Here is a 576,716-nt window from a genome sequence, read left to right as displayed (position 1 = left end):
TCCTTAATTGTTAAGACTGCAATAGCAGTTGCAATAAATGAAAAAAAAAAAAAATGTAAGGGCCAAGCTGGCTTGGAAATGTGGCCAATTTGATCCAACTTAACCCTTATTTGCCTCCACGTAACCTTAAAATTTCTCACTCCTGCACATTTCACTTATCTTCTTTCCCTATTTCCTAATAAATGGATAGGTAAATCAAAATTAAGGTAAGCTTATCTTTATGTTAGAAGGTTTTCCTTTTTTTTTTTTTTTCTTTTTAAAAAAGGTTACTACAATGCTCTCTGATACTCACTTAGTCAGTTTAATACTTACCCTTTCTCCCCATACTCAGTTTCACTCCAAAGCCTCAATCTAAAACTGTCCTGGATTTCTATTAGAAAATAACAAGATTCTTAGTATTGTCATCCCCAAGGAGGCCATTCCCACATACTTCCCCCACGACTACCACTTTGCATTGTCTTTAAAATTACATATGCATCATATGTAATTCGGTCTCTAAGTTATAAGCAGGAATAGCCACGTACTGCCTTCAGGTGGCTTTCTCCTTACTTTTTTAAGAATAGAGGTGGTGAAATCTGCCAACCTTTAGTTTAACTTGATGCTCTCCATATTCATTTCTATAAAGCAGAAGCTACCAGGATATGATGAATTTCTGTCTAGAGTATCTTTTTTTCTCAACAGAGCTAAAATAATTTGTCAGTATGCCGTCTTCATTAACACTGCCAAGACATTTGAAACCAATCTCAAATCTTTCTTGAAACAACACTAGATATAAATGAAATAAGAAAGATGTTGAATAAGTAAATGACCGAACTGGCATTCCAGAAGCAAACTTTCTCTTTTCATCAGCATTTCTTGACCTTAAAATCCAGTAAAGTCTGGAATTTTTTTTGCCCTTTATTAATAATATCATTTTCCTTTTTAGAGGACCAAAAAGTATATAAACATTTAATCCTAGAGTGTAAGTATGTATTTAAAGAAGTTATGTTTATCTCCCTCCAGCGTTGCAGAGTATTTCACAACCTTAAAAGCAGACTATTGCCAACTGAAACTCATAATCATACTGTTCTTTCATGCATCAAGGTCCACCCAAGTGTAATATGGAAAGGCGTAATGCTAATGGGCAAAATCATATATTTGCTTTCCCTCAGTGGAACTCACACTATTTAGATTTTCATGAGCTGATACAGATGTGGAGAGGCTGTCAAAATGGAACTCCTCCTTCCTTTTGGCTGAGCCCTTGAAGCCAAGAACACCATAAGAAGTGCCAAGCCACCATAGCAGGTCGTGATAAAAAAGTTTGTGAAACTAGTTTTGTGAAATCTTAGCTTATCATCCACTATGAAGATATCACAAAAAAGGTGCTTGCAGACACAAAAAGGACAAATATTGTATGATTCCACTTATATGCGGTACTTAGAATAGGCAAATGTATAGAGACAGAAAGTAGAATAGAAATTACCAGGGGCTGCAGAGGGGTGGGCAGAAGGGGAGGAGACATAGGGAGCTGTTGTTTAACAGGCATAGAATTCTGTTTGGGACAATGAAAAAGTTCTGGAAATGGATAGGGTGATGGTTGTACCACAGCAGGAATGTACTCAATGCCCCTAAATTGTATACCTAAAAATGATTAGAATGGTAAATTTCATGTTATGTGTATTTTTTCACAATGTGACTGCATACATACATATGTACATACATACATGCATATGAACATACGAGATTTTAAAATACAAAATGCTGGTAATAAAAGAAACAGGCGGCTCCCTCCTCCCCACAACGTGAGCTGACCCAACAAATTCCAAAGGCCAGCATTCAGAACTCTTTGCCTGAGGCTTTCTCAAGTCCCCTGAACTCACTTGGTCTGTATACAGGTCAGGCAGAAGTTCAGGGAATAGAATATCCCCTGGAAGCAAAGCTCAGAGAAAGGCCAAAAGGAATTGGTATTTTAATGCCCCAGATCATCTTTCCACAAAGGGGTGACTCTCAGGCACGTTCAACACTGTCTCCCAGGGCTCCCAGTGGGAATGAGGCCCAGTTGCCTGCAGTGTCCTAAATTGCCTGAAAATATCCCCATTACTGGCTTCCTCTGCCTCCCTGTCTCACTTCCCTAGTGATGCTTCCTGGAACCGCTTCTCTTATAAATTACTTATACTGAAAACTTTGTCTCAGAGTCTGCTTCTGAGAAAACTATTCTGAGAGCTTGCAGTGTGCAACTGGGATTTGAGAATGCAGGAATGGTTCCTCACACATGCCAGGGAGGTCTGCCTGCAAGGACAGCAGACTCTGGGTTGCCTGGAGAACAGCTTGCCCTACTGAAGTTTGGAGGGCGCAAAGCACTCACAGATGTAGACCAGAGAAATGGGGTTGTTTTAAGAGCCATCCTTCCAATAAAACTTCCTGGAGGGGAGAGGTGAACCCCAAGGAACGGTAGTCTTCCAGACACTAGGTGCTAAGGTGGTGGTCATAGCTACAGTTGATGATGCTTTCATCAGGGGAATTTGCAACGTCTCTGAAGAATTCACAAAATTACCCAGGAAATACAAAATCCATTTTGGACATTGGATATACCAAATGGACCCCAAAGCCAGATGGTAACTAACCAGCCTGGTGAGACATTTACTGACCCTTCCTTCTCTCTTTCTTTCTGCTCCTGTCCTGGAGAAACTAGAAAAAAACATAGGAAATTAGGAGTTGGAAATAAAACATAAGGTGTACAAATTATGAAGGAGCGGGTTGGGACTTGCCCCACATCCCCGTTCCATCCCTATGTCAGGCTTGTAAGCCCAGACTGGTCTGAGCCAGAGGAGGAAACAAGGTTTAAGCTGTTGAGAATCTGGGCTATTTACATGAGGTCATAAAATCTGTGAGACTAGCCTGAGATTTTATCCAAGAGGCAAAGAGGCACGAGTCAGTGAGAATGGGTTAGCAGAGGCACTACTTTCTGCTCACATTCTACAGATCGTGGCTTGTTCAACAAACTGGTCACACAAATATTTTCTCCATCTAATTTTTTTAAAGTAATAGCAAAATAATATCTGTTAAGGGTAATATTTAACAGAAACGAGAAAAAGTAATGTCGAAGTTGATTACCACAATCCCATCGGGCACAGGAAACCACTGTGGTACTCTCAAATCTCATGGTACCAACACTAGGCTTTTTGCCATAGTTGTACTGAAATAAAATAACCTAGTTTTCCTTTGTGTGTTTTGAGCACTTATTTTTCTACAACATCTTCGATGAGCATGTGTTATTTGTATAATTAGAAAATAAAATCAGTGTCCTAAGAAGAAAGATATCATCCTAAAACAAAGAATAGGAGATTGAGAAATTTGAATTAATAGAGGCAAAGCTGATATCCATCATGTTATTAACCAGAAAAATAATGACCAACAGATTGGAGTCCATCATTGGAGGAAATAATTCATGTTTATAATGAAAACCCTGAGGCCACTGGAAGGTGTGGAAGCACCTTCGAATTGTTGAATGTAGATTGATTCATGAAGCTAATTCTTTGAAAACTAGTTCACTTCTCATACCCCAGGTAGAAACAAGGCTGGCTGATTTACTAGAGGTCCCCATAGCCTGTTCCAGCAAGTTTATAGTGTATCTTCTTCTGGGGTCCTCGTATATATAGGGAGCATGCTACCGATTAGCAAACAAGCTTTTATTATTCAGAGTTCTCAACAGCTTCTTTTCTCAGAAATTCCATTGATCTTTTTGGCCTGCCACGTCTCCTTAGTCGGATATTCCTTTTGTCCAAAAACATCCCTGAATGTCCAGCTGAGAATTTCTGCTAATTAATTTTCTTCTTCTGTAATAATTAAGGTCCTTTAAAAGTCATGATTTTTTCTTCCTTTTAATTAGATGCAATGATTAGAAAGTACTTTATATTACACAGCACTTTGCCTCTAATTGATTCCATTCTTCACTTGCTTTAATTTTTGTGAAATGATAAAGCATTTTTGCCTTTGGGCCTTTGTCAAAGTTTGTGAGTTTGTGTTGTATGTATTCACAGCTGGGTGTGCATCTGTAAGTGCTACTATTCCATTGACTTTGCCCACTAAATCTTGGAAAAAGAAGTGAAGAAAATATATGTTGTACATGATATAAATATTTTCACCATACGGTTTTCATCTTCTGATTTGAGGTGTGTCTTTAGCCATGTTTTCAATGTTACTTTTCTTGAAACCCTAAGCATTTGAGGGCTAAGAATTTCTAAGACACTTTGTAACCTCTCTCACCATCAGACCATCCCCAAACTATTAAGAATAGCTTAGTATTTGGGGCTTGGATAGAGCTACAATTTTGAGCTTTGAAATACCCTAGAACCCAATTCATATTCTGATGACCAGTGATATTAGCTTTCCCACCCTACTGAGAGATGCTGAGTGTGGGGTGCCTAGACTACCACCAAGGGCAGTGTTTCCCTTTATCCTCAACTTTGTTTTCATCTTCACCGGGGATCTTTTGTGATTCTTCCTATAAAATTTCAAGTTTCCATATCTTGCGGGGGGGTCTCCTAATTCCCACCATTGTTAGGAAGAGTTGCTCATGGTGGCTCTTGAGATGGGCCATTATCTGTATAGTGGCCTTTCTGTGAGAAGCTTTTTTAAAAAGCCTCTGAAATAATCACCACGGGCAACTGAAAGCAACTTCTCCCCCCCTTTCCTTCCTGTAGAAGCATCGATTTCTCATTCTGTACATTTTTGCACTTTATTTTATTCATCCTTGTATTACCGTCTAAATGTATTATTCATGTGAGTCTTGTCACTGTAGGTAAATTGTAAATTCCCCACAAGAAGGACCCACATCTGCATACCTGTCTGCTTCTGTGGAGGTCAGCAACTGCTTAAAAGACCTTACTGAGCTAAATTTAGTAGTCCAACGGTCAAAGCACAAGATTGGAAAGCAAAAATCATTGTCAAAGAATATGATTACTACAAAACTCCCTATACTCTCTTTACTTCATTGGAGGAATGATCTTAATGGTATTTTCTATTATTTTTTACATGTATGATCTACATACAGCGTCCCTAATCTAGACCTTTACTTCAGGTATGATCCTCAGACCAACAGTATCAGCATCACCTCAGAATATGAGATGAACAATCTTGGGCCCCACCCCAGATGCATTGAATTCGAATCTGTATTTTAACAAGATCTCCAGGTGATTTGTAAACACATTAAAGTTTGTGAAGGTCTACTCTAAAAGGTAACGTCCATTGTTTTCCCCCAATACCACCACTACCACCAACTCTTACTATTTATTGAGTTAAGCAGATGCCAGAAACTGTGCTAAGTACTTCACATGCATTATCCTGTTAAATACTCACGATTACCCTATTTGGTAGCTACTACTTTATTTCAATTTTAAGTAACAAAACCCAATAGCTGATAAGTGGTAGATCTGAGTCTCAAATACAGTTTTGTTTGGTCCTCAAATATTGACTTTTCACCTATGTATTCTACTGTCTTTCATTCTGAGTGAGACTTTATGCAGACATGGATCTTTTAAGCAGAAATATCATCGTATTGACAAAAGTTGCACCTGAAAATAAAGTTCTTCCTGCTGTATGGGAGTCTGACTCACTTCCATTAAAGCATAAGTTGTTTTTTTTTTGATTACTTTTTTTTTTAAGTTTTTCCCCCCAAGAAGCCTTTCATAATTAGCCTCCTTAACCACCCATCATGTGTTATTTTCCCCCCAGAGAGAAAAGGAAATACTAAAGAGTTTAGAAATGATCATGGTTTAATCTTGTTGAACTCAGCTTTCAGTTTCTCCTTTTACTTATGAAATTTATGCACAAAAAAAGTATAGTTTAAAGAAAATCCAAGGTGGCAACCAGCACCACTTTCTGTAATAGAATATAAAGTAGTATTAATGAATTTAAAGCCCTATGCAGAAAATTCTTCAAAGTCAAAATACATGTTTTTATTAGATTGCTTTGTTTCTGAATGTTAAGTAAATGCTGTGGAGATACTTGAGGGAGAAGGCAGTATAGAGTAGTGATGAAGAGCATTGGTCTTGGAGCCCAGCTGACAGGGTTTGCAGTCTCTGTGCCACCACGTACTGGTTTTGTGGTCTTGGCCAACTTGCTTCCCCTGTCTTATCACTAGTTCCTTCTCTATAGCATGCAGATAATAATCCTCACTTCTTACGGGCACGCTGAAGATTTAATAAGATGGTATATATGAGAAATATAGCTCTCAGAAAAAAGCAGACCTAGCATTCAATAAATAGTAACAGCCAGTAAAGTTGTTTACTTGTAAGAGTATACATTCTTCCCTAAGAAATATTGTGTGTCTCTTCCCCTTTCCTTCCTTCTGCGCTAGAAGAACTTTCCTTTTTCCTTTAATCACCTCAATAGGAAAAGGTTTTCAGGGAAGCAAGATGTTCTTGAGGGAGTGATTGATTTCAGGCCTTGCTTTTGAAGTCTCTCTCTTCTCTCTCTTCCAATTAGCAAAGTCAGCTCTCTTTGAGCCAAGAGTAGCCAGTTCTCATAAATCCTGGATACCAGTCCAAGCTTTATTGGATCTCAGACTGATTATTGCAATGCTAGCTTAGTTGTATTGTATCCTACTATGATCAAAGGTACAACCAAAGCAGGGTTGCTTCACACTAACATGTGAAACTCAGTCCTGGCCCATGTGCTCTCATAACCCACTGGTCTCATTTTTATTTATTTATTTATTTTTATGTTCCATCACGTCTAAGTTATTTATTATTTAAATCTATGACTTTTTTCAGGACACTAAACTATGTATGTTGATGACCTCAAGTGCATAAAGCAATATTCTTAAATACAGAAACTAACATGAAAACTGTTATTACAGTAGTTGGAATTTTTCATTTAAAGAAACCCTGGGGACTTACCTGGTGGCGCAGTGGTTAAGACTCTGCACTCCCAATGCTGGGGGCCCGGGTCAGGGAACTAGATCCCACATGCATGCTGCAGCTAAGAGTTCACATGCCACAACTAAGACCTGGTACAACCAAATAAATAAGTAAATATTAAAAAAAAAAAAAACCTGAATTTTATAAAATATTTTAATTGGCAAATTTAAAATGTTAATATATACTTAAATTTAAACTAGTTTCAACAGGTAAACATTTTCAACTGATGGTCTCATGCAAGGTCTCATGATTCTGTTCCGGTTCACACCAACCTTGATGTCGGAGGTCACTCAGTATCTACCTAGAAATCCCAGTTGCCTGAAATATACTATAAATTTTGTGTTTTTTTCTGAATATTTGCGGTATAACCCACTGACTTTAAAAGTACAATACTTTAGGTAAGCAGGTTGATGAGAAGTGAGGTTATCTCAAAGTATTGCTTTAACATGCTTGCTAGATGAAGACTCACTTGAATTAATGGGCCCTCAGAGTGGTCGACTTTTATTCATTTTACTGTGAATATGTATATGGTTTGTTATCTCTTCGTTATTGAAAAAAAACTTAGAAGGTTAAGAAGTTTTGTCATCTTCACTGAGACATAATTGGCATATTCTGGGGTACGTACCAAATCAGTCTAATGTAACTAAATGCCACTTCAATTGCAACATTCTAGAAGATGGTCATTAATTCCATCTCTAGAATAGTTGCACTCTCAATCTGCTATGTTGGTTTTTAAAAGGGTGAATATTGTTTGGGTCATCAGCATATAATTTTGTGTATTCTTGGTTGATGTCCTTTTGCACATCCTAACTGTGAAGAACTGAAAACTTTCCAGGTTGTCTCAAGCCTAGTCAAATTCATAATCCTCTTCCACACATTGTCTCCAACAACTGACCTTGCTCCCTATTGCTCTAGATTTTCATAGTCTCTTGCAATCATCTCTCACATGAGCTTCCTGTCCTTAATGCTAACATACACCAAACCCACACTTCACACTTCCTTCACCTCTCTTCTTGTGTTATACATGTGACGGTATCCCCCAATTCAAAAACTTTCGATCCCGTTGCCCTTAATAGTAATAGCTAACACTTTTCCCACACTGATTTAGTCCTGGAACAGTGCTAAATGTTTACATGCATTAGATCATTTGCCCCTGTCAGCATTCAAATGAGGTAGGAACTACTATTATACCCGCATTGCTAATCACTCTCAGAGAGAGACCTAGTAAACTACATAAGGCCACACAGCTAGTAAATGTTGGCACCAGGTCTTGAACTCAATTTTTCCAGATTTCAGACTCCCACACGTATAGCCCCTATGCTTTATTGCCTGCAGAGTTGATATCAAGCCTCTTAATCTGTCACCCAATATTGTCCACGCTAGGATGCTTTGCTATCTTCCCAGCTGTGTCTCCTACAGTCCTCCTGCAATATAGAGCTGTACATCTCATGGTCTGTGAACACGCCCTGGATTTTATTACTTTAGCGTTTCACTTATGCCATTCCCTCACTTCTAACGTCATTTCCCCTTTTTATGCATGTTCAAGTACCCTTATCTTTTGGATGCTGTCATCTGTATTAGGTTGTCTGTGATTGTTTAATTAAAATTAAGTTCCCCCTCTTCCACATTCTAATAGCACTGTTTTTTGCTTGCCACATTCAGAGTTTGATTTACTGGTGGATTTGTCCTGTAAGCTTCTTGAGGCACACTGCCCAATAAATACCTCTTGAGTAGAATTGAACGCATACCTACAATTGACCCTTGAACAATGCAGGATTTAGGGGCGTTGACCCTCCGTGCAGTCACAAATCTGAGTATAACTTTACAGTGTGCACTCAGTATCTGCAGGTCTGCCTCTGCAAATTCAATCAACCACAGATCATGTAGTACTGTAGTATGTATTTATCGAAAAAATTCCAAATGTAAGTGGACCCATGCAGTTCAAACCCATGTTGTTCAAGGGTCAACTGTATTCTCTTCCACCTTTAATTTCTACCCTTAAAACGGAAAAATATACTTAAAAGTCAGAAAGTAAAATGTTAGTATGTTGTTCACCTTGCTTGTTTAAAGCAAATGGAAATTAAATCTGGTACTTTTTTCCCTTGTCTTTTGAGATCCTTGTTACATTAAAAGAAAAATTGACATTTGATTGAGCTATTACTACTGCTTTTTGTTTCTGTCTTTTACAGCCATGAAATTTTCCTGAAAGAATTGTTCCCTCACAATGGAGACAATTAGTTTATGTGTCCCCTCTCTTTAACCAGGAGGCTGAAGAGCAAATTTCAACACGTAGAAACTAAAGGATGTACCTATGAAGTCTCCCAGATGAGGCGCATAGTAACAGACCAGTGTCATGGACCATTTTTGTCCCTTGTAACTTTATAGAAACCACAAAACCCTAGTTACTTTTGATTTACAATAGAGGCAAGGTCATCCTTATAATGAAAAAATAAAATAAAAGAAGGAAAACAAGGTCTATATTTTCAGACCCTGAGATTCAATTTGTCATAAAGCTCTATGACAGTTTTATCCTCTAGAGAGATGAACTATCCTTTTGCTGAAAAATCATCACCTTTTTTCAGACCTTATGTTATTGCTAAAGAGTTGTGAGCTGGAGATGTAATAGGATGCTTTAACAATAGGAAAGTATTACATTTGAACATTATTTTCTGTAAGTTGCTTCTCTTTCCAAACAAAAGATATATGAATCTACTACTTGAATTGTGGGGACTGAGTGAGATGTGGCCTCATTAAGTTGTTAATGGAACTAGAGATTGGGAGTTTTCTGAGAGCCACTAGGCAATGATAAGGCAAGAGATAAAGTCAAAAATATTTGGAGGTCAGCTCAAGAAAAAAAAAGTAGGTGAAAAATAGAAGAGAAATTCTTATTGACCTAAAGATATTGTAGAACAAAAAGGAGAAAGAGAAAAACAGTTGAATTTTCAAAGGGGAGGTGTGTTAACCTCCACTAACCTATCTAAGGTGCCTTTACTGGGGGTCTACCATGTGCTCAACTTTGCGCCAAGGGAGATAATACATCACAGAAAAGAAGCATCAGCCATTGTTTCTGAATTTAAGACTTCAAAGTCTAGTTGTGGAATCAAGGATACAGTCATTCTGTCATTTACACATTTCTCAAAAGGTTATCCAATGCCTATGTACTGCCTACCCAGAACCAGAATGAATGCTGGGGAATTAAGACAGACACAACCCCTGCCCTCACACAGCTTTCAGTCTAAAGAGCTGGACAAGCACCATAAATATCTTCTCAATAAAAAACATAACCAAGGTATCCCTTTTCTTTTTTATTTTGTTTTTAAGTAAAAATGAACTATCCCCTCAAACTAGAAAGGGAAGACTAGCATAGCTTTTTTTAAAAACATCTTTATTGGAGTATAATTGCTTTACAATGTTGTGTTAGTTTCTGCTGTATAACAAAGAGAATCAGCTATACGTATACATATATCCCCACATCCCCTCCCTCTTGCGTCTCCCTTCCACCGTCCATATCCCACCCCTCTAGGTGGTCACAGAGCACTGAGCTGATCTCCCTGTGCTATGCGGCTGCTTCCCACTAGCTATCTGTTTTACATTTGGTAGTGTATATATGTCAATGCTACTCTCTCACTTCGTGCCAGCTTACCCTTCCCCCTCCCCGTGTCCTCAAGTCCATTCTCTAGTAGGTCTGCGTCTTTATTCCTATCTTGCCCCTAGGTTCTTCATGACCATTTTTTTTTTTTTTAGACTCCCTATATATGTGTTAGCCTACGGTATTTGTTTTTCTCTTTCTGATTTACTTCACTCTGTAGGACAGACTCTAGGTCCATCCACCTCACTACAAATAACTCAATTTCGTTTCTTTTTATGGCTGAGTAATATTCCATTGTATATATGTGCCACATCTTCTTTATCCATTCATCTGTCGGTGAACACTTAGGTTGCTTCCATGTCCTGGCTGTTGTAAGGTAACCCTTTTCAATAGCTTGAGATGGCTCACATTGACATCCCTCACATGATCAGATGAGCAAGAATCCATTCTTTTCCTTTTTTCCCCAGGGGTCATGTCAAAAAATATAAATGTGACAGTCTTGTTCAAAAATCAGTTCTAGCTGCTCTGTGCTGAAACTTCGTACTCTTTGATCAATATCTCCCCTACCTCCTGGCGACCACCGTTCTACTCTCTGCTTCTATGAGTTTGAGTTCGACCTTTTCAGATTCCATATATGAGTGAGATAATGCAGCACTTATCTTTCTTGCCTTGCTTATTTCACGTAGCATAAAGTCTTCCAAGTTCATCCATGTTGTCACAAATGGCAGGATTTCCTTATTTTTTAAGGCTGAATAATATTCCATTATGTATATATCACATTTTCTTTATACATTCATCTACGGACAGACACTTGAGTTGTTTCCACATCTTGACTATTGTGAATAACACTGCAGTGAACATGGGAGTGAAGATGTCTCTTTGAGATACCATTTCATTTTCTTTGGATATATACCCAGAAGTGAGATTGCTGGATCACACAATAGTTCTATTTTTAATTTTTGAAGAATCTCCATATCAATGTTTATAATACTTATACCAATTAACATTCCCACCCACAGTGTACAAGGGTCATCTTTTCACTGTGTCCTCATCAACACTTGTTATCTTTTATCTTTTTGATAATAGTCATTCTAACAGGTGTCAGGTGATAGCTCATTGTGGCTTTGACTCAGATTTCCCTGATGATTGGTGATATTGAGCATATTTTCATATACTTGTTGGCCACCTGTATGTCTTCTTTTGAGAAATGTCTATTCAATTCACTTGACCATTTTCAAATCAGGTTATTTGTTTTCTTGCTATTGAGTTATTTAAGCTTATTAAGTTGTTTAAGATTATATATTTTAGATATTAACCCCTTATCAGATTATGGTTTGCAATTACTTTCTTTCATTCCATAGGTTGTCTCTTCACTCTTTTGACAGCTTCATTTGCTATACATAAGCTTTGTGGTTTGATGCAAATTCCATTTGTCTATTTTTTCTTTTGTTGCCTGTGCTTTTGGGGTCATATGCAAAAAAATCATTGCCCAGACCAATATCAGAAAGTTTTCCTCTATGTTTCCTTCTAGTAGTTTCACAGTTTTAGGTATTATGTTTAAGTCCTTAATATATTTTGAATAGATTTTTGTATATGGTATGAGATAAGGGTTCAATATCATTCTCCAGCTTGTGCATATCTAGTTTTCCTAACACCCTTTAATGAAGAGTCTGGCCTTTCCCCATTGTGTGTCCTTGGCACCTTTGTAGGTGATCAGTTGACTATAAATGCACAGATTTATTTTTGGGGCCTCTATCCTGTTGCATTATCTATATGTTTGTTTTTATGCCAGTACCGTACTGTCTTAACTACTGGAGCTCTGTAGTGTATTTTGAAATCAGATAGTATGATGCCTCCAACTTTCTTCTTCTTTTTTTTTAAATTAATTTTTGTTGGAGTATAGTTGCTTTACAGTGTTGTGTTAGTTTCTCCTGTACAACAAAGTGAATCAGTTGTACATGTACATAATCCCCTCTTTTTTAGATTTCTTTCCCATTTAGGTCACCAAAGAGCACTGAGTAGAGTTCCCTGTGCTATACAGTAGGTTCTTATTAGTAACTTTATTCTTCTTAAGATTGCTTTAGATATTTAGAGTCTTTTGTGATTCTGTATGAATTATAGAATTGGTTTTTTCTATTTATGTGAAAAATGCCATTGGAATTTTGATAGGGATTGCACTGAATCTTTAGGTCACTTTGGGTAGTATGGCCATATTCATAGTATTATTACAGTTCATGAACACAGGATTTGCTTCCTGATCTTAGAGGAAAAGCTTTTCGTTTTTCACCATTGGACATGATTCTCAATGTGAGCTTGACATAAATGGTCTTCATTCTGTTGAGGTATGTTCCTTCTATATCTAATCCGTTGGTTTTTGTTTTTTTTTTTTTTTATCGTGAAATATGTTGAATTTTGTCGAGTGCCTTTTCTGCATCTGTTGAGATGATCATATGATTTTTATTCTCCATTCTGTTAATGTGGTTTATTACATTTATTGATTTGTGTTTGTTGAAATATCTTTGCATCTCAGGGATAAATCCCAGTTGATGATGGTGTATGATCCTTTTAATGGGATGTTGAGTCTCATCTGCTAGTATGTTGCTGAGGATTTTGCATCTATATTCATCAGAGATATTAGCCTGAATTTTTTTTTTTTTTTTGTAATGCCCTTGTCTGACTTTGGTAAAATGAGTTTGGAAATGTTCCCTCCTCTTCAATTTTTTGGAAGAACTTGAAATGGATTGGTATTAATTTTTTAAATGTTTGGTAGTATCCATTGGTCCTTGACTGAAGAAATCAAGGTCTTTTTTAGTGTTGGAGGAAAACTCTATGTTGAACTTGTTGAGAAATTCCTATCAGTTTCCATTGTGATGCATAAATGCGGCCACAGCAAATCTCTTGCATCTATGCTACCAAGAATATATAGAACAGAAACAAGCCATAGTATGAAGCACTCCACTGAGTACAATGTTGAAAACTCAAGCCCAAGATAATGGTAATTTGACCATTACATGGTAATTTCATCTTTCCTAGTGTCTTTATGTTATAACACCCAAGCGAGATGCAACTCTATCATATTTGAGATTTTTCTACATCTAAGCTTTGAACATTTGTACTTATTGACACATACCTTCTTATTCTCATTTTAATTGAATTTGAAGCACACATAGCATAGCTGTATAACCTTGAACTAGTCACATAGATTCTGTTTCATCATCTGTAAAACCAGTCGGTGCACCTTCCAGTAGTATCATTCTCGTTCTAAATACATTAAATCCCATTCTGTATGCAGAATAATCTAACTGGGAGATGATTTGGTTAAAACTTTATTATGAAAATCAGAGCTAGGAAGCCATTTTTGTGACATGGAGAATAGTCAGACAGAATTGGAGATATGAGCTTGCTGAGTGAATTATTAAGATTAATACTAATGAGATTCTATTTTTATGAGTTGTCCCTTGACAGCAATTCTTAAATAAAAAGATAAGACTAACGTCTCAGGCACAATTCACTGCACAGTCGGCAAATAGAGAAATACCTTTATTAAATTACCCTTGAGTCAAAAGCCTGTTCTCTGTGAGATTAGCCCTTATAATCATTTTCAATTAAAAAACCAGCTACCGTTCATGGCCAAGGGTTTAATTTGAGGACATGTTAGAAAAATAACTATTTACAACATTTTTATACATTTGAAGAACTTATTGGGCATATTTGAAATTCCATTCACAATAAATACAGAAGGAATAGAAAGAAGTATGATTTCTGATTATTTTCTACAAGCACTGAAAACTTAACCCTACCAGGCCCATAGTGTAGTGATAAAGCCATACTTTAGTTACACATAAAATGCTATATATATTCTACCTACTCTAGGATAATTGCTAAAATATGTGTAAGACAAATTTTTCTGGGACATCTTAATATGTAAACTAATAGAGGTATTTCAAATTATATACCTATTATGAAAGTTTAAATTTTAATCCGGAGGTCAGCATTGTCTATATTCTGAAGAAAAGACTGTCAGTCCACAGGGGAAAAATGTCTCTCCCAGTTAACTCTTTGCAAGAAATTTCTTTTCTATAGTTTGTTCTGCCCTCATAAAGCACGCTTAGCCATTTTAAAAAAAATAGTCCTCGTGTCCTTTGTTTATACAACTATCTAAGAAAGTAGCGAAACTCAGAATTTTGTCAAAGTTAATTGAGAGCAACAGGACCAAAAATTAAATTCAGATTATTTTAAATGAGAGTCCAGTTTATTCATATTTAATCAGATAATGTTTTGATATCTTAACCAATATGTTTTTAGTTCAAAGCATTTATCATTACTTCATGGCCCTCCCCCATTAAGGCACCCACTTAAATATTTTATGCTCAAAACCTCAGAAAAATGATGACTGAGAAGAACACAAAACAATCTATTTTTGGCTTCTGATTTTTAAGAAGCATAATTGTTGTTATGGCAAATGGTGATTGCTTCATGAGAGAAGCCTTCCTGATCCCGTCTGTCCCTCTCCCTAACTCCCATCACAATAATAATAATACCATGGGTTGCTGAAAAGGAAGGAGGACTGGGGGGAAGAAAAGAACTTGGATGTGAGTGGGCAGAAAGAGCCCTGAACCCTTAGATTTAGTCTCAAGGTGGAAACAATGGAAAACCTAGAACAGGATGAGGGAGACATGTCCCCAGAATAGCAGATTTTTCTGGTTACCCCACACATATACCATATCTATTTCCTCTTTTCTTTAGTGATAGAACTTGCAAGATTTAATTGCCACCTGTCCTCCCAGGCAAAAGGCTGTTTTTCTTGGCCTTCTGTGCAGCTAGGTTTGATCATGTGACTAAGTATGCTCTTTTTTCCTTGACTATAATGAAAAAGAGTGGTGAACACTGGACCACAGGTTGAGATAGAGCAATGAAGTGAAAGAAGCCTGGATAATGACACACTTAAAGCCTTGTAGCAGCATAGAACCACCTTCCCATATTTTTCCATAAGGAAGAAATAATCTTCTATCTTATTTGAGTGACATTATTTTGATGTCTGATAAAATAGCTCAATTACTATCCTAATATACTAGATAAATCCCAACATATGGCTAGTTATTGGTTTCCCCACGCAGCATGGTGGGGACTATAGAATACATTTCTGCAAGATATGTGTAGGCAGATGAGACCGAGACTTCCTCAGGGAGTTTCCCTGGCTACAGCAGAGCTTGGGAGGCACGGGAAGCATGGCAGTAGATGCCTACCATTCAGCCTAGTGCAGGAATGGGAGATGATTTCCCATGTTCCCCCACATGACAGAGAGCAGATGCATCTGAAAACGTCTGGCAGTTGGGAAGAAGGGTGAATTGCAGTAGCCAGATGGACTGATGTCCAGGTCCAGGTAGGAATGACAACTTATCAGCAAATGCCCATGTCGATAGGCAGTGTTGACCCAAAGAAGCTTGCGTTCACCCCCACTCTAAGCTAATCTGCCCTGACATCACATAAACCTACTAGAATTTAGACACAAATGTAGAGAGAAAGGGGGGGGAAGAGCAGATCCCTGAGCTCATTGAAATTAATATTTTACCTCTTAGAAAAACAAAATCTTATAACAGACATTAAGTTCTAGAAACTAAAAATATTCCCAATTCTTACATTTCTTGGTTCGTGGGCTATGACTTATACTTGGTGCCCAAAACTATGAGTAGATGTTGGAGGGTGGTAGAGTTTAAAATGTTTAAATCAAAACTAGCTGCTGAATTATTCATTGCAGTCAACTATCCACCATTCTGTCTCCAGTCTTTACATAATGTCTGGTACGTAGTGAACACACAAATATGTGTAAATATTATTGACTTGTGGTATTATATAGATAAATTATGCTCCATAAGTAATTATAGGTTAATTTAAAAAATATCCCCTCCTGTTTTAAGAAAACACTTAAAGTAGTTGGAGAAACTACTTAAAGTTCCTACACACATCCCCTAACCTGTATACTAATTCAGTCCCTTGAGTATACACATTCCATTGTAATATGCTATTAAATTTGGTGACAGTATTGGGTGACACTCTTCCTTTCAAAGCTATTTGAGTGGTATTTTGCAGCTGAAAAATTATTATATAAGTTTTAGGTGTACAGCATTATAATTTGACATCTGTATACACTGCTAAGTAATCACCACCCACGAGTCCTATTTGCCATCCATCGTCATACATTGGACACCCTTCATGCATTTCCCTCACCCACAAACACCTTTGCCCTCTGGTAACCACTAATCTGTTCTCTGTATCTATGAGGGTATTTTATTTAATTTTGATCATTTGTTGTTTTTTTTAGATTCCACATGTGAGTGAAATCATACAGTATTTGTCTTTTTCCATATGACTTATTTCACTTAGCATAATACCTTCAAGTTTCACTCATATTGTTGCAAATAACAGGATTTATTTCTTTTCTATGGCTGAGTAGTATTCCATTGTGTGTATATGTGTAGATGTGAATGTGTGTGTGTGTGTGAGTGTGTGTGTATATGTCTTTATCCATTTATTCATCAATGGACAGGTTAGGTTGTTTCCATATCTTGGCCATTGTAAGTAATGTTGCAGTGAACATAGGGGTACATATATCTTTTCAAACTAGTGTTTTTCTGTTCTTTGGATAAATACCCAGAAGTAGAATAGCTGGGTTATATGGTAGTCTTATTTTTGTAAGGAACCTTTACACTGTTCTCCACAGTGACTGCACCAATTTACAGTCCCACCAACAGTGTAAGAGTGTTCTCTTTTTCCACAACATTTTCAACATTTGTTATTTCTTGTCTTTTTGATAATAGCCATGCTAACAGATGCAAGGTGATATCTCACTGTGGTTTTGATTTGCATATCTCTAATGATTAACAATGTTAAACATCTTTTCCTCTGCCTGTTGGCCATCTGTATGTCTTCTTTGAAAAAAATGTCTATTTAAATCCTCTGCCCATTTTTAATTGGATTGTTGTTTTTTGTTGTTGTTTTGAGTTGTATGAGTGCCTTATATATTTTGGATATTAACCCTTATCAAATATATGATTTACAAATATCTTTCCCATTTAATAAGTTATCTTTTCATTTAGATGACGGTTTCCTTCAGAGTGCAGAACCTTTTTAGTTTGGTGTAGTCCTATTTGTTTATTTTTCCTTCTGTTTCCTTGCCTTTGGAGTCAGATACAGAAAAACATTGTTAAGATCAATGTCAATGAAGTTACTACCTATGTTTTCTTCTAGGAATTTTATGGTTTCAGGTCTTACATTCAAGTCATTGATACATTTTGAGTTAATTTTTGTGTGTAGTGTAAAATAGTGGTAGAGATTCATTCTTTTGCATGTGGCTGTCCAGTTTTCCCAACACCACTTATTGAAGGGACTATCCTTTATCCGTTGTATATTCTTTGCTTCTTTGTTGTAAATTAATTATCCATATTTGTGTGAGTTGATTTCTGTGCTCTTGATTCTGTTCCGTTGATCTCTGTGTCTGTTTTGTAAGTATCATACTGTTTTGATTACTATAGCTTTGTAGTATAATTTAAAATGAGGGAGTGTACTTCTAGCTTTCTTCTTCTTTCTAAAGATTTTTTTTGGCTGTTCACAATCTTTTGTGGTTCCATTCAAACTTAGAATTATTTCTTCTAGTTCTGTGAAATATGGAATTCTAATAGGGATTGCATTGAATCTGTTGATTGCTTTGGGTAGTATGGACATTTTAACAGCATTAAGTCTTCCAATTCATGAACACAGATGATCTTTCCATTTATTTGTATCTTCTTCAGTTTCTTTCATCAGTGCCTTACCATTTTCAGTGTGCAGGTCTTTCACCTCCTTGGTTAAAATTGTTCCTAGTTATGTTATTATTTTTGATGCAATTCTAGATGGAATTGTTTTCTTAATTTCTGTGCCTGATAGTTCATTAATACTTTATAGAGATACCTTTGATGTCTTTACATTGATTTTATATCCTGTGACTTTATTTGTTCTCACAGTATTTTGGTGGAGTTTTAGGGTTTTCTATAAATAGTATCATGTCATCTGAAAATAGTGACAGTTTTACTTTCTCCTTTCCAATTTTGATGCATTCTATTTCCTTTTTTTTTTTGTGCCTAATTGCTGTGGCTAATACTTCCAATATTATGTTGAATAAAAGTAGTGATAGTGGGCATCCTTATCTTGTTCTTGATCTTAGAGGAAAAGCTTTCACCTTTTGATTATTGAATATGATGTTTGCTCTGGGTTTGTCATATATAGCTTTTATTGTGTTGAGGTAAATTCCCTCCATACTCAATTTATTGAGAGTTCTTCCCTTGAAAGTATGTTGAATTTTGTCAAATGCCTTTTCTCCATCTTTTGAGATGATCATAAGATTTTTATTCTTCATTTTGTTACTATGATGTTTCATATTGATTGATTTGTGACTGTTGAACCATCCTTGCAGCCCTGGAATAAATCCCACTTGATTGCAATGTCTGAGTTTTTAAAAGTATTGTTGTATTTGGTTTGTTAATGTTTTGCTGAGGATTTTTACATCTATGTTCATCAAGATACATTTACCTGTAGTTTTGTTTTTTGGGGTGTCCTTGTCTGATTTGAGTATCAGGGTAATGCTGGCTTTGTAAATGTGTGTGAAAGTTTCCATCCTCTTCGATATTTTGGAAGAGTTTGAGAAGGAGAGATATTAAATCTTTGAATATTTTGTAGAATTCACAAGTAAAGCTTTCTGGTCCTTGCCTTTTATTTGTTGGGAAATTTTTTATTGCTGTTTCAATCTCCTTATGAATAATTGGTGTATTCAGATTTTCTATTTCTTCATGATTCAGTCTTGGAAGATTGTATGTTTCTAGGAATTTATCCATTTCTTCTAGGAAGAAACTTTTGGCATATAATTATTCATAGTAATCTCTTATGATCCTTCGTATTTCTGTGGTATAAGTTGTAATGTCTCTTTCATTTCTGATTTTGTTTATTTGAGCTCTCTCTTTTTTTCTTTGTTAGTCTACCTAAAGGTTTGTCAATTTAGTTTATGTTTTCAAAGAACCAGCTCTTAGTATTACTGATGTTTTTCTAATTATTTATAATCTCTATTTCATTTATTTCCACTCTTATCTTTATCATTTCCTTCATTCTACTAATTTTGTGCTTGTTTGTTCTTCTTCTAGTTCCTTTATATATGGAATTAGATTGTTTACTTGGAAATACTTTTTTGTTTCTTGAGGTAGGCTGGTATTACTGTGAACTTCCATCTTAGAACCACTTTTACTGCAGCCCATAAATTTTAGTGTGTAGTATTTCTGTTTTCATTTGTCTCTAGGTATTTTTTAATTTCTCATTTGATTTCTTTGGTGACTCATTTGTTGTTCAGTGGCATTTGTTTAATCTCAATGCTTTTGTGGTTTTCCCCATTTTTTTCTTCTGGTTCATTTCTAGTTTTATCCCATTGTGGTCATGGAAGGTGCTTAATATGATTTCAGTCTTCTTGAATTTGTTGAGACTTGTTTTGTGACTAACACTGATTTATCCTGGATAATATTCCATGTGCATTTGAGAACACTGTATTCTGCTGCTATTGGATGGAGTGTTCTGTATCTATCTATTAAATCAATTGATCTAATGTATTATTTGAGGCTGATGTTTCCTTATTGATTTTTTTTTTTGGTCTGGATGATCTATCCTTTGATGTAGTGGGGTGTTAAATTCTTCTACTATTATTGTTATTACTTTCAATTTCTCCCTTTAAGCCCATTAATATTTTCTTTATACATCATGATGCTCCTCTGTTGGGTACATATACATTTATAAATGTTATATTTATTCTTGCTGGATTGACTTATCATTATGTAACACCCTTCTTTGTCTTTTGTTATAGTTTTTGTTTTAAAGTGTATTTTGTCCACTGTGAGTACAACTACAGCAGCCTTCTTTTCATTTCAGTTTGTATGGAATATCTTTTGTCATCCCTTCTATTTCATGCTGTGTGTCTTTTCTTCTGAAGTGAGTCTCTTGTAGGAGAGATCATAATATAAATGGCTCTTGGTTCATCCATTTAGCCACTCTATATCTTTTGATTGGCAAATTTACTTCCTTTACATTTAAAGTAGTTATTGATAGGTCTGTACTTATTACCATTTTGTTCATTGTTTTCTGGCTGTTCTGTAAATTCCTTTCTGTTCCTTTCTTCTTCTCTTTCCCTCTTCCCTTGTGTTTTGGTGGTTTTCTTTAGTGTTATATTTAGATTCCTTTCTCATTTTATTTGTTTATTTACTACATGTTTATTTATTTACTACATGTTTATATGTTATGTGAGGTTCATACATGACATCCCTTGTAAGTTTTAAGGATGTTTTAAGTTGACACCAACTTAAATTTGAACACACTCCAAAGATTTATCTTTTTACCCCTCTCCATGTTTCATGCTTTTGATGATACATTTTACATATTATAATTTTATACATCCTTAACTAATTTTGGTAATTTTAGTCATTTTCACTACTTTTGTCTTTTAACTAATTCCATGCTTGCTTTACAAGTGATTGATCCACTGCCTTTTCTATGTATTTACATTTTCCATTGAGATTTTTATTTTTATGTTTTCTTATTATTAATTAGTATCATTACTTTTCAGCTTCTAGAAGTCCTTTAACATGTCTTGCAGGGCCAGGTTAATGACGACAAACTTTTTTAGCTTTCATTTATCTGGGAAACTTGATCTCTTCTTCCGTTATGAATGATAACCTTGCTGGGTGGGGAATTCTTGGTTGGAAGTTTTTCCTTTCAGCACTTTGTATGTATCATGCCACTCCCCTCTTGCCTATAAAATTTCTCTTAGAAAATCTGTTAATAGCCTTATGGGGTTTCCCTTGTACATAACAAGTTTGTCTCTTGATGCTTTTAGGATTATCTCTTTATCCTTTACTTTTACCATTTTAATTATGATGTGTCCTGGTATGTGTCTCTTTGGGTTCATCTTATTTGGAACTCTCTTGGCTTCTTGGGCCTAGATGTCTTTTTCCTTCCTCAGATTAAGGATGTTTTCAGCCACTATTTCTTCAAGTAATTTTTCTGGCTCTTTTTCTCTCTCATCTCCTTCTGGGACCCCTATAATGTAAATGTTATTCCACTTGATGTTGTCCCAAATGTCCCTTAAGGTATCTTCGCTATTTAAAATTATTTTTTCATTCTTCTGCTCTGGATAAGTTCCGTTATTTTGTCTTCTAGCTCACTGATTCATTCTTCTACCTCGTCCAGTCTGATGTGGAAACCCTCTAGTATATTTTTCGGTTGTTACATCTCTGTTTGATAATTTCTTATATTTTCTATCTTTTTGTTGAAGTTCTCACTGTGTTTATCCATTTTTCACCCAAGTTTGGTGAGCATCTTTACGACCATTCCTTTAACTCTTTATCAGGTACATTGCTTATCTCCTTTTTGTTTTCTGAGGTTTTAGCTTGTTCTTTCTGTTGGAACATATTCCTCTCTTTTCACATCTTGCCCAATTTTCCTTTTTTTTTTTCTTAATGTATTAGGTATACCAGCTGTCTCTCCCAGTCTTGAAGGAGTGGTCTTATTTAGGAAGTGTCCTGTGGGGCTCAGAAGCATAATCCCACCTGCCACCAGAGCCAGGCACTCAAGGGGTATCCCCTCTGTGGGCTGCATGTGCCCTTGTGTTGTGTCAGGGCTGTGGCTGCCATAATGTTCTGGTGGGTGGGAATGGCCTCTGGACAGGCTGCAGGGCTTGGTGGCAGCCACCACAAGGTGCTAGTGAGTGGGGCTATTGCTTGGCTGGCTGTGAGGCCTGGTTGAGGTGCAAGGGGAGATGGGGCTCTCAGTGGGGAGTGCACGTTAGTGCTAAGATGGAGAATTCCAAAATGGCTCCCACCAGCACCAGTAGCCTGAGATCACATAAATGTCTCCTTCCATAGGACACTTGGTCACTGGAGAGTGTCCCAACTGGTTCCTGCCTCTCTGGCAGATGCTTCAAGATTAGTAAGTGGGTCCTCTTTCACCTGTGGTCCATGTGCTTTTTAATCTGGTATTTTTGTGCTGCTTTTCAGGCTGAGTGAATTTACATGTGAGTCATTTAAGAGTGACTTTTCCTTTTCCTGCACTTAAATAGTTTTTCTGGGCATATTTCCTCTCGATTTTCAAAGCCAGGTGTTTTGGAGGCTGGTCTCTCCAGTGCAGGATCTAGGGGTTTGGGTGCCCAATGTGGAGGTTGGATCCCTTGCTTCTCAGGGAAAAGATTCATACCTTGCACTTCTTCCCCGTTGCGGATCTCAGCAGCTAGGGTATGGGTTTTTCCTTGGCAAACCCATCTCTCTGCCGTGCCTACCCATCTTGATGCTGTCCTTTTACTCTTTGTTGTGGAGGCTCTGTCCATCCAGTTTTCAGTGCCCTTTCCAAGGGAATTATTTCATATATAGCTTCAGACATGTTATGTCATGGGAGGAAGTGAATTTAGTATCTTCATATGCTGCCATCTTGAACCCTCTCTGACAAAAATTTTAATATTTCAATATCCATAGCTAATCTTCCAATTTCCCTTTACTGCCTTAGAACCCATTGCCTAGAGTATTAGCTATTTATTCAGCACAAATTTTTTAAGTGTTCTTTATGTACAATGTGCTGGTTTATCACTGCAAAGATAGCAGAGAACAAGCCCAGTGAGCTCCCTACAGTTTTAGTAGAGAAGAATGTATTAAATGGGGGAAGTAACTGTTTAAGATGAGACCTGACCATTTAATTACATCAGTCAGGCCAATGGGGTAAAAGATAGGGGGAGAGGAAGGGAATATATTCAAAAAAGGGGAACAATACATTTGAAATCTTAGATGGAGGAAGTTGTATCTGAGGAATTCCAAATTCTGAATGGCTGTATCATTGAAGGAGAAAGGGGAAGTGGAGAAGAAATGAAGACGAAAAGTTATGTACACACTAATGCTGATTTCAGGAGTCATAAATCCCTAGAAGGCATCTATGAGTAAAACCCATTTTCCTAAAAACTATTATTAAACATTAGAACCCTAATATCATAAGTCAAATGCTTTCAAACTTGAAGCCCCCTTGAGGTGATTTAGCTCAAGTCAACAGTTTTTCTTTCCACTTCTCTGGAAGGTATCAAGAGGTCTGGAGGGGAGAGTGGCCAGCAGATTTAACCACTTTTATGATTGTATATTTTAACAATTATTTAGAACCTTGACATATACTTTAGATTAATTTTATTGATTTTTCACAAAGATTTACAGTGTACAGTTTTTTTAAAGAAAATTTTTTTTCACTCCCATTGCCCATCCTCAATATTAGCCTGGAAATCTTTTCAGAAAAGAGATCATCAGTTGAGATAAGCAGGGAAGAAAATTGATTTGCCTTCAACCCCTTACACTCTTGTACTCCAGGAAGAGAAACAGATAATGCCTCTTGAATAAGGGCTGATGGTTGGGTGTAAAATTCTGAAATTAGAGAAGCTAACTCAGTTCATTAACAGATCATTTTAATCTTTTTAAACTGACAGAATTTGAGGTAATTCAAGTTTGCAAAGAGATAGAGAATTAATGAATGTTCAAGGAAATAAGAATATACTTTAGGGAAAAGGTCACTAATCCTCACATCCTAGACACTAACTCACCATGGAAGGATTGTGACTAAATTCTACTGGGGACTCTAGAAGGAATACCAACTAAACAGCCCATGAAAGAAGAAGGAATATGGACTTCAAAAAAGCAACCACATTGTACAATATTTCTTTAAACTTGCTAAACCAGAATGCAGATCTATATAAGTAGAATTTAAACCCCAGTTCAGAGCTGAGTTAAGAGTCATAATTTCTATACCTCAGGAAGACAGAAGTAAAAATTATCATGGAATTCAAGATATTTACTATCCTGAACTACTGTATCTGAACAAACCCATTCACTAAATTGTAAGCTCCCAAGTCAGGGAAAAGGGTTGAAAACAGCAGGAGGAGGAAAGACCAGGAGAATATTTAAATACTCCAAATGTACACAAGTTGAAAATTGGCCTTAAAATGGCAAGAAAAATAGAAAATGCCCTATGTAAGCCCCCAAAGCCTTTCCCTTAAGAGTAGATTGGTCAAAGATTCCAAATTGTAAACAAATATAAAGATGAGCAAATAGGAGACTTTAAAAATAGACTTTAGGTAACAGTATTCTGGGGTAGATTCAATAGTAGAAGTCAAAGAACTTTTGTTCTCTCTTTTGTAGTGGACTGAAAATAGGGGCTTGAAATGGGGACATAGTACAAAAGAAATAATTGGAGTGGAAACTACTGATTTAGAAGATCTCCAAGATGTGACTAAATATATTCAAAATATTCTAGAAATTAAACAAGCTAGAAATGAAAACAAACATCTGACTCTACAGATAAAATAACTGCCCCCCCAAATAAAAACATGAACAGAGAGTTCTATGTTTTTTAAGAATCAAAAATCTATAAATAAGGATACTTGTAGATATTACAAACAGAAGTCATTGGAAGAGCCAACATCACTTATTGGTTGAAAAACAAAAGGACAGCTGTCCAAAATCTGTTCAATGATGCTGCCCCAAGAGAAATATTAGAACCCAGTAGCTCTGGTCCTTTCTTTAAACTCTTGAAGTGAATTATTTACAAATAAAAATGAACAGCAGTACACTTTACTTGTTAATACAGTGCCACTCTACACACTTTCAGTTCCATTGCCACAGCAGATTAGGTCACTCAGAGCACTAAAACCACTCAAACAGTGGTAAACAATCCTAAATCCCTTCCAAGGTCCCAACTTCAGATTGTTACTTTGGGACTATTATTAGAACTATACTCCTTTCTCTTCTGTGACACAGCTTCCTCAAATTTTATAGGTAAGAATCTACTTAGCAAATGTAACTGCCAGATAAAACATACTGCAGAAAGATTATCGTTAGAAGTTGCCAAAAATTCTTTTTTTTTTTTTTAAATAGATCTTTATTGGAGTATAAATGCTTCACAATACTGTGTTAATTTCTGTTGTAAAACAAAGTGAATCAGCCATATGCATACACATGTCCCCATATCCCCTCCCTCTTGAGCCTACCTCCCATCCTCCCTATCCCACCCATCTAGGTCATCGCAAAACATCGAGCTGATCTCTCTGTGCTATGCTGCTGCTTCCCACTAGCTAATATTTTACATTCGGTAGTGTATATATGTCGATGCTACTCTCACTTCGCCCCAGCTTCCCCCTCCCACCCCGTGTCCTCAAGTCCATTGAAATCATATCTGATATGGATATTAATAGACCTACATTGTGTACAATTCCAAAAACACCTATGGGGTTAGCGATGGTTCCAGAAACTCTATGGACAAAAGACTCTTCACACTTTTGCAAAAATAAGTAGAGCAGAACCTATCAGATTCCAGACTGATTTTTCTAAACCTTGCCTAAATTTCCTCAATACCCTTTTAGCTGAAGCCGTTAAAGGTCTTAAGCCAATTTTGTATCTGGGACATTCCAAGTGACCTATCAAGTGATAGAAAAACACATTTTACAGGGACAGTTATTTGGGAATTAAGCAATGCTTTGTCCTGAACCACAAAACTTCACTGTCTTTATCACGTTCAGTATGCTGGAAAAGTAGCAAAAACAAGTGAAACATGAAAACTGACATTACCTAAATAATCAAATATCCTTGAGGGCCCATAGTCTTAGATTCTCCCTAAATTCTTACGGTCCTGTGCCCTTCCCCCTTCAGGATCTCATGGATTCTCTTCTCATGAACTAGTCACTACTGGACATCTGTTTTAAGGCATAACTTCACCTGTACCTGATTCCAACATTATACGAGTCAATGAGGCTAAATATAATAGAGAAGAAATCTAATATATTCTGTCCTATCGTTAACGGGTACAGGCTATCTTTTCTTACCAATCACCTAATCTGTATTTTATGACCTAAAAGTAAGTGATCTGGTGTACTGGAAAACATCAGAGTACAAGAGGTGTACGTTCATTAACTCATTCAAATAGTACAACAATGCTTTGAACTAGGTGCTACCGTTACCTCCATTTCACAAAAAGAGAAAACTGTTGGTTAATTCATTTGCCCAAGGTCCAGTTGTCTAGTACATGGTAGATCTAAGATTTGGACCCAGGTTGTCCAAGGAATTTAACCACTTGCAAAAATAATGCATGCAAAGAATTTTTAAAATTAATTAATATCAAATTTTATGAATACTGGGTAACTCTTCAAAAATGAAATAACATTTGGTGTTTTATTCCATAGAATTTTGGCCAAACTTATTTACCAAAACTGTTTATCCAGTGATGTCTCAGGTACTTCTTTCTTCTCTCCTTCATGGATTTTATCCCATTGATTCATTGGAAATTGTTACTCAGGGTGTTCGTTTTTTATGTGTGGAATGAACAGACGTTAAGTCTTGGAGATAATGATAGAACATGCAATCCAGCTGTCATACAAAGACCTGACCAAAACAATGTTGGTTTTTGAGAGTGGAAGGATTAGTAAGAGAAGAATGAACAGGTTTTCAGAGTCCCAGTCAGTTCCATCATTTTGTGGTAGTAATTATCTTGAAAAATGACCTGACTTCTTGAGTATTCATAGTGATTGGGTAAAATCTCCTCCTCCAGAACTTTCTTCCAGCTCTTCAAATATGTAAGGCTGACAGAAATGAAGCTGGCAAATTAATGCACAGAACATCATCTCACATATGTAGCTGTGCCCAGATTATGCATATGCATATCATTTTCCCATTAGCATTTACTGAAAGGAAAAGAGCATAAAATAATAGAGGCACACTGGCAATCTGTAGAGAAATGGAAATAATGAGGACCTCCTCGCTTTTAAATTCCTCTAAAAATATTTTTAGAAGGCAATTTCTGTTGATCTTTATTTTCAGTGGTGTATGTTAAATAGCTCTCCTGGATTTGTTTTTGTTTGGCAATAGACATGACATGCGTTTTCCTGAAGCCTGGGAGATTAGGTGCAGGCCCCACGTGCTTTTCTCATCCTGAAAGTTTCATTACAAACCCTTGATTTATTCATCTTTTAAAAGTTCAGAACACCCACAGATCAGCCAACTGACTTTTATTTATTATCAATTTTCTCTAGTGTAGACTGAAGTAACTCCATCCGTTATTCCTCACCATTACCATATACACTATCATCTACCTATATTCTTTTTCATTATACGCAGTATTAATGTTCCTTTCAAATCCCCTTCTGCCACTGCTTCTCTTCATTTTATTTCCCCATCTTTGCCTTTCATTTCCTGTGCTAAATTTCTACTTACCTGGTGACTGCTTTCAAACTCTTTTGTATTAACCTTAGATTTTGAACTTTGTCATAAATGCTTTATAGACCATTTTCATTACCCCAAAAAGAGCATACTTGGGCTCCAAAATCCATTTGATAATAGAATCCAGCCATTTGATTTTAAAGTGGATATGCATAATAAAGGATACATTTTAAATATACAGTATTCCACACCAAATATCTAAATTTTCTGGGATCAATTTTTTTCATTATTCAGTAGGCCCTGACAGCTGAGTAAATTTTAACTGAATTCATCAAAGGAATATTCTTGAATGACAAATGCAGTGTGCATCCTTTGCAAGAAAGACCTTGTACTCCATTATGAATTTATGCAATCCATGAATAACCAAAATCATGTTCATTCAAAAGGCTTATTAATCCAGAATGAATTATTTAGATACAACCACCATCCATTTTGTAGATCTGATGTGCCATATTGATTTCATAAATGAATGAATAAAGGGATTGATAGAGCTGAGGCAAAAATTTTAAAAATACAGAAACCTAAGAAAAAACACATTTCAAAACCATTTAAAAAACACACAAGCAAACAACATTTTTCTGGACATCCCCAAATTATGGTCCCAATATTTCTCCTACCCAGTTAAGTATAACTTTTGCTCGTTATGAAGTTAATCGGTATGTTGTAGTATATTGTTTTTCTTCAATTCTGACACTAAAATTGCCTTGAAAAGTCCCTATGTTTTAAAGTGATTGGATTTATTTTTCAGTAATCTTATGAATCAAATAATTCAAAATATAATCATAGTAATTTTATTTAGGAGCACATTTTGCTGCACATCACAGAAAAACCTACTTTAGAGGCTTAAAAAACATGCTTTGGTAAAGTGGTTAGTTGGTGGTTCAGGAGTGACATAGCAGTTCATTGATATCAACAGGGATATAGGCTCTTCTGTTTTTCCAACTTTAATCTGTAGGCCTTCATCTTCATGTTGTTTACCTCATGGTCACAAGATGGCTACAGTACTACTAGGCTTCACATCTTTGTTCAGGCAGGAAGGAACAGTGCAAAGAGACATAGGTTATTTTTTTTTCCCCCTCAGTCCGCATTTTGCCTTTATTTCAAGAAAGAAAATCCTCCCTGGAATTTTTACCTCATTAGCAAAAATTATATAACCTGGCCATTTCAAAACTCCATCAGAGTCATGAAATAGAATATTTTGGCTTGCTTTTCTGTATATTACCAGCAAACACAGATGAATAGGAGTGTGAAAGACTTTGGAGCAAACTGCTATACTTTTAGTTTGTTACTATTTCAGAATGTAAAAGGATACCATGAGAATTACTCAAGATGTCATCAGGAAAAACAAAAGGATTTTTAAAAATAACAACTGAGCATAAGATAAATAGGATAAGATTGGTGGAATGTGGTGAGTTCTGAAACTAAATTGAGTTGACCCTGTTTGGAAAAGCAGTGAATGCCATGCTAAGGAGATTAAGCTTGATACTATGGACCACTGTTCTCTGCTGGGCTACACATGAGAATCATTTGGGGGACTTTTCAAAAATATTAATGGCCAGATTAATTAGAATTTCTAGGGGTAGGATTAAATATCTGTTTTTAAATTTTTCTTCAAGTGATTCTAAAGCGCAGTCAGGGCTCAGAGAAGTGTATCTGAACTTTATTGGAGAGAACTGGAGATGTTAGAGCAAACCATTAATACAGCATACCATTCATAGATTTACTCGCAACATAAATAGGGAGGCAAATTGCCTTGTCAAAGAAATGACTTTTACGGAAGACTCGTGTAAATATGTCCTTAATGTATGGAACTTGAACCCATGAAAATTTGAAACTTGAACATCTCTTTAGAAATTATTTGCAAAAGTGTAATAGTATATTGTTATTTGTAGTCTTAATGTCATAAATCTTGAAGACCTTAAAAGCCCAAAATATGTGCATGCCAATTTTGAAATACATATGTTAAAGAATTTCTATTTAAAACCTGATTTGTTTCAAAATACTTTACGTGTTTTGATGTGCGCAGTAAAATTGCAAACTTGATGAATTACCTACTTAAACTTGCTGTCCAAATAGAACTTCTGAGTTGGTCAGGAGAGGCTAACTTCTGTAACAAACAAGCCCTAATCTCAGGGGCTCAGGAAACGATTTATTATATTTCTCCAAAACAAGGGAAAAGAGGGAGCACGGTGAAAAGAGTGGGAAGTTTTAGGGAATAGGTCTTGACTTGACCCACTATCTAGAACTCAGTCACATGACCCCGCTTAACTGCAAAGGAGAGGAAGAAATTCAGTCATCTTCTGTGTCCAGCAGGAAATGGAAGCAGATTTTGGTAAACGCATGCCATTGTTTCTACCACAACTATCAATACTTACACAATTGGAACTGAACTTTTAAATAACCTAGAAAAAGCCATATAACTTTTCCCAGGAAGAAATGTACGTGATCACATCTTTCGTATATAATTTCAAAGATTTTGTGCATCTAGCTTTAAAAATTCCAGTCTACAACAACTCTGAGAGTTGACTATCTGGATTTGTCACTGGCAGCTTTCATAAGAGAAAATAAATTATTATTTGACAGTTTCAATCATTATAAAATTATTTATACTCTAGTCTACCCATAACTTCAACCATTGGTCCTTTCTCTTCTTGAAAGAGACACATAATACTCTTTCATTATGTCCATACTTCAAATATTTGAAGAATGCTTTTACGGTTCCTTAATTCAGAGGGAACACAACTACTTAAAGACTAGATTAGGTCTGCAGACAGGTGTTATTTAGGCTGAACTGTTTAGTTGTTGGTGGTGTTTTTTAATTTTGAGCTTCCATGCTTCCGAGCATTCTCTGTCCCAGTTTCTACCACACTGTAGCTTTTTGCAACGACTTCCTTCATTTGGGTCCCTGCCTGGCTTCCAAAGGCATTTTAGTTTGCAACCCTCTGTTCAAGTCATGTCTTTTCTAGGAAAATTAGGGATTGTAAATAAGTTTATCTTGTATGCCAGCTTGGGTTCTATCTGAGACTTTGTGCCTGGGGAGCTGCCTTATGAAAAATGTCAAAGAGATAAACAGGTTCAGCAGGAAAGAGCCCTGTGATTGAAGACTCATGTCTGCCATGAAGGCAAAGGAGGGGAAGGGTTGCATATATACCATCATTTGTAATTCCTGTGCTCCTCATTTCCAATCCCTTCAACAACTTCATTTCTAGACCTGCCTTTTCTCTACTTCCCCACGGTATCACTGAACCTTTTGAAATATGGTTCCAAGAACATGGAGTCTATATGAAGTAGAAACATCTCATGGAAAAAAAAATGGGACTGTGACTTCTGGAAATTATTATGCTAATTCAACCTCAGTTGCATATATTGGCATCCATGTCATACACTTAATCTGTCCAACTTGTAGTACCACAACATCCCTGGAGATTCTTCACACAAATCACAGATAGCATCTGTATTTCCTCCATGCCATTGTTTTCTATGATTAAAATATACATTATATATTTCTTATTATTGTATATTTTATATTACTTATATATTATTTATATATATTATATATAATCACCAAGTTTTATACTTATCCATGTTGTCTCCTCTTGTTTACCCAAGCTCATCACCTACCCCATTAATAACTCTTTAATTCTTTTATTTTCATCTAAGTTATTTGCTTTCTTTCCTAATCTTGCATCATCTGTCAATATGATTATCAGTCATTATTATTTAAAATCCTTCAGCTGCAAACAGAAGTCTATAATCCATTTTGAGTTTATTTTTGTATATGGTGTGAGGAAATATTCTAATCTCATTCTTTTACATGTAGCTGTCCAGTTTTCCCATCACCACTTGTTGAAGAGACTGTCTTTTCTCCATTGTATATTCTTGCCTCCTTTGTCATAGATTAATTGACCATAAGTGCATGGGCTTATTTCTGGCCTTTCTATTATCTTCTGTTGATCTGTGTGTCTCTTTTGGTGCCAGTACCACACTGTTTTGATTACTATAGCTTTGTAGTATAGTCTGCAGACAGGGAGGGTGATACCTCTAGCTTATTTCTTTTTTCTCAAGATTGCTTTGGCAATTCAGGGTCGTTTGTGGTTCCATATAAATTTTGGGATTATTTTTTGTAGTTCTGTGAAAAATGTCAAGGGTATTTTGATAGGGATTGCATTAAATCTATAGATTGTTTTGGGTAGTGTGGCCATTTTAACAACATTAATTATTACAAACCAAGAGCACAGGATATGTTTGATTTTTTTGTATCATCTTTAATTTCCTTCATCAATGTTTATAGTTTTCAGAATATAGGTCTTTCACCTCCTTGGTTAAGTTTATTCCTAGGTATTTTATTCTTTTTGATGGGATTTTAAATGGGATTTTTTTTTTTTACTTTATCTTTCTGATAGTGCATTTTTAGTGTGTAGAAAAGCCACAAATTAAAGATCTAAATGTAAGACCTGAAACCATGAAACTCCTAGAAGAGAGCATAGGCAGAACACTCTTTGACATAAATCAAGCATTATTTTTTTGGATCTGTTTAGACAATGGAATATTACTCAGCCTTTAAAAAAGAATGAAATTCTGCCATTTGCAGCAATGTGGATGGACCTGGAGAATATTATGCTTAGTGAAGTAAGTCGGACAGAGAAATACAAATACTGGGGATATCACTTATATGTGGAAACTAAAAAATAAAACAAATGAATGTATATAGCAAAACAGAAACAGACTTACAGATATAGAAAGCAAACTAGTGTTTACCAGTGGGGAAAGTAAAGGGGGGAGGGACAAGACAGAGGTATGGGATTAAGAGATACAAACTACTAGGTATGAAACAGATAGGCAACAAGGATGTATTATACAGCATAGGGAATTATAGCCAATATTTTGTAATTAGTTTCAATGGAGTATATAAAAATACTGAATTGCTATGCTATACACCTGAGACTAATATAATATTATAAATCAACTATACTCCAATAAAAAAGAGAAACAGAAGTCTAAGTCAAACTTGTTTAAACAACACAGGAGACTATTGCCTCATGTAACAGAAGTGCAGAGGTAAACCATGCTTTGGAGTTGGAAGTTTCAGCCATTTTACGTTATCAAGGACTCAGGGGCTTTCCACTCTTCACTCAGCAATAGTCAGCTTCATCCTACGGCTTAACGTTCCTCCTTGTAATCATAAGATGCCTGCCAGAGCGTTCTGGGCTTCGTGCTACCACCGTCACATACACAACAGGATACTCCTTCTGTTCCACAGACGATCTCCTGGAAATCCCCCAGAAAATGTCTCATTGTACCACACTGGCTCCCCTTTTCCCAACCCCTCGTGTCAGAAAGCACCATGGCTGTCTTAAGCCGGGACTCCAAACCAATCATTGGCAAAGAATATGGGCGGGCAAGGATTGATTTAATTAATCAAGTCCAGCTCCGCAAAATGTGGTCAGAGTATAAACCCCTTAGCCTTTCACGGTGGAATTGGTATACGATGAACATCAGGGAGACAACACCAGCAACCACTATACTGACCTCTTCAATCCTTACGCAAGTCATTGATGAGACTCAAGACATTTGTATACGCTTTTCCTTCTTCCTGGAACATGTTTTCCTGAAGATGTTCTTCCACACTCACCCTTGCATTTTACTTGGTTCAGTTTTAGTTATCTTTCAGGTGTCATTCAAGATGGCATTTTCCCCATAATGCTTTCCCTAAGATGCTATTATACTCTCTCTCTCTCTGGCACCCCTCCAGCACCATATAGAACCCTAATCCTATCACAGTATTTATAGTATGTGCAAGAGTATCACTCCCTACTGTTAGTGTTCTCTTCTTCCTTGGGTTTCCCCCAAAAACTGCAAGTACCTTGAATACCAGACCATGTCTTGATACCTGTGACATCTGTGTAGCCCAAGCACCAAGCACATAGAAGGCAATCAGTAAATATTATTGAATGAAAAAATGTTGAATAAGAAAAAAAAAAAACCATCTTCAGATTCTGTGATCTCACCAGTAGAATTCTTCTAAATTGACATTAATTCATCAATCAAGTTTAAATACAATCATCCAGGGACTTCCCTGGTGGAGCAGTGGTTAAGAATCTGCCTGCCATTGCAGGGGACACGGGTTCAAGCCCTAGTCTGGGAAGATCCTACATGCCGTGGAGCAACTAAGCCCGCATGCCACAACTACTGAGCCCACGTGCCACAACTACTGAAGCCCATGCACCTAGAGCCCATGCTCCGCAACAAAGAGAAGCCACCGCGACGAGAAGCCCGTGCACCCCGCATCAAAGAGTAGCCCCCGCTCGCCGCAACTAGAGAAAGCCTGCGCGCAGCAACAAGGACCCAATGCAGCCAAAAATAAATAAATAAATAACTTTATAAATACAATCGTCCACATAGATGTCAGTCTCCCTAACTGTCCTGTCACCCAATCCAAATTTCTGCAAAAGGGTATCCTAGAAGCCTAAGGCTGAACTTTCACTGAAATACGCTCTCATTTGCCCACATCTCTACCTTAGCAAATATCAGAAAATGAGATTCATTTCTGGGACTGGTTCTCAGTAAATCGATATTGGTTTTCTAAGATTACTGATGTGCCTCTTTTCTTCTAGTCCTAAATGTCTGCAACTTATCTGTTCATTAATAAAATAAAAAGGGGGATTGAATGTGGTATCATGAATCTAAGTCAAATATTCTTAGCCTTTGGTGGAATGGAAGATCAGACTTTAGCTCGGATAAATAGTAGAAGCAACAGTTTGTCATGTTGCTAACTGTGTCTGGATCATGGTTTGTCCTTTTCATTAGTGTTACTTTCCAGGTATTGATTATCACCCGTCGCTCCCCTCAGGTTGTTGACCTTCCAGCCTTTGGTTACATGGGGTTGGGGGTGGGATCCAAAAGCGTATGAGTAATGTATGTTTTTCTTTTGTTATAAAAGTCTTCCTGGATTTTTCTCAGAGAGACTAATTTCTTATGGTATAAATTGAAATTACATATTTCTACAAGACAATGCAGAGTAAAAGAAAAGAAACCAGGAAAAGCAATGTTTTACGCAAAGCCAATAAAAAGCAGACAGATTAGCCCTAAATCAACTTGCAGTGTGTCAGAGAAGTAAATTTAACTGCTCAGACTCACAGAGGGAGAATTCATCTTTGTCTCTGTGGTTTAAGGAAGATTTTGACAAGAAATTTAATAACATGAAACAATAAGGGTGATACTATACACAGTGGTTTATTTCATGAAAGAAAAGAATGAAAAAGTCACTAGATGTAAGTCACTGTTCTCAATTCATTGTTTCTAATTCACTGCATCTATTCATAAAAACAATCCTCACTGAGCCTCCACAACTGGGACATTTGGAAATAGAAATGGAAGGAGAGAAGGAGTTCCCCAGAGCTTTTGACTGAGCATTTGAGGCCATAAACACAAAACCAATACATTAAAAAATACTACACCATAAACACAAAGCATTCCTATATGTTGAAATTTAAAATAAATTAATTCCAGATTTTCTTATTGTAACATTGTAAAATTTTTGATAGATTTGTCAAAACTAAACGTTTACCTTTGCTCAGGTACTCGTTTTGTAAGGGTCTTACAACAAAGGCCTGCCATTTTTGCCAGTCCTGCAATCTGCACTGGAAGGTCTACTTGTTCCAGTGGGTTTCTCCTCTTTTTAAACACTTCTTAGCAATGAGGGTGACGTTAAAAATATCAGACATCTTGGCCCACCAAAAATATCCTGTGTTTTTTGCATGCATGCTTTATGATTACATCCTTGATGGAGGAATTACATTACTCCTTGAGCTTTTATGTGGTCCTCACAGGTAAGAAGGATTTTCATGATCTCTGAATTCTTTTGTGCTTATTGTGGTGCCTGACACTCACCGGTGCTCAATGAACGTTGCTTGAACAATATCAAAGGGTGGAAAGACTGTGGTCTTAGAATCACTGAGACCTGGCTTCTAATTCTTACTCTTCCACTTATTAGCTCAGTAACCTGGAGGAATTTTCTTTTGCTTTCTGAGCCTTAAACAAAGACGAAAAAGAAGGCAATGGTACCAGCTTTGCAGAATTGTTCTGAGGACTTGAGATCGTGTGAGAGGAAAAAAAAACTACAGAAACTAGACACGTATATAATAGGCTTATGGGTTGAATTGTGTCACCTCAAAATTCCTATGTGGAAGTCCTAACCCCAGTTCCTTAGAAGGTGACCTTATTTGGAAAGAGAATTTTTACAGAAGTAATCAAGTTAACGTGCAGTCGTTGGGGGTCGGGGGGTGCTAATCCAACATGACTGGAGTCCTCATAAAGATGGAAAATTTGGACTCAGAGATTCGCATAGAGGGAAAACAACGTGAAGAGTCACAGGGAGAAGGTGGCCACCGACAAGCCAAGAGAGAGGAGTGCAACAGATCCTTCTCTCACAGCCCTCAGGAGGGACAAACTCCGTCAACACCTTTATCTTGGACTTCTAGACTCCAGAACTGTGAGGCGATAAATTTCTGTTGTTTAAGCCACTTACTTTATGGTATACTGTTACAGAAGCCCTAGGAGACTAATCCCATAGGTCAGTAAACCTGGTTTATTTCCCACATGTTCACCTTTGGTCTCATACTTTTATCACGTCACTCCCCTTCCTCCCAGCACTTTCTCTTTGCCATGTCTGTGGGCATCCTTTAGGAAATGGGCCAGAGTCACCCAAAACCTTGCTCTAGCCCAACCTGAACTGTGGCCAATAGAGTTCACTATAGTCATCACTTTTTGTGGCCAGGCCATCCCTATCTCTACCCAATGAAGTGGCTTCAATTCAGGCAAGAAGGACAATAAAGTAAGTGAAATTCATTGGTTTTTGTGGCAAGAAATAAGCAAAAGGTTTGACATCATCATCATGATAATAATTAACACTTTACAGTGGTACAATGTCTCAATCTTTTAAAATTAGCTTCATGGATAAGAATTAAAATTAAGAGTTGAAGAATAGTTTGTATTCTCCTGGATTTGGCTGGCTTGACTTAGGTAGAAACCAGGTGGTAAACCGTTCATCTATTTTCTTGAGCTCTAAATGCCTTTCCTGTTTTCTTCTTAGTATAGGATAAAAACTGTAACTATCTCCAGGGCCTTCCACTTGAGTGGAAGTAACTGATGAACCACCACTTACGGATTCTGACCCTGCATTAAAAGTCCATTCTGTCCACACCACGTGGACTAAGGATTCAGCAGCCCTGATTTCAAAATCTTTAAGCTGTTCAGACTTGACACAACTATGGAAGTACCTAGCACCCCAGCAAAGAAGCAATTTCCTACTAGGAAATCACTAAAAGATGTCTGTTTCCATTATTATTTGTATTCGCTTCTTTGCCTGAATGCATGTTCATTTCCCCTCAGGTTTTACTTCTTTCAATATTTCTTGACTGTGATCAGTTTGATTTCTGACACTTTGGCAGCCTCAGTTCAAGAGATGAATGCAACTAATTTGGGAGATAAAATTCTAATCTTTCCTGTCTTGATTGTCAATTTTTGAAAGGTAATCTAAGATGATGTCTTTATCCCCTAATTTATTTTGTCTAGATTTGACTAAAGCCAGGTTTGAGCCATTGATTACATTCTCCCATCTGATCCTCTGAAAGCTAAGACCAATGACACAGGCTCTAATTGTTGGAAAAGTACACACTTCTAAAATGTTTGTGATACAACATCAGCTATTAATTTGCCAGTTAAACAAACTGTTTATGAAGTTGCTAATGAGTGAACTTGACTTTCTTCTTTGATGTCTGCCTTACTCTGTTCTCCTTGGTCCAACAGAAAACTCTGTTGCCATGTTTTTGAAGAACTGGGAAAGATAGCCTTTCAGAGAGAATTCTTTTGACGCCAAAGAAAATTCCATTCTCCAACGTAAACTTGATTTCAGCCTAAGCAGATGCTAGCCACTGGTATCTGGCACTAAGAAATATATTTATTGAATTATAGGTTTGGTTGAGAAGCCATTGAAAAATGTTTCTACAATTTTGGATTATCTAAATCACTTGCCTATCTCTCATTTAAAAAAAAATTATATAAATATATAAATAAATACACACACACACACACACACACACACACACACACACACACACACATTCCACTCCTTTGGCGCTCACTAGTGCTGAAATCGTTTAATTTCTTTATCTTGAAAGATTCTGTTTACCCAAATGAGTTTAAGTGTTTTCATTTGAATCCTGGGCTTTTTCTTATTTAAGCCAATAATGAGCTTACTCATCCTTGTGTGCTGCCGGAAGGAAAAGTCCCCCAGTATCTATGGACACGGCCTCTCCACCCCAGTCTAGGGCAGAACCTCCTTGACTTTCCCAGCTTTAACCTTTAATGTGGCGCAAGCGCCCTGAGCCCTGCATGCATGATGAATGGGATCTCTGGCTCATCTGAAAATAAGTTTGCATCAGCAGGAAGATTTAGTATCCCCTGTACACCCTCAAGATAAAAAATCATCTGGGCTTGTGGGAGCAATTTGTCTAAGAAGAGTAATTTTAGAAATGCTTGCAATGACTTTGGAGGGGCTGAACTCATAGTGGTTTCGCCTTGATTTTATTTCAAACACCTGTTCTTCATGAACAAGCATAATTCGAAGCCGAGGTAATGGGGGCCCACGATGCACACAACACACAGAGCTGACTTTTGTCCTTTGTATAGCTTCTCTCCACAGATTGCGTGTGAGCCCGTGTGTGTATTAGGAACAGTTGCTAACTCTGGTTCTTGCATTTTCAAAACTGCAGTCCCTTATTATGAGGCTCTCTCAGTGTGATAAGTCTAACTGATAAATTACTAAAACAAAAATAGAAAATTGATAGTCGCGATAACTTTCTTTAGTGCACAGCTGGTGCAAGCATCTTGTTCTCACATCTGTGTGTCAGCAGTCTTCCCCACACCCCACCACTGCAGGCACTTCTTTTCTTCTTGGAAGTAAATCTCTTTGCCAAACATCTGTTTGTTTGTTCTGCTCAATAAATGGCACATGTTCTTATTAATGAGCCCTCTTCCAGTTTTCATAGGAAGGTTTTCAGACATCTTTTCATTTTACTTAGCCTCTTGACCAGAGCCTAGCTGCGTGACTATAGGTTTTCTCCAGGTGAGCAATATTGTGGGGAAAGTTTGTCTCTGGCCTCCTTGGCATTTTTCTCAATAGCAAACACTGTGACATTTAGTCTCTCCAGTTTGTCCCAGCCAGTCCTAGGGCAAGGGGAAGAGTGTTTGAGAGTGCACAGTCTGCAGTCACGCAGATCTGACTCTTATGTCTGTTCCATGTGTGGTCACACAAGACGGTTCCTCGATCTCTCTTGGGGCTCAGGGTCCTCATCTCCAACAGAGCAATGGAGACACCTGGCAAATACAGAATGCAGGAGGATATTCATTTAGCCTGAGTCTAGGCTACTGTAACAAAGAGGCCTGACATTAGTCCGTGGCTTAACTATTATAGAAGTTTCTGTCTTCCACACATCACAGTCTGAAGGGAACATTCTAGATTGGTGGATGACCCTATTCAACACAATCACTCAGAGGTCTTTCTTTAAAAAATTTTTATTGGAGTATAGTTCATTTACAATGTTAGTTTCAGGTGTACAGCAAAGTGAATCTGTTATACATATATCCACTCTTTTTCAGATTCTTTTCCTATATAGGCCATTACAGAGTACTGAGTAGAGTTCCCTGTCTATATAGTAGGTCCTTATTAGTTAGCTATCTTATATATAGTAGTGTGTATATGTCAATCCTAATCTTCCAATTTATCCCTCCCCCACCTTACCCCCTGGTAACCATAAGTTTATTTTCTACATCTGTAACTCTATTTCTGTTTTGTAGATAAGTTCATTTCTAAACTTTTTTTTAGATTCCACATATAAGTGATATCATATATTTGCCTTTCTCTGTCTGACTTACTTCACTCAGTATGACAATCTCTAGGTCCATCCATGTTGCTGCAAATGCCATTTTTCGTTCTTTTTTATGGCTTAGTAATATTCCATTGTATATATGCTCTACATCTCCTTTATCCACTCCTCTGTTGATGGACATTTAAGTTGCTTCCACATCCTGGCTATTGTAAACAGTACTGCAGTGAACATCGGGGTGCATGTATCTTTTCGAATTTTGGATTTCTCCAGATATATGCCCAGGAGTGGGATTGCTAGATCATATGGTAGCTCTATTTTTGGTTTTTTAAGGAACCTCCATACTGTTCTCCATAGTGGCTGTACCGGTTTACATTCCCACCAACAGTGTAGGGAGGGTTCCCTTTTCTCCACACCCTCTCCAGCATTTATTGTTTGTAGATTCTTTTGATGATGGCCATTCTGACCAGTGTGAGGTGATACCTCATTTTAGTTTTGATTTGCATTTCTCTGATAATTTGTGATGTTGAGCATCTTTTCATGTGCTTTTTAACTACCTGTATGTCTTCTTTGGAGAAATGTCTGTTTAGATCTTCTGCCCATTTTTTGATTGGGTTGTTTTTTTTTGATAGTGAACTGCATGAGCTGTTTATATATTTTGGAGATTAATCCCTTGTCGGTTGCTTCGTTTGCAAATATTTTCTCCCATTCTGAGGGTTGTCCTTTCGTTTTGTATATGGTTTCCTTGGTCTTCATTCATGTTGCTCTACTCTTCCCTAGAACTTTGTTTTTATCACTAGAATTCCAGGCTGGGTTTCCACAGGTCTGGCTTACTGAAAGGAATACACAACATCAAGGAAACTTGCCTGTGGTCTTACAGCCCTAGGCTTGACCTAGCACATACTAACTTCTACTCATGTTCCATTATAGTAGTCACAGTCACATGACCACAGGTAACTGCAAGGAAGGTTGGGAAATGTAGTCTTGCATGGGCCCAGGAATATGGAAGAGAGATTAAGATGGAAGATTAGAAATCTCAACCACAATTGTAATAGTACCTATCTCAAAAATCCTCAGATGGTTAAATTAAATCCCACATATTTGTGCCTGGCACGTGGTTAGTGTTCAATACATATAAGCCCACATTATTCATAAGAGTAGTAACTGATAAACTCAAAAGTCAGGATGAAAACAGACTACCAGTTTTGCTTAAACTGACTCAGTTTCACTTAATCCCAGCACTAATAAGACCCACCTCTGATGGGAAATTAGGAGTTTCTGTCCCACCAGAAAAAGGATCTGGAATTTGTCTATGTCCCGACATCCACTGGTCTGGATCCCTGTGAGGTACCTATCTTCTTGGGTTCCAATGTGGTTTGGAATCCTACTTCAATTCTTTGCTAGGTTAAGACACTTCCCCTTCTATGTAGTTCTTGACAGTTCTCTTTTCTTCAGGGTATGGACCCTGATTTCTCTAACCCTAAGCATCTAATTGGGCTCCCCTCCCTCTTAACCACCAAGTATGGATTAGGATGAAAACAAGCAGAGTACCTTCTGTGCTCTCTTGTCCTATCATTTCATGTAGTTCATCTTATTGCAATTGTTTGCTTACCTGTCTGCCTTCTGCCCCAAACAGAAGGTGGAGACTAGGTATGGCTTATTTACCATTATATCCTCAATTTTCACCAAAGTACCTAGTATATAGTAAGTACTCAATAAGTAGCTGAATGAATAAAAAACTAAAAAACAAAATAACTGAAAAATGTCTGCAGAAACTCAATATATCAGTTAGTTTTCTTAGATATAAGTAACTGCAACTGACAGTGGACAGATTGAAATAGAAAAAGAATTTGCTTTAAAAGGTTAATATATGGGAAGTCCTAGAACTGTTGAGTGCATGAAGGAACTAGGCCTCAGGCCAAGTAATCTGGGGGGTACCCAATCCACACTGGAAATAGGTCAGAGGCGAGAACTGGTGCCACCACTGACTATGACACTACATTTGTATTGCTGCCACTTCTGCTCTCAGAATTTGATGTTGAAATGACCATCAAATCATGCATGTTGCATCTGGTTGAGGCTATGTCACATGCCAGTGCCCTAGCTGCAAGGGAGTTTGCAGGATCTTGATGTGATTCAGTATCTGCTGCCCCCCAGGATTCACAGTAGGGAAGTCCCCCCCAAAACACAGGAAGTGTCATTTGGCAGGTGTCAATTGGCCAAAAAGAAAGACAATTATTTATTATGCTCAAATACATCTGTTGCTGTTTTAATGCCCTGATTCCATCCAAAGAAATTTGACCTAAGATGCAAAGGATTAAAGTACACCATACCATACCATGCCATGCCATGCCATACCTTACCATATCATACAAAAAATATTTCCAAGATCCTGTCTTTGCTTTCTCTTAATCTCTCACCTCTATGTACAGGCATATTTCCGAATGATTTCTTGATCAATTTATTCATTGTTGTGTCAGCTATATTTTAACTCTCTCTGGACACAGAGAAGAATTGCACAAAAATTTCTCAAAATCTATGGCTTTACTAAGACAAGAGCTTATTCGTATATACAAGATTAAGGAGGATGCTAAGTCTTAGGGCTGTGGTGTGTGTCCTCTATGGGAGGATATGAGCCATAGTCTGTATTTGTATATTTATACCTTTTTATTGTCTTTTATTATCTTTTTCTCCCCACAGAATGCAATCTTTATAAGGGCAGGGACAAAGGTGTTTGGTTTTTGTTTGTTTGTGTGTGTGTGTTTCTTACTGCTGTATCCCTAGAACCTAGAACAGTTTATGATGAATGGTAAGTATTTAATAAATATTTGTTGAATGAATGAATGAATATATGAGTAGAGGGTTAGCCTGTAAGTAAACATTCTGACCTGTTTTCTTTCTTCTTCATGCATTTTTGGTCTTTATGTGTTATTGTTCTATAGAGTAGGATAAGGAGACTATAGGAATCCATGGAGAACCTTGTACTCTCTACGTTTGACTAAGTGCCTAACTCCCAAAGTCTCCAATTATGAAATTTTCTTCAGTGAATAAAACCCTCATCCTCTTAACTTCTCTTAATCTTAAGCTCAGACTCCTCTTAGGCCCCTTAACCACACTGCATTGTTATTATTCATCATCACCTTTGTCAGTTCTTGACTGTTCAGTCTATTCTACAGCCATCATTTCAAAGATGCTCTTATGAGCTGTACTGTGTTGAATAATCTCCCCCTAAAATTTATGTCCACTTGGAATCTCAGAATGTGACCTTATTTGGAAATAAGGTTTTTACAGATGTTATCAAGTTAAGATGGGGCCATACTGGGTGAGGCTGGACCATAAATCCAATGACTGATGTCCTTGTAAGAAGAGAGGAATCTAAAGACACAAACAGGCATACAGGAAAGGAGGGCATGTGAACAGAGATTGGAGTTATGCTGCCACAAACCAAGGGATGCTAAGGATTACTGGCAACCACCAGAAGCTAGGAAGAGGCAAGGAAGCATCCTCCCCTAGAGTCTTTGGAGGTAGCCCTGCCAACACCTTGATTTCAGACTTTAGCCTCCAGCACTGTAAGAATATAAATTTCTATTGTTTTATAGCACCTGTTAGTGGAACTTTGTTAAGACAGCCCTAAGAAATAAATACCCTAGCCCTGGAGTCCCTCACCACCTTCTCAGTCATGATACCCAACCCCAGTCCTGAGTCCTTTCCAATTTTTGCTGTTGGTTCTTGTTAGCTAAGAAGCTTGCTGGAAAGTCACAAAGAAGCACCATCCTTGGCTTTCACCCCATTTTTTAACACATAACACACCATCTTACTCCAGTAAAATACCTGCTTCCCCCAGTCCCACTTCATACATCTAGAACCACTCCCTACATCTAGAACCACTCCCTTTTCACTAACTCCTTTTGTAAACTTACCCTTAAAAAACCTCCAGATGGCCCTATTACCTCTTAGGGAACACCTTTCTTGCTCTCTCCCTCCTGCCAGATTTCTTAAAAGAATAAACATATATGCTTTTTCTACATTCTCCCATCTTTCATCTCTCCAAAACAGGTCTATAAATACTTCTTACCATTATGGACATCTCTGTGGTATTTGGTCATATTGAGCCCTCGTGAATTTCTTCCTAAGATCTTTCTCATACGTCGTATCCTGGGACTTTATGTTGTTCTAGTCTCATCCCTCCTTGACTACCACTCCTTTTCAAATTTCTCTTCCTCCCTCCCATATCCCTTAAAATAGACACCCTCTCAAGTCTGGGACCTCACCTTCTCTTTTACTGTTTCCCTTGATCACATTTATTTTTCTGAATTCCTCTATCCCTTCTGCTTTATCTGTCAACGTGCTTTGGAACATCCTAAATACATGTTTTAAGGAATAAGTGAATGAAGCCCAAATCTGTATCTTTCAGAGCCATGCATTTCTAAACACACATCGAACTAGGTTTTATTTATTATGTATCTCTAATGCCTAGCATAGACCTGTGTTCTTTACATGCTGAATTAATGAATAAATGAATGAGTGAATCACTATTTTTATACAAATATCCAGTTCGTACAGAAAAATTCAATAAATCCAACAATGAATTTACTTCCTCATCTGTACCCACAGCCGGTTCTTCCTTTCAATATTTCCCCAGCCATAAGAGTCACACCAATATTTGGGATCATTTTCATTTCCTCTCTTTGTCTTTCACTCTATCAGTTTCCATAGTCTTTTGAGTTCCACATCTGTAAAACATTCCAAATCTCTCTTTTTATCCCCCAATCCCAAATCTCATACTCTAGATTGGCATCATTTCTCTAGTGTTTTCCACGTTGATTTCTATCCATTCTAAACCTCATAATTATAACACAAATTTTCGACTCTTCTCCCTTCCTATCCAGCCCCTCTAATAGAACAGCATTGTTGTTAAGAATATCAGTTCTGGTGTAAACTGGCCTCACGTTGAACCCCTTGTCTTCCACTTACTAGCTGTGTAATCTTGGGCTGCAATGTTATCCCCCTGAACCTCAGTTTCTCGTTTGTAAAATAGGGAAAATAATATTACTTATCTCAGAGGTGCAGAGTACAGCGTCTGGCGTATAAAGAGTGTTCAGTACATATGAGGAGTCATGAGTGTGCAGATGGTGACCATGGTGGTAGCAGCAACAGCAGCTGGGGGGCCAGCTTCCATCCTCTCTTGCTCATCCAGTAATCTTTCAGAAGCTCCTGAAAGCCTGCATCTAATGACAGAATATTTACAGTCAGCCTTATGTATCCTATGAGGAAGAGCACAAATGCCAGGAAGCGACCAGCCAGAAAGATGCTAAAACCAACATCAGAGAATTTTTTGTAGGAATTCAAAGAGAAAGTTCATATAAAAAGGTCGCCCAGTACCTGGCATAGATTAAAAATTCAATGAATGAAATAATCTTCAGGAATATTTTAGAGGGGTGTGAGTTACAGTACTAAAATGAGGATGTATTCTTGTGGTAACCCCCCAAGGAGATTATAGCAGACATTAAAACCATTCTCTATTGTTTAAGCCCACAAAAGGATTATATTTTCCTGCCCTCTTAAAGTGAGGCGGGTCTAAGAAGTTTGCTCTGGCCAGTGAAGTATGAGCCAAAATGACCTCTTCTACATGGAAACATTTCATTGTCAATGCTCAGTTCTCTGAAATTCCCCTTCCAAGCAGAATATCTCTCTTCACTTTCAGTAGACATCTAGTGAGATTAAGAAGTAAATCTTTGTTTTCTTAAGCCACTGGGATTTGGGAGTTGCTATTATCACAGCATAACCCAGCCTATTCTGACTGTTAGGGCTCAATAACCAGCGTCAGGGAGGAATGTACCCAGAGAACTATCTAAACTTCCTTCCCACCCTTGAATTAATTTTTTAGTAAAATGGACTGCAAGTTTTTTAAATGAATTATTTAATAAAATCCTCAGGGCTTTCTCTTTAATGTCTTCCTTCACATACACATGCTCACTGTTCCCTCTACCTTGAAAGCCATTTAAAAAAAAATTATCATTCCTTTATCTGCATATCTATATTGTACCCATCATTCGGTGGCCAACATAAATCCCATCTCTAAAAGGCTTCTAGCCCTGCCTACCTGGAAGTTATGGCCCCCTTTCTGATGTCCCCATGGCATCTTATATATATACCTTTCTGAATTTACTTTTTATTTTTTATTTCACACTTTTTATCAACATATATATTTTAACTCCCTTAGTAGATTGAAGCTTTTTGACTGTTTGATCCATGACTTAGATGTCTTATCCTGGGTGATTTAACAGATTGTCTTGGTCTTAGTAAGTCCTTGTAGATAATTGTAATGCATGATGATGAATGAAAAGTATTGATTTTTAACTGTATAATAAGACTTAGCAATCTATGGCACAAGAAACAAACTCTACGAAGATTTTTTGAGAGGTGTTCTGATTTGTCGGAAACCTAACCACTCATCATTATTCCCTTCCAAATTTTGAGTCAATTAAGAAACTGACCCAGGGTCAAGATGGCAGTGTGAGAAGATGCCGAGTTAGCATCTCCCCATGACTAGGGCACCTGCTGGCCGCTGGTGGGGAACCCTGACGCCCAAGGTGACAGGAGGAACCCCCAAGTGAACTGCCACCCCACACAGCTTGCGCAATCTTGATTCACAAGCCTGGAGTTGGGCTGAAGCTCCTGTGGTGGGAGCTCTGAGTCCAAACCACTGGACTAACAGAGAACCTCAGACCCCAGGGAATATTCATCAGAGTGAGGTCTCATGGAATTCCTCATCTCAGCACCAAGACCCAGCTCTACCCAACAGCCTATGAACTCCAGTGTTGGAAGCCTCAGGCCAAACAAACAATAAGACAGGAACACAATCCCATTCATAAAAGAAAAAAAAATGAGATGGCAAAAAATATGTCACATATGAAGGAGCAAGGTAAAAACCTACAAGACCAAAAAAAGAAGAAGAAATAGGCAAAGTACCTGAAAAAGAATTCAGAGTAATGATAGTAAAGATGATGCAGAATCTCAGAAATAGAATAGAGGCACAGACTGAGAAAACACAAGAAATGTTTAACAAAGATCTAGAAGAACTAAAGAACAAACAAACAGAGATGAACAACACAATAACTGAAATTAAAAATACACTAGAAGGAATCAATAACAGAATAACTGAGGCAGAAGAATGAATAAGTGAGCTGGAAAACAAAATGGTGGAAATAACTGCCAAGGAGCAGAATAAAGAAAAAAGAATTAAAAGAAATGAAGACAATCTCAGAGACCTCTGGGACAACACTAAACACACGAGCATTCAAATTATAGGGGTCCCAGAAGCAGAAGAGGAAAAGAAAGGGTCTGAGAAAATATTTGAAGAGATTATAGTTGAAAACTTCCCTAACATGGGAAAGGAAATAGCCACCCAAGTCCAGGAAGCACAGAGAGTCCCATACAGGATAAACCCTAGGAAAAACACACCAAGACACATATTAATCAACCTAACAAAAATTAAATTCAAAGGAAAAATATTAAAAGCAGCAAAGGAAAAACAAAACATAACATACAAAGGAATCCCCATAAGGTTATCAGCTGATTTGTCAGCAGAAACTCTGCAGGGCAGAAGAGAGTGGCAGGATATACTTAAAGTGATGAGAGAGAAAAACCTACAACCAAGATTACTCTACCCAACAAGGATCTCATTCAGATTCGACAGAGAAATCAAAAGCTTTTCAGACAAGCAAAGGCTAAGAGAATTCAGCACCAGCAAACAAGCTCTACAACAAATGCTAAAGAAACTTCTCTAGGCAGGAAACACAGAGAAGAAAAAGACCCACAAAAACAAACCCAAAACAATTAAGAAAATGGTCATAGGAACTTACATATCGATAATAACATTGAATGTAAATGGATTAAATGCCCAACCAAAACACACAGACTGGCTGAATGGATACAAAAACAAGACCCATACATATGATATCTACAAGAGACCCACTTCAGACCTAGGGACACATACAGACTGAAAATGAAGGGATGGAAAAAGATATTCCATGCAAATGGAAATCAAAAGAAAGCTGGAGTAGCAATACTCATATCAGATAAAATAGACTTTAAAATAAAGACTGTTACAAGAGATAAGGAGGGATGCCAAATAATGATCAAAGGATCGATACAGGAAGAAAATATAACAATTATAAATGTTTATGCACCCAAAATAGGAGGACCTCAATACATAAGGTGAATGCTAACAACCATGAAAGGAGACATCAACAGTAACACAATAATAGTAGGGGACTTTAACACACCACTTACACCAATGGACAGATCATCGAAACAGAAAATAAATAAGGAAAAACAAGCATTAAATGACACAATAGACCAGATAGATTTAATTGATATTTATAGAACATTCCACCCAAAAGTGGCAGAATACACTTTGTTCTCAAGCGCACATGGAACTTTCTCCAGGATAGATCACATCTTGGGTCACAAATCAAGCCTCAGAAAATTTAAGAAAACTGAAATCATGTCAAGCATCTTTTCTGACCACAACGCTATGAGATTGGAAATCAATTACAGGAAAAAAACTGTAAAAAACACAAATACATGGAGGCTAAACAGTGTGCTACTAAATAACCAAGAGATCACTGAAAAAATCAAAGAAGAACTTTAAAAATTCATAGAAACAAATGACAACGAAAACACGATGACCCAAAACCTATGGGATGCAGTAAAAGCAGTTCTAAGAGGGAAATTTATAGCAATTCAATCTCACCTCAAGAAACAAGAAAAATCTCAAATAAACAGTCTAACCCTACACTGAAAACAACTAGAGAAAGAAGAACAAAGAAAACCCAAAATCAGTAGAGGGAAAGAAATCATAAAGATCAGAGCAGAAATAAATGAAATAGAAATGAGGAAAACAATAGCAAAGATGAATAAAACTAAAAGCTGGTTCTTTGAGAAGATAAACAAAATTGATAAACCCTTAGCCAGACTCACCAAGAAAACAAGGGAGAGGATGCAAATCAATAAAATTAGAAATGAAAAAGTAGAAATCACAACTGACACCACAGAAATACAAAGGATTATAAGAGACTACTATAAACAAGTATATGCCAATAAAATGGACAACCGCGAAGAAATGGACAAGTTCTTGGAAAGGTACAATTTTCCAAGACTGAACCAGGAAGAATTAGAAAATATAAACAGGCCTATCACAAGTAATGAAATTGAAACTGTAACTGAAAATCTTCCAACAAACAAAAGTCCAGGACCAGACGGCTTTACAGGTGAATTCGATCAAACATTTAGAGAAGAGCTAACACCCAACATTCTCAAACTCTTCCAAAAAATTGCAGAGGGAGAAACACTCCCAGACTCATTCCAAGAAACCACCATCACCCTGGTACCAAAACCAGAAAAAGATATCACAAAAAAAGAAAATTATAGACCAATATCACTGATGAACATAGATGCAAAAATCCTGAATAAAATACTAGCAAACGGAATCCAACAACACATTAAAAAGATCATACACCATGATCAAGTGAGATTTATCCCAGGGATGGAAGGATTCTTCAATATATGCAAATCAGTCAATGTGATGCACCACATTAACAAATTAAGGAATAAAAACCATATGATCATCTCAGTAGATGCAGAAAAAGCTTTTGAAAAAAATTCAACACCCATTTATGATAAAATCTCTCCAGATAATAGACATAGAGGGGAGTACCTCAACATAAATAAAAGCCATAGATGACAAACCCACAGCAAGCATCATACTTAGTGGTGAAAAACTGAAAGCATTTCCACTAAGATCAGGAACAAGATAAGGATGTCCACTTTCACCACTCTTACTCAACATAGTTTTGGAAGTGCTAGCCCCAGCAATCAGAGAAGAAAAAGAAATAAAGGGAATACAACTTGGAAAAGAAGAAGTAAAACTGTCACCATTTGCAGATGACATGATACTATACATAGAAAATCCTCAAGATGCCACCAGAAAACTACTAGAACTAATCAATGAATTTCGTAAGGTTGCAGGATACAAAATTAATGCACAGGAATCTCTGGCATTCCTATACACCAACAACGAAAAATCAGAAAGAGAAATTAAGGAAACACTCCCATTTACCACTGCAACAAAAATAATAAAATACCTAGGAATAAACCTGCCTAAGGAAGCAAAAGACTTGTACTCAGAAAACTATAAAACATGCAAAAAATCAGTGATGACATAAACAGATGCAGAAATATACCATGTTCTTGGATGAGAAGAATCAATATTGTGAAAATAACTATACTACCCAAAGCAATCTACAGATTCAGTGCAATCCCTATCAAACTACCAACGGCATTCTTCACAGAATTAGAACAAAAAGTTTTACAATTCGTATGGAAACACAATAGACCCCAAAGAGCCAAAGCAATCTTGAGACAGAACAACGGAGCTGGAGGAATCAGGCTCCCCAACTTCAAACTATACCACAAAGCTACAGTAATCAAAACAGTATGGCACTGGCACAAAAACAGAAATATAGATCAATGGTACAGGATAGAATGCCCAGAGATAAACCCATGCACATATGGACACCTAATATACGACAAAGGAGGCAAGAACATACAATGGAGAAAAGACAGCCTCTTCAATAAGTGGTGCTGTGAAAACTGGACAGCTACATGTAAAAGAAAGAAATAAGAACACTCCCTAACACCATACACAGAAATAAACTCCAAAAGGATTAAAGAGTTACATGTAAGGTCGGACACTATAAAACTTGCAGAGGAAAACATAGGAAAAGGACTCTTTGACATAAACCACAGCAAGATCTTTTTTGACCCACCTCCTAGAGTAATGGAGATAAAAGCAAAAATAAACAAATGGGACTTAATTAAACTTAAAAGCTTTTGCATAGCAATGGGAACCATAAACAAGATAAAAAGACAACCCTCAGAATGGGAGAAAATATTTACAAATGAAACAACAGACAAAGGATTAATCTCTAAAATATACAAATAGCTCCATGGAGCTCAATATCAAAAAAAACCCCCAAACAATCCAGTTAAAAAATGGGCAGAAGATCTAAATAGGCATTTCACCAAGGAAGACATACAGATGGCCAAGAGGTACATGAAAAGATGCTCAACATCACTAATTATTAGAGAAAAGCAAATCAAAACTACAATGAGGTATCACCTCACGCCAGTCAGAATGGCCATTATCAAAAAATCTAGAAACAATAAATGCTGAAAAGGGTGTGGCGAAAAGGCAGCCCTCCTGCAGTGTTGGTGGGAATGTAAATTTATACAACCACTATGGAAAACAGTATGGAGGTTCCTTAAAAAACTAAAAATAGAACTACCATATGACCCAGCAATCCCTCTACTGGGCATATACCCTGAAAAAACCATAATTCAAAAAGAGACATGTACCACAATGTTTATCGCAGCACTATTTACAATAGCCAGGACATGGAAGCAACCTAAATGTCCATCAACAGATGAATGGATAAAGAAGATGTGGCACATATATAAATGGAATATTACTCAACCATAAAAAGAAATGAAATTGAGTTATTTGTAGTGATGTGGATGGACCTAGAGTCTGTCATACAGAGTGAAGTAAGTCAGAAAGAGAAAAACAAATACCGTATGCTAACACACATATATGGAATTAAAAAAATATGGTACTGATGAACCTAGTTGCAGGGCAGGAATAAAGATGTAGAGACATAGAGAATGGACTTGAGGACACGGGCTGGGAGGGGGAAGCTGGGGCAAAGTGAGAGTAGCATCGACATAAATACACTACTGAGTGTAAAATAGATAGTTAGTGGGAAGCAGCAACATAGTACAGGGAGATCAGCTCGGTGCTTTACGATGACCTAGAGGGATGGGATAGGGAGGATGGGAGGGAGCCTCAAGAGGGAGGGGATATGGGGACATATGTATGCATACGGCTGATTCACTTTGGTGTACAACAGAAACTAACACAGTAATGTGAAGCAATTATACTCCGATAAAGATCTATTAAAAAAAAAAAAGAAAGAAAGAAAGAAACTGGCCCAGAAATGAAATTTGAGTGATTACCTTTATTAGCGGTAAAACTGGATTGGAAAATGTCATTTGGATCCAAGGCCAAAATGAGTCTTCCTACAACAACATGTTTGAAATTGACTGTACCCAGCTAGTCACAGATGTGGCAGCTGGAGGAGCCGGGGCCTCCCTGGTAGGGTGGAGAGTCTGGCCCTGGTGAGGTTCCAACACAGTGGGCAGAAACACAGGAAGACAAGAAGGGTCTTCCCTCCCAAAAGACACTCAGAAACCTGGACTGTAAGAGCTGAACTAAATTACTCACCACAGTAGATGAGCATACAGAAGGAAGAACACAGAATTCTTCCAACTTCCTATGGCTTTAAGGTCAGATTTTTAAGAAACAACACAGATGCCGAGGAAAATAGGCTTTAGATCATGTTTAAAGATCTTGCATGCCTGAAATCTCTAAAGTAACTTTCTTTAAATATGCCAATTTTGTACTGTTTAGTTACTCATTTACTCAAATGCAATTTTTGTATTTTGATTAAAAAATAATATTAGGTGGGCAACATCGTATTGTCCAAAGGTCTTAGGGAAAGCAGGAGCCTTAAGTAGGCGTAACTGTTTACTGACTGCCCATCCTGTCTCAGTAGCCATGGTGACATATGTACATAAGTGAGGTCATATGCTCACACTTGAAATTTGTGACATTTTCCACTTCTAACACTGCAATCTTTCCATCTGACCCAGAAATCTAAACATCCAGCTTTTCAAAGGAAGAATGTCAACTCTATAGAGATTTAGCAATCCAGCAAGTAAATGGCTTCTCAGATGGGGAAAAAAGTATGCTGGCTCTCAATAAAATACACTCCATTAAAACTTAGCAGCAGGATGAAATTGTCTTATCGCTTTAGTGTTTGAATTGTGTCTCCTATGTGGGTTTGTAATGTGATATTTCACATTAGGTCACTTACAAAGAGTTTTCAAATTATTAAAAGTTCATTGTTAATAGAGTGATGGGAAAAGAAGAACAAAGTGTCCCCGCCCCCTCCAGAATCCGCCACCCTCCCCAAATACCAACACCTGGAATAAGCCATGCTGTGCTTTCATAAAAAGCTGTTGGAAGCCAGAGAAAAACAGGCCAGATAGAATTAAGAAAAATGGATGTATCCCACTGACCCTGAGTATAGAAGAGAGATGTGGAGAATGTGTGAATTATCAGCACAGTAGAAAAATATTTTATTTAAGAACCACATCTTCACAGCGCTGCCTGAAGGGTTTCACTCAAGCTGCAAAAAAAGAACAGATTAAAAGCTCAGGATGCTCAAGAATCCATCATGTTGTGTGTAGGAGAATCATAAAATCACCAGCAAAAAACAACACAGTGGGAGTCCCAACTTGTAAACCATTAAGCTCCCAGGCATGCATCATACTTCATCCTAAGGGGCAAAAGAGGAATTAAAAAAGGAATTTCCCAGTTCTGCCCATGGAGTGGCTCTTTCTGACAATAGAGTTTATCTCTTAAGGAATCAAGGGTTTCGTTTTATTTTGTTTTGCATTCCTCTTCAATGAGACATGAAATGAATTTACATTTTAGGTCTTCAGAGTAAAAGACTACAAATAAGTCGTTGCAATTTGTTATCTACGAAAGGAAGAAAGGCAGGGAGGAAGGAAAGAAGGGAAGGAAAGAAAGAAGGAAGGGAGGGAGGGAGGGAAATAACTGTCTTTGCCCTTAATTTAGTGAGTCCTTGGACAATTCATGGGGCACCAGAATAAGAGCCATATCTAAAAATATAATAATAATATCTGCTCTACGTTGCGCACTTTCTTTCTTTTATGGTAGAGTCAACCTAACGAACACTGCTGTATGTTATATGGGAAAGTTGTTGAGAGTAAAGCCTAAGAGTTCTCATCAAGGAAAAAAAATATTTCTTTTTCTTTTATTTTGAATCTATAGGAGATGATGGATATTCACTAAACTTACTGTGATAATCATATCATGATGTGTGTAAGTCACGTCATTATGCCTTACACCTTAAACTTACACAGTGCCGTATGGCAATTATATCTCAATAAAACGGAAGAAAAAAAGAGTCAGTCTGCATCTGCCCACCTCATTTGCAAACAACCCTGCCAGTTCAACACTTGGCAGTAGAGGAAACTGGTGCTTACAGAGACAAAACATTTTGCTCCCAGTCACCCTTTTATTAAGTGGCAGAGCAGGGCTTTGATTCCCAGCTCTGACTGATTCTAAAGCCGTGTTCTAAAAAAGTTTCTCAGTCTTGACACTACTGTCATTTGGATCTGGATAACGTCTTTGTTGCAGGGACTGTGTTGTACACTGTGGGATATTTAACAGCATCCCTGGTTTCTACCCACAAGATGCCAGTAGCACCCCCCATCTCAGGTGTGACCACCAAAACTGTCTCCAGACATAAGCAAATGCCCCTGGGAGGCAAAAGTGCCCCCAATTAAGATCCAGTAAACTTGTCTTACTCAAAAATGTGAACTTTGCACAAGTTACCAGACAGCCAACATAATTGGGCCAGAATGTGAATTAACTATGTCACTAAGCATACTGTTTATATCCAATGACTTTTTTTTTTCCATAGCAAGACTTTTTCAATGAAAAAAGCAAGTGTGTGGCTTTTCATTGTGGGGTAAGCTCTTTATCTCTTCAAAGACCGCCCTGTGTGACAGGCATGCTCTAGATCAAGGTGCCCTATGGCCTCCATGCAATGGTGACGTTCAGTGAGGATTTGGCAAATCAATAGTTTGAGAGTTGTTTTTCCTCTTAAGTCTGTGTTAAGCAGTGTTTATTCTGGCAAAACAGAGCCCATCAGTGACAAGATGATGGTAAAGTAGGGCTTCAGAAATGGCTTTCAGATTTAGTTTGCGGGTGGATTGTATTGCTTGCTCACTGACCTTCAAGTTCCAAGATAATATTCCCAAGTGGAAAATCGCAGTGCCCAGCTGGACAGCCTGTCCTTCGCCACATTATTGCAAGGTCTAACATAACTCAGCCCAGACTCGCCATTTCTACCTACAGGTTACTGGGGACTCTGTGGTCCCCACCGTCCTCCACGGCTGCTGCTCTCCTCCAGGCCCACCTGGTTCCTGTACCAACTCAGTAGTCTATCTTCCATCTCATCAACCAATGCCCACCAATATTAATGATAATGGGGGTAAAATAACAACAGCAGCAGCAATACTGTCCGGCAATAATTGAATGCTTCATTATGTGCAAGGCATTCATTAAGCTCTGGATATGCATTAGGTCACATAATTCTCACCATAACCCCATGAAGTAGGCATTACTTTAATCTCCATTTTACAGATAAGAAAACTGAAATCTGACTTGGTCTAAGTACTTTGAGAGAGGTCATTAGACAAATCAGTCCCTGATAGAACACCAAAATCTCTTTACTTTTTTCTCTAACTTTTTTTTCATATTCTTTTCAATTATGGTTTATGACAGGATATTGAATATAGTTCCCTGTGCTCTACAGTAGGACCTTGTTGTTCTTTAACGTTTTATTACACAAAATTTCAATCATATTTAAAAATAGAAGAGTATAATAATTCTCATGAATCAGTTGCCCAGTTACACCAATTACAAACCATGGACAATCTTGTTTTATCCATAACTCAGTCCTCTTCTTCCTACACTTATTACTGTGCAGCAAATCCCACACAACATCATCCAGCAATGTTTCAGGGTGTATATGCAAAAGATAAGGATTGTTTTAAAAAAAACGTAGCCGTTATCACAACTTAAAAATATTGTCAGTAATATCTAAAAATATTAAATACCAGTTGTATCATAATTGTTAATAATGTTTCTTTTGCTGTTTTATAGCTTGTTTAAATCAGAATCAAAATCAATTCATGAAAAAAAAAATCAATTCATGGCAAACAGTTCATTTATGACTTCAGTCTCTTTTAATTTCTCTTTTTACTTGCAATTTATTTTTGGGGAAGAAAACTGGGTCATTAGTCCTCTAGAGCAGGCATCTATGTCACATTTTACTCTTTGTTTATTTTTTTTCAGCCCTTTTAAAATGTAAAACCATTCTTACATTGAGGGTGTACCCACCCAGGCAAAGAACAAGCTGTGGTTTGCTGATTACTATGATAGACCATCTCACTGTCTGGATTTTGCTCATTGCAAGCTCATGGTGTCATCAACATGTTCATCTACTCTTTGTATTTCCTATAAATAGTGGTTGGATCTAAGGGCTTTATCAGATTCAGGTTCAGTTCTTTAGACAAGAATCCTTCAGAGGTGGTGGTGTGTTCTTCCATCTCGAGATACATAATGTCTGGGTTTTTTTTTTTTTTCTCACCCCCAGGTTTGTTTTTCAACATCAGTGTCCTGTGTAGGTCCTTGACCTCAAAGAATTTTAAGTCTCTTATGAGAGCATAAAATAAATATATACAAAAATATAACAACAATTCCAAATTAGTGGTTCCTTTAACTCATTCCTGCAGTGTTTGTTGAGGGACTACTCTGTACTAGGCATCAAGTTAGGTGTTTGGGATACAGAGACTCTACCCTCAAGGAGTTCAGTCTTGTGACAAGTGCTTCACTGGAGTCAAGTACAACAACCAGTAAAATAAGCAACCTGGCATTTAGAATACCAGGGAAGCTGCACCCAGCAAGAAGGAAATAATAAGAATGAGAAGTATTTGGAGGAGGGAGAAATCAGGTCCTCTTGGTCTGGACCAAGGATGCTTCATTGACATGTGATGTGAGCTGGACCTTGAAGGATAAGTAAATGGCGGGGGGGGGGGTGGGTGATGGTGGGGCAGGTTTTGATGAAAAGGACAGGTGTGAACTGAAGTGCAGTGTCAGAGAGGGTGGAGTGTGTGGATGGCCAGGGAGATGAGCCGCTGGGTGAAGCAGAGGGACTGTGTAAAGCATCACAGGCAGAAACCTATCATTTTATGCAACCTAATTTCTAAAATCTCCGGAATCAGAGGATCTTTTAGGAACCATCTAGTGGAGTAACAACAGCAAAAAATTTTGAAAAAGTGATCTCAACTACTAAAATGTGACACAGAGACAAGAAGAGAGCAAATGCTGTTGGGAAAATGACGCTTGATAGACTTGCTCAATGCGGGGTTGCCACCAACCTTCAATTTGTAAAAACTGCAGATGTAGTATCTTCAAAGTGCAATAAAACAAAGTATGTCTCTATAGCAAAAGAGCAAGCTTGAGAAAAGAGGAGGAAAGCAAATCAGTTACCAAATTGGTCAATCCAGTTGCTCTGACTGATACAAAATCTGGCTTGAGGCTCTAAGAGGAAAAGGGGGTGGTGGTGTGATGAATTGGGCAATTGGGATTGACGTGTATACACTGATGTGTGTAAAATGGATGACTAATAAGAACCTGCTGTATAAAAAAATAAATAAAATTAAATTTAAAAATTAAAAAAAAAAAGAAACCAAAGGGGGGGAGAAAAAAAAAGGAAATGGAAGTAGGAAAGCAGAGTTGAAACTCATTTATTAAGCCTCTCTGTGTGTGGCACTGTGCTGGCACTGATTATTTAACATAATTCATTTAATGTCAAACATCCCTACGAGGTGTTTGAGACATGTTAATATTTTTTTCTTTGAAGACAAAATTCTTGAGTGTTGATCCGAAGAAGTATTTCACATAGGAGGATATTGAGTTATATCAGAGCTACAGTTTTCGGAAAAGCTTCACAAACAGCACACACGAAGACAGCTCTGCCAGTGATACCCAAATCTCTGTCTTCGGCCACCTTTGCCAGTTAATACCCAAATATTGGCAAACTCATGAGAATGAAATGATCTCAGTGCGCAGTTTCACTGTGTTCAAGTTTTATATGAGTTCAGACTGGGGTGAGTAGTGAAATCTAGCATTATCCAAGAAGACTAGTAAACAGAAATAATAAGCAGAACAAATGATGCTTATGATTAAAGCAGACAAGCAGATAAGTATCTGACAAATGGGGTGGGGTGCAAAATAAGATAAGGATAAAGTCAAATCTATATAATTTGAACTTCAAAAGGGGGCTGGTAAGACCACCTTCTCTACAGCAGATGGTCTCAAGAGAATAGATTCTTCTGGTTCAAAGTAGGATTCCTAAAGACAGCTTTCCCCACGGAAGTTATTTTTCCTTGGTTCACACACATTAGCCTTGGTAGTGTAAGAGAGAACCATGGTATGTGCTGTAGAGACAGATTATTCATTGATGATTATTCCTATAAGAACATTAGTGCACATGAATGACGCAATAGGATGGTAAGATTGAGGGGGAAACGTCTATTCAAATATCTGGTTCAAGGTCTCTCAAAGTATTTCTGAAACAAGCTGAAAATAATATTTTTTAAATGAACTTTATTTATACTGGATGTGGTCATTCTTTAAATGTTACTAAGCTGGACATTTTCAGTGCTTAGATCATGCAAATCTACTCCTATGAGAAACAATAATTACTGAATGATTATGAGTAAACATTTCCCTGTCATTTCTTTAGAGAGTGACCCTCCTAGGTTAATGCGAACTGCGCTAAAAATACTGATTCCAGAAATGAGTATGAAATGTTGTAATTTACAATTATTCTAAGAAATCGGTCTTGGAAATCCTGAATTATGAAGGATAAAGCGGCTCCAATTTAATCTGTGAAACAGGACTTTAATTTAGAGCCTTTGCTCAAGTTAGCAAAGCAAATAAGACAGAATAATGGTGGGAGAGTAATATTGTCAACAGGTGCCCTCCAGTGGCGGAATTTGAAGCACTTTTTAGTCAAGTAAAATTCAAAGTGTCTTCTATTTCAAGTCGCAGGTTTTTTGAACAGATGGACCCAAATCTTTTGAGACTCCGATAGTTAAGAATAAATCCACAAAGTCTTTAGATGGAGCTTTGTTTTTCCTTGTACAGTCGTTGTAAGATGCCGGTGAAGGAGGCTGTTTGCCTTTAAAGTCATCTCCGGAGGGCAAAAGGCTGAGAGCCACAGGTGCTCAGTGTCAATTTCAATTTCAATCAACTTAGCAGGAAGAGGTGGGGAAGGTATTTTTGAGTCCTCAGGCTCATTGATCTCACTTTTATCACATTCCTTTGTGACACCCCTTTTTGCTTGAAGGAATCCCCCTCTGGAATGAGCAGGTCCTCACATGGAGGTGCAAGGCTTTTGCTTCTTGTGGAAGCACAGCCATCCTGCCCGCTGATGTGGGTATTTGGTGAAGAAGCTGATGGCCGTGCATTCACGTGACAAATCTCTAGCTTTGGGTGTCCTAGTCATACTCTGGGTCATTTAGTTCCCTTCTTTTTTTTTTCTTTTTTAACATCTTTATTGGAGTATAATTGCTTTACAATGCTGTGTTAGTTTTTGCTGTATAACAAAGTGAATCAGCTATACGTATACATATATCCCCGTATCCCCTCCCTCTTGGGTCTCTCTTCCACCCTCCCTATCCCACCCCTCTAGGTGGTCACAAAGCACCAAGCTGATCTCCCTGTGCTATGCGGCTGCTTCCCACTAGCTATCGGTTTTACATTTGGTAGTGTATATATGTCCATGCCACTCTCTCACTTCGTCCCAGCTTACCCTTCCCCCTCCCCGTATCCTCAAGTCCATTCTCTATGTCTGTGTCTTTATTCCTCTCTGGCCCCTAGGTTCTTCAGAACTTTTTTTTTTTTTCTTTTTAGATTCCATATATATGTGTTAGCATATGGTATTTGTTTTTCTCTTTCTGACTTACTTCACTCTGTATGACAGTCTCTAGGTCCATCCACCTCACTACAAATAACTCAATTTCGTTTCTTTTTATGGCTGAGTAATATTCCATTGTATATATGTGCCACATCTTCTTTATACATTCATCTGTCAGACACTTAGGTTGCTTCCATGTCCTGGCTATTGTAAATAGAGCTGCAATGAACATTGTGGTACATGACTCTTTTTGAATTATGGTTTTCTCCGGGTATTTATTTCCCTTCTTATTTTAAAGTCTGCCTTGACCACCTCACGATGTCTCTGGGTTCTGTCTGTTCCCATCTGATCTCCCACAGTCTCCCCTCACCTTCCTCCAGGGTCTTCCTTTTAGCAAGTGTCCTTGTCTTCACTTTCCTTTGGAGCTGAGGGACTGGATAAGGCTGTCAGACATCAGGGGAGGCCTGAGGCACCTATATTCTTGAGCATCTTGGTATATTAAAACATAAAGAAATGCCAAGATAGATTTAGCAGAGTTGTAATATATTTTGTGGTTCCAAAACTGGAATACCTTTTTCCGTTAATAATTTTAACACCAATGCAATATTGTCACCAAACCCAGGTTTGGCTGCTCGCAACTCAGTAGCCAATAAGTGGAGAGGCAACTGTCAGTAGAAAGGAAAGGTGCTTTAATCCGAAAGCCAGCGATCTGGGGGGATGATGGACTCTGAAGAGTCTGCTCAGCCATGACAGTTTTGAAGGGAAAAATCGGGGGTGGGTGGGAAGAATCTCAGTGAATCATCATCAAGGCAGGAGGTTGGGTCCGGCATCATCCTCTGTTGCCTGCAGACTGGCTGACTCTTTCTTCAGATGGTGTCTTGCCCAAGTGATCTGCCTGCAGGATTGCTTAGGGGGCTGTTGAGGGCAGAGAGCTAGTCATTTTTTTAACTGCTTAAATCTTTATTCTTACTTCTTTTTATCTAGGGAAAGAATCAACAGGTTAGACAAGGCACGGTGTGCATTCAGGAGAGCATAAGTCAGGAAGTAGGTTAAATTACCTAGTGATCTCATTCCTATAATTAGGTTCTTTTAAGGTTAGAGGGTAACAGAAATGGGCAAACAGGAAAGGCACAAACGAGCTGTTTTCAGTATAATTGTATTACCTGTAAGATGATTACAGGTAATACTTTTAAAAATTTGGCTCCAAGTAAACTATGAAAAGGGTGATCTAGTACAAGCTCATAAATTTAAAGGTGTATAAAGAATACCATCCTCCTTCAGCCCTGTCAGTACATCTCTCTAACAATAAGTATTAATTCATTGAGAGAAAATATGGTAGCATCAAAAGTCTAAAATGATGCAACATCAAAAATGTAAGCCCTTCCTAAATGGGAAATGTGGACCAAGTAAATGGCTCAGCCTTTTTTCCAAGACAGTGCATGAAAAGTAGAGTGTTTCTATGCAACTAAACATGGAAGTGAGTTTAGGCACAAAAACAAGTAGGAATTGAGGAAAGTATTTCAATTAGAGAAAAGAATTAGAAAATCTTAGTAACAGCCACCCACGCAAACCTCAGTCAATTCATATTCAAGACACAAATTTTAACTGCACAAGAAGCACTTGGGTCCACCTCCCCCTGCACCACAGATTTAGGGAGGGAGGGTAAATTTATAGGGACAATAATCAACTCAGAATGGAAGCTGATGGTTGAGGAGCTCTCTTTTTGGATACCCATCTCCAGTAGGGATTGTTCATATTCTAATGATGTTATCAACTCGTCCTAATATTTTATAGCATCTGGAAGAAATGGGAAAAGCTCATTATAGTTTACCTTCGTTAGCCTTGTCATCGTAGGCAAACTTCACTCCAAGTTTGCAGGTAGATGTAAGCAGTCAAGCAGAGTTTGGAGTGTAAATCAGAACTGCTGTTTAAGGAGACAATAACGTTAATAACCTCCGCATCAATTATGTCATTTTCTTCTCATACAATCTAAGAAAGCATGTGGCCCAGTCCCACTCAGCCTCAACAGGTCACATAGATGTTTAGAGCATATAAATTTAACTTCTAATCTCTCCACCTTTCCATTTTGCTATTTGAAGTTTCCTTAACAATGATTCCCTGGTTGCTAAAATGTTGCATTATAATCCCGTTCCATAGTTGTAGTATTTTGACCAACATCTACTTCTTCATGGATTTCCTTGCTGTTTAATGCTAGAAATGAAATGTTCAAAATCAGTATTGCAACAGTAAAGGATCAAGAGGGCAAAGCAATGGAACAGCTTAAGGAGAGTGAAATATTTAGGTTCATCATGGGAATTGATTTCATTTTGAAAGCAAATGTTCGGATTTGTAGTATGAATTTATTGGTGATATGCACCTAATTGTATAATTTAACATCTCTTTCCACTAAATCAGTGATTTAAAATCTCTTTTGGATCACAGACACCTTTGGGAAACTATAGAAAGCTATAAACTCTCTCCTTCCCCCTTTATGACTTGCACCCGAAAATGTACCTAAGCACATAGGCACTAAATGTCACGTGCAGGTCCAGGGGATTCATTGACTTCATTTTAGAATGTTTACTCCAGAACAGTGATTTTCAACTGGAGTGATTTCGCCCTTCCAGGAACATTGAGTGATATCTGGAGACATTTTTGATTGTCACAACTGAAAAGGCACTACTGGAATCTAGTGGGTAGAGAAGAAAGGGATGATATCCTACCATGTATTGTTACAGGCCCCCCAGAACCAAGTTGAATGTTTCTGTTCAAAATGTCAACAGTGCCAAGGTTAAGAGATCCAGATCTGCACTGTCCAGCACAGTGGTCACGAGCCAGTATGGCTGTTGAGCTCTTGCAATGTGGCTACACTGACCTGAGATGTGCTGTCAGTGTCAAATACACACCAGATCCGCAAAACTTCGTATAAAAATGTAAACTATCGCATCAATATATCTACATGGTGAAACAATATTTTGAATATACTTCGCTAAACAAAATGTATTATTAAAATTAATTTCACCTCTTTGTTTTTACTTTTGGTCATGTGGCTGCTAGGGAATTTAAAATTCCATATTTGGCTCACATTACATTTTTATTGGATAGAGCTAGACTCTGTATAACATGGACTCAATGAAAACTAATTAAGAGTTTGATTCTAAAGTAGGGGACAACAAACTGTAGCCTGGAAGCCAAACCCAGCTGCCACCTGTTTTTGTAAATCAAGTGTTACTGGAACACAGTCACACTCATTTGTTCACCTATTGTCTATGGCTGTTTTCACGCTCCAACCAGAGTTGAGTGCTGTGACATAGATCAGATGACCCCAAGAAAGCCTCAAATATTTATTATCTGCCTCTTCATAAAAAAGTTTGCCAACCGCAGATCTAAGGGTATATCCACTACATGGGTGAGATAAAAATGTTGTCATCCTGACAGTAACAATGTTTTCATCGTTGAAGTAAGCAAATCTGGGACTTTTGAAGAAGAGCTGGCTGAACAGATGAGAGCAGGTATAGCAGAACACACTAATTGGCTAAGCTACCCTCATATGACTGTACTTTACATTCCTATTCAACTGGAAGATGGCTCTTTACAAAGGAGACTAAAAAAGATAATATCTCACGTTAGAAACAGATCATTAGTTTAGTAGACAAAAATTTATTGAGCACCTACTCTCTGCCAGGCACTCTTCTAAGAGGTGGAGATACAACAGTGAACAAAAGAAACAAAGTCCGTCATGAAGAACCTAGTGGCAAGATGGGAATAAAGACACAGACCTACTAGAGAATGGACTTGAGGATATGGGGAGGGGGAGGGGTGAGATGTGACAGGGTGAGAGAGTGTCATGGACATATATACACTACCAAATGTAAAATAGATAGCTAGTGGGAAGCAGCCGCATAGCACAGGGAGATCAGCTCGGTGCTTTGTGACCACCTAGAGGGGTGGGATAGGGAGGGTGGGAGGGAGGGAGATGCAAGAGGGAAGAGATATGGGAACATATGTATATGTATAACTGATTCACTTTGTTGTAAAGCAGAAGCTAACACACCATTGTAAAGCAATTATACTTCAATAAAGATGTTTAAAAAAAAAAAAAAAGAAACAAAGTCCCTCCACTCACGGGGCATATAGTTCACTAGGAGAGCGAGAATATAAACAAACAAAGAAATATATGTCAAGTGGTGATAAGTGCAATGAACAACGTAATAGGATGAAGAGCATTGGGGTGGAGGTGATGCAATTTTATTTAGAATGAGACCACCATGGGATTCTTCTCTGAGTGGTCAACATTTGAGAGTGTGGAAGACACACAACTGTAAGCTTTCCCAGAGGACAGTTGGATATTATGTGTTTAAATCTTAAGCGTGATCCAGCAATTGTACTTGTAGTAATTTAACTAAGCAATTATTAGAACAATTGTGCCAAAATATGTGCACAAGAATATTCCCTGGAGCAGATTCCTCATAACAAAAACATGACAACTATGTAAGTATTCAACTAAATTTATTAAGTTAAACAATTTTCATGACATAGTTTCTTCAAAGAAGCATAAAAAGGTATTATAGCATAATCCAAGTATTATAGAACTTTTGTGTTTGCAGAGAAAAAAGTCTCAAAGACTTAGCACAAATGTTAAGACAACTAAATGGTAGAATTTTAGGTGTTTTTTATGTGCTTCTGTTTACTTCTCTGTAAAAAAAAAAAAATCAATAAACAAATTTATTTAAAAACAAAAGGGAGATTGTATTCCTCCAAATGAGCAAATGAAAAAGATTCCCATTAAACATCACCCACAGTGTGATCATCTTTCACGGAAGCATCAGAAGTGAGTTGACGAGGTATAAGATAATTAATAGAATGAACAAAGTGAATTACCCTTCGAAACAAATCCTGTAGATTCTGGGACACCAATCTCTTACATAATCTACTGGAGATTTAAGGTAAACCCAATAAATTCCTTAACCCATGGCCATGTTGAAATGCTTAGAGATGTCAAATGGACCAACAGGAAACTCCAGAGAGAACAGAGATTACCTACCAATCGCAGGTGACAATTCCAGACCCTACGCTACCCAGGAAAACTCAAAGTTCTCAATGTTTCTCAAAGCATGGTCCTGGGACCCCAACACAAGCATCATTTGATAATGGTAGTAGTAGTTGGGGATGGGAGGGGAGATGCTCATTTAGAATTTGGTGTCTTGGGTCCTATTCACAACCATACCTGGGTGGCATCCAGGATTTTCATGTATAAGAGATCCCCTGATGGATTCTTGTGCAAACCAAAGTTTGAGAGTAAGTGCTTGTAGGAGAGGATGAGGATCACTTTCAGTTTTGTTCTCTCTTTCGCTTAAAAGTTCTAACACTATAAGAGAAGCCCCTGGGAAAAGTAAAGCCCATGGGGACTTACCTAATCATCAGGTAATTATTGAAAGAGGGACTCTTGCTTATGTTGGCCCTGTAAAGAGGACTGTGGCTGATACAGGCCAATGTAGCCTTGGCCTCCTTCAGAACAGTCCTGGTACCTTTTGTCTAAGAACTGAAACCAAGCTAATTTCCTGTCCCTGGTTAAAAAATTCTGGGACTGGGCATATTTTCCCATGCATATATTAATACTCTGAACAGGTAAGGAATTTCCTGGAAGGAAATACTTCCTCATGGAAGAGAGGAATGCCTACCATTTAAAATAGCTTATTTATCAAGACTTAAAGCTTGTTCACTAAGACTAAATTTAAGACCTATCCTCTCTGTGTCTACCAATGACAGCTAATATGTCATAAAATATGCCCAATTCCAACGATGCCCCATCTTGCAAGACACGCATCAAAACCATCCATACTGGGCCCTAAAACCTTATAAATACCCTTCCCTAACTTCCCCTTTCTGAAACACTACTCGGCTCTGCCATGGTGGTGTCTCCCTCACGGCAATAGGACTAATACACATAGCTTTGCTTAATCAACAGTCTATTCTGAAAGTTTGTGAGATGTTGACATTCAAGATGCCATTATTTCAGTCGATGTGGGTTGGCATAGGCCAGCTTCCCTGGGGTATCTGTGGTATGTGACTCATACAAATTCTGTTTCTAGGTTTCGCTCTTCCCCTTTCAAGAACGTTAACGGTTCTTATTCCCAACTAAGGCTCTTGGCAAACAGCCCCACCCAAAGTTGCATTTATCAAAGAAATACCCAGATGAAAAGCATAAAAGAAAAAAAATAATCTGTAAAAGTTTTTGTAAGATTCTCTCCTAATTTAAATTCTAGAAATGCTTGTAAGCAGTGGCGGCTGAGTTTCACCTTTTATTAACTTCCTTGGTGCAACAGCTGTCTCACTGATACTTAGGATTTAGAGTATAAGCTCCAAGCTCAAAAGAGAACCAGGGAGAACACACAGGAAAAAATCTGCAGCAAAAACGAACAGATTAAGGGCTTGAGCATACCTGGAAAACAAGGTCAGACATATCTGGATGGGTACTCGGCTGTCCTCTTTGAGGCTTGTGAGACCTTTGGCATCTCAACGTTCCCAACCATCAGTTTCCCTAACTTTAAAATGGAAATTAAAATTGTGCAGTGGTTAGGATTAAATGCTAGAGCTAAAACACAAGCTCTCTAAATGGTAAACTAATTTTTTTATTTTTGCAAACTGTATCTGAAAGCCCTCAGATGAAAGTTGAAATAAGATTTAAATGTGGATTTACATTTGAATCTTGGTTCTTTCTCTTACTAACCTTGTGTCCTTGGGTAATTAATCCTTTTAAGTCTTAGTTTTCTTATGTACAAATCTTAAAATATTATTGCCCCATGGATAAGAAATAAAATAATGTATTTAAAATACTTAGCATATCATTCCATTCAATCAACTCATACTTCGTCAAGGTATGTAATCTTCTGTGACTAATTTAGAGTATTACATATGCTAGATATCCTTCGGAAGCAGAGAACTTAGAGACCATTCCAGTAGGACCCACATTGTAGTAAGCCAAGATTTCTCTCCCTTTTGCTTTCAAAAGTCTCTGCTACACATCAGTTTGAACTCTAACCTGCCTTAAAAAACAAAGAAACTCCTATAGTTCTGAATCTTTAGCTTTTCTCCACAAGTCCCAGCTACCTGAATAGGTTTCTCTTCCTTTGTCCTCCCTCTATGTCCTTTTTGTTCTGTGCTTCTGCACTCATGTTTTAACTAGAGATGATTTCTTCAGGGACATACCCACGAAATAATCAAGAAGAGAATTTTAGGACGAGTGAACTGATGCCTTGAATGCGAACCTCTTCTAGCGCTAAAAATTATAAAATTGGAGGTATGTTAAGAAGCAAATATTTCCACAGTCTGTTAAGATATTCAGAGGCTTTCATCAGTACAAGTTTGCATTATTTAATTTCTCTAGGGGCAGGCAAGAAAAATACCAAGAGTCTGCCTTTGGGGAGATGCCATTTCATGAGCAATCTAGCAGTAATAAATGGTAATGCTGGAATTTCAAGGAATCTTTTTTGAGGAAAAAATGAAACTCAAAAGCCTTTCAGTTCAAGAGACTGGCAAAGGATGTTCTTCCTTTTCAGTGATCTGCCTGTGCAATCAATAAATGTTTATTTAGTGGCTGCAGCATCTCAGGCACTATGGCACTGGAAAGGAATTCCTGCAAGTTCACTGAGGCCTGTGGGGATGACCTGCATAATGGGAATGATTTTATGCAAGAGAAAGAAAGCAGGAAGTAGGTGTCAGAAGTGCAGTAGGCAGCCCGGGAATCTGAGGGTGGAAATAATATTGAGTGTGTTGGGAAAATGGTGGGAGGAGGAGGCGAAGGGAAACTGTACTCAAAATATACTGTACTCAGGCAGATACAGCACAAGGATAAGGTGGTCCTATTGCAAATTGCAAAATGGACTTAGAGGCATGATCCAGTAGCAACATGAGGTTTCAACTCTTTAGCAGTGTGACCTGAATTCATGTCTGACTCCAAGGCCTTGCTTTTAACCACTCTGTTAGGGTCTCTTTCAAAGTATCTTATACATGGCTGAACGCAAATGAGGTTCCTCCTAATCACAGCTAGGCATCGTTCCTCCCCAAAGTCTTCCCTGAGTGCCTAACGGTGTCTTAGCTCCCCTCCTTCCTTCTCCCATCGCATCCACTTCCTTCTCTTAATGATAATTCCAATCCCTCTGTACAACAGTTGCTGCCTTGTCTTTCTCCCAACCTTGGATTAAGCTTTCTTGAAGCCAAAGATAGTCTCCTGTTTTCTGTAATCTCACCAGCGCCTAGTGTACTGTTGATACTCTATAAGGTCTGTTGAATGTGGAGGTAAATGGATGAATGGATGTGGCTGGACCCGTGGGTGGATGGGTCTGTAAGTGACGAAAGCTAGGCATGAAGGCACTGCAGACTTGTTTACCTGAGAGGGGTCTAGGATAATCAGAGTAAAAGTAAATAACAAGAGCCAAGTTGGCAGCTGTTTGTCAGGTTAGATATCGGTCAGTTATTGATCTAACTGGAATTCGGAATCTAAAATACAATGGTGAGTTTAGTCTAAACTTCCTACATCTCCACTAAAGTGAGAAGCGACGGGGTGGGAGGGAGGTGGCAGGGGGACGACACATGTTAGTTACTGCTCCATTCTGTGTTGTGTCCAGAACCCAGGGTCCCTGTTCCGCCATCACTCCAGCTCTACTACGGTCTGCACGCGTGGCGCTGTGGGTACTTATAGCTCCAACCCGAAAAAATGGCTGTTAATGCAACCTCTTCCTTATGAATTAGTCACAGGCAAGGGAGCATCTTGTGTTCCTCTGCACCTCCTTTCTTTACACTGTGCTGATGGCGAATAAGGCAAATTCTGAAGTCCTGTTCACTGTATGACCCTACTTGCATTAAAAAAAAAGAAGGCCATTTATATGTGTATGAAAAAAATACAGAAGAGACACACCAGTGGATAATGGTGGGTATTTCTGGAGTGGAGGGATGCTGGAGAATTGTTGAGCTTTTCATTTCTATTGTTTATGTTTGTTTCCTATAACTAAACTGTGTACCTGGTAAAGTGAAAACAATGTAAAAGAGAGCAATTCTGAACTCACAGCAATAATTGTGACCACTCTTGCTTTACCACTCGATATCTACCTCTGATTCACCCCAGGTTCCTTGGGGGTCAAGTCACGCCCTTAGGAGTCAGCTCCTCACGCTTGAGCGCAGGGCTCTGAAGAGTAAGAACCAGACACCAAATGAATGAAGTCTCAGCTTCTGTTTTTAATTCGAACACTTGTGCTTTGAAGTGAACATGATGAATTTTTTAGTCCTCATCTAAAATTTGGAGAAAAGTCTGAAGGATATTTGTACACTTTGGGATCGCCAGTTGTTGAAATAATGTTAGCTTGAGGTCAAAAAGAAGAGGGAGCAGCAAATGCTGAGTCAGTTAGGCAAACATGCTCATCGATTCTGACTACCATCGAATGGTAAACGGTCTTCATCTACTTTCCACATTCTTCTTAAGCACATTTTTTTCCTTTTGCAAAGCAAGCTTGTCCTTAGGATGGCCTTTCAGGGGAAGCCTTTGTCTTTGTACGCAATCTGACTGAGAGTCCTGGGAGGGACACAGAGGCCCACGTTCAATTTATTCCATCTCTTCTGAAACAGGCAAATCGTGCGTAACCGCTGCCAGCCTTGACAGGGCCTCACTGAGAGTGCATTTCATTAGGGCTGTCATTTTTCATGGGCTTCCAGCAGACCTGGTGAAAAGTTGACCTCATACCTCAAGCAGGGTCAGCTTTAATAATAAACACCAAAGATGGACAAAGGAAGAGCGTCGCTGGGCTGGACCTGGATTTATGCACCAAGGACTAGAGCTATATGCATTTCTTCCAAATGGAATCAAGAGAGACTCCTTACACAACATGGAAAGAAACATCCAGGAAAGCAGGGTAACCAAGAGTTAACAGAACAAGATTTGCAATTAAGTAAGTTGAATTTAATGCCAGGCTCTACTGGACCTCTGTGGGTCAACGACTCTCAGCCTCACTTTCCTCATCTGTAAAATGGGGAAAATATTCATCTCTATTCCATGGATTCCCTAAGAGGTTTAAAAAAGACAGTATGTATGTTTCACTTAGTACAGTGCCTGCCATCCTGTTGGTACTTAATAAATGTTCTCATTATCATGAACAGTTGTAACATAGCAATGTGGGATAATTGGAAAAATCAAATAAATACTGCAATAGGAGCCAGGCTCTGAATCCAATCTCCATTCTGCCACTAATTATGTCATTGTGGGCAGCTGTATAATTTCTTGTTCTCCATTTCCTCATTGGTGAAATAAACAATTGGACTGGATTTAGGGTTGCAAGCTGGCAGCCTACAGATGTGCTTCATTTGGCCCCTTAACAATGTTCCAAAAAATTAGAGAAATTTCTCTAAACTATCTAGATGTCTGGTTTCTAATAAAATCAGGGCAGCATTTCCAGATGGCCATAACTGAGCAGCGGAAGGTTTTTAGTCAGGGCGTCCACTGTCCAATTCACCACAGTCCCCAGCATGCCCTATTGTCTTACACTGAGACCACCTAATTAATGTGCATTAATTTCCTGGTCCCTGTAACCATTTAGGTTTACAACCCATGGATTAGACCAGTGGTTCTTAACATAAGCACCACCTAGGGAGTGTTTAAAAATAATAGTGACGCCTCCTCCCATACCAATTTAGTCAGTGTATCTGTCCATGGAGCCTGGACAACTATATATATTTTTAAAACTCTTCAGGTATTTGAAATCCACAACCAGAGTTAAGACCTGTTGGACAAACTATTCCCTAAGGTTCTGTCAGTGTGACAGTCTCCTGCTTCTGAAATCCTGAACTTTTACATTGCTCTAGCCTGAATGGGTAGACAGCTACTATATGAAAATTATGTGTTCAAAGTACAACTACTACACATTAAACCATGATGAGATACAGCAAATGAGAACCTAAGCTATTCCTTTCTGTGCCTTCTCTATAACAGCCTTGGAGAACTTGGAGATGAATTTCATTTTGCTTATTCCAAAAAGAATCATTTTAAAAGAAAAAGTATACATAGGCTTTGTCACTTTTATATTTCCTTTTTGCATCTTATTAGTTACTAGTTCCTACATCAGGCTTCAAAACCTCTTCTCGATTTATGTTTAGATGTCCCACTGTAATTACGCTAGGCAAGGAAGAAAAAATGTGCTATTACTCACACACCCCATATTGTATTGATATCAAAGTAACATTAAAAATAACCTTTAGAGAGGGACATAGTTTCCAAGTTTTAAAATATTTTCTTTAGCCTTCCTTTTTCCTTTCAGCTCCTCTGATTTTGTAGGGCTCCTTTTAATAAACTTCTTCATCTATTTACAACTTTTGGACAGTTTATCTTAATGCTCTTAAATTTTTAATTTTAAAAGATTAAAATGTGTTTGATTTTATCATTTTAATTCGCCTATTGCTGAATTTAATGTTTCTATTAACTGTGCTATCTAGAGAGTTTGGGGCAAAAAACAGGAAAGCAAAATTAAGGTTGCTATAAACCAGTGTTTTTCAATTGAGGGAGATTTGCCCACCCAAGGCGACATTTGGCAATGACTGGAGACATTTCTGGGTGTCAAGAGTGGGAGTGTTGGTGCTACTGGCACCCAGTACGTAGAGAGCATTATGCTCCTAAACATCCTACAATGCACAGGACAGTCTCCGCAACTGAGTCATCTGCTGGCCAACAATGATAATAGTGCTGAGGCTGAGAAACCTTATATAAAGCTTTAAAAAAAAAAAAAAAAAAAAAATTGCTCCACACGTGTAATTGTGGGTTTTCAATTCCTGACCATGGAAAAATCATTAAGATGGTGCTTTCAATTTAAAAACGTGGATGATTATTTTTCCCCCTTCAAAGTACTTTGTGCTCTGAAGTGAAGGGTTATATGCAAATACTGGCCAATTAGTCTGTGGCTCAGTTAAGAACAGGAAGAGGACAGGGTGTGACAAGGACTCAGGAAAGGAGACGAGCAAAAAAAAAAGTGTATTTCATTATATTTATGCCAATTCTTCTATGCTTTACATCTTTATAAACAGAGGAAATTCTCCTGGGAAAGTCAGCCCCTTCTTGGGGAATGAGAACTTGCCAATATTAATCAATCACCCTCTTTACCAAGTGGCCTCAGAATCTATGCATCTCCTGTTGAAAGTGCATCATCGGCAAAGGATGGTCAGTTATAAATGGCCAAAGTCTGGCTCAAAGACACACTGTCAATTTCCAAGACTCAAACCATCTGATTTTGAAGATGGTTCTGAGTTGGTATGCATGTTCTCAGAGTGGGAGTTCTCACTGACCATAGTTATGCAAGATTCATGGCAGTTAAAAAAGAAAAAAAAAAAGCTACCTTTGAAATAAGACTTGGAATGGGATGAAACACACCCAATAACACTTTTCTTTTGGTCAGAACTTGTTTATTTCGCAAAGGATTCTTTTCTCCTAGCTCTGCCCGGCCCTTCCACAAAGTTCAACTGACCCACTGTGAGAAGAAACTATGAATCTGAGGGTACATGTTCTGGCTAAAAAGTAAAAGAAAAAAAAAAAAAAAAAAAAGTAAGACACACTATGGAGACCAAACCAAACAAAATATACGTTTGGGCTGTGGGACTGTGTCTGGTCCACAGGTCAGCAGCTTGAAACTGATGGACAAAAACTTTAGAGTCTCTTTAAGTTCAAAAATTCTAAGTTTGGATTTTTAGTAAGAAAACTCACCACTGCTAAGACATCTTTTTAAAATGCAGTCCTTTCCCTCATTGTGTTGTTTCCCTGCTCAAAAATCCATCACGGCTCCCCCACTGTTCTGCAAATTAAGTCCAAGCTTCAAAAAATGCTGAACTCTGAAATTTGACTCAAGCATCTGTTTTGCCCCTGATTTCCCAGCATCCTCTGACATTAGTTCTAGCTTTCAGCCCCGTAAGATTGCTTCTTGTTGCCTACACGTGCTCGGTGCTTCCCAGCGCTGCATCTTTGCCCCTCGCCACCTCCAAGCAGGCTGCTCTCTCCTACCCCTTCTTGTCTAAAGCCGGTCATCCTTCGCTCTCAAATGTCTTCTTTTTCAGCCCTTCCCGGTTCCCCTGGGAGAAGATATACATCCATAACGTTTTAAAACAGGCCCTGCCACAATCTACCTGATAGGGTGCAATGGGTAAGAATTCAGGCCTGGGCGTCAGTTCATATATATGTACACCTGTTTCAAAGTTCTCCCCCTTGCTGAAGCCGTCTTCCCCTCCCCCCAATTCCTCTCCCCTCCCCCACTCAGCACCTTAGCCCCTCTGTTTCTGATTTCTTCTCTCTCAGTCTCTTCAGGCATTTTAAATGCCCCAGGCTCCATTATGCAGAGACACTTACTCTCTGATTCCTGCGTCCTTCCACAAAATTCTGAACTTACCTCCCATTTCTGTGAAACAAGGGACTCCTCCGCTTCTTAGGAAGTAATGGAGAAATTAACATTTTTGTACCAGTGATGATAATAGTCCCCACCTCATGGTGTTACCATAAAGAGACGTGACATCTAGCCCCTAACTAAGCGCTCAAGTCTTAGATGATTGTCATAACAATCCATTGTGGTTTGTCTGTCTCCCTTATGAGATTGTGGAAACGTTAAGAAGAGTCCTCATTTATCCATCTTTCAATAAATAGTGAGACAATTCTGTTCTGCACCTGGGTTCCACACTGCAGTCACTGAGGGAGTTGGAAAAAAATGCTCAGGTGCCCAAGCCAGATCAAGTAGATCAGAAGGCTTCCAGCGGGGCCTGGGGCGGGGGATGGGTGGTCAGGGTTTTCCAGGTGATTTTAATGTTCGCCCAAGCTTGCAGCCCCAAGGAGAGTAATGTCTCACAGGCAGCAGCAATCATTGCTAATGGGGATCCCGCTCTTCTCACAGAGCAGGCATTGCGCTAAGCGCTTTCCTCGTAACATCTTCTTGTAGTCGTTTTTAGAGATCCCCAGGCGACGCCGTTGCACCGCCCAGGTTGAAAAGCAGTGCCAGCTGCAGCATTAGTTTGAGAAGCTTCACTACCTCCTCGTGAGGTAGGTTTGCTGTTGCCGCATTTTCTTCAGATGAGGAAACTGAGGTTAGGGGAGGCTGAGCATGTGCTCCAGTCCCGCAGTGAGCAAAGGTCAGTGGTGAGGATGCACGTCCAGCCTGAGCAGCTGACCCCGGAGGCCCGCTGTCCTCACCTGCCTTCTTTAGGAGGAAGCAAGTCGCCGGCACTAAACTGCGTGCCGGCGCTCTTCACCCCGCACGACATGGTGCCAGGTAAGAGAATGTCCTTTGGATGCTCCATTTTCTTTTCTTATCACGACCACTTCATGTTTCTTTGGGTAGCTCTTTGTGTGTGCTTGCGGCATCTTACCCTCTCTCTGAATGCTTTTTAGCTCAAGAGACTTAAAAACCCAAATATATTATTGTGTATTACGAAACAGTCCGGAGATCCTGACGTAATTAAAAGAGGACATGACTTGATTTCAAATGCATGTTTGCAAATAACAGTATTCTCCCATCCTAAGGTATTTGATAATAATAGCCTACTTTTATGATTATTTTTCGCTGATTTTAAATGAAGCAAGGTGGAATAGTATGTGTTTTTACTCTAAAGAGTTTGCAGTCTGGGTTTTAGCTATGGGGGTGAATAAAATTTTACTTAAGGGATTTAGTTTAATCTCAAATGATTTTAAAGTATGAGAAAACAGAAAATCTAAGCCAACATTTCCTTTATTTTCAAGTCTTGATAGAAAAAAAAAATCTAACTCTCTAGCTAGAAAAAAAAGAAGTACTCAAGTTACAATATTGGCAATACATGAGATGTATTTTTATCAAAAAGAAATATTTTTTGTTGGCTCATTTATGATGCCATGCAGGTGGGCCGGGCTGTTCTCATTGCCTTCCCCTCCTCCCTTCCCTTCTATAAGCACCGGCGTCAATCTATTCCCCATTTTCCCCCACTCGATAGAAATCCCCCACTTCCAAGAGTCCAGATCCCTGGTTCTCAAACTTGAGCATGCAACAGAACCACCTAGTAATCCTGGGAGAACACAGATTTCTGAACCCGTCCTGTAGAGTTTCTGATGATAGTTCTGGGGTGGAGCCCCAAGTATCTGCATTTCTAACAAGATGCCGGGTAGCGTTGCTGATCCAGGAATAATCCATTGGAAACCACTGATTTGCAATGATCAAACGTACTATTAACAGCTGAGGCTGTGTATCTTTTCTGAAGTTCAAAATTCAGGACCATGGTCGTAAAGCACAAATATCTTTTACTGTCTTATCTAAAGGAGTGTTTTTGACTAACATCTGCTGACAATAATATATTAACAAAAAAGCAACAAGTGTTTATTGAGCCCTCCCAGATTCTGCACAAGGGCCCCCGTCTCAAAAGCCATTTAATCAGTACTAACAGATGCAGCTATTTTTGTGAGAATTGTAGCAGCCCTTGGTTACCTGCAGGTGGCAGAATATTCTAGGATAAATGTCATTTTCTGTTTATCTTGTGAAATGATTGACAACTTTCAGGAGGCTATATGAAAATCACTTTGTGTGTTAAAGGAAAATAAAGGAAAATATTTTAAAGTATAGCAGGTACAATATTTTGCACAGGAAAACGAATGTTATTAGCAATTTGGGTAATTCATTTGGCAGGTCTTGAAAAAGCAAGCTTTAATAATAATTACTATAAATATGTTTTAAACACCATATAACAGGCTGTATATTAATTGCTTTATATGAAATCTGTTTCTTTCTGCTCAGAGCAAGCCTGTAATGTTAATTATTTTCACTGTTAAATACAAAACAAATCTGAGGTTCCAAATTCTACTCATCCTTCAAGTTTGATTCAGGCTTGTTCCGTGAAGCATTTCTCAGTACTCCCATATATGAAGCAATCTCTCCCATATCTTTCTCCTCCTCTCCACTTCTCTCATAGTAGTTTCATAGTCTTGGATTGCTGGCGTTTGTGTACTCATGTTCCTCATTTACAGAGATGTTGTGATAATTACAGTTTTAAACAAGACAGTATGTTACTGAAAGCGGGGTCTGGCTGCTCACTACTGTAAAGCCAATAAAGAGACAAGGTTGGTGGAAAGAAAAGTTTGCTTTATTTCAGAGGCTGGCAACGTGACGGGGGAGTGGGGCTCTGTCCAAACGCCGACTCCCTCCCCAACCACTGACAGTCAGGGCGCAAGAGCTTTTATAGGAGGATGGAGGGGGCTACATGTAGAAACAACACAGTCAGCTCTGACAGTTGTCTTGTAATTGGTCATGCAGTTGTCTGATCAGCGTCATTTTGATGAAGTACAGTTAGTCTTCAGTTCCAGGGTCGTTGTTTTCCCCATTTCTTTGAGGCCACTTCTTGGAATTGTGGCAGCTTATGTATGGCTACAGTCTGTTCATCATGTAGTTAACTTCTTCCACCTGGTGGGGCTTTCAGTATCTATCAGACAGCTCAGAGGAGATGGCTCAGAACATTATCTATAGCCCTTGAGGAGGAACTAAAGGTCCTTGACTTTGTTTAATGACTAAACTATTATCGTTCGGTCTTGTTTGACTGTTTTCCTTTGCTTCTGCATTTTCCCGCTTCTCTGATTAAACTTACTGTTTTTTTTCGTTTCAAAGTTTGGCCTTTCAGTTTCTGTGCTTTTTTAAAAAATTTATTTGTTTATTTGGCTGCACCAGGTCTTAGTTGAGGCATGCAGGATCTTTAGTTGCAGCATGCGGGATCTTTAGTTGCAGCATGTGGGATCTAGTTCCCTGACCAGGGATCGAACCTGGGCCCCCTGCATTGGGAGCACGGAGTCTTAACCACTGGACTGCCAGGGAAGTCCCATGATTAAACTTATTCTTTGACTAAAGTTTTTCTACAGACAAAAGGCAGGCAGAGGACATGGAGGGGAAGATCCATAGGGTCCCCCTCCATTTCAAATATGCATGAAAGTTATTTATTTTTTAAAAGAGCAAGGCCATACAAAAATATACTGTGTAGTGAGTTGAAATGTGGTCCCCCAAAATATGTTCACATCCCAATATTCAGAACCCATGAATGTGACTTTATTTGGGAAAAAAAAAAAAAAGATTTTTGCAGCTGTAATTACATTAAGGATCTCAAAATGAGCTCATTTGGGATTACCCCAGCAGGCCCTAAATCCAATGGCAAGTGTCCTTACTAGACATACCCACAGAGAAGAGGGGAGACCATTTAAGACAGAGGCAGAGATTGGAGTGATGCAGCCAAAAATGCAGAGAGAGGTTGAGTAAGTTCTCCAGGTCACACAGCAAGTAGAGGGCAGTTCAGAGGCACCACATCACATTGCCTGACTCCAAACTTCAATCTATCCACCACCTTTAAGTACCTCTCAATGTATCACGGTAAATAAAAGGTAAAAAAACAGGGACACGTTTAATGGCTTTATTTAATGGCTCACATCCTTTTAATGAAGGAGAACTTAATAAATGAGAAGGAATTTTTCCTTAGCTCCGTTGCCTTAGTGACAGTGTCACAAAATTACGGTTTCACTAGATTAATAGGAAGATGTTTTGTTATAGGTCTACCAGGAAAAACAGACTGTAGAACACAGATTCTGATCAGACATTGCCCCTAGGAGGTGAAGAGAAAAAATCAGACTCTTCCTGGAGTGTGGTGCAAATCCAGTTTGAAAGAATATACTCAAAATTATAATTTCGTATTTCTTAGGTAATGAGGTACTTTGTTTTTGTTTAAGAAACTTTCTTTTGGAGTCTTCCTTTAATTCCGTGTTCTTCAAAGTACAGCCGTTTAATCCCATGCACCAGCTTCACCTGAGTGCTTATTAAGACGCCCTTCCGCCCGCCACCTCCCAGAACTGAATCAGGTATATGTCTCTTTAATAAGCGTCCAGGCCGTGTACAAATCTGGAGAATCACTGCCTTCCTGTTGCCCTTGGCTATGTCACTGCCAAAGTAGGACTTCATATTAAAGATGTAGTGTGTGGTACATTCAGGGTTTGAAGTCAACGGATTTTGTTTAGAATCTCAATGCCGCCATTTAGCAACTTTCTACACTTGGACATCTAAACTCAGTCCAGTGAATGGAGTAGAGTCTTCGTGCTAAGAGAGTAGGGGCAGGTTTGGCGGGTGGCGTGATGGTGAAGGGGAAGTTTTAAAGTAAGAACATAAAACAGAAATCAGTGGTATTTAAAATTATTCTTGAAAAGGAACATCATTTCAATTGCCTAGCATTGAAAGATTTCTGCTTTTTTTAGTTGGAAGTTAAGACTTTTTGTTTTCAGTGATCATGTGTGTGGAAAAAAAGTGCTTCTTTAAACACCTGATTTATCCTCACCCCAGTGTGATTCCCACCCATTGAGAAGAACGAGAAGACAGTCTGCGTCTCCCTCTTCACACCAACTCCTGGAATCAGAACAAACCCACCCACAGCGTGAGAATCATCCCCGCCTCCTTCTCTCAGCTTCTCTTTCTTCCTCTCAGTTTGCCAAGGGCCTGTGGTTTAATTTGTGGCAGTTAGATACATTCATGATGAAATTCCAATATATTTTCCTCTGAAAAACAGATATCACACCTTGAGAGCATATTAAATTGTAACCTCAGTGCAGTGCCTGGCAAACCATAAGCACTTAGGAATGGAGAACTCATTTTAAAGCTGCTCCTGGTCCTGTTGTTAGTTTCAGGGTTGTTTGAGAATTAAATGACATCTATATATAAAGAAACTGGACCATAGTAGATGCTTTTAAAAATAGCGATTGTAAGTACCCTCGTGGCATAGCCATCTATCTGGACCTTGAAAACTCTGAATACATTCCTGAATATGTTACAGGCCTTTGTATCAGAGGCACATGAGATACTGGCTACATGAAGGACTTAGTTGCTGACTGTTAATAAAAAAAAAATAACAACTTTAGCACGAGTCTGGGTTTACTTGAAGTTTTATCTTTTTTTTTCCTCTCTTATGATAATTCCTGTCAAAAAGGAAGTCATTGCTTTAAAATGTTGGCCAGACCAGCAGACTCCTGAAATACCACTTTGCTTCTTATGAACCATTTACCCAGCTAGATGTTTCTAATTGGCTACTCCAAAACGTATTAGTTTGAATGACCAGCCTATTGGCTGATTGCTCACAGCCAAAGACGTTGCGTAAGGAAGAAGAGATGATTTGAAATGTCTGTGATCAGCATCATCACTTTCTCCACATGGCTAAATTCGGTCATTTTGGGAAATATAATATTATTTATTCATTTTGGCAAACCGCAGATCCCTGTCTGCAGTTTATTATATGTGGAATTAGAGGTCATTGGCCATCTCCACTGGATGGAATTATACTGCATAATTGCATTCTCAGACACCTCAGCACTTAGACCCTTCATGTGATGGACCATAATGGCTCCTCTGGTGCCCATTGGTATATTGACACACGCCAATAATTAATTCAGCTAATCATTGAGTAGAGCATCTGGTTTCAGGCACTGCCTCTGGGATACGGGACATCACCCTTAAAAACTGCAAAGAAATACAGGATGTGGTGAGATCCATTCATCTCTTTCTACTTTTTTGGTAATTCTTTGTTCTCCAATATTCCCCAACTTATGAAGTCATCTTAAATGTAGTCACATATTTCCTTGAACAGAGAAAGATCTATTGGGGGAAAATAAATAAGGTGGAAAGCTGAAAAACATTCACATGAGCTCCCAACTGACAAAAGGCAAGGATGAGAACATCTATTAGATCCCGTTGTAGACAAACTCAATAGGAAGAATTTAGAGTAGAAACATTTCTCTGCTTTTATTAGGAGGTGCATTTACTTTCTTTGAATTAATTTGTCTTCACATGGAAGCTATCTCATCTACTATTTAAAGACTAGCAATACTTTAGTTTGTAGAAGCAATATTTCAGTGCAGTATTTCAATGTCTTACACCCAATTATTAAAATAAACATTTTGTAGGGGTATAGCATACACAACAGAAAAGTGTACACAACTTAAGTATAGGTATCAATTTTTTTTTTTAATAAATTTATTTATTTATTTATTTATGGCTACATTGGGTTTTTGTTGCTCCGCGCGGGCTTTCTCTAGTTGCAGAGAGCGGGGGCTACTCTTCGTTGTGGTGTGTGGGCTTCTCGTTGCGGTGGCTTCTCGTGGAGCACGGGCTCTAGGCGCATGGGCTTCAGTAGTTGTGGTGTACGGGCTCAGTAGTTGTGGCTCATGGGCTCTAGAGCACAGGCTCAGTAGTTGTGGCGCACGGGCTTAGTTGCTCCACGGCACGTGGGGTCTTCCTGGACCAGAGCTCAAACCCATGTCCCCTGCATTGGCAGGCGGATTCTTAACCACTGCACCACCAGGGAAGTCCGATTTTTTTTTTTTTTTTAACACAGTATATATAGCCATGTAACCAGCTCACAGATCCAAAAATAAGACATTACCAGCAGCAGAATAAGCCTGATGAAGCTTATTCAAGGTGGCTGTCCTCCAACCGGTAAGCAGTGACTTGTAACACCAGAGATCTGTTTGACCTGTTTCTGAACTCCTCATAAACAGACGCCTACGATTTGTGTTCTTTTGGGTCTGGCTTCTCTTGCGCAACATTAAGTTGAGATTTTTCCCGTGGCGTTACATTGATTTCAACTCATTGCTTTCTAGGGTGCCATTGTACAGCTATGGCGCTATGTGTCCATTCTATTAATGGACATTTGGATAGCTTCCAGTTTAGAGCTATTATGAATAGTGCTGCTAGGAACAGTTAGCACAAGTCTTTTCATGCACAAGTTTACACATTTCTTTTGGTTGCATGGCTAGAAGTGGATCACTAGGTCATAGGATGGGCTTGTGTTGACCTTTAGTAAATAATGACAAAGAGTTTTCAAAGTGATTGTACTTATTTGCACTCCTCCCCACAGTACATGAAAGTTCCAGTTATTATGTATCCTTATCAATTTGTAGTATTATCTCTCTTTTTAATTTAGCCATTCTGGTGGTGGAAAATAATCTCAGTAGGATTTAACTGCATTTCCTTGATGACTGATGAAGCTGAGCAACTTTTCTTACGTTTGGATATCTTTGTTTTTTTCTTTTTTGTCCAAGTTTTTGCCCAATTTTCTCTTAGGTTGTTGCTTTTTCCCTTCTTGATTTGTTGAATGCCTTTGTTTGTTCTGGTTCCTAGTCCTTTCTCTTAATTATCTTCTGTAAATATCTTCCTCCACTTTTTGAGTTGCACTTTCACCCTCTAAATGGTATTTTTTGATAAATAGAAGTTCTTTAAATGTAATGCACATTACCTTTTCTGAGAGCATTTTTTGTGTTCTGCTTAAAAGTCTTTACCCCAGGTCAAGAAGATATTCTCCTACTTTATTTTTCTAAAAGCTTAATTGTTTTCTCTTTAACATTTAGATCCACAATCAATCTAGAGTTGATTTTTTGTTTTGTAGCTACTTAGACTCTTTCTCCCCTGAACTATTTAAGTCAAGTCATTCTTCCCATCAGAGGATAAATATTTTTAAAACAGGAATTATATTTTACTTGTTTTCATACATTATATTTGGTGACCTAGTTTTTATGCACTTAGCAGTTAATCATGGACCTTATTAAAATGCAGATCTACATGATTATCTTTATAACTCTGATATTCTATTGGATGGCTGTGCAATCATTTAACTCATTTCCTGTTGGTAGATATTAAGGTTGGTCCAAATCTTTCAGTATCATAATCAATGCTGTGAAAGTGATCTTTGAATGTATAGCTTTGCACATTTATTAAAACAGTTATTTTTAATATAATCAGGAATTAGGTTGCTTAGTCAAAGGGTATCCACATTTTAAGGTTTTGAGCAGAAGTGGATGTTATCATGGAGCTTACATTTCAGAGCCATTTACTTACATAGGCATCTTTCAAGTCCCTATAGCAAATCTTTTATTTGTAATTTTGTATCTTTTAGCAGTGATTGCTAAAAGATTTTTCCTTCGTCTTTGCCCCATATGGTATCATCAATTGAAGGTATCATTTAAGGGGCCCATTCTTGCTTTGATATACTCTACCTTTTGGTTTGATAAAGTCCACTTGTTCTTTTCCCTGTGCTTATTGCGCAACTATTATTTGTTAATGGGAAGAAGTGTTTGGCTGGCCTAGTGGGGTAAAGAGTGACTCTGTAATGGATTTCTGGTGACATTTTGTGTGGATCTTTCCATAATAACAAAGAATGCAATCCATATGGATCCCAAATCAAGAAGGAAACAGTACATACTTGTACTTGTGTCCCAAGGAAATGATAGTATTCCAAGATGTATGTGTGACTTGGTGTGAAGAGCAGAAAAAAATGCAGTTTACTATTTTTTGGAATTCAAGTGGTTTGAACCTGATTTAAAATGAAAGTTAAGGTCAGACTACCACACCATCTGCTTAGGTTGCAGCTTTATGTCTTTACCCATAAATTTTCACTATAAAATTTTCTTCCCAGGCAGAGAAAAAGATGAGGAAAGGAAAGTTAGTGCCTCCCGTCTGTTTTTGCTGTGAGGTGTGATAAATGCAGCATCATCTAATCTGATTCCGCTGTTTAAATCATTAAAATCTTTATCTAATCTCAGTCACTGTAAAATCACAAATGAGTGCTCAAACTTCTCTGTGTCCATTTAAAACAGGGGATCTAGCTACCCCCATACTTAAAACTTTGATAAGTAATCATTTAAACTTTGGAAACCCTCTTAATAAAAGGAGCGTGTAGAAGTCATTAGCATGGAATGTAAATTCGCAAGCTGCTTGATTTAGAATGTATTTCAATTCTTGCTCCTCCCTTATATTTATATTTTTTAGTTAGTGGCTTTTTTTTTCAAGTGACCTTTTCCCCTTGATGAGTTGATACACAAACCCTTTAACAGCTTGTTGGCCATTTGTGCAAGAAGTAAAACCACTTTCATGAATACAAGTTACTCATTTTTTTGGCACGGGGTTTGGTTTTGACCGTAACTGTCGGTGATCATTGCCGCCTGCAGATGTTAGACGGTGCTGTCCATCATGCTGAGCATTCCCAGGCAGTCAGATTAAGCTAAGGCATCTGGAAACAGCACATCTGAAAATAGGTTTTATGACACCCAGCAAGCAGCCTTCTTTTCTCGTAATACCTAAAAGTTTCTGAGCAAAAGTGGCATCGGCGGCTGATAAGCTTTGCAGAAATGTCACCCGGTACTAAGAGAAGCAATTTCCTTCCAGAACAAAGACCCCAAAGGAAAAAGCAATCTCGATTCAGGAAGGAAGTAAATGAATAAATAAATAAACCATAAGTTTTCAAGGGGCATCTTTGGGTAGATTTTTTTTCTTGTCAGCTAGGCATTTCACAAGTTCTGCTGACTCTCTAGATCAAGTGGAAACAGAAATACTGTTTTCCATTTTTGCAGTCAAATCCACTTGTATGGATAGCGCCACAGAACAGACAGGACTCTGAGCTTAGGATGCCATTGAGGATAACTAGAAATGCCCTAAATCGCACCATTCCCTTCCACCACCAGAAATTAAAAAAAAAAAAAAAAAATCCCTGGAAACCCTGCATATTTAATTGCCTCCAAGTCTTAAGGACTTTTGGTTATTTTTTTTGATTATTTTTTATTTTTTTTCTTCCAGTTTTGTTAATATATAATTGACATACAGCACTGTATAAGTTTAAGGTGGATGAAATAATGATTTGACTTACGTCGTGAAACAAGCATTTTCAAGTTACTTCATTTCTTCATTATTTTAAAGAATTAAACAAGATATAATTGAGTCCTCACTGTGAAATCCTGTCTGATCCATGTATGTTTTTACAATTGTACTAAATATTTTTATTGATAAATATTATAAACTATTCTGATATGTTAAAACATATACCTATTCATCTCATATACATATATGAGATTAGACTGGTCAGTGAAAAAGTATGAACATCTTTTAACTTGAGAAATGTTGCCAAATTGGAAATATTGCAGATCAGTGGGGTTCTACCATTTTCTCCCCCTTATTTCTTAAAGATTCCATAGTTTCTATTGAAAAGTTAGTTCTTAGTTTTATTGCTTGCCTTTTGAAAATACTGTTGTGGGGTTTTTTTCTGGATGCTTTGAAGTTTTCTCTTTTCCTTTGGTTTTCAGTAACTTGATGATAATAGGTCCCAATGTAATCTTTGTTGTTTATCCTTTATGGAAATCACTGAGCTCATAGAATCTGTGACATGAGGGGTTTTTTTTTTACCAGTTTTGAAAATTCTTGGTCATTATCTCTTCAGCTGTTGTTTGTGACCCATTCTTGTCTCTCCCCCTAATACTCCAAATAAATGTATGTTTAGACTTTTGGCTGTGTCCCCCATGTCTCTTACATTTTTTAAATTCTCTTTTCTGTCTGTTTCAGTTTGGCTAGTTTATTGAGTCATCTTCAAGTTCACTCTTCCTATTGTTTACTATCTCCAGTATGCTGTTAAACCTATTGAATTTATAAGTAATTTCAAATGTTTTAATTTCTAGGATATTTGCTGATTTTTGTAGATTCAAATTTTCTATTGAAATTCTTAATCTTTTTCTCTCTATTCATCATGGCTATTTTAAAATCATTGTTTTGTAACTCCCATATCTGGACCATCTGTGGGTCTGTTTCTACTGGGTGTTTCTTTTTTGATGACCAGTCACAATTTTATTCCACATTGTATGTCTCGTACTTCTTGAATGTGTATCAGACATTGTATTTAGAGAACCCTAGACGTCACAAGTGATTTTCTTTTCCCCAGAGAGAGTTCCCCTTTCTTCTGTTTGGAAATAAGGGGAGAAGTCTATTTTCTCAATCCAAGTAGAGACTGATCTAGCCCAGGGCTAAATTGTACTCTCAGTAAGCTCTGATCCTTCTCTGCTTCATGCTTGTTGCTTAGGCACGGCCCTTCTGATGTTTGTTTGCAAGCCTGACTTTTTAGGCCTAAAAAGTGACAGATTCGTTGCTGCTTTTGGGAGGTTTTGAGCTTAGCTCTTTAACATTCCGTTTCCAAAGATTCAAAGTTTAGCAAATGTTTTAAAAGAGAAAGCAGGTATGTGTTTCAAGAAAGCCCCATTTCTCCAGTTTGTCTTGTGAGCATGTCAGGATTACTGGAAATTTCACTCTGGCTTTAAGATTCTTTTGTCTAGGCTCCCAGCTTCCCACATACACCCCAGAACTTACGAAATGTCTTGTGGAGAAAACCAGTTGCATTTGGGCCTCCTCAAATTCCCAGTCCATCAGCCAGGATCAAGTCCCCACAAAAAAATTTTCAAGTTTTCTCTTTCCTTGAGTAGAGGTTCTCTGTTTGGATCAAGCCTTAGCCTGTCTGCAGCCCAAATCAGTAAATAGCCCAGGAGAAAAAAAAAAACCCAACTGGTTATTCTCAGCTCACATTTGAAGTCCCCTCATTTCTGCTCTGAGTTCCAGCTTACCTAGTCCTCATAATTTCTGTTGCTTGCCAGTATCTTCAAACATGTCTTTGGTAACTTGCCTGGCTTTTCTAGTTCTTGGAGTGAAAGTGTTGGCCTGCTTTGTGTTTCTACAGCCAGGCTGGAAGTAAAAAGCATTCACTTCGTTGCCTAAAACTTGAGGGGCCAGAAATTTAGGGTAAATACTTTGCAAGTGTCTCTGAGACTACCCCCACCTTCAACGCTGTAAGTCAATCTCAAAAATTGGGAATTATAAAAGAAAAACATTGAGAAATTGGTCTATAATCAAAACTTTAAAACGTCTGCTCTTCAAAAGACTCTGAAAAAAATGAAAAGAAACCAGACTGGGAAAAATATTCCCACTAAATATACCTGACAAAAAATTCATATCCAGAATTTATATTAAATATATGAAGACGAACAACCACACTATTTTTTAAATGGCGAAAGTTTTTGGACAGATATTTGAATGACCAGTAAGCACGTGAAAAAGTGTTCAATGTCATTATTCATCATGGAAATCCAAGTAAAAACTACAATGTGTTACCGTTACATGCCCACCAGAATGACTAAATTATAAGACTAACACCACAGATTGATGATAATATGGAGTCACTTGAACTCATATATAATTGGTAGGAGTGTAAAATAGTACAGCTACTTTGGGAAAAGGTTTGGAAATTTCTTTTAAAAGTAAACATAAGACTGCCCTAGGACTGAGTAATTTTACTGCTAGGAATTTACCCAAGAGAAATGAAAACATGTTCACGCAAAACTTATGCATGAATGTTCATAGAAGCTTTATTCCTAATGGCCTCAAACTGGAAACAACACAAGTGCCATAACAGGTTGAATAAATAAATGATTATACCCTTTTAAAAAGAGCTACATGTTAGATTTTTTAAAATAATTTTATTATTAATCAAATGACATCAACAAAAATTTTTCCTTTGGAGAAGCAGAGTCTTTACTCACTCATTCAACATTTTCCCGTAAATGTCCAATATTCCAGGCATTATTCTTGGCAATGGTTGGAAATACAATGATGAACAAGTTGGACATGGTTACTGTCTTCACTTTTAATCAAATGACAAAAAAAAGAAGAATCTGAGTTTACAAAGACAAAAAAAAAGTATCTTAGCAAGGAAGATAGTGATCATTGATCTTGATGAAGCATCTGGAAATAAGTTTGATTTAAGAATTTGCCTAGGAGGAGACCTTGAAGATGGCAGAGGAGTAAGACGTGGAGATAACCTTCCTCCCCACAAATACATCAAAAATACATCTACACGTGGAACAACTCCTATAGAACACCTACTGAATGCTAGCAGAAGACCTCAGACTTCCCAAAAGGCAAGAAACTCCCCACGTACCTTGGTAGGGCAAAAGAAAAAAGAAAAAACAGAGACAAAAGAATAGGGACAGGACCTGCACCTCTGGGAGGGAGCTGTGAAGGAGGAAAGGTTTCCACACACTAGGAAGCCCCTTCACTGGTGGAGACGGGGGGTGGGCTGGGGAGGGGAAGCTTCGGAGCCATGGAGGAGAGCACAGCAACAGGGGTGCAGAGGGCAAAGCGGAGAGATACCCTAACAGAGGATCAGTGCCGACCAGCACTCACCAGCCTGAGAGGCTTGTCTGCTTACCTGCCAGGGCAGGTAGGGGCTGGGAGCTGAGGCTCAGGCTTCGGAGGGCAGATCCCATGGAGGAGACTGGGGTTGGCTGCATGAAAACAGCCTGAAGGGGGCTAGTGCACCACAGCTAGCTGGGAGGGAGTCCAGGAAAAAATCTGGACCTGCCTAAGAGGCAAGAGACAATTGTTTTAGGGTGCGTGAGGAGAGGGGATTCAGAGCACTGCCTAAACAAGCTGCAGAGATTAGCACGAGCTGTGGCTATCAGCGCAGACCTCAGAGACAGGCATGAGATGCTAAAGCAGCTGCTACAGCCACCAAGAATCCTGTGTGCAAGCACAAGTCACTATCCACACCTCCCCTCCCGGGAGCCTGTGCAGCCCGCCACTGTCAGGGTCCCATGATCCAGGGACAACTTCCCCAGGAGAACACACGGCGCACCTCAGGCTGTTGCAATGTAACTTGGGCCTCTGCCACCACAGGCTCGCCCCACATTCCATACCCCTTCCTCCCCCCGACCTGAGTGAGCTAGAGCCCCCAGATCAACTGCTGCTTTAACCCCCTTCTGTCTGGGAAAAGAACAGATACCAGAGGGCGACCTACATGCAGAGGCGGGGCCAAATCCAAAGCTGAACCCCAGGAGCTGTGTGAACAAAGAAGAGAAAGGGAAATCTCTCCCAGCAGCCTCAGGAGCAGCGGATTAAATCTCCACAATCAACTTGATGTACCCTGCATCTGTGGAATACCTGAATAGACAACGAATCATCCCAGAATTGAGGCAGTGGACTTTGGGAGCAACTGTACACTTGGGGTTTGCTGTATGCGACTGACTAGTTTCTAATTTATGTAGTTATCTTAGTTTAGTTTTTAGCACGTGTTATCATTGGAGGCTTTGTTTATTGGTTTGGTTGGTCTCTTCTTTTTTTTTAAATTTTTTATTTTAATAACGTTATTTTATTTTATTTTGCTTTTCTTTCTTTCTTTCTTTCTTTTTTCCCCCTTTTCTCTTGAGGCATGTGGCTGACAGGGCCTTGGTGATCCGGCTGGGTGTCAGGCCTGAGCCTCTGAAATGGGAGAGCTGACTTCAGGACATTGGTCCACCAAAGACCTGCTGGCCCCACATAATATCAATCAGCGAGAGATCTCCCAGAGATCTCCGTCTCAATGCGAAGACCCGGCTCCACTCAATGACCAGCAAGCTCCAGTGCTGAACACCCGATGCCAAACAACTAGCAAGACAGGAAGACGACCCCACGCATTAGCAGAGAGGTGACCTAAAATCATACTAAGTTCACAGACACCCCAAAACACACCACCAGATGCAGTCCTGCCCACCAGAAAGACAAGATTCAGCCTCAACCACCAGAACACAGGCACCAGTCCCCTCCACCAGGAAGCTTACACAATCCACTAAACCAACCTTACCCACTGGGGGCAGACACCAAAAACAACGGGAACTATGAACCTGCAGCCTGCGAAAAGGAGACCCCAAACACAGTAAGTTAAGCAAAATGAGAAGACAGAGAAATACGCAGCAGATGAAGGAGCAAGGTAAAAACCCACCAGACCAAACAAATGAAGAGGAAATAGGCAGACCACCTGAAAAAGAATTCAGAGTAATGATAGTAAAGATGATCCAAAATCTTGGAAACAGAATGGAGAAAATACAAGAAACGTTTAACAAGGACCTAGAAGAACTAAAGAGCAAACAAACAATGATGAACAACACTATAAATGAAATTAAAGCTTCTCTAGAAGGAATCAATAGCAGAATAACTGAGGTAAAAGAATGGATAAGTGACCTGGAAGATAAAATAGTGGAAGTAACTACCACAGAGCAGAATAAAGAAAAAAGAATGAAAAGAATTGAGGACAGTTTCAGAGACCACTGGGACAACATTAAACACACTAACATTCTAATTATGCGGGTCCCAGAAGAAGAAGAGAAAAAGAAAGGGACTGAGAAAATATTTGAAGAGATTATACTTGAAAACTTCCCTAATATGGGAAGGTAAATAGTCAATCAAGTCCAGGAAGTTCAGAGAGTCCCATACAGGATAAATCCAAGGAGAAACATGCCAAGACACATATTAATCAAACTATCAAAAATTAAATACAAAGAAAATATATTAAAAGCAGCAAGGGAAAAGCAACAAATAACATACAAGGGAATCCCCATAAGTTTAACAGCTGATCTTTCAGCAGAAACTCTGCAAGCCAGAAGGGAGTGGCAGGACATATTTAAAGTGATGAAAGGGAAAAACCTACAACCAAGATTACTCTACCCAGCAAGGATCTCATTCAGATTCGATGGAGAAATTAAAACCTTTACAGACAAGCAAAAGCTAAGAGAATTCAGTACTACCAAACCAGCTTTACAACAAATGCTAAAAGAACTTCTCTAGGCAGGAAACACAAGAGAAGGAAAACACCTACAATAACAAACCCAAAACATTTAAGAAAATGGTAATAGGAACATACATATCGATAATTACCTTAAATGTAAATGGATTAACTACTCCAACCAAAAGACATAGACTTGCTGAATGGATACAAAAACAAAACCCATATATATGCTGTCTACAAGAGACTGACTTCAGACCTAGGGACACATACAGACTGAAAGTGAGGGGATAGAAAAAGATATTCCATGCAAATGGAAATCAAAAGAAAGCTGGAGTAGCAATTCTCATATCAGACAAAAGAGACTTTAAAATAAAGACTATTACAAGAGACAAAGAAGGACACTACTTAATGATCAAGAGATCAGTGCAAGAAGAAGATAAAACAGTTGTAAATATTTATGCACCCAACATAGGAGCACCTCAATACGTAAGGCAAATGCTAACAGCCATAAAAGAGGAAATCGACAGTGACACAATAATAGTAGGGGACTTTAACACCCCACTACCACCAATGAACAGATCAACCAAAATGAAAATAATAAGGAAACACAAGCTTTAAATGATATATTAAACAAGATGGACTTAATTGATATTTATAGGACATTCCATCTAAAAACAACAGAATACACTTTCTTCTCAAGTACTCATGGAACATTCTCTAGGATAGATCATATCTTGGGTCACAAATCAAGCCTTGGTAAATTTAAGAAAATTGAAATTGTATCAAGTGTCTTTTCTGACCACAATGCTATAAGACTAGATATCAATTACAGGAAAAAAACTGTAAAAAATACAAACACATGGAGGCTAAACAATATGCTACTAAATAACCAAGAGATCACTGACGAAATCACAGAGGAAATCAGAAAATACCTAGAGGCAAATGACAATGAAAACACAATGACCCAAAACCTATGGGATGCAGCAAAAGCAGTTCTAAGAGGGCACTTTATAGCAAAGCAATCCTACCTCAAGAACCAAGAAACATCTCAAATAAACAACCTAACCTTACACCAAAAGCAATTAGAGAAAGAAGAACAAAAAAACCCCAAAGTTAGCAGAAGGAAAGAAATCAAAAACATCAGATCAGAAATAAATGAAAAAGAAATGAAGGAAATGATAGCAAAGATCAATAAAACTAAAAGCTGGTTCTTTGAGAAGATAAACAAAATTGAGAAACCATTAGCCAGACTCATCAAGAAAAAAAGGGAGAAGACTCAAATCAACAGAATTAGAAATGAAAAAAGAGAAGTAACCACTGACACTGCAGAAATACAAAGGATCATGAGAGAGTACTACAAGGAACTATATGCCAATAAAATGGACAACCTGGAAGAAATGGACAAATTCTTAGCAAAGCACAACCTTCCGAGATTGAACCAGGAAGAAATAGAAAATATGAACAGACCAATCACAAGCCCTGAAATTGAAACTGTGATTAAAAATCTTTCAACAAACAAAAGCCCAGGACCAGATGGCTTCACAGGCGAGTTCAATCAAACATTTAGAGAAGAGCTAACACCTATCATCCTTCTCAAACTCTTCCAAAATATAGCAGAGGGAGGAACACTCCCAAACCCATTCTATGAGGCCACCATCACCCTGATAGCATAACCAGACAAAGATGTTACAAAATAAGAAAACTACAGGCCAGTATCACTGATGGACATAGATGCAAAAATCCTCAGCAAAATGCTAGCAACCAGAATCCAGCAGCACATTAAAAGGATCATACACCATAATCAAGTGGGGATTATCCCAGGAATGCAAGGATTCTTCAATATGCAAATCAATCAACGTGATACACCATATTAACAAATTGAAGGAGAAAAACCATATGATCATCTCAGTAGATGCAGAAAAAGCTTTCGACAAAATTCAACACCCATTTATGATAAAAACCATCCAGAAAGTAGGCAGAGAGGGAACTTACCTCAACATAATAAAAGCCATATATGACAAACCCACAGCCAACATCGTTCTCAATGGTGAAAAACTGAAACCATTTCCACTAAGATCAGGAACAAGACAAGGTTGCCCACTCTCACCACTATTATTCAACATAGTTTTGGAAGTTTTAGCCACAGCAATCAGAGAAGAAAAAGAAATAGAAGGAATCCACATTGGAAAAGAAGAAGTAAAACTGTCACTGTTTGAAGATGACATGATACTATACATAGAGAATCCTAAAGATGCTACCAGAAAACTACTAGAGCTAATCAATGAATTTGGTAATGTAGCAGGATACAAAATTAATGCACAGAAATCTCTTGCATTCTTATACACTAATGAAAAATCTGAAAGCGAAATTAAGGAGACACTCCCATTTACCATTGCAAAAAAAGAGTAAAATACCTACGAATAAACCTACCTAAGGAGACAAAAGACCTGTATGCAGAAAACTATAAGACACTGAGAAAGAAATTAAAGACAGTACAAAGAGATGGAGAGATATACCATGTTCTTGGATTGGAAGAATCAACATTGAGAAAATGACTATACTACCCAAAGCAATCTACAGATTAAATGCAATCCCTATCAAACTACCAGTGGCATTTTTCACAGAAGTAGAACAAAAAATTTCACAATTTGTATGGAAACACAAAAGACCCCAAATAGCCAAAGCAACCTTGAGGAAGAAAAACAGAGCTGGAGGAATCAGGCTCCCTGACTTCAGACTATACTACAAAGCTACAGTAATCAAGACAGTATGGTACTGGCACAAATACAGAAGTATAGATCAATGGAACAGGATAGAAAGTCTAGAGGTAAACTCACGCATGTATGGTCACCTTATCTTTGATAAAGGAGGCAAGAATATACAGTGGAGAAAAGACAGCCTCTTCAATGAGTGGTACTGGGAAAACTGGATAGCTACATGTAAAAGAATGAAATTACAACACTTCCGAACACCATGCACAAAAATAAACTCAAAATGGAGTAAAGAGCTAAATTTAAGGCCTGACACTATAAAACTCTTAGAGGAAAACATAGGCAGGACACTCTATGACATAAATCACAGCAAGATCCTTTTTGACCCACCTCCTAGAGAAATGGAAATAAAAACAGAAATAAACAAATGGGACATAAGGAAACTTAAAATCTTTTGCACAGCAAAGGGAACCATGAACAAGACCAAAAGACAACCCTCAGAATGGGAGAAAATATTTGCATACGAAGCAACTGACAAAGGATTAATCTCCAAAATTTACAAGCAGCTCATGCAGCTCAATATCAAAAAAACAAACAACCCAATCCAAAAATGGGCAGAAGACCTAAATAGACATTTCTCCAAAGAAGATATACAGATTGCCAACAAACACATGAAAGGATGGTTAACATCACTAATCATTAGAGAAATGCAAATCAAAACTACAATGAGGTGTCACCTCACACTGGTCAGAATGGCCATCATCAAAAAATCTACAAACAATAAATGCTGGAATGGGTGTGGAGAAAAGGGAACCCTCTTGCACTGTTGGTGAGAATGTAAATTGATACAGCCACTATGGAGAACAGTATAGAGGTTCCTTAAAAACTAAAAATAGAACTATCATACAACCCAGCAATCCCACTACTGGCCATATACCCTGAGAAAACCATAATTCAAAAAGAGTCATGTACCACAGTGTTCATTGCAGCACTATTTACAATAGCCAGGACATGGAAGCAACCTAAGTGTCCATCGACAGATGAATGGATAAAGAAGATGTGGCACATATATACAATGGAATATTACTCAGCCATAAAAAGAAACGAAATTGAGTTATTTGTAGTGAGGTGGATGGACCTAGAGACTGTCATACAGAGTGAAGTAAGTCAGAAAGAGAAAAACAAATACCATATGCTAACACATATATATGGAATCTAAAAAGAAAAAAAAAAAAGTTCTGAAGAACCTAGGGGCCAGACAGGAATAAAGACACAGACGTAGAGAATGGACTTGAGGATACGGGGAGGGGGAAGGGTAAGCTGGGACGAAGTGAGAGAGTAGCATGGACATATATACACTACCAAATGTAAAACCGATAGCTGGTGAGAAGCAGCCTCATAGCACAGGGAGATCAGCTCGGTGCTTTGTGACCACCTAGAGGGGTGGGATAGTGAGGGTGGAAGGGAGATGCAAGAGGGAGGGGATATGGGGATATATCTATATGTATAGCTGATTCACTTTGTTATAAAGCAGAAACTAACACATCATTTTAAAGCAATTATACTCCAATAAAGATGTTAAAAAAAAAAAATGTTTGCCTAGACGAGTGTTTGCTGCTTTAGGGAGAAACCTGATGCCACTGAGAAGCTTGGAGTTTTGATACTAATCTCTGCTTCTTCCTTGGGACCATTTGACTTTCTCTGCATTCTGAACATCCCTTTTTCCTTACATAATTCTGAACTAAGTATGGGGTGTTTAAGGACCTCTAGTCTGATATACCATCCAGCTCATGTTTTTGACTCCAGTAATATCAGATGGCTTATAATCCTCTCTCCTGGGCAATCCTTGTGCTTATTCAGTCCTCCATGCTTTTGCTTATTGCCTTGTTTGCACTGCACATGCTTTTCTGCAGCCTTCTTTTTCTGCTGAAATATACTTCATAAGACTTGGTGCAGGTATCATCTCATTACTAAGGCTTCCAAGTTAAAGAGGCTACCATTTCTCTCTGCCCGCCTTTGTGTACCTCTATGTGCTCAACTGCATTCTATCATTCTATTAAAAGAGTTGAAAACAGACACAAAGTACTCCACAATGTAAAGAAAGCTTCCAACAGTTGGGGCCAACACCTTACACTGCATGCTTCCCAATAGTTGGCTGAAAAGTCCCTACCACCATCAGTCAACTCCACCTGCTGTTCCCCACTCACAGAAACCGATTACTAAAGCGGGGAAATGTTGAGTTGAGCTAAGCTACTCCGTGGTATTGCTGCCTCGGCATCCACTTTGTTTGGCAAAATGACCTGCAGAGACCTTAAACTAACACTAGTCCCCTCATGCAAGCACATGTCCTAGATGTCAGCCTGCAGAATAACAAGTAAACGTAAGTTTCTGATGTGACCTCACCAACAGCCCTTATGGTCAGCAGTCTCCCCTGGCTCCCTGCATCTGTCGGCCTCATTCACCCCTTAGGTAAGACCCCTGTGGGCTCACCAAGATTTTCTGTTCTTTTGGTTTGAGGGGACAAATCTGGCCCTAGCCTGGGAACCCCAAAGCACTCCACCCATGGATCCTGATAAGGGAATGTGCCCCAGGTCCTGCCTGTCCTCTGACTCTCTCTACATTCTGCCTTGATCTCCCTGTATAGCCCCTGGAGGCATGCTGTGTACTTCCTCCAGGACCTGTGAGTGATAAACTTCTCTATTTCACTTTCTCTTGTGACCTGTTGTTGAACCACAACTCACCATCCGGCGCCCTGTGCTCCACTTAACAAGTGTTCATTTAACTAAGTCCTACCAGGAGGGAGGTAGAAAAGAAAGTCGAACTCAGATGCCATAGACTTTCTCCAACAGTCCAGTCCTTTCCCGTGTTCTTCTCCCCAGGAACTTCTTCACACCCCATTTCCATGCAAGCGAGAAAGAAGATTTTGAGACATCTGCTCATAAAGAGGAGGAATGTATGAAATGAGGGGCAGATCAGAATTTCTTATTCTGGTTGGATATTTGCTTAGACAATGGACTTGAAATTTATTTCTGTTCATTCTGCTCAAGAGAGAAATTTGGGGGGAAAGATGGCATATCATTTAATCTTCACAATTTGAGCCACGTAGCTATTGTCACAGAAAAGGGCTGCCGGTCAGCCAAGAGACTTATGCAGCTCAAGGATATGGGGTGGGCCCCTGGGAGTCAGAGTGAAGGGGGCAGTGGAAAGGAGTTGAACTTGAATCGGACTCTGGAGTCAGCCTGCTGGTCCCCAGTACCAGCTCTACTCCTCACTGGCTGCAGGGACTTGGGCAAAGCACTTCCTTTTCCTGAGCCTTAATTTTCCCATCTGTAGAAAGGGATAGTCTAACAACTGACTTTATAGAATTTTAATAACGAATAAACTGAACAGCGAAAGAAAGATGCTTTACATAGCACTTAGCATGAAGTAAAAGCATATTTAATGTTAGCAAATAAACGTAACCATTGATCTTTTTGTCTTTGCTTTAAGACTAGACTTTATCTCAGATCTTGATCAGAGTTGGATTCCTGAATTTTCTTTCTATTCCTTCTTACCCCTGGCATGGCCTGGGCCACCTGTGCCCAGTTAAGTTTCAGGGTTTCTGTCTTTCCCATCCTAGTATATACTCTGCTGTAGTTTAATTAGCTATGCCTGCCTGTGCCCAAATATGAGTACATAATTGAGTTTCATAGTGCAAACATTCTTTTTTTTTTTTTTTTTTTTTTTTTAAAACATCTTTATTGAAGTATAATTGCTTTACAGTGGTGTGCTAGCTTCTGCTTTACAACAAAGTGAATCAGTTACACATATACATATGTTGCCATATCTCTTCCCTCTTGCATTTCCCTCCCTCCCACCCTCCCTATCCCACCCCTCTAGGTGGTCACAAAGCACCGAGCTGATCTCCCTGTGCTATGCGGCTGCTTCCCACTAGTTATCTATTTTACATTTGGTAGTGTATATATGTCCATGACACTCTCTCACCCTGTCACATCTCACCCCTCCCCCTCCCCATATCCTCAAGTCCATTCTCTAGTAGGTCTGTGTCTTTATTCCCATCTTGCCACTAGGTTCTTCATGACCTCTTTTTTTTTTTTTTTTTTTTTTCCCTTAGATTCCATATATATGTGTTAGCATACTGTATTTGTTTTTCTCTTTCTGACTTACTTCACTCTGTATGACAGACTCTAACTCCATCCACCTCATTACAAACACCTCCATTTCATTTCTTTTTATGGCTGAGTAATATTCCATTGTATATATGTGCCACATCTTCTTTATCCATTCATCCGATGATGGACACCTAGGTTGCTTCCATGTCCTGGCTATTGTAAACAGAGCTGCAATGAATATTTTGGTACATGACTCTTTCTGAATTATGGTTTTCTCAGGGTATATGCCCAGTAGTGGGATTGCTGGGTCATATGGTAGTTCTATTTTTAGTTTTTTAAGGAACCTCCATACTGTTCTCCATAGTGGCTGTATCAATTTACATTCCCACCAACAGTGCAAGAGTGTTCCCTTTTCTCCACACCCTCTCCAGCATTTATTGTTTCTAGATTTTTTGATGATGGCCATTCTGACCGGTGTGAGATGATACCTCATTGTAGTTTTGATTTGCATTTCTCTAATGATTAATGATGTTGAGCATTCTTTCATGTGTCTGTTGGCAATCTGTATCTCTTCTTTGGAGAAATGTCTATTTAGGTCTTCTGCCCATTTTTGGATTGGGTTGTTTGTTTTTTTGTTATTGAGCTGCATGAGCTGCTTGTAAATCTTGGAGATTAATCCTTTGTCCGTTGCTTCATTTGCAACTATTTTCTCCCATTCTGAGGGTTGTCTTTTGGTCTTGTTTATGGTTTCCTTTGCTGTGCAAAAGCTTTGAAGTTTCATTAGGTCCCATTTGTTTATTTGTGTTTTTATTTCCATTTCTCTAGGACCTGGGTCAAAAAGGATCTTGCTGTGACTTATGTCATACAGTGTTCTGCCTATGTTTTCCTCTAAGAGTTTGATAGTGTCTGGCCTTACACTTAGGTCTTTAATCCATTTTGAGTTTATTTTTGTGTATGGTGTTAGGGAGTGTTCTAATTTCATACTTTTACATGTACCTGTCCAATTTTCCCAGCACCACTTATTGAAGAGGCTGTCTTTTCTCCACTGTATATGCTTGCCTCCTTTATCAAAGATAAGGTGACCATATGTGCGTGGGCTTATCTCTGGGCTTTCTATCCTGTTCCATTGATCTATATTTCTGTTTTTGTGCCAGTACCAAACTGTCTTGATTACTGTAGCTTTGTAATATAGTCTGAAGTCAGGGAGCCTGATTCCTCCAGCTCCATTTTTCGTTCTCAAGATTGCTTTGGCTATTCGGGGTCTTTTGTGTTTCCATACAAATTGTGAAATTTTTTGTTCTAGTTCTGTGAAAAATGCCAGTGGTAGTTTGATAGGGATTGCATTGAATCTGTAGATTGCTTTGGGTAGCAGAGTCATTTTCACAATGTTTATTCTTCCAATCCAAGAACATGGTATATCTCTCCATCTATTTGTATCATCTTTAATTTCTTTCATCAGTGTCCTATAATTTTCTGCATACAGGTCTTTTGTCTCCTTAGGTAGGTTTATTCCTAGGTCTTTTATTCTTTTTGTTGCAATGGTAAACGGGAGTGTTTTCTTAATTTCACTTTCAGATTTTTCATCATTAGTATACAGGAATGCAAGAGATTTCTGTGCATTAATTTTGTATCCTGCTACTTTACCAAATTCATTGATTAGCTCTAGTAGTTTTCTGGTAGCATCTTTTGGATTCTCTATGTATAGTATCATGTCATCTGCAAACAGTGACAGCTTTACTTCTTCTTTTCCGATTTGGATTCCTTTTATTTCTTTTTCGTCTCTGATTGCTGGGGCTAACACTTCCAAAACTATGTTGAATAATAGTGGTGAGAGTGGGCAACCTTGTCTTGTTCCTGATCTTAGTGGAAATGGTTTCAGTTTTTCACCATTGAGGACAATGTTGGCTGTGGGTTTGTCATATACGGCCTTTATTATGTTGAGGAAAGTTCCCTCTATGCCTACTTTCTGCAGGACTTTTATCATAAATGGGTGTTGAATTTTGTCGAAAGCTTTCTCTGCATCTATTGAGATGATCATATGGTTTTTCTCCTTCAATTTGTTAATATGATGTATCACGTTGATTGATTTGCGTATATTGAAGAATCCTTGCATTCCTGGAATAAACCCCACTTGATCATGGTGTATGATCCTTTTAATGTGCTGTTGGATTCTGTTTGCTAGTATTTTGTTGAGGATTTTTGCATCTATGTTCATCAGTGATATTGGCCTGTAGTTTTCTTTCTTTGTGACATCTTTGCCTGGTTTTGGTATCAGGGTGATGGTGGCCTCGTAGAATGAGTTGGGGAGTGTTCCTCCCTCTGCAATATTTTGGAAGAGTTTGAGAAGGATAGGTGTTAGCTCTTCTCTAAATGTTTGATAGAATTCGCCTGTGAAGCCATCTGGTCCTGGGCTTTTGTGTGTTGGAAGATTTTTAATCACAGTTTCAATTTCAGTGCTTGTGATTGGTCTGTTCATATTTTCTATTTCTTCCTGGTTCAGTCTCGGCAGGTTGTGCATTTCTAAGAATCTGTCCATTTCTTCCAGGTTGTCCATTTTATTAGCATAGAGTTGCTTGTAGTAATCTCTTATGATCGTTTGTATTTCTGCAGTGTCAGTGGTTACTTCTCCTTTTTCATTTCTAATTCTATTAATTTGAGTCTTCTCCTTTTTTCTCTTGATGAGTCTGGCTAATGGTTTCTCAATTTTGTTTATCTTCTCAAAGAACCAGCTTTTAGTTTCATTGATTTTTGCTATTGTTTCCTTCATTTCTTTTTCATTTATTTCTGCTCTGATCTTTATGATTTCTTTCCTTCTGCTAGCTTTGGGGTTTTTTTGTTCTTCTTTCTCTAATTGCTTTAGGTGCAAGGTTAGGTTGTTTATTCGAGATGTTTCCTGTTTCTTGATGTAGGCTTGTATTGCTATAAACTTCCCTCTTAGAACTGCTTTTGCTGCATCCCATAGGTTTTGGGTCGTCGTGTCTCCATTGTCATTTGTTTCTAGGTAATTTTTGATTTCCCCTTTGATTTCTTCAGTGATCACTTCGTTATTAAGTAGTGTATTGTGTAGCCTCCATGTGTTTGTATTTTTTACAGATCTTTTCCTGTAATTGATATCTAGTCTCATAGCGTTGTGGTCGGAAAAGATACTTGATACGATTTCAATTTTTTTAAATTTACCAAGGCTTGATTTGTGACCCAAGATATGATCTATCCTGGAGAATGTTCCATGAGCACTTGAGAAAAATGTGTATTCTGTTGTTTTTGGGTGGAATGTCCTATAAATATCAATTAAGTCCATCTTGTTTAATGTATCATTTAAAGCTTGTGTTTCCTTATTTATTTTCATTTTGGATGATCTGTCCATTGGTGAAAGTGGGGTGTTAAAGTCCCCTACTATGATTGTGTTACTGTCGATTTCCCCTTTTATGGCTGTTAGTATTTGCCTTATGTATTGAGGTGCTCCTATGTTGGGTGCATAAATATTTACAATTGTTATACCTTCCTCTTGGATCGATCCCTTGATCATTATATAGTGTCCGTCTTTGTCTCTTGTAATTGTCTTTATTTTAAAGTCTATTTTGTCTGATATGAGAATTGCTACTCCAGCTTTCTTTTGATTTCCATTTGCATGGAATATCTTTTTCCATCCCCTCACTTTCAGTCTGTATGTGTCTCTAGGTCTGAAGTGGGTCTCTTGTAGACAGCATATATATGGGTCTTGTTTTTGTATCCATTCAGCCAGTCTGTGTCTTTTGGTGGGAGCATTTAATCCATTTACATTTAAGGTAACTATCGATATGTATGTTCCTATTCCCATTTTCTTAAATGTTTTGGGTTTGTTATTGTAGGTGTTTTCCTTCTCTTGTGTTTCTTGCCTAGAGAAGTTCCTTTAGCATTTGTTGTAAAGCTGGTTTGGTGGTGCTGAACTCTCTCAGCTTTTGCTTGTCTGTAAAGGTTTTAATTTCTCCATCAAATCTGAATGAGATCCTTGCTGGGTAGAGTAATCTTGGTTGTAGGTTTTTCTCCTTCATCACTTTAAGTATATCCTGCCACTCCCTTCTGGCTTGCAGCGTTTCTGCTGAAAGATCAGCTGTTAACCTTATGGGGATGCCCTTGTGTGTTATCTGTTGTTTTTCCCTTGCTGCTTTTAATATGTTTTCTTTATATTTAATTTTTGATAGTTTGATTAATATGTGTCTTGGTGTGTTTCTCCTTGGATTTATCCTGTATGGGACTCTCTGTGCTTCCAGGACTTGATTAACTATTTCCTTTCCCATATTAGGGAAGTTTTCAACTATAATCTCTTCCAATATTTTCTCAGTCCCTTTCTTTTTCTCTTCTTCTTCTGGGACCCCTATAATTCGAATGTTGGTGCGTTTAATGTTGTCCCAGAGGTCTCTGAGACTGTCCTCAGTTCTTTTCATTCTTTTTTCTTTATTCTGGTCTGCAGTAGTTATTTCCACCATTTTATCTTCCAGGTCACTTATCCGTTCTTCTGCCTCAGTTATTCTGCTATTGATCCCATCTAGAGTATTTTTAATTTCATTTATTGTGCTTGTCATCGTTTCTTGGTTCCTCTTTAGTTCTTCTACGTCCTTGTTAAATGTTTCTTGCATTTTGTCTATTCTATTTCCAAGACTTTGGATCATCCTTACTATCATTATTCTGAATTCTTTTTCAGGTAGACTACCTATTTCCTCTTCATTTGTTAGGTCTGGTGTGTTTTGACCCTGCTCCTTCATCTGCTGTGTGTTTCTCTGTCTTCTCATTTTGCTTATCTTACTGTGTTTGGGGTCTCCTTTTCACAGGCTGCAGGTTCGTAGTTCCCGTTGTTTTTGGTATCTGTCCCCAGTGGCTAAGGTTGGTTCAGTGGGTTGTGTAGGTTTCCTGGTGGAGGGAACTCGTGCCTGTGTTCTGGTGGATGAGGCTGGATGTTGTCTTTCTGGTGGGTTCGTCCACGTCTGGTGGTGTGTTTTGGGGTGTCTGTGGCCTTATTATGATTTTAGGCAGCCTCTCTGTTAATGGATGGGGCTGTGTTCCTCTCTTGCTAGTTGTTTGGCATAGGGTGTCCAGCACTGTAGCTTGCTGGTCGTTGAGTGAAGCTGGGTCTTGATGTTGAGATGGAGATCTGTGAGAGATTTTCGCCGTTTGGTATTATGTGGAGCTGGGAGGTCTCTTGTGGACCAGTGTCCTGAAGTTGGCTCTCCCACCTCAGAGGCACAGCCCTGATGCCTGGCTGGAGCACCAAGAGCCTTTCATCCACACGGCTCAGAATAAAAGGGAGAAAAAATGGAAAGAAAGAAAAAAAGAGGATAAAATAAAATAAAATAAAGCAATTATAATAAAAAATAAGAAAAAAAATTATTAAGAGTAAATTTATTAAGAAAAAAATTTTTTTTTAATTTTTAAAAATAGATTTATTAATTTTTTATACTAAAAATAAGAAAAAAATTATTTAGAAAAAATTTATTAAGAAAAAAAATTTTTTAATTTTTTAAAATAAAAAACATGAAAAAACTTATTAAAATTTTTTTTAAAAATAGAAAATAAGGAAAAAATTATTAAGAAAACATTTATTAGGGAAAAAAAAATTTTTAAGCCAAAAAAAAAAAAAACAAAACAAAAAAAAACGGACGGACCTAACCCTAGGACTAACGGTGAGAGCAAAGCTATACAGACAAAATCTCACCCAGAAGCATACACATCTACACTCACAAAAAAAAGGAAAAGGGGAAAAGTTAATATATCCTGCTCCCAAAGTCCATCTCCTAAATTTGGGATGATTCGTTGTCTATTCAGGTATTCAACAGATGCAGGCACATCAAGTTGTTTGTGGAGCTTTAATCCGCTGCTTCTGAGGCTGCTGGGAGAGATTTCCCTTTCTCTTCTTTGTTCGTACAGCTCCCGGGGTTCAGCTTTGGATTTGGACCCGCCTCTGCATGTAGGTCCCCTGAGGGCGTCTGTTCCCCGCCCAGACAGAACGGGGTTAAAGGAGCAGCTGATTCGGGGGCTCTGGCTCAGTCAGGCCGGGGGGAGGGAGCGGTACGGAGGAGGCGGGGCGAGCCTGCGGCGGCAGAAGCCGGCGTGACGTTGCAGCAGCCCGAGGCGCGCCGTGCGCTCTCCCGGGGAAGTTGTCCCCGGATTACGGGAGCCTGGCCATGGCGGGCTGCACAGGCTCCCGGGAGGGGCGGTGTGGAGAATGACCTGTGCTCGCCCACAGGCTGTTTGGTGGCGGCAGCAGCAGCCTTAGCGTCTCATGCCCGTCTCTGGGGTCCGCGCTGATAGCCGCGGCTCGCGCCCGTCTCTGGAGTTCGTTTAAGTGGCGCTCTGAATCCCCTCTCCTTGCACGCCGCGAAACAAAGAGGCAAGAAAAAGTCTCCTGCCTCTTCGGCAGCTGCAGACTTTTTCTCGTGCACCCTCCCGGCTAGTTGTGGTGCGCTAGACCCTTCAGGCTGTGTTCACGCAGCCAACCCCAGTCCTCTCCCTGGGATCCGACCGAAGCCCGCGCCTCAGCTCCCAGCCCCCGCCCGCCCCGGCGGGTGAGCAGGCAAGCCTCTCGGGCTGGTGAGTGCTGCTCGGCGCCGAGCCTCTGTGCGGGAATCTCTCCGTTTTTCCCTCTGCGTCCCTGTTGCTGTGGGATCCGCGCTGATAGCCGCGGCTCGCGCCCGTCTCTGGAGCTCGTTTAGGCGGCGCTCTGAATCCCCTCTCCTTGCGCGCCGCGAAACAAAGAGGCAAGAAAAATTCTCTTGCCTCTTTGGCAGCTGCAGTCTTTTTCCCGGACTCCCTCCCGGCTAGCACCAAAGCCCGAGCCCCAGCTCCCAGGCCCCGCCCGCCCCGGCGGCTGAGCAGACAAGCCTCTCGGGCTGGTGAGTGCTGGTCAGCACCGCTCCTCTGTGCGGGAATCTCCGCTTTGCCCTCCGCACCACTGTGGCTGCGCTCTCCTCCGTGGCTCCGAAGCTTCCCCCCTCTGCTACCCGCAGTCTCTGCCCACGAAGGGGCTTCCTAGTGTGTGGAAACCTTTCCTCCTTCACAGCTCCCTCCCACTGGTGCAGGTCCCGTCCCTATTCTTTTGTCTCTGTTATTTCTTTTTTCTTTTGCCCTACCCAAGTACGTGGGGATTTTCTTGCCTTTTGGGAGGTCTGACGTCTTCTGCCAGCGTTCAGTGGGTGTTCTGTAGGAGCAGTTCCACGTGTAGATGTATTTCTCATGTATCTGTGGGGAGGAAGGTGATCTCCGCGTCTTACTCTTCCGCCATCTTGCCCCTCCTCCGAATATTTTTTATTTTTGATGAGGCTGCTGAAAGACTCAGAAGCTGGCAGTGCTTTCAAAAATCATATGGAGCTCAACCCGGAGGATCTCGCCGTTCCACGCGCCAGCGGGCAAGGCCGCGAGTTGGAACCGGACCAAACATTCTTATAGCACCTCTTAAAATACCCTAAATCATATGATAAGAAGGTATAGAGGAAATTTGGAAAAGCCAGAGGTATAATAAATCCTAGCATTTAGATTGTGTACAGAAAACACTCACACACACACACACACACAGAGAATCTGAGATGCAAAACTCACAAAACAAACAGACCACAGTAAATATATTGAAAGATTGAATATACAAACTTAAAGTGGCTATGCCATATATAATAATAAGATTCTCAACCCCACAATCTGCAGCCACCAGCCCAGGAAGTCAGCTGGCTATTTATAAGTTAGACTTGTAGTGATCAGTCTGCTATCACCAGTAACAATCCAGAAAGCCAAACAATCACTGCTGTAACAGTGATCTCCAAACGGTCAAGACTTGATGACAGCAATTATTATTGACAGTTTCCCTAGCGTTTATTCCTTCTTCCAAGTTAGGACCAACCAGAGAAAGTCAAATATTCACCCCTAGCCAATCACACAGGATGCCCTGCTTCTCATTTTCCTGGCTACTGCTTCCCATGCCACCAGCCTACAATCCAGGCAAACCTGAAGCCTTCCCTCCGTCCACTATAAAGCTTCCCCACTCCTCTGCCTGCCTTTGAATCTCTGCCTAAACACAAGTGATGGTGGCCAACTCCTTTGCTATAGCAAGCTCTGAATAACTAGCCTTTGCTTGTTCTCATTTCAGTGGTCTTTGTTTATTTCCACAGTAGTTATAAAATATTGTTTGAATTTTATCTTAATGAAATCTGATCACATATTAAGCTATGACTGTATAATCATATACAGTCATATACATAGACACTGTATAGTGTCATGCAGAATGGCTGGTCCTACTGCGGGGGATCACAGAGGCTTAACCTCGGCATCTCAAAAGCACCCAAACTAAAACAGAGCACAGTGTGAAATAAGTCAAGGTCCAGAGTACCTGACAGGAAGTAATTAAAGATTTAAGAACCACTAAAACTGAATGAGGGCTCACTCTGCCCTATCAAAGTAGGTCAGTTCTGAGAGGATGACCTGGCTGATCCGTAAGGTAATTAGAAGTGTCACCTTAAAATTAATTACAGGGTCAGATGAACCATTCACCCACTGACATCATCACAAATGGTCAACTCATTTCCTCTGTTCTCATATTACCCAGAAACACCAAATGTGTTAGGAATTCCCAAACTTTCAGCAACGAGTTTTGTTGGCTCTTTTTCATTAACCTATACATACGTTACCTTTAAAACAATAATGTAAAGATACACTGATATATTCTTTAATAAATACATTATTTTAGCCTACTAAGGAATTTTCAACTCCTCCTGTTTCAAAATTAATGATTGCTTCCATTTCTTTTAAGCCCAAAGGAACTACGTTGTTTGAGAGGATTGAGTGGTGGAGGGTGAGGGCAGGTAGCCAAATAGGGAGAAGAGAGCACCAGTCATATAATAGACGTGGCAGAGGATTGCTCTTAAACTTTTTTAAAGTATATTTTGACAATAACATCCCCAGGCTATAGAGCTAAATTGCTTTGATCATTTATGAGCATCTGTGTCTCTTCAATAAGCCTTAAACTCCCACAGGGGAGCAATGAAGCCAGAAATAGTGGTCATCATTAATCTAGGAGAACCCCTCTATAGTATGGGGTCCAAAATAAGACCAACTTGTCTTGGACCCTGGTTTTCTATATTAAGGTATTTTATCTATGGATATAAAGATATATATCAATGTGCTCCATCTGTAGGCTCTTGTGGCTACTAAGGGAGTGTCAATAAGCTTAGATTCCAGCTAAGACCACCTCTCACTCATTCTTCAGGTGTCAGCCTGATCATCACTTCCTCTGGGAAAGCATTCTGCTCTTCCGCATCCCCAGCAATTCCCATCTCCCTGTTATCTCCCTTCCCATCTTTTCTCCATATTTCATGCAGTTTTCATTTCTCAATATCCTGATCATATGTTGACACATGACTTGTACACAGATGTTCATAGCAGTTTTATACATAATGGCCCCAAGCTGGAAGCAACACAAACAACCATGTACAGGTGAATGAATAAATGAGATACACCATTTTAAAAACAATTATGTTAGTTGTTTGATATGCCTTTATCACTAATCATATAGCATCCTCGAGTACTTAGTTTACATCTATAAGAAACCACCAAACTTTTTTCCAAAGTGGGGTACTACTTTACACTCCCACCAACTGTGTATGAGACTTCAAGTGGCTCTATACCATGGCCAACATTGGGTGGTGTTAGACTTTTAGATTTTAACCATTCTGGTGAACGTGTCGTAGTATCTCACTGTGGTTTTAAGTTTCATTTCCAATGATAAATAATGACATAGAGCACTTGTTCATGTGCTTACTGGTCATTTATATATCCATCTAAAATGTCTCCTCATTTTTTTAAGTTGGGTTTTTCTCTTCTTACTCTTGAGTTGTGTGAGTTCTTTATACATCTCAGATATGAATCCTTTGTCAGGTATATGTATTGGGAATATTTTATCCCAGTCTGTGGTTTCCCTTTTCATGTTTTCAAGGTGTCCTTTGAAGAGTAGAAATGTTCAACTCTTGATTAACTCTGTTGATCATTTTTTAAAATAATTGTCAATTTCTGAGATTGGCTTATGGTTTTCATGGGAACATTAGTCTCAGAGACAGTTACGAAGTGTTTATACTGACCTTATACTAAAGACACTAATTCAAGGATTCCACAGGCTCAGTGATTCCCATGCAAGTTAAATAAAGAAAATCACATCAGGACACATAATGGTCAAACTTTTGAGAACTAAAGGGAAAGAGAAAATCTTAAACACATCCAGAGGAAAAAAGTCACTATTTTCAAAAGAAAAGCAGTAAGTCCAAAAGCTGAATTGTCAAGAGAAACCATGGAATCTAGAAGAAAATGGAATAGCATCTTTAAAGTGCTGAAAGAGAGAAAAATCAGCCTAGACTTCCAGTTCCAAGAAGAATATCCTTCAGATACTAATATTAGGATACTTTTAGACACACAAAAGATCTAGAATTTGTCACCAGAAGAATTCCACTGCAAGAAATTATAAAGGAAGTTCTTTGGCTGAAGAGAATAGTTCCAGATGAAAGCACAGAACTGCAAGGGGAAGGAAGCACACCACGTAGGGAAAATAGGGATAAAAGTCAAATAATATTGACTGTTGTAATGTTAATACTAATAGTATCTTGTGTAGTTATAGGGAGTGAGGATGTAAAACACATGGCATCCATAGCACACAGGGCAGGAGGAGGATAAAAGGAATTAAACTTTTACATTTCTGACATCATTTGGGACGTGATAAGAGTACTAATTTGAAGTAAAATGTCATAAATCAAAGATGCATATTGAAATCTAACCACTGAAAGAATTATATAAGAATGTATAATTAAAGGAGAATGTCATAAATCAAGGATGCATATTGAAATCTAACCACTGAAAGAATTATATAAGAATGTATAATCTTATATAAGAATGTGTAAAGAATGTGTAAGAATTATATAAGAGAAAAATTATTTCCGTATACCTAAAAACAAAGCCAACAGAAAATAGCAGGATCAACTATAAATACACCACAAAGGAATGTAAAATTTTATTCCTTTTTGCCAAAGTATGAATTCACAATCCCTAATCCACCGTCCACCTGATGGGCTCCATTTATTTCAGCCTCGTAAAGAAATGTTTTTATGCTAAACATGTGAAAGAGGGTTCCTCTTTCCCAGCCACTCAGCTATAAATTTCATGGTCAGATGCATCAAGACTAGCATGATCTTTTGGCCAAACTGTCCTGTCAGTATTTATTTATAAGTGTTGATTTTAGATAAAACAGGGGAGAGGGGAATAGAATAAACAAGTTTTGTGATTTAGGTCTCACTAGGTTATGCTACAATAACAAATAACCCCCAAATCTTAATGGTTCAGAAAAATAAAGGCTTATATCTCACACATGTGACATGGCAATGGCAGTCAACATCAGCTCTCCTCCACGCTGTCTTCCTTTGTGATCCCAGCTGAAAGAGTATCCCTTATCTAAGGCAGGACCCCTCTTTTAGCAGTAGAGTAAAAGTGATTGCAGAATAAGGTAATAACTCTTAAAGCTTCTGCTCCAAAATAGTGGAGGTCACTTCTTCTATTCCTTTGGCCAAAGCAAGTCTGACGGCCAAGGCTGATATCAACAGGGTCATAAGTATCCTCTAGCAGGAGAAGGCCATGGGGGGTGGCCAATGAGAAATGGGTCAAAAGGAGAAACAGTGAATATTTTAAACAAATACTACAATCTACCACACACATGGTATTTCCTAACCATTACATTTTTCTTATATCATCTTCTTCCAACCATTATTTAGAAATTATCTTATCTCTGTTCACGAGATTACCTGATTAAATTGCTTCTTCTCTAAGAATAACTTGGCACTGTTTCCTATTCCCTTTCTTCTTTTTCAGTTACACCGTGGTTATATCTACTATATCACATTTTCTCCTCGTTTCCTTTTTTTAGTTAAATCATTTTGTAATTCTTTATTCCTTTTAATTGAGATAAAATAGACATATAACATTGAATGAGTTTTAGATGTACAACGTAATGATTTGAGATATGTACATACTGCAAAATGATCACCACAATAAGTTTAGTTACCATCCATCACCACACATACAGTTTTTTTTCTTGTGATGAGAACTTTTAAGATTTACTCTTTTAGGGACTTTCAAATATACAATAGAGGTAACTACGTTGTTGACTATATTCACCATGGCATACGTTACATGCCAGAACTTATAACTGGAAGTTTATATCTTTTGTCCACCTTCATGTAATTTGCTGACTCCCAACCCCCATCTCTAGAAACCATCAGTTTGTTTTTTCTCTTTCAGATCCCACCTATAAGTGATATCACGTGGTAATTGCCTTTTTCTGTCTGACTTATTTCACTTAGCATAACGTCTTCATGGTCCATGCATGTTGTTCCAAATGGCAGGATTTCCTTTTTTTATGGCAGGAAGTCAGGAAGGCAGGAAGGCAGGAAGGCAGGAAAGCAGGAAGGCAGGCAGGAAGGAAGGAAGGAAGGAAGAAGGAAGGAAGGTGAATATATGTATATACACATTTCATTCATCCGCTGATGGACACTTAGGTTGTTTCCATGTCTTGGCTATTGTAAATAATGCTGCAGAAAACACAGGGGTGCAAATATCTTTTCAAGACAGTGATTTCATTTCCTTTGTATAAATACCCAGAATTGAATTGCTGGATCATAGGCTAGTTCTATCTTTAATTTCTTGAGGAGCTTCCATGCTATTTTCCTTAGTGGCTACATCAATTTACATTCCCACCAACAGTGCACAAGGTTTCCCTTTTCTCCACATCCTTGCCAACACTTGTTATTTCTCCCCTTTTTGATAATAGCCATCCTAACAGGTGTGAAGTGATATCTCCTTGTGGTTTTGATTTGTGTTTCCCTGATGATTAGTGTGTTGAGTTCCTTTTCCCATCTGTTGGCCATCTGTATGTTGGCCATCTGTATGTCCTCTTTGGAAAATTGTCCATTCAGATACTCTGCCCATATTCTGATTAGATTGTTGGGTTTCTTTCTACTGAGTTGTATGAGTTTTTTTTTAATATATTTTAGATATTAACTTCTTATCAGATATATGATTTGCAGATATTTTCTCCCATTCCATAGGGTGCCTTTTCATTTTGTTGATAGTTTCCTTTGCTGTATAGAAGCTTTTTAGTTTGATATAGTCCCACATGTTTATTTTTGCTTTTGGTGTCAAATCCAAAAAAACCATTGCTAAGACCAAAGTCAAGGAGATTACCACCTATGTTTTCTTCTAAGAGTTTTATGGTTTCAGGTTTTATATTTAAGTATTTAGTGCATTTTGAGTTAATTTTTCTGTATGGTGTAAGATAAATGTCCAGTTTCATTCTTTCACATGGATATCCAGTTTTCCCAACAACACTTATTGAAGAGACTATCCATCCCCATTGTATACTCTTGGCTCCTTTGTTATAAATTAATTGACCATATATGTATAGGTTTATTTCTGGGTTCTCCATTGTCTGTTTTATTGATCCATATGTCTATTTTTATGCCACCACCATACTGATTTGGTTGCTATAGCTTTGTAACAGTTTGAAATCAGGAAGCAGGATGCCTCCAACTTTGTTCTTCTTTCTCAAGATTGCTTTGGTTATTTGGGGTCTTTCGTGGTTCCACACAAATTTGAATATTGTTTTTTTTCTGTGAAAAATGCCTTTGGAATTTCGATAGGGATTGCATTGAGTCTGCAGATTGCTTTGGGTAGTATGGACATTTTAACAGTATTAATTCTTCCAAACCATGAGCATGGAATATCTTTCCATTTATTTGTGTCTTCTTCAATTTCTTTTATTACTATTTTATAGTTTACAGTGTTCAGGTCTTTCATCTCCTTAGTTAAATGTATTCCTAAGCATTTTATCATTTTGATGTAACTGTAAATGGGAATGTTTTCTTAATTTCTTTTTGATAGTTTATTATATTATAATATGCAACTGATTTTTATATATTGATTTTGTATCCTGCAACTATACTAAATTTGTTTATTAGTTCTAACAGCTTTTTGTTTAAGTCTTTAAGGTTTTCTCTATGTAATATCATGCCATCTGCAAATAGAGATAGTTTTCATTCTTCTGTTCTGATTTGGATGACTTTTCTTTTTTTTGCCTAATTGCTCTTTCTAGGCATCCAGTATTATGTTGAATAAATGTAGTGAGAGTGGGTATCCTTGTCTTATTCCTGATCTTAGAGGAAAAGCTTTCAGTTTTTCACCGTTGAGTGTGATGTAAGCTGTGGGATTGTCATATATGGCCTTCATTATGTTGAGGTACTTTCCCTCTATACCCACTTTGTTGAGAGTTTTAAAATCAAGATACATCTATATGAAATATATATAATTTCCCCTAAGATATGTTATTGAACCAAATGTGTTTATCAATCAATATTATTTTAAAATCAAGAAATGCCCATTTTATTTATCAGTTCTAAGTCATGTATACATGAAGCAGATATATTTTCCTGTTTTTAAAAGAGCTATTGCTACTGACTGTAATTCATCCTGGCTGGATGAGACCAGATGAATTTTCATCTAAAGTCTTATGTCTCATTTTCCACACAGTAGATAAATCAATAGAGCAGATTCAAAACATGGACTACATCATAAAGAAAAATTTTATAAGCCAACACACATAGAGAGGGTTGAAGACAGTTGCATCCCTTTTAGTAATCTACAATTATGAGCTTAAAACAGACTTCTAGAGTCAAGACATCAAGAACCTCTGTAATTCTCTGCCCCATGTTTCATACATAATTGCTACCCATGGCATCATAAGCCAAATGAATGGATGAGGGGGAGGGGAATGGCTATATAACAACCACAACAGTAATATATTACCCATGCACCATACTTTGTAGTTTAAAAAGCAGTTTCACATCTGTAACCTCATTTCAACTTGTACACAACTTTGCTGTAAGCAGGACTGGTGTTAATATCCTCATTTTATACAAGAGTGAAATGAGACTTTGAAACTTTAAGTGACTTATCCAGGGTTACAGAGCTATGTAGAGGCACAGTCCGAACTTGAACACACGTCTCTGCACACTGCCTTTCAAACTTTGTATGCCTGAGAATCAACAGAAGATTTTGTTAAAAATGAGATTCTTATCCCTACCTTCCAGAGATTCTAACTCAATTTTTCTGGTGTGAGGTCCAGAAATTTACATTTTCGTTAGATTCCCAGGTGATTCTGGTGCAGTATGAACCCAATTTTACCTAACATTGTGGAGGGCAAAGAGGAGCTGGAAGAATCTGTGGGAAGCATTTAAAATTGAATATCTATCACTAGCCCTATGAGAAAAACTTAATCTACTCCCTGCACTGCTATCACTGGTAACTGGTGACGTAGTAGTAGGTCAGGATGAAAAAAAGCTAATGGTGTTGGTAGATGTTTTTTTAAAGTAACATGCTCATAACACCATTCAGTGTAATCCCAATGAAGCTTTAGGAACAACTGATGTGCTTTAGTTTTGCCTGATTATGATATTACCATCTGATAATACTCATGTAGAGGTATCCGGGATTGGGACCCCCGTGTTCCTTTGGGACAACTTTAATAAAATTGAACTCTCAGCCTTAATAGGATGACAGCTTGCCAGGAGATGTTACCAGACATTACTTTCCTTAATTGTCTACATTACGTACAATTAAATGCTCCTATTTTCTTGACTGCATTTTCTTTTATTTTGTTCTTTTAATATGACTTGGAACATCAAGACTTGCAAACCAGAAGTTTTGGAGGACAGATAGATGTTTTACAAGTGAAGTCAAGAGCTGTGTTTTAGAAACACTTTTTTTTTTTTTTTTTTTTAACATTTTAGGCAGGTCAATATCAAAGGAGAGTCTCTTAAAGAATGATGACCTGGTGTGTCTTTTTTTTTTTTTTTTTTCCCCACAAATGGAACAAGGATCTTTCATGTCATCACAAATTTAATACTGTCTCTTGTGTTTTCCTTTGCAATCTCTTTGATTGGATTATGTTCAAGGACACAGGGGCCTCTTGTCTTTTGAGTCCATTTAAAAGTTCATTTTCCAGCTTTGACATTCAGCTCAAGAGTTTCAACAGCAGTTAATCAAAAATATCCGTATCAGAAACATCATTAATCTTTACCAGACAGGAGCAGTTATGTTTGTGACTAAACTTTGATGGACTCTTTGGAGGTGAGATTTACCATTCTGCAAATGTTTTGAAAAGGAAGACAAGGCTTTGAACAAAGTGAGAGAAACAATTTTAAAGAGTTAGAACCAAAATCCCAGAGTCACTCAATCAGTCCTGGAGGAAACATTCATTTCTGCTGTAGGTCATGAGAATGGTCACTTCTGGGTTCAACACCATCCAAGTGGGCATTAAGGCATTTGGTTATCCATCCTCCTCATTTCAGTTCTCAGCCCTTCTCTGCTCTCTCCCCTTGGATGAGCTCGTTTCTTCCTGATTTCAATTATCACCTCAGTGCCTCAGTGTAGATGACTCATGGATTCATTCAGTTACCTAGCAGGTATTGAATTCCCACTGCTATAATAACCATCATCATCATAGCTTCCATTTATTGAGTTCTCATTATTGCCAGAAACTGCTGACCTTCTCTGTATATTGTGGAGAGACTTGGGTATTGTGGTTAAGATGGTGCAAGATCTGGAGGCCAACTGCCTGGGTTTGAATAACTTTGCAGAAATTATTCAGGTTTCTGTGGCTTTGCTTCTCTCTCTCTCTAAAATGGGTATGAAAAGAGTACCTACCCACAGAATCTTGGGTTTTCGTTTAGAATTAAATAAAAGAGTTCATAAAGTATTTAATATACTGCCTTACTCATAGTAAAGTTTCAATTAACATTGGTTTTAATAGTGGATGGTTATTTTCACACTAATTTTTGTATAATACCCCAGTGCTCCTAAGATGTAATTACTATTTTTTCCAATTTATAAACACACCTGTGTTCTTCATCATCATGCTATGCGCCTCTCTAAATTATGGCCCATGAGCATAATACATTGTTAGAAAAGATATCAGCCCTTGACCTCAAGTTGCACACATACACAAATAAGAGGCCTGAGATAACCATAAAATATTAAAAACTGATGAGAGCTCAGGATCCTAATTGTCTATTTATAGCCTTATTCCTATTATCTGATTTCTAAGTATTTACAGAGTTACATTCAGAGATGAAAACACAGTGACTACCAAAATACAGAGCTGTAATCACAGCAAGGTGTTCCATTTACAACCAAGGGCATTCGTCTCAGCGAGGTTTAGGGATGTGGTGACAGTCATAGCTGGTGTCACAGGCAGAGCTCCTGACTCTCTCTGCTCCACCACTCACAATAATCCATCACCACTTGGTGTCCTACCATCAACACTATTCATCATTTCAAAATGTAAACTTAACACTCAACATATTGATTACCTATTTGCTACAGTTTGGAAGGCCCCATGTTTGACAAAATACTCTCTTTCAACATGGTGCATACACCACATTGCAATTAATCACAACCAGCCATATTGGAACCATCTTTAATAGTTACCAGACAGAAGCTTTTACTTGTACAACTAAACTTTGATGGGATTTACCATTTTGAAAATGCTTTGAAAGGGAAGGCAAAGCTTTGAAGCAAAGTGGGAGAAGTAATTTGTTTTTTAAGAGCTCAGTGAAGACTAAAACCCACGAGTTGTTAAACTAGTTCTTTAAGGAATCCTTTGTTACTACTGCAAGATATGAGAAACTCATCCCCTCATCTCTTGTCTGCAGGAAATCTGGTTGGTTCATAACACATTCAGTATCTGAGCACTTGTCGCCATATCCACTGCCACCATCCTGTTCCAAGCCATGACCATCTCTCACTGCGTTCACTGTAGGAGCCTCCTATCTAGACAGCTTGCCTTTACTTTTACCCCCTAGAGTATAGTCTTTTCAAGGAATCGACTCCACAAAGAATTGCCAGAGTAATGATCTTCAAATATGAGTCAGATTATGTCCTTCCTATACAGGATCCCCCAGTGGCGTTCCACTGGACTCAGAGGAGAGCTCAACTCCCTTTCAGTGGCCTAGGGCCCCACCCTCTCCAGCTCCCTTCTCGTTTCCTGCCTGCTGGCATCTGCAATTGCTCTCCCCTCCATTCATTCCCCTTCTGGGCCCTGGCCTCCTCGCATTCCTTGGAAATCTTAGGGCCTTTGCCCTGGAATATTCTTCACAAAGTTATCTGGGAGGCTCACTCTCTCACTTCTTTAGTTCTTTGCTCAGAAGCCCCCTTCTCAGTGAGGCTTACCTGGATTACCACTTTAAATATAGTAATGTGGCCCTGCATGTGTGCACACGTGCACACGCAGATGCACACACATTCCTGATTCCCTTTAACTGTGCTTAGAAGTTTATATAGTGTCTGACCCAAACTAGGACATCTTTTAGAGGTAAGGAGTTGCTGTGAATAATTATCTTGGGACAAGAGGAATAAACTGAGGCTGCCTTGGGGAAACAGAGACATTCACCCAACCTGCTCTGATTTTCCCCTGTAGCATTTACTGCCTTTTGGCAGACTATAATATTTACATATTTATTACGTGTATTAGTTATGGTCTGCCTCTCCCTCTTAGAACATAAGCTCCACGAGGCCAAGGGTATCCGTCCCTTTTATTTATTGATGTATTCTAAGTGTTGAGAATAGTGCTTGACAGTCTGGCACATAGTAGATTCTCAATGAATATTTGTTGAATTGATTGAATAAGTGATATGGGGAAACCAAAGATGATCTCAAAGTTCCTTCAAACTTTGAGCATGAGGTGAATTTTTCAGTTCAGTTCTATCAAAAATCTTTATAAAAATTAATGAGATGAATATGCAAATGTAAAATCTGAATCATAGTCATGAAATTCTAGATTTTGGACACTGGGTCTGGAGGCGATACTAATGGATGATCTGGGTCTATCTCCCTTCTTTCAAAAAAACAAATGTTCACATCATTGCTCCCAAATTATCTCCTGTCCTCCATCCTTGAATGTCTCTGACTTGCTCCTTCTCATCTTTAAAAGCTCAGGTAGAAATTTCTCCCTAAAACTTTGCATTTTCCCCACCTCCCGTCACACCAAGAAAAAGTCTTGCCCACAAAACATTGCTATCTGTTCCCTTATATTATTATTTCTGTTCCTTGTACATGTCCTGGAATTGTGTATATCTCATTACATACATTCCATCACACCACCTTCCAGCCTATTGCTATGTCTTCTTTGTATCTTTCAGTGAACTGTAAGATTTTTTTAGGGCCAAGTGCTCTAATTTATTCATTTTTGGATTCACAGCAACTGGCACAGTACCTGGCATACTGTGGGCACTGTATAGGTTTTTACTGATGTGAATTAAACTGCATTGGATTTATTGACAACTATATCTTCAATCTCATTGACCACTCCTCCTACCCAAAATGTGCTGTATAACTGCAACATTCCAGCTTAACCATAGCATTTTATATCATTGACGTATACACTTAGTAGTGGTTCTGTAGCCTCCAAATGACCCCACTCCCAGCTATAAATGATCTTCGAACCCTAGTTGCCGTGTTAGAGAAGGCTACCATTTTCACGACCGCAGATCAGCAGTCTAAACTGGGTTCTTTTATTTACTAGTGAATACAAGAATTTTAAAAATGAATTTGAAGCTATCAAATCTAATCTGTGTCAGCCTGAAATCTTCTGCAGTTATATTCCCAAACATAAGTTGCCATGTATATAGAATACACATGCACACACACACGTGTATCTATGATCCCCACAATGTATGAGGATAGATATTATTGAAACACATCGCCTAATTCCTGTGAATTATTTTTCAAGCCTCTAATATTTTGATGACTGTTGGCCACGTCCTCTTTGACTCTGTTACTGAACAACTTGTCCATTACTACTTATATTTTCTTCCTCTGCGCTATCCACCATATTTCGTCCTGCGCTGCTTTACCATATGAGAGTGCTAATCATCTGTGTTTAACTTTGATTATATTCAATTTCTGCTGTGTTCTTTAGCCAGAAACCAGTTCTGTTTCATACGTCCAAACCTGCTTTGTATCTGAATCTTTCAACAGTGAAATGCCCAGAAATAAAGGAAATACTTGAATACCTTAAATATAAATAGTTTAAATATCATTTAATCAAGACTCTCCAGAAAAGCCACTAGCTGTCGAATTTCTTTTATTTTGCCCTCCACAAATCTGTCCCCAGAGCCTTCCACCGTGAAAGCCATCCAATAGGAATTGTTGATAATCTCCATCATTTAAAATCTTCCCCCATTTTCTCCATCAGAGTATACAATATATGGCATCTTTTTCCCCATCTTTTCCCAGCATACTTCTTTTGTTCAGTCTAGAATCAGGGAATTCATATGACAGATACAATTGATTTAAACTGTGCTGACTCTCCTCCCGACCAGCAAGGCCAGATTCTATCCCCTTAAATCACCATTCCAAGAAGGGAAGAAATAGACAAACATTACTGAACATCACAAAGAACAGTTTCTCACCAGGTTGAGATATCATGGGATGATCTTCCCAAAGCCCCAAAGCCACCAGGGGTCTGTTGGAAATAGTTGCAAGAATCAAGCCCTCACAGTTACCAGAAATTCAAGCTGCCTTATGTATGTGTGGAAAAGATGTGTCACATACTTGCTCTCTAAAGTACCTTAAGGATAACATCTTGTTCACTTTTCACTCGGATGATATCTGTATTTCAGCAAATGTCAGCAAGTCCACACGCTTTGGCAGAACAAATGTTATTTTTCCTTTCATAACTGTCCTAAGAGGAATTGTGCAATCCTACAGATAATCGCAGGGAGCTCTTGTTGGCATGCGACCAAGGCAGGATACTCTTCTCCGGAGGAGGCCAATTGTGAATTGGGTTCACTGCTGGCAAACTGCTTTTTTCTGTTCGGTTCAATTTAGTTTTCATGATTTTTCCTGAGGGCTCATCCGGCCTTGCTCAACTAACTGGTTTAACAGATCAGCTCAAGTTCAGAAGCCCTCAATCTTCCCAAGATTTCGAAATGTCTTTTTATTCAATCTCTGATTAGGACAAGTGAGAGTTACCAACATTTTACAGGTCTTAAAATCGCCAAGACAGATACTTAGGAAAAAAAAAAGGCAGGGGAGGAACTACAGTAAATTACACCAGGCATAATTTTACCCAAACTCAGAGGGAAAAAGAAGAGTGGAAGCAGCTTTTAACTTTAAGTGAAAGTTACATTCTCTGAACAATGATTTCTTTAAAAATATGCTGGACAATCCATGAATAGCAATAGTAATGGACCAAAGAAAATCGAGGCTCTGTGTTCAAGACAAGAGACCAGGAACCAGGACCCGAATGTTTGGGAACTTGGTTTCTACTTATACAAACTGGCTGGAACATTCAGCCGTGAATAAACTCAAGATTCTAGATTGTCTCCATGAGTGAAACATTATTGGAATAATAATGTTTATAGGTTTTATTAATAAACCTATATTTTAATTAGGTTTAATTAAAGGATGTTTTAATTACAGTTAGGTTTAGTTACATAAAACATACACACACACACACACACACACACACACACACCAAATTTGAGTCATTCAGATGAGGTAGAAATTTTATCTTCCTTACATAATGGAATATGGAGGGAAGTAGTCCAATACTGAGAGGAGAATTCCCTGCTCACCCAAGTGCTCTTATCTTTATGTTCCACAATGTTATCACATGGCTTCAGTTCACAATGTTGCCTCATGTTCCAAAATGGTTGCTAGAGCTACAGCCTTTATGTCTGCCTTCCAGGCAGGAGAAAGCGGGGAAAGCAAAAGGCAAACACCTCCTACTTGAGTCAGCTTTACTTGATGAACATTCCTAGGAGAAATACACTACTGGTTACAGTAACCAGTAAACACACTACCAGCTAGATGCATGGAGGCTGGCAAATGCAGTCTTTTAGCTAGACATCTTTTTGCCATCCTAACCAAAATACTGGCTCAGTTACCAAAAATACAAGGAGAGTGGATATTGATTAAGCAGCTTCAGTCTGTCTTGGGGGTGAAGTAATATTTTCATGAAACTGGAGGGGAGACACTTTGAAGACTATTGGCTTCTTTTAACCATTACCTTATATAAATATATCACGAATGATTTTTCATAATGCAAATAATTATTTGGTTCTTTTTATTTTATCATAAAATCATCCCCTTAATGAGTAAAATGATATCATACAAGATGACGTATGGCTGATTTCTCATAAAATGGCAGTGTTACCCTCAACACGGATAGTGAGATTTGAGAGAACACTGAGAAGACTCATGGAACCAAAACACCCATAATATATTGCCTGAAACATCTATCATGAAAGCCATTCCTTCAGCATCAAGATGATGTGCTTCTAAAAGATCTTTCTAACAATGACTATACCTTACCCGGAAGTAGTAACCATCACGCCAGTCAATACTCATGAATCCATTTCTCTGTATTAGTTTATCAAATTAAGTATCACTGGACATGAGTTCATGTGAAAAAGAGGGAGAAATTTGAGAGAATCCACCTAGGAAGACAGAGCGAGTAGTCAGAGTTCCACAATCATTTTTGAGTGAATGAAGTAAAATACAAGCACAGCATAATTCTCAGTAAATCTTTCTGGCTGACCATTGGATAAATGGATGAGTAAGTGAACATATGAATAAATCCTCAGGTGAGTTTTATCAGTAAAGATTCCATTATTTCTTGATGTTGTTCTTGCTAGTACTGAAAAGCTTTGTAATAGCAAATTGCAGACATAACTGAAAAAGGAGAAGGTGTGCTCTATTATAGCCAGTCTGGGGAGTTACTGATTATGGTGAATGTTAGGGTAACAAATATAAAAGGGACCCTCAGAACCACAGGTTACATGACAAAGTAGGCCTTGAAAGCACCAGGATGGCTGACCAGGGACACAGCCCCTGGGCTATTAGCATCAGCTTGAACTTATAATTATTTCATCCAGCAATACAGCAGAGAGAGCGTCAAAATATAACCACTCAGCACGAGGCAAGAGATAAAGATTTTCCTCAATTGACTATGATCAAACGGGTATATCCAACTTACCCTTAGTTCTGTACCTTATCATAACTTTGAGTATGCCTTTCTTTCCTGGTCTGGAGCCAGTGTGGTACAATGATTACAAACATCATCTATTGTTTCAGAAATGTTTGAATTCCAGTACTGCCTTTCCACTGGCTAGCTGCATAGCCTTGAGCAAGTTACTTAACTGCCCTAAACCTCAGTTTTCCCATCTTTAAAATGGGAAGAATGCAGTTGCCTACCTTGTAAGTAATCGTGAGGATTGAGTGAGGACTCACTGTTATAATTTGTTGGAATTTAAGGGGACTGTATTAGTTAAAGTTCACTAGAAAAACACAACTGATAGGATATGTAGCGAGGCAGAGAGGGAAAGGCAGTAAGATAGAGACAATGAGAGAGAGAAGGATAATTATTTTAAGAAATTAGCTCATGCAGTTGTGGTGGCTAGCAAATACGAAATCTGTAGGGCAAACTGGCAGACTGGAAATTCAGATAAGATTTGGTGTTGCAGCCTGGAGTCTGAAGACTGAAAATTCAAAGAGGGTTTCTGTGTTGCAGTCTTGAGGTAGAATTGCTTCTTCTGGAAAACTCAGTCTTTGCTTCTAAGGCCATCAACTGATTAGATGAGGCCCACCTACACTATGAAGGCAAATCTGCTTTACTTAAAGTCACTAATCAAAATATTAATCTCATCTAAAAAAAATACCTTCACAGCAACATCTAGACTGATGTTTGACTAATCACCAGGGCACCATTGCCTAGCCAACTTGACAGATAAAATTAACCAACCCAGGGACCCAATAAATATGACTGCCTTCTCCACCTGGATTCTGAACAAATAGAGAAATAAGACAAAAGAGTTGTAGGTTGGAAAATCTAACCATAACTCCTATGACAGGCAAAGGCTAGGATGGAAGCTGTGGTTTATATTTGCAAGTAAGTGGGTGCAATGGAATTAGGAACACTCACCCCACCTGCCTCTGACAGGTAGATGAATACAACCAGCCCGGGCAGTGATGTCGGGCAAGATTTACAGCACGGAGCAGCTGGGAGGAACTCACAGTGCTGCTGACAGGTTCACACTTGGAAAGACAAAAAGGAAGAGGAATTTTGTCTTCCCCAATTTTCCAATCAGATGAGTTTCTCCATGTCGCTGGAGGAAAGGCCGTCGAGGGGCAGAGCGCAGAACGAGTGCTGCCTGTCAGTTACACGTCCCGCACCAGAAGGGGCTGTCAAGAGTCAGGAAGGATCATTTCACCTCCCAACATCCTCCTCTCCTCAGCATCACCATCATTTTTCTTACTGATGAAACAGCGCTGTTTATACTTGTTATCTGGGCCCTTAAAAATGTAGTCTGTGAAATGGATGCCCAGGAGACTTCAATCTGGAGGCTCTGCCCAAGACTTAGCCAGGACCCTGTATAATCCTCTCTTCTACCAACTGCATGCTTCCTCTACCCTGGGAACCACCAATTCGTGTCTCCGCCCCTGGCCCCCACTCCCACTCCCACTCACACTATCTCCAGTTGAGAAGCAGCTGGGGTTTAAAGTGTCAGGCCTGGTTTGGATCTCTTCATACCTCCGAAACAAATTCCCCATCATGTGGGAAATCTGCTCAGTCCGTCCACAGAAGCTCTCAGAGCCTCAGCCAGCTTGATGCTGAAGGACTCGGACACGCCCAGGGTAGGGGGAGAGACGGGATCTTTGGGGGCACCCTTGATAGTGTCCTCTTAAAGAGCTCATCCTTCCCTCCTCTGTAAAGAAATCTAGGGGTTGAAACCTGATCTGCCGACCTCATCTCCCTCCCCTTGGCCCAGAATCCAGGGCTGCTCCCCTCCAGTTCTCTTGAAGCAGCTTGCCTGGGCAGGGCTGGTGTCCTATCTTGTGTCAATCAGAGCTGGGAAGTGGAAGTTGCCTGTAAAAGGCAGATGAAAAATTAAAGTGATCTTTAGCTGACAGATCGGTTCAAAATGCTTGGCATCTTAGATCAGTTTTACATGGTCCCCACGTGAGAGATGGTCACGCGGGTCTCCACCGCAGCCCTTTATTCCAAAGCCAGCAGAAACTGGCCAGGCTTCACGTTTATCTGAAGAACGTCTTTTATTCTAAATCCAGTTGGGGAGATTCCTGAGTGATCTTTAAGATTCTTGGTGACTGGGGAAACCTGAGGGAACCCGGAGAATCAGCGTTTGGACCGAGCATCTGCCTGGTTTGGGAGGCTGTGTGGAATCAGGGAGAGAACACAGGCTTTGGAGCCAACTCTGCCCATTAACCAGCTGTGAGACCTTCAGCAGATTATTTGATCTCTCTGGGAAACTCATTAACCTCTTCAGGCCACATTTTGAAGGAACTCTAAAGCTGACATTTTGGAGCTAACTTTTCCCTGGCAGGAGAAATTGCCTGCTAAGGTAGAAAGAGCTAGTCAGGTGTGTGGTTCAGATTTGAAATCTACCATGTGTCCTGTGTGACCTTGAACAGTTGCTTAACCTCTCTGGGCCTCAGTTTCCCCATCTATAAAATGGGAACAAGTAGAACCACCTTGCAAGTCATTGTCTTGAGAATTAAATAAAATAATAAAGCACTTGGGAGTCCCCCACAAGATGTGCTTTCTCATCCTTCTGTGTCTGTTCCCCTGACATTTGGGGAACCAGGGTTCAAGTCTGGGGTACAGACAACCCTCTCTGGATTTCTTGATTTTTTTGTTTGTTTGTGTCAAATATCTTATATTTTCCCTATACTTGTCTGGGATACTCGCAAGATCTGTAGCAAAAGCAATCTGCTTGATTTCCTGACATCAATTTGTTCATTGGGTTCTTAGGGGAGGATTTAAGTAGATAAGACTAAAAGTTCCCCATAATTTTGTCTAAGCAATTCAACACTGATCAGTACTGGCGGCAGCTCTCTGGACCACATTGTAATTTTTTGATTGCTACACAAATGTACCACACGGATCAAAGATCAGCAGAGCTGCCAGATACTTGGAATGGAGTTCATCTTCATCAGGAAACACCAAGGAGGCCTGGAGCCCCAACTAGAGAGTATTTTATATCCAAGAAGGTCATAAAGTAGGAATATTTATGCCGAAAACAGGCTCAAATCAAGTGACAGTGATATTGATCAGCAGGGCAAGAGTTAGTGTTGTTTTTTCATTTTTTAAAAAAGAAATGAAAGACTTTGGGCATACACATGGTAATCCATTTTAAAAATACTAAGCTACCATATTTTATTAATTAATTAATCATTTTGAAGTATAGTTGATTTACAATGTTGTGTTAATTTCTGCTGTACAGCAAAAGTGACTCGGTTATACACATATACACATTCTTTTTTATACTCTTTTCCATTATGGTTTATCCCAGGACATTGAATATAGTTCCCTGTGCTCTACAGTTACACTAGCATATTTCTTGAGTGCTTAATTTGTATGAGGTGCTTTTCATACATAAGCTTATTGAGTCATCCCAGGAGCAGGCACAGTGAGTTCCTGTTTTTAAGACAAGGACATTGAGGCTCGGGAAGGGTTGGTGACTTTGCCAAAGTCACACAGCTACTTGCAAGCCCATTCTTAGAAGCACTAAGATGTACCACCTCCAAAAGTAGGAGCTACCATTGACGGAGACGTTGGACTTTACACATACTGTCTGAGTTCACTTAATGTAATTATCTCCACAAACCTGTAGGATGGTGTTCTTACTCCAGTTACGGATAAGGAAACTGAGGCTCAGATAAATAGCAGATGTAACCAATAACATAGAGTAAAAAAAAAAAAATCTGGGAACTGAATCGAGGGCAAAAGTGACAACTCTCTCCATACAACCTCCTAAACCTCGAATAGATTTTGCTGCCTGCCTGTTTCTCACAAGACAGAGTGCTTTGTCACTGTGGAAAAGGTATCCACGGGAAACCCAAAGCCATCTAGCACTTCTCGGAATTACACACGCAGTTCACGACCCAGGGCAGGTTGCCACAACTAGACTGATGGGAGGGACCAGTAGCGTTTACTCAACTTTCTTCAGCCTCTGTGATCTGTGCACATTATAGGATTACATCTCCAAGCTCCTTGAGGTAGGATGAGGCCGTGTGACTAGTGCTGACCCATGAATTTATGCCGATGGCACCTGTGTCAGTTTCAGGCCGAAGCACTTCATTGTCATTGTGAGAACATCCCGAACTCTTGCTGGCGATGTTTGAGGCAGTAGCTGCTCAGTTTGTGTCCCTGGATGACCTCTTGTCCCAACCCTGATGGACATGTAGCCTGAGCAAGAAGGAAATATTTGTGATTCTCAGCCATTGTAATTTGAGTTTTTGTTTGTTTTAATAAACCACAACCGCCATGACTGATACAGAACCAGCCCCAAAGGAGCTTTATAGACCTCCCAAGGGACCCAGCAGGTGTTAGGAAGCTCTACACCCAGAATCACGAACTCAAGTGTTACAGGACCAGGCAGGGCAGGGTGAATAAGCGAAGCAGAAGTGAGCCTACAGTAGCAGAGAGTGGACGGGACGGGGCAAACTGCTGGGCGCCTGCCAAAGAAATGTGGGCTCCATCTTGCCAAATCTGGCAACTTTTCCGAAGCAGCTGGGTATCTGGGACTTTTCCTAATGGATTAAAACACTGTGCAGGTGAAAGAAAGCTGGACTCTGGGTTAAGTTCACTCCAGGGTTTTCGCTTTGCAACTCCTCCCTCAAGTTCACGATCAGGTTCCCATCTGTCTGCTGTTAACCCAAAGATTTAGAGCTAGTTCTTTGAGTCTTGTTGTGTGACAATTGGGCATGTCAGCAATGTCCTTAGTACTCCCATCTGTAAAATGGGTTAAGTGGGAGAAAATTGGTGATTCTTAATCTTTCTCAGGTACTTCTGCTCCCAAAAATCTCATATACACATAGACCCCAAATCTTATGGGTTTCACAGTTTCCAGTGATGCTGTAGACCTCAACCACGGACCCTCTCTCCCTGTAATATCAATGGATTCTTGAAATCAAAGCTAAGGATATCAGGCTACATGATGTCAAGGCTTTCTTCCATCCAAAAACATGTCTCATTTCAGCAGGAGGAATGGGGTATTTTTCTCCCTGTTGAAGACCTCAGTGTTTCTTCTTCCTCTTAGAGAGCCCACAGCTCTGACGTAGTAATTGAGGGTGATCACTTAGAATGATATCTCTTGGGTATTGATTTTGTCATAATGTTTAAAGTGGGGCGAGGCCTCTCACCCTGACACTTTATAGTGTATCTAATCAGAGGGAGACCTGATATGTTAGTGCACGCATTGTTTTTCTGGCTTATGAATTTCTAGGTTATAATGTAATTCCAATGGTTTGAATTTGGTTATCTTTGGCCTCCTTCAGCTTTATAATCCAAACCATCAATGCAATGCTGCTTTGAAAAATAATCTTTCAGACCTCGCATCCCAACTGACTCCCTCTCAGGGCAGATGATGGGTGGTTTCCTTTGGAAGTCTTTGGAGTAAGTCTTTTTCTGTGGTCACGTTGTCAGCTCTAGTCTTTAACTCTTAAAAATCCATCCAGACAGGCCTTGGGATGCATTTTTCCAAAGGAGCCATTGTAATATTTGTGGGGTGAAGAGCGTGAAATCACTGAAGTGTGCATCACAGGAAGGAAGCAGACTTCTCCTCCAGGTGGGCTCTGATTTCTTCCCCACTTTGACAGCGTGTGCTCTTAATGCTTTCGTCAGTAGCACCTTTTACTGCCTGTCTTGCATAAAGGAGGATTCCCACCCCATTTGTCAGGATCCTAAATATACGAAACCGTTTTCTCTGGGAACCCCTTGATGTGGTTGGAGTGAGACTGAAACTTCTATTAGACAACCATTCAGCTGAAATAAAATTTATCATAAAGGGCAACTCTAACATGAAATCTTTATATGCAGCAAAGAGATCTTAATTTGAAATTTTAAAAAAACCCCAAGATGCAGTATTAAATTATGTCAGGAAACAGGTCCAAGGTCACATGATGAATTGGTCACAAAATGAAAACATTAAAGCTAGAAAGAGAAAACCAAATAGCATTTAAAATTGGTATTAAATTAATTCAAGCAAGGTAGCTACCCCAAGATGCTAGAAATTTCTGGAAGTAATCTGATTCTTTTTAACTATCCCGCCAACTTCATATAATCGGCCTATCAAGACAATCTGTCCTGCCTAATTACTCATGTTCTCAGAATGTGTGTTCAATTCAACAAATATTAGTGGGGCTTCTATGCGTAAGGCAACTTACAAGGTCCTGTAGGGACTGCCAAATAAGGAACTCACAATTTAAGGAAGTAGTTCCCTAAAGCTGATGTGTAGTCTGGTGATGTCTGAGTCATTTAAAGTGCTCTAAAATTACAGACTGCCAGGACCTACTCCAGGCAGACAAATGTAGAATCTCCAGGCGTAGGGACAAGAGTCTGTATTTGAACCACATTCATTAGATGAAACTGATACAGAGTAGGTTTGGGTCCTATATCAGTCAGGACCTCACCATTGCAAGTGACAGACATCTAATTCCATCTGGCTTAAAGCAAAAAGGGAACCAGTTGACTCTAGGAACTGAAAAGTCCAACAAGGTGATGGCTTCAGGCACAGCTGGATCCAGGTGCTCAAGCAATGTCATTAGAGATTGAGTAGTTCCCTCATCTGTCAACTCTGTTTTCCTCTGCATTGATTTTACTCTTAAGCACAATCTAAAGCACTACAGGAAGTAGTAGTAGTGGTAATAATAATAATAGTAATCGTAGTGGTAATAATAATAATAGCAACAACAACAATGAAAATGGAATTCTTACTTTGCTTCAGGCACTGCACTTTACCTATATTGTCTCATTTAGTCTTTACAATGATAATATAAGGTAGGAAATATTATCTCCATTTAACCCATGAAGAAAAAGAGGTTCAGAGAAGTAAAGTGATTTATCCAAAGTCACACAGTTATCAAAAGAGATGGAAAGGAGAATTAAACCCAAGGCTGCCCGTTTGTAGCTCTCAGTCTCTTACCCCTTCTCCTATACACAGAAGTAAAAAAATGCCTAGGATAAGTCATTAAATTACTGAAAGAAAAATGATTTTCAGAGGTAGAAGAAGGGCAGGAGAGTATAGTTCAGAAGGCAGATTTTATGTGTGCCCATATGCTCTCAGCTCTCTGTAGATTAAGTTTGGGTAGCCCCAGAAGTCTGCATTTTGGATGTTCCCCTAGTTGATCTAATTCACACCTCCTACAACAATAACACTTCTTCCAGTGATTCATCACAGCTCACAGGAGATCTGCTGAAGCATTTGAATCCATGGACAACATGTGCAGGACTATTGCTGAATTTGTTTTAGCAAAGAAAGGCAGGGGTGTCATCAACAAAATGGCACAGAAAATGATTCCAGGGTTTCCAGAGGCAGAAGGCTAATAAAGTCTTTGTAGTTCAACTGATAGGAGCTGATAAGTCCTAGACTGGTGGTCTCACTGTAGGGACAAAATGAAAAAAGAATGTAACACATGGAAGCAAGATTTAATAGTCAAAAGACTATGAACCATGAAGATAGCTTCTTTTTAAGTTATGGGTGACAGTGATTCCCAGATTTCTAACTTGGACTGTCCTAAGAAACTCTGGTAGACTGTGGACCCCATGATCATGCCTCCTGGCATTCCAACCTTATGTTACTCTGGGTTTGGGCATATGACTTGATTGCATCAATGGGACATTAGCAAACATGACACAGGTGGAGACTTGATATGCACTTGCATACTAGGGCTTATCCTATTGGAACTATTTTTTGATCTGCTACCTTGAGACTGCCATGCTGGGAGGAAGCTCAAGGTGACCACGTGGAGGTAAACCAAGATACTCTAAAGAACAGCCCCAAGCAATCCCAGTTTCTAGTCATCTTCCAGCTACATGTAGGTTCATGTGTGACCCCAAGCAAGATCAGCAGAAGAATCACTGAGCCAGCCCACAGAATCCTGAAAAATTATAAATCCCCATGGTTTAAGCCACAAGTTTTAGGGTGGTTGGTTATGCAGCTGTGGGTAACTGAAGCAAATCAGAATGCTTTCTTCTAGTTGGCGATGTAATCCAATGTTCAATCCATTGTGTTTCCCTCCCTTCTCTGGCTGCTAGGAATCTCAAAGCTCAGTTTTGTGTTCATTGCTGTGTCACTCTTCAACCAGGAATTCTGATTAGAATTTATGCATTTCTCTTTCAGATTTTTGTCTTTTACGATGTATTAATTGATTTTTCTTATCATATCTATTATTTTGTTTTGAACTGACTGCAGTTATTCTTGCTATGTACATCCATTTGTTTTATTTTTTAGATTGTGCATATAAGTGATATCATACAATATTTTGTCTTTCTCCGTCTGACTTATCTCACTAAGCATAATATTCTCTAGGTCCATCCACATTGTTGCAAATGGCAGAATTTCACTCTTTTTTATGGCTGAGTAATATGCCATTGTGTATATACCAAATCTTCTTTATCCATTCGTCTGCTGATGGATACTTGGGTTGCTTCCATATCTTGGCTCTTGTAAATAGTGCTGCATGAACAATGGGGTACATGTATCTTTTTGAATTAGTGTTTTAATTTTTTCCAGTTAAATACCCAGAAGTGGAATTGCTGCATCATACGGTACTTCTATTTTGGTTTTTTGAGGAACCTCCATACTGTTTTCCATAGGGGCTGCACCAATTTACATTCCCGACAACAGTGCAAGAGGGTTCCCTTTGCTCCACATCCTTGCCAACATTTGTTATTTGTAGACACTTTGATCATAGCCATGCTGACAAGTATGAGGTGGTATTTCATTGCTGTTTTGATTTGCATTTCTCTAACATAGAGATGTTGAACATCTTTTCATGTGTCTGTTAGCCATCTGTATGTCTTCTTTGGAAAACTCTTCAGGTACTTCTGCCCATTTTTTTGATTGGGTTGTTTTTTGGATATTCAATTGTGTGAGCTGTTTCCATATTTGGGATATTAACCCCTGGTCGGTCATATCATTTGCAAATGTTTTCTCCCAGTACATAGGTTGTCTTTCCATTTTGTTGATGGTTCCCTTTGCTGTGCAAAAGCTTTTAAGTTTAATTAGGTTGCATATGCTTATTTTTGTTTTTATTTCTCTTGCCTTAGGAGACAGATCCAAAAAGATATTGCTACAATTTATGTCAAAAAGTATTCTGCCCATGTTTTCTTCTAGGAGTTTTATGGTTTCCGGCCTTACATTTAGGTCTTTCATCCATTTTGAGTTTATTTTTGTACATGGTGTGAGGAAGTACTCTAATCTCATTCTTTTCCAAGCTGTCTAGCTTTCCCAGCACCACTTCTTGAAGACTCTGTTCTCCATGTTGTATTCTTGCCTCCTTTGTCATAGATTAATTGCCCATAGGTGCGTGGGTTTATGACTGAAGTTATCCGTAAAGTAGTCAGAGTATATATAAGATAAATAAAATCCAGTGATAGATAAGTAAAATAATGACTGATAAGGAAAAAATAATAGTAACTAACTGCTAATATGTATGAATTCAATAAAATATTAACGTATTTTCTGAGCCAGGCCCTGCTCCAAAATATTTACATGTATCCAGTTATTTAACTCCCAGTAACTGTGTAGGAGTACTGCTACCTCCCATTTTACAGATGAATAGACTGAGGCACAGAATTTTTGTGGCTTGCCCATGGTCACACAGCTAGTAAGTGATAGAGGTGGGGTACCAGCTCAGGCCTGCCCAAATCAGAGTTCCCATTCATAGCCATTACAGAGCAAGAGCACTTCTTCAAACGCTGTTTAAATTGTGTTTAGCCTATTTTGTTATATGTGAAATTTAAAAGAGAAAAAGTTATCTTCCAAGTGCTTTTAAGTCAAGAGTTGTCACCAAGTTGTTAAGTAGTTTTATAAATATATATATATATATATAGAAATTTGAAAATGAAGCTGCTGTCGCCTGAAATGTGTAAACACAGCATTTCAAAGAAAATTAATTTTCTCCAATTCAAAGCAGAAATTCAGACCCCAGCTTCTGATGCCACAGTTATTGCAGTTATCAAAGGTATTTCATTAACCTCATTTTGTCCTTTGATAGATGCATGTTCTTTCAAATATATCTTCTCACAGAGATATAGTACTTTTGTAAAAGTCTATCACCGTATCCAAAAAGTGCAACTATTGTATAAATGTAGGGTCTTATTGCATGCAGCTGGTCCCCACACATACAATCAGTACATTCACACATTGATTACCTTAGAGCACCCAAGAGCCAAATATATACTTTGATGTGTTTACTGAACAAATGTTTCACGTATTCTGTTTGCCCTACTTTTTGGTTCATAGAACCATAGCATCACCAACTTTGCCTATAAAGTAGAGCTTATTAAATACTTTAAATGCTTTAATGAATTTAGATATTAAACTTTTATTTTCAAATGAGTACAAAACGCATAGCAAGAGTATTGATTCTAGTGATCAAGTAGGGACTTCCCTGGCGGTCCAGTGGTTAAGACTCCGCCCTTTCACTGCAGAGGGCCTGGGTTTGATCCCTGGTCCGGGAACTAAGATCCCACATGCTGCACGGTGTGGGCAAAAAAAAAAAAAAAAAAAAAAATCTAATAATCACGTATTTTGGAAAATTAATTAAAACCACAAGGTTGAAAGAGTTATATGGAGTGCCAAATGTGGAACTCTTTTGGCCTCAGAAGGATGCTTTTACTCTTAGCTGGTCAACTGAGAAGGAAAACAACAAAATTTTAAAATATGTATTTTGGAACTATGTCATTGAATTTTATATCTAAAAGGTGAAGTATACCTCAGAATTTCATAATTTTTGGTTTTTATAAGCTGAAAGTGGATTCACAGAATTATTTTGTTTAATTCTAACACAAAAATTAGACAACATTAATGAGAGATTCAAAGTTACATTTGTCAATGTAAATATAGGTTCAGCCCTGGACTGTTATTTCATTAAAGTTAAGTATTGCCTTTTCAAGGGAGATGTGTCTGCCGTAAGACATTAGCTTTCCTGTGTCCTTTGTGTACATCCTGCCCAAAGGCAGCTAGCTGGCCAGGTTGACCTTGTGAGATGCTTTCTGTCTAAATTCCAGTCTCTTGTCCATGAGACTGGTTTTCAGTTCCCTCAAGGCAATTTGAAATTAAACAGCCCAGAAAGGTGCAAAGCTGCTCTGTTCCGATTTGTTCCTAGCTATGAGGTTCTCACAGGGCTGCTGGTCCTACAAAGCAGACACCCACCCATTCTGCCCCTGCCCACCCGCATGCCCCCCAACCCGAGTGCTGCTATGGACCCTGCCGTACCTCTTGGCTTCCTCCAGGCTGCAAGTGAGAGTTTTCATTGCATGAGGACAACACTCTCTTTTTCTTCTCAAATTCTAAATGACAAACACACTGACAAAAATACTTTGGTAGAGTTCTGGTAAATGTTCACTCAATATAGTCTGAGAAGCAAGTCTTTGCTAACATAAACATAGCACTGATAAAATACTACCACTAGAAGAGTCATAGCCCTATAGTTAATAATTCACAACTTGGTCACCTCATAAATAATTGTTAGTCTTCTGATGTGAATGTGCTGATGGTGAGAAGCAGACTTTTTCCGATTTCCCTTTCCGCTGTTCATCATCCCTTCTCGCCTGTTTTCTCCCCGGCATCAATACTTTTCAGTCTCCAAGGATACAGAGATGAAGTTTTGTTTAGAAGCTGGTTCCTTCTTCCCAAGGATAAGAGAATTCAGAAGGAGAGAAAAACTATCCAGGCTTTATTTTTCAAGTGTGCTTTACTATGCTTTATACTGAGGAGAGCAGTTTTTCCTCAGTTGGTGAGGAGCAAATGCAGGAAAAGTTAAGTAATTCCCCAGGGTTGCTGACAGCTTTTGCTCCCATCCTAGAATTCAAACCACAACAAAGAGCCACTTCAAAGTTACCACACTACAGAGTTCTCAAATTTTAGTTAATAATAAGGTTTCTGCCTACCCCAAGTCCAGTGGGTACCAGAAAATTTTTCTGTACTTGGAAAAAAGAAATCACATTTAAAATATATGTTCTTCCCCATGCCCCAGAAATATAATTTATGATAAAATATAATATTTGAAGAGAAAACAAAGATAGCACTCCAGACTTGATTGTTTCTCCACATGGTCTTGGGAACTGGTAGCTTCATTCAGACTCAGAGAATTTGTTGAAATTGTGTGATGTAAGTGAAGTCATTGACTATTTGGGAACTTTTTCTTCTAAAATTATACCTATCGTTTTCAGGGTAAAGGGTTGAGAAGAGGTCTGGAGAGCTCCTAAAATTACTATTCAGTGTAACTTGGGAAAGCCTCACAGCTGAGCCAAATAATCCATTTATGCAGATGCTCCTGAAGTAATGGATGCTAAAATCATGAGAGTTTTAAATCATAATGGCAAAAGTAATTAAACAGAAAGGTGACCGGCAAACTTTGAAAAGGGTCAGAGAGAAGCTATAAATAATTTCCTCCAGCTGCTGACTCGCTCTCAGAAGAAGCAGATGCTATTTTTATCTCCAAAGGCAAAGTTTTTCTTCCTATAAACTCCTTTTTTAATCCTAAATTGAGTATGAGAGCTTTGCCTGGGTTGAGTGGAAAGGAAAATAAGAACCTACGAACTCAATTTTCCTTGTAAGGTCACTCCAAATTGGAAGGATTTCATCTGACCCATCAGAGGCTGTGGGAAGATTAGAAATACAAACGCCAGCCACTTTTTTGGAATTAAAGGCAAAGATACTTTTGTTGAGCCACCCCGAGGGAAACAGACATTTTGAATAGTTTGAAAATGTGATGTAGACATATTCATGGCTTATTTAATCCCCTTCCTTTCCTTTCCTCTTCCCACCCGGAAACCCCCAGAACCCTTCCATGACCACCATTTCCACCCCCAACTTCCCACCATCCCTGCTGCAGACCCAGAAAACTGTAGCTGCTACGAGTGAGGCCTAGAGTCACCAAACACAGAGCTCAGACTTCCCTGAGGGCTTGCTTTTCTTCAGCTTTTACTTAAAGGTAGATGTAGGATGGACTCCCAGATGGAGAACTCTTGGCTGTCCTACCATCAGCTCTGCCTTGCTCTGCAGTTATCTTCTTTCCCCAGATCAAGAGTAGGCAGGTACAACATTTGACCTCGACTGGTTTTTCTAAGTTATTTAGGACATTTGCAGTGAAACCAAACTGAGTCTTCAGCTTTATTCCCGTCTCTTGCATGGTAAGAGCCCTTATACAATTGGACACGTTTTGGTTTTTCCTCAATGAGAATTTTAACCCTCTTTTGCATTATTTCTACAGTAATTTGTAAACATACTTATTTTTACCTGTTTTTTTTTTAACTTTTCAGGTCAACTTTTTTATACTGTACTTATTTGTCAAAATAAAGATTCTCATATAACGCTGGTTAAAAAAAAAAAGCCATCTAGAAAAGTGTAAAGATACAAGTTTAAATCTCAGTTCTGCCTACTATTTGCTCTATAACATGGCTGAAGTCACTTTCTGAGCCTCGGTTTGTTATCTGGGACATGGGGAAACTATCATTTCTAACTTTGGGGGGGTGTTGGTATGATTCAAGCACATAATTCATATAAAGCTTTTGACATGGGCCTGAAACGTAGGAATGGTTTAAAGTTGGTTCCCGATCCAAGTCAAAGAGTAGCCATAGCAATAACAGTAACTAACATTTATTAAGCACGTAGTATATTCCTGGCACTGCATGCAGTATCTTATTTACTGTTCACAGCAGATACTATATTCCTTCACCACATATAATATTTGATTTTTGACAGGCCTGTCCACTCGTCATTCACCCTGAGTTACCTGTCTGTTTAAATTTTGAAGCCTTTTTGCTTCTTGCACTTGCACAGCTCGTGTTTCGCCCCAAGGCCAGGACTTGACACTTGTATTTAAGAGGTTCGACATCACGAGATTTGGTTCATTGTTTCAGCCCATCGAATTCCATCTGCATTCTAGCTATGGGGCCGCGTGCTCTCTCTCCCTGCCAGCCTCGTGCCCCTCATAGGTTAAGCATAGCTTGTAAGTCACTGAGAGAGCAGACCTCTTTCTAAGCCCTCATTCAGCTGCTCCTTTCCTTCTGGGTGGGTCCTTTGGGGTCTCCACTGGAGTTGGGGGGTAGATTTTACAGCATATTCCCCTTGTCTGCAGTAGTTGTCGGGGGACACCAGCTGTGTAGCTCCCGGAGACCTTGGGGCCAGTGGAACCTACAGCCTCTCCTGACGGAAGGGATCCCCTGGCCCCGTGAGAAACCATGTACAGATGTACCCCGTCCCCGCGGGGGAAAGGGGGGCCCTTGCATCCAGCTGGTTCTTGTCCGATCAGCCAAGATGGGGCTCCCAGAGCCCCATCTGCACAGTCCTCCAATCTTAAACACTCAAAAAATGTTCAAATTCTAATGGATTGTCTTGACCCCTAGGAAGAGCTCATTTCTGCTTTCTTCCTTCCCTCCTATTCTCTCCGATCTCTCTGTCTCTCTGTCTCTGACTCTCTCTCTCTCTCTCTCTCTGAGCCTGTCCCTCCCTCAGGCCCCCGTAGAGGAGGAGCTTGATCTGCTCCCCTTTGGTTTTTCCTCCCCAAAATCTCTCTGCTTCTTGGGGCTGTGACAGCATAAGACCCGCCTCAGCTCTGCCCCTCAGGAAGCCTCAGCACCTCTCCTTCTCTCTGCTTCCCTCCTTCACTCTGTGTTTGGACAACCCCTCTTCCCAGTGGCAGGTATAATTAGTTTCCAAACTCCAGACAGATATTAATGTTAGGGAATAGTAAAAAGAAGATCAGAATTCTCTGAAATACCCCAAATCATAAATTGTTATTAAAATACCCCCAATATACCCACAATGTTCTTCCTACAGTTAACTCATTCTTAGGATTTTCCAAAACAAATATTTAATAAGAAACATACATGAGTTTAGAAATAGTCACAAAGAACTGTAGTCTAGATCAAATACATAAATACTGGAAAACATCTGGGGACATAATTGGGTGGGTTTTAAATAATGTAACGTCCTAGTAAGACTAACTGCTCTAAACAGAAGTATGTGTAGAAATTGCCAATTTGAGAACTTATTTTTCTTTCAAAACTTGTTATTTTTTGGAATATCACTCATTGATTTAGTAGAGAGCATACCATGTGAATGTTAATAACCTTAACATTCACTTTATTTGTAAGACGAACTCATCATTAGCAGCTGACAGGGTCATGAACAAGTATTTATAACGTGGCCACAGCTACAAGCAAAAATGGTTAGACGGTGACTGCTTCTCTTCTCTTTGCCCCATCCCAGTTATCAGAAATCTTGACTTTGACCTTCAGCTCTGCATGTCTGCTTTTCCTGCTCTTGCTTTGTTCTTGACATCACTGGATTCCTTTGAAGAGTAATGTTTCTATGTTGAAAGTTAATCTTTTGTTCTTACTGGAGAATTATAATACTTTTTCCCATTTTCCTGATTTCTAAAATTCATCTTTCTCAGGATGTGAGATTCAGAAATATATAACTTTCCCAAGAAATGCCAGGAAGGAATCTCCACATGGAAGCAGTTATTCTAATAGCTATTTATTGTTTTGGCCTAACCAGCAATATTTTCCCCTCCTTTTTGAAGCAGCACCCTGATTTTCGGTCGTGGAACTTCCCTGGCCCACTCTCTCGCTATCAAGCATGGCACCTCATTTCCCCTTGTAGCAAACAGATCTACCACATTCTTTCTAATGTCTGCAGTTTCATCACTGACTATGGGTACCATGATGTGGGTAACTGGTCCCTTATTCAGAGCCACTTAGTGGTTGTTAGTTGTGGGTATGGAGCTTCAGTGAAGATGTCAGAGGGAGTTAAAATACTTGATGTTGTGTCTACACTTTGACAAAACCAAGATTCTAGGAGTTTCATTGGTTCCTGCTCTTCCCAAACTCCCATTTGTTTAATTATGACACTCTAATACATTACTAATTTTGTTTGTTAGCAATAATTATTTTTCTTGGAACTGAGGAAACTTAACTGATTCACTGGCAAAAGAAAACAGGCTCCAGACCTGCTAGCTTAACCCCAAAATGTTTGATCCAACGGCCCACAAAATACCCACTCAAGATTTTAGGCTCCGTCTCTTGCTTTTGGGCTCCCATCTTTTTGCTGCCTAAATATGTTACAATGAGTTTGCCAATAGTTATCTGGTTAGATTTCCAGGGGGTTTTGGTGTGAGACTTCAGAGAATGACTCCAAGAAGTCCACCAAATCACAAAGATTTCGTTCTAGACCCCAGACTAACTTTTAGCCCAGGCAACTGGGAATTTCTCTTAGGCCTTAGGACCCTGTCCTACAGAAATATTTTTCTTGGTGCACACAGTATTTTTTTCTCTTTAAATTTTTTTTAAATGAGCCTATTAATTAAAATCCATAGATTTCACCTTTTAAAAATCCATATTCTTTTTTTTTTTTTTTTTTTTTTTAAGTATTTGTTTATTTATTTATTTATGGCTGTGTTGGGTCTTCATCTCTGTGCGAGGGCTTTCTCTAGTTGTGGCAAGCGGGGGCCACTCTTCATCGCGGTGCGTGGGCCTCTCACTATCGCGGCCTCTCTTGTTGCGGAGCACAGGCTCCAGATGCGCAGGCTCAGTAATTGTGGCTCACGGGCCCAGTTGCCCCGCGGCATGTGGGATCTTCCCAGACCAGGGCTCGAACCTGTGTCCCCTGCATTGGCAGGCAGATTCTCAACCACTGCGCCACCAGGGAAGCCCCATATTCTTTTAAACAGATAAAAATATCAAGAAATACTAAGCCCATGTTTCTGAATGACAGTCCTTTCCACGGATCACACATTGCCCACCGTGCCTATGTTTACGCAGTGTTTTGCTTCTTTGCATTTACCTGCCTGACCCCTATTGGCGACTGAGTTTGTAACGTCTGTTCTGCATGATCCAGCCAAGCTCAGTAGAGGACTAAGGTTTGAGGCCAAACCCTCATTCACAGTGTAATTCCCTGTGGATCTAAAAGGATAGAGGTGGCCAGTTGAGGGTAGGATTCAAAAATTCAGTAATCTAAATCCAAGTCAACTTGTAGTCTTAGAGCCAATAGGTTTTTGGTTGGGGTACACGATAAACAGCTGAAACAAAGAAACAAAGCAGTAACAGCAACAAAAATACAGTAGCTCAAACAAAACAGAGGTTTATTTATCTTTCCTGAAATATTCCAGAGGCAGGCACATGGTCCAGGTTGCAGGGAGCTCCTTTCTGAGAAACCATCCAAGCATCCAGCCTTCGTCTTCCTTCTGCATATGGCCTACCATCCTCTAGTGTGATTTCTCATCCACCTGGATGAAGGTGGCTCGCCATACACATCCCAGGTCCAGTCCATAGGAGGGGGAAAAGAGGGAAAGTGTGGAGGAAACCAGTTGCGTTGAATCAGGTGTCTCGAAGGTACACCCACTACTTCTGCTCTAACTCCGCTGGTGCTAACTTAGTCACAGGGCCTCACCCAGCTGCTAGTAGCTTTGCTAACATTTCTGATTGGCAGCCATGTGAGCTGCTAAGAATCAGTGAGATGCCATTACGAAAAGGAGGCAAGAGTGCATGCACACTGGAGAACAGTCACTGTTCCCTGCCCCAGCCAGTCTTTCGCAAGATACCAGGAGACAGAAAGGTCTCTATTCTCAGAGACTGCACGTGCGCGCGCACACACACACACACACACACACACATATACATACATACACACACATACACACACACATACACACACACACACACACAAGCAAACACTCACAAACACACCACCACAACCACCCCAGCCAGAGGCACCTATTTATAAGCCCTGGATGTTTCTTATATTTTGAACCCAATAGCTACACACAGTGAAATCATGAGGAAATGATCTTCCCATCAGATGTAGATTAGAAACCAAACTCTGACTTTCACAATCTCTTTCCAGTTCTTCCTTCACCAGATAGGTGGGACTTCTCACTTTATCAGCATGGAAATTATACATTTTCTGAAATGTTTGGAGTGGAAGTCCCTCCTCATGGGATTTTTATCTTAAAAAAAGAAAACTGTCATAAAAGGAAACTAAACCTCATGCCATACCTGTGTGGGTGTGCACGTGTGTATATAGAGTATGTGCCATAGGAAAGAGAGAAAAAAGTATAGTTACACCGTGATCTCCCCCACCATGGATTCTCAAATCTTTGATCAGAGTTGCGTAACAGTTCGCTGGGTCTGCGGGCGTCCTACTCCAATGGAATACTTGCCCACACCATTTAGTTCTCAAAACTTTAAAGCTACCCCCTAGGGCTTTAATTCCACTGAGAACTTCTTAAGAAACTTTGCATTTAATGCCAAATTTTAAGATGGCTCAAAGAACATCTTTATTTTCTATTTGCCAGTAGTCACCCATTTCCTTTTTTTTTTTTCCCAACCTTTGTGCTAGTTCCAGAAACCTCATTTTCAGCGCCCCAATACATGAGACAGATGAAATCACTGCTGCTCTGGTTAAAGCGGGGCTTGACCGCCTGGAGCTCTAACTACTGACCCTTCCCGTCATCTTGCCCCGAAGTCCCTGAGGCCTCTTTGAGGAGCTCCCTGTCACTCTGTGGACACTGTCTGAAAACCATGCTTCACCGACTCTTTGTTCATGGCCTGAGGTTTGAGAGTAGGAAAGAGAAGGGGAAAAAACATCCAGGAGAACATATGCCTTTTGTATGTAATACCAGTGCAGTTTGCCAATTCTGTTAACTCAGTAATGTAGGAAGAAAGCAGCCAGATTACCCATTACAGGGACAAAGCAGTGGTGTGTTGTTAAGAGCCTCGTGCAGTTTTTAGTGCCAGACTTGCTGGCCTTGTATAGTCACAGCCCTCTTCTAACTTGCATCCTTTTATAATGGGAAGCAGATGCTGTGTTGGGATCAAGTGGGATCATCACAGCTTATTGAATACGAGAGTGTGGGAAGCTCAGTTTCCCCATCTGTAGAAGGGGCGGAAGGACTGCTTCCTCTGCTCCAGCACTAGCTTCTCCCCCTGGCTTCTCTGACATCACCAGAGAGGCCTCTCTGACCATCCTGTTTAATAGCATCCCCCTGGCCTGGCACCCCGTATCCCTTTACTCTGCCTTATTTTTCACCATTGTTCTTATCACCACCTGACAGCATATGTATTTATTTGTTTATAGTCTCTCTCCCCAACCAGAATTCAACCTCATGAGAGTAGAATCTTTCTTTGGTTCTGTTTGCTGCTGTCCCCTGGAGTCCAGGAGAGTTTTTGGCATTCATCTGGTGGGCAATAAAATGAGTCAGCGGATGAGTGAATCGTGAAATTCTTGTGAAAAAGAAAAGAATATGGGTAAAATGTTCCACAGGACACCTGGCACTTGGAAGGGCCTCAGGACAAACTAGTTATTTGTACCATTGTCAGAGTACCTTCCACCCAAAGATGCTAAGATGATGGTTGACTTAATGACCTCACCCATTTCTTTGCCTCTCGGTGGATCTCCTTGATATGCTTCCCCAGTTACAGTAGACATTCCCACAACACGGAGAGGCGTATGCAGGTGGTATAGCATTTCAACTGTTCTAAACTCAGCACATAAGGTGAAAAATCGCGTATAGTTTGAAATTCCCTTGAAGATTCCTTAGGAGGACTGCAAAGCCATCCCAGCCCGGTTTTCCTCCAGCATCACAACAGATCAACAATTCTTTGGTTGAACATCAGATGGGGTATTAGGCTTGTGTTAGAGCCTATACTGTACCAAAAACAATAATAAAAAGTTAAGTCATTATGTTTAACACTAGTCTGTCTAAACATCAGGATACTTCTCAGCAGAGTGAGATTTTCACGGGATGGGAGGCTCCTGGGGTCTGAGACCAAATGTAGATGAAGATCCACGTCTCTTGTAAGTCACTCTAGACGTGCCCTTCTAGACTGGAAGGCTGGCCAGATGGACTGTCACTGTTTCATTTCTGTGTTTCTTCTGTCTTGATCTTTGTCTCTCTCTCCCTTGCCGTTCCCTCCACCCCTTTTCTTTTTGCCGCGTATAGAGTTAGATGTGTGCGTTTATAGAATCATGAGCAGTGACAAAAATTGTCGTGCTCAGAACATTTTCTAGTTGGAAGGATCTTTTGAAGACGTCTTATCCAAACTTTGTCATTTTACACAAGGTATGTAAGAAGTTGTGTCTTGTCTAAAAGCACACAGTCAAGTTCTAGCAACAGAACCCACTTGTGAGGATTTCTAATCCATTGACTTTTCCATCTTGTTCATCTGCCTTCTATTGTGTCACCTGTGACACTTTCACTCACCTTTCTCCATCTTCCACTCCTAAAACCATTCTCCCCAGAGCAGTGCAGCTGCCTTGAGCTCCTCTCCCTCTTGGCTCGGGGTCTCAGCATCCTTTGAAGAAGGTGGCATGCTTCTTTCTCTGTTCCCTCTCCAGTCTCTTGCCTCACCGCCCCGCCCAAACCACCCCCCCACCAGGAGTCAGATGGATTTCCAAGAAGCCTCTGGAACACTGACTCACTGCTCTGTAGTCAGGCCAGTGCCCACCTCCTCCATCCCTTGGCAGCTACTGTAATTCCTGGTGGGAAACATCATTCATGAAGCCCCTATGGCAAACATGACAGCACAGGGCATCAGAGTCTGATGTTTTCTTGAAGTCATGTTGAGCCGGGGCAACTTTCTCACACACAGATCAGGAAACACATCCAGGCAGACAGCACGAATGGCTAATGAGGGGGACTCAGAGACTCCAACAGGATAAACAGAGCTACATTTTTAAAATAATAAGCGTTCACATGTAAATGCAAGATTACTGGTGTAGATTAGATCGTGGCTCTCACAGTGACCTCACATTGCACTTATGCCCCGAGAAGGGTTTTGATGATGTGAGACATTACCCAGAACAACAGTTTGTGGCCAGAAAGCCACCAGGGTTCTAGAAAATATTGGACCACTTAGAAATCAGACCCCTTCTTGTATGATATGCTTAGAGCCATTGGGCTAGTTTCCCAGCCATCAAGCTCACATCCTCCACCACCATCAGGCCACCTCACCCCCATCTCTCCCGCTGTTCACTCTCCCCACAGGTATCTCTCCCACAGACACACACTCAATGGGCTTTTCAAAATTTTGCCAACAAATGTATGCATCTCATTTCCTCTTTCTCCCGTTATGGTCTTTTCAATACTCTCAAGGGCTATGCCTGTGGCGAAAACCGTAAAAACCAAGGAGGAGGCACCTTGAAGGAAAGGCTGAATTGGAGCAGAGCTGTCACAGTACTTCCCCAAGGTCACTGGATGGTGCTGCGTGTTAATTACTGGGTGCCCTCTGCGCCCAGAGTTCTCTTTCCTTTTGATTCCTACTAGGAATTTTAAGTCTCTCCATGTGCTTCACAGACCACGCCCCCTCAACCCCTGCACCACTACATATATTCATTCAAGTCGGGGCAGGAAGCGCGAAGAGAAAGAGAAAACTATAAAATGTCTGTCTGTACAGCCCTTCCTTCAATCTTTTGGCTAATGCCTAAGGTGACAACTCTAATGGCCTTTGAAGTTAAAAGTGGAGTTGAGTATATTTCAGTTGGTGCCTTTACAGTCTGACTGATGACATTTCATGTTGTAAAATAGTTTTGCTCCTGTGGTTTCTTCTCCTAGCAATGGATGAGAAAACCTTAATACATGAGGATATCGTATGATAAGTGGATAATAATCAGCGGGGACACGGGTGGTGCACAAATCAACTGTGTGTGTTATTTTTAGAGTGTTCACGTGATATGATTCATCTTAAAAGCATTTCTAAGTGTTAGGATCTGAAACCATCGCCATGATTTACTGAAGTCATGGAAAACACATGTGACTCTTGTTTTGAAAATGACAGCATACGGATCCCATGGCTTTTTTCCTCCCCTTTCGGTTTCTTACAGAATTGGTGGGCAAAACCAAAAGACCAATATAAATTTTCCTTGGTACCCTGCTGTCCGTGTTCAAAGACTGGGAGTATTTGGTGTACATGATCTATGTACCAAGGTGATATTCTAACAGAGACAAATTATGTTCAAACATCTGAAAGTCATCATTTCTATGCATATGCAGGCAGTTTGAGAAAAATCTACAAGAGGATCAAAAACAAGATTAAACCACATCTGTTTGGGTTTAAACGACACTGTCTATGTAGTTCAAAGTTGTTTCCTTTTGTGTATAAAAAAAAAAAAAACCCTGCCCAGCTGTTTTTTATCTTAAATTCTTAGCCTTTATCAAAGAAGTGTTTTCATTGGCTAGCCAGTGTTATTTCTAAAAGTTGAACTAGTTAGGAAAGGGGGCTAAGGAAAAGAAAATAAGCTTTATTCATCTTGGTTCTATCCCCAGAGCCTTTCCTTGGCACTCAGAGAAAACTAATACAAGAGTTTTGTTCAATTCTAAATAGAAATGCTGTATCTACTATGTGTCATCATGTCATAAATTAGGTCTTCCTTCATTTTATACCAGTAATTGATTACAACCAATAGTGATAAGAAACATGAAACAAAAAATGAATCCTCAAAGGCATGAATTATATAAAAAATAAGCATTTGACTGCATGAATGTTATGCACTGTTGGATGGGAAAGGGGATGCTTTTGAAAGCTGCCATCTCTCTCAGAGATGTGGGTGTAGAGTGATATTGCCCTAGCAGTGTGTTTCTTTTAGACATCTGATACATTCATACATTACAAAATCACATCTGGTTACAAAGTCCTCCTATTTTATGAGAAATAAATAAGCTCCACTATGAAGCACCACTAAATGGGTCATTAGAATGAAACGTGAAAGCAAAAAATAAGAATGAATCAAAGGAATATGATATGACAAAGCAATTGCTTAGCTGCTTTCTGGTGAGATGATTCTCCTGCAATTTCCAGCTGTTTTTAGCAGAATGACTAAACCACATAATACAGACAGGTTTCCATATACATAAACACAAATGGACTCTATTGGTCTTACCCCATGTCAACAATCAGCAAGTAACTTTAAGGAGGTTATTGTCATTGCAAAAACCTTTTCGTCGTAGCCTTTACAATCAGTACTCCCTTAAACACACCCAGAAGTATTCTTTTTCCTTACCAGACAAGGAGAGCTTTAAAGCCTTTGTCCCTAGTTTGTGTCAAAGAAGCCAATTCAGTTTTCCTCAGTTTTGATTGCCATAAAAACCTATTTCTGCTACGAAATAAGTAAATACTAAGTCCTAGGTATGAATGCAAAATCCACTGCACCTTCTCGCTCATGGGGTTCTAGCAATGTCTTCTTGTTTCCTTAATACGTTGAAAATACTCAGTTTAACATAGTGCTTGGGCTTCGGAGTCATTCTGCCTGACTTCCAATCTTAGTTTTGCCCCTTACCAGCTAATTAATTTTGGCTACTTCACCTCAGTTTCCTCATCTATAGCATGGAGAACATCATATGACTAACTTCACTGAGACATTGGAAGGAATAAATGAGAAAAGACATGCGAAGCACTTAACAGAATGCCTAACTCATAATGTTTGCTCAAAAAAAAAAAAAAAAAAAAAACAGAAACAACTATTTATCATCATTATTCTGCAGGCTGGTCTAAATCTTTTCTCTGCTCCTTATCTCCCACGGTCCTCACCCCATCGCTCTCCGGTGAGCTCAGATCATGAGCCAGGTTCCGCCATGGAACAGGCAGTTGAGGTTATCCGGCCATTTCCATCATGAGATTGCTGGCTGTATTCACCCTTTCTCCTTTCCTTAGCTCCTCCTCCTGGAAAAGTCACACTCTTCCCTTCGGAAACTAACGCCTACCTCTCAGAGCACGTGGGTTTGTCAAGTGTGAGCCAATGGGGTGGCTCGTCCTGCGCTTGCTCCGTGGGAAAGACTGCCCATGACCAAATGCCAGTGTCTGCCCTGATCCACAGAAAGGAGCCGGACAGAAAGGGTGGTCCATGGATACCACCAAGTCCAAGTTCTTGGACCTGGCTCTTCCTGCCTCCTCTGAGCCCTGACTCCACCATTTATCCTCCTTCTCTGTCACATTTTGCCATGCCTCTCTCTCGGAAATCATGAAAATAACATCTTAATAGCCTCCTAACTGTTGCCTTACCTCATCCCATTTCCTCATACACCTGTTGCCAGGTTCATCTTGCAAAGCTACTCCTGTTCAGAAACCTTCATGGCTCCTATTACAAACAGAAAAAAGAAAAAGAAAAAAGAAAAACATCCACCCTTCTTAAAGCTGATAGAGAGGGGAGAATATCAAGATTTTACTGCCTTTATTGAGGAAGAGAAATTTAGTCTTGAAAAGAAGATAAAAATTGTGGAGCTTTCTGTGTGCCAGACACTGTGCTAAATGCCTTGCTCGTTTTCTCCTTTTTAAACGTCACGAGAATTGAATGAGGTGGGTCTTCTTGTTGTCGCCATTTAATTATTAAGGAAACTCGGACTTAGGTTAACCTTGCTTGAGGATGTGTGGTGTGATGTGTTGCTATTTAATCATTGTGTGTGTGTGTGTTTCTTATCTCCACCCCCAGCGCCACCCTCACAAGTTCTTTGGCAACATGGAAAGCATCCTAAATGCACAGTAGGTACCTGATAAATCCCTTTTAAATCAAATTGGTCCCCAGGCTTCAAACAAATCCTCATCAGTCACAAAGGATAGCTGCATCACTCCTCAGAGTATTTCTGTTTTTCAAAGCTTACATTGCATTGGACCTTTTCATTCTCAAAGCACACTCCCGTGCCTCTTTTGATCTTCAAAGCAACCATATAATCCAAATCTTAATATTCCCATTTTGTGGATATGGAGAATAAAGTTCCAGATAGTTCCGTGATTTCCCAGGGTCGTACAGCAATAAAATCACTGAACTAGGAAACAAACCCAAGTTTCTCCCATCTTAAGTAAAATTTTCTTAAGCTAAAGCTTGAAGTACACCTCTTTAGATGCCTGAAACAGTAGCTCAGAGAGTACTAGACGTTGGTAAGCTACGTTATTTTTAAGTGAAAGAGCCGCTGAAGACCTTAAAATCTGTCTGTAGTTCAAGAACGTCAGCCCCCAGCATGTGGTTTCTCTGCCTACTTGCCTTCGAGGTGAGTTGAGGACAGAGTTTCGACTTAACAGTGAATGTCTTGGTTTTCCTGAATTTATTTAACAACCACTCTGGATGTTATTTCAACACAGTTTATCTTCCTCCACAGTAATATGCCCCTTTATAATTTCAAGGCAGATCACCATGGACTGGGGCTCTTGAGGTTTTTGGACAAAGGTGACCCTGAGGCTTATTCAAGGGATTTGAATTTCAAATCAGCAGAGGAGGGCTTGGCGAAACGCCTGCCCAGAGATGTTGGGTGGAACTGCCAACAAGGGAACGTTAGTGCTGCTTCTGTATTGGGCTGATATTCACCCAGGGAAAGAACGTAAGCACAGAGATGCTTCTGAAAGTGGTAGGAGGAAATCCGATTTTTTAAAAAGAGTATTTTGGTGTCTTGGTTCCAGAAAGGTTCAGTTAAGTGGGTGTTCAAAGGAGAAATAATGAAAAAGTGAGGCGGCAGCATCTACAGTCTGGCCAGCTAATGGATCAAGAAGGTGGCAGAAAGACCTTGTTACTATTTCAGACATAGGATTCTACACCAAAGATGCATCAGGGCTCACAGCTGGCCTTGATTCAGTATTGGTTATGTGTCTTCTGTGTTGATGTCGCACACCTTCATTAATTCAGCTACACCTATCTGTCATGTAAAGAAGGAAACAAGCCCAACATACCTTATACCAAAAGCATAGATTTTCTGTTTTTGAGTAGGAAATTTTCTGTACACTTCATGTTTGACCAGGAACAACAAAAATTGATTTTGAGGAATCCTTTTTCCCTAGCTAACTTTAAATCTGTTTAAAAAACAACAATAAAAATAAATAAAAGCTTGGTGCTATCCCCATATCTTCTTAGCGCTGGCTCCTATTCACGCTTGGATCTCATCAAAATGCGCCTCCCCCAGTGGGCCTCCCCTCAAACCTAACATCTAAACTCATATCACAAATTGTTAACGTCTCCTCAGGTGTAATAATGGTGGTCTGCTATTGCATACAAAGAAAAAAAATGGGTAGTTATCTTTTGGAAATACATCATGAAATATTTATAAATGAAGTAATCAGGCAGAGTTGGTGGAGATAGAGAGGAGATAAGATTGCTCATTGTTGAAGGGGGCTAGGGTTACATGGGGGTTCATTTTACTCTTCTTCCTACTTTGTGTATTTGAACATTTTCCTGACAAAGAAATTTTAAAGTAATTTTTTAAAGTGAATATAAAATAGTGCCCCCCCCCCCGCCAGCCTCACAACCTACACTAGGTCACTCTACTTTGCTTGGTCCCATTTGATGTTTTTCCCAGCACCTTAGATCTCTCAAATCATCTTGTCAGTGAATTGGTTTACCTTTCAGACCCCCCAGAATGTAAGCTCCATGAGGGCAGACACCTGGTCTGAATTACTCATGTCTTATTAAGAACACAAATGATGAAACATTCAGATCTAGGTTTATATCTCAGCCTCACTGTTTTCTAACTGGAAGACCTGGAGCAAGTTACCTAATTCCGGAACCTGTTTTCTTACCTTCTACACAGAGCTTCTCTCTCTTCTTCACAAATGTTGTGAGCATTAATTAAAAACACGTATTAAGAGCCCATCAGAGGACTTGTCACTTGCTAGCCTTTTAACAGATTAATGTCTTTTAGGTCTTTCTTTGTCTTGTGTTTGGGATATTAATTGATATTTACATTTTAATCTAGTCCAGCATTTGGGAAGATTGGGTAACTAAAGGTATTTCTCTTCACTGTAAAAATAGACTCAGAAATTGAAAAGTCTACTTTTGCCTTTACCAGTTCTGACTTGATCTATAAATCCCTTTTGCTGATTTCTTCTGCAAAATGGAAAAACCGCAATATATGAGTTGGGGTGATCATGAAGATGAGAGAGATAAAAAGTGCTTGGAACCCCATATAAATGCCAAGCCAAATTTTATAGGAATCCAAAACGCATTTGAGATATTCAGCAGTTCTCCTAAGGCCTGATTACAGGCTTGATGGCCTTAATTTTTCTCTAATATGTAATTCTCTGTTATAGTACTCTACAAAAATGCTGTAGCATATCATTAATGCTTACAAAATGTCATAAAAGTGCACAGAGCAGAAAACCTCCCAGCTAGAGAAATTTTACCATCTGAAGATAGAGGCAGTTAACTTTAATCTAGGAAACTGAAAAACAACCACAGATTGGGTGGGTATCTTGGAGAGAACGTTCCTTCTTGTTCCTTTGAAGTAGGGGACGCTATTTGAGAACTGATCATGTTTGACTATAGAGGAAAATCCAAATTAAGTTCCCAAAAGTACTCATAGTAAAGGGAAGGAGAAATAGCAATCAGGGGAAGAAATTTTTAACAGAAAAGAACCCTCTATTGAAATTGATTAATAATCAGAACAGAGAATTAATTTGTCTACAGACAGATTTTTTTAAGGGAAACCTAAGTTTGAAGTTGTTGGAAGCAAAAGACAAAAGCAGCATTATGGACATTTGGGAAGCTGTATTGCATTGCCCATCAAATGCACTGGACTGCAAATAAGGTCAGTGCATGATTTTGGAGTTGAAAACTATCTGAGCTGTTAAAAGCCTATGATGGTTATTCCTAGAGGTAAAGAATAAGTAAAATCAGTCAATGAATTAATAAATACTTAGTGAGAACCTACTGTATGTCCGGTTCTGAGGACGTACCAAGGGAAGCCAGGCAGGTGTATTCCCTGTCTTCACAGCATTTATAGTCCGCTTGAGAAAACAAGTACTGAGTAATAATAAGACAAGTACCTATAGATAACTGGCTAAACTACGGTACACTTGCAAAATACTGTTAAGGAAGCCTCAGGAGAATTTAATAAGGAAGTCTGTCCAATCTAGGGGGATGAGAAAGGGGATGGGGAAGACACAGAAAGTAACCCTGAGGAAGTGTCATTTATTCAAGCTTGATCATGCATAGTTGGGAGTTGGCTGGGTTACCAGTGGGGAAAGACTTTCTACAAATAGCGAATAGCTTGTACAAAGGCCCCAAGGCAGGAGAAAGCAGATTGAGTGTATAAACAGAGAAGCTAAAGTGGAAAGAAATTGGGGAAAGGGGTAGCCAAGATGAACCTCGAGGAGTAGCTAGGAGTCAGATGATACAGGGTCTTGGTAAGGACTTAGGACATTATCCTATGTGCAACAGGAAGTTACAGGAGGTAAGATCAAAGAAAGTTTAACAACTCTTCTTGTAATATTCATTCCATAATGAGGTCAATTATAATTGGAATGATCTGGAAGACAGACCATTTGTACACATTGGCCAAGATACCCAGACATCTCCAGAATTGTAGAATTCTGAGAACTCACTGTGCCCTGAGACTGAAGAATCACAGTGTATCCTGCCAAATGGAAGACAAACATACACAAACACACAAAAACAAAACCTTGGAGATCATCTCTGGAAAATAGGCAAAATAATTCTAAACCACATCTAAGGCACAAGTGCTTAGAAGAGATGTCAAGTGGGTGGGGTTGACCGACCCAGAGGGTTATTGGGCACTTGCAGTGCATAGGCTGGGGCGGAGGGGTAATCCAAAAGGTGGACTACAAATGGGAGTGGTGGGCTACCATCCCTGAAAATGAGAGTGGTGAACTACCATCCTTGAAAAAAAATTCTGCCTTGTGGTTGGTCACATAGGAATCTGCTTACTGTATCTTGCGAAGGTTCCACCCATTTGCTCAAGACAAGAACCTGGGAATCATCCTTGATTCCTCCTCCTTTATTCCAGGCATTGAATCTGTCAGCAAAGTACTTGTTATTCTTACTTCCAAAATATATCTTGACTCGATCTCCACTGTTACCACTCTGGACCAAACCACCGGCCTCTCTGGCCTTGCCAACTGATGTGGCATCCTAGTCCTTTGCCATCCATTCTCCTGTAGTAGAGAATGAAATATTCTTCAATATTCTTCAATGGTTTCCCACTGCACTTAGAAGACTGTCATTCCTTTTCCTGGCTTACAGAGCCCTGCATGATCTGTCCCTCTGCCTACCTCTCCATCCTTATTCCATGCCTCCCAGTATCCTCTCAAACTAAGCTTGATTCAGTTCCTTGAATGTGCCATACTTTCTTCTGCCTCAAAACCCTAGAACAGTGTTTCTCCAAGTGTGGTCCACGGGTCTTCTGTATCATCTGGGAGGTGGTAAGAAATGCATATTCTCAGGTTCTACCCCTGAGGGTGGGATCCAGAGGTTTATGTTTTAACAAGCTCTCTGGGTGATTTTTTTTGAGTGCTAAAGTCTGAAAGTCATAACTCTAAAGAATTCTCTTTTCTGGGTCTGAAATGCTCTGTGCTTTTAGCTGCAAGTTTACCAAAAAACAGAATAACAGTTGTTCAAAATGTAGAAATCTATTTCTTTTTTATGAGAAATTCTGTGTAGGTAATTCAGAGCTGGAATGGGATTCTACTTTTCCAGCAACTTAGACTCCTACTATCTTGCTCTCTACCATTGTTGCCTTCTGTTCTCAAGCTCACATCATGATTCAGGATATCTGCTTCAGTTCTTGCTGTCATGGCTTCATTCTAGGCCACTGGAAGAGATAAAGGAAAAGGTCATGACACTTCCTTAAAGGTACTTCCCAGAAGTTGCACACACCACTTCCATTCACATTCCTTTGACCAGAATCCAGGGTCTTCATATGTGAAATCAAGGAATGATTCGTGTGATGGATACAGAAGTAGGCCAATTGCAGAACCTCTCCTTGGAGAGGCATGAGCCTTCTGGCTTTACTGAAAGGTTAAAGATATTTTCTCCCTCGTCCTTCTTATAGCAGAACACAAGCCTGGGCCACGTCTACCATCTTTAACATCTCTGTTAGATTTCTTGGGTTGCAAGTAAGAGAATACTCTGGGCAACAGCCATAGAAATCATTTATTGGAAGAGTACCGGGTAATCCACTGAATCCATGGAAGAGATGAGCAACTATGCACAGGGAAAGATGGGAATCAGAAAAGCTCCAGCCTTTACTTTGTAGAAGTCAAGGAGAGTTTATTCACATAGGTGCTGCCATGAGATGAATCAACTCCAAGACCCATTTTCATGTGTCTACTTGAGATGCGTTTTCCCGGAAGAGAGATTTCAATGTGTCTAGCTCGTGACGGGCTGTACCTCCTGCCACATGACCACTGCTGTGGTCTTTGATGCCAGCCCTCTGCAGCCCTCTGGATTCTGGTCTGTTTTTCAAGTCTAGTCCCCAGCTTCCCGCTGAGTCTGTAAGTTTCTGATATTCTTTAGATAAATTCCCCCTTCCTTAGGATAACTGTAGTCAGAGCCTGTTGCTTACCACCAAAATCCTGGCTAAAACAAAGGGGCTTTGTTCAAAGGGTTGTTGGTAGTTGATATCCATATATTTGGGAGACTGGGGACATAATGACATTGGTACAATAGGCTAGAATCTTATTTATGTATCATGGGATAAAGCTAAAGATAGTAGGGGTTATGGACTTAACCTGATTGAAAACCTCTAAGTGTAATGAACCTTTGGCAAAACCCCAAAGTAAGGCTGCAATTTCTGTTACTGTATATTTGTACACTATTCTGTATTCTGAGTGAATGGTTTTCATGATTACAATTGTCTTCTTGCCTCTGATTATAAAAATCTTGAAATCAAAGCAGAAAGGCCTGCAATAAACCCTTTCCCCTGCCAAAGTGTGTTTGTCAAAACAACAGACAAAACAGAACTCAATTTGATCATCCCAGGAGAATGGAACTTGGAAATCCTTTGCCAGAAATATTTTCAGAGCAAGCCTTGAATCAGGAGGTGCCTTTTATCTCTGGAGACATCAGTAAGCTGACCTAGGAAAATGTAGCTCTGCTCTCTCTAGCCTTAAATGTGTGGGAACCAGACGTATGTCTCCATATGCCAGAATTTTTATTACAGAACTAACCCAAACCCCTCAAAGAGCATCGTAAATTCACAGTAACATGTCCATCGTGACTTTTACCAGTGGATGTGGGGGAAAATACAAATATTGTCAAGGTCAGTGTTCACCAAACAACATCCAAGAAACCATTAGTGACCCAGCCAAGGGCCTCAGCCACTTTAGCCTCACTCTGTCCTTGATTTTTCTACATTTATTGAGCCAACTCTACATACAGAAAGTTTGCCCCCAAGAGAGCCACTTCCTGAGAAAGAACAGAACCTCACAAATCTAGAGGGTATCTATCTTAAGAGACATGATGAAAACCATGAACTTGGAGAATCAAAAAAAAAAAAGACTTCACTCTCTTTGGAAATCCTATGCATTCATCCTTAAGGCACTTAACCCTAAAATACGTGCCAAGAAGTGGCCATCTGATAAATAGTACTTGGGCTACAGCCAATAAGCATATGAAAAGTTGCTCAACATCATTAGTCATCAGGGAAATGCAAATTAAAATCACCATGGAATAGCATTACACTTACCAGAATGGCTCAAGTTAAAAAGATTAACCATACCACATATTTCAGAGGATGGAGAAATTGGAATTTTCATAAACTGCAGGTGGGAACTTAAACTGCTTTAGCAATTTTGGAAAACTATTTGATATTATCCACTAAAGTATATATATATGTGTGTGTATATATATATATACACACACACACATATATATACATATATATATATATACACACACACACACTCCGTGACCTCCAATTCCACCCTTATGTATATGTCCAACAAATTTATTCACACGTACTAGAAACATGTACGAGAATGTCTTTAGCAACATGATTTATACTTTCTATAAACTGAAAATAATCAAATGCCCATCACCTATAAAATATAAGTAAATCTATGCAATTAATACTGTACAGCAATGCAAATGAACAAGCTACAAATGACATACATGAATCTTAGGAAATTAATGTTCAGTGAGGGAGGCCAGAAACCAAAGAATACGTTATGTATTATTCTATGTATACAAAGTGGAAAAACACGCATAAGCCCTATGGTGTTAGAAGCCAGGATGGTGGTGACCTCTGGGGAGGAAGGAAGGGTATTGATTGGAAGGGGCTAGAGGGGAGTCTTCTGGGGGATCTGGTGTTCTAAGTCCTTGATCTCAGTGGTAGTTAAATGAGGGCTCTGTAATTTAAGCTGTACATTTATAGGTTGGACATTTTTCTGTATATGGACACTTCAAAATAAAAATTTAAGGAAAAATACCACCGGAGACCACTGGAATAAATATATTTCCAGTCCTGAATTGTCAAAGAGCCACGGTGAATTGGAAATCTACAATCAGACCTGGATTTGTTGTTCATCCGTCTCAGTGTCCTCATATGTAAAGACCTAAGAATTTGTACCTAAAAGGATTACCTTGGGCTTGCAATTGTGCTACTCCTCTGCCTGTTATCCTTTTTCTGGCCCCTTCTTCCAACTCGTTTAAGCGGGATAATTTTTACTAGTCTTTAAGATACAAGTGGGTTTTTTAAAATTTATTTTATTGAAGTATAGTTGATGTACAATGCTGTGATAATTTCTGCTGTACAGCAAGGTGATTCAGGTATACATATATATACATTCTTTTTTAAAATATTCTTTTCCATTTTGGTCTATCACAGGATATTGAATATAGTTCCCTGTGCTATACAGTAAGACCTTGTTGTTTATCCATGCTATATATAATAGTTTGCATTTGCTAATCCCAAACTCCCACTCCATCCCTCCCCCCACACCCCCTCCCCCTTGGCAAACACAAGTCTCTTCTCTATGTCTGTGCGTCTGTTTCTTTTCATAGATGGGTTCATTTGTGTCATATTTTAGATTTCACATATAAGTGATATCACATGATATTTGTCCTTCTGACTTACTTCACTTAGTATGATAATCTCTAGGTCCATCCATGTTGCTGCAAATGGCATTATTTCATTCTTTTTTATGGCTGAGTAGTATTTCATCATATATATGTACCGCATCTTCTTTATCCATTTGTCTGTTGATGGACATTTAGGTGGCTTCCATGTCTTGGCTATTGTAAATAGTGCTGCAATGTACATTGGGATGCATGTGTCTTTTCAAATTAGAGTTTTCTCCGGATATATGCTCAGGAGTAGGATTGCAGGATCATAAGGCAACTCTATTTTCAGTTTTTTGAGGAACCCTCCATACTGTTTTCCATAGTGGCTGCACCAATTTGTATTCCCACCAACAGTGTAGGAGGGTTCCCTTTTCTCCACACCCTCTCCAGCATTTGTTATTTGTAGACTTTTTAACGATGGCCAATCTGACCGGTGTGAGGTGGCAACTCACTGCAGTTTTGATTTGCATTTCTCTAATAATTAGCAATGTTGAGCATCTTTTCATGTGCCTGTTGACCATCTGTGTACATTAAGATGCAAGTGTTGATGTCACTTGCTCTAGGAGGGTAGTGATTGCTATGCATTGATGATACCACATCCCTGTCCTTTCCATGTTACAGTGGGTCTCATCAGGGTACCTCATTTCAGCAAAAAGTGACTCAGGCTGATCAAAAAGAAAAGGAACTTTCAAAAGAGTAATAAGGGGCCCCCAGCATCACTGGGAAGGCTGGAGAATTCAGCTTAAAGTCAGCAGCAGGAAAAAATAGCTAAAATCATGCTTTGGAGAGATTTTGGTGAAGAAAATGCTATCCCCATCACAGCCACCATCAGAGAAATAAAGGGCCTTGTCCCTTCCTTGAGACAGTAGAACCTATTCAGAGTCTAGCAAGGTGTTATCTGATTGGCACAAACTATTTCACATGCCTATGACATAGCTGCAAGGGATGCTAGGAAAACGTACCCAGTATCTTCAGCCTTTATAGCTGGAAGAGGTCTCTGCTCCATCTCAATAAGAAATTTCTCAGTATAGAAAGCAAATCAAACGCTGTGTCTAAAATAAATTGCAGAAGTTAAACACGCCGTGTTTCTTTGTTTACTTGTCTGCCTTTCCCAAATGGCAGCAATATCTGTGAGGCCAGGAACCATATCCAGCTTGTGTACCAGTTCATCTTTACACTCAGCACAGGGCCTAACACAGAGTAGGCCCTGAGTTGAACACTGTTGAACAAATGAATAACAGATATAATAGTTATAAAATTGTTTAACATTGCATCTGGCACACAGTAAGAGTTCTTCAAAAATAGAGCAATGGATCCTTTGAAGATTGGTGTCATTTCTCATTCTGTTTTGTGTCCCTAGCAATATATCAGATAGTTAGTATGTATTCAGTTATGTTCGTTGAGTGAATAATTAAATCAATGAGTTAATGGATATGTGTTAATGTAATTCATTTCGAGTAAGCTATATCCAAGGAGCTGTTTCGAGCACAGATGCTTGAAGGTTGAACAGTGACCCGGCTAGGCAGCGAGATCCTGGAGGGGGGAGGTCGCATAATGGGCTTTCTACCATCAGTCAGTAAAAGTCCACTGAACCTCATATCTGTATAAACAATCTCTCTATGAACCAAAGTAGAAATGCTTCTTTTTGCTTCTTCATCTACTTCGCAAGGCTCACATTGCTTGCCTTACTCCCAACTGCCTGAACATGTAGGGGCAGAGGGGTATGCAGTGTAATTCATACCCCTGTAAAACCACCAGCTATTGTTTGGATCCCTTTGCAGAGAGCCCAAGTCATAGAATATCAAATCTCATGTCCCGTATTGTCTTTGGAGCATTTATGGCTGATCCAGATGGCAGCATAAGTTCTGATTTCTGGCAGATTGTATTGATTAATGTACCCCCAATGGTTATGACTGGAACTTTCTTTAAGATTTCTTAAGGCTAGGAGTATCTGACTCAGCACTATCACCAAATCCCAAAGTTTGGCCTAACTGTGTATCTTCAGCTGCAGCCCTCAACACTGATCTAGAAACAGATGTGATGTAGGGAGGAAGAAACTCGGGACCTGAATGGGGTCCAGGATTATGTTTAGTCCCATCATAATACAGCCTGATGCAATCATTTGACAGGAGATAGAATGTGAATCAAAGAAAAGCCAACTAAAACTATTGTCAGATTTCAGTAAGCAATTCAGCTACATGAGGAGGAAGTGGGGAGGAGGGGGGAGGCGGGGAAGGGAGAGGAGGAGTTAAAAACTCCAGATGGTTATATTTATTTGCAAAAAAAAAAGGAAATTTTGAAGCATGGTAATAGTTTTCTTCAAATTTGGAATAACTTCAAAACTGTTTTTCATGTGTAAGGCTAGGTAATAGCAAATTAAAAGAATAGGTAACTGTGATTACCCAAGCATCCGGAATTTTTTTTTTTTTTTTTTTTTTTTCTTTTTAAGATCTTGAAGCACGAGTTCACTGTGAATGATGACCAGTAGGTGGCAGCATAGCCTCCACCATTTTGATCTTTATCTGCCAAACTCTGAGGCTATCATCTTTTGAAAGTTAACAGTCACAAATTGCATACCAGCTGCCCAATTTGTTGGCTGTTGTAACTTTTCTTTTGTGATACACTCCTCTTTTCAAAGAGATCCATTTAACCAATATATCCTTCAAATTTGTGCACAGTACTGAAGATGCATAAGCAGTGTGCCAACCTGCCTTTTTTCTTTTTTCGTTCTTTCTCTTGGCTTTTATACAAGCCAGTCTTTGCATGTCTAACTGTGTAAAGACAACTAACTGTTCTGTAAAATGTTGCTTCTACCTATCTCGTATGTGTAACCACTTACCTACACATTTACTCACCAAGTACCAAAGCACTGCCAGTGGACACAGAAAGGATGGGGGATTGATTTTAAACAGATTACGGTTCAGATCCTGGCTTCCTCACTTGACTCCCCTGAATCACATTTTGTTTTTGTTTGTTTATGTATATAAAGATGAAATGAAAGATATTTAGTAATATGAAATGCAATGAAAGATATTTGGTAATATCTGCCTGATAGGATTATTGTCATAAGTATATACAATAGTTGAATTCACTAAATGTAGATTGAGCTCTGACTATGCACCAGGCATTGTGTCAAGCCCGGGGAATTAAGCACTACATTGACTTTATCCTAAGGAAGGTCACAGTTTACAGCTGAGCTGTCCAATACGGCATCCTCTTGCCATGTGCAGCTATTTAAATTTAAATTAAGCAAAATTAAGTCCGATTAAAAATCCAGTTCCTGGAGTGCACTGGCTACATTTCAAGTGCTTGATAGCCTTATGTGACTCGTAGGTACCATATCACGTAATGCAGATAGGGCACATTGCCATCATTGCAGACAATTCTATTGGACAGCACTGGTCTGGATGGCTAAAACAGACTCATAGAAGTTGATAATCAGTTTCAAAAGTGCTTTCGAAGACCAATACACAGAACAGGGAGGTGAGACAAACAAACAGCAGGGAGTGATGAACTCTTCCCTGCGGTGTCCCAGAAAATTTAGAGACAGAGGTCGTTTTAATGGAAGCCTTGACACAAAAGATGGTACTCAAGAAGTAGTCTGGGGAGTATCAGGGTGCTTTCAGGGAGACCTGAGGGAAGGAGAAATGTCTCTGAAGAGGCACATCTGTGCAAAGGCTTTAAGGAAGACAGAAAACCGCACAAGTTCTGCTCAGGGAACCCGAGCTGTTCTATATTGTGGAAGGAGAGAGACTGAGAGGCATGGAAGGTTAGACGGAAGGAGATGCAACTAAGGAGAGAAAATCGCCCACTAGATTTTGAGTGTTAGAGTGAACCCTCACGACGGCTTAGCTTTTCTTTCCCCCGTGTAAGAGAACCAATGGTCACCCTTTTTACAGCTGTGCTCAGAGAGAGGGAGCCCAGAAAGAGGGAGAGGTTCCTGACGGATTCTTTCCACAACTGCGTCCAAGTGGAAAATGAAACTAACCCCTTCAGCCTGTACAGCACCTCCCAGAACAAGGCTGTTTTGCTCACACATTCCTCAGACTGTGAGAACAACCCACCAACCATGTCACCAATAACACAGCTGCCCCATCAGCCCCCGTGGATGTGCATTCCCCCACAAATGAGTGAGGAATGCCTTCTGCCAACATTAAAACGGAGTCAAGCCTCGTGAGTCCTAAGCTTTGAACCCATCTCCAACTTTCTGTGGTTAAGTTCATAGTTGGCTGGCAAAATATGACTTCCTGGTTCTAAGATAAAAGACTTGGGGGGTGGGAGCGGGGAGAAGCCTTAAAAAAAACTAGCTTGACATCACATGGCTCTTGCAAAATGCAACTTTAATGAACAAAGCGCCAATGAATCCTACTCATCCCGATTACATTTCTGAAAACGTAATCTTTTAAAATTTCAGGAGAAGGAGGTTTGGCAGATAGCTTTGGGGTTTCTTTAGCCTCTAGATATTTGGGAAAGAGTGGAGGTATTGCTGATTCCCGGGGCACAGCGACCAAGAGGAAAGGGCCCCGTTTCGGGGGAGGGGAGAAAGAAAAAGCTCTGTTGTAATAGATGTTCCAAAAATCATCCGTCTTTCCTAAGAGATGAGGTGGGGATGGTGGAGGAGGGATCGGCTGAGCTCTTCATACGGTTTCATTTAAGCTTGAATAGAGATAATCAGCTCTGCTGTTTATTTCCATACCAAATGCTCGGGGGGCCAGAGCTCTGTCACATTCCTAACCCAGATCATTTGAGCGGCAATCTTTCTGGAACAGAAAATGTACTCAAGACACTTCCTCGTAAAGAGTTACCAGGAGAATCTAGAAGAGCCCTCCTGGATTTTCACAAGCAAATGGCTCTCCTCCTCCCTCCCCGGTGGCCAATTATTCCCGTGACAACACCTCATACTTTCCATGTGATGCCATTTGACAAAGGAGAAGCTGAGCCCACTAAATGCTCATCCACTTGACCCTTTAGCTCTTTATCATCCCAATTAGAAAGTTGGGGGAGGAGTGATGGCACCAGGGGTCAACTGTAAACCCTTGCTTTAGTGGTGATGAGACAATAGGTGAGATTTTTAAAAGCATAAGGTTTTGGCATGCTTTAGACATGCTTTAGACATGCTTTAGACATGTCTAAAGACATGTCTAAAGACAACATGCTTTAGAGCCCGAGCTTGGCAGCTCGGACATAGGACTTGACTCCTCTTCGCCTCACCTTTCTCAGCTGTAAAATGTGAAATTACATCACGTTTACCTCATAGGGTCAGTTTTGAAATTATATGAGCTATGTCAGCTGGGTGCCTAATAAAGAGCTTGACACATACAAGAAGCATTTGATTAAGGTTGGTTATGGCCTTTGCTGTTATGAGGTCACACAAACTGATTAACATATTGCAGAACCTGAGGGATGGTCAGGCTCCTCTCACCAAGGGGTTTAATTTCAATTTTCTTAAGAACGAATGGTGTATCCAGGTCTCCCAATTGTTTTTCTTGTAGAAAGAACACATACCTATGAGCTTTTCCTTCTTAAGAAATTTTAAAGTATACAGTGTAGTATTGTCAACTGTAGGCACAATGCAGACCTCTAGAACTTAATCATCTTGCATAACTGAAACTTTATACCAGTTGAGTTGCAACTCCCCGTTTCTCCTCCCTCTGGCCTCTGGAAACCACCATTCTACTCTCTGCATTTGATTATTTTATATTCCTCACACAAGTGGTATCAGGCAGGATTTGTCCTTCTGTGATTGGCTTATTTCACTTAGCATCATGTCCTCAAGATTCAGCCATGCTGTTGCACATGGAACGACAGCCTTTCTTTTTTAAGGCTGGATAATATTCCACTGTATATACACATGACAAATTCTTTATCCATTCATCCACCAGTGGGCACTTAGGTTGTTTCTGTATCTTGTGAATAATGCTACAGCGAGCACAAGTATGCAAATATCTCTTCAAGATCCTGATTTCTATTCTTGTGGATAAATACCCAGTAGTGGGATTACTGGATCATATGGTAATTCTATTTTTAACTTTTTGAGGCATCTGCATACTGTTTTCCACACTGGCTACACCATTTGACATTCCCATTAACAGCGTACAGGAGTTTCAGTTTCTCCATATCCTTGCCAACACTTGTTATCTTTGGGTTTTGTTTTGTTTTATAATAACCATCCTAACAGGTGTGAGGTGATATCTCATTGTGCCTTGGATTTGCATTTCCCTGATGATTAGTGATGTTGAGCACCTTATCATATATATGTTGGCCATCTGTACGTCTTCTTTGGAGAAATGTCGATTCAAGTCTTTGCCCAGTTTTTAATCAGGCTATTTGGTTTTTTGCTAATGAGTTGTTTGAGTTCCTTATATGTTTGGTATATTAACTCATAAGGGATGAGGTTTGCAGATGTTTTCTCCTCTCCTTTAGGTTGCCTTTACACTGTTAATTGTTTCCTTTGCCTTTTCACTTTATTGTTTCCATCAAGCTTTTTAGTTTGATGTAGTCCCACTTGTCTGTTTTTGCTTTTGTTGCCTGTACTTTTGGTGTCATATCTAAGAAATTATTGCCAAGATTGATATCATGAAGCTTATCCCCTATGTTTTCTTCTAGTAGTTTTACAGTTCCAAGTCTTATCTTTAAATCTTTTATCCATTTTTAGTTGATTTTTGCACGTAGTGTAAGTTAAGGGTCCAATTTCATTCTTTCGCATGTGGATATCCAGTTTTCCCAACACTATTTGTTAAAGATGATCCAGCCCCAAATTTAATCTCTCAATACCTGGGACTTTAAGGGAGGGAAAGCCTGTCCTCTTTGACATCAACCTCAAGGCTGAAAACTTTGGCTCGTAACTTCCCTTTATTAGCCTAGAATTGTTCATCAAAACCTTTCTTAAACTTATTTTCAACCAATATTAACTCAGGGAGCCTTTTCATACCTGTGTTACCCGACAGGGAATGTGCACTTCTTTTCACCGGATTCATTGAATCAAAGTGGTTTTCTTAAGGTGTGATAGAGCTTCTCTCCACAGAGGATGTAGGCCTTGAGAAAGGGGCTGTACGTTCATCCTGGCTTGGCTTTGCCCTCCTTAGACCCCACCCTTCCAACTTGGAAATGATATAGCTGCAGTTGTTGTTTTTATTCCTTCCTCATTTGGAAAGCTTCTGCCCAGTTCCTGGTTTACTTTCCTTTCTCCTGAAATTTTGTGGAGCAACACCTATCCCATGAGAACAATTTTTTCACCAGTTTACAACTTGGGGCAAATTAAGCGAGAGTGGATGACCATTTCAGCACAGCAAAAGAACAGCCTCAGAACTCAGGTCTGGATGTGGTCATTCCTGAGTACCTGCCCGGGCTATAGGCTCAGCTTCCTTCCTGGGTTTGGTGGTTTACATTCCAACCCTCTACAAAAACACCTAGCAATTCCAGACAGAGGAAAAGGAAAATAATCTGTGAAGAAGTTGAATCTTCTTTCCTTTGCATGAACTTTGAGAAGTATAATTAACTACTTAACTTAGCACCCCCAAAACCAAACTGTGAGGATAAGAAAGGATTGTTGTAACATCTGTTCTTAAGAAATATTTGAACATCATTAATCATTAGAGAAATGCAAATCAAAACTACAATGCAATATCATCTCACACCGGTCAGAATGGCCATCATCAAAAAATCTGCAAACGATAAATGCTGGAGAGGGTGTGGAGAAAAGGGAACCCTCCTACACTGTTGGTGGGAATGTAAATTGATACAGCCACTATGGAGAACAGTATGGAGGTTCCTTAAAAAACTAAAAATAGATCTACCATATGACCCAGCAGTCCCACTACTGGGCATATACCCTGAGAAAACCATAATGCAAAAAGACTCATGTACCACAATGTTCATTGCAGCTCTGTTTACAATAGCCAGAACACGGAAGCAACCTGAGTGTCCATCAACAGATGAATGGATAAAGAAGATGTGGCACATATATACAATGGAATTTTACTCAGCCATAAAAAGAAACGAAATTGAATTATTTTTAGTGAGGTGGATGGACCTAGAGTCTGTCATACAGAGTGAAGTAAGTCAGAAAGAGAAAAACAAATACCGTATGCTAACACATATATATGGAATCTTAAAAAAAAAAAAAAATGGTCATGAAGAACCTAGGGGCAAGACGGGAATAAAGATGCAGACCTACTAGAGAATGGACTTGAGGACATGGGGAGGGGGAAGGGTAAGCTGGACGAAAATGAGAGAGTGGTAGTATATATATGGACATATATACACTACCAAATGTAAAATAGATAGCTAGTGGGAAGCAGCCGCATAGCACAGGGAGATCAGCTCGGTGCTTTGTGACCACCTAGAGGGGTGGGATAGGGAGGGTGGGAGGGAGGGAGATGCGAGAGGGAAGAGATATGGGGATATATGTATATGTATAACTGATTCACTTTGTTATAAAGCAGAAACTAACACACCATTGTAAAGCAATTATACTCCAATAAAAACATTAAAAAAAAAAAGAAATTTTTGAGACACTCTGTGAGGTTCACAATTATATAAAGATTCCTCAAGTTTGGAGCAGGGATTTCAAACTCAAATGCCTATAGGGGCCAGGCATATAATGTAAATATAATGTAAATTAGGGAAGCAAGAGAATATAAGAAAAGTTTTTACTTAATTCTATTTTAAGTGCAAGTGCACTGATTAAAGACCATTGCCACTAGCTCTAAGTATTGGGTAGTAGGGAGTGCTGGGGACTGTGGCAGACTGGAGAGGGCATGCCTTATTAAAGAGAGTAGTCCTTTCTCAAGTCCAGCTGATAGTTGCTCTGTGAGAACATGAGCCCAGTGTTGCTAGATGCTTCATGTTTTCAGAAGAAGCCAGAAGTCTCAGATTTTTCTGTTAAATCTTCTAATGTTTTAATGTTGGCAAGTAAAGTAATCGATAAAATTAGAAGTCAGGATATTGACAACCCTTATGTAGAAAGTACAAGTAGAATTTTGGGGTGCTGGTTCTGTTTCTTGATCTTGGTGCTAATTACGCAGTCGTGTTTTTTTGTGAAAATTTATGGAGCTGGATGCTTATATATGCACTTTTTTGTATGTATGTTATACTTTCATGAAAAAGTTTGTAAATGTATTGGCATTTTAGGAGAATTTTACCACATTATCTGGGCCAACATCATGTAGGCCAAATAATGCCCATCTGTGGGATGAATTAAGCCCTCAAGGTCATTCTTTATCAAATTTAATTTAGAGAACTTACAGGGGGGAAAAATTGCTGATTTGTCTACCACTCATTCAAAGGCAGGGGAGGAAGGAAAGGGCCAGACATGGTTGCAAGGTTCCGGCACACACAGATGTATTTCTAGGCCACACTACTCTGGCCTGAGTACATACAGAGAGCAGCCCAGATCCCCAGGCTGTGCCCTTCTCACCACTACCTATGAGAGTCTGTCTTCATTTGACTTGCCCAGTGCTTCCCTTGGTCCACCATCACTGGGGCCTCTAATTCTTGCTTCACTATGTCTCTCCTTGTGGAAATTCAGGTCTCATGTTTCCTCTCATTGAAATGAAAGCAGCTCACTGCAACCTAACCTTTAGGGAAAAAAATGAAAGTAATGCGAAACAGTAGAAAATAGACAAGCTTTGAGGTCAGACACAACAGGGTTCAAACACTGGCCCTACCACAGACTAGGCAGGAATTGGGCCAAGCTCCTTAACCATTCTGATCTGTTGTTTTCTCATTTAAGTAACATAGACATAAATACCTGTTCTCTAAAAGTATGAAATGCCTAAATAAAATGCCTAGCAGAGCAGTGCTTCTCAAACTTTAATACCTAGGAAAATTTTCCCAAGAATCTTGTGAAAATGTACATTCTGATTGAGTAGTGTTGGGATGGGGTCTGAGATTGTGCATTTCTAACACATCCCCACGTATGCCAATGCTACTGGTCCCCAGACCACACTTGGAGTAGCAAGGCTGCAGAATGCTTACTCACAGTGCTTAATAGACATTAATTCCCCCCCGCCCTCCATAAAAGCATATAACCCCGCCATAGAGTTTGACATGGAAAGTTGGAGGCAGGTAAGCTGCAGGCACTGACTGTTTACTTTGCATGGGATTCCAGTAAGCTCTGGACAACTTGTTTCCTTTGTACTGATAACAACAAGTGCCGAGTCTCTGTCATGATGACTTTCACGTGGAGAAGCTGGGATTGCTGTCAAGCATGGTGGTGGTCAACGGGGTTCCCGCATTAGGAAATGAGACAGGAAGAGTTAAACATGTTTCTCTATAGGAGGCTTCTCTTTGTTTCCTCAAGATGACTACCAAACTCGCTGGTTTGTTTTTTTTTTTTCATCTGAATGTTTTATTCCATGAATAGCCTACCAATATAAATGTGTTTCAAGTACACGAATAAACAACATAATAATAAAAAGCACATGATTCTCCCAAGAATTTATCCCTGCAGTTCTGAGTTAACCAAAAGACAGCAACTTTCACTTTGGGGGAAGGGAATGAAGACAAAGTTTCAAACGTGCTGAAGAGACTTTAAGAGGAGAGGAAACAGGAGGGAAAGAAAAGACTATTGGTCTACGCTACTCATAGTTCCCCAGAACTGTTTGTGGGATTGGGGCAAAACTGTTACAAAAAGAGATTGAAGTGGCAATAAAAGACACATCTGGTTTTGTACTTGTTTTGGAGACAGGAAAGAATACCTTTTCCCCAGGAATATAAGAAAGAGCAACCAGCCTCCTCCCTTTCCCTACTGGATAAGCCTATGTAGGTCACTCACCTGAGTCTTAGTTTCTTCATCTATAACATAGGGGAAGTTATACCTCCCTATTGAAATGTTCTAAGAAGGTACTAAAATCATACATGGGGAAGTGCCTAGCTCCTTGGCCACTTAGCTGAACAGATTCTCCGTAAATGTGTGTTCCCCACCTTCCTTCTCTAGGGGGATAAGGCTCTTGATCACAGACCCTGGGCCTGGAAGGAGCACAATATCCTAGTTCCCTGTACTCATCTAAATCATCAGGACACTTTTTTTGCTTGGTAGATATTCTGATCCAAGATGGCAGACCTTGGTACACATTCCTGGGGTGTGTTCCAAATGATCCCTGCCATCACTTTTGCTCAACACCTACTTTGGTCCCCATGGCCAAACAGCCCCTCATTCAAACCCATGTTCATCTAGCTCCACTTCACCTAGCACTTACTTACCCCAAACCCACATGCCTCTGACACTGCCAGGATTGTGTTGCAAAGCTCTAAGTTTGAATTGTATCTTTCTTACTCACTAGCTGTGGGAACTTCGGCACATCACTTAACTGCTAAGTCTCAATTTCTTCATCTGCAAAATGGGAAGATATAAAATGGGAATGGGAAGTATGAAAGGTCTGAGGCTTCAGACCAGTGCCTGATACACAGAAGGCACTTTGATGTGCTAGTTGTTATTGTTATTATTATTATTCACAGTGGGCTTTGTCCTTGTTTATGGGTGAGGAAATTGGCATTCTAGGTGAGTGAGTGATACAGCCAAGCTTTAAAATTTGGCAGTTCCATGGGGGCAAGGAGGCCCCAAAATGCAGGATAAAAGGTGTTCAAGCCATTTTTTAAAAGTTTAAAAATCAGCTGGCTCTGAAGCCCATGGTCTGGGTATTGGACCTGGATTTGAACCTCCCACTTTCTTTTTCAAGGTCTCAACCCTGCTGGACCCTTATCTAATATAGTTCTTGCCCATTGTTTCCTCTGACCCCTCACTGGGTAGCTGCTTATTTCAGCTTTGTCAGCCTTCATGGTTTTGACTTCTCATGTGACTCCAATACCCACCATATTCCTTGAAATTTGCCTCATTTCCCTAGCACCTGCCCTTCATCCTGCATTCACCATTCACTGCAGCAGAGACTCTGTATCTTCTTTAAGGCCAGTGCCCTATGTCTTGATTTAAATTTATCTCTGAGCAAGAAAACTCTGCTATAGTGATTCTGTATACTTAGAAACCAGCTTTCCTACTATTTAATGAGAATGTACTGTACTAAGTGAAAGGGAAATGATATTAGGTAAAAGAGAAAAATGAAGCAGAAAGATTATTGCTTTTGTTTTATACCTGCTTATAAAGCACTGTGGCTCAAACTTTTCACCTCAGTTTCTTTTCCAGCAACTTCCTCCTCTTCTTCCAACAACCTCTAAATGATGGAGTGTCTTAGGATTCTACTGAACTTCTTCTGTGCCCTGTCTTTACTCACTTCTTAAGTGATCTCACCATCTCAGCTTTAAATAGCTTTATCCACTGTCTCCCAAATGTGTATCTCTAACCCAGACCTCTCCCTTGTACTCAGGATTCACATCAAGCCATCCAACTGATCCATCACTCAAGTGTCTGATAGTCGTCATACATCAAGCAGTCCAAGCCAAATTCTCCTCCCTAGTCTTCCTCATTTGGTTAAAGGCAGACCTAGCCTTCCATCTACTCCTCCAAGACAACCATACTTTCTCTCATGCACTGTAGGCAATGAGTCAGCAAATCTTAGAGGTTTTACATTCAAATTATATCCAGAATCCAACCCCAGCTGTTAACCATCAGTTCTTGCCAGGACTGCTACAACTGCCTCTCAGGTGGTCTTCTGTTCCACCACTGTCCCCTGAAAGTTATTTTCAATAGAGCAGCCAGAGAGAGCCTAACAAGTCAGATCATGGCACTCCTCTGGATGCCCATTGCTCTCAGTGTAAAAGCTCACATCCTGATCCACCAATCCCACTCCTGGGCATATATCCAGGGAAAACTCTAATTCGCAAAGACACCTGGGCTAAAGGAGGGGTGCGCCTTCAAGATGGCGGAGGAGTAAGACATGGAGATCACCTTCCTCCCCACAAATACATCAGAACTACATCTACATGTGGAACAATTCCTACAGAACACCTACTGAATGCTGGCAGAAGACCTCACACTTCCCAAAAGACACCCTCAGGGGACCTACATGTAGAGGGGTGCCAAATCCAGAGCTGAACCCCAGGAGCTGTGCAAACAAAGAAGAGAAGGGAAATCTCTCCCAGCAGCCTCAGGAGCAGTGGATTAAACCTCCACAATCAACTTGATGTACCCTGCATCTGTGGAATACCTGAATAGACAACAAATCATCCCAAATTGAGGAGGTGGACTTTGGGAGCAACTGTAGACGTGGGGTTTGCTTTCTGCATCTAATTTGTTTCTGGTTTTATGTTTATCTTAGTTTAGTATTTAGAGCTTATTATCATTGGTAGATTTGGTTGCTCTCTTCTTTTTTTTATTTTATGTATATATTATTTTCCTTTTTCTCTTTTTGTGAGTGTGTATGTGTGTGCTTCTTTGTGTGATTTTGTCTGTATAGCTTAGCTTTTGCCATTTGTCCAAGGGTTCTGACTGTCCGTTTTTTGTTTTTTTGTTGTTTTTGTTTGCGTGTTTGTTTTTAGTATAGTTTTTAGAGCTTGTTATCATTGGTGGATTTCTTTTTTGGTTTGGTTGCTCTCTTCTTTCTTTCTCTCTTTCTTTTTTTTTATTACTTTATTATTTTTAATGAATTTTTTCTATTTTACTAACTTTATTTTACTTATTTATTTATTTTTCTTTCTTTCTTTCTTTTTCTCCCTTTTCTTCTGAGCCGTGTGGCTGACAGGGTCTTGGTGGTCTGGCCGAGTGTCAGGCCTGAGCCTCTGAGGTGGGAGAGCCGAGTTCAGGACATTGTTCCACCAGAGACCTCCCAGCCCCACATAATATCGAATGGCGAAAGCCTTCCCAGAGATCTCTATCTCAACGCCAAGACCCAGCTTCACTCAACGACCAGCAAGCTACAGTGCTGGACACCCTTGGCCAAACAACTAGCAAGACAGGAACACAAACCCACCCATTAGCAGAGGGGCTGCCTAAAATCTTAATAAGTTCACAGACACCCCAAAACACACCACCGGACATGGTCCTGCCCATCAGGAAGTCAAGATCCAGAATCATCCACCAGAACACAGACACCAGTCCCCTCTACCAGGAAGCCTACACAACCCACTGAACCAACCTTACCCACAGGGAGCAGACACCAAAAACAATGGGACTACAAACCTGCCACCCGCGAAACAGAGACCCCAAACACAGTAAGTTAAGCAAAATGAGAAGACAGAGAAACACACAGCAGATGAAAGAGCAAGGTAAAAACCCACCAAACCAAACAAATGAAGAAGAAATAGGCAGTCTACCTGAAAAAGAATTGAGAGTAATAATAGTAAAGATGACCCAAAATCTTGGAAATAGAATGGAGAAAATACAAGCAATGTTTAACAAGGACCTAGAAGAACTAAAGAGCAAACATACAATGCTGAACAGCACAATAAATGAAATTAAAAATTCTCTAGAAGGAATCAATAGCAGAGTAACTGAGGCAGAAAAACAGATAAGTGACCTGGAAGATAAAACAGTGGAAATAACTACCACAGAGCAAAATAAAGAAAAAAGAGTGAAAAGAATTGAGGACAATATTAGAGACTTCTGGGACAACATTAAATGCATGAACATTCGAATTATAGGGGTCCCAGAAGAAGAAGAGGAAAACAAAGGTACTGAGAAAATATTTGAAGAGATTATAGTTGAAAACTTCCCTAATATGGGGAAGGAAATAGTCAATCAAGTCCGGGAAGCACAGAGAGTCCCATACAGGATAAATCCAAGGAGAAACACGCCAAAACACATATTAATGAAACTTTCAAAAATTAAATACAAAGAAAAAATATTAAAAACAGCAAGGGAAAAGGAACAATTAACATACGACAGAATCCCCATAAGGTTAACAGCTGATCTTTCAGCAGAAATGCTGCAAGCCAGAAGGGAGTGGCAGGACATATTTAAAGTGATGAAAGGGAAAAACCTACAACTAAGATTACTCTACCCAGCAAGGATCTCATTCAAATTCGATGGAGAAATTAAAACCTTTACAGACAAGCAAAAGCTAATAGAATTCAGCCCCACAAACCAGTGCTACAACAAATCCTAAAGGAACTTCTCTAGGCAGGAAACACAAGAGAAGGAGAAGACTTACAATAACAAACCCAAAACAATTAAGAAAATGGTAATAGGAGCATACATATCGACAACTACATTAAATGTAAATGGATTAAATGTTCCAACCAAAAAACTGAATGGCTGAATGGATACAAAAATAAGACCCAGGCATATGCTGTCTACAAGAGACCCACATCAGACCTAGGGACACATACAGACCAAAAGTGAGGGGATGGAAAAAAATGTTCCATGCAAATGGAAATCAGAAGAAAGCTGGCGTAGCAATTCTCATATCAGACAAACTAGACTTTAAAACAAAGACTATTACAAGAGACAAAGAAGGACACTACTTAATGATCAAAGGATCAATCCAAGAAGAAGATATAACAATTGTAAATATTTCTGCACCCAACATAGGAGCACCTCAATACATAAGGCAAATGCTAACAGCCATAAAAGTGGAAATCGACAGTAACACAGTACTAGTAAGGGAGTTTAACACCCCACTTTCACCAATGGACAGATCATCCAAAATGAAGATAAATAAGGAAACACAAGCTTTAAATGATACATTAAACAAGATGGACTTAATTGATAATTATAGGACATTCCATCCAAAAACAGCAGATTACACTTTCTTCTCAAGTGCTCATGGAACATTCTCCAGGATAGATCATATCTTGGTTCACAAATCAAGCCTTGGTAAATTTAAGAAAATTGAAATCATATCAAGTATCTTTTGTGACCACAATGCTGTGAGACTAGACATCAATTACAGGAAAAAATCTGTAAAAAAATACAAACACATAGAGACTAAACAATACACTACTAAGTAACCAAGAGATCACTGAAGAAATCAAAGAGGAAATCATAATATACATAGATACAAATGACAATGAAAACACGACGACCCAAAACCCATGGGATGCAGCAAAAGCAGTTCTAAGAGGGCACTTTATAGCAATACAGTCCTACCTCAAGAACCAAGAAACATCTCAAATAAACAACCTAACCTTACACCAAAAGCAATTAGAGAAAGAAGAACAAAAAAACCCCAAAGTTAGCAGAAGGAAAGAAATCAAAAACATCAGATCAGAAATAAATGAAAAAGAAATGAAGGAAACGATAGCAAACATCAATAAAACTAAAAGCTGGTTCTTTGAGAAGATAAACAAAATTGAGAAACCATTAGCCAGACTCATCAAGAAAAAAAGGGAGAAGACTCAAATCAATAGAGTTAGAAATGAAAAAGGAGAAGTAACAACTGACACTGCAGAAATACACAGGATCATGAGAGATTACTACAAGTAGCTATATGCCAATAAAATGGACAACCAGGAAGAAATGGACAAATTCTTAGAAAAGCAAAGCCTTCCGAGACTGAACCAGGAAGAAATAGAAAATATGAACAGACCAATCACAAGCCCTGAAGTTGAAATTGTGATTAAAAGTCTTCCAACAAACAAAAGCCCAGGACCAAATGGCTTCACAGGCGAATTCTATCAAACATTTAGAGAAGAGCTAACACCTATCCTTCTCAAACTCTTCCAAAATATAGCAGAGAGAGGAACACTCCCAAACCCATTCTATGAGGCCACCATCACCCTGATACCAAAACCAGACAAAGATGTCACAAAAAAAGAAAACTACAGGCCAATATTACTGATGAACATAGATGCAAAAATCCTCAACAAAATGCTAGCAGCCAGAATCCAGCAACACATTGAAAGGATCATACACTATGATCAAGTGGGGATTATCCCAGGAAAGCAAGGATTCTTCAATATATGCAAATCAATCAATGTGATAAACCGTATTAACAAACTGAAGGAGAAAAACCATATGGTCATCTCAATAGATGCAGAAAAAGCTTTTGACAAAATTCAACACCCATTTATGATAAAAACCCTCCAGAAAGTAGGCATAGAGGAAACTTACCTCAACATAATAAAGACCATATATGACAAACCCACAGCCAACATCGTTCTCAATGGTGAAAAACTGAAACCATTTCCACTAAGATCAGGAACAAGACAAGGTTGCCCACTCTCACCACTATTGTTCAGCATAGTTTTGGAAGTTTTAGCCCCAGCAATCAGAGAAGAAAAAGAAATAAGAAGAATCCAAATCAGAAAAGAAGAAGTAAAACTGTCACTATTTGCAGATGACATGATACTATGCATAGAGAATCCTAAAGTGAATATTCCATTCCAACTGAAGGCCTTTGTACTCACCCTTGCCTCTACCTAGAAGACTTTCTCCAGGTATCTGCACGAATCATCCCATGTTTCAGTCATATCTCTGCTCACATTTTCACTCTACCACAAGCCTTTCCTGGCCACCATATCTAAATGGCACCCATCCTCTTTAGCCCCCAGCATCACTATCCAGCCCTTACTTGCTTTGTCTCTCCTGGCGTTTATCACCACCAGCCTTATCATACACTGATAGATATACTGATAGACTTTTTTATCATCTACCTTCCTAAACAGACTAGACTCTTCTGTACCCCCTGAGCACAGGAGCATAGACATTTTGTTTTGTTCTTGTGTTCTCAGCATCCCCCCGCCAAACAGTTCCTAACACATAGCTGGTACATAATAAATATTTGCTGAATGAATGAACATTATTGATATCCCAGCTCATTTTCTCACATGAGTCCAGGCAGACTGAGAGTCACCCACAGAATTCACATCAGAAGTGATGCCCCTGTTTCTATCTGAGTTGTCTCCAGAGAACTTTAACAGCCTAGAAACCTGTTTGTGACCCTCTCCTCCTATTGATCCAGGCCCATCTCAAGACCAACTTGATGAGGTGCTAGCTTTTTAAAATTCCTATATTTTCACATCTTTCCTGTTGCATTATTCTGGTTTATTTCAGTTGCAAGTTACAGAAACCCAATTCAAACAGGTGTAGGGTTAACAAGGGGAAAGGAAAAAAAAGGGGGGGGGGATTTCTTGGCTAATAGAACTGAAAATCCCAGTACAAGAGCACTTGGAGAAAGGTGCTGGAAAGAGTTTGTCAGGAATGTGCTTCTTTCCTTCTCTTGGCTTTTCTTTCCTCTCTTTGGTAGAATTCAAATCAGTTCACTCCAGGTAGAGGTAACGATGGTCACCCACATCCCCAAGCTTATATTCTGCCAAGTTAGCAAGCTCAGTATCAGACCTGACCTAAGATGGGGTTAGTTCCACTTAGACCAAATGGGCCTAGGAGACATCCAGGTGTTTTCCTCAAGGAAAGTCAGCCTGGTGAAAGTGGAAAAGAATGCAGATGGTTGCTGTGCAAATGAAAACAATGTCCACTACATTTATTTTACCTCATGTCCTTAGCTTATAGCATCTATTTCCTAACCCTGTGATACCTAAGGATAGAGACCAGGTCTTGCCTCTTTGTATCTCCAAGATCTCACAGGGGGCCATACTTAGGTTAAATATGTAATAAATGTTTGCTAAGAATGATAAAATCCCCAAACCAAGTAGCCCAGCCCAGAACTGTGACTTTATTTAAAGTTTTTTTTCATCCCAGAGGAAATTTGAATTCCCTTTCAGATACTGTCTCCTTATTCTAACATGTCTCCTCTCTCCCTGCCTCTTTCCTTTCATGAAGTCTGCTAAAATCTTGCTATGTTATCTCTCACTGCGTAACAAATTATCCCAATGCTTAGTGGCCTTAAAGCAATGGTATTTATTATCTCATAGTTACTGTGAGTTGGAAGTCTTCTGGCTCGAGGTGTCTTCTCTCCCAAGGCTGCAATGAAGATATTGGCCAGGGCTGCAGTTATCTCAAGGCTTGGCGGGGGAATGATCCCCTTCCAAGGTCACTCACCTGGTTGTTGGCAGAGTTCGGTCACTGGCTTTCTCTTGGATTGAGGGCCTTAGTTCCTCACAAGCTATTGACCAGAGGCCACCCCTCAGATCCTTGCCAGGTGGTTTCTCCATGGAGCAGCTCACAGCATGGCAGCGGGTTTTTTCAGAGTGAGAGGGCAAGAGCAAGTACCAATGAGATAAAAGTCACAGTGTTTTGTAACGTAGTCTCAGGAGTGACAGCCCATCATCACTTTTGCATATTTTATTCACCAGAAGTGAATGGCTAGGTCCAGCCCACACTCACAGAGAGGGAATTACATGAGGGTACAAATACCAGGAGGGGGCTTGCAATGGTAGGAATACTTTTGTGTCACGTGGAGACAGCCCCAATAAGTTTTCACAGTGATGACAATGCCAACACTGAAGGACTGACTACCTGGCGCCTCTTTTGGACGAGATTCTGAGGCCTCATGGACTCAGTGGGAAAGAGTGCTGTAATCGATTAGTGATGTCTGCCCTGGGTGAGATATGGAAGAAGGGGAGCTTAAGTCCGCATATTGGCTGGCCCCATTCCAACAACATCAAAGCCAGTTTGCCCAGGCCTAATGTACATAACAATTTCTCTATGGCACTAATCAGAGGAAGTGAGATGCAGCTAAAACTCACACATCTGATAACTGAGTCTGAAGGTAGCTTTGGTCCAACGGCATGCCTTGAGTTACTGTTACCAGTTACAACTGGTGCCTTGTCTTACTGTATTTTTTGTTTGTTTTTTTAGCATATGCCCAAATCAATATTGAACCATTTTGTGCATTTGCATCCAGTTTCCCACTGCAAACATACTTAAGAAACGGAGCGGGGCGTATTTGTTCTGATTTTTGGTTTGGTTTCTGAGGTTGTGTGAGGAGGTTGGCCCAGATGCTGTAATCTGTCCCTAAGTTACACAGTGAACTCATGACTCTCCCGCCATCAGGAACAGTAATTGCAAAGGCTGGGCCTGTGGGTAGAGCCGCAGAGAGAACTGAGTCATGTTTCACAAGGTACTTTCTCTTCCTTGAAAGAACTAGCAACATGTTTGCTAAATGGCAAAATAAATAAAAATTTGAAAGTCTGATTAAAAACATGTTTGTAAACACTCCCTTCTTTTTCACTTAAGCAAGAGAACAGAGCTGGCTTATTTTGACTTTACCCCAAAATAAGTTTGTTTGGAATAATGGAATAAATGGAAAAGGAAAGCAAGTATCTCTTGCTTTAAAATATTAAGGGATGTTCTAGAAATGAAAATATTGCTTTACTTACTGAATGTTGGAGCAACAGGGTTGTGTTTATAAACTTCTATAGAAGGTCAGTTATTTACCGTTAGTATTGTAGTTTCCTTCCTCCCTCCCTCCCTTCTTTCCTTTCTTCCTTGCTTTTTTTCTTTCTTATTTTTCTGTTACCCAATTGTACTGAAAGCTTGGGAGTTAACAGAGGAGTTTACAAAATACAAAACAAAAAACAAAACCAAAATAAGTTTTAAACAAGCTTAATTTTGAGTTTATTTTTGTCCCCTCTGTTTGGATTGGTTTCTTGCCATGCAGTGACGAGGGCCATCCTGAGACAAAAATTTGCTCAGAGAATGAAATCTCCACTTGCAAACTCCTTAGAGGCACTCGTGACACTCAGTCTTCCCAGGGTTCACATGTTAGTATGGCCACATGTCAAACTCAGTCCCTTCCAGGGTATTAGAACCCCTGAAATCAGCATCTCAGGACGTGTGACCTGCATCCCATGGCCATCTGGAGCCTGCTTGGCGGAGCAGTCTCTTTTTCACCAGATAAGTTACAGAAAGGGTTAATCAATCATTGTGCCAGTTCAAGCGCGAAGCCTTCCTCCTGCTTGCTGGAGCTCCCCGCCCCCCCCCCCCCCCCCCCGCCACTGCCCCCAAGGCCCAGAGCAGCTGAATAAGGGCCAACATCAAAGCGGAAACTCAAAGCAAATGTGCCAAAAGCGCAAATGGAAAAGGGGCTGAATTGGAGAAGGCTTTATGAAGTGTCACTTCTTAATCCAGCCCACGAAATGAGCAGAGGTGACGACTATCACACCCAGAGCAGAAGTCAGGCACGCCAGCCTGGGCAGAGACGAGGGTTCCCCACTGAGATCACCAATGTCCCCTAAGGTGGTTTCTTTAATAACACACCTTGAAACTGTAGCAAAGACACGTGACAAAAGAGCTGCTTTCGCGGGGATGCCAGCGCAAGGCGTGGCCTCATGCTCTTGCTGGATGTCCATGAACACGTGCGGATGGCCTGCCCGCTGCCCCTTCTTCAATACTGCCTTGAGTTGGACGCAGATGACAATTCCTTCACCACTGTGTGAGCGTTCTGAGAAAGGGAGGCTGGAATACTTCTGTTTCCTTTCTTGACCTGGCTCTTGGCCCCTTGGTTAGAACATTTTCTTTATCCTTCGGGGTGATAAATGTGCAGTTCAATCTTCCACTTCCCCCATATCTTGCAAACAGCAGCTTTAAGTCAGATGGATTGGGGTGGGAATAGCATATCACTTGTGCAGCAGTGCCCTTGTGGGGCTGACCATTCCAAGCCTCCATTGTATTGTATCGTCTGTAAAGAGGGGATAATCAGCGTTCCTTGAAGAAGTCGAGCTGTTCAACTGGTGAGTGAGGGAGTGTATATAAAGGCTCAGCCCAGTGCCTGGCAGATAATAAGCACTCAGTATAGGTGTTTTTCTGCTGCTGTTGATCATGCATTCATTCAACAAACATTCTCTGAATGCCTTTTCTGTGCTAGGCACTCTCCGGAGCACCATGGGCAGTGATGAACAAAATAGACAAGTTCTTTGCTTCCATGGAGCGCATGAGCTAATCAGAGGAAACAAAAGATAAAAAGTAAATGAATAAATGAACAAGATAGGAAGTGTTTGATGCCAAACATGAGCAGAGCTTAATGTGATAGAGAAAGACCTGCACTTGGAAAATTTAGACTAGGAATTCCTAGGAGAAGTTCCTGTAAAAAAGAGGAGGACTGAGTTCAGACCTGAATAACAAGAGGCACCAGGCCTGTGAGAATCCAGGGGCAGAGCATTCCAGGCAAAGGGGGCAGGTACAAGGCCCGTGAGTCAGGACTGAGGTTGGCATTTCTCCTTGAGGAGAGAAGGCTGAGCTGGTCGGAGCCCCCATGGGAAGAGGGCACGGAGGAACGGAGGAGCACGGGGTGGTGGGGCCTTATTTCCGTACATCTTCTAAGTTTGCACGTGACTCAAAAAGTATTTTTGCATTTCACTCTGCTCACTTCATCCTTGAGTTTGCCAACCCACCGCACAGAACCAGAGGGGGGCATTAATTTATTCCCCACAGCCTAAAAGCCCCACCATCATTCATAAAGCACAGATTGTTTCCAAGAGAAATGCAGAACCCGAGGGTCTGGCAGCTTTGAAATCTCTGGAGAGAAATCTACATACCTGCCAAAGAAGGCAAAGTGGAAATGTGTCTTTTTTTTTTTTTTTTTCTTTCCCCAAAGCTGAAATGGACATTGTAAATATAAGAATATATGGTGACTAAAATCTCAGTTTAATTCCATTTGGTTTTTCATACTTTGGGCAAAGGGATAAATATCTGCTTATTTTCTGCATTTCTGTTCTGTGAGCTTCAGCGTGCTGTGATAGAAAGAACATGCCATGTGGAATTGTGTTCCACAATTTGCTGCTCAGTTTTGCAACTTAATCACTGTGTGACCCTAAGCAATTTACTTACCCTCTCTGAGCAGAGCCTCTATTCCTTCATCTGCAAAATAGGGATAATAGTACATATGCTATAATAGTTATGTTAGGATTAGTAGGAGAAGCGCCTAGCATGGTCCTGGCGGTGAGTAGGGACACTCAGTAGATAGCTACTTCTGCAGATCTAATAGAAATACAACTCTGTAGCTGAGGAGATGGCAAATTACTGCCCATGAGCCAAATCCCTGTGTGTGTAAATAAAGTTTAATTGGAACATAGCCACGCCCATTTGTTTACATGATGTCTCCAAGGGTTTCAGTAGCAGAGTTGAGTAGTTACAGCACAGATTCTGTGACCCACAAAGCCTAAAATATTTACTCTCTGGCCCTTCACAGAAAATGTCTGCCAGCCCCTGCTCTTGACTTCTAAATATCGGTGCTCTTTCCAGTATTTCAAGGTGCCTGAAAATTCACTCCATGTCATAAGAATCTCGTGACTTCTTCGCTGTGACTTGAACATGGTAGGCAGTTATTACATAGTGATTTAATTGAATTAAATACATATATACACACATATATAAATATATGTACATAGATTCATACACAGATGCATGTACGCACATGCATGTACACACATATGCGTATATACGTACAAACACCTTTAGATTTCTTGTGGTTGCTCAGTCCTTTATTCTCCCCAGAGTGCCCATCCCTCAGTTGCATACTCATTTTTTTTTTAATCTATTTATTATTTATTTATTTATTTTTGGCTGCGTTGGGTCTTCGTTGCTGCGCGCGGGCTTTCTCTACTTGCGGCGAGCGGGGGCTACTCTTGGTTGCGGTGCGAGGGCTTCTCATTGCGGTGGCTTCTCTTGTTGCGGAGCATGGGCTCTAGGCTCGCGGGCTCAGTAGTTGTGGCGCACAGGCTTAGTTGCTCCGCGGCATGTGGGATCTTCCCGAACCAGGGCTCGAACCCATGTCCCCTGCATTGGCAGGCAGATTCTTAACCACTGCGCCACCAGGGAAGCCCGCATACTCATTTTTTTCCAAATTATTCATGGCCCCTTTATCTGTGCATGGCTGACAGATGTTGTAGGTTTGCAGTCACTCAAATAACCCTTGCCCTTTGCATGATCTAATGTTCATGGAATGACCAGACCCTGCTGACCAGCTGGCGCCTGAATATTCTATCTTAACTCTCGCGACCCCAAAATGTCAGCATTGGAAGGGGTTGCTCAGACCTTCTACATGTCCGCAAGCAGGAATTCCAAATAATGGACCAGCCTCTAGGAGTCAGGGTGTGGGGTCCTACTCCAGCAGCTTGAGAGGGTACCCTGCACAGCATCCACCACCACCCCTCACCCCATTACCTCTCCGACATCCCTTCCTGCCTCTCTGGCCCTTGGTCACTGCAGTCCCGACATGTGGCCTGCGTGCTGTGCTGTACCTCAGTCACCCTCGGCCCCTTGCTCTGGCTGTCCCCTGTCAGGAGTCCCCTTCCCTGAGACAGCCACCACTTTTTACTCAGAGTTTATCTTCTCTGTAAGTCCTGCCCTGACCACCATGTTGCAGTGCAACCTACCACCCCTATGAATATTCCTGCCCCATCTTTGTTGCCCTGATCTATTTTTCCATGCATTTATGACCTTCTGCCAGACTCTACTACTTGTTAACTATACACATTGTTTATCATGTGTCCCCTCTGTTATATGTCCCCTCTTGTAAGCTTCACAAGAGCAGGGATTGTAGTGTGCTTTGTTCACTGATCGATTCCATTCAAGCCAAGAATTTATTTATTTTTGTCAAACACACACAGCACTTATTTTGTATCTGACACTGTTCTAAACTCTTTAAAAATATTTACTTACTTAATGGTAGATACTTGATGAATATTGACAGGCTAGGTGAATAAAGGGAGACAGCAAGGGTGTGACTCTGGGGTCAGATTGAGCCATGTTTCAGCCCTGGCTCTGACACATGTCCACTGTGTGACCTTGGGCAAGTCACTTAACTTCTCTGGACATCTACTTTTTTTCACTGAGAAAATAGGACTGAAAACTTGCATTCATTGATTTGATGGGAAGGCTGAATAAGATATCATTTAAAAGGTCTTGGTACAGTTTGCTGCACAGAGAAAGAGCTAAAGTTGGTAGCAGTTTGATGGTGATGGTGCCATATCACTAAGCAGAGTCTTTCAAGTCCCAGGTGGCCATGATCACTTCTTGTTTCCATTGCTATTTCTCTTTCTTTAAAGAACAAAAGGGCCCATTAGGGTCATTCATAAGATATCAGTTTCTTCAAGCCAAATTAAAAGAAAAATCAGAACAGGTTTCTTGGGCAAAGTTCTCTTGAAATTAAGATGGGAACTATTTGAAGAATTTCAGTTCTAATGTTCTCTCTCTCAATATTGTGTTAAGAATACATGAGCTCCACCCTGCTAACAAACGTTTTTAAGTGTGCACTATAATTATTAACTATAGGCAAAGTGTTGTACAGTGGATCTCCAGAACTTGACCATCTTGCATAACTAAAACTTTATACCCCTTGAACAGCCACTCCCACTTCCCACTGAAAACCACCATTCTACCCTCTGCTCCTGTGCTTGACTATGTTAGTTACCTCATATAAGTGGTATCATGCAGTACTTGTCCTTCTGTGACTGGCTTAGCATTATGTCCCCCAGGTCATCCCTGTTGTCTCATGTGGCAGGATTTCCTTCTTTTTTAAGGATGAATAATATTCCACTGTACGTGTAGTATCTTCTTTTTATACTTGCAGTGAAAACGCAAGAATGGATGACTTAAGCATAAAAATGGATTTATTTAGCCATTCAACAACTATTTATTGTATTTACTGATGACCAGAGGTGTGCCAAAATCTTTGTCCCAGAAGCAAAAGACACACAGTGATCCACAGAGGCGGGGAGAAACCACTATCACACAGCTCACTCTTTGACAGTGGTGATGGGTGGGTTAACAACACAATAAATGTTGTGAAGGCGTCAACAAAGAGCCATGGGTACACACAGATCTTATGTTATAATGACTTATGGTTACTGATCACTATCTTTCAACTGTTGAGTACTGTGCTAAACATTCATAGGTATTAATATATCATTTAAAGTTTCTGCTGCACCCATGAAGTAGTTTCTATTATTGGGTACTGTTTGCAGGGAGAAAAATGAGATTGAAAGAGGTTAAACTGGGGGCTTCCCTGGTGGCGCAGTGGTTGAGAATCTGCCTGCCAATGCAAGGGACACAGGTTCGAGCCCTGGTCTGGGAAGATCCCACATGCCGCGGAGCAACTAGGCCCGTGAGCCACAACCACTGAGCGTGCGCGTCTGGAGCCTGCGCTCCGCAACAAGAGAAGCCGCAATAGTGAGAGGCCCGCGCACCGCGATGAAGAGTGGCCCCCGCTTGCCGCAACTAGAGAAAGCCCTTGCACAGAAACGAAGACCCAACACAGCCAAAAAATAAAATAAATTAATTAATTAAAATACTTATTAAAAAAAAGAAAAAAAAGAGGTTAAACTGCCCAAGATCACAGTTAGTAAGAGACAGAGGCAGCAATTAAATTCAAAGTCCCAGCTCTTTAACCAGGTGTAGATTTATAAGTAACTTGCTGACACTAGCTCTACCATAGCTGATGGGCACTTTCTGATTTGTTTGCCTTTTGGGAATTTTTTTTCTCGTTCGTGAAGGTAGTGTCTTCCACTATAAGATTATTAGAAGAATTAAATAAGATAATAAATAGAGTGTAGTCAGCTAAGACATAGCCCATGGTATGCAATAAGTGTTAGTTCTCCTGCATCTTTCTTTGTAAATAACTGTGATTGTAGTGTCCTGCGTGGCTGTATGAACATATATACCAAATAATTACATTAATAATAACTGATATCAATGAAGCACTGACTATGTGCCAGACGCTGTGCTCTTTTCATGGATTAACTCATAGCATCAACACAATCACCCTGTGAGTAGCTACTATTATTATCCTGCTCTTTCTGGAAGGGAGACAGAGGCACAGAGATACTGACTAAGTTGCTGAAAGTCACAGAGCTTGTACATGGCAGACCAGGACTCAGTCCCTGGTGGTCTGGTTTCAGAGTCTGCCCTTGACCAGTCTGCTACCTAAATGCCATCAAAAAAGGACTGCAGGTACCCTTGGAAGTGGTCACTGGTAGTGATGGTGCCAAGGCTAGTGTGATTCCCAGAATGGAGGTATTTGCTTTGTTCTCAAAATAATGAAATATTGTTTACTCATTTATTTTCAAATTGGATAGATATTTTCCGAAGTCACCAGTAGCCTCATGTAGTTAGATGATCCCATACATTTTCCCTTGTTAGCATCAGTCAATGCCATGACAAGGCTAGCATTATCTTTCTTAAAATGTACTCGTGCTACCCACCTGCCTTGCTCGGCACCAGCAGACAACCAAGTGTAGCAAATGGCTCCCTGAGTAATTTCAGTGACCTCCCAGAACCTACCAATTTCGTGATAAAGCTCACAGTTTAATTTTGGAGTGAAAGTTTGGAAAGCTGTCTTCATACTGCTACTCCTCCAAGATGCTCAGATATTTATGTTGCATTAACTAAAAGTCATGTCAACATTCCCAATGATTCTGTTCAGCTCCGTAAAGCATGTAGTACAAGTTGTAAGAACATATTTTCTATTCCCCCACAGAATTATCAAAAGAAGACTTCAAAACAAATAGGGAGGAGGGGGAAGTTATCCCTTTGTGCTCCTTTTCAAAGCTGCAGACCTCAGCCAGGGCCCCCAAAGCTTGAGTTTCGTCTGGACGCTGCTCCGAAAGGAACTGGTCCTTTCTCAGGAGGTGAAATATTTGTTAACTTCTCCTAATGAGGGTGGTTTGCAGACTATAATTTCTGTGCAGCTACATTGCCAGGACAGGTATGGACAGAAATATGCAAACAATAAAGCGCGACAGGGCACGCAGAGTTGGGTCATAAAATGTACGTCCCCTCATCCCCTGTGTGTTGTGACGCAACTCAGCCACCTGTGTATGATTCCAGCCAATCATCTGTGACTCACTGGAGGCTGATTAGATAGTTTCTGTCCTGAGGCCATTTTATTATAACGTTTGGTTGTGAATTTCATTAAGTTTTACAGTCTTACACGCTTGTGTTTATAACAAGAGCCATCTCCCCTTGTGAGATGACATTTGTTTTTATAAAACAAAAATTAAATCAATATCTAAGCTTACGAAGGTTTAAAAAACAAATGTGTGTGGAAAGCAATGGGCAGAAAACAAATTGTTGTGTAAGCCACCATGAAATGTAAATCATTGTTAACGGAGGGGCTGTGTTTGGCATTACTCAAAATGCAATATGAAACATAAATCGAGATGACGAGGACGCATGTGCAATCAGCCCTTGAGTAGCTGAATATTTACCTCTGGCCAGTGCTAAGACACACCTAGGGGGAGGAATATGGAATTTTACCTAAGCAACAGAGGGGTGGTACTGCTTCCTTCTTTACAGAAAATGGTGACTCTAAGTTACAGTCTGTGGAGCATATTAGGGGAGAGCCAGGGGCCACTACATCTGGGTTTCCTGCTTTCTCAAAGTGATGTACACTCAAGGGTACAAATGGACTCATCAGATCTTGGGCTCACCTCTCTGCTTCATGGTAAACTGTCAGGCTTCAAACCTATGTAAGACTAGGCTTCAAACTGTTTGAGAACCATATAGAATTATGGTATTTTGTATTTGAGTAAATCACTTAGTCCAGAGGTTGGCAAATGTTTCTTGCAGTAGGCCAGTAAAGATATAGCAAATATTTCCAGCTTTTCAGGCCATGTGTCTCCATGGCAACTACTTGACTCTGCTGCTATAGCACCAAAAGCCGTCAGATATAATACGTAAACGGATGGGCGTGGCTATGTTCCAATAAAGCTTTCTCGTGGCCACTGAAATTTGAATTTCGTGTATTTTCGCAGTTATAAAATATTATTTTCTTTTGTTTTTTTACAACCATTTATAAATATAAAAATGACCATCCTTAAGTCACAGGCTATACAGAAACAGGCAGTGGGCCAGATTTGGCCTATAGGCCATGGTTTTTAACCCCTGATTTAACCCAGTAACAAAACTCCTGGGGTGGAGGTGGCAGATTGCCATATGCAACCTGGCTAGCTTTGTTTACTTGTCTGAGTGTGCCTTCTCCAAGAGGCTGGAACAGAAAAATTTCAAGAGGCTAAAAAGCAGCAGCAACTTTCTCATGGACCTTCAGACGCTTAAATATACTCAACCTAAATAATCATTTTTATGGAAATCATTAAGTTTATTTAATTTTGACTTTCAAAAAGGGTAGTTAATAACCCTTGTCACCTGACTTGATCTTCGGCAGGATAGATTTCTCTCTGCCTATGTGATCCAAAGCCTTATTTTACAAATTTGAAAAACAGAAATACAGTTGTTACTTGAAATTCGGTTATGGCAAATTCTATTACTGTGCAGCCAATATCCACTCCTCACCCCCCTCCAAGGGAGGAGGATTCTTCCCTCATCCCTGCCCCCCTTCTTTGACCTTAGGTTTGGTCAGCTGACTTCATTTGGCCAGATAAGAAAGGAAGGTCACTGAGGGTGGATGTGATAGTGTACCAGTTGCACTCATAGGTGTTCAGAGGAATTACATGTTTCCATTTGCCCTCTGACTTCCTCCTTGAGAAGAATATGCCCCAGGTAGCCACTGCCCCTTCAGTCTGACCCAGGCATGAGAGACCCTTGAAGTAGGCCTGACCTTGATTGGCAGCCTGGAGTAGATTGGTAATGACCCATAGACTTACAGCCAGAAACAGAGCAGTACATGCCAACTGACAGTCCAGCGAGCAAGCGATAAATATTTATTGTTGTGCGCCACTGAGATTTGGGGCGTTTTGTTTTGCAGCATAATTAAGACAGTAGCTGACTAAAATACAAGTTAATGGCAGAGCTGGGACGAAAACCCAAATTTCCTTATCCTACCTGCTTTACTTGCCACTAAACTAGAAAAAGAAAAAGAAATTTACATAAAGCAGCTCTTAGTGGTAGAATATCCTCTCGGTGTGGCCTCGTAATCACAATTTCCAGAACAAGATAGGAGATCATGTATTTGGGGGGTGAAATTATTGATGAACCCCAATTCTCTGTGACACTTCGGAGCTACCCTGGTGGTGTGCCAGTCTCAACGCCTCTGACACACTTACAGTTTGCTTCTTATATCATCGTTTATTGTGCTTTGAATAATTGTTGCTGTATTTATTTTTCTTTCTTTCTCCCTTTGTTTTTATTCCCAACAAAGCTTGGCACATTGTGAGAGAGAAATCTCATTTTGCTCATCTTGAAAACGGATTTGAGAGGAAAAGATCAGGTTTCCTCTAAGTGGAAAAGACAGTGTTATACAGAGAGGATGAATAGAAACTTCAGTTGCTAAAAAATGATTCAAGTAACATTTAAGAGCTCAAAAGAAACCCTTGGGTGGATCGCGCTTCCATGGAACTGTATTTGTAGGAGATTTTTCGAAATCATATCCACATATTCCAATTACACAGAACCAGTTAGTTGTGTTGTATTAAACAACGGTTAAAAATTTGGTGCCAGGCTGTATGTAATGGTTGGCCTAAATAGAGCCAATATTTGGCACACTGACTATATACTTGCAAAGGACAATTCAGGAACACAAGATGAGAGATTCAATGGAGCACACGGTTTTCCTCTATTGCCCTTACTGGAGTCCCCCCTCATCCGAAGTTTCACTTCCCACAGTTTCATTTACCCGCAGGCAACTGTGGTCTGAAAATATTAAATGGAAAATTCCAGAAATAAACAGTTGATACGTTTTAAATTGTGCGCCTTTCTGAGTAGCGTGATGAAATCTCCTGCCATCCCACTTGGTTCCACCCAGAACGGGAATCCTCCCTTTGTCCAGCATATCCGGCATATTAGCCACTTTGTAGCCATCTGGGTGATCAGATCCACTGTCAGGGTATCACAGCGCTTGTGTTCAAGTGACCCTTAGTTTACTTAATAATGACCCCCAAAGCATAAGAGTTGTGACGCTGACCAGTCGGGTGTGCCAAAGAGAAGCTTTAAAGTGCTTCCTTGAAGTGAAAAGGTGAGAGTTCTCGACTTAATAAGGAAAGAAAAAAATCGTCTGCTGAGGTTGTTTAGATCTAGGGTAAGGTGCATCTTCTCTCCATGAAATTGTTAAGGAGGCAAAATAAACTCATGCTAGCTTTGCTGTTGCATCTCAAACTGCAAAAGTTACGGCCACAGTGCATCACAAGTGCTTAGTTAAGGTGGAAAAGACATTAATTTTGTACAATAAGATATTTTGAGAGAAAGAGATTGTGTTCACATAACTTTTCTTACAGTATACTGTTATAATTGTTCTATTTTTATTATTAGTTATCGTTGTTAATCTCTTACTGTGCCTAATTTATAATTAAACTTGATCATAGGTATGTATGTATAGGAGAAAAAGGTGGTATATGTAGAATTTGGTACTACTCACGGTTTCAGGCATCCACTGCCGGCGGGGAGGGGTCTTGGAAAATATCTCCAGTGAATAAGGGGGGAGCGCTGTGATAATTTTCACGGAGTGCACTGGTTTGACTGGAGAGTTTTCCCAGCAATCCATTTTCTTTGTTTTCCCCTCAGTTCTTTGGCAATTAAATCAGTTGTTTCTTAAACGAAGAAACTTGCTTTAAAACTAAGCCTGTTTACTTTTGACTGCTGCCAGCTTGGTCCTTCTGAAAGCATAGATAAAGAGCTTTAAACTGGGGTCCTTCTAGACCACCAACAAAGAGAAAGAAAAAGCCCGAAAAGCTTCTGCAAAGAAAAGTTATACTTCTAGCATAGAGTAAGGGAACATTTTAAGAAAAGAACAGACTTTAAAATGAACTTAATCACTTGTAACTTTAAAATGAACTTAATCATTTATAACTAAAATGGATCAAATTTTCTGAGTTTCCCTGTGAAACTAAGACATTAGTTGTGCAATATGATCTTAATTTTCATCAATATGAAAATAAGACCAGGTTACATATTGGATAAAAGATTGGGAAAGTGAATAAAAGAAGAGGTGGCTTTCAAACCTTGCTTTTCTTCTTTTTTTTTTTTTTTTTCTTCATTTTTCACTGTTCCTGTGAAAAATCACCGAACTAAAAGTGAGGCAAGCAACCTGATAGCCTTGTCTTACGTCAAAATGAGCGTAAGACAAAGCGGGCCACTGGCATGGTCTTGTTGATTGCACCTGACACATAGGTACCCAGATGAGGGAGCAAGTAAATCTGAAGTGATTGCCAAATTTTACATTTGAGTAATAAACAATGTTTTCCTTACAGGCCTCACCAGTGTTGTCAGCAAATAGACATATCAAAAAACATGGACATTTTCATGAAATTACGTTCTAATTCTGTACCTTGTCCAAGAATATCATGGAGTTCTATCAGCTGAATGATAGCCTTCTTGCCTTGGGTCCACATTGTTTTGCTGTGTAGATAGCATATTTTTCTAGCTGAGAAAAGACAGGGCCCAGGATTAGTGACTGGGGAAATTGTCCTTTGACGGAGCCTACCAAGTGTGACTGAGGCCATCTAGGTATTCTGCTGATTTGTGCACTGGTGATATATGTGTCTTCTCTAAGCCCATCTCAGATGAGCTTTTAAGTGTGGGCTTTTAAGTGTGAGCTTTTAAGTGTGGGCTGTTAAAAGGAGTCACAAACACAATGAAGGTGGTATTTCTTAAATGATTTTTTTCAGGTTCGCTGAGGTTTACTCAGCCTTCTCAACACCATATCCATCATCCAATAGATTCTTATTTAAATTTTCTCATTGGGGTAGTTTGACACTCAGTGGAGTATTTAAAACAATACAATGAAATGTGATACAACATATCTTAAGGGTAATTTTACTTAAAATAAGGCTTGGACATACTATATTCTTTGCAAGTAGCAGTTCCTTGCTACTTCCTGGGTAAGTCTACTTTCATAATACTGATCTTCATTTAGTCCTTTGTTCTAGCATATTCCTTCCTTCCCTCAAGTCTCTGCATCTGCTCTTCCTTCCCCCTGTGATCCTCTTTCCTCCTCTCTTGCCCTAATTAATTCCCATTCATCCTTCACATCCCAGCTCAAGTGTTACCTCTTCAAAGAAGTCTTCCATGACTTCCCTAAATTAGTCAAATCCTCACTCTAGGTCCCCATGGGACCATAAATCTCCTTGGTATAGCACTTCTTTCAGTAGCTATTTAGTATTTTTTCTTCAGGGCTGTTTGATTAATGCCTGTGTCTTTCAAGTGAAGGTTAACAGATCTGTATCTCCAGAACTTCACCCAGGGCCCCCAACACTGAGGAAGCATTCAGCAACTGCTGTGGACTAAATGTTTCGTGTGCCTCCCAAAATTCATACGTTAAAACTCTACCCCTCCCCCCAATGTGATGGTATTTGGAGGTGAGTCCTCTGGGAGTTGATTAAGTTTGAGGAGGTCATGAAAGTGGGACCCCCATGATGGGATTAGTGTCCTGATAAGGGGAGGAAAGACAGCTTTCTCTCTCTCTCTCTCTCTCTCTCTCCCTCCCTCCTTCCCTCTCTCTTTCTCTCTCTCTCTCTCTGCCATGTAAGGACATAGAGAGAAGGTGGTTATCTGCAAATCTGGAAGAGAGCTCTCCCCCAAAAGTGAATATGCCATCATCTTGATTTTGGACTTCCCAGTCTCCAGAACTTTGGAATAAATGTTTGTTGTTTAAGCCACTCAGTCCGTACTATATTTTGTTATAGCAGCCCAAGCTAACTAAGACAGCAGCTGTTTGTTGACAAAGGGTAACAGGGAGGAAAAAAGGGAGGAGGGAAAATGTATCTGAAGGAAATAACCAGGTAAGTCTGCAAGATTGAGCTGTCAGGATATTTATCAGACCAGTAATTATGATAGCAAAATCCAGGGAATCAGTACTTTTAGTATCAATATTCTATATAGCCTCTACCTATGACAACTTAAACATAGAGAGATGGCCCCAGCGTGTGATTAAACCAATGAAAAAAGTTATAAAGCAGTGTGTACTACATGGATCCTACTTTCTTTTTAAAGAAAAGTATAATGGACCAACACAAATGTGCACAATAATCTGGAAGAAGGACCAGAAGGCATCAGCACATTAACAATAGCTATCTTGGGGTGGTGTAAGTCTGGATGGCTTCTTTCCTTCCTTGTGCCCACCCAGATTTTCTCACTTTTCCAAAATTAGCATGTGCCACTTGTGTGTACCATATGTTGGTTTCCTCCCATGCAGGCGCTGCTTTTTCCTCACGCCTAGTTTGAGGCAGCCTCAGCTCCTTTCTTCCTTTTCCAAAAAGAATCTGAAACTATGAGCTCTGATGAGTCATGTAAATTCTATGGAAGTTTTAAGTGAGAGAGAGAATGCTTTTTTCTCAGAGCCCATGGTGTTTATCTCAAAAAGGTCCCCACTAGACCTTCTCTTGGATCAGGGCTCTTTTCCAAGTAACCAGTGGGTTTTCCTTTCTCTCATCTGTTACCCTTTGCCCTCTCAGTCTCCCTTGGCTCCTTGTCTCCACTCCAGCTTCTGACGCTTATAAATGTAAAGTCCCTTCCTTCCCTCGCTCCCTCCTTCCCTTCCTCCTTCCCTCCTTCCCTCCTTCCCTCCTTCCCTCCTTCCCTCCTTCCCATTCTTCCTTCCTTCCCTCCCTCCCTCCTTCCCTTCCTTCCTCCCTCCCTCCCTGCCATCCTCCCTCCCACCCTCCCATCCTTCCTTCCTTCCTTCCTCGCTCCCTCCCTCCCATCCTTCCTTCCTTCCTTCCCTCCCTCCCTCCTTCCCTTCCTTCCTTCCTTCCCTCCCTCCCTCCTTCCCTTCCTTCCTTCCTTCCTCCCTCCCTCCCTGCCATCCTCCCTCCCACCCTCCCATCCTTCCTTTCTTCCTTCCTCGCTCCCTCCCTCCCATCCTCCCTCCCTCCCTTCCTTCCTTCTTTCCTTCCTTCCTTCCTTCCTCCCTCCCTCCCTCCCTTCCTCCCTTCCTCCCTCCCATCCATCCTTCCTCCCTCCCTCCCATCCTTCCTTCCTTCCTCCCTCCCTCCCTTCCTCCCTTCCTCCCTCCCATCCATCCTTCCTCCCTCCCTCCCATCCTTCCTTCCTCCCTCCCTCCCTCCCTCCCATCCTTCCTTCCTTCCTTCCTTCCTCCCTCCCTCCCTCCTTCCCATCCTTCCCATCCTTCCCATCCTTCCCATCCTTCCTTCCTTCCTCCCTCCCTCCCATCCTTCCTTCCTTCCTTCCTCCCTCTCTCCCTCCCTCCCTTCCTTCCTCCATCCCTCCCTCTCTCCCTCCCTCCCTTCCTCCCTCCCTTCCTTCCTTCCTTTCTCCCTCCCTCCCTCCCTCCCTTCCTCCCTCCCATCCTTCCTTCCTTCCTCCCTCTCTCCCTCCCTCCCCCCCTCCCTCCCTTCCTTCCTCCCTCCATCCCTCCCTCCCTCCCTCCCTCCCATCCTTCCTTCCTGTACATAAAAACTTGTCCCAGCCCCACACTTTCTCCTTCCCCACAGCTGGTGGAATATAACTCCTCAGCAAAGGCCACATTTCCTCAGTTAAAAATAATCCTCAAACCAGCTGCTGAGAAGACATAATTTCATCCATATTGTTACACATAAACAATAAAATTGAAACCATAATTATCAAAAGATGAAAAAGTTCATGTGCAATTTATCGTTTTCCCACATAATACTCTATCATTCCCTAGCATAGACCATCGCTAGCTTTTAAGGCAGAAACATTTCAATTAAGAACAGAAGTATCAGCCACAGCCTGAGTTAAGATGTTTTGCTGCTCTTTGGGGAATATTATCCACTGCATATTGGTCTAGTTATCAAATTTCCCAGCATGCTCTAGACATTGGTTTTCAAATTCTCAGATTTGGTAGGACACTGAAAATCCAATTCTTGGCACACTTTTAGGGCATCTTAAAGGTCCTGGCACAAACACAAATAAATATATCCAGCAGGACTCCATTTTCTTAAGGAGCCCCAATTGTTATCTTCTGATACTTCAGGACTCACAGGACCCAGTGCGAAACCACAGTTCTTGCCAATTGGGCAGAAGCCAGGAAGGGGTCGGGATGGCCAAGTTATACAGCAAATTCCAACAATTCCAATTCTTATTCACCCCAGTTTCATCCAGAGCTCCCATGTATAACTGAAGTCAGAATTTCTTTTCTTTTTTGGAAATAATCAGAGGTAACATTTGTGACTTTCAATAACAATAGCTTTCTCTTAACTGCAGTAGGCCAGGTCCAATGCTAAAGTTTAACATGGATTATCTCATCCAATTCTCCCAAGAATCCTGTCTACATCATACACATACTGCTTGTGTCATCATTTTATTAGCAAAATGTGAACTAGGGGTTAAATAACCTGTTGAAATCCCCACAGGAAGTGGTAGAGGCTGCACTTGAAGCCATGGCTGACATCAAATCCATACTCCTAACCCTTTGACACATTCCTGCTTCCCCTATAAATTTAAATCTTCTTTGCTTCCCTTTTAGCATAGAGCTAGAGAGAATTATGTGACATTCTTAGAACAGATGCACTAATGTTACATATTTGCAAAAAGATTTTTTGTTGTTGTGGCCTGGCTATTTTTTTTGATGACTCCTATTAGTAAGCAGTTAAACATCTGTGTTCCCAAATGGTTGGGAAGAACATCGTCAAACATGTTTCAGCCCCTAACACTGTAGCTAATAGAAAAGAAGTAGGATAATTTCAAGGACTGTTATTATGAAATATATTAATATTATATCATTCCAAAGTCCCAGTTTTCTGAAATTAAAATTGTGGTATTACACATCTGGTAGAACATGTACACAGCCCTCTGTATTTACTTGTTCCGCACCTGCGGATTCAACCAAATGTGGATCAAAAATATTATTCTATCTGTAAGGGACTTGAGCATCTGCAGATTTTGGTATGGGGGGTAAAGGGGGGCCCTAATCGCAGGTGACTATTTCCCTAGACAAGAGCACAAAATTATAATTTTCTTAAAAAATTAATAGAAAGAGTATACTAATACTCTATCCTTTCTTAACCATGTAAGCTCAAAAGTATCTTCGAAATTATTTGTTCTTTAGAATCTATGGTTAAAAAAATATAAAGGAAGAATATATAGTTTGTTCTTGAAGATAGACTTTATGGGCACAAGTAAACATGCGGAGATTTCCTTCCAGGTCAAATTCAATTAACCCTCATCATGTCTTCATATTTAGAACTGTTTGCAATTCAGCAAAAAAACAAAATGAAGGTATAATTAAAGTGGGGAGTATTTTTGGTTTTATTTTCCAAGTACAAAATCGACGACAAAGTTTAAAGACTGTTCTAGTTACTATCCAAAGTCTTGACTTCCAGTATAACATATTATGTCATGCAGAAATAAATAAAAAAAGAATTTTCCTCTTCCGCATATTATCTCATGTGGAAGAGGAAAAAGTTTTTTGTGTGTCCTAATAAGTTCCCCTAAATTTTATTACATCTGTTTTTATGGCATTAAGTTTAAGATATCCACAGGTACTTCTTTTGAGAGCCCTGTTTCTTGCATTCTTTTTTTTTTTTTAATTTTTATTTATTTATTTAATTAATTAATTTTTTTATTTTACCTTTGGCGGTGCTGGGTCTTCGTTTCTGTGCCAGGGCTTTCTCCAGTTGCGGCAAGCAGGGGCCACTCTTCATCACGGTGCGTGGGCCTCTCACTATCGCGGCCTCTCTTGTTGCGGAGCACAGGCTCCAGATGCGCAGGCTCAGTAGCTGTGGCTCACGGGCCCAGCTGCTCCGCGGCATGTGGGATCTTCCCAGACCAGGGCTCGAACCCGTGTCCCCTGCATTGGCAGGCAGATTCTCAACCACTGCGCCACCAGGGAAGCCCTTGCATTCTTCTCAGCTGTGTGACCTTGGGCAAGTTTCATAACCTCAGCTGCTGTGCTAATAAAATAGGCATAATTATCAAGTGTGGAATGAATGGAATGATATCTGCAAAGGTAAAATGCCAGCGTGATGTCCAGCACACAGTAGGTGCTTAACATAGCTCTCATTACTATTTCCACCCTCCTTCGAGACTCTTCTCAAGTTTCTTACTGTGCATAGATGAATGCAACCCCTACAGTCCCGCAATAGCCCTGCCACTCTGAGATATGCAAAGTTATTGTAATTAATAGCCATGATTATCTACATGGTGCTGTTTAATGAGCCCCTTGGGTCCTGCTTGACACTCCAGATTTTTCACCATCTTCTTAACTCTTTGGGATGAAGGTGCTGTGTTGGGAAGATCTCTAACATGATATAAATGTCTGAGATACCAACTTAGCACCCATTAACACTGAGTCAGTACTTTATTCCCGGTGTTTATGTGGCAAAGATTCTTACAAGGAACACAGGACAGATGAGTTTTGATGAGGGAAAAGGACAGGGAAAAGTTCTAAGCAAAGGTGGCATCAAAGACATTCCTGCCCTCAAAGACATTTCGCAACACATATCTGAAGGACTGGCACGTCCACCACTTTAAATGCAACAGAATAGGACCTTTGTTTCCTACCTTACTGGCAGGACACATGGGTTTCAGCATCCTTTCACTCTCCAGTCTGATTCCCCTTCCAATGCTGAGTCCTCAGCACTGAGCCCATGTTTATTTTCCCCAACACACATGAACCTTGTAAACAACAATTGCACCTTATGTTTGATAGCCCTTTAGAGGTGTACTTCTGAAACTGTTTACATGCATGCAGATTGCCTGAAGACCTTATGAAACTGTAAATTCTGGTTCAGGAGTTCTCGGGTGGGGCCTGAGATTCTGCATTTCCAACCAGCTCCCAGGGGATGCCAATGATACTGGTCCAACGATCATAAGGAGTCCTTAGAGCTTATAGTCATTTTCACAGTGACCTCATGGATCTTGACAACAGACCAGTGGAAAGGGCGGCAAGTGCTTTGTCTCTATTTTGAAGGGGTGGAGACTATGTTGCATGGAAGTTAAATGGCCTCTTAAAGTCAGATGGGAAGACATTCAGAGTTTTAATCCAATGTTCTTCCAGCAGTATCATGCTGCCCTCACTTTAATTTTCAGTGACTTAAGTATCATTACCAACTTAAGATCAATTCACAGATTCATTTGAGAGGAAAGAGGAAAGGATATAGCTGACTTTTCTTTTTGACTACTCTAGATCTACTCTCTACAGCATCATATCCACCTACACCCTCCCACCTGCTTATACCTCTTAGCTGCTTCTCACCGTCTTCACTATATACATGTATATCACACAGATGGACCTCTTCCATTTAACTCCAAAATTAAATACTCATTGATCTTTTATCTGGGCAAGGCATTGAATGATAGTCTAGGGGCAACAAGATAAGACTTGGGTTCCTGCCCTCAAAGACATTTCGCAATAGCAGAGAAGACCTACATCTGTACCAGTTGTTTCAGTAGAAGACATGCTATACCAACGTAAGATGTGATTTGACAAAGAGAAGAATAAGCAAAGTTCTATGAAAGCAACAAGAAGGGAGCAACTAGTTCCTACTGAAAAGGGTCAGGGAAGATTCCTCAGTGGAGACTGCATTTGTGGCTTAACCTTTAAAGTAAAGCAGGATTTCGACATGTGGGAGAAAATGTGGAGGAGGAAGAGAAGGAAGAAAAGACAGATTGCAGGAGTGAGTAAGGGCTCAGTGCAAGAGATTTGCTAGTTTGAGTTGGTCGGGCTTCTGTGCTCCAATTGCCCATCAGGCTTGTACATCTGTAATACAGTCCGGGGGAAACTCAATACCTTGCTTCTAAGGTACTGGCGGCAGAGTGCAGTCTCCTGTCACTCCCCCTCAGAATGGAACCCATCCAGGTTCCCACATCTCATTCTTCCTGAGTCCAATCCACCTCAGGAAAAGTATCACTTTTCAAGAAGGGACTTAGAGGCTCAGATAACAAATCTCTCATTGGTGAGTCATGTTCTTCTTGGCAATGCAAGAGCCCATGGGTATTTCCTTTCCAGCCTCTTTTTTTTCCCCCCAATCATCCCTAATGGAAACATTGCCTCATGCCTTCCTTTGCCAAGCCCTCCAGTTTACCTGAAGCCCAGCTTCTGGGATTTCTTCCTCAAACTCAATTCCTGTCTCTCGTAAACAATCAGCCAGGCTGTCTTCCTTGAGCCATTTGGGCGCTAAGCATAGAAGACGATGCTAAGTCATTGCAAGACAATTTTTATTTTTATCTTTTCCAGGCTTCCCAGTTTAGAAACTAGCAATAAGGGGATGAGGTGGGCAAAACAAGGAGCAAACAGAAGATGCTCAATAAATGTTCATTTTGTTGTTATTATTGGCTTTCATTTACCAAGTTGGTTTTGGTAAACCCCAACTTCAAGACATTTTTTATTTTGCTTGACAAATGTTCCCCTTGTGAATTCTTCTCCAGATCCCTTCTTTCAGTAAGATGGGACATTCTGCATAATCTTTTTTTTTTTTTTCCAAAAATGTCAAGGTCCCTAAACCAACCACCTCCAAAGAAGAAATCCTCAATGAACACCATGTGTGTCTGATTCCAGAGAAGACTCTCAGCCATGGAAACATTGGCATGACATCCTTCACCACTATCATTGTTAAAGTTGCAAATTACAAATGGATCTTCTCTAGTCACTTATATAACTCTGGAGATTTTTATATTAAGAAATATATATACATCTAGTCATGACTAGCAACTGTTTAAAATATTCTTATGTCATCTTCAGTCAAGTTCTCTCTTTGCCAACATTTTATAAACTCTTTAAATGAGAGAGGAATCATTGCTCCAACCCCTATGGTGATGTCTTCCATTCTCTATAGAAAGTATCTGCCACTTTACCAGAAGCCACCTCCCATCTTTGGAACTCACATTTCAGAAAGATATATAATGTATAGAATTTGCATTTATTAGAGGGAAGGCAAATCTGAAATAGAAGAAACACGTATTCCAGGACATTAAGTGTAATCATATTACTATGAAATACATGCAGTAAAAAAATAACTAAGCCACCAAAGTGTTAACAAGTTGCAATTCATAATTAGCATACTTAGTATTTATAAACTGAGATCTCTGAAGTGCCCAACATTTGAAGTAATTTTGTGGTTAAAATGATTTCTCTACTTTTTGACTAAGAAATCCTCTTATTGAAAACCTAGCCCTTGCACAAATTAAGGAGAATCTCAAATTAGAAGGTATAAAAATAACAAAAAGTCTTTTTTTCTCATTAGAAATACATTAATTGTGAACAAACTGTGAAAGTCAACACAAACTTAAGAAGTGTAATCTTTAGTTCTTTGCTTCTCTTTAAAGAAATAATCCATCAACATATTAATGTACTTCTTCTTTATATATAATTTGCATAATTGAGTTCATATTTATAATTACTATTACAGCATTTCCCATTTAATTATATCTATTTGAAAATTTTCATTTTACTGGCTACATTTTTTAACTGCTATGTATAATCAGTTAACCATTCTCTTATTATTCAACAGGTACATTGTTTCTAGTTTTTCATTATTGTAAATAATGGTTTGATAAACATATTTGTATATAAATAGTTATCTGTCCTCTTATATCCCTAAGGGAGACTTTTCGAAGTGAAATTATCCAGCCTTGGTACATTTTTTTTTAACTTTTTATTTCGACCTAGTTTTAAACATACAGACAAGTTGGAAGGATAGTATAAAAAATTATCATATACGCCTTCACTCAGATTTCCCAAATTGTAACATTTTAACACATTTGCTTTATGAAACTCTCTTCTTCCCTCCTTCCCTCCCTCTCCCTCTCCCTCTCCCATTTTAGAGTTCCTTGCAGACATGATACATCTTTACCCCTAAATACTTCGGTGTATATTTCATACAATTAAGGGTATTCTCCTACGCAACTATGTATAAGAATTAAGATAGAAAATTAACATTGACAGTATCTATTATCTAATCTACAGAATTTATGCAGGTTCCTCCAATTGTCCAAATAATAATATTTATATCAAAAGAAAATTCTGGATCATGTGTTGTTTTCAGTTGTCATATGTCTCTGGTTTTCTGTAAATTAGGACAATCCTCATCTGTTCTTTGTCTTTCATGATATCAACATCTTTGGCCAGTTATGGTGTAAAATGTCGTTCACTTAGGGTTTCTTGGATATTTTCTCATGAGTAGTTTCAGGTTATTCATTTGGGGCAGGAATAATCTAGAGGTGATATTGTTTTCTTCATAAGATCCATGATGTTGATTTGTCCCATTACTTTGATCACTCGGTTAAGGTGGTGTCTACCAGGATTCTCCACTCTAAAGATACCTTTTTCCCCTTTATAATTGATATGCATTTTGTGAAGCTATGTAAATATCCTTTGACCCACTGGTGTTAGTATCTTCAAACTTTGACCCACTGGTGTTAGTATCTCTTCACTATTTATTTTAGTTTGAATGAATTGTTATTGTGATGTTTGCCAAATGGTGATTTTCTGATTCCATCATTCATTTTTCATTTATTAGGTGCATTCTCCTGTAAGGAGAAACTTTCCTTTTCTTTGACTCCTTAATTTACTTATATCAATATGGACTTATGGTTTCCTATTTTACTCAGTAGGTCTTAATCTGTTATTTTCACTATTCTGATGCTCAAATATAGCCAGGGGGGGCTCCTTCGAGTTGGCTCCTGTGTCCTCTTGGCATGACCCCTAATTCTTTGACAACTTCATACTTTCCTGAATAATGTGAAGTTTCAGGTCCATCTTGGTTTTGTTTTTGTTTTTGTTTTTGTTTGTTTGTTTATTTTTTTGCTTCTCCCCTGGAGTCAGCTATTTCTCCAAAGAGCCATCCTTGCTTTTAGCGGGAAATGGTATTTTCAAACTGAGATGTGGCTACCAAGGTGTTACTGCTTCTAGATCTTTTCAACCGACAGAGCTAGAAAATACAAATATGTATATACATACTCTCATATGTACGTGTGTGTACACACCCACACCCATCTCTATCTGTATCCATATCTATAACTGTATCCATGGCTATATATATTAAAAATAATGGGGCTTCCGTGGTGGCGCAGTGGTTGAGAATCTGCCTGCCAATGCAGGGGATGCGGGTTCGAGCCCTGGTCTGGGAAGATCCCACATGCCGTGGAGCAACTGGGCCCGTGAGCCACAACTACTGAGCCTGCGCGTCTGGAGCCTGTGCTCCGCAACAAGAGAGGCCGCGACAGTGAGAGGCCTGCGCACCGCGATGAAGAGTGGCCCCCCACTTGCCACAACTAGAGAAAGCCCTCCCACAGAAACGAAGACCCAATACAGCCAAAAAAAAAAATAATTAATTAGTTAATTAATAAAAAATAATAATAATAATGCATGTTTTATGACATCCAATTGGAATGACTTCCAAATCTAATTCAACAGAATAAGATTTCTTCTAACTTCAAACCTTTTCATATATGTAACCCCATTCTCAAATAATCCAAAACATGGCTACTACTATCCACAATCTATTTACTGATTTGCTCAATCCTAGTTTACACTGAAAGTAAGTTTCATAATTGCTAACCCATAACTCTGTGGGAAAAAGAAAACCTGTTAAGGTAGAGGTGAATATTTCTTAATAATTTCTTTGTATTCATCCTAAGGGTTGATAGTCCAAATACAATGTTCCAAAAAATAAAACTTTTGAAGATTCTCACTATATATTGTCATATTTACTTCAAGTCTCATCACCAATGATTAAGAACAAGTGATTGATAGTAACTTACCCAAGATTGAATATAGTCATTCCAAAAAAAAATGTTTACTCATTGGGTAAGTGAATAAAATGTTACTGTTATCAGTTGTATTTCTTTTATTGCTAAGGCAAATTATTACTGGAGGAAAAATAATTTTGAAACCCCAAGTATTTTCTGTGAATTGGCTTGTATATAATTAGCAGATCAGTGCTTGAGCAGATACCAATGGGAATCTGTCCAATATTGAGGAGACCCTGCAGTGGGCAGAGCCTCTGGGAGCAATAGGTGAAGAAGTAAGATGGGTGATACTGAACAGGATATAAGACTCATGTGCATAGATAAGCAGTCACCAAAAGAACCATCCTTGTTCCTTCACCCCACTGCCAAACTCCAGGCCGTGTGTTTTGCTTTTGGTGACTTTTATATCCCTTGCCCTGAAATTTTGTTTTAACTTGAAATCACTGAATTCATATGTTGGGCTGGAAGCAAGGCCACCTACACTATGATCTACCACCTACTCCAATCCCCCTTGGACTGGCCTTGTTCAACAAATGGTTCTCAAAGAAAGCCAGTGTCACTCAAAAGTCCTATGGATCTGACAAGCTCAATAATAAATATTAAATGAAGTCACAGATACCTGTGACAAGAACTAGCTTCAGAGTTCAAGCAAAGAGGATTCATTCTAAACAAAACACATACATGTGGGTAATGTCCTGGGTCTCTCTAACAGGACCACCAAGATCTGGAAATTAAATGAGATCCACTCAAATCTCCTTAATTGGCTTATATGTACATAGACTACCCATTGGTAAAACTTCCTGGCCTTTAAAACACCAACACAATCCCCCAAATCCAACAAAATCAGCCCCAAAGCTATTCCCTACACACTTTAAAAAAGTGAATTCTATAGTAGATGAGTTATACCTCAGTTATAAACAAAACAACTACTGTACTCCTTAAAGCCATTTCAGTGATGGGCTTCACAATGTGGGGATGAGATGCACAATAAACAGGGACTCTTAATATTTTCATTTAACACATGACGAAACTGAGGTTCAAAGAGTAAAGAAAAAATGCGCAAGAACACGCTGGTTATAAGTGGAAGAACCAGGCCTCAAAAAACCCAGTTCTTTTCCTTTCCAAAACTCAGGCTTTTACCCAACACACCATGGCTTCAGTGAAGACATACAAGGTTCATCCTGCTGTTAAGTCACCTCAAGTCAACCCAGCTTCCCATCAGAACGAGGCTTTGCAACAGGAGTAATTCCATCACACAAGTAGGTATTTTGGTTGACACTATATTGGATAATTGTCTTGGGTGATGGTTTGGGGCTTTTGTGAGAGCGTGTTTCTTCCCCCGCAGGAGTAACCACACATTTGACCAGACTAATTACTTCAACCAGTAAGTTCAGCCTCATGAAATCTCAGTCCCTTGAACTGAGATTCAGAACACAAAGTTGTAGAATATATTTAGCTGCCCAAAAGTAGGATAAAATAAAACGGAGTTTGGGGCTGCAGATATGTAACAAAGACAGTGGCAGTCATTACACCATGCTTTTGAAACGTTACTGTGTGTGTGAATCATCTAGAGATGTTGCTCAAGTTCAGATTCTCACTTGGTGAGCCTGGGGTGGGGCCTGAAATTCTGTGCTTCTCACCAGCTTCCAGGTGATGCTGATGCTGACATCCCATGGACCATACTCTGAGCAGCAGGGGGTCTAGAGTGTCGTTGTCCATATTGTCCCATCACAAGGATTATCTGAAGCACCTGTGAAAAATGCCCCTGCAGGAACCACCCCACCCTGCAGAGTCAAAATCTCTAGAAGAGAGGTCAGGAGAATTAAATGACTGTCAGGCATATGAAGTGACAGATCACCAGCCAGGTGGGAATCCCTAGTCTAGATGACCCTAAAAATTCAACCCTGGGACTCTCTAATACTATGAATATACGGGAATTACTACCAATTTTTAAGATCGAAGTCTTGGCCTATTTCAGTATGTTGTTTCAACTGATCTATGCCATTTATGCTTAGTGATTCGTGGGACCTCATTATATAACGAAGTATGTGTATATTAGACAGTCCTTGTTACATAGGCCCTGTTTGTCTCAAAGACCCAGCTCTGAAACTTCACTAAAAAACGGATTAAGCCTGACACATACTGTACATATGCATGCTTGGTGTTGGTGTGTATTGATATGTATGGCTAGGGTTTTATTTGCACAAGAATATTAGTTTGTCAGTGGTTAAAACTGGAGGGGAAGATGAAAAAGAACAGGAAGAAACATAAGACTTGAGAACCGGCAAAAGTTGGTAATATTTGACTCTGAAGCAAAATAGTTTTAATAACAGGTTGTCAGTCTTGTTTGAGATGTGCTAGGTTCCTGGTGTTTATTTAATATATTTAAGTGTCCATCTTATAATTAGCAAACTGATACATAAACACACACACATATTATGGTTGCAAATAATGTTTTCTAGAAAACCAGAAAGCATATTTGCATAAGTTCTTTTTATTACCTTCCCTATTTGACTGTGAACCACTTTCCCACCCCCAGGACTCCCATCTTTATAAAATAGAATTGTTGAAATTAACAAAATTATCTGTGTTATATTACTTAAGTTTTACTGTTATTAACTATTCTTCAGTTTCTAAGACAAGGGAAAAAATACTTTCTGGTATGTAAGTTCAAAGAAATAGACCCCTTACCAGATGAGAGCAGTTGTCTTGGGAATGCAGATTTATGAAAATTGATAGCCTGTCTTTGTCTGGCAAAACAAAGTGCCTTTCTTTCCCATTTTGTTCTCTGCCTGTGTAACAGAGACCAATTTTTTTTTCCTTCTTTTTTCGGGGGGTGGGTTGTGAATTTTTAAATTAGACATACCTCTCAAGCCCATTGCAAGGAAACATCTCTGGGGTCTCTGCCACTCCTTTGAGCCCCAGAGAAAAAGACATTGACTTCAAGTTCAAGCTAAAATGAAGACTTAAAGCAAATAAGCTGGGGTTGAAGGAGACAGATGTTCAGATTGTATGTTTAAATTGATGAGGAGTAAACAGTTTATTATAAACAAAGCCAGACAGCTGGATATGGTTAGAGAATGTTTTTTAAAAAATAAGTAAAATAAATAAAATTTAAATTCTCTTTTTAAAAATGAGAACATAGGAAAATGTTGAAAGAAAATAATTTTGTTCTATTTTGGTATCAAGGAGACAGTATCCAGGATTTTACATTTTTTTCATTCCCATAATTTATGTTTATATGTGTGTTGCACTTACCTAGGCTTACTTAGCATATGCTAAAAATAATAAGGACTTTTCATCTCTTGGGACATGTCACATCTTCCTCCAATTACCCTGCTTTCGGTTTCAGGGCAGTGAGAAGGGGCGCTAAACAAGCAGCTGAGATAACACTACAAATTTAAAACGTCACTTGAACATACCCATTCAATAAAGAGACAAAGGGGCCATGGTGGCCTTTTTTTCTGCCCTAAAAATCTGGAAAGCAACTGGGTTTTCTATCACACTTTTGGGGATTTGAACAGCATCCAGACATCTGTAAGACGTGTATTTTTAATCACATCTGACTTTCACTCCCAAGCCTTGTGTACCAAAACTTGAAACTGCCCTGTAACCTACAAGCCTGCAAAGCATCCCCCACCCCCAAACATGAGGTTTCCAAAAGCATTTGTTCCCAATTTCCACAGTTTGGGTTAGAGTACATCCAAAGTGCCCCCTGACTCTTGGAAAACTGGAAACCTGGCTTGATTTGGCAGATTTTCTGCTAGCTGCACCTTCCCAGGAGGCTTGCCTTAACTCTCTTTCTGACCTGTGTAAATTTTTTTTTCGTTTGCCTGGACTGATGTAATAATTTTACTACTAAATAAAGAAAATATTTATTGAGCATTTGTTAGGTAAGCGACATGTAGCATTGAAGTGAAGGAGGGTGGGTGGACAATATAGTGCCTGCCATCACTGAGCTTGGTGTCCAGTCGACAAAGAAGACACAAGCAGAAGAAATGGTCAATAACAGTCAAAGATGTAAAGAACTATATGGAAAAGAACATAAAACAAATGGTGTGTTTACACCTCTTGCCAGAGGATGGAGTAAATGATTAGAGTTCAAAATGGCAAAGAGTATTACAGTGGAGATGCAAAATGAACAAGAGATTGTAAGAGGTTGACCAGATGTACTGATTTGGCTGAGCCAACACTAGTTCATACTTAATGGTGTAATATTGGCTCTTTTCATTCTCAAAAGAGTCATAGTTTGCATGAGAAATTATGTGGTCAACCTACTATGGAAGAGTGAATTTAGATAGGAGGAAGGGAGAGTAGGAAGGATATTGCAGAAGGCAGTAAACAAAGATGATAAGCAAGATCAAAGAGAAAAGATATAAGGCACATGCCAAGGCTCAGTGAGTAAAGCTATGTGTTTAACAATAACACAGAAAAGTATATATGCAGCTTGTTTATGAAGTTTATTATTACCAGTCCTCTACATACATATAGGAAATTGTTTAACTTCTTAAAATTATATAAAATGATACTCTAGTATATAGTAAAATAAACAGAAAATAGACGTGAGAATTAAAAGGATTTATAATGACCCCTAACGTCTAGCACCTAGTGTTCACAATTGTTAATATTTGCTTGGATGTCATTTGAGGGATTTTTATTTTTCTTTGCAAATGTAACCCCCAAAGCGTATTGTATTGTCCGTATTGATCTTAAATATGCCTTGTTCACTCCATTTTTTCATTATGGATAACTGTCCATATCATCAAATAGATTTATATATGCGATAATTGTTTCATGAAAATTGTTTCATAAATTATATAGATGAATTGTGATATGTTAAACAAGTTCCTAGGTTGAATATTTGGGACATTCAGACTAATTTTTTGCTACTATAAACATTGTGGTAGTGAACATTCTTGTAGTAAACCTGTGTTCACTTGTTTTCTTCCACATACGACATTACTAGAAGTGTAATTTTTAATTAGATGTTATCTTAGAATTTTTTAACTCACAGTGGAGAAGTTAAATCACCCAGGTCATCCACCTGTTGTCATTTTGTTCCCACATTATCAGAAAGAAGAATTATGAGAGATCTCTGACTTTTCTCTGTTCCCATTATAGCCATTTTAGTTTCTTTTTTTTTTTTTTTTTTAGTATTGTGATAGTCTCTTAACTTGTGTTACTTTTTCCACTCTAGCTTTGTCCAAAATATTCTCCACATTACAAAAAAACATTATATTTTAAAACATTGCGTACCTTATGCCATTTTCCTGCTTAAAACCCTTCAACGAGTTCCAGTGAACCTCACATAAAATCTAAGCTCTCTAGCCTGACCCTGCACCATCTAACCTGTGCTTGCCTCTTCCTCCCAATCTCCTGCCCCATCCCCACGGCCCGCTACACTCCAGCCCCCGTGGCCACCTTTCAGTTTCTGGAACAAGCCGAACTTTTTTCTGCTTCTGGCTCTTCACACATCAGTCCTGGAAAGGCTCTTTTCCTTTATAGCTTTGCTCAAATTATAATTATACTGATCTGTTTCTAACCAGCTTATTTTGCAACCTCTTCCAGTAGACTGGGAGCTCCAAGTGGCAGTAATGAAGTTGAATTTTTCTTCGTTGGTTTGACGGTGCCCCATTAAGGTTGACTGACACATAATAGGTGCTCAGTAACTATCAGAGAGGTAGATGATAAATGAGATCTGTGGCTGTGCACCCAACTAAGCCTGTTTCCTTATTCTTTTAGCATGATATTCGAGAAAATCTAGCTAACCATAGCCAAGTATATGAGTATTGTTGGTGTCAGATGACAAATGTCAAGAAAGGAAGTACCTGGAGATAGACCAGTGTTTTCAGTAAACTCCCTAGAATCAGGCGTCTTAGATCCTCCTTTACCCCATGTATAGGGTTTGTTTGCTGAAGGCCAACCCAAGGTCAAAATTAGAGCAACCAGTCACAGCACTATCATCCTGACTTTCTGAAGGAAACCCTCTGGAATTAGGAGTCACCCCAGGGGCTGGGATGAGTGACACAACACAGCCGGCGTCAGGATGACCAACAAGATTAGCCAGGTCAAGGCATCGGCCAGCCGAAGCAGCCGCGACGGGCCCAGCAGATGCCGAGGAGTGATCGGGTGTCACTTCTGCTCATCCCCATCTGTTCACTGAGCTGACCCTGGAGCTGGCCTCAGCTTTCTTTCTGGACTCACAGGCAGCTGGGACCCGAGGAAAATGAGTATCATGCAAGGGTGTTTGGCAACTGTATGTCTGATATGTGCTCATAAGTCATGAAAATGACCAGGGCAAGGCGTCAGCTTACAATCTTTGCATGCTTCTCCTTCCGACAGAGCCCACCCTCTGCAAACAGAGAAGGGAGATGGTGGATGGCAGAAAGCTCTACAGAGGCAATTTAGGGGATAAACGCATCTCAGAGAGCTGGCCAAAATCTGTCTTGGGCTGTGCCTTTATAACGTCCTGTGTTCACCCAGACTGAGGGAGATCATCTTGCGCCCAAGGCCTCTTAGCTGAAAGTTGATACTCTGCACTCAAACTTCTTGGGTCTGAATATCAGCTCAGCCATTCCCTAGCTGTGTGACCTCACCCAAGTTTCTTAACTTCTCTGAGCCTCAGTTCCCTCATCTACAAAATGAGAATGCCAGCCCCTCGCTGCACTGATGTGAGGATGAAACGACACAAACATAGTTCAGTGTACGTTGAAAAGGTTTAATAAATAATAGTTGCTTTTATTATCACTGATATAAACTATCCCAGGTTCCCCACAGTCCTTAGAAAGGAATCAGAGGTTCCCCCCAAGATTCATGAGGCTTTGGAACCTTGATATTAGTCTTGTTCCTACATCTTATCTAGTCCGAGATATTCTCTCAGATCTTCCCTGGGGAATATTTAATTATCCTCTATCTCATCTTGAGTGCTAACTCTGATCAACTGCTAATGGCTGCCTAGAGTGAGAAAGTGTGCAGTGATCCATTAGCAGTGTGACATGAGTGCCTGGTATTTTCTATCCTTGAAGAGCTGGAACCATTTCTGTCAGCAAAATGGTCTGTAATTCTTTTTGAGGACACACCTGGCCTTGGCAGGAAGCATTTACCTCTCTGGTTTTCCTAAACACTACTGTTTGTCCTATGTTCCCTGTTCTTGAAACTCCTGCACCCATTCCCAGAAAGAAAAAGGCATGACAACCATATGCGATACATTTCTCCTTTCCAGCTTCTCTGATTCTTTTTCATGAATCCAAGTCATCTCTCCACACCCACCAGCAATCCTGGCTGAAATTACTGTTTTCCACAGCACTTCAACTTTTCATCTCCCCGGGACCTGCTTTCTATCTGGTTCAGAAGCCTTTGGAGGGTGGGGGAGGGCACCCAAGCCTTCTCTCCAACAGGGATTTCTTGTTAAAATGTATTTTCTTCTCCACATCAAAGTCCCTTGGAAACACACAAACCTCAACCCATCAGGGGTTATATATATACATAAATACATCTATCAATTCCTTAACCCTGGTCTTTATCAAGAGTAACTCGTTTACAAGGGCATGAGAAGCATATCCTATAAGGCAGCTGACATAATCAGTGGCCCAACCCTTTGAGGGGTGAAAATAGGGATTGTCCCCTCAGTGGCCAAATTGTGTGTGATGGCCATACTGCAAATCATGTGATCCCAGGGCCCACACGCCCCATTCCTAACCATTGGTCGACTGAGGCCACTTCAAGGAAATCTTCCTGAGTAGCAACAAAATCTGTGCACAGCATGAGGCAAGCCACAGGTTCTGCAGCAAAGGAAATTCCATTGCAGAGGGAATGTCAGCCAGCTCTGGAAGAGCCAACTTCTGTAGCCCTCTGTAAGCAGCCAGAAAGCCAAGCTGACACACGGATATGAGTAAGCTTTCTACAGCAGGAAAAACTCTGGCAGTGTTTTCTTTCTCAACTCTTGCCTCAGTCAGGAACAAAGACCAGAATCATTATGTCTAAAGCAGGATTCTCAGAGCTGGAATCAAAGGGAGTCAAGGGAGGAGCAGACGGGGTGGAGAAGCATCTTGTTTGCTTGAAGATACAGGTTCCCAAGGACCCACCAGACCTACTGAGATAGTCATCCTTCAGGGCAGAATCTAGGAATCTGAATTTTAACCAAAACAAGCACATGTGGGCATGCACACCCACGCTGAGAATCTCATGCACACTCAATTTTTTAACTGCAAGGAAAAGGTTGAGTAAACTATAGAGCTACCTCTTTCCTTACAGACCAGCCAAGACATGCATTGCTTGATTGCTGAGTAGAAGAAAGTTTCATAGCAGCCACTTCCCAGGGGGAGGAAATATTTTCAGCTCTTATTCGTCCCATGACAGATCTTTTGTTGTGGGGTCTCTGCGGTCCACACGCCACCTTTGCACCCTTCTCAACAGGAAAGTTCCATTTCTCCATCTGTTGTCATCTTCTTAGATGGAGACATTCCACAACAACATCCACTGCTGATAAGAACCACTGGGAAAACCAGGTTCAAGTCATATCAAGGGCAGTCCCTCTTTAAGCTTCTGAGAATGCCATACTGTGTTTTCCCACTTCTGTTTTCCCACCTGCCTTTGTTTTACTTCCAGCCTTTTTTTAGGGTGCAAATAATGGAATCTACTGAAATCAATTTAAACAAGAAAAGAAAGGGGGGTATAAGGTGATCAGGGTATAAGGTGGTCATTCAAGGTAGGAAATACATTCAGTCTTCCCAGGGATCAAAAACCAGGGTCTTGGCAAACACTGGAAATTGTAGTGCCCACGGCTGACTGTCTTCCTAGAACTTCCTTTCTTCTTCCTCATAGAGTCCCAGTTCCCCTTGGTGTTCAGCTCTCCCCTCCAGGGCCCAGTGGTTACAGAGGAAGCCCAGCCCAGCTCCCAGTGAGGCCCAAACCACTGTCTTCCATTCTAGCAGATTTATGTAATTTGTAGCATCCCTATATTATCGTGAAATGAAATTCAGAGATACATATTTTGTGAAATCAATATAATTCCGTAACTGCCATACAAAGAATAAATAAAAGTTTCATATAATAAAATTATATGCATTTCAATCAGAAAATGCCCCAGCATGGCTCCACTAAGGCACATAATAAATAGTGGGATGATAGTGCTTGAGGGAAGGTGCCCTGTGAATTTGAGAACTATGTGTATACACCAGGGTTTCTCAACCTCAGCACTATTGACATTTGAGTCTGGATAATTCGTTGCTGTAGGGGCCACCTTATTAAGCACTGAAGGATGTTTAGCACCATCCCTGGGCTCTGCCTCCTAGATGCCAGTAGCATCTCTTACCCACCTCCCAGACAACCAAAAACGTCTCCAGTCATTGCCAGCGAGCCCTGGGGCAGTGGGCAAGATCACCTCTGGTTAAGAACCACTGGTGTAGACTGACAAAAGGTGTGTTTTGTTGGCAACTCAAATATAACAGTGTGATTGTCAGTGAAGTGATTTTTCTGAAACGATGACCAACTGGTAGTCAAGTTCCCAACAAACATACTGAAGTCTTCCCTCTCTTGAACACAATGGCTGCATTCTTAGAAAATTCAATGTGCAGAAGTAACTTGCAAAACAATGCTTCATGTTTATGTGTAAATGAGAGTCATATAATGCACTCCAGTGATTAGAAACAGGGGTTATTTCCATCTGCAGATCAAGTAAGAATAGAAAATGTTTTTGATGATCTGGCAGTCTTTCAAAAGTTTAAACATAGAGTTAGCATATGACCCAGCAATTCCATTCCTAGGTAAATACCCAAGAGAAATGTAAACATGTATCCTCACAAAAACTTGTACATGAATGCCCAAAGCAGCATTATTGATGACAGCTCAAATGTGGAAACAACCCAAATGTCCATCAACTGACAAATAGATAAATAAAATGTGGTAGATCCATACAATGGAGTATTTTTTGCACTTGAAAAAATGAAGTGTTAACGTATGCTATGGCATGGATGAATTTTGAAAACAATATACTAAGTGAAAGAAGCCAGTCACCAAAGGCCGCATATTGTTTTATTCCATTTATATGAAATATCCTGAACAGGCAAATCTTTTGAGACAGAAGATAGATTAGGTTTCTAGGATGTGTGTGTTGGGGAGCTGCAGGTCAGGCTGAGTAATTGCTTTGGGGGCTTATTTGCCATGGAGAGGAATGATGAAAATGTTCTAAAATTGGTTGTGATCATAGTTGCACAACTTTGAATAATCTTAAAAAAAAAAAAAAGGATCCTATACATTAAATAGGTGAATTCTGTGGTGTACGAATTATATCTCAATAAAGCTATTATTTTTTTAATGTCCTGCCGGTCAGAGGACAATTCACTATTGTATGAAACTATATTGCAGACCTGTTTTTTTTTTTTAACATCTTTATTGGAGTATAATTGCTTTATGATGCTGTGTTAGTTTCTGATGTATAACAAAGTGAATCAGCTATACATATACATATATCCCCATATCCCCTCCCTCTTTCATCTCCCTCCCACTCTCCCTATCCCACCCCTCTAGGTGGTCACAAAGCAGTGAGCGGATCTCCCTGTGCAACGTAGCTGTTTCCCACTAGCTATCTATTTTACATCTGGTAGTGTATATATGTCCATGCCACTCTCTCACTTCGTCCCAGCTTACCCTTCCCCCTCCCCGTGTCCTCAAGTCCATTCTCTAAGTCTGCGTGTTTATTCCTGTCCTGCTCCTAGGTTCTTCAGAACTGTTTTTTTCTTTTTTTTTAGATTCCATATATATGTGTTAACATACGGTATTTTTCTCTTTCTAACTTACTTCACTCTGTATGACAGTCTCTAGGTCCATCCACCCCACTACCAATAACTCAATTTCATTTCTTATTATGGTTGAGTAATATTCCATTGTATATATGTGCCACATCTTCTTTATCCATTCATCTGTCGATGGACACTTAGGTTGCTTCCATGTCCTGGCTATTGTAAATAGTGCTGCAATGAACATTGTCATACATGACTATTTTTGAATTATGGTTTTCTCAGGGTATATGCCCAGTAGTGGGACTGCTGGGTCATATGGTAGTTCTATTTTTAGTTTTTTAAGGAACCTCCATACTGTTCTCCATAGTGACTGTATCAACTTACTTTCCCACAAACGGTGCAAGAGGGTTCCCTTTTCTCTACACCCTCTCCAGCATTTATTGTTTGTAGATTATTTGATGATTGTCATTCTGACTGGTGTGAGGTGATACCTCATTGTAGTTTCAATTTGCATTTCTCTAATGATTAGTGATGTTGAGCATCCTTTCATGTGTTTGTTGGCAATTGGTATATCTTCTTTGGAGAAATGTCTATTTAGGTCTTCTGCCCATTTTTGGATTGGGTTGTTTGTTTTTTTGATATTGAGCTGCATGAGCTGCTTGTAAATTTTGGAGTTTAATCCTTTGTCAGCTGCTTCATTTGCAACTATTTTCTCCCATTCTGAGGGTTGTCTTTTCGTCTTGTTTATGGTTTCCTTTGCTGGGCAAAAGCTTTTAAGTTTCATTAGGTCCCCTTTGTTTATTTTTGTTTTTATTTCCATTTCTCTAGGAGGTGGGTCAAAAAAGATCTTGCTGTGATTTATGTCAAAGAGTGTTCTGCCTATGTTTTCCTCTAAGAGTTTTATACTGTCTGGCCTTACATCTAGGTCTTTAGTCCATTTTGAGTTTATTTTTGTGTATGGTGTTACAGAGTGTTCTAATTTCATTCTTTTCCATGTAGCTATCCAGTTCTCCCAGCACCACTTATTGAAGAGGCTGTCTTTTCTCCAGTATATATTCTTGCCTCCTTTGTCAAAGATAAGGTGACCATATATGCGTGGGATTTTCTCTGGGATTTCTATCCTGTTCCATTGATCTATACTTCTGTTTTTGTGCCAGTACCATACTGTCTTGATTACTGTAGCTTTGTAGTATAATCTGAAGTCAGGGAGCCTGATTCCTCCAGCTCCATTTTACTTTCTCAAGATTGCTTTGGTTATTCGAGGTCTTTTGTGTTTCCATACAAATTGTGAAATTTTTTGTTCTAGTTCTGTGAAAACTGCCATTGGTAGTTTGATAAGGACTGCACTGAATCTGTAGATTGCTTTGGGTAGTATAGTCATTTTCACAATGTTGCTCTTCCCGTCCAAGATCATGGTATATCTCTCCATCTATTTGTATCATCTTTAATTTCTTTCATCAGTGTCTTATAGTTTTCTGCATACAGGTCTCTTGTCTCCTTAGGTAGGTTTATTTTACTCTTTTTGTTGCAATGGTAAATGGGAGTGTTTCCTTAATCTCTCTTTCAGATTCTTCATCATTAGTGTATAGGAATGCAAGAGATTTCTGTGCATTAATTTTGTATCCTGCTACTTTACCAAATTCATTGAATAGCTCTAGTAGTTTTCTGGCAGCATCTTTAGGATTCTCTGTATAGTATCATGTCATTTGCAAACCGTGACAGTTTTACTTCTTCTTTTCCGATTTGTATTTCTTTTTCTTCTCTGATTGCTGTGGCTAAAACTTCCAAAACTAGGTTGAATAATAGCAGTGAGAGTGGGCAACCTTGTCTTACTTCTGATCTTAAAGGAAATGGTTTCAGTTTTTCACCATTGAGAACAATGTTGGCTGTGGGTTTGTCATATATGGCCTTTATTATGTTGAGGTAGGTTCCCTCTCTGCCGACTTTCTGGAGTGTTTTTATCATAAATGGGTGTTGAATTTTGTCTAAAGCTTTTTCTGCATCTATTGAGATGATCATATGGTTTTTATCCTTCAATTTGTTAATGTGGTGTATCACTTTGATTGATTTGCATATATTGAAGAATCCTTGCATTCCTGGGATAAACCCCACTTGATCAAGGTGCATGACCCCTTTAATGTGCTGTTAGATTCTGTTTGCTTGTATTTTGTTGAGGATTTTTGCATCTATGTTCATCAGTGATATTGGCCTGTAGTTTTCTTTCTTTGTGACATCTTTGTCTGGTTTTGGTATCAGGGTGATGGTGGCCTCGTAGAAGGAGTTTGGGAGTGTTCCTCTCTCTGCTATATTTTGGAAGAGTTTGAGAAGGATAGGTGTTAGCTCTTCTCTAAATGTTTGATAGAATTCGCCTGTGAAGCCATCTTGTCCTGGGCTTTTGTTTGTTGGAAGATTTTTAATCACAGTTTCAATTTCAGGGCTTGTGATTGGTCTGTTTATATTTTCTATTTCTTCCTGGTTCAGTCTTGGAAGGTTGTTCTTCTCTAAGAAGTTGTCCATTTCTTCCAGGTTGTCCATTTTATTGGCAAATAGTTGCTCATAGTAATCTCTCATGATCCTTTGTATTTCTGCAGTGTCAGTTTTTACTTCTCCTTTTTCGTTTCTAATTCTATTGATTTAAGTCTTCTCACTTTTTTCTTGATAAATCTGGCTAATGGTTTATCAATTTTGTTGATCTTCTCAAAGAACAAGCCTTTAGTTTTATTGATCTTTGCTATCATTTCCTTCATTTCTTTTTCATTTATTCTGATCTGATATTTATGATTTCTTTCCTTTTGCTAACTTTGTGGGCTTTTTTATTCTTCTTTCTCTAATTTCTTTAGGTGTAAGGTTAGGTTGTTTATTTGAGATTTTTCTTGTTTCTTGAGGTAAGATTGTATTGCTATAAACTTCCCTCTTAGAACTGCTTTTGCTGCATCCCATAGGTTTTGGGCCGTCGTGTTTTAATTGTCATTTATTTCAAGGTATTTTTTGATTTCCTCTTTGATTTCTTCAGTGATCTCTTGGTTATTTAGTAGTGTATTGTTTAACCTCCATGTGTTTGTATTTATTTATTTATTTATTTATTTTTGGCTGTGTTGGGTCTCCGTTTCTGTGCGAGGGCTTTCTTTAGTTGAGGCAAGCGGGGGCCACTCTTCATCACGGTGCACGGGCCTCTCACTATCGTGGCCTCTCTTGTTGCGGAGCACAGGCTCCAGACGCGCAGGCTCAGTAGTTGTAGCGCACAAGCTTAGTTGCTCCACGGCATGTGGGATCTTCCAGGACCACGGCTTGAACCCGTGTCCCCTGCATTGGCAGGCAGATTCTCAACCACTGTGCCACCAGGGAAGCCCCTGTTTGTATTTTTCAAAGTTTTTTTCCTGTAATTGATATCTAGTCTTATAGTGTTGTGGTCAGAAAAGATACTTGATACGATTTCAATTTTCTTAAATTTACCAAGGCTTGATTTGTGACCCAAAATATGATCTATCCTGGAGAATGTTTCATGAGCACTTGAGAAGAAAGTGTATTCTGTTGTTTTTGGTTGGAAGTTCTTATCAATATCAATTAAGTCCATCTGGTCTAATGTGTCATTTAAAGCTTGTGTTCCCTTTTTTATTTTCATTTTGAATGATCTGTCCATTGGTGAAAGTGGGGTGTTAAACTCCCTTACTAGTACTGTGTTACTGTCAATTTCCACTTTTATGGCTGTTAGCATTTGCCTTATGTATTGAGGTGCTCCTATGTTGGGTGCATAAATATTTACAATTGTCATATGTTCTTCTTGGATTGATCCTTTGATCATTATGTAGTGTCCTTCTTTGTCTCTTGTAATAGTCTTTGTTTTAAAGTCTAGTTTGTCTGATATGAGAATTGCTACTCCAGCTTTCTTCTGATTTCCATTTGCATGGAATATTTTTTTCCGTCCCCTCACTTTCAGTCTGTATGTGTCCCTAGGTCTGAAGTGGGTCTCATGTAGACAGCATATATACGGTTCTTGTTTTTGTATCCATTCAGCCAATCTATGTCATTTGCTTGGAGCATTTAATCCACTTACTTTTAAGGTAATTATCAATATATATGTTCCTATTACCATTTTCTTAATTGTTTTGGTTTTGTTTTTGTAGGTCTTTTCCTTCTCTTGTGTTTCCTGCCTAGACAAGTTCCTTTAGCATTTGTTGTAAAGCTGGTTTGGTGGTGCTGAATTCTCTTAGCTTTTGCTTGTCTGTAAAGCTTTTAATTTCTCCATATAATCTGAATGAGATCCTTGCTGGGTAGAGTAATCTTGGTTGTAGGTTTTTCCCTTTCATCACTTTAAATACGTCCTGCCACTGCCTTCTGGCTTGCAGAGTTTCTGCTGAAAGATCAGCTGTTAACCTTATGGGGATTCCCTTGTGTGTTATTTGTTGTTTTTCCCTTGCTGCTTTTAATATTTTTTCTTTGTATTTATTTTTTGATAGTTTGATTAATATGTGTCTTGGTGTGTTTCTCCTTGGATTTATCCTGTATTGGACTCTCTGCGCTTCCTGGACTTGATTGAATATTTCCTTTCCCATGTTAGGGAAGTTTTCAACTATAATCTCTTCAAATATTTTCTCAGTCCCTTTCTTTTTCTCTTCTTCTTCTGGGACCCCGATAATTCGAATGTTGGTGCGTTTAATGTTGTCCCAGAGGTCTTTGAGATTGTCCTCGATTCTTTTTATTCTTTTTTTCTTTATTCTGCTCTGTTGTAGTTATTTCCCCTATTTTATCTTCCAGGTCACTTATCCATTCTTCTGCCTCAGTAATTCTGCTATTGATTCCTTCTAGAGAATTTTAAATTTCATTTATTGTGTTGTTCATCATTGTCTGTTTGCGCTTTAGTTCTTCTAGGTCCTTGTTAAACTTTTCTTTTCTCCATTCTATTTCCAAGATTTTGGATCATCTTTACTATCATTACTCTGATTCTTTTTCAGGTAGACTGCCTTTTTCCTCCTCATTTGTTTGGTCTGGTGGGTTTTTACCTTGCTCCTTCATCTGCTGCATATTTCTCTATCTTCTCATTTTGTTTAACTTTCTGTGTTTGGGGTCTCCTTTTCACAGGCTGCAGGCTTGTAGTTCCCATTGTTTTTAGTGTCTGCCCTCAGTGGGTGAGGTTGGTTCATTGTTTTTGGTGTCTGCCCTCAGTGGGTGAGGTTGGTTCAGTGGCTTGTGTAGGCTTCCTGGTGGAGGGGACTGGTTCCTGTGTTCTGGTAGGTGGGACTGGATCTAGTCTTTTTGGTGGGCAGAACCACGTCCAGTGGTGTGTTTTCGGGTGTCTGTGAACTTAGTATGATATTAGGCAGCCTCTGCTAATGGGTGCCGTTGTGTTCCTGCCTTGCTGGTTGTTTGGCATGGGTCATGCAGCGCTGGAGTGCTGGCCGTTGGGTGGAGCTGGATCTTAGTGTTGAGATGGAGATCTCTGGGGGAGCTTTCACCGATTGATATTACATGGGGCTGGGAGGTCTCTGGTGGTCCAGTGTCATGAACTCACCTCTCCCACCTCAGAGGCTCAGGCCTGACACCAGGCCGGAGCACCAAGACCCTGCCAGCCACACGGGTGGAAATACATTTGCTCTTAATTGTTGCATGTTCCTGGCCTGTGAACGTAAGAGTCTTGTCTCCTGCAGCTGTTAAAATGAGTAGTTCTCTGCACCTGTCCGCCAGAATCTTAAAAGTTTATATAGAGGCTTTAACATGGTTTCAGTCACATATTCAGTGCCAATGGTCTCAACACTGCCTTACTCTCTCCTGCAGTCCTCTGTGTGCTTTGTAAGACCTTTAGCTTCTCGTCTACTTGTTACCCCCAAATCATTGTGAGGACAATAACAGCCCCTTAAATTTCCTCACAAGGCTAGTTTCAGCCGCTTGGAGAACGATGAGCCACTTGTTTAACAAGTTACATAAATGAACTCTTCCTTGCTAGTGATTGGTTCAGGAATTCAGGCTTAAGCTAATCAGTAAATCTTTTAGACCATAGTGTTCACATGACCTGTGTTGGCCCAAGCAGATTGTATGAAAGACTTTTATCCACTGGCTTAGGAAAGAGCATCTTTCACTGTCTCTGACTGGGCTTGAGTAAAGACACACATATGTCTAATTGCCCCTGACAGCCACCTTGAGAGGATGAGTAGAACTAGCTGTAGATTGAAGCCAGTGGTGTGGATAGAAAGGCAGAAAGAAAGAATCTGGGTCTGTTGCTGAACTGCTAATTAACCCACCCTAAATCCCAGCCTAACTTTTAATACATTTCCTTATTTTTTAACCTGCTGGAGGCTTGTTTTCTGTGAAATAGGAACCAACGTGGACTGAAGTCAGGGAATGAGATTTGTTACTACCCTATGACAAGCTGAGATCCCAGAACATCTGTCCCTTCATGGGAAGATTTCCAACTCTGCCCAGGAAGAGTAGGACGTAGAATCAACCCTTCTTCTCAAGGGAAGAGAAATACCAAAGAGCATGTTTTCAGACCCCAATCCATAAGGATTAGCTTTCAAGGCCAGGCCTAGACCTAATAGTAGACCTTGGGAGAACAGGCCAATTAGAGGGCCAAGGTGAATAGAGAAGAGAAAGAAAAGATTTTCAGCTACAAGGATGACTCACCGTTCATCTCTGCCATTTCTGGAGTTGGGTAATAACTTGTAGGTATTCCGGAGCTTGCCTTTTATTTATTTAAACATTCTAAAATTGTCATTTTATACTATTTTATTCATGAGTCCAATATCTGAAGTCTTTATAATTTTGCTTTTGCTCTTTATTGTTTCTGCTGGTTCTCACTCTTGGTGCCTTGTTTCCTTATGTGCTTGATCATTTTTAATGGTATGTTGGTCATCGTCCTTAAAAAGTGTTCATAGGGATTGTATTTGTTTTAAGTTGAAGTTCCTTTCTCCAGAGATAATTTGAGTTGCTTCTACCACATAACTAGATACACTGTCAGTCCAGGGCAACTTTAAATTCCTGGACTGAGAAAATAATGGACTTCACAATTTGGGAGCATATTGTCAACATCAGCATCTTTATTCCTACCATTATTGTGCACTTATTCTACACATCCATGATTCTAAGTGTGCCATATGAATTATCACACTTAAACTTCAGAGAAGCCTGAGGGTGCAGTTATTACAATTATCCCCATAATTCAGAGAAAAGGCTAGGGTACAATACATTAAGAAGTTAATTAACCCTAGGTCATATAGTCAGCTGGTGGCAGAGATCTTAAAGTTCTATAACCTAAAGACCTAAATTTCAGAACCCACTAAGATAGTAAGTAGTTAATAAATACATGTTGATAATGTTCATCACTGTAATGCTTTTGTTCTTACAAGCTAAAAAAAAGTAGAAATAAAGACACAGGCTCCGTTGATTTAAGTTTTGAGATGAAATCCTCCAACCTCCACTTTCCTGTATACTACATAAGTGGATTGAGTGTGCCCGGAAGTGAAACAACAAGAAAGATTTGACGATGCAGTCAAATGTTATGCACAGAACAGTAGATTTAGGCCAAATTCCAGAGAGAGTAGACCTCAGAGAATCACAAATAGCACTGAACTCACAACTAAAATGTAAAATTATTTTGCAAGAGGAAAGTTTTGCAGAAGTATGGCTAGGAACAGCCTGAATAAGTTATCTGACACAAAAACAAAGAGAAACTTCCTGGAGTTTCCAGCTAACAATTGACCAGAGAGTAAATATGAATTGAGGATTCCCAAATGCAACTTTGTGAGGGGGCCTATTATCCTGCTTAACTACAGAGATTCTCATTGGTCCTGGGACCGTGCCATCAGCTGCTCTGGAGCTGCCACAGCAGGTGACTAGGCCAGTGAGCTGAGTGAGCAAGTACATTCTTGCTGCCTTCAGTCGGGCCTCTCATTATTCACTTGGACAGTTGAGATTGATTCCAGACTGACCGCCAACCTCTAGTTGACTATGAGCTCCTTGAGGGCAGGGACTGATGATCTTTTCATCATTAATGCTCAGCACAGTGACGGCACCCTTACCCACTGGTTCATGCCACCATTTTTTAGTGACCATCTACCCTCTGCTAGTCATGAGAACATAATGGTGAACAAAAACCTGCATGGTCCATGCTCTTATGGAGTACATGGTGAAGGTCTAGTGAGGGCCATACAGGAATCAAATAATAAAAGCCAAATGCATATTACAAACTCCGATCAATGCTATGAAGGAAAGGAACTCAGGACATTAAGAATCTGATCTCTTCTGGAGGTTCAGGGAAAGTTTTCAATAGAAATTGACATTTGAGCTAAGATCTGAAAAAGAGATATAGTTTAATCAAATATAAAGGAGAAAAACATTCCAGGCTATTGGAACTATAGTGGCAAAGACCCTGTGGGTCAGAGGAAATGTGGCACAGAGTAGTTGATCAGTAAAAATTGGATGTAGGAATGAATGATTGACTCAGAATAACAGCTAATGTGTCTATGGCATTTACCATATTCTGGGTATTATTCGAAGTGCTTAATTTATATCACTTCATTTAACCTCCACAAGAACCCTATGAGCTAAGTATTATTATTATCTCCAATTTACAGATGAGGACACTGAATTACAGAGAAAATATTTAACTCTTCCAAAGTTACACAGTTAACAAACTGTGAACCTGGGATTTGAACCCAAGTACCTGGCTGAAGCAAAAACCCAGAGCTTTCTTGGCAATCTGCAAAGGCCTTGGAATCACATATATCATTCAATCGAGCAAATATGGTAGGCTGAAACAGTGAGCATCAGTTCTAAAATTGAGTCTGTGAGATCCAGGAGCCAACTCCTTTGAATGACGTGAAAGTGAGATGGCTTTAAACAAGTATTAAGGTTTTTAAAACTCAGTTAAAAACGCCCCTATAAAAAAACATGACTGTTAAACTTGGTAAATTGGCAATGAAAACTACAGAGAACAATAAAACAAAAATACCATTAACTAAATTTTTTAAATAAAAACCTTTAAAATTAAAATGTTAACATAATCAGCATTATTTCCTTTGAATATCTTTTTCTCTTATATGTACACGCTCTGAGTATCATGAACACCATTTGTCCTTGCATTTTCCCCGTCTCTCTGCAATCTGTGAATGGACTTCAGTTATTATTTTGTCTCTAAGTGCAGAATTAGAGAATTGGGAAACCCCAGAAAACCCCTCCTTGCTTCACAGTAATGATGTACTGATGAACCCTGCTGAGAAATTCATTCTGGAGGTCAGCGGGGACTGTTTCCTCCCTGATGCTCATATTTGCGTGAATCCAAATCCAAGTGAAGTTCTAAAGTCATGGAACGAGGCAGGCAGCCAGCCAGCAGCTCTGCCAATGCCCGTCACCCTCACACAACCACGGTGTCTTATTATTACCCAAGGAGCCTCCAAGTAACCCTTGCCCTTGAATCGTCCCACTGAATTTTTTAGGAAGTTGAAAATTCCAGGTTACTTAGGGATGCTGGTTTACTTTGAAATCTCTTTTTTTTCTCTCTCTCTTTGTATCTCTCTCTCTCTGTCTTTTACTCTCTCTCAATCCTGTGCTTCCTCTGTTCTCTCTCTTGTCTCTCTCTCTCTCTGTGTCTCTTTCTCTTTTTACTTTTTTCTTTCCCAGCTTCTCTCCTCCTCTCGGCCGCTCTTAGGAGCAAGCGCTGGCAGGCCATGCATCAAAGTGGGCTATTTTTGCTCTCGCTATGAGAATGTTTACAACATATTGAAAACTCAGCCTGTGGTTTAACGTTGTGTATATTTTCAGAGAAACTGACTGGTTTCCAAAGTCAGTGGATGCCTGTGAAACCCACACAGGGCTTTATGTATACGAGCAATACGTTGAACGTCTGTCCTGACCCTCACTGCTCCCACTGGGTCAAATACAGCCCCACGTGGGTAGCACAGAAAAGATCAGGCTGCGCCCCAGCTTTGTTTCCTAATGATGCTGATCTCATGACCAGTGGCTCAAAGTTGTGACAGAGGAAATTCAAACCTAGTGCTGTACGACCAAGAATTCTATGAAAACTCTATCTGTGGCCTAATTAAATTATTCCTCCTTCCCACCCAACAAGGCTGCTCCCAGATGTTTTGGATACATGTACCATTCCATTAGAATACAGTTAATCTTGAATATATTTTACCATGAAACATGAACATAGTAATTACAGAATTTTCCATTCAACGTCCCCTATCATGTTCCTAGCATTTTGGAATCTCTTAGAATAACATTTAACTGTTTTCATATGGGCTTCAGCTGACATCTTAGAAAATTTGAAATGGCCAATCACTTCACTGCTTCAAAACCCAGTCAAAACTCTTTTTCTTTTTTCCTTCTTCTTTTCTTTTTTTTTTTTTTTTTTTTGGCTACAACTCCAAGTTTTAAAATAAGATTAAGGCCAACCTAATTTTCTAAGTGCCTCCTGCTGATTTATCAGCTGATAGCAAGTCTGAGGTATTCAGGCCAATGAAACTGGCTCACCAAGTTTTGCTCAGTAGGTAGATATGACGTGCAAAGGTCCAGGGGGTCTTCTTTTATCTGGAGCTGAAATCAGATGGAGCTGCAAAGGCTGATTGGTGTTTGTCATCAGGGTGGTAGGGAAACAGCCCACTGGCGTTCACTAAAAACTATGCTGACAACAGCTCGTGAACAGACAGAAACCTTGAGCAGAGACGCTCCCGGTGGGCAGTACAGACAGAGGGGGTCCGAAATCAGGCTGGCCTGCTTTCTTGGACAGAGGTTAACTTTCCGCTGAGGTTTGGATTCCTCAATCTGTATTCGGTCCTCGTTTTGAGAGTGACTCCTATTGTCTAGGTGTGCTGCCAGCTCACACCAGACAACACTGGGCCTCTTGTTCCCGTTCGTGTGGAGATTCTGTAGTTTAAACAACGCAGAGCGTGGGCCAGCCTCAAGAGTGATAGCCTAGTTTAACTGGATTTAGAAAACTGGTTAAACAAGGCTACAGCTCCCTGGTCTTGGACCTGCTGTTTGTGTTCTGTTTTTGTTTTTGTTTTTGTTTCCTCTCTGTTTGAAATATAAGTTCACTCCCTTTAGAAAAGTGAAAAGGATAAGAAAATGGAAAATGACAAGTAGATTGGAGGGATTTATTTGTACTGGCACAGCCGTCTGACTTTTAACAAAGAATTTCTTTAAAATGTCAAGCGTTTGCCAATGGCACTGGCCTCCCCTAAACTCTAATTGCTTGTTTAGGTCTGAGTTCCCCACTAGAACCGTGGTTCTCAAAGTCCACAGAGCATAAGAATTGCCAGGAGGGCTTGTTAAAGCACAGACGGCTGTCCCACCCCCAGCGCTACTAATTCAGTGGCTCCAGGTGGGGCCTGAGAATTTGCCTTTCTCGTAAGTTCCCAGGTGGTGTGGATGCTGCCGGTCTAAGGAAGACACATCAAGAAGTACTCACTGTGCAAGACTGGGAGCTTCTTGAGGGCAGGGACTGGCTTACTCATCCCTTTAGAACACCTTGTCCTGTGTCTGGTAAAAAGACATCTTCCAATAAATGATAAACTCTCTCCATTCATTCAACTACTATTTATTCAGTACCTACTGCATTCAAAACTGTTGTAGACACTAGGGATTCGCAGTGAATAAGACGGGGAACTTTCATGTGCTCGGAGAGTTTCCATTCTAGTAGGGCAGTCATGGAAGAAGCACATTTGTAAAATGATGGACAGAAGGATGGAGAGTGATGGGGGTAGGAGGTAACTGTAGGTAGAGTGTCAGGGGAGGTGTCTCTGAGGAAGAGTGAATGAAATAAGTGAGCAAGTCATGTGAAGATTTTGAGAAGGAAGATTTCACGTAGAGAGAACAGTAAGTACAAAGTCCTGAGGCAGGAATAGGCTTGGCATTTTCAAGATAGAGCAAGAACTCCTGGGTGGCTAGAAGGAAGTGATTTAAAGGGAGAATGGTAGATGGTAAGAACAGAGAGCTAACTGGAAAGCTCCTGCAGAGCCTTCAGAGGGTGGTAGGAAGTTTGGATTTTATCCCGAGTGTGATGGGAGGACCATGAAAGGTTTCGATTGGGGAAGCGTTATTGTGTGGTTTTGTTTTAAAGATCGTATTGGAGGAAGTAATGGAATGAGGAGAGCAGGTAGAGGCTACTATTGATACAATAATCCAGACACATAGTGATGATAATTTGGACTAAGATGTTGATGGTAAGTGAGATAAGAAGTGGTGAGACTTGGGATATATTTTGAAAGTAGATCCAACTGCAATTGCTGTTAAATTGGATATAAGGTGTGAACCAAGCATGATGGAGGGAGAGGGTCAGGCTTGGGATATAACCAGGAATGAGATGTGCCTGGAGAGGGACGAGGAGTTTGAGGATATATGCAAGGGAGTACTGACAGTGACAGACCATGGACGTTCACCAGGGTGAGAAGGAAAGGAGGGCATGAGAGGTTTCTCAGTGGGAGATAGAGTGGCAGGATCAGTGCTTGGAAGTCTGGAAGGGATGGGTGGGTTGTTGCCCTGGGGAAGTGGCCTGGAAGAAGTGGAGGAAGTACAGTTCTTGGTGATGATGAGAAAAGTCTAGCGTTGGACTCGGAGTGGGTTGACTGAGGTAAGACAGCAGGAAAGATTTGAGGGAGTGATGAGGTCAGTGAACAGAGAGGCCCGTGTGTTGGCTGCATCGTGGAGCTGACGGATGCAAGCTGAAGAGGACAACATACTCAGAGTAATGAGAGGTTATCAGTCAGTGTATAACTAGTAATCACCTACAGTTTCAAAGCTGTGTGCAAAACAAGTAAACAAATAAGGTTAATCTCCTTGCCTCAAGGAGCATATAAATGTCAGGGCATAAAAAATAGTTTGTGAGGGTAAACAGAATCTGCTTTGTAAACAGCACACTTTTTGAACAAAACAAAACATACCCATAAAATGAATGAAAATTGGAGGGTTCTTTTCACTTTGGGTCAAAAAATATCCATAAACATTTGTATATGTATAATGTTGACAACCCTAGAAGGGGCCTTGATGACTGATTTGTGTGATTCTGAATAATTATATAGAACCAAGTATTAGATACACCATTACAGATAATTCCCTGTAGCCTCAACAGCAGGAATAGTTGGGCACCTCTGTACAACTTGTTCACATTCATTTGTTCAATCCTTTTAATAAACTTACAGAATTTCAGAAACAGCTGATAAGTAAGACCACCCCTCCACTCTGAAATCTCACAATCTCATGTCTTTTAACTTATGTCCCCTGTGACTCTTATAATCAACTGTATTTTCCTTTATACCTTGGCTCTACAAAGATCAGAGCTAAACGTGTGAGCAACTACTAAAAATGTACAGGACTTCCTGGTAGACATTTGTGGACTAAGCTCTTCCATGTTTCCCTTTTGTTCCCTCTTTTATGGGTTTGTTTGCTTTTTTGTCTTATTTCCTTGAAATATTTTTAATTGTACAATTGTTTGTACCTTTGTAAACCTCTTTAAATCCTCTGTGAAGCAAGGTTGAGAATAAGTAAATAGTATAGGGCACTGTACTATTGACTTAAGTAAAGTTGGTTTTAGTAAAAAAAAAAAAAAAAAGGATATTTTGGCCCTTGTAACTGGGAATCTCTAGTGATGGACTTCAGGGACCACTGGATCTAGATGCTTAGGGAATGATGGCACAAATCTACCACTCTCCATCTCTGGGCTCTGCTTTCCTCTGTATAGGCTTTATTTCTAGTCAGGAGCTCAAAAAACAGCGGCAAAGAGAAATACCAGTAGCTTCTGGCCATCTCAACAGAAATAGTACCTGAAATGTTTCCCCAGCAGTACCTGGCTTGACTCAATAGCCATCCTCAAACCAATCTTTGTTACTGGGCAATGCCATGTTTTCTTTAGATGGGTATGGGTCACACATCCATCCCTGGGGTGTGGAGTAATATTAGCCCAACCAGAACCACATAGATTGAGAGTTGGGGAAAGATAGCTTTCACAAAGCAATATACAGTGCTGAGCCAAAGATGTTGGACTGGATCCTCAGCGGGACAAAACCACAGATGTCACATCTCCAGACTTAGAATCTAAGTTCTTAGAGTCTAATCGTGTCTGAGGAGACAGGACTTAGGTACAGAAATGAAGTGAGGCAGTGCCTACCTGATATGAGCCAAAAGAATGGTTTGGACATCGTACATGTCATAGGATGACATAGGAGTGGGAGTTCATTGTGAATGAGACACTGCAGTCATTCAAGAAAAATTTCCTGAAGCCCTTCTGTCTACAAAGTTCTGTGCTTAGTGCTTAGAATATGTCAGTGAGCAGAACAGACAAAGATACCCGTCTCCCTGGCGCTCCCACTCCAGACAGACAATATACCATAGACATAAACACAAGTAAAGCCTAGAGTTTATTAGAGGGTGATGGGTACTGTGGAAATAGGGAAAACAGAGTAAGATAAGGGAGGTTGGAAATTTTCAAGGTTAGATTGGGCTTCATTGAGAAGGTAACATTTGAGTAAACACGTGAAGGGGCTGAACAAATTAACCGTGTGAATATCTGGGGAAGAGCATTCCTGGCAAAGGATCCAGCCAAGGCTAAGGCCCTGCAGCCTCACTGTACCTGGAATATTCTAGCAACAGCACAGAGGTCAGTGTGACTGGAATGGAGTGAGCAAAGGTGAGAGTAGAAAGAGGTCAGGCTGGAGAGGGGAAGGTGGGGAAGTGGGGAAGGGGGGCAGATCCGGTTGGGTGCTTCCCAAGCGCTTGGATTTATAACCTTCGTGAAACAGAGTCATTGCAGGGTCTGGGAGAGGAGTGACCTTCTTCTAATGTACATTTTAAAAGATCATTCTGGCTGCTGTGTGGAGGATAGGCTGTAGCCGGGAGAAGGGTAGAGGGTGACACAGATAGGAGATTCCTGCAGAACTCCAGCAGTGAGAGGATGGAGGCTTGGAACTGGGGATTAGCAGTGGGAGGGGCATTGAGCCAGATTCTGAATAGCTTTGGAAGACGGAGCCAATGGCATTTCCTCTTCCCCTGCGCATGAGCTTTAAGAAATGGGCAGGGTCAGCAGGCAGAGAAAGGCGAAGATCATTCATTGCAAACTAAATGAAATATACAGCAGAGCAGAGAGAGAGAGAAAGCACGATGAGTGGGCAGGCCACTGTAAGGAGGAAATTTGATTGGAGTGGAGAACAGATATAGGGAGGGAATAGAGGGTGGGTTTGGGGTCAGATGTTAGAGCTCGCCCATGTGGGTTAGGAATTTCAGGTCTCATCTTATCTTGAATGAGAGACATTGAAATATATTGAGGAGAGGAATGCCATGATAGAATTACGGTTTAGGGAAGTGAATGGGACCTGTTGGCGGGTAAGATTCTTGCTTCAGGGAGTTCTCTTACAGAAGTTCTAATGAAATGAGTGTGTGAACCGAAGTAGTAGCAGCATTATGTAGGGACTCGAATAGATTTTAGCATTACATCAACATAGGTGGATCCTGGTCCCGTCCTGTTTGCCACGGTCAAGTTAAAACGTAAAATGGGGATAACTATACCTAATTCAAGGGGTTGCTGTGGCCTTAAACGACACAGTGAATATTAAACACTTAGACCAATACCTGGCACAAAGTAAATACCCAAAACACTATTAGTGACTGTTGTTAATATTTTTAATTTCAAGTGGAATGGAAGGAAGGAATAAAGGTCAAAAGAATGAAGAAAGTAGAAAATCATCATTAGAACACTACAGCAATAATTATTGCAGGCAAGACCCAACAATGAATGCTGAAATTACTGGGGAGAAATTGTGTATCTGTATAGTCTCGAAGTATCTCCTCCAAGACATTTATTAATTATAAAGGGTAGTAAGTTTACAGTAGAGAAACCCGGAAGACATCATATTATCCAAGTGATTAAAGATGAACATTGCCCTTGTCACAGATTGGAGGCAACTAATAAAATAGGACAACAAAGTGCAATATGGGGTCCTGAAAGTTGAATAAAGCCTGTAGTTGAGTGAATGGTATTGTACTAATGTTAATTGCCTAGCTTTGATAATTGCACAGTGGTTGCGTAAGGTGTTAATATTAAGGGAAGATGGCTGATGGGTGTATGGGGATGTTGTGTATTATTTTGCAGCTTTTCTATACGACTAAAAGTATTTTTTTAAATAATTTTTTAAATTGTCTTTGAAAGGCATCACAAAAAAGAGGCACCAACAGGACTTCATGACTGGCTGGCTGGCTTTAAAGAATGAAGGAATAGGGGGAATCAAAGCTACCTTGAAGCTTGTTCCTTGTCATTGTGATGCAGGATCCAGAATTGGGAAGTCCATTAGTGAGGAGCTATTTATGTGAGTGTGAGTGTGGGGTGTGATTAGGGGTGGCTGTGTGAGTGTGTTAGTCATGGTTCCCCAGAGAAACAAAACAAATAGGATACAATAGGATATTTAAATCCTATTGATACATTTTGGGATACCTTTATCTATATATCTTTATCTATACACACAGAGAGAGAGGGAGGTTATAAAGAGTTGGTTCAGTTGATTAGGATGCTGAGGAACCCAAACCCAGGAGATCCAGTGATACAGTTTCCAGTCCAGCAAAAGCCTGAGAGCCAGCAAAGCTGATGGTGTACATCTCTGTCTGAGTTCAAGTCCAAAGGCAGGAGATGACTTATGTCCCAGCTCAAAGACCATCAGGTAGAGAGAAAGAATTCTTTCTAACTCAACCTTTTATTCTATTTAGGCCTTCAGGGGATTGAATTATACCCAGCCAGACTGCGGAGGGCACTTTGCTTTATACCATCTACCGAGTCATGTTAATCCCAACCAGAAACACCCTCACAAACAACCCCAGAATAATGTTTAACCAGATAACTGGGGACCTCATGCCTCCGTCAAGTTGTCACACAAAATTAACCATCGCAGTGAGTGTATATTTGTGAGTGTGTGTGACAGTGCAGATGTGTGACTGTGTGTGTGTGTGTGTGTGTAGGAGATGAGGTAATCACTTCCCCTCTAGACGTGTGCCAAAGCCCTCCAGCAGCTGGATAACGAACGTGTGAGGTGAGAATACAGAAAAAGCAGGCAGAGAAGTGAGGTTAGGAGTAAACCACAGAGGATATTTGAGGACATATGTAGAGACAAGATCCCCAAGGAGATTTATTTATCTATTTATCTATTTACTTATTTATTTACGTATGTATGTATGTATTTCTATTTTTAGCCTGTAGACTTTTTGTTTACTGACAAGCTAAAGTGACAGGGAAAAAATGTGTCCAAAATAAGCATCTGGGCCACATTCACATCTCTTGTTACTTCCCACAGAAGTTAGTTCCTTAATGTCTATTAACATTTGTCCTTCAGTATTGGGAGCTGGGGTCTTGTATCTTTTTTTTTTTTTTAATTGATCTTTATTGGAGTATAGTTGCTTTACAGTGTTGTGTTAGTTCTGCTTTACAGCAAAGTGAATCAGCATATATATCCCCTCTTTTTTGGATTTCCTTCCCATTTAGGTCACCACAGAGCATTGAGTAGAGTTCCCTGTGCTATACAGCAGGTTCTCATTAGTTATCTCGTTTATACATAATAGTGTATATATGTCAATCCCAATCTCCCAATTCATCCCACCCCCCCCTTCCTGCCCCCAAGGAGTGGATTTAGAAAGGTGGTAGGAGACCTCAGTGGACGATTGAATAGCAGTGACTTTCCATATAACAAGGGAAGAAAATTCAGAGAATGACAGAGATAAGGTCACAGAGAGAGAAGGAGAGTCAAGATCATGTAGCATCACAGAAACTAAGAGAGGAGACTGCTACGAGGTCAAGCCAACCTTGACCAATGCTGCTGTCAGACCAGGTAGAAAAAGGACTGAGAGAAGGTCAGAGGAGTTGGTGAGCAACACAAGGCTGATTTTCAGGACCATTTCATTAGACCAAAGTAGGTGGAGTTCAGATAACAAAGGGGTACGGAGAAGTGGTGAGGTGGCAGTGGAAGTAGCTTCTAGGTATGGAAGCTGCAGGCATGATCCTAATAAGATCCCCAAACTATAAAAGGAACTAAGAAATCTTACTTTCTTTCACCCACTCATTGAGTAAATTTGTGAGTGCCTACTGTGTGCTTGGTGCGGCAGATACACAGCGAACAAGGAAAACATGATCGCTTTCCTTGGAAAGCTTCAGTCCTAGTATTTTCTGCACACCAGCATTCAGGATCCTCAAAAGATATGCTAACACAGCATGCTTTGAATTTTCTTTCTGGAAGAGCCTATGAAAGACATTGCAGGGATTAGCAATACATCTTTTTTAACTCAGCACGGGGAGTGGGGTGGAGAGGACAATGACTTATGTGATCCAAGCTTTCAACATCTGATTCACAGCTCAGCCTCCTAGGTGTGACTTGTTTCCTTCCTGGGTTTGAGAAAATCTCCTCTTTTGTTCTCTATAGAGAACAAAGCCCATGACACCATGCTTAGTCTAGCTAGCCTTCCAAATTTCCCATCATGTATTTTATGAGTTAATAAGCTTCCTTTGAAAAACTCACTCCTAAATCCCTGAGCTTAACTTCATGAATAACAATGAACTGCCGTATTAGCGTAACAGAACTATGCTCTGATTTTGACAGTAGGCAATTCACAATTTTGTCCTAGTTTGTAGGACAAAACTCATACCTGGTTTGAGTAGAATAAGTACAACTTACTTCTCATCCTGAGATGACAAAATGCATAAACAAGAGCAAGGAATATTCACCTGGGAGGCAAGTCTTGATGTTTATGAGCCAAGTACACATAGAGGAACACAGCTTCAAGGAAAACACCTTGTCCATTGTAGGGCCTCAATGACTGCTAAGTTAAACCTCTAGCAAAGGAGAAAATCTAATGATCATTTATCATTTTCCTGAAGTTCTCAAAGGCTTTTAACTGCTGTTTTATCATGGCCTTAAACCTCAATAATAAAGATCAGGAGAATTCATGGTAGAAGTTCTTATTGGTCTGCAGGATTTTACCACACTAAGAAAAATGAGAAAGCCTAAGAGTTTACCAAGAAAGGATATCTCATCTCTTATAAATTTCCAAGGTCAAATCAACAGCTTTTGGAAATGCTGACCTACTTACTACGTGACCTTAGGCAAGTTACTTAACCTCTCTGAGCCTCAGTTTCCTTATCTATAATACAAAATGACATACTACTTCTTATTCAATATGGTTGTTTGACTATCTAATAAGATTAGTTATGGCATGGTGTCAGCACATATTAAATAATCAGTAAATGATAATTACTTTTCTTAATAGATTTGGCATAGTTCGTTAAATGTATTCATCCTTTGGTCCCTATTACCAGAATCCTAAGCAATGTGTCCAGCTGAACAACTACATTTCCTCCCTCCCTTACACATAGGGATGGCCAGTGTGATATAGACACAAATATTGGGCTTGGGATTTATGGGAGAGCCCTTGTTCTTCTCCTTCCTCCCACTCAGCAAGCTGACATTATGCCTGGAACTCCAGCAGCCATCTTGTGACCTAAGGATGGAAGCCATGCATTGAGGCTGGCAGAGCAAAAAGACAGTGGAAAGCTGGACCTACAAGGATTCTAGGGAGACTCCATAGCAATCTTGGATAACTACCATCAATGTTCTTTTAAATGAGAGAAAATTATTTCCCAATTGATTTAGCCATTTTGTTGGGTGTCTGTTATTAAGAGCAAAAAAACAACCTAACTAATATCTCGAATAAGTAAACTTGAAGATCTTCTGAATTTTCTCTCACTTTCGTGTTGACCTGCCAACAGACACTAGTACAACTGTAACTAGTTTGTCTCCTTTTTCCTCACATACCTCTGTGATGACAAATGGTTTCTTCTCCTCAGCCTAGACTTCACTTTGCCTTTGGGGAGATGAGCATCCTTCAATTACCTACAGCTCTGCCCATTGAATAAGGCACCCATTCTTCCATTGCTCCACACATACACACTTAGAAACGGGCTCTGATCTAGACATGCTTGGATGTGTTAAGTAGGGAGATGAGTAGAAATTGGAGAACAGTTTCCAACAGTAGAACTGAAGCCTTGGCCACATGCATTTCTAGAACAAAACACAATGATTTGTCCACGTGCAGATGTGTTTTTACTGGAAGATGAGGCAGTAGTTTCTTTCTGGGGAGGTTTCTATCCACCACATAGTAATAGAAAATTTAGTCTCTCTTGCAGTTGAGCGTGGACTTCACTCTCCATTTCAAATCTGGACTGATAAGAAAGAAAAGATATCAAAGATAAGGATACCAAAGTCCCGCTGAAAAACTACAGGATGAGATCACTTTCCTGACCTAGGGAGCAGAGAATACAGGTCATAAACGCTATTCCCTACTTCAGCCAGGCAGGTATAAGAAAAATCACACGACACCTGGGTTATCTTTTGTTTTCCCACTTTGATAGAGACATAAGTTTTAGGGACCTTCCTGTACTCTAAGAAAATAACATTGTAAGCACAGTAATAAATGGCAGGCTGCCAGAGCCTTGGTGTCAGGGAGAGAGAAGAAGGAATGCTGGGGACCATGGTGAATGGAAGGGCACCTGCCATCTCTAAGGGGAGCTCATTTCTTAGCTCCAGTAACCATTTCCACGCCAGAGCTTCTTATTTTTCAAGAAAAGCAGGAACTCATATTTTGGTGTGAAACCTCCTAACTTTCAAATGTTGGCTCAATTTTTTAAATTGTGTGTGGACCAAATAAAACACATCAGTTGGTCCAAATATGCCCAGATGACAACTGAGCCCTAAGTGAAGAGTAAGCCCTACAGAAGAGCAGCAGGGGAGGGAAATCAAAAGTTCATTCAGTGAGTGTTGTTCATTCATGTAACAAGTGTATGTTAAGTGGCCACCGTATGTGCTCTGGATTGTGCTAAACACTAGATCTTATCTGAATGAAAACCAAGAAAAGAAGTAGGGGATGATAAGGGCTTGTTAAATCCAGCCCGCAAATTTTAAAATATCATAATTAATAATAAAATTCTCCATAAAATCTGTTGGGAAGAAGTCTTCTAAAATCCCAGGCAAGAAGAAGAAAAATTAAAGTACTGAGAGTTAAGAAAGAAGTGAGTAGTAGGTGTGGTAGCCAGCTTCCCCAGTGGTAAGTGGGGTAGCCAGGCTCCAAGTATTCTCATCTTCTGGTATGCACACCCTCATGTGGCTCCCTCCCAGGCTGTATAGTGCTGGCCTGTGTAACCAACAGGATATTGCTGAAATAATGAGTGTAACTTCGAAGGCTAGGTCATAAGGGCACTCTGGCTTCTGTCTTGCTCTCTGTTAGATCACTCACTCTGGGCAAAACTAGCTGCCCTGACGTGAGGCCACTCAGGAAGCGCTATGAGAGGTCCAAGTAGCAAGGGAACCAAGTCCTCCTGGCAAAGTCAAACGAGTGAGCCAACTCGAGTGTGGATCCTGCAGCCCCAGGCAAGTCTTTAGACGACTGTAGCCCCAGCTGACACAAGAGACCCTGGAGCAGAATCACCCAGCTAAGCCACTCCTGAATTCCTGACCCAGAGAAGCTGAGAGATAATAAATGTTTGTTGTTTTAACCCAGTAAGCTTTAGGGTAATTTGTTATGCAGCATTCAATAACTTAAACAGTAGGAAAGATAGAGGCATTGAGTATAAACCACCAGTACAAAAAACAGGGGAGAGAGAGAGAGAGAGAGAGAGAACAGTATATGCGTGGGTGTTGGAAGAGAATAGCATAATGGTAAAGAGCTTGGACTTTTAAAATAAATCAGACATGGGGCTTCCCTGGTGGCGCAGTGGTTGAGAATCTGCCTGCCAATGCAGGGGACATGGGTTCGAGCCCTGGTCTGGGAAGATCCCACATGCCGCGGAGCAACTAGGCCCGTGAGCCACAACTACTGAGCCTGCGCGTCTGGAGCCTGTGTTCCGCAACAAGAGAGGCCGTGACAGTGAGAGGCCCGTGCACCGCGATGAAGAGTGGCCCCCGCTCGCCGCAACTAGAGAAAGCCCTCGCACAGAAATGAAGACGCAACACAGACAAAAATAAATAAATAAATAAATAAATAAATAAATAAATTTAAGGGAGCTGGACAGTTCTTTGTCCGGGTCCCAGAACAAATGTAAACTTATATTTAAAATAAATAAATAAATAAATAAAACAAAATAAATCAGACATGAATTTGAAACCCATAACACACACACACACACACACACACACATCAGTGCTATGTGACCTCGGGTAAACACTTAACATCTCTAAGCTTCTGTTCCTTCTTTTTTTTTTTCTGTGTTCTCAAAATAATAGTAACTACTTCTTACAGTTGTTGTGTAGATGAAAAGACAGACTTTTCATGAAATATCTTACTTGGTACATAGTAAACACTCTATGGGTTTAAGTTATTAGAGATCATATCACTGAGGGCAAACCTCATATACTTTTTGGACCCGGCATTGGCAATCTTTTCAGGGGAAAAAATTCCATTTTGATGCTTTCGTGTGTGTGTGTGATTCTGAAATATATCAGAATCTTAATTAACTTTTTAAACCTGGATTATCTTAAACAACTCTGTGTTTCCCAAACATTCCAAGGAAGAAAAGCATAAAATATAAAGCAGAAACAAATAAATCTGGGGGAAAAAATGTATTTGAACAGAAATAAAAACTCTGTCAAGAAAACAATACTCGGGCTTCCCTGGTGGCGCAGTGGTTGAGAATCTGCCTGCCAATGCAGGGGACACGGGTTCGAACCCTGGTCTGGGAGGATCCCACATGCCGCGGAGCGACTGGTCCCGTGAGCCACAATTACTGAGCCTGCGTGTCTGGAGCCTGTGCTCCACGAGAGAAGCCGCGATAGTGAGAGGCCCGCGCACCGCGATGAAGAGTGGCCCCCGCTTGCCACAACTAGAGAAAGCCCTCGCACAGAAACGAAGACCCAACACAGCCATAAAATAAAATAAAGAAAGAAAGAAAGAAAGAAAGAAAACAATACTCCTTTTTTTTTTTTTCTTTCCTTTTGAACAGTGTAGACACCGTGTTTGGTGCATATACAAAACCTCCAACAACACAGGAGGGCAGATGCCTAATGTGGGTTCCATGTTTATTACTTTGAAGAGAGTAAATTTCTTCAGCAAGAGCTATTATACACTAAGGCACAATCTCAAAGTCTTCAAGTTTTGCTGTTCTCATGTATGGCAGCAATTCAGTTATCAGTTGTATTAATGAAATTAGTCAATCAATTAATTAAAGTAAATTAACTTCAGTGGTGTAAATGTTTTCTTTTTCTTTTTCAAATTACCGATATATTTTGTCTCCTTGAAGTATAAACCATCATCCTTTCACGGTCAGCAACAAGTCACCACCAGCAAGGATTAATTTGTTGTTACCAGAGACTGACAAAGTTTATGCCCTGGTTGTCAGAGGTTGCTGTTTTCTTGGTGTGGATGTGGGTAGCATTTGAAATGTCTCTCCTATGTACTCGCTTCTCTTCGAGCAACCAACTCACTCTTGTAATAAAATAAAACCACTCCTTTCAGAGTGGTTCAGTGTTGGACCAAACTTACCCAGCTAGTTAATAACAGAGCCTGAACTAGAAATAGTCTATCGTTCCCAAACCTAGTGAAGATTGTTTGTTTTTACTACAGTGCAAGTATTTTAACAGCTTTCTTAAGTGGTGTCACCAAGTCAGTCCCCTTTTCCCTTCCAATCATCCTGGTCATTCATAATATTACTCCCTCACTCAGAAACCTGTGCTGGGAGGGAGGGGCAAGATGGCGGAAGAGTAAGACGCGGAGATCACCTTCCTCCCCACAGATGCATGAGAAATACATCTACACGTGGAACTGCTCCTACAGAACACCCACTGAACGCTGGCAGAAGACGTCAGACCTCCCAAAAGGCAAGAAAATCCCCACGTACTTGGGTAGGGCAAAAGAAAAAAGAAATAACAGAGACAAAAGAATAGGGACGGGACCTGCACCAGTGGGAGGGAGCTGTGAAGGAGGAAAGGTTTCCACACACTAGGAAGCCCCTTCGTGGGCAGAGACTGCGGGTAGCAGAGGGGGGAAGCTTCGGAGCCACGGAGGAGAGCGCAGCCACAGTGGTGCGGAGGGCAAAGCGGAGATTCCCGCACAGAGGAGCGGTGCCGACCAGCACTCACCAGCCCGAGAGGCTTGTCTGCTCAGCCGCCGGGGCGGGCGGGGCCTGGGAGCTGGGGCTCGGGCTTCGGTGCTAGCCGGGAGGGAGTCCGGGAAAAAGACTGCAGCTGCCAAAGAGGCAAGAGAATTTTTCTTGCCTCTTTGTTTCGCGGCGCGCAAGGAGAGGGGATTCAGAGCGCCGCCTAAACGAGCTCCAGAGACGGGCGCGAGCCGCGGCTATCAGCGCGGATCCCACAGCAACAGGGACGCAGAGGGAAAAACGGAGAGATTCCCGCACAGAGGCTCGGCGCCGAGCAGCACTCACCAGCCCGAGAGGCTTGTCTGCTCACCCGCCGGGGCGGGCGGGGGCTGGGAGCTGAGGCGCGGGCTTCGGTCGGATCCCAGGGAGAGGACTGGGGTTGGCTGCGTGAACACAGCCTGAAGGGTCTAGCGCACCACAACTAGCCGGGAGGGTGCACGAGAAAAAGTCTGCAGCTGCCGAAGAGGCGGGAGACTTTTTCTTGCCTCTTTGTTTCGCGGCGTGCAAGGAGAGGGGATTCAGAGCGCCACTTAAACGAACTCCAGAGACGGGCGCGAGCCGCGGCTATCAGCGCGGACCCCAGAGACGGGCATGAGACGCTAAGGCTGCTGCTGCCGCCACCAAACAGCCTGTGGGCGAGCACAGGTCATTCTCCACACCGCCCCTCCCGGGAGCCTGTGCAGCCCGCCACGGCCAGGCTCCCGTGATCAGGGGACAACTTCCCCGGGAGAACGCACGGCGCGCCTCAGGCTGCTGCAACGTCACGCCGGCTTCTGCCGCCGCAGGCTCGCCCCGCCTCCTCCGTACCGCTCCCTCCCCCCGGCCTGACTGAGCCAGAGCCCCCGAATCAGCTGCTCCTTTAACCCCGTTCTGTCTGGGCGGGGAACAGACGCCCTCAGGGGACCTACATGCAGAGGCGGGTCCAAATCCAAAGCTGAACCCCGGGAGCTGTACGAACAAAGAAGAGAAAGGGAAATCTCTCCCAGCAGCCTCAGAAGCAGCGGATTAAAGCTCCACAAACAACTTGATGTGCCTGCATCTGTTGAATACCTGAATAGACAACGAATCATCCCAAATTTAGGAGATGGACTTTGGGAGCAGGATATATTAACTTTTCCCCTTTTCCTTTTTTTTTGTGAGTGTATATGTGTATGCTTCTGGGTGAGATTTTGTCTGTATAGCTTTGCTCTCACCCTTAGTCCTAGGGTTAGGTCCGTCCGTTTTTTTTTTTTTTTTTTTTTTTTTTTTGGCTTAAAAAAATTTTTTTTTCCCTAATAAATGTTTTCTTAATAATTTTTTCCTTATTTTCTATTTTTAAAAAAATCTTTAATAAGTTTTTTCATATTTTTTATTTTAAAAAATTAAAAAATTTTTTTTCTTAATAAATTTTTTCTAAATAATTTTGTTCTTATTTTTAGTATAAAAAATTAATAAATCTATTTTTAAAAATTAAAAAAAATTTTTTTTTCTTAATAAATTTACTCTTAATTTTTTTTTCTTATTTTTTATTATAATTGCTTTATTTTATTTTATTTTATCCTCTTTTTTTCTTTCTTTCCATTTTTTCTCCCTTTTATTCTGAGCCGTGTGGATGAAAGGCTCTTGGTGCTCCAGCCAGGCATCAGGACTGTGCCTCTGAGGTGGGAGAGCCAACTTCAGGACACTGGTCCACAAGAGACCTCCCAGCTCCACGTAATACCAAACGGCGAAAATCTCTCACAGATCTCCATCTCAACATCAAGACCCAGCTTCACTCAACGACCAGCAAGCTACAGTGCTGGACACCCTATGCCAAACAACTAGCAAGAGAGGAACACAGCCCCATCCATTAACAGAGAGGCTGCCTAAAATCATAATAAGGCCACAGACACCCCAAAACACACCACCAGACGTGGACGAACCCACCAGAAAGACAACATCCAGCCTCATCCACCAGAACACAGGCACGAGTTCCCTCCACCAGGAAACCTACACAACCCACTGAACCAACCTTAGCCACTGGGGACAGATACCAAAAACAACGGGAACTACAAACCTGCAGCCTGTGAAAAGGAGACCCCAAACACAGTAAGATAAGCAAAATGAGAAGACAGAAAAACACACAGCAGATGAAGGAGCAGGGTCAAAACACACCAGACCTAACAAATGAAGAGGAAATAGGTAGTCTACCTGAAAAAGAATTCAGAATAATGATAGTAAGGATGATCCAAAGTCTTGGAAATAGAATAGACAAAATGCAAGAAACATTTAACAAGGACGTAGAAGAACTAAAGAGGAACCAAGAAACAATGACAAGCACAATAAATGAAATTAAAAATACTCTAGATGGGATCAATAGCAGAATAACTGAGGCAGAAGAACGGATAAGTGATCTGGAAGATAAAATGGTGGAAATAACTACTGCAGAGCAGAATAAAGAAAAAAGAATGAAAAGAACTGATGACAGTCTCAGAGACCTCTGGGACAACATTAAACGCACCAACATTCGAATTATAGGGGTCCCAGAAGAAGAAGAGAAAAAGAAAGGGACTGAGAAAATATTGGAAGAGATTATAGTTGAAAACTTCCCTAATATGGGAAAGGAAATAGTTAATCAAGTCCTGGAAGCACAGAGAGTCCCATACAGGATAAATCCAAGGAGAAACACACCAAGACACATATTAATCAAACTATCAAAAATTAAATATAAAGAAAACATATTAAAAGCAGCAAGGGAAAAACAACAGATAACACACAAGGGCATCCCCATAAGGTTAACAGCTGATCTTTCAGCAGAAACGCTGCAAGCCAGAAGGGAGTGGCAGGATATACTTAAAGTGATGAAGGAGAAAAACCTACAACCAAGATTACTCTACCCAGCAAGGATCTCATTCAGATTTGATGGAGAAATTAAAACCTTTACAGACAAGCAAAAGCTGAGAGAGTTCATCACCACCAAACCAGCTTTACAACAAATGCTAAAGGAACTTCTCTAGGCAAGAAACACAAGAGAAGGAAAACACCTACAATAACAAACCCAAAACATTTAAGAAAATGGGAATAGGAACATACATATCGATAATTACCTTAAATGTAAATGGATTAAATGCTCCCACCAAAAGACACAGACTGGCTGAATGGATACAAAAACAAGACCCATATATATGCTGTCTACAAGAGACCCACTTCAGACCTAGAGACACATACAGACTGAAAGTGAGGGGATGGAAAAAGATATTCCATGCAAATGGAAATCAAAAGAAAGCTGGAGTAGCAATTCTCATATCAGACAAAATAGACTTTAAAATAAAGACAATTACAAGAGACAAAGACGGACACTATATAATGATCAAGGGATCGATCCAAGAGGAAGGTATAACAATTGTAAATATTTATGCACCCAACATAGGAGCACCTCAATACATAAGGCAAATACTAACAGCCATAAAAGGGGAAATCGACAGTAACACAATCATAGTAGGGGACTTTAACACCCCACTTTCACCAATGGACAGATCATCCAAAATGAAAATAAATAAGGAAACACAAGCTTTAAATGATACATTAAACAAGATGGACTTAATTGATATTTATAGGACATTCCACCCAAAAACAACAGAATACACATTTTTCTCAAGTGCTCATGGAACATTCTCCAGGATAGATCATATCTTGGGTCACAAATCAAGCCTTGGTAAATTTAAAAAAATTGAAATCGTATCAAGTATCTTTTCCGACCACAACGCTATGAGACTAGATATCAATTACAGGAAAAGATCTGTAAAAAATACAAACACATGGAGGCTACACAATACACTACTTAATAACGAAGTGATCACTGAAGAAATCAAAGGGGAAATCAAAAAATACCTAGAAACAAATGACAATGGAGACACGACGATCCAAAACCTATGGGATGCAGCAAAAGCAGTTCTAAGAGGGAAGTTTATAGCAATACAAGCCTACATCAAGAAACAGGAAACATCTCGAATAAACAACCTAACCTTGCACCTAAAGCAATTAGAGAAAGAAGAACAAAAAAACCCCAAAGCTAGCAGAAGGAAAGAAATCATAAAGATCAGATCAGAAATAAATGAAAAAGAAATGAAGGAAACAATAGCAAAAATCAATGAAACTAAAAGCTGGTTCTTTGAGAAGATAAACAAAATTGATAAACCATTAGCCAGACTCATCAAGAGAAAAAAGGAGAAGACTCAAATTAATAGAATTAGAAATGAAAAAGGAGAAGTAACCACTGACACTGCAGAAATACAAACGATCATAAGAGATTACTACAAGCAACTCTATGCTAATAAAATGGACAACCTGGAAGAAATGGACAGATTCTTAGAAATGCACAACCTGCCGAGACTGAACCAGGAAGACATAGAAAATATGAACAGACCAATCACAAGCACTGAAATTGAAACTGTGATTAAAAATCTTCCAACACACAAAAGCCCAGGACCAGATGGCTTCACAGGCGAATTCTATCAAACATTTAGAGAAGAGCTAACACCTATCCTTCTCAAACTCTTCCAAAATATTGCAGAGGGAGGAACACTCCCCAACTCATTCTACGAGGCCACCATCACCCTGATACCAAAACCAGGCAAAGATGTCACAAAGAAAGAAAACTACAGGCCAATATCACTGATGAACATAGATGCAAAAATCCTCAACAAAATACTAGCAAACAGAATCCAACAGCACATTAAAAGGATTATACACCATGATCAAGTGGGGTTTATTCCAGGAATGCAAGGATTCTTCAATATACGCAAATCAATCAACGTGATACATCATATTAACAAATTGAAGGAGAAAAACCATATGATCATCTCAATAGATGCAGAGAAAGCTTTCGACAAAATTCAACACCCATTTATGATAAAAGTCCTGCAGAAAGTAGGCATAGAGGGAACTTTCCTCAACATAATAAAGGCCATATATGACAAACCCACAGCCAACATTGTCCTCAGTGGTGAAAAACTGAAACCATTTCCACTAAGATCAGGAACAAGACAAGGTTGCCCACTCTCACCACTATTATTCAACATAGTTTTGGAAGTGTTAGCCACAGCAATCAGAGACGAAAAAGAAATAAAAGGAATCCAAATCGGAAAAGAAGAAGTAAAGCTGTCACTGTTTGCAGATGACATGATACTATACATAGAGAATCCAAAAGATGCTACCAGAAAACTACTAGAGCTAATCAATGAATTTGGTAAAGTAGCAGGATACAAAATTAATGCACAGAAATCTCTTGCATTCCTGTATACTAATGATGAAAAATCTGAAAGTGAAATTAAGAAAACACTCCCGTTTACCATTGCAACAAAAAGAATAAAATACCTAGGAATAAACCTACCTAAGGAGACAAAAGACCTGTATGCAGAAAATTATAGGACACTGATGAAAGAAATTAAAGATGATACAAATAGATGGAGAGATATACCATGTTCTTGGATTGGAAGAATAAACATCGTGAAAATGACTCTGCTACCCAAAGCAATCTACAGATTCAATGCAATCCCTATCAAACTACCACTGGCATTTTTCACAGAACTAGAACAAAAAATTTCACAATTTGTATGGAAACACAAAAGACCCCAAATAGCCAAAGCAATCTTGAGAACGAAAAATGGAGCTGGAGGAATCAGGCTCCCTGACTTCAGACTATATTACAAAGCTACAGTAATCAAGACAGTTTGGTACTGGCACAAAAACAGAAATATAGATCAATGGAACAGGATAGAAAGCCCAGAGATAAGCCCACGCACATATGGTCACCTTATCTTTGATAAAGGAGGCAAGCATATACAGTGGAGAAAAGACAGCCTCTTCAATAAGTGGTGCTGGGAAAATTGGACAGGTACATGTAAAAGTATGAAATTAGAACACTCCCTAACACCATACACAAAAATAAACTCAAAATGGATTAAAGACCTAAGTGTAAGGCCAGACACTATCAAACTCTTAGAGGAAAACATAGGCAGAACACTGTATGACATAAGTCACAGCAAGATCCTTTTTGACCCAGGTCCTAGAGAAATGGAAATAAAAACACAAATAAACAAATGGGACCTAATGAAACTTCAAAGCTTTTGCACAGCAAAGGAAACCATAAACAAGACCAAAAGACAACCCTCAGAATGGGAGAAAATAGTTGCAAATGAAGCAACGGACAAAGGATTAATCTCCAAGATTTACAAGCAGCTCATGCAGCTCAATAACAAAAAAACAAACAACCCAATCCAAAAATGGGCAGAAGACCTAAATAGACATTTCTCCAAAGAAGAGATACAGATTGCCAACAGACACATGAAAGAATGCTCAACATCATTAATCATTAGAGAAATGCAAATCAAAACTACAATGAGGTATCATCTCACACCGGTCAGAATGGCCATCATCAAAAAATCTAGAAACAATAAATGCTGGAGAGGGTGTGGAGAAAAGGGAACACTCTTGCACTGTTGGTGGGAATGTAAATTGATACAGCCACTATGGAGAACAGTATGGAGGTTCCTTAAAAAACTAAAAATAGAACTACCATATGACCCAGCAATCCCACTACTGGGCATATACCCTGAGAAAACCATAATTCAGAAAGAGTCATGTACCAAAATATTCATTGCAGCTCTGTTTACAATAGCCAGGACATGGAAGCAACCTAGGTGTCCATCATCGGATGAATGGATAAAGAAGATGTGGCACATATATACAATGGAATATTACTCAGCCATAAAAAGAAATGAAATGGAGGTGTTTGTAATGAGGTGGATGGAGTTAGAGTCTGTCATACAGAGTGAAGTAAGTCAGAAAGAGAAAAACAAATACAGTATGCTAACACATATATATGGAATCTAAGGGAAAAAAAAAAAAAAAAAGAGGTCATGAAGAACCTAGTGGCAAGATGGGAATAAAGACACAGACCTACTAGAGAATGGACTTGAGGATATGGGGAGGGGGAGGGGTGAGATGTGACAGGGTGAGAGAGTGTCATGGACATATATACACTACCAAATGTAAAATAGATAACTAGTGGGAAGCAGCCGCATAGCACAGGGAGATCAGCTCGGTGCTTTGTGACCACCTAGAGGGGTGGGATAGGGAGGGTGGGAGGGAGGGAGATGCAAGAGGGAAGAGATATGGCAACATATGTATATGTGTAACTGATTCACTTTGTTGTAAAGCAGAAGCTAGCACACCATTGTAAAGCAATTATACTTCAATAAAGATGTTTAAAAAAAAAAAAAAAAAAAAAGAAACCTGTGCTGGCTCCCTATTGCCACCCCTACTAATCCCAGATGCCATTATCCATCTTTGTGCCCTGTCTTACATAAATATTTTCCAAATGCTCCTAAATATTGCCTTTCTCACTGAGCAAGACTGCTTTCTTTTTTTTTTTTTTTTTTTTAAGACTGCTTTCTTTAGGCAGTTACATCTCCTGAAAGGGACCATGCTAATGTACTCTAGGCCATGTACTTCTTACCACCTGAGTGCTCTCTCTGTCCCTCCTTTTGAAATCTTTATAATCTCTTCAATAAAATTCCACCTCCTCCATGAAACCTTCCTCAATTCCTCCAGCCCTTTTGGACTTCAGCTGTGCTAGGACCCCCATCGTACTTGCAGTCAACACTCTTGAGTTCAGAACTTGTCCCTTTGCCTACCGTGCCAGATATCTTCAGTTTATCCCTCCAAATCCATTCTTCACCCTTCTCCACCATGCTCTGTGCCCCTGCAGGCTGACCTGTTCGGTCTCCCCAGAGGTTCTCAAAGTGTAACCCAGGACCACAGCATCAGACTCACCTGGGAGCCTGCGGCATCAGAGACACTGGGGAGAGGCCTCAGCAGTCTGTGTTTTAGGAAGCCTTCCAGGTGTTTCTGACGATGCTCAAGTGTGAAAACCGCTAGTCTACATCGAAGGCCCTCCTGTTCTTTTGCTTTGTGGTTGGGTTCAGTCAACAGGTAGCGCTAGCAGGAGATCAAATGGAGGGGAGATTGAAAGATTGGGACTCTTCTGGTGGTTCCCCTGTCCCTGGCACACACCTTTAAGTCCCTTTATTTTTACTTCCTTGACTCATTATAACCCCCTGTTGTGTTATCCATTGTCTTTTGGGACCCTGATGAGAATCCCATCCATATTAGTTTAAAGTTAAGTGTAAATGAAATGTCTCAGTTACATTCTTTTCTTACCCTTCCTGGCCTGCTTCCCATCCCCTAAATTGTTGAACAATGCAGTCCCCTGTTTTTCATAATTATTTCCTCAGGACCCCTAGACCTCTTAGTTCAGGTATGGTAGACAGAATAATGGTCTCACAAAGATGTCCACATCCTAATCCCCAGCACTTGGAAATATGTTACTTTTCATGGCAAACGAGACTTTTTTGACCTCAAAGATCTTGCCGTGGAGAGATCTGGACTCTCCCCCATGGGCTTAATCTAATCACAAGGGTCCTTATTAAAGGAGGGCCAGGGGGTCAAACTCTGAGAAGGAAATATGACAAGGAAAGCAGAGGTGGGAGAGAAGGAGAGAGAGATTTGAAGACGTTATGCTGCTGGCACTGTAGATGGAGAAAGGGACCAGGAGCTGAGGAATGCAGCAGCATGTAGAAGTTGGAAAGGGAAGATGTTCCCCCAGGGCTGCCAGAAGGAATGAAACATCACAAACACCTTGATAATGTGACTAGTAAGACTCATTACAGACTCTGACTTCCAGAACTGTAGGAGAAAAAATTTGTGTTGTTTTGAGACACTAAGTTTGTGATAACTTATTACAGCAGCAACAGAAAACGAATACAACTAGCTTATAGAAAACAGATGTCTTGATTAAATGTTTGGGAAATCCCCCATACTATACGGTGAGACATATTGCACTAAAGAACCATTTCTAACTCTTTGAAACCCACTGCTTCCCAAACTTTTCTCTAGGAAGACCTATTAACATACTACAGGCTAATAATGATAATAGCAGTTAACATTTGCGGAATGCTAAGTACATTCCAGGCACTGTGCTACAGGCTTTAAACATCAACTAATTCCCCCAGTAGTCATAGGAGGTCGTTATTACTATCCTCATTTCACAGAGTGGTAAACTGAGGTTCAGAAACGTTAAGTAATTTGGTTCATGGCCACACAGCTAGTGGCCAAGCTCGGACTTAAAACATTGCCTGATTCCAACACCCATATTCTCAGCCCTCCACTCTACTCACTATTCGTGAGAAACAGACTTTGATAAACACTGAATAGACTCAGGCTACTTTATGGCTAAAGTCAAAGCACAAATACATGATGTCTAACATCTTTACAGATACCAAATGCATCTCTTCTCATAGTTTCAAATATTCCATGTTAATCCCATGCAAATCTTAGGGCCAAGTACAGGATGGAAACCTGTTTCAGCTTGTTTGAAAGTAATTAAACTTCTGGAATGTGTGCAAGGTAAGGGGAACTTCCTTTCCATGAAGGAGCAGCTTTCAGATGTAAAGTAGCTGAAGCGTAGGGAGGTGACGTGACCACATAGGTTTAGTACACTTAAATATAATTCAGTAGAGAGACACCATTCAGACATCACAAATCTGTCAGTATCTCTCTGGTGTGCCCATAAAAATTATTTATTGGCTAAAACTAGCAGAGAAAAATCTCAGACTGTTAGGTGGGAGATGTTTTTACAGGCAATCCTAATTATATATAATGTTGGGGAATTTACAGAACAGAGAGTTTCATGCATCAGAGTTAGAAGAGTTTTTTTCTGAATAAATGTTTATCACTTAACAGTAGTCTCCATAGGGCACTTGTCATATTTTAGACGCATATTTTAGGAGGCAAACACTACCCTTTGCTGGAATATTTTATTGGCATATGATTCAACTTCTTTACTGATTATTACCAGAGAAGTTTGTGCTTTTAATTCTTCTAAATAATATGTCTGTCTTTGTCAGTCTCTATGTTAAATATGGTGAATTATTTTGACAAGCATGCGTTCAAATTAAGCAAATTTTAAATTAGTGGCTATATCTTACTACTTTTTTATACGAGTTTATATAGCAACAAAGCAGTTTCAAAAGGTAACCTCATGTACTTATAGACTTTAAAAGAAAAAAGCACTTCTATCTACAGTTCTTTATCCCCAAAATGAATGACACTAAGTACAATATTTAGTTCTGGAATGGAAAAAAAAGACATTAGTAGGAAAACTGGTGAAATCTGAACACAATCTGAAGTTTAGTTAATAGTAGTGCACTAATGTTAATTTCCTAGTTTTGACAAATGTGTCACATGATAACATTAGAAGAAATTGGGTAAAGGATTACAGAATTATCTTTACTGTCTTTGCAGCTTTTCTGTAAATCTAACATTATCTCAAGAAGTTGATTTTAAAAATTGAAGAACATCACCCACGTTAAACCACATGAGTTTAATGATGCTGTTACTTGTGTGTACAGACTAGGGCTCAGATAACTCTGAGAGCGAATACTGCGCTCTTCCCATCTCCATTGCCTATGCTTAGATCAAGACCTAGCAGGTGTCTAACCAGGAAAACAAAGCCAATTAGCAAAGCATATACAGTGGAGAAAAGACAGCCTCTTCAATAAGTGGTGCTGGGAAGACTGGACAGGTACATGTAAAAGTATGAAATTAGAACACTCCCTAACACCATACAGAAAAATAAACCCAAAATGGATTAAAGACCTAAATGTAAGGCCAGACACTATCAAACTCTTAGAGGAAAACATAGGCAGAACACTCTATGATATAAATCACAGCAAGATCCTTTTTGACCCAGCTCCTAGAGAAATGGAAATAAAAACAAAAATAAACAAATGGGACCTAGTGAAACTTAAAAGCTTTTGCACAGCAAAGGAAACCATAAACAAGACCAATAGCAAAGCAATAAATTGCCCTGTGGTTGACACTCCTAAGAGGTGATGGTTGGTTTGTTAACCAATTCTTTTATCATAATCAGCTTCTTCAGTAAAGAACTGGCTCCCTGTGGATACCACATCCTTACACACGGTACCATTCAAAAGAAACACGCAAACAAAACTCAACCTCAAAATGTCACCTCATAGTCTGTATATGTAGAACCACTTGGTACTTAGTTGCCTGTCACCTGTCCCCCATCTAGGTTGTGCATCTTTCTAGAGCAGGGACCAATGAAACCCAGCACCTTGCCAGATGCAGAGGAGGCTCAAACGTTGCTTGATGATGGGTGAGTTCGTGAATTAACTAGCTGGCATTTATATGAGAGGAGTCTTGGAGGATGTAAAGAAAAAATTGGATACCGCTGTATATGCAGTGAGAACAGAGCTCTTATGCACACATGTATATTTCCCATAAGAATATGGGAAAGTTCCCAGTGACCTGAGTCATGAATGTGAATTCAGAGCTGAATGAGCCCACGAAGTACAATGAATATGAGCAATAATTCTTTCCTTAGGAAAACAAACCAGGTAAACAGAGTTCACACCAGTCCCCGACACAATGAGGACAAAGAGCATGACCTGCATGTTAAAACACTACCCCACATTTCCTTTTTTTTTTTAACATCTTTATTGGAGTAAAAGTGCTTTACAATAGTGTGTTAGTTTCTGCTGTAATAACAAAGATAATCAGCTATACATATACATATTTCCCCATATCTCCTCCCTCTTGCGTCTCCCTCCCACCCTCCCTACTCCACCCCTTTAGGTGGTCACAAAGCACCCAGCTGATCTCCCTGTGCTATGCGGCTGCTTCCCACTAGCTACCTATTTTACATTAGGTAGTGTATATATGTCCATGCCACTCTCTCACTTTGTCCCAACTTACCCTTCCCCCTCCCCATGTCCTCAAGTCCATTCTCTACATCTGTGTCTTTATTCCTGTCCTGTCCCAGGTTCTTCAGAACTTTTTTTTTTTTTTGATTCCATATATATGTGTTAGCATACGGTATTTGTTTTTCTCTTTCTGATTTACTTCACTCTGTATGACAGTCTCTAGGTCCATCCACCTCACTACAAATAATTTCATTTCTTTTTATAGTTGAGTAGTATTCCATTGTATATATGTGCCACATCTTCTTTATCCATTCATCTGTCGATGGACACTTCCACGTCCTGGCTGCTTCCACGTCCTGGCTATTGTAACTAGAACTGCAATGAACATTGTGGTACATGACTCTTTTTTTTTTTTTTTATGGATATAATTTTATTTTGTTTATTTATTTTATACAGCAGGTTCTTATTAGTTATCCATTTTATGCATACTACTGTGTATATGTCAATCATGACTCTTTTTGAATAATGATTTTCTCAGGGTATATGTCCAGTAGTGGGATTGCTGGGTTGTATGGTAGTTCTATTTTTAGATTTTTAAGGAACCTCCATACTGTTCTCCATAGTGACTGGATCAATTTACATTCCCACCAACAGTGCAAGAGGGTTCCCTTTCTCCACACCCTCTCCAGCATTTATTGTTTGTAGATTTTTTGATGATGGCCATTCTGAATACTGTGAGGTGATACCTCATTGTAGTTTCGATTTGCATTTCTCTAATGATTAGTGATGTTGACCATCCTTTCATGTGTTTGATGGCAATCTGTATATCTTCTTTGAAGAAATGTCTATTTAGGTCTTCTGCCCAATTTTGGATTAGGTTATTTGTTTTATTGATACTGAGCTGCATGAGCTGCTTATATATTTTGGAGATTAATCCTTTCTCAGTTGTTTCATTTGCAAATATTTTCTCCCATTCTGAGGGTTGTCTTTTCATCTTGTTTATGGTTTCCTTTGCTGTGCAAAGGCTTTTATGTTTCATTAGGTCCCCTTTGTTTATTTTTGTTTTTATTTCCATTTCTCTAGCAGGTGGGTCAAAGAGGATCTTGCTGTGATTTATGTCATAGAGTGTTCTGCCTATGTTTTCCTCTAAGAGTTTTATACTGTCTGGCCTTATATTTAGGTCTTTATTCCATTTTGAGGTTACTTTTGTGTATGGTGTTAGGGAGTGTTCTAATTTCATTCTTTTACATGTAGCTGTCCAGTTTTCCTAGCACCACTTACTGAAGACGCAGTCTTTTCTCCATTGTATATTCTTGCCTCCTTTATCAAAGATAAGGTGACAATATGTGCATCATTTTATCTCTGGGCTTTCAATCCTGTTCCATTGATCTATACTTCTGTTTTTGTGCAGTACCATACTGTCTTGATTACTGTAGCTTTGTAATATAGTCTGAAGTCAGGGAGCCTGATTCCCCCAGCTCCATTTTTCTTCCTCAAGGTTGCTTTGGCTATTTGGGGTCTTTTGTGTTTCCATACAAATTGTGAAATTTTTTGTGCTAGTTCTGTGAAAAATGCCATTGGTAGTTTGATAGGGATTGCAATGAATCTGTAGATTGCTTTGAGTAGTATAGTCATTTTCAACAGTGTTGATTCTTCCCATCCAAGATCATGGTATATTCTCCATTTGTTTGTATCATCTTTAATTTCTTTCATCAGTGTCTTATAGTTTTCTGCATACAGGTCTTTTTTTCTCCGTAGGTAGGTTTATTCCTAGGTATTTTACTCTTTTTTTTGCAATGGTAAATGGGAGTGTTTCCTTAATTTCTCTTTCAGATTTTTCATCATTAGTGTATAAGAATATGAGAGATTTCTGTGTGTTAATTTTGTATCCTGCTACTTTACCAAATTCATTGATTAGCTCTAGTAGTTTTCTGGTAGCATCCTTAGGATGCTCTATGTATAATATCACGTCATCTGCAAACAGTGACAGTTTTACTTCTTCTTTTCCAATATGAATTCCTTTTATTTCTTTTTCTTCTCTGGTTGCTGTGGCTAAAACTTCCAAAAATATGTTGAATAATAGTGGTGAGAGTGGACAACCCTGTCTTGTTCCTGATCTTAGTGGAAATGGTTTCAGTTTTTCACCATTGAGAACAATGTTGGCTGTGGGTTTGTCATATATGGCCTTTATTATGTTGAGGTAGGTTCCCTCTATGCCTACCTTCTGGAGGGTTTTTATCATAAATGGGTGTTGAATTTTGTTGAAAGCTTTTTCTGCATCTACTGAGATGATCATATAGTTTTAATCATTCAGTTTGTTAATATGGTGTATCACATTGATTGATTTCCATATATTGAAGAATACTTGCATTCCTGGGATAAACCCCGCTTGATCATGGTGTATGATCCTTTTAATGTGCTGCTGAATTCTGTTTGCTAGTATTTTGTTGAGGATTTTTGCATCTATGTTCATCAGTGATATTGGCCTGTAGTTTTCTTATTTTGTAACATCTTCGTCTGGTTCTGGTGTCAGGGTGATGGTGGCCTCGTAGAATGAGTTTGGGAGTGTTTCTCCCTCTGCTATATTTTGGAAGAGTTTGAGAAGGATAGGTGTTAGCTCCTCTGTAAATGTTTGATCGAATTTGCCTGTGAAGCCTTCTGGTCCTGGACTGTTGTTTGTTGGAAGATTTTTAATCACAGTTTCAATTTCAGTGATTGTGATTGGTCTGTTCATATTTTCTATTTCTTCCTGGTTCAGTCTCGGAGGGTTGTGCTTTTCTAAGAACTTGTCCATTTCTTCCAGGTTGTCCATTTTATTGGCATAGAGTTGCTTGTAGTAATCTCTCATGATCCTTTGTATTTCTGCAGTGTCAGTTGTTACTTCTTTTTCATTTCTAATTCTGTTGATTTGAGTCTTCTCCTATATTTTCTTGATGAGTCTGGCTAATGGTTTCTCAATTTTGTTTATCTTCCCAAAGAACCAGCTTTTAGTTTTATTGATCTTTGCTATTGTTTCCTTCATTTCTTTTTCATTTATTTCTGATCTGATCTTTATGATTTCTTTCCTTCTGCTAACTTTGGTGTTTTGTTGTTCTTCTTTCTCTAATTGCTTTAGGTGTAATCTTAGGTTGTTTATTTGAGATGTTTCTTGTTTCTTGAGGTAGGATTGCTTTGCTATAAAGTGCCCTCTTAGAACTGCTTTTGCTGCATCCCATAGGTTTTGGGTCATCGTGTTTTCATTGTCATTTGTTTTTAGGTATTTTTTAATTTCCTCTTTGATTTCTTCAGTGACCTCTTGGTTATTTACTAGTGTATTGTTTAGCCTTCATGTGTTTGTATTTTTAGAGTTTTTTTCCTGTAATTGATATCTAGTCTCATAGCATTGTCTTCGGAAAAGATACTTGACGCGATTTCAGTTTTCTTAAATTTACCAAGGCTTGATTTGTGACCCAAAATATGATCTATCCTGGAGAATGTTCCATGAGCACTTTAGAAGAAAGTGTACTCCGTTGTTTTTGGATGGACTGTCGTATCAACATCAATTAAGTCCATGTTGTTTAATGTATCGTTTAAAGCTTGTGTTTCCTTATTTATTTTCATTTTGGTTGATCTGTTCATTGGTGATAGTGGGGTGTTAAACTCCTCCTACCATGATTGTGTTACTGTCGATTTCCCCTTTTATGGCTGTTAGCATTTGCCTTATGTATTGAGGTGCTCCTATGTTGGGTGCATAAATATTTACAATTGTTATATCTTCTTCTTGGATTCATCCCTTGATCATTATGTAGTGTCCTTCTTTTCTCTTGTAATAGTCTTTATTTTAAAGTCTATTTTGTCTGATATGAGAGTTGCTACTCCAGCTTTCTTTTGATTTCTATTTGCATGGAATATCTTTTTCCATCCCCTCACTTTCAGTCTGCATGTGTCCCTCGGTCTGAAGTGGGTCTCTTGTAGACAGCATATATATAGGTTTTGTTTTTGTATCCATTCAGCCAGTCTGTGTCTTTTCATTGGAGCATTTAATCCATTTACATTTAAGGTAATTATCGATATGTATGTTCCTATTACCATTTTCCTAATTGTGTTGGGTTTGTTATTGTAGGTCTTTTCCTTCTCTTGTGTTTCCTGCCTAGAGAAATTCCTTTAGCATTTGTTGTAAAACTAGTTCGGTGGTGCTGAATTCTCTTAGCTTTTGCTTGTCTGTAAAGCTTTTAATTTCTCCATATAATCTGAATGAGATCCTTGCTGGGTAGAGTAATCTTGGTTGTAGGTTTTTCCCTTTCATCACTTTAAATATGTCCTGCCACTCTTTTCTGGCTTGCAGAGTTTCTGCTGAAAGATCAGCTGTTAACCTTATGGGGATTCCCTTGTATGTTATTTGTTGCTTTTCCCTTGCTTGCTTTTAATATTTTTTCCTTGTAGTTAATTTTTGATAGTTTGATTAATATGTGTCTTGGCGTGTTTCTCCTTGGATTTATCCTGTATGGGACTCTCTGTGCTTCCTGGACTTGATTGACTATTTTGTTTCCCATATTAGGGAACTTTTCAACTATAATCTCTTCAAATATTTTCTCAGTCCCTTTCTTTTTCTCTTCTTCTTCTGGTACCCCTACGATTCAAATGTTAGTGCGTTTAATGTTGTCCCAGAGGTCTCTGAGACTGTCCTCAATTCTTTTCATTCTTTTTTCTTTATTCTGCTCTGCAGTAGTTATTTCCCCTATTTTATCTTCCAGGTCACTTATCCATTCTTCTGCCTCAGTTATTCTGCTCTTGATTTCTTCTAGAGAAATGTTAATTTCATTTATTGTGTTGTTCATCATTGTCTGTTTGCTCTTTAGTTCTTCTAGGTCCTTGTTGAACGTTTCTTGTATTTTCTCCATTCTACTTCCAAGATTTTGGATCATCTTTACTATCATTACTCTGAATTCTTTTTCAGGTAGACGCCCTTTTTCCACTCCATTTGTTTGGTCTGGTGGGTTTTTACCTTGCTCCTTCATCTGCTGTGTATTTCTCTGTCTTCTCATTTTCTTTAACTTACTGTGTTTGGGGTCTCCTTTTTGCAGGCTGCAGGTTTGTAGTTCCCATTGTTTTTGGTGTCTGAGCCCAGTGGGTAAGGTTTGTTCCGTGGGTTGTGTAGGCTTCCTGGTGGAGGGGACTGGTGCCTGTGTTCTGGTGGATGAAGCTTGATCTTGTCTTTCTGGTGGGCAGTACCGCGTCTGGTGGTGTGTTTTGGGGCTCTGTGAACTTAGTATGATTTTAGGGTACCTCTCTGCTAATGGGTGGGGTTGTGTTCCTGTCTTGCTAGTTGTTTGGCATTGGGTGTCCAGCACTGGAATTGCTGGTCATTGAGTGGAGCTGGGTCTCAGCATTGAGACAGAGATCTCTGGGAGAGCTCTCCCTGCTTGATATTACATGGGGCCAGGAGGTCTCTGGTGGTCCAATGTCCTGAACTCAGCTCTCCCATCTCAGAGGTTCAGGCCTGACACCTGGCTGGATCATCAAGACCCTGTCAGCCACATGGCTCAGAAGAAAAGGGAGAAAAAAAAGAAAGAAATAAAAATAAAATAAAATAAAGTTATTAACATAAAAAATTAAAAATATATATATTTTTTAAAAATAAATCTGTTTTTTTTTTAAAGTTATACAATTTTTATTTATTTATTTATGGCTGCGTTGGGTCTTCATTTCTGTGCGAGGGCTTTCTCTAGTTGCGGCAAGTGGGGGCCACTCTTCATCGCGGTGCGCGGGCCTCTCATTATCGCAGCCTCTCTTGTTGCGGAGCGCAGGCTCCAGACGCGCAGGCTCAGCAATTGTGGCTCACGGGCCTAGTTGCTCCACGGCATGTGGGATCTTCCCAGACCAGGGCTCAAACCTGTGTCCCCTGCATTGGCAGGCAGATTCTCAACCACTGCGCCACCAGGGAAGCCCCAAAAATATATTATTAAACTTAAAAAAATTTTTTTAAAAAGGAGAGCAACCAAACCAATAAACAAATCCACCAATGATAACATGCACTAAGAACTAAACTAAGATAACCATATAAATCAGAAACTAGTCAGTTGCATACAGCAATCCCCAAGTGTACAGTTGCTCCCACAGTCTACCGCCTCAATTTTGGGATGATTCGTTGTCTTTTCAGGTATTGCACAGATGCAGAGTACGTCACACTGATTGTGGAGATTTAATCTGCTGCTCCTGAGGCTGCTGGGAGAAATTCCCCTTTCTCTTCTTTGTTTGCACAGCTCCTGGGGTTCAGCTTTGGATTTGGCCCCGCCTCTGCATGTAGGTCACCCTCTGGCATCTGTTCTTTGCCCAGACAGAAGGGGGTTAAAGCAGCGGCTGTTTCGGGGGCTCTGGCTCACTCAGGCCGGTGGGAGGGAAGGATATGGGTGCGGGGCGAGCCTGCGGCGGCAGACCCGGCATGACGTTTCAACAGCCTGAGGCGCGCCGTGCGTTCTCCCGGGGAAGTTGTCCCTGGATCCCGGGACCCTGGCAGTGGCGGGCTGCACAGGCTCCCGGGGGGGGGGGGCGGTGTGGATAGTGACCTGTGCTTGCACACAGGCTTCTTGGTGGCGGCAACAGCAGCCTTAGCCTTTCATGCCCGTCTTTGGTGTCCACGCTGATAGCCGTAGCTCATACCCGTCTCTGGAGCTTGTTTAGCCGGTGCTCTGAATCCCCTCTGCTCGCGCACCCCGAAACAATGGTCTCTTGCCTCTTAGGCAGGTCCTGGCTTTTTCCCGGACTCCCTGCCAGCTAGCTGTGGTGCACTAGCCCCCTTCCAGCTGTGTTCACGCAGCCAACCCCAGTCCTGTCCCTGGGATCCGACCTCCGAAGCCCGAGCCTCAGCTCCCAGCCCCCGCCCGCCCCGGCGGGTGAGCAGACGAGCCTCTCGGGCTGGTGAGTGCTGGTCGGCACCGCTCCTCTGTGCGGGAATCTCTCCGCTTTGCCCTCCGCACCCCTGTGGCTGCGCTCTCCTCCGTGGCTCCGAAGCTTCCCCCCTCCGCCACCCGCAGTCTCCGCCCGCAAAGGGGCTTCTAGTGTGTGGAAACCTTTCCTCCTTCACAGCTCCCTCCCACTGGTGCAGGTCCCGTCCCTATTCTTTGGTCTCTGTTTTTTCTTTTTCGTTTTGCCCTACCCAGGTACGTGGGGAGTTTCTTGCCTTTTGGGAGGTCTGAGGTCTTCTGCCAGCGTTCAGTAGGTGTTCTGTAGGATCTCTTCCACATGTAGATGTATTTTTGATATATTTGTGGGAGGAAGGTGATCTCCACGTCTTACTTCTCTGCCATCTTGAAGGTCCCCTGACCCCACATTTTCTAATGTGGGAAGGCTCAAATTCATTCTCTCATTTATTGGGCAATTATTTTTTGAGACCTGGGGATTCAGTAGTCAGTGAACAAGACAGACAGGAGCCCTGCGCTCATAGAGAGTAAACAAGGGAAATAAGTAAGCAAGATATTTCCAGGTTGGATGCCTCCAGGATGCTTGAAGCTACAAGTCCTGGGCAGGCTTCATTAGCTGAAGAAACGTGGGCGTCAATAGGCAGCGTTATTCTGAAGATTAAGGGAGATTAACTGGAAACTCTTTATTAATCTAAAACACTTTATAGTGTATGGGTGCACAATTTATTCAGTCATTCGTGACACGCTTTCTACATTCATGGATCACACTTTCACTGAGCACGTAGGATGTGCCAGACCCTGTCAGAGAGACCCTAAGATAAAGAGAATGACAGCAGTGCTCTCAGGCTGTCCACAGACCAGAAAGGGTCAATAGAGGTTTTCCATAAAGGGCCAGAAAGTAAATAGTTTTAAGCTTCATGGGTAATTTAGTGTCTTTGTTGCATACGTGTCTTGTCATTTGGTTGCTTGCTTGCTTGTTTTTACAACCCTTTAGAGATGTGAAATTTACCATTCTTAACTCAGTGGCCTTACAAAAACAGCCCAAGGGTCAGATTTGGCCCATGTGACATAAGTTACCAGCCCTGATCCAGAAGACTGACAAAATAACAACTTCAGCATCATGCATGCTGAATTTGAGGGCTGTGGTGTCGTTATTGTCTGCTTTCTGACATAATTCTCACAGAAAAAGCCTGTAAATTGAGATGATCATGTGGTTTTTATTCTTCAGTTTGTTGATATGGTGTATCACATTGATTGATTTGCGTATGTTGAAGAATCCTTGCACCCCTGGGATAAGTCCCACTTGATCGTGGTGTATGATGCTTTTAATGTATTGTTGGATTTGGTTTACTAGTATTTTGTTGAGGATTTTTATGTCTATGTTCATCAGTGTTATTGGTCTGTAATTTTCTCTTTTTTGTAGTGTCTTTGTCTGGTTTTGGTATCAGAGTGATGGTGGCCTCATAGAATGAATTTGGGATGTTCCTCCCTCTGCAGTTTTTTGGAAGAGTTTGAGAAGGATGGGTGTTAGCTCTTCTCTAAATGTTTGATAGAATTCACTTGTGAAGCCATCTGGTCCTGGACTTTTGTTTTATGGAAGATGTTTAATCACAGTTTCAATTTCATCACTTGTGATTGGTCTGTTCATATTTTCTATTCCTTCCTGGTTCAGTCGTGGAAGGTTGTACTTTTCTAAGAATTTGTCCATTTCTTCCAGGTTGTCCATTTTATGGGCATAGAGTTGCTTGTAGCAGGCTATTATGATCTTCTGTTTTTCTGCAATGTCAGTTGTAACTTCTCCTTTTTCATTTCTAATTTTATTGATTTGAGTCTTCTCCCTTTTTTTCTTGGTGAGTCTGGCTAAAGGTTTAATTTTAAAAGATAAAATAAAATTAAAAAATGAATGAAATTTTTTTAAAAAGCCTGTAAATTAGCATCCAGCATCTCACACCATTTTTAAAGGGAAAACATGAGGGCAAGTGTAAGTGCGGTAGTTAAGGCTGCTTCCTCCTTCTTCCTTGCTGTCATCACCCCAGTTTGTTCACAGCAGCAGTGTGCCCAGGTAAATAGTTGTTTCCTAAGTTTACTTGTTGCAAGAAGTCGCCTTTGGCACAGTTCTGCCCAATAGGCTGTAAGCACAATTCTGCTAGGGTTTCTGGGTAAATGTTGCTTTCCTGATGAGAGAGGACAAACATATCTGGTGCCATCCATCGCCCGTTGTTCTCACTTGCATTCAGACATGGTGTGTGGGGCTACAGCAACCCTCTTTTGACCATGAGGCAACCAGAATGAAAAAGGGCCAAGGAACTCACAGGTAGGTTAACCCTTAGATCATTGAGGCTCTGAGCCGCTGTGAGCAGTACTCTTCCTTCATAAACCTTTACTTATTTTGTAGGGCACTTTAAGTTTCTCTTACTAGTTGCTAATAGCATTTCTAGTACAGTAAGGTTTAGTGATCTACCCAGCATACCCCAGAGAGTTTGTGACAGAACTGGAGTGAGGTGAGAGATGCCAGGCTCCTTTGGCATCATCACCATCAGCATCATTATCACCACCACTGCCACTAATGTTTATTGAACATTTACATGTATTATCTTATTTCCTTATTATCTAATTTTGTATTAATCAAGCCTTATATAATTTATTGTCTAATAATTTTTTAATAGTCAAAATTATTGTCAAATTATCTAATTATCAATTATCTACTATTATCTAATATCACAGTAATTCTGGGGAAAGAGCTGTTAGTCACTTTTGGGTGAGGAAACTGAGTCTCGGCGACTAATTTGTCCAAGATCTCATGGCTAATCAGTGGCCAAGCCACGATTTGGACCAGACAGTCTCATGCCTCAGGCCTTGCACTTTATCCTTGCCCTCCACTTCCTCACCTCCATCACAGGGCCGTCAATACACATAACCCATATTCAGGTCCAGTGCCAGAGCCTGCTGTCTCAATCTGTAGCTTTGGTCTCAGGGCCCCGGGTTCTCAGATACAACGTAGAAACAAGCCTCAGCCTTGGCAATTAGCAAAGTTGGACAAGCCTGTTACTTAATTTCCTTTCTCTCCTCAGCATTAGGAATTACTGTCACTGGGAACACACAATTTCCCAGAAGTTGACAGTTCAACTAGTTTGGCATTTGAAAATTACCATTATTAGTTTTAGCATGTGAGCAATTTCTTCCAGCCTCATGGTTCGCAGAATTTGTTCTTAATCTTTTAACTAATGATGGGATGACATATTTCATTTGTTTTCAAATTTCCTCCTAGACTCGGTGACTAGTCGGACAACTGAATTTTTTAGAAGTTGTTACTGAAATAAAAGCCGTCAGTTTAATCTTCCTACATCCCTATCCTCTTTATATTGATGCTATAAGGTTGGTCGTGAAGATAAGAGAAAGAAATTGAAAGTCATTAATATTCGTTTTTTTCTCATACACTAAAAAAAATCCGTGTTCTGAAGAATCTGTCAGGTAGGTTAGGCTAAGCGCTAATCTTCTGTTTAACTCTTGGCTGATTATCATCCTTGTCATATGGAGACGGAAAGAGAATATTAATTTACACAGCATTACACAAGGCTAGTGCACAAAGATGTAATATAAATAATACTGATAACCATCATCATCACAGCAGAGCTTTATACTGAGTGCCCGCTAACACTCTAAACACTTGACACATATTAACTCTTCTTTATTGTGATAGAAAAGCACATAATATAAAATTCATCATCTTAGCCACTTTTAAGTGTACAGTTCCATGGCGCTGAGCATATTCACAATGTTGTGCGACCATCACCGCCATCAATCTTCAGAACTTTTTCACCTTCCCACACTAAAACCCTGTACCCATTAAACCCTAACTCCCCATCCTCCCTCCCCCTCACCTCCTGGCTACTACCATTCTACTTTCTGGCTCCACAAATCTGCCTACACTAGGAACCTCGTATAAGAGCAATCATACCATATTTGTCCTTTATGACTGGCTTATTTCATTTAGCATAATGTCCTCAAGGTTCATCCATGTTGTAGCATGTGCCAAAATTCACTCGATTTTTAAGGCCAAAGAACATTATACTGTATATATATACATTTTGTTTAACCATTCATCTATCAATGGATGCTTGGGTTGCTTTCACTTTTTGGCTATTGTGAATACTGCTGCTACGAACATGGGTTTTTTGTAAAAATATCTTTTCAAGTCCTGGATCTTAATTATTTTGAGCATATACTGAGAAGTAAGACTGATGGATCATATAGTAATTCTCTGTGTAATATTTTAAAGAACCACTATTCCGTTTTCCATAGAGGCTGCACCATTTTACATTCCCACCATCAGAGCACAAGATTTCCAATTTCTCCACATCCTTGCCAATACTTATTTTCTGGTTTTCTATAATAGCCATCTTAATGGTTGTGAGGTGGGAGGGGCTATTTTTATTTCTACTTTGTAAGTGAAGAAACTGAGGCAGAGAGAGATAAAGTAACTTGTCCAAGTTTACATATTTTTATGTGACAGTAGAATTGGGATTCACACCCAAGTGGTGCAGCTCCAGAAACCATACTGGATTCTGTTCTGTACAGACCTTTTAAAGCTAAGAGCAGCTACCCTTTAATGAACATTTATTATGTGCCAGGCACTGCACAAGGAATTTTACATGAATTATTTCATCTAATCCTCACAACTAACCTGCAAGATCATTCTTTTTTTTAAAAATTTATTTATTTAATTTATTTATTTTTGGCTGCGTTGGGTCTTCGTTGCTGCGCATGGGCTTTTCTCTAGTTGCAGTGAGCAGGGGCTACTCTTCTTTGTGGTACACGAGCTTCTCATTGCAATGGCTTCTCTTGTTGAGGAGCACGGGCTCTAGGCACGTGGGCTTCAGTAATTGTGGCTTGCAGGCTCTAGAGCGCAGGCTCAGTAGTTGTGGCTCGCAGGCTCTAGAGTGCAGGCTCAGTAGCTGTGGCGCACGGGTGTAGTTGCTCCGTGGCATGTGGGATCTTCCCGGACCAGGGATACAACCTATGTTCCCCTGCATTGGCAGGCAGATTCTTAACCACTGTGCCACCAGGGAAGTCCCAATATCATTCTTATTATTGTCCCTACTTTTCTAACAAGGAATACAGAAAGAAGTTTAGTGTATTATCCAGAGTTACTTAGCTAGTAAATAACAGAGCCGGGATTTGAATCAAAGTCTCTGAATTCAGGGCTTGAGCAATTAATCTCTATCCCGTACTTAGTTTTAGACAAGTGATCATTCCATTGAATTCTTTCTCTTTCTGTGTGCCCTCAGCAGAGATAGTTCCCCCTCCCTATAGCTAATCAAACCCTTCAAATTGGATTTCATAATGATATGGATTTCCCCCTGTCTCAGGGAGGATTTTGCTGGCATTTGAATGCAATTCCTCAAGGCTTTCTGATGAGCTAAGTAAGTTGAAACATGCACAGCTAATGTAACATTCCTTCCCAGGTAGAGTAAGTTGGCAGGACTCAAGCTTTCATAGAAGGGCTGTGACTCTCAAAAAAAGCCTCTCATTTACCACTTATCCCTTCCAGTTACCTCGTTGCTGTTTTAAAAATGTTTTCTTCCAATGGGTAATGCTAAAAGCAAAGTTTTCTCACAGCCTCTCTGGCTAACTCTTTCTTCAACCTCCTACCATGTCTTTGGAATAGATGAGCAAATTTTACTACCCTCACTCTTTGGTGTACCCCGAAGACCAATATCTTGCTGTCCTTCAGGAACTCTGCTAAATCTCCCCAACTCTTAATGACTTAACTTTGTCAAACATCAGTCCCCAAACAAGTGGGAAATGCCGTTCAGTATAATGGGGTGTAAGCGTAGTTGAGTGGTTATGAGCACAGGCTTTGGCGTTTACTCACCCTAAGTTCAAATCCACCCAGCCACTTCAATAGATGTTTTACTTTGGATGAGCTATTTTAAAGTCACTAGATATCAGTTTCTTCATCTGTAAAGCATGGCTTAAGAAGTTGCAGTGTCATAGGGTTTTAAAAGGACACATGAGATTATATTCGTAAGAATATTAGCGTGGTATTTGGCACGTTGTAAGGTCTCTATAAATATCAGTTTTTCTATTAAATCTCACCAATGAACGGATGGCATTGCAAGGGTAGAGATTAATTCTTCTCGACGTACCTAGTGTAGAGCCTTATACACAGGAGAGGATTAAGAAATCTTTTTGGGTAATGATTGCTCATTATTTGGATGGGATAGCCATGATCTTTTCAACATTGTGTGTTCAAAATCACAAGTTTCAAGATGAAGGATCAGGAAGGATGAGGGGAAGGAGGCAGAGGGGCTAAAGGAAGTGGGCATGGGAGACAGACGCACACAGGAATTTCAGAAGTCATCCTCCTGTGAGATCCAACCTTGAACGGCGCTCACACTTCACGCCAAAATAAGTTGGCTAGCGTCTCCGTGTGAAGAGATGGATTGCTGAGCAAGGCTCAGCCTGTCTAAATGGTTCTAGCATCTTGTCCACCTGAGGAGTTGTCCTGCCTCTTCTCACCAGTGATTACTCTACTTTTCCACACCCACACTTCAGGAAGTTTCTCCTCTCTAGGACATCCTAGGCCAAATCATCTCCATTTGTGCCTTTGAATGCAGTCAGGCGTGGAAGCATTTTGCTTGTAATTGGAATGTTGTAGCATTGTACTAGAGAGCCTGCCCAGTACTTACATCATGGCTGGAATTTGAACTCTTATTCCTTTACTTGCTTTTCTAGAACTGAGCTGCCCAATGTAGTAGCTGCTATACACAGGCACCTCTTTACATTTAAATTAATTAAAATTTAGTACAATTTAAAATTTACTCTCATTAGCCATATTACCAGTGCTCAGCAGCCTCATGTGGCTAGTGAACTATTGTACTGGACAGAGCAGATGTAGATCATCTACATCATCACAGAAAGTTCTATGGGACAGTATTGCTCCACAAAATAACCTCAAGCATCATGCAACAAATGAGTCACATGAAAAATAGTGACATAGCTAGATGATTAGTAGGAGAGCTGTTATTCTCATGCACACTATGGTGATTTTAAAACATGTCATAAACACTTTGACCATCAAAATGTGGAATCTAATTCCCCTTTTCTTGAATATGGGCTATCAGTGACTCGCTTCTATTGAATAAAATGAGATGGAAGTGAAGCTGTGGGATTTCTGAAGGCTGTGTTAGAAAAGGTGATAGAGCTTCCGCTTGGCTCTCTCTCTCTCTTGAAATGCTCACCTTTGGAATCCAGCCACCATGCTGTGAGGAAGCTCAAGCCCCATGAAAAAGCCACGTGTAGATGCTCTGGCCGACAGCTTTCCCCACAGCCGCAGATGAGCATTAAACTCAAGACACGGGAACCTTCTGAAGACTCCAGCCTTTGAGTCACCACAGCTAATACTAGGTGGAGAAGAGAAAAGATGTTCCCGCTATACCCTGCCTAAGTTGCAGATTCGGGAGCCAGATGATTTTGTTGTTTCAAGCCACTATATTTGGGGTGGTTCCTTACAGATAAATAGATAATTGGAACATACACATTCTTAAAAAGCTACAGGTTTTTAATGAAGTATCTCTAGTGAATTATCTTTAATGAAGTTCAGAGCATGATGAAAAGAGGTCAGAGGAAGTGCAAGGGCCTTTCTCTTCAGTAGCTAATTGCAACATCAGTGGTGAGAACATGAGACAAATAGAGTAGGAAAATACTAATGCACTTTCATACATGGCAACCACACGCACCATCCAACGGCACAAACTCCACCTTCCTTCAGCCCCACTCTCAATGGCTAAAAAATGGCAGCACTTTTTATTCTTGCTTCCCCCAGTGTCAGAATTTCTGATTAACTGGCAACTCAACAATTCTTTACAGGGGTTATAGGCTGGTTGGAAGAGGACTTGTCTCGGTACTATATCTGCATACAACTCTTGATGCTTTTAATAACATTGTATGTGATAGTTAAAATGGCAAAGATTCCTAAAATGCTTTTATTCTTAATTCACATCAAATTGAGAAAGCGTTCACTGTCCATATAAAAATTATTTTTCCTATCGGCTTTAGTTTTGATTAGTGTTAGACTTCCCTGAAAGCAGCCCTTAAGAAAAAGACTTAGTGCAAGTAGCTTATTTGGGAGTGTCAGATGGACAGATAAACACAGGGAATGATTGAGACCAAATACACGGACGCAATTTTGAGTTGACAAGTGCTAGGGTAGACTGGATACTTAATGCCATGGGACTTTCAGAGAAGTTACATGAAATGCTTCTCAGGTCCATCCACCGCAGAGGAATGAAGGAGGAAGCTTTTATCACTGGCTCCTATTTTCTGTGGATCAATTGTTGCTTTACGGACTGCATCTGAACAAGTGCCAAATGGATTCCCAAGGGCGTCGCACACTGTATACCATGAAAGAAATCCTAGGGCAGAAAGCAGGAGACGTGCAGTGGAATCTCAAGGTAAAGCACTGTCAGTTTCACCTGCATGAAGCTGGCTGAAGGATGAGTGGAACGGGTTATCTCAGATTGGCTAGAATAAGAGGTGAAGATAAGACAGATAAGAGGCTCTGAGGTGGTATCCAAGGTGTGTCTGATACAGTCTACCCTTTGATCCACCCCGCTGTGCTTTTGGTCTCTCAGTCCAAACAATTACACAGTATGTTTAAAGTGGCAGCCACCACAATGTGTATAAAGACTTGATGAAAGGGGGTTAGTGAACCAGGCTAAGTGACTGCAGCCAGCCCTGAGGCTATAACGGATATTCAATAGATGTCTCTACTGCCAGCCATTCTAGATACCTTTCTCTCTTGGTTAGGACTTCAGCTGGGATGCTTGCCTGGTAATGACTCAAATATTCACCTTCAGGAGGTCTGAGTCCTTAGTTTCCTTGCCATTGTGGGACTAGTTGCCCTTCTCCGTATACCATTATCAACAGGCATGGAAACAGAAAGAGACACCCCTAATGAATGTCCTGGGTTTCAGGCTTACTTATCACTGCCCCCATCATAATTAGAGTCCGTTACCCTCACTATCACAGTAATTCTTTCCTTTGCCTTCTGGCCTGTTGTCATAAGAATATGCAAGTACCACACCTCAGTTAGACAACTGAGTTGTTTGGATACACTTTAACTAACAGATCCTTTCAGATAACTGTACCCCTTTGCCACACTTAATCTGCAGACGAAGCATGAGAAATAAATGCGTACAGGATATAATGGGATTTGAGAAGTAGAGGTGTTCAGAGATGACCTGCTAATTTTTCAGTGTTCAAACAAGGAATCAACATCATTCGGTGTGCCTTGCTACCTCTGGAGGTTTCAGGATTTTTATCTAGGAGCAGCCATCTAAGTGGAAGTGAACAGCCAAAGGAATTGTTTTAAAGGTGCAGACCATAGGAAGCATGCTGGTTTTACTCAGTATGTTTACTTGGGGTGGCCTTTAGCATGGTGAGGACACATAAGTAGCACCCCTTGGCATTATCCAGGTATACTGCTGAGGTAGGAAAGTAGACTGGAGTATTTTAGAACAATTTTCCATGCTAAAGGTTGCAATAGGAACCCGTCATATCAGATGCCTTTTTTTTTTTTTTTTTTTTTGCTCTGCATGCTTTTAGCTTGGCCTGCTCCCTGTTCTACTCACAGCTGCAGTGGACAGTTCCATCCACCTTGCACTGGTAAGTGACACTCACCTCAGGGGCATGGCCACACCTTACATCCTGCCTTAGCATTTTCTGTGGCACTGCTGGAGTCTACTGGACTCAGAGCAAGCCCAGCCCCTAAGTGTGAGGAAGTTCATGCCCCCAGGAGCTACCCTCATCCAGAGGGGGTTGGGAGCTAGTAGATAGATGTTCCAGCCTCCCATCTTTGGAATGGACAATTCTGGGAAGCATTCCACATGTTTCTCAGCTGTCCCAGCACAATCAAGTCCCCACTTCCCAGAGTGACAGCCTCAATAACTACTATTTGGGTTTTTGCTCCTTCCCTGTTTTACCCTCCTCACTCCCTCACTCTTGATTCTTGAGATCACCTCCTACATAAAAAATTGGAAGCTAACATCAGAGAAAGAAAATTATCTGGGATAAATAGAGGCATTTCATAATGATAAAGAGGTCAGTTTTCTAAGAAGACAAAACATGTACGTACCTAACAACACTGTCAAGCATGTGAGGCCAAAACTGATTGAACTACAAAGATGAATAGACACACTGACTATTCTAGCTGGATATTCAATACCCCTCTTTCAGTAATTAAATTAAGCAGGCAAAAAAATTTTAAGATACAGTTGACTTGACCAGAGTTATCAGTCAACTTGATCTAATTGACACCTACAGAACACTCCACCAAACAACAGAGGAATACACATTTTTCTCAAGTTCTCATGGAACATTTATCAAGGGAGACCACATTCTGGGCCATGAAAACAAATCTTAACAAATTTAAAAGAATATAAATTATGAAAACGGTGTTCTCAGATCACAGTGGAATTAAACCAGAAATGAATAACAAAATCCCCCAATACTTGGAAATTTTTTTAAAAAAGCACTTCTGAATAACCTCTGGTCAAAGAAGAAGTCTCACAAAGAAATTTTAAAATGTCTTGACTAAATGAAAATAAAAATATGACTAATCAAAACTTGTGGGATGCAGTGAAAGCAGTGCTTAGAGGGAAATACATTTAATTATGCACATCATTTCAGTGGAGGCTGTATTACTCTAACTCCAAAAACAGATAAAGTCATCACAACAAAGGAAAATCACAGAGCAATATCCTCAACCAAATATTACAAATAAAATCCAACAACAGTTAGAATTATATACAATAACCAAATGGGATGTATTCCAGGTATGCAAGGTTGGTTCAATTCTAAAAGCAATCAGTATAATCCACTACATCTGTAATTTAAAGAAGAGAAATCATATGATCATACTGATTTATGCAGAAAAAACACTTGACAAAATCCAACACTCATTCATGATGAAAACTCTCAGCAAACTAAGACTAGCGGGAACTTTCCCCATTAAATAAAGAACATCTACCAAAAAAACAGTAGAGCTGACATCATTCTTAATGGTGAGAAATAGTTATTTTCTCCCTAAGTTTAGGAACGTGTCAAGGATGTCTCTTTTCACTACCCTTGTTCACATCATTCTAGAAGCCCTAGCTGGTACAATAAGAAAAGGAACAATAAAAGGAAAGTAAAGGGAGGAAAGGGAAGGAAAGAAAGGATACAGTTTTGGAAGGAAGAAATAAAACTGACTTTGTCCACAGCTGATATAAATGTCTATTTAGAAATTCCAAAGAATTGAAGAAAACAAACAAAAGAAACCAAAAAAAGCCAACAACAACAAGAAACCCTTGTGGAACACGTAAGTGAGCATAACACGGTTGCAGGGTACAAGGTTAATATACAACAGTCAGTTGTTGCCTATATAACAGCAATGAACAGTTGAAATTAGAAATTTTTTAAATTACCATTTATAATAGCATCAAAAAATAAAATGGGTATAAATCTAACAAAATATATACAGGATCTATATGTGGAAAACAATAAAACTGATAAAAATCAAAGAAGATATATAAATGACTGAAGAAATAGTCTGTGTTCATGGAATGGAAAGACGCATTGTTAAGATGTCTATTCATACCAACTTGATCTAAGATTTCAATAAACCTCAATCAAGAGCCCAGCCCACTACTTTGTATATATTGATAAACTGATACTAGAATATATATATGAAGGCAAAGACCTAGAATATCTCCAGCACAATACTGAAGAATAAAACCAAAGCTGTAAGACACACTACCAAATTTCAAGGCTTACTATAAAGCTATAAGTGATCAGAAAGCATGGTCCTGAGGAAACAATAGACATATAAATCAATGGAACAGAATAGAAAGCCCAGAAATAGATTCACACAGATATAGTCAATTGATCTTTGACAACGAAGCAGAGGCAATTCAAGTGCTGGATTATAACCCAAAGTATAAAATGCATATCCATGAATCCATATCGATATAAGTAAATGATTAAATAATTTTTTAATGGGAATGAAGTCTCCTGTGCAGAAGAATTTCAAGTATTTCACGTAAATACTCTACTCTCAAGGAGGTGAAGCATAATTCTCCACTTAAGTGTGGGCTGCACATAGTTATTTCCTTCCAAAGAGTTTAATATGGAAAGTGATAAAAAACAGGGAGAAACCTGACAAATACTACTTGTCTAGGAGATCAAGGTCAACATCAACAGTGACATACCAAGTAGTAATATGTACCCTTGATATAATGTGATGAAAATGACACTTTACCTCTGTGGTCTTCCTCTCAAAAACCTGTAACTCCAGTCTAATCTTGAGAAAACATCAGGCAAATCCCAATTGAGGGCCGTTCTACAAAGTACCTAACCAGTACACTTCAAAACTGTCAAGGTCATCAAAAACAAGGAAAGACGGAAACGTTAACACAGCCCAGAGGAGGCTAAGGAGACAGGATGATTAAATGTAATGTGGTATCCTGGATGGAATCCTAGAATGGAAAAAAGAACATTAGGTTTAAAAAAAACAAGCTAAGGAAATTTGAATAAAGTATGGACTTTATAGTGTATCAGTATTGGTTCATTAATTATATCAAATGTACCACACTAATGTAAGATGTAATAGGAGAAACTGAGTGTGAGGCCTATGAGAATGCTCTGTATGGTCTTCACGATTTTTTATAAATCTAAAACCATGCTTAAAAATAAATTTTGTTTAAAAAATCCATTTTTAACAAAGAAATTTGCAGGTGACAAACTGAGTAGAAGCAGCACAGTATAGGGCGGGGGTGAAGGAGAAGCATGGGAATCTGAAGACCCTGCTCTGTTTCGAGCCCTTTTACTAATTGGCTGCATAGTTCAACTTCTTAGAATCTCAGTTTTCCTCATTTATTATAATAATAGTAGTTAACATTTTAGTAAACTTTATGAGATTGGGAACCTTGTCCTGTGTATCATTTTATCCCCAGTGCCAAGAACAGAATGAGCACATTATAAATATTCAATAATTGTTTACTGAGTGAATAAATGATCAAAGGATGGAAGGGAGGAAGGAAAGAAGGAAGAAAAAAGAAAGGAAGGGAGGAAAGGAGAAAAGAAGGAAGGGCGCTAACTCTGTCAGGCACAGCATGCTATAACTTGCATCCATTACTTTAGGTAATACACTCAGTAATGCATGATGTACACTCTTTCCCATTTGACAGCTGGGGCACTATAGCTTAGAGAAGTTATATTTCTTGCCCTGCCCATACACAACCGAAAAGTGACACAGGCAAGATTCAAACCAAACTGTCTGACCCTAAACCCCATACACTTAACCTGTACTCTCCTGGGCCCTTAAGCTCCTAATGTAATAACAGTACAGAAGGAATTCGCACTTTCCCGCATCTCCCATGCTGCATCTCTTCTGTGCCCTCATGGAGTCACACTAGATTATGTCTAAGGTCCCTTCTGTAATGCCGATTACAGGACTCAGTAGAACCGAATCTTCTCCCCCAGGACTCTCCCCGCCCAGTTCTGTTTCTCTTTGCTCGCCACCCCAGCGAGTTATCTCCATCTGAACTTTGCTTGGACAAAAGCACCTCATCTATAATTTTTCTTTCTCTGGATCCTGCGGGGGAGACAAAGAGACAAAGATAAACGCGTGACCTCCGCATTCATTTTTATGATAACAATATCTTGGCCTGACACACACAGGCCTGGGTCTACTCAGCAGGTTCAGCTGAAAAGAATAATGGCTCGGGGGGCAGGGGTAGAAGGCAATAGAAGAGACCTTTCCCTTTAAACACCAGGAGGATAAAAGGCAGCTCAACCCAGATAGCATCAGACACCACAAGACAGCCCAAGTAAGCTCTCTGTTGTGGAAGTTCCTGGTCTGTCTTATTGTTGCTTTACCCCTAAGTTCAGACCTAATTGTAAGATCATGATTTAGAGTAAGATAAAACTCAGGGAGAATGTCAGGTTGTGGAGGAGAAAGCTTTTATTCAAATTGAACTTCTTTGATGGTAGAAAAAATAGGGCTGATGTCAATTGCTATTTTACAGCAATCATCTAATTGCTAAATTCCTCCTTAAGCATAGTGCAGTTTTTTCTTTTTTTTCTTTCTTTCTTTTTTTCTTTTTTTTTTTTTGAAAGAGAAAAGAGAAAAGATAAGTTCTTTTCAGTAAGGATTCCAAGCCAGTCATCTCGTGTTTTTTGAAACGAGCCGACATTTTAGTAAAAACTTGGGCTTTCCGTATACTACTCAAGATAAAAGCTAGCATCCTGCCCTGTGTCGTCTGTGAGTGCCGTTTGAATTTTTTTTAATGCTTTTACAGTTTTTAGAGCAATTGTGAGCTCCACACATTTTTGCCTGAGTAATAAAACTGGGGGAGATGTTTGCAAGTCATAATGTTCCGTAAATGGTTCCAAATTTATGGTTGCACTATAAACTATATTAGGCGATCCAAAAGCAAGTTTGTTGCTTTCACCGGTGCTTTCAGAGTCTATAAATTAAAGCATTAAGCCTGTAAACAGCAAATGAACAGTCATGAAATCACCCTGGGACAAGGTGAACACATTGACTGCTCAGAACGTTCTGTGTGTCTCAGCTCCCAGGCGTGACTAAATAAATCATCCGAGGACTGGAATCAAGGTGCCCCTCCTCAAGGGGCACCCAGCAGGCAAATCAACTCTGATGTCACATTCCTACCAGCTAGAATGAGGATGACTAAGGCAATCCATATGGTGGAGCAGCTTTATCAGGTCACAGAAACATCCTCCTCAAGGGAAACTCTGTCTTTCTTCCAGAACCCTTCTTTTCACAAGGCCCAAGGCACCCTGGCAGAAATCGCTATAGGATGATAATAGATATTAAGACTTATTGTTATCTATTTATTTATTGAAATCTTACAGACCCTATGCTAAGCACAATAGATGAATGATTCATGCTATTCTCACAGGCCTGTGAGGGTTATCGTGTGGGGAAACTGAGGCTTGGAGAGGTTAACTTCTAGGATTGCCTGGTCCCAGATAAAGCATCTTAGTCTTTCTATATCCAAAGCCAAACTGTTAGCCACTCAAAAAAGTGTTGCTTCTAGACAAAACACAATCCTTTTGAGCCTAAGCAGAGAGTAAAATGTCTTGAGTCGGCCTTATGTGCATTTTATCACTCACTACGAATCCCGTGTAGCCAAAATAAGAGCGATATCGATAAGGATGAAGAAAAGGAGGCATTGTCGCCTTTATTGAGTGATTACCATGTACAGAGTGCTGTGCTAGGCATGATGCATACAGGATTCATTGCGTCCTTATCAGAGCCCTCAGAAGCAGACTCCACTAGCACTCCCATTGGGCAGATGAGAAAACTGAGGCTTAGAGTGGTAAAGAAACGTTTCCTGAGTCACATGAGAAGTGGCCAAACTCTGACTTGAAACCATATCAGACTGACTGTGAGATGCATCCCCTTTCTACAGCACCAAGCTGTCAACACCATCTTTGCAGAAATGATAGGATTGGAAGCCCAAAAATAAATTAGGTGTATTATGAAAACTAAGTCTTCTGTTAACTCTTTAACAGGTTGTGCGTGGTCGAACTGGACAAGAGCCCAAATGGTCTGAACAAACCCTTTGCCGTCCTGATCACCTGTTCCTCCTCCTCCCCTAAGGACGAAGAGAACTTTCTAAGTCCAAGTCTTGGTCATATTTACCCTTTTTACTGCAAGCCCATCATCCTGGGTTTTGTTTTGTTTTAAATACGAATTAAAAACCACACATCTAACTTTTCAAACAACCTGTTGAAACCAGGGTCCCTTTTCCCTTCTCCTTTCCTGCCTGTAGTGGACGTGTGTTGCTTTTCTCTCTCTCTCATTCCTTCCCCTTCTTTCAGGTAATGGAAACTTGATTCTTGTTTGCAGAGTAACACTGCTCACTTCTCAATCCACGTCTCAAAAAGTAGATGTTCCTGACAACTTCATCTTAGCCCTTGGAGTCAGCCCTGTTTGAAGTTAGTTGTTTAACTTTTCTGCTCTGTGCGCCAGTTAATTTCCCTTTTTTAATTTCCCTTTAGTCAGTTTGCACGAGCCATGTCACCTGCAAGCAATGTAGACCTGAGCCTTCCCAAGCCACAATTTCAAGCTCAAGTCACAGTTTCACATGAAAGACTGAAAGTACTCACTATCTCTACCCCACTCTGTCTTCCTGTGTTCCCCTCAGCATTTCCAAGTAAGTTAGCACTAGAGCACATGTATATCACAGAAGGGGGTCGGTAGACTTTTTGCAACGTCTCAGATACAGACAGTGCACTCTCCGATTACCCACCTCAGGACAAAAATCACCATCATTGCTCTTCTTGCTAGGGCTGGTGACCAGATCCCTCGCACTCTCTGCACCCCTGAAATTCTCCTTCTTGTTCTGAGAATTAAGGGCTGGCCTTTGGAGTGTGCTCAGTATTGATAGCCATGGTTATTACAAGTCCTTTTCTCAAATGTTGGAAGAGCTTCCAAGGAAGAGAATGGAATAGTAGACATATGTGTACCTTTATGATACAAAACAGCAACTAATGAAGTCATAAACGCAGGTATAATTTTCTAAGAAATACAGCTTTGAGCAGTTGCATTTTCGATAAACTCTTCTAGATGATTTTGAACTATAGAAAACCACAGCAACATTTAAGACCCTGTGGCTGAACATGTGAGAGAAGAGACTCATGATGAACCTTCATGTTTGAGTTAATAAATATTAAGATATATTATGGAATCTTGAATACCAACTGTAAGCTAATGACTCCCAAATTCATATCACCAGGTCCAGTTCTCTCTGATCTTCAGACTCATGTATCCAACTGCCTACTTGACATCATTTGAATAGGCATCTCAAGCAGAATTCTTGATTTCGTCTCCCAAACCCACTTGTGTTTCAGTCTTCCCCACATTGGTAAAGAACGCTATTATTCACCTATTTGTTCAGGCCAGAAATCTTGAAGTTGTAAATCTTTGACTCTTCTTTTTTCCTCACACCCCATCCAGTCCAACAGCAAGTCCTTCCATGGAACCTTCCAAGAGTATCCTTGATCAATCCACTCCTCGTGTCCTTCATGGCAGCTACTCTATTCCAAACCACTGTCATTTCTTACAACTACAATGGTCTCCTATCTTATTTGCTTCCTCTCTTGCCCCCTAGAGTCAATCCTCCTTCCAGAAATCAAAATGACCTTTGAAAAAGGCACATCAGGTGATTTCTCTCTTGCGTCTAATCTGTCTGCTTTTCACCATATATCCAGAATAAAATCCAAAGTCATGAACCTGGTCTGTATAGGTCTATGTACCCTGCCTGATTCTCTTCTTGACCTCAACCCTACCAGTGCCTACACCCAACACACAACCTCTGCTCTAGACATTCAGAGGTCTTATTGCTCGAACAGGCCAAGTTCATTCCTGCCTCAGGACCTTTGCCCATATTCTTCCCTTTTCCCAGAAATCAACTCCCCGCTCACGCAGCCGAATTCCTCCCTTTCTCCAGGGCTTCGTACAGATGTCACCTCATCAGAGAGGAGTTCTTTGTCCGCACTATTAAAATAGCACACACCCCCGAACTTACACTTAATGTGCACCAAACCTAATCATTCCCTATCCCCACCGTTACCTTGATTCACACTTGTTCATAGCACATACTATGTGTTTAAGATCTATTTATCTGTTTTCCTCACTAGATTGCCAGCTCCAGGCAGGCAGACAGTTGTTTTGTTTGCCACTGTATCTCCCATGCCTTGTATGGGTCTCTTCTTAGCAGAACTTGATAAGCATTTGTTGAATTAATTAGTTAACAACCATAGCATCAGCTTTAGCCCCAGCAGCCTCAGAGCTCCCATTTCCCCCTCCGTCTTCCGTGCCTTTGGGAAAACACGCCGCTCACCTGGAATTGCCCTACAGATAGATGTGTTCATCTTAGTTGAACAAAATGATTAGGTCTCGTATTTAGTGAGCATCTCCATATGGTAGGTGTTATACGCCAAGCCCTTGACCCGCAAGATTCTCTTTAATTCTCAAAACGATGCTATGAGGAAGTTAATTTTAATTGTCCCCATTTTAATGATGAGGAAACTAAGATTTTAAAAGAACTGCCTTGTACAAGGCTTAGATGTGAATAGCCAAACTTGATCCCAAGCGTGCTGACCTCAGAGTTACACTCTTCCCCATCTGCATCCTGTCTTCATCTCTGATGCACTGAACAAGCTTCTCAGAGCTGGGGGAAAAAAAGGTTATTTCCTATTTTTTAAGCTGTTGATATGGTTTGTCTTGTGTTTAAGGAAGACATGCCAAAATCGGGTGAAAAATTTGTGGAATAGTTTAAATGTGTTCACTTAGCACAGTTACACTTCTAACCTACAAGACACACCGAAACCACAATGAGCTATGAGTACTATTTACAAGGTGATAATGGGATTTTTTAGAAGACAGTGGTAATTCATAATGAACTCCAGGTGGGGAGATGCAGTTACAAGACACAAAAGAATGGCATCTTCTTCTAATCCTGTCACTACCCTTCTGGGACCATAGGCATGGCCTCATCTGGCAGTCGTAATTTGGGGCCCCTGGTCGCTGAAAGGATAAACGGCTCTTTTTCACTTGCTTCCCACCTTGTGAGAGGCCTTGACAGCGCTGAAGGAACTTAACCAAGAAGTGCATGGCCTGGGGATGTGCTGAGGGCTGGAAAGGCAAGAGCCAAACCTTAACTGTTGAGTTCAGAATCCCCATCCTTCTGTATCAGTGTCACTGAACAATCAGAACATGGCACAGATGCACTGATTGCATCTCCGCATAAAGGGGATTTATTCTTCTGAGTTCCCACTTGCTCAGCCATGTAGCCAAGCCCCAGTGACCAAAGCTGATTCAGACTTTGGTCACGCCCAGTCCTTTTTCTTTGGGGAAATGCTAACAGGATGAATGTTCTAAGCTTTGCCTTCACTGTGACTCATGCCTTGCAGGATTTTCTTTTGCTTTTCTTTTGCATTTTCTTTAAAGCTAAATTAGGGAGTCAAAACTAGGGTGCCAGTACGACTGTGCAGGTTGCTCACTGCGCAACTCTGGGGGTCACCATTCATGGAGACCACAGTGGGACTCAGCAGCTCTGGTTATGATGCGTTGGCACCCTTTAAGCTCTCTGAAGCTTCGTCTTTTTCCTTTGTAAATTGAGGGTAAAACCTGCCTGATTGATTTCCTAAAGTTGTTTGAAGGGGCAATGAAATAATAGAGGTAAACACCTCATGAATTGCAAAGTTCTTTAGGGAGTGTATGAAGTGTGTGTTGGGGTGAGAAGTAGAGAATTGACTAGCCGCCTTTATATATAATTGACCTTATACAAGCAGAATCCCATTGTTATAAATGGCGCCATTACTCTATCCGTAGATGCAGGTCCTAAGACGACCCTCTGACTCCTTCATGTGAATGTTTATTCAGACCACAAACAAACTGAAAGAAATGAAATTCTTACACCACCCCCTCAAAAAAAAACAAAGAAAAACTATGTGCTAGATAAAGTAAAATAAAATAGCGTAAGCTTGTTTTTTTAAGTGTAGGCTGTTTAACCATTGTGTGAAAAGGCTAACTGAACTCCAAGTGGTCTTTCAGCAGGTAAGTCCATATCCACATAAACTGGATCTCAAACTTTAATCAAGGAGATGACTTTTTCCATCAGATTTTTACAGTAAAATAAATGTTGTTTTCAGAATACATTTGATGAAATGGATATACTAATCAGGAGAAACACAAAATAGCCAAGGAAATCAGACATTCCATCTTAGCGCAAGCACGACGGGCCCAGAAGCAACAATAAAGTCCTGCCAGCAAATCTGATGTTATCACTAGAGAAATAGGAATTGCTTGAGCCATGTTTTGACTCTCCTTATGGAAGAAAGAACAGTGTGCTGTACCCAGGAAATGATTCTAATCCAAGGCTCTGGCCATCTGCATGGATTTTGAATATCAAACTGCTCTAAAATTACATGGAGACAATCACATTCTGGGTTGCCTCCATTTAGTATTTTCAGTTACTGAAAGAGCAGACAATTACAGCTGCTTAGAGTTCTCTGCTCAATAAAAGCAATTCACAGTTACATTATTTTTTTAATTGATCTTTATTCATTAGTGCCAAATGAGAGAGATAATTGGCCTCTAATTACCCTGGCATCCGAGTAAGTAGTAGTATAATTTTCCATTTGGCTCCAAAGTATTCTCCATAATCAAGTCATGTCTCTCTTGCTGTCTAATTTAAGAACCCGAAAGAAGTGAAATAGTGGGGGGAAGAAAACACTTAATCACAGCTCTTATTGATATGTAACTTCTTTCATATATACAGCTTTATTTTGGTTTTAATCAGAATTGAGGCATAATGCGAAGTTCAGGGGAGATGGGAGCAAGGAGCGAACTCTACACAGGAAGAAGGCTCCTCCGTTGTTTATTGGAGATGGAAATTCAATGCTCAAAAACGTTTATTGCTAAGATGGACAGAAAAATAGATACCATCCCACGGCACGCCTGGGTGTTTCTGTTTTGATTAACATCAATTTGATTGCTGTCTAATCCCTTCAGAAACCTCGATAGAGATGTACCACTAATAATTATGATAGCTATTAACTTATATTTATAGAACCCTTTATAGTTCAAAACACTTTAAGGTACATTATCTCATAGAAACCAGAGAGGAGGCATAGTTTCGAGCTTAAGATGCCAGCTCTGGCGTGGGACTGCCTGGGTTCCAATCTCAAGTACACTATTTCCTAGCTTAGTACAACCTTGGGCGAATTAGTTTGTCTCTCTGTGGCTCCTTTTCTTCATCTGTAAACTTGAGATGATAATAGCATCTTCCTCATAGGGTGGCTATGAGGACCACATTAGTGAATATTTGTAAAATACCCAGAATCCTGGTGTATAGTGAGCTCACCATAAATGGTTGCTAATGGATTAGGGTTTCAGAAAAATTGTAAATCCAGATAATGGGATATAGAACAGGAGTTGGCAAACTGTGGCTCAGGAGCCTAAAGTGGTCCACTGCCTACTTTGTATGGCTCGCAAGCTAAGAATAGTTTTACAGTTTTTGAAAAAGAATAATAACTAGTGACGTGAAAATTATATAAAATTCAGACTTCCGTGTCCAAAATAAGGTTTTATTGGCACAGGGCCACACCCATCATTTATGTATTATCTATGGCCACACTCAGTGTGTCGTTGTCTATGTCTTTGTCTGTGGCAAAGCTAAATAGTTGTGACAAAGACCGTATGTCCTGCAGAGCCAATAATATTTACTGCCTGGACCTTTACGGAAAAAGTTTGCTAACCCCTGGTATAGATGTTAAAGTAAGTTATAAGATCGGGACCCCCAAAGTAGTACAATTAAGGAAGAAGGAAACAGAAATCAATTCCCAGTAATAGGAAGAAAGAATTAGAACAGCATGTACTTTGGAGCTACACAGACATGGTTGGAATCCTAGCTGTAAACACATTCATCTGTGTAACCTTGGACAAGTCACTTAAACCTGTTGGTTTCTAGCCCCCTCATCTGGGAATAGATTTTAATAATAATTCTACCTTTCTCACAAGTTTGTTTTAAGGACTGTATTAGGTAACATACATAACACACTGAATAGCCAATAAGTATCCAAAGGTCGAGGATGACACAGAATTAGAAAATACAAAATTAAGTTCAAGAACTCAGAATCCAAGATTCATGTCAAGATTCAGGAGGGACGGAGGTCAGGGTGAGGAGAGACAGGAAAGGCATGTTTGCAAGATGATGAACGGGGCCTGGCTACGGACAGGGAGTCGGGATCTACCTGGATGTTTCTACCAGCGTGACCTCCACCGAAGCCTGCATCTCTTTCCCCACTGGGGTGTGACATAGGCTTGCGGCTTCAGCTGTTTCTATGATCCATATTTATCTCCAAGGGTGTAATCAAGACAAGAACCAAGTTGAGACGGATGGAGGAAATGGATGTGTCCTGTTATGTCTGAGGCACCCGCGGGACATTCAAGTCTACTTAAGCAGCAGGCACCTGGGAATGAGGACTTGAGACAGAGCTATGGCCTGGAAGACACTAGGAGAGTAGTGGTAGTTCAAGTCCTCAAGGCTGAGATGAAGGAGAAGAACACATAGGGAAGGAAGATTAGAAAGCCAGGGACAGAACTGGGGCAGACATGGCTATCTACATAAAGGCCATGCCAATGCCATGTTCCATTGCTTCCTGCCACCATAGAGTCCATGAGGCCGAATGCTCACCCAGCTGATTTAGTCTCTAAACCCCACATGTTGGGGGTTCTGGGTAGCAGAAACCCACTCAAACTAGTTTCAGTTTAAAAAGAGGATGTGCTATAAGGACACAAGGCCACTTCAGAGAATTCAGGGGTAAGAATGAGCCAGATCTTACCATGGACTCTGTTGAGAGGCTGATGGCATCCAACAAATAGACTTCATTTCCTGGGTTCTGAACCAATTGAGAATTAAGGCCAAATGGAAGACCAACTCTCACCTTTTGTTCATTCCAAAATCTAGGTGCCTAAGACAGTGTCCGGTACGTGGTGGGTGCTCAGGACACATTCATTGAATTTGAATAAATGAATGACATTTTTGCCAGCCCAGGCAAGAAGTACTTTTTAACGTAAAAGAATAAGGCCCAAATGATTGAATATCAAGGACCAATGGTAAGTGATGAGCACAGTAAAACCCACTGGCCACTCTGCTATACTTTGCTTTCGTAGCATGTATCACAGTTTTTAATAATATAGTGATTATTTGATAAATATCTCATGAGATTATAGACTTCATAAGGATAGAGGTTGTGTCTGTTTTGATCATTGTCTAGCACAGGGTCAACAAACGTTTTCTGAAAAGGGCAAGATAGTAAATATTCTCATCGTTGCAGGACACGTGGTGTCTGTCGCAACTACTCAGTGTTGTTGTCACACAAAAGTAGCCATAGACCGTATGTATTGAATGGGCATGGCTGTGCTCCAGTAAAACTTTGCTTGTGATGTCGGGAAGCAGGACATATATGTTTCATGGGCCACAATTTGCTGACCCCTGCTCTAGCAGATAGAGTTCAATAAATGCTAAGTGAATGAATATTCTGCATCAACTTAAAATCAGCTCAGGATGGTCTCAAACTGTCTGTACCATACAGACATCAGTGATGTCATTCTATTTGACTTCTGCTGAAAATTCCATCAGACTTTGTTCACTTGATTTGATGGTCAGTTAAGAGGCAGCCAGAAGAAAGTAGGACAGACAAGATGAAAAACAATCTTCCTTTTTTAAAGGAAAGGAGGAGAGTTGGGGCTTCGAGTTTTATACCTAGAACTAAAGCAACACCAGTCTGTCTGAACTATTGTGGCCCAAATATGAGAAAGTTACATATGTGACTTTGTAAGAAGACCACTTGGGCTTTGAGGTCTAAAAGGTCTGAGTTAAATTCTGTCACTCTTTGGCCATGTGATGTTGAGCTAGTGACTTCTTATGACTGAGCCTCAGTTTCCTGATCTGTAAAATGGAGATAACAAGAAACACCTCCCTTGCAATGTGGTTATAAGGATTAGTTAGTGTGTGTAAATGCTTAAATTTGTTTTGGATAAAAAATATATATATACATGCTCAGAAAATATTATCTTTGTTGTTTTGACTCAATTCTGAAACCCTTTCAAAAACTAGATTTGTCCTTCTCCCAAAGAGCTGCAAATAGCCATTTGGCCCCCACCAGCTTTCATGAAAAATTCAAGACCTTTTCAAAATATACACATTTCCTTTGACATCACTACACGATGCAGAACATGTGTGTCGTTACAAAGGCGAAAACAAGGCTTTGTGGCATAAATTATTGATATGTTTTGGAGCATATGTAAAATGGGACATGGGGGAGGGAAATAAAGTGAATAAAGAGATGAACGTGAAAGAAACTCGACTTACAGGCACAATTAAATCCCTGTGAAATAATCCTGGTCAAATAACAGTAATTTAAACAGGCTGACTATAAATTAGAGAAAATTGAGTTCACTAAAGTTGTTTATTGGCAAGTCTGGTGGTGGTGATTCTAAAGCCCTATACCTCATGTTACCCTCAGCAAACAACTGGGCTTATCTTTAACATGAAAATAATGTTGATGTAACTCAGCATATTTTACTGGAGAGCAGAAAGACTATCCGCCTTTTGGGTGTTTTGTAGATACAAGCCAAATAAATTCTAAGAAAATATTTGGTTAATCCCCCTTCCCTGCCCAGACACACACACACACACACACACGCACGCACACACACGCACACACACACGCACACAGGCACACACACGCACACAGGCACACACACTCACACACGCACACACGCTCACGCACGCACACACACGCTTACGCACATTTTACCTATGTAATTAACAAGTTCTTTTGTTTCTCTGGAGCCTCTCAAGCTATAGAGTTTCTCAATTAACATTGGTTCCTGTGAGAAGCATGATAGGTAATCCTTACGAGTGTCCTCACGTGTGCTCTCCCTTCCCTTCCAATTATACATTTCATCTCTCCTTAAAAAACAAGTATTTTTTTAACTTTTTAAAAATCAGCTTTTTATTCTAGGATAATGTTAGTTTTACAGAAAAATTGGGAAGATAGTAGGGAGTTCCTGAATATCCCACACTTAGTTTCCCTTTCTCTTAACATCTTATATTGTATGGTATATTTGCCACAATTAATGGCCAGTATTGGTACCTTATTATAACTGAAGTTCATACTTTATTTAGATTTCTTAGTTTTTACCCAGTGTCTTTTTTATGGTCTAGAATCCCATCCAGGACACCACGTAACATTTAGTTGTCATGTCTTCTCAGGCTCCTCTTGGCTGTGACTCTTTCTCAAACTTTCTTTGGTTTGGATGACCTTGACAAATTTATGGAGCACTGGTTAGGTATTTTGTTAGAATGCCGCTCAGCTGGGATTTCTCTTATGTTTTTCTTATGAATACACTGACCTTATAGGTTTTTGGGAGGAAGGCCATAGGGGTAAAGTCTGGTGCTCATCACTTCCTTTAAGGGTATACACTCCCAATATGGCTTACCACTGTAAAAAGCAAATTTTAAACTTGAGCTGTAAAAACTGCTTCTCCCTAAGTAGACATTTCCTCCAACTTGAGCACAGGTGAATTTTACCAAAATAAATGGATTTCCAAATAAACACAGAATGACTAGTCTTGCCACATCTGGAATATCATTCATTTTAGTTTTGTTTTCACCTTTTTTTTTCCCCCCATCATTCTGTGTATCCTGTCTGGATGATGGAAATACTGTATGATGGTGAGCTAATACATGTCTCTTCCCAACTAGGTGTTCAGTGATTTTAGACTGGCAGCTTGAAAATGGCCATAATGGGAATATTTACATTATGGAAATCAGCAGTCACTACAAATCAGTGCTTTCTCTAAGCGCACAACCCAGAGTTAGGTGTTAAGTATTTACCAGCATGACATTGCTTTTAGACTTCTTTTGAATGCTTATGATTTTTTTAAAAATCTATACCTCTCTTAGGACACCATGCTCTCCTTTGCATTGCAGATCATTGGTTATAAGTCCTAAAATTTCTTCTAGATTATACAATCCTTAAGGGCAGGATAGATATCCTGTTCATGATTATATTCCCCAAAACATCTAGCATAGTATATGTTCAATATTTACTTATCAAATGGAATTAATTAGAAGCGACAACTCAGTTCTGGGAAGTGAAAATCAAGCACACATTTAAGTAATATAATATACTCTTCTTGTGCGTAAACCAAATCAAAAGACAGGGAGTTGGCTGTAGGGTGGCCAGCCAGAAGCTTACTAGCAGAGAAGGAATCTGTACAAGGTGAAAGATGGTGCATACAGCAGTGCTATGGATGGAAAATTGCAGAAGGGTAAGATCAAATTTAGACATAATTAGTTTGAGGAGAACTGATAATATTGGTGTCCTAGTTTTCTTCTATTATACTGGGATAAAGAATTTTCTTTCACAAATCTCTCTGCATCTTCAGAAAGTTCTTCTAAATCTTTCCAATGATTTGGTTTACAGTATGTCAGAATAGGAGCTATAGTGTTTTTCTGTGCCAATCCTGAGGATTTCCAGTGTCAACTAATTGCTGCCTGCCTGCCCACACCTCTTCCTAAGGGCAACCACCCTGTGTAGAGCCACTGCTGCCCACATGGTCCTGTTTTCTCCCAAGTGACCTCGCTTCCATAGCTGATTGGCTCAGGGATGGATATCTGCCTAGTAGGCTGGCCAGTGAAATGTGAAGAAGCTGAGCTGGTGAGTCACATCACTGCTCTTAGCAATTCCACCTGGGAAACATGGAGCACTTAAGCCATGTTTAGAATTGGTAGAAGGAAGTGAAACTGTGCCATGAAGGGGCTGCAGAGTAGAACTGGTGCCACAGCAAGCAGAAGCCATGTTATAAAACAGCAGAATTTTTGAAAAAGCAGGAAAGGTTTTTGGTAGATAAAGGAATTTGCAGCAAATAGAGAAAGACTGAGTTTATTAGAGAATGCTTGTAGCCGGGCCATGGAGCTATTTTAGTTTCTGGTTTAGTAGTTATATTCCATAGTTTTAAAAACAGAAAATGTAAGTAATTTTTACCCAAGGTCATATATAAGCAGCTAGACTTCATAATCCCAGATTTTTCCAAACAGATGGTAGTATATTTGCTACAACTCCCACTCCATGCCCAAGACAGATATGGCTGATTGAACCAGGAACATTTACCATGAACACTGGATTTAGCATCTAAATTCTTCCTGCGTTAAGATCGGAAAAGTCACTTTCATCATTATGAGTTAAGAATGATTTAGTCAGGCTTCCCTGGTGGCACAGTGGTTAAGAATCCGCCTGCCAACGCAGGGGACACGGGTTCGAGCCCTGGGCCAGGAAGATCCCACATGCCACGGAGCAACTAAGCCTGTGTGCCACAACTACTGAAGCCCGCGTGCCACAACTACTGAAGCCCGCACACCTAGAGCCCGTGCTCCGCGACAAGAGAAGCCACCGCAATGAGAAGGCTGTGCACCACAGCGAAGAGTAGCCCCGGCTCGCCACAACTAGAGAAACCCCACGCACAGCAACGAAGACCCATTACAGCCAAAAATAAACAAACAAATTAAAAAAAAAAGGAATGATTTAGTCTAATATTTCTGTTTTCATTCTGCAAAAGTCTATTTCAAAATATTATTCCATAATATTGGTAATAGGTTTCCTCTCAAAATTCAAAAAGGAATCACTGAAATAGTCATCTGAAATCCAAATTAAATGCCCAAAAATAAACTTAAAGTTTTTTGTTTGTTTGTTTGTTCGTTTTTACAGAGTCTGGGCTTCTAATTTTGACCAGCTATAAACATCTTGGATTCTTGCACAGAAAAAAGAAAACCATTTTAAAGACAGAGATATGGTCAAATAAATTAATCCCATTATGAAAATTGTGCTAGAAAATCATGAGGAAAAGACAAATTAATATATGAAAAATGAAAGATCTTCAACAGAGCCGGAAAACCGTTGACCATAGAATGCAAGACTTTTCTAACAATATCAAAGAACAAATGATGAAACTATGAAAACATTGCAAGTACTTTACTTTAGCTTTCAATGAATTGTATGACATGTGATACACAGCCCAATTAGTACTCTGGGTATGTTTTGTCTTAAAAGGCTTCCAAATTTACTAAGAAATGTCAAATCAAACCAAAAAAAAAAAAAAATCAAAGTTATGTAGATATTTTTCAACTTGTATCTGTCAAAGAAGAATTTCAGTTAGACATGAAAAATTAGTTTCTATCATGATGGACAGTATTCCAGGTATGTTAGATTAAAAATCTAAAGCTAATGGATCTTTAAAACAAAAGACGGGTGATTCCTTTAATGCTTTGCTTCACTGTAAGATTCATATTGAAGCTCTCTGTGCTCAGTTTACTAAAGTGAACTCTATGAAAAGTATCATGGGTGCAATTGTTAAAAATTGTTTAATATGTGTGCAAATGCTAGAAATCATCAACAGTTTATAGAACTCTTGATGAGACTAGAAGACAGTGATTTTAATGATGTTGTATACTTTGCCAATACACGTCAGTTGAGTCATGCAAGAGTTTTATAAAGATTTAACTCCAGTCCAAGATCTTCTTGAAGAAAATGAATGCTTGTCAAATATTTAATAATCAAAACAAAAAATGGCAGAATGATTTATATTTTGCACCAATATCACACTACATATGAACAAGCTAAATTTGAAGCTTCAAAAAGTTTATTTGTATCAACTGTATATAATGGACATTTATAGACATTTTTCTCAAACTTACATGGAACATTCACCAAGATGGATCACATTCTGGGCCATATATCACACCTTAAAAAACTTTAATGAATAGAAATCATAGCATAGAAGGGGAATTGCTGGATCATATGGTAGTTCTATTTTTAATTTTTTGAGGAGCCTCCATACTGTGTTACATAGTGGCTGTGCCAGTTTATATTCCTAACGGCGCACAAGAGTTCCCCTCTCTTCACATCCTTGCCAACACTGTTATCTCTTGTCTTTTTGATGATAGACATTCTAACAGTTGTGAAGTGATATCTCATTGTGGTTTTGATTTGCATTTCCCTGATAATTAGCAGTGTGAGTGTCTTTTCATGAACCTGTTGGCCATCTGTATGTCTTCTTTGGAAAAATGTTTATTCAGATCCTCTGCCATTTTTTAAAACAGATTGTTTTTGTTGTTGTAGTTGTTACTGAGTTGTATGAGTTCCTTATATATTTTGGATATTAACCCCTTATCGAATATATGATTTGTAAATATCTTCTCCCTTTCAGTAGTTGCCTTTTTATTTTGTTGCTGGTTCCCTCTGCTGTGCAGAAGCTTTTTAGTTTGGTGTAGTCCCATTTGTTTTTTGTTGCCATTGCTTCTGGAGTCAGATCCAAAAAAAATATTGCTAAGGCTGACATCAAGGAGTTTACTACCTATGTTTTTTTCCAGGAGTTTTATGCTTTCAGGTCTTATATGCAAGTCTTCAATCCCATTTTAAGTTAATTTTTGTGCATGGTGTAAGATAGTAGTCTAGTTCATTCTTGTGTATGTGGCTGTCGAATTTTCCCAAGATCATTTATTGAAGAGACTGTCCTTTCCCCAGTGTATGTTCTTGCCTCCTTTGACGTAAATTAACTGACTGTATATGCATGGGTTTATTTCTAGGCTCTCTATTCTGTTCTATTGATCTATGTGTCTGCTTTTATGCCAATATCACACTGTTTTGATTACTATACCTTTGTAATATAGTTTGAAATTAGGACGTGTGATGACTCCAGCTTTGTGCATCTTTCTCAAGAGTGCTCTGGCTATTAGACATCTTTTGAGATTTCATATGAATTTTAGGATTGTGTGTTATATTTCTGCAAAAAATGTCATTGGAACTTCGATAGGGATTGCATTGAATCTGTAGTTTTCTTGGGGTAGTGTTGACATTTTAACAATATTAATTCTTCCAATTCAGGAGCACAGAATATCTTTTTATTTATCTATTTATTTACTTGTGTCTTTTTCAATTTCTTTCATCAGTGTCTTATAGTTTTCATTGTACAGGTCTTTCACCAACTTGGTTAAATTTATTCCTGGGTATTTCATTCTATTTGGTGCAATTGTTTGTCTTTAAAATTGTTGCAAAATATACATAACGTAAAATTTTCCATTTTAATCATTTTTAAGGGTACAGTTCTGTAGCATTAAGTACATTCACATTGTTGTACAACCATCACCACCATCCATCTCCAGAACTTTTCATCTTCCCAAACTGCAAGTTTATACCCATTAAACACTAACTCCTAATTTTCCCCTCCTCCAGCCTCTGGCAATCACCATTCTAATTTCTGTCTCTTTTGAATTTGACTGATGTAGGTACCTCATATAAGCGGAATCATGCAATATTTGTCATTTTATGTCTGTCAAAGTTTAAATTGTATGTTCCAGTAATATATTTCAAAGTTTTATCCCATCCTGTTTCCAACAGGACATTCATTATACAGAAGAAAGGAAAAGTTGTACTTTGATAAACATTTGGCAGTGGTCAATTTCTGTGAAGCTTCTTTTTCCTAGGTGAAAAATTAAGTTAAATTCAGAAAAATGCTAGCAGCTCTCAAGGAAATAGAAGGTGATACTAGAATAATTTACGAGGGACTTGAAATCACTCCTGAGCCCTGGGATACTTCTGTCAAATATGTAGCTCGTTGGGCCGTTCATAATCGTGTCTTAATGCTTGGAATATGTGTACTGGCTTGTTATAGGAAAGTAGCATTACTTTATCAAACAATGAAATTATATGGCAACTCTAACATTTATAGTACTGAAGTTCAAATCATTCCCAAGATGACTGATGTTGCCACTATACAACGAACATCAGTGTTTCCTGCTAGGAAGAAAGATGGGTGGATGGATGGATGGACTAGATTAGATCTAAGTTTACATAATATACATGCAGGCCGTGGGCTGTTCACGTTTCTTCATCCCTTTTTTTCTTCCAAGAGAAAAATCAAATATTTTAAAATGTATCAACAACCAACTCATTCTGTGATTATACGTTTTCTTGACTCTCCAAAAATTATTTACATAACCTCTGCCTGTAAACACCTAAATACAAGTTTGTGTGTTTATAAACAACCAAAGGACTATGGACCAATGTGAGGAAAATCAATAAACTTCTAATCAAATCCCTCTGAACAGACATTTTGGTTTGCCTTGAGGTTCACCAGAGGGTAAAGGAAAAAAAAAAATGTTAGTGGGGGAGAAGGTGAGAATATGGAAAAAATACTAAACAGAGTTTCAAGTTTTAAAAAGTCCCTGCAATTATTGAAAATGCAGAAATGAAAGAAGAAAAGGAAATGGCTGCTAGTGGTGACAAATTGTAGAACTAAAAGAAAGTTTAGCATTCACATCACTATTTGATTGATACTTTACAGATGTCACTGAGGCTGGGGGAAGGGTGCATGGGACTCACCCAAGTCACAGTTGCTGATAGTGTGGGCCCCAAGCCAGCCCAGTTCTTTTTTGCTCCATCCCACATTGTATCCAGCCCACATCTGGTCATGCAAAACAAACAGAGCTTTCATTTATTTTTCCCTTCATAAATGCAGGAAGTATCTGCACTTGCAAGGAAAATATTTATGTATTTTTAAAGTGGATTCTAAGACCAATTGAATATACAAATTAAAACAAATATATATGTCTGCTGGCCAATGCCTCTCTGAGGCCCTAGTTGTGCTTTACACATGAAAACAGGCTAAACGTTTTAAGTCTGAGGAAGTAGGGTTTCATTCGATTCTGTCATCTTGTTTTTGAAGGAATTTATGCTCCTCCCTGCCTTTTCCATTCATTTCATCAAACGATGATACTACATCAGCAAAAACCCAACACAATGGAACGAGGTGCAAGGCAGAAGTGATTTGAAGACCTTCAAGTTGTGTTTCAGTTGTTTTTGAAGAAAAAGGGATGGGTGGTCAGTGAGCATTTGTAGGATTCCATCTGCATTTGAGCACAGGATTGTAGACTTGTTAACTCACAGTGTCACACAGATTTGGAGCCTCATTTTTCATTTAGGAATGGCCAACCTAGCTTTCTTTTTCCATTTGAAGGGAGCAAGCACAAAAGCCTGCCATGGGCCCACTACAAAAGAAGCTCGTTATCTCAAAACCATATGACATCCTCGGCTCCATAATCAGAATAAGCTAAATAAAGAAAAATAATGGTAGCTCAATGCACTTTATAAGCATGATTAAAGACACTGGAGGTGGGGAAAAAATAAGCTTGGGTCTCTGAGGTTTCTAAATTTGAATGGACTTTCAACCTTATGGCTATGAGAGGTTGCAGCCCTAGTGTCTTCTCCACAGCCATGTTGATTACTTGGTTAATGTAAACTCCAAGGAGTCTCAATAGTTAGATTAAAGAAGTAGCAGTAGGTCATGTTGAGTTTAAAATTAATTATGGAATTTAATCATCAGTAACAATAATACAGTTAACCCTTGTGATATTTTCCAAAGGCCAAATAAAATAAAATGTAATAAACAGAAGTCATGTAAATATTTAAAGACGGGCCCCTCTAGTCTAGACAACATTGGAGCTCTAAAAGGAACCATTTAACTAATGTTTGGGTGGTTTGTCTGCTGTTTTCTCTTAACAAGCTTGTACACACATAGTCAGTCCAACGTTAGCCTCTTCATTCTGCTTATGTTCATTGTCGCCTGACTGCCACCAAGTTGGGACAAAGAACAGCCATCAATAATTGCTGTCATAGGTGGCTTTGGGCCACAGCTGCAAGTTGGGATCTTCCTCTGACCCCATCCACAAGGCTGGCTGTGGTTGACCTTGGTCAGCCTGAAACCTGCTCTGTAGAGCTCTCATTCGGCTTGGTCTTTAGACCCCAGGCCTGAAAGCTGTCAGGGTCAGGGCCAAAAATCTCATGTACAACTTACTGTTCCCACCAGTGTGGTTCTGTGAGCATTCCCCTGGCTTAACAAGAAGCCATCTTGCTGATGAGAGAAGTTTATAACATCAGTATCTTGTTCTTGTTGTTGTTGTTAAACTTTAGCCTTGTTGGCTTTGCCACAAAAAATATATCTCATCTCTATTCCTTCCGGGACGTGGAGTATAATACTTCCACAGTCTACCCCAATCCATGATCACTATTATCTCTCACTCAGGTACTAAAATGGCCTCCTTTCTTACTGGTCTTTTTGCTTTCATTCTTCTTCCCATTCACCTGTGATCTATTCTTACTAAGCAGAAAAAACAAAAATCATTTCTTCAGAGTATAAATCAGAGCACATTTGTGTTTAAACTTTCTGATATGTCCCTCACAATAAGCTTCAATGCATTTCCTAATATTTACCTTCATCTAGACCCAGCACCAGCTATAAAATATGGAGCCCAAAGCCAAATGAAAGTATGGGGACTTTGTTCAATATTATTGCAAATTTGAAGATGGCAACAGGAGAGTATTAAAACAAATGTGGGGTCCTTCTAATCATGGGACCCTGTGCCACTTCGAGGGTGACCCAACCGTGAAACCAGCCCAGTGTCCACCAGCACCATCACCAACCCTCTGACATATTGTATTCATTTTGCAGCCAGTACGTTGGAGCACTGAATCCTATTTTGGAAAATGGAGTTGTACACACACACAGTTCCCATCACTGTAGAGCGTAGCTGGGTTTCAGAACATGCCTTCCTAGCATTTTCCCTTTACCGTAGTCACTGTGTCTTCAAGAACTTCTTTAGAATAATAGAGCAGTCCCAGTGGTATTGGCTATCGCCTCATACGGGCATGGGGAAATCAAGAAAATTAGGAATACTTCACTCCATACTTTTACTGGTATATCCACAAGAAAATATAATCAATGGTAAGAAAGCAAATTTTGTGATGGTTACCTTTCAATAAGAAAACAGCAAGATGCCACAGAGAATAAAAACAAGGAAACTGCTAATACAGAAGGATGGCCTGGCCAGCGTAAGGAGTCGATAGCAGGGTATCTACCAGTTATCCAAAGCCTTTTCCTTGGCTTGGCCCTACTGCCCCATTCCCTGCTTTGTGGAGTTTGTCTGGTGTTGAAGTCACTTTAGCACTTCCTTGAACATGATTTTTTGAAATAATAGTAGTAATAAGAATAATATTGTGCTTTAGTGAGCTCCTATCATATACCCAGCAGTGTACTAGGTGTTTTACTGACATCAGTACACTTTGGGGGGATACTGTTGTACCGATTTTATAGATGAGCAAAATAAAGTTTAAAGAAGTTAGGAAATCTGACCAGTGAGCAACACTGCAGCCAAACCCATGCCAGCTGGGCTCCTGTGCCTGAGTTCTTCCCTATACCATGCAGCACCTTGCAGATGTGTTTCTGAAAGTGTGGTCAATGGACGACTTGCCTCCAGATCACGTGGAGATTGTTAAAAAGACAGAGAGCCTTGCCTAAAACCTAGAGACTTTGATTCTCCATGGTTGTGGCCTAGAATGTGTGGCAGGGGTGTTGGGGGGGAGCAAGTCCCAGGTAATCTTACGCACAGTGATTTGAGCCTTGCTGCTCCAAGTATTTTCCTCTTTACTGATCTGTTTTCTTAAGGACCCTTCCACGCTGTCTGGAGGTGCCTTCTGAGTGCCCTGGCACTTCTTCCACTTCAGCTAAATGATGCGATAGACCTTGGCATGGCATAGCATGTTTTAAATGCCAGTAGGCTCCGCAATTCCACCAGACACACAGTAAACAAAGTTCAATAATCCCATACAACAAAACCTGAAGCAGATCATTTTCCCGCACATGATATGAAACGAGATATGCAAAGCAGGGTCCCTAATGCTACGATGTGCACTTTGCATCTTCCTCCATGCCTGGCCGGTCATTTGTTATAATACATGTGACATTCCACAGTGCAGCCTAGGGCTCTGACGATCGTCAGCTGCACAGAAGAGTGAAACAGAGAGGATGATACAAAACAGGCCCTGAGATAAGAGCCATCCTCTGACCTAAGGGCCATTTGCAACACTGCATGATCAGCACCAAATTCCGTAAATTACCCTGAGCTTGAATCCGTTCTGAGATCCTGCCACTAAAGGAGATTGCAGTCTTACTACGTAACCCCTTAGCCTATATTTTCCTCCACCACATTCATACTTTGTCGTTAAATTCCAGCCTATACTTACTTTCCAAATACCAAGTCATGATGTCATGTTACTGAAAGTGCCTTCTGTTTTACTTACTTACACCATTTCACACATATATTCATCCTGTAGGTTCTCTTGGGTCTCATCTTCTAGGAAAACTGACACAGGTTTTGTTTACCTCTTACTAGTTAAAAAAAAAAAAGAAAGGAGGAGGCCAGTTACTGGAATCATCAGCTGCCTTCTCAAGGCAGAAAAGAAAGATGAAATAATGGAATCTGGCCCCGGGATGTTTAAAAAATAGCATGGAGGAAAAGTAAAAACATTGCCCGGATTAAGAATCTTACACCAGAGATCAGGAGTTTGCCTTGTGAGGTCAGAATTCATCCAAGTACAAATAATAAATAGACGAGAGAGAAGCATTGTCAGGTTTACATTTTCCAATTAGCATTCGGAACATCAAAGCTCTGAGAAGGTGCCTTCCAGGCCTGAGGAAGGGGGACTCATGTGGATACAGCATGTCTCTCCGCGGGGGACTCTCACTTTCAGAGGTCTTTGTTTAGAGTCCTTTTGCCACAATTCAGCCTCCCCAGCCACTTACACGCTCTGGCCTGCAAATGCCTCTTATCACAACTGAGCATTTCTTATCTCCAAGAGGATTGAAACCAGAGCGCCTTCGAAGGATCCAGGGACTGTTTAAGAATAGCAGAAATTTAGCCTGACCAGACTTAGAGAACGGAGAATCCTCAAAGACAGAAGAAAAGTTATCTGCTAATGGTCAGCATTGGCCCTAAGCCCTCGTTCTTCCTTTCAGCTATTCACTCTGCTTGATTCCATTAAACCTCAATTATGGCTATCATCGTTTTCCTTTGAAGACCAAGGGCTGGTTTGGGGGGACAAAGGCCTTTAATCACTTTTCAAAGGTCTCGTAGCATGCTTTAAAGATGCCTTATTTGGAAAGCCAAAAGAACTATAATCCAATGAGTTTGGTAACTTGAAAATGTTCATTTTTGAACAGAACAAGAAAGGCGTTTATTTTCCCCAAATATATAAACATAATAAATGTCAATAAGAAAGATTAATGGGAAAGACATGAACATTATAATGGCACAGGAAATAGAAATATAGAATGATAACGCCAGTATCAGACAACACATTAGGCACCTAGGTGTATGGACCATGGCTTAAAACACATGGATATATAATTTCTTTGTACGCTAAGACACCTTTGTTTTAGTATGGTGAAGTGAATTTACTTCCTGTCAAAAGAACAGTAGTGCTAAGGAGTTTTGTTTGGCATCCAAGTAAATTTGTAAAAAGGTGAAGGACGTGCAGGCAGCAGGCATACATCATTAGTATATTCTTCACAGAGTATCAGTGCTCTGCATTGTTTCCACAGAAGACACTGAAGTTATGTAAATAACATTACCCTAAATCCCTAACCAGAGCTATTCATATAAAGTCCTTATTGTAGCTATCTCCCTGACCATGACCATGTAGCGTAGAGATATTGCATTGTTGACAATCAGATAATATAAATTACATTTGCTCTGAAATAGCACTGGCTGTTGCTTTTGAAGCCAGCCAAGGTCAGACTTACAAGATGGAGAACATATGCCCATATGGCTTAAGAGCTAGATTGCTATCTGCTGAAAACCTAAATTCCATGAAGCTCTCTAGAAGACGGATGCTAATGGAAAAACCCCACATATTCTTGCTTGTAAGGTAGTTAAATTTGCTTGCCCTGGGAAGGCGCACGGCAGTTTTTCACCTAGTGGAACTAAAACTAGAAAAAAAAAGGAATTGGGCATATGCCAGGAAAATGGAGCCTGTACTAAGCAGTTTCCATCCACCACCACTTGGGAAGACCGAAATGATGACTAAAATAACACCTTTAATTTTTGCTGTGCTGCCTATGTGCAAAGAATTTCATATGAACTTTCTCTTATAATTTCAGTTAATCTGGTAATAAATGTGCAGGTGACACAAAACTAAAAGGTTTTGGTAACAGATAGACTCCAGGAGGGTCATTATCTAACAAGATTAAGTGCTGTGGGGTAAGTGTAAGGACCACACAGGCAACTGTGTTCATGTGAAAGGGAGATTCAAGACCTGGCAGAAGCGCTGACGGTAGCAACTCAGGGGTACTGGTTGATAAAAAGCTCAGTTAGAGTCACTCATTACTGTGGCTGGTGAAAGTGTGCCTTCCACTAAAGTGGAAGCCTCTGTTACTAGGGTCTGAAATGAGAAAAATGTCCGCCCGCTCTACCATCCCCAGAGTACTGAATTCCAATCTGGGTCCCCTACTTGATGTAGGCCTGCTATGCTTGCTATGTGCCAGGCCCTATGCCGAAGCCTTTATGCATATTATCTTGTTTAAACCTCAGATAATCAGTAAGGCAGCAAATGGCAGGTTAGAGAGTGCAGTGGGCATCTGCCTGTTGGCCTGCCCAATATTCATTCCATCCTCTTTCTTTGGGTAACTACCTCTCCATCATTATGTACAGGCTTGGTTGAACATCAGTCATATTCCAGACCAAAGGGTGAGAATGTGAATCAAACCAAACCCATAGCATTACCTTTTCCAGGTATTTGAGCCGTGAATGGAGTATAACGAGGACAGAAAAGAATAGAGCTGATAACACCCAACATCAGTGCTCTGAAGAAATGGCCCTACTGCTTTGGTCCCCAAGCTTTGCTTGTTACTCAGTTTTCCAGGGCCTGATTTTTTTTTTAATCAGATCTCTGAGCCAGTCCATATACTTCTAATAAGTGCACTTTTTTATTGTTTAATTCAGCCAGGTACTATTGCTTATTATAAAGAACATCAAGTGACTTGCATCAAGGTAAACAAGTCATTCAAACCTTTCAGGCTCACTCCAGAACCCACATAGTTAACTGCTGCTCTGGTCCAGCACCAGGCCCTGCGAGAGGAGAGCTGGCAAACTACATGGAGGAGAGAAAAGGGAGAACCAGGAGGGAAGGGGATTGGAAATCATGTGTAGACCAGTGATGGAATGAGATTGTTTTTTTCTGGAGAAGGATTGACACGGAGATAAGTAAACATCTTCAAATGACTGAAGGACAGTTATTTGGAAGAAAGATGAAAGATGGATGAGCTATAGTCATTTATTCATTCACTCTTTCACAACACAATTTTATTGAAATGTGTCAGGCGCTGGGGTTACAGAAGTAAATAAACACAATATCTGTGTTCTCATGGAGCTTGCAATCTAGTTAGAGATAATGGACAAGGAACACATTTTAGAAATGAATTTAGCAAATGACAGGAGATGGTAAGTGCTATGAAGAGTGGTGGTGATATTTGATATTTGGTGGTAACACGAGCAAAAACCAGTATGAAGTGAAGGAGCCAACCTCAGGGCTCCCTGAAGGAAGAGCATTCCAGGCAGAGGGAACAGCCAATGCAAAGGCTTTGTTTTTTTCAAGGGATGTCCAGGAATGAGTAGAGAGTGGTGAGTGGGAAGAGAATAGTTCAGAGAGAAAGAGCCAAGGGTCAGTTCACATCAAGCCTTGTATGGCTACAGTATAGAGGCTTTGTAGAGCTGCCAGAAAGTTTTGACCAAGGGAGTAACATGATAAAATGTATCGGGGCGGGGGGGGGAGCAAAATACATTTTTAAAAATATTTTATTAGATTATAGTTGATTTACAATGTTGTGTTAGTTTCGGGTGTACAGCAAAGAGATTCAGTGATATAGATATATATATATATCCACTCTTTTTCAGATTGTTTTCTCATATAGGTTATCACAGAATATTGAGTAGTGTTTCCTGTGCTCTGCAGTAGGTCCTTGTTGATTATCTGTCTTATACATAGTAATGTGTACATGTTCATCCCAAGCTCCTGATTTATCCCTCCTCCCCGCCACATTTCCCCTTTGGTAACCATAAGTTTGTTTTCTATATCCATAAGTCTGTTTCCGTTTTGTAAATAAATTCATTTGTATCATTTTTTCACTAGATTCTACCTATGAGTGATATCATAAGATATTTGTCTTTCTCTGTCTGACATACTTCACTTAGTATGATAAGCTCTAGGTCCATCCATGTTGCTGAAAATGACATTATTTCATGCTTTTTATGGCTGAGTAATATTCCATTGTGTATATATGTACCACATCTTCTTTATCTATTTATCTGTCAATGGACATTTAGGTTGCTTCCATGTCTTGGCTATTGTGAATAGCAGAATGTATTTTTGAAAAGCATCCCCCTTGGGTGATATAGAGACAGCAGATGAAGGCAGGCAAATATGAGAGCATAGTAAGCAGTGAGCAAATTATGGTACCAGGCTTGAGAATGATGGGGCTCATACTAGGGTGGTCAGAGTAAAGATGAAAAGTGATGAATCTTGGTATAAATTTGAGGGTGGATCTGATGGTGTTTGCCAATGGATTGAATAGCGAGTGTAAGAGACAGAAAAGAGTAAAGAATGACTCTCCGATTTTGGACCTGAGCCATTGGATGAGTGAAGGTTCTATTTACTGTGTGGCCTTATAGGGTAGAAATAGGACTGATGGTAGACGGACTGGGATGTTATGTAAATTAGGACTTTCCAGCAGTCGTATCTGGCAAAGGAAGGAATGAAGTGATTTAAAGATGATGAGTTTCCCACACAGGAGGCTGGCACAGGTAAGGAGGACAAGTGTTTGGCAGAGGCTTTGTAAAGGGGCTCAAATGCCAATAAGGGGTGGAACTAGGCGACTGCAAGCGTCCTTCCAATCATGAACTTTCGTCAACTATGAGCTTTACAGAATTGATAAGTAACTCATTACCCATTACCGTTCATGCAGGTAGAAGGGAATAAAAATACACAGTCAAATTGTATTTTGCTGGTTTCAAACTTGGGCAAATTAGCGAGGGCGACATTGGCTTCTACAGCCCATGACTCAGTTCATTACTTCAGCATAGGACAATCCCTTTTCAAAATCAGAACACCCTGGGAAAACAATAGGGTGTGGTTTGTTATTGTTTCTCTTTCCTTTTCTCTTCTCAGTGTAAAGCTGGAAAAGTCTATGTGTGTATGTAGTCTGGTAAGGTAGCAGACTATAAAAGCAGTGGCTGGGATCCAGTGACACTTCATTCCCTGTGTTAGCCATCCTTGGAACTGACAGATTATATAGGGGACCCCAGACAAACCAAAGAGAAGAAAGAAGAGCCAGGCTTGCTGACTTTTTATTTTTTAAAAGAGAAATAACTCCTATAAATTCAACTGAAGTGCACCTGGAGTTCCGTAAGGCACATTTAAAGCTGATTCCACAAATCCAAACTCTTGGTTTCCCTAGACTGGTTTTCCCAAGTTTAACGTTCCCTTTCTAGACATGCTACAGTTCCCACTCCCAGCCAAGGAGACCTGGGACAAATCTCAGAGTGGAAAATACTCCCCCAACCCTTTCCCATTCATATCTAGTGCAGAAGAAATCAAGGGGGAAGCACACCATGATTTATTTAATTTTTTATCCTGCCCATCCTGTCTTTCTTGGCTCGTTTCTAAGAAAGAACATCCCCCTTTCCTTGCCAGGACTAACCTGAGAGCCTGTATCTATCTGTGCTTGGCTCCTATGGGAACTTGCCTCCCCAGCCAGCTGCTCTTTCTGTCTCCCTCCCATTCCATTCATGCTCTTATTAAACACCTTTGAGCCTCTGTCTGACTGTGTGCTAAGCATGTAACAGGAAAGATGCCTCTCCATCCCCACCCAGCACTCTAGTTCCGGTCAGTGGAGAAGGGATTCCGGCCTAACTGTGAGATCTCTAAGTCTGAAGCTCCTTGCAGCTCTCGGTCGTGCTAAGGCTGGATGCCAGTGTTGATGGTCCTTTGAGTAGCAGGGCACCACCAACACGTCTTGGAAAAGCAAGGGCAAGTCCAGACATGAGTAAGAGTAGGTGGAGGAGAGCTTACCTGCTCATCGTGAAACACTCACCAGAATTTATGAGCAGCTGGGTATTTGGTGATGGGGGGGTGGTGTGTAGGCTGCTTGGGGGGGTGGGGTGGTGATTATGACCAGCAAGAAAAGTCACGGGGATGAGGAGTGGTCAATCAGACTGTCGGACCAGGGATGTCAAACACCGCATCTGGTATCATTATCGGCTATGGTCTGTGATTACCCAAAAAGTCAGTCAAAGTCTACTGCTCCTCATGACATTTCTGTTTAAAGTGCTTTGGGGGAAGGAAGAAAAAGGAGTCCGGTCCAGGATGGAGGTGGTGAGAGAGGGTAGCAGTGCCAAAAGACAAGACCAGAAGCTACACAGAGAGAAAGCTGAGGCTGCACAGAGAGACGGCAGCAGGACTGCCCCAGCAGCCGCTGTGAGCGTCAATATGATCCCCCCTTTTCCATCAGTTTACTTTAAAAGGGAGACTTTGAAAGTGGTAGAATGATCGCATTACATTGGGATGCAAAGGATAATAAGATATTGCATCCTGACCTCCCTAAACAGACTGGTATCTTCCCTCTCTTGGGTACCCACCCCACCCTACTTTATTTTTGTACCTCTATTAATAACACCAATCCCCTCATGCAGCCTTTACACCTGTACGTATTTGCCCATGCCACCATATCATGAGTTCTCGGAGAGTGAGATTCATTCATTCAACGAACATTTATTTAGCACGTGCTATATACCAGGCACAGGGATAGGCTCTAGTCATGCATGGATGAATAAGACACGGGCTATGGGTTTGTTTTCAGTGAGCTCTTGATCTGGAAAAACAAAAATAAAAAGGAAAAATATTTTCTCTTCATTCCTTCATGTGCCTGGAAGAAGATGGGTTCATGGTAAATATTTGTTAAGCAAATACCTGTGTTGAAAAGGGACATAAATTAGGCTATAAATACATCCAATAGGCAAACCACTGGAAAGAAAGAAATCTAAGTTATTGGGTGACACTGGAATGCACTTCTGTCCTTTGGAATTATACGGATAGTAGACACTACTTTGTGTGAGGAAGTTGATCTGTGTATGTTGTACCTTTTCTTGATGTTGCTCCAGTATTTCATGAGAGAAGAGCTTATCCTCAGTTCTTCTCTAAATATCACCCCCAGGAGCCCAAAAGGATGTGCTCTCTGCATGCCATTTAAAAAACCCAAGACAATAGTGGAAATTAAAAGCTAAAAACCCTGTGTGGAATAGATGACACAGTGCTACCAAATCACTGAAAATCCAGTAAAGAAAATGGGAGAGAATTCGTTCCCAATAATGTTACTTGGCTTCATCTGAAGAAGTTTGACTTACATTTTTAATAAAAAATTTTCCCCTTTCTTGCTGGTTTATTCCTAGGCTTCCAACATTTTTAGATTTTTTAAACCAGATGAATGGTATATGGTCAGAAAGGAACGTGGAAGGCAAGAAAAGCATGGCAGCTAGCAGAAAACGATGAATGTGGCAATAATGATGCTAAAAAAATAAGACAGGTAAGGTACACATGTAGGTCCTTGTCTATGCTCCTCCGGAAGCTCCCCAGTAGAGATTCTGGCTCAGTGATGGGAGAGCCACCAGGCTGGGCTTAAGTGTAAATATAGATTTTCAACTACAGCCCCGTCCCCCAACCCTGGTGCTCTGGCCAGGGTTTTGGTTACAAACAATGGAAGCATCTCTGGTTGGCTTATTCAGAGATGACATTTATTAGAAGGATATCAGGTAGCTCATAGCAGGCAGGAACCAGGGCAGGCACTGCAAAGCCAAGTCTAGCCACAGGAATGATCCCCTTAGTGTGCTCCCCCAGGGCCATTGTCACTACCACGGAGCCATTGCCACCGACGCCTCCTCCCGTGGCCTTGGGCTCTCAGTGCTACAGCACATACTTTCTATCTGATCCTGTGCCTTTCCGTCACTCCACTGACATTCAGAGACCTGGGCTTCCGCACCTGATAGACTATGGGGCCAGGAAGCAGGAGAGAGAATACGCATCCCACCCTCTTAGCTTTTGTACTGAGAGGTGGGCTTTGTTTTGCTCTGATCTTGGGATCTCCCCAGATAGAATATTCAGATGTCATACAGCCAGAGTGTCAGAGGTCCACTCCGCCTGGCCAGCAGGCTGGGTGCCGGGCCAGGACCGTGTGTGAGAAAGGGCAGAATGGGAGCCAGAGAAGCTTCCCCAAAATGGTGACTGAGGCGGCATTGACAGTAGCTGAGAGCTGGGAGCAGAAGTGGTTTGCAGTCAGGCCAAACAACCAAGAAAGACATGATCCGGGGACAGTGGGTAGGGGTGTAATGTAGCCCCAAATCTGGAGGCAGGTAACCCACACTCATGTCTCATGCTTCTCCTGTTCGCAGGTATTTTGGGATAAATCCTGATGATTAGAAGGGTAGACACAAGCTACTACCTGCTCCCCTTTGCCTTCCATATATTTCTTCCATCTATCTGTCAGCCGGTCCATGTTTCCCAGATCATGGTATATCTACCTGTTAGTGCATGAGAAATGATTTTTAGGTCATCGTTGTGTAAACTTTGTTTTCATCATTATGCATTTATTGCATTTATTATAATGGTGTTCAGAAATATGAAAAGTAAAATTAACTTACTCTGTGGTGGGCACTGTTCTAAGTCCTTTTCACACACTCAACCTCATTTGATCCTCACAGAAATCCAAAGAGGGGATTATTATTATTATTATTATTACCCATATTTTACAGGTGATAAACCCGAGGCTCAAAGAGGTTGACCCACGTGCTCAAGGTCACATGGCTAGTGAGTGAAGGAGCCTGGGTTTACACTCAGGCAGTCTGGCAGCAGAGTCGTTGCTCTCTCTGCGGCGTGGTGAGGGTCTTTACTGTGAGAGGAGCCCCTGCTGGGCATTTTGAACAAAGAACATGATTTCAGCTTTCCTCTTTTTAATAAACACGAGTGTTTCTCTTCACCACAACCCTGTAAGGGTAGCAGTAGCTAACATCACTTAGCACTTAATCTGTGCCAGGCACCGTTCCAGCTGATGCACGTACAATGAACTCATAATGAGGAGGCAGAGGCTCTCTTATCCTCATTATAAACAGAAACTGAGGCACTGAGAGATTAAGTTACTTTCCCAAAGTTACGTAGTTAGTAAGCCTTAGAACATCTGCTCTCGCCTGTGTATTATTTTGCCTCATTAAGCTGCCAGCCTGGGAGGGAGGTGCCATTATTATCCCATTTTACAGGTGAGGAAAGTGAGGGTCAGACAAGGGAGTTGTCCTGGTTCAAGTCAACAGACTTCCTATAAAGGGCTAGATAGTAAGCATCTTTGCCTTTGTGGCCTTAAGTCTTTGTATCACTATGCAACTTTGCTCTTGTAGCACCAAAGCAGTCATAGGAAAACATCAATGAATGGGCATGGCTGTGTTCCAATAAAACCTAATGTATAGACACCAAAGTGTGAATTTCATATAATTTTCATCTGACACAGATTGCACTTCTTTTGACTTCTTGTAAAATGTATTCTTAGCTCACGAGCGAGGCAAAAGCAGGTGGCAGGCAAGATTTATCCACAGGTCACTGTTTGCCAACCCTTGGCCAAGGTCACGTCACCAAATAGTGTCTGATTCCAAACCAAATCTCTTGCCACTGAGCCATGGAAGCTTCCACACAGAGAGAGGAAAAAGAGAAGGGCTCTCCCACACCAGGGACAAGCCAGCGGCTAATAGGATGATAGCTCCGTCCTGGCCTGTGGTATCCCTAAGGGTCAGCTCTTGACAGTCAGTAAAGTTGGAGCGCTCTGGTGGGTGAAAAGAATGCGTTGATTGTGAAAAGCAACACTTAAAATCTAAACGTAATACTTTTAGAGCATGTTTTAGAAAACTCCCTCTGTGTCACAAAAAATACCACACCTTTTTTTTTCAGCATCATGATGAAATGAATAGTTTTGAGCCAATGGCTTGCATTTTCCCCTTTACCCCAAAGAAAATCACATTGTAAAATCATGAATTTCCCCGAGAGGGCTCTTTGCCCGTTCAGCCATGTCTTCGAAGGGGTTTGACTTATTGAAAAATACAAACCACTCATGGCTATAAAACCAGTGAACCTCTTTCCTTTATTTAACCTATTGCCCTTGAAAATGTACTTTTTTATGGTTCGCACGTGATCCAACCAAGCCTGCTCTCAGCGATCCTTTCACATGAGTTATGTGGAGAAGCACTTCAAAGAGAAAAGAGAAACGCTACATAAATACAAGGTAGTAGTGAACTCAAGTCTACTCTTAACTCATAACTTGAACCCTATTGCCAAGTATGATAGTCCCTGATTGAGACAGGAATTTCCTGATGTACGCTCTCTCCTTGCTTCGTGTCCCTTTAATCCCTTTCCCATTTCTGTGCACGCCCGTTCTTGGAGTACTGTCATGCCCAACAGCCAGCACACTGGTTCTCTGTTGGAGAGCTGCCCTCGGGCTACCGGAGCCGGCTTTGCCCCCTAGAATAGAAGGACGTGGTAGTCCAGGCACTCCCACCCTTGGGGGCAGCTCTTGACCGATGACTGATGGGTGTAGGGCTCTGAATATTCTTGCTCCTTCGCTCCCAATTGGGACAACTGAGGCATGAGTCTGGCTGTGTCCAGGCCCCCCACCCCCGGTGGGAATGAGTCACCTTCAGTAAGATGGTTCATCCTTGCTCGATCTCCTTCTATTCCCTGGTTCACGCTCCTACTCTTCCACTCATTTTCCCCAGAATTACTTCTTAATAAATCGCTCTCACACAAATCCTCATTTCAGGCTCTACTATTGGGGACCCACCTAAGCCATGGGGTTACAACAAGCTTCTTAAAGTTCTGCCTTCTGGTACACAGCATGTTGCAATAGAAACCCATTACTTTGCACAGCTCTAAAGAGTTTTCCAAATGCTTCTAGAGCAGCATCTGAATAATCCTTCAAACTGATACGACTACCTCCGTCGTACTGGGGAGGAAACTGAGGCTCAGAGAGAGTAAACCACTTGCCCGAGGTCACACAGATGAGAATGGGCAGAGCTTGAGCTTCCTGCACCTGTGGGTTGACGGTCATTATTTGAAACTAAATTGTCATAGGATATTTTCTCAAATGAAAGTGTAGTCTCTCTTTTAGGGCAAAGGAACAATTTCTAAAAAAGAAAATACGTTGGAATCATTTATTCATACCACAAATATTTATTGAGCCCCGACTTCATTTCAGATGCTGGGATAAAGGCTATAGATATGACAGTGAGGTCTATATGGGACTTAACTTTTAACAGGAGGATGAACAAGAGAAAGAAAAAAAAAAAAAAACTTTGTAATGGCCATAATTGCTTTGAATAAAATAAGCAAGGAACTGAGAAAGGGAAACTCTGAAGGGGTTCTCTTTAGAGCAGAGAAGATCTGCCGATGGGGAGGGGGAGGACATTTAATGTGAGAACTAAGGATAAGGTTGGGGTGGGGGAGGAAGGAAGCCAAGAGCTCAGAGAATGTGCTCCAAAAATGAGGATCTGAAGCCCACCCTTCACTGAAAAAGGGAGAATTCAGAAATTTGGTTTTCTTGTTGGCTCTAGGATTACACTTATTTGTAAGCAGAGCAGATGGTCATCTTGGAGGTAGAATTTCAGGGCTGTCAACAGGAGGTTGGGCAGAGATATCCACCACCCTGCTGGCCTGGGCTTTTGACTGAAATATCCAGCGTGTGTCTTACTCTTGAACCACCCTCTGGAGAAGCTCAGTTGGTTTACTTTGGCTCCACATCTGCTGTTAACTGGAGAGGGGCCAGCCTGTTAGACTAACGCTGGCCAAACCACCCTCAACAATGGAAGGCTGTGGTTGGCCCACATCCAGGTATCGGGGAGGCGGCTGTGATTGTGAGAAGGGTGGAGAGTGGCGACCGCAGGTCTGACTCCCTGTTGTGCCATCTAATCCTCTGTGTCCTGGGGAAAGGAGCTCATCCCTCTGGACCTCTGTTGCCTCATCTATTAATGGTGAGAAGACCAAGTACCCTAGCAGGCTGCTTGTGAGGATCAGAAAGAACGTATGTAAAAAGGACCTGGCTCAGTACCTGGAACTCTCAAAATGAGAGCTTCGGCTGGAGTAGAAGTAGTAACAGTAGCGAGAACTGTAGAGGGAGAGTAGCAGTCGTCATAGCAACAGTCACACTAGTGAGCATTGATATTATGAGTATCATGGCCTCTGCCTATACCTCCATCATTCTGGTAATAAACCAGGCCCTCAAGGGTGAACCATAATCTCATACCCATCTAAAACACCAATGATCACCTATTGCTTTCAGGAAGTGACTTGAGCTTTGGAATGTATCCAGAACAGAACAGCACTGGCCAATAGCCATACAATGCAAGCCACATATGGAAGTTAAAATTTTCTAGTAGTCATATTTTAAAAAGTAAAACTGGGTGAAATTAATGTACATAATTTTTTCTTTAACCTAATATATCCCAAATATTATCCTTTTGACATGTAATCAATATAAAGGAAATTATTGCTGAGTTTTTTTATGCTCAGTGTGCATTTTGTATTTATAGCACAACTAATTGCAGACTAGACACATTTCAAGTGCTTCATAGTTGTGTGTGGCTAGTGACCACCATGTTGGACAGCATAGTCCTAGATAATAACAATATATTCTGTGTGACTAAAATTACAGGGTCAGGGTAGTTCATGGGGCAGGGTTTACCCGTTCCCAACTCTATAGAGGGAAAAATTGCAATTATTAGAAACATAGCAAAATGATCAAAAGCAGAAAATATCAGTTATGTAAACTGTGAACATAGGAAGCAATTCTGTTCTTTCTCTAATAGTGGAAAAGTTTGTCTTTCTTTCACCCACCAAGATTTACGAACAAACACCCCAACAAATAAAAGCTCTTGAGTCCTTGGAATAACTTGGCTGAAATGGACCCTTAAATTCATCTCTTCACCTCATTCACATCTCTCCTCCAAGGTCACCTCCTCAGAGAGGTGACCACCCCACCCTGACACAGCTCTGCATGGCTTGGAACACAGCAGTCTTCTTCCCTGTCATTTCTAATTTCAGCGGTGTGGTTTTTTTCTTGCTAACTGTTGCCAGCTCAAGATGCCATCAATACAGAAGCCTCTCTTTTTCTTTCTGGCAATCTCTCAGGAGCTATGCCTCTCCAAGGCACCAATCATTGGCTAAATCCTGCTCTAGATCCCATCCTTTCCTCCTCACCCCTTTTCCTCACCTGACTCCAAATGCTTAGAAGTTTGCGGGAACCACTTAATCCCAAGAGGCATCCCTAACACCATGGATATTATTGATGGTTCTGGGCCATACCAAGTAGCACAAGGACGCTTCTCAATTTCCCTCCCCTCCATGTTGTATCTAATGGTATGCTCTAGGGCCTCTTTCCTCATCCATAAGACGAGAGTGTTGGACCAAGCCAATGGTTTTCAATATTTTTAATGATGGGGACCCAACCCACATTTAAAAGAAATAATTTTGAGGACTGTAATATAGTTATATAAGTTTTAAAATTTATACCTCAGATGACTCAAAATTCCAAGAAATAACCATCTTAATATTTGGTGATAATTACAGGCAATATTACTTTAAGTGTGTAAGAAGGAAAGCAGACAGGAAAGCAGAAAGACAGGGAAAATGGAGAAAATCAAAAATGAAGGTGGGAAGGAGAGATGGAAAATAAGACAAAATAAGGAAGACACATTATGAATTAAAAGTCAATCCTGAAGATGGCAAAGCAGAGATGTGGAAAGATCCTGGATCTCTCATGATTCTATTGAACTGTGGAATTAGCCAACCCTAAAATCCCACCTACTTCTAGACTTCTAATACAGTAGTTCTCAACTACAGCTTTACACTGGAATTTCCTTGACTGTTAAAAAATACAATAAAATGTAGTAGCCTGCCTGTATCCAAGATTTTTCAGTTGAATCGGTATGGGGTGTAGCCTCTATGGCAAGACTGCTTAAAGCTACTAAGGAGATTCTAATGTGTTACCACATTGAGAACACTGCTGACAGTAAATCTTGGATCATTTAAGCCAGTGTCTCTCACACTGTAATGTACATATGAATCACTAGGGGATCTTGTTAAAATGCAGGTTCTGGTTCAATAAATCTGGGATAAGTCCTGAGACTCTTCATGTCTAACAGGCTCCCAGGTGAGGCAATCCTGCTGCTAAGGGCTCACATCTGGAGCAGGGAGGTTGTAAGCCAGTTTGACTCAGAGTTTCTTATGAGCAGGAGCATCCCAGCTGAAACATCTTCCCACTTTATAGGTTACTTGATTATCCACCGCCCCCCCCGCCTCCCCACTCCCCCCACCCCCCCCCACCCCCCACCCCCCCCCCCCCCGCCGCCTTCCAATGCCCCATTCTTCTTGTTTAAAAAAAGGCAAGAACATTCTTTCTGAAGAACATTCAAAATAATCTTTTGGGGGTTTTTTGTTTGTTCGTTTTTTAAATAAAATGGCATTAACTTCTTCCAGGATATATCCTTTGCTCATTGTTATATGTTACTTTTTCCAAGAATGTGGTGTGGGCCTCTCTCTTCAAATTAAAGTGTGCATTTCAAGAAACTCTCCTCCATTTTATCTTGGAATATATTCTTCTACTGCATTTGTTGCCACTCTTCTTTAGCAACCCCATTTATACATCAGTTGTATCTCCTTTGTCTACTGTCCATACCTATCATCTTTTCTACAGCCATTTTTATATCTTTAGTATTTTTCATTTTATTTTGCAGGATTTCTTTAAGTCTGTCATCAGTTTGGAGTTATGACTTTTTTTGTTTCATCTATTAGGAAATTCACTGCGGTTTTTTTCTTTTTCTGTTCTTCCCCAAACTTTGCCAACTCACGTTTATCATCTTCTATTGATTTATAGCCTCTTCTTTGAATCTTTACATCTCTTATTTAAAATATTTTCTTAGTGAGATTATATTGCATATAATTCCTTTGAAATGGTTTCCATCATATTTTGTGTATTTCTTCTTGTTATCTTGAGAGAGAGATAATATACAACTTTTCTTGTTTATATTTTTCCAGTTTTTAAACATAAGCTTCAGGTTGATCCTTTTCTTATTAACATCTTTGAATAAGTCACACAACTTGCTGAAGGCAGTGGGGAGTGATATAATTGCATTACTGTTGAAACATCCTATAGCCTCCACTCAGGTTTATGATCTATTATACTCTCTCATCAAATCTATATTTTTTAAAATTTCCTGAGGATACATCTCCCTCATTTTTGAAAAATCCAAATTAGAGTTTCTCAATATGAAGACCCTAATGAGGACCAATTTTTAAAATTGAAAGAGGGATGGGGGAATGCTAGGGTCTAGGCCTGTACAGATTACCAGGGCCTGGTGGTCAGGACGTAGAACTGGGGGAAATCTCATGTAAAGAAACCCTGGGTTAAGAAAATACTTAAAGACAAAAAGACAGTATGAATTCATTAACATCGTAAATGAACTTGTGTTTTGGTACACACAATAGCATTTGCAAACATTTGACAAAGAGCTTGTGTATGGGCATCATATGTTATTTATTGTGTCTGTGGAAAACGTCTGCACATGGATTCACAGGACTCCTTTTCCTTCTTTTTTTTTAACTTTTTATTTTATATTGGAGTATAGTTGATTAACAATGTTGTGATAGTTTCAGGTGTACAGCAAAGTGATCCAGTTATACACATACATGTATCTATTCTTTTTCAAATTCTTTTCCCATTTAGATTGTTACATAATATTGAGCAGAGTTCCCTGTGCTTCACAGTAGATCCTTGTTGGTTCTCCATTTTCAATATAACAGTGTGTACATGTCAATCCCACACTCCCTAACCATCCCTTCCCCCCAGGTAACCATAAGTTTGTTCTCTAAGTCTGTGAGTCTGTTTCTATTTTGTAAATAAGTTCATTTGTATCATTTCTTTTTAGATTCCACATATAAGCAATATCATACAATATTTCTTTCTCTGTCTGAGTTTCACAGAACTCATTTTCATTCAGTTGTATTTATCAGGTGCTCACCACATGCCCACATGCCTTCACGGAGTTTGGTCTAGTGGTGAGACAGATAGTAAATAGGTAAACCAATAAATAAGTGGTTTCAAAATGTGGAAGTATGTGAAGGAAATGAATGGAGCTTGAAATGGAGAACGACCTGCCCATAAAGCTGGCCTCCTGAAAGACAAAAAGGTCAAAGTCATGTGAAGAGCGGGAGGGGATGGGTGAGCATGCTCAGTTGAGGGAACACCACCAGGAGCTTCCCCTAAAGTGGCCTGCGGATGTCCTAGACGGCAAGCAAAGCCTGTGGGGCTGGATACGTGGTCAATGAGTTGGTACAAAATATCAGAGATGCAGATGTAGTCAGAGAAACAGAGCCCCTTTAGACCACGGTGAGAAGTTAATTCTACATCCAACATGAAGCAAAGTGCTTCAGGCAGGGGTATGCCATGATCCAATTAAATCCATTTTTAATGGCTGTAGTGTAGAGAATGTATTCGAAAGTGACTGTAAAAGAATCAGAAAATAGACTTAGGCTATAATCCTGGAGAGAACTGGTCATTCTTGGACTAGAGCAGAGACAGTAAAGATGGCGAGAAGTCTGCAGATCTGAGATATATTTAGGAGGTAGAACAGACAGGACATGTTTATGGCTTGAATGTGGGTGGTGAAGGAGAGGGTGGAATGAAAGCTGTGTCTCCAGTTTCTAGCTTGGACAACTGAACAGATGGTGATGGCCCTCACTGACGTGAGAGTGACTGAGGAAAGAATGTATTTGGGAGGAGAAATCAAGAGTTCAATTCTAGAAAAGTAACATTTGGGGTGTTTCTGAGCATCCTGGCAAACTCACTAGAAAACAATTTATTGAGAGATAACCTGGGCACCAAGGAGAAATCTAGGCAGCACATATAAATGTTGGAGTCAGTGTAATACAAAAGATATTTAAAGTCATACGAATGAATGAGGCAATAGAAAGACTGAAGGAAGGAGGCTTAGCAGTTTTAAGTCTCTCCATGGCCCATGTGTTGAAAATCATTGAATATAGTTACACTGGCCTTATTGTAATCAACTCTTTTGGTGACCCATGACAGAAACCCCCATCAAGTTATATTAAGCAAGAAAGGTAATTATTTGTTCAAACACTGGTAAGACCAAGAGTCAATATGCCTTCAGGCACAGATCGATCCAGGAGATCTTATATGTTACCAGGACACAGTCACTCACTATTTCTTGGCTTTCTTTTCCTCTCTGTTAGCTTCATTCCAGGCCAGCTCTCTCTACGTGGTGTGTCACAGGGCTAGACTTACATTCTTCTATGAGCAAATTCAAAGTTAAACAGAGCTTTCCATTCCAGTAGTTCTAGAAAAAATTGTGGATTTCTTCTAATTGTACTACCTTGATGTCTTACTCTGTTTGGGCTGCTGCAACAAAATACCACAAACTGGGTGGCTTATAACAAAAAACTTATTTCTCACAGGTCTAGAGGCTGGGAAGTCCAAGATCAGGGCACTGGCAAATTGAGTGTCTGACGAGGGCCTGCTTCCTAGATGGCCATCTTTTGGCCGTAACCTCATGCGGCAGAAGGGGCAAGGGAGCTCTCTGGGGGCCTCTTTGATAAGGAAGGGCACCAATCCCATTCATGAGGCCTCTGCCCTTATGACCTAATCACCTTCTCAAAGATCTACCTCCTAATACTATCACATTGGATATTAGTATTGAACATGAATTTGGTGGGGGACACACACATTCAGTCTATGGCACTTGGGTCATGTATCTAACCTGATGCCAATCACTATGCCCAGCTTATGCTGTTTGGCCAGGCTGGGTCCCATGCCCATTCCTAGATCCAAGAGATACGGACAGCGACTTGGCCTGAAAGCAGGGGGTGTATGTATAATACCTCAAAGGAAAAAGCAGAATGCCCCTTCTAGAAGAAGAGGATGTTGGTGCTGGACCAGGAAAAGCAACAGCCATGCTTAGAGGTCACTTGTGTCTCTAAAATACACTGAGTACATAGAAGCATCTGAAATTTCCATTTGTCCCATCAGGCAATGGACATAAAAGTTGCCTTACCTTTAGTGGGTGGGCATTATGTACGGAACACTGGAGGTAGCTGTGGGTGGCTTTGGGGTGGGCTGTTGCAGGATGGCTCCCAAACTAAGAGGTCAAAAAAGAAAGAGGTCAGATTCCTACCCTCAAGAGTAAGAATACAAATGGACAGATATGGGGAAAGTCAGAGAAATGAGGGTGGCTGCTTATGGAAGTGGCCACACTCAGGATTCTAACAGGAGTGGGTGACATTGTGTCGGGTAAAGCAACCTTTACAGTCTTCCCTTGCCCCAAGGCCAATATCTGAGAATTCTATCAGGGTCAGGGTCCTGCGTCCTAATAAGACAACTTTGAATGCAAATACCCTAAGGGATACGTTTATAAGACAGAGCTTACAGGCCCATTTCTAAACTTGGCGGGAAAGGGTATTGAGCAAGGTGAAATATGTGTAGCTTTTAGAAATGGAGCCTGACCCAAAATTTCTGCGTGGGTGTGACAGCTTAGAAACCGCAACTGCGGTAATGAGTCTTAGCTGTACTCTCTATGTTCTATTCAAAAACGCTAAATCAAACCAAAGTCCAGACCGCAGCTCTCAAGTTGCGCACACAGAGTAATTAGGTTCATGTACTAACTATTGTCCCTGTTCTGAGCCTGTCATATAAAAGCAAAAAGCCAGAACCACAGGAGGTTGTAACTGGGTGCCACGTCTGTGTTTTAATTCCATGCGCTTTCCCTTTCTCCATGAGAGAAAAGCAGAGTTGGTTTCCAGTTGTCTGGGAATACACATCAGGCATCAGCCTTAGCAAAGGTAGTTCTGAATCTTTATGCTTTCAAGATTTGGCATTTCAAATATGAATTCCCAAACTTAAAATGCAATGGTTTAGAAATGGTAAGTAGGTAAGTTTAATTTTAAGGTTAAAAGAGGTTTTATGCTCCTTTCTTAAGAAATATGACTCATTGCTGTCAGGTTTCGTTCATGGAGGTGGAGAGGAATATACAGAGGGGGTAGCTGGAGGTGAGGAGAGAAGGATGCAGATCTGACAGCTCTTTGTAACCCTGCAGAAGTCACTTAATTACTCAGGGTTTCAAAGCACCTGGAAAACTCATAAAAGACAAGCTGGCTCAGAAAGCCAGACACCCAACTGAAAAAAGTGTGACTGAAGAAAAAGAGGAAAAATAATTCCAGGCCAAAGGAAAAAGAAGCTAATAATTTTTTTAAAAAGCAAATGCTTCATTCTCTTCTCCTGTTATTAATCTGAAATAACTTAATGGTCAGAACACCTTCCAGTGTTTGAAATATTATTAGCATCGTCTGCTGTCTTCTCACATTTTCTCTATCATACTGCTGCCTTGTTTTATTTGAAGGGAAGAAGATGGGGTATAAACAGTTTTAATAATAGCCATGTCTAATAAGTCATGTTTGAATTAATTTTATTTCCATATTATGGAGATGTTTATGTTATGGAGCTGTAATTCATTTTCCATTTACTTATGCTGTCTGGGGGCTTCTTTTTAGCTGGTTAGACTAGTTGGGGGCCATTTTTGTTCCTTAAAGCATAGTGAGAAGTTGTATTAGTTAGGATAGTCTGATGGCTATGACAAAGAAGGCCTAAAAATTATGATGGCAAAACACCCAATAAAAGTTCATTTCCTCATGGAAGTGTCCCCAGAGAGTGTTGCTAATCAGCCTTACTCACATCCACGCAGTGATTCAGAGACCCAAGTTCCTTCCATCTCCACATTCAGTCATAGTTTGGTTCTTGGCGGTCTTGTGAATCGAGCTAGTGGAAAGGGCAAAACAACATGGAAGAGGCATGCCTGACTCTTAAGAATGTTGATTCTGCCATGGCACAGATCTCTTCTTGTCACACTCCATTACTGAATGTGAGTGACAAGTCCCGCCTCCATGCAAGGAGGTGTACAAGTGTCAGGCCTGCCTGGGCAGCCACGTCAAAGCAACAGCATCATGCCATAGGTGGGGAGAAGGGATTGGGTGCGGCCGCTAGCATCCTCCACCACAGAAATCTTCAGCCTTCCCGCTATGTGGAATCCCTGGGACCCCACTCTGTGGCATAGTGAGTTCAGGGTCTGGCCTCAAGCACCCAGGAGCCTGACATTCTGCTGGGTCGCTTACAGGTCTGCAGGAAGTCTTGGCAACTATGGGCCTCATTTTCCTCATCTGTCAAATGCAGGGAAGAGTATCTACCACATTAGGATTGTTGTGAGGGTTAAAGGAAGTAATCTGTATCTTCTTTGCTAAGTTTTTGTCATAGAGTAAGTGCCAAGTAAATGACAGTTATAAGTATTATTACCCAACTCAGGATATAATGTCTGGATGCTAAGCTCTACTCAACTTGAGAATTACAGCCTGATATGTCTTGACATTTTGTTCTTATTCCTGTCTTCCCAGCCCATCCTCACCCTGGTGGGACTTCATACTGCATCCTGCCCTCTCCTCATTCCAAGCCTTCCCTAAGTTAAGAACACCCTAACCACGGATCCATGACTCTACCCAGCTTTAGGGGAGGGGGAGAGGGAGAGAAGGAGAGGTAGAGGAGCCAGGCTGGGAAGCTGGGCAAATGACTGCAGCTTCTTTAAAAACTGACAGAGCTTAGCACAGTGTTTTTCCCGGAAAAGTCATAGGATAAAGATTTCTTGAGTAGGTCATGAAGGTTCTGGAGGTGTGTGTGCGGGTGGTATTTTTGTGTGCACACAGCCACGTGCTCACAAATGCAAGTGTGCATACGCTGGAGCTCTGCACACGTGCAAGAGTCAGGACATGCAGGTCCGGCCCACCATGTGTGTCCTAGAATTAGTGTCAGAAAAATACCTGTCCCTTACAATATCTGCTGGGAGCTACCTCACACGGTTGGGTGGAGGAGAAGTGGGGAAGTCCCCTATGGTCTGGTTAGCAGAGCACGGTCACTGTCTGTCCCAGGCACCAGCTGGTCACTTCAAGGAGGTCTGTGGCTGTCTCAGGGGCTCTAGGAAGGACTGGGTGAATGGATCACAGAAGCATTCATCAGATGCCTTTTTTATGCAACGTGTTGTATTATTCAATCCACACAGCGCCACCTTGAAGTAAGCATTATTAGTCCCATTAAAAAGGTGAACAAACTAAGGCTCAGGGAGATTATGCAGTTGCTCCCAGTCATCGTAGCATCCTGACTAATTGGTTGAAATAAGTCTTAACAGCAGATCTGACTGCAAAATGCATGCTTTTGGTCTGTTGGTAACATATCTCTTGCAACCATTAGTAGATCACCTAGTGAGTGTTCTACTGAGGGAAGATAAGAAGTGTGCCTTTATTATAAACATATAGAGGTTCACTTTTAGAATGCTAAGAATCTTGAAAAAAGAGGTTTGGGCTTTAAAGGCACAGAAATCTAAAGAGAGGGATTGAGAGAGAAAACTGACTCATTGACTAGAGAGAAAAATCTAAAGGCATTCAGGAGACCACACACATCTCCCTTTATGGCCTCATGCCAAAGAAGCATCTAGACCCCTCTGAATGTTTAGCCTTTTAATTCGGATAATGGTGGGGCTGGGGAATGTAGGGTGCACATATGTATCTATGTGTGAATTTAAAATGTGATTGTAGGGATTATTTTTAACTTTACTTTAAAAAGGGTAGTGCAGGGTTAATAAATCATATCATATATAATTTAGCCTGAAAAGTACAGGGTTAAAATGCAACCAATGTCAAAACCAAAGACAAAGTAGAAATCCATATGTTGCTCTGAAATACGGAAATGCACCCACTTTAGCAGATGTTTTGGCTGCTATGGAAGGAAGGCAGGTTTCTTGGTTTATGGGAATTCTGGGGCTGGGGGGTAAGGAGACCCCATTTCTCGCTGGCCACTTCTCCCTCCTATAATCAGCAATATGAATCCCTCTCCCTCAGTCAGGACTGTGGCAAGACCTCCTTTACCATTACTAGTCTCTTGTTTTCCCCTCAAAATTGCAATGTCACATCACTAAGCCAGTCGGCAACTGTTTATTGAATGGCCTTCTGTGTGTCTATGAATGGTGAACAACCTCAATAATCACACTATTGCTCCACAGGGAAACTACGGGTGACTATGAGAGCATTTATTTGGTGGGAGGACCCGTGGAGGTTCCCCCGAGGAGGTGACGTGGAAGCTGACACACGGCAGTTAAATAGGAGATAACTAGGTGAGGGTGGGGTGGGAGCAAGAGAGAACAGCACGGGAGTGTCCCTAGTAGTGAGGGAGAGATTTGGGCACAGTGAAGGGGAGAGAGATGCTTAGAACAGCTGATTAAGCTGCTCTAACACAGCGGTTCTCAACCAGGAGTGATTCTAGCCGCCAAGGGATATTTGGCAGGGTCTGGAGATATTTTTAGTTGTCACACCTTGGGGGATGGACGCCTGAACATCCAATGGGTAGATGCTGGGGATGCTGCTACAATGCACAGCACAGCCCCCTTAAACAAAGAATCATCTCACCCAAAAAAGTCATCAGTATCAAGGTTGAGGAACTGTTCAACAGGAAGCCCAAACACAGAGGATTAAACAAGATAGGGTTTTTAAAAATATGTTTAACAGCCCAAATGGACTGATTTGGCTGAGATGACCAGCTCTCTAGTGTCAGGAACCCAGCCTCCTTCTACCTTGTTGCTCTGTGTCCTCTAGGGCACAGGTTGGCAAACTTCTCTGTGAAGGACCAGATTGGAAATACTTTGGCTTTGTAGGTCATATAGTCTTGATCACAGCATTTTTCAACTCTGACACTGTCCTGTGAAAGCAGCCACAGATAACGCCTAAGTGAATGGGTGTGGCTCTGTTTGAATCAAACTTTATTGACATAAACATGATAGACCGGGTTTAGCCCACAGGATGTAGTTTGGTCCCCTGCCTGGTCACGTGGGCTTGGTCTGCATGTTGACCAGTGGGAGGGGGAGGCGTATATCCTTTTGAGGGACAACATGACTTCTGCTCACATCCTATTGTCCAGAACTCGAAAGGCTGGCAATGTAGTTCTTGGCTGGGCAGTCGTGGGCCCAGGGGAAACTCAGCTTTTTTTGTTTTTTATGCACAAGGGAGAATGGATACCAGGGGACAATTGGCAGTGTCCTCAATTGCTGAATTGAAGCTAAGAAAGAAGCACAAAATGAGAATGGGAAGAGAGGCAGGGTGAGATCATGCCAGCCTTAGAGATGAAATGAAGTGTAGGGTTACAATTTTTCTGTTAAGAGAAATGGGAATCTCTTAAGCAGCAGTGTTTCAGAGCCATTTTTCCATTTTACAAAGATCACTCTGGCAGCAGTGTGGAAGGGTCTTGCAGGGATGTGGGGAGACAACTTTGGAAAATATTGCCGCCATCCGGGTAAGAGAGATGGTGGCTTGAATGAGGATGGTGTTAAAGACATGAAGTAAATGGATGGGAGAGAGATTTAGAGGAGAGAATCTGTAACATCCTGTAGATTAAACTCCCTTTTGAGGAATTAAGAGAACGCAGCTTCATTATTAATAATTTTTTTAAACAGAAAAGACTTGATCACTGTCGTCCACATTGGGCATCTGATGCAGCCCCAGCTGGTCCTTGTCTGCTACTTTCCTGTTTTTCCTCCAGGACTCAACATGCCTATTGTTCAACATCTTTTCTGGGAAAGAAACCCATCCTGGTTCTCCCAAGCATAAGACTCTGGGCTGAAGTCACCCAGGATGTGGACACAGAGTTCACAAGTCCCACATGTAATGAGTGGGCAACCCCAGCGCTTGACATAAGCAAAGCGTGTGTTTTGAGTCTGACTGGCACCAAAGGAGACAAAAGCCTACAGTATAATTATGCCAAGCATATAATATGATGCAATCGGTTTCTGTCTCCCATATGCCCTGTGGTGCAGTGCAAGGGCTTTGAATCGTAGAATGTTCCAGACCTGTGTGTCTGTGCCATCGGAAGCCTGAGAAAGCCATGGCACCCTCTCTTATTTCAATCAGTACTGCTGTGGGCATCTACTAAGCACCTAGCGTATAGGTAGATGCTTAGTAAATGCTCAATATTAGGGACATAGAGGTGAATAAGACATGACCTTGTGACTTCCTCAATGAAATAGCTCTCTGGTTTCTGCCTCCAGTGCCTGTAAATGAAGGATGAATAAATATTTCCCTAATTGGTTTAAAATGGGTTTCCAGGAATGAAGTCATCTTGGCAATCTGAGTTATAGAACTCCTGAAAAGATCCTTCGGTTTTTATACTTAGTATGGTGGACACATTTGACCTTGAAAGACAATACCACTCAGTAATTCACTTTCAAGGAATTGCCTAAACGACTATTGGCACCATTTTTTCTAAAAAGAGAGGACATCGCATTTTTCCTCTCTTCATTTGTTTTTGGGGTTGTCAACATTGTGACAGTGACTAACCAGCTAATTTGCAGAATAATAAATAACTTCAGAAGAGAGAGATGATTCATACGTGGCTCTGTTATGGCCTCTTCTTCCTCTAATTCCTTTCTGGTAAAGGGTGCCAGTAAATTGCCTCTCAGTATCACTGTATCTGTGGCTCCGTATCCACAGTCTGTATTCACATGCATTAGGATCCTGGAATTCCAGGGCTGTAGGGCAGAGAATCTGGGCTTCATTTGTAGGCGATAACTTCAGAAAGCATGAGCAACGCCAGTTCACTAGAATCCTCACCCTCTCTACGGCCAATAACTCAGTCTTTATATTATTCAGCTCGGTAGTGCCAAGCACTTCACTTCCCATGGGTTTCCTACTTTAAATGTTATCCTATTGAGTCTACATCAACTCTATGAAGTAGGCGCTAATAACCTGTGCCTTTTGCAAACTGAGGAAATTTGCAAATGTTGCACAGCCAATAAGTGCCAGATCCAGGAATTGAAGGTAGGTTTTTCTCACTGCCAAGTTCATGATACTACACTATCTCCTTTGTTCAAAGTACTATTATTTATTGAGCATGTATTTCTCATAAAGCCCATATCCCTCTATCTCACTATGATGGTCTTAATGGTCTCAAGTTTAGTTGGTTTTGTCTCATCACAAAGGCAGTGTATTTACAGATGACAAGAGTCGCCAAACTAAAGCCCGTGGGCCAAATCCAGCCCTTTTGAAAGCAAAGCTGTATTGGAACACAGCTGCAGTCATTCGTTTGCATATTGTCTATGGCTGCTTTTGTGCTACACCGTTAGAGATGAGTAGTTGTGACAGAGAGCCCAGAAAGCTGTCACAAAGATGAAATATTTACTACGTGTTTCTTTACAAAAAAAGTTTGCCAAACCCTGGTATAGAGCACAATCATATATATTGTTTCTTTGATTAAATTCTTTCTAATGAACAGACTGGTGGTATTCAAGGCTTAGGGTCTGTTTAACTGTTAAATTTATATGTGTATATTATTTGTTCCATTCAATACATTTTTATCAAATGCCACTCCCCCCGCCCCCCCCAAAGAAAAAGGTCATAAGTCCATCCATGGGGGATTTCTGTATGGAGAAGAAAATGCACCATTCCCAGTTAACGTGTGAAATGTGAAACTTCTTTTGACTTTTTCCAAAAGGCACCCCTAAGTTTTTGCTACTCTCTGGAGTTGTGTGCAGTTCTGAGAACATCACCCCTTGATTCCATTTACAAACTGGGTAGTCTCTAACCCGGCTAGTCAGTTACTGCCCTACTGGAAAACAAAAACAAAAGCAAAGCATATAATACACAAGTTAGAATCACACTTTCACGTATCTCCTGCAACTGAAAGAACCATCAGAAACTCTGCCATTCTGGAATAGAAAGAAAAGCAGTATGAGCTCTCTGATTCCAGCTTTATCTTCATATTGAAGCTTATACAACCCACAGATAAATTATAAGTTATGACAAATATTTCCACCAATGACAAAATGACTCACTGTTCTCCAAGTCCTTTCGTCTCTCTGGATTCCACGTCTAAGCTTCTTTATATTCTGTCAAGATGGAGCGTGCTATTTGCCAAAATTACAGACAGTACGCCAGCATTGGGACATATTTTCAATCTTTACCTGTATCAAAGAATGTTACCATTGCTGAGGTTTTTTTCCATGATTGCTTTTTGCCCCTGTAAAAAGAATCACAGGGCCAGCTTTGTGTCTGTTCCTGTACAGTGATGAAAAGAGAACGAAAGGTTAAAGTGACTTTTGTTTGTTAAAATATAACAAACGATTATCCTAGAAACCCCATACCATCATAGCACTATTCTCGTTCATGTTATGTTTTAGCTTTTTCATTGCCAAGTGCCCGCTTGATTTGGGTACCAAAACCACAGTTTACGGACAAGATTTCAAAGAACGGCGACGTTACATTTCTCTTGGTTGGCTGACATCTCAAAAATGTTTTGCCTGAAGCCCTCCCAGAAGAAAAGAAGTTATTCTTTGATTGTAAAAATTATAAAAAGAAAAGGCAAGGCAAAAAACAAACAAAAAAACCCAAAAAAACCCCACAAACATGGGTAAGCCTCTTTTTAATGCAATGAGATTTAAATGAAAGCAATTGTGTTATACTTTATGGAGGCGGTAGGGAGGTGCTCTGGAAATCTACTAGTTTGAGAGCTGCCGTTCGACATTATTTGAGCTTAGACCTCTGTTGCTGCCAGTGCCAAAGTGGTTTGTATCTTGCTGTAAAGAGGAAACACCAAGCACGGCTCTGGCTATTTGAGGTCCTAGGTGACAAGAGAAAGTGATATCACTCTGCAGGGTTTGGCTTGTCAAATCCATCAGTAATGGAAGATACATGGAAGCAGTGTATGAAATTCCATCCCTGTGGAGGGGACAGCATTCTTTTTTTGTTTTTTTTAATTAATTAATTTTTATTTATTTATTTTTGGCTGTGTTGGGTCTTCATTTCTGTGCGAGGGTTTTCTCTAGTTGCGGCGAGCGGGGGCCACTCTTCATCGCGGTGCGCGGGCCTCTCACTATCGCGGCCTCTCTTGTTGCGGAGCACAGGCTCCAGACGCGCAGGCTCAGTAATTGTGGTGCACGGGCCCAGTTGCTCCGCGGCATGTGGGATCTTCCCAGACCAGGGCTCGAACCCGTGTCCCCTGCATTGGCAGGCAGATTCTCAACCACTGCGCTACCAGGGAAGCGCGGACAGCATTCCTGAAAACAGAAAGTGCTATCTTCCCCATCAGCTTAAAATTATTATATTTAGCAACTGTGTATGTACATTCTTCAAGAGTTTCTACTTATAAAAATTAGTTAATTAGCAATTATTACCATAGGTTAGGTAAGCATGGATTATTATTATCATAATTCTACAGACAGAGTAAATGAGAATGATGGAGACGGTACCAGGAGAAAAATTAAAATGAATGAGTTCCTAGATCACAGGCCCGAGCTGCAAGGATTTTAAAGAGCTTGTTTATTTTAAAGAACACACTTTCTTAAAGTGAAACTTAAATATCGGAAAAGCAGTTTTTCCAAATTAAAAAAAAAAATGTCCTATTTATCAATGAAACCAGTGCTGGGATTCTGTTTTTTATTTATGAATATTTCTTTGTGTGATTTTATATCTTCCCATATATCTGTGAGGGTCTTATTTTTGATGGGGGATTCCATGTGATTATAACTGTCACTCTTCAAATTGCATTCCTTGGTTTTTTTCTCTTTAGGAATAATCAAAGATCTGAGAGGTTTTAGAAACCAGAATTTTTTTTTTTTTTGGACCAGTGAATATTTGAATAAGTTACACATGCAATCTATATGTTTAGTGAGTGTCCACTGTAAGCCAGACACTGCCCCGGGGCCTAGGGATCTGGCACTGACCGACAAGACAGGTATCTTTTAAACTTTAATAGTTTAAATTTGACTTTAGAAACTGTATCTTCATGTAATTTAGCTGAAGGAAGAGGGTCTATTGCTGCAAAAAAAAAAAAAAAGTCATTTTGAATGTATTTATTAAAAAGAGAGAGCGATTTGAAGATATTATACTGCTGGTTTTGAAGATAGAGGAAGGGGCTGTGAGCCAAAGAATGTGAGGTGCTTCTAGAAGCTGAAAAAGGTCAGGAAAAGAATTCTCCCCTAGAGCCTCTACAAGGAATGCAGTCCTCCCAAAACCTTGATTTTAGCCCCATAGGACCCTTTTTTGGATTTTTGACCTCTAGAACTGTAAGAGATTAAACTTTGTGTTTTTAAAAGACAAATTTTTTAAAAAGAGCATTACATGCCTTATTATGTGTATTTGTTTTCCCTTCACAGATGATTGCTTCAAATCAGGGTATAGCAGTTAGGGAGGCTGATGGGTTTTTAAAATTTTATTCCTAGACAACGGGTGTACATATATTTTACAGGTGATGCTTCTTCCCCCTTTAGGACTAGTGATGAATTCTGTAATAAGATTGTAGTAGGCAGCCATGTTTTGGCTTTTTGGCATCTCTTTGGGAAACCACTCCCTCCCCTACCTTCATATCTTGTGGTCTGGGTGTGATTGTCCCCCACTCCCTGGTTCAGAAATGGGCGCATGACCTGAGGCAGGCCAACAATGCCTAGTACATCTATTCAAACTGTTAGGAAAGAGACACTCTTTCTGCTGGGGTTGATAAGCTGGTGAGATGCAAACCTGGACTGCAGGGGCTGTGTAACTATGTGGGGAGAGCCTGCCTGAGAAGCAAGCCAACCGAGCGGAAAGCAGGGCAGATTTGTAATGTGTTCTTGTGAACACCTGGATTTAGCCATACCTGAAGCCATTCTTACCTCCTGGACTTTTCAATGATGTGGCCTAGTCTTTTTTTTTTTTTTTTCCAATGCCTGAGTCACTGTGAATTGGATGTTAAAAACTTATAGGTAAAAAGAGTTCTAATGCAATTCAAATCAGTAATTTAAAAAAAATATAGCCTTTGGTATGAATAAGAAAATAAACCCTAGCTTAATAGATAAAATTTTTTTAAAAAAGCTTACGCATGAATACGGACACATGCAGAGTACTACCTGCATATCTAATATCCACAATTCCCTTCTTCCTTACTAACAGAACCCTATTAATATTTTTGTGTTTTTATAATAGCTTTATTGAGATATAATTCACAAACCATAAAATTCACCCTTTTAAAGTGTACGATTCAGTAGCGTTTAGTATATTCACAGAGTTATGTAACCATCAGCACGATTAATTTTATAATATTTTCATCACCTCAGAAAGAAATCCCATATCCATTACAGGCACCCCCTGACTTCTCCCTCCCCCAGCTTGTGACAAGCACTAATCTAATTTCTGTCTCTATAGGTTTCATATAAATGGAATCATACAATATGTGGCCTTTCATGTTTGGCTTCTTTCATTCAGAATAATGTTTTCAATGTCCATCCATGTTATAGCATGAATCGGTACTTCCTTCCTTTTTATGGCAAATGATATTCTGTTGCATAGATACACCAGAGTTTGTTTATATGTTTATCAGTTGATGGATATTTGGGTTGTTTAAACTTTTTGGCTCTCACGAATAACGCTGCTGTAAACATTCGTGTATATGTTCTCGTGTTGATATATATTTTCAGTTCTCTTGGGAATATACCTAGGAGTGGAATTGCTGGGTCAGATGGTCACTCAATGTCTAACATTCTCAGGAGCTGCCAAACTGTTTTCCAAAGTGGCTGCACCATTTTACAATCCTACTAGCACTGCATGAGGGTTCCGATTTCTCCATATCCTTGCCAACACTTGTTATTATCTGTCTTTTTGACATTAGCCATCCTAGTGAGTGTGAAGTGATGATAGCTTGTGGTAAAACCCTCTTAATATTCCATGAAGCAATGTGCCCTCATAAAAGACTACATTTCACAAATTCCCTTCTTTGCATTTAGGGGTTGCTGTTAAGCTGTAAGAGAACATAGTTCGATGGGGCTTCCAGAAAAGCTCTGAAAGAAGGCTGGCTAAGTAAGGGGTCGTCATTTTTGGCCTTTCCTTTCTTCCTCCATTTTTCTGCCCTGGAACTGTTGGCTCTGCAGCAGGCCTCCTGGTCCATGAAGTGAGCGTAGAGACCAGGTCGTATAGATGTTAGAGGAGGAAGATAAAAGAATCCTGAGTCCTTGTGACTTGGAAGCCACTACATAAGCCTTGGGCTCCAAAGTATGAATCATATGGTTTTACTTGAGAGAGAAATAAAATTCTAGCTTGTTTATTCCCTGGCTATTTGGATGTTCTGTTACATTAGCTCAATATAATCCTCTTTTTTCCTGCGTGTATGTATGTGTGTGTGTGTGTGTGTGTGTGTGTGTATGTGTATACACACACATAAGTATGTACACACATATATGTATACACACATATGGATATATTGGCTGGATGCTCACGAAGCCTAATTCTTCTTTTTCCTGGGAACATAGCTAGAGTACATTTCCCAGATTTCCTTGCTATTATTGTGGCCCTGTGACTGGATTATAGCCAGTAGAATGTGGTGGAAGTAATGTACGCCATTCCCAGGCCTGGTCAATGGAAGTCTTTCATTCTTTCTCCCCATCTGCTGACTCAGTGGAGATGACTTTGAGGAGAGGACTTGAGGAGGGCAGAGCCATGGGATGGAAGGGGCCTGGGGCTCTGAGTGACCACATGGATATCCACACCAGGGGACAAGAGTGAAAAAAAAAATTCTTCAGCGTGAGGTGTCTGAGAATTTGGGGTTTGCTTATCCTAATTCAATTGCCTATACATACACATTCATATTTACATAAACTCACATAACTGATCCCAGGCCACTCACTGATCAGTGTCACACACGTCTCCTGACACTTAGTCCAATTCTCTCTCCACTGAACTGGGGTGCAGGGTATCTGCAACGACATTATGTTTCATCATAAATATTTAGAAAGTCATCTAACTTCTTTGAACTTCCGTTTCCTCATCGGATAATGAGTAGTTGGGGCTGGATAAGATACTTAATACATTTGTTTTTGTGTTAGAACTATTTGTACTTTCACTCAGTTGGCAACCTTGGGGGCCTTGTAAGTGCTCTAAAGGTAGGAGGTAGGTCCTGTGTCCTTTTTCATATTCTTTCCTTCTAAGTTCTCTACATGATAGCTGTTCCGTAAGTATTTGTGGAATAAAAGAGAAGGTCTCTTCCAGCTCCAAATGTCTACAGTGCCATGTAGAATCATATTTGTCATACACACACTTTTTCTGTGCAAAGCCTGCCAATTCACAACCAGACTATGATCCAGATGTTCCTATGGGATTTGGTTGTTCCCAATAACAGGATAAATTTTGTTCTGGGAACAATGTTCTGAGTGATGATACATACTCCAAGGAGGCCACAGAGGCCTGTTTAACCCATCCTGTGACACAGATACTCATGCTGTTAGCATCAGCCTGTGCTTAGGATCCTAGGAGTAGGAACTTACATGGAGCAGGGAGTGGGAACACTTATTTGTTCAACATGAATTAAGTCTCTTAATTCAACATGAATTAAGTGTTACATACGTGAGATAGAATGTGGACACGAGGCCCCGACTCTCTAATAGAATGTTGGGTGAGAACTAGACTTTGACCAAATGTGCTCCTCCACCACCCAAAACCCTTCAGTGCCGTCTGTCCAGCACTCCTAAAAGCAATTCACACTCCTTACTATGTATGCCCTGCAACCTCCTGGATGTTTGGCTCCTGCCGACTTTTCTGCCCTTATCTGATTTCGTTCTCCCCCCTTCTCAGCCTGTTGTAAGTTCCAGGCGTGCTCTGTCCAACTTCAGTAAACCAAGAGCTTGACTCCCTGTGGACCACTGCATTTTCTGTTGCTTCTCTGCCTGGAATCTTCTGCTGACTATTGCTGGCCCATCTCATCTTTCAAGCAACATCTCATTTCCTCTCAGCAGACTTTTCTATTGGGAACGGTCTCCTCTAATTTCTCTCCAGCACGTCAGCTTGGTTTATGGTCTTTATAGCAGTGCTTCTCAAATTTCAAGTGCACACCAATCTCTTGGGGATACTGTTACAATGCAGGTCCTGACTCAGTAGGTCCTGGGTGAAGCCTGATATTGTGCATTTCCAACAAGCTCCCGGGTTATGCCTGTGCCTCTGACTACACTTTGAGCAGCCCTGCTCTAGAGAACGTATCCCATCCCACTGTTGTCTCAGGAAGCTCTTTGTTTCTGGACGCTTGCCTCTCCCCAGCCTGGAACGAGGGCTCAGGAAGGCACCATCGCCCATCGTGTTTACCCCTGTCACCGCTGTGCCAGAACAGCACCCGACTAGCATATAGTATCTACTAAATAAATTACTAGATAAATTCAGAGATTTCAAGTGTGATGAGTGTTACACCAAGGAATGTACATGGTGCTGTAGAAGCTAATCCCATCTGGAGAGACAGCGATGGAGGCCTTGCCAATGTGCAGCATTAGACTTTTGCACAAATTTGTAGGAAGCATTTTCCCAACTCTTCCTGTTCTCTGTCCAATGCGTCCACTGTGATAGGTCATCCTGACTAACCCAAGTCTTCCAAAGTCTCCAGGGTCAAAAATTACCTATTCTTCTCCCTACTCAAGGCTAAATGAATCTCCTGGGCCCCAGAATGGCTGACATTGGCTATGGTAAGAGGCAAGCAATCTGATTGAGACGTTTCACACTTGTTTGTGGATGACAGATATACCTTACTACTCTCTGGTGGTACTTTTATTTGGTTAAAAAAAAGATGCTTATTAATCTAATTGTCTGGTGCTGTTTCAGCTAGTGGAGTACAAATATTTAAGCCTAGGGAAGCCACCAAAACCAAGAAGAAAAAAACTTGCTTTTTTTTTTTTTTTTTTTTGCTTTCTCCAGTACTGAACCCGCAAGTTATCTAAAGCCCAGGGGAAACTGAGGACTGATAGAGGGAAAGGGGAGATGAGTAATGTTGGAGGTGTGGAGTGATTATCTGTACCATTTGTAAGATAATAAGTCCCCAGTTAAGGGTTGTGGAGGAGGAAGCATGTGCTCACAGACATTAAGAGTGAGGCTGCTGGAATCCTTCTGTCTACGTTACTGACTGCCATTTTGATAACTGACATAACCTCTGTAAACCTCAGTTTCTTCATCTGTAAAACGGGCCAACAAGACATCTGCCTCTTGATGTGCTGTGAGAAGTAATGAAAGAACGAAGGTCAACTGGTGAGTACAATGCTCGGCACTGAGTAGCAGCTCAAAAATGGTAGACATTATTATCATCATCTTCTGAATAAACAGGTTGATGGAACGGAGAGTTAAGAACAGAATCTAAATCAGAGTGACGGGGAATATTGCATTTTTGTTAGCCTTGGGACCACGCCTTGGTTAGAAAGTGCAGAATCAGACCGTAAAAGGAAGCGGTGATGGCAGAGATGGCGGAAACCATAAGAATCATTTGCAAAGGGACCGATGCTCTTGTCCACAAGGAATCATCCCTTCATAAACATTTGGCTGCTTCTGAGACACTTGAGAAAGTATCTAATCCATGTCAGAACAACCAGCTACTTTTCTCAGATGACTTGCCACACCAAACGTTCAGCTTCCTACCATTTGTATTCATGTGTATTAATGTGGTGCCCCAACTTTTCAAGTTAACACCTCTCTCACTATGCTGCATTCACTAGATCATTCCACAGCCAGCAGAGGACACGGGCTGCCAGCACTGTCTAACGTTAGCAGTGAATGAAAGGCTGCCCCAAACCAGTGGTTCTCAGCCTCAACCCAGTGCAGTTTCACCTCCCGAGGACACTGGCAATGTCTGGTTGACATCACTGCAGGGGGTGGGGAAGGTAACCACCGGCATCTAACCAGAGATGCTGCTAAACATCCTACAACGCACAGGACAAAAAATTACTTGACTGAAAGCAGAAACTGAGAAAACTTGTCCTTAAACGGTTCTTTCTTTTAACCTTTCTGGTTCTCAATTCCCCTGTCTATTAAATTCAGCCACTAAATAGTATGCATGATCTGCCAACTCTGACATTCTAGGAGTTGTTTTTTTTTTTTTTCTGACCTCCAAGAATTTTGCTTCTAAAATTAACCAGCGAGGAGTGGTTTAGACAGACTTGTCTTTTTCTTTTGCCGAAAGAGGCCAATCCACAGTCTGCTATAGCTTTTCTGTGGCCTCAGCTGTAGCATTTCATCAACAGCCTCTCAGTTGGCAATAGGGTGGGGTTGGGGCGGGGGGAACAAGTCTGCAGAGAAGCCTACACCCAAAGTAAGCAGTAATTTCCCATTTATGGTGTATGATGCACTTTTGTTGTTTCTCAAAACCAGTTTGGTTTGAAGATTATCACCCTGTTGACACCAGCCCACCTTGTGAAACTGACAGGCCCACACACCTTTGGTGAAAGAATGTGTTTCTGACCCATCATCTGAGAACCTGTGAGCAGCTTAATAAATACACTGAAGGAGGATTTCTGGTACATGCTTATCTGAACAAAGGCCAATTATATTCCACCTCAAGAACTTGCAAAGGAATGCATTAATCGATTTAAGCAATTAAAAGAAAGCCCCTACCACAAATAGACAACAAATGCCACCAACACTGATGAAAGAACACTGTCCAGTGACCTCAGCAAGGCACTGAGAAATCTAATCAGTGACAACTTTTTAAAGGTCGGTTCAAAACAAGTTATCCTTGTGGACATCAACACAACCCTTTCACTCTGGTGAAACAGTTAAGTAGTGAAGGTCATGGGGCGTTCGCAGCCACATAAAGGAGAGAGGTAAAAGCAATTAGACAAAATGGGTGCTGTCATCCCACTTTCCAGACCCCAGACCCACACTAAACACAGAGATGCAACTTTTCCACTTCATTATTCAGGATCTGGCTGCGCATTCCAAATGAGAATGCCATAGCTTGATTTTTCTTTCTTACCAATGCTGGCTGGATGTTTCTTAGCCGTCTAGAGCCTGGGGAGAGGAAAAAAACAAAAAACAAAACAGGAAATCCATGGATGATGCTATGAATTGATCACCTGGGTTGGAATCCCAAAGTATTTCTTCAACACTCAGAACTGTTGCTGAAAACTGCCCTGCTTGAAGCTACCCCCCAGCAGAAGAAAAAAGTCCAGATTCATGGATGGCCACTTCCCAATCAGGTGGAAATCCATTGAGTAATAGCATCAGCACCACTTGGAGGCTCTTTTGACAAGGAGATTCTCAGACTCCACCCCAGACCTACCGGATCAGAACCTGCATCCACATTAAAATTTGAGAAAGACTGCTCTACAGGGCCTTCAAGAGTATTTTATTTTTTACCTTCTCTCAGCCTGAATTTCCTCAACTGGAAAATGGAAATATAACAAAGTGCATACATGGGAAAAAAACAAAACAAAACTGAAGGAACGCAGTTCACATGATTGCGGGGGTGATTATGGGGAACTTCTCCAAGTTCTACACTTGTGCGGTTTTTAACGCTGTAAGACCAGCGTTACTTCTTTTGTAATGGGGGAAAATAATTTTTAAGTACGACGCTCTCTCACAGTATTGTACTGATGATTTTTAAAGGGACCGATTTATCAGGGCCCAGCACAATGCAAGCCACACTTTAGTGCAGACACTTCAGAGGTGTTAGGTGAAGTGAACGGAGCCAGCCCGGCAGCCTCTCCCACCCTGGCAGCCGGCGAGCAGCTCTCGTCCCCGAAAAGTGGCCCTCGTAGGTTCGCCCTCTGCTTCTGGAAACCTTGGCCTGGCAAACCTCGGGGTCCGCTGAACCCCTGGTGGGACCTGTAGTTGCAGGAGCGTCCCGCAGGCTCTGTAACTTTCCCCGGAATGAAATAAATAAATAAAGACCGTAAGTGCTGAGATAGCGGGCCCCGCGATATTTTTCGCTCTCTGTAATCAGCCACGAAAAGAGGAGGCAGGGGAGGGGAGTAAAAAGTCGCGATCCGGCCCGGAAGGGGCTCCAGGAAAACTTGTCTGGGCGACAGCAGCACCCTCAGCGCCTAACTTAGTGAGCTTTTCTCGGCTGGCATTTTGTCTCCCATAGCGAAAACTGCAAGAGAGCGGAGTGGAGTTTCCGGAGAGAAGGGCTCAGGCTGGCGTCCTGGGCGGGCCAGTACCCTTGGCGAGCCTCTGGGTCTTCCTACCCTCCTTCGCCACCCGTCCTCCTCCCTTTTGCAGGGGGCGGGCGGGAGGCAGCCGAGGCAGGATGTGCGTGCGCACGCGCTCCCGCAAATACGGCTGAGGAGTTGTGTTCCTCGGGCATTTTCCGAGGAAGTCTGGAGCAATTAGGCTCAGTCCGGGGAGAGCCAGCGAGAGAGCGGGCGGCGCAGCCGGCGCGTCTGGGCTGCCTCGCAGGGAGGGAGGGGGCGGCCGGCCGCCCGGCGGCGACCCCGGGCCCCGGCCGCCACCATGGGCTTCGAGCTGGACCGCTTCGACGGCGACGTGGACCCGGACCTGAAGTGCGCGCTGTGCCACAAGGTCCTGGAGGACCCGCTGACCACGCCGTGCGGCCACGTCTTCTGCGCCGGCTGCGTGCTGCCCTGGGTGGTGCAGGAGGGCAGCTGCCCGGCGCGCTGCCGCGGTCGCCTCTCGGCCAAGGAGCTCAACCACGTCCTGCCGCTCAAGCGCCTCATCCTCAAGCTCGACATCAAGTGCGCGCACGCGGCGCGCGGCTGCGGCCGGGTGGTCAAGCTGCAACAGCTGCCCGAGCACCTCGAGCGCTGCGACTTCGCGCCCGCTCGCTGCCGCCACGCGGGCTGCGGCCAGGTGCTGCTGCGGCGCGACGTGGAGGCGCACATGCGCGACGCGTGCGACGCGCGGCCGGTGGGCCGCTGCCAGGAGGGCTGCGGGCTGCCCCTGACGCACGGCGAGCAGCGCGCCGGCGGCCACTGCTGCGCGCGGGCCCTGCGGGCGCACAACGGCGCGCTGCAGGCCCGCCTGGGCGCGCTGCACAAGGCGCTCAAGAAGGAGGCGCTGCGCGCGGGCAAGCGCGAGAAGTCGCTGGTGGCGCAGCTGGCCGCCGCACAGCTGGAGCTGCAGATGACCGCTCTGCGCTACCAGAAGAAGTTCACCGAGTACAGCGCGCGCCTCGACTCGCTCAGCCGCTGCGTGGCCACGCCGCCCGGCGGCAAGGTAGGCAGCCGCCGCCCGCCCCGACCCCCTGCCGGGCTCCTGGGTCCCCGGGGCGCCTCCCAGTCCCTTTGGGCACGGGGGTCCCGGGAGCTGCCCGGGAGCATCTCTGCCTCCCTCTTCTGACACTGCTTGCCAGATAGATCACCGTGAGCAAGGTCGGGGAATCGGCCTAAACTTGGGAACTGTGGTCCTTTGACAGATTAGACTCAGGGTGAAGTATAGCTCCAGCAGCTTCAGGGGTTCTGGAAGGACTCAAAGGAATCCGCGACCAGCGCAGAGTAAGAATGAGTGTGGCTCCAGAGTCAGAAGTGTGCAAAGGCTTTGCTGCAGACCAGCTGGGTGATCTTGGGGAAGTCGCTTAGTCTCTTTGGAGGTTGGGAAACATGGTTCCTGTACACGTGACACGCAGGATAAGATACTGACACACGGCGTGAACTATATCCATGCACCCTCAGGAGTTCCAGAAAGAATAAAAGGAACCCACAGCCCGTGTAGATTAAGTTAAGAAGGCTGCCAGAGGAGAGGCCTCGGGAGTAAAAGCTGGATTCCGACGTGGGCTTTGCTGCCAACTAGCTGGCTGACCTTGAGCAAGCAGCTTAAGCTCTCTCGAGTTGGAAAGTATGGCCCTAGAGATGTGACACAGGGGGTGAAACACAGGCCCCTTCTGTAGTATTCCTCCAGGGATTGAAAGAATTCCAGAAAGAAGTAAAGGGACCGCCACCAAATACTAAGTAATAATTCACAATGAGGCCTCTGGAATTAGAACTGTTCTCGAATCTGTGCTCTTGGCTAAACAGCTGAGTGATGTTGTGGCTTAACCTCCAGGTGCCTCCGTTTCCCTAAATGTAAAATAGCTTCTTTACCCCCTTCAGGGAGAGAACATGTGGAAAGGATCTAGCACGGTGCCTGGTGGAAAGTCAACGCTCAGCAAGCGTTGCCTGCAGTTATCTTTAACCTCCTCCCCTTGTAAGCCATCCCCTTGTGCTGGGAGTTGGTGTAATTATAACAGCCACCACTACTGGAGGCTTGCTTTGCTCCAGGCCCTGTGCTAAGCACTTCTGCTTCTCAGCTGTTTCCTTTGTAATCAAGTAAGGGAGGCACGTTGCTTCTCGTTTTGTGGGTGAGGAAAACTCAGGACCAGTGAGAGGCAGTCAGATGTCTGAGTCACAGCTTCTAGGTGCCAGAACTGGGTTCTGAACCTACAGGTGCCCAGACTCGCGACCACTCTCGTGTTGTCTCCCAGTGTAACCACAAGTGCCATTTACTGAGGGTTTATTATGTACCAGCGACTGTGGCAAAGCACTTCGGAGGCATTCTGTATTTAATCCTCTGAGATGAGAAAGCAGGTTCAGGTCATAGAACTCGTCCAGAGCTGGGATTCAGGTGCTACCTCAGTTGTCCACCTTGGGGTGTTTTGACATTTTGGGCCCCAAAATTCTTTGTTATGGAAGGCCGTCCCGTGCATTGTCAAATATTGAGCGGCATCCGTAGCCTCTACCCACTGGATACCAGTAGCACCGCCCCCCGCCCAGTGGTGACAACCAGAAATGTCTCCATGTGTTGTCACCTGTTCTCTGAGTGGGGCACAGTCACCAGATGAGAACCAAGATCTCCCTGATTGCAAAGGCCACATTTTCACCAACTGGGGAGGGGCATGGGCCATGCCGCTGCCACTCTGGCTGCCTGTTGCAGCGGAGGGGAATGTATTTGCCTGAGGGGCCCCCAGGGGCCTGTGTCTGCTTGTGTGCTTTGCCTCTCCCTGCCCTCTCCCAGCCCCCTCTTCCACAGCGCACACCCGGCCTGCCAGTTTTCCGACTCCCCCCTCCCCGCCTCCACCCCATCCTGGCCCCCGGCCTGTCTGTCAGCAGCAGCCTCAGCAGCTGGCCGGCTCTGGGCGAAGGGCAAATATTTACAGCTCTGAGGCTCACCCAGGACCGCACAGGCGTACAAAAGACTGGCGTGAGCCTGCGAGTCACCAAAGTAAGGGGCAAAGCAGGGTCTTCAAGCAGGCGCCGGGTTTGGGGTGAAGGAGTTTCCGGAGTTTCTCCTGTTTATGCTGTCATCTGGACTTCCTGCATAGTTTTAAGTGATGCTTATTTATAAATAAGCCATTCACTCCCCCAGAGTTTATACATCATTCATTGTGAAGCTGGTTTATTATTTCTTCTTGCCTTTCTGTTTTCTTTCTGGAGTGTTTGGGTAAACTCCCTCTCGGAATCAAAAATATGATACTTGAATCAAAACTGTGGAAGTTTTTGAAGCTCTGTTGGGTGAGTCAGTAGGCTAATCAGGGGCATTAAGCTTAGGGACAAGATGTTGCTTTTTGAGCTTACAGAGAAAGTTTCCTTCTGGAGTTGGAGTGCTGCTTGGGACTTTTATGGACCTCATTGCTGGGCCTGAGGACAGCCAAGAATGGCCTGGCCTGAAAGCTGCACTAGTTCGTTTTTGTGGCCTCAGACCCTGGCTGGTCCCAGCCCAGGCCTTAGGGGGAAGCTCGCTCCTTTTGCCTTGAGGTTAACCCTCAGTGGCCCTTGTGGAAAGTTTTTGCTGTTCCAGCGTCTGCCAGACAGACCCCTCCCACTGCAAGCTGTTTAAGAACTTGTTTATTTCATTGGCCAGACTCTCTGCTCCTGCTGGGTACTGTTTATTCTCTTCTAAAAAGCAGAAGGATTTATATTGCTTGGAAACTCGCATGCACAACAATTTTATTATTTTTTTTTTTTAAAGTCCTATCATTTACCTCTCTGTTACAAGCTGAAGTAGATAAGAAAGACTCAGAAGATTTTTCCATACCCTTTCTTCAAGGCCTAGAACTTGTTCCATAAAATGATCTGGCATTATTTAAATAATATAAGGTTTCGGACTTTTGATACCAGCTGAGCATTTAGGGTTTGGACCTACCTAGGCATTGTTTCTCCTGCCCTACAAGGTGAGCTGGAACAGGTCTTCTCAAACCTTCACATGATTGGAATCACCTGGAAAGCTTGTTAAAGCGCAGATTCTTACCCTGAGAGATTCTGGTCCATCAGGGCTGGTATGGGGCGTGAGGTTCTGCGTTGCTAACAAGCTACCAGCTCATGCTGGGCCACCTCTCACATTTTAGGTAGCTACTCAGCTAGACAAAGAGTTTGGGCTCAAGTACAGATATAGATCAACACATGTTGGTCTTTCCACACAGTTATGCTTTTACTGATCATCGTCTGAACATCCCTTCCTGAACGTTGTTTGAAAGACCAGGGTGAAGTTCTAAAACACAGACTGCCTAGCAGTTATATGATAGGTAACATGGTCCAGAAAGGCTTCTTGAACCAATCTGAAGCCTTATCCGGGCTACAACAGACTTGGTGATGCTATGCTTGAGGATGTTAAAGAGTTGGGCTCCCAGCCTCAGTTTCCTACCCTGACTTGTCCCCCTGATTCTAAGAACAAAGGCATTCCACAGCAAAAAACTTGTTTGGCTTTCTGGGAAGGAGAAAGTTCTGGACGTAACTTTGCTTGGAATTGTTGAGAAACTTGAGACCCAGCCTTGATAGCTCCTGCTCTTTTATCCCTACTTCCAGTCTGTCATTAAATCAGGTTGATTTTACCTCCTGAACACTTCTTGAATCTGTTCATTGGTCTCCAATCCCATCAGATGATGACCTTGGTCCAAACCAGGGTTTCCTGACCTCAGCACTATTAGAATCTTGGGGTGAATAATTCTTGGTTGTGTGTGTGTTGTGGGGAAGGTATTGTGTGCATTATGGGATGTGTAGCGGCATCCCTGGCCTCTGCCTACTAGATGCCAGAAGCATGCCTCACGTCGTGATGGTCACAGATAGCTCCAGACACCGCCATTGTTCCCTGTGGGACAAAAATCAGCCTTGATCTCAACCCCCATAACCTCTTGCCTAGGTCACAGCTGCTCCCTCTATGTATCTTCCTGCTCCCCTCCAGTTACCTCGAGCTGGGAATCATTTCTTAGAAATGTAAATCTGATATCACTCTTCTTTCAACCCTGCTGTGCCTTGAGTTTCTCTTGGGTGGATATAAGGTCAAGTACACTCTGGGTCCTGCTGACCTCCACCTGCCTGTACTCTTCTCCCCTTTAGTCTCTCTTCCCAGGTTCACTGGCTTCTGGCAGGTCCGTGAATATGTCCCTGAGCTCCTTCCTGCCCCTGGGCCTTTGCACTTGCTCTTTTTTCTGCTTGGAATAGTCTTTCCAGTTGCTCATTGCTAGGTAACTGGCAAGTTTTCCAACTCTCCCCTTCTAGCCCCTGCCTTTCTGTCAGGACTTAGGGTTTGCTCATGACTAGATAACCTTTCTATCCTTCCCATCCCAGCTCAAGCATCACTGCCTGTGGGAAGCCCTCTCTGACCTCACAGACTAGGTCTGGTGCCCTGAGACTCTCACCTTGGTGCTCCGCCTGCATGGCCTTCATCACAGCTGTAACTGAATAATGGGAAGATCTCTTTATTGTCTGTGAAGGACAGTAAAGGAAGGACCACGTGTGTGTTCTTCAGGGCTGCGTATCCCGGCACCAGTTCGATTACCATGTACCCTGTGAACTCTCGATATGTCTTTGTTCAGTGAATAAATTCAAGATCGAAAGGGCTGTCTTGTCAGCCATCGAAACTTTTCAGATTGCTAACCAAGAGTGAGCTTGTTAGCTCACTCTTAAAAAAGAATGAGTTTTTCCGTGACCTGCAAGTTAACAAAATTGTTTCCAGGTTTGTGGGAGGCACGCTTTTGTTTCCCCAGATCCACCCAGATCAATTTGTGTAAACTCCCAAATCCCAGAAACGATTTTGTCCATTTCAGAACTCCTGGAGATAAGTGAATCTAATAGACAATTGTATGAAAAGGTGTTCCAGATGTCCAAACAGTTTGAAATGTATCTGTTAGAATGTTCACAGTTCAGTGTCTTTTCTGTTTCTGAAAAGTGTCAGCAAGTGGCCATTCCATGGTGTATCTTACAGAACAGCCCAGTTCAGCTAAAGGAATTGTGGGCTGTTGCATCCATTTCATTTCAGCGATTTATAAAGAAAATTAGGATTTGGCTTACAAATATGTTACCCAGCTACACTGGCTTGAATGATCATAACTGAATAATTTGAATTGGGAATTCTGTTGCCGTTTATCTGTAGTGATTCTTTCTGAGTTCACAAATGATGTTTGCTTCTCTGTAAAAATACTTGATGAGAGAGAATCTATTTATAAGGTGGTTTTGTGTTGGCTGTAGACTAAGGAGCTTAAAAGGAAAGGAAATAACATTCATTGAGTTTAACTGGGTGCCATACACTTCGGGTACATTGTGTATGTACACACATCTTATTCATTTGGTAGTCCCCTTTCTTTTTTGGTAAGAGAGGAGGATTGTAAAACAGATTATAGAACAGCTAGGTTAAGGCCAGAAGTTACACAGATTCTAAGTGTAGAGCTGAGATTTGAACTCAGCACCCGACTCCAGGCTGTTACCAAAATAAGAACAGTATTTTCTCCTGAGGCAGTGTCCCCTCCAGAGTCTCATACAGGGTTTCTAAAGGACTGTTACTATACGTGCAAGCACTGTGCCGGTTAGAGATGTGGGTGCATCTTCAGGAAGACTCTGTGAGGTTAGTACCCACAGCCCATTACCCTTCCTATTACAGATGGAAAAAGAGAGACTCCAAAGATTAAACAGCTTCCCCAGCATCATTTTCTGGCTCCGTTTAGTTGGCGTGATGGCTTCTGGTCCATGGTGATGAGGTGTGTTCACCCCACACTGTGATTCCTGTTTTCAGAGGTCTGGTGTGGAGCACATGCAGTAGAAAACAAAACAGGTCCTCCCTGTAAAAGAGAGTTAGAGGGAGAGAGAGAGGAAGGAAGGAAGGAAGAAAGGGAAAGGAAAGGAAAGGGAAGGAAAGAAAAAGAAGAGAAAAGAGATGGTGTCCTGGATGGAATCATGCCTCATCTCCTTAATTTCGAACCTAGTAAGTTAAAGAGTGGTTGATGGTAGGAAGTAAATGAAATTCTTCCAAATGTGTTCTTTCAGTCCAGCTCCTCACATGCTTATACACTGCGTTTCAGGCGCTGGGATAGGCACCGCCGGGTGCAAAGGGGAACTTGAGCGGCTTTCACCCCTGGATCAATCAGACACCCACTTGTGCCTTTGAAAACAACACGTCTTGCTGTTCTTTGCTCAGCCAAGCCTTTTAGCTGTGGGTCACCTCTGTCCCCCCAGACTAATGGTGTTCTAATAAGCCTGTTCCAATAAGAAAGGGAAGTGGTGTAACATAATGATTACCCTTGTAAAGAAAATAGCTAACAGATGGACCCGAGCGTCCATCTTTCTCCCCTATCCCGTATGTCTATTTACAGGGAGCCTAAGGGGCGGAGCCACGTGCAGCCTGTGTGCACGTGGTCCCTGCAGTAGCCCCTTCTCCAGGAGGGGTGGTTGGATGAGCTTTTACCCTGGCAGAGGGCGACGGGTGTGCAGAAATGCGTCCGGGGCAGAGGGGTCAGCCCTAGAATTTTGCTAGAAGCTGTTTTCAGGTGCCCTCTATCTTCGCTGCACGTGGATCAGGAAGGGGGTGAAGTCGCCTTAAGGTTGTGGGTCAGGGTTGGATGCGTCACCAGCAGCTCCAGGGTACCCTGAACTGAGCTGTTATGTGATTAGTATCAGACCCTGGAGTTGGTGATATCCGGGCTCCTGTGCTCCTTCTGCCTTGTTGTTGAGGATCTCTGGGAGGATCTTCTAACCTCCTCTAAGCCTTAATTGCCTCATCTCCAAAATGGGGTAATGCTGATAGGACTGGCATTAGGGTTCAATGAGATGATGAACATAATGTGCATAGTAAGGCTTACCAAGCATTTGTTGAACATTTATTAAGTGAATGTTTATTAAGTACCTATAGGTTTAGGGATGTGCTTCAAGTAACTCACTGAAGAAACATTAGAAGTTGGAGATGGTTTAATAGAGAAGAAGGAAAGGGATTTTGACTCAAAGGATTACAGGCTCATTGCAAGCCATGGAATGCCCTTGGGTGACCAGAATCTCTGGCTTTCTCTTCTCTGACTGCTTGTCAGTGCTGGAAACTTTGTGAAAGAGGGATATTCAAGTCAATTTCACTGCATCTGGGTAGCAACTCTGAGCTAAGGTGTAAAGGAGGAGGCTAAAGGCACGAATAAGATGGGGGTACTGTGTGTTTACTTGTATTTATGTTCGTCCAACTGCAGTTAACAAAGCTAAAGAGGGATGGGCCAGGCCAAGCTCCCACCTGCCTGTAAGTGAGAAGGTAGGACTTGGCAGCTGGGTAGCCTTTGCTTTGTTGCTGATTTGGACAAGAAAATGCTCCAGGTTGGGTAATTGGATGATCACATTTCAAAAACTGAAATCACCTTGTAGTCCATCAAGTGGAAATGTGAAAATGCTGCAGCACCTTAATTCAGTTTGTTGTTGTCTGTATGTTGGTGAAAGCATCGCTTGTGGGCGTTCACCAGAAAAGCAGATGAGCGGATGATAAACATGAGAGATACAGACTTGAAATCAAACTCATGGAAATAGAGAAGTAGACTTAGGGATTTCTTAGGTTATCTAAATATAGCAGCAGATTAAAATATGTGTATATTTTTGGCCTAGGGCAGCACTGACAATCTTTACTTAATGTCTTAGATTATTTTTCAGAAACATCTTCTTTGGCTGTGGATGAATATATCCTGTTCTGTAGATATTATGGCTCCATGAAAGCTATATCTTGGCTCCTTTCTGCCTGTTTTCCCTTGCCCTTTGTCTCTTTTCATCCTCTCTGCACCTATTCTGGTGACAGATAAACGCTGCTAATACTTCAGTTGACTGTCTCATCCGTTTCCAATTCATTTTCAAGCATCATTCCCACGACTACCTTCCGTCTTAGGCTTGAACAGTTTTCCCTTTCTGTTCTTCCTCCAAGAATCCCTTCTTTTAGAACTGAACTTGGAATTACAGGGAGGGCTTGGTCCAAGCTGCTTCCTCATTAAAAACATAGTTTGACCAACGAAGAGGACAGAAACATCTTGGTGCAGGGAGAGAAGGCATCCCCATTCTCTTTAGGACAGAATTTCTGGCAGCCATCTCTGCCTCCTGGTCCCCCCAGCCCCGCCCCTCCACATTTTTGTGCTCTCTTGTCACTAGTCAACAGACAGAGCTGTTTCCCAGCTATGCGAGTCTCTGGGAGCTTTGCATAATCTGAGGCTGAGAGGTGTTGTGTCACCCCAGATACACAGACTAGTGGTCAGTCAATTACAGTTCTCACAACCCGCCGGGCAACTTTCCAGTCTAGCCCGTTCTCGGCTACAAGTCCCACAACAGCAATAATCGAGGAACACCCGTCACTGGGCGGAAAGGAGTTTTTAGAAAGAATCCACATCGACAGCGGCATGATGGACTTCGGGGGCTGCCACACCGCTTAGGAGATGGCTGGTGTCCAAGCTTCTGAGGCTGGATTGTTTGGAGGAGAAGGGTGACAGAGTGATGCTGAAAGGAAGAGGGACTCTACCACAGAAGACAGTTTGCATTCTTGGACTTAAAAGAAAAACAGCCATCATAAGGTGTCTTTTTGACAAAGTACATTTGACTTCTGCTTTTTCGCTGTGGCTTTTATTCCTCGCCCCCCCAAATTCTTGTTCAGTTAGACCTTGAATGGAGCAGATTACAAATTGGGTGATTTTAACACTGATCGGTAGTTACTTGTTTGAATATGATAGCCAAGCTTATTTTAAGCAGAATCTAGTGTATGTTCCTGAACTTGGAGCTTCTATTTCTGCTTGTAACTTACTGGCTGTGGATGGCTCATGCCACACCCCCTTCTCCAGGGTTACTCTATCTCTGCCCTTTCTCAATCCTAAAGACCTAAGCATCTCCCAAGGAGACCCTACACTTCACTAGGGGCCTGACTGTCCACTTGATTTGGATTCTGGGGTGGAGACAGGGTGCTGAGCATCTGTTAGAGCTTCGTGCCCCTTCTTCCAAGGAGGCAGTGCTGGCACTGGACTCCAGAATATGAAGGCATCTTCCTTCTCCATCCCCAACCCCGGGCTCTTGGTGAGAGCGCCTCTCCCTCCTGAGTCCTGGCTCCAGAAGGGAAGAGACCCTGCCATTCAGGAAGAAGGTGGCTCTAGGAAAAGCTGCCAAGGAGGTGCTATCTCATTTCCATTTTTGTTGTTTCTTCCCCCCGCCCTTCTATTCTTCACGTTTTGTTTTCTTCCCAGCCCATCAAGACTCACTCATCCGATAGAACTGGGAGGTGTCCAAGTGTCTCAGCAATACCTGGGTATCCTGTGCCCCCCACTCCTCCCTCCACTGTCCATATCCAAGCCCACACTTTCTGGGACTTGATGTTTCTCCTGTCCTGTTGGGAGCCACCATCTGTTCCCCCACCCCCTTTGCTCCCAGGGCCATCTGCCTCCAGGCCTGGGGATGTCCTTTGTCCGATTTCGCCTCCTCGTGCCTCACAGCCGTCTGATCAGTACCCTTTGCCCGTCCCATCTCCGTGCCCCTGAAGGTCCAGGCCGAGCTGCTCCCCTTGCCTTCTTTATCATGTCTCTCTCCCACTACCTCCAGGATAAAATCTGTCTCCTGGCACTTGTGCAGTCCTCCAAGAACGTGCCGCTCTTTTTCCAGACTTGGGAAAAGGAGGAACGTGTACGTGGATGTAATAGCTCCCATCAGATGGCCAGATGTTGGGGTGAATGTACAACTGTCTTTATTTCCTTAACTTCAGGCCTCAGCTCGCCCAAACTTGCTGTAGACTGAGTAAGTTAACTTAGGATTAGACATTCTTCATTTCCAGAATTTTGGAGCAGAGTCATTTATGTGGTTGAACAGCACCATGGCCTCAGTGCTGAGATGTGCTAGTGTCTGGCCCACGCTGTGCTCTGCTCGTGTTTGGAACCCTTGCTATTGGCCAGGCCCTGTAGGGGGGCAGTAGGCAGTGATAGTCTATCTCATTCATGTTTCAAGAAGAAACCATTATTATCCTCATTCTAAGAATGAGGAAACTCAACTCAGGCTCTGACTATGAAGTCCAAGATCTTAACCGTCACCCTGTTCCTGTCAAAGGTATAGTATTCTTATGACACCCTTCAGGATATAATAGATACTCTAATCTTTGCCACTGTTATTGCATAGTCCAAAGAAGCCTTGCTTAAAGCTCTAATTACATAATAGATACTCTAATCTTTGCCACTGTTATTGCATAGTCCAAAGAAGCCTTGCTTAAAACTCTAATTACAAAGCTAGTTAGATGTCTAATCCTTCATGACATTTTAATGTGAAAGCCGTGTCTTTTGAGGCAAAGGAATTTAGGGTAGGGTGCACACGTTTACCAGCCCAGGAGGAAAACATGGGTGTTGGAGTCCTGTGGACCTGGGTTCCAACCCTGCCCCTCCCTCTTGGAGCCAGGTGATCTTCAGCAAGTGTATGCATTTCTCGAGCCTCAGTTTCTCAGGTGTAGAGCATTGATATAATATGTGCCTCCCAAGGCTGGTGTTTCGGTTATTCAGTTGTTTTTGTGAAACAGAGCTCTTTCTTTTTTTTTTTTAATTGGTATATATATTTTTAAAAATTTATTTATTTTATTTATTTATTTTTGGCCATGTTGGGTCTTCGTTGCTGCACGCGGGCTTTCTCTAGTTGTGGCGAGCAGGGGCTGCTCTTCGTTGCGGTGCGTGGGCTTCTCATTGCAGTGGCTTCTCTTGTTGCGGAGCACGGGCTCTAGGTGCGCGGGCTTCAGTAGTTGTGGCACGTGGGCTTCAGTAGTTGTGGCTCACGGGCTCTAGAGCGCAGGCTCAGTAGTTGTGGTGCATGGGCTTAGTTGCTCCATGGCATGTGGGATCTTCCCGGACCAGGGCTCGAACACACTTCCCCTGCATTGGTAGGCGGATTCTCAACCACTGCGCCACCAGGGAAGTCCTCTTTCCCTTCTTTTACTATACCAAGCCACTGAGAAAGTTTCAAAGCATGGGTTCTGATAAACTACCAAAACAGAGCAATATAGGTTAAATTTTCCTTTAGATGAACAGTGTCACTTATTAACATAATGTCTGTGAACAGCCGGGAACACAGTATTGATGAGAGCCTTTGTCCTTATTCCATTTGTACGTCTCTTCACTCAGTGGGATGTAATTGAATGAGAATCATTTAAATGCCCTGGATCTGATGCATTTTGAACCCAGGAACAGGTTAAATAATTAAGCAGGAAGTAAGGTTAACCTGTTAAACATGGTGTTGTGTGAAGCCTAGTGTTTAAATTCTCTATTATTTCTTCTGAAGAATCAGAAATTAAATGAAAGTATTGATAGTTAAGGTTGCTTGTGGGAAGGGGAGTGGAAAGGAAAAATCAGGATCAAGCTCGGGGTGTCGGAGAAAAGGAAATGACCTTTGGTCATTAGATGGAGAAATGAAAGGAATTCGGCTCAGACAGAGCTTTTCTCTTCTCTGTCATTGCTCCCAGTATCATGTGTTGAATCTTCCACATGATGGCTCAGTCCTGTTAATTAGTCCTAAAATAGGCAATGTCACCTAAAACCAGTGTCTATCCGTCCTGGACAACAGACTAGGTCAAGACACTTCTAGAAAATGAGAACCCACTTTCTTTCTTCCCTGGGATTGATTGCATCTGGCAAGGAGGTGTAGACAGTTAACTTGATTGTTCTTTGCACATTGCTATTTGACTGAGGAATCTTGTTTCAGGCATCGTCTCAGTTGGTCTCCATTGTCCCTGGAGAGAGATCTTTGAGTTTGGGACCAGACCTAGGTGTCTTTGGGCATCTCAGGTTGGGTCTTCTGGAGATAAATAGTTCACTAAAGAGTTTGGAGTTTTGTTCTGATACTGGTTTCCTGGGTAAGACCTCCTATGATGAGTTCCTTTGTGGAACTTTTTGGAACTCCAACAAGGGAACGATCTTGGGTGGGACCAAATATGTTGCTAGTCTACATGGCACTCTTTTCTATGTTCCACACGGAAAGGGAGTTAGTGTAGACAGTAATTAAGGTCTAGAATGGGAGATCATGGGTTTAAATCCCAGCTTGACCTCTTACTAGCTCTTTGACAAGGGACAGCTTTCTTACTTGTTCTCGCTCAGTCTTCCCACCTGTATCATGAGGGTGGTAATAGTGCCAGTTGATAACATTGGTTGGATTTTTAAATAAAATAAAGCACTTAAGTGCTCAATATAATTTCTGGCACATGATAAAGAGCCAGTAAATGTTAGCTGTTATCATTGTTAATGCAATGCAATGAGATTTCTTTATTTTTCTTTCATTTTTTAGAAGAATAAATAGTTGTCACACAGTAGATTTAAAACTGGTCTGTTTTAATCATATGGCTGTGCATTCTCCTTTGTGCATCATTTGAGCTTGTCCAACCAGAGACATCTGCCTTGGATTACTGTGTGACTGTACAGTGTCTATTCTTGATTAGTTATGAAAGCCAGAAATGTAAGATATGTATGATAACTCTCTCAAATTCCCATGTATTTCTAACTTTTTCACCTCTCTAAGATAACAAAGCAAGAAATGGACTTAGCAACATTTTCTGTTTCCAAGGCAGAAAGATATAAACTCTTTCAGTTTGCACATCATTGTATTTACATCTCAAAACTATTAGGGTGATTCTGAACGTTTATTCTCTTACAGCAGTGAATATTGTTGCCTGTTCTCTTGTTGCAGGTCAAATGAACAGTAAAGATTGATAGCGTTGATAGATGCTCTGGATGGTGGTGCTATGAATAGGACTTTTTTTTTTATAATTTAAATTTATTTATTTATTTATTTATTTATTTATTTATGGCTGTGTTGGGTCTTCGTTTCTGTGTGAGGGCTTTCTCTAGTTGTGGCAAGCGGGGGCCACCCTTCATCACGGTACGCGGGCCTCTCACTATTGCGGCCTCTCTTGTTGCGGAGCACAGGCTCCAGACGTGCAGGCTCAGTAGTTGTGGCTCACGGGCCTAGTTGCTCCGCGGCATGTGGGATCTTCCCAGACCAGGGCTCGAACCCGTGTCCCCTGCATTGGCAGGCAGATTCTCAACCACTGCGCCACCAGGGAAGCCCCAGGACTTTTTTTTTTAAAGTTCATAAATAGGTTGTCATTACTGAGGCGCTGCTGTTTTTTTGTTAAAGTACAGTAGCTTGATAGAGACTCGCTTGTCTTTTATATTTACCTACTGTATTTTCTGCATTGAGTAAATGACGCTGCAGAAATGAAGATTTTGTTGTGTTGTTCTTATAGGACACCTAGTTCTTTCATCAGAAACTGCTTTTGTCTACTAATTATCATTTTTGTTTTTACAGGGCTTTAGTAATTGATGCTAAGGCTTCTATGACATTTTTGAAAATATTTTGAATTCTGCTATACACTAACTAGTCATGAGAAACAGCCGTTGTTGCTAAGAACTTTAAGCGCTTGGAGATACTTTTACACATTAAGACCCGTTAGTTTTTTTTTTTTTAAGAAACTTTAATCTTTATTTATTTATTATTTATTTATTTATTTATTTATTTAATGTCTTAGGTCGCGCCCTGCGCAGCATGTGGGATCTTAGTTCCCTGAGCAGGGGTTGAACCTGTGCGCCCTGCATTGGGAGCATGGATTCTTGACCACTGGACCACCAGGGAAGTCCCTGAGACCCATTAGTCTTTAGTGTGTGTGTGGCTGTGTTACATACAGTTTTCCTGGCCAAACATGGAACAATGTTTTACATTGACAACTATAGCAATAAATGAAGCAGTGCTCCAGAAAAACCACTGGGCACTGCACAGTTGGCAAGAGTGGTTTTCTTTGCCACCGTGGAGGTCGAATAAGATATTTGCATTCATGGCATTCAAATGTTGCCACTTATTTCCCCAGCAGAAGTAGGAAGCGCAGGTTTCATCAGGAAGCAATAAATATCAGAATAAAACCTCTTTGTGATAAGCTGTCAGTGCTGTTTTTGAGAAGCGTAAAAGAAAATACCACATTTAAATGATACCCTGTTTAAACAGAAAACATGAGTGAAGCAATTGTAAACTTATAGCCAGTACACGTAGAGTTTTGCATACCATTCAGGTAGTTGGAACTGTTTCAGAGGTGTATCAGCAAATTTAATATTTGTGTCTAAGCCTATTAAGTGATAGTTTGCGCAGAAGGTTAAATCTATTTTTATTTATCTGTCTGTTACTTGAGAGTGTTAGTTGGGGTGCCCTGGCATCTCCATCGTGTTTGACTGTTGAACATTGCGCCTCTGAGACCTGCTGGGGCCATTTCTGCTTGTTTGATTTAAAGGGGCTCACGTGGACCCCCCCCTACCTTAAACAGAGTGTTTTCTGTTTCACACTCTGCATCCCCTCAGGACTGGACAGTCATTACTCTGTGAAAATGCCCCCTCCTCCCTTTTCAGTAAGATTCAGGGTTTTTCTTTTTCCCACCCATGTTTGCATCTGACTTTTCAAGAGCCATTTTCCCCCCAAGTCTCCCAAACACAGATGACTATTGATGGGCCATACGTGCACACAGACTTCCGAGGGGATTGCTATTGGAACCTTTCATGACATAACGTGGATGCTGCTGTTGACAATGGTTGAGAAACAGACAGACAGTAGCCATCTAGACAGCCAGCTTGCGCTGGGCTGGCCATAGGAAAGATGCGTTTGCAGACCAAGGTGCCACTGAGAGAAAAATATTCATTACACGTGTCTGGACATCTCCAAACGTTCTTAAGTGATTGCTCCAGGGTTAGATGGTATCAAGAAATGTTTGTAACCTCTTCAGCACAGGACAGAGTTTCATCATGGGCCCCCAAAGTTTTCCCTGGTTAAACTTCCCTAGAGACATAGGATTTTTAATGCTCAGCAGCCCATGAGTCCACTTAGATAGAGAGAAAATTCCTCCCATTTTTTTCGCTGTTTGTAAATAAAATTTTGAACTCATTTGTTCCCTGCAGGGTGAAGAAACAAAAAGCCTGACTCTTGTCCTGCATCGGGACTCCGGCTCCCTGGGATTCAATATTATCGGTGGCCGGCCGTGTGTGGTATGTTAATTGCTGAAATGGGTTTTTCTTGTCCCTAATGCAGCTGTAAGAGGGGTCAGGGTTTGAGGGGTGAGGGGTAGGAAACCTTGCTCAGTTCATTCTGCTCTAATTAGAGTTCATTGTGTATCTAACATCTTCACGCTCAGGGATTTATCTTATTTTTTTATTGAAGCATAGTTGATTTACAATGTTGTGTTAGTTTCAGCTGTACAGCGAAGTGATTCAGTTTGGGGATTTTTATTTCATCGTGGTCTCCTAATGTAGCATTGTCCTAGTCATACAATATCTCATCTTAGCTGTTTAGCTTTGGGGATGCGTGTCTGGTTGGGTAGCAGTTGAGCTGAGGCACGTGGCGTGAGACGTGTGCAGTTGCACGGAGTGACTTTGTTAGACTGGGGGCTCTGAGACTGGCCATGTGATTGGGGCTTCTGCTCTGTCTGCCCTTCATCAGTCAGGGGCAATTCCCCCATTTGTGGGATAGTGCATCCCATGCTCTTTCTTCCCTCTGGAGCTGTTCACCCCATTCATCATGATCCCCTCCTCCAGAAAGGAGAGACTGAATTCAAATCTGTCAATTTAATTGCAAAGAAAATGTCTGCTAAGAGGGCTCTGGGGGGGTGGCAGAGGATGTGTTTTGGGATCTCACCTTTCACGCTGGATTGCCCGAGTATGTGTCATCTCTTGCTCTTTTCTTGTGCTGACCCTTTCCTTGTTTGTTAGCTTTGAAGGAAAATAGTCAAGGGAAGGGAAAAGAAAATCAGATTCACTCATTCAACAAATAAGTATTGAACACAGGCTGTTCGCTAGGGGCTTGGAGATACTGGCCAGGGAGACTGGGTCCCTGTGGTCATTGAGTTTATGTCCTGGGTGATATTGGGCAAGAAACAAGTAAATACAGTAATTACAGATGGGAGAAGTACAATGAAGGGTAAAAAGTGGGAGGATGGCATGTGGTAGCTACCGAGGAGCAAGGGCCATCATTGGCTAGAGTAATCAGGAAAGAGAGAAAGGGATATTAAGGCAAATCCTAAAGGATAAGAAGATGTCAGCCATCCAGCTGTGGTTAATGTTTGCCCCCGCCTTCATGGAGCTCAAGTCCAGATGGAGGAACTGATGAGTTAGGAGAGGAAAGCACTGTTCTCATTGATATACGCTGTGCCTGGGTCCAGCTAAAGATGCCTGGGGGCAGTGGAGTTGGGGGGGCCGTTAACCGTAGGGAAGGAGGCATCCTGGGGCAGGGCCATTGGAGCTGGGTTCTGAAGGATGAGTAGGAGTTTGCTAGATCAGAGGGTCCATATATAATACATTTAGTTGAGCAGTCTTAACTGTAAAAAAAAAAAAAAAAAAAAAAAATGAGCATATTTAGTTAGCTACAGATTATAAATATATTTACTACTGAACTAATGTTACCTGTCTTGTAAAAGTTACATGCAAAAGAGTCATTTTAAATTATGAAGTTAAAATATGAATATGATTTTTTAAATGCTTTTTTGTCATTCCAATGTGTTGCATTGCAAGTACCCATCTTTGAAGACCACTGAGCTAAAAGAAAGTGGGCAGACCCAGGGAAGCCCAGACAAGGACAGGAACAGAGTTGAGGGGTGGCAGGAAGTGGTCAGAAGGAGGCTGGAGAAGCAGAGGCGGGTTATGATTAAATTCCCTTTGCTTTTAGCCAAGGCCACAGTTTCCTGCAAGAAACTTCCACACCGTTGATTGTAAGAAATGACAGCTTAGTTGTACGTGATACGTAGTCATTAAAATGATAAACTAATACATTATCTGCCTTATAAAACATACTTAAAAAAGGATACTTCTAGACAATGAGGAGAATGAAGGTGGGCGGGGGTAGGGGCCGGTCCCACTTGGCTGGGCCCCAGCACTGTGCACACACCCTTGTGTTCCTCCCATCGTCTCGGGGTGTTTCTTAAGAAACTAACACTGTGGGCTTCCCTGGTGGCTCAGTGGTTAGGAATCCGCCTGCCAATGCAGGGGACGCGGGTTCGAGCCCTGGTCCGGGAGGATCCCACATGCCGCGGAGCAACTAAGCCCGTGCACTACAACTACTGAGCCTGCGCTCTAGAGCCCGCGAGCCACAACTACTGAGCCCATGAGCCACAACTACTGAGGCCCACGCACCTAGAGCCCGTGCTCCGAAACACAAGAAGCCACCACAGTGAGAAGCCCACGCACCGCAACGAAGAGTAGCCCCCGCTCGCTGCAACTAGAGAAAGCCTGCGCCCAGCAACAAAGACCCAACACAGCCAAAAATAAATAAATAAAATAAATTTATAAAAAACAAACAAACAAAAAAACACAAAAATCCCAGCAGGGTTTTCCTGACACCCATTTAAAAAAAAAAAAAAAAAGGAAACTAACATTGTGTCAGGCTGGGACTTTTCGCTTTCTCCTTTTTCCAGTTGACTGAGAGATCCTAGGCGGCATGTCATGGTGCTGCTCTGATTCAGTTCTTGCTGCCAGGGGTTAGGCTCTCCAGCTCTGGGAGGGGGTGAGGGAGCCAACTGGGGCTTGACTGGCTCAGTAATTGTCCCTAGGAAACACCAGGACCGGATGGACCCAAGTTCTCCAACTTACCGTCAAGAACGTGTTTTGCCGTTTGGCACAAATAACAGAGAGTTGGCTGTGCTTGGTTTTTGTTCATAATTTTTATTCCTCCTCTCCATACCCATCATTACCAGTTTTAAGAAACAACTACCGTAAACGAAGATGCATTTCACTTTTAGATGTTTCAGAAGTTTCTGCAGCCAAAAGCGCCCAAACTAGGAAGATCTCTTCTGCACACACCAAAGTGTATATAGAAGAAGGGAGCCTGATGTTTGCAAAATGCCTGAAATGGAGAGGCAAGCCTATGGCTTGACAACTGTTGGGCAGCCAACTATGGGAAAGCCCGAAAAGATGGTGTTTAGTTTCTGCACATCCCCAGGGGTGAAAGGATGCTTCCAGCCTCACTAGAATGCAGTTGTTGTTTTTTTCCTCAGACTTACCAAAGAACGTGTTTTAGGTCATTTTCTTTTTCCTTTAAAAAAAGTGATTTAAGCACAAACCAGACTCAATTTTGTAGCGTTCAAAAGTGTTCTCAGTTTATGTGGTCTTTTTGCAAGAACTCCATGCATGGCCCTGGGGAGGAAAATTGAATTCCATATGCATGTGTTTGCCGTTGTGTTTTTAAAAACTTGTGCTGATTAGCAGAAACAGCAAAGGGAAACCTAAGTGGATTCTTCACTGTTGCCTGGAAATCTGGCAGGTCGTTGAGAACAGGCTAAAAAGCCAGGATGAGCTACAATGCGCACTCATTGTCAGTTACTGGAAGTAGAACGCCGTGCACGTGACGTGTGTGTTTCCCAAGGAATTACTGTGTTGGATGCTTGGTTGGGTTGTGGCATAAGCCCAGCCAGGGGGCTCTGACATAAGGCTTTTCATTGCATGATGCAGTACGTGATGCTCTTAGCAAAATCACATCACCCATTCATGAGTGCTCGTATCCCTAAAGAAACAGCAGCCAGTGTAGTGTATCAGACCTTTCCCTTCAGCCTTTGGCAAATATACTTCATTGTCAGGCACCCCTGGGATGAAAACAGTCCCTTTCATTTTTCTGTTTCTCAAGCCACCAAAAGCAAACAAATCCTAATTCATCTTGGTTCACCTTGATGCATAGCTCTACCTTAAAATGTGTTAGGAGAGGAGCCAACAAACAAAGACTGAAGAGATGTCTCTTAAGAGAAAAGTCTCGCTATCAGGGACGGGCTTGATTTGTTTTTTTTGATTTTGTGCTTTCTGTATTTTTTGAATTCTGTTCCCATCCCCTACCACGGTCTTTATTTAAGCTCAATTGTGGTGTTTGCTCTTGCCTGTTCCTCTCTGATTTTTGCTTGGACTTTCTGATGCTCCTTAAGAAAAATTACGTGTGTACGATGTATTTTTCTGCAAAACAAGCCAAAGCCCAAATCCCATCCCCTTTTCCCCCCCTTCCTCCCCAGCCAAGAAATGCAAAACAGTTAAATCAGAGTAAACACAGATCTCTTTTCATTTGATATATTGACATCATCTCTTAGGGAACTCAAGCTTCTCCATAAATCCTTTGTGGTCCATTGAGACTCTTCAGGTTCCTCTAGTGGAATATTCCCATAGCCTGGAATGTTGGAATTCATGTGTATTTTTGAGATTTTTCTCAATGGGAGACAACATTGCAGTTAGAGCTTGTATAAGAGAATCAACCTATCCTTAGTTTGAAAGTGACCTATGCCACTTTTTAGCTGTGTGACCTTAAGTAGGTTACTTAACCTCTCTGTCTCAGATTTTTTCCGTCTATGAAATGTATAATAATATTACATACCAGTTGTGGTTATTATGAGGATTAAATGGCAGACAGAGTACACTCACTACGTACCTGGTACCTAGTGTGTGTCAGTAAATAGAAGCTGTTGCACTGCTCTGTATCTGTATCTGTATCTGATATAGGCACGTAGGGAGCTACACAGATGCCTTGGGACGCGTGCATCATTAGTAGTGGCTGTGAGAGAGAAAGGAGGCTCATAGAAATTCAGACAGTGAAGGCCTGAGCGGAGTGCTGTGATGCTGGCCAGGGGTGCCTTTGGGGGCCGGTTGATCCAGCACAACACCCACAGACTTGCAGACCCTTCTCTCTTGGAAGAGTGTTGATAGAATCCAGATGGCAGTGAGAGACTTATCTTTGTCTTGTGGGGATAAATGTTGGGAAAAACACTTAATGTTCATTTTTGCTTGTGATTTTGGTGTCTTTTGAATCATATTTATAACATTATATAGTGTGTGTCTTTGTGAGAAGCGGGGGAGGGAGGGGACAGAAGAGATGGAGAATGTGCATTTTCCCACCCTTGGTTACTGCTGTTATACTTCAAGGGGTAGATTGAACCACTTCAAAGCCATCTCTCTCTTTCTTTAGAATATAGGTTTGTTTTTGTTGTTGTTTTGCAGTTTAAAGAGGAAAATGTTGTATTTTTTAACAAATGGAATTTTGATGTATTTGCATGTAGAGAAATTAGTACTGAAGTGGATCTTCTTATGGCGTTACGTCAGGGAAATTACCACGATGGTAGATTTTGGAGTTTTTGTGGAACATCCTGAACTTAACTTCCCAAATGCTTTTGTTTGGAAACAACACATGCTTTTGCCATTGCATTTATAAATCCATCTGTTAATCATGAGAAATTTAATCCACGCACTTGGAGAGCATTCATCCCAGTGCTATTTGGAAAGAAGTTCATGAACAAGCTGTGAGGGTTTTTTTTTTTTATGAGTTTGTTGGAGCTTTTTGATTTTAAATAAGGGGAGGACTTTGAGCAGCGAGCCGTCTTCTTTCCCAGATAGTTTCAGTCTGGACTTTGAAAGATATAAAGGGATTCAAGAAGATTGGAGGATCAGAATTTATTAGGAAGGGGGAGGGGTCATGGTGGGCTTTTCTGATGCAAATCAGAACAAAGATAAAACGCCTATTTTCACCATCAGATTATTGGATATTTAAAAGTTTTATAATACTCTGTGCTTGTGGGGATATGAGAATACACTCTGTCTAATGAGCTGTAAGTACAAGCTCTCTGAAGGGTAGTTTGACAACATCTATCAAATACACATACCCTTTGACCCAGCAGTTCCATTGCTAGGGATTTGCCCTGATATATACTAGCAAAGATATTTCAGAATACAGATGGAAAGGAATTAGAGGTGACACAGTCTCTAATAGCAACAACTGTAAACAGTGCTAATTATCCCTGTGTGGGGATACTGTCCAGTCACTTAAGGGAGTGAGGTAGACAGTGGGCCTGATGGTGAAGAATCTCCAACATTTTTAAAGTTAAGTGAAAGAGGCCAGGTACCCAAGAACGTGGGGAGCATAATCCCGTTTCTGTGTGTAAGAAAGAAAGAAATACATGTTTAGGAAGGTGATACATGAAAATGTTTTGGAAAGGATGGATAAACTGCTACTCGATGCAGTGAAGGGGTAGAAGGACAGTGGGTTAGAGATGGCAGGGGCTTATCATTTTATACCTTTTGGTATGGCTTGACTTATTTTATCACATGTTAATTTTAGTTTAAAACAGATATCAGGGGAAACAGCTGGCTTTTACCCCTTTGCCACTTGTGCCACCAGCAAGGACCCGTTACTGTTTTAAGAGTGTAAGCTTGATTTTCATGATCAACTTAATGCCTAGCATTCATGTGTGTGTTTTTTTTTTAACCCAAAGGACAACCAAGATGGATCGTCCAGTGAAGGAATCTTTGTATCCAAAATAGTTGACAGTGGACCTGCAGCCAAGGACGGAGGCCTGCAAATTCACGACAGGATTATCGAGGTATGTGGACACTGCCAGGGTCTTCTATAGGCCGAATGGCATCCCGTCTTCCTCCGGCTCAAGGCAGGGTGTTCGGTGGGGCAGGGAGGCCTCAGCTGGTGACTCTTGAGGCAGGAGTCAGACCTGTCCGATGGTGTGGGACCAGACTGCGTGCTGATTGCCTTGCTCTTAAGCTTTTGTTCATGTTCAGTGCAGAGAAGCCAGATTATGAGTGGCTTGTTGACGATTTGGCTCTTGTCACGCGGCCGCGCATCTGTTTTGCGTGCTTCAGTTAGAGCTTTGTGTGAAAACCACTGGGGAGTCGTGTGTTAGTTAGAACCAGGTGAGCAGTCCCTGTGGTGCAAATGGTGACTCTGTTCAGATCGGTGACCAGGGAGGGGGTCACTGTGTCAGCTTTGGAATCACTCTAACGTCCTCAGAGCTCACGGCACACAATCATTTCTACATATCCCTCTTTTAAGCGTGTCTTTTTTGCCTGTTGTCACTTGTACTAGTTGATTGTCCGGGGACGTGCAGGCAAAGGTTGATATTCAGGATGGTCACTCGTCTCATCACCCACTTCCTCATTTTCAATTTTCACTCATCATTTTAAACTTTTACTCAGGGGCTTTATAGATTTTCGCCGCGGGAGGTAGGTAGCTCCCTCCGCCCCGCCACAGGACACTTTGGAATAGGGTCACACAGTGTCCTAGCATGCTCCGAGTTGCTGAAAGGGAAAGAGTGATTCAGGGCCTGCTTGTGTGGGCTCCTGTTGCAAAGTTTGATACAAATGACTATATTTTGCTGGTGGTTTTGACTATTTTGATTGCTCTTTTAATGGGTAAATATATATATATATATATATATATATATACACATGGGCTCAATTTGTTGGCTCTCCTATGAGGAAAAAATTAAATAGGAGAATCCAGGATGAGTTGTTGAAGCCCATAAGAAACTCCCCCATGGGCCGTAGCCATAATATAGCACATTGAACAGGAAACTGGAAAAATGGTACTGTGACCACTGCATGTTTTATGTTCCAAACACACATTTGCATAGCATCTATATTTCTTGAGTATATTTGTGGTCTGTTTCAAACCTTGTACCGAGTGGGAACTCTGACCATGGGATAAGCCACGAGGGAAGTTCCTGTAACCCACCGGAATGTGGCCATGTGCTTCCGGGGAAGGGAGCGCTGGGGAGAGGACTACAGAGTCTTGCTTTTCTGGTCTCATTTGGATGAATTCTGCAATGTGCAAAGCAGTACACTTCAGGTCAATTTATATCCTTAGGGAAACAGACGGTTATATCTCCCCAAGAAAACAAACTGAACGAGTTAGGGTATAAGAGTTACTTTTCTGAAGGAGTGGATGCAGTGTGACAATTTACATATTAAAAGGATACTTGATTTTGTTTTAAGGACATCATTAATACTGCTACATCCCCCTTGACTTTTTGAAGGGTTCTTAAACTTGGAGACCTTTTTGCTGCATGTTTTAGGGTCAATCTTCATATTTCCCCGGTCAGGGGAGTGGATTTTCCCTACCAGGAATTTGCTTGGGCAAGACGCTTTTTCAAGAGCTCAAATGTGTCCTTACTGTCTTTTTTTTAAAGAAAGAGAGAATACATTTTCTGAGACTATTGTTCCAAAAGATAAGTACAGCTTCCGTTGCCAAGGGTTTGGTGGAACAGCCAGTTTCTGTAAGTAATGGAATTTCATTGCTCTTATGTTTTGCAAATGAGAAATGTACAGCTGGGCAGGATTTTCTCTTGGCAAAGGGTGATCTGTGTTTGAAACATTTAGTACTGTTTCTGGTAAGTCACATTCCCCTTTTGGATAGTATGTAAAATATTAATCACGTCCCAGTGTTGAGACGGAAAGAAGGATGATCACAATAGAGAAACAACATATGTGTAATTGCAATTGACACCCCGTGCCCTTCTCCGTCAAATCCTAATCTCTTTTGACATGATACAGTGATTCCCATGCCTGAAAACGATGTTCTCCTGTTCACCTTGTCTGTGTCTGAGTTTATTACCAGGCATGAATTTGATTATTTTAAGTGTGCCTGTGGGTTCACTAAGAAGAGTCAGGGGCTTTCTAGTTTTCCTCCGTATTTCTTCCTTTTCAGAGGAGTGAGCAAACTCCCACTAGATTTTCACCATAAGAACTTTCATCCTGGCAAAAGGACGCTTATATTAAATCCATAGAGACTGACTAAATCTCGTCCTCAGTGCAGAGTTGTTAACAGTTACTCTGTTCCTACCGCTCTTTGTTGCCTGAGACCGGAGCTGTAGTTCTCACCCACATCAGAACCAAGCACACTCGCCTTGTTTTTTATCAGAAATATTGTGAAATGCCATCAATACTCTCATGAAACGAAATTCATCAATAATATTTATATACATATACACCTAATGGTAGAACCTATATACTGTCATTAATAGAAAAATAACAGGAAGATCATTTATAATAAAATGTATGTATCGGTGTGTAAATGCTCGGGCACGGCCGCATTAGAAGACACTGTGATGTTTGCTGCCAGACGCTGGCATCTCCTTGTGGGCTCGGCACGGTGCACCGGCGACAGAAGTTGCTGGTCCAGGAAGGCGGTGCTGCGGAGTTTGGCACCACGAGCGGCATCGCCGTCCACGATTGGATTTTCCACGGTGGTGAACAGATTGTGGTTAAGATACGGCACAATCAAATACAGTCTTCCTTTGATTTACACACGTCTTTGTGTGTGTGTGTGTGTGTTTTAAAAATTGTGGTAAAATATACATAACATAAAATTTACCATTTTAACCATTTGTAAGTGTACTTTTCTGGGGCATTAAGTACTTGATCGTGCAACCGTCACCACCATCCATCTCCAGAACTTTTTTGTCTTCCCAAACTGAAACTGTAGCCATTAACCCACCCCTCCTCCCCTTCCCCCAGCTCCTGGCTGCCATCCTTCTGTTTTCTGTTTCTATGCATTTGACTACTCTAGGTGCCTCACATAAGTGGAATCCTACAGTATTTATCTTTCTGTGTCTGGCTCATCTCACTTAGCGTGGTGGCCTCCACAATCATCTGTGGACTTGTAGCATGTGTCAGAATTCCATCTTTTTTAAAGCTGAATACTATTCCATTGTATGTATAGAAGTATATACCACATTTTGTTTATCCATTCATCCATCGATGGACATTTGGCTTGCCTCCATCTTTACACTGTGGTGAATAATACTGCTGTGAACATGGGTGTGTAATCTGTATGCATTTAAATTGCAAAAACAAAACAAAACAAAAAAACCCTCAGTGTTTATATGTAAAACAGAGTTAGGGTGTACCCTCAGGTAATTATAAAACGTTTGTTACTTTACTAATGTCTGGCAGGATACGGGAAGGTTATTCAGGAAGCCCAATAATTCTTCATTGCCCGAGACTCTGTGCGTTTAGGGCTTCTAGCATCCTTGGTCCCCACCCCAATCCTTGTGACAATGAAAAATGCTTCCGTAGGTTTCCAGCACTACCTCGGGTTATGATAGGGACCCCAGGGAGAATGACTGGGGTAGAGATTTGTCTTGTTCCCAAACTTTATGATGCAAGGTGCGTTGCTCAGAAGCTCGTTCTTGCATTCTGCTCGTCTCTCATTTGGCGGTAAGTGAATTTCTGTGACAGTTGTCTGGGCTAAATGCAATGTCCTCTTCTGCTTTGAGATAGTAAATGCAATTCTCCGAGTGCAGTGACGGCAGGGAGTGAAGCCCTCTGTTGCCACTAACCTTTATTTTGTACAATCCTCTGTAAATACGTGTTCATCTTGGGAGTGTTATGATTTGAAGACCCAAGCATGTGGTCACAGAATGTGTGTAAGCTCAGTGGCTTTTGTGTAAATCAGTCATTCTCTGTTTTGTTTGCTGTAGGTTTGGTTAGTCTGTCATTGCTCAGAAGGCTGGGTTACAGGGTTGACTAGAACAGATTAACACTGCCTTCCCTTCCCGAGCTAGGCTACTTGGTAAAGCGAGATTTTACTATTTGTTAGTGAAGATAATGTTCTCCCACCAACTAAAATTGCAGAGTGGCATGTGAATTCACCTGAAAAAGCGTTTAGTTTTAGAAAAGGAAGACGCTCTTTTTTTTCTGTTAACTTTTTATTTTGACATAATTTCAGACTTGCATTAATGAATTCCTGTACAGTCTTTACCCAGATTCCCCCAGCATTAACATCTACTACATTTACTTTATCCCTTTCTCTCTCTACCCCATTCTTAAATACATCAGTGTGTATTTTTTTTTTTTAGGAATAAGACCTCTTACATAACTACAATCCATTTATCTAAATCAGGAAATTAATATTGGTAGGGCCCTATTGTCTCATCTACAGAATTTAGTCAGATTTCTAATAATCTGTACAGTGTCCTTGATAGCAAGAGAAAACCGCAGATCATAGGTTTTATTGAGTTGTCATAGTTGTTGATTTCCTTCCCTTTAGAGCAGTGGCTCAAGTTTTTTGTCTTGCATGCTACTGATGTTTTCGAAGAACACAAACTAGGTCTTTTGTATAATGTCTCTCAATTTGGGTTTGTCTGATGTTTCCTCATGAGTATGGATTCAGGCCATACATTTTGGGCAGGAATACCAAAGAAGTGATAGAGTGTCCTTCTCAGCGCATCCTGTCGGGGGTCACATGATGTCACTTTGTCCCTTTATTAGTGATGTTAACTTGGACTGCTTGGTTAAAGTCTTATCTGCCAGGTCTGTCTGATGTAAAGGTACTGTTTTCTCCTTTGACTTGTATCCTGTTGGGGAGGGTGGAGGATACTTTGAGGCTGTGGAAATATCCTGCTGCGTGCGACTCAAACTCTCATACGCTGGTTTTAGCACCCACTTATGGATTTTACTTGACTTGATTGTTATTATAATGGTTGACAAATGGTGATTTACTAAGTGCATTCCTTCTATGTTTATGAGTTGTAAGAAGAAATGTTCCTTTCCTCCCTATTTTTTTCTACCTATCTCCATCTGTCTGTCTGTCTGTCTGTCTGTCTGTCTATTTCAGTATGGACTCATGGATTCTTGTAATTTGGTGGTCACCTTGGCCAGTTTTGGCCAGGAGGAGCTTTTTCAAGCTAGTACCTCTGTCCTTTTCTCATGTTTCCATCAGTTTTCGAGCACTTCCTTACTTTGTGGCACCACGAGATGTCCCAGGCTCATCTTGTACTTTCCTTGCCCCAGCCCTAGCATCAGCTCTTTTTCCAAGTAGCTCTAACTCCACTGAGTAGCTCTAACTCCATTGAGTGAAGAGTGAGTGGCGTTTAGAAACCAAAATATGGGTGCTAGGGTGATCATATATAATTATATGAGGTTATAATTGAGGTTTCATTGTTTCTAGGCACTCTCATCAGACAGGTAGAAAATGTAAATATGCACATACACGCACAACATTATCATCATCAACAACAACACACATCTCTCCTTCTATTTCTCTATTCATCCTTTTATATATTTTGAAAACTATGCCTGTATCAGTACCTCTAATTCCAGTCCAAGTCTGCATGGTTAAGTTTCTCCTCCTCCTTTGAAGATTTGCAACTCCTAGAGGAATCCCTTTTGAAATAGTGATGAATGTACTCTTTTCTTTTGAATCAAATCTCTGATCTTTGCTTAGATGTTATCAGTGAATTAAAAATTGTTGATAAAAATTGTTTAAAATATTTCCATATTATTTTTGGTTTGATTTTGGGAGGAAAGATATGCTCTAAAGTAGGTGATTTTGTAATTATATTTTTCTTTCATTATGGGGTAAGAAAGGCTCGGTATTTCTTGTGTAACTGTATGCAGGAAACTTATTGCTAAACAGGCAGAGATATGCACAAGCCATTTGGGGGTAATATTAAAAATAAATACGTGGGGCTATGCGGTTGTCCTCTGTAGTGACTGATAGCCATGGACCACACTCAGCAGAGGAGAGGAAAAAATTCTGTGGCAATTATCCTCCTGAGAAGTAAAACCTATTCGTGTCAATTTGAAATCTCTGTTACCTCAGTTACACAAATAATCTGTTTTGATGAAAGAGATGTGGTATAATTCAAGCTATGTTGAGAAGATTCTTTTTAAGCTGCAAAAATAAGCAGGTTTTAGAGACCCCTTATTAGTAATGGACCCCAACTCTCCATTTCCAGAGGCAGAGGCTAGAGTTTCATCTTAGTTACCAATTTCGATTGGTTGACAGTGTTGTACCCTGGATTACTATGTGGAAGGATTCTGAGACCATGTCTGGATTGAGTGGGGGTGAGTGTGGTGACCATTTAGTGATGTTTGCCATGGACACAAGAGAGGAGGGGTGACAGTTTGACTCTGGATTTGTTATCTCTGGCTGGACTCATACGGTGTTTTGGGAATGACGACATTATCATTTGGAAGTAATGACTCTCCTTTCATTGGGATGGTGTGTATTTCATAATAATGTATCAGTCATTCTTTTCAGTCTTCAGATGTAAAATAAAGTGGACTCCTTTGTTGCAACTCGGTTTTTATTCCCTCCTCCCCCTGTTTAAACAAGCTTTTCACTTTCATCTTACTCTTATAGCCTATACCATAGCAATAGAAGTTCTGGCAAAATTAAAGCAGCTGATTTCCTTAGTATTAGCAGGCACATGTGGAAGTGGAAAGAGCCCTGAGATTTAAATGAGGACCCCAGGTTTAGGTTTCTACCAGGTTATTCGCTCTGTGGTCTTAGTATCCTAAATGCTGAGCCTCGAGTTCCTCATCTCTAAAATGGGAAGAGCATTACTCTGTGTCTCCCCTACCTGTCATGCTGTCTGGGTAGAGCAAGGAGATAACATAGGTCAAAGGATTTTTGCTCTTAAGTGCCAATATGAAGAATTGTTTGGGTTTTTTTTCAAATTCAAATTTTAGTATCTGATACAAGAACTTAATACCAAAGCCAATTATAGAAGTCAGCAAAATACTTCTGAGATCTGTTTTCCTCTGTGTGTTTTAGCCAGAATGTAGTGATGCTACAGGATTATTGAGGAAACCTTGAACTGTTTCAGGCAGACATACTTTTCAGAATTAACATTGTGACCAGTTAACACCAAATATTTCCTCTTTACTCCCAGTTGCCTTTAAAAAAATAACATTTTGTATTAATTTTTTTCTAATGACTATACTGATGTATTGACTTGGTAATATTTATTATTGTTGTTATTTTCTTATTACTGTTTGGCTATTAAAACTAGCTTTAAAAAAAAAAAAAAAACTAGGTTTTCAGTGAACATCTTTGTAACAGACATCACTGCACACCAGCCAGATAAACGTTAGGTGAAGAATAAAACATATGGCGTGATGCAATTTGTTTGTTTTAAAGACATTTATGTGTATTAGTCTTTTCATAGGAAAAAGCACCCTGAGGTAATAAAACATTTTAAAGTTATATATAAAGTTGTAGAGTGGGATTATGGGGGAACTTTACATTTTTTAAGTCACCTTTCTATAATGTTGGACTTCTCCAGAGAAATGAGTATTCTTTTTTATAATCCAGAAAACAGTAAAGAGGAAAAATGGTGAGTTAGAAGTTTCCTTTGAGTTTTAAGTATCATAAAGCTGACTCCTGCTTGTGTGTTTCCTTTTGTACATTACTTGTCGTTCTCTTTTCCAAAAGCTCCTAGCAGGTGGCCTCAGGTATGAGATGGGTGGGCAGCTCATGCTGAGACTCTGGAACCAGGCTGTTGGAAGTTCCTCCCTCCCATTCTGTGCCCAGATTATCAGAGTTCACTTCCTCTTGACACTGTGTACTTTTGTGGGAGTTGTGGCTCCCCAGAAGTTTTAAATCTATCCCCTCATGGTCAGCCCTTAGTAAAAAGAGCTATTTAGATCATCCACAAAGCACTTTAAAATCAAGAATAAATCAGAAGTGACTGGCATCCCCATTAAGTTTTTGAATAAAGATTAGGTTGAAAAATTAAATCTTTGGTAATTCCCAGACAACAACAAAACAACAAACCCTTGACAACAGTACAGATAAGATACAGTTTATATTCAGTTGTCTTCTTTGCACACCATATCTAGACCCTTATCTTTAAGTATGGGGGTTTTGAGAACAAGAACCCACGTCATTTTTTTAAAAATTAAGTTTTTGTCTTTCAGTCTCTTGGTGCAAGACACAAAGAGCTAGGTGCACTTTTATCGGACTTGAAAGGTATGTTTGGAATGGTCTGACTTAAATTATCAACTATGAAGTATATGTAAAATAAGCTGTGTGGGAGAGGCCCTGGGAGAACCTTTGAAAGCAGTAGGTCCACATCATTTTGGAAACAAAAACGAAGCACGGGGCCTATAGATGAGGGGGCTGGGAACAGGAGCAGGGAGAATTAGATTAGGAATTGTCACTGGGAAGGACGCGTGGAAGACTCAGCCGCGTGGAATTGGCGGCTGCAAGCGCTGATCTGCAATTATGCCACTTTCACTGAAAACTCCCAGTACCCCAGGGTGGGAAGCTGCAACGGCACGATTTCGTCTAATGATGATGAATGATTCCCATGAGCCTCGGGGGGAGGGCAGCTGGGATGGGGTTCTCGGCCACACAGAGTGCCACATTGCTCCGAGAAGACCTTTGGCTCTTCTGTTTTGTCTATTTGTCTGTGTCTATTTTGACAGTCATTTGAACTGCAGACAGTCTGGGTCCCATCCCTCTTCTCCTGAGGGTAGCACTCCCCGCTTCCTTTTTGGCTCTTTTGATTCTCTTAATTTCCATCTTTCATCACTTCCTCTTTTCCTGCTACTCCTCATGAGTCACTTGACAGCTCTCGGGGACCAAGAGAACTGAAAGCCTAAGAGTGTTTGCTTTCTTAGCCACTCGCCCACCTCCCCAAAGAGACGTGCCAGTCTGTTTTTTTAAAATGAGCTAAATATATGTATGTTTTATTTTTCACTCTCTGGAGAAACTCTGGGGTGGGTTAGAAGTTGCTGAGAGTCACTATCCAAAGAAGGCAGATTTTGTTCTTTTCCTGGAATGATTGTTGCTAGGACATTCATGTTTCTACACACGTCGATTTGAGAATTTGTTAGCCAGACACATACAACTCCTATTCGGTGTTTATTTTAAAAATCGGGAGCGGGATGAATTATATAGAGTGATCTCTGGTCGTGGCTTGTTGAAAATCTTCATGTCGTGTGAGTTCTCAGGCTCACAGTGAAAGAGAAACCATCAGCAGGCCTGTGTTCTACTTGTTGGAGGTGAGTTTTATTCTCCCTAATACTGAGATAGGCCAAGATGCATAGAGAGCTCATATGTGGTCCCTGGCTCTGGGGAGTTTCCATGTCAGACCGATGGACAGAGGAAGGTAGCTGATACTCAGGCCCTGAGAAAGGCAGTCAGTTGTATAGAGTGGTTAGGAGTCATGGACTCTGGAATCACACCAGGTTTTGAATTTTAATTCTACCATCGCTAGCCTTGCGACCTTGGACAAGTTGCTCCTCATCTCTGAGCATTGCTTTCTTCTGTAAATTATGGACACCATTTAGGCACACCTTGGAGATACTGTGGGTCCAGTTTCAGACCACTGCAGTACAGCAAATATCACAATAAAAGGCGTCACATGAATTGTTTTGGTTTGCCAGTGCATATAAAAGCGATGTTTATACTATACTGTAGTCTATTGTGTACAATAACATTCTGTCTAAAACAAAATGTAACAGACCTTAATTTAAAAATACTTTATTGTTAAAAAATGCCAAACATCACTGATCACAGATCACCATAAGAAATATAAGCAAGAAAAAGTTTGAAATATTGCAGATTATCAAAATGTGACAGACACGAAGCAAGCAAATGCTATTGAAAACGGTGCCAATAGACTTACCTGACGCAGCGTTGCCACAGACCTTCCATTTGTAAGAAATGCAGTAATCTTCGAAGCGCAATAAAACGAGGTCTGCCTGTACGTGTATCATAAAGTTGCTACAATAAAGAATATAATACCTGTGTCTGAAAACTGTAAATTTGGCTCCAGAGTAAATACTCCCCAGGTGGTTAGCTTTGCTGGTGTTGTTTCTTGTCATTCTGTAGAGGCTGGGCTGGAAGGACCTTCTCTAACAAGCCAGTGCTTTGATGACGGTTTTATGGCACAGTTTCATAAACCCAAAATTACAGTTGTGAATAGATCATTTTAATCTGTTTTAGATTTCTTTTCTTTAATTAGTGACCCTTTGAATCTGGATGGAGAAATAGCTATCACTTCCTAAGGCCATATAAATCACGGTAATTGATCAATCAGGAATAATTCTTAGTTTACATGTTAGTGTGAACCTGGTAATTCATTGCATATGTGCTGACTTTAGTGTTCTAAAAATAAAGTAAAACAATTGCATGTTTAATATCAGCTATTTTTAAAGTGCCTGAACCGATTAAGATTTCCATTTTTATATTGACTCATGAGGAATATTGGGATTTTCTTGAAATTCTGGAGTTTGTATTTCTTTGAACAAAATCTTCCCTTAAGATGGCAACTCACATCAACTTCTTTTTAGGGTAGCATTTATAAATTGATGTCAATGCAATACACCAACGTAGAAAAATTGAGAAATACGGTAAAGAGTAAAGAGGAAAATAGAAAACCTTACTGATGGTAAGCAGTGTCTTGAAAAAACTTTAATCAGTTTGCTTAATCACAGGGTACAATGGCCTACTTGTTAGAATCTGATGAGACATGGAAATTGCATATGGAGCGCATAATATTACTTGCTCTAAACTCTAGCTTAAATGAAATGGTAGGAGCACAAGTAAAACAGGATGATGTATGATTTTTTACAGCAATGTTAGTGGATTTCAGATACTTTGTATCATTCTCTGAAATATCTGAAAGAGTCAGTGTGCTTATAGGAACCTCGAGGTGGGGTAATATTAACATATGTTGAGGGCTTGGAATAGAATTGCTGGTGATAAAGGAACTTTAGAAGAGGGAATCAAGCAAGAAAAAAATGTGTCATATTTTTACTGAAAGCTGGAAACTCACTATCAGTGGAGGAATATCTTAATTTTCTTTGGTGACTAAAAGGTAAGATTGAAAGCTAGCAAAAAGACCTACTTTTCGCTTTCCTTTTAAAGGACTAGTGATGGTGGTAACAAAGTTGGTGAAGTTTATAGTTTCTCTGTTCAGCTGCCCTGATCAGCATCTTGGTATCTGAAGGACTGATTGCTTTGGTATACGAAGCGACAGAGGGAAACACGATCAGATAGAGGAAGGACATTAAATGCCGCACTGGGCTGAATCATTTTCAGAGAAACGTTACCTTAACCTTGGTATCTGCGTTTTCATCACGTTCTAAACCACACTTTAACTTTTATTAGCCACAAACCTTTAATAGACCGTGTTTTGACAAATAAGATTTTTTTTAGGACTGCTTCAAGAGCTTGTGAAAACCATATGTATATATATGACTCCATGTATGAATATACGTATATATGAATCTGTGAGTAAGTGTATATGCCTGAATACATTGACTTCACACGAGTTACTTGTGAGATTTCGTCTTTATTTTATATGAGCCGCTCATTGGAGACCCAAGACAAATCGGATGAAGTTTTAAGCTGTTTCAAATGTAGTCCCTGTTTAATAACCTCTGTTTACACTTTGTGAGAAATGAAAGGAGAATCCTTTGGGCAGGTGGTATTATGTAAAGTGCAGGCAAGGAAATCTTTGTTTTGACAAGGTTATTTAATTACCTGCAAAGCCTGTTCATAGGTAAGATTAGGTTAATTTGCCTGACACGTTAAGTACATCTTACAAGTGAAATTCAGAGAGTCTCCTCTGCTTAAATTTACTAGATTTAACAGAACATACAGGGAATTACACTAATTCAGAGAGAAGAGGCCAAGGAAGGAAGTTGCTTTTTCCATTGAAATGATATTTTTCCTTTCTTCTTCAGTTTGTTTGAAAGTTAAGTCCATGTAAGGGTTTGTTATTTTTTGCCATTATTAGAACACTAAAGGCATTCGATGTGATCTGTTTGTGGCCTTTTGTTATAATTGATCCCAGTTCTAAGTGATCTTTTAAAACTTAAAATAGTAGAGCTTTAAGAAGAGAAAAATCGATACGTTTCTTTTCATTCGGAATCAGCTTAGTCCAGTCGTTTTTTTTTGTTTTTTGTTTTTAAGCGTGATGCGTGTGAGAAGTACAAGTCAGAAGGGTTATAAAAATAACATCGTATCATCTGCAGGGAGTGCTGATCTTAAACTGTTTTAAGACTATGTAAGAGAGGAAATTAGTCCTTCTGATAGACCCTGGGACAGGAGAGAGAATCCACCATCCTCCTTGGAAAATCAGGGTACGGTATAGTCAGTTAAGCCAGTTTAGCATTTCACGCTGATCAGCAAACCTGAACAAGCGTTTCGCAAACTCGAGTCGGTTGTATACCACCTGGTCAGTTTTTGCCTTTTATACACCACCTGTTTTGTTCAACACTTCACATTCTTCTTAAAGCTTTTGTTTCGCCTAGATTTATTTTAAAAGGAAACTTATGTCATGATTGCAAGTGGAAAGCCATTTCATGTGCTGTAAACAGAAGGTAACAGTAAAAATAAGTACCATAAAAGTGTAGAGTTGGTCAGTTTCATCTAGATACTGTTGCTTGGGGAAGAGTCTGAGCCTGAGCCTTGCTTTCTCTTTGATTAAGAGCAAAATTATCCTGTGGGGTTAGAAGTGAGGATGGTGAATGGGAGCAGAGACCCCAGGAGAGCTTCTGGAGTGCTGGTCCCGTCCTGTTCTTCGTCTGGGTAATGGTCAGTGAATGTACTCAGGCCGTGAATACGCATCAAGATGTACACTTTGTGTAGGTACGTTACATGTAGATAACACTTATTTTACCAAATGGTGTTGGAAACACTTAGGCCCAGATTGACTCTGTCCCCTAGAGGCAGCCAGACAGGTTGGAGATTGACAATGGAATGCCTTGCTCATCCTGTCTTCGGGTCCTTTTATGCCACGTCCAATAAGGTCAAAGAGTCCAGACTTCACCTTGCCCACTGCTGCCATGTGCCAATCTGAGCTACACTTTGTGTAGGCACTTGAGTTTGGTTGGTGGAGGGATGAAGGAGCTCTTAGAAGTTTGATTCCACCACAGGGAGGAATAATTTCATCACTGGTAAAGAATTTCAGAGGCAGAAAGGTGAATAATAGTGTAATAGGCCAGACATCAGGGAATCTGTCTTTGATACAGTTTTGTTTTTATAAATTTTTGAAAATCTATACTATCTTTATGCATTACAATTGTAGCTATGTATAGTGTGCCCATTTGTCAATTGATGCAGCCCACAGATATGTAAGTCCTGGCCCAGCAGCCTCTCCTGCTACCCTGCTCTTTGAAAGAGCATTTTGCAAACTTTTTTGGAAAGAAATATGCTTTATATACAACCCAGTGCAGCACTCACTAATGTGAGCAGGTCCTGGTATATGTGTCTAAAAATTGAGAAAAAGTTCATGAGAGATATTTATCCTTAGGACATGCAGAGCTGTCTGGTATTTCTGTTTTATTCTTTCTCTTTTAATGCTGTCTGCCACCCACTGAGTTGATTTCTTGGCTCACTAAAAGGCAGTGGCCAGCAGTTTGGAAACATTCCTGTGGAGGAAAGAACTGTATGTTCCATGTTGGCAGCAGATGTTTTTTTTGACATTATACCCTGTTGATGGCACATGATCTGTTGATGGCACATGTAAGCCCCAGCCTCTTGCCAAAGAATGGAGTCAGATCTATTAGGATATATGACTGTATTGACAAAAACTAAGCTCCACTATCTGTCAACTTTCCACTTATGAACTTCCTGCCTGAGGCAAAGTTCATGGACTCTGCAGGCCACCAACAGATGAAGGGCATTCGTTAGCGGTCACTGGCGTCATAATGGACTAACTACAAAGGGGACCTAGGTCCAGCCTTTGGAAGCCTAACTTGCTTCTCTGTGCGAAGCTTTGGTGTGCAGGGTGATTTCCCCTCAATACACATTGAAGAAATGTGTATGTGCCTGGTGTTTGACGTGGGTGCTTTTTGTGCCACGTGTGGTGACTGACTTCCAGAGTCTGTGGGGCAGTTTGTAAGCTATACCCACTGTGGCTTCTGAATTCAGCCTCTGTTGGGCTCTCCTGAGGTGGAGGGGCCCCTGGGAAATTTACTTCCTTATGGAGGGACTAAGGCAGGTCCTGCTTGAGTGTCAGGTCCTGAGAGCAGGGACACATCGGTGGAGCCCTGGGTTTGCAGTACTTCTGGGGCCTGGCCCGATGCCTGGTGACTTGGAAATAGATTTTCAAGTCACATGACCAGCTTCTGAGGGGAAAACTGCAGGAAGTCTAACATTAGAAGCCTTCAAGGCAGGTGGCAGTATGTCATGAGGTCTTGGGGACATTTGAGACTTTGACAACACCTCCTTGGACAAGTGGACCCTGCCAGCTGTCCATACAGGAATAGCATCAGCTTAAAACAGACGTATCTCCTCATGCCAGGGGGAAGTCAGGAGGAGAGTTCCTTTATTGGGAAGCAATATAAATATAATGAGATCCTAAGAAAATCAAGAGTTCAATTTTTGTTATACCACATTGGGTTTTATAAACTAAACTTTAAAAAAAAATCTCCTACATTTATGAATTCCAGACTTTAGATTTTAAGAAAACATTGTTTTTAGTCATGTCTAGCAGTAAGATATAGGAAGTTGTGTCTTCTCTGGTTAACTCAGTTTCTGTGAGATAGAGTATGAGTTTCGTTTAACAGTTGTGGTCTTTGCTTATGAAGCCGCAGGCTTTGCCACTGTATTTGGAAGATATTTGACATTGGTCACCTCTGTCCTCTCATTGACTTCGGTCTTCGCACCTGTAGGACCCACGTTTAACAACATAAAATCAAGAGCAACTAAGTTCTGGAAGATGCCTTCACCCCCTTTTATTATGAGCATGTCATGTTTTTAGATGAAAGTTTAGCCACTGTTGTTGCCATGGAATTTTTATGCCCGTTCCAGGAAATAATTCTGTTGTTTATCAAACCAAGTTGTCAGTGAAGCCGTAATTCGTGGTAGAACTTTCCGAGGGCTCCTTTGGAGGGAAATGCACATTAGAGCACTAAACAGAGGCCTTGGGAAAGGCCTTCATTGCTTCTTGCCCCCAGATCACACCCAGGATTATGAGTGAGATGATGTTTACAGCCCAGCGTAGTAAACAGATGTATTTTACCCTTTCACTGTTATCTTTCTGCTAAAATGTTTGAGATTTGTGTTCTGTGCTGTATTAGCGAGAAAAGATGACAAGCTGAAAATAGATGAATGAGCTTGGGATGAACATACACACACTACTATACATAAGCTATTTAGATAACCAACAGAGGACCTACTGTGTGGCGCAGGGAGCTCTGCTCAATATTCTTTGATGCCCTATACGAGAAAAGAATCTTAAAAAAATGAATATATGTATAACTGAATCACTTTGCTGTACCCCTGAAACTGACATAACATTGTAAATCAACTATACTCCAATAAAATTAAAATATTAAAAAAGATGAATGTCCTCATAGAATTAACATTAAGCTAAAAACAATGCAAACGTGAATAAAAATGAAGAAATCAGGTAGAAATGGCTTCATAGACAGTTCCTGCTCTGTTTTCTAATACCGTTTGCTAGCAGGAACTTTAAAACGTGAATTCCTAAGCTCTAAACTGCTAAGACTAATACAGAGCTACTGTCTTAATTTTTCCTTTAAACCCTTGAGCCAAGAAAGGAAACCAGACTGGTTTAGAGTCGGGCATTTGCTTGTGTGTTGCTATGCCAGCCAGCTTAAAAGTGAAATGTTCTCTCTCAAAGGTGGACACAGCCTGGACTCACATTAAAAAGAGTTTATTTTGAAATAATAATTTTTTGTTAAAGGTTTCAAAAGGAGGAGATAAAACGAAAAATCATGCAGTTTCTCTCACCTTTCAGGATGTGGGATGGCAGAATTCACTCAGTGGACGTTTTAAAAAATAAGTGATCTCTCTCTTGCACCAATTGAAAGGATCATGGGCAGCTCTGTGCATAATTAGCCGCTTTTGTTAACATATGTCAGTGATGTTTGAATGCATCTAATGTAACATTTTGCTTAGCTTGGTGCCCAAACAAGAATGCACAATATTAGTGAGAGAATGCAAAACAGTATCTGTATTTGCTTTAGAGGAACTGCCATGAAATGTTCTTTAAGGACATCCTGTAAGTAACACTAGAATCCAAGCCAAAATAACTCTAGAGGTCTCGAAATAGATATTTCAAGGACCTTTAAGAAAAGTTTTTAAAAACTAGGTTGTTTTCATAGCAATAATTTTTTCTTCTTTTCCTAAATCAGTTTTTATTTTCTTACGCACACACCCACCCACCCACCCACCCACACACCCACACACACACACCATTCAGTGAAGCATCCAATTAAGAAATAAAAGTTGGTAACTTCTGCTGAAAATGTAGCCATCGTCTTAATTGAGGAAAATGTGTTGTTGGCACTCAAGTTCAACTCCTAAGCAAAATGGGTCTATCTGCCATTATCCTGTTTCCTGGGCAGAAGTGGCTCTTTTTCTCTTTTCCTTCTTTTTTTCCCTCCTTCCTCACTTCACCCCCCTGAGATACCTGAGGTTCAGTGGAGATCACAGAAGATGCTTCTGTAACAAGGATGCCAGATTCTGCTCGTTAAGAGCATTGAAGCAAACTCTTGGGTTATAAATGGCCTGCTTTTTCTTCCTTCCTTCCTTCCTTCCTTCCTTCCTTCCTTCCTTCCTCCCTCCCTCCCTGTCTGTCTGTCTCTCTTCCTTCCTTCCTTTCTTTCTTTCTTTCTTTCCTCTCTTTCTTTTCATTTGCCACACCAAACAGAGGGAATGTCCTGACCTTGTCAGAGAGAGAAAAGAACTGCTGTGGCCTTGGAAGTGAAAGTATAAAGCTAATTGATGGTTTAATGTTACAGACCACCTACGAGACAGAGGTCGAACTTGAGGTCTTTTCGACCTTTAAGGAGACAGAAATGCCACTTTGATTTTAATTTAGGGGAGTCCTGGAAGAGGTAGACACATGGCTAAATGTGCAGATTAGAAATAAGTTATTTTTGTATGACATTGGGGTCGCCTATATGTTTAATAAGCTGGTCATAGGATTCTCCTGATCAGGGTCCATGAGACTTTTCATTCCATCATAAGCTAGTGATGGGCTACCTTGTCTGGGCTAGGGCTGGCCACTGTCAAGGGCTGCCCCCTTGGGATGCAGACTCCTGGGGTGATCCAGTGAAGGACTGTGTTTCAGGTGGGTGTGGACTTGAGGCCACCTTGTCCTATTTTACATGGGCCATTTTTTTCTCTCCATTTGGTTAAATTTAGTTTGGGATGCTGGAAGTGCTTATGGGGGAAGGAGAATCTCCTGGGTGATGGGTCTCCTTTGTAGAGTGTAATTGGTTGGGCACACGGGGAGAGATGGGGGGAGAGTGCTGCACGTCCCAGGTGGGCTAGTTTGGGATGTCTGGGTAAGTGCACACCTGTGTACCCAAGTGAAAAGGTCTGGGAACCAGTGCTGAGACAATCACCCGCTAGCCTGAGGCTGCTTTAGCTAGTGTGGTTCATTTGTTGTGACATGGTCCACACAGATGCTCCTGTAGAAGAACTTACTTCCGTAAACTCCTGCCACAATCTCAGCATTAAGCAGCAGTGTGTGGAGTGGATAAGGGTAAGCTAGCTGCTTGAGTTGGGAGCCCAGCTCTGATACAATTAGCTGTGTAGCCTTGGGCTAGTTACTTAACTTCTCTGGACTTTTGTGGTCCGAGAAATGAGGACTGTGGTGCCTATCTCATTAATTGTGTGCAGATTAAATGAGTTAATATGTCTCAAGATTTTAGAGGCTCTTAGAAGAGTTTTTAGTACACAGCAAGTATTCAGTGACATTTTTAATACTACATCGTTCTTAGTGGTGGTTGACATTTGTTGAGTACCTACTATATATCAAGCAGGAAACTTCATTATCCTAATGTGTCATTTCATTTAATTCTCTCCACAGCCCTGCAGTAGCAGGTAGTCTTGTCCCCATTATAGAATTGACACCACTGAGACTCAGGTTAAGGGCTTTATCTGGGGTCTCACAGCTGGTAGCTGAGGATGACAGGATCCAAATCCCCATCTGACTCTGTGTGCTCACCTTGATGTCACGTTTCTGCCCAGCCAGATCCCATGTCCATGGAAAGTGGGTCGAAGCCTCATGAAGTGAACAAGCATACAACAGAACTATATATGTGTATGTTTGTATATATATAATTTATTTTGTTTTAAAAAGTTATTTTAGTTAACGTAGGCATAGAGAATAATGGGAATTTGCACACAGCGAGTTGCCGGCAGTGGCCTCACTTGAAGGGTAGGAGGGGCTAGGTTCTGAGACCTTTTTATCAATATTTATTAAAACATACAGTTCTCTTCTTAACTAACATCTTTTATTGAATTACCACTGCCCAAGTCGTAAAGTTATGTGTTGTTGCTACAGTCACTGAGACAGTAGAAGTTTTAAAACAAAAAGGCAGATCTCCACCTACCTTCCTCTCCTCTCCCTCCTCCTGTGTTTGAGGTAAGTTGTGTTTCAGCCTGGGACATGTTCTTCTCTGCGAATAGAGAGAAAAAGAAACACACGCACACACACGGGATGTTAGACGTTTCTTTTCTTCTTTAGATCGTTGTCGTTACACAGTGGAACCCTACTGTACTCATTCTTGGGCTGGCTTTCTTTACGTGTGTGTCATGCACAGGCCTCCGATAGATGCACAGATAACTCATCAGCTTTAATAATGCATACTGTTTCATCACACGGATGTGACCCCAGCTTATTCGATGCCACATGTATTGATACGTCCTTCAGTTATTTTGCATTTTTTGGACCTGCCAACGTTGCCGTCATAACATCCCTGTGGATGTTCCCTTTGGACCTGGTCCTTAGACTCCAAAAAGCTGATTGTGTGCTGTATGTATTCATATGACTATTGAGATTTTATTTTCCACAATGAGTAAATGTTTCTTTGTAATCAGAGATAAGATTTCCCATAAAATATATAGAATCAGGTGATCACATGTTCAGACCCCCGCACAGACGCACCACACAAACCCCAAGGCTTGGTATGGAAAGACGTAGCTTCCAAAAGCAGAGTCACATTAATTCAAAGGCTAAAGTAACATAGTTGGGTGTTCATTGGTGATATTGTGGCGTTCTGTAGTAAAAGATAATATTTAAGGACATATGGTCATGGCACAGGGAGTGTTTTTGTTTTAAAAAGGGGAGAAATTAGTAAACGTAGTGAGCAAACCATCAGTTCTCTTTGCCTACTCAGCTGCCTGGGAGAAAGCCGCGTGCACACACGCGCTTGCACTCACACTCACACGCTTGCGCACATACTCATTCACGTACACACACGGTTCTTTGTACGAAGAAGAATCCCGAAGGAATGTTGCTTATGCTTTTGCATAGGCCTGTTCTTCTGTATACGAGAGTATGTATGAACTTTGAAATTTTATACTTGGGTAAACCTCAAACCCCAGAATTCGTACCCCCTCCACCAAAAACGGCATTTTACTAAAATAAAAACAGTTGCTGGTTGCTCCTGATGTGTTATGTGGAAGCTTTGGACTGGATACTGCAAAGGTGGATGTATTGTATTTCAGAATTCATTTGAGGTAAATTTTATTGTTACGAAGCAAGATATAATTCAAGCCAGTCTCTGGAAAAATAACAACAGTAACAAAACATAGTCATTTATGGAGAACTACCAAACCACAGAGATGGTATGTGAAGAGGTCCATATGCATACTTTCTTTCATTTTCTTTCATCATACTGAAGTCAAGATGAAAGAAAAACCCTATTTTGTGTCTTAGGCTGGATGTCAAGAAGTTGCCTTATAGGTGAAACGGCCGCAGAAGAGGCCCCATGTTACTTGAGTAGCTACACCATTTGGATGGAGTCCAATCCAGCCCTCTCCTCTTTGTGTCGGATTCCACTCTGTGGGGAATAGTGACATCACAGGGTCATCTGAGTCACTGATGAATAAGGCATCATTCAAAGAGTGATGAGAAGTGCTGTAGACTTGTTAGGGAGAGGAACAGGCTACAGGGTGACCTGCTGGCCTCTCTACCTGGGCCCACCTGGCTGTGTGAGCCGATGGCATGTAGAGGAGAGGACTCCTCTGGAGGACGCCCTCCCCTGCAAGGATCTGATGAGAGCTCTGGGTCTTCTTGCCAAAAAATGCATACTCTCATCTTCTCCCGTTCCCTCTCTCTCCCTCACGCACACACACACACAATTTCATGGGACACACAGACTGTTTGGAACACATCCTTGAGCCCCCTGTTAAAGATTCTTGTTTGCAGTGTCTAGACAAAGCTCTGAAAATCATTATTCTCCTTCAGCCAAGATGAACTCAGTCCTAAAACAACCTTTCCGTTTTCCAACTGGATAAAGGAACATCCACAGGAGCACTGCCCAAAATAAGGACTTGAACGTAGGAGGTATCAAACACCATGGAAAATGATAGATGGTGACTTGGAGTGCTGGAAAGGACCTTCCTTTCCTGGGATAAGTTTATCTGGAGTTATTGCTTCTCCAGTGAGGTCTGACACATAACTTTTTCTCTACGGGTCTGAAGGAGCTTAGTCTAATATTATGATGTAAACATGCCCCCCCCACACACACACACACACTCTGTACCTAATAGTAGATCCCACGGAGCAAACATTCCACCTGTCCATTTAGGGTTGGGATCACATTAATAGTTTGCAACCACCGGGAACTCCAGGAACGATGGTGCCGTGATTTATGAAGTGACCTCTGAGTTGTACTGTTGTTATAGTCGGAATGTCAGTGGCAGGTTGCTCATTTCTTAGGAGTGACAGCACCTCTCATGCAGGGACAATTTTCGACGTGCCTCATTCAGAAAGGCTAGTTAAAGTTTAGGCTCTGTATAAATTTGGGCCAGTCTTCAATACCTGTTCACCTTTATTTTCTCATCCAAAAAAATAAAAGTCACAGTAGTGTTTTTAAAAATAAGTTTGTTGGGTCAGTAAATAAAAAAAAAAAAGAACATGAAGTGTTTGCATAGGCCTTGGCACGTCTAAAGTGCTAAATAACTGGTAACTGGTAAATGGAATCAATGACCATTTATTATTATCTAGTAGCTGTTGATTGGTCTCAGGCCGCACGGAGTGGGGCCTTCCACAATCAGTGTGCCCTGGAAGATTTGGGTCTTCAGAGATGACTCACATGTTACCGAGGGATGGGGCAAACTACTGAGTTAGTTTGCAAAATCTAGGGAGTAGGGACTGGCCAAGAGGGACCGTGTTTAACCGTGTAGCTCTCTGTTCGCCAAGAACCCATTCAATTGTTTTCCCCACCGTTCATGAATGAAGAAAATTCTGTAGCAGAATCTTTCTATTTTATGCTCACTGAAGTATGAATGGTTCTCATATCCAACAGGAAAGAGCAAGAAATGGCAAGGGATGCAGGCTTCTCATCAGTCGCCAAAGCAGCTTGGATTCTTGGCTGCTCTTAATTTATGTTTTAAATAAGGGAGGAAAATCCTCCAGATGCTTAACGTATTGGATTTTTAACACTTCACCAATCGGTCAGTCATTCTCTCCCCCCGCCCCCCTTAAATTTCTTTTTGGCTGGCCATTTTTTTTTTTTTGGTAACTCATTCTCACTCTCTTTTCCTTTCACCTAAATATTTCTTCCTGGAGGAATCTTAAATTTCCTTGTCCTCTGTGAAATGGGGATAATTATAGTAACTAAAGGTACTCCACGGGAGTAGTTGAGTGTCATTCAGAATCCCAGGAGTAAACAGACAGCACACCTGCAGTGGGGTAAATCAGGAGAGGTTAGTAAGTGGAATCTTTTCAAGGCTATGGGAAGAGTGTAAGGCAGGAGTTAGCACACTTCTTCCATAAAGGGCCAGATAGTAAATATTTTCAGCTTTGGGGCCACATTGCCTCTGTTTGAGCTCCTTAACTCTGCTGTTCTGGTGTGAGAGCAGCCGTGGACAGCACACACCTGAAGGGATGTAGCTTCCAATAAAACTTTATTAACAAAAACAGGCTTTGGGCTGGGTCTGGCTCATGGGCCATTGCTTGTTGACCCCTAGTGCCAGGGACTCTTAGGTGATGGGGCAGTAACCTGGGCTAGGAGCAGTGGTGTGACCCGCTTTGTCTTGAAGGGCAGGAAGGAGGTACAGAAGCCAGGAGGAGAGGGCGCTGTGGAGCGGGCTGCACAGACAGGAGCGCTGGTCTCCGGAAAGATGCTACTGTTGAGAAGCCACTCCACAAGGAGGACAAATATCCAGGTCTTCTTTCCCCTTTGTCTTTTTCTTCTCCTCTGCTGTGACTGAAGCCAGCTAGAAGCCAGCTGAGCAGAGAGGCCCATTAGCCTGTTCTGTAAAGGGGGTCTTTTCTGGGAACAAAGAGCAGGGTGGGAAAAGGCAGCCTCTCTGGCAGGTGGAGTTAATGGGGTCCGGCACCCAACACACTTAGCATGGATTCCCCCAGCACCAAGGGCTCTGTAAACATTGTTTTCCTGTTTTTGTTTATTAATCCTAGTAGTCGTAAACACCTGCATCTCTGATTACATGTAGGGTTTGCATGCATTCTTTCCATTTACAATCTAAAGAGTCAATGAACAGAATGTTCCCTAGAGACCTACTCAACGCAGAAGTTCGTCATGTAACAGTTTCTAATCCCCTGGGTCAGTCACGCGCTCCTCCAGATTTTTCATTCTGCAAGGATGCTTTTGGAAAGACGTTACACTAAGCTCTCAATTGGGCTTTGAGAGCAGGGAAACCGTGTTTGCCAGAAGGAATGAATGGAAATTGACCTTCTATCGAATGAGACGTCAACGATGCATGAGCGAGTGCTTCCGTTTAAGGAAACTATTACTTGAGTTAATGTCCCAAAATATCACATCACATTTCAGATTAAAGTGAGGCCAGCAAAATGAACGTCTTGATAACCTTGCAATCCTTACTCATAGACACGTTGAAGATAGGTGTCTCGAAAATGCGTGTTGTGCTTGGTTTATCCTGTTTCTTTTTCTCTTTTTAAAAAATTATTTTTATTGAAGTATAGTTGTTATACAATATTATATGTTATATAAGGTGTATATTAGGGTGATTCACAAATTTTAGAGGTTATACTCCATTTATAGTTATTATAAAATATTGGCTATATTCCCCGTTCTATACAGTATATCCTTGTAGCTTATTTTATACCTAATAGTTTGTACCTCTTACTCCTCCACCGCTATACTGTCTCTCCCCGCTCCTGATTTTTTTTTTTTTTTTTTTTTGCTCATAATTCAGTTTCGTGGTGCTTTCTCTAGAAATTGTACTTATCTCTAGGACCTTGACTTCTTTATTTGCAGCTCTTAACTACCACTCTAAATGGATAGTAACCCACACCAACAAGATGTCAATTCTGTAAAGTCCACTTTTGCAGGAACCAGGGTAAACAGGTCTTGATTTCTATCAACAAGTATATCTAGTCAGTGAGCTTAAACACACAAAATAATAAAAGGCTAAAGGTCGATGATCTCAGTAGGCTTTTCAGGGAATTTATGTTTGGTGTTGATGCTTGTATTCTGACAAATTATCTTGAAAAGATAATTTGTTAGTATTTTGGAGCCTTAGGATTCTCCTTGCATCATCCTGAAAACTTGTTTCTCTGCATTTTTGTAGTTTGGATCACTTATTTATTTTTACATTCAGAGAAAGGCGCATGGCAAGTTCCCGCTAAGAGCCAGGGCTGTGGCATCGTTGTTTGGCACACTGCATCGGGAAAAGATATGCAGCAGTCTTGACTTGTAGATTGGTGATGGGGGCAAAATGCAGCTCAGATCTGGAGGATGCAGTTTGGCTCAGCCTGTATCAATTATTTAGGTAGGGGACTGTCCTTATATATATATATATGTAATATATATATAAAAAATATATATATTTTATATATATATAAAAATCATCAGCTTTATTTTTCAGTGGCTTTGCTAACACCTCTCGTCAGGTATGTCAACTGCATTATTTTAATCAGTCTCAGTTTGGACTCAGTTCATCTGTCCTTAACACCTGATAGAGCTCAATTCCCCAGTTTGGGGTGGGTGGCAGGGTGCGGTAAAGAAATGATTTTGGCAGGAAATAGGTGGCTCCCTACCCCAATGTGTGCACCTATGTATGTGCGGGGGTATACACACATGTGTAATTTCTTCTAAAGGACATACAGTTATTCCTTGCAGAATGATAGCAAGATACCTAAAGGTGACTTAGTTGGGGTTTTCTCTCCTTTTCTTCCCTCCCTTCCTTCTTCATCCTGATGCCCTTCTTCTCTCTCTCTCTCTCTCTAATATTTCACCCTAACTTTCAGATTACATCACTCTTTAAGTGTTCTTGGCAGTCAAACATACATTTAAGAGCGTTGCTGCAGAGTTATGATACAGAAATTGATTTTGATCAACATACATAGAGAACTGTAGAAACAGTAGGATGATCCTTAGAGACCAGTTCATTCAGTCTCCTTCTTGTGTAGTGAGAAAATGGAGCCACGTCGCGCTGAAGGACCTGCTCCCCGTCCCACCCTCTGATGGGTGGCAGAGCCGGGCTGGAACCAGGCTTTACTGTCAAGGTGCACAAACACAACACTGTGTGTTTTGTCACATGCTTTTCTGTTTCTTCATTCTGAACTTCTTCTTATAAAGTTCTTGTGCTTCTATAAACACTTTGTCTTTTAAACACACGTCCCAGTTTTGGCCCACCTGTCAACGTGATCAAGTTTGATGGTTAGTTTTCCATTAGACCTGAGTGCCATTTCTCAAGTGTCTCCTTGAGAAAGTCACTGTGTTCGATTTCTGGGAGAAAAGATGAGACGAACATTCTAGGAGCAACTTCTTCTTGTGTGGCTCTTCCTTGAGCTTGTCACCGACATTAGTTGGGAAAGAGGACTTGCCTTAGAAATGGGATCTCCAAGCACTCTTGGCGGTATAACGTGTCACACTCGAGTTGGTCTTGCAAGGATGGCTTTTCCAGAAGGTTCTAGGCACCTTTGTGATCTGTGAACAGCACACATATTGTATTTGCTCTGTAGTTGTTTGTGAGCCATCCAAGAATTACGTGTGTAATTATAAACCCCGTTCTTCCTTTTAAGTACAGTATAATGCTGATTGTGTTCATTGTTTTTATAGGCGATCATGTCGAATTACAGAAGTACTGGTTTTTGCGATAAAGATGAAATCCTTCAGAGCTTGGAGATTTTCTGTGTGTTAGCTTATTAACTTTTTTCCCCTTTTCTTTAAAAAACCATCACTTTGCTCTCTTGTCCCACACTTCAAAAGAGTGACAACTTAGCTCTTTGGGAAGCTGAGAGGTAGAAAACTCAGTTGTATTTGACAGCTGTCCCAATAGGACTTGTGTTGTAAATGAAGCCATTGTTCAGCGAGGACTGAACTGCCAGAGATAGAAACGGGCTAGGTGTGGGAAGGAGAAACAGGAAACCTTGAAAATTTGTTTGCTAAAAATGACATTTTCAACTCTTGGACCCAGTGTGGAGTTAGTCATGCTTGAAGACCATAAAATCAAAGATGTGTGGGAAGAAATGAAAGAGGTTCGTGCCACATAAGATGCAAAGTCAAGGTCCAAAGAAGGCACTTCAGCCATAGAGAAAAAAACATGCTCTGAACTGTATTACTGGACTGTCTCACACACAGAATATCATTGATTAAAGAAAAATACTAAACTGAAAAAAAAAAAAAAGAAAGAAACCCGAATTCGTTTTAAAAATCACCTTCCTGTCTCTTACGTTGAGTCAATGTTGGTTTCTCCCTTTTGACTGTTTTGCAGTCATCAATGTGCTTGTTTGACTGAACTCATTGATTTTCTTTCTGTTTTGGAAGAAGCGTTGGGGAAGGAGGCTGAGTTGAGAAGGATTTCTCAGCTCCACAGCCTCCCGCTGCCTAATTAACATGGTCAAGTGCATACTCTGTTGGGTTTTAGAAGCTTTATCCAGCTTTAACCAAGAAGGCACTTCTACCCTGGGGCAGGTTTTCTCCATGGGGAGATTAGCAGTGAAGAGGCTCTGAGTATGGGGGTTAGAATGTACTTAGAGGATGGCCTTTAGCCCTAGAAGGTAATTAATGTTGGACATTTTTTTTCCTTTAGAGGCTGAGTGTCAAATATCGGACAGGGCTAGAGCCAGCTCGTTAATCCTGACAACTGATACTTCTCTTGTGATGGTAGAGTAACGGGTATGTGCCCTTTTAATTCCAGGCCTTCTTGCCTCCTGCAAACTGCTCAGGTCCAGAGGTTGTGCTGAGAGTCTAGCTACACACTTTTCCTGGCAGCCAGAAGTGTGCATTCATGGCAAGGCAGGAGTGAACAGCTTGTCTTGAGTGGGGTGGAAACACCCTTCACTATTTGCTGTGATTTTTTAAAAGTGTCACAGCATGGGTGAATTTGAGGGCCTAGTGTGGTAACGACCCATGGCTGGGAGGGGTAAACTGTATATTTTTTGGCTTATTAAAAAGCCTTATAAAAGGTCATTTTGGAGGGCTTGTGTAGATTTGGAAGACTGAAAATGGCCCATAACATTGACATTTTCTCATTGAACAGGGGTTTACGCTGTGTAAAGGGCCAGATAGTAAATGTTTTCAGCTTTGGGGGCCGTATAGTCCCTTGAAACTAATCAACACAACAATATCTTAGTGTTTAAACAGCCACAGACAGTGTGTAAACAGATGCATGTGGCTAGGTTCCAGTGAAACTTTGTTGAAACAAAACAAAACCAACAGGTGGTGGGCCAGGTTTGGCTTGCAGGCTGTGGTGTGCTCACCTCTGGTAGAAAGCACTGCTTCTGATTTGTAGGTCTGGCTTTGTGGCTAGATTTCATCTCAGAGACCAGTCTGTCCCTTACGTTCTCTCCTGGTGCTCCGGGGCTCCAGCATTCCAGATTGTCACTTGCTACACCTTGTAATAAAAGCAACCAATCCTGGGGTGCATCGTACACACTCGTGTCCTTCCCTGGCCACTGAAGGCCCTGGAGATCATGCCTAGCTGTCTGCTTTGGGTTCTTGTACTGCAGGAGATGGTCACCTTCGGACCTCAAAGAGCCTTTTGGGGTTGAGGAAGACGGCTCCGCATTTGTACAAGCCGCTGCTGGTTTCCAGCCAACGGATCATCAAGCTCTGTATTTTGCTGTAGACTTTGAGATAAGCCACAGTTGCAGGGACACACTGCGGGGCACCAAAGGAGAGATGAAAACCTCCCTTTTGCTCATGAGCTCGTGGCATTTTTTTGGTGTATCCGAGGTCTCCAGCATGAAAGCTTTAGTAACTGTCCTTTCAAAACTCCAGAAGTTTTTCCACGTTTCTCCTTAAACTGTTGAAATCCAAGCAGAATATATGTAGTGTTTTCTCAAATGCAGGAAGGAATCTGCATTTTTATCAGAAAGCTGTGGAGGGGGTTTTGCAAAATCAAGCATCTCCCGCTTTGCCCGACCGCTCTTGGATTGGTGTGATTATTTTTATTAGTTCCTGATGAGTGGCTCCTTTTAATACTTCTGTCCTACTGTTTGCAGTGACTCCGGTGTGCCTGTAACTGGGGCGCAGTAATTCAGCTGTGGCTGAATTATATGCACTGTGACAGCCGGAATGCACAGTGTGATCTATGGGGGTTGTTGACATAGAGATCAGCAGATAGCTTGATTCCCTGCCATCCACGTGAGGTCTGGAGGCACACTCCAAGGAACAGAGGGAAGTTCATGATATTTCTAAGCGCTGTGGTGGATTGATCCAGGACTTCTTTTCTTTTCTCTAATCAACCAGAGTCTCCTAGAATAAAACGTAGCATTGGATTTCCACCCAACGGAGTTAAGAGTTAGCAAAACTCGCAGTTTGACCACATGGATTTTGATCCTCGGGAAGAACTGATTAAAATTTTTGAAAGAGAGATAAGAGGTCGAGGAAGACAATCCACGTGACCACCCGTGAAATCGGTCAAAAGTTAGAAAACACACAGCTGTGAGCAAACAGATTGGATGTGTTGTCTTTATTGTTGTGATTATCGGGTTTGAAAAGAGAGACCTCCTTTGGAGATCTGACTCCAGCTCGCCTCTCTGTGTAAGGAAGATACTAAATGAAGCGATTCTTGAGATCTTTTTTTGGTATGAGTCAAAATTCTGTTGACACAAACCTGCTTAATTTTCCGAAAACCATCCCATTGTCCCTGGCTCACGTCAGGTACCAAATTTCCTGGGACACTTTCCCCAAACCTAAGCCCCTGTTCCATTTCTCGTCCTGCCCTGTCTCAGTGCAGGATGGGGATGGTACGTTCCTGTCTATTCGGGAAGTGTGTGTGTCCCAATCAGCTTTCACGGCGCTGCCTCTGCTCTCTGGGTTCTGAGCAACTGAGTGAGAGATGATCTCTGCGGGCAGGGTCTGTTGATGAGGTGGGGGACCACCTGCTCTTAGAGATAGAGGTCTCCGGCCCTTCTCCCAGGGCAGGGCTCTCGCTGGGGCAGCTGTGGCTTTGATTGAAAAGGTATGCGGCCCTCTGGAGCTGACTTCAACCCAGTGGCACTGGTCTTTGAAAAATGCACTTCGGCCAAGCCCCTGTGGCACTTGTTTGCTTAGGGATTTTGCCTTTGCTTAGAAGTGAGAACGCAGCTTCAGCTGGATTGCCCCTCACTGAAGGCATTTGCTACGAATGAGTCTTCTACTAATATGTTTAAGGATTTATAAGGAAAACAGAGTCATTCTTAAATAAAAGGGACATTGACATAAAAAGCAGTAATGGTTGATGCTATCTGTTTTTGAAGATAAGTGTTTTGTCACAGAGGACGATTTATGGTGGGAATACTGCGTAGCTACCGTGGCAGGTGATAAATCACTTTTTTCACCACTGGATATCGAGAAGAAAGGGATACAAAGACCTTTTAGCCGTAGGAAAAGTAAAAGCACTCCAGAGCATTTTGGTTTATATGTGATATAGTGCAGAAAGTTTGCTAGAGAACTGGGATTGTGGGTATGTGTACACTTACGTGAAATATCTTAATTTCATTTTGAGTAAAGTGATAGTTAAGATCTGCTTGGAGAAAATGGAATCTTGAAAAACTCAGTCCATACCTTGGATGGAGTAAGTGATGCTTTGTAATTTAGGGTTTTCGTGCAAGTAGAAGAGGTGACTATGATGATGATAAAAATCAGGACCTGTAGCTTGGACTCTGCGTAAGTTTTCTTACTGCCCACAGCCGGGTGGATCTGAGAAAACAGGCACAAATGCACTTATAAGATGTTAAGGGTGAGAACAAAGCAAGCACCTTAAGAGACTTTTTAGGAATGTCTCGGAAGGTGTGAGTCCAGAGAGGGATTATGAAGCTTTGAAGCTTGAGGTGTTCTTTCCTGGGACCTTCCTCCCCTCTACTTCCTCTTCCTCTTCACTTCATACCACTGCCACTTGGATGGGTGGAGCCTCCTGCTGGCCTCCACCAATGCCTCCTTGTGGATAGGAAGGCTCTGGTCAATCAAAGACTAGCCTTTGAGGAAACCCGAATCTAGGCAGCTGGCCAGCTGGAGTGAAAGATTTCCTTCCAGAGGACTCATCCTTTTCCGGAGGGCTTTGTTAATAAAGCAGAGATCTGTCGGCAGTGAGCGTGTGGGTTCACGCAGCATTCATTACATACTGGAGTCTGGGGACAGGTAAGGTACAGATGTGAGGACTCCTGTGCCACCTAGCGTGAAATCAACCGTCACTTCTTTTCCAAGAACTTAACGCATGTGCAGCCTTTACTCTGTGACTAGCGTAAAAAAGGAAATATCCCTGTAATTATTGCCATAAAATATCAAGTCGGAGTCTTGCATTTTGTTAACATTCCTGGTCTCTTCTAGGTGCTATATGCTCCATGAGTTGGTCAGCCAGTATTTGTTTATTTAGTTGTTCATTCACTTATTCATTTGCTCGTTCATCCATTCAAGAAATACTTGAGGCCTTCTACCTGCTAGTTACCATCCTCAGTGCCAGCACCCAGCAGCAACGAAAACAAGAGTCCTGTCCTCAGGGGGCTTGCATCCTAGTAGGTCAGAGCGTGGCAATAAGCAAAGTCAGATATAAAGTGTGTCAGCTGGGTCTTAAGTGCCTGGAAGTAAATGAAGTGGCGGTGGTGGGGAACAGAAAGTGATGGGAGGATAAGCTAGCGTCCATTGTGTTCTCAGCCTCTCCAGGTGTCAGTGACTCCTGGGCTTCTCTGCCTGTCATCCTGACAGCAGCTCTGGGCGGGGCTGACCAGGACTGTCCTCCTCATTTACAGATGAGGAAAGCAGGGCACAGTGTTTAAGAGACAGGCAAGGTGACTCAGAGGGTAGATGTCGGGTCACCCAGAAACCCTTCTCTCAACCTCCTGAGAGTCCCTTATCTCCACCACTGCCACCCCCAGCCCAGCACCTGGCACGGGGCTCAATGAGTATCTGTTTAGACTTGATACTTGAAGGCACTGTGCTCCGTACTGGGAAGGGAAAGAAATGTAAACTCAGGTCCTGCCTGGAGAAGTCCCAGTCCAATGAGGAAGGCCCCTGGGATGCTCTGCCACCGTGCTCGGAGTGTCCCAGCTGAGCCCCACAGGCCCTGCGGTGCAGGGCCAGGTGGGGTCTGTCCCCAAGTGTGGTGGCGTGGGGAGTGAGTGAGTGAGCCCTTCTCGGAGGGCTTCACCGAGGAGGGAGCAGCCTTGGTAGAGCAGAGAAGAAAAGGGCATTCCCAGCAGTGGGACTTATCAGTGTAGAAGCCTAGAGGCTTGGAAAACCGTGGCGCCCAAGAGGCAGGAATATGTCCCATCATGCAAGGATGAGGTGCCCTCCACCTCCCCCCCCAACGAAGGATCAGTAACCTGCTGTGCTGAGGTTCCCCGGAGGCTGTTTGGAGAGAAGCTCAGACTTCATTTCATAAGACAGGCTCCAGGTCCCTCTTGTTCATCTTGAGGGACTGACATTCTTATGAAGGACCTGCAAAAAAAAGTCTTAGGACTCCTGTTGAATCAAGGAATAAAGACCAGAACACAATTCGCCAGGTGAGGCCGTGTGATGAAGAAAAAGGGCACGTGATTTGGGATCAGATGAGCTTGATTCAGATTTCAGCGGCAGCACTTACCTTGGACAAGTCTTTTTACTCCTTAGAACCTCAGTTTTTCATCTGGAAGTGGGAGTAATGATACCTCCATCCTCAGGGATCCGGGGCTGAACAGGAATTTTAACCGCGCTCTCTTAATTTCTGTGACCTGCCCCCTGTTGCAGTGCAAATCTCTTTGAAAAACTGCAGGTCTGGCTTACCCCAATGAAACAGAAACAGTTTCATCGTAATGCCCTGTGCTTGTTAATAGGTTTGTCACTCGTTTTAATCACAGGATTTTACTTTCTCTTAGCGCTGTGGCTGATTATTTAATTTTGACGTAATTGTGTGGCAAATATCATGCATAAGGAGGTAGGGCTGTAAAAAGAGTATGCCACAAACAGGGTTTGGTCGTCGGCCAGCAAATTCCTAGCTGCCTTTGCTGCCACGTGTTACCATATCAAATGAGTTGCGCCCGGGATACTCCGCCCGCCACTGATGGCTCTTTCTCACTTGGGTGACTGTGTCGAAGGTAGTTTTGCAGTGTCATTGTGTTGGTCACTATAGTAATGACATGCATTTACCAAACTTCTGTAGGAGAGTCATTTTCAGCTCTGCCTGGAGAGAGCCCTGTGGATCTCCAGGTATCTCAAAGGCTATAAAACTGCTCCAGTCAAAACTGGTTTGAATTTACTGCTTCAGAGATGCAGTATGAAACCCAAGACAGCAATGGGTGTGTATTTTTGGAGCAACTAAAGACTCCTGAGTTTCCAAGGGAAGATTAATAATAAGGACATTTATTGCTTGTAGCACCTTTAACCTTGAATTTGAAAAAAGACAACTTTTTTTTTTCTGTAATTATAACCAGCTCCTGGGAGATAAACAAGTTAGTGATGATCTGCACCATTTTGCAGATTAGATCACTAAGGTTTGTGGCTTCCAGCATTCATTTCTCCTTGATGCCTGGCTTCACGTGGCTCTTCCCTTGGTGGGTTTCTCCTTATCCCTAACATCGCAGCTTGGATGCTGCCTGTCAAAGAGGCCTTGCTTCATTTTCATTGAAAGTAAAACTGCTTTCCCCACCCGTTGTTTCCTTTTGCCACTTATTCCCTTATTAGCATTAGTCAGGAGCTTTAATTTTCTTTATGATAGCTTGCTGTTAGTGTTTATTATTTAATTTTATTTATGAGTCTGTCTCTACTGTAAGAGCATGTACTCCCTAAAGGCCAGGACTCCATCTTTGTAGCTGCTGCCCTAGTGCAGTGCCTGACACCTGTGAGGCCCTTTGTTAATATTTAAGCAAGTGGGGTAGTAGTTGAGGTTTTAAAGGCTAAGCTGTTCATTGAATGTTTATGTTCAGAAGGCAGAAAGCAGACTGAAGGAAGGTTGACTGAGGTATAAACATTGTTATGAAAACACATTTCCAACAATGAAATAGGTTTATGCTTTAATATGTATAGTTTTCTGAATAATGTCTGGCAGATAAATAAGACTTGCTTTGGGGGATTTTTTTTTTTTAATACAGCTGATTTTGAATTAGAAGACATTTCAGTGCTTGTTCTACTTGAGTAGAATTGATAAAAATCTGTTAATCATCAGTTTTGCTTTAAACACTTGAGGAATTTTTAAACTTTGGAAACCCAGGCCATGATCTTGAACTTTTATTTCTAATAATAGTCATACCTGGCTTTTTTTTTTTTCTTAACGGATTGTGTAGTTACCAATTGTTTTTTGACTCTTAGCGTATCTGCATGTAGTTTAGAAGGCTTGCTGTGGAAGTATCCAGGTCAGTTGAAAAAGCTCCCTCCTCAGTGATAGGTGTCCAAATTGTTCAAACTACACGATTCTTAAAACTTGTTCTTTTTACATCTCACCATTTGGGTGAGGCAGGACAGTCCAGTTCTGAATGACTGTTGGAGAACGTGTCTAATGAATAAGTAGATTTTTCTCTTATATTTTTCCACTGGTCCAACTCTATTACTTGAGGTATCTTCAGCTATAGGTGGTAGAACTTTCAAATCAAAACAGCTTAAACATGTTGTCTTAGGGATAAAGACTAGGTGATTCCCAGGTTAGTGAGTTGAGCAGCTCAATATTCTTGTCAAGGACTCAGGTTCTCCTTGGTCATCCTTAGCATGTTCGCTTGGTCTCTTCGTGGTCCAAAGATGGATGCCGAAGATCCTGGCATCACATCTAGACATGACAGCCTCCAGAGACGGCAGCAAGGCATAATCTCCTTGTCTCTGTATTAGTGTAAAAGACGCTTCCCTAGAAGCCCTAGAAGAGACTGCACCTTTATAGTGTCTTGCTAAGCAGAAGGGGTCACACCCCTCATCGAGTTATGGGACCTGAATTACCATGATTGGCTTGGACCACTTGGGATCTATTCACTTTCTCTGAGGGTGACTAAAATGTGGATTGTTCTGTCAAAGAAAAGGTGAAAAAGAGATGAGCAGGCAGTAAGTGGTCTCTGCCATTCTAGGTATTTTTGGGTGTTTTTAACAGGTTTTTTTTTTTTTTTTTTTTTTTAATTTGGCTGCATCGGGTCTCAGTTGCAGTACAGGGGCTCTTCGTTGTGGTGCACGGGCCTCTCTCTAGTTGTGGCACGCAGGCTCCAGAGCACGCAGCCTCAGTAGTTACAGCACGCGGGCTCTATAGTTGTGGTGCATGGGCTCTAGAGCGTGCAGGTTCAGTAGTTGCAGCACACAGGCTTAGTTGCCCACAGCATGTGGGATCTTAGTTCCCCGACCAGGGATTGAACTTGCATCCCCTGCATTGGAAGGCAGATTCTTAACCACTGGACCACCAGGGAAGTCCCTGCCATTCCAGGTTTCTCCTACTGGAAGTCCTCTTCACAGATGTGTGTCAATCGCTCTCTGATAATGAACATTTGACCAAATTGGAACAAAGTGACAATTCTTTGGGTGGATAGTTCCCACCATCAAGTCAGATTTTCGTCCTGGGAATTCTGTGATGAAAGCTCCTCCTGCAGTATTTTCTCTTATGAGATGAATGCTGTGCTCACAGGTCATAAGACTCTTTGGATAAGATTTTAAAATAGTGTTTTAACCCAGATGTGCTAAGTGAGCACGCCTGTTTACCAGCTGAGGTTTTCTTGTACTAGAAGAGATGTCATTTTGTGCAAACTACGAAAGGAAATTGGTTCAAGTAAGTCTGACTGCAAAGTTGCAAAATCAAACCCACCCTCTGTCTCTTTCTTGAGATAGAAAATAGAAATATAACTCAAAATTGTCAAACAATCATCATGTGGTCTCTGGAAATTTCCAGCTTGCACTACCTTGCCTTTTCCCTTAATTATGTTAATACTTGGAATGTTTAGGCTTTCCGATGTTTGACTTTTCTGAAGTTGAGAAAAGGTATCGAGTTTATTTTTACTTTTCCCAGATGTCACTCATTTCTTTGACGTAAAAATCCTTATCTCACAGGATAAGCTTCAGGAAATGGGTTGAGGAATGAAGACCAACCTGGCTTTTATGAGAACAGGGATGCTTTTCACTAGAAACATAATTTTCAACAAACAGTGCCAGTTTGGAAACCTGTCGGATTGGTCCCGTCTTTACAGGGTATTATGGAGGTTGAAATCAGCATAAAGGTTTATCAGCCTTATTCTTAGAGACAGCATTAAGAAACATTATCTGTCAGTTCATCCAACTTTTCTCCTTTTCAGATGAGGAAACGTAGGCTTAAAGAGATTAACGGACTTGTTCACATCTGTTAATTTGCGGGGATATACTATTTCCTTATAGCCCCAGAGAACACACGGCACATACAGTATTGTATAGCGTTGTATATACAGTCACTTTAACAAATTTCTACTTAGGTAACTTTGATATTTATTGTAAAAGTAGCAATTGGGAGTGGTGGTAATAGTGATGATGAGAATAATAAAAGTCAACGGAACAGCAACCTAACATTTATCGAGCACTTACTGTGTGCCAGGCAGCATGCCTAGAGCTTCACTGGCATGCTCTCACTTCAGCCTAGCAGTAACTGTATCATTCCCCATTTACAAATGAAAAGAGTGAAGTTTGTAGGTTAAACTAGCCCGGTGTCACACAGCTGGTGAGTGGCAAAGCTGGGATTCCAGCCCATGTTTGGCTGATTTCAGAGCCTGGGTTCTTATTGAAGAGGCTTGCCATTAACCGTGGTGGGCAGGGGGGCGGTTGTGACCCTGAGAAGGAAAGGTCCTGAGTGACATCAGGCATGACCAGCCCTAGGAAGGACTGGATCACCCAGTGGGCATAGGGTACTGTATATATCAGGTGAAAAGTATAACTTCCTTTCGCCCCACCAGAGGAAGAGCCGGCGAGAGAGGAAACCTCAACCAGGGGTTCAAGCTTTGAAATGAGAAGTCGGCTACAGGTGCTGGAGGGAGCTGATGGAACTTGGATGGGGCTGGGGTTGAGATCCCAGCTCCCTGTGACACACACCCTGGATTGAAGCCATAGGGCTGCTAGTGAGAGTAGACCAGATGCTTAAGTAAAAGGTGGGCCTGGGACACGTGGACGGGTGTCCTAGGGGGAGACACCAGCTAAAGTCTGAAGAGCCCTGCAAGGCAGGCGGTGAGTCCCAGGATTATAAAAAGCTTTTTCAGATGGGCAAACGGAATTTTGGAGACTTTTAAGTGACAGCCCCAAGTCTACAGCTCTAAGTCATTCAGCTGGGCTTGTCAGGCCCTGGATTTGAGATCTTGGATGTAGAGTTATATAGGTTTGGTTCTAGAAGGGCTGGCTCAGGAAGCGAGAAGGACAAGAGGCAGGAAGAAGGCAGTACACCAAAGACTGAAGAGGTTCAACCTATAAGGCTGCAACCACGCTCATGGAAGCCCAGGAGGCCAGGGAAGAACGTGTGTGTCCCCCACAGTGCATGTGGATGATCAGAATTACCATTAACACCAGTAACAGGTTGCACCACGGTGATGAGCCTGGGCTCTGGAGGCCGACTGCTTCACGTCCTAGCTTTTGCATCCTCACGCTGTGTTACTTCTAACAGATTGCTTTCCCTCTCTGGGCCGCGGGTGCATCTTCTATAAAAATTGGGATAAGAATAATACCTCATAGAGTGCTGGAAGAGTTCAATGAGATTTAGAGCAGGAGTTGGCAAACCTTTCTAAAAGGGACAGTTGGTGGATATTTTTGCCCTTGGGGACCATATGGTCTTTGTCAAGACTGTTCCACTCTCCTGTAAGTTGGTGGAAAACTCAGGCATTTGAAAATCTATTATCTGTCATAGAAAATTTGCAGAAAACCCTGCAGTAGGCAAGTGGCCCTTGGCTTATGAATGAAATCACATAAAATGGTAGCCGTAAATGTTCAGCTTCAGATTCCAAATTGTTAACAGTCAAATGCAAAAAACAGATAACTTTTTTTAAATACAGGGTTTCAGTCTGTGTAAATGTGATTATAAGAGGCATGTCCTCTCTGCAAGTCTGCTCAGCTTTCTCCTCAACACTGCTTTTGATTTATCCAGCTCATCTACCATTTTTTAAAAATAGAAATATAATTTGACAAGTCGCAGCCCATGGTTAAGTAAGGATTGCCCTCAAGTCTGAAAATGTGTTTTCTGTGTATAGAAAAAGGGATTAAGCTGATTTGGAAATGCTGAGAAGATGCACTTCATTCTGAAGGTGACAAGTAACTGAGGCGTGTATCTAGGAACCTTTGGTAAAGAATTCTCTTCCCCTCTCCTCAAATTAAAAAGTGAAGAAAAGTAAAGAAAGTGCAAAAAGCTGTTCAATGGTGCTGTCTATTCGAGCTCTGATTTGGGGGAAAAATGGCAATATGTATTCATTATGCCCCCAATTTTGTAAATTTTAGATGCTCTTGCACTAAATGAAGGCAGAAAAAAGTACATGGTGTGCCTTAGATGGGGCCAACCTTGGTAAGTAGGGCTTTGTGGGGCTGGAGGACGGTTTTGTAACATGGCTCTCCAAAAGCAAGTTGAGGTCTGAGTAATGACATATTTTGTCCGTGCTTTACAAGGAATGGGGCCTTTTTGTTTATTTTTTCAAAGAGACTCTGGAAACCATGTCTAATTTCAATCTAATGAAACACCTCCTAACATCAGGGCTTTCTTGGATCAGTGTTTTATAAGAATTGCATCTCATGGTCATCATGTAACAGGGTGTCCTGTATTCACATACACTCTGCATCACATCACCTATTAGACTTCTTTTATTGGCTTAACTCTGATGATTGTAATGACGTTCTCATTGCTTTTTTTTATATGTTGGACATTAATTTATTAAGTGTCAGTCAGCTCCTACTATGTGCAGTATTTAGAGGTAAGAGGGACCATCGGGATGTTGGTCCATTTATCCCTGTGAATGTGTAAGTCACGATGACTCAGGCTTTTCTGTGCTGCTTTGGAGATTAGAAATTGACTCAGATCAGACGATGTTTTTTGACAAAACTTTATAAATCTCCCAGAGGATGTTGGTAGTGGAGTTTGGCAAGCAGAATATATCTTCTTGAAATCCAGCAAGCTCAGATGGATTCCTAATGAAAAAAAAGAGAGCTTTTCCAACAGAAAAGATAATTTGGGTTGCTATGAGATATTACCTGTACCAAGTTGTGATTATTTGTTTAAAATCATACCAAGAAATGAGGAAAAAGAACTTCTTTTTAAAGTTTGCTTGTCCAGAAATGGAAACACTGGACTTGAGTTCGGGCTGACATTTCCCACACACAGGCCTCATCCATGGTGGAAAGTGCATGAGGATCTGCATGTGAAGACTGACCCCACCAGCATCCTTGCCCGCGCCCATCATGTGGACCCAGTAGTATTTTTCAGCACTAGTGCAGTTCAATGTTTCCCTGAGAATACTGGCATCCTGGGCAACTGAGCGGATTAGCCGTGTCAGCTGCTGAGAAAGGAAGCTTGCGCACTCAGCACCCACATGTTTAGAACACATTTGGGGGGTCTCCGTTAGTGAGTAGAAACAGTGTCTGTGGTCGGGGAAGCCCTTGCCCTGTGGTGCCCTGTGGTGCAGCAGCCTTTCCTTCTGGGAATACTGAGTAATCGGAGCTGGGACACTCACTCCATCCCAGCCAGTGGACAGACGGGCAGCAGCGTGCTCTGGTCATAGCAATTATGAAGCAGGCAGAGGGTGCAGGAGCTCATCTAAGTGGGGAATGAGCGCTAATGGTGGAGAGGTTGAAAGCTTTCAGAATGTTTGCTACTTCTCTTAAAACAGCTCCGCAAGAGTAGTTGAGCAGATGTAAGAATTAAACATTACCCTGCTCACAGATCAGTCAAATCTCAGACAAAATACATATTTTATTCCAGTATCCAGTTGATCAGTGAGAAGTAAAGAGTTCCTCCCTGAAGGTAGGAAAGTCGTATAAAGTTTACTTCCTGGATCCCTTTATTTGGTTGTCTTCTGCTAATAGACAAATTCGCTTATTTTTCAAATGGTTTCCCCACATGAGCTGTTTACATGATTGCTTGTCCTCCTCCCCTTCCCTTTTCCCTCTGTCTTTCCCGGTTTGTCTCTGGCAAGCCTCATTTAGACCTAGCGAAGAGATTTCAGGGTCCAAAAATGCCAAACCCACTTCATGCACATGAACCATGACCCTTGGTGATGGTCTCCAGGAGCCAGGAGGTTTTCTATATTAAAGGATCTTGATCTTCATAATGCAGTTCTCCTGCATTATTAAGTGAGTGAGGCTTAGTCCTGGTGGTATTAACACGGAAATATCCCTATTCCAACACCTTCATCTCTGTTTAATTAATATGATGCTGATGCAAAGAGGTCCATCTGCCAAAGGCCAAGGCACCATCCCAGCATGATGAGAAAAGGAGCAGATAAAATTGGCAGAGTTTACAAAGGTTTGTTTAAGCACCTTTGAACGAGTAGGTTGAGTATTTCCAGATATGGAGCAAAATGTATCTGACATGCCATTGAGTTGATGTGTTTAAATAATTTCCCAATTCTTCTCCCATATATACAGTAGTGCAGGTTTTCTTATGGAAGGTCCTGTTTGTCAGTATATGTATGTAAATTGGGATCCAGAGATTGTATTCTCAAACACACCCTTGTACGGTAAGGGTGGGGGAAGAATACTCAGCTTCAAGATGATTCCAGTCACTATCTTTCTTAGCCTCTGTTATTTCATCTGTGAAACGGCTACATTACTACTGCTAAGTGTAGGATCCTCGTGATAATCAAATTAGGAGGAATATGTGTAAATTGCCTAGTGTAGCTCTTGGCACATGAAAGAGGCTCTCTTGAGGCTTTAAGGGAAAGGTTTCCAAGGCTTTGAGGAACGAGATTTTAAGCCTTCTTGGATTAAAGCCACGTTGATATCTACAGAGTGTTGGTTACCTTATTGATTGATTGATTGATTGATTGATTGGCTGCATCGGGTCTTAGTTGCAGCACACGGGATCTTTGTTGAGGCGTGCGGGATCTTTTCGTTGTGGCGTGTGGTCTGTTCAGGTTTCTCTCTAGTTGTGGTGCGCAGGCTCCAGGGCGCGTGGGCTCTCTCATTGAGGCGCGCGAGCTCAGTAGTTGTGGGGCGTGGGGTCAGTTGCCCCACGGCATGTGGGATCTTAGTTCCCTGACCAGGGATCGAACCCGCATCCCCTGCATTGGAAGGTGGATTCTTTACCACTGGACCACCAGGGAAGTCCCGAGTGTTGTTTACCTTGAGAGCAGGCACGGTCTGGTGCAGACTCTGGGGAGATGTCCCATGCAGATAGAAGTTTTGACATTGCCCTTGCTAATTAGATCATGTTAGGGACAGCGGGTCTGCCGCATCTGCCTTTGACAGAATGTATTATCTGGGATTTGTAAATGAATTGTATGCTCACGTGTCCTCTGTAAGTGTAAATATTGATTCTCAGGAAGAACTGAAATAATATTGTGGTGGGACATTTTCTCCTTGTTTAGGTTTTTGTCTTGCTGTATTTAATTGCATGCACATTAAAACTGCGACGCAGCCTTGGCCAGACTTCAGTCAACCAGATACCACCGCCAGTTCTTCTGCGATCCATACTGTTACTTATTTAATATTTTTATTTAAATTCACTCTTCTAAAATGTGAATTTATTTTAAAAGGAAACAATGCTCTCCTTACGTGAGTGGAAAACTGCCACATTCAGTAACTAGAATGTGCTTTAATGTGCAGGGAAAACAGTGTCTTCAGATCAGCTGAAGGCACCAAGTTTAAGGCCTTCAGCCCTTATGCAAAAGGAAATTATCAAGTGGGTGAGAGAGATGTTTAAGATGTGTTAGCACCCATCAGAGAGTTTCTCCTTAATGCGAACTCCTTAGACAAGTTCTGAGGGTTTTTTGTTTGGATTCCTGTGTCAACATATTTTATAGATTAGACCCCATTTAATGCCATCACCTAATCTCTTATTAATGCCAGTATCATTAGGGGCTCCCATTTTCTCCTCCCCTGGAAACAAAGTTCAACGCATTGCCGGGCTGCAACTGTACTTTTAAGAAACACAGATTTGAGTAACTCTTTCTCAGTTAGCCCATCAGGTTGGGAAGGATATTGCCAACCAGGCAGAATGTAATAAGTCCAAACCCACTGAAAGACATTAGCCAGAGAATGGCCATGTACAGCCCCCGGGAAATTGAGGCTACTGGGGTGACCTGATTGCTAGGTGTACACCTGGGCATTTCTTGAGGATAGGACCGCTATTTCAACACTACTGTAGCATTTCACTTGTATTCGAAGCCTGGTGCCTTGTGTACAGTAGATTCTGTAATCAGTCGTTGGGCTAACTTGGAGCATCTGGCAGCTTGCCAGGCAGGGCAGTCCCGTATCCTTGGAAGCTTTTGTACTCCTCTTGCAAATGCTGCCACACAGTACAGCTCTTAGGTGTTCCTGGCTTGTGGGAGCAGTGATGAAACTCAAAGACTCACGAGAGTGCGTGACCTAAGAGGTTAATGTGAAGCTGACACAGCGTATTTAGGTCATTAAAATTTTAGCCCACCCCTCCCTGCCATTTGCATGGACAGAGGTCTTGGAATGGACTCTCTTCAGGTTTGGAGCCACCTACTTCTCACCGCGCCTTATCAGTCCTGGGGTCACAGCCCCTGACCAGGAGGGAGGCTGGACGGATGGGAAAACGAGTAGGAAGGAGAGTTTGCATGTTCACACTTCTGGGCCTGGGCGCTGGGTGTGCCTCAGATCGGGCAAAGGCCAGTGAGGGATGAATCATCTCATTTATTTTTGCCTGCTTTTCTGTTTTGATTGAGTGGATACTCTAAGCTTATCATCATTTTTTTTGGCAGGGGGAGGGTTATTATGTTAGAGCAAAAAAATTGAGTTTTCAAAATAATGATACTTTTGAACCATGCTGTGATATTTGTATCTTAACAAAGAACTCTCATACTGTGCAAAAATTAGGACATTTAAACTAATATTTAGTACTTACTTTTTAACAAAAAATTATTTGCCCGCTAGCTTTCTAGATATGCTCCTGGAGGGTTTGGGGGTTGGTTGGTTGTGTTTTCACATGCCCAGGGAACTTTGCTCCTCTGTATACAGCTAGCCATGGATTTTATTTTTATTATTTAAAAATAGCAGTTACATTACAGAGAGCTGTTTTTGAAAACAGAGTTTCTGTGCTTGATTTCATTAGTCCTAAAGACAAAAAACACATACTAAAGATATAAACTTTTTTCAAATTATGAAAGTAATGTATTTTCATCTTATAGAACATAACGGAAAAATATGTGACAGAGTGAGATCCCACCAACTGGAGATAACCGCTGTTAATATTTTGGTGTGTCTTCTACTCTTTGATTTTTATGCATAGGGGAAAAACCACTGAGATTAAACCACTTAACTTCGTGAATTTTCTTGTTTTTGCTTCTCTCCTTGTAAGACACAAGTGGAACTAAATGGTATTTATGTTCTAAAACTCACTGCTCATAGAGTTAGTTAAATGATTTGAAACAGTGTTTTAAAGCCTTATTAAACTGCCTGCCTTTTCGAATCATGATGACAGCATAGTCCCTCGTATCTTTAAATATTCTTCAGAAATGTAATGTTAATCTTTAGACATAAGATATGACATTTAAATATTAAATGGAAGAAAATAGCCAAAGAGATGGATTAAAATGCTGAGATACATTCCACATTTGTAATTACTTTTATTTACTCCCACTAGTTTGCTTGCATAGTTTTTAATATGAAGCCTTAGATTTTAAATGTCATTATTGACCTAAATTAAGAATAAAGAATAACCATACACTCAATTTTTTAACCACCACAAGAACGAAGGACTTAAATCACAAGATGAGCAATCATCACAGAAATCCAGCTTCCTAACTTACAACTAGTGATCAGTTTTCAAGCAAAGAGAATTTAGATTTTATTAACTTGAAGCAGCTGTTGTCTGTAATACGCTACTTTTTTTTTTTTTTCCGGAAATGGAAAAGGTCGTATAAAATAAAGAGTACTTGTGTTGTTTCTTTTTGAAGGCAGCTGGCTTCCCATCGTTGGGCTGTTTGTGAGCTCAGAAACCCCAGGCCCTGGATGTTTTCCTTGGGAAGGAGCTGGGGGGATGGGTGGAGAGAGGGAGCAGGCTTCCACCGTCCTGTGCAGGGGTCCCGTTATTCTTTCCCCCGTACCAGCCCTGCTGCTGTGTCTCACCATCATAAACCCTGCCCTAGGTACTCAGACTGCCAGGGGCAGGATGAGAGCAACCCCGTCCCCCAGGCACTTGGAGGGGAGGGAAGGGAGACCGGGAGGCAGAGTCCCGGGGGGGAGGGGAGAGGGTGGAGGCAGTGCTCTGTCAGCTACTCATCACTCAGGCTCCCGGTGGAATTCCGCGCATGGCACTTGAATCACTGCCCCCAGCATCCTCCATAGGGACGAGTGGGGAAGACCCTCAGGGCTAGAAGCTTCCCCAGTTCCTGGGCTGCTTCCGCAAAGCTGCTGTGTGACCTCGGTGTCCTTTGGAGAGCCGGGATCTCATTTCTTCAGGGTTTGCCTTTGATCCCTGGCACGAAATCATCTCCAAGCACAGTTTGTAGTTATTATGTATTAGGATTATTTGATTCATGTCTTCCTCTCCCTATTTTGTCCACTGTTTTATCCCCCAGCACCAGGCACCATTCCTAGTCCACCGAAAGCCCTGGGTAAATATTCACTGAAGGAAAAAAAGAAGACTTCTTGACGTATTATTTTACCTCTCTTTGGTTAATTTACCTATCTAAAATCTCTTGATGAAAATAGTCATGTAAATTTCGAAAACTCTTTTTTGGTGGCATAGTAGTACATTCGCCAACAGGAAAAAGACAATTACAGTATGCCTTAGATTATTTATTATATTTTAATATAATTTTATATTATCCTAAAATAATGCTGTGTTATTTTATGTAAGTTTTATATTATTAATGCCTGAAATTGTTTTTGGCAAGGTCTTACCTTTTAATGCAAATTGTTTTCTTAAGTGAAAAATACAGATCATGAATGATTTTTGCTTGAGATTTCTTTGGTATTTAAGCCATTCTAAAAATTTCCAAGAGTAGAGAGTTTGTAGTAATTACGCTGTTTTTAAGATGAGGATTTTGAAAGTCGAGAGAATTTCTCAAATCAGTGGTGGATTTGGGAAAGAAAATTGGGCTGGGGGTGGGCATTTTCGGGAATTTTCCCTTTTGTATCCTTAGCATATTTTGTAATTATTGTCTTCAGGATCGCTTTGCCCTGTTCAGTGATTAGCACAGCACCCTGCTTGTGTTAAGTACTGGTATTCGTTTGAATTTACGTATGTATTTAGTTATGGATTAGGACATGGAAGAAAGACGTAGATTCAGCTAGAAACAGTCTTGTGTTTAAGCCTATTCTTTTTAATTTGTACGTTTGACACAATAGTTACTTTAAATTCAGACATAGAGACCCGGGTTACCATTGGCCCCTCCCTGTCACCTCTCCATGTCCTGAACTTTGTTCTTTTCATAGAGTTTCCCCTTCTCCTACCCTGTAAATTCACTGTGTATATCTCTGTCAGTTTTATCTTTCCAAAGTTTAGGACTTTGAGACGTGGCATTGATTCAGACTCAAGTAACGTGGAATGGGAGGTCATCATTGCTGGAGCGAGTCTGAAGACAACCCTTACTTTTCATAAGGAAAGAGAATGCCAAGGAGAACAATTGTTTTTACAAAAATGTCAGTGGGAAAATTTTAATTACTTAAGAGAATTGAACTGTTTCTAAACATCCTGGACTGTAGGAATCGCTGAAAATTAGGGTTCTCCCTATGGGTTTGTGGATTCAGAGTTTGGCTCTGCCTTTTGATAACCATTGCAGCTGTTTTGTTTTATTGTTTTACTCTGAGAACAAAGGTGCTCCTTCGGAGAGCTTCTCCAAGGCCTCATACTCAAAAATTTGCTTTGTTGTCCCAAGGGACGTGGCTAGGTTTTAGTAACTAGTGCTTGTTCTAGGGGAGTAAAGTAGTGGCTCTAAAATGTTCCTTTAAAATGTCGATGATTATGGCATAATCATCTTCCTTGAGAGAAAAAAATAATTACTGGCTCTGATCCAAAATATTACAACACTTTGGCCATAAATCCCTAATTGCCTCTAAAAAGTAAAACAGACATGTTTAATTTTTCTATCCCCTGTGCAACTTATCTGCTTTGTCTGGTGATTAAGGCAGGCGGCAGCCAGTCAGGCTTTTTGGAATCTGGTTCTTTCCCTGCCACTGAGGACCTTGGCTCAGTCCTCCCAATGTGCTTGGCCCTGCTAAATACATCAGTATAGAAAACTGCTCTCCGTTCCATGTAGGGGTCTGCAAAGACTCATTCTACTGAGAAATTACTAAGATGTTTGTATGACAGACATCATCATCACTGCCTTTGTCAGAATTAGTGAATATGGATGAGAATTCTGGAAGCTAGCTTATTTATTTCTGTTACTTTATATCTTGAAGGCCTTTCCAGGTTGGGATATATAGAACTCTACTCAAATTTTTTAAACTACCACACGGCATTCCATGGGATAGCCATTGCTCTGTGAAGGTACATTAGGATTGTTTCTAATTGTTCCCTACTACGCACAGTGCTGTAGACCATACTTATATGAGCAATGATGATGATGACGATGACAAGAATAACAACAGCAAGCAGACACTTAGAAAGTACTTACTGTGTGCCCAGCATTAGTTTTATCATTGGAGTGTGTGTGTGTGTGTGTGTGTGTGTGTGTGTGTTTAATCCTCACAACAATCCTGTGAGAAGAGTATTCTTATTATCACCATTTTATATTTGAGTAAAATGAAACCCAGAGAAGTTTTCTAATTTGACCAAAGTAACAAAGCTAGTAAGTTTCCTAACTGGGATTTGATCCAAATAGAACCTGATAGGTATATAAATACATTAAAATGCATAATCTTCTTCCCTAGTTCTTCCTCCTGCCCTAAATGGTGGCCATTACTCAGACCCAGACTTTGGCCCTCTATTCTTCCATCTCAAAGCTACATAGTAGCTCTGTGCTGGTGCCGCCCAGGTTTCTGGGCTTTATTTGCCTCTGCTTTACATCTCCAGCTGCCAGTGAGACATTTGCGTACGGTTGTAGGTTTCTTGCTCCCCAAGCCCATTCTTTCTCATTTTTGTTTTCCTTATACCCCTTGTACGGACACTGGCCGGGATGAGGACCCTTGTCATACTTGTGCCGTGTGTATTTCAGCATCTCTCCTCACCTCTGTCCATGCCCTTCTCATGTATCCATATCCTACCATCGCTTTGCCGGAACTGAAGACAGTCTTCTCCGTGTCACCTTTGCCGACCAGCCATTCCAGCCTGTATTGACGGTTCTCATTCTGTGTTCTGAAAGCATCTACTGGAAAGCTTCAGGATGTGAACTGTGCAGTCAGAGAGCCTGGGTTCCAATACTGGCTCTGGGATACTTAGCTTTGCTAAGCTTCCTCATCTATAAAATGGGGATAATACTTCTTACTTCAGTCATGAAGAATAAATGAGACAATGTTTTAAAGAATGTTAATTATCTTTATACTGCCATTTACATTCTCAAAATGCTTTCCTCTCTTTGTAGCCTCTGCCTTAGCCCTGAATTATTATACTTTATATGTTAGTTTTGCCTCTTTAGGTTATTGGAGCTCAGGTCACCTCAGGTCATCTGTCCACTGGAGAACCAGCCCACAGGGGTGAGCAGTTAGTAGACCTTGCTTGTTACCGAGTGCTGCATTGCTGAGAATGCATGAGTCATCATGCTGGGCAGCTCTGCTCTGGACGACTGTGCTCTGTTTATCCAAGAATAGAAACATTTACCTTAATTCTGAAGAGCTGTTTTCCAAATACCACATCTGAGTATCTTCAAATTCCAAACAGTTTATCCATCATACTTCTCCCAAGCAGTGGCACCTATTTTCTCTGGGCAAATATTCCATAGGCAGACATCTAGATCAGTCCAGTTAGAATTCGCTGAATTACACAAATAGTGATGTCTTAGCAGTAATTTTTCATATAATCTTTCTCTTACTTTCTGCAGAATCTAGTTGATAAAAAAAATGAAACGTCCTTTTGAAAACTATCATGGGCGCACACACACACACACACACACACACACACACAAAACTCATACACACCAGAAATATCTGCTTTTTATAGTTCGTGCTTTTCTTCGGGAAGAAAATACCCTAGTTTTCTAGGGTCATGAGGAACAAATGAGATGGTTGTGTGAATTCCTCGGTAAACCTCCTGTCTAGATACGATTACTCTCCAATTAAAGTTAGTCACTGAGACACTTCATGGGGAAAAACTTTTGAGTGGCGAGCAGTTACTGGGCTAACTAGTACCTAATCACCAGTACAGCAGTGATGGTTTATTTAGCACTTCCTACATCCAGGGACTGTGCTAAGGCTTGTAGGCGTACATGCACACATTTATTCCTTTAATCCCCTCAAGAAATCCAAGAGGAAATGTTGAGGAAAGGACACCAAGGTCCAGAGAAGAGGAGTGACTGTGGGAACAGAAGGGGGCTTGAGAAGGAAGTTGGAAGGTGAATGTGCTCCAGGGGGCTGGGGTATTTCCCTTTGCAGACAGAAGTTGTCCCTGAACTGAAGTGGAGGGGACGGTCCACAAGGAAGGAGCGACAGTGAAGGGACCTGGACAACCACAGGCATCACAGTGAGACACGGATGGGGTATTTCAGCTCAGCTACCTCCCAGCGATGGGCCTTAAGTGAGTTACTAACCCTCTCTGGGCCTCAGGTTCTTCCCTGGTACATAACGGCCATGGTGATGCTGTGAAAAATAAATAACGTATAACAAAAGGATTATTAGTCTGCTGCTTCAAGGTTGTAGCGCCCAATGAATATGTTCCTTTACCGCTTTCAGGATTTTATCTGTAGGCTTCTAATATTAGACTTAGGAAAAATAATTATGTACGTTTCAAGTGTAGCCAAAGGAACATTGAACAACTGTAACCGTTACTTGCATTCAATACAGATCATGATTTTTGCAACATTTGCTTTTCTTTGCTTCCTTCTTCCCTCCCTCCCTCCTTTCTTCTTTTTTCACTTTCTGTACTGAAGTGTACTTCAGTATCCATCTCTCAAAACACATACACATTTCCTTACGTAGCTACAATATAGAAGTGACAGAATTAAACCTAAACTGAAAATCGGTAATACTGTAACTTTGGAAAATAGGTAGAAACATAATTTCTGTATAGTGTATGAGTTGGTGTTCATTTTTTTCGCAAGTGACCAAATCTAAAGGTTTGGTGCGTGCTTTTCTGTTTTTGCTTGCCTTAAATTTATTTTTCATAAGATATTATACTCGAGATTTAAATATACTCAAATTCTGTAAAGAGTGACTAAAACATTGATGTGGGCGTATTCTAGTAATTGTTGACATTTTACCATAGTCTTGAAAGTTTTTTAAGGGGGAAATACTGTGGTGGAAGATGTCAACCAATTTCCAGCTCTGGTTGATCCCATCCCCTCGCCTCCATCCCCAGACATGTAAGGCCTTCGCTAAAGCTGGTGTCTGACTTTGCTGTCTCTGTGCATTTTTAAAACTGTTTCTGGAATTAAGGCAGGCATTTTCTTAGATTAAGAATCAGGTAGGAAAAACAGATTCCTTCATTCCTTACAGTAGCCCTCAAGTGGGTAATATTACTATCCCCATTTACAGATGCAGAAACTGAGGCTTCAAGTCAAAATGATCCTTATTAAGGTTACACAGCTTGTAAGTGGAGCAGCCAGTGTGGGGCTCTGTTGGTCTGACCTCAGAGTCTGTGTTGCAAGTACAGTGCTTTTACTATTTCTATTCCTTGTGAACTATCACATTGAGATGAACATGAACTATACTGGAACCTAAACTGAAGAGCGTCTAGTGGCAAGTTTACAGTCTGCAGTCTAGGAACAAAGAGTATATTTACTGGAGTAGGCTATTCAATATGGGGGGTATTGGTAAAGATCAACAGTGGGAAATAAGGGAAAGGAGCTGCTATGCAGAAGTACACACTTGAACCTATTTCTAAAGAATTTGAAGATAAAAACTTTACTGTGGGGCTTCCCGGGTGGTGCAGTGGTTGGGAGTCTGCCTGCCAATGCAGGGGACACGGGTTCGAGCCCTGGTCTGGGAGGATCCCACATGCCGCGGAGCAGCTAGGCCCGTGAGCCACAATTACTGAGCCTGCGTGTCTGGAGCCTGCGCTCCGCAACAAGAGAGGCCGCGATAGTGAGAGGCCCGCGCACCGCGATGAAGAGTGGCCCCCGCTCGCCGCAACTGGAGAAAGCCCTCGCACAGAAACGAAGACCCAACACAGCCAAAAATAAATAAATAAATAAATATTAAAAAAAAAAAAAAACTTTACTGTGTAGAGCAGGGCTTCCCAAGCATGATCTCCTTTGAAGGGAGTGGGAAGTGAGGTAAACATCTCAGTTTACAGGTGAGGAAACTGAGTCAGACCAGAGCACTGCCTTCCTGGGTTGTGATGAGTGTGGGTCGTGTTTCAGATGCTGCAAATGGGCAGTTGCCGCCTGTAAGGAGATGTTGGGGTTGGCGGCAGGTCTGCTCTCAATTGCCTGAGCCTCTGAGCCAGGACCAGTCTCTCCCGAAGAGGCAGCCGGTGGAAACCCTGCGCACACGGTGATGTCGGACTGGCTTCCGTCTTCATGTCATCTCCTTTCACTTGAACTTAAGTGAATGACTTTACCGTTTATCACTTTAAACATCGACTGGGAGGATGACAGAATCAGAAAAATAAACCATGGTTCCTTGAGAGCATCCAGAACTCTTTTCTGTACTGTTCAGCCTTAACTAGTTTTCTTTCTGGTACTCATTGTAAACATTGAAAAGAACATCCTGTTTCCGCCGGGCAGGGACACTTTGGAGTATCACTGTCTGTATGACCCTTGTCTCGACAAATCTGCTGATTTCTGATGCAGGCCCAGAGGCCGACATTATTTATTTATTTTTAAAATCAATTCTTATTGGAGTATAGTTGCTTTACAATGTTGTGTTAGTTTCTGCTGTACAGCAAAGTGAATCAGTTATATGTATACCTATATCCCCTCTTTTTTCGATTTCCTTCCCATTTAAGTCACCACAGAGCATTGAGTAGAGTTCCCTGTGCTATACAGTAGGTTCTCATTAGTACTTATTTTCTTGAACATTCGTTCATCCATCCTCTCCTTGCCCGGATCCCTGGCACTTGTATTTCTTTCTAATACCCAAACTTGATGTTAGAGAAAGACTTCTTTGGGTCGAAGCCACAGTATATAAATAGCCCTTTATTTTTAGAAAGTAGTACTTAATCTGCAATAATTAAGTTGCTTTGGGGTCACTAAAATGTCTGCTGCAGTGAGATTTACCTTGAAACTGCACAGAGCAGGTCTACTCACCAGCAACAGTGGTTTTTGATTTTGACTGTGCACTAAATCAATTGGGGAGCTTTTCAATAAAGACTGAAGCCCGTGTCCCACCTTCAGAGATTTCTGGTTAATTGATCTGGAGTGGGATCAGCTGTTGGTAGTTTTTAAAGCTCTCCAGGCGTTAATAATACGCAGCCAGGATTGAGAACTAGTGCCCTGGAGCAGTGATTCTGAAACTTGAGCATGCCACGGAATCTCCTGAAGGGCTAATGAAAACACAGACTGCCAGGCCGCACCCCCAGAATTCCTAGTGCAGTAGGTCTGAGGTGGGGTCTCAGATTCTGCATTTCTGAGTTCCCAGGTGATGCTAATGATGCTGGTTCTGGGAACCTGCTTTGACCTCTGGCCTAGAGAGAGCTTTCCAATAGCTTTATATGATTCTATTAAAAAAAAAAAAAAAAAAGATGCCTATACAAATAGCCAGCATTGCTTTTAGTAGAACAACCACTTTAGGCACAAATATTAAAATACATTTCTGGGCTTCCCTGGTGGCACAGTGGTTAAGAATCCGCCTGCCAATGCAGGGGGCACGGGTTACATCCCTGGTCCGGGAAGATCCCACATGCCGCGGAGCAACTAAGCCCGTGCGCCACAACTACTGAGCCTGCGTTCTAGAGCCCGTGAGCCACAACTACTGAACCCACGAGCCGCAACTACTGAAGCCCGCGCGCCTAGAGCCGGTGCTCCGCAACAAGGAAGACACCGCAATGAGAAGCCCTCGCACCGCAACGAAGAGTAGCCCCCTCTCACCGCAACTAGAGAAAGCCCGCACGCAGCAACAAAGACCCAACGCAGCCAAAAATAAATAATTAAAAAAAAAAATCCATTTCTCTTTTCCTAGGCGAGTTGGACCATTAGTTTTTTCTTTAAACCAGTATCCTCGCTAGCAGGCAACTCGAGACCTAGAATCTGAAAGGAACTGGATTCAAGGCAGATGAGAAGTTTTTTTGCTTTGTTTTTTAAGTAGAAAATGTTGCAAGGGTCTATAGAATCATTGCTCAGGCTAGCAAATTACCCCCAGATTGTGCAGCTTTCCTGAGACTTGTAGCTTGGGAAAAGATGAAATGGAAACGCTTTTAATGTTCTAGAGAACATGAAACGTGGCACAGAAGTGCAAAGATGAATACAAAACATGGTCCTTGGCCCCCAAAAGAGAACATTTTAGGTGCAGAACGTACAGTCTGTGACTAGACGTGTATATTTCTTCTTTAAGTGGACTCCGTAAATTTCTCTTTATCCAACTCTTAGGACTTTTCCTATTTCCTTTTGCAAACACTTCCCTCAGTCCTTAAGTGAAACACCTATGACGCAACATTTGATGTTTGAGGATGCCAGCTCTGCCATGTCCCTAGAGCGTGGCTTCCTGCCTCACCGTCCACTTATCTTCCCGCGACCTTTATGGAAGAGTGAACTTGTAAAAGCAGCTGTTCCGTGTCCATCTTGGGCCTGTGGGCTTGGGCTTTGAACCCAAGCCATGGCACAGCCTGACTCACTCTTCCTTCCTGCCGTGCAGCTTCTCTTGGGGAAAGTCCCTGTGCTGGCTGATAGAGAAGAAAAGAGCCCATTCTATCCCTTTAACAGACCCTTAATTAATAGTAATCATGAAAATTGAAGTTGTGCACGGCCATGGCTATTCACCATTGTTGTCTTAGCAATTCCTAGACTGCATGAACAGAGCACCCCTTATTCTGCAATTCAATGAAAAATAATGGCATCACTTCAGCTTTAAGGAAGGAAATGTCCAAGTGCAACCTCTGTGTAATTAAGCTGAACATGATTATCATCAGAAAGTGATTGTACTTGTGTTCAGAGGCGAGAAGAGATAAGCCACCAAGCATGTGACCTATCAAAAAAAATGGTTCTGGGGATGTTTGATGTTCTCCCCAGACAGCCAGCTCCGTGCCCGATGGCGGGGCAGGTGCCACTTTACGTACCATTTTCTCTCTTTTCCGGCTGTTTGAACATTCTTTCTCCTCAGTTCTCGGTACTGTTTTTGTACCATCTGCCTGTTTGCCATTTCTCTGTAGGTCTTCTTTCACCTGCAACTGTTTCCCTGCTTTTTGTTTTATTTGTTTGTTTCTTCTTTGGCAAGATCGCTTTTCTCGACTTGGACGTGCCACTAGCTTTCTGACAGGTAAAATTAAAGCAGTTTAAGTTTTAGCCAAACCAGGTGTTGAGTGATTGACCCTCACTCCAGAAACCCCATTTACTCCTCGCTTCTTTATTACCCTCTCATAATTCATTAGCTTAATAAAACGCATGTGTGAAAGGCCAAGGCCGAAAGCACTGCTGTACACAGTGTGGATGCCTGCCTGCCCGCCCGCCCCTCCCCTGCCTGCATCCTGGGGATTTAAGGGGACCGACCAAGCTCTCGGTGGGATAGTCAAGCCTCCAAGAGGTGGTGCTTCAAAGAATCTCCAGTTGGTGAGTGTTCAAAAGTAGGATTCCTTCTTTGCTCTGGTACCTCGGTGGGACACCTCTTACGGAAATGCCGCCCCCATTCCCTTTAGTGGAATCCTAGGGACATAAAACCTTCCACTCTTCTGCTTCATGATTCCCAGCAGCCCCCAAAATATCCAGTATTTTTCAGCTGGTTCCAGAGCACTTCCAAGTCACCCAGCCTCATCAGAGAAAGCCTCAGACCCCCGTGCTTGTCACTCTGGGGTATGTAGTCCTGCTTCTGTCTCACTAGCATTTAAAGTTGGCCGGTGGATCCCAAAGGCCCATAGAGGAGGGGGTGGGTGTGGTTGTAGTCTTCGTCTTAATTCAGGTTTGGCAAATGTCTGAAGCTCTCCCCGCCCTTTAACATTTTCGCCAGAGCCCGGACTCATCTCGTGAAGTCCTCCCCTACCTCTTCGTTCCTAAACCCCTGTGTATTATGAAGGAAATGAGATCCATATGTTTTTGATTCATTTACATGTAGCTCATCAAAATGTAGTTTTGTAAGAGCTCTTCGGTGTCCAAGAAGCATTTGGAGCCTTTTTATGAGACTTTTAACCAGCCCCCCTCCCCGCCACTCCTCCATCCCCTTAGAACCAGGAAGTCGGGACTTGCCAAGAATAAATAAAACCAAGCTTCAGGGTTTTATTCACTAGACTTCAGTGGACTCACAACTTCAGCAACAACAGAGAAGACTCTCTGCCCCCTTTTGAGGGTGCCAGGGAAGCGGCCCTCATGCCGCTTGCACCCCAAATGGCAGTGAGTTCGGTCTCCCCTCTGCTCCCCTTGGAGCAGGCAGCCAGTTGCCTCCACACGGTGGTTTTGCAGCCAAGCCTCTTCCCTCTGGCCGGGGAGCTGAGAGCAGACAGAGGAGCTGCGGGCCTCTGCCGGGTGCAGAGCTCAGAGAGCATTTCTGCAGCCAGCCCCACCTCTGTCCACTCACCGGTCCCTAAGTTCTCTCTCTCAGACTTGCGCGGCCACAGATTCTTACCAAGCTGTTTACTTTGCACCCGTGACTTCTGTGTTTTTGCTGGGGTGGTGGCTGAAGCGCCCACAACTGTAAACAGGGCTTCGGGGTAGCGTGGCCATCATTTTATGACATTTTGGAGTGTTGTGTCTGTCTTCACTTTTCTTCATCAAGAAAGGCTTATAAGCTTTAAGGAAAAAAACTACCTACTGCCACGAAGACTCCAGAGCTTCTACTCTGTCAAACCACAGACATGAAATGAGTCAACCTGTTTCGAGAGGTGGGTTGGTGAGAGGTGGGGAGGGATTCTCCTCCTCGATCCTAAGGATGATGAATTAATGGAAAGCCGTTCCAGAGCTTAGGATTCCTCGCTTGGGCTGTTGGCATGAGTGGGGTGGAAGGAATTCTGCCCTTGTCTTTGCACGTCTCGGCTTGTTTCTCCTCCTCTGTCAGGATGGTGCTGGGCCTTTCGGGGGCCAGAAGCTGGGCACGTGGAAGGGAGTGGGGAGCGGAGCTGGGCCTGAACGTTCTTACCGCTCCTCCCAGCTGCAGAACTCAGGCTCTTTCCAGTGTGTTTATTTCTGCCTGTGGACGCATACACTGTGGTACCAACCATCCACTTATTCATAAATTACATGGACTCCAAGGATATTTATCTGCAGAAGCACTCTTTATCTTCCAGTATGAAGAATTTGATAAAGTCCATGCTTAGTTTCAACATGAAGACAATATAATTAAATATTATATGTATACATTTTGTGTACGTGTAAGTGGGGGAACCATTCTTAGCAGAATTTTAAGAATACTTAACAGCAATTGTAAAATGTTTAGGCGAGTTGGTAAAGAGTCTGAGTTACCGCTTGTGAAACCTTGAAATCTGAGCTTCACCTGAAATCCCATAGCAGGGAAAACCTTTACCAAAGATGCTTGTGTTGAAGCTCTTTCCTCACTGGTGAAAGGACCTGGCCTGAGTGTGCTGGGTTTATTTGGTTAGTTATTTCTCAAAGTGAATAAGCCAGTACTTTTGTGATCTGAGGACAGATAGCTGTCAGTCCATTGCCAAAGTACCTTCAAGTGGCTTGAAATTTGCTACATAGTAAGGACCACTGGCTGCATGAGCACAGGTGAGATTTTCTTCATTCTGTGCTGCTTCCAGCTGATCCTTACTTTCCAGACATAAAAGGTTTGGAAGATAAACAAACACTATACACACGATCTATTTGTTTATCTGAGGTTTACAGATAAACCAACGCTATACACACAGTCTGTTTAATTTCCCCGGGTCTCTCAGTACTGTCATTCCAGGTGGAGAAATCATAGTTGACGTTCATCCAGTGAATTTTGCCCAGTGTGATCCATTCACTGATTTGCTCATTTATTCAACAGGTATGAAGTGCCTTCCCTGTGTGTGGTCTTATTCTAGGTGCTGGGGAAGTAGCGTCCAGACAAAAGCGGTCTCTGCCCTCACACAACTTCTGTTCTTGTGGACGGAGCTTCCATCCCAGTGGTCACATGGAGAGTGGCAGAGCCAGGTGGTGAGCCTGGACCTTTGGTTTTGTTCAAAAAGTGATGACTTTCCCTGAACTGAAAGTCATCAAGCAAGTCATGGTCAAGAGTCAGAACTGGTAAGCTACCAGCTGGTTAATTTCCAGTTTGAATAGCAGTGGGAAGTTCTCACTCTTCCGAGGCCCATGGAAGTTCTGGTTTTCATTGCACCAGCCTCATCTCATGTAAATAGGACTGATGAATTTGATTCAGAGTGATCAATCCCAATTTGATATACTACTCCTTAATCGTATTAGCCTAAATTGTGTGCAAAGCCCCTGTACCTCAGGCCTCACTATAGGTGAATTTGAAGTCAATATTTGCAAATTGAATTGTGTTTTGAACAGTTTTTGGAAATTAGCATTTAAAATGCACTATTTCTTATATCAGATATTTCTTAAGTAAGGCGAATAACTCCCTGCTCACTTGTCTTTTGTTTAAATACAGATTTTAATACATATTTTTAAAAAGTGGCGACTTTCCTCCCGACTCACCCCGTAGCTAACTCCCCTCAGCCCTTCCACTACCATGTGTAAAAAAAACTCTGCCATTGCACGTGGCCAAACCCTGACATTAGAATCTAAGGCTTCGAGGAAAAAGCATTTTAATCAAAATTTTGCTGTCGCCAAGAAGTTTAGAGATCTGGGGTTTTTGTCTGCATGTTTGAGTCATTTCTAGTTGAGAATGTCTCAAGGGCTAGAACTGCTAGGGTGAGCCATGTGCAGTGTCCTTTTGTTGTAGGTCAAAATGGGTGAATATCGGCAATTCCTTCTGGCTTGGTCCACTACACTTCTTTCCTCTTTTAAGTACTTAAATGCAAGCAGAATTGCTATGTATGTCCCAGGCACTCAGGCATTTCTGAGCAGTCTAAACTTTGGTCCGTTTTGTGTTTTTTCTGTAGATAGCTAAAGTGATATAATGTTTTATCAAAACTTGGTATTCGTAACCTTTACAGCAGTAGCTGACAGGATTTTTTCACAGGGCGATCTGCCCTTCTCCAAAGGGTTTCTTAAACTCGGATTCTCAGATTATGACCTTACGGAGGAAGAAGGTGCCCTCCTCACGACCTCTTAGGGCGTTACTGAAAGGGGTTCCAAAGGCACCGGACATAAAGCATAAGAGATAAAGATGCTGTATGTTGAGGACCATCATCCCTGTGCGGGGAAGTGGGCGGGCTCTGGCATACCTGCCCCCACTTATACCCTGGCACGAGACACAGGTGCTAGTTGGGCTCAGTGAAAGTTAGCAGTTGGCTTTTTACTTGTTATTAAACGCCAGTGTGGGAAGGCATGCTGGGAAATGAACAGAATAACCTAAGTGGATGTTTTTTTCTTTCATTTTGTTTCCCTTGCAAATTGTTTCTGTTGTTTTGTTGTTGATATTTTGTAGATATGTGTGCGAGTACTTGGAAATGGGGAAAGCAGCTGTGGAGATTTTGATGAAAAGGTTACAGAATTGGGTTCAGTTTTCATATCAGATCTCATGCACATTCTGAAATCTGTAAGGAAACAGACCACAGGTTGATGCTGGCTCATAATAAGCTCCCCAGAAAATGTTACTGACAGTAACTCCAACACACAGTTCCTTCCTTCTCAAAATAAAACCAACTACCTGATGATACAGCATATTTTCTTACACTTTTTCTAAATGCGAAGGCATCTCCTTGACTCGGTTGTTTCAGGAAAAAAGTCCAGATGGTGGAGATTCAAGACAGTGGCAAAATTTCAGTAAAACGGAATATTGTGGCACGATGAAGGAACGGTGCCTTTGAGAGTTTTTCTTTACAGTTTTCTTTGCAGTTCGAATATGCATAACAGTTTCAGATGCAGTAAAAAAGGGCAAGTTTTAAAACATAATGTGTCATGCGGTCTCATCTGTGTAAAATAATAACAACACACATAGGGGCAGAACAGCAGTTTGGAGAAGTACACGGTTGACTGCTGGTTGGCGGTCGAGTTGGGTGAGGGTAGGGAACTTTAACGAGTTCATTATACGTGTTTTATTTAGTCTTTAATTTTTTTATAATGAAAAGGTATTTATTTTGATAATAACAACTGAAAGTCCTGAATCTGAGTTAGGCAGGGGAGTGCTCTTTCCTTGCCGTGTACGTGTTGGTCTGCAGTCAGTCTTAAGAGTCTGTTTCAGATGTGAAAGTATGAGATACCCTGTGTCATAGCCCCAAGGATTGACTGTGCTGAACCCGTTCCCTACAGTGAACTTCATTTCTCAGTTAAATAGTTGGTCTGCTTTTAGGAAATACGCCTGTGGCGTCCGTCATTGCCAGCTGCCTTGAGAACTTTCCCTGGAAATAACTGTGGAAGAAGTGAAAAGCCTGAAGGAAAGACTGAATCTTTTGTCTGTCAGAAATGCCTCCATTTTTAAGTTTCCGTTAGGACGGAAAATATATGTGTGTGTGTGTGTGTGTATCTATTCTATCTATCTATCTATCTATCTATCTATCTATCTATCTATCTATCTATCTATCTATCTATCTATCTATCTAGAGCCAAATAACATTTGTAAACTTGCAAGAATAAATTTAAAGGCTGGATGAAATGCCCTTTTTCTTTTCAATGCAAGATTCAATTTTGCCTGGCTTGTGTAAGAAGGAACTCCCTCCTCTCTCTGTGCTGCCCCATCTCACTGCAGAAATTGCCCTTCCGGTTCTGAGGAGGGCTCCTAGGAGATGCCACGGGCTGAGTGCTGGCCTCCCAGGTGCGGGGCTCTGCATTTGCCTCCCTGCTGAAATCGGATGCCTGGTCCTCTCTGCTCTGGATGCTGTTTGTCCTGGCACACCGCTGCTAGAGATGCCTGGAAAGAGAAAGCAGGTCTGAGGCCTTGGGGATTCTTTCTGGACAGCATCTTACCTTCTTAAAGCTGTCCATGAATGTGAACTGGGCATATTTGCATTTGTACAGGTAAAATACGAATCCCAGAATAGAACTCGGTGTGGCCAAAAGTGCCAGACACTTGGAGGACACAGCAGGAAGGCATCATTTTTTTCTGTCCGACTTCAGTTTTGTTTTGAAAGTCACGTGAGTGCTTGGGGTTCATGAAGTACCAATTGTGATGACATTCCGCATAACTGTATGAAGTTAGTGTGTTTGTGTGTTTTCATGCAGTGATCATCAGCAATGAGGTCTTAGAATGCCCTTTATTGTGTTTTGATGTAAGGAAGGATTTGTTTACATTTAACTTATAGATCTGCTAGAAAAATTGGTTGCTGAAGACCCACTGATACGGTGTGGTTGCACTGACATTGAAACCCAGGCAGTGTGATGATATGATGGCAGGGCTTTTGCTCTTAGGAACACAAATCCACCAGCGTGTTCCTGCCCCGACACTACTGACCACCCTGCTGTCTGCTCTTCCAGGGAGACCTGTACGATAATTTTGCTGATTTCTCTTTTGCTTTGCATTTCTCTGTAATTATTTAATAATGCTATCAAAGTGGGAATTTTATTGTATATTTATTTCCCCAGGTCATTTATAAAACTTTGGACACCTGTTCCAACACTGACCCCATTGTTAATAGTTCCCGATCCGGAGAAACTGCAGATTATTCTTACCTTCTATTTGTTTTCCCCAGGACATTCGTTTCTGATATCTCTTTCATTAGTAGTTTAGGGTCTAGAATAGTTGCAAAGGGTTTTTGAAAATCAGTTACTCAAATACTACTCTTCTCAGATACCCCTCTGCTGGAAAGATGTCAGGCGCCCAAATGTTTCCAGCATTTACAAAATTTTAGACAGTACCAGAGAGTTGGGAGATGAGAATAAAATAAGATATGGTTCCTGCACTCAGTGACCTATGGAACACACTGAACTAAACACCACAGTGTAAAATGCTAAATATTTGAAATAGGTGAATTAGCCACTTAGGAGACATTAGTGTGGGTTTGGAGACAGCTGGAAAGATTTTGTGGCAAAGGTAAGATTCTGCTTGATGGTTATTAGGTGTCTCAACAACAACCACAATCTCAATATAAGTCCAGTATGTGTACATCATAGAAATAATGTAGAAAAAAGACTGAAAGGAAGTAGTAGAATGACAGCCCCGTGGCAGCAGCGTATCTGGTGATTCAGAGCCTGAGCCTTCAGCCCAAACATCCAGATCTTCCTTTTCCTGGCTATCAGACCATGTAACTAAAGTCACTTAACATCTCTCTCTGCCTCAGTTTCCTCATTTGTAAAACGGGGATAATTCTGGTACATAACTCAGAGGCTTAGGTGAATTAAATGAATTAATATATGTAAAGAATTTAGACCACTGTCTGGCCTGCAGTGAATGTTCAGTAAGTATTAGCTAACTTGCCAGTTTGGAATGGCGAGATGATGAGATATTGTATCTTGCTCTTCTACAGTGAACATGTGTGGCTTTGATAGTTAGAAGAAAAATATTTTTAGAGTTTCTTAGTAGGGTTTTAAATCTATGTATACCACAGGTGAGTCATATTTAGATGACTGGAAAGCCATTTAGAACATATTTTCATGAGGTTAGGCAATATTTGTTGCTAACATTCAACTCCCATTCCTCATTAACCTCCATAAATGGAGTTAAAAGTTTCCCACAAGCTCCCAGAACCTCTTTGCTTCTCAAGAAGTTTTAGTGTACATTAGGATAAACTATTTCATTCCCTTTATCACTTGTAATGGTAAAGTCTGTTTGAAGAATCGGATACACAGGCATCTCAGTCGGTAATGTAATTGTTTCCAGAAAACAAATATAGCTTTTGTACCTCCTTAGAGTAACTTTTGTCGAATTGTAGTCTCCAATCATTTATTATACTTTTGTGCTTTATCATTTTAAAAAATACCATATTTGCCCAAATACAGGACGATTCCCTCATTTCCCCAATGAGAAAATTCAAAAACGTGTTTTGTTTTGGAAGGGGCCGACATCAATATATAAACTTTGATAGATGCAGATAAAGTAGTCAAATGTTAACTAATAATGTAATTTTTTTCTGCTATACATATTTAGGATTTGAGGTAAATCACATAAAAATAATGTGCTAAATTAGAAACACTGCCTTTTTACTGTCGTATTTCATAAAAACAGTTTTATTAAAACTTCACTTGCTTGTTTAATCCAGCAGTTTTTCAGTGCACACCATACTTTTATTAGAGGCCCAGCACTTCTTGTGTCATATATATCACAGGAAGTTTCATCCGAGCCGTAAATCCTCATCCATGCAGCCTTTCAACATATTTTCCCATCATCCCATAAAAGTATATTTGTGCTCTCCACAATTAACCCCTTACTGATCGCTTTCAAATTAATCTTTAAAAGCCTTCTTTCCAGTGGTGTCTCACACTTGGAATTACATAGATATATCCATCAGGAATAAATAATACGTGTCTGTCAATTTTCTCCCTTCGATTTCAGTTATCTTTTGCTGTGTGTCAAACCATCTCCAAGTTTGCTGTTAGAATAGTGATTTATAATTCCTCATGATTCTTGAAATCAAGTGAGCTCTTCTTCCACTGGTCTCACTTGAGTTCACTCATGTGACAGCTGGGTCTAATATGTCTAAGATGGTCCCAACCATGTGTTTAGCTCTTGGTGCTGGATATTGGTTGGGCCCCTCTCTCAAAGTAGGCTTTCCTGCTCCAGGAGGCTAATGTGGGCTCTTGGTATGTTTGACTTGGAGCATCAAGAGGGAAGAGTAGAAGTCAAGAGGTCCTTGAAAGCTCACTCGGAAGTTGCCCAGTGTCATCTCTCCTGCATGCCATTGGTCAGAATTAGTCCGAGGGCCAGCCCAGATTTGAAGTGAGGAAGTAGAGTCCCACCTCTTGGTGAGAGGAGCAGCAGAGAATTTGTGGCCATTTTTAACCCATCACAACCCCATTTTTAACTGATTCCCTCCAGTGACTCCACAGACATTCCAAACTTTCTTCCATTGAAAACGTTTCATGCTAACATAACTTCCCTAAACGTTGTTTTGTGGTTCAAAACTAAGTAATTAAGAGAATGACTTGTAATGTGAAAACCGTTTTAAGGACCCAAAAGTGAGGGGAATGCCTCCTCTGAGGAATAATCACCTTATGTTTTATTTCTGTACATATGGTAAAGTTAGTGACCCTGGGACAAACACAAGTCTGTTGTCAGCCTTGAAGAATGGGACAGATTTGGGGGGATGGTGGTGTTCCCATGGGGGCTGGGTGGGGGGAAAAGCTGTATACGGTTGTTGTCAAAATATGCAGGTATTTTATAAAAACAGCATTTCTTTGGGAATATGCTTTGTTACAAGGAGGCAGTTTGGCCCTTTTGTGTCTTTGTGGAAGCAACAAGATAAGGAACTTTCGAGAGATTGTAAGAAACACGGGGAGCCCTTCAGAGGAGTAGAGCCATCATCACTACGGTTAGCAAACATCTCATGTGCATCTGTTGGGCTGCCATGAGGGCTTAATTACCAGGTCTTGGAGTTTGCCTTTACCTACATCATTGTATAAGATTAAAACCAGATGAAAAATCAAATGTTCTGTGTGGGAGAAAAATGGATGCAAAACAAGGCTTGCAAAACCCTTAAGTGCTTTATATTGCTGAAGAGTAACTGCATTGTCTCACATAAGGAAAGACCAGGAAGGTACTCTGAATGAGTGGTAGCATCGAGAAACCACAGAAGAAAGGGCTTGACGTCATAAGTACATTTTTAAAATGCATAGTATTCAGTGTAAAAGACAGACTGCAATTTTTGAATTATGTTTCCTGTAAAAGTACATCAGGTAAATATGTGTAATTGGAGTCCCTGGAGTTCTGGCTACAGCTCATTTTGAAGACCTTCAGAAAACTAGATTGCCTCTCTTAGGAGGAGTATTTTGATTTGAAAAAGTTCTTCTTTGCCAGTGAGACGAAGCACAGTACTTACAGAGAAGGAGACACCCCACACTGTGCCAGGAGTGTGTGTAATACGTGCATATTCTGTGCAAGGAAATTAAGAGTCTCTGCTTTTCATCCAGAAGCAATTAGAGGATGTCTTTTGTGGCCGCTGGAAAACAGATGCAAGACTCCTGGAAGTCTGAAGTGTTAAATGAAGGTGGAAAATGAAAGTAGGATGCATCTCTGTGAGTCCTAGATCTTCAGGTGACGGCCGAGGCTGGGACAACTGAACAAAGTTGATGCATTTTCAGTTGTCAGCGTGCCTCATGGATTCCATGACCTCATTCCCTTGAGTTTTTTGGGAGCATCAGGAAGTCATTTTGGTCCAGAAGCCCCTGTTAGAACAGTGAATTGGGTGCTGATGTTGAACACAATTTAAAAGACAAAGTTTCTTTAAACCAATAGCCAGCATTTAGGAACTGGAAGGGGGGGTCCCGTGTCTGGAATGCCACATGTGTTCTGCAGCTGCCCCTCTCCTTAAATCCCCCATGGTGGCAGGTCTCTACACAAGGAGAACGTGAAAGAAAGGCCTCCTGTCATCTCTTAGAGAAGGTAATAGTTGGGGCTTACTGGACATCCTTTGACTCGTACTGTCCAGATTTTGTAGCGCTCTATAAAAGATGGAGAGTTGAGACTATCGCCTAGGGTTTGTTGGTGCCAAGTATCAACACGTTTCCAAGTATTAGACAGTTCAGCATTATAGGTTTAAGCCATCTGGCCAATGAAAGCAAATTTATCACTGTATTAGAGTAGATGACTGTTGGAACAAATGACCCCAAAACTTCAGAGGCTCAGCACAATAAATATTTATTACGTATTCAAATCAAGCGCCAGATGCAGTTTGGCAGGGGCTGGGGCCTCTGTTCTTCGCAGCAGTTTAGGAACCCAGCTTCTCCCATCTTGCAGCCCCACCTTCTATAGGACTCCTGAATCTCTCCACTTGGAAAGTGAGTGAGGATCCGGCAGGGGCGGTGAATCTGGGTCAGACTCAGAAGTGATGCTCGGGGCTTCTGCTCACCTTCTGTGGGCCAGAACATGACCTCAGTTAACTGCAGGAGAGGCTGAAAGGAATAGTGAGCTGTGAGAGTGGTCAGCATCAGTGAGCCCTGGCAGCCTGGGCTCTTGCTCTGTGCTTGAGGACTAAGGGGGGGGGGGGTAACTGCGTCTTGGATTCTCAGATGTAGTCGCCAGTCTTAGCACCAACAATGGGAGGCTTCTCCAATGGCCCTGGGATGCTGTGCAACGAAGATGACTCTTGTCATATAGGAGAAATTCTCTGTAAGCATAAGATGTTTCCTGGAGCGATCAAGACCCCCATGTCTTCTAACCCCTGCCACCCAGCAGAAGTAGGGCCACATGGCCCTGTTTCCCTCTGGGTGCATCCCCTTTCTGGTCTCTGATGCAGTGGTTCCTGAGTGTGGAAAACATGTTTTCCTTGTGTAGAGACCTGCCATCGTGGGGGATTTAAGGACAGGGACAGCTGAAGAACATGTGTGGCATTCTAGACACAGACCCTCCTTCCAGTCTCTAAATTATGGATATTGGCTTAAAGAAACCTTTGTCTCTTAAAATAAGTGCTCAGTGCTCAGGATTAGAAGCAGCTGGAAATCTTTGCGAAGGCGCAGAGGTTTCAGATGTGTCTGAGTATTTTTTCAGTGGGCATAGCAGATGATCCTAAATGACACACATATCTGTCATGCTGGCAGAACACATCCTCGGAGTGTCCCCCGGGCAGAAGTGATGCCTGGATTGTCAGAGCGGCTCTGGACCACCACACAGTTCACTTCTGGGGTCCCGTTGTGGGCACTTCTCCTCCATTTCCATCTGGGCACCCCAGTTTGCAGGCAAGCGGAAAGGACTCCAGGAGAATTTGATAGGGAGTGCTGAGTCTTGAGATTTTATTAATCAGTCCGATTTAATGAAACTTTAAACATCTCTGGGGTACACACTTGGTGCCTGCGAGTCATTAAAGATAGTAAATGCCGTGACGTCAGAAATGACTTACTGTGGAGTGCAGTGCCATAGACATTTGTATTGGTTACCGTGAGCAAAAGTGACCCAGAGAAAGAAATTACAGTACTTTCGTGGATTTTTTTAAAGTCAAATGAGCATCAAAAAAAACCTGTAGCTTTTATTTCTCAGTCACGTTTATCAAATTGTGTGTATTTAAGGGAGTCTGTCTAGATCATATCATTTTTCCTTTTATAGTGATGTTACGTAATATATAATTACGGAGAAACCCCCAGTTCATATCCTTGTAAATTCTCCCTGTCCCCGCAGTTAAATCCCGAGCTGAGTTACTCCACAGCATAGCTGGAATCTGCTTTGCTTGTTTGTGCTGTGTCCCACACATGTGGGTGCATCATAAATCCTGTTCTGTAATCACCTTCAAGGTGCACATTAGGTGCGAGGGCTACACCGTAGGTAACAACAGTAGACAGTCGAAGAAATGCAGATTATAAGCGTGCAGTTACTCCAGTTATGGACCAGTAGGGAACCATCTGCCCATGTGAATTGTCAGGCGAAACTTTCACAAGATAATTTCTCCCCAGGAAGCCAGTTTTGTGGATGTATGTCTGTTTGCATTTTTTCCCGAGGGCTTTTGCTTTCACTTCAAACGTATTTTAAGCATCAGGAGTAGGGTTGGGGGCACGGATACGTGGACTGTGTTGGCCTTTGCTGTTGCTGGGCGCTTGCGTTACCGATGCTCTGGTTAGTCTCCATTCCACGTAGAAAGAGGAAGCTTTGGTTACTGTTACGGCATGAACGAGACCTTATTCACACGTCTTAAGAAGGGATTGGAGTGTGAGGAAATTAATGACTGCCGTGAAGCCATTATCATTCTGCACAGATTGAGCTTTGCTACAGTAACAGCTTCTGAAAATCTCAGCAATTTACAACAACAGTTGTTTCTTGCTCTCGTGATGTGTTCCTCTCCGGCCAGCAGCAGCTCTCTTCCAGGTCATCAGCCTTCCAGGACCCAGGCTGAAGGAGTGCCCCACTACCACCTGGGACGTTGCTGGTCTCAAGGGAGAAGGGGAAGACACGGTGCAGAACCAGGTGATGGTCCTGAATCTTCTGCTCAGAAGGGGCACACCCCCTCCCCGTCCATCTCGCTAGTGAGTGACATGAGTGAGTCTGCCATCACCAGGACAAGGAAGGGCAGCAGATACTCTGAGCAATAGTAGAGCCTGCTGCACCCGGCGAGGCAAGATTGATTTCCTCAGTGCTGCCCTTTGTCAGCTAGAAGGGTTTCATACTGGCCGATGGAGACTGAAGGACGTGCTAGGGGAGGGACAGACATGGACTCCTCGCTCTGTGCTGATCCTCGTTGCCATAGAGTGACCAAGAATCCTTGGTGTCAAAAGGTGTCGTCTACAAGAAGTGAGGAGAAAAATAGGAAATATATGACAAGTGTGGCAAAACGGGAGCTTCCAGGGCTGCCCGGGCAAGGCCTAGGAGCCCCTGCTTTGAGGTTCACAGACTCCTTGTCAGTCTTGACCCATAATTTTCTGAACCACCTGAGACCTGGTCATTGTCTCTCCTGGGTTCGCATAAATATATTCCTCTCCAACAACATCCAGTCTCACGAGGCCACTGGAATGAGTCTGTACCCTTCACCAGTGCCCTTTTAAGAGTTAAAATAAAATTAGCACATAAAAGATGAGGTTAACTAGGTGCAGAATCCATCTCCAAGCATCCAAAAAAGGAGAACGGGATCTTGAAGGTCCACCGGAGACTTGGCTGAACTTGGAAGAATACGGCAGCCTGGCCAGTAGAATTGGCTTAGCTGCCCAGTACACCAGGGAGTGGCCTTCACTGACCCACTGATTCAGGCATTGGTTCCTGTTTGTCAGACATTGTTGTAGGTACTGAGACACACAGGAGCCCTGCTTTTAAGGCACTTAAGTTCTAGTGGGCGTGATTGTTAATGAACTATCACTTGTATATTCATTACTTTATTTAAAAATATATCTGTTTTATTAAGTATGATACTGGGGACTCGACAGTGAACAAAAACAGGCCAAGGTCTGGCCCTCATAGACATGCCATTCTCCTGGGGGCATAAATAGGATATAAACTATGAGTTGATAGACAAAATGTGAGGTGGTGCTGAGTGCTGTGATAAAGTGTGAAGGTAATGGGGTCGGGAGTTTGGGAGTGGAGGGTCGGCATTAAGTGTGCTCTTGGGTCAGGTGAGGCCTCGTGGAAGAGTTGACATGGAAACAGAAACCCGGAGGAGATGGAGGTGATATTGGCGAAGGATTTTCCAGAGTGAGGGAGTAGAAGGTGCGGGGTGGGATGCCCAGCAGAACCCTCCGTATCTGATTTCTTTGGTTGTCTCTCCCCTGGGCTTCTCACGTTGTATAAGAAAGTTCTTTGTGAGAACTTCCCTCTTCTCCTACAGAGGTAGCCATGCCTTTCACAGAGAGCGGTGGTTCCTATGGACATTTAGTGGATACTTTGCTGTGTGGCACGTGTCACCTAGACAGTTCCAGTAAGCCACTGCCCTTACATAAAGCATTCGGGAATGTAGCCGCACGCAATTCCAGGCTTTTTTTTTTTTTTTTTAATTTAAAAATTGCCCTTTGAGTTTATAATATACTCACGGATAGATGTTTTCTCAATTTTTTTTTTCTTGCACTTGGAGTTGCAAATAGGTAGTGGATTGATACTAGTTGTGCAGCTCTATATAAATAACTGGAAGTTTGTTCTTGAAAATGGTTAGAGTGAGAGGGTGGAGGTGGAAGATTTGGGAGGAAGCTATATCCTTCACAATCGCCCTATTGTCAAGTCAAATTAAGGCAAATACAAGTCGCAGCTGGCTTGTGCGCTAATTTTGGATTCAGTTGCTTTTGCTTTAATTTTTGCCAAAAGTAAGCATTAAGGAATATGGAAACTTGATTAAGTTCATGTAATTAGGAAAGAGTGCTGCATGAGGTTACTGGAATTTTTTTGTAAAATACTTCATTTCTGATCCATTTGATGTTGAACCTTTTTTCTTTCTTTGATGTTGAAATAAGGAGATTAAAATCAACTTGTTAAATGTGAAACCTCGAGCTATAAGGAAGTGTCATTGAGTAAAGGCTTCTAAAAAAATTTTTTCTGGTTTGCCTTTTTAAAAATTATTATTGTTGTTGTTGCTATTGTTATTATTAAGAGTGATTTCGCTTGCAAATCTAGTTAGGGGCCAGATTTCTGACCTCCTCTGGCCAGAAGCACCCCAGCCAGCAATCATCACACTGAAGGACTGAATCATAAATTTGAAATGTGGTCAAATACACTGTTACTTGTCCCTATTTAGGTGACCGCATTAAACCACTGACCCACAACCAGCAGGCTTGGTAGTGTATACCCAACAAATAACATAGACATCCGTATGCCACCTCAGCTGTGTCCCCAGGGCACAGTAAGCCCCTCCTGCAAGGTCTGCTTTATTCTACTATTGTTTCTAGGTGGATCCTGTGGGTCAGTGGGAGGTAGGTAGGGTTTAAAGTCATGCAGACTTAGAGGCCCCCGCATCGCGATGAAGAGTGGCCCCCGCTCGCCGCAACTAGAGAAAGCCCTCGCACAGAAACCAGACCCAACACAGCCAAAAATAAATAAATTAATTAATTAAATTAAAGTCATGCAGACTCAAGTTCGAACCCTGCCCCGGCCTGGCTATCAAAACTCAGACAAGGTCTGAACTTTCCTAAGCGTCTTTCTTTATCTCTTCAACCTGGGTAACGATATTACAGTCAGTTTGTAATGAGGTTCAAAATGAGATGACTCATGGAAAGCAGTTAGCATGGTGCCTGGCACGTGGTAGGTGCTCATTATTTGTTGGTCCTTTGCAAATACTGTCCAGATGGAAATGATTACTCAGGTTGCCTGACCTTTTGGGGGACTCATCTCCATAACTGGCAGTCTGTAGGTTGGATGTGGCTAAAAGAAGTGTTTGGCTTATTGACCATTGTGTTTAAAAATGTTTGGAATTTGTTGCCAACATTTAAAAATCAAGAGATTTTTACAGAGAAGTCTGGGTTTCTGGCTTTATTTGAAAATTGAGACTGTCTGGAAACATTGTATCTGCCCCACTCTTCCATGCAAGGCCAAAAGCCAGCAGGAGCTGAGGGGTGGTGGCTTCACTCAGGGAGAATGTGTGCACTGAGCTCCTTTCTCTCCTCCTTGTTCTTGCCTGCTCCCTGATGGGACCTCAAGTGTTTCTAACACCCAGTCTAGACATTAGGCTGACTGGATTCACTGAGCCAGCATGTATATTTCTCTGTATGGCATTGAGAAGTTTGGAGGCTACATATGGGCCTTGAGATGTGTTTGGCTCTAGCAAGGAAAGGTAACCCCTTGCACACCCCTGGCTGAAGAAGAGGGGCGCCTCCTTCCAGGGAGGCTATCTGTTTGATTGACAATGCAGCTTTGTCCTCAACTAATGAAAAACGGCATTCGGAGAGGAGGTTGGGACACTGGGTCAGGCAAGAAGATCAGCCCCTACAGTCATCCACTGAGTGCGTGGGGGGGTAGATACACATCCAAGTCATCCTCAGTATAACAAAGGCAGACATGGTAATGACAGAGGTTATGAATGGGGGAACACTGTAGTAGTACCGTGAATAGAATAGGGCATAAAGCTAACAATGGAGAAATCAAGAGAAAAGGCAGGATTCAGTTGGTCCAAAACAAACAGGATAATTCATTACCAAACATATTTTGGGACAGAATCAGCACTCTTGATCGAGTAAAGACAATTAAAAATTATAGTCCAGTAATAAAATTTTGCATTTCCCTGACTTGTTTCTCTTCAAAGCGATACCCCTTATCTGGTCTTCATCACAACCTGCTAAAGTTTTCACAGTACAGTGACAAAAGTGGTGTCAGTCGATAGCACCAGTCCAGTCAATGAATTCATGACATTTCTTCCTTAAAATTCCAAAGTTTTGATTGATTACGTTTTGAGGTGTATAAGAAATGATTATAAATCAAAGATATCCATGATTTTCTCCCCAAGAAATAAATTTAAGACTTCTGGCTTAAATTTACTTTAAAAAGTGACATTTAATCTATATTTTTCTCACTACAATTTAAGGGTCTACATGCTGCTTTAAATGACAGCTACAGTTTTGTAGGCCATTTGGTTCTTGTCTTAGACCCAGATTTGGCATAACCTGGTATATCAAGACTTTTTACAAGATCACTTTGACGATTATTTTGATTTCTTCCTTAATTCTCAAGGAACTAAGAATTACCTTGGTTTTCATAAAAACATGACTATGTTGGCATTGATCTTGAGGTTATTGGTTCTTAATAACTAGTTCTCAATTATAGCATCCATTTCTCTGAAGGATTTTGTAGTGAACCAATAAATAATCATGTTTTTGTCATTTGGTAGAGGGCTTATGTAACCACTTAATTTTATTGCACGAGTATTAAGTCGTAAAAAGTGTCTACACTGTGCCCAGTAAAAGAACCAGACCTCTCTAGACATCTCTGTGGTCATTGTTCCAGCATTTCCAAGTTCACTTCAGGCTGGTAGGGAGTATGGTTGAACAGAACCACTGCAGTGAGGCCAAAATTTGACCCCCAGAGTGTAAAGAGATTCTGTGTTCTGTGGCTTTGCATTAGGCTTTCATGGTGGTTATCAGACGTTTAAGGAATTATGCTTAAGTGAAAGGGTGAGAAGTAAAATCATGCTAATAATGATGATGATGATGTTGACAGCTAACACTTACAGAGCTTATGTGCCAGGCCTTGGTGTAAGGGCTTGCTGTGCATGAATTCATTTCATTTTCACAGCAATCCTATGAGGAGGGTACTATTACTCTCCCCTATTTACACGTAAGAAGCCTGAGGCACAGACAGATGAAATGACTTGCCCAATTTAGAGCATCTAGTGAAGTGGCAGGATTTAGACAACCCAGCTTGGTTGATGTTCTGAACTCCTGTGTCTGGAGAAAACAAACACACAAAGAGAAACATTTATTTTCACCTGTTGATTAATTCACTCCAGCCTGAACAGTTCTTGAGGCAGCATGGCAGTTCTGATCTTGTGCTGTCAGGAAATCAATGAAAACTTTCTCCAGGAGTGCACTGAATAGTACCCGTTTGATCAAACTCTTCATAAAGTATATTACTTTACTTTGCTGTTGTCTTAAAGAACAGATAGTGGCTATAATGCAAATCTTTTCCAGTGTCCGTGACTCTCCCAGCAGAACAGAGAGGGGTCACTGCATCAGGTGCTTTTCTTTTACTCTTTAGAGCCCAAAACTGTACTTGGGAGTTCACACATCTACAGTTTTATGTTTTGTGTTTTTTTCCGGTCTTCTCCGTACCGTTGGATCTTGAGTACAAATCTCCCCCCTCCACTTCCTCTCTCTTTCTGCTTCTCATTTTTAATGTGATATAGACAGGAAGGCAGACCAGCTGGCTTGTGAAAAGAGTGATGTGATCACCAGAAAGCAGCCCAGGTTCCCTAAGGAAAGTAGGACCAGGCCCCATTTATTTCATTTCATTTCTTGCTTTTTTCCTTTTCACTTTTCTCCTTTTTCTTCTTTTGCTCTTTGTTTTTTCCTTTCCTTTTTTTTTTTTAAATTGAGAATTAATGAGTAAGACCATCAAGATGATATAGTTAGACCTAGGCATCTTTAAAAAAGAAAGGTTTCTTATTTTCCCAGCCAACGCCTTGCCATCCCCTTGAGGACAGGCTCTGTCATACCGTTTCTGTATCTTCCTTTTCCACTTCCCATCCCTAAAGCCCCCTTGCTTATTAACAAGGTGCTTTGCAGAGGACGGAGTCAGCATTTGCTGGCTTGAATTGGAAATGGACAGTCTGAGCTGTATTGGGTGAGGTGAGGGGCGACGGGCACCAGAGGCGGCAGTGCAGACGAGCAGGGGTGTGAGATAACAGGGAGGGTGGGGACTCAGTGTAGTGAAGAGCACGCAGCGGAGACCACAGGCCACCTGTCTGCATCCCCGTCTAGGGATGGGTCTGTGCCCTGGCCTCAGTTCAGTTTTGTCTTAATGTCTTGGATGAGCGCTTTGACCTGCCAGTGGCGAGGGCCAGAGGCGACCATCAGAGCCCTTCCAAGGTCTCTGCCTTACAGGTCCTGAACAAGGGGTCAGAGCTCCCAGCAGCCCTTCAGGTCACGTGTGTAAGGTTTGTAAGTCCTCGTTTAGTAGGATAATGAATGAGGCCCAGTTTAGGTAGAAAGTCACTGTGTATAATTCATTCCAGCAGAGGTGCTTAATTTGTATTTGCACTCATGGACCCCGGGTCCAAATCCTCATTCAGCAGCCCTCATTCTAGCCATGGGGACAGAAAACGAAACAAAAAGCTCTTACGTATTTTTAAGTGTGTATTACTCTTGCTAGAGCTCTTTTAGTGAACATAGGTTGGTCAGAAAGTTTTCTCTCCCTTTGGGTTAGCTGTTTCTTTCTTACAAGGTTTTAAAGCAATTCCTATCAGCTGTTTGTTTCAAAAAGGTTCTTGAGACTAAAAATATCCACTTTTCCTCACGGCCATCCCTCTTCCTCTCTATTCCAAAAGGCATTGATGACCTCAGTGTCAGATTGTGTGCAAGACGTACAGCCCTTTTACGGTCCCCCGTCCCACGCGGAATCTGTTTAATTCTGTTTAATGCTGTTTCACTGGTCTGTGCAAATGGCTTCGTTTTGTTACTTTCTGCTGTTTGTTTTGATCCCCGCTACATGGCCCTCTTATGCTGTGAATAAAATTAAGAATGCAGCCAGAAATAGAGTGAGGAATGGCATTGAAGGTTTAAATCAGCAGAATTTGGAATCGTCCACATTACTTCATGATTATATGTGAAAGGTGGTCAGCTTTGTGAGTCATCTGCGTCCTGCACGCATCTCTGCCCCTCCTTGGAGTAATGTCGGGGCCACGTTATCCTGTCTAACTTTAACAAGAGCTCTCCTGCGTATTGCATTTATCTAATCCTTATTGATAGTTGCTTGCTGCTTGCCCTGTTGGCCGTTATTCCCACTGAAATGCTTTTCTCTTCAGCAGTAGTCTGCAAACTCCTTAGCAAGCCTCCCTGACCTTCAGAAGGGAGGTCATTCAGTTTCACCTTCTCAACACACTGGCTAGAAGGCAGGAGTGGGTGTTTGAAGAATTAACCAGCAGGTTTTAAAACCTGCTGCTAAAGAATACCCGCTTCTTAGGCAAGTCTAGGCCAGGAGGGATCCAAGGCAACCAACCACAGCAGTAATGAGTGGTCTTGCCCGCGGCCTCTTTAGTCTGTGGTGGGTGGTCCTTGACCCCAGAGCCCACTGCCCTTTGACCTTGACCTTCAAAGCTCTGAGTCAGCATGAGTGATTTGTCCAGGTCAGTCGTGTGCAGACGTAAGCCTGTGGACGCTGCCTGCAAGGATGGCTCATGAATGGAGCCTGGCCCCTCTGCTCATCATGGGAGAAGAGTTGTCTGTTGTTTGTATTTTGCCCAACCCGGGTAAACGGGAGTTTATTTCCGTCATTGGATTTTTAGGTCAAGTGGTCTTTTTGTGTGGTCTGGGACATGACATGAACCATGATTATTTAGGATTCTCCTTGTCTTTCTTGTACCAGTGCTGAGTCCCCATTAACTAGAGTTCTGGTAAAAAAAAAAAAAAAATCTTTCTAATATTAGGAGTGGGCAGATTCTTTAAATAGATCAAAGAAAGACAGCCACTTTCCCTGAAACAACTTTATTCATGAGTCAAAGAATTCTAAGGATATCTCAGAATGTATGATTTTTTTTTTTATGCCCCAGATTTCGGATTTTTTTTTTTTAATTAATTAATTTATTTATTTTGGGCTGTGTTGGGTCTTCGTTTCTGTGCGAGGGCTTTCTCCAGCTGTGGCGAGCGGGGGCCACTCTTCATCACGGTGCGCGGGCCTCTCACTATCGTGGCCTCTCTTGTTGCGGAGCACAGGCTCCAGACGCGCAGGCTCAGTAGTTGCGGCTCACAGGCCTAGTTGCTCCGCGGCATGTGGGATCCCCCCAGACCAGGGCTCGAACCCGTGTCCCCTGCATTGGCAGGCAGATTCTCAACCACTGCGCCACCAGGGAAGCCCCCAGATTTGGGATTTTTGATTCTTCATATTATATGTTAAGAGAGCTTAGAAACTCTTAGGAAGAATAGCCCAACCTCATATAGTATCTATTGCAAATTCAAGGACGTCAGCATTCTAGCCGCCCTGTTCTTTGAAAGCACAATAGCTATTTCTGATGGTTTCTCAACATTGAATTAATGAGATCTAGGATAAAGTGTAACTTATGGCCTTAGAAATCGTTTACCGGTTCACATCCTCTGGGAAGGAGAAGGAAGTAAGTAGCAGGAGCTGCCTTTTCTTGAGCACCTGATTAATGTCAGACCCTAGGCAGGGGCTTCTCCATATATTATCTCCTTGCACCTTTATTATCCCCATTTCACAGAAGGTAAAAACTGAGGCTCAAAGCGTTTGTAGGACCGGACAGGAGAGCATCCACATCACACCATTTTTGTAATCAAATAAACATTGTTTCGTGAGTATAGATTGGTTCTTATTAGGTTTATTGTGTATGTACTTTGTTTCTGACCACCCCTGCCCACTACAGGTGGATGTGAAACCCTCTCAGGAGAAGCGCAGTGGAGATAATGTCCTCAGTTTATGCTGGTGGGGCTGGGGCTCAGGAGATAGAAGTTTCCAGAGTGCTGTGAGACTTTGAGAAAGGCATTGCTAATCTTTCTAGTCCCTTATTTGTGAAGTGGGTGTAGAAATACTTCATGGATTGTTGTGAGAATACTCTGATATAATTATATTAAAGTGTATCAATTTAGTAGGTATTTATGATGTACCTTTTAGCATGAGAGCTGTACTTGGCACTAGGTATACAGTGGCAAATAATAATAGTGCTCATTTATGAAGTGCTTATTATGTGCCAGGGGTCATTTTAAGTGCTTTACTTGCATCATCACATTGGATTTTAACCATGGAAAACATGCGGTAGGTACTCTTAACCCTACCTCCACGTAAGAAGAAGAAATCATTGCCCAGAGAGGTTAAGTAACTTGCTGAGGTCACACAGCTAGTGCATGGTGGAGTTGGGATTGGAACCCAACAGTCCACATCTAAAACCTGCATTTTAACCATGACATTATGATGTCTGTGCTCTACTGGCATAGAGGGTCTCTGCCCTCAGGAAGCCCAGAGTCCAGTAGAGAAAGGATGAAAATAAGCAAACATAATGACAGCACGCTGCACTAAGCGCTATGAAGGAAATAAACAGGATGACCCAAGTGAGAGGGGCGAATCTGGGAGGACCTCTCAGAGGAGGTGATGTTTAAGCTGAGGTCTAGAAATAAATTGCAGTTAGCCAAGTGACAAGTGGGGAGCAGAGGGCTTCAACGGGGGCGGGACATCACGCCTAGGTCTAGAGGTGGGAAAAATCTGGATACAAGGGACTCACATACAGTAGCTGCTCAAAATGAGTGACCAAGGTTATTGGTAAAGACTACTTTGAGCTTAAAAATCTCTTCACAATCAGTTGAATAAAGATTCTGCAGCTGCTTCTGTGGTTTTAGTGTTTTCTCTATTTTATTACATATGTTCAATTGTATGAACATGAAAGAGATTCAGCCTTTTCATGAATGCCTATAACTGACCACATTGCACCACCCCTCCCCACTCCCAAATGTGGGAAAACAGAAGGAAGGAGAAGTTTTGAAGTTCTGCCTCCATATATTTCCTTAGTGGTCTTTTATGGGGCTTGGTTCCTTAGAACCTGACATGTGTTCATGAAACATGATGTTCCTCTGCCTTTATATACATTCTTTTTCTTAAAAAAAAAGATTTAACGGACTCATAACTCTGAGCAAGGAAGCCCTCAAAAGAGCATCGCAATTGTAAATGCTGAAATATGCTATGCATAAAATTAATGAATGCTAATTTATTTGCTCTGCTTTTAACGGAGCAATGTCACGCAGACCACCAAAAAGGTTTCACGAAGAAACCTTTCGTGCCTACCCATACCTTTCGAATCTGCCACAGGAGGTAACGTTTCTTTAAAAAACATTATTGAAATCACATATCTTTCGTCCCTCTCTGGTACATTTCACCTCCCGAGACACGCTGGCTATTTTCCCCAAATGTAAACTAGGATTATGTTCACTTTGAATTTGCGTGCCTGGGTAACAGTGTCACTAACCTTTGCTATTCCTTTATAAATCGAAATTAATTAAACTAGAGCTTGCCAGTGAAAACATACCCTTCTAAATTCAGATTTTGGTTCTGTAGCCCTGTTCAGGAAGAAAAAAAAAAAATCCCTTTTATTAGAAATTGCTGATCTCACATCAAAGCAACAAGAGAAGACTAAGTTCTCTTTCATTTTTAATAAAGAGGTTTTCTGATCCCCAAGGGCACACCTGACCACACTGCAGCCAGCACTGGCCGCCTGTGATGAGTGGCCCATGGAGGTCACAGCCTGCTTTCGGAGGTCATGGCTTTTTCAGAACTTGGTGTGTTTAGAGGGGCTAATTTGTTAATCAGGGAAAACTTGGAATCTCCATGTGATTTCTTTTAGGCTACTGGCAGTAATACGCATCACTGAAGTTTTTAAGCCTTTTTTTAAAGACTGATTTTGAATATCTGTAGGAGAAAGGAGTTCTGTATTATAAGAAGGAAAAATATGTACATACTTCTACTTTTACTTAAATTTCCATCTTTTTTAGGTCTCCCAGCTTGACTGTTTTCTAGTCGCCAACATTTTTGATACATTTGCATCCTTGACTATAAGAAGGTATCTAGCCCTGTCTTCTTTTTGCAGTGTTTTATATTAAACTAAAAATCAGCCCTTCTAGTCCAAAAATGTTTCCCAGACTCCCAGAATAAAAGTGTCTGGTGAACAGAAAGGTTCCAGTGAAGGGTAAGCGTGCCCTCTGGTATCTGCCCAAAATATATAGTTCACAATACTGAAACTATCCCGTCCTGGGTTTTAAGTCCAATGAATCGACTCACAGGCTCCAAACTCCTTTTACAGAACACGTTGGATCTTTTGCCAGGATCTCAGTGAATGTGTTCCTTACTTGTTCATTTCCTGCTGCTTTTTGAAAAGCCTCATACTTCCTTTCTGCCAGTTGCATTTGCTCACTCCTAAATGAAAGCAGCTTCAAGGAAGCACCGGCCAACATCTGAGCAATGGGAGGGCTGTGTTGTTCCCGCTGTGTAATCCTGAGATTGAGGTTTGTTTTAAGCCCTTCCATCCCTGTCGTTATGCCACCAGATTTCTCGTTGGACCTTTAACCAACTGTTCTGTTTCTGTGGTCTTATATTTCACTGATTTGAAGTGTTATAATTCATATTCTTGCATAACATTCTTTTGTACATGTCAGTAAAACATTGTGTTTTTCTGCAGAGAATCACTACACGTTTCATTTGCTGTTTGATATTTTATATTTGTGTATGTGTATATATATATGTATGTGTATATATGCATATCTGTATGCATGCATATGTGTATGTATCCATATATATGCACACATACATATAGCTTTTGTAATTCATAACTACTTAAACAGTTTTAAGGTTTATTCTAAGGTGTTTTTTTTTTTGAAGTCTTTCATGTCATGTCTAAATAATGAGAATTAATTCTCTCTTTCAAATATCTCTTGCCTTTTATTGCTTTTTTCTTGTCGTATTTCATTGGCTAGAACATCTTGCTCTATCACAAGAATCTAAGTTTTCGTATAGACACCCGTGGTTGAGGTTTGAGTGAATTCATAGTTAGCAGCTAGGTTCTAGAGTAGTAATTCATACTATGATCATTAAACATAAAAACTGCAGTCTGATATGAGTAATTCATGTCATAGACACATATCAAAGGGCACATTTTCCACAAAGTGAAGCATTCCTCCAAAGACAACGAGGAAAAGTGTTATAGTTCTTTTTATCAAATGTTTACTAGATGTTAGATACCAGGTTAACAGGTAAAGATACACTGTGTTATTTGATTCTTCGAACAACTACCTGAGAAGAGGTCTTATCTTTGTGTCTGTTTTACTGCTGAGGAGACTGAGGTTTAGAAAGTAGGTAACCTGTTAAACATTACCATAGCACACTGATTAAACGCATGCCCTTCTGAGTCCAGGGCCTGCTGCCCTGCACTACTGAGATGTTTTGATGTTCATGCCTCATGTTCAGATGTCTTTCCTTTTCATGCCAGTGACTGGAAAGTCTCAAAGTGAAAGGAACTCTACTTGTCAGGAAGTTCATATTCTGATGAATATATTATGTTTATCTCCTCATTTAGTGTTGCTGGATATCAGGGGTCAGCAAATTTTTCCGATAAAGGGCCAGGGAATAAATATTATAGGCTTTTGGGGCCGTGCCATTTCTGTAGCAACTACCCAACAATACTGAAATAGCCCCAAAGCAGCCGTTGACATTACCAAATGGGTATGGCTGTGGTTCCAATAAAATTTTATTGATGGACACAGAAATTTCAATTTCATGTAATTTCATACATCACACACAAAATATTTTTTTCCAATCATTTAAAAGCTTGAAAGCTTTATAAAAACTGCACATGGGCCAGAGTTGGCTTACAGGCTGAGTTTGTCGACCCTACTTTACACACTTAAGTCTTAGAACTTCAGATAAATGAAGAGGTATACATTCGACCAACCCTTGTACAAATCATTCTTCCCGTCACATTTATTTAACAAATGTTTTTGAGGGTCTACTGCTGCATGGCAGCTGCGCCTTGGGCAGTAAGGATACAGAGATGAGTAAGGTGATCTTTGTTTCCAAGGAGTTTCCAGTCTAGTTGGAGAGAGGGGTGAGGTAGCAGGGTGGAAGTGGTAGAAACTTTTGCATGAACAGTGGCCACGCAATATGAAAAATACTTCAGACCTAAAGCAGATTTGCATGTGATCATTGATTCCAGCAAGCTCCTGGTGAATGGTAGGCTTTCTAGAGTCCCAGACCCTCTAGAACTGCCCTACATCCCCCCTCAGTGTCTTGTAGGAGGTGCAAAGTCTTTTCGGAGAGACACGCATGTTTTTAGGTCACGCGATGGAGTTCCTGATTCCACACTGCCGTGCTAGAGACCATTCAGAGACCGCAGAGCAGTGAGCGAACCCAGCGACTTTTTAATCCGGTGCCGTCCGCCAGCCCACCTCTCCCAGATGCACACTGTGACGCTCTGAAGCTTGGCGAATCTTCCCTCAGCTGATTCTAGCTCCTCAGAAATGAGAAATATAATGGGGAATGGGGGTGGCTGTGCCTGAGGTCCAGAAGCGTGAAGTCTTCCTTGAGGCTGAGCAGGGGTGAGGGGGCCTGATGGAGTTGCAGGCACACTGACCACAGAAGGATGCTCCCGGGGGACAAAGTCCATGGGCAATGCTGTGCCGTGCTTGTCTCCTTCTTTGTCTTCTTGCTGACACGTCTCTCTAGAATTAAGTTCTTGACTCTTCCCTACCAAGGGTTCTTTGGTTGTGTCCCTGCTGGCTTGTTCCGGTCCCCTAGCTTCCAAGCTAGGTGCAACACACACCTTCACCAGCCCGTTCTGCTTAAAGGTAGAGGTTCTCCAGGGCTCGGTCCCCAGCAGAGATTTTCCAGTGTTTACATACTCCCTCCAAGTCATCTTATCTGTGCTTGTAATTTCACTACTATCCAGGTGCTGACGGCTTTCAGATCAGTATCCCCAGCTAGACCTGCACCCTGGCTTCTGGCTTCAGGCTTCAGGCTTCAGGCTTCTTCAAACTGCCTGCCCAGTAGCTCATGTCTTCCTCGCCAAGACCTGCTTGCCTCTTCTCTGCCTCCATTTCTTTCTCTCTCTCTCTCCCTCTCTCTCCCTCTCTCTCTCTCTCTCTCTTCCTCCCTCCCTCCTTCTCCCTCTCTTTCCCTCTCCCCCCAACTCTCTCCTCCTATCTCTCACCCCTCAGTTTCTCTCTGTCTCCCTCCCTCCCTCCCTCCCTCCCTCCCTCTCTCCCTCTCTCCCTTTCTCCCTCTCTCCCTCTCTCTCTCTCTCCCCACCCCTCCCCACCCCTCCCTGCTCTCTCTCTTTGTGTTTGTGTCTCTCTCTGTGCTAAATTAACCTGAAGTCTTTCATAGTCTTCCTTTGTCTTTCCCCTGTCCCTCTGCTTATCTAGACCCAAGTATCTTGTAGTCTGATTTTGAGGTTTGGCTATAAAGACAACTTGAATTCCATTTAAGATGTCTTTACTTTAGTTCACTCTTAATGCAGCTCATAAACAACCCCAGGGATATACATGGGACAGAGTGGCTGGATGTAGTTCCTCCTTGCCTCTCTCCTAGATAACCCCAGTGCCAGCAGTACCTTTTCACAGACAAATCTGATCGTGTCTTCCCTCTGTTAAAATCCTTCTGTGAGTTTCCCACTGTTTTAAGGACTGCCAGGTATAGTATGCAGGTTTTGCACTGCACAACCCTAGGGGGCACCATTCTTCTCATCCTAGCTGCGTGAATAGCATCTCCTTCAGTTGTACAGTGTACAGCCTGTACTCCTGTACATGGCAGCTCTGGCTCACAGGCTCCGGCAACATCTGTCCTTGAACTGCAACCCTACCATATCCCGTACAACTCTCTCCCTGAGACCCAGCCCCAGAGTTTCTGATTCCGTAGGCCTGGGGTCAGGCCTGCAAGTCTATTTCTTTCACGTTCCTAGGTGATGTGATGCTGCTTATCCAGGGACCACACTTGGGGAACCACTGATACAGATATAGCTTGACATAATGTGAAACTTCTTTGGTTGTAACACTGCTCCCTTCGGGCTCCTAGGACATGCCTGGGCGGGGGCTACCTAATTCAGTTTTGTAAGAGCTAGAGGTCTCTCCATTTTATAAAATCAAATTCAATGATGACGTTTACCTATTTTCATATTAATATTGAACTGTACAGGCAGCACAGGACCACATTCTTCTTGAGAATTTTGGAAACATTACAGATCAGTCTAAAGTCCCTTGGACTGCCCCTCGTCTCTGCCCCAGCTGTCTCTTATCATCCCTTCTTTCCGCCCCCCTGCTCTATGCTTGGGGAACCCTCTCAGCAGTTCCAGTGCTCCCTGGCTCCTAGGTGGCTTTGGCCAGGGGGAGATCTGCAGGATATCAGAATGAGGAGGGAAAATGGGGTTGGGGACTCATTCCTCACCCTCCCACTGCGAGGCTATGTCCGGCTGGCTGCAGCTGTGGAGGGAAGCGCCCCGCATCTCTCAAGGAACGTTGTGTAGGACGTGCTCTCCTTTGGTCCTAGTCACTGCTCTTGGTCCTTGTGGTCCCCCGATACCTACTTTGCAAGTCAACCTGATTTGTCTTAAGTATGGCATCCTTTTCCTGCTGGGAACCTCACTGTAGAGGTATACCTCACTCTTTTTTGTAAAATTGTCTTAAAATATACATAGCATAGCATGTACCATCTTAACCATTTTTAAGTGTGCAATTCAGTGGCATTAAGTACATTTCACATTGTTGTACAACTGTCACCGGTGTCCATCTCCAGAACGTTTTCATCATCCCAGATGGAAACTCTACTCATTAAACAACAATTCCCAATCTCCCTGCTCCCCAGCCCCTGGCAACCACCATTCTACTTTCTGTCTCTGTGAATTTGACTACTTTAGGCACCTTACAGAAGTGGAATCATACAGTGTTTGTCCTTTTCTGACTGGCTTATTTCACTTAGCATAATGCCCTCAAGCTTCATCCATGTTGTAAGACAGGTCACAATTTACTTCTTTTTTAAGGCTGAATAGTATTCCATTGTACGTATATACCACATTTAGTTTATCCATTCACCCACCAGCGGACACTTGGTTTGCTTCCACCTTTTGGCTATTGTGAATAATGCTCCTATAACATGGATCTACTAACATCTTTTCAAGACTCTGCTTTCAATTCTTTTGGGTATATAGCCAGAAGTGGAATTGCCAGATCATATGGCAATTCTATTTTTAATATTTTGAGGATCCACTATGCTGTTTTCATCTTCTGTTGCTTTGACCTGAAAAGTGCACTCTTACAGTTGCTCTATCTATATGGTATCCCACATCAAAGAAACTTATTTTAGTCATGTCTGTGAGGTCAACTGCTTTTGTCTTAACCCATTTATCATTTTGATGCTGGCAGATATTTTGGTCCACAGAAAGTTTTAGCAAAGTGCATTGCAGAAACTTTACATCATCTTGCTGGTGGAATATGAAGCCAATTTTCAAAGCAGTTGTGTAAATTGCAGATACGGATTCAATTATATGGCATACTGAGTATTTTGATTGCCATGGCTACAGATTCTACAAATATTCTGTTTCCTCCCTGTCGTTTCGGAAGTATCCTCTCGTATACACCTCAGTGGTCCAGCCTCCAACCTTTTAAAGAGTCTCTCAGCATCCTTTTGGACCTAAACCTAGCTGTGATATTAAGTTTGGGGGGTTTTGCTTGTTTATCTAATACCTATTTTTCTATAACTAAATTTTAGGTGCTTGTAGTAATAGCATGTTATGCCATGGTCAAGTTGAGAGTTCTTTTCATGTAGGAAGAAGACCTATTTGGAAAAATCCTTGGTATACCAGGATTATACATTTAAAAGAAACTGTCATTTGTTTAGAATTGTATTATACCTTTCCCAAAAGTTAGTCACAGGTGAATTATTTTACATAATAGCGAGTAACAGTTATTTAGTACTTACCATAGCCCAAGCACTTAGCAATTAGACCCAGCTATCTGGTCTTATTATTACTTTCATAACCCTGAAAGACAGTAGAATTATCCTCATTTACTAGACAAGGAAATTGAGACTCAGAGAGGTAACCTAAGTTACCCAAAGTCACAGAGCTAGTAAACAGAGGTTACAGAACTTAAACCCTGGTCTATCCACTGCATCCACGATTTCTCTCCTTCTCCATGTACCACCTGTGATAGGACACACACACACACACACAGACACACAGACACACAGACACACACACACACACACACACACACCCCTCCCCTCAGATATCTGGACTGCTTCCACACCTCCTTTGTGGTAGCCAGTGAATACTCTCGCCAAATATTAAATACAATAAGTCCTTTGTATTTTTTCCATGGGGGTGGGATCGGAGGAGCCAGGATTAATGGAAGATCCACCTGAACTCCAGCACGGCCGTGGCAACAGCTCCGCTCAGCAACCTGAACTCAGCTTTCTATTGTTTGCCTTGACCTGAAAGAATCCTCAAAGTCTATAGGCAAACGAACAGAACCAGCAGCAGATCAAGACCATAAATGGATTTTTTAGTGCTGTGCTCCGGAAGGTTTGGGCAGGTGTCCAGAACTCTTTGTACTGTAACAAGTGTAGATCTCTTTCTGGAGTGTTTGTTGTAAATGTCAGAACTCTAGGATAATTTTGGCCAGGCTTGGTTTTACATTTTTCATGGGTACCTATTTATAGGTCTGAATCTAAATCTGGTTTTTTTTTACCCAGTCTACCCAGAAGCCATAAAGAAGAAGATGGATAATTTGTATGAAACTTAGAACTGACATATGGTGGCAGAAATATAATAAAAAATAATCTGGCAAGAGCAGACAAAGGGCTGATTTCCTGCTTTCCTGATGTGCTCCTACATGTCCATAGGAAAAAGACAAACTATTCAATAGAAAAGTGAGCCAATAGTACCTTCAGTACATGTATGAAAAGGTGCTCAACTTCATTCATAGTCAAGAAAATTGGTGCAGCTTTTGTCAATATCTATTAAAATGTGCATTCTGACTGGCTCATAAATTCCATTATAAGGCATCTACACTGTGGATAAAGTCACAAAAGAGTGTGCCAGGATTTGTGCATACGCGCGCATACACAAGACACACACACACACACACACACACACAGAGGCAGTGATGCTATTTGTAACATTATGCAATGGAAAACCAACACCACAACAAAATAGCTGTTCCTCCCAAATTAGAAACAAGCTGAATGTTAAATTAATGACAATCACTATTAAAAATAGAATGAAATAGATCTGAAAGTGCTCAGTTGGACAGATTCTTGAGCTTCATTATCAATTGAAACAGCAAGTACCTGTGTAAATCATTCCTTAAAATGATACCTATATACTGGTACAGTCATCCCTGGGTATCCCCAGGGGTATTGGTTCCAGGAACACCCCCCCGCCACCTTTGGATACCAAAATCCACAGATAGTCAAGTCCCTTACGTAGGTGGCCTGGTACAGTAAATCCAGTCGGCCCTTTGTGTCCACAGATAGAAATTTCATTGTAGAAAATCCACGACTGGTAGAATCTGTGGTTGTGAAACCAGTGGATATGGAGGTCCGGCTGTTTGTACGTATGTGCTTTTACCTGGAAGGATACCCAGGAAATTGTTGCCAGTGGTTAAAGTTTTGGGACTGCTGTTTTAGGGGTGTGGATAAGCTTTTGTTTTTCCTTTTTACATTTTATACTTTGTGGGGAAAGAAGTGTTCCCCAATGCAGTCTATTTATTGAAAAAATTTAAAATTTGATTGAAATGCATTTGAGAATGGGTCTAACAGTTACAGATAACCACATTTAGCTTTAAGTCTTGATCTAATCTATGCAATACAATTGTCCAGAGCTATTCTTTGGGGAGGGAAAAATACAGGGTCATCTATTTGGGGGCTGAGAGCTGTTTTCCAAAGTTGACTATGATCTGGATAGATCCTGGGCTCTGCTTTTCAATGGAAAGCCATCTTTTTTAAAAGTCTTGGGTGGAGTTATATTGGAAACAGAATGTGTGGGTGAGGTCATTTCCTTATAGGAACTTTCCTGGGGTGGGAGGAAAGCACATTTGGTTCTAGGCTGTATGCAGGGCTGATTTTTGGTGGAAAGGGAGGCTCACTAGATTATCTGGTCAGAAAAGAACACCTAGACTGTTGTATCTTTGGAGCCCTTCTGTGCCAGACTGCTAGTGAGCATGTAAGGGTAAACTCTTTTGAGGGGTTGATTTTTCATGTTGGGAAACATATGAGGGGATTTCACTTTACAGTCTGATAACACCAGATGTAAATCGGCTTCCACTGCTGTCTCACCTTGTCATCTAGCAGAGCTTGTTTCCTTATCTGTAAAATGGGTTTGTGAAGGATAACTGGCTTACAGAGCTGCTAAGCATTAAATGGGATGATGCAGGTGAAAATCTGCACGTGGCAGCACATGGCAAGCCATTGTTGGTACCTGTCATCACTGTTGAACCACAGCTCTACAACCTTAACTCACGAGTTCGTGCAGTTCTGCCTAAACTAGGTCAGATAGGTCATGGGCCTGGGATTCGGACAGTTCGTTAATTGGGTTGCAGAACCAGCAGAGGATCAGAACTCAGAATGGTTGGCTAGTTACCTGATGTGAAGTGCAAAATAGGCAAGATCCGAACCTGTTGGTGGAAATTTCGTAGGTCAGAGACTTGCTGGAAGTGGAGGGATGCAAGTATGTTTGTGTATTCATGGCCCTTATAGCCCAAATCAAGACCAGAGAATTTGCCCAGATAAAAAGACCTAAGTAAACTCCTAGGTACCGCCCCACCTTCTCCCCTGCCACTCCAGTCTTCCAGCCTCCCCTCTTTTGTCATATGTTCTTTCACCCAAAATCTTCAAGCGACCACTATTTCATTGTTACACACATACACAGATACTCATTACAGTCCATTTGCCTAGATCAACCACTTGGCTAAGGCCTGCCCTGAAGAAGAGTAGTTTAGGGTCATCCCAAACCTTTAAATGCATTAATTCCAACTTGAACTAAGTAGGATAAACAGACCCCAGACCTCCTACCCTGGAGACCCAGCTTTTCAGTCTTTTTTAAATCTGCCTTTCAACATGATCAAAGCAACATTCCCTACCCCAAAAGACAGCACCGGGGCTTCTAAGAATCCTTTGTCCTGCTTATCCTCAATCAAAGGTGATTTTTCATTTGCATTTCTAATCACCCTCTTCAGATGTCTTGTTCCTAAAATTAGGTTAAATGTCCCTAAACGGTCCCGGTTCCCTCGTGTTTGACAAAGGCCGTCTGACCCTTCGTTATAGGTTGGCCTCTCTGCGAAGGTCCCAACGAGAAGGTCGCGGAAGGTTTGATACAGAAACTAATGGGATTCGTCTTTTCCATCCTTTATTTTAAGTATAATCTCATCAACATGCCTAATTTTTGTGGGTGTCTATTTTCAAGAGTAATTAAAAATTAGTTCATTGAAGAACAACAGACTAAGCTCTCTTAGCAGTTACCATTCAACGGTGGGTCAGAATGTTTTCTTTTAGAGGGAGACCCATACTTCTTTGGTGCATTGTTTCAATCAACGTTCAGGGATCCCAGAAGATTGCAGGTGCCTCGTTCTTGGGTCTTAGTTCAGGACCTGGATGCTGAATGTTGTGGTCTGATGAGGGAAAGGTGAAAACTTCCTTCCAGTTCAGCTCTGTGTAGATGGAGGGGAAAAACAGTGGCCGTCGTTATGGACACACGAATGTTAACAGGTTTGCTTCTCAGGGGCGCTGGTTAAACAACTTCTTAACTGGCCAGAGTCCAGCACGTTAATCATTAACCTGGGCCTGAGCGTCTGCTGCCCCGTGTATTCAGAATTAGTTTATCATTACCTCTAACTACTGCCTTTTATGGTTCCGAAGAGCTTCTATGAAATCTCTTATCACCGCCAAGCCTAACCTTCATTAACTCGGGGTTGGGGGTGGAGGAGGCAGCGTGCTGATATTTCTGAGTTGGACCAGAGTAAGCAGTTTATGGCCAGTTGAAGAATTTTTAATCCCAACTGCTTAAAAAGAGAGAGAAAGAAAAGGGGGAAAAAAGAAAGAAGGAATAGCAGCTCACTCATTGCAGTCTTTGGACTGTGCTTAGAAGTTCATATTCTCATGACCTACTTTTCCACTTAACTCCTGATAACCCTGGGCCTCTCCATTTTCTTTTTGACTTTGGAGGACTGGGTTAGTGGGAATAGTCAGAGGGCCCTGGCAGGCAGGCTGGGTTCGAGGCTCCGGCTGGCACCACCCCGGAGCCCCATCTCAGTGCCCCTCTCCTCCCCGTGTCAGCTCAGCTCCTGGCAGGGTCCCTGCCCTGGAACCAGCCCTTGTAATTTTCACAGATGCTCTCAGCACTCCAGTCTCTCCTGGTGGGGGGACACACAGCATCTCTAAACTGCTCTGAATAAGGCCCATCTTTTTCCTTTCATCCCTGCTCCTTCCCTCTTTGTGTGTCTAAATGTGTGTGCGACATTTTCATTTTTCTAATTATCAAAGTATAACAACAAATGAAATCAATACGTGTCTACGTACAGGGTGAAAAATCTGGAAGAGTCTAAAAATAAAGGAAAATAGCTTTCAAAAATCTAATTTTCAAGAAGAAAGCTGAGTTAATTTTCATTTCAGTGTCTAAAAAGAGCTTTTTAAAACATTTTAAAGGGTTCAACATGCAAGTATGAGTGTTTGGCTACAGGGCCTTTGGTATGATTCTACCCTGTAGCTGGAGGTTTAATAATCAATTATACTAAAGCTTTTCTAAGTCTCTAGAAGGGTTTGTCTGGGTCTTATTTACCGTAATAGGCAAGTTAGGGAAATATGGGTGTAATTTATATTTCAATTCAGTATTTTTTTCATCTTTTTCAAAAACAAGCCTGATTTGGGCTTTCTTGATGGGGAGGAGTTGTCCTCCCCCCAAAAATCTGAAATTCCCTCGTGACGCTATTAAACGCCTTCCTTTGGGTTTTATGCTTCCAGGATATTGCCCACAGAAATATATGCAATGTTAAAAGAATGTGGACGACTAGTAGCGTGTATGTTTTAGCCTCCTGAACCGAGGGTTTATGAAACTGGTTGAAGAGTGTTTTATTGAAACAAGACAAATATTTATGAACAATTCAGAATCCTCTGTTTTGAAATGTAAAGTGTGGGCCCAGTGGCATAGAGAGTTCCAGGTGTTTCCTGTCTGCATTTGGAATGGTTCGCTGCTGCTCTGCTTTCCTAGCTTTTCATAAGAAGCTAAGAATCACGCAGCTTCCCTGCTAATGCCTAGATGGCTGAAAGCGCTCCCAGGAACAGGCTTGATTTAATGAGCATAAAGCCGTCTTGAGACGCGTATAGATGGGCGTATTCTGATCTATTACATTTGTCACTTGATTTCAAAAAAAACAACAAACTTGTTTACGAAAGGAGTGGGTTCACTCCTGTAAGTATGTTAAGGTCTGGTTTTGAAACACGTTCTTACTAATCAGAGGTTTACTTTCTGGTGGCCCCAGCTTCTGTGTTGTTAACCATCCCTGGTTTCTGTGAAATAGAAATATTATGTATTCGCCCAGACAGTTGGAAGCCGTTCGTGTAAATACCGGCCGTTGTGATTTAACTGTCAGCCCAAAAGGCCCCCGCTTCGGAAGGGCTCCTTTTAAAACCGAGCACAATGAGATGTCTGTTTTAGATGAGGCCGCCAAGCCTTGGTCCAAATACTACACAGATTTGTTTTCCGTGTGCCAGCAGAACTGCTTTTGTACAACATGCCCTGCTTTGTGTGCTGAAGCTGTAGACGGGACTTGAGGGTGGTGAGAAACACTGCTGTTTTCTTCCTCCATCCCTGATCTGCCCCAGGCCCGGGATTTCATGATGAGACGTGCAGCAAAGCCATTGCCTTTAGGAGCGCTTGGAACAGGAGAATGGAAAACTTGCCCCACAGAGGCTGTCCAAAGACATAAGAAAGACCAAGCGTGGGATCCAACCAGATTCACGCAACTGTGAAAGCCAGCTCTGGGGGCCCCTGGCTGCCAAAGGGGGATCCAGGGATACCCAGGGCTGGGGTGGGGTGGTTTGGAAAGGAGGACCATTTTTCTGGCATGAACAAGAAGGAAGGAGAGAATAGTACCTGCTTCCTGCTTTGGCTCTTCTTTTTTGCATCGTGGACTTCATTCTCCCAAATGCTGGGCATCCAGGAGCCCACAGAGGAGAAAGGCTTGCTTTTTTTTGTTTTTTTTTTTTGTTTTTTTATGAGGGCGAGGGATGGGTGAAAAATAGAGAAAAGCATAAAAGAGAAATTGAGTCACCTGTACTCCTGCTGCCTAAAAGTAGCCCCATTTGCCACACCTGCTTTCAGAGTTTTTTTCATCCTCTGTTTATACATTGAGAATATCTGAGTATAGTTTCCTTCATATTCTCACATTAAAGTTGCAGAATGTTATATATACATCTAAAACCCTCCTTGAATCTAACCTCAGCCCTACTCCCAAGCTAGACCCCTCCCCAGTGCAGAGGGCAATCCTTGCTGTGAACGTGATATGTGTTCCTTCCGTCTGTATTTTCTACTTCTGGGTCTGTTAGATTGCCCTCTGGTTCAGGTCTCTTCCCCAGGCTAGAGCGCATACTTTATCCATCCCTCTGTTATTGGATATCGAGGTTGTTTGCCATTTTGGTTTTGTGTTTTTGCTTTTCCAAGCAATGCTGCTGTGAGCTTCCCTGCACATTTTTCCTTGTGCATATGTGCTGGCATTTCTTCTGTGGTGGAGACCTAGGAATGGACTTGCTGGTTCCTGGGCAAGACCAGACTCTGAACATGGCAGGCAAAAGCACTTAACCTCATGCCCCCCGCTGAGTCCATTTATAATAGTTGTGCTTGATTTCCGGGCAACGGATTAACGGACAGGAAAGTGGACGGAGGGGACAGAAAGAATGCAGTAGGGATGGCATGGAATCCTCAGGCTCAGTCATTTACCACGCTGCTGGCACATCTATCTGGTGGTGTCCTGATCATCACAATACTTGCCTCTGATAGGAAACATTCGGTTGAGGGCCTCTCCTCCGCGCCCCTGCACCCCCACGTGTACAGCAAATGAATCAGTCCTGGTAGAAGAAACAAATGGCTTTTTGTTGTTGCTGCCGCTGCTCTAAAGATAATCTGTTGTTTTCAAAACATTTGCAGCTATTGATTTCAAGGAATGGGTGGCCGGAGGCCCTGGCCCCCGGTTTCCCCAGGTGGAAACATTTGCAGTGGGTTTTCAGAGACGTCACAGGGAAGAGCCGCCGGCCGCCGGCCGGGGCTCAAGGCAGGAAGTTGTCTGTTTGGTATTTACTCAGGCATCTTCTGGCAAGAATTTGATGATTCAATCAGAGCCGACAGTGACTGCTTGCAATTGCTGAGGTGGTGGGGGAAGAGGCTCTTTTTCCTCCGAAAAGCCTGAGACCCCAATTGAAAATCAAGTTTTGTCACGACTCTCCGGACAAGACCCTTCTGCCCTCCAGGGCTCAAAGCCTCATTCCTCAGTAAGTTAATCGATATCGACAGGTGCCCCTTTGAGCCCATAGCACTGGGAGAGCCAGAAGGGACATTAGTCATCATCTCGGTCAACCCCTTGGTTATGACAGAGGAGGAAACTGAGGCCCGGGGAGTGAGACGGTCACACTAGCTCACACATGTTCGAGAAATTAGGGGACCAGCACTGCAGAGGGCCAGCTCCTCTGCCTTCCGAGGGCAGGGACCACCGCTTGGATCTGTGTCCTCCAGAACCCCACCAGCACCGGCCATGTGGTAGGTCTTCAATGAATGTGTCATCCTCTGAGCCTCCCATCCCGGGGTGGCTGGTTTCCAGCGTGAATGTGAAGGCGAAGTCACTTCCTCGCAGGGGTCTTGGGAAATAAGAAAGGAAAAGTCAAACACATACAAAATGTAAACAGCAGAGTAAGCCTGCCTGTTTTTAAAATTATTGTTTATATCTTGCCTCCTTCCACAAAGGATTTGAAGCAGCTTATGAGCATTAAACGCCAGTAGCAGGGCCCTCACTAGGCAGTAAGTAACTAATTGCCACGTGAGGCTTACAGATAAATGCTGAGAGGCAGGGGGCAGGTGGAATTATCTTTGTCTCTAAAGAACGTGTGTAGGTCTGTCTGTATAAACCACAGTCATAATATACAAATAGAACCTCAGAGGGACACGAGAAGCTCTGTTGCCAGGGGTTTACTTATTTATTTTGTCTTTTGGAGGAGGAAAGCTTGGGGATGGCTATGGAAGTACACAGAGGAGGGAAAAAATATTTATTCTCAAACTTATCAATTTTGTGTGTCGTACGCTTTCTCAGATCTCTAGCACAAAGCCGTTTATGTCTACATTTCCAGAGGTGTTAAAAAGAAAGACCTTGCTTATATTTATAATCAACAATTTAAAACAGACCTTACCTGGGAACTAGTTCCGTTCAAATAACTAAAGGTTGGTTGGAAATTAGAGGCTTTCTTGCTGTCTTAAGGATAGAAAACTGTTCACGCCAAGATTGCCCCCTAGTGGTCCCATGGGTTATTGATGGTCTCGTGCAAAAGGCACTGGGAGATCTGGTCCCTGGTGGAAGCACCACCGTCAGCCTCTTGGGTTGCTCAGAGGTGAAATTGGCCGCCACAGTGACATAATTCTGCGTGGAGCAACTGGTTGGCTTTTCTTCTTTCATTCCCATGGTTTTTCTTTTACTTCTGTGCTGCTGTCCCCTGATTTCTAAAGATGATGCAAGACTGATCTTACGCACAAGGCTCTGATGACCAGAGAGAGGGAGGCCTTCCTTGGCAAGTACTTCATCCAAGGCCGTGTGATGGGAGGGGTTGTTTGGAGGTGACTGCAGCTCAGCTGGGGTGTCCAGCGCTGTGCAGAAAGAGAGGTGTTTTTCAAGCAAGCTTCTCATCGATAGCCACACCCGTTGTTAAGAATGGAGAACGGGGCTGGCAGTAGCTGTGTTTTAATTACAAAATTTTGCTGAAGTCTGACTTAAGATTGCTAATGCCTGAGACCTCCTTGCTATATACAGTTTTAGAGATTGGTTAAATCTTCCTTTAAATCCATCTTTCCATTGCCAAGTGTTCACTTGCCGATAGTGATTTCTCATTTGGCTGATTCTAATTAGACCTGATGTAATGAAACTCCATCACTTCGTCCAGTTACTGAAGTAATACAATCTTGTTTCTAAAAGCACCGGGAAGAACCGAGAGTGAGATGTCACCTGTCATCTGACGATGCAGGAAAAAAGCTATTACCCTTTTACTTTCTGCCTTATTTGTAGTTTATTGTGTAGTTGTGTATGTGTGAATAAGTATGTTAGAAAGTGAGAATAAAAATGTATGTTTACACACTCATGCACACACACACACAGTTTTTGAAAGAGATCATCTTTTTCCTGGGGTACTGTAGCTTTTTTTTTTTTTTCCCCGCACCATATCATAAACAATATTCTTTGTCGTTACAGCGCTTTTAATGGCTGTGTTGTCAACATATGGCTGTACTGCGATTTCCTTTACATATTATCGTTGTCATTTTTACCGTTATAAACAGTGCTGTATTGAAGATTCTTATATATAAAACCTTACATCCATTTATATATTTTTCTTAAAAGTTTCTAGACTTGGAGTGTTTGTTCCATTATGGATATTTCCTTAGAAAGGTGAGGGCTACTGGTTTCCCACAGGTAGTATCTGAGCAGTTCTTCTCCTTGCCCTTTCATTAGTACTGGGTCATTTTTAACCTTTGCTAGGGGATAAGTGAAAACCAGCACCTTGTTATTTAAATTAGTACTTGTTTTTATACCTAATTGGGTTGGACCTCGTTTCATTTATTCATTAGCCAGTCGTATTTCCTCTTTGGTGCAAGCCTTGTTGCCTTCCCTCGGTTTTGCTTGGGGTGTTCATCTTTTATCTTACTGATGTAGAAGAGCTTCATTTATGTTAGAGATAGCAACACTTGCATCTTTGTTGCAAACATTCATTCCCATTCATTTGGTTTGCCTTTTCCTGAGATTTGAGAGACACAAATAAACAACCTTTAGTTAATTAACAAATTGTTTATTTAATAAATAATAAATTAGTAAATAATGCATAAGGTTTTAGGCTTCGAAGAGTTGATAAACGTTATGGACTATCTTTCACAAGATGGGCAGTTTGAACATTGTAATATTTAGGCTGATAGGTCTACAGGTTTATACAGGGGAATATGTTTTTTCTGATCTGGTTAATCGGTGTTCTGCCATCTCGTTTGGGAGGGTTTTGTGTGATATTATTCCTGCCCAGTACATCGTAGTCCAGTTCTATTAAAACCACACTGGGCTTCCCTGGTGGCGCAGTGGTTGAGAATCTGCCTGCCAATGCAGGGGACACGGGTTCGAGCCCTGGTCTGGGAAGATCCCACATGCCGCGGAGCAACTGGGCCCGTGTGCCACAATTACTGAGCCTGCGCGTCTGGAGCCTGTGCTCCGCAACAAGAGAGGCCGCGATAGTGAGAGGCCCGCGCACCGCGATGAAGAGTGGCCCCCGCTTGCCACAACTAGAGAAAGCCCTCGCACAGAAATGAAGACCCAACACAGCCATAAATCAATAAAATAAATAAATTAAAAAAAAAAAACCCACCACCAACATGCCTGACACAGTGAAGAAAGTTGCATGAATTAAATTCTATGACTTTTAATTCTGAGCCAAATTCTATGCCTTGACTCCTGAAAGTCTAGATCTTTAAGGGACCTGGGTTTATTAGAAGAGTGTGGTCAGAGAAGGACTTCCTACCAATAGTGCCCAGAATGATGATTCATGGGAAACCACGTACCTAAAATGGCATCATGTGTGGAAGAGGTAGAGTTTAGCTCTTAAGTAAAAGAGCAAACTCTTGGCCTGCAGTTCTGTGATCTCATAATCTTCTAGTCTGAACTACCTCCCTGGGGAGTGGGGCTCTCTTAGAATAGGAATGGGATTTGGCTCTAAATCAAAAACTTGATAGACTATCATTTCCAAAGAGCCAGGGGCACTTGTTGGAGTTGATGAAAAAACTGTCCTTTTCATATCACAAGCACAATCATATAAGAACATGGTGATTTTGTGTTTTTCCCATACTTACTTTGAAAGAATTTCTCAGAAATGCTTTGTTTTGTGTATTTCCCCTGCATGTCAATCAATCATGTTGTTAATTACTATCTGAACAATTAACCTATATGCATGCACATAAGTGATACTAACTCAGTTACCCTTATATATAACATCTAATGACTTACATGGGTAGAGACCTACTTAATACTAAGTGCAACTCTGTGACATAAATCACAGCATGATCCTTTTTGACCCACCTCCTAGAGAAATTGAAATAAAAACAAAAATAAACAAATGGGACCTAATGAAACTTCAAAGCTTTTGCATGGCAAAGGAAACCATAAACAAGACGAAAAGACAACCCTCAGAATGGAAGAAAATATTTACAGACGAAGCAACTGACAAAGGATTAATCTCCAAAATATACAAGCAGCTCATGCAGCTCAATATCAAAAACACAAACAACCCAATCCAAAAATGGGCAGAAGACCTAAATAGACATTTCTCCAAAGAAGATATACAGATTGCCAACAAACACATGAAAGGATGCTCAACATCACTAATCATTAGAGAAATGCAAATCAAAACTACAATGAGGTATCACCTCACACCGGTCAGAATGGCCATCATCAAAAAATCTGCAAACAATAAATGCTGGAGAGGGTGTGGAGAAAAGGGAACCCTCTCGCACTGTTGGTGGGAATGTAAATTGATACAGCCGCTGTGGAGAACAGTATGGAGGTTCCTTAAAAAACTAAAAATAGAACTACCATCCGACCCAGCAATCCCACTACTGGGCATATACCCTGAGAAAACCATAATGCAAAAAGAGTCATGTACCACAATGTTCATTGCAGCACTATTTACAATAGCCAGGACATGGAAGCAACCTAAGTGTCCATCGACAGATGAATGGATAAAGAAGATGTGGCACATATATACAATGGAATATTACTCAGCCATAAAAAGAAACGAAATTGAGTTATTTGTAGTGAGGTGGATGGACCTAGAGACTGTCATACAGAGTGAAGTAAGTCAGAAAGAGAAAAACAAATACCGTATGCTAACACATATATATGGAATCTAAAAAAAAAAAAAAATGGTTCTGATGAACTTAGGGACAGGACAGGAATAAAGACGCAGATGTAGAGAATGGACTTGAGGACATGGGGAGGGGGAAGAGTAAGCTGGGATGAAGTGAGAGAGTGGCATGGACATATATACACTACCAAATGTAAAATATCTAGCTAGTGGGAAGCAGCCGCATAGCACAGGGAGATCAGCTGGGTGCTTTGTGACCACCTAAAGGGGTGGAGTAGGGAGGGTGGGAGGGAGACACAAGAGGGAGGAGATATGGGGATATGTATAGCTGATTCACTTTGTTATACAGCAGAAACTAATACACCATTGTAAAGCAATTGTACTCCAAAAAAGGTGTTACAAATAAAAAAATACTAAGTGCTATTCTTTGGAAGTGGGAAAAAGTGGTTTGTAGTTCCAGTGAGTTATTGAGTCAGAGCATTACTTCATTCCTTGAAGATGAAGCACTCAGAAGATGGAGTCATTATAAAATATGTCAGATCTGTATCTGTAATCACCCATCAGTAATGATTTTGCACAAGCAGCCCTGGTTCATGATGGCTGCCCCAGAAAGAGTGTTCAGATGCAAACCGGGCCGGAATTGTGTCTGCTAGTATGGCTGAGATGTTGACTCCAGAAAAATAACGTTCTGTATTTGGGACCAGGAAAGTTGTCATGGAGATGGAAATCTTCCTGGTACCATAAAAACCCTGCTTGTCATCTGACCTGAGTCCCGTATTTGCACAGGTGGTTCTCCTAGCTGAGAAGGGCTGAACAAAAACAAATCTATTCTTCCTGAATGGCGCCTTTATGTGTCCAAAAGAATATGTTTCCTTTCTTTAGCCCCTCAATTAATGACCCGTTATCAGCTAATTAAATCACAGGTAAATTTTATATGAATTCCTTTGTTACACAACACTTGCTAACTAACCCCATATTCCTACGTGTTTAACTATATAACTGTTTTAATTAATGGTGAGAATGAGGGGCATTGGGTGGTCATCTGGGAAGAAGAAGAATGTACCCACGGAAGACAGACACACGTGCACAGCCAATAGTGGAATATTAATTTCCATTTAATAAAGGAGGCTATTGTAAATAATGCTGCTGTGAACATCGGGGTGCATATATCTATTTGATGTATGAATAAATGAACACCTACCATGTGCACTGCAACTTTGGGAAAACATATTTGCATCTCTGTTCTCCTTGGAATAACATAGCTGGGATTTCTGTTTCACTGAGTCATGTTTCAGATGTAGAGGTCGTCTACGTAACACGAAAACGCAACTGTCCAGGCTCTCTCCCTACCCGCCTTGCTTTCTTGCCTATGTCTCAGAGAGCACAACTTAATCTATGTATAAATTTTGTGTGAAAGCTTTAATTGTAGGTTTTTTATTCATCTGCGATGGCTTTCTGCCCCAAAGATGTTCAAAGCTTTTTGACCAAGTTTCTTGAGAAACATTCATGGTTGCACAGAGACAGTTGAGTTCAGACACAATAAATGCTGTGTTATATTTTTGGAAATGTATTCTCTCATTTAAGACTTTGCAAAGTGCTTGGGGAAAAGCATTAGATGATGTCCTCTATAATCAAAAACTACCAAACTAAGCAAAAGCAGGATTTTTCATCGTTCGTTAGCTGAGGCTGAGTTGACAGCAGTGGGAATAATATTTAGAATAAAGCATTATGGATAAAGGATTGATTTAAAATGAAGAAATTGCCTTCTTGTTTTTTTCAATTCTGGTATTTAAACTATGAAATCATACTTCCTTGAAGTTTAAAAAATAATTATCCATGTGTAATGTTAGAACTTGGTTATGCATTCCCAGATGTTTAACTTGTAAATGGAACTCACATCAGATTTATGACCTCAGGAGAATCTTCTAGATAAATAATGGATCACTTGAACATTTGCTCATAAAAGTAGCACCTAATTGAAAAAAATTTGAAGGAACCATTAAAATAAGTCTAGATTTAGCCTATGAAGGAAACACAGCTATGGAAAACTTGTTTAGTTTCTTTTAATAAGACTGAGTTACCAAAATTTTTCATGATGATATCTTACATTTATAATAAAATGTCAAAATTTTAAAGTTGAGATCAAGGAAACATTGAGATAAAATTGCCTTATCTAAAATGACAGAACAACTAGCCTTGGTAGTGTAAAGTTCTCGGATCAATGCTATCCATATACCCAGCCCCAGTACTGCAAAACCACAGCTGAGTTTTTGTGTGTTGTCTCTTTTGCTCAGAAGAAGAGTTTCCTTTTTTCTTTCTTTCTTTCTTTCTTTCTTTCTTTCTTTATATAGGATCAAAGTAACTGTCCTTTAGGAAGTGTTGTGTGTAAAACATTGTCATATCTCTGCCAGAAGGTGGCGCTCTGATACCATACCTCTGCATCCTTCCTTTCCACAGAAGAGATAGACTACAGTCACACTGCATACCGCGGTCCAGGACTTTCTGTAAGATGCCACATAGCTTATCTTTAGAAATACCTGGATCCCTGAGGGATTTGCCTTCCATCTGACCACTCCTTGACCGAGCTGCTTTCTCCGTAGCTGTACATTGAAAGTTATCATTTCTTACGCTTGCCTGGATTCGTGGTGTCAGGTCCGGAACATAATAACATAATATACCACAAAGTAGGCACTCTCATCAAGCAGCCTTACATATGTTGGTGGGGGGAGAGGGGGTTCAGGGGTTGGGAGAATACTGCAATAAAAGAACATTCAGAAAAATAAATATTAAATGGAATTGATGAATATTGAAGAAAATAATTTTACTTGTTAGGGGCCTAAACTTATCAAGAACTGAGTATCTTCTTTTTCTCTTCTCACATCCATCTGACAATCTCTCTCTTATGGGAAGCCATTTATTTAGATAGTAAAGAACACCATTATGGAAGTGGAACCTTCTCTATAAAAACCTATCATTTGGGCTGCAACCAAGTTGTAATTTTGACGGAAAACATAGTAATTACCTCAGACAAAAGGTTTTACACTTGCTTCTGTGTGCTCGTGAGCCAAGTGAATCAAGACGCCTGCACCACTGGTCTCTGATCTTCTCTGGTATTGTCTGCTGTTGTGTTTTCCTCTTTGCTTAATAACACAGCTCTAAGAAAAGGGTCTCATTGAATCTAAAAGCTGGCGACGACTCATGGAGCTTCGTTTTCTGATGGTTTGTTTTACAATTTAGATGACAGTGTCACCCACCTTGTTCCCACCAAATGTGGATGGAGCTGGAGGGTCAGATTTAACCAGGCTTCCTTTAGACACCCTGTGAGCCTAGGGTGGTAGCCTCCTGTCTTTCCAACGTTGTTGTTTATGCTGTCTGTATAGTAGGCACAAAAGAGATATTCGTTGAATGAATTATTGATAGATTAGAAGTGGGAGAGACGGGAGGTGGAGGGAAAAGTTAAGAGTCTTTGCAGTCATCAAGGTGGGGGATGATGATGCCCTGTACGGAGAATTGGTGGGGAGGTTGAGACAGGCTGGCTGTGCCCTGTTTGGCAGGCAGGTGACACAGAACCTAGGAACAAACCAGAGAAACATACTTACTAAGAGTAGATGGGACCTTGAGTGCAGGGCATCATCTCTGAAAGCCACTTCCCAGTTGAGAGTGCAAAGGACTTGGAAAGATACCCCTCGCTCAGCACAGGAGTGGGCACGATTTTAATCAGAGGTGGAAATCAAGTGGAGAAATTAGTTCAGTTATTAAGAGCCCCACAGGAAACCAAGGCGGCTGTGGTTTCGTGTTTGGATTTTGCAACTCGAATCAGGTTCATGAAGTCATAGCAAAATTTCAGCGAGAGTTTGTAATGATAACATGTCCAAATAGTTCCGAGGATTACAAGATTTCTGAGTCACCTGACTGGACTTCTGTGGGAAAAGGAAAGGGAAGGTGGGATACAAGAAGAAGGTGTGACAGCACGCTTGCTCTTGAGAAATTGGGAGTCCGTCTTGGGAGACAAGGCTTCCATAGAGGAAGCCGAACCCAGCCAAGCTGAACGAAAGAAGCAATGACATCACTCAAAAGGAGCAGAGAGTTGATGGAGAGATTCACAAGGGCTACCATGGATGGATTAGGTGTCCGGAAGATAGGACGAAGGTAGAAATGGCCTGGAATATATATGTAGGTGGTTTAAAGGGGCTGACCCAACTTGCGTGGAGGTGGGAGCTGGCAGGTGGGCTGGGCTGAGTTCATGAGATGCCAAAATAAAAGGAGGCGCTCGCCCTTAATCCAGTCTATAACAAGGAAGCATTGTCGGTGGGAAGAGCGTGTTAAGTGTGTGTTTTAGGGGGATTAGCCCGGCGGTGATGCTGATCGAGGCTGGAGCCACGGCGATTAGCGTTCAGCAGTCCTAGTAATTCAGCTCAGAGACAGTCAGGGACCAAAGTGAAATGTGCCACACCTCACGTGGAAATGGGGAGGGGAGGGAAAGAAGTCTAAAAGGGCAAGTTCAAGTTCAATCAGTAGCAGACTTTGAAAACATCTAGGCCTTCCCCTGGTACTGTTTGTAACCCCCCCATCCTATGGGGACTGGGTTTTCCAAACAATAAATGTCTGGCAAGTAGTAACAGTAACAACCACAGCATAATTTTAGTTAATATCCATCCAGCTTTCTCTGTGGCTGGTTCTTTCCAGGTACTGAATGTGTATTAAGTCATTTAATTGTCACAACACAGAGGTAGGTATTGTCATAATCCTCATCTCACAGGCAAGGGAATTGTGGCGTGGAAGGCTCTGTAATTCACCCAAGAAGATGCAGCTAATAAGTGGCAAACCCAGGTATGAGCCAGGAAGCCTCCCCAGACCCCCTACTTCCTTTTATAATTCAACAGAAGGTCTCTTTGCCCTTCATCTTCCCCCCTCCCAGGCATGGGCATTTTGGAGCTTGTTAGTTGGATGCCACGATGTTGAAATTTCAGTGGTTTCTTAACATCTGTGGAGTCATTAGAATTAGGATATTTCCAGGAAATCCAGTTCTTGCAGTCATTCTTATCTAGAGCACCCACCCCAGAGCCTGACACTAATAGAAATAGGTGCCTCTGAAGTGGGATAGGTGCTGAGTTGGTGTGAGGACTCAGCAGGGAGGCTGTGACTGCAGATCAGGCCTGGGAGCCTGGGAGGATGGCGGCTTGTGGTCAGCCTCCAGGTGTGGAGACTGTAGCTCGTGGCTGTGTGTTAACCAGCATCATCTCTGGTTAATCTGGCATGACCAGATTCATGCCTTGCTCATGGTCATGGGTGATCCTTTTTCACGCTCTGCAGTTTCGAAGGCAGATGGCACGAGATCAGGGACCGTCGGTCTTTTCCGCAGCTCTGTACCAGTGCCTCGGACCTAGAGTGTGCTGCAGGGGGAAAGGCAGCAGGTATGCTCGCGGCAGGTTACTAAAGGGGTCCAGGAAACTCAGTCACATTCTTACTGAGCGTAAGAACAAGCCATGTGGCCATTTGTCCCTTTCGTGTGGTGTCACTGGCCACTGGGAGTCACCTGATTGCAGTTCCTCATCCTCAGGCAGGAACAGGGCAGGGTTTCTAGGACGTCGGGATGCACAGCGTTGACCTCAGAAACAACAGCAAGTCTGACCAGTGAGTCACACGACCACCATGTGGCCCTACCCGGTATGTGTTATTAAAAAAAAAGTTAGCTTGTTACTGATTCATCACAGCTTTGGAGCATTTTACCTACTCCCTTTCTACTACTGGAATGAAAAGGTAGGGTTAGGTTACAGCTAATAGCAAGTCATCCATTGTTTCAGATGTAGCAATTAGGAAAAAATACTCAAACATTTACTCTCTCTTTTTTCAAGTAACTAGGTTTTGTTATTGTTGTTTTCTAATTTTGAATGAAAGCAGTGTTAAACTCTTGTGTTCTCATTTGATACTTAGATGTCAGCAGTAATTCTGGAACAGCCGCCCTTATAAAACTAACCACTGAATGTTATACTTATCCCAGCCACAGAGATGAAGATCTTTTCAAGTTAGGGTACAAATGGAGTCACCCATTGATGGACCCTAAAGAAGGAAAGAGTGGCGTCAGGAGGATGCAGAAAGGGGGACGGGTCTAGGAGGTACGGTTGACCCCTAAACAACACGGGTTTGAACTGTGTGAGTCTACTCATGCTCGGATTCTTTACAATAAATGCAGTCAGCTCTCCGTATCCACGGTTCCACATGCCTGGATTCAACCAGCCCGGGATCGTGTACTATGTTTACCATCCAGGTTGCTCTCATCTTTGGATTTGGTATCCACAGCGGGTCCTGGAGCCAATTCTCTGCAGATACCGAGGGATGACTGTATTTTCAGTGGAGTGACAGGGCTTGGTGATTTACCACAACTGGAAAATGCAGAGGAGAAGGGCGATTTTACAGGTCTCCCTTCAGAAATCAACAAATCGCACCGAGGTCACTTCTCCCTTGGTGAAGGTTGGGGGGTTCTTGTGGGCTCCTGATGGGTTCAGCAAATGTTTGAGCCCCTGTTATGTGCCCAGCCTTGTGCTGAGCTTAGGAGGGGCTACGCCCCAGCTGTAGGTGACTTTTTTAACTTCTTATATTCCTAAGATACTCATGGAGGCAAGTCAATCCGCATGTGATGTCACCACTGTAAAACTATTGATGGTGTAGCTGAAACAAGATTAACAATGAGGTGATAACTGTTTACGCTGGGTGATGGGTGCATAGGATTTCATTACACTACTTCTCTACCTTTATATATGTTTGAAAATTTCCATAATAAAGAAATATTTTTATAACATCGGTAATCACCCTCTAACTCTTGAGCCTTTTGGATTTTGAGTTTTCTTAACTCGAGATGCACCTATAATATCAGCAATTATCACGAGACTTTTGCTTTAGAAAAGTAGCTGAGCACACAGAATTCTGATCATTCAGCTTAAAGATGAGTTTTCATGTATTTCCTCACTATTCGTAAATACGCCAAGAAAGGCCGGACCAAAACCCCGCAGAAGCAGTTTCATCGTTTACCTAACAGTGTTCCTGTCAAATGCATGTATGTTACTGCTTCCCAAACATACATTTTTTTTTCCTCTGAGTGTGAAGAGCAAACAGAACAAGGAAGCAAATGTTTCTGAATAGCCATGTTTAAATTAATCATATGCTTCCTTAAAGGAAGCAAAATAAACAAGCTCCTAGCCCAAATACTCTGTGGTGTCTACCCAATTATTTTTAAGGTTGGAAGATAAGGCCCGGAGTGTATAATAGTCACATTGTAACACTGTAGTCACCATATAATTTAGTTCTTTAGTTAACCGCATCAATACACTTGTGAATCTTAAAACTCTACCAATTGCTTCGCCCATACATTAATGATTCTGTTGTATATTATGGCAGATATGGGGAGGGAGGGGAAGGGAAAATGGTGTCCTCGCTTAGCTTCCTTGAATATACTTGGTAATGCTCACTGAGTTTTTAGTTATATAGTAAAATCTCATTGTTGCATGCTAATTTGAGGGAAAGATTGGCCATTTAATAGCTTGAAGTAAAATATTTTCAAAATAATGTGGGGATTTTTTGTTTGGATCCTAACTTTTCTTTTTTTTACTAACTGTGAAAAGCATCTGTGTGTTGAGAAAATGTGAATATGGGTGGATGTTAGGTGAAATTAAGGAGTTATTATTAATTGTGTTGGGTGTGATAATGGCATGGTAGGGTTTTTTTGAAGTCCTCTTTATTTAGAGATAACATTATGCAGTATTTATGTATGAAGTGACATGTTCTCTGGGATTTGCATTAAAAGACCCCAGGAAATTAAAAAATGGAGGGGTGGGGATAGATGAAACAAGAGTGGCAAAAAGTTGATATTCGTTCAAATTTGTGTTGCATACACGGGGGTTCATTAAGTTAGTCTCTCTGAGTATGGTTGAAGATTTCCACAATAAAATGTCAATAACAAAGCAAAGGAAAAGATCAACAGAAACATCAGAATAACGTTTACCCTGGGAAGACGTAGAATAGAGAAATTGGGTTGGAACCCTCAAGAAGCATCAGCAGTTTGAAGATTGTTGTTAAGCTGAATGGTGGGGACATGGGTATTTAATTTACTGTTCTTTGTACTGCAGGCACTGTGTGTGAGCATGTTGTTTTGTATGTACGATACATTGCATTTTAGAAATGAAGCTCATCTGTATGGAACAGTTTTGTTTTTTCAAATACGTATCTTCACTGTGACTTAGTAAAAGTCTTTAGGACTGTACTTTGATGAATCAACAATCTTTCAAATCAACATTAAAAGCAGATATACAGTGCTGAAATTCTTGGGAGGGGGCAGAGCAGAGTAATTGATCAAATAAAAAACTGCTTTCGAGTACCAGCTATGGCTTCTGTCTGAATTGGGCAGCTTTCCTTAAAGCGGCAAGAATTCTTGAAAAGCAAGGAAAGTGATCTGATCCTTAAAAAGTAGACAAAACACCCACTTTGGTTCATGATAGTCTTTCTTTGGATCTGGGTGGTTTTTTTTTTTTTTTTTTTTTGGTTACCAATACTGTCCTGAAAGTCCACCTTGTTTTACGTAACAGCTCTCTGCCTGAAGAAGTGAGTGTAAATCACCCCTAGAGAAGCCCTTGCCTATGTGTGTAAAGAGGTTTGTACCTGGATGTACATTGCAGTGTTGTATGTAACAATCAGCAACATCCTGAATGCCCATCAACAACAGAATGATTGAAGTATGGAGTTAAAAATAATGAGACAAATATATGTGCACTACAGGGAAAGATCTCTAAGATGTACTAATGAGAGAAAAAATGAAGTTACAAAATACTACACAATGTTTGATAGCACTTATGGAAAGAAACATATCTATGACACAATATAGATCTATAAGTAAAAACATCTGGGAGGGCCTACCCAGACAGGTGACAGGGGTTTCCTCTTGGAAAAGGTGATGATCAGAGGAATTTTAGCTATATAGGGCATGCTTTAATTTTTTTACAGGCATAATATATTTGGGTATTACTTCTGCAATTAAAAATTATGTAAAAGGCAAGCCACTTGCTAAGTGCATCTTGCTATTGGAAAGACTTCTTGAGTAAATAATTTTTATAAAGTGATTGGTTTTCTTTGTTTTTTTAAAAATTTTTATTGATTTGCTTTATTTGTTTTATAATACTGGATTTTTGTCTATTTGGTTTTTGAAAAGTAAGCTATATCTTCTATTTTGTGGCATGTTAAGAAACCTGAAATCGTGTTCTTCATTTAAAAAAAAAAGGTATACTCCTTAGATGTTGCCTTTTAGATTGAATGGTGCATGGAACTAAGTAAATAAATGAGGTTACATAAACGTTCCTAAAATAGTGCAGAAGAAAAAGGTCATGGCGAGGCAAAAATTGCTTTATAAATTCAGCTTCTTAAAGAAGCTAAAGAATTATGTCCAAAACCAACGGCTCTTAAATATTACATTTCAATAATACGTTTCATAAGCAGTTGCCTTGAAATTTTTTTGCAAATGCTATGTCATAGGTTGTAAATATTTCCCTTGGTAAGTGTTTCATGAGTTATTTGAGTTCCTTTATTGGTGTTTCGTATGACAGCAAATAACCTTGCATAAGGCAAACATAGATTTTATTCACACATCTTCCCAGGAGTAGCTTTATGTAAATGTGTCAGGACTGTCCTGCTCTGAGCTTCATAGTTAACCAAGGAAAGTGTGTTATTTTAGGGAATGGTATGGTTAAAATTAGTTTTCTCATAAGTAATGTTAGAGATAATGAAAACAGCCTTTTAGTCTTTAACTCTCTGATTTGATCTTTTGGTTTTATAGTAGGAAAGACTTTGTATGAATTTTAAGTATTAATATAAGTTAAAGTACTGTGGTGGTCAGTGAAGAAAGATTACTTCAGTCAGGATTCTTTGGAATGCATGTGTCAGAACCCCAGCCCAAATTGGCCATAGCAATAAACAAAACAAAGAACAAATGGCAGTTCATTGGCTCAAGCAATGGAAAAATACAGGCATATCTAGCTTTTGGCTCAGCTAGATCCAGCTATTCCAGTCTTGTCATCCGTTTCTTAGCTTTGCCTAACTCTGTTGGCTTCGTTTTGGGCCATGTTTTTTCCCCAGGTGGTAAATGTGGCCCCTAGCATCTCCAAGATTGATTTTATCAGCCCAGCAACCCCAGGGTAAAAGCAAGTTTTTTTTCTTGATAATTTCCATAAAAGTCTTAGGGCAGTTTCTCATTGGCCCAACTTAGGTCATGTGCCATCCCTTAACCAATCACTGATGCCAAAGGTTTGTAGCAATCTGATTGGCCAGGCCTGAGGCACATGCTCAGCACTGGAACTAGTGATGGAGTCAACTTCAGGTGAACCATGCTGAGAGAAGAAGAAGGGATAGTGACCCAAGGGGAAACAAGGAGCTGTTACCAAGCGTGGATACAGGCAGGCAGCAAGAGATGCACCTTTCAGAGATACTGAGTCCTGGGTTTTTTCCCCAGGGGCTCGTATCTTGTGTGTATGTGCGTGTGTCTGGGTACGAACACAGACAAACACATGTAGTCGTTATCTACTAGGGTGCTGTTTTTGAGGGGTGTCATGCTCTATCATGAGTTCCATTCCACCAGGTTTGGAGATGCTGCAGAGATGGTACTTGACCTTCCATGTTACAGGTTCAGGGTCACATGCTCCATGTATATGAGGTCACAAGTGCTGTCACTGTCTCTCCTTCCCAGTTATTTTCTTCCATCAGGTGCTAGGGAATTCTCCCATGTCATGTCCACCCTCCCTTTTCCATGAAGCTTCTCAGAAAGACAGTTAGAATATAAGAGTATGAAGAGACTTCAGGCATCATGTGGGCACTGAGGCCCAACGTGGGCTTTAAGGAGCCTTGAATCCCAGTATAGAGATCCCTCTGGGGTCAAGGAAAAAGTTTAAAGTCAGAAAGGAAAGTCAAGCATGTGGAGGCCCCGGACTTACCCTCGCCATCCCCTTCAGATGTCATCCTTTGTAAAATTGTGCATGAGAAGGTTTTTCCAAAGTTTAAGTAAAGAAGAAAAGGAAATACCTATCTGTCAGGAGGCCCAGAAAAGCCAGGTGGCTTGCCAAGCGCAGGCATCAGAGCCTCAGTACCGCCCAGCCTCCTGAGTGCTCTGTGAGTTCACCTCATCTTTTCACCTTGCTCTCAGCTCCCTTGGGGGTTGGGTTCTTACCTCTAGAGTCCCAGATCACCGAGAACAACTCCCGCCCATGGGCACCCAATGAATATCCTTCACTCGTGCTTTGGACACTTGGTAAATCCCACATTTTCCAGAGCGCGATTAGACAAGGGCCGTAAACACATCTGCCTCCTACAGCCCCGGGGGCACAGGACTGAGGGCGTGAGGTGGGCCGCTGTGGGCGGCTCGTGGGCACACAGCCTGGCCTCGGCCTTAGGCCACCGTCAGAGCCAGCCGTTCACTGCCACGAGGAGATGCAAGCCTGCCTGCGACTGCTTGTGCTTCTTGGTTTCTGCAAGAGAAAAGAGAAAACTGGGCTTTTCTGATGAATTGTATCCATTATTTAGTAATTGGAAACCAATTAAAAAATTAGAGCCCCCTTGAAATTGGCGTAGGAGCCTGATAGGGCCTGGGACGGAGATTCAAGGATTTGTGAATATGAGAGACACCAGTTGAAGATTTCGTCACTGCAGTCTTTTCAGATCGCTCTGTTCAGTGGCTTGTGTGTGTTTCTTTTGCGGGGAGGGTGTCTGCACAAGCTCAGAGTGGATGCAGGGGTTCCCAGGTTCATCTGCTGCTGGAGCTGCAGCGCATCTCGGGAGACCCTTGGCATGCTGGACCTCTGGTCCAATCAAGAACCTTCCCTGTGAGGCTCTTCTTTTGTTCTTCCCAGTGACTGGGAAGCCTCCTCATCTGAATTAACAACCCCCTTCTCTCACGACCTCCCCCTCGCAGTTTAAAATCTGTTTTGGAGCAAGTGGTGCAAAGCCCAACCGGCAGTATAAATTTGCATCCTCAAGAATAGGCTCCAAGACACAACTTTAGGGTGGGGAAGAGCCAGCTCAGCACCAGGCATGGGGTGAAATGCATTCAGACGTCAAGATCCCCCTCCTTGCTGCTTGTTCCATGCGGGAGACTGAAAAAGGAGCCCCTGGTGAACCATTGAGTCATTTATAGGCTAATTTTAGCGCAGCCCCTGATGTAGAGAATGACTTGGGTTGCAGGAATTCCTCCTCAGCGCCCCAAGAGAGTTTCTGTAACCTGAGCAGGAGCCCGCCTGGTGCAGGGGCTTATGCAGCCTGCCTCCCAGGAGGCCGGAGGGTCAACGTAAGTGAGCGTGAGCCAAACGGGCTGTTGGGAATCGCGCCGGCCTCCTTGAGCCTTCCCGGGGCTCTCTGAACTTACCATGAACTTGGAAAGTTTGCCTGGCCGGTTTTTACTGACTCCTGATATTACAGTTTCAGCCTGAGAGGGGCAGGAAAAGAGGGGTCCAGTGCATTTAAGGACTGCCATACCGCACTTACCTCTGGCCAGGGGGTCCTCAGTCACTGTTTCCTTTGGCAGCCAGCTGGACCAAGTCCCTTGGATTCCTTTCAAGTTCAAGGATCCAGAGACCCGCAGCCACTGCTGGCATTCCCTATTCAGGAAGGCAGGCCTGGCTTCTGCAGTGGCTTACCTGCCAAAGAACCAGGCCTTCACGGGAAAGGTCATGTTGGTCTGAATGTACCATATCCTCAGCCTATTCCCCTTTAAGTGAGCTTTCTTGCTGATTCAGCAGTCAAGAAAAGTCACCCCATATCCCCAGTGTTTGCTGACTCTGCTCACATTGGAATTTATAGCTAGAGAACCGGTGAAGAAAAACACCTTTGTTCGGCCACTGGTGCAAATATGGCAGTGAGGATTTTGCCTGCACCTGCCACTGGAGGGTACAGGTACTTGTGCAAAAAGAAGCAAGAACCGATCTTGTAGGGAGTGATGGGAGGGGCTCGGATTCTCTCAGCCGAGCTGAGCGTGGAACTGAAAGCCTTCAGGATGTTCTGGTTATGTATGAACAACAAGAATCCTAACCAGGCTCTGTGTTTTCTCTTCTCTGGGTGGGTAGAAGGGGTCCTAGGATTCTGTGTGCAGTGGTGAGATGGGCTGGGCAGTGTTATTGCAGCCGTGCAGAGCCTTCTGTGGGGAGTTCGCCCTTTAAACCCGAGGGAGGAAAGCAGGCTTTGCTGCTTATGCATCCTTGGGGAGGGGGACTTTGCCCCACCAGGGCTGCAGGTGTGCTGAGGCATGAAGATGAAATTAGTTGTTTGCAAAAAAAATAATGTCTTTAAGGTTTTGCAGGGCAGGTAGTGTCAATTAAAATTAGTTCATCAGAGGATTTTTAGTCAGTCACTAGGTTCACATACGAAGAGATGTGATTATAAGTAACGTGGCTGATTGTACAAGCTGCTCACGAAATCGGGTCATTACCTTGTAATCACATGTGTGGATTTAGATACCTGGGAAACAGTCTGAAACACCACCGCCTCAGGTGCCTGTAGGAAAATTGGAAACTGCCCCCTGAGCCCAGGTAGGATCACCTAAGATATTGTATTTACAACCTCAGGGATTGTATTTAGTCTTCTGTAGTGCAACTCCACCAAAGCCCTTCTCTCACCCCCGAAACAGAATGGGATAGAGCGTTTTATTCAACAGAAGTTGAGTATCTACTCTGAGCTGGGTGCTGGGGATACCGTGGTAAAAAGGATCAGCCTCATAATTTACGGGGACCAGTGCAGAAGGAAATGTAGGGCCCCATTGTTTGAAAAACCATGGAAAAGTGTCATTAAAACTAAAACATAAAGCACTTTCTTTTCTTCCGTGGTCTCTCTGTCTACCTGTCATGGTGTTTTTATTTGCTATTGAATGCCATGCGCCCTCAGATATGGAGCTGCTCCCAGGGCAAGTGCAGTGCAGACCCTCATAGGCTTATGGGGGCCCCGCCCTGCAACATGGCACACACACAGCCACCAGCTGCTGGGTCCCCTTCCTGCCAGTCACCTGCCCAATGCACTGTGTCTCACCCGGGGGAGGGGAGTTGAGCCAGGTATCTCCCTGTTGCATGGGCCTGCAGCCCTAATCCACAGCTGATGGATGAACTCCAAGAGTATTACAACCAGTAAGCCAGGATGTGCTTGGCCCACTACACATACTGTGGAATGGCCAGCCTGGGGCAGGGACCGCCACCGCCCTGCCCTGCCCCAAGATGCCACAGGCGCACACACACACGACTCCACTGCTCCCCTTGCCCAGTCCCTACCAAGGGTGAGGTCAGCAGCAGAGGCAGGGAGGAGGAGGTCACGCAGGGCCCCGGGGACTGCTCCTGAGCTGAGTCTCCAAGCTCCCGGCACATGTCTGATGTCCCATCAGATTTCACTTACAAAATGCAAATTCAAAGATAGAAGTATTGAAAGTTTCAAGATAGTGACCACAGGATATTAAGCTGCAGGCATAGGACTGATCTGAGTGCATGAAGCCAGCCCCTACAGGAATAAAAGAGAAAGATAGTCAAGAAGACACCTACCCCACCTCCCTTCCAATGAATATATTTTCTACTAAGGTAAGAAAGAAACAAGGAGGCCAGGGCAGAGAAAGACCAAGAAGGTGACAGACTCTTAGAGATGGAAGGCAGGCGGCACCTTGGATAACAGGTCATTTAAACTAAGACCCAGCTGTGAGAATGTGGCAGCCAAGGGAAGAGTGGGGAAGAAGGCTGTTCTAGGCAGAGAAAATGGTATGTGCAAAGGCCCTGAGGCCAGAAATTGCTTGGCTTGTTGTTGAAACTGAAAGCAGATGCTGTGGCTGGGGCTTGAGGATTGACAAGGGGAGCAGCATGGGAGAAGGTGGGAAAGATCTAAAGGAGTATTTGGGGACAAGATAAGTTTTGTTCCTCATAGCCCCCTTTTCCTTAAATAGTACCTGTGTCTTTGTACACCTCATTCTCTTGGGTTAATTCCTGCCTAAAAGGCTCAGCTTTTTCACCCCAGGGAGACCTTAAAGAGGAAAGTTTAGATTTTAGTTTGTTTCCTTCAAAGGGGGATTTCATCTAGGAGGTAGAGTACCTGTCAGCACATGTGTTGACAATTAATCTAAAAATCAAACCACACTTCGTGCTTTTCATTTGCCTCCGTGAAATACAGAAGGCAAGGGCCTCCATCACGACCTTATTGAAAAGAGCTTATCTAAAATTGGGGAAAATCAGCCTGCAGTAGATATCTGATGTGGTTTTCTGCTGCACATTGCTGTCAGATAAGGAGATGGTTTCTGGGGTTCTCATTAGGTGAAGTTTCTGGGAGGCCTTGCTTCTGTTGTGAAACGACCTCAGAGGTGAATGGTTTAAGCTGTGAGCAATAAAAGGCCCCACTTCTGGCAGAGAGGGTGACGTCGTTGGGAAAGTCAGATGGGTTCCAACAATTGTGTGCACTTGCCTAAACAGCGACACAAATTACTCAGCTTACGCAAAAGCTGCTTTTAGACACTTGCAAAATTCAAGATGGTGAATGTTTTGGCTGCTTAAAAAAATGGGGCGCAATTTGTTCTGGATTTGCAAAAAAAAAAAAAGAAAAAGAAAAGTAGAAGAAAGCTTGAGGGTCACAAGAGAGCAGAGCTCTGAAATGGCCTGGACAGTCGCAGCAGTAATTAGCTGGGATCAGGTAATTGTGACATCTTCATCTTGCGGAGTATAATGAAGTGATTAGTCCACCTCTCAGAAAACAGAAAGGGAAGACAGCCTTCTCCTGGGAGTTGTACAGAGAATGTATGAAATGACAATTTAGGTTCCTCTGCTACATTTTATTATTTAAGTACTTATTGTATTGGTGTTATTTTCCCAGTGGTTAAAAAAAAAAGTCATTTGTTTTCTTTTTAAGGAAGAACATGACCTTCTAAGAATAAGACAGAATTAAAATACTGCTTAAATTTGGTTAAAAACATTTTTTTTGAGAATGTGCCTTGAATTCCAAAATCTGAAACTGTCACTTTAGACACATCTCTATAAATTTTGAGACATTGAAGTTACTGGAAAAAAGTAAAGCACAGTGACATGTAGATCTCTACCTTTTAAAAGTCAATTAATATTGTGGAATTTTTGTATTATATTCACTATGAAAATCCATGTGATTCCCACACACAGGAAAAATTTTGAATATTTATGTTTTAACCAGTTTATTGGCGGGGAGGCAGGGGGCAGGGCGGTAGTATAAAAAACAATGACCACCAACTTTGGAGCAAAAGACATTAACCAGACAAGGCACATTTAGTTTATAATAGGTTTGAGGCTATTTCTTAGGGTTGATTTATTCATATCTTTCTTTCAAAATATTTAGCTTGCCTGATGTGAAATAAAACATGTCTGATGATCATGCTTAGATGTTACTTATGCCAATCTGCTTCTGGCAACTTCACAAATAGTCACAAAATATATCTCCCAGCTCTGCCCCCCAGCTGAGCCAGTGCTACATGGAGGAAACTTTCATGGACTGGATAAATTAAATGTGTGGCTTTTTCTTTCTTTCTTTTTTTTTTTTTTTTAACTGTGGTAAACTATAACTTAACAGTTACCATGTTAACGATTTTTAAATGTACAATTCAGTAGCATTAATTACACTCGCAGTGTTGTACAACTATCATCACTATTTCCCAAATAGTCTCATTATCCCAAACAGAAACTCTGTAACCACTAAGTAAACGGATGGCTTTTTTGTTGCTTGGTTTAATAGTGTTTTCGGAAAATCATATCAGTCAGCCGAAGGATCTTTTGTCTCACCTCATGCTCCTCTCCAGTGTGCAAGTGCCTTGCCAACTCTAAAGCCGTGGAAATCCCTATCTGTATACTTGGGCCTGGATTGTAATCCCACCCCTCCCATCCATGGGCTCTTACACAGGCCATAGAATTTGGAGTTATTGCCCATCAGAGTTAGATTCAAGCTGTTGACCTAAAAGCAAGCCATTCGCAGCCACTGGCATCTCCCAGACCCCACTGTCGGGTAATGTGCCTATTATTTTTCCATTTCCCTCACCACGCACCTCTGTCCTTGCAGTGTGCTGTTTCCCAGCTTCCTGTCAGCTTGATCCACTTACCTTCCGCTGATGAAGATAAAGTTTTTTTGCACAAAAGCTGCTCAGCCACATCCCATGCTGTGTGTTGGCAAGGGCATTGGTAATAGCTTTAAAATTCACTTAAAGAAATTGGAAACAGTGAGTCATGAGCAGTCATTGCCAGACATGTTGTTAATTACTTGATAGAGTTGCTACATGGGCTGCCTTTTGGTTGTAATTATAGGTTTTTATCATCCTTGCCTTGCTTGTAAGTTTTTCCAAATTTCTTTCTGAAGATTACAAGTGGAGATGGATAGGTTAACACACATCAGATTACGTGCCAATTTTCCTGAAATTGACTTATTTAATTGTCATCCTTTGCATGCTGGCTGTGTTTCTTTGAGTGCCTGCATTAAAAAAAAAAAAAATACCATTTTTCGTGGTCTTACAGCTTAAAATGAACAAACATTTTCTGCTACCAGTAAGTTTGGACCTGACAAAGCTCTCATTAAGGAAGTTGTTGGAAGATTAAAATACTACCACCTATCCTAACAGTAGAGCTTAATTTTTTGTGATGCAGTCAAACTGTATTTGACTTTGAAGCTGCCAGGCATTTAGTAACCACGTAGTGGTAGGAAAACCACTTCTCCCCTGAAGGATCTGAGTGAAGAGCAGTATTGGAACCTCTGAAAAATCCTTGTGTCATTGGTTTGAATTCCACAGGAGACTCATTCTGCAAAGAGGTCAAGAGAGTTTGAGGAAAGTATTTCTCATTCCATGATGATGACGTTAAAGTTTTGATTGTTCAGTTAAGTAATTCTTCATTATCCTTGTTTAACAAGTTAGGGAACTGGGACCCCATAAAAAGCTTACTTTCATCACCCATGTATATTTGTTGGAAATTGGGAAAAGGAAGACAGGTTAGAATATATGTCCCATCTGGCTTCATTTTAAGGTTAATTTCACTCTTTCTATTTTAATCTCATCTCACTTCCTCTAGTAGAACGTTTATGCTCCCTCTTTCCAGGGGCCTCCCGTTCTGCTTAAAGAGAAAGCCCCAGCCTCCCTTATACCAGCTACTTAGGCTTTGATATGTGAACACACTAGCTGAGGATCTTGCTAAAGTGCAGATTCTGATTCACTTACTCCTGGAGAGGGGCCTGAGATTCTGAGTTTCTAACAAGCTCATGGGTGATGCTGCTGCATCACCACACTTGACAGGGACCACCCTTGACACAGCAAGGTTCTATGTTTCACTCCTTTCCAAGACCACACCTTCCTCCCCTTGGAAGTCCTGCTTCATCTCCCTCTCACATTGAATACCAGTCATCTTGAAAGAACAATCAATCCCTGCTTTCTTGCCTGACTTTCTGTGTCGCAGCCTGGCTTCTTCCCCCAACTCTCTGCTGAAGCTCTTCTGGCAAATGACATTGTAGGGCCTTTCTGCCATCATATCCAGCAAGTACTGTCAGTTCTTATCTTGCCCTGGGCCCTCTGGGGCATGTGACCAACCACTCCCCTTCGCTGGAAAATGGTCCTCTGGCCTCACCTCTCTCATGCGTGCTCTGGGCAGTCATGACTTATGCAACTCCCACATCGATCATGCACCCCCCTCCTGAACCAAGATCTGTATTGCTGCCTATCTCTGGGACAGCCCTGCTCCAAAGTCAGTGCATCTCAAACCTACGGTACATAAATCCATACTCCTCCTGCTCTTTCCTCTTCCCCCTCTTCCTCACCTCCCCAGTCTTACTTAACATCGCCGTCATCCACCCAGCTTCTCAAGCTACAAATCTTGGAGGTGTTCTGGGCTTTCCTTGCCCACCTACCTGTCAATTCCTGCCAGTTCTGACTTCATACTGTCTCTCGTGTCCATCCCCTCCTCTGCATATCCAGCCTAAACTCCCCACCCCCGTTACCTTTGCCGTGACTGTTATACCTCCTTCCTTATTTCCTCCCTCCCCTCTGTTTTCTCCTTCCAATCCTTTTTTTAATACTACCTGCAAGCACTAAAATTTTTCTAAAAGCCTTATCTGACGTATCTTTACCTTGTGAAGAAAGGCTCTGCTGGTTGCTATATAGTGCCAGTTACTTAGCCTGGCGTCTGGGGCTCTTCCCAGCCTCTCCTATAGCCCCCACTTCCCTCTCTAGCCTGCTCTCACCCAAACCTTACACACTAGCCATCCTGTGGCGCAAGTACATCCGGAACGTCCTGCCTCCGTGCCTTTGCATCCACTGTCTTCTCCGTCTGGGATGCCCTTCCTAGCCTTGCCAGTTAAATCCAGCTCATCTTTCAACTGATGGCGTTGCACTTTTCAGCTCTAGAAAAGGGACTAAGAGAATGGACTGTCTGTCCCTCCTCCAAAAACAAATCAGGGAAAAGCAAAAGTGGAGAGATTTCACCGATACCTCTGGAGCATACGTGGGCCATAGTTCGCAAATACCATTTGCTAGTACCTTTTCCACCACATTCTTTTTTTTTTTTTTTTTTTCCCGCCACGTTCTTGATTGGACCGTTGTTCCGAGTCAGTAGACGCCCCAATGGTTGGTAGACAAAGTTATGTTTGTAGCTTCATGCTAAATTCTTCCACATGGTTTTTCCCCTAAGGCTCTGTGTTGTGAATAACATGATCAACAAGTTTATCACCCTCACTTTATAGCATGTGCAATTAACTTATATCACCTCCACATTTGCCTTTTAAAGAAAAGGCAGCGCGTTGAAGACACGGTTGATGGAGCATCCTGCTGGCACAAGTGCATCTAGCTGAAATACTTTATGCTAACTGCTCTTTTTCGCATCTTCATCATGTTGACTGTACAAGTGGGGGAAAAGTGAGTTCCAGAAAGCCATCTTTGGTTTCTTACGGACTGCTTCAAAATGAAGCTCTTCCCTTAATCCTGGTAGATTTTTCTTGGTGACTTTCTCCATTTGGAGTGCTTTGATCAGCCACTTAGATGCCTGATATCTCTATGACAGTCACAGCCATCTTTTCTTCTTTAGTTGGCCTTCTCTGAAGTAGAGAGAAAGTTCCATCTTTAGAGTATGATGCAAGGGCAAGGTGTGCGTGTTAGTTGTTTTCTGTTCTCTAATGCTGGAGAGCTTAATTTACTCGCAAATATGAAACCATCAATAGCAATTTGCTAAGCCCTGTGGTGTCCAGAGAAAAATCATGCAAATGTACTGAGGAAAGTTGAAGAACGATGCTTATTTTGCACTGATCCAGGGCATGTAGGATAGCTTCTGAATCTGTCCTGCAGAAAGACAGGATATAGTCTATCCTCAGAAACAGTATAGGCTTAAGACCCCTTAAATGCTATATTACTATGGAATGGTGCCTAGTGGCAACCCAGGGTCCTTTACTCTTACTGTTGAAGGGCTTCCCAGGCTAGCCCTGTGGGTATCCTAGGACACGACCCCACTCCCTGGGGTGTCTTTAGGTACTTAATTGAGCTTGCTCAGGGGCAATCCCAAAACTGATGAGCTTTCTCTTAGTACATTCCATGGGTACTTTAGGTCGCACAATGTTTTTGTTTTGTTTTTTTTATACATTGTTATTTTTTTAATTAATTAATTTTTTTTTTTTTACTTTTGGCTGTGTTGTTGCTGTGCGCGGGCTTTCTCTAATTGCAGCGAGCAGGGGCTACTCTTCATTGCAGTGCGCGGGCTTCTCATTGTGGTGGCTTGTCTTGTTGCAGAGCATGGGCTCTAGGCGTGCGGGCTTCAGTAGTTGTGGCACGCAGGCTCAGTAGTTGTGGCGCGCAGGCTTAGTTGCTCCGCGGCATGTGGGATCTTCCTGGACCAGGGCTTGAAGCCATGTCCCCTGCATTGGCAGGCAGATTCTTAACCACTGCACCACCAGAGAAGCCCCTATTTGTTTTTTGTGTGTGTGTGACATCTTTGTCTGGTTTTGGTATCAGGGTGATGGTGGCCTCGTAGAAGGAGTTTGGGAGTGTTCCTCCCTCTGCTATATTTTGGAAGAGTTTGAGAAGGATAGGTGTTAGCTCTTCTCTAAATGTTTGATAGAAGTCTCCTGTGAAGCCATCTGGCCCTGGGCTTTTGTTTGTTGGAAGATTTTTAATCACAGTTTCAATTTCAGTGCTTGTGATTAGTCTGTTCGTGTTTTCTGTTTCTTCCTGGTTCAGTCTTGGAAGGTTGTACTTATCTAAGAATTTGTGGGATCTTCCTGGACCAGGGCTCGAACCCGTGTCCCCTCAGTTGGCAGGTGGATTCTTAACCACTGGGCCACAAGGGAAGCCCGCGCACAATGTTTTGAAAAAAGAAGTTGAAGACTGTCGGAGATGTCATTTAAAAACATCTCGAATGCTTTAAGGAACTAGATGGTAAATGTGTGATTTGGCCATTGTGACACAGCCTAGAAGAGTGATAGCCACCACTGAGGCAACCTGGAAAGGGTGTATCCATCTAAAGTTGTCACCTACTTTTTTTAAGAGAATGAAGAGTTGAGACTCTCTAATGGACTAATCTTCAGTGAGTTCCAGCTTCATTTCCCTTTCTGACAGCTTGCCTCTAAGAATGGCTTTAGGGTTCTGGGGTCCTGTGTTGCAACTCAAAATGTGTATTCTCTTAAAAATAGAGTTGTAACAATCTAAGGAACTTGACTTGGGATGGTATTGATACAATAGCTCTTGAGATAAATTATGAATTTACTACAATTAAACCTGGAGACATTTCTGTGAAAAAGGAACTTGAGAAGAGAACAGCTTGCTCCTGTGCAGTCTCACCTGACACCTGCAGCAGGCGTGACTAATCAGTCATTGCCTTCCTCTCCTCAGAGCCCCCTACAGTCACGGCCAATGAGTGAGAGATGCCCTTACATTGAAAATGTTTTGCTACGTTTGGATGATAGAAAGAACACTGGGCTGGGATTCAGCACACCTGTGTATAGTCCCGAGGTTGCCACTGGCTAGCTTTGTGGTTTTGGTCAAGTCTTTTACACTTTTCATGGGCGTTTCTGTTCTCCTCTATAAAGTAAGTGAGGTGGGTTGGATAATCTCTGAGATCCCTTAGTTTTTTTAAATTACACTCTAAATTTTATGAGCAACCTGTTCATAAATTTGAATATTTCATTCCATTTTTTTCAAGGGTAAGAAATAAGAACGGGCAGTTTGTGGCTCCTGAACTCAGTGGGTGTCCTTGTGTCCAGTTGTCTGTCTTGTAGGAGATAAACTCCTGTCAATCAAAGCTTTTTATTAAGTTGAATTAATTGTCTCTCAGACTCCTATCAATCAAAGCTTTTTATTAAGTTGAATTAATTGTCTTCTCTTTATTCTTTGTTTTCTTAAGGTAGGAGGAGGAGATTATTCTCCCAAGTGATATACTCCTGGACGGGCATTATATTCTGTTTAACCTCTGGCACATCTGATCACTACACACAGTCCTATGTCAGAGGGTTCAGAAGCCCGTTAGAAGCCCTGTAGGAATAAGAACTTTGTGCATAGTGGTGAATAGCACAGGTTTCAGGGTCAAGACAGACAGGGACCAGATCCCGGCTCTGCCGTTTACTGGACTGTTGTGACCTTGGGCAAGTCACTTACCCAAACCCTATCACCCAGGTGTAAATCAAGAATAATACAAGTCTAGAGATTATCATATTAAGATAAGTAAGTCAGACAGAAAAACAAATACCATACGATATCGCTTATGTGTGGAATCTTAAAAAAAAATGATACAAATGAACTTATTTACCAAACAAATAGATTCTCACACGTAGAAAACAAACTTACGGTTACCAAAAGGGGGGAAGGGATAAGTTAGGAATTTGGGATTAACAAATACACACTACTATATATAAAGTAAACAACAAGGACGTACTGTATAGCCCAGGGAACTGTATTCGATATGTTGTAATAACCTATAATGTAAAAGAATCTGAAAAAGAATACATATATTGGTATATGTGTATATATATATATATATACACGCACACATATAACTGAGTCACTTTGCTCTATGCTTGAAACTAACACAACATTGTAAATTAACTATACTTCAATTAAAAAAAAAGAATAATACAAGTACTGATTCACAGAAGTATTGAGGTGAGATAGCGCATGTAATTAAGCAGTCAGTAACCCCAAGAAAGTGAGATACAGAAGCTGCTTGTCCTCTTTTCGTGATGACGGAGAAAATGTGGGGCGTGGGGTTAAGAAAGCAGTACGTGTCCAGGGGCAGCAGCCACTAGAAGCACCCTGAATTAGGAGCAAGGACCTGCTGTAGGACAGCAGTTGTTTAGGGTGATCCATTTCCGGTTGTGCTGGCTGCCGGGGGTGCAGATGGTGGAAGGAATAGCACCCCGCCCCACCTATGAAGGAGCACACAGTGCCGTGGGGAGAGAGGTGGAAATATCACCGTCCTTCTCGCTGAAGCAAGTGCCTTTACAGAGGCCAGCACCGTGGGTCAGAGGGTAGGGACAGGGTCCGGGGAGAGCTTTCCAATCAGACTTGAGAAGCTGAGTAGAAGCAGGTTCCCGGAAAGAGTAGAGAGTATGCCATCAGCATGATTTCGAGGAGAGCTAGACAAAAAGAGATCAGGCCAACGCTGGGAAGCCTTTCTGAGCAGAGAGCCCTGTGTGTGCCGAGGACCAGAGGCTTGAGCCTGCTTTGCCTGCAGCTTGAACTGACATGTTTCAACAGAGGCAGGACGGGGAGGGTCGAGTGGGCTGCAGGACAGTAAGAAACACCGGATCAGGAAGGGCTTGCCCAGATGCTCAATTCCGGGAGGCTTGTACCCTTCCAGACTCCAGAGCCTGTTGGCCACAGTTTTGATCACAGTGGCTGCAGCCCTGCCAGACCTTAGGCTGGCCTTCGTGCCCCAGTGGTTTTGGGATCAGGGCGCTCTCTGACGGGCAGTCACCAGGGCCAAGGGTAGACACGTGTTGTCTGGTGAGGAGGAATATTAATAGAGTTATTAATAGTGAGTCCCTGGCCTCAGGTCTTACCCTGAGGATGGTGGTTTGAACTTCTCCGTAATTGGATTGCCCCCAATAAAATCCCATTACAAACAACAGGGTTTATTGGAACACCTGGTGCCAGCATCTCTGTTGGAAATTGTGTTCCATGCACTACACTCTCCCTTGCACCTAATCTGATTTCCTTCGCTTCCTCCCATCATCTCCCCCTCCCGCTCAGTCTGTCCCTCTCACTTTGCCAAATAACACCCCGCACAGCCAGGTTTGAATCGCAGCTCTTGTGTTTTAGTGAATATGTGAGAACCCACGACACTTGTGAATATTGAGTTGAGCTTCCCACATAGTGACTCGGGAGCCTGGCAGGGTGCAGGAGGGGAGACAGGGTTGCTTTGGGTCACTCCATCCATCTGGTGAGGCTGGTCGAGGAAGGGGAAGGGAAGGGCTGGCCCTGTTGGTCCAAGCTCTCATCACAGAGACCGTTTCGAAGCCCTCGCTGGTGGCCACACAAATGGGGATCCGCCTCTCAGGCTGAGCCCACACACGGATCTTGGGTTTGAGTGATTCCACCAGGTACCTGCCCTGGGCTCCATACAGCAGGCTGGGGGATGACTCCCCCTTGGAGTTCTCGGCGAGTTGTTGGATGTAGCCCAGCAATGGAATAACAGTGGAAAGGGAACTCGCTGGGTTGACTGTGGGAAAGTGTATGCTGGCTAAAAGGAGCCCCTCCACAAAAGAGAGGCTCTCGCTCGGGGCTGGGTTCTGCTAATTGTTCCCTTCCCAAGTCGAAAACACCAGTAAACAGAAGGGATTTAGCTTCTCCTCCTTGGGGGCTGAAAGAGCATGGATGCTCTGAGTGGCAGTTTTATTTGAAGTTGCTGGGTTACTTTCATTGACGATGATAGTATCATAAAGAAAGGAGATCTGAAAAAGCCAGGGTCTTTTTCAAGCTGCCTGAGCTCAAAGGAGCAGAGAACTCTTGAAGGTAGAATAGGATTCAGGCCACATTTCTTCTTTTTCCATTGCACAAATGCTGATGATAAATGAGTCTCCATGGTGAACCGATGTTCATTCAGTGGTGAATTATATACAATCTAAGGTTCTGCTCTGGGGATAACAGCTATACATCGATTAATCGATTCTGTAAGACTTGGTCAACATGTGATTTTGAAACAATATCAGTAGGCAGTTTCTGTTAATCCCTATTAATCTTAGATTATAACCCCACCTGGGATGCACTGAAGGAAAAAGGCCACCTGGGTCAGAGGGCTGGACCTCTCTTTGTTTAAAATCCTACCACTACTGGCGAACCCAGGAACAGAAACTCTTAGGTTACAGTTTCTCTGTAGGTTCAGGATGCGGCCAGAGTGATGCACATACACCTCTCTCTGCTTTGATTTCATCTTAAAGAGAGCCATGATTTAGTGACTCACCACAATGCACTCACCGCAATTAGCCAATTCCATGGCTAATTCCAATTAGCCAGTGCTCTAAATGTCATTGATATTCGATAAATTTTTACACCAGATAAAAACCTTGATTTGTTATGGGCTTTTGTTGATAAGTCATTTCTTTCATTATTTTTTAATGTTTGAGAATACTTTTAGAGCATTAGGAAATACTATTGGCTCAGTCAGCAGCCCACATGAAGGGGGTTTTAATGTAAAGAATCCAAGATCAGGGTTAATCCAAGATTGTAGACAATCCAGGAATTATTTACCTTTGCTTTTAGCATGTATTTTACTTTATTTTAAAAGTCAGTACCCTTTTATTTTTTTAATTTTACTGAAGTATAGTTGATTTACAATGTTGTGTTATTTTCTGCTATACAGCAAAATGATCAATTATACATATATATATTCTTTTTCATATTCTTTTCCATTCTGGTTTATCACACGATATTGAATATAGTCCCCTGTGCTGTACAGTAGGACCTTGTTGTTTATCCATCCTATATATACTAGTTTGCATCTGCTGATCCCAAACTCCCAATCCTTCTCCCCCCCACCTCCCCTCCCCCTTGACAACCACAAGTCTGTTCTCTATGTCTGTGATTTACTCGGCCATAAAAAAGCATGAAATAATGCCATTTGCTGCAACATGGATGGACCTAGAGATTATCATACTAAGCGAAGTCAGAAAGACAAATACCATATGATATCACTTATATGTGGAACCTAAAATATGACACAAATAAACATATCTACGAAACAGAAACAGACTCACAGACGTGGAGAATAGCGTTTTATTTTGTTTATTGAAGACTGCTCTGTTAGAGTAACCTTCCTGGGTTAAGAATATGGGCCTTGGAATGAGAGAGACTCATGTTTGCTACTTCTCAGCTGTACAGCCTAGAACAAAGCACTTTCTCTTGCTGGACCTTGATTTCCTCCTCTGTCTAATGGGAATGATAATCATCTTGATAGCCAACATGTAGTAAGTGCTTACTATGTGCCAGCCACTCTTCTAAGTGCTTTACGTGTCACTTAATCCTCATTGCAATCCCATAAGGTGCACCTGGGAATAATAAAATGGGACCTGCATAATAGGGTGTGATGTACTATTGAGATAGTTCATGAAAAGCATCTCACATACTGTCTGGTACATTATAAGAACTCAGTAAATACATGGTGTCAGTGGTGGTTGTAGTAGTTATCTATTGCTGTGTAACAGATTGCCCCCAAATTTAGTGCTTTAACCAAAACCAAAAACTTACTATCTCACACAGTTTCTGAGGGTCAAGAATCTGGGGGAAACTTAGCTGAGTGGTTCAGGTTCAGGGTCTCTCGCGAGGTTGCAGTCAGGATGTCGACCTGCATTGTGGTCATCTGAAGGCTCAACGGAGAGTCCATGTCCAGGGTGGTTCACTCACAGGGCTGTTGAGGCTTCCTCAGGTCTTCACTGGCTGTGGGCAGGAGGCCTTGGTTCCTCAGCATGTGGGCTTCTTCAGAGTGCTGCTCAGGAGTTGCCAACTGGCTTCCCCCACAGCAAATGACCAAAAAGAGAGAGAAAGAGGGAGAGTGAGCAAAAAGGAAACGGCGGTGTCTTTTATAACCCAGTCTTGGAAGTGATATACCATCACTTCTACCGTGTTCTGTTAGGCACACAAAACAACTCCATCACAATGTGGGACGGGACTACCCAGGGGCGTGCATACCAGGAGGCAGGGGTCGTTGGGGCCATCTTGGAGGCTGACTACCACCGTGGTATTTTTGCATTTCTAAGTACTACATCGAATCACTTGCCAGACCATAAAGATGGGAAGTTGACCAGAGACCCTAGGAAAACTTCTCCAGAATTAAGGATTTGCTGCCGAAAGAGTACTAGCCTGACCAGTCGTTATATGGTTCCATTTTATAAGTTCAGTGCAACCACCGTGCATGTGGGGGGAGTATTTTCGGTGACTTTTTATTTGCATACCCATAGATGGTGCCAAACACTTGTGATGGCCCCTCTGCCGTTTGCTCGCCCTGGCTTCTATTTTAATATTCTGGTACATATTTTGTTTTTTTTTGATCTCCCTCCACTGCAGGCACGGCCCACCTTACAGTCAGTTCTAAAAGCATATAGCAACCCCTAGCTAAAGGTTCATTTCACTGCAAACTGGCTGAAGACAGTGAATTTATATTCAGTCACCAGAGTGTTTCCCCCCAGTTTTCTGGGGACAGATTCACTGCAGTATTCCTTTAAATGGATTTTTTGGCCTTTCTCTCAGGCCTGCATTTGACATTTTCTCAAGAAAGTTTATTTTTTAATTTACAACTTTGAGAGGTTTATTTTATGAGATGGGTTTTATGCAACAAAATATAATGGGTTCAGGGGCGGGGAAACCCTGTGAATTTGAAATTGACTGCCATGAGGAGGAATTATTCATTTCATTTGTAGGAGAAAAATGACAGCTCACATGAAAGTAGGAAGGTTTCAGGTCTCAATTCACAGATGGAACAAATCGCCTTTCATAAGTCAGCACGCTTGGTGTTTTGTATTTGCCATAAATATCTATTTGTGAGGCTTTGGAAGGATGTGATGAGAGTGTGAGCTCTCGGTAGAGGATTATCACAGGGTCCACTTGGCTAAGGGGCCTTTCGAATTAAAACAAAAGGCGAGGAAGGCTCCTGCCTCATCAGAACATCAGAGCTTGGTATCAGATGGGCATGTCTTTATTCTCTTTCTTCTTGCTAGGGCTCGTGATCCCTTCTGTGTCTCAAAAAGAAGATGCTTGGATACTTGATGCCTGGACTTGCTCATTCTAATAACATAATGGTGAAATGTGAACTTATCAAAGTGCTGGAAGCTTTAATAACCATTCTGCCCTGACTCTGAGCAGAAAGGACTGGAAAAATCGCCGTGCTCACATCTTCACCCTCACACCCCACATCGCTCCATTAATTTCCAGGCATCGCCCTTCATTAGCGACCCCGTGGCTGAAGGACTGGGTTATGAGGCTGCAGGGTCATGAACCACACCATCTACCCCTTGGTTCATTTCACAGCTTGCTCCTTTCTTAATGCCGCACGGCTCATTTTCCCCCCTTCACTTGGCGAGAGGGACCTTTCCCAGGGCTTGAAATGGATGGGTCTCCCGCTGGCCCTCTTTTGTTTAATGCCTCTCTATTCTCTGAGCTTAAAAGTGTACACCGTTGCCACAAATAGTAGCATTTGCTCTGCACCCTCACCACCAATGAAGTTTGGATTGCAAAGAAATTATGGGCCTGCAGTGTTTTAACGTAGGCGATTTTCCAGTGACGATGGAACACATGAGGATGACCTTATTATTGAGTAAATTTACTTTCATGTGTAAACCCCATCGTGGAAGATGGTATTTGGTGAGTTTAATCTGCTCTGTCTTTTTTCATAAATAAGGTTTAATTATGAGATGTGATTGTGTTTTCCCACTGAATACCGTGGATAGCAGTCTGCCTTAGAAATCCCATGTGTCTAAAATAAACTTCCAAAGCTGATAAAACCAGGGAGAGAGCGCACACCTGCTAAGCGCTGGGATTTCTCCCATCTGTCTGGGTGGTAAGCTGTGTTACCTTTGACCTTTTTCTTGGCTGATGAGCAGGCAGGGGAAGACCGTAGCCATGCCTAAAAGTGCCTAGTAAGGTGGCAGGGGGAGCACAAGTAAAGTTTGTTTTCCCATAAAAGAGGTACTAGGTGCGTAAGGCAGTGCTTTGGGAACGCTGAGGAAACAGGGTAGCATCGTGATAAAGAACATGAACTCCACAGCCAGGCAGGCTTGGGTTTGAATCCAAGCTCTAGTGCTTAGTAGACGTGTAACTGGCCTATAACAAATTGCCTCAAAACCTAGGAGCTTCAAACAGCAAGCTTTGTTCTGTCACACAGTTTCTGGATGTCAGGAGCCCGGAGTGGCTTAGGTTCTGAGTAGCTCTGGTTCAGGATCTCTCACAAGGCTGTAGGCAGGTTGTTGGGGACAGCAGACATCTGAGGCTTGGATGGGGCTGGAGGTTCCACCTCTGAGTTCATGGCCATGGCTCTTGGCAGGAAGCCTCAGTTCTTTACCACATGCGTCTGCTTGTGACATTATAGCCGGATTCCCTGAGAGCAGGTAATCCAAGAAAGAGAAAGAGAGAACGCCTAAGACAGAAGCCTTAGTATCTTCTGTGCCCTGATCGTGGAGTGACATCCAGCCACTTCTGCCACATTCTGTTGGTCACACAGACCAGCCATGGTGCAGTGTAGGAGAGAACTGCAAGAGAGTGAGTACCACACAGAGACCGTTGGGACCTTGGCTACCACAACCGTGCAAGTTACTTAACTTCTCTGAGCCTCCATTTCTTCTTCTGTAAAATGAAAAATAATACTTACTTCCAAGGGTTATAGTGCATATTGAATTTTAATGAAAATGCTTAGTACGTCATTGGACTCCCGATAAACTCTCAATATTACGTATCATCTTTATCATCATCATCATTGTCGATATCTACCCTGTAAATTTCTGCAGTGTTTAAATGGGCCTGTATATCTCCAATTTCCGGGGTTTTTAAATTCTTTGCCATGAATGATCCTCCCACTTCTTTGAATTTCATTGTCTTTTTTGGCTGCGCACAATTAGAACCCACCAGAACGTCAGTACCTAAAGTCAGATGGGTAGCCCTGCTGAGTCTTTGCTGGCTGCCAGAACCTTGAGAATACGGATAACGGAAGAATTTGCAGAGAACCTGCACAAAACACTGGTCATTAAAACAATGAGAAAAAAATTTTCTACAACAGTTTTTGATCCAAAAACTAATACTGGGGTTTGAGAAAAAGAGGACAAGGGGCATAGAAAGTAATAGTGGAAAGTTGTAGAATATGCCCTCGCATACTAAATAGAGACCACCTCCATTCACGCACCCCTTTAAGGATCTGATAATGATCTTTGGACCTTCTTCCTGGAATAAAGCTCATGTGCACACATCCAAGTTTGCATAGGATTTTATGAGTTTCCCAGCTCCCACCCATTCCCTCCAGGTAAATCAACTCAATCTGTATAAAAAGAGCAGTGATGTAGTAAAGGTCTAGTATGTCACGTTTTAATTTTTATCTAAAGCGAATAGCAATTAGGTGTACCTTAAACACATCAAATCATCACTTATACAGCCACGTGTGTTAGACTTTTGGTGTTTTTGACAATTTACTTGCTACTCCAGCTTTCTGAACGATGCCAGCTCCCCATAATTTGTTTTTCTCCACCATGATGTAATCATTAAGTTGCCGTAATGAAGATTGAAGGTTTAATAATGGAAAGTGTTACAAATTCCAATTTAATCATTCCTTAATTGATTAGTGACTTTCCCCAAATGCCTGGCCGTGGAAAACCAGAGGTCTAAGAGAGACAGAGTGCTGTAGTCCGAGTTTGATAAATGGCGCTTTGGTGCAGCTGTAATTGGGTTATTGAATTTACTCCTCTTCCAAATGATGTTTGCATTGTCTCCGCCATATGTGTTGAGGGCCAGAGAAAGGTCATTCGAAGCTTCAAACTGAGGGCACGCATGGGTTACAGCGGTTTTGAACAGCACCATCGAGGTTAGTCAATTAAAAGAAACACCCAGGGCAGGGCATCCCAGGGCCTCGTGCTACTGAGCGGTCAGCGGCAAAATCCCAAAGGCCTATTTAAAAGAGTCTGAAGATGCTGTAAGTAAATGTCTACTCTTGGCCTCGGGCTGTTTAGCCCCTGACAAATGACGTGGGTGAGCCCCTGCAGGGGGATTTGAAGGAAAGGACACCTATAAACAAAGCTGGCTCCGGCGGCTCTGACAAAGGCAGAATTGAAATCATCCAGTAGCAGCGCCAGCCTAGCCCACCGCATAGGAGCTATGTTGATTTCTGCATTGCTTCCTATTGCCAGATGGGTACTTTTTAACTTTCCACCTAGATTTTTCTCTACAGCCGTCTCTTAAAGACAGCAGATCAGCGTTATACTTCAAGAAATTTCGAGAACAGTTTTTTTGTTTTTTTTTCCTTCCCTGCAGCCCACTAACTTATCCCCATTTTTTGCCCGCATTCCAGGTGGGTGTACCACATTAATGCCCCTTGTGTTTCTGTGTTTTGTAAATAGTCTTCCTTTTTCTCTGAACCTATTTATATAGCTGTCTTACAATAGAAATTTTACTCTAAGATGTGATTTTTACAGATCCCTTAGAATTCATGGGTATAAACCTTTGAGATCTTTGGGGCGAAAGCCAGGAGGCTGTTTTGCATGGGACTTAGGAGAGACGCACCTTGAATATGTGGATGGAAGAGGTCAGGAAGCGGCGAGCAGCCAGTGACAGACAGCAAGGAAGTCCCAGCCTCCTTGAGAGCAAAACCAGAGGGGAAGGCTGACTGGGGCCCAGCTGTCAGCTGGCACAGTGGCCCTGTGACTTCATGGCTGTGGGCCAACATGTGCATATGGCCAGCACAACCCAGTGACAAGCCACCCCAGGAAACTCAGTCTGCTCTACACTCATACGAATACAGTATTCTAGAACCCCCCTGAAAACACACCGTATATGCATTTCCCCAAAACTGCCAGTGGGTTAATTTGTGAAACTTAGATACTCTATTAAGTTTCTAAGGGCTGCCATAACATTTGTTTCCTTTGTCCATTAAATCACAAACTGGGTGACTTAAAAAAGAGAAATTTATTGACTCAAAGTTCTGGAGGCTGTTAGTCAGAAACCAAAGTGTTAGTAGGGCCATGCTCCCTCTGAGACATCTGTAGGGGAATCTTTCCTTGGCTCTTCCTGGTTTCTGATGGTTGGCCCACAGTCTTTGGCGTTCCTTGGCTTGTAAAAGCATCACTCCAATCTTCTGTCTTTGCAAGGCGTTCTCCCTGTGTCTCTTCAGGTTATCTGCCCTCTTCGTTCAAATTTCCCCTTTTTATCAGGACACCAGTCATATTGGATTAGGGCCCACTCCAGTGACCTCATTTTAACTTGATTACCTCTGGAATGACCCTCTTTCCAAATAAGGTCACATTCTTAGGGACTTGGGATTAGGATTTCACCCTAATCTTTTTTAGGGGACACATTTCAACCTATTAGAGTTAAAAAATTACGAATCTAAATTCTTCTTGTTATCTAGGGCAATTTGGAATTTATTTCTCCCAGATATTTCCATCAAAGCTGAATTTTCTGGGTATTTAAGGGAGAAAAAAAGGATGGCAGGTATTAACAGTTGATCCTCAAAATGTCAGGTTGTGAGCAGTTGGTTTGGATGATTGGTTCAATGGGTCTTGGGTCCTGAATTTAGGCCCAAGTTAACCAGTTCAGCTGGCTTTAGCTCCAGGTTGTAGATTTCACTCCAACCCTGCTGCCTTCTCTAGATATAGATGCCATTGTTTCTAGAAAAGCATGTCAAAGAGTATATGAGTTATCTGTCTCCCATTTGAGAATGGTATCCACAACACATGGCAGGCAGTGGGTGGAGTAGGAGTGCATGAGTTTAGGGAACTACAGACCTATATTCAGATCCTGCCAACACCTCTTATCAGCTGAGCGACCTTGGTCCTCGTACTGCTGATGACCTCCATCATGTTCCCTCATCCATGAAAATCAGAGGATGAAGTTCAAATAAGATGGTAAGAGCAAAGTACTTAGCACACAGCATGGGCTTAATAAAAAGTTCGTTCCTTGTGGGAATTCCCTGGCAGTCCAGTGGTTAGGAGTCTGTGTGCTTCCACTGCAGGGGGCATGGGTTCGATCCCTGGTCCAGGAACTAGGATCCCGCAAGCCCCACGGCGCGGCCAGGGGAAAAAAAAAAGTTAGTTCCTTGAGCAACCCATCCTTTGTATAATCCCAGAGCATGCTGATATAATGTTAATAATCATTAATACCATACTTTACAGTTTACAAAGCCATTTCATGTATTATTACATTTAATTTATATTTATAGGATGGATGGACACTGTTAAAAACATAAAAATGCTTCTTTTAAATTATTCACAACTGGTAGCCATAACTGTGAATCTTCCAATGTTAAACATTTTTTTTTTTTTTTTTTTTTTTTTTAAGCAAACAGCTGCAGTTAGTCATCTCAGCACTGATATCATCCTCTGATGCAGTGGTTCTCAATGGTAGGTGATTTTTGCCACCAGGGGACATCTGTTAATGTCTGGAGACATTTTTGGTAGTCACAGCTGGGGGTGGTCCTAGTGGCATCTAGTAGGTAGAGGCAAAAGGTGCTGCTAAACATCCCATAAAGTGCAGGACAGCCGCTACAACAGAGAATTATCCATCCCAAGATGTCAGTAGTGCTACGCTTGAGGAACCCTGCCTTAAGCCTCCAATATATTTCCATGAGTAAGTGCTCACCTTCAATCAATGCATCCAATCAGAAAATGGGTGCCATGTAATAGCACTTTGTTTTTTATTTCCATCCTGCAAAGAAAACTATTTAAATCAGAAGCAGTATTTTCTAATGTTATGAAAGGGAAAAAAAAAAAAAACCGAAAACCCTGCAGCGTAAGTCAATAAGCATTTGATGAATACATATCCCTGTGGTATTGCGTTGCTGATAAATGACAGCTGTGGAGGAACCTGGCACTCAGGCCAGGCTTTAAACATCAAACGGCTAAAGCTTTTGGACGGCCCCTGCATTCACTGCACTTGCACAGTGATCGAGCAAACAGCACTGGCGAATTTTACTCAGAGCAGACCAAACGGTAGAGCCATCCCCAAGAGCACACCTGCCCCGACATGTTGGAGGAATTCAGGGTCACCGTGACTGCAAATAATGGGACCTTCAAAATACGGAAAGGCTGCAGTTGCTCAGACTTAATTTATATTAAAGTGCTGAATCCTTTTTTTTTTTTTTTCCAGAAAGAAAATAGATATTTGGTACGATCATAATGTGTGGTAATCATAATCATAATAGAAATCAGACCTGAGCCAAAAGCTGACAGGCATCCTCTTACTTGATTCTCATAGCTCTTTTGAGGGAAGTGGTGATTATCCCATCTTACTGTTGCACAAACTGAGGCTCTGAGATTAGGTGACCAGTCCAAGTTTACACAGTTGGTACGTTGGCAGAGCTACTTAACTTCATATTTGCATCAGTCAGCACAATGGGAGAGTTTGGGAAGGGGACGCTTGTAATAATTAGAGATTACTGCCTGTTGTTGAGTCGTATGTGAAGCATGTTAGACACCTGTTTTCAATCCATCCCAATGGTCCTGATGCCTATTTATTTATTTATTTATTTATTTATTTATTTATTTTTAGCTGTTCAGAACATTTATTACTCCAGAAACGATTTCTTTTATAAGTATACACTTCGGGGACTTTTAAAATTAAAATAAAGAAAAAGAAGAAAAAAACCTTGATTTGCCATAAATAAATGAGAAGTTATAGGGAATTCTCTGGTGGTCCAGAGATTAGGACCTGGCGCTTTCACTGTGGGGCCCAGGTTTTTGTTTTGTTTTCTTTTGTTTTTTTATACTGCAGGTGCTTATTAGTCATCAGTTTTATACACATCAGTGTATACATGTCAATCCCAATCGCCCAATTCAGCACACCACCATCCCCACCCCACCGCGGTTTTCCCCCCTTGGCGTCCATACGTTTGTTCTCTACATCTGTGCTTCAACTTCTGCCCTGCAAACCAGTTCATCTGTACCATCTTCTAGGTTCCACATACATGTGTTAATATACGATATTTGTTTTTCTCTTTCTGACTTACTTCACTCTGTATGACAGTCTCTAGATACATCCACGTCTCAACAAATGACTCAATTTCGTTCTTTTTTATGGCTGAGTAATATTCCATTGTATATACGTACCACATCTCCTTTATCCATTTGTCTGTCGATGGGCATTTAGGTTGCTTCCATGACCTGGCTATTGTAAATAGTGCTGCAATGAACGTTGGGGTGCATGTGTCTTTTTGAATTACGGTTTTCTCTGGGTATATGCCCAGTAGTGGGATTGCTGGATCATATGGTAATTCTATTTTTAGTTTTTTAAGGAACCTCCATACTGTTCTCCATAGTGGCTGTATCAATTTACATTCCCACCAACAGTGCAAGAGGGTTCCCTTTTCTCCACACCCTGTCCAGCATTTGTTGTTTGTAGATTTTCTGATGATGCCCATTCTAACTGGTGTGAGGTGATACCTCATTGTAGTTTTGATTTGCATTTCTCTAATAATTAGTGATGTCGAGCAGCTTTTCACGTGCTTCTTGGCCATCTGTATGTCTTCTTTGGAGAAATGTCTATTTAGGTCTTCTGCCCATTTTTGGATTGGGGTGTTTGTTTCTTTAATATTGAGCTTCATGAGCTGTTTATATATTTTGGAGATTAATCCTTTGTCCATTGATTCGTTTGCGAATATTTTCTCCCATTGTGAGGGTTGTCTTTTCGTCTTGTTTATGGTTTACTTTGCTGTGCAAAAGCTTTTAAGTTTCATTAGGTCCCGTTTGTTTATTTTTGTTTTTATTTCCATTACTCTAGGAGGTGGATCAAAAAAGATCTGCTGTGATTTATGTCAAAGAGTGTTCTTCCTATGTTTTCCTCTAAGAGTTTTATAGTGTCCAGTCTTATATTTAGGTCTCGAATCCATTTTGAGTTTATTTTTGTGTATGGTGTTAGGGAGTGTTCTAATTTCATTCTTTTACATGTGGCTGTCCAGTTTTCCCAGCCCCACTTATTGAACAGACTGTCTTTTCTCCATTTTATATCCTTGCCTTCTTTGTCATAGATTAGTTGACCATAGGTGCGTGGGTTTATCTCTGGGCTTTCTATCTTGTTCCATTGATCTATGTTTCTGTTTTTGTGCCAGTACCATATTGTCTTGATTACTGTAGCTTTGTAGTATAGTCTGAAGTCAGGGAGTCTGATTCCTCCAGCTCCGTTTTTTTCCCTGTAATTCATTTCTAATCTCATAGTGTTGTGGTCAGAAAAGATGCTTGATATGATTTCAATTTTCTTAAATTTACTGAGGCTTGATTTGTGACCCAAGATGTGATCTATCCTGGAGAATGTTCCGTGCGCACTTGAGAAGAAAGTGTAATCTGCTGTTTTTGGATGGAATGTCCTATAAATATCAATTAAATCTATCTGGTCTATTGTGTCATTTAAAGCTTCTGTTTCCTTATTTATTTTCATTTTGGATGATCTGTCCTTTGGTGTAAGTGAGGTGTTAAAGTCCCCCACTATTACTGTGTTACTGTCGATTTCCTCTTTTATAGCTGTTAGCAGTTGCTTTATGTATTGAGGTGCTCCTATGTTGGGTGCATACATATTTATAATTGTTATATCTTCTTCTTGGATTGCTCCCTTGATCATTATGTAGTGTCCTTCCTTGTCTCTTATAACATTCTTTATTTTAAAGTCTATTTTATCTGACACGAGTATAGCTACTCCAGCTTTCTTTTGATTTCCATTTGCATGGAATATCTGTTTCCATCCCCTCACTTTCAGTCTGTATGTGTCCCTAGGTCTGAACTGGGTCTCTTGTAGACAGCATATAGATGGGTCTTGTTTTTGTATCCATTCTGCAAGCCTGTGTCTTTTGGTTGGAGCATTTAATCCATTCACGTTTAAGGTAATTATCGATATGTATGTTCCTATGACCATTTTCTTAATTGTTTTGGGGGTTTTTTTGTAGATCCTTTTCTTCTCTTGTGTTTCCCACTTAGAGAAGTTCCTTTAGCATTTGTTGTAGAGCTGGTTTGATGGTGCTGAATTCTCTTAGCTTTTGTTTGTCTGTAAAGCTTTTGATTTCTCCATCGAATCTGAATGAGATCCTTGCCAGATAGATTAATCTTGGTTGTAGATTCTTCCCTTTCATCACTTTAAGTATATCATGCCACTCCCTTCTGGCTTGTAGAGTTTCTGCTGAGAAATCAGCTGTTAACCTTATGGGAGTTCCCTTGTATGTTACGTTTCATTTTTCCCTTGTTGCTTTCAATAATTTTTCTTTGTTTTTAATTTTTGCCAATTTGATTACTATGTGTCTCAGCGTGTTTCTCCTTGGGTTTATCCTGTATGGGACTCGCTGCACTTCCTGGACTTGGGTGGCTATTTCCTTTCCCATGTTAGGGAAGTTTTCGACTATAATCTCTTCAAATATTTTCTCTGGTCCTTTCTCTCTCTCTTCTCCTTCTGGGACCCCTATAATGCAAATGTTGTTGCGTTTAATGTTGTCCCAGAGGTCTCTTATGCTGTCTTCATTTCTTTTCATTCTTTTTTCTTTATTCTGTTCCGCAGCAGTGAATTCCACCATTCTGTCTTCCAGGTCACTTATCCGTTCTTCTGCCTCATTTATTCTGCTATTGATTCCTTCTAGTGTAGTTTTCATTTCAGTTATTGTATTGGTCATCTCTGTTTGTTTGTTCTTTAATTCTTCTAGGTCTTTGTGAAACATTTCTTGCATCTTCTCGATCTTTGCCTCCATTGTTTTTCCGAGGTCCTGGATCATCTTCACTATCATTATTCTGAATTCTTTTTTGGGAAGGTTGCCTATCTCCACTTCATTTAGTTGTTTTTCTGGGGTTTTATCTTGTTCCTTCATCTGGTATATAGCCCTCTGCCTTTTCATCTTGTCTGTCTTTCTGTGAATGTGGTTTTTGTTCCACAGGCTGCAGGATTGTAGTTCTTCTTGCTTCTGCTCTCTGCCCTCTGGTGGATGAGGCTATCTAAGAGGCTTGATGGGAGGGACTGGTGGTGGGTAGAGCTGACTGTTGCTCTGGTGGGCAGAGCTCAGTAAGACTTTGATCCGCTTGTCTGCTGATGGATGTGGCTGGGTTCCCTCCCTGTTGGTTGTTTGGCCTGAGGCAACCCAACACTGGAGCCTAGCTGAGCTCTTTGGTGGGGCTAATGGCAGACTCTGGGAGGGCTCACGCCAAGGAGTACTTCCCAGAACTTCTGCTGCCAGTGTTCTTGTCCCCACTGTGAGCCACAGCCACCCCCCACCTCTGCAGGAGACCCTCCAACACTAGCAGGTAGGTCTGGTTCAGTCTCCCCCAAGGTCACTGCTCCTTCCCCTGGGTCCCGATGCGCACACTACTTTGTGTGTGCCCTCCAAAAGTGGAGTCTCTGTTTCCCCCAGTCCTGTCGAAGTCCTGCAATCAAATCCCACTAGGCTTCAAAGTCTGATTCTCTAGGAATTCCTCCTCCCGTTGCCGGACCCCCAGGTTGGGAAGCCTGACGTGGGGCTCAGAACTTTCACTTCAGTGGGTGGACTCCTGTGGTATAAGTGTTCTCCAGTCTGTGAGTCACCCACCCAGCAGTTATGGGATTTGATTTTGCTGTGATTGCGCCCCTCCTACCGTCTCATTATGGCTTCTCCTTTGTCTTTGGATGTGGGGTATCTTTTTTGGTGAGTTCCAGCATCTTCCTGTCGATGACTGTCCAGCAGCTAGTTGTGATTCTGGTGTTCTCGCAAGAGGGAGTGAGAGCACGTCCTTCTACTCCGCCATCTTGGTTCCTCTCCCCTGATGCCTCTTATGTATAATAAATCTTGGAAAACTTGGTTTGCCCTTTACAGCCCAGAAGACAGGGTATGTGTTCACCAAACACCACCATTTTCCCCTAGACATGTACCTCATCACCATCATTTCCAAAGGCGTTCTAACTGACTCTAAGAAAAAACGTTGAGTAACTATATTTTTCAGGGTGAGGGGAGGAGAAGGGGCACTTAACACAGATTTATTATCTTACACTTCTGGAAGGCAGAAGTCTAAAATATGTCTTTCTGGAGTATAATCAAGGTGTTGGCAAGGCTGCATTCCTTTCTGGAGGCTCTAGAGGAGAATCTATTTCCTTGCCTTTTCCTGCTTCTAGAGGCTGCCTGCTTCCCTTGGCTCGTGGCCCCTTCTTCCATGTTCAGAACCAGCAACATTACCTCTGTCTTCTGTAGCCACATCTTCCTCTACCTTTGTCTTCCACTTTTTTTTCCTGTTGCAGTAAAATACACATAACGTGAAACTTACCATCTTAACTATTTTTGAGAGTGCAGTTCAGTAGTGTTAAGTATATTCGCATTGTTCTAAAACCAATCTCCAGAAATTTTTCATCTTGCAAAACTGAAACTCCCACTCCCCATTCCCTCCTTGCCCCAGCCCTTGGCAACCACAATACTACGTTTTATTTCTATGAATTTGACTACTTTAGATGCCTCATATAAGTGGAATCATACAGTATTGGTCTTTTTGTGACTGGCTTATTTCACTTTGTTTGAGATATTTTAAATGAAACTTTTCTCTAACATCTAGAAATGGAAAATCAGTCATGGTTGTCATAAGAGAAGGAATAGCCATAAAAATGAATACAATGAAAACAGCCCATTATTAGATGCTAGCTGGGTTCTACTGGCTCTTGGACACTCTGATGTTCTTACCTCCCTTTGAGATCGGCAGATATTAGCGAGATGCAAGATGTATCAGTACCAGACTGAGACTCTCGCTTTTTCGCGCTCTGGAGGAAAGAAAGACATTGGAGAAAGCAAAACTCTCTTGCTACGTGACTCAGTGTTAATTCAAGGACTGTCCTTGTACCACTTAAAAATAATTCAGGTGCTACTGGCGATCACCACCGGAGAACATCCAGAAAGGAAAGAGGAAAAGGGCAGGTACAGTGAATGAGCAGATGATCTCAGTGAAGAAACAGATATTGTTCCTGGAGTATTTGGAGTGTCTGTGCCACTGGGTGTACAGAAACCAAAAAGGGGCTCTGCCATCCTTCCTTCCTTCACCTGGGCAGATTCCAGTTGATTGTCAATTATGTGTCACCAGGAGGTGAGAAAAGTCAGTTTAATTCCCCATGCAAATTAGGACTTGACCTGACTCTGTGTCTTTACTCCGAGTACCTGGTGCTTGGAAGTTGCTCATTAATCCCTTCGTGTAACCCCCTTGAGATCACCAACCTTCAAATGCATCTGCATTATGAGCACCATCTCTGCCCTGGGGGTCACATGGAACACGAGATGGGGTCTGGCGAGAGTCGGTCCCTGCATTCCGGCCATAGGCGCTAAACTGTGGGTATCTTAGCGAATCCAGGATAACTTCTTGGGGACCCATTTTTTCCCCTCTTTGGAATCTACCCAGCATCCTGGCAAGAACGAATGAAACGATGCTTCCCTTCACATGCGCAAGAGGAAAGGGAAAAATCCTTGTTCCTCTTTTCCTGGAAACTCTCTATATATTTCTGCCTAGTATTTTACCTACTGGAATACTCTTTCTTCCATTCCTTTGTTAGTTAAAGGAGAATGCAGAGATCTCACTGGGGGTTTATGGTTTTAAACAAGAATTGTTGTCATGAAGTTTTTGGAGTCACATCAAAGCAATTTGTCCCTCCCTAAAAATTCGTTCTAGTGTTTCTGTATGTTTAGGGTGGGGATAAAGGTAAGCCCAAGACCGTCTCTAGGTCCAGTGCATCTCTTAGGGTTCCTGCTTTCACTCCCACGGTGGACTCCCCACACCCAGCCCCACCTTAATAGACTCACGAAGGATTCTGTCCTGGGTCCAGATCCTCGCCTTAAATGCCTTAGGGATGATCGAACACCAGGAATGTAGCCCAGTGTTCCAGGTGAGGTTTTTACTGTCATTTCATCCACCTCTCAGAGACCCAGCCGTCCTGAGTATCTTACCTTTCGTTATTAATTGGCTTTTTTTTTTTTTTATGATCAGAGATTTACCGGCCCCCTAAAAGAACTCCAGGGGCCTTTACCTACTTTTATCACACTGTCTTGTAGTCCTAACCAGAGATAACTGTTTGCTTGGGGAGAGAAGGAACTTTTGTTGGTCATTTCAGATAGGATACCATATGTCAAATTTGTAAAATCTTGTTAACATTGTGTTTTCTTCGCTAGAGAATTACCCTCTAGTCAGGGAAAACAGAGCTGCCAATTACAGCAGCCTCCTGCTGTGAATAAACTCGTGTTATAGTCCCAGACATCAGGCTAGGCGAGGAAAGAGCCCCCAATTGCCTTTTCCTTTCTTGCCTGATAGAGCTTTAGAGTAGAGCATAATTAGCTTGACTGACAATCAGGAAAATACAGACTTCAGTATCTGTTTTTATTTTAAGGTCTTCCTGTTTTGGAGACGTATTCCAACCCCGTTCTACAATATATTCCTTGATGTAAAAATTCAGTCTATTTGCAGGGCCAGAATTTGCTTAAAATGTTCAAAAGAAAGATAAATGAATCTACCTTGTGACCCAAGAAACAGGTATATCAGACTGCAACTATTAAAAAAGAAACCATAAATCCCTGTGGCAGTAGAGCTAGTAAATTTTTTTAAGCTGACTCCTTTGGGGGGAATTTGGATCCTGCACTTTCTTAATTTTACTGGGGCAGAGATATTGCAAAAGGAAAATTGTTTCTCTGGCACTAAAGACAAATAATGTATGACAATAATTGTGACTTCCCAATAGCCGTTTTCTGATCCTCAGCAGTTGGCTTCATCCTTGTATAGAAATGGGGTCTTGTTCATCAACTCCGGCCCCTTCAGAGGTTTTCCTTGAAAAATGAGAAAGGGATATTTTGTTCCATTTGGGGTTTTGTTTTCCAAATGTCCTCCTTGCATTTTGCAGCCTGGAAACAAGCAACTTGGTGGATGTTCGGTCCACATCTTCTGCCACCATGCCTAAGGAAGGCGATTTGTTTTAGGAAGGGGATGATTGATCTGAGGTGAAGGAAGGGAAATATACAAAAAAGGGGGAGAGGCTGGGAGTCAAGATGCAAACACTAAAAAACACAAAAGAAAGTACACATCATCCTTCATCAAATACTTAGCGAGTGCCCAGCATATACCAAGCACCAGGCTAGGCTCTGGGGGTAAAGCAGTGGATAAGACACCAACTCTTCCAGTGAGCCCTTCTATTCTAGTGGGGGAAAGAGAGGATGCATACTCTCTTCCAATATAATTAAACTCATTACAGTACAGGTAATCAGCCTGGAAACAACTTAGCCACTGAAAGATGTGATCAGGGGCATCCAAAAACCTAGCAGAGTCTGGTTCTAGATTTTTTTTAAAAAGACACCTTTTTCTAAGTTATAAATCCTCTTAGAGTAAATGTCTGTGTATAAAGTTTCCAAGGAATGAGGAACAGCTGGAATAAGTAGTATCACACGAATGATAAAATGGCTTCCCATGCTGCTAGCATCCTGGGTCGTCTTGACACTGAGCAACCATGTAGCTCACAAATACTGTCCTAGGATCAGCCTCTTCCATCTGAGGGTCTCAGCTGCCTGCTTCTTGATTTTGCTAGACCTTCCTTCCCGAGTCTGATAGAGTAAGGACGGGCCCTGCTTGAGGTCACAGTGCAGTGAGCCCCAGGAGAGCAGGGATTCTGCCACACCCCGCCCCCCCCCCATAAGAGGACCACTTCTTTTTGCAGCTTGCCTTCTCTCCTCGCAATGTCTGCAGACCTTTCTTGCAAGGCTAAAACTTAATCCTCGCATCTTTCTTTGCCTTTTCCTTTCCATCCTTGGTGGTCTCAACAGTGAGTATTCACAAAACAAACAGAGCCACTAAAGACGGTGGAATATTTCGGTGGTTAAGCACACAAGCTTGGAAGTAAGACAGACCTGGGTGTGAATCCCGACTTTGGACGTGATACTTAGCCCTCTAAACTTTGTATTCTCATTTGTAAAAGTGTGACCAGTATTGCTTATGGAAAAAGGATGTTGAGAAATGTGATAATGTGAGCAAAGTGCTTAGCGTGGGACCTGGTATCTGGTGGTGGCCACTTCATACGTACGTGGCTGCCGCCACTGCTGTAGTTAATTGAGAGAATGGGGCCAGCCCCCAACGGCCCACGCAGAGGGATCAAAGGGCTTGGTTTTCCCTCGACATGCCCTTGTACCCAAACTTAAATGCTAGACTTCTTGCTACATTATGCAATAGGAAGAAAACGTCTACAACTTAAATGGAATCAGGTTCTCTTTAAAGGTTCACAAGCCCTAGAACATTTTAGTGATAAAATTGTGATTTTTACACCTCTAGAGCAAATTTACCATTCAGGTTTTTCTGAGCCTTCCAGCTACAGGCCTGCACAATAAAAAATGGAAGGGTAAAGAAAGCATCGTTTCAAATGCGTAATCTATTTGACACCTTGCTTTTTATATAATTGAAAGAACACACATCCCAAATTACGCTGGAGCAAAAGATGATAGATGGTATCGATGTGAAACATGAAAGACGAAGTCTAGTTTTTTTTTTCCTCGTTAATGAATATTGAGCAAATAAATAGAGCATTTCAGGACCCCGGAATATATGGGATGCTGTGTATTTATTTTCTTCATGACTCTGGCCACAGTGTCACCCAGGAGTATCTCAGGGATGACAACCAGGCAATTAAAGACAACTCTGTCCAGGCCCTGGCCCTGCCAGCGTGAATCATGGCTTTCTCTGGCCGCCCCATGGCTGAACCCCTGTCCTTGGGGAACCTCGGGCTGTGGGTGACTCGGCAGTTGCTGTGGCATGTACTTTTTCACACATGTGTGATGTGACTGTGGTAGGATACAGCCACTGGCTACAGAACCATCCAGATAACTTAATGCTGTCTCCCACATCTCTCTATGAAAGAGCAAATCCATAGTCTAGGTGAAAAGTTTGGGGTTTCTTTTCCAGATTATCATGAAAACTTGATGCTTGCACGGTGCTGGTGGGGAGACAGTGTCTCTAAACAGATGAATGAAGAAAACCACCTATTTTTAACAAAAACACATTTGCGGTAATCAACACTTCGTATGTTCGTGAGATGAGTTCCACTAACACAGATCCTACTGGTGTTTATTTGCTTAACGGGGGGGTAGGGAAGGTAGTGTCCAATGGATTTATTATAATATTTCTGGGGCCTCCAAATGCATACTACTTATCCTAAGTTTATATAGCTTCCTGAATTATCTGCAAAGTTGGCTAAGAATGGGTGTGAGATACTAGAAATAAAAACTTACACAGGTAACGTAGGCCTGATGGAATGGTTAGCTCTTTTCAAGGCTGGCTATTTTCACTAAAATATTATAGGGTTTAGATTTTCAACCATTTCCTAACATGACTGGATGAGACCCAGTGCTAGTGTATGTTGATTTACTCATTTTGAGACCCATTTGACACAAATTATAATGAGTAATAGTAAATATAACATGAATCCCTGTATTCATGCCTAATCCATAGGGGAGCTGTGCTAAATTCACTAACTGGACGAAAATAAGCCTTGTTAACTTGTTTCTTTGTTCTTGATTGATTCCAGAAGCTTACCAAGAGTGCACTCACATCACATTCAATGCTAAAACTCTTCATTTAGAAAATGCGGCATCGTTAATAAAGAAAATGATTGCGTTACACTAGCTAGAAATCTAATATGCTCCCAGAGGAGAATTTAAAAATTTCTTAATTCGTAGGAAACCTATAGTTTCCAGCGGACTGTCCAGATAAACCAGAAATTGAGGCTTCAGAATGTTGGTCCCATTTATTTTGGTCTTAATGACACCGACAGATGAGGGGCTAGTTGGCTTGCCGATCGGGTCTGTGGTGATCTTCAGCCGTCATGATGGAAAAGAAAGCTCCTTCCTGGGGACTTCCCTGGCAGTCCAGTGGTTAAGACTCCACGCTTCCACTGCAGGGGGCATGGGTTCGATCCCCTGGTTGGGGAACTAAGATCTCGCATGCCGACCAGCCAAAAAAAAAAGCTCCTTTCCATGGAGGACACAACTCATAACTCAGGCACTCAGGCTCACCAGAGAGAATGTTAGTGTCGGTCATTACTGTCCCAATCGTCATTCTCTCACCAATTGCTGTTTTTTTCAGTCACAGGATTCTTTGGCTGTTAATTCTCAAAACCAGCAAACTTTCTGTTGCATAAAAGCACTACAACAAAAACCCTACGATGTATGTATGAGAATTCTAACAATAAGAAATTTTCCCATCTCCCATAAACCTTGTCATCTACCTTTCTTCACTTGAAATGGGAGATGCAGTGAGCTCCGGTGGAAAAGGCAGGTGTGGACTGCACAGGCAGACATCTGGATGTGACTTTTGATTACCGCATCCCAGCAGGGTGACCTTGGGCAAGTTACCTAACTGCTCTGGGTCCTGGGTTCCTCATCAGTGACACTGGAATAAAAGAGAGTGCTTAACTCATAAAGTTATTTTGAGGGCTAAGTGAGGACACGTAGCTAAGGTTCCTAGCACTGTGCTAGTATACAATAGGTGTCCAGTACATCCTAGATTGCCATTAAAACCTCAGGTACGCACAAAAGTTGGAGGAAAATTACTTTAAATGGAGACAAGATTCAGAAATATCTGCAGTGAGACAGAGGACAGGGAGTTACCTGACCCTGTAAGATAAACTCATTTGCATTTTTTCAAAGCAGTGAAAGAAACTAACACTCAGATGTGGCCAGTCTCTGAAGGAGCAATGTTGGCCTCTGATTTGGGAGCAGTCAATTGACAGATGTTATGGGCACCCGCTGGACACAGAGGTTAATCCACCCACTAGGACCACCCTGGTGCCTCCTGTTTTCTGATCATGTTGATGAAGAAAGCAAAGCACCCCAAGGTAAACCGCAGCCAGTTGATGAGGGCCGCATTTGGAGGGTCCACTGTGTTCAGGATCCTTCAACCGAGAAAAGGGATGAAAAGCAAGGGCAGGGCGTGGTTTTCCGCATTGGTATCCAAACCCCAGGTCTCTGCACCTGAATGCCTCTCCAGTTTCCACAGCAGAATTTCTGCTGACTCTGCCCTTCCACGTCCCTGGGGTGGCAGGCACTGGGTTGGCAGGGTGATGGGAAGCAGTGCCCACAAGACAGGGGCTTGATGTGGAAGAAGAGGTCAGCAGAAGCCCAAGGGGATACGTGGGAACAGCAGGCACCCTAGCAGTGTGGCTGCCCCCAGCATCCCTGAATTGTTTCCAGCTAGAGCCAGACAAGCCCACATGGGGGCCATTCTGCACCAATATGTACCATTTTTTCACCAACACCATTTCTCTGTTCCTGAGCCTGGATGGTTCTCTGCATGTGCGCTAAAGCCGCCATTTCTGCTCACCACCCCCCTCCGCAGAGACTTCTTCAAAATAAACATCGTGTTTTAGTGTACTGTTGGGATTTCTATAATTTAAATGTTAATAAATCAATGTAAGTACCATTATTTCCTTTTTAATTTTCCCACTTCAAGTGTGGGGAGACCATCTTCTCGAAATCAACAAAAGGAATTCATAGCATAGAAAATAAGTCCTTTGTTATATTATTCATGTCTGTGTCTAAATTTTACATCTTGCTAGGTGGTGCTGTAGCGATCATAGCTGTCTTTAAAGCAATGGGCCTAACCTATCGAAGGATGGATAAGTGGACATCCTTTCTCTTAACTTCCATTATACATGAAACTGTTACTTTGGTTCGAGGCCTGTGTCTCTTTACTATTTATCAGTATTATTCCAGAAGAAAAGATGAAAGTCATTTGCTTCACATTTGAAAATATGATCATTTATTTAAAATGTTAGCAGTAATTGGGCTTCCCTGGTGGCGCAGTGGTTGAGAGTCCGCCTGCCAGTGCAGGGGACACGGGTTCGAGCCCTGATCCGGGAGGACCCCACATGCCGCGGAGCAGCTAGACCTGTGCAGCACAGCTGCTGAGCCTGTGCTCTGGAGCCCGCGCGCCACAGCTGCTGAGGCCCGCGCGCCTGGAGCCCACGCTCCGCAACAGGAGAGGCCACCGCGGCGAGGAGTGGCCCCCACTTGTCGCAACTGGAGAAAGCCCGCGCACAGCAATGAAGACCCAGCGCAGCCAAGAATGAATGAATGAATGAATAAATAAAATGTTAGCAGCAATTAAGGCAGATATTTCTAGAAATATTATATTTTTTACCAATAGGCATTATTTTGTTTTACTTGAGTCAAAATTTTATTCAACCATAAATGTAAACCTTGATTGTATCTTAGAAGAATAATACAGGCCTATTCACTGAGGACTTTGTTAGGAGGAACAACGCTAAAATGAAAGATGCTCTGATATCAGGGTGAAGGGAATATTTGCCAACTCTAGGCAAGTCTCGCCATCTGACCTTAATGAGTCCACCACCAGTGGGGAAGGTATCACTGTGATACCAAGGGAAACACACGCGCACGCACACACACACACACACACACACACACACAGAGCTTTCTTCCTCTTAGATACCCAAGAAACCAACATTTGTACTTAGACTGTATGAATAACGCATTGGATTTTTAACCTAACACTGCTCCCATAGAGCAAGGACCATCTTCTGACTGTTGACCACTGAAGTTTAAATGTGTTTCTCACTACTGCCCTTACTGCTGTTTTTTAAGAAGCGCAGAAGAAATGGTTATTATTTATGCAGGCTTTGTGCTCCCTCTGCTGGTTCTGTAATTAACTAATAAGTCTAATTCCTATAACTATGCTGATGTCATCAATTATTTTTGAGTATGGACATGGAACTACCCAAATCAGCATGTCTTTTCAGATAGCATCAGGAAAATGAGCAGGAGGTCAGAGGAGGACAGTTGGCCTCATGAAGAAAGTGAAGAAAATGGACATTTTGACTAGTCTGAATCTGTGTGTGAAAAACCTAAACACAGTTTTATGCTTTTATTTGCTCAATACTGGAAAAAATGATGTGTCGTCGTTTAAACTGACATAATGCATCCCACCCTCTCAGAGGATTTTGGAAACAAATATGACTTTTTCATCTTTAGAACAAAATCTACTGTAATACCTGTTTTGCAGGTGAGAAAAATAGAAGCTCAGAAATTATATATGCCTGACTTCTGGAAGTCTCTACAGGCTAAGAAAGTAGATTTCTATAGGTGGCACGTAGTAGCCAATGTCTTGACTTCGGATCTGAAACGTGTTTTTCTACCAATGTGGGGATTGTAATATAGCCATTTCTTAAGGTCAGCACAGCATCATGTGATCAATAAGAGCAAAAGTTCTACAGTTGGATCAACCGAGGTTGAATTGTGGTTCCAGCACTTACTGTGTGATTCTGAGTCGGTTACCTAACCTTCTTGACCTCACCTTTCTTGTCCATAAGTTAGAAAGAATATTCTAGGCAAGAGTTTTTACCTCATGGAGTTACTATAAGGACTAAATGACATAACGCCGTGGTGCAGCGTAATTCTTAAAGTGTATTGATGATGATGATTTGGGAATAGTCTTTGGTCGTTACTCATGGTGATTCTTTCTCTAATATGAAAACAGCTTTTTTTCCCAATTATAAAAACTATAAACTTACTAAGGATAAGGGTTCAGTTCAGTAGGAATATATGTACCTACCTAAACCAACGGCTTGGAACAGGAGGTGCAAACGGATGCAACTCCAGGAGAAATCAACCAGTGCACAAGAAAGTATAGAAATTCAGACATATTTCCTAGGGATGATAAGTCAATCAAACCAAAATGCCAATGCAAAAAAATAAATAAATAACAAATAATAATGATAATGATGTACTGGGATAACAGCTGATTCAAATCAGCTGTTATCCCAGTACACAGAGATGAGATCGAATAAACATCCTCTGGATGTTATGTATTCATTTATTTATGCATGCATTTTTTTAAATCCACCTATTTAGTTCTCTATGTAAAATAATTCCACACTGTTCATGCTTGTCCTAGAACCTCCTATTTCTCAGTCAGCACCACGTTCTAGCAATCTCTCCATAGCAATAAATGTAGATCTTCACCATACTCATGGTCAGTCAGTGTTATCCTTGGCTTGCTTGGTCTTTAGTGTTTATAGATACTACTCCACCCGGCTTAATGACTGTGTTCTTAGGTAATGCACATAATTCCAATAACAACCGAGGTAAAGCAGACAGAAGAGGTAAATCTGGAGTCAGGATACATGCAGTGCTTCCCAAAGCCACATATTGGTAATTCTTGAACTATTCACATCGGCCCCTTTCTCTGACCCCTGTCAAGGGAGAGTTTGATGCCACGTTGATGTTGCAGCGCATCACCTTGCTCAGGTGGGGTGGGTGGGAGTCATTGCTAATGGGTCACGCAGGGGCTTGGGGAAGAGGCACCTAGAAACTAAGAGAATCATTGCCTCTGAGTCTGTCTGGGCTGTCTAATTTGCTGGCTCTTGTAGGTTTGGCTGAGACCCCTTGTGTTGATGTACGTGGCGGGCATTTCAGCCACGTGCATGAAAGTCTTCTGAAACATACCTGCCTGTGGTACAGAGCCCAGGCTTACAGTCCTGCCCAAGGGGCGCTGCCATTGCTATTTGTTTTCAAGCTGGTTTAAAAATAGGGAACCGTGTGCTAGGTTAGCTTGCTGCCATCTGATTATTTAGCTGTAATCTGTACCTGTACCTTTCACAGGCCTTGGCTACCCTCTGCCGTGAAAATATTTGGAATTTATTCTTCAAACAGTGTAGGCCACTTTGGTTGTTGACTTAAAGCGTGCTAGAGGTTTTATAATGGTTATTTATATTGGCCAACACTGACCCCTCTGTGAAATGACCTGTTGATGTTGGACGAGGATAAGAAACACTGAATACAATGCAGGAAATGGAAAGAGATCAAAAAGAGTGAGTGTTAGCTCAGTCACAATGCTTCATGGGCTTACACGGAGATCAATGGTCTGTGCGTGTGAGGTTTTCAGAATCATATTGTTTGGCCCACTTGGAAGCATTAGGCGTTCTCTTCTGAGACGTTTAAGAAAGTCGTTCAAACTGTGTTTTTCATTATAATATCAACACTGTTGACTGTTGATTGTTGTCTACAATATTGATTGTAGACAAAATCATTGTCTAAAAGTAAGATTATAAAAAACTATGTATATGTATTGTATAGATTTTGTCTAAAAGTATAAGATTATAAAAAACTATGTATATATAGATTTTCATATACTTCAAGCATGAAGAAAACGACTTTATGTACGTGGACATTATTGTGCTTTAAAAAAAAAAAGCCAGTGCAAAGTAAGTGTTTCTTTGAAGTAAGTCCATTTCTGTGGACTCTTCCAGAATTACCGTGAACGCACTCACAGGCCTGCCTGGCTGCAAGGAAGTAGCGTACTTTCTCCCAGCTGTTTTCTCTCATCATTACACTTTTTTTTCTTTCTCATTATTCAGTCTCAGAGTGTCTGTCTGTCCGTGGCACGTTTCCGATGTCATTCCTCTCTGTACAAATGTCAGATACGAGGCAAGAGAATATGTATGTTTGACAGCTGCCCAATAAATTAGGCAGAGGAACAAGTTAAGGACAACTGTGGGGGACTTTCAAAAAAACAAACACGTGGCCGGTAAAAAAGAATTTCCTGTGGAAAGCTTGTTTTGTCGGCACCAGTTGTTACTTCGTGAATAACTTACAAATTCATTCTACTGTATGCTTTTAGTCAAGTGTCTATAGCATGGTGTTGGGGATAGCACTGGAGGAGCTCAAAACTTGAAACCAAATAAAATATGTTGCCCCGAAAAGAGAGCATGTACTCTGGAATTCCAAGTATGAGATGAGTGCCTTAATAACGCTACCAGTTGGGGGGGTGCTCTGGGATGGTCCTAGAAGCCCCGCCCAGCAGAACTGACTTGATCTTACCTTCGGTTCCCTGTGAGCATGGAGTTCCCAGCACATGGCTCTGCCCTCCGTGAAATTAGAGGAAAGTGAATTTAAAGAGAATTACCCAAAGTGTATATTTCCATATCAGTTCTGGAGAGCTCTGTGTGGCAGACATTTTGTGGTCTCTTGGGGGAAAATAACAAATGATTGTCATCACGTTGCTGGCAAAGAAAAGTGTCTGTTGCTTAGGTATCAATCCACCTCCTACCACGCCTCTGCTTGAGACCCCACTACCAATCAACCATATTGGCTGTGTCTTTGTTTTAGTCCTATGTTCCACCCTCATCCCAAGAGTGTATATATGTGGGATGATGGGTGGAGATTAAGGATTCATTCTGTAGCCCTGAGGCCCTTTGTCCTTTTCACATGGGAATCAGACTCACCATAGTGGCCTCAGCTGCAGCCGTGTTCCAACCAGCCAAGCCAGCTGGCCTGTAAACACATGGCAGCTCATTTCTTACATACACCAGTAGAGATCCAATTGTGTTAGGCTCTCACAGTTTTCTCCCTGTGTTCACTGTTTATTCTAGCAATGGATTCCTGTTACTTATGAGAACTGACTTCCCAATAAACAACATGAGCAGAGTTACCTTTAAATCTCTGTTTACAGGGCCGTGTGTGTGACGAGAAGCTAGTGGGTCTGGGGGATTCAGTAGCGGGAAAGCGGATGACCTCATGTGATATTAAAAGATGATGGTGTGAGTGAGAGGTACCTGGCATCAGCAGACGGGTCATTGTTTTAAGAAAGGGGAAGCCCTGCTTTAACACACGTGGGCGGATGTGCTGGGGAGGAAGGCTATTTACCTACCTCGTCAAGTTGCGTATAGACAGGGAGTTGGCAGTTGAGCCCCTTTCTGAAACCAGTTTTGCTTTGGTGTTTTCCGCCTCTTCATTTACTCTTTAGTGACCCCGTTTGGCACATCCGTGCACCATGACCGAAGTGACAGACTTTGGTCCCTGTTGGATTAATCAGTGTGCTCTTTGATCCATGGCATGTGTTCCCCGTAGACACTGAAAGTCAGCATATTCAGCATTTGTGATCTGGCGGTTCAGAGTTGTTAACCGGGCTGATGGGCTGGTTTGGGTATTTGTAGCCAAGATGCTCCTCTCCTTCTAGGTCCTTCTCTTTCTCACATAGCTACTCCCCACAACACAAATATGGGCTGTACCAGTCATTCCTTAGCAGTCAAAATTTGAGAGCAATTTTTTTTCTTTACGGCGCTTGCCCTGAAAGATACCATTAATTACTGCCTATGGAATTGAGCCAGTTTCGGTGTCCCTAGAGCCTGCCCCCCACCAGAAGGAGTATTTGCAGCTCCAGGGAACACAGCTCAGGATGTCGCCTGGCTAACAGTCTACTGACACTGTGCCTTGACTTTGGAAGTGAGATGTCAAGACTTTCCCTGACTTGATACTGGATTTCTCCAGTGTGGAGTTCACAGGTCAGGCTTGGCAGTCCTGGTGGGTTTTCCCAATGGTCTGAACTTCACATGGGTGGGAGTGAATCTGGAGTGTGTCAGCTTTTTTGTTGTTTTCTTTTCAAGAGCATGAGAAATGTTCCAAGTCATCTTAGAAATAATTATCAAGGGGAAGAACATTTCTGACCATTAATTTTGATGGTCTCATCCAGAGGGGCTGAAAGAACTGAGGGTCCTGATGGGCCACCCTCTTTGGCTTTTTAGTTCTCATCTTTCACAGGTGGGCGTGACCCAGCCAGAACAATCTTGGTGCTGTGGGGTGGTTTTCATCCTTCTCCTACCCTAGTTAGCAGAAATACCTGAATGCCTTCTGGAATGTGAGCTTATGTCCTAAACCAGCTTGACCATGTGTTTCTTCTCAATCTGGAAAACCCTACAAGTCATTTGGAATGTATACATTTATTTACTAGGAGGAGGCTATTCTTGTATTAAAATGTATTCATTGTATATGTGGCATGTCCTCGTCCCCTCCCCCCGCCCAAAAAAGGAAATGAACTGTGTCTGATTACATGCTAGGCCTCAATATCTGTTGGTCGAATGGATCAGCTTGAGTGTAGCTGTTCCACGCCATTTGTATTCCATATGTGTGTGAATCATGATCCCAATATGTGCATTCATTAGCAGTGTCACCCATGTTTAATGGGAGTTGAAATAGCTTAGTGGTAAGTTTAGCAAGGGCTGAAGAATGTTTAACAAGGTCTAAGGATAAAGAAGAATGCCTACGGAGAAGGCTTACGGGATTCGTGGCATCTCAATACAGGATAGAGTAATGTAGGATGGATTACACCCTGAGAGGCAAAGTTCAAATTAGAATTTGGGAAATATTTTCTAAAAGCCAGTGCTGTTAGAACTCGTTCTGGAACTGAGTTGAATTATATTCTTCCTTTGGAGGCCTTTAACAAACTGTGGATTGAGAGTAAAAGAAAAAGCCTAGCCAGTCCAGTGTCTCTGAAGGACCCTTCTTCATGTCACCATCTTCCAAAGGAGCAACCCGCAGGGTGTCCTGCGTGGCTCTTGGTGGCTGGGAATGTGAACCCAACTCAGACGCTGTCTGGGATGCTGGTTTTATTTTTTTAAGCCAACTGCCTTTTCCACAAAAAGCATGTAGGTAGAACATGAACTTCTTACACCCTGGGCTAAAACATTTCTTATATATTCTTTTCCATACTCCTTTCTATTATGGGTAGATATAGTAGGATAGAAGATAGAATATAGGATATTGATTATAGAATATAGGATATTGAATACAGGATATAGGATACTGAATATAGTACCCTGTGCTATACAATAGGACCTTATTGTTTATCCATCCTATATATACTAGTTTGCATCTGCTAATCCCAAGCTCCCAATCCTTCCCTCCCCCTTGGCAACCACAAGTCTGTTCTCTATGTCTGTGAGTCTGTTTCTGTTTCCTAGATAGGTTCATTTGTGTCATATTTTAGATTCCACGTATAAGTGATATCATATGATATTTGTCTTTCTCTTTATGATTTAACTTCGCTTAGTATGATAATCTCTAGGTCCATCCATGTTGCTGCAAATCGCATTATTTCATTCTTTTCTATGGCTGAGTAGTATTCCATGGTATATATGTACCACATCTTCTTTATCCATTGATTGGTTGATGGACATTTAGGTTGTTTCCTTGTCTTGGCATCGTGAATAGTGCTGCTGTGAACATAGGGGTACATGTATCTTTTCGAGTTATAGTTTTGTTTGGGTATATGCCCAGGAGTGGGATTGCTGGATCATATAGCAAATCTATTTTTAGTTTTTTGAGGAGCCTCCATACTGTTCTCCGTAGTGGCTGCACCAGTTTACATTCCCATCAACAGTATAAGAGGGTTCCCTTTTCTCCACACCCTCTCTAGCATGTTATTTGTAGACATTTTAATGACGGCCATTCTGACTGGTGTGAGGTGGTACCTCATTGTAGTTTTGATTTGCATTTCTCTAATAATTAGTGATGATGAGCATATTTTCATGTGCCTCTTGGCCATCTGTATGTCTTCTTTGGAGAAATGTCTATTTAAGTCTTCCACCCATTTTTCAATGGTGTTTCAACCCAGTCGAAACATCTTTTAGTCAAGGGAAGTCAGTAGTAACAAGGGAATGTATTCTTTTGCAGCCTGTGCCATACAAGTAAAAGTCCAGGTTGCCACTTATTACAGTTTAACGAAATGATCGATTTTAGCTTGCTTTGATTAAATTACATATTCAGTTGTTTTTGTTTGAAATTAAATGCTTGATTATATTACTGAATGCTATGTAATTTTACATGCATCCTTCCCTTATCTAACCATGAGGCATGGAGTGTGATTAACAATGTGGCTGCCAGGAGGAAGAAGCAAAATAATTATTTTTTCAGTACACAAGTCCTCATCATGATTCAGAAATCAATGTGCATCCGTGGAGGGTCGGTGCTCGCCATGGATTACAGACTCCAGGGTGGCCTTCCCTCATTTCCCTATGAATGTAAGACCTGGGGACTGAGGCTGGCCAGACAGGTTTTTATTTCTCTCTTTTTTAAAGACTCACGTTTAACTACAACCACTGGGACCTAAATCAGAGCATCCCGTGCCCAAATATGAATATTAATCAGACGCCAAGCCAGGGAGTTCCTCTCGGAGTTTGACAGTTTAAAGGATCAGTTAGTTAATTAGAAGGTGACACGGCATGCCGGGTCCCAAGGCTCTGACCTGCCTTCTGTCTCCTCTTTTTATTTTCCTTTTGACAAGTTGGATTACATCATTACTTGTAGTTTCACTTGTTAGCCCCACCATGAAATGAGAATATTCTCAGCTGTAATTATCCGTGATTTCTTCCCCAGTCTCTCAAAGACCAGGCTTTAAATGAAACTCAAAGAAACATACAAACATTCGAGGTTCAAAGGCCTGTGAAAATCAGCCTTCCGACCAGGCACACCACACACCACCCACAACGCAGCGAGAAAACCACGGGTCTTCACAGCATTGGAAAGCAGGTCGTGGTCGTCATGGTGATTGTTTTAAAATAGAAAGACCCTGTTCTGACTTCGGTGCTGCAGGTGTGGATGTATCCTTCCAGGTGTTTCCGTGGCTTCTCTGGCTTGAGGTATTAGCTATTGTGAATGCCTCCGGGGGTGGCCGTGAATTATACCGGCCTGTGTTTCTTGCCTGCCACTGGTGGCTGGAACAAAGCAGAGAATCATGAACTTGTTTCCTTCTGAAGAAGAGACTGGCAGACTATCCAAACCATTTCGCGGGGTGAACCCTCAAACTAGGTAACTATTTACTAAGCCATGACATTTGCGAAATGCAGCCTTTTCCTTCTGAAACCATAAGCATGTTTGCTACCCAGGCCACGGAGGTCACTCCTAGAAAGAAATGAGAGCGTGTAATGATCATCAGAAGTGACTTTGGTTTGTCTCTGTCGTTGCATCCACCCTTCCCCACAATCAGGGTGTTTATCGTAGGATTCAGGGCCCACCTACATGAAATACAAGGGTGCTGAGGTCTACTGAATGGGTAGGGGTTAAGGATCTGCATTTAACAACCACGAACATCTCACTTCCCTAGAGGGGCAGATTCTGATGCACCCCAAAGTCTGAGTAATTCTGTTCTAAATGTTTTGGGAGATTTTCCTTGCCATGATATTGCTCTTCTGCAAAGCTTCCTTTTATGTAAAGTTTGCATGTGGTCCATAAAGGAGCTTAATTCCCAGGAGGGAAAACAAGACTCAGATCAGTGTTCAGCTCTTCAAGGGAAGCTTTTCCTGGTGCCCTAAGCAGAAGGAACTCTCTTCTCCTTTTCCCACACACGCCTCTGCATACATCTGTCAGAGCACATCTAAAGTTGATGGCACCATTTAGTGGACATGTCTGTGGGCACAAGACACTGAGCTACTCAAGAGAAGGAACTAGGGTTTAGCATCATCTCTGGAAGGCATTAATAATGGAAATTCAAATAAAAAGAAGAAGAGGAAGAAATCTACTGAGAACGTACCACGAATGCTTTGAGGCCGTCACTCTACTGAGTAACTCATAAAAGCTTTCCCTTTAGTCTTCACAACAGTCCTGTGTGCTTAGATGAGGAAATGGAGGCTTAGGAAGAAACTTGCCAAGTCCCAAAGTCGTGTGCTAAATTAAAGGCGGAGCTGGGATTTGAAATGTGGTAGTCAGAGCCCTGAGCCCTGTCTCCTCACTCTGCTCTGCTGAACCTCACATGGTAGGTGCATGTTTATAGGTAACGAAAGGGAAGGATATTTTTAGATGGAAGAGGGCATTTCTGCTGTGTTGAACTGCCATTGACAGGAGTACATAGAGAGGCAGGAGGAAGGAAATTAAGATCTGTGCTAGATGTTCCAGCGTCACACTGGAAAGGCTATGGCATTTGAGTGTATCCACCTTTATTTGTTTGTTTGTTTGTTTTTTAAATTTATTTATTTTTTTATTTTTGGCTGCATTCGGTCTTCATTGCTGCACTTGGGCTTTCTCTAGTTGTGGTGAGCTGGGCCTACTCTTCATTGCGGTGCGCGGGCTTCTCATTGTGGTGGCTTGTCTTGTTGCAGAGCATGGGCTCTAGGCGTGCGGGCTTCAGTAGTTGTGGCACGCAGGCTCAGTAGTTGTGGCGCGCAGGCTTAGTTGCTCCGCGGCATGTGGGATCTTCCTGGACCAGGGCTTGAAGCCATGTCCCCTGCATTGGCAGGCAGATTCTTAACCACTGCACCACCAGAGAAGCCCCTATTTGTTTTTTGTGTGTGTGTGACATCTTTGTCTGGTTTTGGTATCAGGGTGATGGTGGCCTCATAGAATGAGTTTGGGAGTGTTCCTCCCTCTGCTATATTTTGGAAGAGTTTGAGAAGGATAGGGTTAGCTCTTCTCTAAATGTTTGATAGAAGTCTCCTGTGAAGCCATCTGGCCCTGGGCTTTTGTTTGTTGAAAGATTTTTAATCACAGTTTCAATTTCAGTGCTTGTGATTAGTCTGTTCGTGTTTTCTGTTTCTTCCTGGTTCAGTCTTGGAAGGTTGTACTTTTCTAAGAATTTGTCCATTTTTCCCAGGTTGTCCATTTTATTGGCATAGAGTTGCTTGTAATAGTCTCTTACGATGCTGTGTATTTTTGCGGTGTCAGTTGTTACTTCTCCTTTTTCATTTCTAATTCTGTTGATTTGAGTCTTCTCCCTTTTTTTCCTGATGAGTCTGGCTAATGGTTTATCAATTTTGTTTATCTTCTCAAAGAACCAGCTTTTAGTTTTATTGATCTTTGCTATTGTTTCCTTCATTTCTTTTTCATTTATTTCTGATCTGATCTTTATGATTTCTTTCCTTCTGCCAACTTTGGGGTTTTTTTGTTCTTCTTTCTCTAATTGACTTAGGTGTTCCACCTTTATTTGTAAGGTAGGAGGAGGAAGGGAAACCAGCATGAGGGGGATCCATGGAGATGAGGAATATGTGCTAACAGGAGGACTAAGGAGGAATTAAGATGGAGTGGATGGTCCACAGGGTCAGACCTTACCAGAGAAGGCAAGGCAGGTGGTGGTGTGTAGGCAAAAGGACCCTAACACAGTGGCCAGAGGGCTGGGGTCACATCCCAGTTCTGCCACTAAGTAGCTGGGTGACCTTGGCCACCGACCCCTAATCATTTTGGACAGCAGCTTATCCCTAAAGTGGATGTAGGTGCATCTTGGACCGTGGATCTCTATATCCTTCTGCTTAGATAGTTTGGATCGAGGATTTGCAAAAGGTCCTCAGTTGTGACAATTGAGAGGGCAGTGTGACCCGAGTTGGGACAGTTTTAGTGGAGCGCGTTTGGCTGTGGGAGGGAGGGGTGGAGTGCCGACCAACCCACGTGGTGTTGAGGTGAGGAAGGAGCGCGGGCGCAGGCGGACGCCACCGTCAGGAAGCACGCAGCGACCAGGAGGAGGAGGAGGGGACAGGGTGGAGTCGAGCGAGCCTCCCCCCTTTAAAATGGGGACACTTCCCTGGGTCTGGGGAGGGAAGAGACAGGCAGCAGGGGCCAGACTGGACAGACTAGACTAGACGGTGGGAGGGGTCACAGTCTGGGAGGCCGCAGCTGCAAGCACGGAGGGCCTGAGTTCAGAAGCAGAGAGGCCTCCATTTCCGGCGTAAGCTGGGGGAGAGGAACGTGGAAGGATACGCGGTTTCTACGGTAGGTGCAGAAGAATACTGTTTGATGCCACGTATACGAGGTACCTAGAAGAGTCAAATTCATAGAGTCAGAAAGTACACTGGTAGATGCCAGGGGCCGGGGGGCGGGGCATGGGAGGGATGGGGACTTAGTGTTCAGTGGGGACAGAGTATCGGTTGAGGAAGGTGAAACATTCGGGAGATGGATGATGGTGAGAGTTGCGCAGCAGTGCGAAGGTACTTGGTGCCCTGAACTGTACAGTTAAATATGTTTACAATAGCATGTTTTATATTATGTGACTTCTACCACAGTAAAAACAATTTTTTAAAAAAAGGTGCGCAAAGTTTGTTTCTCCACCGATGCAAATAATTTGGGGAGAGGAGGTAGCAGAGATAAATACATGGATTGCAAAATATGTGGATTTGAAGAGGTTGGAAAGAAGCAGGGAAGGTTCAGCCCATGTCTGTGCGAATCCCTCGGGAATCCTTCTGTGCTGTTTTGTGACTGGGAGCAGAGGTGAACTTAGAGCAGGCTGGGAACCCCTGCAGGGGGGAGAGGCAGGAGCTGGGGCTCAGCCCCACCTGGCACCGTTGACATGGGAAACACTGAAGGCTGGTCCAGATGGCAGGATACACACACTACTATATATAAAATAGGCACACAACAAGGACCTACGGGATAGCACAGGGAACTCTACTCAATATCCTATAATAACCTATGATGGGAAAGATCTGGAAAGGAATACATACCTATACAGGTATGACTGAATCCCTGCTGGACACTTGAAACTAACACAACAGTGTAAATTAGGTATTCCTCGATTTACAAAAAAAAGGCGGTAAGATACAGAAAGCTGATCAGCATGGTTCATTACAGTTCAGTATTGGAAAGGAGGAAGTGAGCAGAAAACATGCTCAATCGTCTGTGCTTCTGAGCGCCCTGGTTAACCCTCCTTCCTACAGTCAGGGCAATTACCAGAAGCAGCCTGGCTTTCGTGTTCTTCTGCAGCTTCCCTGGAATGTGGGCTGTCTGTAGCTACAACCACCAAATAACCTATAAAGAGAGTCAAATATGACAGTACGGTATTTTGGAAATATAAATTCATTCTGTTTTTTAAATTCTTAGATTAAGTCCAATGATTCTTATGTTTGTTTGTTTTTTCAGTTAAGGTACCAACAGATGATTTTTGTTTTTTTAAGGTCCTTGCAAGACGATATGTATCTGGCCATTCTGTTAGTCCTCAGATATCTTTTCCCCTTTAATTTTACCAGTCCATGAACTCCAAGTGATGGAGAAGTATCGGTTTGTAGTGTGCATGGCACGATTCAAAGATTGGCTGGTGTGCAAGTGAGTGATACTGGAGTATGGCTTGGTCAAGCAAAGCTTTGAAAGAACACCCACTGCTGACATAACAGTGTATTTGTTCCTTTTCCTATAATAAAATACCTCGCCCCAAGGTAGGTCATGGTAGATGGATGCAAAAACAAGATGGGCAGAACTCAGAATGCTGAAGGGGACACCTCTACAGTGAAAGGTGCAAAGTGAAAGAAGCTGTTGGTGTTCCTCGCTTCATCCCATAAAATAAATTGTGGTTTCAAAGCACCCACTCACTGGCTTTCTCGTTGATATTACCCAGCACAAGTTTGCCCGTCCCATGGGCAGATCACTGAAAGATGTTGAGGTCCAGCCATCAAAACATTTGGACGCACATTAATGGGTTTTACACCTTTGTATTTCTCCGATATTACTGTTCCGCTTCAACAAGCCCACTAATATCAGATATATCCTATCAGGGACTATTTTAAATCACTTCAGTTTTCTCTGCCCTTGGGCTCTGCCCATAAGACCAGAAGCCGAAGCATGAGTACTGCCTGTGATCTAGTGTTTTACTTCCCCACCCCACCCCCGCCCCGCCGTTTATATTAGAGGGAACTTTATTAGCTTTTGGACACACGTATATCAGTTTTAAAGATTAAGTACAACGTCAATAGTTCTTACCCGGTTCTCAAGTATATTGCGTTGTTATATTTTCTCCTAGAATGTTAAAAAAAAAAAAAATTTGTATTGCCATTGGTGAGAGAGCATTTTTCTCTTAAAACCAGCCATTGGTCATAATAGTGTTTACTTATTCTCTGAAGTGCTATTTTATATAGAAAGTAAATCCAGGATAGAAGCCTGATAAGTAATTTCAGACTTGATGGCACATGAACCTTATAGGTACAGGTGAATTATGAAGCCTCACTTTGCGATGCTCTTTTTTCCTCAAGTAAGTCTCTTTGTCACAATGACTTGTTTATCTTCTGAGTGATTTTAAAATATTGAACGAGCTTCTGCTTAGTGCCCAAGTCATCCATCCAGCTCATGCTTCTCCTGTCCTCCAAATTCCTTCAGATGCGAACCATCCAGTAGCCTGTGGCTCAATTACAGGCTATTGGAAAGGACAGTCTGCTGCAGGGGCATGTCCTGAGTCCTAGAATCTGGCCAGGAATGAAAAAGAGAAGCTGCGTTTCCCAGATCCACTTACGGCTGCAGTTCCACCTGACATCCGCCGAAGAAAGTACAGAGTAATTTGCCGGTTGGGACACCCAGTTCTGAATTCTGATGTGAGCTCTCCCCTGGTGTTACCCTCTTGCCATTTTATACCTTTCCCCCTTCACATCCCAGGCCACTTTCTCAGACGTCACTCTGTCCCAGCACCCCTTTGCTTTCCAGACCACCATTCCCATGGGCTTACCTTTCCTGGCACGCAGCTTCATCTCCAGCAGGAAGTGCATTCAGTCTCCAGCCTGGATCGTTTTTTCCTAGGTCCCAATTCCCTCCATCTTGCAGCAAGCAGCTCAAATCACACCTGCCCCACAGAGGCTGGAGGAATCACAACAAACCCAGAAGCATGGTCCCAAGGAGCTTTGCTGTAGTTGCCCCAATGGGGTTATTAGGAGGATTGTGTCTCAGTCTCCTGTCTGTAGTGCTGACTTCCCCTGTCCCCCCTTCACGGTTCAGTCCTGTCTTCCAGAGGAGGTGCTGAGCTCCCTGAGTACAGAGACAAGGTTTGACCATTTTTCCATGCTCCCTCAGCTGGGGCGGTGTGGAGCACAGATGCTCGCTAAATGCTCGCTTATTGATTAATCACTATTTATTGGTCATAAAACATGGCAGAGTGTCTGTCTCCAGGACCTTGTAGCTTTCCTCTTAGAAGGAAGAAGCTGGTCACGGTCACCATTCTGTCCCAGACCCCCAGGGTAATGTTTGCCAGCTTCAAGCTCAATGATTGGGAAGACAGACAGACATGCCCCCAAGAAGCTAGCACAGTGCAGATTGTAGCACATGGCTCTGGCGGAGCACCCAGGAACGGGAGAGGAATTTTGATGAGGAAATTGGGGTTGGCCTTAGTATGAATGGGATTTGAAGGATGGAGTCCACATTTCGACAAGCAAAGGTTTGTGCTTGTCGAAGGGTATTCTCGTTAGAGCTGACAGTCTCAATAAAAGCATACATGGAGTGAAGAGATCGGGGATGAGAGAAGGTTGGCAAAACAGACGTGGGCAAGGTCGCAGTGAGGCTGAAACTGAGCCCCAAGTGGATGTACATTCCACACAACGTGGTAGACATGGTGGGACATCAGAAGAATTTGTGGTATGAGAACGAACCCCTTTTATATTTTGGAATTCATGTGATAATGTTTACTGTAATTTTTTGTATCAATACATAGCCAGTGATAAGGGTTTCCCATTTACAGTCAGGATTAGGTTTCACTTTAAGATACATGTGTTTAAATAAAACCAATTGAGTAGCTTTAAAGACAAGTATCAGGTAAATAGTGTCGAGGCTAATATATCAACAATCATGGTAGCTCCCTACGGCTGGAAGTTTGGAACATACCGATGTAGACCCGGGAAGACCCTGAGTGGAAAGTTGCTGCAGAAAAGTTACCCAGAACAAGGGCTGAAGGAGTGTTGCAGTTTGACAGTGGAGAAGCCATCGGTGAATTTAGAGCAGCTGTAGTCCTGGGGAGGCCCCAGGTCAAGTCCAGGGTGGCTGTTCCATGAGAGCAGGGCTTTTCTGTTTTGTTTATCCCTCAGCCATAGTGCCTGGCTCACAGCAGGCGATCAGTAAGGAGGTAATGAGTCAATAGGTGGAAGGTATGAAGTGAGACTTTTATTTCCACCCATGGCAGTGAGTCCTGCAGGTGCATTCCTCCCGCCACCCCTGGGCTAGAGCTGCTGAGCTGAGACCAGCCTGATTCCCCAAGGAGAGCCAGCCTGGGGGAACAGTGCTTCCCCAGGTGCAGGAGGGAGGTGGGCCGCCCAGCAGCCCGCCTTGTAGTCTCCGCCTGTGGTCTTATACCCAGACTCTTACATTTTATATTTTAAGCCAACAACCGCAGGGACCTGGGCGCCTTGGTGCAACTCCAGCTTAAACTGCCAGCGAGGAGGCCTGGGAGGGAAATGGGGACCACACCCCCATCTCAAGGCGGCAGCCCGGACTCTGCACCTGCCCATGTTTGTCACATGGGGATGCAAGGCCCTGTGTGCCAGACCTAGAAAATGTATCAAAAGATGTAAAAACAACAACAAGAACAACAAAGAGGAACTCTACACATTTAGGTGGAAACACCTGACTTATTGAATCAGCACCTGATCCAAACTGTTGAAGATGCCGTGCTGGTCCAGCATGCAGTCTGTAACCTCGGACTTAGATTTTTAACTTAATGAGGTCACATCTCCTCCTCTGTCCCTCCAGGGTTTTATAATGTTCATTTGTCCCTTTATGTACTTTTTTTCCGGCCTGTTAATTCTAGTCTTTCCTCTGAATCCCTGATAACATGCCTGGTGCCATTTTCTCGTGTCCCTCGGCTCCAATTCTGAATGTCTCCCCACTTTCCTCTTCCCGAGGTGTCTTCGTCCTGGCTGTCTGTACTGTCACCTGCTTTCCTTCTCTCTCGTCCAAGTCTCTCTTCACAGCTCAGCCGCCTGGGACGTTAAAGCGTGTGCAGGGCTCCCACCTTCATTCTCCCACATCCTGTCCCGACACCCTCTCCGGTCATTTCTTGTCTCCTCCGTCTCCGTGTCCACATGTCCCTTTGTCACCTCCATCTCTCCCGCCTGGACTCCCGGTCTCGCATCTTCTTTCTGGCTGTCAGGTCTCACATCCAGTGGTTGGAGCAGACCCACCAGGGTCTCCTCAAGGCCAAGATAACCCCCAGGGTCGCTGGGAGCCTGGGCGGGGTCACAGGGCTACGACATACATCACTTCCACATGCCTTTCAGAGCGAAGCCTCCTTGGGGTCAGATGCTTTCTAGGCATTTCTGGGGTCACAGAGATGACTCACTCAGGAATCCACCCTGTAGGAATTTCAAATCTCCTCGGGGAAATAGAGGCACTGGCACCCCCCAGAAACACACAACGTGCTCTGGGGCTCCAAGGAATAAAAGCATCTCCAGGGGCATCCCCGGGGCTTCTGTTGAAGTCACGGCCCATCGGAGCTGTTTCCCCCTGGCTGTCTTCATCCTCGACACCCACGTTCCAGCCTCCCAGGGGCTGATCCCTGTTGCTCTTGCTGCAGTCGTGTCCGGCGGCCTGTTTCGTGGTTCATTGAGCAGCTCTTGGAGACCGATGCTCGTACACCCACGTGGGGTTCGAGCAGCAGCCATGGCCAGGCTGCCCTCAGCCCGCCTTCTCTTCCACCCACCCCACCCCTGCGGGGCCCAGCGTGCGCCTTCTCTCCAAAGGGCTCCCAGTAGAAACAGCGAGCTGTCCATCTCCAGCACCCAGGATGCTCATCAGGCACCTGGAGTCCAGGACAGCAGCACCTCAATCCATTTGGCAAGGGAAGAATATCCTTTCATTTTTTAAAAATAAGATTTGAGGTCCTGAGCAGATGTTCTGAGTTTAGGTAGCTTTTCAGAAATAAAACGGCACTCGTAGCTGCTCTGATATATTCTTTCGACTCATCTGACATTTTTCTATGTGTTCTGACATCTTTGAAGTTGCTTTTTTTCTTTCCTCTGATGATGTGGTTTCCGTCCACACTTGGCTTTCTAGCAATTCTTACTTTTTGTTCAAGAATCAGTTCAAGAAGTCACTGAATGGGGTTCAGACAAGCTGTAGAAAAGTCACCTTGACAAAGACGAAGGTTAACTAGAATTTACTAACCCGTTTCCTCAACAGATTGTAATTTTGAATCTCTGGCCATGACTACTAGGGGGGCTTGTAGGAGCAATTTTTGTCCTGAAGGTGCTGTCTTAGTTCGTTCAGGCTGCTGTAACAAAGCGGCATAGCCTCTGTGGCTTATAAATAGCAGACATTTATTGCTCACGGTTCTGGAGGCTGGAAGTCCAAGATCAGGGTGCCAGCATGATGGGTGAGGGCTTGCTTCTAGGTCACAGACTTTGAGTTGTATCGTCACATGGTGCAAGGGACTGGGAGCTCTGTGGAGTGGCTTTTATCTGAGCACTAATCCCATCCAGGAGGGCTCCACCCTCATGACCGAAGCCTCTCCCCAAAGCCCCACCTCCCAATGCGTCACACGGGGGCGTTAGGATTTTAACATACGACTTTTGGGGGCACACAAACATTCAGACCCTAGCAGGCATAAAAAGTGCTTTTTCCAGGTTTATGGCCTTGATCTTGAGGGTAAGAACAGGCTTCTTTGTCCATTTGGGTCACTGCTATATTGTCAGAACCCAGGAAAGTGCCAGGTACAGAGTGGGCGCTCCATACGTACCCAATGCTGTATTGATTCATTCTTGAGCATCTCTGGTTGGGGGAGGGTGGTGGAGCCATGTAGCTGGATTAGGCCTGGGCCTTGCACTGGAATAGCGCTCTCCAGAGAGGAAGAGGGGGTTGCAGACACAGAAGGACCACGCAGGGTGAAGCGTCCATAAGGAGGCAGCAGAAGTGCAGTGTGTACTGAGGAGGGTCCCTGTCGCTGGTGGGGAGAGGTGGGGAGATCTAAGGGGCACATCGAAGGTGATGGAGTTGGGCGGTCCCGGCCAGGAACCCAGCAGGTGCACAGTCATAGAGGCGTGAAGGAACCTAATGCAGGAAGTGCTGCTGGACAGCAGAGAAGACAGAGGAAGTTGGGGCAGAGCAAGAAGGCCAGAGCCACACGCGCGGGGCTTGGACTGCGTCTTGAGGGCAGTGAGTTTATCAGCTGTGTGTGTGTGCGCGAGTTTCCTAGCCACAGTGTGTGGTAGGCGTTGAAGTGAGAGTGAGGTTCAAACCAGGAGGAAGCCAAGTTAGTGGATCCGTATGATCTGGAAGAAAGCTGGAAAGAGCCCAAGGCAAGGCAGAGCCAGTGGGCAGGTCTCTCAGAGACTGGGGGGAGATGGGATTTATTCCTCGACTAGCTGGGGCTGGCCCCGAAGGGGCTCCATCGCTCCATATGGCCTTTTTTCCTCCTTGGCCCCATCGTCCCTCCTCTTTTTTGTCATGGCTCTTCCCAGAAGAACATAGAGTTCGGCTGAAAGTCTGTACTTTGTTGAGACCTGTGCTTATCATACAGTGGGAAAAATAAGAAGGCCATCTTACAGGTGTCAGACGAATAGACACCCCAGTCTGTGTGCTGAAAATGATATGCTTGAATTAGTTGGATGAGTCCTCAATTAAGTGAACGTGAGTTGATGTCTTCATCTGCTGACTCTTGCAGCATCCCTGATGCCTTACGGAAGTTCAAAGGATGATTGTAAAGGATATTCCCCGGTCCCCGTCAGCCCCCACTGTTTGTGTCTCTTCTGTCTGTCTGTCTCAGTGTGTTTTCCTCGGTGACCCTGCTTTGCACTGTAGTTTTCCTTTCCACGAAGGCAGGAAGAAGCGGGCGTCAGTTGGTGCAGAGAGGGGAGAGTGCCATGTGCGCTGGTGAGCCTACGAAGCACTTTCCAATGGTGTGATAACTAACTTGAAAAGGATGTTCAGCATCTTCGGCAAACCGTGTGCGCCTTTGGGCAGCCAGTAGTTTTCATTTTTACTGGGACAGCTGTTCTCTCAAAAACAGTTCTGTTGTAAATGACTTCCTGTCGCTCACAGACTTTCTGCGCCTTTTGGATCCATGGCGTGAAATGCCTTGTGTATGGCACAAGATAGGTGAACCTCCCTTCACACAATTGTATTTCTTACATACTCTGCGAAAGCAACATTTTGAAAGCGAAACCGTATTCTTGATGCCCTAGATGATTTTCCAGAGTAAAGGGTAGTTTTAAGGCAGATTATCACAAGATAGTCTTGTTTTGACCGTAATGGGTACATGAGTATTTTGCATTGTTGATTCCAAATAATACCAATTAATTCCAATCAATTAATCCAAATAATTCCAATTAATCACAAGTGGGTGGAAAACCAACCATGAATTGAATCTGCATGAGTAATTTCTCTACTCCTCCTCTTCCCCCCAAGCAAGAGGTCTAAGACACCCAGCTCATGGACGTGTCCTTCTAAAGCGACCTTCTCAGAGTGTGACCCAGGCACCACTGAGGGTCCTTGAGGTCCAAACTATTTTCATAAGAATACCAAGGTATTATTTTCCTCTTTCTTTCACTCTCATTCCTTTATGAGTGTACAGTACTGTGGAGTTTTCTAGAAGCTCCTCTATGACACGGTATCAGAAAGGACTGAATGCAGAAAGCACTGTGAAAGGCCAGCTGTCTTCAATCTAGCGAGACATGAAGAGTTTTGTGAAAATGTAAAACAGTGCCATTCTTCTCAAAAAATGTTTTTGTTTTGGAAAATATGGTAACTTTTCCAAAAATGTTGTTTATACTAATCTGTAATGGATTTGTTATTGCGCTTTTAAATGAATTAGGGAATAAATATTTTAAAATTTCTCATTGCCTCTAACATGCTACACTGCAGTAGACATAACCCACATAAACAATGGCCCTTTGGGGAGGGTGTCAGTGATTTTTTAAGAGTGTGAAGGGTTTGTAAGCCCCCAAAGTTTGAGAAACACCGCTCTGAAGTACAGGGCATTATGCAGTAAAACTCTCCTGGCTTGTGGTTGAGATGTGAAAGTTTCCTAAGCAAGAGGAGGATTGGCAGAAGTTCCCCATCCACTTAGCCAGGGCCCATTTCTACACTGATTTGGGGATGTACAGTGAAACGACGAGAAAAGCTAACTGTGAAACACAAAACCTTGCCAAAAATAAAATAATTCGAAGGCCCACAGCATTGGGGGAGGAAAAGTAACCGTGATTCCCTCGTGGGGACCCAAGCACGCCGTTCTCCTCTGCATGTGGCACTTGTGGTTTGCGCTCTAACTGAAAGTTATTGAGACCGCTGGGCCAACCTTATCTATTCATTGAGCCACAGAATATGTGTTCTGCGAGCACCTTCACAGGGCTGGACTGTGGTGGAAGTTCAGACCCCGTCCCTGCTCTCAGGACGCTGAAATTCCTAGCCAGGGAGACTCAGTAGGCAAATCAGCATGCGTGGACACGATCATTCATTATTTTGAAGAGTGACGCAAAGAAAATGGGTTAAAATGACACAGTAATTTGGAGGAATGAGAAATAAATTCATACAAGGTGCCTGGCAAAAGCTTTTCTAAGGAGGCTTCATTTGAGCTGAGATGGGGGAGCTGGGTGGGTAAGGAGAAGGGTAGGAGCCGTTCTGGCAGAGGGAATTACACTTGCAGAGGCCCTGACAAAGGACATGACTTGGTGGGAGTGAGATGAGCCCTGGAGCGGGGTAGGGGGAGAGTGCAGGGGATGATGGGGACGGAGCAATCGATGGGTAAGGATCTGACTTTATGGGGCATTGGAGGCCCTGGCGGAGAGTTTGATTTTAATCCAAGTGTGACGAAAGGTCATCGGAGGGTCCCGAAGCAAACGAAAGAGGTGGTCTGGTACCTGCTTCATAAAGAACAACCTGGCATGTGGAGAGTGGATTGGGGGAGGGGTAGTCAGTGGGGAGGCACGAGAGGATGCAGAGAGCGGGGCAGGAGGCTCCTGATGTCATCCAGGTGAGACTGGATGGTGGGCCCTGGGCAACAGAGAAGTGGGCAGATCTGAGATCTAGTGTGGAGTGGAAGAGAGCAGACTTCCTGACGGAAGGCTCTGGGAATGAGGCCAGGGGGTTGAACAAACATAGCCTCTAGTTTGGGTTTGAACCACCTGTGTTTTCTCACATCCTGGCAACAAAACTCTGCAAGGTCATTCGCATTATACCTACTTGGAGATTAGGAAACTGAGGTCTCAGTGACTTACTCATGGATCCATAAGGCCCTTCCTAGCATCAAAGCAAGTCAGAGGTCAGTGCCACTGCCCAACTCTGTCTGTGGCTTCCTTTCCCTGGTGCCACACCTCAGCTCTCTGCTCCAGCCCAGATGGTGACACCAGGTGAGGACCTGAGACAAAGGCTCCCTTCCTCCCCTTCCAGGGAGCTAGGCCATTAGCTGATCCCAGCCCCGTCCCTGTGCCTCATCTTCTGGGCCCGAGAAATGGGACCAGCTGTGCCTGCTGGCCACCAGCCCAAGCCGAAGTTTACTGGGACTGGTTTACTCACATTGCAGGTGTGTCTTTGTTCCCAGAGAAAGGGAGCTTTATTCTTCAGGCTCCGCGATGCCTCTTGACAGGAGACGTGGGAGTCCCCCTGAGAAACAGTTCAGCCTTTATAAACTGAAGGGGGTGAAGGCTGTGGAAGCAATTGTGAGAATTTTAAACATCAACCACTTGGGTTGAGAAAAAAAGGAACTGTACATTTCGTTCTGGTAGTGGGACGATTGTTTATAAATTTTTTTTTAAGTTTTTTTAAGGCTATCAAACTTACATAGTAGTACAGAGGCTGAATGAAAGGGGGGCAAGAAGCAATGCAGCAAAGACCAAATTTCTTCAGTCCTATCTGTGTTCACCTTCCGTGGGCAATGGCAAGTCCCTGCTTCTTTGAGACTCAGGGCAGGGCAAAGCTACAGAAGTCTAGGCAGATACAGAACGTTGGATACAGATGTGCAGTAGCCAGTGATACTGAGCTCACTGCTGCATGGCTGTGGGGATGCACGAGACTGGCCGCTTCTCTTCCTTTCAGTTAGCCCGGAAGCCCTTTCACAAATAACTTTCTGCTTTGGGGATTGGAAATGCACCTTGGCAATGATTATCTGCTTGCTCACCTTTAGGGCAGCCTCTCTCCTTACACCCCCCCTGGTTACTTTGCATACTCACGCATATATCTTGCAATTTAAATTTTTATATTTTATTCATACGTGGAGGATTATTCCTGCAGCTTATAGTAAAGCGCTAAATATTATATGAATGTGATTCAAAACATGTCCATTCCATAAAACCCGTTTATGTGCTGTCATTTTCTACAGCATTAAATACATTTTATATCATCAGAAATTTTACGGTATATTTAAAAATGAATTTCTACTTAGCTTAAATGCATTAAGGATTATCCTAAGAGACCCGGCTCAAAATGCAGTCATGTTTATTTGTAACTGCCAGAAAATGGCTTGCAAAACTGTTAGTGTCTTTTATTATTCCCTGCCACCGGAGTACTTGCTTGTTAATTAGAGAAATTTCAACTGTCATGGTTGGCAATTATAGCTTCTGTATTATTGTCTGTTATGAATAGTCAATGAGGGCTGATTAATATGCATGAGCGGCAGTATATATAGCGTGTGCATTGGACCACAATCCAGCTGCCAGAGTCACTCAGAGGAGGGAGCGGTGTGTGTGTGCGTGCGTGTGTGTCTGTGTGTGCGCGTGCATGCTGCTGCCAGGGAAGGGAGCGTGGAAGGGGAGAGAGTTGTTTGCAGCCTCTGAGGAGAGCACCGCCAGCGTGCAGTGTCGTGTCCCGGCACCTGGCACCTGACCCTCTCTGAGGACACCTTCATGCCTGCATGCTGAAGGCGCTGCTCCTCCCGGGCGCCGGCGAGTCCTGCAGCCTTCCTCTGCCGGTTCTCTAAACATGGGATGCAGTTTGTGCAGCCTGCAGAAGCCAGAGGAGCAGTACAAATTACTCTACGAAGTTTGTCAGGTAACAACGCGCTGCATCTTTTCCTGTGGGCGTGGCCGGGCACTCACCTGGCTGCGCGTAACTTCTGGGGAAGGAATTGGGGATTTCTGTGCGTGTGTGTACTTGGAACGTGACAGCCTCTCTGACGTTTCTGCATATTTTCTATTAAGTCTCTTAGGTGATTTCCTTTACAGTGGTACCTAAGCGCCTGTATTTGAATATTTCAATAGATGCTGAGGACCGTAAGGTGTGGTTCAAGCTATAATGTCACAAAGCTCCTTTACAATTGCCCGCTGTCCCCGGAGTGGCGGACAGATGTCCTAGGCAGGGTCAACGCGTGGTCACGCACCCTTTGAACAAGTTGCAGAAGACGTGGAGGATGATTAATGCTGGCACGGTTTTGTCTCTGTTTACGAATAGTTGTAAGGCGCTCTTTTCTGGGGAGCGGAGGTGTCTACTGCACACTTCAGTCTCTCAGCAACTTCTCGTAACAGAACATGTGGTTCAGATTCACGCTTCACACTTGCCATTTCTATACCCCCTCCTGTGAAAACTTTAAGAACTTCCAGAGCAAGTGGCTTGATCTCGGGTGCTTTCGTCCACAGCCGATGACTCCTCTAAACTTCTGCAGCATCGCTGACAGGAAATTTCAGTGGAGTTGAAATGGGGTATTTACGGTACGACCCAGAGAACTTATCTTATGTTCATGCTGAGTGTTTTATTTTTTAATATTCCAGTCTTATCCTCACCTAGGAGGTTTTCACACTGCTATACCTGGCAGTTAATGATTTTCCCCTTAAATCATTCTAACTCCTTCAAATTTTTCTCCAGTAATCAGAAAATCATAATTCTGTTACAAAGGAATGTTAACATTAGCACATTAGAAGAAGGTTGTTATTCTGAGAAAAAAGGTGCTTGCTGTTTAATTTATGACAATACATGGTGTATTAATACAGTCTTTAAAGGGGCTAGACTCAGCTTAAAAAAGAATTGGATTAGCCGTCAATTGGGTGCCATTTTTGCATGAGCCAGCAGAGGGCGCTTAGCATTAAAAACACAGCGAGATAGTGGTGCTTGTGAGTTGGCTGCCTCAAAGGACAAATTCTAATGATTGGGTGAATAAGAAGGGTGTGTGTGTGTGTGTGTGTGTGTGTGTGTGTGTGTGTGTGTGCACGCGCCGGCACTGAGGCATAAAGCAGGTCAAAACAAATCTTATCTTTCGGGGCTTAGGCGCCTCCGCCACCTTCCTGTGTGGAGAGCACATAGCCTACAAAAAACAATCATCTTAAATAAGTTTGGGAAATAATATTTATGACGTATGACTTCATGCTCAGGGCTTTGCTGGATTCCCGTCCTTTCAGAGCAGTCCGAGGGCACATTGGAGGTCTGGGCAGAAGTGCCATTGCCACTGGAGATCTGGCCCCCACCCCTTATGTGATCATATGGTAACGCTGTAATCCTAAATTTGCCAAGTTACCATGTGCAGTGAGCCCTGGTGTTCAGTGAGTCAGGCATTCAGAAGTGAAACAAGCAGAACGACAAAACCATCACCAAGGTGGTTGTATACAGTCACTCACCGCTGCATATAAAATAAATACTCTGTGTAAAAATGGAGTTATAATAACTTGCTTTTTTTTCTTTTAACCATCAATGCACGAAAGTATTATTTCACATATGTTGCTGTAGATGTAATAATTAAACTGGCACCCTCCAAAAGGTAACCCTACCGCATTTCCTGCGAATCTGCGTTAACTTGTGTTTTATTCGTCTGTTATTTGGGCTCCTCCCCTCTCTGCCTCCAAAAAGAGGGAGCCTGGGTTTTGTTTGTTTGTTTTTTTACTAGGTGAATTTATATGGAAATATTTCTGGCCAAAGCATCGTGCAGTAAATTGCTGATAAATGACTTCCATCTGGAATACACTTTGTCAGCAATTTGGGAAGCCATGCAGATTTATTTTCAGGAAACTCAAACTACTTTTCAGACCCATTACCCTTGTGCCAACTAAGCAAATTTCCCCTTTCTCCCATTCTTTGGAAGTCCTGAACCGTAGCATAAAGGAATTCACAAAACACTTGCAGGAATTAATAATTGCATTCCCACTCTTATTATGCAAAGCCTTATTAGAGCAGAGAAATTAAGGTTTCCATAAATTACAGTTCCAGAAGGTCCGGTGTGTCTGGCTTCAGTAAGCGCTTGTAACAGTAGCACAAAGAGGATCAAATATTCTGGGGCTCAGACTTGATCCTTTCCTCATCCAGAGATAATTCAAAGAGATGCTCTTCATTAGGGCCTTTGGCAAGCTGCCCACAGTTTCTTTTAGGGGCTGCTGTGAACTTAATGATGCAGAACAATGGCTTTGCCTCTTGTTGCAAACATACCTTATTGTACCTTTAATCACAATAGAAAAACACCAACAACACACGAAGTCGCCTGGTCGTTAAAGGACGCGTTGCACAGAGTGCACACATCCCAGTGATCTGTGCCGTGTGTTAAGGGATGCGTTGAGATATTTGGAGCTCTTCGAAGGAGAGTATAAGATGTGCCTGCTGCCCACCCTGGGGTTGTAGGATCAGGTGACTTACAGCAGTTCTTTGTGCTTTTATGGTGACTGTGGCGTCCTGTGGAGCGTCAAGACAGGGCCCCTGCCTATGAGAGATTTAAAATTTAACTTAGCAGCTGCTTCATGCTTCGGAAAGCCTTCACTTGCCTAGGGTGACTTAGAATACTCAGAAGCACTGTTAAAGTGAAAGGCTGGGGAAGTGGGAAGGGAAGATGCTTTCAGGTTATCAAGGGGTGCAATCTTCTTCTTGGATAAATTAATTGGCCCGGGAGAGCTCATGTTCACAGGGTAATGGGACAGGGAGCCTGGCAGCTCTAGGGCTGTGGCTGGAATCCAGCTAAAGCTGATGACCTGTTGTGCGGGAAGGGTGTGTGCAGAGATGGGGAGGTCTGCGGCTCAGCTGGCTTTGTGCCGGTGACTCCATCGTAGGCCAGGCACCAGACCTCCACCCAGCTGTGCCCCTCCAGGACCAGGGAAGGCCACCCAGGGGACGCTTTGAGGAGGCTCTTCCCACGAACGGAGGCCTGGGGGAGGGGAAAGGAGTGACACACTAGGCAGTATCATTCATTCCTCCCGCCTCCTCTGAGGTCAGCCAGAAACTCAGCATAGTGACCTTTGCTGTTTGATTACACAACAGAGAAATAATTCTGGTTGGGACTTAGGCTTCAAATGAAAAATTATAACAGCTAACACGTTCTCTAAAAATCTGCGTGCACATTTTCAAGATGGCAAGTAAAATGTGTTGATAAATGTCAGTGATATTCCTTTCAGCAGCCACAGTATTTTAATTTTTATTCTTTTATTGAGGTATAGTTGATTTACAGTGTTTTAGGTGTACAGCAAAGTGATTAAGTTATACATATATATGTAGGTATGTATCCTTTTTCACATTCTTTTCCATTATAGGTTATTATAAGGTATTGATTACAGTTTCCTGTGCTATATAGTAGGTCCTCGTTGTTTACCTGTTTTATATATAGTAGTGTGTATCTGTTAATCCCGAACTCTAACCATAGTAGTGTTTATCGAGCACTTACTACATGCTGGTGCTGTGCTAAGCGCCAACCATGCGTTTCCCCGTCAAATCCTCACAGCAGCACCAAGAGATAGGTGATGTGATTATCCCCATTTCAAAGATGAGGAAACTGAAACACAGAGGAGTTATAAATGGGGCCAGGAGCCACATCTGTGCTATAATTCTAAAGTTTGTGCATTCTTCTCTTGTATAAATCATTTTCATCAAAGTCACCAATGTTATATGGAACACTTGGGTTCGTTTTTAAAATTTGCTCTTGCCTTTGTGGGACTCTCTTGCAGACACCACAGTCTCACTCGAGCCATGTGCTGCTTAACACCTCTGTCAGCCTGCTGTTACGTGTATCTGTTTTCTTACAAATGAGAGGGGTTTCTGTAGAGCCTCTGGTCCTTCACATGGGGCAGGGCATGGGAGGGGGAGTGGAACAGAGAGTTCTCATTAACCCCCCAGGCAGCTTTAAGAACGGATGATTTGAGAAAGCTTATGTTCTTTGCGTCTCAGTTACAAAAAAATATCATATAAGAGGATTTGTGCCTCTTTCTGCCATAAATGTTGTTGGTTTTGAAAAGCCAAAACTGCACCCAATAACTGTGACCTGCCAGAAAACTAAAGATGTATGTCTTTGTGACCCTTTCTCCCTCACTCTATTAATAAGCCAGTTGACTAGGAAAACACAGATTTCTATAGCAAATGCTAACGCAGAGCAACAAGTTTAAGGAATATTCTGGAAACTTGAGTGTACACAGTCCTATTTTCATATTTAATTAGCTACATTCAATACTCAATTAGATGAATTTACTGCTTTAAAGCAAAGCAACTATGAGTCCGCTGAGAATCAGCCCAGTCGTGGTACAGAGTTAATGGTGGTTAATTAGATGAACATAAACTTGACCTCTATACAACAGTGTTGAGCCTGGCGTCCTTTTTCTGCAAGTAAAGTGTGTTCACTTAAACAACCTATCGATAGATTCTAAAAGCTTTGTTTCAGAAATGGCTTTCCATTCTGAATTAGTTTAAGCAAAGCAGGTATGGAAAAAGAAAGCCCGTCTCCTCCTGCCTTGACAAACTGGGGGCCCTTTATTGAGTATGGCACCTGTCTGTCTATGGCTGAGAAAGTCACTGTTTTCAACATTGGCTACTGTCACTAGCTATTGTTTTCTCTTCAGTTAACAGTGGATCATAAGCCACTTTTATGTTAAGAAATGAAAAGGTATAGCTTAGGGTTAGACCAGGGCTTACTCCCCTCTTTCTCCCTGTCTCTTCTGTAAGTAGAAAGCTGTGGGGGAACCAGAAGGGAGTTGTCCTGCTTTCCCCATAGAACTGAGGCCACTTAGCCGCCACCCAGCTTAGATACCCTTCCAAGTGTTCCCCTGAGGCCGGGCGCACCCCTGGATCCCTGCACTGAGCCTTCCCATGAGGCCCTGCACACCCCTGGATCTCTGCACTGAGCCTTCCCAAGATGCCCTGCACACCCCTAGCTCCCTCCACTGGGCCTTCCCAAGATGCCCTGCGCACCCCTAGCTCCCTCCACTGAGCCTTCCCATGATACCCTGCACATCACTCTATCCCTGCACTTCCTTCCACTTGGTTTCCATGTTCTCTGCTCATTGAACCGCCTGGGAGGTCTCATCACCACATGTACCCTCAGCACATGGCTGGTTGACCATGTGGGGTTTTGTATGTGTCTGTGGGGGGTGAGGAGCAAGAAGAGAAACAAGGGCTCTAGTTAGGAGCCCAGAAAGAGAGGAGATGACCATGATTTGAACCCAAGAGGCCAGGAGGGAGAGCAAAGGGGATACAAGACTTTTATTTTTCATTCATTCAGCCAACAGGTTCAACCAGGCAGCCACACTCTGAGCTCTGAGCTTCTCTGTGCCTTGCTCACTGGCTCCCCCGCACCCTTAGAATAAAAGGAACCATCTCACTCAGGCTGCAGGGCGCTGTGTGATCTGGTCTCCTCTTACGGCTCCATAAGCCTCATGCCTCACACCTGCCTGCTCCTCATCTGCCCTGGTCCCCGCAGGGCCCATTCAGCACCCAGAACCCACCTTCCTCCTTCCCTCCCAAGGCTTTCCAACGGACTGTTCCCCTCCACCTGCAGCGTAGTTCACTGATCCTTGAGGGCTCAGCTTAAACGTCCCTCTCCCTAGAGAGCGCCCCTGATCTGAGAGTCCCCCGACCCGCACCTGCGTTGACCTTTCTCTGCAGAGTTTATTCCCTTTCTGGCACTTATCACAACTCATGCACTTACGAACTTGCTTACCGTTTGTCTCCAACCCCAGCCCCCAGGAAAATGTGAAGGTAGGGACACTGCCTTGTTCTCTGTGGCACCTCCGGGCCTGACACATAACCAATAACTAATCAGGACATATTTACCAAATTAACTTCTGAATGAGGAATGGCTCAAGTGGGTCCCACTTTGGTCTGGAAAGGTTTACGCGGTGACACGTGAGCCCGGGTCCCAGGCCTCTAATGGCTCCCATCGGTATAGCTGCACACTGCCATGAGGCAGGCGGTCACGGGGGAGGGGACTGCCCCGCTCGCCACATTCCTGTCACCGGCCTGCCATATGGAGCAGCGAGAAAAAATGCAGTTTTTATACATGACTTCTTACCCGCATCAATAATGCAGGGAGAGGCCATGGCTAAGTTGGGGAGGTACAAAGGAATACCGGCAGCAGCTCTGGGTAAAGGCCCACCAGAGCCAAAATAACCCTCACGCACTCTCTGCCAGTGTGGGATTCAACAGGGAACATAGCATCCTCTCTCTGAAGCGCACAAAGCCGTGTTCCTGGCAGCGTCACCTTCAGTGGTATGGCAGTGTCATAATATGAGTGAGATGCCGTCGGGCCATGCGGCGGAGAGGCAAGCACAAAGCTGTCAAGAATGAATTCATCTACTTCGAATGGGCTGCTCTCCTATTTCTTCACCAAGGGCATATTGCATTGTGTGTGTCTGTTGGGGAACTTTGGGGAAGCGGTCTCATTTCCAGTTTACTGGTCGCCTAACTAGCAGGATAATATTTTTTTCAAATACATTTGATTATACTCATCAGCTTGCAATAAAAAATAATTTGAAATAGTGCAGAAGTGAAAGAAAATTAGTGGCACCGGTGTTCAATTGTGGAGAACACGGGTCTTGAGTGGCAGGAGGGATCAAGGAAAGCTTTTCTGACTTTTGAAGAGTCTCCAGAAATTTCTTCTAAGTCGTTCGTTCTCAAAGTATGGTTGATCCTAGACTGGCAGCCATCACCTGAGAGCTTGTTAGCAACACAGGTTCTCCAGCCCCACTCCAGACCTGCTAAGCCAGAATCTCTGTAAGTGGCGCCCGGCAATCTGTGTTTAACAGGCACTCTGGATGAGTCTGGTGTTCGTTCAAGTTCGAGAACCTCTGTTCTATGTTAAACCAAAAGTACTGAAAGAGGACTCTTTCGCTACCTAAGTTTTCTGGCAGATTTTCTTAAGTCTTCTTCTAGATAAGTAGGCAGCAAGACCAGCTCTTATCTCAGACATTCAAATGCAGATCGAAAATTTAACCATCTGTTGGTTAATACCAAAAACGTTACTTTATTTTGCTTAAGCAGAGTTTTCAAGGAAATAGTTGTGTACTCTCTAGTTGACAAGCGAAAAACTGTAGGTCAGTGAAGTTTTGTCTATAAAATAAACACTCACACACACACATGTATATATCTTTCACAGATAAAACTACACTAACCTTCAGTTGTTTTTTTTTAACCACTGTCCTTCTCAGAGTCACCCCAGGCTCTGAAGTTATCCTGTGTCCTCCTAGCCACAGACCCTCCTACTTCTACAAACACTTCCCTTCCCAGTAGTAAATGGGAAAGTAATCTAAAGTAATGCCGAATAATGTGAATGATGATGGGCAGCGTCCTCCTGCCAGAAGAAAATGTGTTTTTAGAAAGGACCTTGTTAGCCAAATGAATCCTGATTTTCAGAAATCTGGAGGAAGTAGGTTTGATCAGGGACTTCTTTGTGGTGATGAGTCATTTAGCTGTCACCATAATGACAGTTCATGATTTACAGACCCCACTTCTGGGGGACATTCAGGCTGTAGGACTTGATCTAGCTGTATCTGTCAATTAAACGACATCATTGGCCAATCGTAAATAATTCTCTTAGGACATATCTCTAGTTCTTTTGTCAGATGATCAGCATTTTTAGAGGTTCTTATTAAGTGTTGCCAAATTACCCCCCAAATAAGCCTCTCTGTGTAACACCCAACACCTCTCCTCACCCCCACTCCCATACTCACTGGGTATTGAGAAGAGTCTCACTTTTTTTCCCCTCTTTTTGCCTATTTGATAGCAGAGAGCAGCGGGAGAGGAGAATGGAATCTCATTTGTAACTTTCATTCTGACACCAGTCTCAAGGTATAAAAATCCCTCTAGGACAGTGGTTCTCAAATGTGAACAGGCATCAGAATCACCTGGAAGGCTTGTCCAAACACTAGGTCCTGTGCATCACCCTCCGGTTTTAGATGCTGCTGGTCTGCGTACCACCCTTTGAGAACCACTGCTCTAGGAGATAACGTAGGTAATTACATGTAGGTGGGTGGGTGAGTGATTGGATGGATGGAAGGAAAGAGGGGAAGGAAGGACAGGATGTGAAGGAAAGGGGGGCATTTAGGGGATATACCTTTTCAGTTTCACTAATGCCAAATTGTTTTTCATCATCATGGCAGAAAGATTCTTGTTGCTGTACGTCCCTATCGACACTTGGTACTGTCTGAATTCTTAACTTTTCCAATGTAATTTATATGGAGAGGTAGCTCACTATGGTTTAAATTTGCTTTTCCCTAATCATTAATGAAGTTGAGCACATACCCTCAGTATCCTCAGGGGACTGGTTTCAGAAGCCCTTGCAGATACCCATAGGGGCAGAAGTCCCTTACATAAAATGGTGTAGTAAAGTGAATATAGTCAGCTGTTCGTATCCCTAGATGTGAAGCCCACAAATACAGGGAGATGACTGTATTTTTTTCATATGTACATTCATCATATTTGAGTTTCTTTTTCTGTGTATGAAGTCCCTGTTCAGGCTTTCCCCAGTTCTCTATTGGATTTTGCATCTTTTTCACCTGGTTTGTAGGATTTTTTAAAACATAGTCCGGATACGAGTCCCTCAGTAGTTATATACGTTTTCTCCCAGTTTGTAACTTATCTTTCCCGTCTCTTTAGGATGTCTTCCAATGAACCGAATCCCTTAATTGAATGTCATCAAATATATCAGTCTTTTCTTACAGCTTGTGCTTTTAGTCTCTGTTGGGAAACATGATCTCGACCTTGAAGTCACAGAACTACTCACCTGTTTTCTTCTAAAAATTTAATATAAATATTGCCTTTCACAGTACATTTTTATATATGGTGGAAGGCTGGAGTCCAACTTCATTTTTTTAATATGGATTTTCCAGTACCACTTGGAGAAAAGCTTTTCTCTTCCCCATCAAGGGGCGATACCAGCTTCCCTGTGTGGTCGGGACTGTTTCTGGCCTTTCTGTTCTGCTCCCTTTCTTCCCTCTGCACCAGTATTGCACTTAGAGCATCTGTTATATCCTGCTGTAGTTATGCAGTAATTCTTGGTCCCTGATAGAGCAGGGCCCTTCCCAGAGCCACCTTGGTGCATTCTTCTTGGCTGTTCGTGGTGCTCTTGTCATTCGTGGACTTGGGATGTTCAGCTTGTCAAGGTAACATATGGGTGGTGTTCTTTTTCTCAAAGTGGGTGGGAGATTTACAAGTCTTCATTGTAGCAGTGTTTTCAATTACATATATCTTTGATATTTTTAAATTTATTCAATATTTAATAAAATAAAAATATTCATAAAAGACCCAAGAAGAAATAACTCATTTTAAAACCTTCCCTTTCCCCCAATTCTGAAGGAAAGTAAATCACAAATAGTAAGGGGGGGTGGGGAGGAGTTGATAAGCTATAAGATCTCTAAAAAGTATAGAATACTACTTTATATTTTTCTTCACATATAGCATTCTTCATTCCATAAAAGAATCCTCTCAAACCATAACATTTGTTGTAACAGAAGAGAAGACATCCATAAGACTACAGTCAGAGCTGGCGTCTTTATAAACACATTTCCTAAGAGTTTGCATGTTTTTATATAAAGAAGTCTTTGGCAAAAATGTTGTCTTTTTTGTGAACAAACAATGCGTAAACTAAGTAAGGCAGACACCTACTATTCAGAGCATTAAACCAATGAAAACAGTTAATTTGTCAGACATCTGGGAAGATAACAGTTTCCTCCCTGTGTTAAGCAGTTTACCATAGAATTACCAGACATGTTCCTGTTCTACCCCATGTGACAATTAATTATTCCCCTCCCCTGCCCAAAGTGTCAGTGGTTGTCGCACATAACATTCAAAGTGACGTGCATTTTAATAAAAGAAAACTCCAAAGGATAGGAACCCATTTCCCTCTATCAGGCAGCTGCTCACTATTTGGGGAGTTGGAAAAACCTAGAGAGAAATAAGTATCCTTCATAACAACGTTCCTTGTGGCATCAGGAGGTGAAAAGCAGCGGATGTTTTCCCCCCAGAATCATAGTAGTCTTTTACATCCGGGATTCCGTACCTTTTTATCTAGTTACGAAATGTCCGGCATGAGTAACTTGTATGGCACATCCTCTCCGTGTTAGATACCAGCGACCCTGTGCTGCACTTACCTGCATATATTGATGTGTTCCCATTTGGAATAATTCCTCAGCAAGGGGTGCCTCTCTTGCCCCCGGACTGGCATTTTCTCCTTTTTAGTTCTCGATCTAGCAACTTTGTAAGCCTAAGATTTGTAGGGTAGGGCTAGGTCTCTGGAAACTTTGCAGGAATTGAAGTTTGAGTTGTTTGGCATGTCTGTCTCATCTCTCCCACCCCAATGAAGTTTCTGTTCAAGGTCTGCCGTGGAGTGGAACCTGCGAGCATGTGGCTGTTCCCCTAAGACTGAAGGAAGGGGGGCAAATCAGTGTGAGAGTTAGTGCATCTCTTTTTTCTCAATTGGCTCTGCGGTTTCAGAACCAATTCTATTCCCTATCCAACCACAGTTAAGAAATGTCCAGACAAAGGAGGAAGCAATTCCAGCATCGTATTATTTATCCTTGAATGAATAGTGAAGGCCTAAGGACAATATATTCTCATGATTTGGGGGTTTATGCTTATTAGCATACAATAAATAATAATAATAGCAATGATAAATAACTGAGTGTTATTTGCTGTGCACGTGGTTTATCTACATGTGTCATATACGTGTAATTCTCACACAGCCCCTTAAAGTCCAGGTACTATTGTTAGTTCCATTTCACAGATGAGACAACTGAGAGTTAGTGAGGGAAGCTGACTAACTTGCCTGGGATCACGTGGCTGGTAAGAGGGAGAGCAGTTATCCTAACGCAGGACTGCCTGATTCAAGCAGAGACCTGACTGTGGGCAGATCCCCTCACTCCTTCCTTCCACACACACTCAGAGGTCCCTCCGTGGTCCTGGTAACGTGCTAAGTATCAGGCATTGCAATGGAAAGCGAAGTCCCTGCCCTGTGGGGCTGACATTTGTGGGGAGAAGGGGGGAGGGGGTCCGAAATTAAATCTTACACCAGTGAGCGTAAGGTAAACTGCAAAGGAATGTGGGTCGACTACAAAAGCATCGTAGAAAGACTTAACCAAGAAACTGTGCATGGTTTTGTCCTCTTTTAAATGGAGGTAGGTCTACAGCTTTGGAGGTTATATGATGTTATCAGTGTGATACCGCCTTCAAGTGGAAGTTCATCTTATTGTTTGATTAAGGCAGGAGAGGGATTCCACCTACAGCTTACCCCAGTTGAGAGTCACCTTCTAGTGGTCCTACGGACAGCATGTATTGAGTGCCTACTGTGTTCTCTGGGCCACATGCTGAGAGAAAGACTGAAAACAACCCCTGTGCTCACAGCATTCATGGCCAGTTGAGAAGACAAACCAGAGACCTCGTTTTACTCAGAGTTGATGTATAAAAGGGGGAAACTCAGGGCCGTGCCATGGAGTAACTTTGTGCTGTGGAAAGTTCTCTGAGCCTCTCTGAACCTTAGACTCTTCCTCTGAAGCACAGGAATACAAACTCCCCCTCTTCCTAAGGTGTTGGGAGTGTGCAAGTGAGCTCTGATATGTTTGAGTGTATGTACGGCACGATATTGCACTGAACACTGTTATATATTGTCAAACAAGCCGATCTGCGGGGACCAAGGGAGAAAGCTGGCATTTCTAGAGGAGGCGGGGGCAGTCAGGTCTCCAAAATTGGGTCAAAGAGGATCATCGTTATGGGTCGTAAGTCTCCGGGGGAATGCGTAAAGCGCCGCGAATGGATCCAGAAAGGCCAGCTTCTGGACATCACTGGGTACCAAGGTAGCTAAGTCATTTCTGTTAAAGCAACAGTGGAGAAGAGGGCTTTCAAGAGATGTCTGTAAGGCCAAGTCTTCCCCAAAATAATATGCAGAGGTGGAATGACGCCGTATGTTTGGAGGAAATGCTCAGATTCGGTCATTTGTTCAATAGGTTATTTTTTGAACGCCTGCCGTGTGCCACGTCGGGACAGCCACTGACGATGCTGCAGTGGTTGCAAAGGTAACTAAGCAGGTTATGGTCCTCACATTCTCACCACTCAGAGATGGAGGGAGACGTCGCCAAGTTGCCTCTCAGGTGAAATCACACCTGTGACCAGCACTGTAGGTGGCCACTATCAAGCACTCGGGGCACTTGTAATGGGGATTAGGACTCAGGCATGGTGGCCAGGCTGGCTTCCTGATCTGTGAATAGTCACAGGTCCCCAGACAGAGGCTCTGGGGCAGAAAGAGTCCTGGATTCTAGGAGAAGCGTATCATTACTTTCACGTGCACATGTCCCATATACGCTTCGGTATCCAGAGAGGGCTTTGTTTCCAGCATGCTATGCAAACTTTGACACTTACTCGTTGAGCTACAGCCGATGAAAACACTTTTGAACGAATAAAAGGGCTGTGTAGGTGGTGGTGTGACTGTATGATGTATATTTAAAAGAAGAAATGTTTTGATATTAACCATCTCCCTGCCAAACTAAAAAAGCTAGCGAAGGGAATGAGGGAACATAAGTTGTCCAACTGTAGATTTTGAAAACAGGGAACTATATTCAATATCCTGTAATAAACCATAATGGAAAAGAGTATGAAAAGGTAAATCAACTATACTTCAATTAAAAAAAAATTATTGCCTAAAGTTAAAAAAAGAATATGAAAAAGAATATATATATACACACACATACATATATAACTGAATCACTTTGCCATACACTTGAAACTAACACAACATTGTAAATTAACTATACTTCAATTAAAAAAAATTTTTTAAATATGTATTTAGACTTATACATTCATATCAATAAAAAGGAGCCTATATTATTCCCAGATAGAGTTTGTATGCAAAGCCTAGGATAGCAGTTAGCACAGGTATTCAGCCAGAAGTTTCCTCTGGACACACACAGCGAATGTTACCACTGCCAAGCTTGTTTTTCAGTGAGCTCATCCGACAGGCACGATGAAATGAGGTCAAAGAGAGCAGAGCTTCAGACTCTTGGTTTCTAACTCAACTAAGAAAAGGTTTTAAAAAGGAAAAATCCCTGACCCAAACCAAAGCAGAGGGGAAAAAAACTGCTGTTGCCTAAAGCAACTAAAGAGAAACACAGTGTTTCCACAGCTGCCCTCCACCGCTGCGCGTGATGGGGAATCATATTTTTGCCGCCAGCGGTCTTATTTCTTTTTCTCAGACTCACGCACCATTTTGCTGAAACATAGCTGCAAGTGAATTTCCACCCATCTGGGCACACTTGCTAACTATACTGAAGCATCCAAACTGCAAATATCAACCCCAGCCATCTCCCTCTCCCCTGTGATAACTTTACTCTTCAAAAATATTATTCCATTCTTTTTCCGGCCTTATGTATGACATAATCAGAATCATGTACACACACTTGCCTCTCTCTGTCTCTCCCTCTCTCTCTGGAAAACCCCTACATTTCCTCATATTCTAATTGCATTGTCAAGTGTTTTGTTTGGTTCATTAATTCCTTCCCAGATGATTTGCTCCTGGTAGGTTTCTAGCAAGTTCTACCCATGTCTAATAAATCATCTTAGAAAACGCTGCAGGTTCTTCTCCGTCCTAGAGACTAGAGTCCTGCACCCCTGCAAGCGGTTTTATTCTCCTTCCTCTCACCAGATTATCCTCTTCAGCTTCATTATTAAAGCTCTCGAACCATCCAATAGCAGAAGAGAGATTGCAGAATGGCTCGCTTCCCTGCAACATACTCAGGGTTGTTTTGTCATCTAAACAAAGTTTCTCCAGGTGGCTGCAGGCAAGGGGTCCGTCTCCTCTCTGTCCCCTGCTGGACCTGAGAGTCAGGGGGATGACTGAAAGGACCTGCTACCCTGATGGGATGCTTCCATGTAACCAAAATGGAGAGCAAGAAAATGAAATCAAGAGCTTTTAAGTGAGTATCTGGAGGATGTGAAAGGATTTAGGGACACAGGTCTTGCTCCCAGGATGTGACTGAATTGTTGGAGCAGGGGATTATGGGATTGTGTCTAGAAAGGCTGTAAGGCATAGGCCAGGTGTTGGGTAATCAGAAATAATCAAGGAGGGCCTCAGGGTCCACTGAGATTCATCCTACATTAAAAGTCATCATCATCACCTAGAGTAATCCCCTCATTTACAGGTGAGGAAACTGAGGCCCAGAAAGGACCCGTGGTTTCTTTTGACAAAAAGTATAATATTTTGCTTACTTTATCTTCTTGGTTCCCAGCATTTATCAATGACAAGACTCATGCGTATGTGATTTAGTACTTTTAACCCAGTTCATATTTTCTACAAATATCTTTAATTTTATTTTTTATTTTTGTTCAGTTCAACAAACTTATCATGGGCCTCCTATGTGCTAGGTGTTCTGTGCGGTTGAAATATGCAATTATTCTGCCATTCTTCTTTCCCAGAGTTTAATCACCAAAAAAGCGAGGATCAATTATTATAATGTGGTCGTAGTTTAAGCCCTTCAGTGCCTGTGAAGTCAAGAGGCAGAGTCATTTTATTTCCTATTTCAGAGGTGATAAATATCCTAGAATGTCATCATTATTCTTTTCGTGCCATTTGTAAATCACATTTATAAATCTTTGAGAAAGAAGTACCAACTTAAGTTTATTCTTGATTCATAAAGGTTCTAAATCTTCCCAGTTTCTGTTTCTTCCACCGTAGATGTCTCCAGAGTTGGTTATTCCCACTCATTTTCATTGGTTCTTCTTTGACAGCCAATATTTCCAGAAATCTGCATTAATTTCTCACAGCAGCCACGAGGTAATTGCATATCTCAGTGGAGATAACTTAGGATTTACACAATCTATTGATGTAAAGTTGTTCCTGGGGTCTGGTTGCAAGGGAGGGGTCTCAGCAAAGTATGACTGTTTTGGCAATCCAGGAAAGAGGTGTCCGGATTCATGACTGCATGTAAGCACTCTTAAATGGAATAGTCATACATATTACAGATGAAATGTGAGCTGGTAGGATGAAGTGTTTTTCCTTTTGGAAATGTTACTCAAATTTAGAAATACATCTCAACCCAGCAGAAAAGAGGCAAATATTTTCTCCTCTAACCTAAATTTCCTTAACAAATTGAACAGTAATTTGCAATTAAAGATATAGAATCTTTCCAAAGTTGAGGACAGACACAAGGTTAGCTTTTGTGCTGTAATTATGTCAACTAGGTAAGCAGTGAAATGGCACCCCTCCCCCAGTTACGCAGCATCACTCTCCAAAATGATTCTGTTAGCATAAAATACGGAGTCATGTTCCCCGCTCTGAGAACACTTGCGCAACAAGGGCTGTCCCAAAAAACAGAACAAAACCAAAACCAAAGCCACAACAAGGGCTGTCCTGCCAAACTGCAGGCTTCCATTCTGCAATTTTTCCTTCCCTTCTTAGTTCTCCCTGTGGGAAGGTTAGGAAACTTTTCATAATGAAAATGCCCACAGTTAGCTATCGTAATACCACTTTGAACTGCTGATGTCCAGTAAAGGTCAAAACTAAAAATCCAAAAATTCTCGTCAGTGGACATGGTTTGCATTTTTAATACTAAAACACCAATAATGTGGGACAGTTTATGTGAAGGACAAAGAGTTTTAGGAGCAAGTGGGTGGAGCTCCCCTTTTTGAAGCTGGGGAATATGTGTCCCGTTTGGCAGAGAGAATTGTTGAGATTCGAGATTGAGTAGCTTTTTTAATCAATCAGCAAGATAAACCGTTCTTCCTCTTCTAATCTAACCTCCTAATGGTTTTCCAGCAAAAGGGTGGAGATACAGGATTCCAGAGTCTTAGGAAGCAAAGTCTCCAGCAATAACTAGGAGCTTCGGTCGGGGCAGCACGCTCTCAGCGTCCACGTGAACTTGTGAGGAAGGCAGCCCAAGAAGGAGCAGGGACTTAGGACCCCGCCCATTACAGAGAGCCTGTAGGCAGGAAGTAACCCAGTAGCAGAACCACCCAAATTATCAAGAAACCCAGGACCTGCCTAGGTCCCTGTTCAGTTCAAAGGTTTTGAGATTTGGAGCTTGCGTTTGTTTTGGCTTGATAGTCACACCTCAACAGGTAGTTTACTTTTGCAAAGAATGCTGTATTTGGAGTTAGTAGTTCGGGGGAGCTTGAACTTGGTCTCCTGTTTAATAGCTATGGAACCCTTAGGCAAGTCACTTACCCTCTTGAGTCTCAACTTCCTGTGAAAATGGAAAGAACTCCCCTGGTGGTTGGGAGGGCTCCGCTTCCCAAATATCTCTTTGGTCTGCTTGCACCACTCAGTCGCCTCGTTCCTAGCCTCTAACAGTCCATTCTTCACACAGCAGCCAGATGCTATGATCATGTTTCTAAGATGTAAACCTGAACACGTAGCCTTTGAGTCCTGTCACCTCTCCACCACCCCCCACCCCCCCCCCCGACCCCCGCTTAAATCATCTCAGGACCAAAGTCCTATCTGTAGCCTCTGAGGGTCAACATAGTCTGCACCCGCCCACCCCCCTAGTCTCACCACATAAGCATCTCTGTTCCACCTATCCTGATCCTCTTGTACCAGGTTTCGTCCAGCCTCAGGGCCTTTGCACATGCTGCTCCCTCTGTCTGCAATAATCTCTCCTCTCTTCCTCTCCACGTAAATCCTGGTTATTCTTCTGATTTGTCCTCAACATCTCTTCCTCAGAGGAGCCCCCTCTTCCCAACACCTGCCCCCTTAACCCTGCCAGGTTCTCTTTCCTTCCCTCAGTTATGGGATTATTAGCATCTGTCTCCTTACCCAGACTATGATCTGCCTGGGGCAGCTCCCATTTCTGGTTTTGCCCACTGATGCACTGGGGTTTCAGTAGGGGTATTGGGCACATAGTCATTCTCGGGTTTTATTATTCATGCACTGATTGCACATGAATAAGTGATTGAGTGTACAGTGCCTAAGCCTCGTGTATGGTACATAGAAAATACTCAGAAGTGTTAGACATTATTTGTTCAAAGAATCAAGTAGCTTTGGTCTTTGGAGGACATTTCGAATTCCAGCCCTGCCTTCTAGTTTTCCCCTGATGTGGAACTTTTAAAAATGCTTTTTAGGAAATTGGAGGTATTTGAGAAGATACAGCATAATTTATTTAGAAAGGTGATTATGGACAAGCCAACTAATGATTACTTCTATATGAGGACAGAAGAAAACCTAGCCCTTCTCTAAACATTCAGGGGTAGTTTTATTTTCATACTGACACCAGGCCCTTCTCAACTGATTTTTTTTCAACCACTAAGACGACATTTAATTTTTACAGTGTTTTCTTCAAGGATCCTCCACAGTCATTTTAACAGACGTTTTACTAATCGGTCTGTAGACCACTAAATGAACTAGTTGGTGATGCAGGAGCCAAAATTAGTTTTCATCTAAGTGATACACATCATAATGTTATTTCTTTGGACAGAAAACCGACAACAAACAAACAAGATTCCAAATCACTGTTGAGGTTACACAAATCCTTGAGATCCAGGAAATTCTATTTAAAGTGAATCAACTTTAGCTTTGATTTTCTTTCTGGAATTCATTGGTTTGTTGCCTGACCTTCGTGTTCTTTAGAGATAGTTAGGAAATTTCATAATCTTGTTAAAAGCAGCAAATAAACTGCAGGTCATTAAGGCCAGTAAGCATTTTTCAACATTAGCTCTCTTGGCCCGACTCCTCTTTAAGATTCAAAGGCTTCAGAAACTCTGAGGCTACTTATTTCATACTGCTCAAGCATGTTCTTTTTTAACAAAAGGCTACTTTTGCCCTAATTGGACTATTTTAAATGGTGTTCCGTTGCCAGAGCTTCACAACATGCCTTGGGACGTGGACGTTCGTAGGACAGACATGCTAAAATCTGATGAGACAACTTAGTGAGAAAAGAATTCAGAGAAAAGATAGATTCCCCTCTGCTCTGAGCTTCTCTGCAATTAAGTGGGAAGGGATGGGTTCGTGAATATCATTAAATGGGGTACCATTACCACCATGAGTTCCTGGGAAAGGTGAGGTGGCTGAGCCCACCTGGTTCGGCGTGGAGGAGCCCACCCATCCCCACCAAGGCATGTCCAGTGAATGTCCTCCTCTGACGAGGATCTTTGTTCTTCCCACTTGAGCGTATGTTCCTTGTCTAGGGCCCACCCCTCTCTCTTTCTGATGACGCTGTTTCATCCCAGTTTCATCCCACCATCCCTTCTTGGGGTCAGTATAATCAGCCGTTAACACTTCCCTTCACTTCAAGGCTGAGGTTGGGTCATAGCACTCCAGCTGTGCCGCCCAGTGGTTAGAGCATGCACTTGAAGTTGGGCAGGCCTTGTTCAAATCCCATCTCTACTGTTCATGAGCTGCACATCTTTTAGGAAGCTGCCAGCACTCCTCGGGCTTTTACTTCCTGGTCTGTAAAAGCAGAGGTAATACCGCTCATCTCACCATTGACCTTCTTACTGTGAAATGGGATGAAATTGTCCACGTAAAGCACTCAGCACAGCACCTGGCACAGAGCAAACACCCAGTGCTTGGAGTTCAGAGTATCACATCCTTGAGATGGATGCCAGGATCCAGAAAAGGCTTTCTTTCCACATAAATGAGTGAAACGTAAAATCTGTTTTATGGGTATTCTTATGTGATTTATTTGCAGTTAAGTTTTTACTGAAATTTGACAGCTGGAATTTTTAGGAACCACATGTGGGCCAGTATCTCCTGTAAAAGTGGTGACTACGAGCCAGACTCCCTTCTAAGCCCTTTTCAACAAATCTTTACAACTCCATTTATAGATAAGGCACAGGGAGAGGTAGGTAATTTGTCCAGGTTTGTAGGGTTATAACAACAGCTAACATTGGGCACTGTGCTAAGATCTTTGTCTCAAAACCCTAAGAGGGAGATACTTTAATATCCCCCATTTCCAACTGGGGACACTGAGGCACAGGGGTAGAATGATTTACCCACAGTCACACGTCTGGTAAACGGAGCAGGGATTCAGACCCCTGTGTGTCTCACCCCAGAGCCCCGACAGTGTTCATTCTTTACCCAGTGTTACTGGGCCTTGGTTAGCACTTTATCAGTGCCTGGCACATGATGGGTTCCCCAGTAATTCTACAAATGAGCGAGGACAACAGATAGCTAACGTTTATTGAGCCCTCACTCTGTGCAGGGCCATGCACCCTAATTACTTTCTCTGCACAGCCTAATTAATTCTAACACCACCCAATGAGATAGGTTCTGCTGTAAACCCATTTCACTGGTAAGAAAACTGAGGCACCGAGAGGTTAACTTGCCCAAGATGCTACAGCACATAAGTGACAGCCTACATTGAAGCCGAGGCAATCAGCCCTAGGGCTGGAGCTTTCAACCTTCACCGTGGACCCTCATCACATGTAAAACTCCTGCCTGTTCTTGCCCGTCTTCATGCAGTATCCGTTAGAAGCCCCTCCTCACTTGAAACTTAAATGACTGTGGTGACATAAAACATCACTAAACATTGTTGTAAATCCTGTGTGACAACAATTCTGTTGATGGAAGAATCTTCCTACACGTCCCTTCCTCTAATGGTCAGAGACCTGAGGGTAGAAATTTTATTCTAGCCAGCCATCTAGTCTTTGAGGAAATCAACTAACAAATTTAAGTTTGTACAAGAGATTTATGAGACCAATATGAAGTTTATACCAAGGAGATGGAAATGACATAAAATGGTTTTCATAAGGCTTTGCTGTGATGCTTGCAAAAACCTGGCCACGCTTTCTTCCTTCTATGTGTGGCTATATTTGCTGTTACCGTAGGAGATCATGCCAATATGGATGGTTAAATGCAGTAAACTTGACGTGTAGAAAGAAGCGTGAACCCTTCTGAACTAAGCGTGCGTCTCCCAATTCAAGGTGAAAGCCACCAGCATCCTTAGCGGAAGGTCTTCAGATGCACAAACGCTCTCTGTGCCTCTTGATTTCATCCCCGTTAAATGGTGATGATAGCAGCACCTCCCTCATGGGAAGACTACGTGAGTTAACGTATACAAAGTACTTAGACTAAGTCTTCGTCTGGCACAGCAGGGTGCCGTCCCCCTGTTGGCTGTATCACGACTGACGTGTCAGAGACTCCAGCATTTGGCCTCACGTATCCTGTTCACTCATTAGGTACCAAGGTGAACGATGCCGCACAGAGAGCTTTCTCAGAGTGTTCAACCTGGATGTACTCAGGGAGGACCCCTGTTGACAACCCTCCTGGCGAGGGGTGAGGTAGTGAGCACCCAGCAGTCCCCTCCATGTATCCAGGACTCAAGTGTAAATGCCCGTAGGCCAGGCCATCGCGTGCTTCCACTACACCCGACTCCAGAGCTGGGCGGCCGAGCGGGCCCAAGGCCAACCCTTCTGGCTTTCACTGTGCCTTAGAGAAGGGCCCCCCTTCCCCTGGGTGGACACACCTGTAGCCCACCCTTCCTCCTCGCCTCCCGGCCTGGGCACGTTGCTCACGGTTGAGTCTGCGCCGCTGCTGGAAGGGGGAGGACGGATGGGGAGGAGAGAGCATGGTCCAAGAAAGAGAAAGAAGCAATTTCCCATTTTCTGATTTTTCGGTGAGGTCTGTCAATTTGGTATGTCTTGTTTCTTTCCTCTCCATTGGGGATCGAGGTTCCTTTTTGATTTCCAGTGGCTCCACTTTGTCACCTGCAAGTTCAGAACCCAGGGACTTCAGGAGAGCTTAGCTAGGGCTGCCTTCTTTCTTCACAAACACTCCAAGACCTCTCTGGGCCTCATGTATTTCATTCTCCAAAAGAGCAGAGGGTACTTTCCTTGATACCACTTTGATCGTATCAAGAAATGGAACAGGAGACATTTTAAGACTGGAAGTGCTCCTCACGAAATATGTATGTATGTAACCAAATACAACACACGTTTTATTCTTGTTTGGAACCTGACAGTTATAAAAATGGACACATAATCAGGTTTGTGTTAATCTTAGCTATGAATATAAGATCAGAGCAGAAAATGCTTTTGTTTCCAGAGTAGGAAAGACCATGAAATGCCAACAAATGTGCACGAGAGGAACATGACAGTCTACAGACGCGTGAATAGGTCACTCAGGTGATAAATTATTAGCGAGGCTGCTACATGCCAGCTGCTGTGCTGAGCTCCGGGTGTCCTATAGTGAACAAAACACACAGTTCTTGCCCTTGTGGAACTTAGGGCCCCATGAGAAAATATCGGCAATCGACCGAAAATCAAATAACTACGTAATTACACATCTCAAAACAGCTGTGAAGGGTGTGATCCCATCTGACTCAGCGACATCTCCTTGTGGGAATGTCCTCCATCATCACTAGTCCGCAGGTAGAAACGGGGAGGCAGGTGGTTGGCCAGAAAGATAGGCCAGGGCTTTTCAGATGAGTAAGAAGGAATAAGAGAGGGGCAGGGATGGTTGAAGACATTTGCAAGCACATCCCCCAGGGATGAACAGCGCTGAACCCTTGGAATGTGAAGGACCTTATTTAACTGACTTGTAACCTGAAACCAATCCCTCCTCCAGAAGAATTAAATACATACCTGGAAAAGACACTCGCGTTTCAAAGAAGAACTTAAGGGACCTAGACTGTAGAGAGATTCAGCTGTAGAAACACCTTGTTTCCAAGTACTCACCACTGGGCTTTCCTATAATATGTTGAGCTGCTTCTTTAAATTACCACCTTTAAGATGAGGTTAAAGTATGCATGTTCATTTTAAGATGCAAAATGGTTCAAGTACACTGTAGTTTAATGGACCTCTGTAACCTATCGCTCACAATGGGATTTCGGGGTGATGAAATCAAGGCTTCCAAAAGGAGATAAGCAAGATTTTGTTGATGAAGATAGGATTTTGACCTGAGAAGAAAGCATCTTGTAATAGTGTGGGACTAATACTTTTTAATCTGAGTACATCTATGATTTTTAGCCTCTTTCTTTAAGACGTGTCATCTCTTTTATCACTCGGAGGCTGGTAGCCAGGTATATTCTATATTTAGGGGGAAAAAAAAAACAGTAAAGCATTTTGAAACATGATAGGCTTAAGTTTGACAGAAGGAAGACTCCTCTAATAGGAAAATTACCCAGGCTATACATTCATCCACGCAGGGCGCTCAGAATATAATGAGGGGATCTTCGCATTGAAGAAATACCAAACCTAGGAAAATAACATTAGGACACATTTAGAAATTACTATGGACAAACCTCACTGCGGTCCTTACTGCAAACCAAATGCACCCGTACAGATATCAGTTCTACTACATCAGAACTGAGGTCTCTGTGAGTGTAGCCTCCTTGTTCATACCGTCTTGAAAGTGAATACTTTGCACAGAAACATATTAATTTGAACACCATTTGTTCACTAAGACCCATATTCCTTCTTAACTGCCATAATACCTCTATTTTAGATAAGTTGGCCTTCCCTTTATCAAGCCCCAGAGCAGACTATAAATTTGAAATAAATTAAGGCAGACAGGAGTCTCCTGAATGAAAAAAGTTTCTTTAATCCAACCTAAATCAGGGCTTGAAACCTTTTACTTTTTGGTATGTAGTTTATTATCGTCTATCGCTTCCAGTGGAATCTAAGTTTTAATTAGTTTGACAACATAGGTGTGATATTTTACAGAATGCAGTCACTGCCCCTGTATTTAATTAAATGAACCCTATAAAAGTGGGGTTTTAGCCCGGGGCGTAATTTATAGTAGGCTGAATTGAAAACTGCATTAGCACTTTATACTCGGGTCGTTTGCACATGTAATAGAAATCGAGGTGATTGTGATAAGCCGATCCTCAGAAACCAAATGTCTTCCCATAAATAGAAACGTATTGTCTAATGTAGAGAGAATATGCTATGTCTTTTCCAAATATATCTTAAAATACCCCGAAATGCTTACAATTATGTTGTAGGGAACTTTGAAAGCTTTCTGGCTCCTGTTTTGAAAGGTGATTTTAAAAAGCGTATGACAGTAGTTTCACCAATGGAATTTCTAGGTAGACCGTGAAAACCAAGACTCTTTCTAGGTCGTGAGCTTAATTAGCGTTCCAGCGTGTGTAGATTCTGTCTTCCTCGGCCAGATCCAACCCCTCATTAGATGCCACGGTGAAATGCTACCCACAGTGCATTTCATCTGACCATTTCTTAAGTGGCTTGCACATCCTGTGGCCTCATTTTTCCCCAAGAAATTCTTCCAAGTGGTATCCCATCAGCCAAGAGGGGAACAAGTCTCCCTGAGTAACCTCAGAAAATACTTGGTGAATGAGTGAAAGATGGACAGCTGGGTTATCAATGAAATGTACCCCCATGTGGAAAAACCTACCAGCTTTGCGTTCGTTCTCAGGACCGTGGAAAACATACTCACGGGCACCTCATGCAAAGAGCCGCAGTCATGCTACCCAGGCTTAAATGCAACCGGGAGGGAATCCTTCCATGCCCTCAGCATCTTGTCCCTGGAGATCATATGCTAAAGGACCTCCTGAAGGTTCCTTAGTGTCCTGTCATATTTGCAGCAGTGATGTTTGCCCTGAGATAAAGCAATTGGATTTTCACCCTAATTGCACCTATATCCCAGGGGACCATCCAGAGCCTTAGGTGAATAACTTAAGCATTTAATTTATAATAAAGTTTGCCATCAGCATTTTTTCTTCCAAAACATTCCATTTACTTGGTTTTAGAGCTGCATAAACTGTTTTAAAAGCAATCTGCTCAATTGGGCGAGTTAATGATATTTAATGTGACTGGGCCAAACGTCACGGGATGAACATTGCGCCTGTAATTGCAGCCATCATCACTGCCGTCTTGTGTAATGTACATGTAATGCTAATCCCGGGAATAAAGGTTGTCATTCTCGGTTGGCTGACGGCGTGCACCAGACTCATCACCTCGCTAAGTCTCTCAGTGATGTGATTCCAAGATGACAGGGTAATAAGTGTTATGTGCACAAGGTAATTCCAAACAAATTTGGCTGCAAAAATGGATTGTCTAGGAGAGTAAGTTCCTGCCTTGTCTCATCGTCTTTTAAGAGAATGTAATGATGCCTAAAATACCTTGTCAAGAAGCTTGTGTGGCAGGGGTCAAGTCCTCTAAGATTTATCCGTTGCACTGCCCGCTCCAGAGAATCCCAACCTGCGGACTGAAAATATCAATATGTATGTCGGTAGCTCAGGAACATTTGGGCTGGGAACTTCCCTGAAAAACAAAGAAGGCTCTCAGTATACAAATGTCTCTTAAGACTACCTAACTAGACTGCATTTTGCTTCTTTGATTTGCAGACTCTTTTCTCCTGGGAAAATGTGACTATTCTGGGGTAGGATCCCCATTAGCACTGGTATCTTAGTAAATTCTTATGATGTGCATGCTAGGCTGTAAAGTAGATTATCTCATTAAACTTTATAATAACCCTAAGAGGCATGACACTATAATTACATTTATTTTGCACATGAGGAAACCGAGACTCAGAGAGAAATAAATTGTCCAAAGCGACAGTCCGGATTCTAACCCCGGTCTGATTCCGCAGTTTCAGCCCCTGGGCACTGCAGCCCTGAACCATAAGAAAGGAGCGGGTCGCCTGGCTTGTGGAGCGGCATATTTGAGCTGTGTTTGATTAACATATACACGGCACCGGGCTCCTGAAATTGTTCCCTCAGGTTCAATGGTCAGAGCTGCCTTTCTGTGGGACCCAGCCGTGAGCGGGGGTGACGATCTGGTGGGGGATGAGAGGGCGCTTCACAGTTACCGACCAAGTTCCTGGCCTCCCTTGGGATTTGCCACCTCCTCTCTCTCTGCATCTTAGGCCCTAGGGATGTTATGGGTGCTGTTGCATCAATGCCGTTTAATAATACCCAAAGTCAGAGAGATTCGGAAAAGCTTGCCTGCGTTTGTAATCATGTGCGCCCAGACACAGGGCAGCTCTTTGCCCCCGAGAATCTTCTTAGCTTAGACTGATGCAGACAAGTCCGTCCTTTAATTTTTTTAGGTACCATTTAAGCATCTGCTTAGTGGTTCTAGCATTGGTTTAGAACACCTATACAAGAAAGCAATAGTTGCCATCACTTGTCTGTAATAAAAAAATAAGCTGAGTAAAATATACTCCTAATCAGAAAAGCATTTTCACTCATTGTTTTATACACATCAGAGGAATGTCTATAGGAACAAATAACTACATTCCTGTCTAACTTTACAGTACATCTGTGCAATACCTATACCTATTGGGGTGTTTTGGGCTGCAGGGAGTTAAAATACAAGTGAAAATGGCCTAAAGTATAAGGATTGTGTTATCAAATATGACAAGAAGTTTGGGGTTAAGAGGTTCTAAGCTTGGTCGGTTCATTTGCTCAGTGATAATCATCAAGAGACCCCAATTCTCTATTTCTCTGCTCTGCATCCCTTAGTGTGTTAACCTGGCCTCAGAGACCCGGCTCCATGTCTAAGCAAAAGGAACCAGACCTCCACAATGGGCTAAAGCCAATTAAACCCACATCTCAAGTCTCCCCCAGAGGGAATGCTCTCTGATCTGGTGGAAAGGAAACAAAGTCCAAGCTCTTTCAGCAGAGAGGAAGCAGGAGGAACAAGGAGGGATGCTTTTTATCAGGCAGCTGACCTTTCCGCTGAGGTATTTGCAAGACCTAATTATGTGGATAAAACGTAAAGACTCCTAGGATGGATTTTTTTTTTTTTTTTTTTTTTAAGACACAATCGGAAGACTCCCTTAGAAGAAAGTCCCATGCTCAGTCCCGTTTGGCAAAAGGCCAACTTGCAGACCCATTCAAAAGTCTTACTGTGAGTTCACTGCGGGTAGAACTACCTTTAGCACAAGCCTTCCCCAGCATGGCGAGCTGGCATTGGCCAAAGCGATATCTCCTCAGGGTGCTGTCTACGGCATTCATTTAATCCAGGAAGAAATTTACTATTGCATCATAAATTCGTAGATGATTTGACTCCCGGTGTCACGCATTAATGGAAAATACGGCTCAGACAGTTCAGCCTTGGCGCGAATTTCACAGCACTCCAACTTGGGCTTCAGTCCCCCGCCCTCACCTCATCCCCAAGCCCTCAGAGTTCTAGGCTCCGAGCAGGGAAGGGGTCGAGGTGCTCAACTGGTTTGCAAAGCTAGAAAGAATTCCTTCATGTCCTTTCATTCTGTCCTCCATGGAGGAAGAGTGAAGACGGCCGTGGTGTTAAATCCTGGGGTTTCCAGTCGTCCAGGGGTGAGGGATGGTACGAGTTTGACGGTTCAGCCATTCACTTATTTACTGGTGCACCTGAGTCATTTTGCAGCCCACAGCTCCTACTCTGCCTAACTCGCTCATGATGATAGTAAATTACTTAAGTGGACTGAATCCAAATCATTAATAATCTCCACTGGCGATTCATTTGGGCTTCATTACAAGGAAAGAATCCGACATCTATTCCTCAACCCAACAGCTGTTTGCAAGGCACTCCAACCTAGAGTTCTTGCCCCTGTAGGGCCAGAGTGCAAGCGCTTCGGGAAAAAACCAGAAAAACTGCTGCATAATCGGTATTCATGTTCTGCTTGGCAAAGAGAAACCGAAGTGCTCTACCTCAGAGGACAGACCTAATCGTCAGTGTGCTGTGAAGTACACGATGCTAAGGCGGGGCATGTCGATGCCAGACTAGAAAAGGTTCGGTGTTGGTTTTGGCATTTACAGATAAATGACATGAGTTTGTCAGTGGTGCTGTCCAGAGAAGATCTGAGAAGCCAAGGAACTTCTGCAAACATATATTCTGCCGAATATGATTCCTATACCATCATTTTACATTTGCCTTTAAGCAGTATACCAACCACTTGGGGGATGATATCAAAATATTTCAGAGCCTGATGACTCTCGTGTGAGTGCAATCATTAGACATCGCCTAGCTATCGGAACACAATGTCGTCGTCCTTTGCTGTGGGGAATGGGACGGGGAGGGTAAAGGAAATAGTCGAGCTTCCATGTTGCTTGGAATAACTTCATTTTCTAGACATAAGGTTCTGGCTTCTATTTCCTCTTGTGTAAGCTGTTCTAAAGATAGCCGTGTTCAGTGAGTTTGGAACCTATCATTGGAAAGAATCCTGGATGCAGCATCCGAAGTTCTGACCCATCAGTAACTAGCAAGGTCATCTCATGCAGTTTATTTGTGGCTATAAGGGGAGGGGGATGAACATACTTTTGGTCTTGCCAGCTTCCCGTGACAGTGATGACGGAAGTGTTAAGAGGCATCTTCATTTAAGTCATGTGGTAGACTGTGGGCACTCGGCAAGTGTAGACATTGAGGAGGCAGCAGTAGCAAAGGACTGTGCACGGTGGGAAACGACACAGCAATTAAGCTAGCTGCTGTTTCCCAAACATGGGCCAAAATGTCAGGTCACGTGAGTTCCTCCTTGATACTTGCCATATCTACCCGTGACCTGTATTATCACCTACTCAATATTCTCATTGACTTCTTAAGGAAAAGCAAAGGCATTCATTTAAGAAGGAAATGTCATATCGCTTCCATAAAAGGGAGACTAATCTCACCTGACAGGAACTGGGAAAATACACACCATTAAAACAGAACAATATAATTAATTTCCAGGTAGCTAGTATCGCCCGATAGAGGTTGTGAGCCTGAGGCTGCTCATTTCTCTCACAGGCAAGATGAGGAGGGGATGAAATTGTGTTAAAGACACTCCAGTAGGAAGCCAAGCCTTCCCCGCCGTGAGATTTATGATTTCATGCCCGATCTGCACACCTCCAAACCTACCCCCTTCCCACCGGGCATTCCTGGGGAAACCTGAAACAGAGCAGTGAAGTCCCCGGACACCCGCACGTTTTCCTTTTAGCTGCTTACACACGAAAACAGTCTTTCTGGCTTCTGCTTACTTATAATCCTCTCCCCCTCTACTATTTTTCGACAGGTCAACGGCAAAGACTTATCCAGAGCAACTCATGACCAGGCTGTGGAAGCCTTCAAGACAGCTAAGGAGCCCATCGTGGTCCAGGTGTTGAGGCGAACGCCACGGACCAAAATGTTCACGCCTCCATCAGAGTCACAGATGGTGGACACGGGAACCCAAACGGACATCACCTTTGAGCACATCATGGCTCTTACCAAGATGTCCTCTCCCACCCCACCTGTGCTGGATCCCTATCTCTTGCCCGAGGAGTAAGTCACATGATAATGAATCTTAAATGTGTTAAGTGTGGTACAGAAGTACAGAGAAGTTGGTTTCTTCCCTTCCATGTGGTGAAAACAATGAACACATCTTAACAGTTTTCCTCCAAGTTGCCCACGTTTCACTTTATTGTTTATAGAGGTAATAAATTGAATCCTGCTCACAATCGCTCCGACATATTAATTACTTTGTTATAACCCTGGAGCGGAGTTATTCAAATTATATTCGAAGAACAAAATTACTTACAAATGTCATAAAAGTTGTTTCCGAATAAAATGTAATCACCGCAAATGGCAGTGGGAAGGTTTGGTAGTTATCACTAGAGGGAATGCTGATGGTTCTTTTAAAGAGACAACAAAGCAAGTTGTGAGTGTAAAGAGAGCCCAGGAGGTTGTGCCTTCTGCTTTCTTGGGTCTCATTTCAAACCTGGATCCATGGAGTAAATTCACACGTGCCTCATATAAGCACTGCAGTTACCGATTAAATAACAGCTGTGATCCAACACATCACGTAAATTATTTGACACACGACTCTCCTCTTACCTTACTTACTGCCAGAGATATCAGGTAGTTCAGAGGCTTCGAGTTGGACAAACCTAATCTCTAGCTGTGTAACTTGGGTAGTTTATTTCCCTGGGCCTTATTTCCCCTCTATTAAAATGGGATGACAATAATAGTACCCATCTCGTAGGATTGTTGAAGGATTAAATGAAATAATGCGTGGCAAGTTCTCAGCATGGCATATGGTAAGCACTGGGTAAATGATAGTGGCGATCACTGTTAATTTAGTGATTGATGTCAAATATGTAGGGACAAAAATGAAGAGCAAGAAATTTTCTCAGGTGGACAAGTGGCTTAAAAGCTGTCCGTTTTAAGGTGGCTTTTCGGATGTGACTTTGCACACCTCTGGACAAGGTGTCCCCTCCCCTTCTTAGCCTCTCTGGCTGACGTTAGAGGCCCTCCTCCCATCTTGCTCCTGGTTCAGATCATTGCCTTGATGCCTTATTTCAAAGGGCATCTCCACCTCTCCTAGGGAAATCCTCTGAGCGATACCTGTTGGATTCCTATTAGTAGCTCAGTAGCTGGAGTGAGCACACGTTTCCTGTTGTTCTACCAGATTCCAAACAGGCTGGCCTCTCCTCCCGTGGTTCTGACAGTTAGCTGTCATCAGAACCCAGCGCTAATTCCCCAGGCGTGACAAAGTGAATTGGGCGGCGGGCAGCGTGTAAAGGTAGAGGAGGGGGTACCCCCCCCCGCCCCCGATCCCGTCTGACACTCAGAGTGCACAAGGCAGTATGCAGAGAACTGTCATCTCACCCATTTCTCACGACTGTCCCTTCTATGCCACGAGGAACTGCAGACTCAGCAGTGCTACTCCATGTAAGTTGGCAGCTGGATTGAAAGGCAGGTCTGTCCTACCTCAACTTCCAGATCTTAACCACAATACTCCATACATGCCAGTTGCTAGGAAACAACTGGATGATTCACTGACTACGATCATTCAAATCAGCTGTTTGATGTTGTAGACCCAAACTGCCTTTCATATTGATGAGGCCTTTAAGGCTACTCCTGACTCTCGATGTTGAGCCGTCATAGTGACAGGCTTTTTAGAAGCTAAACCCTTAATTTCCTCTTAAGTCTAGTTAACATGACATGACTCTTCCCCCAAGGGGCAATTTGAGAAATGTCAGAAGAGTGTGGAGGTCAGTGCTCTCCTGGTTCTGGCTGTGAGGTCAGGGGACAGCAGGAGTGTGCATCAGGGCTGAATGGGGGGCGCGGGGGGGTGTTACCTTGAGGCTTGAAAGCCCAGGCCTTCCAGCAGCATCCTCAGTACTAACAGCCCCTTAAGTGCAGGCAGCATATTTGCCTGATGGGTGCAGAAAATTGAAAGCCAGCCCTCGTTTGAATGACCGTTCATGTCTGGTCTGTTGTTTCAAGACTAAGTGCCTGGGTGAGAAGACCAGAGCCCACTGATTGCTCTGTTGACCTTTGAGAACGTGGAGGTTTGGGTCCCCAGCCAACAATCAGGCTGAAGCTCTCCATCCGCATCTGACACCTTTCAGAGCCACAGACCTGACTGAGCATGTTATAATTCCCACTGCCTTTGGTCTTAGAGGTTCCATTAGTGGTGTTTCCAAAGAGGTGGTGGGCTCTGTGAATTGTGCTGTACACACGTTAACCTAGAGAAATGCAAGCTTCCGTTCTCTTAGGCGTGTGTATGTATGCGGGTCTGCATATATACACACATGCATTATATGCGTGCATGTATGCACATGTTCTGCATACGTATACGTGTATACTGGGTGATGTCAAATGTATTTCTCGTTGCGAGACAATCAGAAAAGTTTGAAAAGAGACTGTCCTAGATGACAGCATAGCAGTTTCAGTTTCACAGCCCTTTGAACCTATCTCAGAGGCCGGCACATGTCTTTAAGTGTTGCCTGAAGTTAAGCTTTTTTCTCCCCAGAGGTAAAATCTAAGAATGAAGCCATGAGCAGTAAATAAGAATTTGTCTCCCACCTAGAGACTGAGTTAGAAATCAGTCACATTGACTCAAATGACTAGTGGGCCAGGGAATGATCGATCACTGGAAGCCACAAAGCCAGTCCCTCTCTCACCATGCATCTTTTTTTTTTTTTAACAAGTTTTTTTATTGCAGTGTAGTTGATTTACAATGTTGTGTTAATTTCTGCTGTACAGCAAAGTGATTCATTATGCATATATATACATTCTTTTTTATATTCTTTTCCATTATGGTTTAATCATAGGATATTGAATCTAGTTCCCTGTGCTATAGAGTGGGACCTTGTTGTTTATCCATTCTCTGTATACTAGCTTATATGTGTTTACCCCAATCTCCCACTCCATCCCTCCCCCTCAACCTGCATCTAAACTCCTTCTTGTGGAGGAAATGGGCTTTAGAGAAGATGGTGGAAATATTGTACGGGAGGTCCTGACTGTGCCGGGAAACACAACCAGAGAGAAGTGAACTAAGTAAGAACCTCAGCCTCTGAGAACAGCCCCTGTGGCACTGATGGGCCTTGTGATGGGGGGATGGGAACAGATACTTAGAACTCGAAGCAGGGCCTTAACGATCTTTCATCTTTTCCCAGGCATCCCTCAGCCCATGAATACTACGATCCAAATGACTACATTGAAGGCATCCATCAGGAGATAGACAGGGAGGAGCTGGAGCTGGAGGTAAGAAGAACGTCCTCGTCTCGTTTTAATAGTCATTGTTAAGGCTAATGAGTCCCTATCAGCATGAATTGAGATTATGGATGCTCATGCAATGTCCACCTCTCGTGGATTTCTTTTAGAAGAACCACGTTCAGTGGGTCGAGGCCTCTCTGGAACACTGCTTTGCAAGAAGAAGGGCTATTTAATAACCTTTATAGGACAACACTGCTTTTTGATGATCATTGTGACAAAGCAGAGGTCTTTAAAAAGCTATCAAATATCTCAGGAGCTAGATTTTTGGAGTAGGATGTCGTCTTTGTAAGTCTTTGATATTTCGTTAACTTTATAGCAGTGGGTTCTTTAGTTCCATCTTACTTTCTAACACCTTTGAGAATCTGATGGAAGCTGTGGTCTCTCCCTGGAAAAATGCTCCTGTCTCTAAGAGTTTGCATGGGATATCTGGAGGGTCACTGAGCTCCCACAATATCTGCCGCATGTGGCCCACTCTGCCTTACAGTTGTCTTGTTATATTTGATACACCAGAACCACTGTTTGCTTTCTCTTTCCCTTTAACTTAACCCAACTCCTTTAAACTAAGGTAAATTTTTTTTTCTTTTTTCTTTTTTGAATTTTATTTTATTTTTTTTTGATACAGCGGGTTCTTATTAGTTATCTATTTTATGCATAGTAGTGTATATATGTCAATCCCAATCTCCCAATTCATCCCCCCACCACCACTGTCCCCCCCGCCCCCCCACTTTCCCCCACCTTGGTGTCCATACGTTTGTTCTCTACATCTGTGTCTCTATTTCTGCCCTGCAGACCGGTTCATCTGTACCAATTTTCTAGATTCCACATATATGCGTTAATATACGATATTTGTTTTTCTCTTTATGACTTACTTCGCTCTGTATGAGAGTCCCTGGGTCCATCCACGTCTCTACAAATGACCCAATTGCATTCCTTTTTAGGGCTAATATTCCATTGTATATATGTACCACATCTTCTTTATCCATTCATCTGTCGATGAGCGTTTAGGTTGCTTCCATGTCCTGGCTATTGTAAATAGTGCTGCAGTGAACATTGGGGTGCATGTGTCTTTTGAATTATGGGTTTTTCTGGGTATATGCCCAGTAGTGGGATTCCCTTTTCTCCACACCCTCTCCAGCATTTGTTGGTTGTAGATTTTCTGATGATGCCCATTCTAACTGCCGTGAGGTGATACCTCATTGTAGTTCTGATTTGCATTTCTCTAATAATTAGTGATGTTGAGCATCTTTTCATGTGCCTCTTGGCCATCTGTATGTCTTGTTTGGAGAAATGTCTATTTAGGTCTTCTGCCCATTTTTTGATTGGGTTGTAAACTAAGGAAAATTTTAAAGGAAATGCTGTATCACTAGCTCAGTCAGAAAATCAGCATCCCTTGCCATGAATAGAAGGTGCTGTCCAATAAATACAGCGGACACGAGGCAGTGTTATTAAATCCCGCTGCTTGTCACTGGTACCTGCCCAGGGCTGGGTGCCTGGGGCCCGTTCTCTCCACTACCTCCTGCTCCCTTTCTCTCTGTCTAAGGAGATGGGCTAGTATCACAGAAGTGGTAAGACTAGCCCAAACTGAGGCTTTCTTCCTAAAGGAAGTAACTTTCTCCACATGAACTATCTGAGAGCATCTTGCTTTTGGTGGGAGGAGGCTACTCTGAAACGCCTCCCTAGAGCCTTGTTATTCAAAGTGTGGTGCAAAGACTGGGACAGCAGCACGTGGGGGATTGTGAGAAATACAGAATCTGGGCCCTCAGACGTACCGAATCAGAATCTGCATTTTACCAAGATCCCCAGGTGTTTCGGTGCACAAGTCCCAGGGGCCCTGACCTGGCGGCCACAGGCCCAGGTAAAGAAGCCCAGGCTTCCATTTGCCCTCGTCATGGGTCACACGATGGAGGCTTTGTGCGTTTCCTTCACTATGGTGTGAAGCTGTGCCTCCGAGCCTCGAATACCACCCACACCATCCAGGCAGAGTGAAGTCCCATGGACTAGAGATGACTAAGCCCCTCATGGACATTCAAGACTTGTTCAGACTTCTTCCTTTTGTTAAATAGAAAAAGCACAAAGAGACTCTACATGCACGCTTACATTCATTTCGGCTCGCCTGCTTTTACTGAGCATCTGTTACATTGAATATCCTTTTTGGTGCTAGAAAGGCAAAATCATCGAGTCATCACCCTGCCTGCCATTCAGGAGCTCAAAGTCCCTTTGGTTCATCAGCCATGATCTTAGACATGAGCTTTTCATCTAGAAAACCAAACTGTGGCTATTCTCCATCTACAGCTCCTTTGAGCAGTTATCACGAAGTACCATGAGCCCATACCAGGCAGGAAGGCTGCTTTTACATTTGGACTTCTGTTTAGAGCAGCTTAGATGTCACCAGGTTATTTCTGTTAACGGAGTGAACCTGGTGGTTTTGGATGAGCGGCCCGTCCCAAGTTCTGAGGTCAAGATTCAGGTAGGTTCTCTCCGCGGCTCCTCACCAGAGGGAACCTCCGGGAGAGAACAGTGTGTATACTTCCAGGAAGGCTCTGTTGCAGAGGCGTGTCTTTGGAAGGTCACCCGGTCAGTTCGAGAAGGTTAATGAACAGCAGCACGGCCAAGAGCTGGGGTTCCTAAAGCAGACCCAGTTTTCTGGGGGAATGGCATGTACCATCATCCCCGCTTCCTCGCGAGGTTTCTTAGAGCCGTCAACAGTCTGTCTCTGCTAGGTCCCATCAGCCTGTTGGGTCCCCCCACCCAGGCTTGCTGTGAGTAAGGGGGCCAATCTCAGCCCACCGCTCCTCGTCTTAAGTTGAATTAGATCAACATCCGCCCTTTTCGAAAAATAACTCGTTCCGTGGATATTATACAGGAGGAAAATATATGAGTGTTTGGGGATATTATGGAAGCAAATGCACAGAGAAAAACAGATGTTCTCTCTTTTAAAGCACACAAAATGATCATATTTAGGTAAGTGTCAAATCCCTGTTATTGTGAAACTGCTTAGCATTAAAAGGATTACACCCCAGTATACCCAAGGGTTGAGCCGCCAAATAATTACCCGTAAATTTTCAGGTACTGAACACCTGCTCTGGATCTTCCTGTAGGTAATTAAGATGGAAAAATAGACGTCTGAAGAAGGCTTTTCTTTTTCCTTAGTCTATTGTTTTAATTTCCCAGTTGATTCGTCAGTAGCATCCTAGCCGGGCTGTGAAGCTGCCGTCACCTATGCTGTGTCTTGATGATGTCATTTTGAAACCAGAAAGGAAAAGAAAGCTACGCTCTCACCAGGGAGACTAAAATGATCTCCAAACCTGGTTGCATAGTGTAACGTCATAAGATCTCAAGGGAAGCGAGACCGTCCTGGAGGTAATGCAGGCTGTCCCCGCCAACCTATGCATTTTTCTTTAGCCTTTAAGGCACAGCACCAGGGCTCCTCCGGGGAACCTCCCCTGGTCAGCCCTACCCTCACTGAGTCAGCCTCCTCACCACCCTCCCAATTTCATCAGCACTTGACCATTCTTCTCCTGCCACCTGCAATCAGAACCTGCCCCCTGCTCTTATTTTATCCCCCCAGATCCTGGCCCAGCTCAGTGTGGCTCATCTCCAGAGAAGCTTCCGTACCGCTCTGGCTAAAGCACCCCTCCCCCAGTAGGGCCATTTCCTACTTAGACTCCTCGTGCTCAGACAGTGCCTGGCAGAGGGTAGGCACCCAAGGAACATCTGTCGAATAAAGGAATAATGCCTTGTGACCCAGTCTCACATTTCAGGACCTTGAAGGAAAGTGCAGTCTTTCTAGAGACATCTCGACGTCCCCGACAGTGCCACGCATAGATAGAGAAAGTGTGGAGATGATTTCAAGAAATATGCACAAGCAGTTCTGGATCGATAAGGTCTTAGAGTTATGCTTCAGTAACCAGTCTTCCTAGAGGTGCAGAAGCCATCGAAATTAGTCTCTGGGACGCCCTCTGATTAAAGTGGCTGTCGTTGAAACAGAAAGCTTGAATCAACCAAGGTGGAATGGCCCCCGTACTTTACTCAATTGAGCTATCGTTTCAATTTCATCTAAAATGTCAGGCTTAGCTGTTCATTTTTATCCAGCCGTCCATCTAGACCGGTAAGCAACAGGACACCAGTGGTGGGGGAGGTGTAATCCAGATAATGGTAATACATTATTCACACGAGTTTGATTAATGGTCTTCTTTGCCATCTTATCTCCATCATCACAGACAGATATGTATTGATGCCCTCTGTGCTTTCCATGATGTACTCAATTGTGTAAGGCTCTACCTCTAGCTTGGAGTGAGAATGAAATGTTGAGAATTTACTAACCACTCAATAAGTTGGAGGAATGGCAGTTTCCACTGAGCCCCAAAATATTGTCTCTGGGGATAAGATGGTAGAAGAGCCGAGAAGTTTCAAAGAAGTGAAGTGACTTTCCTAGGGCAGCCTGGCTTGCTAATGGCAGAGCCAAGTTTATTTTTCATTTGGATCTTTAGTCTGCCTTGGAATCTCAAGCTAATTCAGTTTTATTGAGCACCTACCATGCATGGTATATAAGGCTAGACGCTGTTTTTAGTGCACAATTCAACTACTACTGCGTTACTGTAATCTTTATGAGCAGCCAAGGTAAAACCTAAATCTATACAGATCGCAAGACGGTATCGGCTCTTACAGTGTTGTATTTCCAGAGCTTCTGAAAACCTCTTATGGTTCACTCTTTGCTTAACTATTAGCAACCAGGCTCTTCTCTATGATGTGCAACCATCCCCTGGAAATGGAGTGACCACAGCTAAGTCATAGTAGGGTTTTTTGGGTGGTTTTTTGTTTTTTGTTTTGTTTTGTTCTCCTGTCAAGAGATTAACCATGTTTAATTCTGGATGATAAGAATATAAATGATCATTCCCTTCTTTGCACTTTTCTGAATTTAATTTTTTCTACTTTAAATCTTTTTTTTAATTTTTAAAAAATTTTTATTTTACATTAGAGTACAGTTGATTAACAATGTTGTATTAGTGTCAGGTAGACACAGCAAAGGGATTCAGTTATACAGATACAGGTGTCTGTTCTTTTTCAAATTCTTTTCCCATTTAGGTAATTACAGAATATTGAGCCAAGTTCTCTGTGCTATACAGTAGCTCCTTGTTGGTTATCTATTTTAAATATAGCAGTGGGTACGTGTCAGTCCCAGACTCCCAAGCTATCCCTCCCCCGCACCTCTCCCCCCCGGTAACTGTAAATTCATTCTCTAAATCTGTGAGGCGGTTTCTGTTTTGTAAATAAGTTCATTTGTATCGTTCTTTTTAGATTCCGCATATCAGCAATATCATATGATATTTGTCTTTCTCTGTCTGACTTACATCACTTAGTATGATAATCTCCTGGTCCATCCATGTTGCTGCAAATGGCATTATTTCATTCTTTTTAATGGCTGAGTAATATCCCATTGTATATATGTACCGCACCTTCTTTATCCATTCATCTGTCGATGGACATTTAGGTTGCTTCCATGTCTTAGCTATTGTAAACAGCCCTGCAGTGAACATTGGGGTGCATGTATCTTTTCAAACCATGTTATTCTCCGGATATATGCCCAGGAGTGGGATTGCTGGATCATACGGTAGCTCTATTTTTAGCTTTTTAAAGAACCTCCATACTGTTCTCCATAGTGGCCGCACCAATTTACATTCCCACCAACAGTGTAGGAGGGTTCCCTTTTCTCCACACCCTCTCCAGCATTTATTGCTCGTAGGCTTTTTGATGATGGCCATTCTGACTGGTGTGAGGTAATATCTCATTGTAGTTTTGATTGCATTTCTCTAATTAGTGATGTTGAGCATCTTTTCATGTGCCTCTTGGCCATCTGTATGTCTCCTTTGAAGAAACGTCTATTTAGGTCTTCTGCCCATTTTTTGATTTGGTTGCTTGTTTTTTTTGATATTGAGTCACATGAGCTGTTTGTAAATTTTGGAGATTAATGCCTTGTCAGTCGCATCGTTTGCAAATATTTTTTCCCATTCTGTGGGTTGTCTTTTCGTTTTGTTTATGGTTTCCTTTGATGTGCAAAAGCTTCTGAGTTTAATTAGGTCCCATTTGTTTATTTTTGTTTTTATTTCCATTACTCTAGGAGACAGATCAAAAAAGATCTTGCTGCGATTTATGGCAAAGAGTGTTCTGCCTATGTTTTCCTCTAAGAGTTTATAGTATCTGGTCTTACATTTAGGTCCTTAATCCATTTTCAGTTTACTTTTGAGTATGGTGTTGGATAGTGTTCTAATTTTATTCTTTTACATGTAGCTGTCCAGTTTTACCAGCACCATTTATTGAAGAGATTGTCTTTTCTCCAGTGTATAGTCTTGCCTCCTTTGTCATAGATTTATTGACCATAGGTGCATGGGTTAACCTCTGGGCTTTCTATCCTGTTCCATTGATCTAGATTTCTGTTTTTGTGCCAGTACCATCCTGTTTTGATGACTGTAGCTTTGAAGTATAGTCTGAAGTCAGGGAGCCTGATTCCTCCAGCTCCAGTTTTCTTTCTCAAGATTGCTTTGGCTATTCAGGGTCTTTTGTGTCTCCATACAAATTTTAGGATTTTTTGTTCTAGTTCTGTGAAAAATGCCATTGGTAGTTTGATAAGGATTGCATTGAATCTGTAGATTGCCTTGGGTGGTATAGTCATTTTCACAATATTGATTCTTCCAATCTAAGAACATGCTATATCTTTCCATCTGTGTGTCATCTTCGATTTCTTTCATCAGTGACTTATAGTTTTCGGTGTACAGGTCTTTTGCCTCCTTAGGTAGGTTTCTTCCTAGGTAGTTTATTCTTTTTGATGTGATGGTAAATGGGATTGTTTCCTTAATTACTCTTTCTGATCTTTCATTGTTAGTGTATAGAAACGCAACAGATCGCTGTGTATTAATTTTGTATCCTGCAACTTTACCAAACTCATTAATGAGCTCTAGTGGTTTTCTGGTGGCAACTTTAGGATTTTGTATGTATAGTATCATGTCATCTGCAAACAGTGTCAGTTTTACTTCTTCTTTTCCAGTTTGGATTCCTTTTATTTCTTTTTCTTCTCTGACTGCCATGGCTAGGACTTCCAAAACTATGCTGAACAAAAGTGGTGAGAGTGGACATCCTTGTCTTGTTCCTGATCTTAGAGGAAATGCTTTCAGTTTTTCACCACTGAGAATGATGTTTGCTGTGGGTTTGTCATATACGGCCTTTATTATGTTGAGGTATGTTCCCTCTGTGCCCACTTTCTGGAGAGTTTTTATCATGAGTGGGTGTTGAACTTTGTCAAAAGCTTTTTCTGCGTTGCTTGAGATGATCATGTGGTTTATATTTTTCAGTTTGTTGATGTGGTGTATCACACTGATTGATTTGTGGATATTGAAGAATCCTTGCATCCCTGGGATAAATCCCACTTGCTCATGGTGTACGATCCTTTTAATGTATTGGTGGATTGGGATTGCTAATATTTTGTTGAGGATTTTTGCGCCTGGGTTCATCTGTGATATTGGCCTGTAATTTTCTTTTTTTGTGGTATCTTTGTCTGGTTTTGGTATCAGGGTGATGGTGGCCTCATAGAGTGGGTTTGAGAGTGTTCCTTCCTCTGCACGTTTTTGGAACAGTTTCAGAAGGGTAGGTGTTAAGTCTTCTCTAAATGTTTGAGAGACTTTGCCTGTGAAGCCATCTGGTCCTGGACTTTTGTTTGTTGAAAGATTTTTAATCACAGTTTCAATTTCATTGCTTGCAATTAGTCTGTTCATATTTTCTGTTTCTTCCTAGTTCAGTCTTAGAAGGTTGTACCTTTCTAAGAATTTGACCATTTTTTCCAAGTTGTCCATTTTATTGGCATATGGTTGCTTGTAGCAGTCTCTTATGATCCTTTGTATTTCTGTGGTGGGTGTCAGTTGTAACTTCTTTTTCATTTCTAATTTTATTGATCTGAGCCCTCTGTTGTTTTTCTTGATGAGTCTGGCTAGAAGTTTATCAATTTTGTTTGTCTTTTCAAAGAACCAGCTTTTAGTTTCATTTATCTTTGCTATTGTTTTCTTCATCTCTATTTCATTTATTTGTGCTCTGATCTTTATGATACCTTTCCTTCTACAAACTTTGGGTTCTGTTTGTTCTTCTTTCTCTAGTTGCTTTAGGTGTAAGGTTAGGTTGTTTATTTGAGATTCTTCTTGTTTGCTGAGGTGAGATTGTATTGCTATAAAGTACCCTCTCAGAATTGCTTTTTCTGCATTCCATAGGTTTTGGATCATTGTGCTTTCATTTTCATTTGTCTCCAGGTATTTTTTGATTTCCTCTTTGATCTCTTCAGGGATCCAGTGGTTGTGTAGTAGCATATTGTTGTTTAGCCTCCACGTGTTTGAGTGTTTTAAGTTTTTTTTCTTGTAGTTGATTTCTAGTCTCATAGTGTTGTCATCGGAAAAGATGCTTGATGTGATTTCAGTTTTCTTAAATTTACTGAGGCTCGCTTTGTTGGCCCAGCATGTGATCAGTCCTGGAGAATGTTCCATGGGCACTTGTGGAGAATGTGCATTCTGCTGCTTTTGGATGGAATGCTCTGTAAATATCAATTAAGTCCACCTGGTCTAATGTGTCATGTAAGGCCTGTGTTTCCTTATTGATTTTCTGTCTGGATGATCTGTCCATTGGTGAAAGTGGGGTGTTAAAGTCCCCCACTATGATTGTGTTACTTTCGATTTCTCCTTTTATGGCTGTTAGTATTTCCCTTATATATTGAGGTGCTCCTACGTTGGGTGCATATATATAGTTACAATTGTTATATCTTCTTTTTGGATTGATCCCTTGATCATTGTGTCATGTCCTTCTTTGTCTCTTGTAACGGTCTTTATTTTAAAGTCTATTTTGTCTGATATGAGTATTGCTACTCCAGCTTTCTTTGGATTTCCATTTGCATGGAATACCTTTTAGCATCCCCGCACTTTCAGTCTGTACATGTCCCTAGATCTGAAGTGGGTCTCTTGTAGATAGCGTATATACAGGCCTTGTTTTTATATCCATTCAGTGAGCCTGTGTCTTTGGTTGGAGCATTTAATCCATTTACGTTTAAAGTAATTATCGATATGTATGTTCCTATTGCCATTTTGTTAACTGTTTTGGATTTGTTTTTGGGGGTCTCTTTTCTTCCCTTCCTCTTTTTGTTCTCTTGTGATTGGATGACTAACGTTAGTGTTGTGTTTGGATTCCTTTGTCTTTTGTGTGTGTGTATCTATTGTAGATTTTCAGTTTGCGGTTTCCATGAGGTTTTGATACAGCAGTCTATATATATACAAGATTGCTTTACATTGCTGGTCTTTTAATTTCAAATGCATTTCCAATCTCCTGCATTTGTGCTCTCCTCTTCTCACCATTGCTGGTTTTGATATCATATTTGTGTGTGGATGATTTCCTACCTTTACTGTATGTTTGCCTTTACTGAAGAGCTTTTCTATTCATTTCTTGTTTCTAGTTGTGGCCTTTTCTTTTCTACCAAGGGAAGTTGCTTTAGCATTTGTTGCAAAGCTGGTCTGGTGGTGCTGAATTCTCTTAGCTTTTGCTTGTCTGTAAAGCTTATGATTTCTCCATCAGATCTGAATGAGAACCTTGATGGGTAGAGTATTCTTGGTTGTCGGGTCTTCCCTTTTGTCACTTTAAATATATCGTGCCACTCCCTTCTGGCCTGCAGAATTTCTGCTGAGAAATCAGCTGATAACCTTATGGGAATTCCCTTGTGTGTTATTTGTTGCTTTTCCCTTGTTGCTTTTAATATCTTTTTCTATGTCCTTAATTTTTGTCAGTTTGATTGCTATGTGTCTTGGTGTGTTCCTCCTTGGGTTTATCCTGCCTGGGACTCTCTGTGCTTCCTGGACTTGGGTGACTATTTCCTTTCCCATGTTAGGGAAGTTTTCAGCTATTAATGCTTCCAGTATTTCCTCAGGTCCTTTCTCTCTCTCTCCTCCTTCCGGGACCCCTGTAATGTGAAAGTTGGTGTGTTCAGTGTTGTCCCAGAGGTCTCTGAGACTATCTTCATTTCTTTTCATTGTTTTTTCTTTCTTCTGTTCCGTGGCAGTGATTTCCATCATTCTGTCTTCCAGTTCACTTATCCGTTCTTCTGCATCAGTTATTCTGCTATTTGTTCCTTCTAGTGTATTTTTCATTTCAGTCACTGTATTGTTCATCTCGGTTTGTTTGTTCTTTATTTCTTCAAGGTCTTTGTTAAACATTTCTTGCATCTTCTTGATCTGTGCCTCCATTCTTTTTCTGAGATCTTGGATCATCTGTACTATCATTACTCTAAATTCTTCTTTGGGTAGATTGCCTATCTCCACTTCACTTAGTTGTTCTTCTGGGGTTTTATCTTGTTCCTTCATATGGGACATATTCCTCTGCCATCTCATTTTGTCTAACTTTCTGTGATTGCAGTTTCTGTTCCAGGCTGCAGGGTTGTAGTTTTTCTTGCTTCTGCTGTCTGCCCCCTGGGGGAGGAGGCTGTCTGAGAGGCTTGTGCAGGCTTCCCGGTGGGAGGCAGTGGTTCCTGCCCACTGGTGGGTGGAACTGGGTCTTGTCCTTCTGGCGGGTGGGGCCATGCCAAGGGGCGTGCCTAGAGAGGGCTGTAGGCTCAGGAAGACTTTATGCAGGCTGTCTGCTGATGGGTGGGGCTGTGTTCCTGCCCTGCTGGTTGTTTAGCCTGAGGCATCCCAGCACTGGAGCCTGCAGGCTGTTGGGTGGGGCCAGGACTTGGTAAGAAAATGGCAGCCTCCAGGAGGGCTCATGCCAATGAGTACTCCTCAGAACTGCCACCACCAGTGTCTTTGTACCCTCAGTGAGCCACAGCCAATGCCCATCTCTGCAGGAGACCCTCCAATACTAGCAGGTAGGTCTTGCCCAGAGTCTTATGAAGTCACTGCTTTTTTCCCTGGCTCCTAGTACACACAGGACCCTGTGTGTGCCCTCCAAGAGCGGAGTTTCTGTTTCCTACTGTCCTGTGGAATTCCTGCAATCAAACCCTGCTGGCCTTCAAAGCCAGACTCTCTGAGGGCTCCTTCCTCTTATAACCAGACCCTCAGGCTGAGGAGCCTGACGTAGGACTCAGAATTTTCACTCCTGTGGGAGAACTTCTGTGGTGTAATTATTTTCCAGCTTGTGAGTCGCCCCCCCAGTGGGTATGGGATTTGATTTTATAGCAGTTGCACCCCCTCCTACCATCTTGTTGTGGCTTCTTTGTCTTTGGATGTAGTATATCTTTTTTTGGCAGCTTCCAGGGGTTTTTTGGTCCATGGTTGTTGAGCAGTTAGTTGTGATTTGATGTTTTCGTAAGAAGCGGCGAGCTCACATCCTTCTACTCCACTGTCTTGTCTCTGCCCTCGTGTGGCTTGTTAAGTGACACTTTTCCAACTTCTGTTTAGAGTTCCCAAGAAGATCCAGATAACACAAGGAAATATTATAGCCGATGCTATCTTAACATCACTGTCAAATACATACCTAGAGTAAACCCCAGAGTAATACCCTGTGCTTTGTTTGTTTGCTTGTTTGTTTTATAAATTTATTTATTTATTTACTTTTGGCTGCGTTGGGTCTTTGTTGCTGCACGCGGGCCTTCTCTAGTTGCCGAGAGCGGAGGCTACTCTTCATTGCAGTGCGTGGGCTTCTCATTGCGGTGGCTTCTCGTTGCGGAGCACGGGCTCTAGGAGCGCGGGCTTCAGTGGTTGTGGCTCATGGGCTCAGTGGTTGTGGCTCGCGGGCTCTAGAGCACAGGCTCAGTAGTTGTGGCGCACGGGCTTAGTTGCTCCGCGGCATGTGGGATCTTCCCAGACCAGGGCTTGAACCCGTGTCCCCTGCGTTGGCAGGTGGATTCTTAACCACTGCGCCACCAGGGAAGTTCCCCTGTGCTTTATTATTACTGAAAATGTGCTTTACCAGCATCTGTTTATCCAGTACCACACATCCTTTTTAGAACCAGACCATTTCCAAGATAGAAAGCAGCTCCTAGAGGACTGCCCTTAAAGTAGAATTGCGCCCCCCTTCTTGAGTCTGGTTTAAAGGATCAAGTCCAAAAGCTGTGCTTCACAGCCAGCTGGAATTGGGGTGGGGCTTGGACCTCCTCAGGCGAGTGTTTCAGATTGGAGTTGGCTCCTCCCATGCACTGCCCTGACACACAGCATATGCCTCAGGCTGGAGCCAGGCCTGGGCTTCTCCTCCACAGCAAGGACGTAAATTGGCCTTTGCAGTTTTTAAGTCAAGTCCATCCAGAGTGAGAATGTGAGTGTCCCCATGACAGCCTGTCCTGGGAAAATTTGCAGTGGGATTTAAAGGCTCAGTGCAGTGCTGGGCTGTATATCATTCTGCTATAGTGAGGAAGCGTTGTTTTCAGAATATCAGTGACTGCAAACAGACCTGGTAATCAGAACCTCTTCTCTACCAGGCAAAAATGTCATGTTTCACCAACATGTGTTGTATGTAACATAAGTCCAAACAGCATTTATGAGGAATCTATGACTAATTTTCAAACCACATATGGGGTTAAGGGCAGCATATAAAAAGGGTTTAAGTAAGGAAGAATGTAAGATACTGTTCTTGATTAATTATCAGTGATTCAGGTGAAAATACTTTAAAGCAACAAATGTTTTAGGATATCTTCCATGCCAGCCTGCCGTTTTGTTCAAGGAAAGTTGTCTCTCGTTATAGTAGTTCTTCAAATTTCTGTCAATCAAAATATTGACCAAAAATAGAGTAGGAATGCTTTTCAAGTTAGGTTTTGATCAAAATCGTATTGATTGTAGACAGCAGACTGCACACATTTTTGGGACTAGGCCAAATGCATGAAATCTTTTTTTACGTGTCAGACCTTCATCTGTCACATTCCTTATGAGTCTTCCTTTTTCCTACTTGAATACTCCTAGTACATCATGCTGTTTTTTTCCCAAGACATCAGTTCCAGACTTTTCACTTTCCCGAGTTCTTAAACGGAGCCCTCAATTCTACATGTGTATTACAGAGTCATGCTTCTCAGACTCTCGGTGGGGAAATACCGGGGGGACCAGGTTAGCCGGTTGGTTTAATTTTTAACATGTCACTGACCAATACGTGATTCTACCATGAGTGACTCCATAGTTCGCCCCTTGCCACTTCAGCTCAATAGTACCTGACACAGTCTTACGCTGTGGTCAGTGAGACAAGTCTGCTAATCCTGTCCTTGGCGATCATGACAGTGTCTAAGTGCTATAAAATTTCTAAACACTGCCCTCATTTTCTGCACCTACCTCGCCATGACCTTGAAGCAAACTTTGAGTCATAGTAGAATGAAGCCCAGTGGAGCTCTGGTATCTTTTGACCTTTCTTAAGAGCTATTCACCTTGGTGGCCAATCATTCAGTGAAAACTATAACCTGTAGTATCATTTTTATTCTGGTAAAAGTCATATCACAATGTTTATTATCTTTCTAAGTTTTCTTCTTATAGCCTCTCCAGTTATCCTTCTCTCTGCTTTGGTTGTACGTGAACTTGTTCCAGAACCAGCTGGCTTCTACCTTGAAGCCAGGGCTCTGTGGCAGCAGTGGGGCTGCAGTGGTGCATCTGGAGCCAAACGAGTAATCAGGAAGTTGCATGGATTTACACTACCTCTTAGGAAGCGCCGAAACGGAGAAGGTCTTCCCTTTTGCCTGTACCCAGATGAAGTGTAACCTGAGACAGAGACTTGGGCATGCGTTTGAAACATGAGGATGATGTGGGCCTAGTATATTTGCGGTATGCAAATGGGTTATTCCAAAGTACTGGAAAGAATGCGCCCTCGTGGTTAAACTCGTGCTACCTCTTTGATTGCTTCGTCTTTTTCTCAAAACACGAGAAAAGAAATTTCCATCCAACTCAACTAAATTATCAGAAATTAATGGGATTTCATTTAAGGGAAACATGCCAGGTTGCTAAAGCTATAATGAGGAAGTCATTGAATTAATTAACATGTCAATATTCAGAAAATAAAATTATCTTATTGGGGGGCGTGAGAAAAACACGCACTCAGCTGCAAACAACGGCTGTGACTTCAGGCAAGAAGCTGCCTGCATGTATTGTACTGCGGTTTTCTGTGGACTGTCTCTGGGCCAGTCACTGTGCTGAGAGCTCGGCAGTCTCGTCTCAGTGACTCTTCACCCTGTCCAAGCGGCAGGGTGACATGCGCTAGTGAGGAAGCAGGCTTAGATATAGTAACAAGCCCATGAAACCCCGTGATGAAGCTGCTAGAAAGAGCTAGAGTTGGGATCTGCACACAGGTCTGCCTGTCTTCCGAGCCTCAACTCTTCAGCACCACACTCTACTCTACACATCAGCCGGAAAGCCTGCTGAAAATATCGAGCAGATCATGGCAGTCTTCACTTAAAAGTTTTCCAAGGCTTCCCGTGATGCTGAAATCAAATCCGAGCTCCCTGACGCTGGCCCGTTGGCCCCACTGCCTGGCTATGCTCAGCCCGCCTCTCTCTTCCTCGTTCACAGGGCTTCAGCCCTCCTGGCCCCAGGGCCTTTGCACTTCCTGTTCTTCCGTCTCGAAAGTATCTATGGTATTGGGCACCCAGGGGAGGGTTCCGTAAATATCTGCTGTGTAACTGTGTTGAGCTTTGAACACAAAAACAACTGTGCCCTCACCAAGAAGAGCCAGGAGAGAGAAGATATTTCCAGAGACAGACCCCATCTCAGAGCTCCTGCTGGTTGGCAAGCAGCTAACACTAAACACCAGACCGGGGCCTCTGCCTGAGAAGTTATCATCAGGCAGCCCTTGGCCCTTCGTGCTGCCGCGTCTCGCGTGGGTGGTTGGCAGGATGGGTGGAAAGGGAGACTTGGCCCATGAACGCTTTCAGAGAACCACGCCACTTCCTCCAAGGGTCCAACAATTTTCAAAGTTCTGACTTCATTCCGAAGCGCAGGTTAATTGGCAAATACAGTGGCGTTCCCTGTGCCCTTGTGTCTCGCGTTTGGGCTCGCTTTGCTTTTATCTTACTTAATTTGCTGTAATAGCGGCGGAAACTAATTTCTCGACTGTAAATATCACAGCTGTTGGGGAAAGCATTAATTGCGTGCTATCACGTTACCCTCCTTCCTTGGATCAATTTATGTGTAGTCTGTTTGCAAGTTCTGTTACTGTGCATATTAACGGAACACAACGGGAAATAATCTCACCAAACACATTGGAAACATTTGTACTGAAATGGCTGGATGGTTTGGGGTTTGGAAATATTCTTGTTTGTGGCAGACGTTGAAAGAATGCTTTTTAGAAGCCCGACCCCAGAAGTCTTGACGCTGAGTGAAATATGGGTAATTTTTCTTTGGGGGGATCAATAAAATAACTATTTTCAAAATGACTTTATATTGACTGAAAGGTCAGAAATGCCCTGGGCATTGATCCCATGCCCGTAATCACTTTTTTGTTTAGTAAGTTAACTGCTCTGGCCACGTCGAATGCAAAGAAATCCAGTTCATCATTTAAACAAAATGTTTTTTTAAAGCATTTGACGTCCTCCCAGCCCTCACTGCCTGCCGGGGTCTCACAGGGAATGCCCTTTCTTTGTCTAGGAAGTGGATCTCTACAGAATGAACAGCCAGGACAAGCTGGGCCTCACAGTATGCTACCGGACGGACGATGAAGATGACATTGGGATTTACATAAGCGAGGTATCGAGGCTGATTTTTTATAACTATCATAGCAAGAGCGAAAGAGTTGGTCTCTTTTTTTTTTTTTTTTTTTTTGCCTTTTATGTGTTAACCAACCTTAACTCTGGCTCATTGAGATGTCTTTGGAAAGACGCAGACAGATTTCTTTCTCCCCTTTATCACGCTCCATGGAGTTACATCTTTACATAGGGGTTAAGTTCTAATGTCGGCACATAAGACAAAACTACCCTTCAGAAGCCTGCAAATCGGCCATAAAATGGAGCCGTTTAACATGGCTTTGTGTGTTCAACCCCGAGGGAAGAGCAGATTCACATTTCCCTTCTCGTGTTCATTGAATGGGATGGGGGAGGGCATCATTTACACTTTTTAAAGTATTTCTGTGTCTGTTTCTCTTTTTTCTTTTCTTTTGGTGCAGTGTGTATAGTTGAATTCACGTAAGTTCAGTGCAACTTCAAAGTACATAGACGGAAGCTCTCTTGATCTTCCCAGAGAAGACAATGCAAAGCAACTGATTTCAGGATGGATACCTGACCACGCACTGCCCTCTTTGCAAGCATAGAAACCCCATTTTGTCAGGAAATAAAATCCATCCCCATGGGATGAATCAAGGGATGTGTCTGCTAGGCTTATAATTATCCCTTTGGGTATACTTCACCCACCAAGCTTAAGTTGGCCCATCATTACTGCATTTCAGCGGTGTCTCTCCCAAACTCAGTCCCACTTGTCTCAATTATATTTCATTTTTAAAGTTACTTTCCAAAATTTAATAATACACATTTGGTAAAATAATTAAGCTCTGGTTGCTAGCCCACATGATGAAGGGTACCCTTTAACCTGTTCTACAGCACACTTTTGATTTTCATTCCTGTGCATGGAACAGGAGCCAGCTGTGCCTCTTCATCCCCTCAGGTCACCAGGGTCTGTGCACACTGCTGTGTAGCAGGGTTGCCGTGCAAGGATCCAGGAACACAGCCTGGAAAAAGGGCTTGGAAACAGATCAGTCCCTGTTCGTCTCCCTCTGCATGACCCTAAGTCTTGTTTATTTCGGTGCAAAACGAAAACACAGGGACGAGCACGATGATGTGTTAGAGGCAGACTTTGGAAAGGGCTGTTGTTTATTTTCGTGCGTGTTTCAGTTACCCACTCAGTGCTGAGATGTCTGCTGTGTGTTTCAGATCGACCCTAACAGCATCGCGGCCAAGGATGGGCGCATCCGAGAAGGAGACCGCATCATCCAGGTAGGTCAGCTTCCTCTGGTTATCACTCAAGAGCAAACTGGTTCTCATAATAGCTTTGGGGTGGAAATGCAGAAGTTAACAAACAGGGGGTCGCAAATATCAGGTGTGTGGTGAGGCCAGAGAAGGTAATGGCTGAAGTACAAGCTATGGAAAACACCTGGCAACAGGGTGTGGTGAGGCGTGAGACAGACTGGAGCGAGGACGCATGCCCCACCTGAACAGGAAAGCTACCCCAGCGCTTTACAGCACATGAGCCAGCTCACCTCCTTTCCTTTCCCTTCTCTTTGGGCCACAGACAACACATGTGGGCCAAATCAGGCCCACAGTTCTCGTGAACCAAAATAATGCTCATTTGAGCTTTCTCTGAAGGATTAATTTTGGACTGATCATTTCAAGTTTGAGCCATCTTTTAAACTCCATGACTCAGCATTTAAAGAGTAGTCTCCTTATCTGTCAAGGATACCTGTTGCTCTTTCGAGTCAAAATGAGACCAGTCTTTTTTTCCCTTTGTCTTTTAATTTAAGCTTTAATTATTTTTTTTAACAAGTAACATTTTTTATTGAAGTACAGTTGCTTTACAATGTTGTGTTAATTACAGCTGTACAGTAAAGTGACTCAGTTATACATGTGTATACATTCTATTATTTTCCATTACGGTTTAATCACAGGAGATTGGGTATAGTTCCCTCTGCTACACACAGTAGGACCTTGTTGTTTATCCATTCTCTATATATACCAGTTTGCCTCTGCTAATCCCAGACTCCCAATCCAACCCTCTCCCACCCTCGTACCCCTTGGCAACCACCAGTCTGTTCTCTGTGTCCGTGAGTCTGTTTCTGCTTCATAAATAGGTTTATTTGTGTCATATTTTAGGTTCCGCATGTGAGTGCTATCATAAGATAGTTGTCTGTCCCTTTCTGACTTCCTTCACTTAGTATGATAATCTCTAGTTGCATCCACGTTGCTGGAAAAGGCATTGTCTCATTCTTTCTTTTTGATGGCTGAGTAATATTCCATTGTCTGTATGTACCACGCCTTCTTCATCCATTCATCTGTCGATGGACGTTTAGGTTGCTTCCATGTCTTGGCTGTTGTAGCAAACAGTGCTACAGTGAACATTGGGGTGCGTGTGTCTTTTGGAATTAATTATAGTTTTGTCTGGATATATGCCCAGGAGTGGCACTGCTGGATCATATGGTAATTCTATTACAGTCTTTTTTAATCTCACAGAAATTGAGAGGCTTTGGTTCATGGGTAGAAGACTTAGCTTCTACCTCTGTTCGTTCCTGTCTTCTCATTTCGAATCCACTGTGTTTATACTTATCACTGCCTACCTCACTGCAAGTAATGTTCATTTCCTTTTTCCACTGCTTATTCTTACACTTGCCCTGACTTCAGCCCAGACTGTCATTCCTGACAGGGCTGAACCCTCAGGAGTAACGGCCTTTTCAGTGGCTCTGGTTTTCCACTAGCATCTGCCATTGGCCACGGAAGCACTGAGTTCCTTATCTGGCCCTCCCTGACTCCCGGACAACCCCACATCCCCTCGTTGACCGAGATCCATCACCCCCTTTGCTGCCTGTTCCTTCACTGGCATAGAGAGTCAGAGGGCAGGCTCCCCTTCCAGATCAGTGGGACCATTGCTATGTACCCTGGAGCTGAGACCTCCAGACCAGCAGAGCTCGAAGGTGCCAGGACAGGAAGCCAAAATCCTGCCAGAGAGTGATCAGGTGTGATGGTGAGAGACTCCCTCCTGCTTGACCTTCTGTCCCACCTTCAGACAGACATTAAAGTGTGAAACTGGGAACAGAGAACACTCTGCATAATTCCAGCACGTTCACGTACAACCCCCATTGCTGCTTTTTTCTCCCATATTATCTGAAAATTAGCTGTAGTCATGCTTTAGTATATTCCATTTAGACTCCTGCCTGAGTATATTTAATTATGTGTCATTAAATTGCTTAGATGTTTTCCCTCTTCACAATGCTGTGATTTTTCTCAGGGCTGCCTTTTGGAGTCCCAGCTACTCCTGTTCACGTAGCCTCCTCCTGTGCACTACCCCCGTGGAGGCCGTCATGTAGACCAGAGACACTGCGTCAGTTGGAGCAAGGCCTTTCCTTCTGAAAACCAGTGTATTCTTTTCCAGCTGCCTGGAAGTTCTGTGTTCCAGCTGTGAGTGGGTGACAGATGCAGGCCTGCAACAGTGCAGGATGATTCTGCACAACTTAATCACGCTACTTGCCCACCCCTCCACCTTTTTCTTTTTAGATTAACGGGATAGAGGTACAGAACCGCGAAGAGGCCGTGGCTCTTCTAACCAGTGAAGACAACAAGAACTTTTCCTTGCTAATTGCGAGGCCCGAACTCCAGGTGAGTCAGCTTCCAGCACGTGAAGCTGGGTCTGTAGTTCTAAAATCAGTTGCGAAGTCCCTGGCCCTGCAGGACACTGCCCACGCATCGAATCTGAACTTGAAGGTACTCCGTACCCCGGAAAGGTAATCTGAGTTGCTCGGACTTCCAATCTGTTTCTCGTTTTGACCTTTTAAGGAGCGTGCTGACATCCACCCTGGCATTTACACAGCGGGCCCCGCGCGTTTGTTAACGCAGGGAGCGTAATGAAGGAAAAGAGGAGGGAACATAACGGCATGGAAAACACAGCCAGGGTCATGCCCGTCAACATGTTTGATTTCCCAGGACCTGACCAGTATCTGTGTGGGTCTCATTTACAACTGCAGAGTGTTAAGGAACGTACAGCATGACTATTATAGTTAATATCTCATCATCACCAAAAAAATAGTAATTGTGAGATATGTTAGTTACTTGACTGGTAATTATTTCACTACGTATATGCACATCAAATCATCGTGATGTACATCTGACAGGTAGTACAGTTTTTACTGTAAAGAAAGGAAAGAAACTTTGGTCAGCAGACTCTTGCTTAAAGGGCGAAAGAAGAAGTATGATTGGCTTTGGGAGCTGTATATATGGTCTCTGGTGCAGCTGCTGGCCTCTGCCGGTGCAGTGCAGAAGCAGCCGCAGACAATACGTAAACAAAGGGGCTTGGCTGGGTTCCAATTACTGTTTTTAAACAAACAACAAAAATAGGCCACAGGCCAGATTTGGCCCACGGGTGGTAGATCTCAGACCCCTGAGTGGTCTGCTTTTTTACAGGCACGAGAGAGAAGAGCCTGATAAAAGTGCTAGGCCTTGCCCAAGACTAACAAACGGCTAGGTTCGTAGAGCTACCTTTTTTTTTTTTGTCAGAAAGAACTCTTTCCGTACTGTAAGTAAGTGCCTTCTCTTTGGGGCCTGCTAAACTTGTGTGTGGGCCGTCACGCAGAAGAGCAGGCAGGGCTAGGGCTCCTTGACGCCGCCCCTGTACTCAGTGGCCTCCTTCACTGAAAGGGGCTAACCTGGGGGAAAGCGCTTCACCCTCCAGCAGTGAAACAGCAGACCACAGCCCCGTCCCCCAGACGTGCAGGGTGGGAGCTGTCTGCACCGTGAGGGTGGCGGAGTTGTCTGTCGTGTCGTAGAGCAAAACGACAGGCAGCCTGCATTTCGATGACTCCTGCAGGGGGCCCCAGAGGTATTTCTCCCCAAGGCCACTGTCCCTTCTTAAAAATAAATAAGTAAATAAAATGAACGCGAAAGGAGCCTCAGCTGAAGCATGTGTGGGCGGCTGCCTCTCCCCAGCTGGACGAGGGCTGGATGGACGACGACAGAAACGACTTTCTGGACGACCTGCACATGGACATGCTGGAGGAGCAGCACCAGCAGGCCATGCGGTTCACCGCCGGCGCGCTGCAGCAGGTACCGCCCCTCCGCCCCGCCCGCCGCGGGGAAACCCCGCCCCCGCGTCTCCCTCGGGATGCCGGAGACCCTGAGCAACCCGGCTGCCTGCCGCCGGGAAGACGGCCAGGAAACTAACTAACTGCTTTTCTGTTCGCCCGAGTGAAAGGCAAGCCCATAGTTTCCCTGACCACGAGAGTGCTGTGTGGCTTACAAAGCAAAAGCAGTCATGCCCCGGTACCCCTGACCTTCTGATACTCGTTTCGAAACCAAACCCCCTGTGCCTGCATTAATGTATTGCTAGATCAGAGAAATAAAAAGTCACGTTTTCAAAAGCAAAGCAATTCCCTCTGTTTAACCTGAGCTGCTTGCCACCCTTTCCGTCCCTTCTATGCCACCACCATTGTCAGAGATACCCTAACTAACTACTAATCGAGGGCCCTAACTACTAATCGAGGGCCTTAGGAGCTAAAAGGACGTCGTCTGTGCCTCCTGCTTCCCGTGCGTGCACAGGGGTCCTCGAATGGCTGGAATCATTCGGAGAGGTAAGGTGACTATCGTCCTCCTTTCCCAGGTGCGGAAACTGAGGCCGAGAAGGAGGTTAAGTGGCTCCCCCAGGTCAGGCTGACCGGGTAGTTGACCCGTAGCTAATTCCCAGGCCCTCCTCCTACAGGAAGAGTCACACCTGGGAACTGCACCTCCGGCGTCCCTCACTGTGCCCGTGTGTTCTTGTTTTCTGTCGTGTAGAAAAAGCACGAGGAAGACGGGGGAACCACAGACACGGCCACCATCCTGTCCAACCAGCACGAGAAGGACAGCGGCGTGGGCCGGACGGACGAGAGCACGCGCAACGACGAGAGCTCAGAGCAGGAGAACAACGGCGACGACGCCCCCGCGGCCTCCCCGCCGCTGGCCGGGCAGAGGAAGCTCACGTGCAGCCAGGACACCCTGGGCAGCGGCGACCTGCCCTTCAGCAACGAGTCCTTCATCTCGGCCGACTGCGCCGACGCCGACTACCTGGGCATCCCGGTGGACGAGTGCGAGCGCTTCCGCGAGCTGCTGGAGCTCAAGTGCCAGGTGAAGAGTGCCAGCCCCTACGGCCTGTACTACCCGGGCAGCCCCCTGGACGCCAGCAAGAGCGACCCGGAGAGCGTGGACAAGGAGCTGGAGCTGCTCAACGAGGAGCTGCGCAGCATCGAGCTGGAGTGCCTCAGCATCGTGCGCGCGCACAAGATGCAGCAGCTCAAGGAGCAGTACCGCGAGCCCTGGATGCTGCACAACAGCGGCTTCCGCAACTACAACACCAGCGTCGACGTGCGCAGGCGCGAGCTCTCGGACATCACCGAGCTCCCCGAGAAGTCCGACAAAGACAGCTCGAGCGCCTACAACACCGGCGAGAGCTGCCGGAGCACCCCGCTCACCTTGGAGATGTCCCCCGACAACTCCCTGAGGAGAGCGGCCGAGGGCGTCGGCGGTCCCGGCAGTGAAGGCGCCGCGGGGACCGCCGAGGCGTACGGGCCGTCCCCAAAGAATCTGCTCTCCATCACGGAAGATCCCGAAGTGGGCTCCCCGGACTACAGCCCTTCCCCTGAAGAGCTGGACCCCAGCCAGGCCCTGGAGGGCAAGGAGAGGAAACCCAGCGACGGCAGCGGGAGCCCCACCCCCAGCCAGAAGCTGGGCGGCGGCTCGTACCTGTCGCCCTTCCCGCACTCCCCCTACAAACACGCCCACATCCCGGCGCACGCGCAGCACTACCAGAGCTACATGCAGCTGATCCAGCAGAAGTCGGCCGTGGAGTACGCGCAAAGCCAGATGAGCCTGGTGAGCATGTGCAAGGACCTGAACTCTGCCAACCAGTCGGAGCCGAGAATGGAGTGGAAAGTGAAGATCCGGAGCGACGGGACGCGCTACATCACCAAGCGGCCGGTGCGGGATCGCCTGCTGCGGGAGCGCGCGCTCAAGATCCGCGAGGAGCGCAGCGGCATGACCACGGACGACGATGCGGTGAGCGAGCTGAAGATGGGGCGGTACTGGAGCAAGGAGGAGAGGAAGCAGCACGTGGTGAAGGCCAAGGAGCAGAGGCGGAGGCGCGAGTTCATGATGCAGAGCCGGCTCGACTGCCTGAAGGAGCAGCAAGGGGCCGACGACAGGAAGGAGATGAACATCCTGGAACTCAGCCACAAAAAGATGATGAAGAAGAGGAATAAAAAGATATTTGATAACTGGATGACGATCCAAGAACTCTTAACCCACGGCACGAAATCTCCAGACGGCACTAGAGTATACAATTCGTTCCTATCGGTGACTACTGTATAATTTTCACTTCTGCGTTATGTACATAAGAGAGAACAAACACTACCGTTGAGGTAGCAATTCCTGCCTCGTTCAATGCGGCAAGCTTTTGTATATAAGATAAATAGCGTCATCATGTTTATAGTCGAAATCAGCGAGTCCTACCCACTCTGGGTGTCTTAGCTCTATTTTAAGCAGACAGAAACCACCCTTAACTGTCTTGGAAGGCAACATTATTAACAAAACAGAGCTTTTTTTCAAATAGCAATGGTACTTTTTATACTCGTTACCTTTTACATGAAGTTTTTAAATTTCAAAAAGATGTTTTATTAAGCATACCTTCACAGAATAATTTGTTTACACGCTATATTCATATACGAAAGTTAAACACAACTTTTTTTTTTCCTGCCGAAAACTCAGATACGACTGCCAGTATGTATTTTTAATGGAACCCTACTTTATAATGTTACTTTGCTGAATGTGTTTGTTTCATGTGAGTGACCGTTTAACATTATTATTTAGGTCAAAGCTTCAGCTCCAAAAACCACCAAACTCTGTGGTTCACGATGTATACTACACATAACCAAACCAGCAGTGTTTGTTTGTTTAGAATTGGGATACGCATTTAAACATTCTTCTTCTGGTTAAAGTTCCCAAGAGAGTGTAAAGGTTTTTAACAGAAGGCAAACTATAACGCAGCTTCGTGGAAGTTTAAAGCATGTTTGCAGATACTGCAATCCGTTGGAGGACTTTGCATGTACAGGAAAGTTGTGGATGGAGACAGTTTGTGGAATTTTAAGTGCTCCCTGTAGTAAACCTTTGCTTTGTAGCTTCGAAGGGACAGACTTTTACGAGCAAATTCAGAGAACCATGGTTAGTTATAAACAGTAAGTAAAATGAAGTTAAAATAAATTATTATTATTTTCTATTTGATATGTTTTGAAGTGATTCCTCATTTTGCAGTGGTGCCTATAAAATAAAAGCCTTTTGCAGTGTGTTTTTTTTTTTTTTCCTTCATTGTATTACCTGCTGCCTCGGAAGAATTTGAGCGTTTTCAGATCATCCACTACCTTCATTCTGCCCGGAATCCAAAGACAGGTCTGTTAGGAAAAAAGAAAAGAAAAAAAAAAGCAATCAAACTCACCGTTTAATCTAGCATTCGAATGACTGTCTGTCTGTCTTGCAGAAAGCCTCAACTTTTGGCCCACTATGCTATTAAACTGGAATAACTGAGCAAGTTTATCAACCAAGCTCGTGTTCACAACGAAACCCCTTTGGTTTACTGCCGCCATTACTGCCTGTCAGTAATATCTAACATCTCTGAGTAGCTAGGCCCAACTTTCCATTTCTAAGATGCATCTGCAAAAGCCACAATATTTTCATAGAATAGCAAGGGTCACCAAAGTGGGTGGGCTTCAAAACTGGTACCTTTCACACCGCAACAACCCACAGGATCCCAAATACTGAATTTGCTACAAATTGTTCCCCGATTATAGTGTTCACACAAATTTCAGCTAATTTCAGCTATGATGTCTACTAAAAAGACATACGTACATACATACACAAATGAACGAATGAATGGGATTACAAAGGGCATCATATTCATTTGCCATGATGCCAGACATCTGGTTTTCTCACTGAAATTTGGATTGAAGTGGCCAGGTGTTTAGGTATCTGAGACTTAGATTCCTCCAACACACCCTGTTTGAACCCATATTCCTCCCTTGCGGCCAAAATCTTAAGACTAGTCATTAGTAGTCACACTTCCATTAGAACAAACAATGTAGATACGACACCAACATATTTATTCCTCACTATTAAGATATCTGTTCACTACCTCTTCCAGACCAGGCATCGCGAAGATAATTACACCTGCTACCTTAGTGTTTGCAAAAGGTGGACCGTTAGCACCATGGTTTTCCAATACTCTCCAAGTTCAACTTCCAACAGAATTGGATCCTTGGCTCCCAGGAGCAGCGCCCTATCTCCAGCTCTCTTAACCTCACACCCTTTCTTGCTAGTTTAACCTCACACCCTTTCTTGCTAGTTAATGTGTCACCGAGAACCAACACCAGTCAGATGAATTACAGATTGCGGCAAGACATACACAGGTTGGGTATAAGACTAAGTGCGTGGGTTTCTTTGGAGAAATAGCCTTCCTGCCTTGTGTGTTCTCATTAAAGGCCAGAGGGGTGTACGTGGCCACAAGAGCAAAGAGCTCCCACCTAAACAGTCATGTGCCATCAAACTGAAGTTGAGGGGTTTCTAATCAGGGCTCCCTGGGTGCCTCTGGATTTAGGGGTCAGCCTGTGCCCCGTGTGAAAAAGTGGAGGGAAATAAAAAGTAACATACATTCTAATCCCAATTCCAGACCCTTCAATTCCAACTTATTTTTTCAATCACTTTTTCATATGGATACACTTGGTCCTAATTTGCAATGTCATACGAGGTTTCCCAAACCGAATTTAGCAAATCAACTCCTAAAAGGAGTCGGAAGAGATCTGAGAAATCATTTGATCAATGATCAGTGAGCAGGAGACTCAAGGAGACAAATGTGGCTGCTTAATGAACAAACTGAGATTTGAATTCAGAACCCAACACCCGTTCCCATAGCCCTTATGGCCACTCCCACGGGGGAAAGGTCGCTGTCAAGTGCACAGTTAACTTGAACGTATTCAGTCCTGCGCCCTCAACCAAAATATAAACACAGTTCACCAGTGGATGCCCTGGAGTGAACATCAGCCAGGAGACGTGAATCTGCCATTTTTCAGTGAGTCTGAGCCCCCAAGTGCCTCCGAGCACAGGCATTTCCAAGCTGCTGGGCAAGTTGAGGGATTTTCCTGGTTAACGGTGACAAGAGACGATGTACAATTTCTGTCCTCCCAGATATGAAACCGTAGTTCCCACGTAAACAGAATGTCCCCTGTAGCCAACAGGGATTTCTACCACCACAGCTGCTTACACTGTTTCATTTCCTTGGCCCATTTAAGAATATGATGGAAGCTATGGATTCTCCCCACAGAAAAATATATGTATAATACACAACACAAATAAATTTGCATATAATTTTGGAGGCTTTCTGTGCCCCCAAAGTCCATTCATGGACCTCTTCTAAAGGTACAAAAATCTCAAGTTTAGACCAACTGAATTTGATAGCTCTATATTTTTCACACTATTTTTAGGTGCATTTTATAGCACTCTTTTGATTTCAATGACCATTTTAAATATCAAGGAGTACATTTTCCCCCATTAGACCCATATTAAGGCAATTAAAATTCAACAAACCACTGATACCTGTACTCTTCCAGTCGTGCTAACGGTCGTTTCTCCCATGATTAAACAGATTTCCGAACTACGACGAGGAAAGAGTCCCGAGGCTCCGTAACAGCCACTCTACTGGATGGATGACAACTTTATTCCTAAAATATAAAGGGAAAGAAATGAAAATTTATTGATCATCCAGTGCTACACTTTCCAGTACAGTAGCCACTGGCCACAGCTGGCTATTAAACACTTAAAGTATGGTTAGTCTAAATTGAACTGTTCTGAGAAAATGGATTTCAGAGACTTAGTGCTCCAAAAAAGAGATGACGTAAAATATTTCAAGAATTCTATGCATGTTGAAATGTTAATACTTTGCATATCTTGGATTAAGTAAAATAATTATACTTCATTTCACCTTTTTTACTTTCTAATGTGGCTACTAGAAACATTTAAATCACAGATGTGACTCACATTTTATTTCTACTGGATAGCACCAATACAGAGACCATCAGGCATGGGTGTGCAAAACACGGGACCTCACGATCTCACCAAATCCATAGGGCAGTTCTGCCAGGCAAATGGCCTTATCACCAGTTCACATTCAGACTAAGAACCTTGTCCCGATGAGTGTAGAGATGTGATTTGAATTTGCATCCGCCTGATGCCAAACCCTTTACCTTTCCCAACTCTGCCTCCACGGGCTTCTCAAGCAGTGACTCTTAAGTCCGTTCGGGTTATGCTACTCTTTGTAACCTAGTCATGATTACGATAAAAGAAACTGCTTCAAAGTGACAGGCATTTCGCTCAGTTCCCTTTTGAGTTTTAAATGACAAAATATTCTAACACTCCTGGCAAAAGCATACGACAACGTATAAAAATCTAGGAACTGGGGGCACTAATTAAGCTTTTCATCTTTTAAATGAAAACAGGAGACTCCAAAAACAAGAACCACAAATGTGACGAGGTAGGACTATACATTGCCTAGGGAATACGAGTCGGAGAACTCATTAGGATTGTAAACTAAAGTATGACAATTAACCAAATAATTATCTAGTTGTAGCCTTAGCGGTAGGTTACAGGTTACTTGTTAGCAAGATTGCCCAGAACCAAGGAAGCAAACACCATTCTGCCAGAAGCAACTGCAACTCCCACTTTTAGTTCTGTTTCCCAGTTGTTTTAAGCACACTAGGATTTCTGCGGAGCATCAACTAATTAAAAAGAAATCATTAAAACGGAGATGAGATGCAAGAATTCTCATGGCAACCGCTGTACTCTTCAATTTTGATTAAATGTGAATTCCCGAAAGCAGCTAGAAAACAAAGTGTGGTTCTTTGGGTTTCATTCAGATGGGTTTTTCTGCTTACATGATCCATTTTCCTTTAGCTTCCAGTTTCAACTAATCCTAAAAGGGCACGGTCCGTGGGGGCATGTGCTTTGCCTATAACGAATGTGGTTTTGCCTTTCAATGGCGGAACGCTGACCTCAGGCACTCAGCATCTTTTTAAAATGAAAAATGAGGAATTAATGATCCTTACTTGAATTGGGGCTATTGCAAACTTAAACTTGCTTACCAATGCAGTGATTCTTCTCAAAAGCCCAATGAAACTCCCCAGACGTCTGAGTCTCTCGAAAACACATTAGGATTACGTTGACTCGTGCATTCATTCCTCCTCCTCAGCTGCCAGCCCAGACGTTATGGGTTTGATTTAGCAGTTTTAGCTCTGAAGAATCATGATCACCTCTGTGCTCTAGGCACTGTGTCAGAAGCCAGCATGGATTTGTTCAGCCAGGAGTTTTTGTGCCCACTGTGTTCAGGGCCATGAGCTCTCATGGAGTTTAAGTCTAGTGGGAAAGAAAATAAAAATCCAGTCATCACACAAATACTTCTAAAATGTCAACAAGGTTAGAGTGGGAGAGGGGACGGACAGGAGAGCTAGTGCCACGGATTTCAAGGAGGGTCTCTCACAAGAGTCATGGTTGAGCTGAGAGCCAGTGGATGAATGTGAGTTAACTAGGAAAAGACAGAAGTGATATTCCAGGCAACGCAAACAGCACGTGCAAAGGCCCTGAGGTGGGAGAGACATGGTTTATTTAAAACAAACCAAAAAGACAGCCAGTGTGGCTTGAGCTCATAAAGCACTGGAAGAGAGAACGGTGTGTAGTAAGAGTGGGGAGACAGCAGAGAACCAAACACTTGACCATAAATCCCTATTCAATATGGCCGACACGGAGCACCTAATATGTGCTAGAAACTACGCTAAATGTTTTACATGTACTAACTTGCTTAACCTTAAATAGCCTGTGAGATGGGTGGGTTTATTATCCTTGTTTTGCAGATAAGAAAACAAAGACTTAGGGAAGTAACTCACTCAAAGTGAAAGAGCTGTACAGGCTCAGGGGCAAAGTGAGACCTGTTCTTTGTAACCACACTTCATCACTGGGCTGGGAAGTAGCATCTCCATGACAGGGGCTCATGGATTTTCACTCTGTGAGAGGTTCATACCTAATTGACTGTGTCTTAGCTCAAGCTACCCTAACAAAATACCACAGGCTGAGTGGCTTAAACAACAGCAATTTATTTCTCACTTCCAGTGTGGAGGCTGGAAGTCTAAGGTCAGGGTGCCGGTATGGCTGGGTTGTGGTGATCCCTCTCTTTCTGGCTTGTAGATGGCTGTCTTCTTGCTAGGTCCTCACATGGCAGAGAGAGAGAAAGCTCTGGTCTCTCTCTCTTCTTTCACAGACACTAATCCCATCATGGGGGCCCCACTCTCATGACCTCATCTAAAACTAATTAACTCCCCATGGTCCCACCTCCAAATACCATCACATTTGAGGGTTAGGGCTTCAACACATGACTTTGGGGGCACACAACATTTCGTCGTTAAGAGTCTGGATAACCTGCCACCCTTTTCATCCTCTGCCTTTTTCCAGCTCAAGGATAAATCTGTTTATAACCACGTTGCTTCCCATTTCTATGCCACGGCAGGTGATAAGCTTAATAAGCTTAGTCAATTCACTTCTACAAAGTGCAAATTGGCTTCTGGCTAGAACATGTTTCTCCATCCAGGGCTCCATTTGCCATCACCCGTCATACACACACAGATCAGGAGCTTAGACAAAAAGTGAGTTTCCTCCTCCCTTCCTTTCCAGCTAAAGCTTTTCCTACCAGTTTTTACCACCATCCAGAGGAGAAGTACCTGATCTGATGAAATGGTCTCATCACATGCATAATGAAGAAGGAAATTTCGTTTCAGGGCCACACAGCTTCTCTAAGTAGTCAGGCTCCTGAAACACTCTCCTGAATGGTCCCCTGCTGTATAAACTAATGTCGATGACTGCTGTCAAAGAGGGAGGCTTTCCAACCCCTGCTGCCACCCAATCAGCTCTTCCTGCCTTCATAAATGATCTCCAAAGTGCCGTAAGCAGAGGACGCAAGGTCCCAAAGGCCCATCCACCTCCAGAAAGAAGTTTCTCGGTGCCAATGAACTGGGAGCATAGAGGGGCTGAATAAATCCTAATCAAATACGATTTAAGCTTTTCCATTTTCTGAGAAGCAGGGTGTTTGAGGCAAGGAATGTTGACTTTGCAAATGCCTAACATTTACCCAGAATGAACAAACAAAACCTGCCCACTTGGTTTTCGAGCTGAGTCTTAGGGACAAGGGGTATTGGGGGCTGATGGAAAAATGAGCTTCTAAGAACCCCCTTCAGTCTGACCTGAGCCCTGTTGCCAGTATGTATGGACTTTGTTTCCTTAAGTACATGGGCATGCCCGCTTGCTGGATTCCAAGCCAACATTTTAAGCGGTACTTCCGAGGGGAGACTTATACACGACCAATTTTTAGCTGAGTTTTAAATCTTCTGGCTCTTGTTGACCCAGCCTTTCCAGGAATGTGACCTGTTTCTATTTTCCACTCCATTAACCCTTTTGCTTTTCCCTCCTCCTTACCAGAATCACATCTTTAATACCTACCTTATGTACCATGATCTCATTTTCCTTATGAGCAATAAGCACAATTTATAAGCCAAGCTTGGAAGTCATTCCTTCATTTAGCATCAAGCGTAATTCCAAAAGAAGTATATACTTTGGTGTGTAGTTTTACATTTTGTAACAAGGCCAAATATTAACTGTGTTTCTTAAAACCCACAAGAGCTCAGTGAATCCTCATCCTATATAAAGAGAAAAGACCTGCAAGTATGATAGATCCACTACCAGACTCAATGAGCATGTTCAAGGTCCACAGGGTAAGCCAGGACACCTGCCTCTCAAAGTAATGCCTTGGGAGATGTGAGCAATCAAAACTCCGTAGCAATCAGCCAGAAACTCATATTATACCAAAATGCTTCAGTGTTATTTATTTTCTAACAAAGAGACACATGTAAACTGCCAGAGAAAGCATAAAATTTTGCATATAATTCAGGGGATTCACAGGACCAATATATCAGTACTATCTTAAGCAAAGACGTGATAAATGTTGACTTGATCTCCTAGTCCAAAAAACCTCAGGTCATCTTCATGAACTTGGACTTGGCAGTGGATTCTCAGATATGATACCAAATGCATGAACAACAAAAGAAAAATAGACAAATTGGACTTTATCAAAATTTAAAACTTTGTACGCCAAAGGACATTGTTAAGAAAGTGAAAAGACAACCTACAGAATGGGAGAAAGGATTTGCAAATCATCTATGTGATAAATGTTTACTGTCTATAATACATAAAGAACTCCAGTTATGTTGGATAGGGGCCCACCTTAACCCAACTCATCAACAAAAAGATAACCCAATTTAAAAACGGGCAAAGGACTTCAAGTGACATTTCTCCACAGAAGATATAGAGCTGACCAGTATGCACGTGAAACGATGCTGAACATCAGTAATCATTAGGGAAATGCAAATCAAAACCATAATGAGAAAATACCTCACATCCACTAAGAGGACTGCTATCAGAAAAACAGAAAATAACAAGTATTGGAAAGGAGGAGAGAAACTGGAACCCTTGTACATTGTTGGTGAAAATGTAAAAATGCTAGAGCGGCTCTGGAAAACAGTTTGGTGGTTTCTCAAAAATTAAATGTAGAATCACCGTATGATCCAGTAATTTCACTTCCCGGCATAAACCCAAAAGAATTGAAAGCAGGGACTCGAAAAGATATTTGTAAACTAATGTTCATAGTAGCATTATTCCCAACAGCCAAAAGATGGAAACAACATGAGTATCCACCAAGAGCTAAACAAAATGTGGTATAAACATACAGTGGAATATTATTCAGTTATAAAAAAAAAAAAAAAGCAATGAAGTTCTGATACACATCACAACATGGATGAACCCCTAAAACATTAAGTGAAACAAGCCAGACAAAAAGGGACAGATATTGTAGCATTCAAGTTATATAAAATATCTAGAATAGGCAAATTCATAGAGACAGAAACTTAAGTGGTTACCAGGGGCTGGGGGGCGGAGGGATGCAGAATTACTGCTTAATGGGTACAGAGTTCCTGTTTAGAGTGATGAAGAAGTTTTGGAAACAGGTAATGGTGATAGTTGCACAACAGTGTGAATGTACTTAATGCACTGAATGGTGCACCTAAAAATGGCAAATTTTATGATATATATTCATATATAGGTATATACATACGTATATAAATAATCAAAATTTAAAAAATAACTCATGTCTTCTAACATCTCAAACCAAATTCCCTTTGGCTTCTTGGGTGTGTAGATTGTTACCAGCATTGAGGAGAGCTGCACACACACCCCCGCAATCAGAAAATGAACACAAGTGTCACATTTTATTTGCAGTCCTAGGGGGTCCACAGTTTTTGCAGATGTCCTCCCAGAAGCCGCGTTGGATCTCATCTGAGGTAGAATGGATCCAAAGCAAAAGGAAGCTGGTGACCCTTCATTTGTGCTGAGAATGCTTTTACAATTTGGGTGCCCAGGAAACAAATTATACCTATGTCTCCTGGGCCTAGGGACTGCTCGGGGCATGGGCCACGCCTACCTTAGTGCTACAGAATTGCATATTTGTGCCCCCCAAAATTCCTACGTTGAGACCTAATTTCCCAAGGTGACGTACTAGGAGGTGGGGCCTCTGGAAGTAGTTAGCTCAGGAGGCCGGAGCCCTCGTGAACTGGATTAGTGCCCTTATAAAAGAGGCCCCACAGAGAGGCCTCCCCACTTCCACCACGTAAGGAGACAACAAGAAGACAGCCATCTGCAACCCAGAAGAGGGCCTTCCCCCGAACCTGAGCTTGCTGACATCCTGATCTTGGACTTCCAGCCTCCAGAACTGTTAGAAATAAATTTCCGCTGTTTATAACCACCCAGTCAGTAGTATTTCGTTACAGCAGACAGAATGGACTAAGACACTTGGTTTCTCTCGCAGGACTCATCAATTACAAATGGTGCCAAATAATACCAAAATGCTTTTTAGAAAACTCCTTGAGATGGAGGCACAAAGACACTTAGGGCTCATTTGTAACTGGCAGGTCTGTGTCCAGGCATGAAGAAGGCTGGCCTCTTGTTGCCTCTGTGGGGACATTTCATAGCACAGACTTCTCTCTAATCTAAAAAATGTAGGCACGAAGATAACTCTCAACAAGAGTTATCTCACTGCCCAAATTCTGGGAGCTCTTTTTAAAACAGTCTGGATGCTTAAATGTCACGAGGTCTCCGATTGCAATCTCTTCCCTCACACCACTCATCCCATACGTGTGGACACCCATCATTCCCTGATCTCTCTCACTTGCCTGCTCTACAGTCTTACCCCCTTGAGGCATAAAGAACTGTCTTCACTTCAGTAATCTGACCGAACACCTGAGGTTTTCACTGGGGATGACAAGCTAACCCAGGTTCTACCTGTCCCACCTGCCAAGATTTCTCATGGATCGTGGAAGAGGCGAAATGAAGAAGGGCAGACACAGGGAGGAACAGCAAAGAGAGCTTTTCCTTGCTGCCTGCTGGGGCCTTCACTCCTCAGTCCTTCAAGTATCTACGGAGCACCTACTATGTGCTGGTCACTCTGCTGGCACCAGGGCTACCTTGGGGATAAGGCAGAGATGATTCCCCCGTCACAGAGTACCCATTCGGGCAGGGGGAGGCAAAAAAAAAAAAAAGCACAAGTAAACAAAGAAAGAAAAAGACATGCAAATCATGTTACACAAACAAGCACTGGTCTGAGAGGAGCATTACCCACTAAACCAGTGGTTCTCAAAGTGGAGTCCCCAGACCAGCAGCACCAGTAGCACCTGGGATATTATCGGAAATGCAGATTCTCCAGCGCCACCCCAGACCAACAGATTCAGACACTCAGGGGTCACGCGGTCTGTTTTTTCAAGCCCTTCAGATGACTCGATGCATGCCGAAGTTTGAGAAACGCTGCAAATAAACAGAATTTTGACTGTTTTGGTTGTGAAGTTTTTTGTTTGGTTGGTTGTTTTTATCCCTAACTCTTAGAACAGTTCCTGGACAAAGTAGGGGCTTTATAAAATATGTTGAATGGACACTCAGTTGGGTTATTGTACTTTAAGCTGAAAAAGACCACTCTCAACACCTAAGCTGAGATCTGAAGTTTGAGAAAGAGACGGCCATGCAGAGTGTGGGCCAGAATGTTCCTAGCCAACTAGAACTGCAAGTACAAAAGGCCTGGGGTAGGAAAAAGCTTCCTATGGAATCAGACTGCCTGACAGGCCACGCTTTGCATCTTACGAGTCCCATCTCTGACTGTGGGATCCAGAGTCTTACCTTCTCAAGGAACACAAAGGTAGGTCTCCTCTTAGCTTAACGAGCAGGTGAAAAACCTACCCTTCTCTGTGAGCACGACTGCCTTTCTTGTTCGGCGGCACGTGTAAAACCACCAAGGAGGGCCTACTGAAGCCGAGGCCATCATTTACAGAGCCTGGCTGGGTCTCCCCTCAGGATGAACTCTCAGTGACCTTGGACAAAGGGGCTCCCAGGTGTCACCCAGTAAGCAAGGCAGGAGACCCTGGGCAGTCTGACTTTCTACACTCTATTCTGAAGCCAGCCGAGTTCTCATCACTTCAAGACAATAAACAAAGAATGCTCCCAGACAAATTCAAGGCGGCTTCATAAAAAGGAGATGAACGGCGGCAAATGAAAGAAAGCAATGACAAACACGACTGCAGTGATTCAAGGTGCCTGGGGCCAGAGGAAGGGGTTGGGGCCAAATCGAGGCTGCTACTCAGGACATTGTAAAGACCCAGTTCCGGTCAGCACAACACACAATTATTCACAACACACAACACACACAACACACAAATATTCCAGCCGGCCTGAGAGACTCAGAGGAGGCCGCTCTCCTCCTCCCCTGAATTCACCTTCATCCAGAAAAAAGATGCAATCTTTGCTCTAATTACATCCATTGGGAAAATTTCCTTTTTTTTGTTTTTTTAATGTTAAAAAGATACCTGCAGAATATTAACATAGATACTTTTCAAAGTTATAAAGGGGGAAAAATGTGCTGTAGATGTTTTTAAGATACCCACAAGATTTTTTCAGTTATAGGACAGTCAGAACTTAGATGATGGGCCAGAGAACTTTTTCAGTAAATATCTTAGGATATGTGGGCCCAGACACAAAATCAAGGACGTTAAGTAGGTACTTACATAAGAAGAGAGAAAACACATTTCCACAACTTTCATTGAAGAATTTCAAAGTATATGAGAACAATTTTTAGTAATATAGGTCTACTAATGAGAAGAATGGAATTAGGGTGTGGAGGGGTAACATTTTGCTTACTTGGGGATCAAAGTTATTATAAATGTGCCTATCATCAAATCGATTACAAATATTTATCAGGGAAAACCGTTCTTCACTCGTGGGCTGTACAAAAACAGATGGCAGGTTGGATTTAGCTCATGGGCCCTAGTTTGCTCATTTCTAGCTGAGACCCTGTATTAGTCAAGATTCTCCACAGAAGCAGAACCACTGTGCACGTGTGTGTGTGTGTGTGTGTGTGTGTGTGTGTGTGTGTGTGCGTGTGTACACATACGTATGGATGAATGGATGAATGTAGATAGAAAGGTATTTTTTTTAATAAGGAACTGGCTCACACAGTTATGGAGACAGGCAAGTCCCAAGATCTGCAGGGTGAGTTGGCGAGCTGGAACCCGCAAGAGTCAATGGTGTAGTTGCAGCCCTAAGGCTGGTCGGCTCGACACCCAGGAACTGCTAATGTTTCAGTTTGAGTCCAAAGGCAGGAAAAAGCTGATGTCCCAGTCCAAAGGCCATCAGGCAGGAAGAACTCTCTCTTACTTGAGAGGAATAGCAACCTTTTCGTTCTATTCAGGACATCTAGTGATTGGAAGAGGCCCACCCACATTGGGGAGAGGAATCTACTTTACTCAGTCTATTGATTTAAATATTCATCTCATCCAAAAACACCTTCACAGGAATACCCAGTATAACGTGTAACCGAATAACTGGGCACCCCATGGCCAAGCAAGTGGACACATAAGGTTGACCATCACAGACCATCACCATCCATATTTTCGGACTCCTCATGAGACCATGGTTTCAAAAATCAAGCATCCTTCTCTCTTCCCACGGCCCCAGCTGCCAAGAAGCTGCTGGAAAACTGCCATGGATGCAATGTAACCTGCTTTCCTAAAACTGAGAGTTACGTGTGGCTCTAACTACACCTGGACAGGTACAGCTCCATGATGCAGGTGGAGGTTCTGGCTTTGTCCAGCTGGGGACCAATACGTCCCTAGAGATGCCACAACTGCCTGCATCCGCGCCATTCTCAGGCACACATGCGTCTCCTAGACTCCCTGAGGGGCCATTTCCCCTTCCCCAAGCTCCCCTTCCTTCACACCCTGGGTGGAAAACAAATTTCTGAGTGCACTGTATACACAGAAATGTCTTTCGGCTTTATTTCTGACTTTTGTCCAATATAAGCTATTCTGTACTTCCCGCCTGAACTGCTCTGAGAAACTTCCTCAACAATCCATCAGCCCCCAGCGCATATGATGGCCTGACTCGAATGTGTAAGAGCCTCCGCCAGAGAGGTCGCAAATGCCTTTGCCCTTGATTTTCCTGTCTAGCCTCTGCCTACCTCCCTGATAATGGATTCCTCTCGAGGAAATGAGTCCTGTGTGGCTTGAACAGGAAAACAAGAGGGAAATGACTGGAAATATGGTTGGAGAGGTCAGGGGAGGCACCTGGGAGGAGTGTCTCTAGGGAAGTGGGGTGCTTTTCGTAAGGATTTGATGAGATGACATAAGCAAACCTGACTGATGCTCTGTAAGCATGAAATGAATGCTACGTCCCAAATATTTGAGGCTTCTGGTGCTGTGTATACCACAGTCTCCCACAGGTCATGGCAAGGCAATGTCAACAGCCCACCTTCCCCCAGCTTCCATCTGGAGTGAGGGATGCCATAATATCATCACCATCCCGTTGTTCCCTCACATTCAAAGTTATGGTTGAACTATGTCCCGCCCCCCCTGCCCCCACGTAATAGTATGTGGAAGTCCTAATGCCAAGCACCTGAGAATGCGAACTTATTTGGAGAAAGGGTCTTTAAGGAGGTCATCAATTTATTTTTTTTATTTTTATTTTTTTTTTAATTTTTTATTTTTTTTAAAACATCTTTATTGAAGTATAATTGCTTTACAATGGTGTGCTAGCTTCTGCTTTACAACAAAGTGAATCAGTTACACATATACAGGAGGTCATCAATTTAAAATGAGATCCTTAGGGTGGGCTCTAATCCACTATGACTGATGTCCTTATAAAAAGGAGAAATCTGGAGACAGACACACCGAGGGAAAAGGCCATACGAAGATGAAGGCAGAGATGGAGCTGACGCTTCTACAAGCCAAGGGATGCCAAAGATTGCCAGCAAACCACCAGAAGCTAGGAGAGAGGCCTGGAACTGATTCTCACCCACGGCCCTTGGAAGGAACCAAATCCGCCAACATCTTGACCTTTAAACGTCTAGCCTAGAACTGTGAGAGAATGAATTTCTGTTCTTCCCGTCACCCAGCTTGGGGTATTTCATTACATCAGCCCTAGCAAACGAGCACACTGAAGCACAGAACACGGAGGAGAACGGGGCCCTGGCCTCCCTTTATAGTGAAGTTCCCTATTGCTCTGCTTGCTTCCTCTCAAGTAGGATCATTGCATGGTTTTTGAGTGCCTATGTAAAAGTTAAATAAAATCGGAGCCCGTCTCCAAAGAGCCAGGTACAGGCGTCACCCCTGGGTCAACCTGTGAGAGGAAGATGGGGTGGAAACTGGCACCATCAAGTCTCCAGACAAGAAGCAGGTGGCCCAGATTTCCAATGTGAGATGAGCAAGAAGATACAGGAGAATCTGGTCCCTCCCCTAGGATTTCAGGGCCCAGAACAGCTACTGGACCTCTGGCCCGCCCCAGAGCTGCAGGAAGGCGGCTGGAGCAAGAGGAGGTTTTGCTTCCCTCACCTCTGACCCTGGCAGCCTGGCCCAGCTACACAAAGGCCTCGGAAGCAGGGGAGAGAAGACATTTCACGGAGCCCCCAGAAGGGGCACACATCCCGGTGGGGAAGGAGGGAGAGCGAGGGAGCCTCGGCTGAGATGGCTCATGCAGTCATCCCCTAGCAAGGCAGCTGGTGGTCAAACCTACAACACTTCATAAGGATTCTTCTAAACAGAAGCCATAATTCGAGTCTAGCTCTGCTCAAAGGGTCAACAGCACAATCCTGAATATTTTCAAAATATCAGTTTACCAAGATGCTAAGAAGTATTATTCATGAAAACGTTCCACATTCTGAAAGGAATATGGATACATTGGATTAAACCAAGTGAAACATTATTTCTTGACTGCAGGACTCTCCAGTGACTTTGATATGACGTGGCACTTTATCAGTCTCCAAAAAAAAGAAAGAAATATAATCATTTATATGTGGAATCTAAAATAAGACACAAAAGAACATGTCTACAAAACAGACTCACAGACATAGAGAACAAACTTGTGGTTGCCAAGGGGGAGGAGGGATGGGGGAAGGATGGATTGGGAGCTTGGGATTAGCAGACGCCATCTATTATATATAGAATGGATAAACAACGAGGTCTTACTGTACAGCACAGGGAACTATATTCAATATCCTGTGATATATCATAATGGAAAAGAATATGAAAAAGAATGTATATATATGTATAGCTGAATCACTTTGCTGTACAGCAGAAATTAACACAACATTGTCAATCAACTACACTTCAATAAAATAAATTTTTTTTAAAAAGAAATATAATCAACAAAGACTCCAATTTTATTTCATTACCAACTTTTTTTTTTCACCTTGCACTTCTTTTCACAACACCCAATCACATCTCTGAGAACAACTTACTAAGGAAAGTAATTGGAAAATGCTGGTAATGAGCTTTGCAGTATGGATAGAGAGACACACGGAAGAGAAAGCAGGAAGTCAGACAATATAAAGCCAGCCAGACCCAGGCCCATGGCACCCCTGCAGAGAAAGGAAAAGTTAGTCACTGCCATTTTCACTTGATAGGTCCCTACCTGGGGCAGAAAGAGCTGGAGTCTGTAGGAAACATCCTCCAGTTCTCCCACACCAAGGAATCAAACTATCATTTAAAGATTTGTTAGGCAGTAAAAGCAAGCAATTATTCCAAGCAGAAAAACTCAAAAAGCTTAAAATATGATTAGCTCTGCTGATAAGAGCAAGGCATGGAGGTGACCATAAATGGTTGATAACAGCCTTCTGCAGGCCTATTAGCTGGTGCAACAGGATCAGAAAACAAACAGAAACTGAATTCTTTGCTATGAGTCCATTAAAGACGCCTTCTAGCCTAGGGCACACAGATAACCGGCCTCTACCTGGAAGCCTCAACAAGATAGTCAGATAGGTTTTATCAGGTCCTCAGGCCATGCAGTCATAGAATTATAGAGTTGGAAGCTTTCTCAGTCTAACCTTCTCACTTTAAAGTTAAAGAGCCTTAGCCCAGGAGGGTGAGTGGTACTGAAGGTCACCTACCAGGTTCATGGAACACCAAGAGTAGAAAAACCCCAGCTTCTTGTTTACATTCCATGCTTTTATCACTACATGATCCTCCTTTTACTGTGTCCCCAAGGGCTGTAAAAGTCAAGTAAAATCACGAAGAACCTGTCAGGTGTCTGGGAGCAGGTAGGTGCTAAAAGAGCAGCAGTGACAAGTTCTTAATATTCACTGAGCATCTACCATGTGCCAGGTACTGAGCTAAGCTCTTAAATCTCATCTGGCTCTTAGAAAACCCCCTGAAGTGTGTGCCTTTGCACAGGTGAGGATGGCAGCCTTCTGCAAGTCTAAGTGACCTGTTCAAAGTCACACACACAGCAAGCAGCAGGGCTGCGAGGCACCCTCAGGGTTTACTCCAAGGCCAACGCTCTTAACCGCTCCCTGCATGACCGACCCTCTGACCAGTCGTGAAATCAACAGCACCACTTTAAATAAACAAGAATACATTTTCAGGATT

At 41.8% G+C, this 576,716-nt stretch overlaps 1 protein-coding gene across 2 annotated transcripts; it reads left to right on the top strand.

Annotated features, from left to right (window-relative positions):
* Positions 1-319,107: 319,107 nt before the first annotated feature.
* Positions 319,108-560,913, top strand: PDZRN3 (PDZ domain containing ring finger 3). 2 transcript variants are annotated; one of them, XM_061197159.1, is made up of 10 exons: positions 319,108-319,931; positions 334,849-334,935; positions 341,175-341,282; positions 533,521-533,768; positions 536,891-536,978; positions 552,557-552,655; positions 553,831-553,893; positions 556,162-556,263; positions 557,587-557,703; positions 558,430-560,913. In XM_061197159.1, exons 1-10 carry the CDS (start codon positions 319,209-319,211, stop codon positions 559,996-559,998), a joined length of 3,204 nt encoding a protein of 1,067 aa, XP_061053142.1. In that variant the 5' UTR covers positions 319,108-319,208; the 3' UTR covers positions 559,999-560,913. The 2 variants fall into 2 exon arrangements, with proteins under 2 accessions (XP_061053142.1, XP_061053143.1); XM_061197160.1 differs by lacking the exons at positions 556,162-556,263; positions 557,587-557,703.
* Positions 560,914-576,716: the final 15,803 nt, after the last annotated feature.

The sequence above is a fragment of the Eubalaena glacialis genome, chromosome 7 (assembly GCF_028564815.1).
Source record: "Eubalaena glacialis isolate mEubGla1 chromosome 7, mEubGla1.1.hap2.+ XY, whole genome shotgun sequence".
NCBI classification, from domain to species: domain Eukaryota; kingdom Metazoa; phylum Chordata; class Mammalia; order Artiodactyla; family Balaenidae; genus Eubalaena; species Eubalaena glacialis.
The sequence above is the reverse complement of the archived record's forward strand: the minus strand, read 5'-3'. Positions and strand labels throughout refer to the sequence as shown.

Excerpts from the sequence above, each read along its gene's own strand:
- PDZRN3 (XM_061197159.1), top strand. The coding sequence starts at position 319,209 with ATGGGCTTCGAGCTGGACCGCTTCGACGGCGACGTGGACCCGGACCTG. Across the intron at positions 319,932-334,848 it reads CCACGCCGCCCGGCGGCAAG|GGTGAAGAAACAAAAAGCCT; the intron begins GTAGGCAGCCGC and ends TGTTCCCTGCAG. Across the intron at positions 341,283-533,520 it reads TTCACGACAGGATTATCGAG|GTCAACGGCAAAGACTTATC; the intron begins GTATGTGGACAC and ends ATTTTTCGACAG.